The 576716-nt window shown below is 40.7% G+C and overlaps 4 protein-coding genes, 1 long non-coding RNA gene, 1 other non-coding gene and 2 pseudogenes across 22 annotated transcripts; 4 read left to right on the forward strand and 4 right to left on the reverse strand.

Moving 5' to 3' along the window:
- Window positions 1-6273: 6273 nt before the first annotated feature.
- On the reverse strand, window positions 6274-43354 carry LOC113255222 (uncharacterized). 3 transcript variants are annotated; one of them, XR_008957556.1, is made up of 5 exons: window positions 43197-43354; window positions 38310-38399; window positions 27651-27893; window positions 12740-12891; window positions 6274-7854 (listed from the first exon to the last, which is right to left on the reverse strand). It is a non-coding gene; the product is annotated as an uncharacterized LOC113255222 (long non-coding RNA). The 3 variants fall into 3 exon arrangements; XR_006409525.3 differs by lacking the exon at window positions 27651-27893; XR_008957557.1 differs by lacking the exons at window positions 12740-12891; window positions 27651-27893.
- LOC113255394 (U6 spliceosomal RNA) lies at window positions 28589-28695 on the reverse strand. Its single transcript, XR_003316273.2, has one exon. It is a non-coding gene; the product is annotated as a U6 spliceosomal RNA (small nuclear RNA).
- LOC113255221 (60S ribosomal protein L34-like) lies at window positions 36617-36993 on the forward strand (annotated as a pseudogene).
- A 71-nt stretch (window positions 43355-43425) lies between the features above and the next one.
- Window positions 43426-50789, forward strand: BTF3 (basic transcription factor 3). 4 transcript variants are annotated; one of them, XM_026498799.4, is made up of 6 exons: window positions 43426-43798; window positions 44136-44204; window positions 47723-47836; window positions 48161-48362; window positions 49552-49608; window positions 50487-50789. In XM_026498799.4, the coding sequence occupies exons 1-6, from the start codon at window positions 43667-43669 to the stop codon at window positions 50531-50533; spliced, it is 621 nt and encodes a 206-aa protein (XP_026354584.1). In that variant the 5' UTR covers window positions 43426-43666; the 3' UTR covers window positions 50534-50789. The 4 variants fall into 4 exon arrangements, with proteins under 4 accessions (XP_026354584.1, XP_026354585.1, XP_057163245.1 ...); XM_026498800.4 differs by having other exon boundaries at window positions 43427-43560; XM_057307262.1 differs by having other exon boundaries at window positions 43427-43560; window positions 49552-50789.
- Window positions 50790-80807: 30018 nt separating this feature from the next.
- ANKRA2 (ankyrin repeat family A member 2) lies at window positions 80808-93154 on the reverse strand. Of its 2 annotated transcripts, XM_026498798.4 has the most exons (10): window positions 92828-93126; window positions 92456-92568; window positions 88901-89293; window positions 88106-88264; window positions 85748-85813; window positions 83468-83565; window positions 82853-82978; window positions 82496-82562; window positions 81892-81972; window positions 80808-81320 (listed from the first exon to the last, which is right to left on the reverse strand). In XM_026498798.4, the coding sequence occupies exons 3-10, from the start codon at window positions 89187-89189 to the stop codon at window positions 81265-81267; spliced, it is 942 nt and encodes a 313-aa protein (XP_026354583.1). In that variant the 5' UTR covers window positions 89190-89293; window positions 92456-92568; window positions 92828-93126; the 3' UTR covers window positions 80808-81264. The 2 variants fall into 2 exon arrangements, with proteins under 2 accessions (XP_026354583.1, XP_026354582.1); XM_026498797.4 differs by lacking the exon at window positions 92456-92568 and having other exon boundaries at window positions 92828-93154.
- On the forward strand, window positions 92917-111045 carry UTP15 (UTP15 small subunit processome component). Of its 2 annotated transcripts, XM_044384127.3 has the most exons (14): window positions 93198-93339; window positions 93555-93664; window positions 96375-96547; window positions 98009-98101; window positions 98201-98385; window positions 99395-99573; window positions 100175-100300; window positions 102134-102269; window positions 103908-103992; window positions 104720-104869; window positions 105576-105677; window positions 106088-106221; window positions 106400-106458; window positions 107739-111045. In XM_044384127.3, exons 3-14 carry the CDS (start codon window positions 96458-96460, stop codon window positions 107954-107956), a joined length of 1557 nt encoding a protein of 518 aa, XP_044240062.1. In that variant the 5' UTR covers window positions 93198-93339; window positions 93555-93664; window positions 96375-96457; the 3' UTR covers window positions 107957-111045. The 2 variants fall into 2 exon arrangements, with proteins under 2 accessions (XP_026354581.1, XP_044240062.1); XM_026498796.4 differs by lacking the exon at window positions 93555-93664 and having other exon boundaries at window positions 92917-93339.
- A 24963-nt stretch (window positions 111046-136008) lies between these two features.
- Window positions 136009-434175, forward strand: ARHGEF28 (Rho guanine nucleotide exchange factor 28). Of its 10 annotated transcripts, XM_057307005.1 has the most exons (37): window positions 136079-136168; window positions 148423-148621; window positions 196334-196377; window positions 264642-264789; window positions 267907-268200; window positions 283865-284048; window positions 286398-286578; window positions 288144-288216; window positions 299671-299723; window positions 300311-300371; window positions 334591-334712; window positions 338301-338581; window positions 341712-341919; window positions 344532-344643; window positions 348203-348245; window positions 353477-353600; window positions 353942-354074; window positions 360111-360166; window positions 361230-361278; window positions 363137-363281; window positions 363360-363487; window positions 364671-364811; window positions 366950-367197; window positions 373961-374083; window positions 375361-375478; window positions 378352-378606; window positions 380348-380424; window positions 384897-385075; window positions 386126-386217; window positions 387597-387779; window positions 392550-392681; window positions 395847-395947; window positions 398909-398947; window positions 399046-399093; window positions 403593-404078; window positions 405115-405415; window positions 433000-434175. In XM_057307005.1, exons 3-37 carry the CDS (start codon window positions 196345-196347, stop codon window positions 433161-433163), a joined length of 5115 nt encoding a protein of 1704 aa, XP_057162988.1. In that variant the 5' UTR covers window positions 136079-136168; window positions 148423-148621; window positions 196334-196344; the 3' UTR covers window positions 433164-434175. The 10 variants fall into 10 exon arrangements, with proteins under 10 accessions (XP_026354578.3, XP_057162989.1, XP_057162991.1 ...); XM_026498793.4 differs by lacking the exon at window positions 148423-148621 and having other exon boundaries at window positions 136009-136168; XM_057307006.1 differs by lacking the exon at window positions 148423-148621 and having other exon boundaries at window positions 136009-136168; window positions 288144-288207.
- LOC113255217 (cytochrome c oxidase subunit NDUFA4-like) lies at window positions 230061-230313 on the reverse strand (annotated as a pseudogene).
- Window positions 434176-576716: the final 142541 nt, after the last annotated feature.

The following is a 576716-nucleotide window of genomic DNA, read 5'->3' on the forward strand; positions in this document are numbered from 1 at the left end:
GAGTATCTGACAAATTTCATGGTAATAAAGAAAGTAATCATTGAATGCAGAAAAGAAATAGAAAATGTTAGTGAAAACCCAAATGCACGTGTGTGCACGCGCACACACACACAAAATGCACCTAGAACAACTGAAAAAGTTCTTTCAATTATGGGGTAAGGGACTCTATAGTTCTTAGAGGAACATTCTAATCAACACTTCACAATAATCTCAAAATTCTTAAATAACTACAACATATACACATACCTCTACTCAGGCTTAATAATAGGAATTATATTAATTAAAACTTTCAAACCAACTTTTAAAAATGTTTTTGGAAAATCTAAATATTTCCAATAGCTGTTGGTGGAAAGAAACGAAATAATATTGTAAAATAAGATCTGAGTTCGGTTCAACCCTATTTTCCTTTTCAGGTGACAAGGTAGTAAAAATAACTCAAATATGTATTTTAAGTATTCCTTTCTTTGTCATCAACTCAAATTATTGTGGCTAGTGTAAAAATCCTAATATCTTGTGGAATTCACACTCACATAGCCAGTCCTTTTGGATTTTTGCCTTTCCCAAAACGCTTCTCTTTCAAAGTGGGGACCGGCCTCAAAATTTTAGCTTTCTGATTAAAATGACCACTTGACAAAAACTATAAAAAATCCATGGCTTTCTGTAGGTACAATCATCAGCTGTCTCTGTATACATCACTTTATCCACCGAGTTTTTCACGTTTTCAAACGTCTTATTACTCCTATCAATTGGAATCTCAAAAATAAACTGCCCCCTCACACCTAAGAATTCTTCTATTTTTTTTAAGATTTTATTTATTTGACAGAGAGAGGCAGTCAGCGAGAGAGGGAACACAGGCAGGAGGAGTGGGAGAGGAAGAAGCAGGCTCCCAGCGGAGCAGCCTGATGTGGGGCTCGATTCCAGGACTCTGGGATCACGCCCTGAGCCGAAGGCAGACGCTCAACGACTGAGCCACCCAGGAGCCCCAAGAATTCTTTTAAAATCGAGTTTTTGTTGTGGAGGACAGCTACCCACCAGTTACACTTACAAATGACCCATAAAGTCCATCATAGATCTCTGAAAGATCTATGAGAATGCCTCTAAGTTCTAAATAAATTATTTTTCATTGACTCTCGTTTGAAAAATGGCTGAACCACTTAATTATTGTAATGGGTTCAGCATTAACCTGAGCCAACATTAATCAGCACTATTAATCAGGCATTACATTGCTTTGTTGATGTAGCCGGGAGTCCTTACCAAGGAGTTCACTTTTACATTTGGAAGTTGAAGTTTTGTAAGTGCTCAGCCGATAGCTAAATAAACACCGTGATTTTCACTAGACTGAGGACTGGTGTGTGGCGAAGTATGTGAAGATGAAACGGAGAGGAAGAATTTGTTCGCACACCATTCGTTCCTTTAGATGGTCAGTTACGGCCGTCATTCCACCACCCTGAACTTGCCTGGCCAAGGAGGGCAGAGATTGACTTTGCGTTCCGTTTTTGTAACTTTGTCCAAAAGCTCCCTCCCCAAAAGGTTCAAGGGGTCTTCCCTGGGAACGTTTGAAAAACGTGGCAAATTATCTTCTGGCCGCTCAGGGGTAAGTATTAGGATTTAGTGAAGGTCAGAGCGGAAGATCAACCCAGGAGGAGCGCGGCAGGGACAGTGTTCACAGAGATTTTGGTGAGCTTTTCTAAAGCCCCACATTGGGGCACGTCACTGGCTTTAGTTAAGCTACACATTCGTACTCGACCTTTAGCTCCGCGCTCGTGAAATTTCCGGAGCGCGGAAACCCAAGTGTTTCATTTCCCGCGTGTCCCCTTTCTGCCCCCCTCGTGCCCCACCTCCGAGCCTCCCTCCCAAACGCGCTCCCAGCTCTCAGCCGCGGCTGGAAAATATCCACCGCCACCCACTCGAGCTAGCAGGAGGGGTGAAAAACTACTCTGTGAGGCGGCTGGGGACCACACGGCGATCGCCCTCCCGTGTGCTACGCTCGCGTGGACGCGAAAAGCGCCCGGAGCCTGCCTGGCCGTGTGGTGCCCACGTAGGGGACGGCTGCCCCCTGGCGGTGGCGCTGCGCCCTGCTGGCCCCGGCTCAGGTCGGGATCCGGAGCCGGCGTTTTGCAATTGTGGCCAGTGACTTCCCTCCCAGTGGGCTTCGACAGCCCAGCTTTACGTTTCTTGAGGCCCCACTTCTCTTGGGCGACTGAGCAGGAGCAGAGGTCTTTCCGTAGACCACAGGTTTCTCGTGTTTTCCCTCGGACGGTTTGGGCGCTCCGGCAGCCCGCTGGGGCTTATTGGGAAATCGAGGAAGCGGCAGGATTCTTCGAAGGCGCAGCCTTGGCCCCTTGCACTCGGCCCGGTGACTGGGAGTTCCATAAGGTCCAGGGGCCTCCTTCGGTGTGGTGAAGGCTGGCAGAGACCTGGGGGAGTAAACTCCCAGATTGGGAACTCAGAGCCTCTCTCTTGGCCCCAGAGCATCCCAAGAGTTTACCCACGAATGTGAATACGAACAAGTTTCCAAACTCAGCGGACACCTGGGGCTGTGTCCCCCCTCGAAGTCATTCCACAAGCCTGTACTGAGATACTACTTTGTGCCTAATGAGGGTGCTTGGAGTCTCTTGGGGGAGTTAGGTAGACAGATAATTGTTATGCCCAACGGTTAAGTGCTTTCAGAATCCCCCAGCCAAAACTGAGTAGGTGCCTCAGGGTCCTTGCCTAGCCTCAGAACCATTCCTTCACCTGTGCTGCCCTTCCTTGTGGCTATATGCATCTTCCCTTTCTGTAAACTCAGCCGTCTGGAGGCCAAAGGGGGCTCTATTTCTTGTTTTTTGTTTGCTTGTTTTTCAGTGTGTGTTAAAATATACATAGCACAAAATTTACCACTTTATTTTTACCTTTTAATTTTTTTCTCTTGTGAATAGGCTCAATTAGAGCCTTATATGTAATGAAGTAACGTATAAAATGAATATACATACACACAAACACCACATCAGTGGAATAAAACAGTAATAAACATTTACCACTTTAAGTGTACAGTTCAGAGACGTTAAGTATTCACATCTATGCAACGATCATATTATCCATTTCCAGAACTTTCCCATCATGCCAAACTGAAACTCTGTATCCATTAAACAGTAAGTCCATTCCCACCCCCACCCATCCCCTAGCCCCTGGCAACCACTATTCCACTTCCTGTCTATGAATTTGACTATTCTGGAATGGTAGAATAATACAACTTTTGTCCTTTGTGACTGGCTTATTTCACTTATAGTGTCTTCAAGGTTCAACTGTATTGTAGCATGTGTCAGAACTTCATTCCTTTTTAAGGCTGAATAATATTCTTTTCTATGTATATGCCACATTTTGTTTATCCATTCATCCACCAATGGACATTGAGGGTGTTTTCTCCTTTTCTGTTCCTTTTTGAACCTCCATGCACCTAGCTCTTTCTTACACTCTGCAAGTAGTAGGCACTCAATAAAGGTTTGTCATTTTCCTACACTTGTTTCACCCCAGAAATCCACAAAGGAACCCCATTGTCCTAAGAGAGCACACATATTAGTGAAGCCACAGCCATAGTTTTCCCGTACCCTTCTGGATTTGTAACCTCAATTTGCTCTCAATTTTGAGACTTTCAGACTCACACTCTGCACATTATCTTCAATTTTAAAAAGTAGGAGTTAAGACTCCACCAGAATTAGTTCCAAAATTGTGACCATTTTCACACACACACACACACACACACACACACACACACACAGAGTTTTATATCCCTTTTCTGTCTTGCCTGTCCTAAATCCTTGGAGGCCCAAGATGACCTTAAAATATTTCTGGCTGTCCAGCACCCTCCACTTCAGCATTCTCTAGTGGTTTAATATTCCTGCCATGAGGGTTGGTTCACACATGCCACTGAGCTAATGTTAAGGTCACAACAAAGGATGAAGTGGGTACCTCCATATTGGCTGAGGAAACTTGCTTGCATAGTTGCTACTAAGTGTTATAAAGGCCGTGATGGCAGAGTAGAGCTTTGTCATCATGGCCCAATTCCAGCGGCCTCTGCCAACATAGGACTCCATGGGCCAGGCCCTTACCACCCCCTAAATCTGCTTTTCCAGGCCCAGTTTGGTAGTCTGAAAATAAGTTCAAGGCAAGGTATTATTGGCTGAGAGTAGGTACATTTTAATCTGGGGATTCTGTTGCTAAAATGTCATAATCCAGTTTGAAATGGTGGGTCTTTAGACAGTGTACTTGGGAGTTGAGATTCTTTTGTGAAGAAGATATTTTAGTGGCCTTCTGGGTCTTACTAAGCAGTCTATGCTTATGCAACAGCTCCTTAAACAAGCATTTCATGGCTTCTGAGCAGGATTCAGAAATCCTCAAGAATTCAGAATGTCAGCAAAGGTCTAAATTTGTGTTTTATAATAGCAAAATTATTTACACTGACTCAAGAATTTTCATTACCACAGTTAACCTGGACTCACCCTCCTGCCCCAACCCACACCAACCCAGAGACTTATTTAGCTCTGATCTCAGCGGTCTGCAGTGGCGCATGTTTAAAATTGTACCCCCAAATCAAAAGTTGCTGTCCAGGCTTAAACAAAGACTGAACTATCGCCCCTCTGTTCTACATATGCAAACACACCAAAACATCATGATGTCCACCGTCAAGGGCTACCCTTCACCTGACACCACGATCTGGCACCAATCTGGTGGGGTCATCTGGGAGGTTAGTTGAAGTGGAATACAAGGTGGGGCCCTGTGCTGAAGGCGGTCTCAATATTTTCCACTAGAGGAATGTGTGAACAAATTGCCTACACTAGAAAGCTTTGGTGTGCTAGCCTTCTAGAGCAGAAAAAACTGAGAATGGGCCTGAACCAAAAATTTACAGAAGAATAGATAAACATAATGAATGATTACTGGTAATAAAAAGACATGCAAATTAGAAAAAGGTGAAATGCCACTTTCCTCTATCAACATTAGTTCGTGTACTCAATGGGTGTAACGGAAGGAACTCAATCATACACTTCCTGCGTAAAGTGTAAAGTGATACAAACCTTCTGGCACATAATTTGGCAATTGGATCTTAAGTGTTCATTCTCTTTGAATCATTCATTTAAGGATTGCATCCTAAGAAAATAACCAGAAATGTCAACAAAGATTTACGTACAAAAAATGTTGCAGTGATATTTTAAAGGAAAAAAATTGGAAACATTCTAAATGCCCAAGAGTTAAACGTATTACTATATATCCCTAAAATGAAATCATTTGCAATCATTAAAAATTAGGTCTCTGACTGGAAGTCCTAGCCATGGCAATCAGGCAAGAGAAAGAAATAAAAGGCATCCAAATTGATAAGAATTAAAATTTTCACTCTTTGCAGATGATATGATAGGATACATAGAAAACCCTAAAGACTACCCAAAAACTACGAGAACTAATAAATGAATTCAGTAAAGTCACGGGATACAAAATCAATGTACAGAAATTGGTTGCATTTGTATACACTAACAATGAAGCAGCAGAAAGAGAAAGAAAGGAAACAATCGCATTTACAATTGTACCAAAAATAATAAAATACCTGGGAATAAACTTAACCAAGGAAATAAAAGAGCTGTACTCCAAAACCTAGTAAACGCTGTTTAAATAAATTGGAGATGGCACAAACAAATAAGATATCCCATGCTCACGAATTAGAAGAACCGATATTGTTAAAATATCCATACTACCCAAAGCCATCTACAGATTAAATGCAATCCCTATCAAAATACCAACAACATTTTTCTTTTTTTTTATTATGTTATGTTAGTCACCATACAGTACTTCATAAGCCAACAACATTTTTCACAGAAACAGAACAAATAATACTAAAATTTGTATGGAACCACAAAGACCCCCATTAGCCAAAGCAATCTTCAAAAAGAAGAACAAAACCAGAAGTATCACAATCCCAGATTTCAAGAAACCTGTGGTAATCGAAACAGTATGATTCTGGCATAAAAATAGACACGTAGATCAACAGAACAGTTAAGCGAACCCAGAAATAAACCCATGCTTACATGGTTAATCAATCTAAGACAAAAGAGCCAAGAATATGTAATAGGGAAGACATTCTCTTCAACAAACACACGGTGCTGGGAAAACTGAACAGCTACATGCAAAAGAATGAAACTAGACCACTTTCTTACACCATACACAGAATAAACTCAAAATGGATTACAGACCATCAAATGTGTGACCTGAAACCATGAGACTTCTAGAAGGAAACATGGGCAGTAATTTCTTTTTTTTTTTTTAATGGGCAGTAATTTCTTTGACATCAGCCATAGAAATGTTTTTCTAGATATGTCTCCACAGGGAAAGGAAACAAAAGCAAAATTAAACTATTGAGACGACACAGAAATAAAAAGCTTTTGCACAGTGGAGGAAACCATCAATAAGACAAAAAAAGCAACCTACTGAATGGGAGTAAACATTTGCAAATGATATACCCAGTAAGAGGTTAATGTTCAAAATGTATAAAGAACTCATACAACTCAACATCAAAACCAAAAACAAACCCAATCCAATTAAAAAATGGGCAGAGGACCTGAATAGACATTTTCCCAGAGAAGACATCCAGATGGCCAACAGACACAGGAAAAGATACTGAACATCACTCATCATCAGGGAAATACAAATCAAAACCAGAATGAAATATCACCTTACAACCAGCCAGAATGGCTAGAATCAAAAAGACAAGAAACAACAAGGACTGGTGAGAATGTGGAGAAAAAGGAACTCTTGTGCATTATTGGTGGGAATGCAAATTGTTGCAGCCGCTGTGGAAGACAGTGTGTAAGTTCCTCAAAAAGTTAAAAATAGAAACACTATATTGTCCATTAATTCCACTACCAGGTATTTACTCAAAGAAAACGAAAACATTAATTCAAAAAGATAGCTGCACCCCTATGTCTACTGCAGCATTATTTACAACAGCCAAGATATGGAAGCAGCCCAACTGTCTATCCATATATGAATGGATGAAGAAGGTGTGGTATATATGTACAATGGAATATTATTCAACCATAAAAAATGAAATCTTGCCATTTCTAACAACATGGATGGACTTAGAGTGCATAATGTTCAGTGAAATAAGTCAGTCAGAGAAAGATAAATACTGCATGATTTCTCTTATATATAGAATTTAAGAAACAAAAAATGAACAAAGAAGAAAACAAAAAACAAAAAACAGATTCAAAAATACAGAGAATAAACTGGTGGTTGCCAGAGGGGTAGTGGGTGGGAAAATGGGTAAAATAGATAAAGAGAATGAGAGTACACTTTTCTTCTTCTTCTTTTTTTAATCCAAAATGTGTTTATTGGGGGGCATCGGGCTGGCTCAGTTAGTAGAACATATGACTTTTGATTTTGGGATTGTGAGTTTGAGCCCCACCTTTGGGGTAGACTTAAAAATAAAATCTTTTAAAAAATGTGTTTATTGGGATAACTTCCCACTCCTCTTGATTCCAGGTGCTTTTAGCGTGGCATCCGTCTGAAGGAGCATTCTTTTCCTTCCGTAGGCTGGCAAAAGATAGTGGGGCGGCCAACACACAAAACTACTGTTTGTGCATGGCTAAAGACGGCAGTGATTTTATAGCGTTCGGGTCATTTCACATCATGAAGTAGGAATTGGGGCTATGCACCAAGTGCTTCTTCTTTGTGCTGCTTCTCCTCTTCTGGGGACTGTTGGAGGAGGTCTTTGGAGAGGGGCGTGTTTTCATGGGGAGGGTGCCACTGCATGAAAGGCCAAGTACACTTATCTTGATGAGCAGTGAAGAATGTATAGAGTTGTTGAATCATTATATTGTACACCTGAAACTAATATAACACTGCATATTAATTATACTTCAATAAAAACATTAGGTCTGTGAACAATTTTAAGAATTTGACAAAAAATCTTAAGACTAATGTAAATGAAAAATCCAGATAGAAAATTATACATAGTATTTTAAAATTTTTTTAATGTACTGTACATGTAAATAGTATGACTGGAAGGAAACACAATAAAAAAGGTCAATTGGTTATTTCTGGGCAGTGGTATTGTGGGTGGTTTTTATTCTATTGCACTTTTTAAATTTTATTCTTTTTTATATTTTATTATACTTTTTTATTTTATTCTATTGTACTTTTCTGTTTTCCTAATTATTCACATTGTGCAATTTTCACATTGCTAAGTTGTGACACCTGAGGAGCACAGTTAGTATAAAAGACTACAAACTGAAGTTTATATCATCTGAAGCATAATTATTGGAACAGACACTGAGAATTTTATTTTTTTAAAAGTTTTATTTATTTATTTATTTGAGAGAGAGAATGAGCTGGGGGTAGGGACAGAGGGAGAAGCAGACTCCCCGCTGAACAGGGAGCCCGATGTGGGGCTCGATCCCAGGACCCTCGGACAATGACCTGAGCTGAAGGCAGACGCTTAACCAACTGAGCCACCCAGGCACCCTGACACTAAGAATTTTAAATAAGCATGATAAATATATTAAGGAGAAATGGGAACTTATTAGTAAGATCAAGCAAGAAAAATAAATAATTTTCAAAAAACCCCAAGGGAAGCATTAAGCATGGAGAATGCAATAGATGCAGTAAAGGACAAACAGTTGGAATAAACAGCAGAATGGATACAGCTGAAGAATGGATTGAGTTTGAATATCAGTTTGGGGGAGTTTCCTAAAAGCAGCTGGAAACGGCAAAATTCTAGTTCGAGGAGTTTTATATATTGAGCAGGAGAGAGACAGACTGTAAGAAATAAGCCTGAGCACTTCGACGTTAATCATCTTGCCATTTTGCCAGTGAGAACCGGGTAAGATGTCAGGCTACCATGGACTCCTTCCTCACTTTGTAATGTCCAGTCTGCTGCCCAGTCCTTCCAGTCCTACCTGCTACGAGGCCTGACTCAGATGGCACGTTCTCAGTGGAATCTTAACCAATCTCAGTTTTTTAAAGTAGTTTCTCCTTGGAGCTTTATAGTTTTAGGCTTTACATTTATCTAGGTCAGTGATCCATTTTGAGTAAATGGTTTTATATGGTGTGTGGTCAGAATCTTACTTTTTATTTTATTTTTTACTTTTTACATATGTATATCCAATTGTCCCAGGAGGGACAATTTTGTTTGTTGACAGGATATCCACTGAATTTCCATAGTACCTTTTGGTGAGAAGGTAAAATGGTACAACTACTTTGAAAAACAATTTGGCAATATCTTTAATGTCTTCTAGCTATGTACCCAAGAGAAACAAAAGTATATAGCTATTCAAGGACTTGTATATGAATGTTCACAGCAGCTTTACCAGCAATAGCCAAAAACTGGAATGTCCATCAACAGGTAAATGAGAAAGCAAACTGTGGCATAGCTATACAGTGGAATACTACTCAGCGATAAAAAGGAATGGACTCATGATACATGCAACAATGTGGATGTCCCTCAAAATCATGCCAAGTGAAAGCAGCCCAAAATGAGTATATTCTGTATGACTCCATGTACATAAAATTGTAAAAAATGCCAACAAATCTGGAGTGACGTAAAGTGTATCTCAGTGGTTGCCTAGAGATGGGGGGGATGGAAGTGGGGATTATACAGGGACACAAGGAAAATTTGGGACTGATAATATACTCGCTAGCTTGACTGTGGTAACAATTTCATAGATGAAGACGTGCCAAAATGTGCCAAATTGTACTTTTTTTTTTCCAAATTGTACCTTTTAAATTAATCTCTGCTGCATCTTCTGTTGCATCCATAATGTCCTGACTTGTGTGAGTTACAGGTGACCTCTTTTAGAGTATATCTAGTAGCCATCTTTGTAACCACATACAGTGTTTAACTTTCCTGGCATGCCGTGTTTAGCAAGGCTTTGCTGGTATGAAACAATACAGATAAATCAATGGTTCTGCTTTAAAAAAAAACAAACTGTAATTAGTTAGATGGTCATGTGACTATTTTAAAGATGTTAACTTTTCTTAGATACGTCTATGAGTTTAATGCAATTTTAATAAAAAATTATAATGGCTTTTTAAAAATTCATTCAGACTATATCAAAGAATAAATGAGTGAGAGTAACCAAGGAAGTTTTGGAAAAGAAGAGTGGGCATTGGAGCTTGTCTTACCAGATATTACTAAATAGCTGCAATAATCCAAATAACAGGGATCTCACATAAGAGTAAAGGGATGGTGTAAACCGTAATGTCCACAAACAAGCCACAAACTGCGAATACGGGCTCAGTATATGACTCAAATGTGGTACCACAGGTTACAGGGGAAAATGAAGGAATCATTCAGTCAATGGTATAGGACAGCTTGATTAACTTTTCTGGAGTGGAAAAAAACAAGTTAGACATTTAGCCCATATACCAAAGGAAATTCTAGGTAAATAAAACTAATGGTTCTTTAGAAGTAGAGAGAGGAGGGCAAGGATTATTTCACTTAGGGAGGGTTTTTCAAAATCCAAGGACTTTCTCCTCCTCTTATCCCCCAACTGCAATATTTTAGTTGGATGTCAATGCAAATGTTGAAACCATTTTTAATGAAGGAAAACAGAGGAGTTATTTATTGGATCTTGGAATGAGCAAGGACTTTTAAGTATCAGAATGGAAAGAATCATAAGGAAAAAAGTGGATATATATATTAAAAAGTGGATAGATTTTGCTACACAAAAGTTGTACACAGATATATATATATAAGCAGAGGCAAAGGGAAAAGACCAGATGGGGAAAATAACTGCAACAAACTTGACCAGCAGAGAGTTAATAAAATTAAAAATTGTCCTTACGAATTGGTTTTTTTTAGAAGACAGAAAAACATTTGAAAACCATTTCATCTTGTTTATAATTACTTTAACTACTAGTAATTAAAGAAACGCAAATTAGGCAGATACTATTTTTCCCCCAAATGGGCAAAAAAGTTAAGTAAGGCTGGCAAGGAATGAGGAAATGGGCACTCCCAAGGCTCCCTGATGGGACTAGAGGGCATTTGGCAGGCTGCAGGAGAATCCTCCAAATGTCTGTAGTGTTGTTTGCCTTGTGATCCCACTTCTAGGGATTCATCCCAAAGAAATACTCATTTATATAAAAAGTGCTTCATCCAAACAATCCCTCTCCAGGAATATGAGCTCTGCAAAGGCAGGGATTGTATCAGTTTTGTTTACAGCTATATTCCAATGATAAAACAGAGCCAGGCACAGAGAAAGCACCCCCAAAATGTTTGTTGAATACACATTTTCAATTTCTAAATATTTTATTATGAAGTATTTTAGATAAATGAAAAGATATATTTTTTAAAAAATACAAAACGCCTAAGTATCCACTGCTTGATTTAAGAAAGAAAACATTACCAATACTAAAAGCGCCTGGCTGGCTCAGTCAGTAAAGCATGTGACTCTGGATCCTGGGGTTGTGCGTGTCACCCCTACGTTGGATGTAGAGTTTACTTAAAAATAAAAAATTTAAAAAATCTTTAAAAAAAAATATTACCAATATGGCTGAAGTCCCCTGGTGTGTGTATTAGTTTTAAAATAAGAGGAAAATGACAAAAATACAAAGCAAGTTCACCATAACCTTTTGATCAGGCCAAAAATTCCACAGGGAATTTTCTCTTTTCTCTCATTTTTAAATAAAAAATTACAGTAAAATACACATAAAACTTACCATCCTAACCAATCTCAAGAGTACAGTTCAGTGCCATTAAGTGCATTCACATAGTTGTGTCACCATCACCACCAGCCACCCACACAACTCTTTTTGTCATGCAAAACTGAGACTCTGTACCCATTAAACAATACTTTCCATTCCTCCCTCTCCCAGCTGCTGGTAACCACTGTTCTACTCTCTCCATGTATTTGACTACTCTAAATAGCTCATATTAGGGATCCCTGGTTGGCTCAGTCGGTTAAGCATCTGCCTTTGGCTCTCGTCATGATCCCAGGGTCCTGGGATCGAGCCCCACATCAGGCTCCTTGCTCAGCAGGGAGTCTGCTTCTCCCTCTCCCTCTGCCTGCCACTCCCCCTGCTTGTGCTCTCTCTCTGTGTCAAATTAAAAAAAAAAAAATGCTCAGGTAACAGAACCACAACCTCATGAGGTCTTTCCAGCGTAGTCAAAAAAGGGCTTATAACGTGCACACACACACACACACACACAACACCATTGTACAGAACTTGTGACTTTCTACTTTTGTTTTTATCCAGGAGACTTCTTCAGCAATCTGGTGCCCATTACCACTAGGGATAATATGCTTCCCAAGCAAGGCTGAAGTGTAAGATTAAAACTTCCCCAGCCCTTAGCAGGGCATGAAAGCACACAGGCAGGAACTTCAAAGGTCCGTGAAATTTTTGGGAGTGATGGATATGTTCACCATCTTGATCATGGTGATGGTTATATACATATGTCCAGATTTATCAAACTGTACACTTTAAATATGTGCATTGTTTTAAATATCCACTATCCTCAACAAAGCTGTTTGTTTGCTTTTTAATTCTCCCAATCCTTGACAAAATTTAGAATTGCTCAAAATGAATTTTATTAAAACACAATGAAAGGCAAAGCAAAAAATCTGAAAAGAAGAGCAAGCTAGGAAATAATTGGGGAGATTTACAACCTGCATTTTCGTTAGGTTTGATACCTTGAGCTTGATGAACACAGCTCCTTAGTGCAGACTGGCCCATGTCTCCATTCCTGACCGTGATTATGAAGCATTCAGACACTTACCTTGTAGGTAGCCAGCTTGGCCGCGCTGCCTAGTTTCACTGAGATTTCAGATGCCGCCACAATCTTCTTCCCAATTCATTCTGGAACAGCCAATACTTTCTGCCCCTTGACAGGTTGGCACTTTTGCTTTATTTTTTCCTGAATTCTGTGCCCTAGATGAGGAAAGTATTGCCTTTTGGGGTTCAAAGATTCCCTCCCTAATCCAGGAAAACTGCGCTAATCTTGCTAGTAAACTCTTAATCATCTCAGAAGTTGTTCTGAAATTCCTACCATCACCCCTGAGCCACTGTTGTCTGTCTTGTTCGGTTTGTCGAAAATCCATTCATTGGTGGTCAGTTAAATTGACTTAAGGCCGAGTCACCTATTGTTCCTAACATCTGAGCCTAATGTCATGAAGAGCAAAGAGAAGTAAGTGGTGACCAACATCTATCTAAAGTACCTCATGGGGCGCCTGGGTGGCTCAGTTGGTTAAGCGACTGCCTTTGGCTCAGGTCATGATCCTGGAGTCCTGGGATCAAGTCCTGCATCGGGCTCCCTACTCAGCAGGGAGTCTGCTTCTCCCTCTGACTCTCCCCCATCTTGTGCTCTCTCTCTCTCATTCTCTCTCAAATAAATAAATAAAATCTTTAATAAAAAGAATAAAGTACCTGATGGTTTCAATAAAAATACCAGCCATAGGAGGTAAAAATTAGTGCACAAAGACATTTCAAAGACTTGTTACCAGCTACTATGTAACAAATGATCTCAAAACTCATTGGTTTGAAACAACATTTTATCATGCTTGTGACCTCTATGAGTCAGAAATTCACAAGGGGCGTAGAGGGGTTGGCTAGGTCTCTGCACCACAATATCCAGGGACTCAGCTAGAAAAATTTGAAGGCTGGGGTGACCCAGGGCTGGGAATAGGTGTCATTTGGAAATGCATGTATTTACATCTCTAGCAGTTGATGCTGTCAGCTGGGATTGTCAGTTAGAACACCAACATGTGACTTTCCAAATGGCCTGAGCTCATCCCTTCATGGCTGGCCTGTCTCCCAAGAGAATCTATGGAAGCTTTATTGCCATCTCTAACCTAGCCTACGAAGTTACATAATACCACTTCCATAGCAGTCACAAGTGCCAGATTCAAGGAGAGGTACTGTATTCCTTTGTTAGGGCTGCCATAACAAAGTACCACAGACAGAAATTTAGTGTCTCACAGTTCCGGAAGCTAGATGTCCACGAGGTATCAGCAGGATTGGCTCTTTCTCAGAGTTGTGAGGGAAGGATCTGTTCTAGGCTCTGTCCTTGGCTTGTAGATGGCCGTCTTCTCCCTGTGTCTCTTCACATGGCTATCCCTCCTTTGAGCTTCTGTGCCCAAATTTCCCCCTTTTTTTGACACTAGTCATACTGGATTAGGGCCGACCCTCATGACTAACTTGGTGACCTCAGTAAGGACTCTATGTCCAAACAAGGTCACGTTCTGAGGTGCTAGGGATTAGGACTTCAATATATGAATCTTGAGGGAGACACAATTTAATTCATAAGAACATAGACCCCCAAATCTCAATGGGCAGAGCGTCAAAGTCACCACATAAAAAGTGTGTGGGGGAGATATTATTACTACTGTCTTTGGAAAATATAATCTACTATATCATGATATAAAACATTTAATAATTAGACTCTATGATAGCTTATGTTATTCATTTCAGGTAAGTCAGCTCACCACATAATAAAACATATAATTTTGGTGGAAAACTATTTTCACATGTATCATATTTTTATGGTGGTCAGAGAGCTCAAACACTAAGTGTTGGTTCCAAACAAGACACCTGAAAACTCTAAGGCTGACTTTCCCAAGGCGATGAAAGGATATGCTTCAAAAGCTAGTGTTTCCCAACAAAATTTCCAGCATATTATTATTTCTGGCCCAAGGGTTTGCTCTACTTTAAGCTCCTTTGCTGATTTGCTTATTTGTAGTAGACACTCAACTATTACTGCCTGTAGTTGGCCCTTGACCAATCTTGTCTTCAGAGGAATTCGTGTCTATTAATTTTATTTTGTAGGCAAAATAAATTTAAACATTTATTTTTATCAAGTTTTAGGAAAAACATATTATTAAGTAACCACTATAACAATATATCTTATCATGACTCATTTGTCGCCATTATTATTACTACTCGAGATTTGAGATGACTTACAGCACCGGAAAATAGGTGGGGCTCCTGCCAAACCCAGATTGGCATTGGTAACATTCTTTTTTTTTTAAGATTTTTTCATTTTTAAGTAATCTCTACAGCAACGTGGGGCTCGAACTCACAACTCCGAGATCAAGAGTTACATGCTCTACTGACAGCCAGCCATGCGCCCCAGCAAGGGTAACACTCTTATTGGCCCAATACACATCAGCAAATGTTCTCCAACAACAACCATTGAATAAGGATTGCACAAAAGCCAGTCTCAAAAATTTAAACATTCCTTTTAAAAGTGGGTAGACACCAGGGTGCCTGGTTGGCTCAGTCAGTTAAGCATCTGCCTTCGGCTCCGGACATTATCCCAGGGTCCTGGGATAGAGCCCCACATAGGGCTCCCTGCTTAGCGGGGAGCCTGCTTCTCCTTCTCCCTCTGCCCTTCCCCCTTCTTGTGCTCTGTCTCTCTCTCAAATAAATAAATAAAAATTTTAAAAAAGGTGGGTAGACACCTAGTTATTCCACAAGCCACTGGGCTGATCTCCAAATTGCTGTTCCAGTATGTCTACTCTTGCCACTTTGCTTTACCCGGTCAGCCTCTCTCTTCCTGCCCACTTGGGCAGCACACATCACAGGGCCCAGCCAGACCTACTGAATTAGAATCTCTTGAAGTTCCCCAGGTAATTCTGGTCATCAGTTAGGTCTGCCAACTACAGATCAGTGTGGTCAAATTCAATTTCCTTAAGCTTAGCCTAAAAAGTTGTCATCCCTGCTCGACTCTACAGACGCATACATTGCCACTCCCCACCTCATGATTTACCCATCAACAATACTCAAGGGGCCCCTGGGTGGCTCCAACAGTTAAAGCTCTGACTCTTGGTTTCAGCTCAGGTCATGATCTCAGGGCCATGAGATTGAGCCCCACCACCCTCTCCCCTCAGGCTCCAAGCTCAGTGCAGAGTTTGCTTGGGTTTCTCTCCCTCTCCCTTCCCCTCTACTCCTCCCCCCTCTCAAATAAACAAAAATCTTAAAAAAAAAAAAAAAACCCACTCAACATATTGCTCCCCCCACCTCAGGCCCTGCCCAGGCTGAAAACCCTGCACCCACTTTGACTGCCAAACAATCCATTTTTCCCCCCAAATCCAGCTCTGCTGTCTGCTTCCATGAAGCCTGCCCTGACTACCTCACCTCCACCCCCATCCAGGGTTAATCCTTCTCTCCTCTGTATTCTGACTGCACTGTATTCACACAGCAATCAGCACACAGTGTAGAAATACACTTGCTCACCTCTCTCCCCTGCTAGACTACTTGAAGGCAGGTTCTGTGCCATTTCCACCTCAGTATTCTTAGCATCTAGGCCTGGGCTGGATTGAATCAGAAAGAAGGGGTTTATGGGAGTCAGCAAGGAGTCCTTTGTCAAGCAGGTTAAGTCTCCTTTGTACAAACTGCTTGGTCTCACCGTGTGCAGTCAGGCTGCTGTGTGCTTGTTACTCGCCTGGCTCTGACATGATCAAGGACATTTTCTTTCAGTGTTAACACAGTACACACAGGCTCTTTCCCTCGGCAAGAAAACAGGGCCCTATAAAGAGGAAAACGGACCTCACCTGCTGTGCCAACAAACTTGAAGGACATTAGCATTCAAGGAAAAAACTCCCAAACCAGGGTCCTCCTGGTTTCTCCTGGCAAAGATGCTTTTGCTCCCTCCTTTCCCCTCCTAGTTCATGCCCTGTTTTCACATGCCAGGCAACAGGGATTGACGTTGGCTTTATGTTGCCTGCCTTCCATCTGCTACCTCTTCTTTGCTTGTCATTTCAACCGAGATTGCAGCAATGGCCCATTACTGACCCACCCATTTAAATGCCATTGGTTTCCAGACAAGCTTCACAGATTATATAAAAACTTGGTCACACCAAGAAGTTTCGCATTGCTCATCCAGAAACTGGGGATTTGGTATCGCCCGACAGTTAGACGACAGAAGTCTCTGCCTCTGACGCTGGCTCGTCTCTGGGAGGATGGCAAGCAGAACTCTCAGATAACAGGCAGGATGATACGGCAGGGGTTCTCGGACTTGACGGGGCATCCGAGTCACCTTGAGGTCTCGTTACAACACACATTGCTGCTTGTTATAATTCAATTACTGATTCAGTGGGTCTGAGGCATGGCCTGAAAACTGCATTTCTAAAAAGTTCCCGGGAGACACTGATGGCGGTCCAGGGACCACATTTTGAGAACCACTGTGCTAGAGAGTGTCCGGAGAGGGGGACCAAGCTGTCAACTTGACTTGTTAAGTCTAGAATAGATTGATCTGCATATGAGACATCGCTGAATCACCTGAGGAGATTTAAAAGCTCCGGCTGCCCAAGCTACATCCCATTATAAATCAGAATCTTTGAAAATGGGACAGAAATACCAGTATTTTTTAAAACTTTCCAAGTGCTCTCAATGTATAGGCAAATTTGAAAAACAGTCATGTAGACCTGCAGTTCTCAGACCTGGGTGCAAATTGAAGTCATATGGGGAGCTTTTAAACCAGGTTCCTGCCAGGAACTTACCCTGAACCAATTAAATCAGAATATCTGGGTGTGAGGCCTGGGCGGGCTGCCTTCATTCCTTTATCCCTTCCTTCCCTCCTGTCCAGTTTTCCAGATTTTCCTAAAGTTCAACCAGTCTTGGGGATTACTAATCTGGACTTCAATGTACCCCTATTATAAACTGTCATTTTTGTTGCAGTTGATAAATCCCCCCCCTTTTTTTTTTGTTTTTGTTTTTTAAGAATCACTTATTTGAGAGAGAGAGAGCACATGCATGTGAGTTGGGGGAGGGAGAAAATCTCAAGCAGATTCCGCGCTGAGCACAGAGCCCTACTCAGGGCTCGATCCCATGATCCACAAGATCACGACCCAAGCCAAAACCAAGAGTCAGGTGCTTAACCAACTGAACCACTCATGCACCCCTAAATCCCCTGTTTTAAACAAAGGAAATTGAGATAATGATTTTTATTTTTTTGAAACTAGAGAAGACGGATCCGAGTGGGGGTGGGTGCCGGGGAACAAATTCATCTTCAGGGTGGATCCCCTAGCAACAGGGTCATACCTTCTCTAAAAAACGACCTCGGGTGGCACTTCTCGGGGCCCACCTGGACCCACAGCAGCACCAGGGAGTTTGTTAGAAATGCACATTCTCAGGGCCTACACCAGAAATTCTGAGGGTGTGGCTCTTGAATCTAGGTCTCGGCAAGCCTACCAGGTGATTTTGAGGCATGTGAAGGTTTGAGCACCACTAACCAGAAAGGTAGAAGAAGATCCCGGTCTTCCATTTCTGATATCGATCATCTTTTTTTTTTTTTGACATACACTACCTGTCAAAAGACAACAGTAACAATGGCAGCAACAGTGCCAGAAGCCCCCTGATTTAATGCCACGTGTCTCAGTGTGAGATGGAACCATTACACCTCCACCATGCCCCTGCTGTTACGGGCTTCTGTCCCTGACCTCTCTGGTTAGCCTTACCATGTGGTCAGATGGCCATGGGTAACCCCCAACTCTGAGACCCATCTGCCTTGAGTAGATGGCCACTCCAATTTGATTAAAGCAACTTAGAAGGCTCTTTGGGGCTCCTGTTTGCCTGCCTTCTGCTCTCCATTTCCTCACCAGATGGGGTCACATAATCTCTAAGTTACATGCAAGCCACAACGCATGAGTCTGTGCAGCCAGGAGATGAGGGAGGCCATGCTGGATGGAACCCACCAGTATTTTACCAGAAGTCACAGCCTTCGCTCAGCCTGGAGAACAACAAAATAGGAGGCAGCTTTTTTTTTTTTTTTTGGCATCAACACCTTATCAAGGGGTAGCAAGATTCTCAGGCAGTGTGAGGCCTCACAGCCTATCTGGGATGGAACCAGACCACGTAAGAAATGTGTGGTGACACCTGTAAACTAAGCAATCCCTTCACTGCTGTTCTCAACAAGGAAGGGGACCTACTTTCATTGAGCACATACTAATTCTCAGGATTTCACATACATAATTTTATTTAATCCCAACAACACTGCAAAGTTAAGTAGTATTATTCCTACTTACAGAAATACAAACATATAGGAAACAAATTCAGAGGGATTGAATGGTGTTTCTGAAACCCCACAGCTAGTAAACTGAGATTGGAGCCCTCACTGTTACCCCACCTTGCCCAAAGGGGGTGCCTTTGCCACCTGCACCACACTTCAATGTCAGTCCTAGCTTCTTTCTACCACTGTATTACACTTCCTGATATAAATGTTGAAAATAAAAAGTATATTTTTCGAAGTATAAATGTGTGCTGGTTAATGAGTTGATTCTTGGGATGCTCTGTAAAAATCAAAAGCATGAGCAAAGAAGGATTTATGAAAGGAAATGTGGTTGTAATGGTATCAGACATCACTCTTCCCTAATACCTTCTTGGATCTGTTTCTCCCTTGCTCTCCTGCTGTCCGCCTTCCTATCCCAACAAGGACTTTCATCAGCTAGGCCAGGTGCGACTCATCGCACATCCAGCCTCTTCTGGCACTATGCTCTCCACCGTTGACTAGACCGTCCCCTTCTTTCACACTCCATCCTCATTCCCACCTGTGTGTGGACAATCCATTCAACACAGGAGAGTGCCTGCTTCCCCACAGCCCGGCCAGTATTGAGCACTGTATTCTTTAAAAGTTTTCATCATGGGGGCGCCTGGGTGGCACAGCCGTTAAGCGTCTGCCTTCGGCCCAGGTCATGATCCCACAGTCCTGGGATAGAGCCCCGCATCGGGCTCCCTGCTCAGTGGGAAGCCTGCTTCTTCCTCTCCCACTCCCCTTGCTTGTGTTCCCTCTCTCGCTGTCTCTCTCTGTCAAATAAATATATAAAATCTTAAAAAAGTTTTCATCACGATATAGAAAAAATACAAATCTCATTTTAAATGGCATGTACTTAATTACTGTTGAGGTTGAACACACATATTCAAAAAATATTCCTTTGTGAATTGCCTTTTCATTTTCTTTACCCAACTTCTTTTTGGAAGTGGTTCTTACTAATATGTAAGAATCTTTATTTACTAAGGACATTTATCTTTTTTTTTTTTAAGATTTATTTATTTATTTATTTATTTGAGAGAGAGAGTGTGAGAGACAATGTGTGTGACTGGGGGGCAGGGCAGAGGGAGACAGAATCTCAGGCAGAGATTCTGTCTCTTAGTGCCCCTCTTGTGCTATTTCATGTAGATACTACAAAGAATGAAAGACATTTCCTCCACCCCCAGTTTTTCTTTAAAGTGGCTGGCTCAGGGGCACCTGGGTGGCTCAGTCGTTAAGCATCTGCTTTCAGCTCAGGGCGTGATCTCGGGGTCCTGGGATCGAGCCCCATATCAGGCTGCTCCACTGGGAGCCTGCTTCTTCCTCTTCCACTCCCCCTGCCTGTGTTCCCTCTCTCGCTGGCTGTCTGTCAAATAAGTAAATAAATAAAATCTTAGAAAAAAAAAAAGAGTGGCTGGCTCAGTCAGTAGAGCATGTGACTCTTGATCCTGAGGTCCTGAGTTCAAGCCCCACAAAAAGCTTACTTTTAAAAAAGGGGGGAGGTGCCTGGGTGGCTCAGTTGGTTAAGCATCCAACTCTTGATTTCAGCTCAGGTCATGATCTCATGATGTGAGATCGAGCCCCGTGTCAGGCTCTGAGCTGCATGTGGATACTGCTTGAGATCTCTCTCTTCCTCTCCCTCTGCCCCTCCCCCCACTCTCTTTCTATCTCTCCCTCTCTAAAAAAAAAAAAAAAAAAAAAAAAAGAAAGAAGAAGAAGAAGAACTGGGACAGAAGATTAATCTGCAGCTCTTGCAACTGGGCATTTCATTACTGCAGCTGAGACTTAAAGAGAGGAGGACTTTGGGTTAATGTGGGGGAAACTGGCTGGATGCTGCCAAGACTAACATTAGCGATGGGTGAGGGCCGAGAACAGCTGTGGGGGAGTGTTCTTCCCTACCTCATCCTCCAGACCTCACCCTTGACCAGCTGGAGAGAGTGAAAAGACAGAGGAGGTGGGGATCTGGGCCAAGGAAGGGGAAGGAAAGAAAGGAACTTTTAAGTCAAGCAATTGGAAGAGAATTCCTATAGCAAATTCCAGGGTCAGAGGAGGGAGGGTTTGGCCTCTCATGCATGTGTTGGGTGGGTGAGGGGTAGGGGGGCAGTTAAGGGGCCTAGGTAACTGGAACAAAGTCAGGCTTGTAAGGCCACTGCAAAGCCTACTTCTGCAAGTAATGTGTGTACCACCTGTCTCTCCATGCCCCTGGAAGCACTAATAAATGTTACATGTTGAAACTTTTGCATAGCTTGTACATAAAAATTCCATATGCCAATTGACTGGATTACATGAACACATCTGTCAAAAACAGGTCTCTTAGGTACAATTTAGGACATTCCAAAGCAGCTTTATAACTGTTTCCACCTCCAAATGGTATGAATTAACTCTCATAAGCCAGGTCTATTCTGACTAAAGGATTGGACTAAACATCCAACTAATTCAAGTCCGAAACACTCTTTTGCCTTCATTATAGAGTATCACTAGCAAGGTCTTTCTTCCCCCCAAAATTATACTGTTGAATAACTCAGTGTTTGATGTCACATTGTTGACATATGTTAACATGGCCAAAATGATAAAATACTTCATTATGGGCTTGAAAAGAACCATATTTTACATTTCTACAAGATTGTTACTCTAATAACATCTATAATTTCCAATGTGCACCGACACCAGTAGGTGATCAGATCTCAGGTGCCAAGTATATTTTATTTTGTAGAAGTTATTATATAAGAACTCCTGAGATGACCCTTTTACAACCATTCTCTCCATCAATGGGAGAAGTATGAAGGAGGAATGCAATCTCCCTTTAGGACAAAGCTTAGATGGAAACTTCATGTGCTCAGTCTCAGCACTCATATTAACTTTAGGGACTTGAACATTTTCTTCTTCTTTTTACCTTATATGGACTTTTTGTTTTGGTTCTCACTTTTACAAAAATATCTTAAGAAAAGCAAGTATAAGTAATGAATGAATGGATGGAATGAATGAATGAATGAATGAATGAACAAACGAACGAAATGGAAAAATGAATCAACACCTTCAAATGTCTCAACATTATGGAATAACTGGAAGAGCCTAAGAGAATGAAATGTAGCAGGCGTGCATGAAAATCGTACCTAGGTCTCAGAAAACCAGAAATGGATGGAGGAAGAATTCAACCTATTAGCAGGACATATGAAGAAAGGCTTATCGATTTCAGTTTATTACTCGATAGGCATCAGCAAGCTATTCAGGCTGGTCTGGTGACTAGGCGAATAGATGAATACTGTCCTAAACAGAGGAAGAAATAGCCTTCAACTCTGGCTCGGATACTATGTTCAGATACACACCTAATTTTAACAACAAATTGGAGTGAATTCAAATAGGGCAAGGAGACAAGACATAGGGCCTGCCGTTAAAGAACATCTAATGCAATAGCGGAACTGAGTCAAATGAATGCCACTTCAAGGATCCTGTGGTTAAGTTTAGCCTCAGAAAGGAAAAGCTTACAGAAGCCATTCAGTATAGAGGGAGTAAAATTTCAGTTATCAAATATCTGAGGATCTGTTATATGAAAGATTAAGTCTGTTTGGTATGGAAACATTAGAACCAATAAGTAAATGTCCCTGGAAGACAGAGTTCACCTCAATGTGAGGGGGAAAAGCTGCTCTTCAGGCCACCTGTTAGCATAGTCACTCCCAATGGGAGTGATAGTGCTGTCTAGGGGGCAAAAGTTTGTTCTTAGAGGGGGTGATGCGCAAAGAATGGGATTACAATGGTTTCAGGCCCTTCAAAGTTCCACCCTACTCAACAAAATCTTACTCCCTAGTATTTAATTTCTCTTGTTGAGCTTTCTTGGGCATCGCATGAGCAACATTGGCACTAACACGGAAGATACCCAAATGGGTGTTGGATCAGTACTACAACACTATGGTGAAGAGGTGGCTGTGATTTGAAGACTTTCTTTCAAGTGATTGCTCAATCTCCAGCTCATGTGGTCAGTGGTGGCCTGCTGTGCTGTTACCTGACCTTGGCTGCCTTGAGGATGTTGTCTCTGTTTGATCCTCAGTGCTACTGGGTGACTGGAGCTTTGAGAAGTACATAAAAATGGCTTGTACGTTACTATTTAATTCTATAAAAGTTAGTCAACCTAGAGGCACAAGGGTGGCTGTCAGTGAAGTGTCCGACTCTTGATTTTGGTTCAGGTCATGATCTCAGGGTTGGGAGATGGAACCCTGCTTCGGGCTCCATACTCAGCAGGGAGTCTGCTTGAGATTTTCTCTCTCCATCTCCCCTCTGCCCCTATCCCTGCCCCGCCCCGACTCTCTCTCTCTCTCTCTCTCAAGTTAAAAAAAAAAAAAGTTAACCTATCAGTATGTCAAGTGCTGAAAAGAAGTGTCCACAATATCTGATTAAGTATCTAGCATTTAAAAGCCATTGTCTCATATCATGCAAAAGTTAAAAGTTAATATTTAGGAGATGTAATTTCCTTCAATTGTTTCTCTTTTGCTGAAAAAGTAACCATTTCAATGATTTTTATATTGACTACATTGCTATTATTATGTACTTCTAAAATTGCTAATATGTATACATTATTTGATACATTACGGTATATAAGTAAATACACCGTAATAAAAGTTACTTGCCAAATACAGTTATAAAGTTAAATGTTAATAGCTTCGATTTTTTTAAAGATTTTATTTTTAGGTAATCTCTATACCCAACATGGGGCTCGAACTCGCAACCCCGAGATCAAGAGTCACACGCTCTACTGACTGAACCAGCCAGATGCCCCTAATGTTCAAGTTAACTAAAATTTTAACTTAAAATTTTATTTTGTTGTTCTTAACCCTGCATTAGATAAAAAGAATAAGCTTTATACTTACTCTTCTTATGTATAAAGCACAAATATACATATAGTAAATAAACATATACAGAACATCTGTGGTATTAAAATCTCACAAGCAGGGGCGCCTGGGTGGCACAGCGGTTAAGCATCTGCCTTCGGCTCAGGGCGTGATCCTGGCGATCTGGGATCGAGCCCCACATCAGGCTCTTCTGCTATGAGCCTGCTTCTTCCTCTCCCACTCCCCCTGCTTGTGTTCCCTCTCTCGCTGTCTGTCTCTATCTCTGTCGAATAAATAAATAAAATCTTTAAAAAAAAATAAAATCTCACAAGCAGGTAGATTAGACAAAAACATGTCTAAAAAGGCTCTCAGGGGAATGACACTTTTTTTTTAATGATAATTTTTTGAAAGTGAGAACTCTGAACTAAAGCCATCTAAGCTTTTTGGCATGAAAACATTTTGCTATTGGTTTGCCAGAATGAATCTCAGCCAAAATTTGAAATAAGAATGGGTTTATTCATATTCTTTTCTCGTCCTCATGTCCCCTTCCTTGCCTTTTTTTCTACCCCAGGTGGTTACTTCTAGCGACAGAATTATTCTTTTCCTTTTGGGGCCAGAATCCCATTCCCCAGCTCCAGTGGTGGTACATGATCCAGGTTTGTCCAGCAGTGGGCGTGTCACTTGAGTCAGACAAATCATAGTTAATCCTGGGACTTTTGTTGGAACTGAGAAGAGGCCCTTTTCTGTAGGAGTTTGCAAGGCTGTGAGCCTGGAGCTGCTGAAGACTCTCTTTGCCATAACGTGGGGCAAGTCTACCAGACAGTAAAACCAACCTAGCAGAAAGCCGAGCCAGAGAACCAAAGGAAAGGGGCAGCATTCAGTGACAGCACCAAGAACTTAGATGCAGTCATTCCTGAAGCTATCAGAACCCCTTGAATTCTTGGTGTCTTTCGTGGCCTAAGCCAAATGGAGTTCTGTCTCTGTCACCAGCAACCAGAAGGGTTTTTACTTCATAAATCAACATTACCCAGTTCATTAATTCCATGATTCTCTTCCCAGAGTCCAGGAACGTCTCTTTGATTCCTCATCCAAGTCTGCTTTTCCCATTTGAGACACCTACCCCTACTCAAAACTCCACTCTCAGGGAGACTGCCACAATTCTTGCTGGGTATGGTTTTGAGTCTGAGACACTAATCTTATAGTATTTTTGGTGCCACTTTTAATTTCTTGGTTAAAGAAGCTAAACTGTTTGGATCAGAGAGAAAAGGAGAGGGTCCTGTAGAAAGTCTAAAGACAAGGAAAGGAGGAGAGCCTAAAAAGATACTTTAAAAAATAAGGCAGGCCAACATCAAGAAAAAACAAACACAAAACCAAGCAAGAGCAAAAGGCCATATTGCAAATATCTGTATCATCACAGCTATTGAGAAGGTGGCAAAGAAAGTCTTGTATTGAGATTTTGCTATAGAGGCAGCAGGGCAATCTTTGCTTAGGTCGTGTGTTGTATGTTAAGTCATCCGGTGGGTAGGGCTTCATTTTGATCATAGTTAGCAGACAGATGTTGGGCATCTGGCTCTAAAACCAAGTATGGTTCTAGAGCAGCTGGCAGTCACACTTGGCCCAATCTCTGTGGGGGAGCAATGACTTGACAACACTTGCACTTCCAGATTTCAAGGGAGCAGGCTACTAGTAGTATGAAATATCTCACCCAAATTACACAGAAGAAGCGTTTTTGTTGTTGTTGTTTTGAATTTTTTTAAGATTTATTTATTTTAGAGAGAGAGAGAGAGAATGGGGTGGGGAAGGGCAGAGGGAGAGGGAGGTAAGTAGACTCCCCACTGAGCACAGAGCCCCACAGAGGGTTCAATCTCACGGCCCTGAGATCATGACCTGAGCCGAAACGAAGAGTCACACACTTAATCGACTGCACCTCCCAGCACTCATTTTGACTTTTTAAAACATTTTATTTTAAAGATTTATTTGAGAGAGAGAGAGAGAGAGCAGGAGTCGGGGTGGGGGGTAGGGGCAGAGGGAGAGGGAAAGCAGACTCCAAGATCAGCAGAGTCCAACACAGTGCTCAATCTCAGAACCCCAAGATTAGGACCTGAGCTGAAACCAAGAATCAGACACTCAACTGACTATGCCACCCAGGTGCCCCTAAAGATTTTATTTTTAAGTAATCTCTACATCCAACATGGGGCTTGAACTTACAACCCCGACATCAAGAGTCTTACCCTCTCTCTACCAACTGATCCAGCCAAGCCTCTTTTTGTTTTGATTTTTATTGGTACATATTTTTGGTACCTATAATCAGAGAGCAGTAATTTTATTGTATTCCAGATTTCTTATAAAACTTTAGCATGGAATATTACCTCTATAACTAATAGTTGTAGAATTGTCCTTCTCTATATTCCTGAACTAGACATTTAGTTCAAACCTAAGCTACAGCTGTCAGCTAAATGGGGCTGAAGGCCCTTAAAGGGATCAACGTCACTCATTTCAGAAGTCTCCACTGACTTAATGAATAGACAAGTCCATCAAGAACAGCTTTGGGGGGGGGGGTGTCTGGGTGGCTCAGTCAGTTGGACATCTGCCTTGGGCTCGGGTCATGATACCAGGGGCCTGGGATGGAGTCCCACATCTGGATCCTTGCTTGGCAGACAGCCTGCTCCTCCCTCTGCCCACGGCTCCCCCTGCTTGTGCTGACAAATAAATGAATAAAATCTTGGGGGAAAAAATAGCTTTGGATTATCTTTAGCCAAACCTATTTGTGAATTCCCTCTACTTATCCCCCCAATCCCCCTTTACCAGCCTCTTCACTTTATTCTGGCATTCTTTTGTGGCTTTTTCCAAGTTTAACTTTCTGTTGTTTAACAGCTTCATAATACCCCCAGTCACTGTACAGTAAAATTCAAGGTCCTTAGCATTACTTCTAGGGTCCCTCATAATTGCTGCATCTCCCTGCCTTCCTTCCTTCCTTCCCTCCTTCCTTCCTTCCTTCCTTCCTTTTTTCTTTTTCCTTCCTTTTCTTTTTTCTTCTTTCTTTCTTTTCCTTCCTTCCTTTCTCCTTTCCTTTCCTTTTTTTTTTTTAATGCTCCAGGCAATGGAAGAGAAACTTTATTTTCTGGCAGAAGACCACCTTGAGGGCAAAAGAAGGGCCGAGGGAGGGGCCTTATTCAACCTTCTTCTCGGGGTGCAGGTTGTTGGTGTGGCCACACTTCCTCTTACGGCAGGTGGCAGAGCAGGGGTGCAGGCAAGCAGAACACTTCAGGCAGATCTTGCCACTTATCTCCATGTCAAGCTTCAAAACTTCAGTCGTTCATATACCTTCTTCACAATTTTTGGCATACTCATGTACTAAATGAATTAGCTACTTAATATTTTTTATAGATCAATTTTAACTACTTAAATAGATTACTTTATTTTATTATTTTTTTAATTTAACAGAGAGAGAGACAGCCAGCAAGAGAGGGAACACAGGCATGGGGAGTGAGAGAGGAAGAAGCAGGCTCCCAGCGGAGGAGCCTGATGTGGGGCTCGATCCCAGGACTCCGGGATCACGCCCTGAGCCGAAGGCAGATGCCCAATGACTGAGCCACCCAGGCGCCCCTAAATAGATTATTTTAAAAGGAAACTGTATTTCTACCAAAAATGGCAAGTTAGTTTCAATTACCATACAGGAAAGATAAATGTTGTTTAATTCTACCTAGATAATACTGCCCACTCTGAGATTAAAGCTACTCTCTTTAAAAGGAAATTAGCAATGTTAGAAAAGATGTTCTCCTTACAAAAGATGTAGAAAGGAATTGGAAAGCACATAATTCTATCAGTCAGTAATGACTTACCCACCATGAACCACCTAAAATCTGATGATTAAGTGTGATAAGTGTCCCGTGGTTTGAGGAATAACAGCTTCTCAAACTGCTTGTGGTTCACGCCTCCTTATTCTTCTGTGCCTAAAATGCTTTCCTCTCAGTCGCACCTAGTTGATTCCTCTAGCTCTTCAAGACCGAGGACACATTCCTTGATGTGCAAGTCCAGGCCAAGTGTGATGCCCTTCCTTCTTGCTTCCTCAGCATCCCACCTGCCTGTTTCAGAGCATATAACAGCACACTGCACTTAACAGTTTGTTGGTTCACTAAACGGAGAACTTTTTTTTTTTTAAGATTTTATTTATTTATTTGACAGAGACAGAGAAAGCACAAGCAAAGGGAGCAGCAGGCAGAGGGAGAGGGAGAAGTAGGCTCCCCACTGAGCAGGGAGCCTGATATGGGGGCTCAATCCCAGGACTCTGGGATCGTGACCTGAGCCAAAGGTGGACACTTAACCAACTAAGCCACCCAGGTGACCCTAAACAGAGAACTTTTTTAGGGCAGGGCTGAGTCTGTCATCTCCGTGATCTCAGCACTGTATGACAATTCCTAGTTAGTACATGTTCATTTCTATATACATGCATAAATGAATAAAATGTATGAATGATCAATCAGTCCATAGAAGCATACTAAAAAAACAGTTGTCAAATTTCTGGGAAAACTTGATAAAAATAGAGGCCTAGGCCCTAGCCCCAGCCTACTTCAGTGAGTCTGGGATTCTAGCTGCATTTTTTTTTTTTTAACTCTCTAGGGGACTGTGACTCACAATAAAGTTTGAGGACTTTTACAGGTGAGCAAACAGGTTCAGAGAGGGTAATCTCTTTGCCCAAGAACTAAAGTAGAAATGAAACTGGAATAATTCACCATAGTTTGTGAAGGTTTCCAATTCAGTCTTTAAAAAGATTTTTTTTTTAAATATGGAACACTTTACGAATTTGCATGTCATCCTTACGTAGGGGCCATGCTAATCTTCTCTGTATTGTTCTAATTTTAATGTAAGTACTGACAAAGTGAGCACTCAATTCTGTCTTTATAGTGTGTATGAAAAGGCTTTTTTTTTTTTTTTAAGATTTATTTATTTTAGAGCAAGAGAGACAAAGAGAGAGCAAGCGGGGGAAGAGGCAGAGGGAGAGAGAATCCAGAAGCAAACTCACTACTGAGCACGGAGGCTGACACGGGGCTCCATCCCAGGACCCCAAGATCATGACCGGAGCCAAAATCAAGAATCGGCTGTTCAACCAGTTGAGCCACCCAAGTGCCCCTTAAAAGTCTACTTCTAATGGAAATATGAAGCCATGTTTCTGTTTTAGTCAGTACAATCAACATAGAAAACCACCTACTCCTCATTTGTTTGAGGAGTGAAAGACATCTAAAAATTACCTGCAATACTTAAAAGAACAAATAATGGTTATAATTTAACATTTAATGCAAATGTCATTCTCTTCATGTGTTCAGCAGATCTGAGCTCAAAATAGACTGTATGCTAAAAGAAAATAATGAGGGAGGGTAACATTTAAATTTTCAACTCTGTAAAACTACAGGAGACCGAAAAATATTACTCTTTACCACCTGCTTTGTATTTTATAGAAAAAAATTTGTATTATTTGAATAGAATAGAGACCCCAGAAACAAACCTACAATTATACAGTCCAATCTACAACAAAGGAGGCATGAATATACAATGGAGAAAAGACAGTCTTTTTAATAATTGGTGCTGGAAAAACTGGACAGCTATACGTAAAAGAATGAAACTGGTCTACTTTCTAATATCATACCCAAAATCAAGCTCAAAATGGATTTAAGACCTAATCATGAGACTTGAAACAATAAAAAATCCTAGAAGAAAACACAGGCAGTAATTTCTCTGACATCAGCCATATCAACATTTTTCTAGATACGTCTCCTGAGGCAAAGGAAACAAAAGCAAAAATAAACTATTGGCTACAAAAAAATAAAAAACTTTTGCACTGCAAGGGAAATCATCAATAAAACATAAAGGCAACCTATACTGAATGGGAGAAGATATTTGCAAATGACATATCCTATAAGGAATTAATATCCAAAATAAAGAACTTATACAAGTGAACATCAAAAAAACAAACAATCCAGTTAAAAAATGGGCAGAGGACCTGAGTAGACACTTTCCCAAAGAAGATATAGATGGCCAACAGACACATGAAAAGACAGTCAAGATCACTCATCATCAGGGAAATGCAAATCAAAATCAGAATATTACTTCATACCGGTCAGAATGGCAAAAATCAGAAAGACCAGAAAGAATAATCGTTGGCGAGGATGTGGAGAAAAAGGACCCTTGTGCACTGTTGGTCAGAGTGCAAACTGGTTCAGCCACTGGAAAACGGTATGGAGGTTCCTCAAAAAATTAAAAATAGAAATACCATATGATCCAGTAATTCCACTATTGGGGATTTACCCGGGAAAACAAAGCCACTAACTTGAAAAGATACATGCACCCCTATGTTTATTGCAGTATAATTTATAATAGCCAAGACATGGAAGTACCCTAAGTGTCCAAGTGTCCATTAATAGACAAATGGATAAGGACATTGTGGGATATATATATGCATATATATACACACATACACACACATATACATAATGGAATATTACACAGCCATAAAAAAGATGAAATCGTGCCACTTGAGACAACATGGATGGACCTAGAGGATACGATACAAAGTGAAGTAAGACCGAGGAAGACAAATACCGTATGATTTCCTTCACAAATGGAACCTTTAAGAAAATGAATAAACAGGGGCGCCTAGGTGGTTCAGTCAGATGGGCACCTGACTCTTGGTTTTGGCTCAGGTCATGATCTCAGGGTTGTGAAATTGAGCCCCGTGTGAGGCTCCCACTCAGCATAGAGTCTGCTTGTCCCTCTCCCACTGCTCCTCCCCCAGCTTTCTCTCATAAATAAAAATAAAATCTTTTAAAAAATGAATAAACAACAAAAAGCAGAATCAGAACTATAAATACAGTTTTTTGTATGTAAATGATGACGGTCAGAGGGGAAGGTGGGTGAGGGGTTGGGCAAAATGAGTGAAGAGGAGAGAGAGATACAGGCCTTCAGGTCTGGAATGAGTAAGTCAGGGAAATGAAAGGCAGAGCATAAGGAATATAGTCAATGATACTGTAATAGTGATGTAAGGGGACAAATAGTAGCTACACTTGTGGGTAAACATAGCATAATGTACAAACTTGTCAAATCACTAAGCTGTATACCTGAAACTAATGTAACATTGCGTGTCAACTACACTCAAGTAAAAAAAACAATAACAAAATAACTAAAAAGAAAAACCTGAGATACAAAGAGGTTGAGGAAAAAAAAAAGGATTATTCCACAGGTACCACTCAATGACTAAAGATAATTAGGAAAGCAGATGCTAGAGCCTAGACCTTGGTGCTAGTTTAGATTTTGACTTAAAGATGTTATTTTGGGGGGCACCTGGGTGGCTGAGCCAGTTAGGCATCTGCCTTCAGCTCAGGTCATGATCCCAAGGGTCCTGTGATCGAGCCCTGAGTCTCCCTGCTCATCAGGGTGTCTGCTTTTCCCTCTCCCTCTGCCCCCACCCCCCTCGCGCTCTCTCCCTCAAATAAATAAATAAAATCTTAAAAAAAAAATGTTATTTTGGTGTGCTTCACTTGCTCAGTTAGTAGAGCATGAAACTCTTAATCTCAGGGTTAGAGATTACTTAAAAATAAAATCTTAAAAAAATAATAAAATTTAAAAAGATGTTATTTTTGCAAATGAATGAAAATAAAACCTTTCAACAGTAGAGGATCTGGGAAAGCTGAAACAATTATGGATGCCTCACCTACCACTTACATACTTTATCAGGTTTAGTAGAACCCTCTAGATGTAATGATCTACTTTATATTTCTAACTTAAATTAAAGAATCTTTTTGCAGAATGACCTCAACCACATGTTCTTGCTGAGCTAAGGTCAGAGTCCATTTCAAAACTTTTCTTTCTGTTCTTTTCTCAAGGGTCTTTCTAGAATCCATGCGAGAAAGAACAAAAATACCAAACAAAAACAAAATCACTTTGACCTCTACCTTACATCACGGCCAAAAATTAGAGCTGGATCATAGAGTTATATGTGAAAGTTAAAACTGTAATAAACAGGGGGCGCCTGGGTGGCACAGCGGTTAAGCGTCTGCCTTCGGCTCAGGGTGTGATCCCGGCATTATGGGATCGATCCCCACGTCAGGCTCTTCCGCTATGAGCCTGCTTCTTCCTCTCCCACTCCCCTGCTGTGTTCCCTCTCTCGCTGGCTGTCTCTATCTCTGTCGAATAAATAAATTAAAAAATCTTTAAAAAAAAAACTGTAAAAAACAACAGAGACTATCTTCATAGGCTGACTACAAATTTCTTAAACAGAAAGAAATAAGTACTAACTATAACATTAAATAATAATATTGTATCTTTTCTCTTAACCAAAATTCTCAGCATCTATAGGCATAAAAGTATTTACTCACTGCTTTATCCTATAATACATAGGAAATATTTTCTAATTTATAATACCAATGTTGCAATTAACAATAAGACTACTGAGTGAGGTTTACATTTTTTCCAGTTCTTTTTTCCTTTAAATATATTACATTAAGATTGGGCAGTCTGCATAAGGTGTTCAAAAGTCATTTGAAATAGGTCTTTTCTCTATATGGCTATTTTCACAATTTGATATAGGTAGGTTCTTTTGTTTCAGTTTGTTTTCAATTTTAGGGCTTGCTTTTTCTTTTTACTCTGATAACATTTTTCAATATATAGAAGATTCAAAAGTCAAAACTAACTGAAAAGGTATATTCTGAGCAGTCTTACTTCTATTCCTATTGCCTCTATCTCTCCCTTTTATTTCTGCTCATACCATATAGATGTTTCTGTTTTAAGTCTCTAGTTTCTTATTCTAGTGTTTACTTTTTTGCAAAAATAACAAACACATTTGTATTTTTCTTTTCTTTTAAAGGTACCATCTTCTATATGCTTTGCTCCATTGCAGAGTACTCTAATGCTTTGCAGAATATTTACAATTTAATTTTTTAAGCTATTTTAATTTATACTCAGAGAGAACAGTTATATAAACATTAGCCATCATTAGCACACTGTTATCTTCAGTCCATGCAAGGACCTCTCCTTTTTCCTTCTTACTTGATTTTCACTCCCATTTTCCTCCCCACAAAGGTACACAATTCAGTGGTTTTTTTCCATACCAACAACCAATTCTCCAGATACCAACTAGGTGTCTAATAATTCAATTCAATGAAGACACTATCCACCTGGAGCTGGCATTAGATACTGCCAGTTAAAGGAGCACAGTTCCATAAGACTGTCCCGATTTCAGATTCCAATCCCAAATCCTAGGCCACCCTTACCAACTGGCTATACATTGGGGGTTCCCATGACCCTTCCTCAGGTTTACTAACTTGTTAGAGTGGCCAACAGAACTCAGGAAGATACATATGTTCGCCAGTTTATTATAAAGATACTCAGAAACACCCAAAGGGATGCATGGGGCCTAACATGGAAAAAGGGGTATTTTTGGAATGTGTAAGCCCTCTTTTGGCTGTGTTACCCTCCCAGCACCTTGATATAATCACCAACCTGGAAGTTCTCCAGCTCTGTTATGTAGGTTTCATTACTTAGGCATTACTGATTAAATTATTGGCCACTGGTGATTGAACTCAACTTTTAGGCCCTCTCCACTCCCTGGAAGTTTAGGGGTGGAACTGAAAGTTCCAATTCACAACCTTCTAATCATGCCTTGGTCTTTTGGCACTCTGCCCCATCCTGAAGCTTTTCTAGGAGTCCCCAGCACATTAGTCATCTCATTAGCATACAAAAGACACTCCTACCACTTCAAGGGTTTTAGGAGCTATGGTCCAGAAACCTGGGACAAAGACCAAATAGTTATTTCCCATTATAGTACACCTCTCTAATGTTAAATACGACCTTAAATATGCATATATCTTTGTATTATATGTTATGTTGTTCTGTGTTGCTTTTTAAAAAACTTTTAAGTATGGCAAATACAGAAAACTGCAAAAATCACAAGATAGACCCTTACTCACCATCCTAGCAACCTCCCCTGTGCTCCTTCCAATTACAACCTTTCTTCTCCCAAGAATAACTATTATCCTGGTGTTTATAATTACTTCCTTTTCAGTGTTATCACCTAAGCAGGCATCCCTATGCACTGTAGTTTTGCCTGTTTTCCTTTGTTTTTTTTAACATGTCTCTTAGGTATTTTTTTTTTTTAAGATTTTATTTATTTATTTGACACAGAGACAGCCAGCCAGATAGGGAACACAGGCAGGGGGAGTGGGAGAGGAAGAAACAGGCTTCCAGCGGAGGAGCCTGACGTGGGGCTCAATCCCATAACGCCGGGATCACGCTCTGAGCCGAAGGCAGACGCTTAACGACTGGGCTACCCAGGCGCCCCTCTCTTAGGTATCTTTTTACCTAGAGTCCCCTTTCTTATTTTTCCCTTTTTCCAGAAATTTATTGAAGTAGCACATTAACTGTCCTATCGTTTCCCATAATCTGAATTTTGTTGAATGTATTATGTGGAATAATTTTTTAAACTTTTTTTTTTTAAAGGTTTATTTATTTAATTGGGGGGGAAGGGCAGAGGGAGATAATCCACAAGCAGACTTCCCACTGAGTGGCTTGATCTCATGACCCATAAGATCATGAACTGAGCTGAAACCAAGAGTGGGATGCCCAACCAACAGAGCCAGCCAGGCACCCCTGTATTCTGTGGAATAATTTAACATGTTTTTCTGTCTTTGGATTTTCTGTAAATTGATGTCTGGATCACATATGGTCAAAAATTAATGTTTTTCTATTCAACAAAGGTAGTACAGACAAATCTGATGGACCAGGAAAAGATACTTGCAATATCTAAAATAAAAGGGATTAAAAATAAACAAACATTGTATACCAACTACATGTAATAAAAATTAAAAATTAGAAAAAAACCTATAATACATCTGGGAATCCAGCTAACAAAGCATGTGCAAGATCTTCAGAAAGTTTTCTCTATTAAAATACATAAAATACAGGCACCTGGCTAGTTCAGTCAATAGAGCATGTGACCCTTGATCTTGGGGTTTTAAGTTCAAGCCCCATGTTGGGTGTAGAGATTGCTTAAAACTAAAACCTTAAAAAAAAAAATAAAAATATAAATAAATAAATAAATAAATAAATAAACTATATATATATGTAAAAAATACATAAAATATTTGAAACAACAGTTGCACTATGTTTGTGGATAAGGTAGATTGGTACTCAGCATCCATTCAAACTGTTTTTAAGCTTACTTCTCTGTACTATAAATCTTAAAAAGTTAAAAACTACATTTCCCAGGGGTGCCTGGGTGGCTAGTCAGTTGAGCAGCCAACTTTTGATTTTGGCTCAGGTCAGATCTTAGGTCAGAACTGGGGTTGTGAAATCCAGCTGGTCACTTGGTGCTCAGCACAGAGTCCACTTGCTCCTCTCCCTTCCATTCCATCCTCTACCCCCAAAATAAATAAATAAAATCTTTTTTTAAAAAATTACATTTCCCAGATACCCTTACAGTTAGTGTTCTAGAGGTAAATGATTTCTGCCAATTAGGTACACTAAAGTAAGATTTGGTGTGGAAAGCCAAAGCCTTTTCCTGCAGCTTTGTTTTTTGGCTGGCAAGCGTGGTGGTGATGTAGGAGTATTTTCTACAGCAGCTTTCGAGAGCAGTCATTGGCTTTGTGGGTGTTGAGTAATACAGTATCTTCTTGGTTCCTACACTGCAGCTACCTACAGTAGTCTACTATTTTTTTTTTTGAAAGATTTATTTATTTATTTGAGATACAGAGACAGAACACCAGTGGGACGAGGGGAAGAGGGAGAGAAAGAGAGAATCATCAAGCAGTTCTCCACTGAGCGTGCAGCCCAACATGAGGCTCTATCCCAGAACCCCAAGATCATGACCTGAGCCAAAATCAAGAGTGGGATGCTTAACCAACTAAGCCACCTGGGCACCCCTACAGTAGCCTATTCTTAACATCAATAATTCTAGTCATGGGGTCTTGTTTCTCCATTCTGACGGGTAGTGGCAGCTCTTATAAGAGTCTAGTTTTACAGTATTATCCTGGGACTCATTTCTGATGGCCTAGGCTAAAGCCCACTCTTCCAGCCCATTAAATAATTTTCTAAGCACCAATTCCCTATATTAAGTCCCTATACCCTTAAAATAGCCAGATCTATTTACTGCAACTGAAGGCAGACTTATACAACAGTTAGTAAAGATATAAAATCTTCCCAAATTAATCTACACTATCTCAATAAAATTTTAAAATAATTTAACAAAACCTAACATGTATATGAAATAGAAGTCTCAAATATGTCAACTTTAAAAATGAAAAAAAGGTAATCATCCTACCATATATTAAGAACACTGAGTTTAGGGGCGCCTGGGTGGCACAGCGGTTAAGCGTCTGCCTTCGGCTCAGGGCGTGATCCCAGAGTTCTGGGATCGAGCCCCACGTCAGGCTCTTCCGCTATGAGCCTGCTTCTTCCTCTCCCACTCCCCCTGCTTGTGTTCCCTCTCTCGCTGGCTGTCTCTCTCTCTGTCGAATAAATAAATAAAATCTTTAAAAAAAAAAAAAAAAAAAAGAACACTGAGTTTAGGGGCGCCTGGGTGGCACAGCGGTTGAGCGTCTGCCTTCGGCTCAGGGTGTGATCCCGGCATTATGGGTCGAGCCCCACATCAGGCTCCTCCGCTATGAGCCTGCTTCTTCCTCTCCCACTCCCCCTGCTTGTGTTCCCTCTCTCACTGGCTGTCTCTATCTCTGTCAAATAAATAAATAAAATCTTTAAAAAAAAAAAAAAAAAAGAACATTGAGTTTAGCTCTTCCGGGGACGGCAATCATAGGCATTCAGGATGGTCCAGCATTTGACCTACAGTCGTAGGCAGTCCTACAATATAGCCTCGAACAAAACTAGGCTGTCCCGAACCCCTGGTAACAGAATCATTTACCTTTATACCAAGAAGGTTGGGAAAGCACCAAAATCTGCATATGGTGTGTACCCAGTCTGACTTCGAGGAGTTCGTGCTGTGAGAGCTAAAGTCCTTATGAGGTTGTCTAAAATGATAAAACACATCAGCAGGGCCTATGGTGGTTCCTTGTGTGCTAAGTGTGTTTGTGACAGGATCAAGCGTGCTTTCTCTATCGAGGAGCAGAAAATCATTGTGAAAGTGTTGAAGGCACAAGCACAAAGTCAGAAAGCTAAATAAAAAAATGAAGCTTTTTTGAGTAATAAAAAGGCTTGGGGGAAAAAAAAGAATATTGAGTCTAAGGGCACCTAGGTGGCTCAGTCGGTTAAGTGTCTGCCTTCAGCTCGGGTAGTGATCCTGGGGTCCTGAGATCAAGCCTCATGTCAGGCTCTCTGCTCAGTGGGGAGCCTGCTTCTCACTCTCCCTCTGCCTGCCACTCCACCTGCTTGTTCTCTCTCTGTCAAGTAAATAAATAAATACATCTTAAAAAAAGAAAAAAAAAAAAAGAATATTGAGTCTATCACCCAAATGCAGACAATAAAATAATTATTTCTGGATTTTTTTTTCACTCTTTTTTATATCAGTGACAAATGTTACAGGAATATACAAAATGGAATGCCCTCTAGATTTGAAATCTGGACAAATGAAGTTACTAATTATATGTTGGTCTTTTAAATTATTTTCTATCCTGACAACTTGTTTTGTTTAAAAAAACAAAAAATAAGAAGTAATACGCGAGCAGTATAATGTATCTGACAAATGAACACCAGGTGTCCTGACAGTAAATCTAAAGGATGTAGACTTCAAGAAAGCCCATCAGCCAATGGAATGAAATACCCCTGGGGTAATGGTCCTGGCTAGCACTAGATTTGAGCTTGGGGAAAAGATAAAGTATAGAAACAAGAATTGAGTCAGTTACAATTTGGTAGTCACCAAATTATCCCATAGTTTAAAATTTAAAATGTCTATAGGCTTGGTTTCTGTAGTCCCATTGTTTTCTTTGAGCAAATAAAAGCTTTAAAAAATTTTCCCCCAATAAACTGCACAATACATCTTTAAAGGTATTTAAATGTAACCTAAAATACAAAGGGCAAAACCACTTTTTTTTTTTTTTAATGAGAAAAAACCAGGTTGAATTAAGAATCCTGTGAGATAGTCTTGCTGGAGGTTGTGTAGCTTATAAGCACAGAGAGGAAGCTGGGCTGGACTCTTTGTCTCTATAAACTTGATACAGTGCTTTATTATAGCAGCTAACTTTTAAGAATTTTTAAAAATCTACTAGAAAAAGTTAAGCTCTGCTGGCATTCTCTGCCTGACAAGAAAGGCTGCTTCAAACTGTTTAATGATTTACTTTTACTTGCTAAATTTGCATTAGCCCCACCCACTTCCAGGACATACCTTCAAACTTTTCTTTCTTTCTTTTTTTTTTTTTTAAGATTTATTTATTTGAGAGAGAGAGAGAGAGAGCGAGCTGACCCATGCAGGGCTTGATCCCAGGACCCTGGAATCACGACCTGAGCCAAAACCCTGAGTCTGACGCTTAACCCACCAAGCCACTCAGGTGCCCCCAAGGACATACCTTTAGAGCTTTAATTTTCCTCTGGCTCTCAATTTCCTCTTCTTAAACCAAAGTCTGAACCGCTTGGACCTGTAATTCATCTCTGCAGCTCTAAAATGATATGAAATGTACAGAATGTCAATCTCCCACATCACCTTCCTTGTTCCTAAACTCCTTATTCTCTAAACCAAGAATACAAGTTCAGACTCCCAAGAAAAGCAAACAAGGATGCTGGATGTTGGCAAAGTTAGCAAATATTAAAAAGGACATCAAATTTATATTACTATCTTGTTTAGAGAGTATTTTCCAGTCACTTACAAGACATACAAATAAACCAGTATATACATTTTTCTGCAGGATCTGATTTAGTTTCCTTGAAGTTCTTTATATTCCTCTGTTCTTTATATGCCGAGTCCTCTCCTCTCCTTATAAATCACAATTCCACAAACTCACTAAAGCAACTAAAGTTTACCAGTTTGTCAGTCCTCTTCCTCTTGTTGCCATAGCAAAACACTGAACCTAGCAACAAATTCCATCAGCCATATTGACCCACTGTCATTGCAGCACTTGCTTCTACTCCAGTGTAACATACAATTCTCTTTGATTTATCCTGTTTACAAGAAGGCACATACTGAACTCTCAGCATATAAACATAGAAAAATGGAACTGCAATGAATAAAGAATAGCAGTCACGGCAAGATAATGTGAAAGAAAATTGGCCTCTATTAAGTGTTAAGTTTATTATCTGAAGCAATTTGAAAGACTTTTTTGAAAAAGATTTTATTTATTTGAGAGAAAGAAAGAGAGCACAAGTGGGGTGAGGATCAGAGGAAAAAACAGACTCCCTTCTGAGCAGGAAGCCTGATGTAGGGCTTGATCTGGGGACTCTAGGATCATGACCTGAGCCAAAGGCAGACACTTGACTGAGACACCCAGGCGCCCCAATTTGAAAGACTGTATGAAGATAATAGGATTAAGGAGGATTACATAGTTATGAAGGCCCTTAAAAATATTTCAGTGTGGTTAAGGTAATAAACTGCATGCTAAATAGATGATCAGCAAAATTTGGATAATGTAGACTTCCATGCTTTGCTTTCATGACACTCCAGGATTTTTCTACCCATTCCTCATCCTTGTCTGACTGCAGACAACGTATATTCTAAGAGCAACTTCTTTTCAGCGGGTTTTTCCCCACCAATTAAATATTTAAAGCTTTTTTTTTTTTTTAATTATAAAAAAGTTGTTGACCTCCTTGATTCCACTCTGGTCTCAGAAATACGGAGTATATTAGGTGACTCAGATTTTAAAAGATGCTTTGGGGGCACCTAGCTGACTCAGTCAGAGGGGCATGCAACTCTTGATCTCCAGGTCTCAGGGTCTGGAGTTTGAGCCTTACGTTGGGTATAGAGATTACTAAAAAAATAAATAAACTTAAACAAACAAACAAAAAAAGATGCTTTGGATAATCCCTGTGACTTCAGTTCATCTTTCCCTTTTAAGCATACTTTAGTATGTTTTTCTTTCCCCATCTTCATACAACTGCTTCTCTACCAGGGTTCTCTGCAAAACAAACAAAAAAACCCTTGTCGGCTCCTCTTCCTTCCTTCCCCAGCACTTGACTTTCTGTATCTTTCTTCCAGAGTGACCTTATATAAGTTTTCTGAAATCAAGATTGAATGAAAAAACCTGAGTATGTATGTATTAATTTAATAACTCTTGATGCTATGTAGTGGGTCTATCATTTTAGGGGGTCATATATGGGGGGGTCACCCATATATAGTGGGTTCATCATATTATTTGTGCTCCTGTGCATTTTAAGTTTTCCACAATAATGTAAGAAGGATATTCAGTCTGGTATTCAAAAAGTTAGGATTGGCATTATAAATTTGGGAATCATCAAAATAAAGATGACATTTAAAGCCGTGGGATTGGATGAAAACACTTCTGAGTATAGGTAGAAAAGAATATTAGGACTAAAATGTAAGCAACTCTAATATTTAGAAGTCAGAGAAATAAGATAAAGCAAAGTAGACTGAACTGCCAGGAAGAGGAAACCAGGAAGTGAGATGTTCTTGGAGCCTGGAGAAGAAAATATTTCAAAAATGTGGAAGTAGCCAAGTGTGTCAAATGCCACCTAAAGGCTAAAATGAGAATTAAGAATTTACCTTTCAGATTTGTCAAGATGGAGGTTTAGACAATTCTTTGGAGAGATTTTGCTATAAAAGGAAACAAAAAATGCAGTAGTGGCTGGAGGGGAGCAGAGGTCAAAAAAAGTTTTTCATTTTCCTCTCTTTGGAGATACTTGATACTAAGGCTTATTGGAGTACTGGCAGAATGACCTAGTTGAAAGGGGGAAAACAGATACAGGAGGGCTGTAACAGAAGAATCAAGGTCTTGAATGAAATACACAAAAGTACAAGTAGAGGGAATATTTCTACTGTGTGTAACAGGAAGGAAGGCAAAATTTATAGATTCAGATATATAGAGATTGTAGAGTTGATGAAGGGTAGATGAAGTGGTATCAATCTTCACACCTTAACTCTCTAAGCTTTAGTTAGATGGCCAGTAATATGAGAAGTAATATGGAAAGAACATACCTCATAAGATTTCTGTGAGGATCCAACCGTCAAAGAGCCAACACTCAACATTAACCTAGTAGAAATTGTTATTAAGACTCCTAGGTCAATTCTCCATTAACTCAACAAAATTATCAATCTATCATTTTGCATTTAATAAAGTATCAGAACTAAAAATAACAATGATGGATGTAACTTAATGGGGTTGAGGGTGTCAGAAAAGGCTTTCCTGAGACATTTAAACCAAAAGCTACGTGAGTTGCAGGCACTAACTTAACAAAGGTGGGGGTATTAGAAGTTCAAGGAAGTTTAAAAACAACAACCAAAAAAAGGTCCATTGTGGCTATCAGTCAAGGGCCAGATCACAAAGCAACTAAAACCATGAGAACATTTATCCTCAGTGATTTCCAATACCTTCTTTGGGTCAAAATGGGCTCTTAATAAACATTATATCAAGTACGTATTTTAGTTCATGCTGAAACAAACTCAAGTCCAACTGAGAGGTGAAAACAATTCATGGACTTTGATTAGACCATAAACTATAAACCAAGGAGAGCAAACAGGTTTCCCCTTTCTTGCCTACTCTATTGACAGAGGTCATGTTGAATCCTTGGGCTTGTTCAAGCTAAGCAGTTAAGTGTGGGAGCTAGTAATTCTTATTTGCCATAGATACTATAAATTACTTTTGTCATCACTGAGCTAACAACTTAGTAACTTTTATCAGACTTCAAAAAATCCCTCTAGTTTTTTTTTTTTTAAAGACTGGTATATAAATATTAGCAGAATCTGAGTTTCCTTTTTTTTTTTTTAAGATTTTATTTATTAATTCGACAGAGAGAGAGAGAGAGGGAGAGAGAGTGGGCACAAGCAGGGGGTGAGGCAGGGAGAAAGAGAAGCAGACTCCCCGCTAAGCAGGGAGCCAAGTCCCAGGATCCTGAGATCATGACCTGAGAAGAAGGCAGCTACTTAACTGACTGAGCCACCCAGGCACCCCCAGAATCTTAATTTCCTAACCACTCACAAAACATAGCAGAAGTCAAAAATCAAAATTTTCTTAGTATTAGGGCACCTCTCATGATTTTCAACATAATCAAAGTCTTAAAAATTAGAAAAGAACAAGACAGAAAAGTGGGAACCAAAGGAAAATAAAAAATAACCTGGGATATTTCCTGAAAACAGGCATATAAAAGGTCAATCAGGTGGCAGGTAGGTGAAAGAATGCTGTGTTTATGTAAAATGCTCAAAAAACTTTATATGACTAGAAAGTTTCAAATGCCCTCAGTATAACACAGAAGGAGGGGAAATGTATTCCTGAACAAAGACATACTGTCAAAAAGGGGAGTATTTCTATGTATTTTGTAATATTCTATAGCACTGAATGTTGGCACAGTCGTTGACCTTTACAGTAACTCACGTAGCGTAATAATTCATCTTTTCCTGTACTAAACTTGACTCATATTTAAGAGGAGCAACATTGTTTTTTAAGAAAATATCAACTGTTACAATTAGCCTAAAAAGCAATACAGCTATCCTCACTATTTTCTTAGAGACATCACATTTTAACTAATTTACACGTGAAAAGTATACCAAAACAAAAAGATAAATCTTAACTGGAGAGAAATCTGCACCTACACAAGTTTTCTTGCTATATAAATTGTATTTTCTCAGAGATTTTGGACTCATTTTTGAATCTGCAAAGGCTTTTCATAGCTATAACCACAAAAACGCTGACCAGAGTGCTTTAAAGCTTGTCTTAAAGCTTGCCCTACCGTTTAGAAAATTTAGCCACTGTAAACACACCAGGAACAAATTCTCTTTTGATTGTATTCCTGAGTTAAGGAACAAAGTTTGTTCAACTGTGAATACCAACTAATATCAAGGAGTCAATTTTTAGTCTGTTAAAGAGACAAGAGAAGTAAGGTAATTAAGTACAGGGGTCTCAGGTGGTACCTGCTACGCTTGCTGAAAATTCAAATTACCCGGTTCCATCCCCAGTCCGACTGAACCCCTTTTAAGGACTGGGCCTCGGGGATACATTCTGAATACGCTCGCCAGAAATTGTGAACCATTAAAGTTGCAATGCAACCCACCAAACAACCTCATCCTGGAAAGTAAAATCAGTTTACTTCGACCAAGTTTTGACAAAATGTCTTGGTAAAGGCTGATTCGGGCCGGAGAGGAAATTCTAAAACACCCAGATGATTGCTGCGATCTACACCAAACAGTGAGAGAGTAAAGAGATGAGCACACGCTGGGCGCCCCAAACATTTCCGCAAATGTGAACTGCCCTTTATTCTGAGGGTAAAGAATTTGGGGATCAGGGCCGACTTACTCAACCCTAACTGCAAAGAACCGTTCTTTCTGACTCTTCTAGTGTCTTTCCCAGGACTACACGCGGTGCCGCCAGCACAGAGTCTCTCCTAAGGGCCCAAGGTGGCCCGCGCTCGAGGAGAAGCGTGCCCGCCCGACGGTCACAAACGCTGCGGCCTCAGGCCGCGCGTGCGCAACGAAGCACTGAGCTCGCGGCAAACTCCGTTTCCTGACTTTTGGAGGAAGCAGCGTTGCATCACTTCCGGCCTCCCTCTAGCTGCCATCTTGCGTCCCCGCGTGTGTGCACCTAATCTCAGCTGGTCCGCCCGAGACCCCCTGAGCGCCAACCCTATTCCCCCGCGCGGTCCCATTTCCGCTCCAACAAGGTACAAAAAGGCTCTGGACGCCGGCGTGGGAGGAGGACGGGAACGGGGGCGGGAAGTGCCCGGAAGGAGCGAGACAGGGAGGGACAGGGCTGAGGAGAGGAAGGCGATGCGACGGACAGGCGCACCCACTCAGGCTGACTCTCGGGGGCGAGGTCGAGCCAGGGGCGGCTGCCCTGGGGGCGAGGCGACGCCGTCTCTTCCTCCACCTCGCGGCGGAACCCGAGGACAGGAGCCTCAGGTACCGCGAGGCTTGCGGAGAGTGGCCGGGCCGGGCCGGGCAGGCCCTGGCTAGGCCGAGGCCGGGCCAGGGCCGGGGGTGGGGGGTGCTGATCAGGCGTGGGTTAGAGCCCTTTTCTCGGGCCTGTAAGGGGGAGGGGTTGTGGAGGAGGGGTAGGAAAGTGGGTGCTCTTTATGCTCCCCCAGAACTGAAATTGGGAGCTTTGCGGGGTGGATTGGGGATTCAGGCCTCGGCCTGTTAAGGATATTTTTTTCTTTGCTGGTGTCTTGGGAAATAACGAGCGTGGAATGCTAGAGTGAACCAGACCTTTCCCGCTGAGGTTTTCCTGTTTTTCTAGATGAAAGAAACTATCATGAACCAGGAGAAACTCGCCAAACTGCAAGCACAAGTGCGCATTGGTGGGAAAGTAAGTTTTAATAGTTTTTTGGGCTTTTTGAAGTTTAAAGGTTTAGGGTGGGTGGTTTTTTTTTTTTTTTTTTTTTTGATTTTGGATTTGCTTTTCTTGTATTGTTGGCTTGTCACTGTCTCTAGAGGGCATTTCATAGAGCTAGCAAAGCGGGGGTGGGGGAGGCGGGGGTGGGGGGAGGAGGAGGCGGGGTTAAATGATGTACAGTAGGGTGTATCCGTGGGACGTGCATGTTGTAGAATAAAAGAAAAAAGTGAGTCTACATGAAAAGAACTTCAACAAGCATTACTTCTGTGTAAATATGTTTGCAGTGTTACAGTATTTTAGTAGAACAAAAGTGTTTCCTACTTTAGTAAGAAAATGTGTCATTTCGGTTCGGTAATCATTGTGGCCATTATACTCCTAGCTTGTTTGGCCAAGTTGTATACATTCAGTGCTTTGCTGCCCCCTCCCCTTTTTTCCCCCTTAATAACTATACTAACTCTGAACTTAAGTACCACCTGTCTTTTGAACTGTAGTTTATGTACCTAATAGTTAGACGTTTGTGTCTCTTGTAAATTCAGAACTTTCTGAAATGCTTTCTTAAACGCAATTCAGAGTAGTTGTATATTTTCTAGGATATTTGGAAGATACCTGTGTTAGAGGTACATCACAGAATTTAAGAGCAGTGACTGTGGATTTGAAAATATTACCTAACAGATATCTTTCAATTTTGACTTTGTTAATATGCTAAAACTGAGAGAATGAGAATGAGTGTAGGTTTTTAGGTAAGTTTTTGGCTAATTGGTTTTTCCTGCTGGATACTGATCTTCAAGAGTATTCATTTTTGAACTTGGAAGTTTTAGATTGTTTTTTGAGTAATTTACTTAAATCAGAAGTCCGCTGTAGACAGAGCTCTACTTAGTTGTATTTTGCATTGTGTTAGCACATTCCTAGTATTTAACAAGGTGTGGTAGCCTGTTGGAACAGAGCATGTCTTTACTTGGTAAAACTTGTAAAGCTTCCCTAGGACAAGTTTATTACCTATTAGTTTTTCCCAATTTTAAGCATTTGCCTTCAAGTAGAATCTTCTGTGAAATAGCCAAAAAGTTGCATGTAGGCTTAAATAATGAGATGTGCATCTATTAAATTACTGGAGTTTGCCAACAGTGAATATCCTGATCCTTTTTTCTTCCCTGAAGCCAGTAGTCTTCAGGATTTGCACCTGCCCATTAACAAATAGTATGTGTTTCTTGTTGTTCTTAGCAATTATTAAAAGCTAGGTGTGGCCTTCAGGTCCTAGAAAAACTCATTACATCCTTTGTGGTTAGTGTTTCGATGTTCTTATGTTGGTGTTTTAACTATAGTTTAGTACAGGTTTCACAAGAAATATCTTGAATAATGTGCTTGTGTGCTGTCTTTTGTTACTCTGATCATTAGTCTTTAGCTATGAGAAACATTCTAGGGCAAGGAAAGCCTAGGTTTTTTTAGATTCTTAGGGCCGATGTAGGATTGAACTTCGTTTGGTTAATATAGGTAATACTTCTGTCATTATAATATGGAAATAGTTTATCTTTTAAAAAACTTTTTTATTATGGAATGTGAAATTTGGTGAGTTAGTTTTGCCTTAGAGAAATCTGTGTTGGGTACTTTCAGGTAAACAGTATAAAAGTGCTTTATTCAGTATCTGATCAGAGCATTGATAATAAATTGTATCAGTAAAAATTGAACTCTATGGATGTGAATTGTATGGAATCTATAGAAGGTGTGTCAGTTTTGTTTTTAGAATCTTAGAGTAATCGTTTAGAATATCTTTTACAGAAAATTCTTTGAAAATCAGATATCTACATGACCACATCAAAGTGATTTTTATTCTTAAAGGATTTTGGGGGGGCTGGTAGCCAGTATTTTTTGTAGCTGTTGATATGTTATTCAGTTCAGCTATCGTTTACTTAAGCCTTTAACTGTGCTCAGTCCTGAGAATATGAAATTTAAGAAATTATGGTGCCTTAGGGGACTTTAACGCTAGTAGGGGAGTTTTTTGTTGTTGTCGTTTTTTAACTCTGTTTTCATAGTGTAATATACATAGTGCAGTAGAAGCATTTTCAAAATAAGAGATGGGGATGATTTTGCTTGGGGGCGGTTTATTGCAGAGTTTAGGGAATGCACAAAAGAGGTAATGGTTTGAACAGGGTTTTAAAGGACTAATAGGAATTGGTATGTAGGTTGGGGTATACTGAAGTAGGTGGGTGGTAACCTTTCCATAAAGAGTCTTATGTATCATGTAAAGGGCTTAATCTATACATAAAAGAGTTCTTGGGAGTGTTTTTTATTAAAGAGTGTTAAGCAGAAAACGAGAGTCACGTTTGCCTAGTTTTGAAAGTTTATGGGATATATTTGAGAAGGGGGAGATTAGAAACTTGGTATATATGTACAAGAGGCCACAAGTTTTCTTGAAGCCTGTATTCGTTCATTCATTCATTCAAGTTATTGAGTGCCTTCGGTGAGCCAGATACTATTCTCAATACTATTCATAGCAGTAAACAGAATGGAAGCTCTTAATGTTACGTTCTAGTGAGGGGAGACGGATAATAAAATACATTTATCTCTTATAGTAATAATTGTAATGAAGAAAAATAAACCAAATAGATGAGGAGTTGCTTTTTTACATATGGTGACATAAGAACAGAGATCTGTAGTAAGGGAGGGAACCAGTGCAGATGGTAGAGGAAGAAGGGAATAGTATGTGCAAAGGCTCTTTTTGGCCTACTGAAGGAACTGTGAGGAGGTTTATTTGGCTGAAGATGAGAATGTGTGTGTTATAGATGTGGTCAAGAACAGCATAGTAGGGGCATGGCAGATCATGTAGAGGCCTTGTGGATTAAGATAACTTAAGATTTTATTCTTAGGTATTATAAAAGTCTATATAGACTCATTTGAGTGTGTCCATTGTCTTGCATGTGAATATTAGTGGATGTTGATTTTTCATTAATTAAAAACAAAAGGTTAGGGGTGCCTGGGTGGCATAGCGGTTAAGCGTCTGCCTTCGGCTCAGGGCGTGATCCCAGCATTCTGGGATCGAGCCCCATATCAGGCTCCTCCGCTAGGAGCCTGCTTCTTCCTCTCCCACTCCCCCTGCTTGTGTTCCCTCTCTCGCTGGCTGTCTCCATCTCTGTCGAATAAATAAATAAAATCTTTAAAAAGAAAAAAAAGGTTAATAGTTCTGGACTCGGAACTTCTAAATGAGGGTTAATTTAGGTTGATACATGCCACCTCTTTGATCAGATAATGTAAAAAATAGGACTTTGAAAAGATCATTCTTTTATGTATGACAAAATTAGAATGTTAGACATTATTAACGATTTATAGATGATTCCTTTGTTACTCTCTTTCTGCTTCCATTATTCCCTACTTGCTGCCTAAAAGTTTGTGCTTATGGTAGTTTTCTTAAACAGATCCAAAGGTCAAAAAGGAATTAGAAAGTTTCCTTTTGAAAATGTCTGTTATGATACATATGTTTTCTTTTCTCCTCACTCTAGGGAACTGCTCGCCGAAAGAAGAAGGTGGTTCATAGAACGGCTACAGCAGATGATAAAAAACTTCAGTTCTCCTTAAAGAAGTTAGGGGTAAACAATATCTCTGGTATTGAAGAAGTAAGTGTCGAATTTTATTTCTTTATAAAACAAGTTTTGGTTGGAAAAAGCTTCAGTGGTCATGCATTTCTTATTTATTTATTTTTTAATTCCCAACAGAATTTTATATTCCTCTAAGATAGGTTTCTATTCCACTAGTGAATATTAGGGAGTGCTAAGTCTGAAAGCGATTAGATTGCACTTGCCATTCCAGGCAGAATATCACCTGTGCTTCACAGTGAAATAGTGGATTAGTTAGCCAGACTTGAGTTTCTCCTTAATAGAATGTTTGGTTTTTAAAGAATCTTGGTGGGTGTTGCTTATTAATTTTGTTTTTCTTTATAGGTGAACATGTTCACAAACCAAGGAACAGTGATCCATTTTAATAACCCCAAAGTTCAGGCATCGCTCGCAGCGAACACTTTCACCATTACAGGCCATGCTGAGACAAAGCAGCTGACAGAAATGCTACCCAGTATCTTAAACCAACTTGGTGCAGACAGTCTGACTAGTTTAAGAAGACTGGCTGAAGCTCTGCCCAAACAATGTGAGTTTCCTGTAGAGGTTTTTGCCCAGGTTTACTGATTTATCATGAAATTTCTAAGATCTCAAGTAGATAGGAATATCTTTACATTTGGAAATGACAGTTTTCCTCTAGAAAGTTACAATTTTTACAGTGACTTTTAAGCAGGTGTTCTTAGTGTGTTCAGTAAGTTAACTAGTATGCTGTGATCATTACACTTGATTCAGTGGAATGTTTGTTTTCTGCTATCTTGCTTTGGATCAGTGATTTAAAATTTTTATCTTTATCAGGAAATGATGAAAATGGTTATTTGGGGCTTTTTTGATAACTGAAAGTTTAGAATTGATTAAAATATATTATAAATTGTCAAATTTTTTTCAGTCGTATTTACAACTGGTATTACCAATAATGTTTTAAGAATTGGCCTGGCATTATTTGGGTGTTTTTAATTATAATACAAGGATTTTATTCAGGGCAGAAAATCTTATAGTTGAGTAAGTGCATTAGGAGACGTAGCTGCTTTATGCTGTGGTCCTCTTATTAAAATTTTGAAGAAAGGCAATGTAGAAGCAAGACAGGCTTATTATATGGTCTGTTACTTAGTCATCCATGTTTTTTCTAGGTATTCACTCTTTCTGCTTTGACATTTTATACAGATACAGATTTTGGGGTTTTTTTTGATAGGGCTGGTACTGTGAGGTCTCAACTCCAAGTGTAGTTCACTTTCTTGTGTATTAAAGAGAAAGTGGATGCTTACCACCAATCAAAGGCACTTAATTTTTTCATCATTTTATTTTCACTTCTGTAAAGGTTTGTTAAGCATCTTCTGTATGCCGTGCACAAAACAACAATATTTGAGAAAACAGTCTTTTAATTTTTGCCTTCCAAAAGAAATCTTCCCATAATTTGGTATATGGGTTTACATGTACCCTGGGGGCACTGTGTTGTTTTCATACCACCTCAGGGCCTGTGGTGGGCCAGAGGGATTGAAAAGATGGGTATGGAATTTGTTTTGTTGGCTGTTAACAGCATTCTAGTTCATTTGTAGACATTAGGCTACCATGTTATTATTAGTACTTACGGATAGAATCCCAAATGTCACTGCTATCATATGAATGTAAGTTATAATAACATTTGACCTTTCATCTGTTCTTTTGGTTAATGTTTATTAAAGATTTAACAAATGTGTAACACATACATTTCCCTTTCACAGCTGTGGATGGGAAAGCACCACTTGCTACCGGAGAGGATGACGATGATGAAGTTCCAGGTAGGAACCTTCACTTATGGTCAAACTGGAGAATCTTAGAAGGAAGAATAACAAATCTTTATACTGTAGGAGAGCCTACCTCGGGGGAAAGGGTATTAAGGTAAAGGATAGGAAAGGAAGACATGAACCTTGCTTAGGATGAAAAAAATAATGCAGTGTTATTTAACTAGGATTTATGTTTGTAGACTTGGCTTTTTCTGATTGGAAGCTTCAAATATTGAATAAGTGTGTATGTTGTCACATAAATAGAATAAATAGTAGATCACGAACGACCCGTTTTCTACTTAGAGATTAATAAATTCATGAGAAGGCATGGAGAAGTTGAGGTATCTTGGGGTATGGTATAACCATTCTAAAATCAGAAAAACTCTTGGCAATCAGGAGGGATTTTTCTTAGCTGTTACTTGATAATTTGTTTTGTTGTGAAACATGTTTATTAAGAGCAGTAGAATCACTAGACTGAAATATTTCCACTTTGCATAGACAGATGTCCTTTAGGAATCCAGGAAAACTTCATATTGTTTGTGATGGTGTTCTTTGGTTCTGACCCCCATGTTGACTAATATATTAATATTGCTTAATTTTGATTCTTGGGGTGAAATGGAACTGGGGAGGGCACGTACAGATTTTTTTAAGCACAATATTTATGTCATCAGCAGATTAATAAATTTCCTTTTCCCTTGTTTTAATTACATGCTAAAACCTACACTTGAAAATGTGCCAAATGGGTAGTGGTCTCATTAGAAATAAAGTATTTAAACGTATATCCTGATTTTAACTGTAGGATATATTTTGGGAGCATTGTTTAATCTCTTCTTAACATCTGATGATCTGTAGATTTGGGTTTTTTCAGAGCTTCTGTCTTTTTCTTTTTCTAGATCTTGTGGAGAATTTTGATGAAGCTTCCAAGAATGAAGCAAACTGAATTGAGTCAACTTCTGAAGAAGATAAAACTTGAAGAAGTTACTGGGAGCTGCTATTTTATATTATGACTGCTTTTTAAAATTTTGTTCATGGATCTGATAAAATCTAGATCTCTAATATTTTTAAGCCCAAGCCCTTTGGACACTGCAGCTCTTTTCAGTTTTTGCTTATACACAATTCATTCTTTGCAGCTAATTAAGCTGAAGAAGCCTGGGAATAAAGTTTGAAATAAGGTTAATAAAGTTCTTTGCCTAGGATATGGTTTTATTTTTTATTTCATTGACACTGATTTGTACACAGAAAGCAAAGTTGTTTATAGAAAGCTAATCATGGCATGTAATATGGCTGGTAATCTTTAATGAAATTTGATTAACAAGATTTTAAATGGCCATATAATATAACAGAGGTGGTATAAAGTTCTCATGTTTTAAAACTTTTCTCCAGCAGTCCTCAGGGCTACAGTGGTTTATGTAATGGATATAATTAGAGAGAATGGAATATTGCTTAGTAGATGAGCAAGAGGTTTTCCTCTTAATATTGTCTATATTGTAAGTATATACTAAGTGCCTTTAACATATTACTGCACTTAATTTTCTCATTTAATCCTCAATCTATGAAGTAGGGATTATAGTAGCTCCATTTTCTAGTTGTAACCCAAGGTTAGCTAAGAAAAGTTTAATCTCTTAACTCTGTTCCTTGTAGGATATTCTGTAAGACACCTGAAAAAACTAGTGTTTGTATTAGGAATGTCACCTCATCTTAAGTTTAAGTGGTAGCACTTTAATAGAGTTACTTTTTTCTCTTTAAAAAACAAAAATCTTTTTGAAATAACACAGTAAAGTTGACATGTATACAGTTGTAAGAAATTTAACACAATATTTGTGCCTGCACCCCAATCAGGATACTGAACAGTTCCATCATCCCATATATAAGGCTACTTAAAAAAAATTGTATTAGCAATCATAATGTTGAAGTAACTTCAAAGTTTACAAATGGCAGTTAAAATAAATGTGTCATCTTCATTGAGGCAAATGAGAAAATTTTCTTAGTTTCTACTTGGAGCCATAGGATTTTGTTTTAAGTTTACATAATTCACAAGTACCTTCTGAGGGTACTATGCAGCTATATCTAAAAGTCACTGTAAGTACACTACCAAAAATGAAATACTTGTATAAATAGTATTTGCACGTTTTAACATTGTATTATTTTCAAAGGATGCGTATCAGTCTTAAGTACAGTGCTACAGTAACAATGACTTCACAGTCTCAATGGTTTACAAAATTGCAAAGAAGAAGTAACATGTTTCCAAATTCTGCTACATAATCACTCTAAGCCCCAGACTGGCAACCTCTACCTGGAACAGTTTCCTGGCAGAGTGAGAAGATGGTGGGTTGTTTGCTGGCTTTTAAAGCTGTAACACATGTCACATATGTAGCTGACCAAGTGGAATGACTAAAGGAGGGCAGAAGATCGGGAAGGCCTGGAGTGGGCATGTGGATTTACATTTCTGATAAACCCCCAGGTGATTCTGATATTGCAGGTCCACTGACCATGCTTTGAGGAGATGAGATTTTAAAATAAGAGATTTTCTCAACTCATCCCAAGATACTGGGGTGAAAGTGACAGGCTGACTTGGGCATGTAACAAATGCCACTCTGAATATCCTCCCAGGTGTTTGCCCAAGATCTGTACAGGAATGGGACTAGAGAAGTGCAATAGATTCCAAGCCAGGCCTACACAGGGCAACTTGGCTTCTTTCAGCAGATGCTGGCTAGGGTTAATCCTATTTTGCCCATACCCAGAGATTTTCTCCAACAACCCCGAGAAAAGTTTTTCCATTTTTTCATTTTTTAAATGGTCTGGTGTGTGTTAGTGGCCATAGATCGATGGTAAAGGTTTTTCCTGTAATACCTTCAATATCGTGATAAGCAGAGTTATGCTACAGTTCAAAAGACTTAAAATTCTATTTGCTGCAAAGATTTGTTTGACACACTTGTGTGTAGTTTTCCTGTGGCTGGGCTCCACTTTAGTCCAGGAGTAGCATCTAATCAGAACATTGTTAGTCTCAGGACAGGGAAAAGAGGGCGAACAACCAGCTGGCTCTGCAAACTTATGTTGGGAAGTGATGCACATCATTAATCAAATTTCGTCAGCCAGGGAAAGTCACATCATAGTCAAGTCTGATGGCCATGAGGACTGAGGAAATCTAATACTCCCTCAGAGCAGGACAGCAAATACTTTTGAACAATACTACAACCTATCATATCCTTCCATTTTTTCCTTAATTGCCCACAATCCCTGTGGCTATTATATGTTAAACTCTGTACCACTTGTTTTATATAATCTCATTGGTTGTCATAATAATCCCCCTGCCCCCCCAAGAGCCATGTTGTACAAATAAGGAAACCATCTTCAAGAGGTGAGTCTCAGGTCAACACAGCTTGTTGTGTGGCAGCATGAGATTCAAACCCAGGTCTGATCTTTTGACCTCAGGCACTACGAGAAAGAATGGCAAGCCCCGGCAGACTAGAGGGCAGATGATTCTCATCTGATTGATCTTTTGGATGTTGTCACTACATGCTGGCTGTTGTCCACTATTTTTAAGACTAGCCCTGGGCCAAAATAGCTTTCCCCTGAATCTGAACCAGGGCTATGCTAATGAAGAGACAGACATCAAATTCTGATCTGAGAACTCTTAGGATTAATACCTTTTATTTGTTGAAATAATTGAACTAGAGTACACTTGCATCATCCCCATAATAACCCTGTGGTGCACAGGACACAAAACTACATTCTAAGGTTTGGAAACAAGTTTAGAAACGGGCTGAAGTTCACTGAAGATTGGGTCTGATTTCCACTAATCATACTTTTCTCCATTACATAACACTGGGTTCATGCTTCAGGAGGCTCCTCTCTCCCCAATAAGATACATATGTCAATTTTTTTTTTTTTGGAGCGCAGTCTTAAGGTAACTAATAACAGTTTTTAGCTTTTCCAAAACAATGATTAGAATAGTCTTCTAGTCACATAAATTTTCATCACTCTAATCAGCACAGTCTTGAATGCCATTTCTGCAGCGAGTTCTGGGAATGCAGGCACAGTCAGCAAAGAAAATAGTATCACATCTCCAGCCTGAACACTTTGAGTACTGTAAAACTAGACAATTCTATTTATTTTTAAAACCTAACTGTTAAAATGTCAAGGTGGACTGGAAAAGATGATATTGGAAAAGAAACAGCCCTTTGGATCTTAAAAATATTAGCAAGAACTGTCCAAGTGGAAAATTGCAGATGTCTATTAAAAATTCTACGTGTTTGGGTAAAATAATTTGTACTTTGAAAAGCCAAGAAGAGTACTACCTCTCTCCATCAGTCTGAAAATAAACATACTGACACACTACATAAATAAGGAAGGGTCCATATGAGTTTGTATGTTCAATAAGCAGGGAAGAGAACCAGTATTTGCTAATTGTCAGTTAGCAAGAAGACAAGGATCTGTTTACACTTTTAGCCTTTCGTGGTCAACGCATTGTTAGGTAACATGCAACTCCTAGGAAGCTTTTCTCTTTCTACCTTTGACCAGACAAAAGGTAGGAAATGGTCTATTAAGTGTACAATATTTCTGATAAGTCTTTCACATAGTGACTGGGGCTATAAGGTATTAGAATTGTATCTACCACCATGATTTTAGAAAAATCCATCCTTGCCAGATTATAGTGATCGGGGTCGTTGCAGTGCCAAACTACCATAGAGAGCACTGTGGGAGGCAGAGAGGAGAGTGGTGGTGAAGGAGTAAGGAAACACTAAAGGTTAAGTAAAAAAATCTTTGAGAGACAAAGTGTTCAACAGACTTTTCTTTGTTACCAAAATTTCCAAAGAAATCTGATATCAAACAAGGGTTGTCCACCAAGATTATTTCATTTGTTAAACTTTGCAAATCTGACTGTATTTGCTTCTTAGCTAAAGAACTCCCTACTTTAAATATGCAAACTACTGGAAATGATAGAATTGCTTAATCATGAATGTAAATATCCTTAGGAAGGTTTCCAAGTATAAATTAATTTATGTAGTTGAAATGTAAGGGTATCTACTCCAAGAACTCATTAAAACACCTGGGTGGCTCAGTCAGTTGGACGTCTTTTTTTTTTTTTGTTTTTTTTTTAAGATTTTATTTATTCATTTAACAGAGAGAGAGACAGCCAGTGAGAGAGAGAACACAAGCAGGGGGAGTGGGAGAGAAAGAAGCAGGCTCCCAGCAGAAGAGCCCGACGCAAGGCTTGATCCCAGAACTCCAGGATCACACCCTGAGCCAAAGGCAGACGCTTAACAACTGAGCCACCCAGGCGCCCCAGGCATCTGACTCTTGGTTCAGGCTCAGGTTGTGATCTCGGGGTCTTAGGATCGAGACCTGCATGGTATCCCCACTCAGTGGGGAGTCTCCTTCTTCCTTTCCCTCTGCCCCTCCCCCTGCTCATGCATGCTTTCTCTCTCTTAAATGAATAAATAAATCTTTAAAAAAAATCAATTAAGCAGGGTGCGTGGGTAGTTCGGTCAGTTAAGTGCCTGACTCTTGATTTTGGCTCAGGTCATGATCTCAGGGTGGTGAGATCAAGACCCAGGTCAAGCCCTGCTTCAGGCTCTGTGCTCAGTGGGGAGTATAACTGAGATTCTTTCTCTCCCTCTGCCCCTACTGCTCCAGCAGCTCTCTCTCCCTATCTCTCTGTCTCTCTGTCTCTCTCTCTCTCTCAAAATAAATAAATAAATATCTTTGTTAAAAAACCATGAAACTTCAATTCGGCCAAAGCAATTTTGAGAAAGAACAAAGCTGGACGCATCAAATTCCCAGATTTCAAGATATACTACAAAGCTATAGTAATCAAAAGAGTATGGTACTGACACAAAAATAGACACATAGCTCAATGGAACAGAATAGAGAGCCCAGAAATAAACCCATGCTCATATGGTCAATCTACAACAAAGGAGGTAAGAATATACAATGGGGAGAAGACAGTCTCTTCATCACATGGTTCTGGGAAAACTGGACAGCTACATGGAAAAGAATGAAACTAGAGCACTTTGTTTTTACATCATACACAAAAATAAACTCAAAATGGATTAAAGACCTAAATATGAGACCTGAAACCATAAAACTCCTAGAAGGAAACATGGGCAGTAATTCCTTTGACATGGGGCATGGAAACATTTTTCTAGATATGTCTTCAGAGGCAAGGGAAACAAAAGCAAAAATAAACTATTGGGACTACACTAAAATGAAAAGCTTTTACACAATGAAGGAAACCATCAATAAAACAAAAAGGCAACATAATGAATGGAAGAAGATATTTGCAAATGACATATCCAATAAAAAGGTAATATCCAGTTAAAAAATAGGCAGAGGACATGAAGAGACCTTTTCCCAAAGAAGACATACAGATGGCCAATAGACACATGAAAAGATGTTCAATATCACTAATCATCAAGGACATGCAAATCAAACCCACAATATCACCTTACACCTGTCAGAATGACTAGTATCGAAAAGACAAGAAATAACAAGTGTTGGGAGGGATGTGGAGAAAAACAGAACTCTTGTGCACTGTTGGTAGAAATGTAAATTAGCGCACACACTATGGAAAATGGTATGGCGGTTCCTCAAAAAAATTAAAAATAGAAATAACATGCAATCCAGTAATCCCACTACTGGATATTTACCCAAAGAAAACAAAAACACTAATTCAAGAAAGATATACACATCCCTATGTTTGTTGCAGCATCATTTACAATAGCCAATGTATGGCTATTGTCCATAGACAGATGAATGGATAAAGAAGATGCAGTATGTATACACAGCGGACTATCAGCCACAAAAAAGAAGGAAATCTTGCCATTGTAACAACATGGATGGACCTAGAGGGTATTATGGTGAGTGAGTGAGTGAAATAAGACAGAGAGAAACAAATACCATATGGTTTCACTTATGTGTGGAATCTAAAAAACAAAACAAATGAATAAACAAAAAAAGCAGAAACAGATTCATAAATACAGAGAACAAACTGATGGTTGCCAGAGGAAAGGGGGATTAGGGGGGGATGGGTGAAGGAGAGCATTAGGTGCAGGCTTCTAGTTATGGAATGAATAAGTCACGGGGATGAAAGGCTCAGCATAGTGAGTACAGTCAGTGGTATTGTAATAGTGTTGTATGGTGACAGATGGTAGTAACACTGTGGTGAGCATAGTGTAACATACAGAGTTGTTGAATCATTATGTTATACACCAGAAACTAATGTAACACTGTGTATCAAGTATACTTCAATAAAAAAAATATTATGGCAAAACAAAAACGCCATTAGTTACCATATATGTAAAGAGTGGGAACATCTACAATCATGGAATTATGCAAAGTGAGGCATTTTCCCCCTAAAATATTGTTTTTGATACATATAAAACATTATCAGTTATTTTCACCTCATAAATAATATCTGGCAAATTGGATTTATAAATCACCATAAAAAAACAGCAATGACATATATTTTCAGTTTTACCTGATTCATCTGAGCGATCTTTGTCACACATCTTGTCCATGTATGTCCAGGTCTTCCGGCTGGGACCCTTGAATATTAAGTTTCATGGGGGATTGGTGGGCATTTGGCCTGTATTAGATAGAGGCGTTATTTCAAATAGAAAACATTCTTGCATGATAACGTTTTAAGTATAATTCTGGATTTTAGTTATTAGTTGCTGGTGACTATTCTTGAATTCTGATTATCTGACCATCTCACCCCAGCAGATGGCAGATTCATCTTTGCCATGACCGCAGTCCAGCTTGCTGTTACAAAGCAGGGAGGGTGGCAAGCGTGTCGTGAGATCTTCACACAAGAAGGCAAGATGCTGTGAAGCCGTTTTACATTGTCCATATGGCAAATCTGGAAGATTTATAAGACAAATACGGGATGTCAGCATATGCGTTCATGACCACGAACATCAAGCTTTAATAATAACCTGCTTTTTCCTTCCTCTTCTGCTTCTTTCCATTGTTCATTCCTCCATTATTTCTTTTCCTCCTTTTCTTTCTTTTTCCTTCCCCATCCTCCAAAACTCTCTAGGCTTACTTAGTTTGCATTTCTTGCAATACTACTGGCATTGGGGCAAACAGGTGTGCACTCACTCCTGTCTGAGAAGGAATCAAAGGTGACTGTGGGGGAGTCAACAAGGCTGCGCTCTGGCTAGAGCTTTGCCTTGGATTGGTTCTATGTAGCCCCCTCCACTATTTTATTAGCTAGAAATGGGAACAAAGAAAGCTTGCTGCAACAACTTCAAGGGGACATTGAGTTAAATTGGTATCATTGTTTAAATGCAATGGATTTACTCCCTCAAAAATGAGCGGGACTTTTGTCAGAATAATGTGATGGTATTTCAAATTTTTTTTAGAATTATAAAATTTCAAAGTTAAGATGTAAATAGCAGATTTATAATACTTAAATCTCAAATAGATCTACATCTAAAATAATGTATCTCCAGAAAATTCTGGTTTGGTGTATTGGAGTAGTAAACAGGCTGGAAATTTCACTTTAGATTTAGGTGTAGAATTGATGAGGGCTTTGTGAATGTGCATTTTGCATCTTGAATCTTTTGTAATTGGATCTAGGTTGATAAGTAAGAGGCAGATAATACTACAGTTTGTATTCCCTTAATCCACGAGGTACTTGGCATTGTGATGGTAGCTTACTTCTCTCAAATCACTGATGATATTTAACACCCACCAACCTAATTTAATACTAAATTATACACTCTTCCATATTGTTCACCATTTCCCTAGCCTCCCTAATTACAATAGAAACTCCTTGGAGGTAGAATCGATGTTCTGTGTAAACTTCAGACTTGGGCAGACCTGTATTGGAACCTTGTCTTATGGTTTTACCAGCTATATGATCTTGGGCAAGACTCCCTGAGTCTCTGTTCAGAATGGTGATCACAGCCACCTCTAAAGACTGCTGAAAAGAATGAAATAAAGATGAGATATATTTTATGTTCAGAGCAATGGTTGGCACATATCACATGCCAATTTCCTGTTATCAGCAGACTCACCCCAAATCACCCATATCAGGAAACTCAGCCATTTTGGAAATATGTGGGGAATAAATATATTCTTGTTTGTTGAATGAATTATTGGCAGATCTGCCACGTAGGGGACACACATCCTTGCAGGTTTTACAGGTATCCCAAAACTGATCCCATGACCAGTTACAGTGGCCATAACTCTGAGCACAAGGAATGCATAACTCTGGAGACGCTGCCTGGTGGGAGGCCAGCATTGCCTGGTCCCAGCCGAACACAAGCACAAAGAACAAGTCTGCATCTCGGGCAAAGACTTATGTTGAGGGCATTGTTAACTAGCTAGGTGTTGTCCATTGTTACCTTAGCATGAAAGGGAGTAGCCAAAATGACAGGACCTTAAATCTATGTTTTGAGTTATAGCAGTGCTTTCAGTGTCTACAGTTCCTAATTTGATCTTCTGGGTGACCAGCTTTCTAATTGAGTTTTGCTCTCCCAGCTGTGCAAATGAAGATTTAAGATGAAGAAATAGATGAGCACCCAGTGATGTATGGAATTGTTGAATCACTATGTCGTACACCTGATATAACCAAATAAATATAACAAAAAACTACACTATAAACTAAACTAATATAACAAAAAAAAAAAAAAAGAAAGAAAAAGAAAAGAAAAGAAAGAAAAAAAAAATAAATAAATAAAATGAAGAAACAGGGCCAGTGAGGTGAAATGCTTCTGAGGTTTATGGTGACATAAGTAGAATGATGTCACCTCAAACCCAGGTCTTCTCTTTTCCTACCAAGGGCTATTGGTACTATGCCAGTGTTTTCCAAAACCTGGTTTTCAAACTATCTATGTCAGAATCACTGAAGGAAATGCAGATTCCTGCCCCCACACCCAAACCTGCAGAATCCGAATGTCTAGTGAGTGGGGTAGGGAGTCTACATATGTTTGAGCTTCTCAGGTCATTCTTATCCACACCAAAGCTTGAGAACTAGAGCCCTATACCCAAGATGACATATAGACTTTGGTCTTGGGTTCCAACCAGACATTCCAAAGGCTGTTGCTTGGTGGTTTCTGGAGTTGGCAGTCCTTGAGGAGCAGGAGAGGCAAGCTGCTTCCCTTCAGTAGCTTGGCACCACAGGAACTGGCCTGACTGGTTTTATTAGCATGCCATGAAGAGAAAAACAGAGTGCTTGGACTGCTCCTGATCATTTTTGTCCAAGTTCAGCAACCCTACCTTCCCAGACATGGAGACCCTTGGAGTTTCTGAGGCAGCCCACTGGCTTGAGTTCCTGAATATCTCTGAACTTTCTTGAGGGGCCCAAGTCTGCAGTTGTGGCATTTCTGGACCCCCACCTGGGGAAATTAGCCCCTTGTGGACAAACTATATTTTAATAGAAGAGAGATGGAATGGCGTCTTTTCTTGGGAACCACTCCTAGAATCTAAGGCTTTTGTCCCTTTGGAACTATGTCAAGTACAAATATTAATTCTTTTCTAATACCTAATAGTGTTAACAGAATCAACAGCCTTGTCATGTAGCTGTGAACAGTCACATTATTGGTGAAGAAACTTAAGCTTAAAGACTCTCCGTGTCACAGTCACTAAATGGTAGAAACAGAGACTAGAACTCAATCAGACCTCCTAGTCTTTTGGCCACACCACAGAGCTCCAGACGATTCTCTGTGCTGGATCACAAAACCCTGTCAGCCCTTGCTCCTTAAACCAGAGTCTCCAGCTCCTGAGATCAATGTTAATTTGTCCTTCCCAAGTACCTACAACCTTTAAAATGTCCTTAATCTTTGATTGAGAAATCTCACTTCTAGGACTCTCCCCTATGCATATAATAGGATATATAGAATAATGCTATATGTAGGAAGATTTTTTTACATACTGTAATTTATAACAGAAAACACTAAATGCTAAACAATGCTAAAACACTTTAATCACTTTAAATATTAAATACCTGTTTACTAAAATTGATTTAAAAACCTACTCAGTTTTATATATGATGGGTTCTTAAAAGCATAAAACTGTTATGTAAAAATACTGAGGATGAAAACAAAGGCTGGAGAAGTTACCTGGCTGTCTCTGGATTGTGGTTCATTTGTTATCAGTCATTCCTTCAGCAAGTATTTATGGAACACCTATGTCAGGCAGAGTGCTGGACCCTGTAGAGACCACAGCGAACAAGATAGATAGATACAGTTTGCCCTTGGTGAGCTTACAGTCTGGATAACAATGTGATTTTTAGCAGGAGGGTTTGTGTCAAAATCATTAGGGGGTACTTTTAAAAAATTCACATATTTCATGCTTTGTTCCTGAAGATTAGCTCACTGAGTCCAGGATGGGTCTGTGGCAAAATAAACATTTTTGAAAAACTCCCTTGGTGATTGTGAAACACAGCTAGGATGAATAGGATGATAAATACTCTTCTAGAATACAGATCTCCAAACTTTTATGACTGTATGTCCCTTCAATAACAAAATAAATAAATGAAATAAAATTAGCATTCCCCTACAATATGCAAATATTTATTTATAAATCTACACCTGTACTCACCCACTAATATATGTATTGTAAAACACTGTCCAAAATTGAAATTTAAGGATGAAATGAAATATACTACATATAAAAATTCTAATATTTTTTTTTCTCTGACTCCACTGGATTATCTTGTGTACCCTATGTGGTTCATTTGGAAATTAGTTGTCTACTCTAAAGGATAATGAGGCTGTGAGTGGCAAACAAGAAAGGAAGCTACTTTTAAGAAGTCATTGCTTATTTAGTGTGACAGTCCTGAAAGGTATTCCAAAGCTAATGCAAAAACTAATTATTAAAATAGAATTAGAATTAACATAGACCTGTATCATTAAAATGGAATTAGAGCAACAGAGCATATCTTCATTACCTCAGTGGCTAATGTGCACCTGGAAATCATTCCACCGCAGGTCAGCAGACACGAGGAAACTTTAGGAGGTCTCTGGGCCCTAAAACGCATCTTAACTAAGCCAGAACACCCAAGTGGGAGGGAGAAGGAATTGTGCAGACTGAGAGATGAACAGAGGTGTTTACACAAGGCCTGGAAGCCTGAGGCCCTGCAGCGGCTCAGGACAAGCCTCAGGCAGTGGGATTTGGAGGAGGCCGGGGGCTAGAATGTTGACCTGGGTTGCCCACAACCCTTCAGCCTGCCCGGTTCTTTACTTGAGGCTGACACTCCATCTGATGCAAAACCAACTTCCAAACTGAAGAGGGCAGCAGAGAGCACTGAATAGGCCCTAATTCTCTTTAGGCTCTTTTCAGCCCACTAAGGTGATGGCCACCACCCTAACTTGCTCTGACAGGGAGAACCAGAAGGACCAGGAGCCACCCATGTCTGCTACTCAGGAATGACTGGCTAGGACATTTTAAAGAATTTGGAGCTAAATCTGCAGCCACATGCCCCTGCCACTGTTTCCCATTTATAAGCAGCATGAGGCTTGGTTAAGCACCTATGTATACACTGTCTCATCAACTTCAGAGTGAGCTGCTGAAGTAAATGGCATTTGCAGGACCATTCTGGGGTTGAGGAAACAGATGCCCAGAGATGTGAACACCTGTCCAACCATGGAAAGCTACTTAGTGACGGAGCTGGACTTAAGCATAAGTCTCCTAAAAGCAAATAGAGTTTAACTTCTTCTTATCTCACCTTTCTCAGAGTTCATGGACAGTTTCCCAAGAATCTGCAAATATAACCTGTAAAAAAATCTAAATTTATGTTCTCATTGTGATGATAATCTGCAACGGTCATAATAAGCATATTCTGAATCATCTGGAGGACCACAGCTGAGGAATGGAAGGTAGCACCAGAATCCTTGTTTTTATCCTTCAGTCTGTGTCTTTGAGTTTATACCAAGAAAAATTCAGTGGGCTTTGCTGTATGCTCTATCACTGAGATTTTTTGCAGCCGACCAAACACAGAAATGTGGTAGAAGAATTGAGTCATCGCAGGACACCCAAAATACAGGCATGACAGACTAAAAAGTAACTTGCCCCATAACATCCATGTCCGTATTTCCAGTAGATGTGCACTGAGGTCTCAGTCTTTGAAAATATCATCTTTTAATTACTAAATTAAAAAAATTTTTAGTAGGAAGTATGCCCTGTTCTGTTCTGGGGTACAACAATGATTGGATTAGTTGTCCACTGAATGCAGACTAGTATCTTCAAATGAGGAGAGAACTTCAGAGTTTTCAAGCAACATCTGTATTGCTCACTTACAGAGTGTTCATTAAGTGAAAGTTTTGTTTCTCCTGAACTACAAACAAAGGGACGCATTAACACTCCTGTTTTGTATGCAAACAGGCATTCCCAGGAGTTGTATTTTCAAACTCACAATATGGAAACAGACTAAATATATGACCAAAGCTGAGCTAACATTTTTCTAACATTAACCCCAAATTCACAGTTTTGTAACTCAAGACACTACCATCCACTTACCTTTCACATTAAATTAATTTGCAAATCTGCATTTTATTACCTTTATGGTAGTTGATTTCTGTTTTTTCTTCAGTTATATAGTAATCCATAAACATGGAGTTTATACATTGTTTCATGGTTCTACATATTGTAATTTTTTTTAAAAGATTTTATTTACTTATTCGACAGAGATAGAGACAGCCAGCGAGAGAGGGAACACAAGCAGGGGGAGTGGGAGAGGAAGCAGGCTCATAGCGGGGGAGCCTGATGTGGGGCTCGATCCCACAACGCTGGGATCACGCCCTGAGCCGAAGGCAGACGCTTAACCGCTGTGCCACCCAGGCGCCCCTACATATTGAAATATTTTAATAAAAATTAAAATGATAGAAACCTGGTGAGAGTTGGGGCCTGCAATCATTTTCCAAGAGTGTGAAGGGGTTCCTTCAGTCCCTGGAGGGTCAGAACCTACAGCAGAGGGAGCTGTCCTATCTACCCACTGCATCCCCTTCCCATTCCAGAATGGCTCACCTCTGAGAGCTGCTTACAGATTCCATTCCTCCTTTTCTTCTTCTGCATCATCAGCCCCAACTCTTCCATTACTGTAACTCCCTTCTTAGCTCCTGGGCCCATCAGGGGACTCTCTTTCTTGGGAAAAGTTTTGAGACCCTAATCTAGTCCAATTACCTTATTTTACACATGAAGAAGCTAGAGCCTAGATGGGTAAAGTGACTCTAGTTCAAGGTCATTGGAGAGGACCACAGGCATTCCTGGTCCGAATCGCAGGGAACAGACCCACAGAAAGAGCACAGGGAAGCAGCAGTCATTACTTCCCACGGGCCTGCTCATCTCCTGTTTCTAACATGGCAAGGAGACTTCACTGCTGGCATGACGTAAGGCACTATGAGAGAGGTGATTACTAGTTCCCACTGGCCAACATGGCGCCTGCAACTCCCAGTGTCCTAGCCTCCTGCTTCCTGGAGCAGAGGCCTGTGACAAACAATTGGCACCGTCACCGCACTGGGTAGGAAACCTGAAACTAGACTTGGTCTGTTAAGGTGGTAGTCAGAGCCCTGTGTGAGCCTTTGCTCTTCTATGGGCCTCCGTGTCCTCTTCTATAAAACCGGCAGGACTGCAGGAGAATTTCAGTGTCTCCCAATCTTCCTCAAATATAAGAATCCCCTGGAGTGTTTTTTAAAAACCCAAATTCCTGGGCTGCAGCCCAGATTTGGAATATCTAGGGGAGATGCCTGGCAATCTGTGTTTAACAAGGGCCCCAGCTCATTGCTATCAGCAGGAAAACACAGCAGCAATGAGCCCTCCAAAACTGTGAGTCACCAAAAGCCCCCACTACACTTCAAGTGCGATTACAAGAGGAGGACTGGGCAGTCAGGGTCAGCTTTCACCAGTAAAAGGATTGCTATCAGAGCTGTGAGTCAGCAAGTCTGAGGGACTAAGAAAACAAAATGGGTGTGTTTAGTCAGAGGAATTAATTGACAGAGGGCAAGGGCAGGCTTTGTTTTTTCTTTTTCTTTTAATTTAAAGATTTTATTTATTTGAGAGAAAGAGTGTGCACAAAGAGGGGGAGGACCTGAGGGGAGGAGGACAAGCAGACACCACGCTGAGCTTGGAGTCTGACAGTGGGGGTTGATCCTACGACCCTGGGATCATAACCTGAGCCAAACTCAAGAGCTGGATGCTCAACCAACTGGGCCACCAGGCACCCCAAGGGCAGGCCTTCAAGGAGGAATAGAGACCATTGTGAGGAGCAGCAGTGAGCTTTTCCGGGTGACAGGGGCTCAATATGTGGAGCAGGCCTGGCCTGCAGGGAGCCAGCTGCACATCCTTCCAGGCTTTGAGTGGAGCCAGCCCTGTGGTTCCATTTCAGAGGATGGGTGTTTGTCCAATGTGGCATGTAGATTAGTGGTGGCTGGGCTTCAAGGGGAGCAACAGGGTTCCCCTGGTGACATGTCCTAATTCTATGGGAGACCAAGTTCCATTTTCTGTCCTTATGGGCAGTGACACCACCATTCGGTCAGAAATAGATATGCAGAGATAAGGGGTGTAAAAAAAATGTATTTTGACACTTGTTAAAATGTTAAGGAAGATGTCATTTGAGACTATTGTGGTTGGGGAGAGAGAGTAAACTCAATTCCAACTATAGCAAAAACAGTTGAGGATTTATAGCCAATGAGTAGAGTGAGGGGGTCTACAGATGGAAAGTTATTAAGAGGAAATTGATTAGCCATCAAGGGTAGGGGGATCCTTGCTAAAGCAGGCCAACATGCCCAGCTATCAAGCACAAGGGATTCTTGATAGACTGGATCAGTAGATTTGTGCTAAGACTGGACTCAGCAGGCCAAGATCAAGGGCAATAGGCCAAAGCCAAAGTCAAAGCCTCTGCTGACAGAAGAGGGCTCAGAGGAGCCTGATTAAAGTTTGGTCAAGAAGATGTCTTTGTCGGGGGTGGGGGGGAGATCTCCCATGGTTGAAATGAGGTAATAAAAAGCTAGTAGGAATGTGAATTTTTCTCTGTCAGGCTTAAGAAGCTGGCTCAGAGGAAGAACCATCCTTAGGTAAATATGTAGGATTGAATTGGAGGCTTATATTACTAGAGATAGAGATAGAGATAATATAATAGTAATAATTGCAGTTCTCATTTATTAAGAAATTATCATGCACCAGTTATTGTATATACATTATTTCAAATCCTTAGAAAAGCCCTCAAATACGGTATTATTATTTTAATTTTTACAGGTGAGGAAACTGAGGTTCAGGAAAAGCATTGTCAAAATCAGGCATTGAATCCAGGTTCATCTGATTCTGAAACTCTGATTACTTTCGCTGTGGCATTACTCTTACAGCAGTTCGTAGTGTGAATGAATTTACAAAATGAATGAATAAATGAACACAAGAGCTTTGTTTCAAGACTAAAATAATTTTCCAGATAAAAAGACTCTTTTTATCTTTGACAAACTGTAAAAACTTCATGAGCCTCTTATCCACACTAACTGCCTCTCCCCCTGGCATTGCTGCATGGCCCCAGATTCAATACAGCAGTTCTGTTTTGTTTTTTTTTTTTAATGTGACTGAGATGCTTAACAGGAAACATTAGTTGGCTCCGAGCCTGGAAAACTTAGTGGACAGCTGAGCACATTGGAAAGCCTGGAAACTAAGGAGGACTGAAGGGTATTACATAGATCTTGGTGCGTTGGTGTTGTGGGCTTACTACTTCCCTTTGCCTATTTCTGACTAAAGTCCACTGGTCAAAGTGGTAAAAGGAGAGAGAAGTCTTGTGACTTATTTGTAGAGAAGCTTCGTTCCCTCGTTGCTGTTGTCCGTGGAGAGACAGTTGTTGCCAAAAATGCACCAGTGATTTGAATAACCCTATGGCTACAAATATTAAGAGCTAATCCAAACCATCAGAATTGTTGGCTCCAACTCTAGCAAAGAAGGATAAACAAAATCTTTCTAAACTGGGAAATGGTTCAGGATTATTTTTCTTTGCTTTTCCAACTCGTCAAAGATAAGCTTTCAACACCAGAATGTTTTATTAAAATTTTTCTCATTGGCTTCATTGTTTTGTTAATCAAGCTTATCACAAGTGTAGCATCTTTATATCTGTATTGCTAATTGGGTTCTTTCACACCATGTTGACATTTTGGTTGTTTTTGAACCATCTTCCCCCCCCCCCCCTTCATGCAATAGGTCATGTCTTATTAACCTCTTTGAAGATTGGCTGTCTTTTTAGGGATATTTGAATCATACTGATTTGTATGCTTATACAATATGCAGTGAGGACAGATGGACAGAAGGCTGGAGTGGAAAGAAGGAAATAATTATCTTCTAATGCAAAGTGCATGCTGTAAGTTTCTATGCCACAAACTATAAGAGGTCACACACATAAAATAATGGTATAAGCTATTATAACAGTTGTTTTCTGTTAGTCTCAGCCAATCGATAGTGATACTATCAGCTAGGAATGCCTGCACCCTTTCTACTTGTGGCAAACCCTCGCAGACATTTCCCCAACCAATGCCGCAGCTGAACCTGTCCTGGGGCTCTTGTTATGACTGCAAAATGACCTCAACAACCACCACCAGGGAACTTCAAAAAAACCCACAAGGTTTATTACCCACAAGTCCTGGAAGGTACCAAGCACACCTGGGGTCATAGATCCAGGTCATGGGTAAAGAGAGAGAAGGAGAGGGTGGGAGGGTGAGAGCCTTCTGCCTTTATGCGTTTGAGGGTGGTGCCTCCTGTCTCAAGGCTTCACTGTCGGTGAATTCTAAAGCTAGAATGAAAATATAACCTAGTTCCTGGTATTATTATCTGACCCCCCGTTTAAAATCAACTCTTGCTGTAGTTATATTTTGTTTAAAACAAGGCATTGTGTATTTCATCAAATCTAACGTGCTTTTGAGGTTGACAATTTCTAGATCCTCCGTGAAGGGGTAAATGGAAAAGTTCACACTATACTACATCATGACTGCCACCTGGTGGCCAGTTATTGTATGACGCATCGACTGCATCCCGCTTTCAGAAAGCATGCTGATTTGAGAGGTTAAAATGAGAAAAAAAGAGTATACTTTGGAATTGTTGAAACACGGTATACTCACATAAAAGAAATATTAGACACTAATTTTACATTTTGCATAAATTTTCCATAGTTGGCCCTCAAATAATGACTTTGGTCCTTTAAAATATAATTTGCTTCATGAAATCCTAGTTGATACCCCAGTGGTAACAGTATCACTATCGCACAAAGTAGGTGACCAAAAAAAAAAAAAAAAAAAAAAAAAAAAAAACCACCAAAAAACCAACAAAACAAAAAACAAAACCAGAATAGGTGACAGCTATGCAGGGCACAGTGTGCTTGAGTAAAAAACGCTCTTATGTCAGTACATGATTTAGTCCTGATAATCAATCTCTTTTTCCCTCTCTCTTTTCTTTTGGAAAATGTAGATAGAAAATTATTTATGGTCAGCACCTTCTTATTTTTATTTTATTTCTTTATTTTTCTTGAGAGAGAGAGAGCGAGCACCCGTTCTCTGTGGGAAGGGGCAGAGAGAGGGAGGGAGAGAGAGAGAATCTTAAACAGGTTCTACCCTGAGATCATGACCTGAGCCGAAATCAAGAGTCAGGATCTTAACTGACAGCCACCCAGGTGCCCCAGCATCTTCTCTTTCAAATAAAAACACTAACAACAGATCTTACAAGAGAGGCTTAATGGTTTTTTGTGCCTCTGTATTTCAGCCTGGAAAATGCCAAAATATATTACTCTGTTTCTACTTTGGGCTGTACAAAAGCACAAGCTTGGGAGGCCTGACTCCTTCCCTTTTTTACTAGTTGTAAAATTTTATGCCTCCCTGTGTGTCAGTTTCCTTGACTGTCTAATGGATATACTCACCAATCCTTTCAACTCTGAGGGGCTTCATGATGAACCAAATGGGGCAATGGGGGGAAGCATTTTGGTAACTATGAAAAGCCTTATACAAATATATGAGGATCACTGAAAAAATACATAGAGAGTTTTGCAAGTGACTGTACTGGTAGAAACAAATCTTTTCAGTTTAAATTATTTTGACTATTATAATAATTTGGAACAAAATCAAAGAGTTGGATCTAAATCTGTGTAGTGTGAAGGATTTAGCCTCTTTCTAGGGTTTAAAAATGATGACAAATTGTTATCCCATGGGACTCCCATTAAGCCACTAATGATGGCGTTAAAGTCCCACTCCATGAGTGGACACAAGTTTAGCGTACAAGTTGCTGGGAAGTTAACCCCAAGGGACCCAAGAGCAACCTCAACTTTCTCCCATATTGCATGTTTACCTGGCACGTGTGTGGGGACCTCTACAACTGGGGTTGAATCCCTTCCAGAACTTAGGCAGCCGAACTTTAGGGCCCCCGGTAGTCTCCAGAATAAGCTCTCTCCCTAAGGCTGAGGGGCCATGCTTTGGGGACTCCATGGGGAACAGACCTAGGTCTACGCCCAAGCAGGTGGAGACAGAGGCTTCTCTGACCTCTCCTGGGGGGCCGACACTTGTGGATTCTGCTGTCCTTTTCCTCTTGAAGTTCCCAATTTAGAATAATCCTTTCCAGCTCCTAACTAAATCTCTGACAGAGGATTATAAGTGTATAACCCTGGCACTTGAAGATGCAAAAAATCTGACCCTTGAGATCGTGTGGCCTGTGAAAATCTGCTCAGGTTATGATTGTGAAAAATCATCTTTAGCAGGAACGAAGATGACTACTGGCTATAATTATCTTGTAAATGGCTTAGCCTATTTATAACTTATAGGGCAAAAATTTTAAGCAGTTTATGTATTCGAATTGGAGACTGTGTATTTAAGTATGTCAATAAATTTATTTAAATGTGCCTTTACAATGAAACTGTATGTGTATATATGTCATACATATATGTCAATAGATGGATGTGTCAATATATGCTTGTTGACATTTATGGAAAATTGATCATCAGAAATGGTTGTCAATGGTTGTAGCTAAAACATTCTTGTGCATAACTTTTGGTTCCCAGGGGTCCTGAAGGAGTAGACAAGAGACTTTGCCCCCATCACCTGGTCACGGGGAGCTTACCTGCATTTGCCCTCCAGGTAAAGCCTCCCAGGAGCCAGTGTCCCAGAAACCCTCTGAGCCATGAGCTGACACCAAGGGAAGATATTATTGAATGGCTCCTGGGACATAGCCAAATGATTCTTGTTTGACAGAGCCCTTTCATTGATTTTAGAAAAAAGTAAAAGTATCACCTTTTTAATGATTCAGATCTGAAGGTATTTCCTTTGCAGTGGAAATAGAAGAGACTTCTGTCACCTCTAAGAGGAGCAGCCTTGATTATACTGATGCACAGAGACTTACTTTGGGTTATAGAACATAATAGAGTGAAGTGAAACTTCTCTGAGGGAGAACTGAGCTGAGGCTCCCCCATCTTACCTCATTCTTAGAAGGTACTCAGTGAATACTTGTGGAAGACAGGGAGGAAGAGGGGATGGGAAGAAGGGAATTGGCCAGGGCCAAGTCCTTAGGAAGCAGGTGTCAGGCTCAGCAGGGATAATTAAGTCCTGCTAAAGATAATCTAGAAGGGTATTTTCATAAAAAGTTCTGCTTATTTTCCAAAGTAATGAATTACTCAGGGTTAGGGGGTTCTAAGCTAGGTGCAAGTTGTGTCCTAGCCTGGCAGTTGGACTTGTCTGAACAGGATGGAAGAATTATTAGAATGGTGGCCCCAGGGGTCTATTTATAGGAGCATGTATATTGTATTGGGTGGAGGCTCTTCTCAGGGAAGGTTTGTGGAGGAGACTGAGGCAGTGAGGGATGGTGAGAAAGTATGGTGAATGTCTGTGATATCTGCCCCAAGACTGGTCTCTTGGAATCTGGAATCATAGCTGAGACTTGGAGAGAAAGAGGAGGGGAGTGGACAAAGAAGGGAGGAGGGAGGGGGAAAAGAGGAGAAGGTGGGGGGAGAGGAGGCAAGGAGGGGATGGTGAAGGGGAAAAGGGGAAGAGCGGGTGGAAGGGGAGGAGAGAAGAGAGGGGAGAAAAGGGGAAGGGAGGAGGGGAGAGAGGGGTGGGGAGGCATGACCTGAACTAAGGGGCCTGTTTTCATAAAGGACTCCTGGTGCTCAGGGGGTCAGGTGGGACACAGTGCATGGGAGAGGGCTATTCTCCTTATTTATTGTAACTATCAACATTCTTAGCGTCAGAAACCCACTTTGGTTTAACAGAGAAGGAGTCAATTGAAAAGCTGATGGTTCACAGAAATACCAGGAAATTGTGAGAAGCTAGCTGGAGGAAAGCCAGGGACAAAGGAGACCAGGCAACTGCAGGGCCATGGCCAAAATCTTGCCAGTGATGACTCGGCTACCATATTTCATGCAGCATCTGCTGCTCCCACAACCTGGATATTTTTGTGGTCAGTGCTGTCACTCTTGTGGACACCACAGCTCTTAGTGCTTTGGGTCAGTAGCTATCAAGTTAAAAATCTGGGGTGAGGGCATCTGCTTGGTTAAACCTCTATCACATACTTGCACTCTAGCTGCCAAGGAGCCTGGGAGGAAGAAGGCTGGGAAGTGGAGGCCAGGAAAGAAAGCACCTGAGCTTTTCTGCTTCTCTAAAGAGAGGTGATTTGAGGGACGCCTGAGTGGCTCAGTCGGTTGAGCGTCTGCCTTCAGCTCAGGTCATGATCCCAGGGTCCTGTGATGGATCCCTGCTTTGAGTCGGGCTCCCTGCTCATCGGGGAGTCTGCTTCTCCCTCTCTCTCTGCTCTCCCCGCCCCCACTTGTGTGCACACTCTCTCTCTCTCTCAAATAAGTAAATAAAATATTAAAAAAAAAACAAAACAAAGGCAGGCGATTTGAGACATTGTTTGGGGAGCACAAAGGTATTGGTGAACTTAACTACACAAAAATAAAACATAACATGCTCTGAAAAAATTACCATTAAGCCAAAAGCCAAAAGCCAAATGACAAATCAACTTTTAAAATAAACTGGAACACTTTATTTTAAGATGAGTCAACTAGTCATCTATTTACTTAACTTTATGCACAAAAGAGAAAAATAGGGAGTTCTAAAACTGTTATTTTTAAGAAAGAACGATGGCAGATTATATTTTCTAGTTACAAAGCTCCATGTGCATAGAGTTATCCATGAGTACTTGGCAGCATAAAAGTTTTTAGAGATTACAAAGCTGTGTTGAGAAAAACATTGTTTCCTCCACTGAATCGCAGTAGTAACTTTTATAAATTAGTCAGCATACAGGCACAGATCTGTCTGTTATGAAGTTTTCATAATAGACATGTATCATGGAGGGGGTGTTACCTGGTTTTGTGGGTAAACCCAGTGAGCTGTATTCTGTTGCAATGGTTTATTTGTTTTGTCAACACCTGTATTAACTGTTGTAGCTTTATATGGTAAGTTTTTTCTAACTCTGTTCTTCAAGTTTTGGCTATTTTAGGCACCTGCACTTCCGCACACCAATATTAATGTGGCCACACCAACATCCTTTGGTTGATGTTTATGGTATCTTTTCCCATCTTTTTACTTTCAATCTATCTGTATCCTCATATTTCAAGTTTGTTTCTTGGGGCGCCTGGGTGGCTTAGTCAGGTAAGCGTCTGACTCTTAATTTCGGTTCAGGCCAAGATCTCAGGGTTGTGAGATTGAGCCCCACATTGGGCTCTGCTCTGGTTGCTTAAGCTGTGGAGGTTGCTTAAGCTTCTCTGTCTCTGTCTCTGTCTCTGTCTCTGTCTCTCTCCCCCTCTGCCGTTTCCACATCCCCTCTCTTCCTCTCTAAAAATAAATTAATTAAATTAAATAAAGTTTTTTCTTTAAAATAGCAATAGGTGGGTGCCTGGGTGGCTCAGTGGGCTAAGCCCACATTGGGCTCCCTGCTCAGTAGGGATTCTGCTTCTCCCTCTGCCCCTCCCTCCCCACCCCCCACTCGTGCTCGTGCTCTCTCTCGCAAAAATAATTAAAATCTTTTTTAAAAATAAAAATAAAATAGCAATAGGTGATTCTTTCTTGGTTTCCTTAATCCTGTCTCTCAACCTTTGTCTTTTAATTGGAATGTTTAGTCCTTGTTCATTTAATGTAGAATTTAAGTTTACCATCTTGCTCTTTGTTTTCTATTTGTCCTATCTATTCTTTGTTCCCATTTTCTTGTTTCCTTGTTTCTCTAAAATCAATCAAGCATTTTTTTTTATTAGCCCATTTTATCTTCTTTTGCTTATTTACTTAAAGTTCCTGGTCAGGGCTCTCCAAAGTGAATTTCATATGTATTGTGCTTGTTCCTTTTTTCCCCCTTAACAGAATGCCGGTGTTTCTCCCTACTCAGCCCAAGTGCCACAGAAGATGCTGGCCCTCAGTTGAATGGGTATCACTGATGGATGCTAGATTAATCTTAATCTCTGTAACTGGTTCAGGAATGAGCATGTACCCCAATTGTAGTAAATGAGACCAGAGAAGCAGCTCTAGACAGGAATGGAGAAACATGTGGCCCCCGTTTTATTAGTAACGGCACCGTGGCCCCTAGAGGAAGTGGACTTAAGATGGTACTGAACTGTTCACAGCAGAGTGCGAACTGAAGTAACCTAAGTCTTACTTGATATTGTTGATCTGCTGTATCAATCAACCTTGAAGTCCCCTGAACTCTGCACTTCCTCCTATGTGAGCACATACATTTACTTCTTTGTTTAAGCCACTTCAAGTGGGTTTTATTTTACACCTGAAAGCATCCTAACAGATACAAGAAGTACACATTATTTTATATTCAGAAAAGATAAACATAACAATTTTTTAAATGCCCAGGTACTGGGGATTCTGATCTTGGTTTCCTGAAGCCACAGAAATAATTTTCTTTCCCAAATTAACTCTTATTTCCCATCAACTTTTGTTATCTATTCTCTCACACTGCTTTGAGTTGAGTTCATTTGTACTGCATTCTCCCCCTGAGGAGATCGCCGAGGTGCAGTGGCCAAGACTCAGCACCTGACACAAACCTTGACATTTTCTTTCTCATGAGACAACAGTGGTGGGTATACCTAATTTTCTCCCCAAGTAGGAGACCATGTGAAAGCTGACCACATAGTACACAGTGCTTTCTTGGGGAAGGCCCTGTAACATCTCATCATTACAGGGAAGTCAACATTATCTTTTAAAGAAAAATCTAGGGGTGCCTGGGGGGCTCAGTTGGTTAAGCATCTACCTTTGGCTCAGGTCATGATCCCAGGGTCCTGGGATCGAGTCCCACACCATGTTCCCTGCTCAGTGGGGAGTATGCTTCTCCCTCTCCCTCTATGACCTCTCTTGCTCTCATTCTCTCTCAAATAAATAAATAAATAAATAAATAAATAAATAAATAAATCTTTAAAGAAGAATCTAGAATGGTACAAAGAGAGTGGTTTATCTGTGAAGAAGGCAGTAAGGCCAAGCTCTGGCTCAAATGGGCTCTTCGCCACATCCTGCCAACCTGTTCCTAAAGCGGCTGAGCGACCTCTGAGGCAGGAGCTCCCTGAGATAGGGGTATATGTAATTGACTCCGTTTTGTTGGACGGTCTCCTTGGCAGGAGGACAAACATCAGGGCAGCCAATTCAGAGGAAAGAGAAGTTTTCATAACAGACATGTATCATGGAGGGGGTGTTACCTGGCTTTGTGGGTAAACCCAGTGAGCTGGCATCAGTTCTGGGGGACCCATGCTTCAGTCAATGCCTGTGTGCCAAAGGAAATCCTAGAACAAAGGAATAACAAGACAAGCTCCTTGGCATTTGTTTGTATAAAGTACTGTCCTGGATGTTTAGGGCCCCTTTTTATCGAAAGATAAGAAATATACGTAAACAATTGTATAACTCAGAAGTGGGCTCTGTCTTTCAGAAACACAGATTAATAAAGGATGTTCAGTCACAACTAACAGTTCATTGAATGATGAAAAGTCAATTACTCACGAAAGGTAAGATTAGTGCTTCGAAGTTCTTTGTCACAAAAAAGGGGAACGTGTTTACCTTTAAAAAAGAATCATAGCAGGTACCAACAGGCCAGAGAGAAAGGATAAACTAGGTTCTTTCATAACATTATTTTGTAGACAGGACGGCGATGTGAAAGGCAAATGTTAGAATGTGCTTTGGAATACAATGTTTCTACCAGCTACAGCAATGGTCGTCAGCCTTGGCTATACATTAGAATCACCTGGGAAGCTATTGCATGTCCCCATTTGGCATCCCAGACTAATAAATCAGATTCTCTGGGGGTGAGACACTAGCTTCAGCATTTTCTAACCCCCTCCCGATGATCCCGTCGTGCATCCCACCTTGAGAACCAGTTGCCTTGGAGTGGAACCTCCACGACTCTCAGTTCCTCTGCCTTCTCTTTCACCTCAGGACATAGAGGTTTCTGTTGTGTTGGTTCATCAAGGAGGACTAATGCTGCGACACAGCAGAACAATCAGCATATGATAACCCCATTAATTGGCATTTTAGAGCCTTGAACATGCCTCAGTTAATACGTGACATTTTTAACTTGTCGTCAGGATGTATGGGACAACTGGAGATAATTTTGAACAAAACCAAACTTGCTGGGAGGCAGATTCTATGTAAGGTCTGCAGGGCAGGGCAGGGAACCAGGACCCTGTGGGTACCCTCCACTGCATCCCCTGGGTCCAGCCCAAATCTATCATGGAGTATGAGCTCAATAAATGTGTGTTGAAGGATTGAATGGCTGTTAAGGGAAATTTCTTATTTCAAATATTTAACCTTTTGGAGAAGACACATTGAACAGAAGACTAACTGAGTGCCAGCAAGGAATTTGTGACACTTTCCATGAATTGATTCTGAGATATGTAGTATGTCTGACTATGCTCAGTGGATGTGAAGAGGGAACATAATGGAAACATCTAAAATTTTAAGATGCTTTCCAGGGCCATAAAGTAACATGAGTAAATATTTCTGAAGGGGGGGCCTGGGTGTCTCAATTGGTTGAGCGTCTGCCTTTGGCTCAGGTCATGATCCCAGAGTCCTGGGATGGAGCCCCGTGTCGGGCTCCCTGCTCAGTGGGGAGTCCACTTCTCTCTCTCTCTCTCTCTCTCTCTTTCCCTCTGCCCCTTCCCCTACTAGTGCTCTCTCACTCACTCGCTCTCTCTCTTAAAATAAAATAAATGGAATATTAAAAAAAGAAATATTTATAATATGTGTATATTGGTTTTAAAATAAAAGATAACAAAAATAATAAAAGATAACAGCAAAGATATAAAAAAGGACCATTACGTGATTGAAGACTTTTAGACATGCATTTAGACAGAAAATACAATCACTTAATAAAAGGAAATACAATCATTCTCTTTGTACAACACAAAGAGAACTGTGTAAATATTCTTTGGTTCAAATAAACTTCGAAGAATTATTTTGGTTTTTGTATAGATTTTCCTCTTAAGACAGTAAAGCCTTTCTGTTGGAGTGAGAGCTTTGTGGTGCTGGCTGTGTGCACAGGAACAAAATTCACCTGCACGACCATGTCAGTGAGTCAGGGCAGGAAACTTGATTATTGGTGATTTTATGATCTGTGGAACTGAAATTACAACTGGATACACAATTATTACATTCACAATAGGTACACAATAGCCTCACAAGAGCCTCTAAGTTTCATAGCCTCATAGAAAGCCCCGTAGTAAGGTACCAAGAGTACCAGGTACAGGGAACGTTCCCTGTTGTCTGGCAGAGAGATGCACTGCAAGACTCCCAGTGGAAGCCTGAAGCCACAGGGAGCACCTAATCCACCGCGGTCAGTTTTTTCCTATACATACATACCTACGATAAAGTTCAGTTGGTAAATTAGGCACGGTAAGAAATTTACAGCAACAATAATAAATTGGACAATTATAATTGTATATTGCCATAAAAGTTATCTTACTATATTGTACTCACCCTTCTTGTGATGATGAGAAAAGATAAAATGCCTACCTGAGGAGAAGGCGTAGGCTAATGACGTAGGCGCCGTGACGTATAATTAGTCTACTATTGACCTTCTGATGATTCGTCAGGAGCGTCATCTGCTTCACAGCTGTGGTTGACGCTGGCAACTGAAACTCTGAAAGGTGAAACTGGTCTCTTAACTACCGATTCCATAAAGAATAGACTCTTGAGTATAAGCTTCTTAGCTGACATCGTTTAAACACATTTCAGACTACCAGTGTCTGAATCAGAATTTCTGGATTTTTTTTTTCAAGATTTTATTTATTCATTTGACAGAGAGAGAGAGAGAGAGAGTACAAGCAGGGGGAGCAGCAGAGGGAAATGGAGAAGCAGACTCCCCGCGGAGCAGGGAGCTCAATGTGATGCTTGATCCCAGGACCCTGGGATCATAACCTGAGCCGAAGGCAGACATTTACCTGACTGAGCCACACAAGCGCTCCGAGAATTTCTGGATTCTAACACTCTGAAGATTCCTTTCAAACCAGACATACTTCATGAAAGCCCATTGCTTGACCCAAGATGCTGGGAAGTAAGAATTAATAGGATTGAATGAACTGACGAGGGAAAATTTAATTGTGATTATTTGTGTGAAATATTGTATGAATTTCTGATGTTTTATTTTCTATGGGTATAAGTAGAACACTTTCCTTTTCTTTCTTCTTAATTTATCTCTGTCAGTGTAGTAGACTGTGCATCAGTAAACTGAAATGAAACATTTTCTTTATTTATATATTTTTAGAGAGGGTGTGCGGGCAGAGGCAAAGGGAGAGGGGAAGAGAGAATCTTAAGCAGGCTCATGCCCAGTACAGAGCTGTTGCAGGGCTGGGTCTCACGACCCTGAGACCATGCCCTGAGCTGAAATAAGAGTCCGAGGCTTAACCAACTAAGCCACCCAGGCGCCTCTGAAATGAAACATTTTAAAATGGTGTATGATTCTCTCTGTTGTCCTTTGTATTCGGAAACAAATATTTTTAGTGAGTCTCCTTACCATTCATACTTCTATTGGCATAGATTCAGTAAGAATCTGTCCTTTTTACCAATATATAATCAGATAGATAGATTGTTCAACCAAAGCCATACCCAGAAGTTTATATTTGAGAATGATGCTCTTAATCAGATATAGGAAGTTCATGCTAGGGAACAAAGTGTTGACTTTATACCTAGAGCTAATGCTTACAAAGCCCTCCCCCAATATAGGGGTAAGAAAGGTCACTTCCTGGAAAGGCAAGGACCTTAAATTTTGCAGACTTCAAAAAGGGAGGAATTTACCCCGATTTAGTGATATAGTAGGTGAAATCCAGTGGAAGGACTTCCTTGGGCTTAGGGCCCCAGCCTTGGAGTAGAGGAACAAATAATCGAGGCTTTTAAAGGCTTGAGATACCTTATGCAAGTTTCTGAAAGAAGGTAATTTTTTTGGTCCATGTATTTGCTCAGTAAACTAAGGCTCTAGATTTGTGGAGAAAACTTGAGGCCCATATGGTTAAATTGTTGTATGTATATAAATAATCAGGCCAAACCCAGTAAGACCAACTTTTTTGTGATCAAGAATAATCTTTCAATTTTATTTATTTATTCATTCATTCATTTAATTTTTAAGTTTTACTTAAATTCGAGTAGAGTTAACAGGCAGTATAATATTAGTTTAAGATGTGCACCACTTATATACACACCCAGTGCTCATTGTGGTAAGTGCTCTCCTTAATCCCCATCACCTATTTCATCCATCCCCCTACCCACGTCCCCTCTGGTAACCTCAGTTTGTTCTCTATAGTTCAGAATCGGCTTCTTGGTTTGCCTCTCTCTCTCTTTTTCCCTGTGCCTGTTTGTCTTGTTTCTTAGACTCCACATGTGAGTGAAATTGTATAGTGTTTCTCTTTCTCCGACTTATTTCGCTTAGCATAATACTCTCTAGCTCCATCCATGTGCTTTCACTCTTTTTTATGGCTGAGTAATATTCATAATTATCTGAAAGCTTGGAAATAAGGAAAGAAGGGTAGCACATCCTCCCTCATGCTGGATAAAAGTCTGCCCAAGGATAATCTAGGAGAGTGATTCTCAAAATGAGGTCCCTGGACCAGCCACATCACCTGGAAACTTGCTAGAAATTACAGTTCTTGGGCCCCACCCCAGATTAACTGACTCAGAAATTCTGGGGATGGGACCTAGAAGTCTGTATTTCAACTAGCCCCCCACATGATTCTGTTGTACACGAAAAGTTTGAGAAACCTTAACTGAGGGGCAAAGTACTTAGTTCAATTCACTGTTCCTATTGATTAAAGATATCAGACTTAATGAAGTCCCATGTTATCTGATAGATTTCTATCTGGTAGGGATGCACATCATTTTTGTCCAGCAGAAAAGGTAGTCTCAAAGGTTATGGTCTCTAGGCTTATTGGATGTTAACCAGATTTGCATCTAACTCAGCAATCTTATGCTATCATTGCCTAAAATACCTAGTTCTTGGGATTAGTTTTAATGTCTTACTGGTTCCCTTATGAGGAATTGAGTTGAATAAAATCTTTAGACAGGTGTTCATTTCATATTTACATGATAATACTGTTTTTTAGCTTTTCAAAAATTATTATCAATGTATTTCACACTGTGGTGGTAATGAGCCCTACTGCCAGGCAGTGATTTCTTTTGATGGCAAGACTGCGTTTTGTTTTTACTCAGTAGTTTATTCTCACATCAAGCAGAGCGTTTGGTACCCAAGTTCTGAATAAATATTTGTGGCAATCAATAAACACTCTCTAAAAGGTATTTGATTTTTTAAAAAAAGATTTTATTTATTTATTTGAGAAAGAGAGAGTGCCACATGGGTGTGAGCAAGCAGGGGGAGGGGCAGAGGAAGAGGAAGAGAGAATCTCAAGCAGACTCTGTGCTCAGCATGGAGTCCTATGCAGGGCTGGATCTCAGGACCCTGAGATCATGACCTGAACTGAAACCAACAGTCAGACACTTAACCAACTGAGCCACCCAGGCACCCCAAAGGTATTTGATTTTTAAGAAAGGAATTTTATAACTGGTCCTTAAGTTTCATTCCTGTTCTACTTAACTTGTATTAGTATCGACTTCTTAAGGGACTTTTCTGGGTATTGTTACCAGGGTCCCTGAGACGAAAAGGTGACAGAATTGGAAAGGGGAATTTTCTTTAACATATTCTCTGAGATCTGTTGATCTAAGAATCAGAGGAGGAGTTAGATTCCATTCCAGCGTAAGTTATTTTAGATTCCATTCCAGCGTAAGTCATTTTGGTTGCTCTTCAATTGTGGCGGGCACAGGTAAGCACTGATATGCCCAAATGGATCATTGGATTTTGTTGCCTTATAATATGAACAGGAACGAACACTTCATGGGTATGTACCATTAATAAGAAAAGGAACCAAATGGAAGGGTTAATGGTTTTAGGTAAGTCCATCAGAAGTGCTGGAAAATCGATGTAAAGTATGTGCCTGACAATGGGTCAAACACTAGTGCTGTTTTCACAAAGTATTTAGATGGCCTTCGGAATGAACATCCAGTATTATTTTCTCCTTCCTCTCTGGTTTTACTTCTAGCAGTCTTTGCCTCTTGTATTCCAAGTAGTCTGGGGGCAATGGTGGATTGTTAACCAGTCACTCCATTGTCCCCAACTCCAAAGTAGCAGTATATTTATATCCCACGCTAGATTTCTGACTCTAAGAAACTTAAATCTTGAGCATAACGATAAGCAAGGGGTTTTAAGCTAGACATTATCACAACAGCAACCAAAATAATTGGCCATGATTTCCTGATTGAGATCCCGGGCCTAGTTTCCTTCCTTGGTATTGCCTGCTTCTTCAGCTTTCCTCTCCATTCGGTGTCTTTCCATAATTCCCTTTTGCTTCATTTAGATGAAATTTATATCGTTTACAACCCAAGTATCATAACTGATGTAACATCTATTTTCCAGATGAAGTGACTCAACACAAGTCTCACACTTATTGGGCAAGCAAAATTCCAGCAGATGGCTCTTTCTAGATTTTGGTGTAACACAAGTTTATAGTGCTCCCTTTGTGGAATTAAAGAACATCTGATTTTCATTGAGGGACTAATTTTTCCTACTGAAAAACTTATTTACAAGAGAAAAATATCCTAAATATACTTCTAAAAATGATAATCAAGTCTTTGTTGATTGACTTACATTCGATTTATTTTAATTATATCACTTAATCTAATGGAGTGTCCTGGCAGGACAGAAAGGTTAAACTAAAAATCCTAAAGTAATCCATTATTAATCATATAAAATTAAAAAAAAAAACTACCACACAAACCAACAGAAAAAGAAAGTACTTTATTTATTTATAACATCATTTTGTAAACAATCACACTGTGCATTTTTAAATTCAACAATAACAAATTTTTTTCCTTTAGATTTATAGCAAACCTGTGTGAAGTCAATGAGTTAATACAAGAGTGAAGATGAACAGGGTAGAATAATTTTTGAAAATGTTAAATTACAGCACTTGATACAAAGACAGATAACTATCTGTACCATAAAAATTTACATGCCACAAAACATTAATTTATAATTTTAAATATGCAGTAAAACACATTTATAAAAAAGCATCAACATTAATTTTATTATAAGCCAGTGAATTAGAGGAATATTAAAACTTACTAAAACCAGTAAATTTTGCAACTGAGGTAAAAATTTTAAGTAAACAAAACTATCATTTATAAGAGCCAAAAAGTAAATGGAAGGGCAGACAACACTTCTTGACAACTATGTCTACTCCTTGATATTCTGAAGCAGCTTCAGTAAATGTGACTCAATGACCTGTTGAACTAGAACAGACAGGTTATCAAGACCACAGCATGTTGATCACAAAATTTTACACAGAACTATCAAATTCAACTTAACGTCAATTTTTCCTTAAAATAAAGTTATTCCTCCTATTCCGAGGATATACGTCCAGTAACATATACTCACTGAGGATGGTAAGATCGCAATGCAATACTTAGTGCACTTAAAACTTAGTCTGTCACTGACTTAGTGATTGTTTAATTACTGGATTCTGTTCTTGTACAAGGTGTGTTCTAAAGAACAGAGAAAGGGCAACTATAAAGCATTTTATAAGTAATTCGCTACAAAAATGTTAAACAAGTCTTGTATGTAAATAGGTGTGCACTCTAGCAACGAATTATTTGGGTTGGTGAAAAGTAATAGTAACAGACTCATTTCCAGACTTTGTAAGAATTTGTTGATTTTGCCCACAATTAAAAGTTAATGTCAGGAGTTAGGAAAACATGCCATATTTTATGACCAGAAGTGATGAGAATGGTTTAGTCCACTAGTTTGTACTGTTTATAGAGTTTTACCAACTAAAATAAAACCTGACAGTTCTAAAATACTTACCACTTCTATAGCCCAAGGCTACAGCTAAATCCATAGAATTATACCCAGAGTCAGTTTCAATGGTTGGGTCAGCTCCATTTTCTATATCAAAATAGAAAAATCTGCATAAATAAAATGAAAATGTAGATATGTTTGTCTATTAGTGGCTCATGTGCAAATAGCAGGACAGATTTTCAGCAAATTGGATATTTTTAGGATGGCCTAACAAAGCACAGAGCACATGAAGTGCACAGAATTCACTTTGGTGGGTCAGAGGGAGGACACTTCAAGCAAACAGGCATCCTCGATAACAGATGAAACTCATAAACAACTACAGACAAAACTTATGTGCAAAGACACTGTAGACAGAGAACACAATGATGGATTCAGACATGATCTTCAAAAGGAAAACAACAGGGACAAATGCCCCAAGCACAGGTGTGCTGCATGATGGAGCTGCTTCCCACATGGGCAACTCTGTGATAACAGGTGCTGCAGCAGGATTAATGTATTTAATAACAGTTAATAATTCTCCCTAGTAATACCAGGGGAGGCCAGCTTGTAAGAAATTAAAATAAAGTCCTCACATGGTATTTTCTAAATATTTTCACTTTTTTTGGCTTACCTAAGAGCATTTTTACACATTTAACATGATTTCCATGTACAGCATAAAGCAAAGGTGTCCCTCCATTCTGCAAAAGGAAAAGGTGATTTAGTTTTTCAAGGTGAGTAACATTTGAATAATTTAATATTGCTGTGAGATGTTTTACTAAAAACTGGGCATGTAAAGGTAGTTTAAGGCAATTTTCATATTTTGTGAAGAATATTTAAATCAGAAGTAATAACTGAGTTTGTACCATACTTTTTCTTCCATGTGTTTAATTATTTTTTCAAATGTTTAGTAAAATTTATTATGTCTCTCCAAACTAAATAATTCCTAGAATTTATTACAGTATTTTAAAAATCAGGATCATAGACTCACCCAATCATATTCATTTACATCAACTCCACAATCAAGCAGCATTTTGACAATATCTGTGTAGCCTTTACTACAGGCCAATGAGAGTGCACTTTCTCGACCTTTTCCTAAAAGCTGGGGATCAGCACCCTGGAGTGGCAAGTGGAGATAAAAGAATTTTCAATTCATGTAAACAAGAATATTGCTATTTCTGTCAATAAGAATTACAGTTTAGTACTTAAGTAATGTTGCGGAGTTAATAACACAAACTTCTACTCATGGATGCCCTTATTATCAGGGTTGTCTGGAGGCCTTCCTTCCTCGCTCTATCTCAGTGCTAACTAACTCTCCTTTCACTCTGGAGTTAAGTTACATCTCCCCCATGAAGCTTCTCCTGCAGGGCTGATAGTACTTTTGTTCCCAATGTACTCTGAGGGAGCTGGGCATGAAATTCTCTCTCGCTGTTTCATGTACGATTAGTTTTATCTGCCCAACTAGATCCAAGTTCCACAAGAATATGAAAAGCATGCAAAAATTTTTTGGATCCTCTACCATTACATCTAGTTGGCTGGAGATACAAAATCTTTACTCAAGACTTAAGTAACTATATGTATACATTTTCCGAGGCATTTTCCTTACATTTTGAAGTAGAAACTCTACCACAGCTATTTGCCCGTGTGCTGCAGCCCACATCAGAGGAGTAAATCCTTCTTCATCTGTGTGATTGATAACATTTTCTATTTAAAAGAAAAACAATTTTTGTCATCTAATTTAACAACCATCTATTAATACCATTATGAAAATACTGGCGTTCTAAAAGGTGGATTATACTACTCAATGAGGTTCACTTCTTGCAGACTTATTTGAAGTCCTATTATGTGCTATACGGTGCAGTCTGAATGTATTAAAATGTGCTTCCATGCACACAGCTCAGTTCATTATCTTGACGTATAAACTACCAGACATGACATAATGCTAGGTACAAGGCAGTCTGCAGAATATCAGACTCAGAATAAGGGAACTACAGTCTGAATCTTGGCTCTGTTACTTTACAGGAGTGTGATTCTGGGCATAGCACTTAATTTCTCCAATACACAGAATGATACTTTGCTTATCTCAAAGCATAGTTGGCAGAAACACAATAAAAATGAGATTATATGACAGCCCTTAGAATTACAGAAATATTTATTATAAAAACTCCAAAATCTTATTAAAGCCATCTTCTACTCTACAGCTAGCATTGCTGCCTTGGAATTTTTTTCATTCTTGCTGGTTTGCTAACAATATAATTTGCATGAAGAATGAATAATCTGAAACACAGTACCATGCAATTTTACCTTGAACTCCATTTTGTTTCCTAGAGTCAGCCTACTAGTTATAAAGTCCACAGTTTTTCCCTAAATTTATTTAGTAGACTGAAAATGAAACTTTCAAATACTTATAAACAAACAAAAATATAATAATGAAGTATGTCTCATAAAAGAATAACAGGATTTTTTATCACGTATCCTACATTCAATCAATAATACCGGGACAACCGGCTAACTTTGTGAAAAATGAAAGTAAGAGTAAAGCTTGATCTTCACCTCATTACATCAAAACATTCTGTATGTGTCAAAGATTGAAATATAAAAAAAGAAACCACAGAAATTCTAGAATAAGGGATGAATTTATTTATAATCTTTTAAGTAGAAAATTCGAAGTAGGATATAAAACTCAGAAGTTACAATGATAAAAATAAATTTAGCACTACAAAATGCTAAACTTTGTTGAAAACATGAGAATCAAAGGAAAATGACAAACTGGTAAAAAAAAATGCAACATAAACAATAAAAAGTAAATTTCTTTAATTTAGATGAGGTCATATAAATCAATATATATCAGGCAGGTCACATACAAAAGAGCTTAAATAGACCATAATTGTAAGAATCTAAACACAGCCAGTATGAGATACCATTTTTTACCCATGAGATTAGCAAAGATTAAAATTTGATAATATCTTGTGTCACTGAGGGTATGGGGAAATACAAACTCTAACTCTGGTGTGAGGACAGGACAAATATCTGGCAATATACATAAAAGTGAAAAATCCATATACCTTTTGACCCAGCAAATAAAATTGTAGGAACTTAACCTATGGATATTCTTAAAAAGAATGCCAACAAGGATGTTATTTAATAGTGAGAAACTGGAATCAACCATCGCCAAGGGGATTAGTTAAAAAATAAAAATACAGTATATATGTATGCAGCAATACAGTACAAAATTATGGACCTATTAAAAAGAATGAAATAGGGGGCACTTGGGTGGCTCAGTTGGTTAAGTGTCTGCCTTCGGCTCAGGTCATAATCCCAGGGTCCTGGGATCGAGTGTTGCCTTGGGCTCCCTGCTCAGCGGGAGTCTGCTTCTCCCTCTCCCTCTGACCCTCCCACTCTGCTTGTGCTCTCTCTCTCTCTTAAAATATATAAAGAAAATCTTTAAAAAAAATAAAAAATAAATAAAAAGAATGAAATAAATCTTTATGTGCTCATATGGAAAGATCTCCAAAATATTAAGTGAAAAAAAGTGTCATGCAGTGTGTATTTTCCCTCTTGTGTACATAACAAAAAGCAAATACATATGTTCACACATAACCCCAAAAATAAACAGGAATGTTTTCTGAAAGAGTTTCCTGAACACATAAGAAATTTAAAATGTTTGCTTTTGGGGAAAAGGTTAGGGTGGTAAGGGAGGCTGTTAACTTTTATACTTTGTAGTACTTCATTTATTTTTTTTACTACCTACAGGGTTATCTGCCTGGTGAGAGTATGCAACTATTTTTTTTTGTCTTTATACCTTCCTTTATTAAAATAAAACAACAAAAATCTAATAAATCCAATTAAATATGTTTTAAGTACAGTTAAAAAAACAGACTCTCACCTTGTTCAATTCGAGTAGCTAGGTAGAGCATCTCTCCCTGAGCAGCCAACTGGTGAACAGATAAAGCTGAAACGATACCACAAAAAGCTTCATGTTTTCCTACCTACAGGGTACACTCTCATCATGTCATTCATATTTGTGCAGCAGTTCTCCTTTCTAAAACAAAAACTTATCATTTTATTTTTTTAAAAAATTTAACTTAAAATATATCCTAACATTACAAGTAGCCATTCTATATCTGAGAATTGATATATATTTAAGGCAATTCTGACATCTGCAAAATTGTTATCAATGAATATGTAAACTTTTATGATCAACTATTGATAATGAAAATTGCTAATGATCTCGTCAATCAAAGAAATGGTTTAGGTATTTAATTTTTAAAATGCTAACTCAATATCCAAACTTATTAGGATGTTGGGTCTAAAACACACAAAGACACACCTTCTCTCTTTTTATTGATTAAATCTTCTGAAATCCCAAATATCATTATTACAAAACTCCATGAGTTTTTATTAACTTTTGGAGTGAGGTAGTAAATGGAAAAATGACTTCGAGAGTAAATTCTTGAATGCAGACCTAGTTGTGGCTAATTAGCTGTGTAACCTTGAATAAATGATTAACTGTTTTTGTCTACGACGTGAGGGACATGAACTGCATGATCTCTAGTGTTTCTTTTTAGCTCAAAAATAATGCGGTTGGACTATTTTAAGAGAATATATTTATTCATCCATCCATCCACTCTTCATTTATTTTTTTTTAAGGCAACATCTTTATTTTAAAACAAAACTAAACAGACAACGTTCTGTGAGGGTTCATCTTAAAAATTAGTATCACTTGATCCTTGACTTCAGCAATATGACTGAATGGCTTAATAGAAAGGAAAGCAATTATGAAGCACATGCAAATTTAATATGTAGACCAAAATGGCTAACAGATGAAGTAAGAGTCATGGACTCCTCCTGGCTTAACTGTTAAGCATGTGATTCAAAATCGGGAGGAATATGTGTTTCCAAAGTAAGAACATTTATTTCACCCTGCTTTAGAATATAGATGCATTTACATTATATACTCAAATATAGTTCCTAATATCAAACTGCTAACTGGTTTTCTCTCTTAACATATCTATACTACATAGAATGTTTTCTGATTTATAAAGAAAACTTCATTTTATTTCTTCTAGAATGATTCTACATTTTTTAAAAATTGTGGATTCAGGGGTGCCTGGGTGGCACAGTGGTTGGGCATCTGCCTTCGGCTCAGGGCGTGATCCTAGCGTTATGGGATCGAGCCCCGCATCAGGCTCTTCCGCTATGAGCCTGCTTCTTCCTCTCCCACTCCCCCTGCTTATGTTCCCTCTCTCGCTGGCTGTCTCTCTGTCGAATGAATAAATAAATAAAATCTTTAAAAAAAAATTGTGGATTCAAGGTTTTAAAAGGGTTAATTTCATATTCATATTATTATAGTCAAATTCAAAATTATAGTACAAATCACTCAGTATATACCATAAATCACTTGCTGATCACTGATATAATTTATAAGTAAAATGTAAAGCCTTGCACTCCAAGAACAGAAAAACAATCACAATGTCTTAGAGTGCACAAAGTTCAGAATGACAAATTGTTTGTTATAATAAGACTATAAAGATTTTAAGAATAAAAATCTGTAGGGGTGCCTGGGTGGCTCAGTCTGTTAAGTGTCCAAATCTTGATTTCGGCTCAGGTCATGATTTCAGGGTCATGCTCTCAGGGTCCTGAGACAGAGCCCTGCAACAGCCCCGTGCTAAGCATGGAGCCTGTTTAAGATTCTCTCTCTCCCTCTCCCCCTGCCTCTCCTCTCCCCACCTCTCCCTCAAAAAAAAAAAAAAAAAATATGAAAACTTGTATAAAATCTGTATGTGTATAAACAAATATAAACCTGTATTTGTATAAACCTATAAAAAGTCTGTATTAAAATCTGTATTTGTTCTTGGGGCGCCTGGGTGGCTCAGTTGGTTAAATGTCTGCCTTCAGCTCAGGTCATGATCCTGGGGTCCTGGGATCCAGTCCTGCATCGGGCTCCCTGTTCAGTGTAGAGTCTGCTTCTCCCTCTCCTGCTCCCCCTATTTGTGCTCTCTAATAAATAAATAAAATCTTTTTAAAAAAATCTGTATTTGTCCTTAACAAATACAAAACATGAAATATTTGATTATGTAGTAATGTTGTGAAAAAAATTTTAAATTACTAAAACTATCAAGATATCACTTAAGCTTTCCAAAATAGAATATGCATTTAAAGAAAATAATGTTTCAAAGCCAAACTCTTGAAAGCATTGTATTAGTAATAAGAATATTTTAATACACCAGTGAGATATACTTACAATTTGCTAATAGAGGTGTGGTTGAGACCTCATTTCCTCTGTGTTTGTTGGTCAAAGTAGTTGACTGTTTTATGGGTGAGAAGTGCTTTGTTGTAGAGGGAGTATAGACATGTCTTACTTGAATTCCCGGAGAAGGAGATGTATGGATATTGCATTCAGCTAAGTAAAATAAATTCAAACACATTAAAATAATATTTTAATGACAGAATTTAAAAGTTCCAAATTAATGTTTACATTAAAAAAGAAATACATGACATATATCTTCAACCGTTTCTCAAGTGATATTATTCTTTGCTATAAAATTTCTGTATTATCACAGTAAAGTTTCCAGAAAAAATCTGTATTGATCTTGAGTGCTTTTATTCTGAGATTAGTTTTTTTAATCAACAGATTGTTATAAAAGTAAGTCTACAATATAATGACACACTTCACTGCATTAAAGCATGGGAAGCTGATGCCAATCAAGTATTCACGGAATAGGGACTATTAAGGTAATTCATTTCTTCAAAGGCACAAATAATTTTTTTCTCCTATCATTTTAAAGCATACAATAAGAAACTTCAATTTGTACATAAACAAAGGTCACGCAAGAAAATTTTTAAAAAGTCAACATATACTTATAGACATCAAATAACATGAAATTACTTAATTTTGGTTTTGATGAGATTCTCTAGAAAATCATATTAAAATATGACTTCCAAACTCAAAATCTCATGATCAGAAAGGAAAAAAAACCAAAAACGAAAAATGAAATAAACAAAAACAAATGCAGATATTTATACCATAACTTTCAACCTTTAAATAGAACAGATGCCACTTCCAGGTCAGAGTTAACCTGATCTTGAATATTTTTACTATCCTCTTCATTTAAGGACTTCACAAATCGAGAACACACGTTCATATCAAATCGGTTAGGTAATATGAATTTCATTCCCATGGCAACACCCTGAGCTGATCCTTCTTCTGCATTCGAGTCCAGCTGATGTTCTATTTTAATGTCTGGCATGCCAGTTAGACTGTAACTGTTGGGACACTCTTCCACTATCAGCTGGGCTCCAATATCCAGATTTGCTGATGTAGCCATGATTTCAACTGCAGTTTCAATAATTAAAACACTCCTTCATGATTTCCTCTTCATTTTATAGGAGTGGTATCCACTGTGTTCTTGGAATTCAGATATTGAAAAATCTGAAAGAAAAAAATTAAAAATATCATATCAACTTAGCTAAAGTACACAAAATAAGCAGAGTCCTCTTGTAAGCATCAACACATAATAGTAAGCATACAATGTTCAGAGGCAGCAGCTGGGTACGAATCCAAGCTTCACCACTTATCAGCTGTGTGAACCTGTACATTATGCAACCTCCCTAAGCCTCAATCTCACCTGTAAAATGGAGGTGTCACCATTAACCTCAGAGGAACTTGGTAAAGATGAAATGAAATACAGTAACATTCTCACCTTCATCACTAGGTTCCAACAAATTTTACTCTTTTCTCCCCTTTCCTATTCCTGAACATTGCCAAATGAACAGAAGATCAAGGTAACAATGAAAAAAACTTCATGCTCTTTCACCAAGTTAGACTAGACCAAGCAGATGGCAGATATGAACCAGGAAGAGGGCCCTCACCAGAACACAACCATGCTGGCACCTTGATCTTAGACTTCCCGGCCTCCAGAACTACCCAAAATTCCTGCTACAGCAGAAGCCCACAGAGGACTTGGAGGCACTTCATCAAGATGGAAAGAAGCCAGTTCCTACTGGGACAAAACACTGTAACAAATTCCTGATAGCATCTTTTTCTCAAAAATTTGACATTTGTTGTTTTCATAGTTCAAGTGAGTGATCCTTTCATTGATTGCTAGATTCTTTAAACCACCTTCCAATGTTAAAGTGCCAAGACTTCATTTCATAAATTAAAATGGCTAAAACATTAAAAAAAAAACCCTTCCATGTGAAAACTTTAAACTCTTACCTGTAGTTCACCTTTTAACACGCTATGTTTATAAATGGCTCTCGGTTTGAATTTAAGATAGAACTCATATTGTACCCATGTCTATCAGCGTCTACAACACCTGTGACTCTTGGATAGGTAAAGGCTTTACAAAGTTTTGGTTATGATGAAAGATATACTTATTTATCAGTTTTTGTTCAGTTCAAATGTTATTAACTTAATATAGGTTTTTATGAAAACTGTTACTATAGAAACTATAGATTATAGATTGGCTTCCTTTGCTTTATCATCTCTAGGGCAATAGGATCAAACAATAATTTTTAGATCTCAATTTTTGTAATAAGTATAAAGAAATAAGAAGTATAAATAAGAACTGATTTTTTTCAAGTATAGATAATCAAGACATGAATTCAATAAATGCAAACTCTCAAAGCACAGGTTATAAGCATACCTGTTATGGGATCATTTACTATTATTTTATAATGAGTTTTTAGTAATCACTGGCACTTACCTATGAACCTTAATATAATTTCAAGAAAATTTCATTATTGTACCTAAAATTGTTTCTAAAAAATGAAGAACTCCAAGATTATAAATGCCCAATGCATATAATCCCTAAGAAAGGAGGAAGAAAATTAAAACATCTAGTTAATCTTTTAATGTTAGGATTTACTGCCTCTTAGAAATTTTGAGAGGGTGCAGGATGTTTTAAAATTGGAACTTAAAAGGAAAAATGTGTTAGGATCACAGTGGAGCAGAGGTTGGCAAACCACACATGTACAGATAACTACTATTTTCAGTTTTAAAACATTTTCCAAGATTGATCCTTATAACAATCCTTCGAGTAGTGAGGGTAGGTAACTGTCATTTCCTATGTAGAGAAAAGAAAAAGGGAGCTTATACATTATGAAGGACCTATCCAGCTCTTTGGATAGATCATCTTGACCACTAATATAAGAAGCGGCACTAAACTAATCCAAACTTCCAAGGGACAAGAGGTGAAGAAATAACTACTACTACTACTACTACTACTACTACTAAGAAATAACAAGTAGTAGTAGTAGTAGTAGTAATAATAATAATAAAGTAATAGTAGTAGTAGTAGTAGTAAGAAATAACAAGTAGTAGTAGTAGTAATAATAATAAAGTAATAGTAGTAGTAGTAAGAAATAACAAGTAGTAGTAGTAGTAGTAATAATAATAATAATAATAAAGTAACAGGTAATAAGGTCAATAATAATAATAAAGTAATAGTAGTAGTAGTAAGAAATAACAAGTAGTAGTAGTAGTAGTAATAATAATAATAAAGTAACAGGTAATAAGGTCAAACAGGTCAATAAGGTCAATAATAAGGTCAATAAGGTCCTTTAGAAAAAGGAAAGAGGGAAACCAGAACAGAAAATGAGCTGTGATTCAAATGGAGATGGAAGCGCAATGCAGAGGGCTTTAAAAATGTATTGCAAGATATGGACTGTGTTTCCTGAGGAAAGAACCATCTCCCACAGACTCCTGCCCAGAGCTGGCCTAAATGCAATCCCCTGAGCTCTCTTAGCACAGTGCATTTATTTCTATTTTTGGTATTTATCACTCTCTTGAAAGTTTCCACTTAAACTCCAAAGAAATTGAAAACTTCTCTAGGATGGAGCCCACTCTTACTAACCTTTGCACACAAAGCAGAGCCTGATTCTGTCAGATGGTCCAGAAATGTTTTTATTTTTTTTTTAAAGATTTTTATTTATTTATTCGACAGAGATAGAGACAGCCAGCGAGAGAGGGAACACAGGCAGTGGGAGTGGGAGAGGAAGAAGCAGGCTCCTAGCGGAGGAGCCTGATGTGGAGCTCCATCCCATAACATCGGGATCACGCCCTGAGCCGAAGGCAGACGCTTAACCGCTGTGCCACCCAGGCGCCCCCAGAAATGTTTTCTGATCTCAACTTCAACATCGTTTTACATTCTTTTCTATCCTGAAATGACCCTGCAAGATGCCCACAACAAAGGCTTGCTAATTAGATTTGGCTTTACATTCTCAACATCACTACTAACTAGCTCTGCAACCCTGGACAGAAAAACTACATACGTTTCCTGAGACGCATTTTATTAATCTATACAATGTAGATGGTTGAAATAGACATCTCTAATACTCTCTCTAGCTCTAAACATTTTCCATGTCATAAATCAGGGTTTATAGATGGAATGGAACTACTGGTCTTTGAGGGGAGAACTAGGCAGAGGAAGGAGTGAAAAAAGAACGCTGTCTTGCCACTATTCCAGAGGAGACGAGCCAAATTGACTGGTTAAGCTAAGATTTTGAAGACTAGGAGAAGGAGATGGGGAAACATGATCGAGAGTAGGAGGCGGTGAGAAAAAGAGGTATGGCCAAGGATAGCTAGGATTACCTCCATCGGTCAGAGCCCAAGGATGAAGGGAGAGACACACTGGGCAACTGTGCTAGTCCGCGGTGGATCCTAGTAACAGGAGACCCCTGGTTCTTCCTAATCTTGAAATTGTCCTACAAGGACAGGAAGGTGCTATGAAAATGAATGATGCCTCACGGGCGACAGGTGTCCCAGCGTCCCAGGACAGAAGCCCGCTGGAGGGGACAGGAGTAGTAAGGGAAGTCCGCTCGGTCGCCACCCGCCAGCTCCGCCTGAAAAGTCCCAACACAGCTCAAGTACCGCTGCGGAAACTAGTTCACCCACAGCGGGAGGGTCAGGGGGACAGGGGCCGGAGGCCGACTGACTGGGTAGGAGCGCAGGCCTCGCGACTACCTTCGACAGCCGACAGCGAGTCGGGCCTTTCCATCTGCGGCCACAGAGTCACTGCAGGCCCCCAAACCCCGGCTTGTTTTGACCGCGACGTCACTTCCGATTTCTTCTTTCGGTTTCTGGCCAAAAGACGTTCCGCGTCACTGCAGCCGGGAGGCCTTCCAGGTTTTTTTTCACCGCCGCTGGTCGGTCTTTATTGCCGGAGTACTACAGAGACTGGGTCACTTCAGAAGACCCTCCTGGGTCACTAGGGCGACACCCGTCTGGCCCTCGGATCAAGTCTCCTCCCCTCCCATCGCCCCGCCCTCCTGGCCCGCCCCTGCGACTCTCGGGGTGCGTAAATCGCGTGGGCTTACGCCATTACGTCACTTTTGTGCGACTGGCCTGACTGTTCAGGTCTTGGCGGCTCTCTGGCAGGTCCGCGTGATCTTCCGCAAGTGAGCGTCAAGAGTCCGGGAAGGGGGCTGGCGGAATCCAAGAAGTTCTCCTTGGACGCAGAGTGTCCCGCGTGGCAGGTGAGGTGGTAGGTAGGTGAAGGCGGCTCCTAGTGAGGGTAGTTCAGGCTCACATCGGGCCTTCCTTGGTATCTGGCATGCTCCTCTGGGGCTTCCCAGTCTTCACGGAACGGCTAAAATTCCTTAACCAGCTTCTTAGGATCCCCGCGATTTCGCTTTGACGTAGATTTGCCTCTTCCACGATAACATCCTCTCCTCTTGTGACCCGTTATTAGCCCGCATCCCTCCAAGGCATTGGACAAATTTCCATCTCTGTCTTTGCTTGTGATGTTCTCCCGATTTCGAAGGCTGCCCTTGTCCACCGCGCTTGTGCCCATCTTAAGAGGTCAGTCCGTTTTAATATCAGAGGTCAAGGCCCAGTTGAAATGCACACTTGGAATCTTTCTGGGACTGCCCGGTTAGAATTAAGAATCTGTTTTGAGCTCGTAGTTCTCTGTATGTTATAGTGTATATTTGATATTCCGCATTGTATTGTAGTATCTATTATTAATCTAGTCCCAGTTTCTCCGGCTCTGACCTCTCCCTGATCATTTTCTTCCTTTTCATTTTCACATCATTTCTTGCTTCCATGCCTTTGTTTTGTGTCATGTTCCCCCTCCCTCACCTCCAGTGTTGTATCTCACTTTAATCTGGCAAACCACTGTAACTACTCCTCACTAGTATTTTTTTTTTTTAAGATTTGGTTTATTTGTCTATGCGAGAGAGAGCGAGCGCGCCCGCACCCGCACGAGCAAGGGGAGTGGCAGGCCGAGGGAAAAGCAGGCTCCCTGCTGAGCAAGGAGCTCTCTGCGCTGCGGTCTCCATCCCAGGACCCCGGCATCAAGACCTGAGCCACCCAAGCGTCCCTACTCCTTACTTATAAACTTTTAAAGCTTTAAACCTTTTCTCTCAAGGCAGAGTTATGTACTCCTTTGCCGATATTCTAGTAAGGGGTGGTTTTGCCTGTATTACAGTAAGGGGCGGAGGCCCGCACGCTAGATTTGGCCTGGCGACTGTTTTCTTCTCGCAGCCAGTGAGCCTAGAATGGTTTTTACAGGTTAATATTTGCAATCTGGTGATGGGAAACACCATCACCAAGTAAGTGAAATCTTTTTCCCTTGGTTCAAAAATCTCATTCTTTCATTCATAAACATAAAATTGTACTCATAATTATTTGGGGGGGGGTGTTAGTAAAAAATTGGGATTTTTTTTTCTTGCTTGCTTTCTTGTAACTACATAAGACTCTCCATTTTGCCTGTCAGTCTGCAAAGCCTAAGATATTTATCATGTGGCCCCTTACAGAAAAAGTTTGTTGACTCTTGATGTGTAGCATTGTTCATATTATAGACACCACGTGTGCCTTTAATTTTGTTTTTCCATAGAACCCAGCACAGTGCTTCCTTTCTTTCCTTCCCCAAGTATTCTTTAAGCACATAAAAAAAAAAAAATCTTCCAGATACGAAATGTTCAGTTTAATGGGAAAAAGAGATTATTATAAATTCAGTGTTACTATGCACACAGACAGAAATATGCAGAATGAAGTAGGATTAGGAGTTTGGAGAATGATGGAGGATGTGATCCTTGAGTTGAGCTTTAAAAAAGATAAAAAGGAAGTGGGTAGATAGAGATCATTCCTGGCAAAGAGGACAAATGAGCAAAGACAGGGAGAGAAGAAAGAGCATGGTGTGTTAAAGGGAATAACAAAGAGGTGAAGATGGAAAGGTAAGTAAGGGCCAGATCACAAGCTGTGTTAAGGAGCTCGGACCTTTGTTTTCAGGCAGTGTTGTGCTTTTAGCAAAAGCTGGATATGCTGGGTAGTTAGGTCTTGCTGATGGCTATTTAAAAGATGAAATGAGGGAATCAAAGGGCCCTTATACTGCACTATTTCTGTAGATGAGAAGGTCTGAGTTAGAGCAGTGGAACTTGGTGGAGTGGACATGATAGAGTTTAGGGAGGTAAAATCAGGAGATCTTGTTAATTATTTGGATGTTAAAAGTGAAGAGGAAGCACAAGTCAAGGCTGATTCCATATTCCTAGCGTCTGCCGATCACCTGCTAAAATGGAGAATATTGGAGGGTGCGAGGGCACTGTTTTACTCAACATTGTATGTCTTGAGCCCAGAACAGTGTCCTACATATTGTAGGTACTTCAATGAATAGAAAAGTTTCCTTGTTTTTAATTGTCGATTGTTACGTTTCATCAAAAGAACCTTTAGAATATGTCATACCTGTTTATTTTGGTGTTCCTGCTGTACTGTTTTCAAGCTTTTTGGAACAGATGATGAGTTGCACCACTGATAAAATGAATCTCTTTTGCAGTTGAATAGTCCTGGAGAGACATTTTGGCTTAATTCCATGTCAGTTAAAAGTTTTAATTCATTTTTATCCTATTCTGTCATTTAAATTGAGAATTTAATATGAGAATTGCATTATTCTTGTTTCTTTTCTTACTGGTTTTAAACTTTTTAAAATTAATTTAATTTTTACTTTATTTTAAGCTTTTAAATTTAAACTTCTGCATCAGAATATTAGCTTTTAATTTTAAGTTTTTAAATTTAATTTTAAACTTCTATGTTAAAAAATTAGCTTTGTTTTCCTTCTTGGTATCTCTAACGCTTTCAGGAAGTCAGGACCCCAGACTATGTTCATATAGAATAAATGTCATCCTAAATTTAATTTCAGGACACTTTTGTATTTGCGGTTTCACCTTCATGTTTTCTGTTGTTAACAAATAAACAGTTTAAGCCAGTGAACTTCTTCTGCTTTGGCCACTGGATGGCTGAGCCAGATTTATTTCCATGTGTTGTAAATTGGTTAGTTAGATCTGAGAACATTTGTGTACAGCCTCTGTGTATAGCTGAGTAGATGGTGCACTTTGGTAGCCCTGTCTGTATTCTACTTGCTTCCTTTAGATTGTCTCTTCTGTGTTAGAATTAAATGGTTTATTGGTCACTAATCTATAAGCTGCCACACAGTCTTTGGAAAAGGCACAGAGTGAAAATGGTAACTATACAGGTTAAAGAATAATATGTGTATATAAAATATTTTCTTTTCCAGATATAAAGCAGAGTCACTATAATTATTTCTAAAGTCAGTTTCAAACTATTTACCCTTGGATAACAGTCAAATTATATGAAATTATGGCTGGTTATAAGCCTGCAGCTATTCAGACATATCCTGTACTTGGTGAAAAAATCACTCAAGACACACTGTACTGGAACAACTATAAGGTAAATATAGATGGTAATGAGGGGTTTGCATTTATGCTTCTTTCTCCAGCATATATTACACTTTGGATACTCTAATAGAGAGCTAATAACTAAAAAGAATATCAGCAGTTTACAGTTTGGGTGGAAAATTTGATATCTGATATTTTTTCTTGGAAGTTTTAAATTAAAAGTCCATGCTGCTTAATGATTTTAATCATATTAGTGCCTAGCAAAAAATAGATTAATGAATCCCAAATGAAATAGATTTTTGAATTTGAATCTTGTAGGCAAGAGTTTTTTTTTGTGTTTTTTTTTTGCCTTTCTAAAACTAAGAAAGAAGTGATGCAGAATTAGTTCTTGTAGACTACAAAGGCTTAAAAATGATTTTTTTAAAAAAATGAACAATTAAATAGAGAAATGGAAAAAGATTGAGATTGGAAGATTTCTGGAACAAGAAATTTAAATGACCAGTAAATAAATCAAAGAGCTGTAGCTTCACTCAGTAATTAAAGAAATGTAAATTAAAACTAATTTGTGTACTATTTTTCATCTGTTATAGTGGTGCAAATGAGAAATTTCGGTCATCATTGCTCCTTGAGGGAGAACTGGTGCAAACTTTCTGGAGGGCAATTTGACATTATCATGATAAAAATACCTTTTGTCCATGTAAATTCTGCACTTTGGAACTTACTCAATGATTGTACTCCCCCAAATTTGCTATGATATGCGTCTACAAGTGTTTATTAAAGTATTATTTTTAATACTAGAAATTTTGGAAAAATCTTGTTTGTTAGTAGTGGACTGGTAATGTAAATTATGATGTATCCTATAATGGATGGCAAATCTATTGATCATATGAAAAATTAGCTAAGATGTGTTATTAAGTGAAAAAAAGCAAGGTGCAGAACAGCCTGCATAGTATGATCTTTGTGTTGGTTACAGAGTAGATAGTTAAATGTATGCTGGTATAGGCATAACTTTTTTCCCCCCAGCAATAATTGCAGAAAACTCTACAGCTGTAGATAAAGAGTGAGGTATAGTTTTCCAGCCATATATTTATTTACATTAATGGCAACCAGGATAATCTGGGTGATGGTGTTTGAACCTTTTTGCTTTCTTTATACTTCTATATTAAATACATCCTAGTAAATGTTATTAAGAACAGAGAAATGAGGGGCGCCTGGGTGGCACAGCGGTTAAGCGTCTGCCTTCGGCTCAGGGCGTGATCCCGGCATTCTGGGATCGAGCCCCACATCAGGCTCTTCTGCTATGAGCTTGCTTCTTCCTCTCCCACTCTCCCTGCTTGTGTTCCGTCTCTCGCTGGCTGTCTCTATCTCTGTCAAGTAAATAAATAAAATCTTAAAAAAAAAAAAAGATGTTAAAGAACAGAGAAATGATCAGTAAGAAATTATGTAATGCTTAAAAGGTCTTAACCACTTGTAACTCTGTTAATCCTTTGTATTATTTTTCATTTTTATTAAGACCCCTGTTCAAATCAAGGAGTTTGGTGCAGTGTCAAAAGTAGATTTTTCTCCGCAGCCTCCATATAATTATGCTGTCACAGCTTCCTCAAGGGTAAATATAATATTAAATTTATTTTTCCTTTGTGTAGTTATATTTACTGCTGATCTTGGGCTATCTGATTAAATACCATGTTTTTTTTTCTTTTTGTAGATTCATATTTATGGCCGGTACTCTCAAGAACCTATAAAAACCTTTTCCCGATTTAAAGACACGGCATACTGTGCTACTTTTCGTCAGGATGGTAGACTGCTTGTGGCTGGCAGTGAAGATGGTGGAGTTCAGCTGTTTGATATAAGTGGGAGAGCTCCCCTCAGGCAGTTTGAAGGTCATACTAAGTAAGAGCCAGGGTTTAAAATTTTTTATTTTATTTTTTTTACTGTGGTATAATTAACAAAACACTATGTTAGTTTCAGGTACACGTTCGGTATTTGTGTCTGTTGCAAAACAATCGTAATAAGTCTCATTAACATCTGTCACCATACAGTTTTAGACAGTTGGTTTTTTTGTTGTTTCTTTTGTCGTTGTAAACTTTTTTTTTGTTTTTTGGGCTTTAAATAAAAACATACAGCAGTTCTGTGACGATTATGTACCAGTGTATACTTTATTTCCTGATTTTTCTAAGACAGAGTACCTAATCTGGTCTAGTCCTATAGTCCAGTTTGATGGGGCTCATGAATTCCCTAGAATTATATGTAACATTTTAAGAAATGTATGTTTGTCTAGGGAGATTTCCTGTAGCTTTCATCTAATCAGTGAGTTCTGTGACCATTTGAGGTTAATAACCACTGATCTAAAGGCATTCTCACAACTATAAGTGAGAACTCTATAGGCTAGACTACTTTAGAGATTCTCATTTTAAGTCAAGTTGGAAGGTTGATTTTTTTTTTTCTTCTTGAAGTTAGTACTTTGCCACTAGACAAATTAAATGACCAGGGCAGTTTTATGTTATAACTTTGTATCAAGATTACCTAGTTCATTGCTGAAATTTGCTACTGATTTAAAATCTCAAGAGTTTTTTATAGTGTATTATCAGGATGGTCTTCCCCGCCAGTGCAACATTTAAAATAGAACAGAACTTCACTTAACATGATCCTACTTAATGGAAAGTCTTCTTAGAATTTTGTAAGGAACTATCCATTTGAAGTTTTTTTAATTAAAAGTACCTTTGCTCCAACATTTAGAACATTTACATTTATTGAGCACTTCTGTAGAATTGTTAACATATTAGAAAATATAATTTTAAGGCTATTAATAGTCTTAACTTCATAGAGTAGAGGTATGTTAAGAGATGGCAGACATAAAATTTTTTCTTGCTTCTTAATATATTGATTCTTGATCTTCTAGAGCAGTTCATACGGTCGATTTTACAGCTGACAAATACCATGTGGTCTCTGGGGCTGATGATTATACAGTTAAACTGTGGGATATTCCAAACTCCAAAGAAATTCTGACATTCAAAGAACATTCTGATTATGTGAGGTGTGGATGTGCTAGCAAACTGAATCCAGATCTGTTCGTAACAGGTTTGTGAACTGTTTTTCCCTCTTGAAGTTGATAATTTAATTGTGATATAATTTGATATTGCTTTGGGACTCTTTTGGGATAGAGCAGTATAAAAATTTTTTGTAAAGAAATATGTTTCTGTTTATCCAGTTGTTTTATTTCATTTTTCTTCTTTTAGTGATTGTTCTTACTGTCCTCCAGATGTGTTTGGAAGGAAGCATCAGGCTTCCGTGAAAACATGAGTGTCAGAACTGTAATGTTTTTAGTACTCTGGTTTTTACAGAGCCTCTAGTAGCCAAGAAACAAAGATAATGCAGTGCAGTGTTTGTGGGTGCTGGTGCAAAGGTTCTCAGGTGATTCAGTAGTGATAATAGCTTGAAGATCCGTATAGTTTAAGATCCTGTATAATATAGTATAGTATAGTATAGTATAATGCTTTTTCAGAAAACAGTCAGTGGTACCAGAGAGTTTGGAGTTAACTCTGTCTTCATGAATGTACACGTGTCTTTAAAATTTCATCCTTTTCTCCTTTTAAAATTAATATTTGGATACAAACACACACATTGAGTTTTTGTTGTTTTGAGTAATGAAACTCACATAATACAAAAATTGACCTTTTAGGGTCATACGATCATACTGTGAAGATGTTTGATTCACGAACAAACGAGAGTGTGATCTCTGTTGAGCATGGGCAGCCAGTGGAAAGTGTCCTGCTTTTTCCCTCTGGAGGTCTTCTGGTGTCAGCAGGTATTTTAAAAATTGCCTTACCAATATTTTGGTCTTGAATAAGTTATTACTTTATCAGTTAATAATTTGTAATCTAACACTGTGCCCTTGAATTGCATACCTAGGTTTTGCTTAAGTGATAAGTAGGGCAGGCCAGCAGTTATTATTTATTGAGTACCTAATGTGAGCCAGATGCTGTGCTATTATATACATATTATTGACTCTGGAAGGTAGTTTTCTCCCTGTTTTGCAACTAAGAAAATAAATAAAAGTTATTAAACTAATTTTTCCAAGATAGAGTGACAGATCTGAAATCCTAAAACTTGACAGCCTGCAGTGTGTATTTAATCCAAAAATCCAGGTTGTATTCCTGTCATTCCTATCTAAGAGATCTGTGACAGCTTTTGAAAACACAATTCTTTCTGTTCTAGAATCAGGCTTGTCTTTTTTTATGTCTCTTGATTGAAATGACTTTACCCAGCAAATAGCCAGTAGTTCTGGAGGAGGATATAATGTGGAGTCAAAAGGGTCCTTGATACATTTTTTCATCAAGTTGGAACTGAGGTATTGTTAGGTTGATCATAGAGCATTTTCAAAATTAGAATGCAAGAAGTAAATTGGATTTTTTCATGTATCAAATCAAAATTAATGTGTTGACAGTAGAATACATAGGTAGTACGTGTAATTTATAGTATATATATGGCTGTGTGTGGTCTTTTTTTTCTTAATTTTAAAATCCAAATAAAAATTAAGCTGTTTTATGCTTCTTCCCCAGTACCTATTTAATTTCAAAATAAATTAATAACATTGTCAGATGTATCCATTTTGCTTGCTGTTACTTTGAGAAATGGAAATAAGTTCAAGTTGAACAGGGAGAATGGACACCTGTATGCTAATTTCCACTGCGTCACTAGCTAATTGTATGACCTTGGGCAGTCCCTTCACTCAACTCCTGTAGACTTTGAAAATAACAGTTTGGACAGGATCAGTTATTTTAAATTGTGCTCTCTCATGAGCTGCCACATGTGGTGAGACAGGGACTATGAATTGGCTTACAGGCCCACTTTCCCAGTCAGGATAGATAAGACCTTTGCTACTCCTTCTCGTTTTTCTGTTTTACCTTCTCAACTTTTGCCGAATATATCACTGACATAAAAGATGCCATACTAAAAGAATTCTTTTTAAACTATTTGATTAAATTGCCTTTAAGGATGCTTCGAACTCTTGGAGTAAAAGTTATAGGGAAGTTTTTCAGTTTTGTTGGGATTCACAAAATGTTTAGAAAAAAAAATAAATGTTTAGAAAATAGTGACATAAAATTTCTTTTACAGGGTGATTTTATTACGATTTTCTTTTTTTTTTTTTTAAAGATTTTATTTATTTATTCGACAGAGATAGAGACAGCCAGCGAGAGAGGGAACACAAGCAGGGGGAGTGGGAGAGGAAGAAGCAGGCTCATAGCGGAGGAGCCTGATGTGGGGCTCGATCCCATAACGCCAGGATCACGCCCTGAGCCGAAGGCAGACGCTTAACCGTTGTGCCACCCAGGCGCCCCTATTACAATTTTCTTAATCTTTTTTGGTTATAATTTTTATTTTGCTAGGCAGTTCTGTGAACTTTACAAATAGGCAATTATCTAATCACCAAAACAGTTCTTTGAAGTAGGAACTATTATTATTATTGTGTTACAAACTCAGTAAGTGATAGAGCCAGCATTGAAACCAGGCAGTTTTGGTCTGGGACCCCTCACTTCACCTCCATGCTGTGCAGTGTCCAGTGAAGAATGCTTTTCAAATCTTTAAAATATTGAATGTTTAGGCAGAATTTCAAACTAATGATTATTTCTTTTTGTAGGAGGCCGTTATGTTAAAATCTGGGACATGCTGAAAGGAGGACAGTTGCTGGTGTCTTTGAAAAATCATCATAAAACTGTGACGTGTTTATATCTGAGCAGCTCTGGACAGAGGTTACTTTCTGGGTCACTGGATAGGTTAGCATTTTAATTTTCTTTCTTTATTATTACTAGTGTATAGGTATTTACTGCTCAAGGAAATGAGTTATTTCTGAAGTATTTGTGTTAAAGTAAATGGTCTATCAAATGATTTCTGTGAAGAAAAGTTTTTTCAGTTGAAAATAGTTTTGGCCTTTTATTCACATACAGCAAACTTTTTTTCTCATGACGTAAGTTAGTGCTTTAACTTATATACTTAAGGAATTTTATTGAACCATTTGAACATTAATCTTTTAAAATAGTCTATGTTATTCCGTGGTTTCTTTAAAAATCCTTATTGTATATTTGTATATTTAAAAATATTTATAATGAGTGTATGTATATGTTATAGCTTATATTCTTCAAAATTTAAAACTTCATGTGAAAACTTCTATACATTTATGTGATTCAAATATTAGTATTTTAAATAGGTATTAGTATTCTATTAGTTAATTTTCTAGAATAGTGCTGTCCAGTAGAAATATGATGTGGGCTACATGTGTAATTTTAAATGTTAGTAGCCACATTAAAAAGGCAAAAAGAACTAGGTAAAATTAGTAATATGTTTATTTAGTTCAGTGTATCTGAAATATTATTTCAATATGTAATCAATGTAAAAAGTATTGAGAGACTAGAGACAAGTTAAGCATCCAATACATGCCCTTTCACAGTAATAATATTTTATAGTGATTAAAGTGGAATATAGTTGTGTATAACAGAAAAATATTTTTATACTACCGCAGTTTTTAAAATTTAGGTTTATTAAAATCAAGTAAAATTAAAAATGTGGTTCTTCATTTTCACTGGCCACATTTCAAGTGCTCAGTAGCATGTGGCTAGAACTGTGGCACAGTTCTAGTATATGTATTCATTTGGTTTTGGTCATTTTAGTTTCATATTTCCTATTTTCATTGTTATGGAAAGCCCTGGTTTTTCAGTATGTTTATTAAAAAGTATACATATTTTAAAGCTAGAATGCATTTTTAACACAGAGGAATTTATTATATAAACATGTAGCAGATTCTCCGAAGTGCTGTTACTAGACAGTTTGGGGCTCCAGTTTTAGATGCTTCTCTCAAAAATTAAATGCGAGTTGGCTTGCCAGTAGTTGTCAACCCAGAGTAGGTTTTCTCTCCAAGAGGACATGGGGCAATATCTGGAGACATTTTGGTTGTTGTCACAAGTTGGGGGTGGAGTGCTGCTGGCATACAGTGAGTAGTGGTCACGGATGCTGCCCAAAAGCCTCCCATGCACGGAACAGCCTCCACAGCAGAGAAATATCTGGCCCGTAGTGTTAATCACATTGATGTTGAGAAACCCTGCGCTTCTGAGTCCCAGTGTGCTCTGAAGCCTTTCTTTTACTCTCAGGTTTCATCCTCAGGTGACAGTGGTTCATGGTCTGTCCTTCTGGTGGCTTGTCAAGTCTTTATAGAAACCTGGCTACTGCTAATAAACCGTTCATTTTTAAAAGAGATTCAGTGATGAATTAGTTTGTAATTAATATTATTAATCATTATTTTTCTTCATTGCTGTGTAAATTTTAACATTTATACGTTGAATTTCTAACAAAAAAATAGGAAACTTGCATTTTATACTCATTTCCTAGGTGATTTATAACAAAGCTTTCTTTTTTATTAGGAAGGTGAAAGTATATAGTACAACTTCCTATAAAGTAGTCCACAGTTTTGATTATGCAGCATCAATTTTGAGTCTCGCACTTGCAGTAAGTACTTTTAGTTCTTCTTAAAACTTTCACTAACCTTGTCTGTTAAAATGGAATTTTAGGGTTTATCTTTGTATTTGAGTAAATCTTATTTTCTTCTTGTCATATTAGATAGTTAAGACAATTTTTATTATATGACTTGTCCCAGTAATTTAGTATGAATTGAGATTTAGGTCTTGCTCACTGTATAGGCTCAAACCAAGTACAGCTATAGGCATTGTTAACACTAAGGGCAGGATCTGGGAATGTCCGCTGTCAAGTTGCTTTAGCTGTTGAAAAAGAGGACATTTGAATACCTCATATAAAAATCTGAATTAGAAGAGGAAAAGCTTATTACAGAATATTTTCTTGGCAAGATTGTGGAAAGTCATGCTGTCACACAATCCTTTTTCTTTTTTCTTTTTTTTTTTTATAATTACACAATCCTTTTTCTAATAAGAGGTTGCAGGAAAATAAATTATTTTAGAAGTTTTCCAAGATGTGTTATACAACTGCCAGTGATAATTTACACCAGGTATAACATGTTCTGTCAATATAATAGTATCCTGGAGGAAAAAATGATTTGTCTAACTTTTTGCATGGATCATTGTTAGGCAGACTAGCTATATCTGATTGGAACTCTTGGTGAAAGTATGGATAAGCAGAAAACACGTTATAAATGGTGCTTTAAAGGAAAACTAAGATATGGGTTAGGAATAGACTAACTTATTTTTTTAATTGCTCTTAGCATGAAGATGAGACAATAGTTGTAGGAATGACCAATGGAATACTGAGTGTTAAACATCGGAAATCTGAAGCAAAGAAGGATTCTCTTCCCAGGAGAAGAAGGCCTGCATATCGAACTTTTATTAAGGGAAAAAATTACATGAAACAACGGGTATTGGCATATTTCTTACATTTTTTTTTAGAAAGTGTAGTTCATTAGAATAGCCAACTCCAGCCACTGGAAAGTGTAGTTCACATGGGATTTAACTTTATTTTGCTTTTCTCTACATTAATTCTCTCTGCAGATTGCTAGATTGGGGATGTTATTAATAAGTAATGGGGAATAAGGACTACTTTAGCACCCTGAATCATAACAATGTTATAGTATTTTACCATATTCAAAACAATGTCTTTGACACACTATCTGATTTGATCTCCTAAATAACCGTGAACAGTGGTAGAGCCAGTTATGTCCGCTTTGGGCATCTGAGAAGAGGGAGATGCAAATAAGTTCTGGTCTATCTAGGATCTCATTACTGGTGACCAGAGTCGTTAGGACTAGATCTGTTTCTCCTGTCTTTGTTTTCTCTTCCTACTAAGTCATACTGCCTGCCATGTGAGGAGAATTGAAATGAGTAATGTTTGCCCGGAGTGAGATGTTATGTATCTGTTCTAAATTAAATCATAGGAGAATAAGAACACATTGATGTAGCAAATTATTTAATTTTCAATTAGTCTGCATTCTGGGCATATGCCCATTATTTATTATATAGTTCAGGGTCACCCTGGTATAAAAAAATACCACAATGAAAAAATTCATTTTGAATGAAACTCTGTATGGTGCTGATTTTTCTTTATAAATTTACTTTGTCATACAGGATGACATTTTGATCAACAGGCCATCAAAGAAACACCTAGAATTGTATGACAGGGATCTGAAAAATTTCCGGGTCTCTAAGGCACTTGACAGAGTCCTTGAGGTGAGCGAGGAGCATATATACATATGTACAGTATGCGCTCTCTGTGACTGTGTGTGTGTGTGTGTGTGTGTGTGTGTGGTTTAATTAAGACTAATTGTTTAGAGCAGCGTTAGCTTTACAGCAGGGAAAGGTACAGAGATTTCCCATAGACTCCCTGCCCCCAGACATGCATAGCCTCTCCTATTATCAACACCCCCTCCACGGTGGTACATTTGTTATAGTTGATGAACCTACAAGGGGCATATTTTTTAAAAGAATCATTTTATTATTTACCTTGTGCACATTACTGTGACTCAAAACTGTAAAGATATAAACCTATTTAAATTTGGTAATCGTTAGTGAGTTCCAAGACTACGATTTTTTTCCTGTGCTGTCTTATCTGCTCATGTTGACTCTGAAAATTTTTCTAGCCCAGTTGTACAATAAAGACACCCGAGATTACAGTTTCCATCATAAAGGAGCTGAATCGAAGAGGAGTCCTTGCAAATGCCCTTGCAGGTCGGGATGAGAAGGAAATCAGTCGTGTTCTTAATTTTTTGATACGGTATGTTTTATGTCTATGAAACATATATTTTGCATCTGAGCTCTTCTTTATCTCAAATGAGAGATATTTACTTTTAGATTGACCTTTGTAGAAAACTGATGGAACAATTCAGTAAATCTATTTTAAGGATTTTTTTTTTAAAGTTGTCAAGTTTCAGTAAACAATTTCTGCTTTGTAGGAATCTCTCTCAGCCAAGATTTGCCCCTGTTTTGATCAATGCTGCTGAAATAATTATTGGTAAGTAGTTGTTAAAACTTGAGGCATCTGGGGGCGCCTGGGTGGTGCAGTCGTTAAGCGTCTGCCTTCGGCTCAGGGCGTGATCCCGGCATTCTGGGATCGAGCCCCACATCAGGCTCCTCCACTAGGAGCCTGCTTCTTCCTCTCCCACTCTCCCTGCTTGTGTTCCCTCTCTCGCTGGCTGTCTCTCTGTCAAATAAATAAATAAAATCTTAAAAAAAAAACAAAAAACTTGAGGCATCTGGGGCGCCTGGGTGGTTCAGTCGATTAAGAGTCTGCCTTCAGGGGTGCCTGGGTGGCGCAGTCGTTAGGCGTCTGCCTTCGGCTCAGGGCATGATCCCGGCATTCCAGGATCGAGTCCCACATTGGGCTCCTGTGCTGGGAGCCTGCTTCTTCCTCTCCCACTCCCCTGCTGTGTTCCCTCTCTCGCTGGCTATCTCTCTGTCAAATAAATAAATAAAATCTTGAAAAAAAAAATGAGTCTGCCTTCAGCTCAGGTCATGATCCTGGGGTCCTGTGATCGAGCCCCGTGTCAGGCTCCCTGCTCAGTGGGGAGTCTGCTACTCCCTCTCTCTGCCTCTCCTCCCACCCCACTGGTACTCTCTTGCTTGCTTGCTCTCTCTGAAATAAATAAATGAAATCGTAAACAAAACTGGGGCACCTGGGTGGCTCAGTCAAATGTCTGCCTTCGGCTTGGGTCATGATTGGGATCGAGCTCCTCATCGGTCTCCCTGCTCAGCAGGGAACCTGCTTCTCCCTCTCCCTGCCGCTCCCCCTGCTTGTACTCTCTCTCTCTCAATAAATAAAATCTAAAATAAAAAAAACTTGAAAAATCCAAGCGTGCTCACCCAATAGAGATGTCAAATAATGAAATCAAATAGATCACAATACTTTGTTTTTAATCAGTTCTCCAGTAGCGATTGTCATGAAGAAAACAAACAACCACATAAATCAGTGCATTTTAAGGGAAGTAAAACGTTTACAGTAGTTTGCCTCTGAATTGTTGAGATTAGAGTTGTAATTAAACAGCTTTTGCCTAGACATCTGCAATGACCGTGGCTATTTTTTAAGGGGAAAATGAAAGTAGGTCAGAAACCCCACACTATTTCTTTTTGAAATACATTTATTCAGATGGATTGTTTGTTTTTTGTAAATTCTAAATTGTAAAATAAGTACAGATTTTTCATTGTGTTTATAGTCAGTATTTTTATACTTAACTACTGCTGTTCATTTATTGTTTAGAAAGATACTTCTAGTTAATGTGTTTTCTCTCTTTCTAGACATCTATCTTCCTGTGATTGGTCAGTCACCTGTAGTTGATAAAAAGTTTTTGTTACTTCAAGGACTTGTAGAAAAAGAGATTGATTACCAAAGAGAACTACTAGAAACTTTGGGGATGATGGATATGCTTTTTGCTACTATGACAAGGAAAGAAAGCACTTCTGTGCTGCAGCATACATCTGATGGATTTCTAGAGAACAAGAAGATGGAATCTTAGTGTCTGCTTAATGAGACCTGTAAGAACAACTAACTTGAAATAGATTTGATTCTATTAACTATTGGAAAGAGAATCTCTCTGATACATTAAAAAACAACTATTTACAGAAACAGTTTTATGGAAGAGACTGGAATATCTAGAATTGGAAAATAAGTACCTGTTTTAAGACATGGTTTTCCATGTAATACTTTGAATTATTTCATGGTATCTTCTGCTAGAAGATCTCAGTTGTCTTGGTCATAGTATATTGTCCACCTTGGACAAAGTGATATTAATTTTAATACAGCAAAGTTCTGTATCAGCATTTGGGTAGGCATTCAGAACTCTGGAATGGGTTTCAACTGGGAATCCTGCCAAAGGGACAGGGCTTTATTTTTTACTTTTCTTCTGGAAGAAGAAGAACAACAACAAAAGAAGTGGCAACAGCAAATAAATTCTCTCTTCACTCAAATCACTGTGGGATTTCCAGGCCCTTGCTGATCTTGCCTCCCTCTCCTTAATATTACCATTTATCCAGGTCACGTGTTCTGCCTCCTCTGGTAATGGGACTGCATCTGCTCCAAATATGACAAGCCTATGGCCAGCTTTGAACAGTTTAACTCTGAACTAGTTAGACATGTATTCAAAGAGTGTGATGAGGCAGATTTGATACCTAAAAATTGTGCTTTCCATTCCAGATTTTTTTTCATTCCTTTAATCTTGACCGGTCCTCATCAGAACAAGGCCTACAGATAGATCTTATTGGATGTTCTTTTTCCTTCTCGAGATGCAGCTTTTCTACCTAGTTTTCAAGGTCAGAGGAGTTTGCTTCAGGTCAGAGGAGTGATAAAATTTGCCATTTTTCTCATAATAAATAGCCTTTCCACCTTGTATACATATGTTTGGAGCTTATTTTATAGCTCCTGACCCTTCTGAAAACCATTTTCTGTAATCTGTATGTATATTTTGTTTCTCTAATCTCCACAATCATCTTGTGTTTAGAACTTGAAGCTAGAGTAGCTTGGTTTGGAAAATAGTTTTTTGTTGTTGTTATTGTTTTTTAAGGACAATGTAAGTCACATTTTTTATAAAGATATTTTTATTTTCTTCTTGGCTTTCTGAGATAAATGAATTCCTGGTGGCTACTGAGTATTAGGTCACTGATTTCACGCTTGCTACCTCTCCCACCTTCTCCCAATTCCTGTTCCACCTCAAGTAGTTAATTATCTGTAAGGAAACATTCCTTGTGTTAGAAGATCCCTTAAAGGAAGATCCTATAATGAGAGTCTCCTCTTAAAATTTAGTTCTGTGAATTCAGATTTTTTTTAAGGCAGAAAAAAATATTTCTCTGGTCTGGAAAGGGCATGTACTAAAAAATAGGGTCTAGTTTCCCTTTCATGAATTGATGTGCAGTCCTACAGCACAGTGGCTTATAAGGAACCAGGAGTTTGCTTCTCTGAGTAGTTATGAGATTAGACAAGGTCATAAGCTGCGTCATGTTGAAAGTGTTAATTTATTTAAATAAATTTTGTATTTAAAAGCTTTAAAAATATTTAACTTCATAAGAATGCTGGTAATTTGTATACTAGTAAAAACTAGAAGTTGAAATTCTAAAACTAGCTGCCATTAAGTGTGTAACATGTGACAAGGGTTTTCCCTTAATTTTATTTGATTCTCATCACAGCCATCCAGTGTTGGTGTTCTCATTTAATGCTGAATTAACTACAGTGGTTAGCCCACTCTTGAATTGCCCAAGCTTGGGAGTTCCTCATCATCCTGGCACTGGGACCGGCCTGCCCTCTGGGGCCAAACCTAGTACTTCCCTTTAATAGGACTTAATTAAGTGCTGCAGTTCTTGGATGAAATCTAGAATGAAGACGAATTTTCAGAAAGGTTCTGCAACTCCCATAGCCATCGATACTTTATGGTAATTTCAGAAATAGTTTTTATATTCATTGGGACAAACTAGTATTTGTTATTTAAAGTATTTAAACACAATTAGCATATTAGGCATATTAACGGTATGTAGCATTGGTCTTTGGATTCTAATTTAAAATGGCTAACAGATTTTACAACTTCTGAATTTTAGTTGAAAAGTATTTTAAAATGTTACTAGTCAAGACTGCAGAAATATTTACATGTTCCAGAGAATTTAGAAACTCCATGTACATTTAGTATATTTATAAGAGTTAAGTACTTGGGAAGGTTTTGATTGTTGGATCAAGCATTTGAAGTGCTATTTAGAAGAAAAATATTTTAAGTGTATAAATGCTGTTGTTTAAAGGAATTTGGGTTGTAAATGGGTTTGTTTAAAGAAATTTTAGTGTTTTTAACTTAAATCTCTATCAACATGAATTAAAGGCCCCCTTGAAAGTGATTATTAAAATGTATTAGTTTTATGGTTGGAATATTTGTAAGTTAAACCTAAAGCCTTAAAGAAAGTTTTCAAATGCTTAATAAGTAACTTGTCTTTCCTACAAACAAAATGTTCTCCTCAGGCATGAAAAGACACTTATTGGTGACTAGACAACACGCCTCTTTCCCCTGACCATAGTGAACTAGCCCAGGGATGGTATATCTGGCTCAAGCCCTGTCTAAGCCGGGAGATGTAATTGGGAATTATAATCAAATGCTTGATCTAGGAAAATGTGGGATTCTGCTTTTTGGATTATCAGCAGAGAAAGCTGTAGAGAGAAAGGAGAAGGAAACGTAAGTCCAGGGGTGCCTGGGTGGCTCAGTTGTTTGGGTGTCTCTCGGGTCATGATCTCAGGGTCCCAGGATTGAGGGCCGCATCAGGCTCCCTGCTCGGTGGGGAGTCTGCCTCTCCCTCTCCCTCTGTCCAGCCCGGCTCCCTTGTTTCCCCACTCATGCTCTCTCTCTCTCTCACTCTCTCAAATAAATGAACAAAATCTTCAAAACAAATCAAAACAAAACCTAAGTTCAGAGAAAATAAGCAAGACAAGGCCATCTTGCCTCAACAAGTGAGGCTAGAGAAGAGAGAAACCATCATAGTTTGCAGCAGCTCTGGTTCCCTTCTGGTTGTACCTTAGGGGTTCCCTCTGGGGTCCATGAGATTCTTTGGAATCCTAATAAAATTCTTTTTGCTTTGATGAGTGTGAGTGGTTTCCTTTATTCACAACCAAATAGCTCCAAAGACACTAATTCACTAATCCTGATATTTATTGAGATGCACACATTAGAGGTCAGGGAATTGGGGATATTGCAATGAACAACATAGACAAAATTCCTGTTCTCTTGGAACTAATGCTCTTCTTGGGAGAGGTAGATGTTCAGTAAACAAGTAAAATTTATTGCGGGTCAGATGGTGATAAATGATATAGAGAAAAATCAGGCAGAGGGAGATAGGAAACAATGTGTTTGTTGGGGGTGAGTAGGTGGGTTGCAGTTTTAAATAAAGAAGTGAGGGAGGGCCTCACGGGGCCTACAATTGGGCAAAGACCTTAAGGAAAGGAAGAGAGATGCTTATTGATATTTAGGGGATGGAGTGGAAAGACCCTGAGGCAGAAGCATGCCTTTTTTTTTTTTTTTTAAGATTTTATTTATTTATTTGACAGAGAGAGACAGCCAGAGAGAGAGGGAATACAAGCAGGGGGAGGGGGAGAGGAAGAAGCAAGCTCATAGCAGAAGAGCCTGATGTGGGGCTCGATCCCATAACGCCAGGATCACGCCCTGAGCCGAAGGCAGACACTTAACGACTGAGCCATCCAGGTGCCCCAGAAGCATGCCTTTTGAGTTCAGAATAGCAAGGTGGCTGGTTTAACTGACATGGAGCAAGGAAAAGAAGAGTAAGAAAGTCAGGAGGAATGGGATGGAAATGAGGTGGGTGTGTTTGGCAGCCCTTTGAGGGAGCTTTACCATAAAGGGAAACAAAAAAGCTGGGGCAATGGCTGATGGGATATGGGGTCAAGACAGTGTTCTAAAAAAATAACTTTAATAAGGTATAATTGGTTTGCTATAAATTGCTCATTTTAGAAGTTCAGTTTTATGTTTTGACATGTACCCATGAGACCATCACTGCAAGCAAGATATTGAGTGTATCCCACGAAAAAATTTCCTGCCCTTCTGTAAACCCTCCCTAGCTAGGCCCCACCCACTTAGGCAACCACTGATTTACTCTCTGTGCCACTATAGATTTGCGGATTGGTTTGCATTTGCTACAATTTTATACAAATGGAATCATACAAAATTTAGGATTGGGGGGCTGGCTTTCATTTAACATAAATGTTTTGAGGTTTGTAATTCTTTTGAGATTTAAACTGGAAAAAATTACAGAACATATGCTGATGGGGATAATCCTGCAGATGGGGAAAATAGTGACATAGGAGAGAGGGAGGCTAGTTGCTGGGGCAATGTTTTTGGGAGGGGATTTGGGGTCGAGTGCCCAAATGGAAGTGTTGGCTTAGATAGGAGAATGAATAGTTCCGGCATGGTTCAAGAGGGAAGGCAAAATATATGGGCACAGATGCAATGAGGTGCGTAGATGTGATGGTTAGGGCTTGTGGAAGTTCTTTACCGGGTACCTTTATTGGAAACAAAATAACCAACTAAAACTGAGGCTGGAGGAGGAGGTTAGAGGTATTGGAAGTGAGAGAACAGAAGGCATGATACACTCCTAGAAAGGTCAAGAGCTCAGACTTTGGAGCCATCTGCCTGGGTTTGAATCTTAGCCACTATCTGTGTGTCTTTGAACAAGTTATTTTATCATTTTGTGTTTACTTTTCTTCATCTGTTCATCAGACAAAATCACATTGTGTGGCTGTGAGAATTAAAGTATCTAGAATATTTCTGTCGTTAGCTATTATTTTGGGGAGAAGATGAGCTAGAGAATGAAGTAGGATTACCAGCAGCACTAAGGGCCCACCTGAAATTAATGTCATGGATTTGAAGCGAGGCCTATCAGTATGATTGTGTGTTTCTGTTTATTTACATTTGGCTAAGAGGGTGTAGATGTGGGATACCTTGAGACACAGACGTAACCAGCATTGGAGTTTTTGTTGGTGAATGCAAAATAATCGAGAAAGAGACAAGGTAGTTGTTGAGATTTATGCGGTATGGTTATGATGGACTATGAATCCAAGCTGGGATTAAGGAACTGCATTAGTTGGAGTAAGGAAATAAGATAATGTGGGAGTGAGGACAGTGAACACATAGCTGGATCAATGGACTGTTGGTTTGTGTGAAGCGTTACAGTTTGTGTGCTAGAGTTAATGAGACACATGGAAGGAGCTGGTGAGAGTCAAGAATTATGACAGGAGGAGTGTTGGAGAGGGTGACAGCAAGCCAGGAGCTAGAATGTTCAAGAAATCATGGGGAGTGGCCAGTGATCAGTGGTGACCAACCAGGTGGAGTATTACATATGCAGTCAGATGGCATGAAAGTCAAAGCTGAGGCTTTCCTGGGGAGTGGTGAGGGAGAGTGACCCATAATCAACATCAAGGATCACCTGCCGCACTGATAGGGTGTGGGAACGTCAGTAGCACCCGGGCAAACTGGAGAGGAAGTTGCTAACAGTAACACAAGAAGCTGGCCTTCCCCTCACTCCTACCTTCCAAACCATGTGTGAGTATATCTGATTGGTGGAACTCAATTTTGCATCCAGAGCACTATCTGCAAAGGAATCTGGGAAATAAGGTTTTTAACTTTGCAGCTCTGTAGTTCTGAAGGCAACCTAGAAGGAGCATGGAGCAGAGAGTAAGGAAAGCAATCCATACAATATTCTTCCCCAACTATTCTACACATGCATGCATGCCCTCACTTCTACACAAATAGGAGCGCACTCTACTAGCTCTTCTGCCTGTTAGAGCTTCCTCTATCTTAGTGCATATAGCTCTGTTGCTTTCCTTTTTATACTGGCCTCCTCTATCACTGTGTAGATGTATGTGCCATTCAGTGTCATCAATGGGTACAAGATACAATGGTTATATTATTTTTCTGATGTCTACACCTCAGAATATTTCTGGAAGCTGTCTTTATTGCCCATTGGGAATTTTAATCAGGTGAAATTGAAACTGTGTATTAGGACAACTTAATAGGCCAGGTTGTCCTAATGCGGTTTCTTAATAAGTTTCAGTTTCATCTCTAGCTCACCGTTAGTCCACGAGGTGGCAGTGTTATTTCGAATACCAACAGAAACCCACTTTTCCACAGTCTTTCTCTGAGTCAAACTGGTGTTCTTAGGTAGAAAGGTGAGTTCTCTCACAAAACAACCAAGATATTTGGCTAGTGCTATGTTGGCAATGTGAGTTCAAATACCATCTATAATTATTATTAGATGCTAACCAGAAATACGGAAATAAAATCTAACCAAGTCCTTTGAATTAAAGATTAAGTTTCACAACAATGTAGAATAATGAAAAGAACATAAGCTGTATGATCCTGGGCAAGTCCCAGCTACTCTGGGACTCAGCTTCCATTTCTGTCAAATGGGACTAAAATCCCCTCCCTTGCAGGACTGTTGCAAGAATAAATGCGATGATATATAAAAAGTGTCTAATCTGCTTTATTGTGTTTTTCACATGTTTGTGATTATGAAAAGTCTACATGTCCTGTACTAGTTGGGAGCTTTTTCTTAGTTCCCCTGATTATTAACATCATTTGGACCACTTAGATAAGGGTTGAGTTGAAGTTTTCTTTTATACCGTTACAAAGGATGTTTTCTAAATAAAGTAATCACATGAACTATAAAATGAGGGTATAGGGGCACCTGGGTGGCTCAGTTGGTTCAGCATCTGCCTTCAGCTCAGGTCATGATCCCAGGGTCCTGGGATCGAGTCCCGTGTCAGGCTCCCTGCTCAGCGAGGAGCCTGCTTCTTCCTCTGCCTCTGCTGCTCCCCCTACTTGTGCTCTCTCCCTCTGTGTCAAATAAATAAATAAAATCTTCAAAAAAATAAATAAAACAGGGGTATAGTTACTTGAGGACTTGAGACAGACTGCTTACAAGCATTTTGAAAGTAGATGGTGTGATTTGCACTATATGCAAATAAGACATTAACCACTTTATTCACAAAAGTAAGATGTTAGTTCCCATTGGATCACTAGTGTTATAGCAGAAATTTTAAATGGAGTTACAAATGCAGACTTTCCTTTATTCAAATTAACTATATAAGCTGGGACTCTGTGATGACTTTATTGACCAAAAGACTAGAAATACAAACTGTTAATTTAATGAGGGTTGGCAATTTTCTGTAATCATAACTATAAAGCAATGGACTCATATATGAGATGCATTTTTTCAAGTTCTTTTAAAATTGAGGTATAATTGACATATAACCTTGTGTTAGTTTCAGGTGTACTAAGAGATATATTCTTTTTTTTTTTTTAAAAGATTTTATTTATTTATTCAACAGAGATAGAGACAGCCAGCGAGAGAGGGAACACAAGCAGGGGGAGTGGGAGAGGAAGAAGCAGGCTCATAGCAGAGGAGCCTGATCTGGGGCTCGATCCCACAACGCCGGGATCACGCCCTGAGCCGAAGGCAGACGCTTAAACCGCTGTGCCACCCAGGCGCCCCTAAGAGATATATTCTTGACAAAGTGCTTCCAATTAAAAAAAAAAAAAAACCTGAGTCAAAAACAGTTTCCTCATAAGAAACAAGTGGACAGCAGTGGACAGATATCTTTCTTTCACTGTTGTCCACTTAGGATGAAAAGATTTTGAGGCTCACTTGCCTAACCCATTCTTATTTTCTAGTGGGAAAAGATCTAGGTGATAACAAAGAATTGAGAGAAAATAAAACAGACAACTGCAGTGAAATTTAGTGACCATAGCATATATGGATTTCCATGTTCTGTAATTTTTTTTTTTAAAGATTTTATTTATTTATTTATTTGACAGAGCACAAGCAGGCGGAGTGACAGGCAGAGGGAGAGGGAGAAGCAGGCTCCCCACTGAGCAGAGAGCCTGACATGGGGCTCAATTCTGGGACCCTGGGATCCTGTGACTCTGCCTGAGCCAGAGGCAGACCATTCAACCAACTGAGCCACCCAGGCACCCCATTATTCTGTAATTTCTAAGAGACTACTATGAGCTTGTGCACATGCTTTTCTCCCATAAGATCCTTATTTATAAACTTAAACATAACCTAGCAGTTTTATTTACGTGTGAGTACAGTACAAGTTACTGAAGACAGTATAAGTCAGTATGTTATTAATGATAGGAAATTCTCGTGGTGCCTGGGTGGCTCAGATGGTTAAGTGTCTGCCTTCAGCTCAGGTCATGATCCTGAAGTCCTGGGATCAAGTCCTACATCAGGCTCCCTGCTCAGTGGGGAGTCTGCTTCTCCCTCTGCCTCTCCCCTTGGCTTGTTCTCTCTCTTTCACTCTCTCTCTCTCTTTCTCTCTCAAATAAATAAATAAATAAAAATCGTTTTAAAAAAAGTAGGAAACTCTCTGGTCAACTTGTAAAGAGGGTCATGTATAATTCTGTTTAACAATAAGTATGAGGGTGATCAAAACTGGAAAATTATAGACATAATAATAATGGCAAACACTAATAATATACTTACCAAAGTACTGTCCTCACCAATGTACCTATATAAACTTATTAGCTTGGGCACCTGGGTGGCTCAGTCTGTTAAGCGTCTCCTTTGCCTCAGGTCATGATCCCAGCATCCTGGGATCAAGTCTGACCACGGCCTCCCTGCTTATATATATATATATATATATATACATATACATATATATGTAACTCCCTGCTTATATATATATATATATATACATATATATGTAACTATATATACTATATATACATCTTTATCATATATATCTCCCTGCTCAGATATATATATATATATCATATACCACATTCAGTTGATGGATGTTTTAAGCTCACTCCATAGTTTGGCTATTGTAAATAATACTGCAATAAACATCTGGGTACATGTGTCCCTTTGAAGTAATATTTTTGTATCCTTTGGGTAAATACCTAGTAGTGGGATTGCTGTATCATAGGGTAGCTCTATTTTTAACTTTTTGAGGACCCTCCATACTGTTTTCCAGAGTGGCTGCACCAGTATGCATTCCCAACAACAGTGCAGGAGGGTTCCCCTTTCTCCACAGACATGGATACTTTTCTTGAAAATATAAATGAACAAAATAGGTTCCGAAGAGACAGAAAAATGAAACAGAACTCAGACCAGGGAAGTAATTGAGAACTTAATCTAAGAAGCTCTGGACTCAAATGTTTCATTAACGAATTCTTTAAAACTTCCAAGGAACAGAAAATTGTAATGTATTTAAACTGATCTAGAACTTAGAGAAGAAAACTTTCGACATAACTTTCTGAAGTCAGCAAGACACAAATATTGATGAGCCTCTTTTTTTGGTAGGTTGTACTATTGTTTAAAGTGTTTGCTGTTCTTCCTTGGAGACAGACTATCGGTCTTCACACGGTGGACATCCGGCTTACCTCTAGGACTTGAGACGCTCCTCCTCGTGGTAGGATGGTTTCCTCACCGTGGAAATCAGGAAGTGGTCATGTCATGTGCCTTGGCCTATGAAATAAGAACAAAAGTGACATCGTGTCACTTGTAGCAGAAGCTTTTTTTTTTTTTAACGATTTTATTTATTTATGTGACAGAGAGACAACCAGCGAGAGAGGGAACACAGCAGGGGAGAGGGAGAGGAAGAAGCAGGCTCCCAGCCCAGGAGCCGGATGTGGGACTCGATCCCGCAATGCCGGGATCACGCCCTGAGCCGAAGGCAGACGCCTAACGACTGCGCTACCCAGGCGCCCCTGTAGCAGAAGTTTTTATTATTTTATTTTATTTTTTTTAAAGATTTTATTTATTTATTTGACAGAAACAGCCAGCGAGAGAGGGAACACAAGCAGGGGGAGTGGGAGAGGAAGAAGCAGGCTCCCAGCAGAGGAGCCTGATGTGGGGCTCGATCCCATAACGCCAGGATCACGCCCTGAGCCGAAGGCAGACGCTTAATGACTGCGCCACCCAGGCGCCCCTGTAGCAGAAGTTTTTAAATCCAGTTCCTGGCTCATCAGGGCTCACTCTCTTGCCATGACAACCAGCCACGTGCCAGATAAGTTCATCCCAGAGGGAATGTGACATGGAGAAGGGACACAGTAGACATATAATGAGTAAGAATTAAACCTTTGATACTCTAAGCTACTGAGATTTGGGGATTGCTTTTATCACAGCACAGCCTAGACTGCCCTGATTCATAAACTCCTCTTCCCCAACAAAAGAAAATTATGAGCAAAATTCACTTACAAACTTTAATGTTAAATCTTCAATTAATAAGAATAGTATTTCAGGGATACATTGTAGGAATAATATACTCCCAAGTAAGCCTCTAAACAGGTATGTTCCCCACCGATGACTTGGAGACATCCCACTTTATGCATGTAGGTTGCCATCTAAAGAAAAGGTAACATCGATCAGTTTGTAAAATATGTAAGTAACATTGTTCCCTCTCTCCCCCTCTACTGTGTCAATATCAAAAAAGAGTTAAGGGGACCCCTGGGTGGCTCAGTCTGTAGGTGTCCAACTCTTGATTTTGGCTCAGGTCATGATCTCATGGGTCATGGGTTTGAGTCCCACCTCAGGTTCTGTGCTCAGAGGGGAGTCTGTTGCTCTCCTTCTCCTTCTCTCCCTATCCCTCTGTGCTCTCTCTCTAAAATAAATAAATAAATCTTAAAAGAAAAAAAGAAAAGAAAAGAGTCAAGGGACACTTGGGTGGCTCAGTCAGTTAAGCGGCTGCCTTCAGCTCAGGTTATGATCCCAGAGTGCTGGGATCGAGTCCAGCATCCCCACTCAGTGGGGAGTCTGCTTCTCCCTCTGCCTCTGCTCCTATTCGCCCCTCTCTCACAGTCATTCTCTCTCTTTCTCTCTCAAATACATTAAAAAAAGAGTTAAGGATTCAAAGGCTTCATGGTATCAAAACCCCCTCAAGTGGGAAAAAGTGCTTTTTAGAGCTGAGATTTGAAGAATATATTTTATTTATTTACTTATTTTTTAGATTTTATTTATTATTTGTCAGAGAGAGAGAGCACAAGCAGGGGGAGTGGCAGGCAGAGGGAGAAGCAGGCTTCCTGTTGAGCAAGGAGACTGATGTGGGACTTGATTCCAGGACCCTGAGATCATGACCTGAGCCGAAGGCAGACGCTGAACTGACTAAGCCTCCCAGGCATCTCTGGATGAAGAATATATTTAATGAAAGTTCCCAGGGCTCATTGCCTTATAAAATCCCATAGTATGATGCTTCCCATGGAGGCATAGGAAGTGGATATTACTCTTATTTTGCAAGTAGAGAATTTGAAATCGTTAACAGGGAAACTCTGATATGGATTCAGATCACTGAGCTCCTGATACTGTTTGACTTGCTGATGTTTTGTTTTGTTACAAATAAATCCACTATTGCCTAAGTCAGTGAGTTTCTACTAAAGTACTCTAATGTTTGTTGCAGTTTTTTTCTGTTTCCTTTAAGTAATAATGAATGTGATGATTTCTAAGTCACCAAAAGATGAAGGCACCAGGCTTTTGTAAAGCATTCCTGATAAGCAGTTGTTCCTGTGACTATCACATTGTCTCTGCTATTGCTGTAAGCAGCCCATGTGATCAGTGATCGATATTCTTAGAAAGCAGGACATGGAGGTCATCTGATAGTCAGAGGAACATTAATTTAATGTTCAGATCAACCAATATAAACTGTTACGTCAATAGTCCAAATAGTAACATAGACTAGTGTATCTCTGGATTTCTTTTTTTTTTTTTTTTAAAGATTTTAGTTATTTATTTGACAGAGAGAGACAGCCAGAGAGAGAGGGAACACAAACAGGGGGAGTAGGAGAGGAAAAAGCAGGCTCCCAACAGAAAAGCCTGATGCGGGGCTTGATCCCATAATGCTGGGATCACGCCCTGAGCCAAAGGCAGACACTTAACGACTGAGCCACCCAGGCGCCCCTCTGGATTTCTTTCTTAACCGTGTAGGAGGTAAGGGTAGGGATCTCCTGCACCCATCCTGGAAAAACAGGAGTGAGAACAATATTTAAAATTTGAGGGGTGACTCAGTTAAATAGTGGCTGACATAAGGTTGAATTCGTAACAGAAACTGTGAGGGGACCCGGGGTGGGGGGGGTGTGCCTTCCATACAGGGTCTGGCATACAGGAAATGCCAAGTGTTTGCCCTTTGAAGGCTGAACTCTGAGGAGGCAAATGTAGGACTTAATGAGATGGGCGTGAGCAAGGCTGCCAGAGAGGGAGGAATCTTGCTCTCTTGGGACTAAACAAGGAAGTGAGTCTTTGGTCTCTGGGGAGCTCAACAAAAATGGAAACTTCATGGACAGAAAGCTTTAAAACCCTAAAGCTTATATTATTTTTACTTTGAAATCATTTTAGACTTATCGAAAAGTTCCAAGAATAGTGCGGCTTTCCTCAGCTTCCCCTCATGTTAACAAGTCGGGCTGCTAACCACAGTACAAGTATCAAAACAAGGAAATTAACATTGGTGCGGTGCTAGTAACTAAAATATACCGGTTTCTCCAGTTTTCTTCCTGATGTCCTTTCTCTGTTCTCGGATCCAGTCCAGGATCCTACATCACATACAGCTGTTGTGTCTCTGTAATATCCTCTAGTCTGTGATGGTTCCTTTGTCTTTCCTTGTCTTTCATGACCTTGAAACTTTTGATGAATGCTGGTCAGTTATTTTGTGACATCTGTCTGAATTTGGGACTGTCTGGTGTTTTCTCATGATGAGATTAGGCTACATGTTTTGGGCTAGAATACCACAGTAGTGATATCTTGTTTCTCTCAGAGCATCACATCAAGTCTACATGATGTCCATATGCCCTATTACTGCTGCTGTTACTTTGATCCCTTAGTTAAGGCACTGTGGGCCAGGTTTCTCCACCTTTGTTATTTTTCCCTTTGTATTTGAGAAATATTTGAGATTTTACAAATATCTTGTTTCAGCTTAAACATTCACTAATTTCGCCCACTCCTTGTGGTTTTGGTTTGCATTTCCCTGATGATTAGTGATGCTAAGCACCTTTTCTTGTAGCCATTGGCCCTGTATATGCCTTCTTTGGAAAAATGTCTCTTTAGGTTGTCTGCCCCTTTTTAAATACGAGTACTTGTTTTTTGGCTGTTGAGACGTATGAGTTTCTTTCTTATATATTTTAGATAGTAACTGCTTACCAAATAGATGGTTTGCACAACTTTATAGACAAGCTCTTTGTTAAAGAAGGGTCTGCAAAACTTCTTTAGAAAAAGTCTTTTATTTCTAACTTCTACTTCAAAATTAGGTAATCTTAGGTAATATGATGCTAATTTAATAAATAATGTGCTAATTTAATAAATAATAAATAATAAATAATGCTAATTTAATAAATAATTTAATAAATAATTATTTAATAAATAAATAATTTAATAAATAATGACAATTAAGTGGCTGTTTAACTTGTGTACACTATTGCTATCAAGAAAGAGAAGTGATTTAATTTCTGTACTTTATGAAGTTTTTGTTCTAATGTGTGAGTTCTTAACCTGTGGACCATTAATGGACTTTGGGGTGAACAAGAACTCCCTGGAAAGTAAGTGTAAAAATTGGTGAATGTGAGTGAATGTGTCTTATTTTGGGGTGAAGATCTGAGCTTTTTTAGATTTTCAAATGTGTTTGTGACCACACGTGCTTTCCCCCTGAAGCCTTATGCTTTCACTAATCTAGTGAACAAACATAGATCTTTCTTTCTTCCTTACTCAAACTTGAACCACTGGGTTTGGCAATGTTGATAGAGGAAGACAGAATAAACTTTAATTCAAGTTGATCATTTTGGTTGGAGAAAAACATGTCCCTACAATGGACAAAAGATGATAAGTTTCCCTTTTATGTTGCCAACTGCATAGATTTGGATCAGCATTGTACCATGAGGTATGTTTAACTCACAGAGAAACAATTACGTTTTGATGCCAACAGAAAAGCAAATAAGTGTTTGGTATGATTAATGATACTTCGCACTTGGGGCTTTAATCTTTCTCTGTGATGTTTACTTATTATAGTTTATACAATTTGTCACCCAGTCACTGTATCAAAGGTGAAAGTCAAATGCAGTAAGTTGAAGTTTTAAGGAATACCATTTCCATTCTCCTCTGGAACACTCTTATCTTAACCTGGTTCTTAGTACAGTTTATATTGTGTGGAAGAAGAATGCAATGTTTTATACTAAGGAATATTTTAAGGACTTTATTTTGTATTTGCCACCAAAGTCATTTTAGTGGGGCACATTTTTAACGGTGCCAAAATGACCGGCAAAACAAACAGACACTGAGCTCTGCAAGTGTAACTGGGGCGGGGGAGCCATTGTGAGAATGATGGCAAATGAGGTTTGTGGATCATATATTTTGTAATCTTGGAAAAGATCATAACTGTTCTAGGGGATGAATAGAATTATAGGAGAATATCTTTTTTTTTTTTTAAGATTTTATTTATTTATTTTGAGAGAAAGAGTGCAAGCGTGTGTGTAAGCGAGTGGGGGGAGGGGCTGAGAGAGAGAGAGAGATTATCGAGCAGACTCTGAGGTCATTGCAGAGCCCAATGTGGGGGTTGAACTCATGACCCTGAGATTATGACCTAAGCCAAAATCCAGAGTCAAACAGTTAACTGACTGAGCCATCCAGGTGCCCTTATAGAAGAATATCTTTATCTATAAAACCAAATGAAGTCTTACAGAGAAACTGAACGGCAAGTACCATTCTGTGTTTCTTCTCATTTGGCTTATTTATGTCCTTGAGCACTGAGTGATTCCCGTGGCAGTTTCTCCTCAACTCCTTTTTGTGGCCCCTTGCACTTCACAAGGCACAACTAATTCTGAAGGCCTCGACATTTAAAAGATAAAGGCAAGAGAGCATCTATCTGCAGCCTTTATGTTGTAGACGACTACGAAAGGTTTCAGTATGTCATACGTCTAGTTTTTTGGAGCCTTTATTTCGAACCTCCACGACCCCATTTTGCATGCTCTAGTAGGTCCCCTGCGATTAAGTCCAGGTAGGGTGGAAAAGAGAGCATTTAGGATAAAGAGAATTCTCTTGTTAGAAAAGCTGGAATCTGAATGGGAGCATATCTATTGGAGATGAAGTAAGAGGGTTGGGGCCCTGGCTTCTTAGCTGTAAAACAAATGAAAATAAATATATAAAGCTATCGATTCTAAATAGGGGCCCACGAGATGTTCCTTCTTGCCTCGGACTCCAGAGCTGAATTAGTAAGCCCTTGCTGGAAGGTTGAGGGAGGTATCATTGAAGCTGATGTTGTTTATTCAACAAACAGTTATGTGTTTCTTCTTCCAGATCTTATATGAGGCATGACAGAATCTAAGATGATTAAAACAGGGGTGCCTGGGTGGCTCAGTTGGTTAAGTGTCTGCCTTCAGCTCAGGTCATGATCTCCGGGTCCTGGGATTGAACCCCAAGTTGGGCTCCCTGCTCAGTGGGGAGTCTGCTTCTCCCTCTGCCTCTGCCCCTCCCCCCTGCTCACTCTCTCTTTCTCCCTCTCTCTCTCTGTCTCAAATGAATAAATAAAATCTTTTTTTTTTAAAGGTGATTAAAACATACTCCTGACCTCAGTGAACTCTCCGCTGATGGAAGCATATAGACCATTCAAATGCCATCCAGTAAGTTCAGTGACCACGAACGGCACAGAGTCGGGAAGGGCAGATAAAGGCATCTGACCCAATGTGGCATGGAGGGTGCTGCTGAGTTTTCTAGAGGGAGAGACTGAATGAAGGCGTAGGCGATCAGAAGAAAAACAGAGATCTGCAATCTGGCTTCCAGAACGTATGTGGTGAGCAGACCAAGATGAGAGGGCTGAGGTTGGTGGTGGGGCCAGATGGACCAGGTCAGGAGCGGTCAGCATGGGGACTGGGGTTGGTTTGACCATAAAGAAATATGTGACTCCCAAGGTCTCCTCAGGGGACCTTCACTGTGTGAGGCCGTATAGGGCAGGGGTTGTAAGTATGGGCTGGGTTTAAATCTAGGCTTTACCACTTACTCGTTTCTTTCTTGGTAAAGACCAGATAGCACTGGTAGCCGATAGCATCTCTAGTGTTGTGGGGATTAAATGTGCTACTAGCAGTCAAGGTCTCAGATCAGTGCCTGGTTTACGTCAGGCACAGCGTTAGCTGCCATCACCCTGTCTGAGGCAGTGACCCATAGTGCAGCTCCTCAGGGTGCCGGTGGCTGAGACCAGTGACCAAGGAGAAAGTGGCTTTTTAGAAACCATTGCCAAGAGTAGCTCCGAAGACGGGAGTGCAGGTTGTATTGATGTTTGCTAAAGGCAGAGGGGGAGGAACCTCAGAGAAATACCTAGGTAGCATTTTGAAAATACACATGTTCAGGATGTACCCTGGAGCTGCTGGATCATCACGTCCTGGGTGAGGCCCAGGCATGAGTAATGGGAAAGGGCTTCCAGGTGATAGGTCCACTCAGGCCTCTGGCCTGCAGAGCACCGCTGGCTCTGCTCACCTCGGGATAACAACGTGACAAAGGAATGTCTTCAGTGTAGCCGCGTGTCAGGTGGGATGCGGTGCCAGGTATTTCCTTGAATAGCCAGAAGAAATCAAATGGCTTTCTTTCCCACACTGCAATTGGATGTGTGAATGTCAGGAGACAGGGAGAGGGAAATGATCAAAGGACAGAGCAAGAGAAGAGCTTTGCACCCAAAGGGGTCAGGGCAAAACGCCCTGTGCTTTAGGAACTGGACTTAGGGGAAACCAAGAGGTGGTCTGAAGAACTTTTGCAAAGTCTTTGTGCTTCTGACGTCAAAAGCACCCAGAGCAGGTATTTACGTAGGTGAACTCCCTGGAGGAGGGGACGCAGATGGGACTGGCCAGGCCTGAATGCCTCTCTACACCCGGTCCTGAAAGGGGCTGAAAGGGGATGTTTGCCAGGAAACACTCTAAATCGAGCACACGGGCCACAGTGCAGCTAAACGAAGTTCTGTAAAAGTGCAACATATTTACTAAACAATGAAACATAAAAAACGAAAAGAAGGAACACTTGTTAGGTGTCTAGAATCAGAATTTCAAATGTCCCACAAGGAGAATTGTACCATGTCACTTACCATCTTCGAGGAGATTTAGTTCCTATAGCTTCCCTCCCGGCTCTGGGGTATTGGTGGCATGCACTCTACCACCACAGCTGGCCTACCCACTGCCTGGTGACCTTCTATCTGCTGGAATGTCTCTGGTCAGGGCATCCAGTATCATGTCAGATACTGGGGGTTCACAGAAAGATAAGTAAGATATTAAGAGCCCATAAAGACCTTAGAGCCCAGCAGGAAAGACACAAATAATATTGAAGGCTACCATTTACCAAGTTCTTGCTATTAGGCTCCAGTCCTCACCAAAGTGCCTGTAAGATTCATGTAATGATCTTCACTTTAAGGGTGACGAAAGCGTGTCTTCATGAGGTAAAGTAACTTATGGGAGGGACACAGTTAGCAAGTAGCAAGTCAGGTGTGTGTGATGACAAAGTCCATGCTGCTCTTTCTGCTCGACCACACTTCATCTTAATCAGCAAAATGATAACCAACTAAATAGCACAACGTGGTCACTATTATTATAGTGGTATCTTCAAAGCACCGAGGGCAAATAGATGAGAAGGGGAAAGGCTGACTGTTAGTGCATAAGCAGACTGGAAGGCTAGCCTGTTTTGGAAGTATTGGGCGCCCACAGTTGAATGCTATTCAACCTCTCTAGGAAACTATAGAAGGCAGAAAGTTTCTGGATGGAGCAGAGCCCCATGTTTTTGTAAGTTTAAGTATTTAATTACAAAAATTATCTATTAAATAGATTTTTTTAAAAATTGTGGTAAAAAATACGTAATAAAATTTACTACCTGAACCATTTTTAAATGTACAGTACAGGAGTATTAAGTATATTCATTCTGTTGAGCAACAAACCAATGAACTACTTTTAGAAGGAACTAGATATTAGTGTTTTTCTCATTTATATTTCACTTTTATTCCTTTCTATGCTTTTCAAACTCTATTTAAGTTTATTTATTTCTCTACCTATGTCTCTATTACTGGTAGGTAATTCGCTAATTTCTTTCTCCCCCCTTTCAGATTTTTTTGTGTGCTTTGTTTTCAGAAACCTTCATAGGTTAACCGAATTATTTGACAGAAATGGTTACGTCCTTCTTCTTTATTCCCAAAAGCTTGTATTAATAGGAACAGTAATGTGCCCAGCTTAGAAAACGTACAAGCTTCCAACTTCCTATGACTGACAGGGGTCCTCAATGAGATGTAGGTAGAAGGTGTGGGGTGGGGATTCCAAGGAAAATCTTTAAAAGAGGCTGACTGGACTAGGAGGTATGTCTCTTTTCCCTTGCTCCTTCCTCCTTCCTGCTGTGTGGAGGATGGATACGATGGCTGGTGCTATAGCAATCATCTTGCAATTATGAGGCCACCCTGAGGATGGAAACCAGTGCTAAAGATGGTGAAGCAAGAAGGGAGGAGTCTGAGGCCCCTAGGAGGATGAAGCTATTGAAATAGTCTAGGACTGTATAATTCTAGACTCCTTCGACATGGAAGAAAGTTAAATCTCTATCTTGTTTAAGCCACTGTGATCTGGGTTTTCTGTTATATGCAGCCAAACATAACCCTAACTAGCATGATCTCTGTAATCTGGATGGCCTACTCTCCTCACCTTTGCATGAATGCTGCATGCTTATAAGAATCCATGTCTTCACTCTTACTGGTTGTTTGGCTCAGGTTCTCCCTTCTGCCTTTGCCTTCAAGACTCCCTTCCTCCATGAAGCAACTTGGGCTACTCTGGCCTTCACTGGTCTCCATCCCCTGAGTTGCCAGGCTTTGACATACTGCATAATTCGGCAGGAGGCTGTATCAGAGCCTTGGTCACTACTAGCCATCCATGTGGGCCTGTCTTCCCAACTCTAATGTGGCTCCAGAAGGGCCAGGCACCACCTTTTCCTTGTGTTCCTTATCTGGGTGCTCAGTCTCTGTCTAATCAGGGATTTCATTTTCTTTTCATCCTGACCCCTGATAATCTTCTGCTCTTTCTTCCCAGAGATACTATAAGGAGCAAAACTTTTTTTCCCTCTCTATAATATAAATAATTTACTCATTTCTTTCTATTTTTAAAAATTACAGAAAAACACATGCACACTGTAAAAAAAATGCAATAATAAGACATACGTAAACATAAAGTGAAAGGGCTGTTCACAAACCCCCCAGTCCCACTCTTCTCCCAAGAGAAAATCACTGTGAACAGCTTTTTGGGTAGTTTTCTTGACTGGTTACAATGCATTTGCAAACATAAATTGATCTATAGACATTTTATTTATTTTTAAAAATAAAAATGGGCTCCTAGTAAACATACTGTTCTGCAGTTTGCTTTTCTTAGTAGTATATCCCTGGACATCTTTCCATGTTAGTATATCCAGAGCCACATTATTTTTTAAACAATTATCCATAATTCTCTAACCAAATAACCGTATGAACAATTATGCTGTTTCTATTTTTGCTATAACAGAAATGTTGCCAGTGCATAGTTGTGTATGTTCATGCTCTTGCAAATTTCTTTAGAATAGGTTCTGAGAAGTAGACTTATGTGTCCCTGAATTCTTGGGTTTAAAAATATTGTACCTTTCTGAGTGGGAGGATGGGTTAAATGGGTTATGGGTTAAGGAGGGCACTTGATGTGATGAGCACTGGGTGTTATATGTAAGTGAGGAATCACTAAATTCTACACCTGAAACTAATATTGCATTGTACTTTAACCACCTGGAATTTAAATAAAAACTTGAAAAAAACTGTACCTTTTTTTATTTTTAAAAATGAGATATGATTGGGGCACCTGGGTGGCTCAGTTAGTTAAGCATCCAACTTGATTTCGGGTCACGGTATGATCTCAGAGTGTGAGGTCGGCCCTGCATTGGGCTCTGTGCCGGGCATGCAGCCTGCTTGGGATCCTCTCTCTCCCTTTCTTTCTGCTCCTCCCCCACTAAAAAATATATTGACACAGAACATTGCAAATGTTTAAGGTATACACCACGTCAATTTGATACATTTATATATTGCAATATGATTACCACCCTAGGGTGAGCTAACACTATCACAACACATAATTATAATTTCTTTTTTGTTTTTGTTGTTTTTTTAAAAAAATTATTTATTTATTTGAGAGACACAGAGAGAGAGATTGAGAGAATGAGTGGGAGAGGGAGAAGCAGAATCCCTGCGGAGCAGGAAGCCTGATGTGGGACTCGATCCCAGGACCCTGGGATCATGACCTGAGCTGAAGGCAGACTCCTGGGATCATGACCTGAGCTGAAGGCAGATGCTTAACTGACTGAGCCACCCAGGCGCTCCTCTTTTTTGTTTTGAGAACATGTAAGATCTAGTCTTTCAGCAATTTGAAGTGTTTAATACAATATTATTGACCAATCACTACACTATGCATCATCAGAGCTTATTCATTTTCTAATTGCAACTTTGTACCCTTTGGCCAACTTCTCCCAATTTCTTCACCTCCCAGGCCCTAGTAACCACCATTCTACTCTTTGTTTCTTTGTTTCTTTCTTTTTTTTTTTTTTTAAAGATTTTATTTATTTATTTGACAGAGATACAGACAGCCAGCGAGAGAGGGAACACAAGCAGGGGGAGTGGGAGAGGAAGAAACAGGCTTATAGCGGAGGAGCCCGATGTGGGGCTTGATCCTGTAACGCCGGGATCACGCCCTGAGCCGAAGGCAGACGCTTTAACCGATGTGCCACCCAGGCGCCCCTACTCTTTGTTTCTATACAAGTTCTGTTCTTTTTAGATTCAACATATAAATGATACCAGTATTTGTCTTCCTCTGATTTATCTCACTTAGCATAATCCCCTCAAGTTCTATTCACACCCTTGTTAAGTGGTAGGATTTCCTTCTTTCTCACGGCTCTATAATCTTCCCTTACGTACATGTGTACACACGGACACATATGTGTGTATGTATGTGTATTTCACACCTTCTTTATCCATTCATCCATTGATGGACACTTAGATCATTTCCATATCTTGGCTATTGTGAATAATACTGCAATGAACATGGGAGTGCAGGTATGTTCTCAAAAATCTTGTTTTCCTTTGGATAAATACCCAAGAATGGGATTGCTAGATCATATTAAAGTTCTATTTTTAATTTTTCTGAGGAACATCCTTGGTGGCTGAGGCAATTTATACTCCCACCAACTGTACAAGGGTTCCCCAGTGTCCACATCCTCACCAACACTTATCTTTTGTCTCTTCATCTTGTCTTTAATCTCTTTGATGACTGATGATGTTGAATGTGTTTTCAGGTACCTTTGGCTCTCTGGAGGACTTCCTTGGGAAAATGTCTATTCAGTTCTTCTGCCCATTTTAAAATGGAAGAATTGTATCTTTGATAATTTGTTTCTCTTTCCTTTCTCTTTTTTCCTGGAACTCTTTTTAGTGGGATGTTGGATATGAGACACTTATACTAAAACACTTTTATTTTTGATTTTATATTTTCTGTGCACTTTTTTTTTTAACTTCCTGGGATATTTCATCCATTTTATCTTCAACATGCTCTCTTGAATTTTTAAACTCTATGTTTGTATTTTTAGATTTTATTATATCTTCAACTTTCGTGTATAGTTTCTTGTCCTCTGTTCCATTTTCATTGCATCTTGTTCTTGTTTGATACTTTTAAAAATATATATATCTCTGGAATATACTAATGAGAATTTATGAAAACTTCTTCTTCTCCTGCACTGTTTTTTTTTTTTTCCTATAGCTTGATTCTTAGTTTCTACTGTCTAATGCTAAAGCTTAATTGGGACAGTTTTTGTCATGTTGTGGCTTTCCACATGACTAGCTGTCCATATTTGAGGTTGTTTCTGGGCATTAGTGGTTTTAAAAGCTCCCCACATTATTCCAGTACTCTAGAGCAGTGGGTAGGCAAACTATAGCTTGTAGGGAAAATCTAGCCCACCATCTATTTTTGTAAATGAAATTTCTGGAACACAGACAACATTCATTTGTTTACATATGTTCAATCACTGCTTTTGCACTACAGCAGCAGAGTTGAGTGTTGTGACCAAGATCACACAACCCACCGAGACTAAAAAATTTATAATCTGGCCCTTCACAGGAAGTCTGCTGCCTCCTGCTCTAGAGGGAGAAGGCAGGGGCTTTAAGCTCTCCGAGCTTGTCCTCTGCTTCAGTCATGGCTGCTTGCCATGCTCAACTACTACGGATGACTGAAATTATTTTTTTTTCCAAAATGAAAAACAACTAATTATTTGCATTATGAAATCATATCAGAGTGTGATAATTTAAAGACGTTTTCTTTAATAGAAGAGAATTAACTGCCTTTTATGGCAGGTTCTGGGTAGGCCACTTTACTTTTTAAAAAGAAGAATTAAAGACGTTATTTCTAGACACTTTATTTTTCCCAAGTCTTTTAGTTTTACTCTGTATCATGGCTGATTTTTTTTTTTTTAAGATTTTATTTATCTGAGAGAGTGAGAAAGAGAATGCATGAGTGGTGGTGGGGGCAGAGGGAGTGGGAGAAGCAGGCCCCTGGCTGAGCAAGGGGCCTCATGTGGGGCTCCATCCAAGGTCCCTGGGATCATGACCTGAGCCAAAGGCAGCCACCCAACTGACTGAGCCACCCAGGTGCTGCATGGATGATTAAGTCTCTTCGTCTGAGTTGGAGTATCAGTGCCTCTGTAAGCTTACCCGCCCTCTGCACCTCCTCAGAGTGCTGAAGAAAGAGCTCTGCCGAAGTGTCCAACTTCAGGGGAGTGGGATTGAGATATTTTCAGAACTGAAAACAGACAACAACAACATAGTTCCCGCACACTGCACTTAGCATTGACTATCTCGCTCTTCTGAGTTGGATTCAGAAATTGCAGGATGGTTTACTCAGCCATTGAAAAGAAATTCTTGGATCCTTTAGTGGCAAGGATTCCAAACTTTGCATTTGAGTTACATGTTATGAGGATTCAAATGGGTCTAAATGAACTTTAAAAAGCTGAGGTAAAATATTTTTATATAGGTTTTGTGGTTCTTGTTGGGGGAGGTTAACTGATTCATACCAATTTTATTTATAGATTTTCCTGCCTTCCCCTTCCTCTGCCTGCTCTTTGTAAATGGAAAAACAGGATCTTGATTCTCTTTAATGAGTAATAGCTGCCCAAAGCTATACGTGCGTGTCGAGGCTTCCAAGTGATGTCATGTGTAGAACACTGTGACGCTTCATTCTCTCCACCTGGCATGTCACCAGAAGTCTTCAACATAATTATAGCCCCTGTGACAGCTGCACACACATTAGTTCCCACAATGTATTATCAGTGCTGAGTTGTACCTCCCTAATTAAAAAGGTGTTATTATCTCAATGATCAACTCTGTTTTTTAAGAGCTTTTATCTTATAACTGTGAAAACTTGCTCCAGGCTGGGATTTAATATGCTCATGTGAGTTCAGCAGGTGCTAGGGGATTGGAGAAAAGGTAGCTGTTGAGTTCCTTGACTCCACATCCCATACCTGAGCATTCCAGTAAGGCTCTTGGAAACAAACCTAGTGACCGATGGAAGATTTATAGACACATGCGTTTGGGGTGTTATCTAGATGGCCTACTTTGTACAATTATGCCCTGGAGATCAAAAAGGGGCCTTTGAGTTGGTTTACAATTTAAGAAGTCAGGTACAAATTGGGGAGAGCTGGAGCCATTTTGGCAAGGAAAACACCTAAGCAAACCAGTGATGCAAATAATCGCTTTCTGACATGAAGACTGTTCTAGATCCTGGGGAGAGCCTCTGCAGTTTCTTGGGTGGATCAGGGGTAGGATTTACTGGTCCTTCCGAAGTCAAAAAGGCCTGGCTTTTCTGAAGGGCAGAGGAGTAGCAACAAATAGTTGGTTTCCTACAAAGTTTGGTTTGGGAGGTTTAGAAAAGATCAGAGTCACTGATTATCTGTGAAGCTGTAGAAAACAAAAAACAAAAAAATGTGTCTGTGCTGGAGTCTACATACTTCCTAAACCGGGCTTGCATTTCACAGGGTCCTGGAAGAACAGACTCTTCTTTACCCAAAACCGTTTGAAATAGCACTGTCCAAAAGCACTTTCTGTGATGATGGAAATGTTCTAATATCTCTGTTGTCCAGTAGCAACTTCATGTGCTTTCCTTAAAATACCTGAGACTAACACACACAGCCACATTATGACTTTTGTGGGCCCTTACACACTTTTTGCCTCCATGAGTCCATTCCTCCATAAAAAATAAAATATGATTCTGTTGTTATAAAGATAAACATACCTTTATATATTAAAAAATTTTATTTGACCTAAAAGTTCATCTTTTTTCTTCTGATTTTAAAAGAAATTACAATATTTTCTTTGGGCCCTGAGTGTACTGTGGGCTCTGGGAGGTCAGGATGCTGTACTTACTGGAGCTGTTAGGTCTATTTGAGGGGCTGTGCTTTCTCCTTACGAAAGACCTCACATTTAAAACTGCCTGGCAATGGCCTATTCTTTCTTAAAAGACTGCAACTTATATTTTGTGCATAGTTGGTGCACAATACATATTAATTGGTTGAAAATATTCAGAGACGTCAGGACTTCTCTCCTTTTGTTTCTAAGTCCATTTTGGATCTATTATTTCACTACTCAGACCAGCACCACTGGCGTCCTATGGAGCTTGTCACACATGCTCGGTAACAGCCTCCATCTGATCTTGAGTTGGGATTTGCATTTTGAAAACATCTGCAGGGGATTCACAGGCACCATACACTGAAGCACCACCGGCCAGTGATTTAAACAGGATTGTTCACCACTAGCAGATTGGGAAGAGCTGATTCCCTTAAGCTCATATAACTGGGGGTTGGCTCTCACCCTTCTCCAGCCACAAAAATTCAGTTATGTTAGTCCAGCTATTCCCAATCATTGGACCCTGAGTTTGTTTGGTTTGTTTGTAGTGCTTCCCAGGTGATGCTAATGTGTAGTCAAAATGAAAACTGTGAGCACTTTCCCACAAGATTTGTCCCCTGGTTTTGATCAAGTTGGCTTCTTCTCTGTGTTCCCTGACCTTCTCAACCTCAGCAACCAAGTATATAATCTACGACTAGTTTCTTACCTCAGAGTCTGACATGCTCTAGTGTTTCAAAGCTCTGAAGTGTTCCAATATATCCATATTCTGTAATATTAGTTGCCACCATTTCCTGCATCTTTATGATGTGTCCTGTAGTCACCTTCAGTCATTTAATCTTCACAATGTTAGTAAATGGTATTTTTATGCCCATTTATTAAGATGAGGAAATGGAGGCTAGAAGGGTTGGATCTTCCAAGGCCTTTGTATTTCTCATGCTAAAATCTGTACTCCCCTCCTTCACCCTTGCGCCTATGGTCTTCTAGTATCATGCTTTTATTTAGAAAACACTGGTTAAGTTCCTAACACATGTGGCCAAACATCAGATTTACAATTATTCACTCTTTGAGAATTATTGACCAATAGAATGAAAAGCAGGAAAGAATTAAGTAGATAATAGAATTTGGAGTGGTTTTAAACCATTAAAGAGCAATTTGAAAGTTGTGATATAAATTTTCCTTCCTACATAACTGATGAGATAGTTCGCTTAAAAAAACAAATATTAAGGGGTGCCTGGGTGGCTCAGTTGGTTAAATGGCTGCCTTTGGTTCAGGTCATGATCCTAAGGTCCTGGGATCGAGCCCCCAAATCGGGCTCCCTGCTCCGTGGGGAGCCTGCTTCTCCCTCTCCCTCTGCCGCTCCCCCTGCTTGTGCTCTATCTCTGTCAAACCAATAAATAAAATCTTAAAAAAAAATACTCCAGAGCTAGAGTGTCCATACAAATATTAAATACTCCACTGGGGCCCTGTGTTAGGACTGTGGAGATGACTAGGATAAGAAACAGTCTTTGTCCTTGAGATGACAAGAAAGGATAAGAACCTGTAACAGTCTGACATATGACAGTGATATAATCACGTGGTCAACTGTGGTAAGGTCATTAAACTTCATCCAAGTTCAGAGGCTGGCAGAAACCAGGACAATGAAGAAAGGGTTTATGGAGGACGTCTGTCTGAGGTCTGTAAGGATGAATGGAGACTGAATGTAGAAAAGACAGAATTGAGCTGGGAGGGACACTGGCATCATACTCACCAGGAAGTGAGAATTTTCCCAGCTGAATTATTAGCCTGGTTTCTTGTTGGGTGAATGTCCCTTCTGGAGACTGACAATATGTTGTCCTCACCAAGTTTAGCACCGAGTGTCCAGAGTAAACTGTATCAGGAGCAGCAAAATCAATCAGATGCGAAGGGTTATTTACACACCTGATACCTTCCTGCCTCATATGTTCATGGGCTTTTTTTTTAAGGTTGCTAGAGTACACTTTGCTTAATATTTGAACCTAGAGAAGTTGAAAGCGAAGTACTTATTTAAATATTGATCAAGCTCAGTGCTTGAGAGAAGGCAAGAAAACTGCAGATAGCATGATTATACTTCCTTAGCTGGTAAAGGTTCCACAATTACTAGTTTCGCTTGTTTCTTTTTAGTGGAGAAAGAGTTTAAGGTAACTTCTTAAGAATACCTCCTCCCACATTTTCTTACCTTTTTCTTGCTACATAGCTGACCTAATTAATGAAAAAAAGAGAGGAAGGAGAAAGAAAATAATACACAGTAATTCCACACTAGTGATGTAAAAAGACTATGAAAAACAAAGGCCACTAACACGTAGATGTTGCTTCTTACCAGAATTTGGGAACCATTTTTGTCTGGTGTGTTGATTCAGTTAGTCTCCAGTAGACATTGTACAGTTGGAAATATTTGTTTTTGAAAAGAATATTATTGTTTTTATCTTGAGTACCTTGAAGTCTTGGCACGGGCAGGAACTTTTTTTTTTTTTTTTTTTTTTTAAGGCAGTGCCTGAGGCCAGGCCTCGGATTCATCCCCATGTGGAATAGAAGCAACAAGGGCCGCAGCTTGGGGTTGGGACTGCAGTCCAATTTGGGGCGCCCCATTATGAAGGCAGAATGCCAGACCTTTGCCTTGGAACAGGGCTAAGCACTTCAGAGGCGGGAAGGTGTTGTTTGCTATCTTTTTCAGGAGCTCTATCAGCGAAGTGGGTGAGACAAGGGGAGGCTGAGAAGAGAGGCACAAATGGCCCAGAAGCAGGAGGGATGGTACAGACAGCTCGGGAGGGGAGCTCCTTTCTGGCTGGTGGCCTTGGTGGCCAACTTCCTGGGGCTACACCCCTGTCCTGGTTCTGTGGGTGGCAGGTCTTTTCAGGAAAAACAAAGAGATTTAGGGTACTCTCCAGCGAAGTCAATTTGGTAATTTCTCCTTTTAAGGTGGTCTGAAGTCTGTTTTTTGAAGGCCTGGCTGATGGAGAAGCTTCTCTGGGGTTATGATCAGTCTAAACGGAGGAGCGCACTGGATGGTAAAGGAGGCCCTCCCGCGCTGTTTTTCATTGTAGAAACAGGTTAGGGTTTTCATGAAAAAATTTCAGTGATGAAGACTCGCAGTGGAGCTACTTGCGTGGATGAGCCTGAAGAGAATGGAAGCTCGCACAGCTCTGGGAAGGGGGGACGGGAACCTCAAGCACGAAGAGGGCGTCATATTTTTAAGTCACCGGTGTGGTGGCTTTTTGCTGCCAACCGCCTGAGCCTCCCTCGGGCAGGGCCAGCTCCTTCCTCAGACGGCGCCAAGGCGAGGCCCGTGGGGGCCCGGGGAGCTCGGGCGCCGCAACCGGGACGCGACCTCGCCCTCCTCCGACCCCGCAGGGCCGCGCCAGCCTCCGCCCGTCTCTGCGCTCCGGGACGGGGGAGGGCCGCCGAGGCGCGCTGGGAGGGGGCTGGCGGAGACAGCGCGGTCGGGCAGCTTCAGGTTTCGTCCTGGAGCCGGTGGCGGGCGCGGCGGCGGGCGGGCCTGGCCATGTGATGCCGGGGCCGGGAGGTGGGCAGGCTGGGATCCAGTGGCAGCCGGCAGGCGCGGAGGGAGCTGGGGCGGCCCAAGCTGCGGGCGCAGCCAGCCGGCTCCGAGAGCGCGCCCGCGGCTCCGCCCCCTCCGCGTTGGCCCCAGCGTTGCGGCCGCCGGGCGTTGGCAGCTTCGCGGAGAGCCTTGCCGGCTCCGGGCGGCGGCGGTGGGCCGGGGCGCGTTCCACACGCCCTCGGGCAGGGCGCGGGGTGCAGCGCCTCGCTGGGGTTCCGGAGGCTGTAGGGGCCCTAGCTCCAGGTAAGTGCTCTTTGGGGTTCCATTCCCCGCGTCTCCCTGCAGCTCAGGGCAGAAAAGTTTGTTCCCTTCGCCTGAGTTCTCTACCTCAGAAATACTCTCTCCAGGGTACTGGGGGACGCGAGGGACAGCAGAGGTGGAAAGGTGGGTGCTGCTGTGGGTTCAGTGGCGCGAGGGATGGCCGCCGCCTCCCGGTCCCTCGGGGACAGCAACAAGTGCAAAGGGTTGCACAGTGCAGCGCGGTGGCGGCAGCTGCGGAGCGTGGGGTCGCTTGCGCCGCGCAGCCGGGAGCGCACAGAGAAGGCGGCGGCCCCTCTCGTTCCCGCCCCCGCCGGTCCTGCTCCAGCGTCCCGGGATGGGCGGGTGGAGGGAAATGTCCGCCAGGAAAAGGCACCCTTGCCGTGGAGAAGGGGGTGTCTGGAAAGCTAGTTCCCCAGCGGTGCTTCGCCTCCGGCGTGAGGACTCTTAGTGGGGCTGGGCCCCCAGAGAGGAGACCAAGCTCGTGGTACAGGCGCTAGCACTTCTTTCATGTGGAGATATGTGCTGTATTTTCAAAGGAAGCTGTAGTTACTTGATTAGGAGGGGCGGTCGGCATTCCGTCGGCTTTTATTCTTACGGATTCATTTGCCCCTTGAATACCTGGGATGTGGGTGAACGTTACCCTGACCTTCTCGTGCTAAAAGTTTCCTTCGGGGTCGTAATGAGGGGCTTGTGCTCGGCCAAGGAGGCATCCTTTTCCGTCGAGGCTGTGTGGAAGCCGGGTGCTGAGGCCGCCTTGGAAACCTAGCTCTCGTTTCCCAGACGCCAATTAGATTTCTAGGAGAGAATCCATCTGCCTCCCTAGGAACCCACAGCGTCGCCCTATTGGTTACAGCTGGGTGGGTCGAGGAAAGGCAGCAACATCTGTGTTTGCGCAGCTTCCTCTCTTTGACCCCTGCCTGGGGCTGGACAAATCTCTGCAGACCCGGAATTACGGAGGTTTACCACCAGACCCGCTCCAATTGGGTAAGAAAACAAAACAAAACAAAAAACCTTAAAACAGCAACTACCACCACCAAAACCCCTTATCATTTACGGTCCCATGAGGTCTCTAGTTTTCTGAAGCTTTCTTAGGCCTAAAGCTTTCAGGGAAAGCGAAATCCTGTTTTCGCAGCAAAAACAGAGACGTGTCCTTATTGGGCTTTATGGGTTGTCCTTTGCACGTGACAGTCCAAGCACAGTGATAACAGCGAAGGTTTCTATATATATTCTGGGTTTTACATATATATTCTTCAAACATCTCTTTATTTGTCTCCTCTTGATTAATGACTGAGCTCACTCCTTGGAATATTTGGAGGACAAGAAATGAGTCCTGCAAAAACCTTTGGAATTTCTTTCTACAACATAGTATTTCAATATTATGAACTTTGTAGCGAACTTTCTGTGGGATCATTGTGCTCATTTAACTTTGATTAAATAGGAATTTGGATCACATCAGACCTCAAGTTTAGTGCTTAGGGAAACCGAGGCACACAGGTAGCTACTGGGTATGTGATTTGAATGTCCTGGCTAATAGTAGAATGGAGAACAGAGAATTAGTGTTTGTTCTGCTTTGGACTGTTTTCTTCTTTATCACAACCATATTACCTCGCCAACCAAGAACAGGTTATGTAACAGGTGTCATTAGACTTTCCTTTGAAGCACCTGTCTTGCCCTTTAAGAAGTTTGGAAACACTTAAAGAGGAAAATGGTAACCAAGGCTCGATGAAATTTCATCAGGGGCCTCATTTGGGGTTCACACCTTTTTAAAAAAAATCATGTGAGTACTGCAGAAGAGTTAAGAATATTTTCTTTTTTTCTTTTTTTTTTTTTTAAAGATTTTATTTATTTATTTGACAGAGATAGAGACAGCCAGCGAGAGAGTGAACACAAGCAGGGGGAGCGGGAGAGGAAGAAGCAGGCTCCCAGCAGAGGAGCCTGATGTGGGGCTCGATCCCATAACGCCGGGATCATGCCCTGAGCCGAAGGCAGGCGCTTAACCGCTGTGCCACCCAGGCGCCCCAAGAATATTTTCTCATTGTACTTTTCTAAGACAGTTATGTGGTGGCTAAGACAAATTAGGCAGAAATTGCAGGTGAGTTCTGTTCCGTGGTCTTTAGTATATGCTATATGGGAAAGGGAAAAGTACTCTAAATAGCTATTAAAACTGGGATACAAGGTGCCTGGGTGGTTCAGTCAGTTGAACATCTGTCTTCAGCTCAGGTCATGACTCTGGGGTCCTGGGATCAAGCCCCCTGCTCTCTGGGAGCCTGCCTCTTCCTCTCATTCCAGCTTGGTGCTCTCTCTTGCTCCCTGTCAAATGAATAAATAAAATCTTTTTTTAAAAAAGATTTTATTTAATTGAGCGAGCACAAGTAGGCAGAGCGGCAGGCAGATTGAGAGGGAGAAGCAGCTCTCCACTGAGCAAGGAACCTGATGTGGGGCTCAGTCCCTGGACCCCAGGATCATGACCTGAGCCGAAGGCAGATGCTTAACTGACTGAACCACCCAGGCGTGCCAATAAATAAAATCTTTTTTTAAAAAAACTGGAATATGATACTTCTATTAGGCATCATGTTCAAAAGTAAGTACTCTCTTGGTACTTAAGCTCTAACTTAAAGTCTGCCAGAGTTTATGACCAAGTAGACTCCACGGAAAAATGGATGCTATTCATATTGGAAAACCCTTTATAATTGGGGCTGGGCTAGGATGGTACTGCCAAATAACTCTTGTAGAGGGTCGTAGAGCCCAAATTACTCTCAAACTTCTAGGCTGACTGTAATTTTATTATGCTTTAATTTACTGATAAGCTAGGATAGCTCTAGTTGTTGTAGGTTTGTCTAATTACATTTGTACTTAGATTGCTTTAGTCTAATGCTATAGGATAATTCTTTCATGTGACTTTGGTACAAAGAGATGGGTCAGTTTGGGAATTGCTATTTTGGGTTCTAAATTTCTGTTGATTTCAGGTCTAAGGCATTACTTTTCTGCTTGTAGAGTTTTTAGGATCTGTTGCTTTTTTTTTTTTAGATTTATTTGAGAGAGAGCGAGCATGCATGTGAGCATGCTGGGGGGGGGCAGGCAGGAGGTGAGGGGGAGAGAGAATCCCAACCATATTCCCCACTGAGTGCAGAGCCCTTGAAGAGCTTGATCCCATGACCCTGAGATCATGACCCAAGCAGAAATCAAGAGTCGGAGACTTAACTGACTGAGCCACCCAGGCGCCCCAGGATCTGTTGGATTTTGACTAGGCTTTTGCACGCTTGACACTAAGACATTTGGCTGGTAAAATGCCAGGTACCTTTATGTGATGGTGCATCTTAATCAACTGTAATTTTTTCCTTAATTTGATCTTGGCACAGTAGTAATTTGCTTATTTCTACCATTACTGCTCCTGGACTCCTTCTCCTGGATAACCAAGATAATGAGATTTGACATGATTTTTTAAATGAGGGAAAACAAAAACGTCATGTAATTGAATATTGGGCATTTGTTCCAGTGATCTTCATTTTGAACCCTTTTATCAAATGGATTTTTATTCTTCAGAGGTGATTTGTCCTTCATTTTTTCCTCATTTGAGGTTTCACTTGGGTAGGAAGTTACTGTGAAAGTAGTTTCTTGAAAAGAAAACCTTGAATGTATGAGTGAAGGCCAGCATAGGTGGAGACGGGCAGTGACATGTTTGCTTTCCTTGATATCATGTCCAGAAGAGTCCTGCTAAACCAGCCTGTTTCAAGTGGCAGACTTTGAGAGGTGTGCACGTGACCATTTTACCCTTAAAACATACTTAAAATGTTAAACCATTGAAATATACAGACCTTCCCTTAATATGTTAGTTAAGAGATAAATTGCCTGTTAATGAATTCACTGTTTAGCTCCCAGTTTCATTGGCAAACACAAGTTACCATGCCATTTGTGACTTAAGGCTTGCTCTTTTTTTCCATTGCTTTATAACTTAAAGAAAAGTGAATCATAGTGGGGTCTCTGGAGCCAGACTGTCCACTTAGACAGCCCTGGCTCTGTCCTGGCTGTTAGAGCTCTCTCTACCTGAGGTTTTCCTTTGGTAAATGGGTGTAATCATTAGAAGCTGCCCCATTGGGTTGCTTTGAAGATTCAGTGAGTTAATTCACAGAGAGCCCTTCTAGAAGTGCCTGGCAGAGAGTTAAGTGCTAGAAAATGTTGGTTATATTTATAACAAATGGAAAATAGGCAGTTAGAGTTTTAGCAGGTTTTCCTGGTTTCAGAAGGCAATGAGAGGTCAGTAGGAAAGTGCCCTAGACCAGGAGTCAGGGATGGAGTTATCCTGTGATCTCCCACCTGTGTGACCCTGGGCAAGTATGACCCCTCTAGGGGTCTCCGTTTCTTCGTCTAGTAAAGAAGAGTAGACTGGATGGTCTCTGGATCCTCATATTGTAAACTAATGAAATTTGGAAGGTGGGCATTTGTCAAGTCAGCCTTACTATCTTGGGCAACACTGCCAGGAAGGTACCGTCCACAGGGTCGGTACAGTACTTGCAGTGGTCAATGAGCATTTTGATGAGATTATGGACTATTAAGACCATTAACTTACCTCACCTTGCTCACCAGATAGTCGTCAGCTTGAAATGACTGAGTTATCTTTATGGACTTAGTCCAGAGAGATTTCATACATGAAAGTCTAGATCATGGTCATAGGCCATCCTGCTCCCTTTATTCTGAGGAGCTCCCCATGTTTAAAAAGGGTGGTGTAGTTCTTGGAAGCCAAGAGACAAGCTGCCTGATGTTTTCTGTATTTCATGATAAAAATTCCATACCTCACCATTAGCCTTAACAGAGATACTGCAAACTAGAAGGACTTGGAGCAAAGGAGGTCATAAGAACTTAAAAGTATTGGCGAAGATCAAGAGGTTTCCACTGGGGCAAATATCTGTCCTGTGTGGCCCCCTCCCACTGTTTGCATTGTCTCCTGGTTCATTGTCTGTTTCCCTCCACTTCCTCCAGCCTCCTGGTTGCTGTATGACCAGGTGTTGGTTTGAAATGGTACAGGTGCTCAGTGATTGAAATTATGGGCTCCGTGCTTTGAGACCCAACCCAGGATTCCAAGCTTGATGGTTTGGTGATATCAGGTGGATTTAGAATCTCAGGTGGGCCTGGCCTTTGAAAAAGGTGGGCTGGCTAACTACTTCTGGAAACTTGAGATGTTTCTGGCATTCTACCTTTGAAAGTATTCTGGAAAGACTAACACTTGGTTTTTCTCGTGGACTACCTTTTCCCTACGGGCATGTCATTTGTCCCTTGCTGCCTCTTGTGGACCCTCTGCTTAACTACAAATAATAACTGCCTATGGACTAGGCTATCTACTTGCTAACCTCTGTGACCTCATGTTTGGTCTCTTTTCCTTTCTTTCTAAAATCTATTGCAGTCTTCAAAGCAAGCTCAAGCGTACTTCAGAAACCTTTGACCAACTTTCCCTTCTGAACTCAATAATATATTTGCTGGTCCCTCTGATTTATCATTGATCACCTGCTCCTGCTTTCATTATGGGCTCCTGTGTGTTAGTCTTGACTTTCCAGCCTGACTGTAAGCTCATTGAAAGCTGGAACCCTGATTTGGCCTGCTGTGTAGGGTGCTCAGATCAGAATATGCACACGTTGGTTGGTAATTTTGTGGTCATGTCAACAAGTCCTTTTAGTCAGAGTTCCGCAAAGGCAAATGGCAATGTTTACCTGTGTAGCAGGTATGGGTTACTTAGGAAGATACTGGTTTGCAGGGGAAGAAAGGTAAAGGTTGCCTAGGAGGTTGGATGACTAGTCCTTCTCAGATATAAATGGGCAGTTCCACAGGCTCCATTAGAAATTGTATGTTCAGTCTGGGAAAATGAATGCAATCCTTGACTTGAGTCAGAGCCTTAGGATTGAGAGAAAGCTGAAAGTTTTCCTTTCGCTTCTAGGAGATGCACAGTCCCCCTGTGTAGCAAGCTTATGAATATTTGACCACTTGAATACTACTCTTGAATACTTGGGAGTGATGGGGAGCTAATACCATAAAGACACCCAACCTATCTTTTTTCCCTCTCAACTTGATTGATAAATATAAGCGTATGTATTTAGAGCGTTCTATGTGATGATTTGAAACATATGTTGGGGAATGATTACCAAGATCAAGTTAATAAATCATTATCTCATACAGTTAAGTTCTTTGTGTATGTGGTGAGAATGTTTAAGATCTATTCTCAGTAACTTTATTCAATACTGTATTAACTATAATACCTTATTAACTATAGTTACCATGTGGGATATTAGATCTTCAGAACTTATTCTTATAGGTAAAAATGTATAAATTTTGAGTTCCATCTTAATAGTTCCTCATTTCCCCCAGCCCCTGGCAACCACTATTGCACTCTGTTACTAAGAATTTAGGTTTGTGTTTTTTTAAAAGATTTTGTTATAGGGGTGCCTGGGTGGCTCAGTCGTTAAGCGTCTGCCTTCGGCTCAGGGCATGATCCCAGAGTCCTGGGATCGAGCCCCACATCAGGCTCCTCTGCTGGGAGCCTGCTTCTTCCTCTCCCACTCCCACTGCCTGTGTTCCCTCTCTCGCTGGCTGTCTCTCTCTCTCTCTCTGTTAAATAAATAAAATAAAATCTTAAAAAAATTTTGTTACAGAGAGAGCGAGCAGGGGGAGGGGCAAAGGGAGAGGGAGAAGCAGAATCCCTGCTGAGCACGAAGTCTGATGTGGGACTCTATCCCAGGACCCCAGGATTAGGACCTGAGCTGAAGGCAGATGCTTACCCGACTGAGCCACCCTGGTCCCCCACATGTTCTGTTATTCTGTAGGTTATCTTTTTTGGTGTGCAAACCTTTTGGGTTTGATAGATTTCTATTTGTTTGCTTTTGCTGCTCTTCCTTTCGGTGTCTTATCCAAAAATCCTCACCAGGACTGATGTTGATGTGGGAAACAAAGGCAGAAGGAAGTGTAGATAAAATTAAATGTCTGTATAACTTGCAGCCCATTGACAAATACTTGAGGCAGGCCAAGTATGATGTTCCTCCAGGAAGCTCCTGACTGTCTTAATGTTAATGCCTTGCTAGAGGGAAAAGCAACCTTAGTTTGACAATAGCTAGGCCTCCCACATCCTGTGAGTCCTCTTTAGCATATGAAAATCCTTTTGGAACTTCCCTTATCTTTACTTCCCCCAGCCCCAAGTATATAATTGGTTGCTTCTCTCAATCCTGGGGCAGCAGGCAGCAGCCCTTTCTAACCATGGGTTCCATCCCTGTGCTTTAATAAAACTACCATTTTGCACCAAAGACGTCTCAAGAATTCTTTCTTGGTCATCAGCTCTGGACCCCACCAGACCTCATCAAAAAACATTCAAAAACTATATCAATGTTAAGGAGCTTTCCCCCTATATTGTAGGAGTTTTATGGCTTCAGTTATGATGTTCAAATCTCTAAATTAATTTTGAGTTAATTTTTGTGTGTGGTTTAAGATAGTGGTCCAGTTTTTCTTTTGTATGTAGTTGTCCAGTTTTCCCAACACCATTTATTGAAGAGACTGTCCTTTCCTCATTGTATGTTCTTGAGTCCTTTATTGTAAACGAATTGACCATATAAGCATGGGTTTGTTTCTGGGATCCCTGTGCGATTGATCTGTGTGTCTTTTTGTGCCAGTACTATACTATTTGAATGACTCTAGCTTTTTTTTTATTTTAAGATTTTATTGTAAAATAATCTCTGGCTTGAACTTACAAACCGAAGAACAGAAGTTGCATGCTCTACAGACTGAGTCAGCCAGGAGCCCCTGAATGATATAGTTTTCTAGTGTAGTATGCAGTCAAGAGCATGATCCCTCCAGCGTTCTGGTTCTTAAGATTGCTTTGGCTATCAGGGTCTTTGTGGGTTCATACAAATGTCAGGATAGTTTTTTCCTTTTTTTTTTTTTTTTTGAGAAATGCTATTTTAAATGAAATTTTGAGGGGGATTACATTGAATCCAGAGATGGCTTTGGGTAGTGTGGACATTACCAATATATTGACAATATTAATTCTTCAGGTCTGTGAACACGGATATCTCATATTTGTGTTTTCATTTTTTTGGTCGATGTCTTAACATTTTTGGCATATAGATATTTCACTTTCTCATTTAAATTATTCCTATATATCTTTTTTGGTGCTATTGTATATGGGATTTTTTTTCCTTCAGGTAGTTAATTGTTAGTGTATAGGAATGCAACAGACTGTATTTTGTACTCTGCAACTTTACTGAATTTATAGGTTTTTTGTTTATTGTTTTTTGTGGGTTTTTTGGGTATAGTCCTTTAGGATTTTCTATAACAAGATCGTGACGCTTACTATTTTACTTCACCCTTTTCTATTTGAATGCCTTTTTTTCTCTTGCCTAATTGCCTTAGATAGGATTTTTCAGTACTATGTCAGACAGGAGCAAAAAGCATGGGCATCCTTGTCTTGGTCCTGATCTTGAAGTCGGGAACATTTTCAACCTTTGACTATTGAGTATGGTGTTAGCTGTGGGTTTGTTATATATGGCTTTTATTATGTTGAGGTTATGTTCCTTCTGCATCCAAATTGTTGAGAGTTTTTATGAAAGCTTGCTGAATTTTGTCAGATGATTTCTTTGAATCTTTTGAGACAGGTTTTCTTCTATTATGTATTGTATCACATTTATTGATGTTTTTAATGTGTTTATCACTATTTATAGAAATAGTACTTTTCTTAGAGATTCTTAGAAATGGTTTTGCTGGGGCCCCTGGGTGGCTCAGTCCATTAAGCATCTGCCTTCAGCTCAGGTTGTGGTCCTGGGGTCCTGGGATGGAGCCCCACACCGGGCTCTCTGCTCAGACGGAAGTCTGCTTCTCCCTCTCCCTCTGCTCCACCCCCCCCCATGCTCTCTCAAATAAATAAATAAAAAATCTAAAAAAAAAAAAGAAGAAATGGTTTTGCTGCATCCCATAAGTTTTGCTATGTCTTATTAACAATGTTTCTCAAAATATATTTTTATTTCCCTTTTTATTTCTTTGACCTGGTGGTTTGGAAGTGTGTTATAATTTACATATATTGTGATCTTCTCTCCCCACCTCCAACTTTCTTCCTGTTATTGATATCTAGTTTTGTACCTCTGTTTGGAAATGATAGTTGATATTTCAATTGTCTTATATTTGTTAGGACAAGTTTTCTTTTTAAAATGTTCTCTTCTGCTGTTTAATGGACTGTTTGTATATGCAGGTCCATTGGTCTACAGTGTAGTTCAAGTTGGCTATTTCCTTATTGATTTTGCTGTCTAGATGATCTATCCATTGTTAAAAATGGGTTAGTCCCTGGTATTAATGCTTTGCTGTCTATTTCTGCCTTCAGATCTGTTAATTTAATACTTAGGTTTTCTAATAGGTACATGTACAATTGTTAAATCTCCTTGATGAATTGACCTCTCTCATTGTATGATAACCTTATTTGCCTCTCATTATAACTTGTGACTTAAACTTTGTATCATAAGTGTAGTGATCTGTGCTGTCTTCTGATTTCCGTGGAGTTTGCATGGAGTAGTTTTTTATCCTTGTACTCTTAGCTTATGAATGTTCTTCAAGGTTAAGTGAATCTTACAGGCAGCTACAGTTGGGTCTTGTTCTTTTTTTTTTTTCCATTCAGCTGCTCTTTGACTGTTAATTAAAACCATTTTTATTTATCTTAATGTATTATATATATATAGTATTATAAATAATGTCCTTATTTCTACATAAATACTTACTGACTTAATTGCTTTGTGATTATTTCATAGATCCTTTTTTTCCCTTCCTCTCATGTTGTCCCTCTTGGTGAATTAATAAAACTTTCTGGGGTTCTCCTATCCTTTTCTGTGTGTGGTGAAATCCCTTTGGGGGATTGTTTTTGGCACCAAGCTACTCTGGACTGGCAGAGTGGAATGATGCGGGTAAGATACTTCCTATGCTCTTGCTATGCGACCATCCTCCAATTTTTTTTTTTTTTTTTAGCTCTGTAGTATGTATGTATGTATATATTTTTAAAAGATTTTATTTGAGAGAAACAGAGAGAGCACAAGCTGGGGGGAGGAGCAGAGGGAGAGGGAGAAGTAGACTCCCCCTGGGCAGGAAGCCCAATGTGGGGCAATGCGGTGCTCAATCCTATGACCCTGAGATCATGACCTGAGCCGAGGGCAGACGCTTGACTGACTACGCTCCATAGTATTTCTGCTGCTTTTCATTGTAGTGCAGAACTTTGCTAGAGCTATTTTTATTGGTTTGTAGTTGTTTGTTGTTTTGTTGTTGTGGGGAATGAATGTTGGGACCTGCCTCTTAGTTCTCTATTGTGCTGACATCACTGCCCCCCCCCCCCCCCAGGTGTATCTTTGGAAAGATGAAGCTGTTAAAGGGGGAGAATTGTTTTTTAATCATAGTTTGCTGATGAGGGGCCATTCCGAACAATTTACTTTACAGCCCCTTAGATTTCAAAAGCATTACATATCCTGCCTTCCAGTCTTTTAATTTGGAAAAGAAAAAGAAAAACCTTTTCATCTTTTGTTAAGTGACAGGATTTTTGAATCCTCTCACCACCCCTGGATACTGAACATATTCTAATTTGCTGTATTCTTAAAGTGTAGTACTTTCAGATGCTGTTGGACAGCACAGAGGCTGTAGAACCATTTGCACTCTTGCTTAATACCCTTCCACCCCAGCCTTTTAGGGAAGCAGTAAAGCCTCAGGGTTAGCGTGACCAGCTAGAAATCGGACTTGAGGAGACTCATGCTACTTCCTACCTTGTCTTGGATAAATCACCTAACCTTTAGCTGACTTTTTTAGCTCTTTTTCTGGTAGCATTGTTAGAAGGATTCCATTAGAAGATATTTGCAAATGACACTACAGATAAAGGACTGGTATCCAAGATCTACAAAGAACTTCTCAAACTCAATACACGAGAAACAAATAAACAAATCAAAAAATGGGCAGAAGATATGAACAGACACTTTTCCAATGAAGACATACAAATGGCTAACAGACACATGAAAAAATGTTCAAAATCATTAGCCATCAAGGAAATTCAAATCAAAACCACACTGAGATACCACCTTACGCCAGTTAGAATGGCAAAAATAGACAAGGCAAGAAACAACAATTGTTGGAGAGGATGTGGAGAAGGGATCCCTCCTACATTGTTGGTGGGAATGCAAGTTGGTACAGCCACTCTGGAAAACCGTGTGGAGGTCCCTTAAAAAGTTAAAAATTGAGCTACCCTATGACCCAGCCATTGCACTACTGGGTGTTTACCCCAAAGATACAGACGTAGTGAAGAGAAGGGCCATATGCACCCCAATGTTCATAGCAGCAATGTCCACAATAGCTAAATCGTGGAAGGAGCCGAGATGCCCTTCAACAGATGACTGGATTAAGAAGTTGTGGTCCATATATACAATGGAATATTACTCAGCTATCAGAAAGAACGAGTTCTCAACATTTGCTACAACATGGACGGCACTGGAGGAGATAATGCTAAGTGAAATAAGTCAAGCAGAGAAAGACAACTATCATATGATTTCTCTCATCTATGGAACATAAGAACTAGAATGATCAGTAGGGGAAGAAAGGGATGAAGAAAGGGGGGGTAATCAGAAGGGGGAATGAAACATGAGAGACTGTGGACTATGAGAAACAAACTGAGGACTGCAGAGGGGAGGGGGGTGGGGGAATGGGATGGGCCGGTGATGGGTGGTGGGGAGGGCACGTGTTGCATGGTGCACTGGGTGTTGTGCACAACTGGTGAGTCATCGAGCCTTGCATCGGAGGCGGGGGATGTACTGTATGGTGACTAACAGAATATAATAAAAAATCATTATAAAAAAAAAAAAGGAAAAAAAAAAAGAAGGATTCCATTAGATAGTCTGTGGAAAGTGCTTAGCACAGAACCAGTGATAGAATCATTGCTCAAATGCAGGCATTTGAACTATGGTACTTCTAAATAGTGTTAGTGACTCTTGATGGTCAGTCATCTCAAAAATTACCAAGTTTGATTTTTTTTTTTTTTAAACACATGTTGCTGCTGAGCCCTGTCTGCTCTTTTACAGACTTTTACAATTGGTTTCTTAGTCCTAGGAATAGAATTGAATTTCTCAAATTTATTTTCCTGCATTTAGCCTTTTGCTCTAACTTTTCCAAGTATTTTAGATTGTTAAACTTATTACTCCTTTTATTTTTTTATTATTATTTTTTAAAGATTTTATTTATTTATTTGACAGAGATTGAGACAGCCAGTGAGAGAGGAAACACAAGCAGGGGGAGTGGGAGAAGAAGAAGCAGGTTTCCAACGGAGGAGCCTGATGTGGGGCTCGATCCCAGAACTCCGGGATCATGCCCTGAGCCGAAGGCAGACGCTTAACGACTGAGCCACCCAGGCGCCCCAGCTTATTACTCCTTTTAGTTCCAAGTTTTGCACAGGTATGATGGGCGTTTCTTTAATGCTTTAATGAAAGAATAACACCTTTATGAAGGTTAAAGTCCTAGTCCTGAAGACAGGGTAATTTGGTGTATCTATACAAATTTCTGATTGATGTTTGCCAATTTCAAGTAGAGTTCAATTAATTACTCTTGTACTAGTATCAGATTTTTAATCTTCTGCCTTTTCATAAGGATCCGTACAATGTCCAACGAACCTATATCTCTAGTATATGAAGTTAGCAGTTTAGTAATTACATGGTGGAATGAGGTTATTCTCAAGCAGCTTCCTCTTGGAAAATCTGTACTGGCTCCAAGCAGCCACTGTGCCTTCTTTGGGGCACTCAGACGTTAGCCTTCTAGTAGTCTGCTCTAGGACCTTGTTTAGGATCAAAATGAAACTCCTTGAATCCATAGCTTGTAGAATCTGCCTTTTTGAAAAATGGGATGACTTGTGCCTGTCTCCTGTGTGAAACCTGTCCTTTTCCACAGTTCCTGATGGATTCTGGTTAGGAAATTGCATAATATTCTTCTTTGGACATGTAGAGGCTGGAACTTAGAGCAGCTTGATGCTTTCTTATGTTGGACTTTCCGCCTTGGAGATACTGTTTCTCTCCTTTTCAACTGCACATCATTTCCCTCAAAGAGGAGATGAATTTTGAATAGAAAAGAGTTCTTTTTATCATTCATTTCACACCTGTCCTAAGCAGACCTATTTTTCCCTTCCTGGATGTTCTGGTTTAAACATAAATTGACGCTGCTATACCAACCTTAAACCAACTTGAAGATAGCAGTGTCCATATAGTTATGTGTAGAAGCCTGTGGAAAGAGCTGCACGCTTAGCTTTTTGAAGCTACACTGTGTATAAACCTTCTTTCAGATAACATCTTTCATTAAGTTAGAAGTGTTTCCAAAAAAATATTTGAAATAAAAATCTTAGTTTTTAAAAAATCTCCTCCCCCCACTAACTTCAGGTTATTTGGGGCTTTGGTTTGTCTGACATAACTCTTGAGAGCATGACACTCTAATTATTTGAGGAAAAGTGGCAGGGAAGAGGGTAAAAAAAGTCATTCTTAGCTTTCCATGTGTGAAAACCACAGAAACCTATGAATCAGGAGGCCTGCCTTAGTCTTGAACTCATAGAATGTGAAGATCTGTACATATATTCACAGACTGCATATCTTTTCCAAATGGGATGGAACCAGTCTTTTCCAGTTGACTATGTGTATGAACTGTGATTCCTTTAGGCAGTGATTTTATTGACTGTTAATAAAAGTGGGTGGAGGTAGAGTTTGGAATGGGATGAAATAGTGAGGGAAGTTAGGCCCAGATCAATCATTGTATAGAAAGTGTAATCTAGCTCCCTTTAATTCAGAAAAAGCCACTTTTATAAGAATCAGCTCATCTAACTTTTTAGTGTAGGCTTTCATGTACTTGCCAGGTTTGCAGCTTGTCAGAAGTTCTCAGGGATGGATTTCTGAAAATGCTTTTTTTTTTTTTTTTTTTTTTAAAGACTTTATTTATTTATCTGACAGGGAGACAGTGCAAGAAGGAACACAAGCAGGGGCAGTGGGAGAGGGAGAAGCAGGTTTCCCATCGAGCAGGGAGCCCGATGTGGGGCTCGATCCCAGAACTCCGGTATCATGACTTGAGCCCAAGGCAGACGCCCAACGACTGAGCCACCCAGGCGCCCCTGAAAGTGCTTTTTATACTGGTTATCACAACCCCTGGCAATTTAGCGTTTCCTGCTGACCACTCCCCGTTTTTGGAGGCAAGAAACAACACACACAATCTGTTTCCAGTGTTTCCATAGGTTTTTAACTGATGGATTATTAAGGGAGAACAGAAGTAATTGTATGTTTTTTGTCACACTAATTTGTTCAGTAAAACTTGTATTGTTTCTTTCATTTGATTGCCAGAACTATTGATAGTGTCCTCATTGAATATCCAAGTATTAAGAATCTTTAAAATTTTAGCCATGGAAATTCTAATTATTCCTTCAGGGTTACCTACCTTCCAACTTGGACTGAAATAGTTTATTATGAGATGAAGGTCTCATGTCTTTTTTTTTTTTAAGCTTTATTAAATTTTAAAATTTTACATAAGAAGATGCAGATAATCTATTTCACATATAAATTAGGTTGTTTTGCAATAAAAATGAATAATCTATGCTTTCTTATCTACAGAAAGTCTCAAAATAGCTTTTTAGTTGGCTTGTCTTACAAAAACAGGAATTTTTAGTAGGAAAAACCCAACTTTACCATGAACAGTTGAAGAAAAATCACACCTTGAAGAATGCCAAGCATAATTTGGATATTGCAGAATATAACATTTTGAAAAAGGATGTGACCTGTGCCTGTCTTGTGTATTTGAATCTTCATCATCCTCTAGTTCCTGGTGGATTATGATTGGGAAATCAGGGTGTGTCTTTTTGTATTAAAATAACTAATAAGTATTTTGCCCTTTCACATTGGTAGTAGGAAAATTTATCTTCACAGGCTGTTGTTATCTTTGATGATAGCAGCAGAAATTAGAAGTAGACAAAATGTTGAGATTTAAATGAATTGAACATCTTTTTTTTTTTTTTTTTTAGTGGGAGTTGAACATAACTGCTGGTGGTTTGTGCCATTCATTTTAACCCTGATAGTAGACTCTGGGGAAGAAGAAAGTTTTTGCAAGGACTTAATCTGAGTGTAACAAAGGCCAGACTAGATAGAAGTGGAATTTGGGTTGAGATCTTAGCACTCCACTGACATGCCTGGTGGGTCATGTGGCCTTTTTGGGTCCTGGTGACCTCATTTGAAACCCAAGGGTTTGAGTCAAGTCCTTCTCCCTAGTGTGTCCCATTTCTAGACTTCATTTCTGTGGAGTTAAAGATGGTGTCTTAAGCATCCCTTCCATTTCATCACGCTTGGTTCCCAGAGCACTTCATAGCATTAGTTGGCAACATCTAAATTGTCCAGGAAGTTGGGTTTGATGCTGCTCCTTGCATGTTCTGTCTATTACAGGGAGAAATGCTTGCTCATACCCTGAGATTTCCCATGTTGTTGTTTGTCCTTACTGCTCAGGAAGTGTTTAATCAGCCAGTAATAATCTAGCAATTATTTTTAGTTGAATTCTAAGATGACTGAAAATGGATATTAATTTGACATTAGGTGGAACTTAACATCCCTATGTATCACTTCATCTAGACTGGGTGTAGAATATGTCCTGAAATGCACAGCTTTTTTGATAATGCCAATTTTTGGCAAAAATAAAGTTGAAATCATGGTCCTTTCTCTTTCCTTCCCTCTCCGTTTTCTCCCCTCTTCTCCCCTCTTCTTCCACCCACCTTCCCTACTTGTTCTCCTAAAACTTCTTTTGATTTCACTATTTTCCTCAAAAGGTATAGCAAATTTCTAAAATCTCTATACTATTGTATGTACTTCCTGATTAGTAATACTAAAAAAAACAAACTTGTCCTCATAAAAATGGTGATTTTTAAAAAAGATTTTGTTTATTTATTTGATAGAAAGAGAGAGGAGAGTGAGAGAGAGAGCACAAGCAGGGGGAGTGGCAGGCAGTGGGAGAAGCAGGCTCCCCACAGAGCAGGGGGAGCCCGATGAGGGACTCGATCCCAAGACCCGGGATCATGACCTGAGCTGAAGGCAGTCATTTAACCACCTGAGCTACCCAGGCACCCCAAAATGGTGATGTTTTTAAGGTATGACATTCCTTCTAATTTTCAGTGAACCTCATGATAAAAAGAACTTGGTGTTTTGGAAATTGGACATTATTCTGTTGGGGATTTTACTTGGTGAATATAGGGGCTCTAAATCCTCTTCAGGAATTCTTTTCAAAGTGTTGGCACTCTGGAGTGTTAGAGAGTTGTGCTTGAGTGTTGAGCCTTCACTGAGCTGAGTTTGCTATTGAGTAACTATTAATTACTACGAGGCAGGCATATACTGGGTGCTGGAAGCTTAGGGTAAGAGGCTTGGAAGTAGTGTTTGGGGAACTCGTGGTGCAGCCCAATAAGCAGCCATTAATGCAAGTAATGTGATGTGAGACGGTGTGGGCAGGGCATTCTCAGCAGCCTAAGTGAAGGCATTTTTCTGGGACCCATACTTAGTATGATGGGAACCAAAGTATTGTCCAGTTTTTCCTGCTGTTCCATTGTTCTAAATCTATATTGCGAATATGTATTTGCTTCAGTGATAATGAAAATAAGCAAATTGAAGAAATAAACATTTAATTAATTTTTAGTTATTTTAAAAAGATTTTATTTATTTATTTATTTATTTGACCGAGAGCGAGCGCACACAAGCAGGCAGAGTAGCAGGCAGAAGGAGAGGGAGAAGCAGACTCCCCACTGAGCCAAGAGCCCGATGTGGGGCTCGATCACAGGACCCTGAGATCATGACCTGAGCTGAAAGCAGGCACTTAGCCAACTGAGCCACCCAGGTATCCAGAAATAAACATTTTAATGAAATCTGTACTTCGGTGCTCTGATTTTATTTGTGAACTATCAGATCCAGAATTCAGTCACAAACTCTTGAACTGTAAAATTTATGTATTCAACAAATATTATTGTGCTACTTTAAAAAAACACCCTTTCCAATTTGGGCTTATGTTGTAAATATCCCCCCATGGTTAAATAAGTTAGAAACTTGGATAGTTAGTCAGAAAACACTTTCATGTTCCATTGTATTTTGGCAATATGCTTGTAATAAGTTTACATGTTGAATTTATATACTGAAACCTAGCTTTGTATATATTTCAATTACAGACACTTGAAAATTGAAGCAATTTTAAAGAATTCTGGAAATTTTGGTGAAGGTCTTAGTGTTGTGTTTCATGTATCAAGATCAACTGATGCTAAAGTTTCTATTAGGGAACAGCTTTCCAGTCTCGGGCTAAGCACTGCACAACTCTGAATTACATCAGTGGCCACAGCTTTAGCTAAAATTAAACTGGAGGAGGTAAAGGATAGTGCCTTACCTTGCCTTAGTGACACTGAACAGTACTGTTGTGAAGATGGTGAGCACATGCTGGTTTTTACCTGGGCACAGGATCATTTGAACAGCTTAGTAATCAAAACTGGAAGTCCTCCTGTGCCACAACTAAGTGTCGCTAAAGTTATGGAGCATTTAAAGTTGCATAGCATTTAGAAGATACTGATGGAATGAATCACCACCTCATGTGTTGTTTTGGCAGGAAGTGTATCATGTCTCAATAATTTCCTTAAAAATTTTTCCTGCCAGGTGCCTGTTTTCTTCTTGTAAACCGATCTCCATAGAATTCCAAATATGTGGTTGATTTTTCCCACTGATGCATTTTGACCATTCCTCTTCCTTGTTGGGAATACCAAGTGCAATTTGTTGGTAATGAATTTAAGGCTTACTACAGGGAAGTGAGAAGGAGTGGCTGTTTTGGAGATGTCCAGCCAGGATGGTTTTATCTGGTGAGGAGATCTTTTTAAAAGTGTTAAAAAGGTAAGTATTAACAGATCCTGTCTAATGCCAGATATACATGAAGTATTACCCAGAGATTAGGGTGAATTTTCATTTTCTGTTTTTTACGTTTTTTTTTTTTTTTTAATTTCAGTATCATTAATATACAGTGTCATATTAGTTTCGGGTGTATAATAGAGGTTCAACTAGTCTGTACATTGCTCGGTGCTCATCATGATAAGTGTACTCTTAATCCCCATCACCCACTCCCTTCTAGTAACTATCAGTTTATTCTCAATAGTTAAGGGTCTGTTTCTTGGTTTGTCTCTCTTGTTTTTTTCCCTTTGTTCATTTGTTTTGTTTCTTCACTTCCACATGAGTGAAATCATATAATGTTTATCTTTCTCTGACTGGCTTATTTTCTTAGCATTATTCTCTTTACATCATGTTGTTGCAAATAGCAAGATTTCATTCTTTTTATGGCTGAATAATATTCCTCTGTGTGTGTGTGTGTGTGTGTGTGTACACACACACATCTTCTATCTCCATTCATTTATCCATGGACACATCGGCTGCTACTATAATTTGTCTATTGTGAAGAATGCTGCAGTTAACATAGGGGTTCATATATCTTTTTTTAAATTAGTGTTTTGGTATTACTTGAGTAAATTCCCCAGTAATGCAATTACTGGATTGTAGGGTAGTTCGATTTTTACATTTTTGAGGAACCTCTATACTGTTTTCCACAGTGGCTACACCAGTTTGCATTCCTGCCAGTGGTGCCAGAGGGTTCCCCTTACCCTGCATCCTCACCAACTCCTGTTGTTTCTTGTTTGGTTGATTTTAGCCATCCTAACAGGTGCGAGGTGATATCTCATTGTACTTCTGCAATTCCCTGATGATGAGTGATGTTGAGCATCTTTTCATGTGTCTGTTGGCCATCTGAATGTTTTCTTTGGAAAAACGTCTGATCATGTCTTCTGCCCATTTTTGAATTATTTCTTTTTTTGGGTGTTGAGTTTGATAAGTTCTTTATAGATTTTGAATACTAACCCTTTATCCGATATGTCATTTGCAAATACCTTCTCACATTCCACAGATTGTCTTTCAGTTTTGTTTTTTCTTTTGCTGTGCAGTAGCTTCTTATTTTGTTGTAGTCCTAATAGTAGATTTCTTATTTTATTTCCCTTGCCTCAGAGGACACAACTAGAAAAATGTTGCTATGGCCATTGTTGGAGAAGTTACTTCCCTGTGCTCTCTTCTAGGATGTTTATGGTTTCAGTTCTCACATTTAGGTCTATCATCCATTTTGGGTTTATTTTTTTGTATGGTGTAAGATAGTGGTCTAGTTTCATTCTTTTGCATGTAACTGTCCTGTTTTTCCAGCACTATTTGTTGAAGAGACTGTCTTGTTTGCATTGGGTATTCTTCCCTGCTTTGTTGAAGATTAGTTGATCATAGAAACCCATTTCTGGGTTTTCTATTCTGTTCCATTGAATGATGTGTCTGTTTTTGTGCTAGTGCCATACTGCTTTGGTTACTGCAGCTTTGTAATATATTTTGAAGTCCAGAATTGTGATACCTCCAGCTTTGTTTTTCTTTTCTTTTCTTTTTCTTTTTTTTAAAAAAGATTTTATTTATTTATTGGACAAAGAGAGACACAGTGAGAGAGGGAACACCAGCAGGAGGAGTGAGAGAGGGAGAAGCAGGCTTCCCGCTGAGCAGGGAGCCCGATGCGGGGCTCGGTCCCAGGACCCTGGGATCACGACCTGAGCAAAAGGCAGATGCTTAACAACTGAGCTACCCAGGCACCCCCAGCTTTGTTTTTCTTTTTCAAGGTTGCTTTGGCTATTTGGGATCTTGTGGCTCTATATGTTTTAGGATTGTTGGTTCTAGTTCTGTGAAAAATGCTGTTGGTATTTTGGTAGGGATTGCATTAAATCTGTAGATTGCTTTGGGTAGTATGGACATTTGGGGGGGTAATAATGGACATTTTAACAATAATCTTCCAATCCACGAGCATGGAATATTTCCATTTGTGTCATCTTCAGTTTCTTTCCTCAGTATTTTGTAGTTTCCAAAGTACAGGTCTTTGGCCTCCTTGGTTGTGTATTCTAGTTTGTAAATGGGATTGCATTCTTAATTTCATTCTGTTGTTTCATTATTAGTGTGTAGAAATGCAATGGATTTCTGTACGGTGATTTAGTTTTCTATGACTTTACTGAATTCATTTATCAGTTCTAGTAGTTTTTGTGTGGTATCTTGAGGGTTTTCTATACATATTTTCATGTCCTCTGCAAATGGTGATAGTTTTACTTTTTTCTTACCTATTTGGATGCATTTTATTTTCTGTTTTGTATACATATGTAATCAAGCATGATGTTCTTTTATAATGAACATGAGCTCCCTTGAAGTAAAATAAATGAAAAAAATATTAAAGGTATTTATGTATCTATTTTTTTAAAAGATTTATTTATTTTAGAGAAGGAAAGAGAGCAGGGTGGGAGAGAAAGTCTTAAGCAGACTCACTGAGCACGGAGCTCAATGTGGGGCTCGATCTCATGACCCTGAGATTTCGACCTGAGCTGAAACCAAGAGGCGGACACTTAACTGACCGCACCATCCTAGCACTCTTAAGGAGGCATCTGTTTTAAGCCAGATATGGTTCAAGGCAGTATGAGAGATGTGGAAAGTTAGAGCCCCTGGACATTCAGGTCACCCCTCACAGCTTGTGTAGTGGATGCTGAGGGAGGTGTGGTGTGGGTGCTCTCCTATGCTTAGACCTGGGGGCTGTGGCAGGGAGGAAGAACCACTGAATGAAGCAGGCTTTCTTGGCCTTCTGGTAGAAATAGATGCAGAAATCTGCGTTCCCTAAATTAAGAAATTACATGAATGTGTGCAAAGAAGTTTTAATATAGAAACTTGTACATTGTGTATTGAGAGCGTTGGTGTGTTTGCCTTTGGATAGGGAATGAGAATGTATCTGTAAGTATATCATAACTAGGTTTATGTACATTTTATTACTATAATAAAAACATGTAAAATTTTTATCATTGAATTACAACCCACAGCCTTTTATTTTGTAGTCTGCCTGTATTTTTTGTATGATTTCAATTCAGCGATGTCCTAACTCTTCCCTTCTTTAGTAGGATAAATATATCTCTTATCTTTATTGAATATAGAATTATTGCATTGCAAGTACAGTTTACAGTCCATTCATTCTTTTAAAAAAAGACAGTGGTTTCAGAGTGCCTGGGTGGGTCAGTCTGTTAGGCCATTGACTTTTGGTTTTGACTCAGGTCATGGTCTCAGGATCATGGGATTGAGCCCCACGTCAGGCTCCACAAGTGTGGAGCCTGCTTGGGATTCTTTCTCTCTCTTAAACAAACAAACAAACAAACTGGTTTCTTCTACAAGTTTTGACATTTCTCGTAAGATTACATAGAATAGGTTGTGAGCCTTATATTACTAGACATTTAAAGGGATATAACTTTATAGTTTATCACTTGTAATTTTGAAGACTATAGATTTTTAAGAAGGCATGCTTTGGGGGGTTGACCTGTAATTAGAGGCAGTCCTGCTATAGATAGTAGTATAAGCTTTTAACTGCGCTTAGAAAACTAGTTTTCCATTTTTGGTTTTCTACATTTATTAAAAAAAAATTGTGTAGGAAAAAAATAAAATTGATTGCAAACCAACGTCCCATTCTTGTATCCTTAATGGGGTTGAATGTGAAAACCTTAGTATGGTTAAAGTGAGATGCCTATATAGGAAGAATTTAATGCTCTTGAAAATGGCAAGTCTAGGGCACTAGCACTATAGTGTATAGAGTGACAGAGGGGGTGTGAGCTGGGGCTGAGTGGGCACTCTACCCAGGCTCCTACCCCTCATCCCAGCTCTCTCCCTGCACTCATCTGCAGGGATCAGGCAGGTCCTTAGTCAGAAGCCCACAGCAGTACTCAGACTTGCCTCAGCCATCCCCTTCTGTGATTCTGTGAACAGTCTATAATAGATGCACGTAGGATGTGAAAAGCCCGAATGAAAGTTAAGCAAACTTACTCTTTTATACCTTGTGCTAGAATGCCATTTAACTATCAGTGAGGCAGAGCTTTGATCTCTGTAGTGCCAAAGAGAATTTCTGACAACAGAGATCTGATGGTGCTGCACTCAGTTTAACCGAACCTCTTTCAGTATTACGGTTGACAAAAATACAGAAGAGTTACAGGAAAGAAGAATAAATCCTTAGCTGACTAACTTAGAGAAACTCATGTCTCAATAGGTGACTTTAGTTTAAAATGCAGTTCTCACTTAAAATCTTAAAATTAAATGAGAATTGGGGTGTAAAGCTAGCTTAACTTGATGGGTGTTTTTGTACTTCTACTTTCCGCATCTATGAAATGGGGGTAATGCCAGCGCTCTGGATAAAACTGGATAGTTTGCCAGTCAAATGAAGTTATAAATGGAAATACTTTGGTTTTATATTTTTGAGTTATTTAAAATTTCTAAACCCTGAATGATGATAATTTTGCAAATAGAGCTATTTATGGTCTAGATAGACTATTGCTGTACATGCGATAAATATACATGTGGAAAAGCAGTCGACTGATCATTTGGTACCATGCCAGCGCCTCTGTCTTTATGTTGATTTAATACTTGTGCATTCAATAACATGAAAGAAAAATGTGGAGTTATATCAAATTAGGGAGCAAAGTATCAAAGAGGCCGATTCTATAAGAAAGGGGCTACCCTGAGTGGCCATGTTCTGGTAGGAATCCCTCCTTCTGTACTTGAGGTTGAAAAAAAAAATCAAAAAGAAGCAAACCACTTCAAAATCCACTTTTTTTTTCTTCCATTGTTCAGCTAGAATATAAAACCATTTGAAAAGAACATTAGTGAAGCATTTTGTTACAGCACATTTCCCTTCCCTTCAGGAAAAACAAATTACCACCAAAAGAAGTTTCGTTAGTAATTCTCTCATTTGTTGGTGGGAATATATACATTTAAGTGGTTTGTAAATGGCTGCCACTTTTATTAAATAAAGTTTCTTTTTAAAAAAATTTGTTAGAGCATGAGCAGGGGGAGAGGGAGAGGGAGAAGCAGGCTCCACAATGAGCAGGGAGCCCCATGCAGGGCTCCATCCCAGGACCCTGGTATCGTGACCTGAGCCAGGGCAGACGCTTAACCGACTGAGCCACCCAGGCGTCCCTAAATAAAGTTTCATGAGCCCCAAACGTTAGTATCTGGTAGTCCCTTCAAAGCCAGTTGACAGAAGAGTCTTTTCTTTTGCATTGGTGGTCAAATGAAAAGGTGAAGACAGGGTAAAGAACTTCTCTGTCATCTCATCTGGATTTGGAGTCATACTCAATTTTAACAATTATTTTATCAGTTGACACTCTATCGTGGAAACATTTTGGGATAAGTACACATTGACTATCCTGGGATTTTGAGTTGTGGTGCCTCGCTGGGAAGGATTTGGATCTTGAACATATTTTTTATTTTATTTATTTATTTATTTTTAAAAAGATTTTATTTATTTGAGAGAGAGCGAGAGAAAGATCATGGGGGGGGGGCGGGCAGGGTAGAGGGAGAAGCAGACTCCCTGCTGAGTGGGGGACTTCGATGTGGGGCTTCGATGTGGGGCTTAGTCCCAGGACCCTGAGATCATGACCTGAGCTGAAGGCAGATACTTAACTGACTGAGCCACCCAGGTGCCCTTGAAAAGATTTTTAAAAAAATCTTGGGTGTGGTGCACATAGTTTTTCTATTGCAGAAGACAGGGACTTCTCCTAATTAGCCCATGATTGCCATAGGCCATAGGAAGTCAAGCCCCTGTGTAAATGTGTTTGTGTGGTTGGGAAAAATGGGGCTTATGAGGTTTATCCAACCATCTTAGCAGTTCCTGTAACACTTGAGGGCCCGATTACAGGGAGTGTCAGGTGTGTAATTCAGTTTGGAATTCTGGAGTTGCTCTTAACAATGAAGATGATAACTATTAGTTGCTTTCCCTTTGTTTGGCACCGTGCTTACAGCTTTGTGAATGTTTTAATTCCTAAACAACCTCACCATTAGTTTTACAGATGAGGAAACTAAGGAAAACTTAAGCAATGCTTTCTAGGTCCAGCAGCTTGTTGATCTCTGCTCTGTGGGACTCCTCTCTCTCTCAACTTTGCCATGGTGTGTCTAAGAAGGTGAGGAGGGGAAATCCAGCTTTTTCACATGGAATAGATTATGCTCTAATCTACTGATTGAAAGTTCTCACTGCCTCTGTATCTTCATATTTGTCTTGATAGTGATATGAAATGCCTCCTCTTTTACACTTACTACAATCTACGTAAGACACTTGGCTGTGTTTGATTTGATTTATATAGCTGGGCATCTTAAATATTTCCAGGATGAAGAGTCTAATAAGTCACTGGTTGGTCAGTTATGACCTCTTGAAGTTCATGGCTGTTTTTTAGAGGAAATGCTCCAGACTAGGCACAGAATTCTGACATCAGTACCTGTACTGTTCCCAGCATTTTTTGTGCATTCCAGGAGGCTGTTTACATTTTAAAGAATTTTGAACTTGGTGACTGCTCATTTAGGCACTCCCCAGGATTTCTCTACTTTCTGTTCTTGATCACTCTGCACTTGGTCTTCATTGACCTGGATTCTCTCCCCTTGGGCCGCTTCAGTTTCCATTGGCTTCCCAAGGGTGGGCTGTGGTAACCCCTGCCCCCAACCTGCCAGGGTGCAGATAATAAGGGGGCATGTTTTCTGCAGGGAAACACTGTCGGAAATGGCTTAAGTCAGTCTGGTTTTTGCTATCGCCATGTACCAGCAGTTCTGGATAATAGCTGTTAGTGTTATTTGCCACCAAAATTCTTCTGTTGGTCTAAGTTCTAAATAATTGCTAGAGTTACTGTTGCATTTTGATATCTCTGTAAACTTCAAATTAGCACATTGTAATGACTTACTCTTTAGTTTTCATATTGAATACAATGTCAGTTAATTAGGACAATTCCCATTTATTCAACTGGTCCCTAACACAAGCTGTTCAAGTTTTGAGAGTAGGTTAGAAAAGATAGGGCACCATTCGAACTCGCGTCAGATTCAGTTTGTGTGTCTGATATCTATAGTACTACTTAGTAGTGTATATAAACAGTGGGTTTGAAATAAGCGATGATAGCACAGTGATGGTAAAAACCAAGAAGCAAATCTTGAGATGCTTGAATTCTGTCCTACTATGTGACCACATGGAGTCTGCTTAAAATGTAAAGCAGTGACTACAGAAAAGGGAACCCTCGTGCACTGTTGGTGGGAAGGCAAACTGGTAGAGCCATCATGGCAAATAGTAAGGAGATTTCTCAAAAAAGAAAATGAGAAATAGAATTGCCATATTATCCAGTAATTCCACTATGAGGTGTTTACCCAAAGAGTATGAAAACACTAATTTGAAAAGATACACAAATCTCAGTGTTTATTGCAGCATTACTTAAAATAATCATATTATGGAAGCAGCCTAAAAGTCAATCAGTAGACGGGTAGATAAAAAAGATGCGGCACAAGCGCGTGTGCCCATAGACACCCACACCGGAATATTACTCAGCCTTAAAAAAGAATGAAATCTTGCCATTTGCAACAACATGGATGGACCCAGAGGGTATAATGCTAAGTAAAACAAGTCAGTTGGAGAACAGCAAATACCATATGATAGCATGCATATGTGGAATTTAAGAAATAAAACAAATGAACAAAGAAAAAGGCAAACAAAAAGGAGACTCTTAAGTATAGGAACAAACTGATGGTTACCAGAGGGGAGTGGTGGGTGGGGGATGGGTGAAATAGGTGAAGGGGATTAAAGAGTACACTTACTGTGATGAGCACTGAGTAATGTACAGAATTGTCGAATCACTATATTGTATGTCTGCAACTAATATAACACTGAATTAATTACACTGGAATTAAAAAAATCTGAATAAATAAAATGCAAAGCAGTGAAGGAATTTAATCTTGTTTCGTAAGTGAACATGTTATACTTGAAATATTGAACTTAAATAATTTTCAAATTGAAATTCCATCTTTTAGATTGTTTTGAAACTGAAAGATGAATGTAACAAAAATGTTGGTATTAGCATAGTTTAGTAGTTGACTTCATTGGATCCTTGGAAAGCATTTAAAAGTTTTGTTTACATTTGCTTTACTTTTACTGGCATGGTTATATATTTGTAGTTGAATAAAGAAGATTTTCCTGGTGTTTTTCGGCATTATGCATTTTCAAAAAGATGATTACTGAAAACAACTGTCCTATGGAAGAGGGGCTCTCAAATGACATGCTGTAGGTCATGAGGTGTGACCCAGCTAGAGTCATTCTAAATGTTGCTCTTGCATCTTCCCGTCAGGCATTACTGCAAAGTCAGTGAGAATCGAGATTGTAGATGAGCATGTAACCTAGCGGACCCTGAATTGCTAGACAGGGAATTCTTCCTATGGGCCTATTGCGTGTTCCCTGTGATGGTTCAGGCTTCACCATTTCCCTGAATCCCTGTAACAGCTTCCTCTCTCTGCATCCTCTCACTTCCTGCCACTGCTACCATCCATGCACTTAGCTCTCAGAGCACCTTTTCTGAAATACGCACCTGAGCATGTCTGTTCTCTGCTTAGAATCCATCACTTGCTCCTCCTGATTGTGAGTCTACGTGGCCCTTCACGGTCTGGCTCTTGTTTTCCTCTTTGGTCTTCATCTGTCAGACAGCTCTCCTGAGAGCTCCTGAACACACCCTGATGCTTGCTTCTTTGCCTTTGTATCTCCTTGCCCTTTGCGAACCATTCCCTTTCCACTTCACTCCCTACTCCCTGCAAAAACCTGGCTATCTTCTGTTTTTTTTTTTTTAAGTAATCTCTACACCCAACATGCAGCTTAGCCTTACAACCCCAAGATCAAGAGTTGCATGCTCTACCAACCTACTCACCCAGCCAGGTGTGTGTCCCATAACTTCTGTTTTTAATGAGTCGTGGTGTCTGGGTCTCCTGCCCCCCCTCCCTTGTGCTCAAGAGGTAGCTACATCTTGTCTACCAGAGTGCTTGATGTTGTCATCACTGGCTTGTGTTGTCTTTTGTGTCTCCCACTACACCGTGGGCTCCCAGCCCCCCGCTCAGTGTCGGGTGCAAACTGGGTGCTCTTAAAATACTGCACGAAGGGACGAACTGACAGTCACAGATTCTAGCCATCTGAATTACAGTGTCTGTGTCTGTGAAAGGCTTTGTGATCTGGGGCAGTGCTTTCTCCTTTATGTAGAATCACGGATCTATCTGGTCATTAGAACCATCTGGGGAGTTTTTGAACTAGTTTCCTGTGTACTTAGAGCACTTGAGTTAGAATCTCTGGCAGGTGGGACTTGGGAATCTGTATCCAACTCAAGAGGCATAGATCTTTTTTCCTGGAAAGCTTTTGATGAAAATCATGGTTAATTACTGATAGTTTCTCTCTGTCCATTAGCTTGCTGCTCTATCCAAGAAGGAGATTTTAGTAATCTTGCAGTTTATTCTGTATAAGAAAATAGAATATGTATATACTTTCACAGTTTATAGAGGGCTCCTATTAACATCTCAGTTAATCCTCAGTTCTGGGAGGAGGAAGGGGGTCACAGTTTTGTATTTTGATGCTGAGACTTGATCAGGGTCATGTTTCCTAATGGCGTTTAGTTAACTAGGTTGCTAGGACTTCCAGTAACCAGAATTTGTCAAAACTAGGAAGGGACAGAATTTCTTCTCTGGTTGTAGAGGAAAAGAATAGGCAAGTTTTGTTTTTTTTTTTTTAAGATGTTATTTATTCGTTTGACAGAGAGCACAAGTAGAGGGAACAGCATAGGGAGAGGGAGAAGCAGGCTCTCCGCTGAGCAAGGAGCCCAATGTAGGGCTCCATCCCAGGACTCTGGAATTATGACCTGAGCTGAAGGCAGCCGCTTAACTGACTGAGCCACCCAGGCGCCCAATAATATGCAGGTTCTGCAGAAAACATCCTCCTTTGGTTTACAGTAGAGAAGGGAATTATTAAGAATTCCAGTCTCATTTTAACTTAATTTTGAACAAAACCTAGAATTGTAATATATTCATGCAGTCCTCAGAAAACATAATAATGGATTAGAAAAAATATATTCCCAGTCTTTTGGGATGTGTTATGACTAACAAATAAGATACAGGTTAAGAGTCATTTTGAGTAAAAGTTGTGCTTTAAATTCTTATAAAAGCTTCAGTTCTTCTTTATTTTCCATTTCCCCATAAACGTTCTATGTATTTGGTTTCTTTGCTTATTTTTCTGGGAAGAGCTTGGAGAGTTTGAGCGGTGTCTTCCGTTCCTGTGATTTATGATTGCCTCCCCCTCCCTGCCATGAGCACTTACCATCCCCTGTGGACACTGGGTATCTACATCTTTAATTCTGGTACCATCTTTGAGAACTAGGCAAGGGGCATCTGTTAAAGATGTGAATTGGCATAAACGCCGACCTCTCAGATTTGGTGTGTCTGAAACCGAGCCTGTCCCTTTGCTACTGCATCCCAAATGGCCCCTTCCGCTAACCCAGAAGCTGGGGAGTCTATTTTTAGTGTTCACTCTTCTTTATTCCTTAGGGTGACTTGACTTTCTAAATAGCCTTAATGCTGTCACATCCTCCCCTCACTGCTATTGCTGCAGTTTAGATCTTATTTTTATCTCAATTCCCACTTCATTACCTGCCTTCGATGTGGTCTCCCCAAAATGTGCTTTCTGCACTGGCACCAGAATGATCCACCCGGAAGCAGAATTGAATGTTCCCTCCTTAAGTAGGATCTTCAGTAGCTCCCCATTCCTACGTGAAACCAGTTCCAGGTTCTCACTCCACCATTCAAGGCTTTCCAGTATTTGACCAGTCTTTCCTGCCTCACCCTTCAGTGCTACCTCTCCATCATTCAGTGCTCCCTTTCTCCAAGTTGGTGCTTCTTTTTGAGAGCTCACCAGGCACAGCCTGCTGACCCTTGCACCTCTGCCTTGACTCTGTTGTCCTTTCAGCCCTAAACATCTCTCTTGCTCCTGGTCCTCGTGACCAGTACATTATTGTCCTTTACCTGGTTAACTCCTACTCTGGATGGTGTCTTTACGGATATCGGTCCCTTTAGGAAGCCTCTTCCTGTTTTAGCTAGAATATAGTTAAAGTAACTTTAAAGAGACTTAAACAGAGGCTTAAATAAGAGAAGAATTTCTCTTCTGTAAGAGTCTAAGCTGGAGAGATGGGCCGCTCATCCCGAGGTTATTCAGGAACTGTGCTCCTTCTATCCTGTTGCTCCACCCTGCACAGGGCATTATTTTCATTGGCCTGACTGTTGCTGGCTCGCTACCACTCCTCTGTTTCCAACCCCCAAGAACAGAGAAAGAAGTTATGGAAGCCACACTTCCTCCTCTGAGGAGCCCGACTGACACTGTATACAGAACTCATACTCACATCTCATTAGCCGAAACTTCACTGAATGCCCACATCTAACTGCCGGGAAGGCTGGGTAATAGTTCTTAGCTTAGCAGTTTCTTCTAGAATGTGAGCCACATATGTAATAGGAAGTTTCCTAATAACCTTATTAAAAAGTGAAAAGAAACAGATGAAATTAACTCAACATATGTAACCCAGCGTATCTAAAATAGCATTTCAGCGTATAGGATTAGCTGCATTTCAAATGCTCAGTAGCTCCACACGATAGTGGCTATAGAATTGCGAAGTACAGCTTTTGCTGGCCATGTGTGCAGCTAAAGTTGAAGGCTCCTGCCATGAAAATTAAGGGGAGAATGGTATCAGGGGTCACCTTGGTCCTATTTCTTGTTCACCAGCGTCTGCGCACCATCCCGATTTGATATTAGTAGAAGGCATTGCATGTGACACATTGTGTATATACTTATATGCTTTAGTCTGTCATTCCCATTGAGTATTTTTAAGAGGTGATGGTGTCTTTTCTCTACATACTAGTATAGTATTTGGCACATTTTCTTTTTTTAAGATTTTATTCATTTGAGAAAGAGAGACAGAGATAGGAGGATGATCAGGGGGAGGGGTAGAGGGAGAGGAGAAGCAGACTACCTGCCCAGTGGGGAGCCTGATGCCGGGCTTGATCCTAGGACCCCAGGATCATGACCTGAAGTCAGATGCTTAAGCCACCCAGGAGCCCAAGTACATTTTGATTATCCAATAAATGTGAAGTGAATAAACTGATTGAGTGGGGATTTCATTTAATTGCTCAACTGTTTTCATTATTCTTCCAGATGCTTATAAATGTCTTCATCGACAGGGTAACACTTTCTTGTGCATCAAAAGTTAGGTTGTCCTCAGGGGGATGAATATACTTTGATTTTATTTCTACATTTCCTGTGAACTCAAAGTCAGAGGTGCTTTGGGTTGACATCCACATTCTGATATAATGGTAGGTTCTTGGGTCCACAAATAACATCTTAGAAAATAGCTGCAGTGTGCAGAAAACTCATATTTAATATGACACAGTGAATCTCCTGTGGAGGGTACCTTTGTACTGGTGAAAGAACAGGGTAGATAGAGATGCTCGCATGGAACCTCTTGCATTGAGAATTTCTGTTCAGTCCTTGGGGAGATAGGCCATTTCCAGGCAATATTACAAATCTGTTGCTGGTACATGAGAAGCACAGTATTCCCAGAAGTCCACAATTCAGCACAACTTATCCATGATTGTTAGAATTAAGTGGAACAGGAGCGTAGCTTCTCATGAAATAAAGTGCAGAACTGAATGTTCCCTAAACAAGTTAAATTGTAGATGTTACAGCCTGTTCCTATCTTGCACAAGCCAGTCTTGCACCCCTCCTAGTCAGGTGACTGCAGAAACGCCTTTTTTTTGGCCTGGCGCTTGAGATTTGTGGCCCTTCTCTCTGGAGAATGGAGGGCAGTGGTAGGAAGGGTAAATGCACAGGGCTGCGTCTCCTCTCACTTTTCATCAGTACCCCTCTCACTTTGCCCCTTGCTCTGTCTTCCATCTCCAAGACAGAAGCTTTTCTTCTCCACCCTGGGAGTGGCTCTTGGGATCAATTTCCTAGATTAGTCATCTTTTTTAGGAGTATCTCATTTCCGTCAGGCTGTGGTTTGCTTCAGGGTAATATTTATAGCAGTAATAATAGCTACCACTACTATGATCATGGTGGTATAGTGCATGTGCTTGCCAAGCACCTGCTAAGGGCTTCGTGTGTGTGACTCATTTTTTCTTAGAATGGTCTTATGACATAGGCATTATTTTGATGCCCATTTTTTAGGTGCAGAAACACAGGCTTAGGTGAAGTGAGTTGGCTGGAGTCATAAGCTAATGAGTTGCTAAACTAGATTTACACCCATATCTGAATCTAAATCTTAGGTTTTTACCATTATATGGTCCTGGCTTCTAACTTCTATGACTTTTCCACCCTATTTGATACATATATTTTTGGTTGTGATGAGGTTGGGCAGAGGGATGGGGTGGGTCAGGGACCCAGGAGTGTCTGATCTAGAAGAAAGATGATTGAAGAGGGTTTGGATGAGGCTTTACACAACAAAGATGACTTACTGGTGGTAGAGCAAGGAGCCAGAAATACCAGACTCAGATTCTGAGTACTGGGAGGACTTTCACTGGGACCCTCTTTAAGATGGAATTGTACAGTACATTAAAAAAAAGATCATTCACCATGGTCAAGTGGGATCTGGTTGCCAGGGTGGTTCAGAATCCACAACTCAATCAACATGATACATCACATTAACAAGAGGATAAAAATCATGTGATTATTTCAGTAGATGCAGAAAAAGCATTTGGCAAAATACAACATCCATTCATGATAAAAACCTTCAACAAAGTAGGTTTAGAGGGAACATACCTCAAGCGATAAAGGCCATATATGAAAATCCCACTGCTAATCTTATCCTAAATGGGGAAGAACAGAGCTTTTCCTCTATGGTCAGGAACAAGACTGGGATGTGCATTTTCACTACTTTTATTCACATGTACTGGAAATCCTAACCATAGCAGTCAGAGAAGAAAAAGAAAGAAATGGCATCCTGATCAGCAAGGAAGAAATAAAACTTTGACTATTTAGAGATGATAAGATACTCTATGTAGGAAACCCTGAAAAATTCCACCAAAAAACTACTAGAACCGATAAATGAATCCAGTAAAGTTGCAGGATACAGAATCAATGTACAGAAATCTGTTGCATTTCTATACGTCAATAATGAAGCAGCAGAAAGAGAAATCAAGGAATCAATCCCGTGTACAGTTGCACCAAAAACTGTAAGATACCTAGGAATAAACCTGACTGAAGATGTGAAAGATCTGTACTCTGAAACTATAAAACATTGATGAAAGAAATTGAAGAGGACACACAAAAAAATGGAAAGACTTTCCATTCTCATGGATTTGAAGAACAAATATTAAAATGTTTATACTGCCCAAAACAATGTGCAGATATAATGCAACCCCTATCAAAATGCCGACAGCATTTTTTACAGAGCTAGAACAAACAATTCTAAAACTTGTATGGAACCACAAAAGACCCCAAATAGCCAAAGCAACCCTGAAAAAGAGAAAGCTGGAGGCATCACAATTCCAGACTTCAAGTTACATTACAAAGCTATAGTAATCAAAACAGTATGGTACTGGTACAAAAATAGACACATAGGTCAATAGAATGGAAGAGAAAACCCAGAAATAAACCTGCAACTGTATGGTCAATTAATCTTTGACAAAGCAGGAAAGAATATCTGATGGGAAAAAGACCGTATCTTCAAAAAACGGTGTTTGGAAAACTGGACAGCTACATGCAAAAAATGAAACTGGACCACTTCCTTACCCTGTACATAAAATAAAATCAAAACAGATTAAATACCTAAACGTGTGACCTGAAACCATAAAAATCTTGGAAGAGAGCACAGGCAGTAACCTCTTTGACATCAGTCGTCCTGACTTCTTTCTGAATATGTCTCCTCAGGCAAGGGAAACAATAGAAAAAATAAACTGTGGAGAACTACTTCAAAATAAAAAGTTTCTGCACAGCAACGGAAACAACAAAACCAAAAGGCAACCTATGGAATCGGAGAAGATATTTGCAAATGACATAACTGGTAAAGAGTTTGTATACAAAGTATGTAAAGAACTTCTAAAACTCAACACCCCAAAACTAAATAATCCAATTAAAAAATGGGCAGGAGATGGGAACAGACATTTCTCCAAAGAAGACATCCAGATGGCCAACATAATTTATCAGGGAAATGAAATCAAAACTACAATGAGATATCACCTCATGCCCATCAGAATGACTAAAGTCAACAACACAAGAAACAAGAGTTGGCAGGGATGTGGAGAAAGTGGGAACCCTCTTGCACTGTTGGTGGGAAGGCAAACTGTTACAGCGCCTCAGGAAATCTGTATGGAGTTTCCTCAGAAAGTTAAGAATAGATCTGCACTGTAATTCAGCAATCACACCACTGGAATTTACCCAAGGAATACCAAAATAGTAATTCAAAGGGATACACGCACCTCATTTTGTAGCAGCATTATCTACAATAGCCAAATTATGGAAACAGCCCACATGTCCATCAATTGATGACTGGATAAAGAAGATGTTTCTGAAAAACAGTATGTAGTTTCCTCAAAAAGTTAAAAATAGAACTACCTTACAACTCAGTGATTGCACTACTGGATATTTATCCAAGGACACAAACATAATGATCTGAAGGGGCACATGCAACCCAATGTTGATAGCAGCAGTGTCCACAATAGCCAAACTATGGAAAGAGCCCAGATGTCCATCGACAGAGAATGGATAAAGAAGATGTGGCATGTGTGTGTGTGTGTGTGTGTGTGTGTGTGTGTGTGTGTGTGTATAATGGAATATATATATACATATATATGTATATATATACATATACCACATCTTTATACACACACACACACACACACACAATGGAATATTACTCAGCCATCAGAAAGAACAAAATCTCGCCATTTGCAATGATGTAGATGGAACTGGAGGATATTATGCTAAGTGAAATAAATTAGAGAAAGAGAAATATCATATGAGCTCACTCGTGGAATTTAAGAACCAAAAGAGATGAACACAGGGGAAAGGGAAAATAAGATGAAAACGGAGAGGGAGGTAAACCATAAGAGAATCTGAACTCTAGGAAACAAAATGAGAATTGCTGGAGGGGTGGTGGGTGGGTGGATGGAATAACTGGGTGATGGGCATTAAGGAGGGCACATGACATAGTGAGCACTGGGTGTTATATGCAGCTGATGAATCACTGGATTCTAACCCTGAAACTAATAATACGGTATATGTTAACTACATTGGATTTAAATTAAAAAAAGATGTGTATATATAAATATAATGAAATATTACTCAGCCACAAAAAGAATGAAATATTACCATTTGCAAGGACATGGATGGAGCTAGAGAGTGTTACGCCAAGTGAAATAAGTCGGTCAGAGAAAGACAAATGCCATATGATTTTATTCATATGTGAAATTTAAGAAACAAATGAGCAGAGGGGAGAAAAGGGAGAAGCAAACGAAGACACAGACTTTTAACCATGAGAACAAACTGATGGTTACCAGAGGGGAGGTGGGCTGGGGGGGATGGGTAAAACAGGTGTTGGAGATTAAGGAGGGTACTTGTTGGGATGAGCACTGGGTGATCTATGGAAGTGCTGAATCACTAAATTGTATACCAGAAACTAATAGGAACCCGTGTGTTAATTGGAATTAAAATAAAAGCTTAAAACAGTGGAGCCATAAGGTAGTTCAGTCCTCTTGTTCTATTGATCAGGAAATTGGAGCTCAGAGACATGAAATTGTTTTCCGGCGCATGTGCTCTTAGTAAAATAAATGGAGGCTTGCATACTTGAATTTGTTCTAATGATTCCAAGTTGATTTTATTGGGCTACACTGTTTTAGTGCTGCTTTTTATTAGTTTGTAACCAACCCCTGTTTGTTTCCATTTTAGGTTTTTCTATTTGTTACCAATAGTAAAGTGTCCCTGGAAAGTAATGGAAGGGAAAGTGTACTTGCTTGAGGAATAGTAGCAGGATAGTGGAGAAACTGCTAGAGAAATTGGTTCTTCAGCTGCCCACGGAGTAAAAGTGAAGCATGAGCTAACACAGTAGGTGGTGGTAGGGAAGGAGACCACTGGTGTGCCCTCTGGGGCCCTGTGCAATTGGGAGATGGGGAGATGGACAACTGAGGCTGGACTCTCCAAACTCCTCTACCCACATCACACGGGCCCTGTTGCTCACTTGGGGTGGGGTGTGTCAGCTCCATGCCTCCCTGAATGGGAGTGGAAGAAGGAGAAGTATATAATCCTGCAATTAGGATTGTGGCTGGAGGAAGTATGTTCTTGGAATGCTAAGTAGGAACTCTTGATTTTCATTTGGAAACATGAGTAAATAGGCTTAGGACAAGACCCACAGATCAGTATGTGAGGTAAAAAGGCTGTTTTAGGCTATTATTTTTTTTAGCTGGTGCCTTAAGGACCTCAGACTGTTTATCTCCCATGAAATGAACATGATACTGTCTGCATTATTGTGCAGAATAAGTAAGTAACACACGTGAACAGGTAACTCAAACTCTTCTCTATAGCAGGAATGGAGGGAAAGCAGTTGTACTAGAAGGGCAGGGTCTTGTCTTAAAACAGGACACATCGGGGCGCCTGGGTGGCACAGCAGTTGGGCGTCTGCCTTCGGCTCAGGGCGTGATCCCGGCGTTGTGGGATCGAGCCCCACATCAGGCTCCTCCACTATGAGCCTGCTTCTTCCTCTCCCACTCCCCCTGCTTGTGTTCCCTCTCTCGCTGGCTGTCTATCTCTGTCAAATAAATAAATAAAATCTTTAAAAAAAAATAAAAATAAAACAGGACACATAGTTGTACTAAAGTTGTAGCATTTGGAGGAAGTGGGTAGAGATGATGGGTATTATAGGTCTCAACCAGGCTACTCTTGTCATCATCACTATGTAAAAGTATTAGCAGATAGGGTGTGGTGTATAGTAAACTTCTAGTCAGTAACAGCTTGTTTCATGATAACTTAATTGAAATCACATAGTATATACTTGGAACGTTCTTTGTTTTTCACTTATTACATTTGATATGTTTTTGTTATTGATTATCCTTCCAAAATTATTTTCAGTGGCTGCGTAAAATTCTCTATTACTATTCTTTTCTTGGTGTGGGACCTTTAGGTTATTTCCCATATATTACTCACCTTATAATGCGTGAAGTACATCTTTGGTTCAGTTATGGCTATGTTATGGTTCAGTTCTTAGAAGGGAAGAGGCGATTCTGTGCTACAGCTATGGTGTGAATTCTGGATTAGAATCAGGTGCTACAGTGATGGCTTGCCCTGGCTTCCCAGGCTCCATTGTACTCAAGTCTGGCATCAACCTATTTGTCTTTGGAGCTGTTAGATGGAGGGGCTTGCTCTACTCACCTGGGTTCTTTTGACCAAAGAGTAGGTTTCTGGAAATAAGCTGAGGATAGAAGTTTTGATGTGCAAAGAGGTTTGAGAACCTCCAGTCCATATTTTCCTCTGTATTCAATCTATTCCAAATTTTTAGGGAATGGGGGGTGAGTATAAAACACATCTTTTCCCTCACGAAGAAGAGATAACACAAGCAGAAAGAGAAATTACAGAATTTAGTAAAAATAATATGTCGAAGATTCTGGTTAGGAGTTCAGAGCTAGGAGCGAATTCTTGTGGAGTAATCAGGTGTAATGGAGCAGTCAAGGCAAGATGGGCTTCAGGAATCACCCACTTAGGTAGATGGAGGGCATAAAGTGTGGGTGCTTGAGGCAGGAGAACCCGTATGAACAAAACAGGAATGGGTATCACTGTGGATCATGAGAGAGATACTGTGATAATCTGGGGGAGCAGAAGGAAATAGCATTAGATAGCTAGGTAGGGTGGGGCTACGTTAAGGAGGGTTGGAAGCCAAACAGAATTAGAGGTATAATAAGCAATAAAGAGTCTTTGTAGGTTCATGAGTGACATGAGGAAAGTGGTTGAACTGGAAATTCAAAGGTGGTGTCCGAAATAACTTTGAGAAGGTCACTTATAAGTATGCAAATATTTTGTGGTCTTTTACATACCTGGTATCCTGAAGTTTCCATGAATCTCATTTAATCCTTACATGTCCCAGAATGGGCAGCAGTTATATTCTTTTTTTTTTTTTTTTTAAGCTCCACACCCAGTGTTGGGCTTGAACTCACAACCCTGGGATCAAGAGGCACATACTCTACCGACTAAGCCAGCCAGGCACCCCTGTATTCCCCATGTTATGCATAAGGAAATGGAGTTCCCAAGTGGTTGAACTCTCACTCTTACAGTTAAGAAAAATGGCAGATGAGGGAACCCAAATATCCTTACTTTTTTTTTTTTTTTAAGATTTTATTTATTTATTTGACAGAGAGACAGTGAGAGAGGGAACACAAGCAGGGGGAGAGGAAGAGGGAGAAGCAGGCTCCCCACTGAGCAGGGAGCCCGATGCGGGGCTTGATCCCAGGTCCCTGGGATCATGACCTGAGCCGAAAGCAGACTCTTAACGACTGAGCCACCCAGGCATCCCCCCAAATATCCTTACTCTTGACTCTTCATTTTCCAGTGATGGATCAGGGTGTAGTGGACAGGTTGTAACCTAGGGCATTGTTGGGGGAACAGTTTCTTGGAAAGAAAAGGATAGCATCAGAGTGTAACTCACGGGTACCAAGTGCTTTATGTAAGGTTGATTTCCTCACCCTAACAGTTTAAGAGCTGTTGGCATCCTAACGACATTTTACAGATAAACAAATGAGGCTCAACAAGGTTAAACAACTTGCCCAAAGTCACACGTGTACTCAGAGGAAGAACGGGAGCTCTAATCCAGGGGTGCGTGCCTCTTTTCTGCCTTGATTCTTTCCACTGCCTTGCACAAATCACACCTACTTCTCTTTACTGCTTTGCTCAGAAATTTGATCGGTCGATCCCCACCCCCCCCAGTGCTATATATACAAAAATGAAATCATTTTGGAATCAATCTAACTAAAACAGCTCTCTTGGCTTAATATTACATTGTATTTTACGGAGGAAAGTATGTAAATTAAGACTAAACTTTAGGAAATTCAAAGAGCTAATTAGGAAAAAAAAAATAGAGCTATGATCTCTTTTGGGCTTTATACTTGTGCTTCTTTGAATTCACCCCTTAACCTTCAGGATGGAGACTAAGATTGTTGGCACAGTGTACAGTGTGTGGCTTATGTCTCTCGTTTCAGCTCTGGTCCTAGTAGCTTGTGCACAGCTCTATAGAAGGAATTTCAATTCTCACACGTAGTTTGCAGTGTGCTATGTCCTCGGTGCCTCTGCTAGGATGCACCCCTTCTCCCCAGTCTGCTCCCTTCAGTCTGCTTAGCTTGTATTCATCCTTCAAGATGCAGCATGCCCAGCTCCTGGACCGAGTGTGGTGTTCCTGCCTTGTGCTTAGCCCCATCAGGGAACTTCTGTCCTGTATTTCCCAGAAAGAGGGCACAGGGCTGCAAGTATACACATAGTATTGAGAGCGGGACACTGAATTAGGCCTTCCTGGGGAGAATGGCCTGTTTGTAAAGGGACCTATAGGAAATAAGCTGGGGAGTACCTCAGCCTTAGTTCTTGGGTGCCAACAACAAGCAATTTGGTGCATAAATATGATCCTAATTGCCCTCATGTCATGCCTTGTTGAGGAGCAGAGCCCTGCTTAAGCATCCCACCCATGTACCCACCCCCGGCCGCACTGGGCAGACAGAAAGAGAGAATGAATTCCCACTGGCTTCTATAAGGACCATGAGATCCTGCTTCCTATAGAAGCTGTGCACAATGAGGTTTCTCAGATGGGAGAGCCAGGTGCTAACAAGGGAAGGGTGCTAGACAGCCAGAACCCTATAAATGTCTGCTCCTGAGAAGAAAGGAAGGAAGCGTTGTATGAAGCCCTGGGAAGGATTCTAGCACACGGTGGCCTTGAATGGCAGGTACAGAAGTGGTGCCTCTCCTCTCTAGGCAGTGGGGAGCCACTGAGTGGTTTGAGGTAGGCTTAGGGGCTGGACACCCAGAGCAGTACTTGAAGTTGAATGTTTTGGTCCTAGGCCATGTGGACTAGAGGGAGGTAGAGCAATGGGAGAGAGACCAGTTGGGAGATTAGTGCCAGTGTGCAGTAAACACAGAACTGGAAATCTGGAATTTACCATGAGTCATCAGTAGACGAGGGATTAGAACTCACTGACCTTGAGTGAGTTGTCAGACTTCCTTTGCCTCAGGTGTCCACAGCTTGGTGAGCGTGCCAGCCCACTCAGGAAACACTGTCAGAATGAGCTCAGCACAGTCTTTGATTTAGATTCATTTTAACCATGCTCTCATTTTTAGCAGGTAGCCTGTTTGCCCCATTTCTGTGTCTGCTCCTTTCCTAGCCGCCCCTCGCTTCTCTGTTTCTGAAGTGAAGAGGTGGGGTGTGCTAAACCATGACGCTGACAGTAATCCGAGCACATCCTTGCTTTGTTGAGAAAGAGTTCACCTCCACATTGTGCGTTCCTCTGGTTTTTGGCACGTTTTTGAGCCAGGAACAAGACGTGAAGGGTTGCTTGAATACTGATGTAAAATCACAGTGGGCAGGGAAGGCCATCCCTTTGGATTATGAGCAGAATCCCTACAGTGGCCTCTTCATGTCAGTGTTAATTGTGATCGTTTGAGTGGAGTTGGACAGCTTTTAGACAACGGGGGAAAACGCCTTCAACAAAGCTCTTTTCATGGGTGGCTCTTACCAGGCACTTGATTCCGTGGCCCTTGGGCGGCAGTTCGTATTTTCTCCTGGGATGGAATTAAGATTCTAGCTTGTACAGCAGCTAGGAGTTTGGCTTCATTCTGGCCCCCAGGTCAACACCTTTAAGCCCTGTGTGGAGCATTACTGGAGCTACATCTTTGTGTTGGTTTTTAAGTGATTTTTAAGCTGTGTTTTTATTTTGAGAGTTTGTTTCTAGAAATCCTTCTATTGGAAATGTACTTCACAAAGAGGTTTCACATATGACCTCATTTTGTGTCTTCAGTCAGGTACAGGGTAACTTCAGACGGTTGTCTGATTTTCCACGGAGTTTGGGGTGGGGGGGAAAGATCACTCTGTCTGGACCTCAAAAACTTACCAGGGGAGTTTCATTGTCCCTTTATTTGAATAGCTCATAGTGTTTTATACACGCTAATCCATGAATCCTCCCCCAAAGTCCTGTGTGTAGGCAGTGGAAAATATTTTTTTGCTGTGGCAGTATTTACACATGGAGAAACCCAGTCCTGAGGCAGAGGCGGGTGGGGCCTGGGGCAGCAGCCAGGGCAAACCCGGGCTGCCCTGTTCTTGGTCTGATCCTCTTCCTTGACTGTTAGAAAACCCAAACTCCTGTTCCTTTGGAAAATCAACATCTCCAAGGTAAATAGCTTTGCAAACCAAATTCTACCTGGGGAACAGAACTGTAAGAGGGAAGCATTAGAGGCGGTTTGCTGTTGCCCTGCACGGAGCCTGATCCTGGTTGGTCCACAAGATGGCATGGCTTTGCAGCTAAAACCATTTTTTGGATGTACCTACCTTCCAAGTGTGGAGGTAGGATGGCCTTTGCCGTTCCAGCTTCAGCCGTGCCCTAGGCTCAGGAACAGCTGCCGAGTTTCCTTCTCCGGGGCCAGGACGGGCCATGGCCTCTGCTCCTAATGCTTCTAACCTCTTGGATCTTCCCGCTAGTGCTTCCGTCGGAGTGAGTCAGGAAAAGGACTTGGTGGGCAGAAGAAACTGTAGGCTTGGCTATCTCAGTGCCTATGTGACAGGTCTGCCCATGTGGGCATTTTAAACTTAATGTGCCCCGGACGGGCTTCCTGGTTTCCTTCTGACACCTGCGCCACCTCCACCGCCCTCTCTGTTAATGGCAGTACCACCCTGAGCTCAGGCTGCCAGTTTGGGAGACCTCCTCTTTCTCTCACATGCCACTTCTGATTTGTCAGGAAATCCTGTGGGTTCTGCCTTGAGAACATGTCCAGAACTCAGTTAGTGCTCACAGTCCCCCTGGCCACCCCTGGTCTCAGCCACCATCTCTTGCCTGCATTATTGCAAGGGCCTGCAAACCAGCCCCTGGCTCTGCTCTGCCCGCCTTGTGTCATGGGAATGAAATGATACTGTTTAGTGTCTATGTCCCGTCATGTCACTCCTCACTCAGCTCAGAACCTTCAGGCGGGTCTTCTTCATACTTATAGAAGCCAAGATCCATGTGATGACCTACAAGGCCATAGGTGACCAGGACTTTTGTTTTTCCCCTGTCCTCATCCTTCACTCTCCTTTTCCTTCACGCTGACTCTGTGATGTCACTCACACTGCCTGTATTCATGCTTTGCTTCCAGATTTCCCCCTCTGTGCTGCTCCTGTGTGAGACTCAGCCCAGCTGTCTGCCCTGCTCTCTCAAATATCACCTTCACAGCTACATCTGCCCAAACCACTACATTGAAAGTGATGCCCCACTATCCACCACTCCACTCTATTCTCTTCCTTCGCTCCGTTTTAAAAATAATACATATCATTTTGAAGTGTACCATAAAATATACTTTGCTTTGTTGTCTATAAACTGTAGTGTAAGCTTCAGAAGGCCCAGGGTTTTTGTTTCTTGTTCAATTATATATCCTTAGCACATAATATCCTCGTGCCCAGCAGATGGTCAGATACTGTTTAATGAATAAGCAGTATTTACAAAACACTTTTGCCCTCCAGTCCTAGTCAAATCTAAGGACTGGGTTTAGTGTCCTGGTTAAATTTAGATATGCATAGAGCACACCAAAGGATGCAAGAGAAAAGGTTTATCTGAGAGATAAGCTAAACCCATGAAACACTGAGCAAAAAGTACCAAGATATAATTGTTAGATCATAGAATAAATAAAAGATCTAGGGGAGGTTGTTGGGAACATGGCAGGAGGCAGGGCCCTGGAATTTGATACTGGGCGTCAGTTCTATTGTAGGTATTTTGCTTACTGGACTCCATTTGATCCTCACAACAGGTATTGTGAGACAGGTAGGTAGCCCAAGGTCACAGAACGAGTAGGTGTTTGAGCCCAGATTCAAATCCTAGTGTCCCATGTTACAGTGTTAGAGTATTTAGGGAGGGTTTCATGGAGGTGAAAGGTTTGGGTTGGGCAATCTTTGTAGAATCTGGGTGTCTGTGGCTCCATGGGGCAACTAGTCTGGGTCCAAGTGAGATTTGTGTGTTGAAGTGGTGAATAATGGGTTTATATGTAGTATGAACAATATTGTGGAAGGTTCTGGATGCCCACTGTGGAGCTTTGTATTTGATCTTATTGGCACCAGAGGGTAAGGTTTGTTCTTGACCGGAGAGGGGGGGTTAAGGGGGAAGGAGTGAAATGATGGAAATAATTTTGACTATCTAACCTGGCATCAATATTTGAGATAGGTTAGAAGTGGGAAGGACGTTATGCTGCTGACCACATAGCAGACTATTTTGGAATATTCTGGCAGGGGGAGGTGAAAGGAAAACCATTCTAGATTAGTAGTGAGAACAAAGAAGAGATAGGAGAGAGAGTCCCAGTAGTGACTATTTGGTGAATGAATGAATGTGGGGAATGAGTAAGGAAGAGAAATCAGAAATGGCCTAGGATTTTAAGCCCGAGTGGTGGTACTAGCTTTAACACAATTGATAATACAGTAAAGGCAGACTAGTTAGGACCTCATATATTGAGAAGTGCTTGAAACAGTGATGTGAGGGAAGTCATGGAGGGAGCAGTTCTCCTCCTCCTACAGGAGTGGAGAAGTGTTGATACGTAGTCTTCAGAGGTTGTGAGGTAAAGGGGATGACCCTAGTTCTGTTTAGTTTCAGAGATCAGTGTAGGACAAATGGGTGCAAATTGGGGGAGGCACATTTTGTTTTAAAATAAGGAATTCAAATTATCAACATGGGGGGATTCACCTCTAGTGAATCTTCCACACAGCTCAGCAAAGTAGAGATTACTGTCCCATTTTTTACTGATAAGTAAACTGAGGCCTTGAAGCAAACAGCTTTAAAAGCATAGAGCCAAGGTATGTTAGTGATTTTCCTTTTGTGGCTGGAATTTGTTTTTCAGATTAAAAAAATTTAAAACATGAAACTTAAACTGTTAAATATAAGTTCAAATGAAATATACTTTTAAATTAAATACAACTTAAAATTTAAAAACTTAAACATTTAAAAGAATGACCATGTGTCTTACTTACACATTTTATTATAGGTCAGAGGAATATTTTTAAAAACTTGAAGACCTTTTTTTATCACTCCTTGCAATTCCATGTAGTAGCCAATCTGAACAGTTCTCTGTAGTCTGCATTTTTCTCAGTCATCATATAAAATATATAATTTTCATTATTAAAATGAAACCACACAATAGATGTGATTTGGTAAAATACCTTTTTAAGATCTTCTATACTTTGATGTATCTAGATGTGGAATTGTTGGGCCTTCATGTATTTTCAGAATCAGAGAATTTTATCAACTGATGGAAATTCTCCAAAAGCCTCTTTAAACATTGTTGTTTTTTTTTTTTTTTTAAGATTTTATTCATTTATTTAAGAGAGAGACAGAGAGATAGAGAGAACGAGCAGGGGGGAGAGGGAGAAACAGGCTCCCCACTGAGCAGAGAGCCCCGACGTGGGGCTCAGTCATGACCTGAGCTGAAGGCAGACGCTTAACCAACTGAGCCACCCAGGTGTCCCCAAAAGCCTCTTTAAATACTGTTTATCCTCTGTTGTTTTTTTTTTTTTTTTCTCCGTATGGAGCTCCTATAAAAAGTATATTGGACTTCATCATTCCAGATTTCATGTTTCTTAACATCTTTCATATTTTTCACCTTTTCTGACTCTGTGCTGTATTCTGGGTAATTTCTTAAGATAAAAATTCCAGTTCACTGATTATCTCCTGACTTTCCTTTCTTTGCTACTTAACCTGTCCAGTGAATTTTCAAACACTCAATCTATTGCTTTCTGAAGTTCTATTTGATTCTTAGTCAAGGCAGCCTGGTCCTTGTCAAGACACCCAGGAACAAATCATATTCTGACCATAAGTTATTTTTTGGCATCTTTATTTAAATGTACATTGCAGAATGTTTGGTTAGTCTATTACTTGAACTTCTGAGGATCTAATTTTGCTGTTTATTGTCTTTCTCATGATCAGAAGCTTTGTCAAGTGTCCCAAGATTTTGCATTGTGAGCCTATGACCAATGACACTTCAACTGTGGGAGTCCTGTAATTCAAAGTCAACCCTAAATATGCACATAACCATAAATGGGACTATCTTGTATGTAAACTTTGTAGTTGAAGATTTCCCAAAGAATATCTTTGCCCCTCCTTCGCAAAGGCTTAGACTGAAACAGAGAAGTTCCTTCTCTTTTCCTTTGGCTACAGATCATAATTTTCTATTTGACTAAAGGTGTAGACCTTTGGTGTATTGTGTGATGCGGGAGTTTCAGTTTCAAAATTCAACCACACGTGGATCCGTAACTTCATCTCTTGCTCTCAGTGGCCATTAAGATCTAGTCGTCTCGGCTGAGACCAGCAAACCTTTTCAGGGCAAAGGTTCCCAGTCGGTCATCACAATGGTTTTTTGATTAGGTCTTAATTAAAGGACTTGTGGAGGGCTCCCTTATTGAGAGGTTCGACTACACATTTGAAGTAATTGTTAAAATTAGTCTAGCTAATATTTTAAGCAATAGGGTTCTCAGGTTATTTAATCCATCATATAGACAGGAGGTCTAGATTTAAAAACATGTAACAAGTCTTCATCATCCTGTAAGAACAAGCTTTCCCTGCTCATTCCTGTCAGGATTAATGCCTTTCCCATGTTCTCTGCTAGCACTCGATACTTCTATTTACTCTAATGTTACATGGTAACATTACATGGTATGACATGTTATTAACTGTTTCATTGTGTGCTTTCTCCAGTAAACTAGGAGTTCCGTAGGGCAAGGACCCTGGCTTATTCGCATTAGAATACTAGTACTGACCACAGGGCAGAAAGGAGGGGGACATAGAAAAAGGAGGATTGGAACACATCAGTAAAGAGGGAACTACTGTGGGTACCAAGTCCCTTAGCTATCTGAAATTAAGAGGACTCAGATCACAGGAAGAGAGATGGATGAGGGAATATGCACAGGGCCAGAAAGAAAGCATTTAAAGGCTTCATCTGTGGCTAGTTGGTTTCAAAATAGGGAATATCTTCTATTCAGAGTGGCATCCTGTAGATGGAGAAAAGTGGAAAGAACTACAGTGGTTCTTCAACAACTGATAAGAGTTAGAGGAGTGGAATCAGGAGAGTGTACCAGGGTGTGGGCTCATGACTGATGTGAACAACGAGTGTAGTCTGGAATTGGTACTATAAACTGTCAGTCATACTGCCAGTCATAACTACTTGACTGGGGGCGCCTGGATGGCTCAGTTGGTTAAGTATCTGCCTTCGGCTCAGGTTATGATCCCAGGGTCCTGGGATCAAGTCTCGCATCAGGCTTCCTGCTCTGCGGGGAGCCTGCTTCTTCCTCTGCCTATCTCTCGGTCTCTCATGAATAAATAAATAAAATCTTTAAAAAAAAATAACTACTTGACTGGGCGTACTTCATACCTGGGTTTTTTTGTATAGTATCTATGTTCTACTAAATGCTCTGTGAACTCAGCTAAAATGAAGTTTCCCCATAAATATAACGTAAATTTACAGGCCACACACCTAGACAGGTCTGTGAGGCCTATAGGTATGTGTGTAATACACAGACTGGGAACTGCGTATTTCCTCTAATCGGGCTAATAGACCTACTTGCCCCAAGCTGTGTGTCCTGCTTTCCTTCCATATTCCCATCAGTTAGTATTCTGGCTCAAGGTGTGGCCTACTGGAAGATCGAGACTTCATACGCCTCACTGTCTATTCTCCTATGCACCTGGATTACGTTACTCAGTTAGTGACCTTGCCCCTAGAGGAGAATACGAACATAAAGAACTAGGTGAGAGGTAAGTCTGTTACACGTTTGTGTGTGCATATGTGTGTAAGTTGGAGTAGAGTCGAGATGAACTAAATGGAGTCTTGGCAATGAGAAGTCCTAATGTGAGAAGTACCAATTAAGCACTGACCATCTATTTGGCATTGTCTTCGTCTGCTTGGGCTGCTGTAACAATGCCACAGGTGGGGTGGCTTATAAATAAAAATTTAGTTTTTATAGTCTGGAGGCTGGAAGTCCAAGTTCAGGGTGCCTGCAGGGGCTGCGTGAGGGCCATCTTCTGGGTCAGAGGCTTCTCATTGCATGTTCAGGTGACAGAGGGGCTAGGGAGCTCTGTGGGTCTTTTTTTTTTTTTTTTTTTATAAGGTATCAATGCCATTTATGGGGGCTCCACCCTCCTAAGCACCTCCCAAAGCTCCCACCTGCTCATGCTGTTTCCTGGGGGGTTAGGATTTCAACATGAATTTTTGGGGGGGGGGACGCAAACACTCAGACCACAGCAGGCATGTACACAGAGCCTTATTCTTTGGTTTTTCCTGGTGAGAAAGGTTTTATTTTTTAAAATTTCTTTGGTTTCTCTTGGTGAGAAAAAAATAAAACCTTTTACCCTAACAGAATCGATGTGGAATTGGATACTAAGACCTTTTTCCACAGTAATTTTGAAATACTGAGGCCTAGCATTTCTATTGAAAAAAAATATTAATATATATTAAAGAGTATGAGTTGGGTAATTTCTAATTTAAACAAAAATATCTAGGAATTTTAATGGTTGACATAGAAAAAAATCTGTTAATTCTCGGGCAATTACAACAGGGATAGGTATGAGGTAGTTTATGGTTTTCTAGGATGTAGGAACTGTGCTGTGAGGAATGCCCTTCCTGGAGGAGACTTTCTGAAGATGGCTAGCTTCTTAGGGGAAAAGGCACACCCAAGCCATTAGAAGCAAAATTAAAATTCTGTCCAAATGGCGAAGAAGGACATGGGACAGTTCTTTAGTTGCGCAGGACTGTCCTTGCTCTAGGACATTGAACATCCCTGGCCACTTGGGACCCAGTGCCAGGATCTGTTCTCCCCGGCACTTCTGATACCCTCGTTATTTTCCCCCATCCTTTCAAGCACCCACAGGTCCCAACTAAAAAGAAAGAAAGAAAGAAAAAAAACAAACAAACAACAAACCCCAGACCCAAAAAGTAAGCCCTCTTTATGAGTCTTTCTGTTTCACTTGAAGTGCCAACCAGTAACCTTGTAATTTCCAAAGACAATGGCCCCTTCTGAATCCTCATTCTTCTTGACTTCATTACAGTCCTTTGTAAGCTGTAAGCATTATGTATTATATCTTTGAGCTGTTAAGCTTTTGAACGTTGCTGAACTGTTTGTATGTTTGAACTTGACTCTGTATGTTTTTTGAGGGAAGGACCTTACGCTTCTCTATGCCCATACTAATATTCAGGATAATGTTTTAAATGAACACTTAAATCGTTGAAGGTTTTTTCTTTTTCTTTTTCTTTTTCTTTTTCTTTCTTTCTTTCTTTCTTTCTTTCTTTCTTTCCTTTTCTTTTCTTTTCTTTCTTTTTTTTTTGGTAAGTTGTTGCAGTGTTTTAATATTTATCCTATAAGAACTTTGTTTTAATCTTGAATTCCAAATGGTGAATTGCACATTCCTTTTTTTCATATATGATAGAAATTTGTGACTATTACTAGCTTATGTAGGTAACGTTTGTTCAGAGCACAGGAGTATACCTGGATTTGGATCAGAATAACAAAACCGTTTTTGGGCGGCCTGGGTGGCTCAGTTGGTTAAGTGTCTGACTCTTGATTTCAGCTCAGGTCATGATCTCAGGGTTCTGGAATCAAGGCCCCTGTTGGGCTACACTCAGCAGGGAGCCTCCTTCAGGATTTTCTCTCTCCTTCTCCCTTTGTCACTCCCCCTACTCATGCTCGCTCGCTCTCTCTCTAAAATAAATAAATCTTAAAATAGCAAAACAACTTTTGACTCTATTTTCACCAGTGAAACTATTTGAACACCAATTCTCCCTCTGTTCCTACTTTAAGAAACGGCTCATAATCCCTTTTCCCAGTGAAGTTTTTTCTCATGACTTTACCCACAAAGCTCTTTCCTTTTGTTAAACTTCTAGAGCGTTTACTGTTTCGCATGGTTGTCTTCACGTCTTACCTCCTGATTGTAGCTCCCTGGCTCTTTCCAGGCTGATTCTTCCACCAGCAAGGCTATGGTCAACTTCTTAAGTTACAGGTCCGGTCCTTCTCAGTTTTTAGCGTGCTTTGCTTCATTCACCCACAGCATTTGCTGCCTTTGTCTACCCTCTTGGGTTTTGTCACATTAGTCCCCTACCAAATTTCTAACATAGCAATGGAGCCATTAAGTTAGGTGTATGGTATCTGGAACAGGACTGCCTGGATTTAAATCTTGGTTCTGCCACCTAATAGTTGTGTGACTTTGGACAAGGTACTCGACCTCTCTGTGCCTCACTTTTCTTATCTGTAAAATGGGAATGATGGGAGGTATTCCATGTGGCTGTGAGAATTAGATGAATTAAAATGCACTCAGAACTTTGTCTGGCACAATACATAGTGCTCAATCAATGCGGGCCCTGAGTGTTAATTCTCTCAGGGTCTTTTGTCAGCTCCTCCTCTTCTACCTTTCTCTTGTTCTTCAAGTCTCTAAGCAAAGCCTTTTTTAATTTGTATCTACTACTGCCTTAACCTTCTTACTTACTCCCAGTGACTTTAACTCCTGTATTCTCAGTATTTCTCTCCAGCTGAGACCTCTCTTTCTTGAGCTCCACATCAGTATTTTTGACCCGTCTTGGGCTCCAGTTAGAACATTTCAAACTCACTATAGCTGGTATTCTTGTTTTTTTTTTTTTTTTTTTTTCTCTAAGTCTCCCATTGCTTCTCCTTTCTTTTTCCTTATCCTGGTCAGTAGTGCTAAATACCTGGCTCCCCAAACTAAGAACCAAGGAGTCACCCTAGAATTCTCCTCATCCTTATCCCCTACATCTAGTTAAGTGCTGAGGTCTGTCCATTTTGTCCCTTAATCTCTTAAATTTATCTTTGCCGCCCCCCCCCCCCCCCCCCACATTGCTTTTCATTCAGGCTCTCAGCTGAACCAGAGCAGTGGTGTCCTGACTGCAGAATCCCCTTCCACCTACTGGCACATGGCCTCTTGAAAACACAATTCAGATCACATCCTTCTCGTGCCTAAGGCTACTCACTGACCTGAAGTTCACATTATTTAGTAAGGTGTATCCTTGGGACAGTGAACAAGTTTCTATCTTCTGTCCCACCACCACCCCACAGACTTTCAGTAGCCCTGCAGGTATTTGTTCCTTCAGGAACAACCCTTTTATACTTAATGTGGTCGTGCCTATTATTTCTTGTGCTTGAAATGTCCTCCCATTTCATCGTGTGCCTGGTCAATGCCTGTTGTCTACCTCTGTGATTTTCAGCAGAGATCTGTGATGCCGTTTGGGGTGGGATGATTCTTTATGCAGGGTTGACCTGGCATTATAGGACATGGAGCGTCCGTGGCTCTCAGGTGCTGAATGCCAGTAGCAGGTCCCTTTCCTCTTCTGTTCTCTCCCCATCCCACTAATCCCCTCATTTGCGAACCTAAAAAGATGCCCTGCCCCATTTCTAAATGCCTTCTGGGGATAGGAGTGCCCCTAATGGGAAAACTATTAAGGCCTCAGTTTAGGCTACATCTCCTTGGGGAGCTGTGCTGATACCTCAGCTACTGACAGACTGGAGTATTTCTGCCTCCCTGTACTCCTAGAACCCCACCTGTATTTTATGGTCTTATTTTCCTCTCTCCCTGGGCAGCAGTTCCTCTGAGAGGAGTCATTTCTGCATTCTGATCCCTAGGATCTTTATATGACCCTTGGTATTGTCTTTTCCTTAGGTTATTTACTGACTTCACATCTGTAAGCCCTTTCTTGTCAAATAGATTGATATATACTTGAAGGGGACACACTTTTTTCTCCCCCTAGTAATAAGCATATAGAAGTTCTGAGTAAATGTGCTGAACTAAATTAAACATTTAGACATTCCTTTTTTTCTTTGTCCCTCCCTCTTTCTCTTTCTCTCTCCCTCTTTCTTTCTCCCTTCCTTCCCTCCTTCCTTCTTTCCTCCCTTCCTTCCCTCCTTCCTTCTTTCCTCTCTTCCTTCCCTCCTTCCTTCTTCCTTCCTTCCCTTCCCTTCCCTTCCCTTGGGAGAGAAAGCTTTGCATGTGTGGAGCAGTTGGGGCAGGGGCAGAGGGAGAGAGAGAGAATCTCAAATAGACTTCATGCTGAGCAGGGAGCCCAATGCTTGGCTTGATGTCATGACCTTGAGACCAGGACCTGAGCTGAAATCAAGATGGAGGCTCACCTGACTGAGCCACCCAGGCGCCCCAAGACTAGGCCTATTTCTAAGGCTAAGCCTCCTTTCCTTTAATCTTTGCTATAAGGTCATAATTCTGAATGTTATCATTCTAGAGTTTCTCCAGGTTTTACACGTATATCCACTAGTTTTATTGTCTAAATTGGGTCTACTAATTTAGCTATACCAGTTTAAAAATGTCTTAATTTTTATTGTTGATTTGGCACATAATGTTAGACTAGTTACAGGTATACAACATAGTGATTGAACAGTCTGTACATTATACAGTGCTTACCGTAAGTGTATTCACCATACATTAATATAATAATATCAACTGTATTCTCCGAGCTGTACTTTTCCTCTCCGTGACTTGTTCTGTAGCTGGAAACTTGTACCTCTTAATCCCCTTCACGTATTTTGCTTCTCCCTCCACCCCTCTGGCAACCACCAGTTTATTGTTCTCTGTTTTTGTGTCTTTTTAAATTTTTTTAGATTCCACGTAAGTGAAATCATGTGGTTATATATTGTATTCCTACACTACATTAAGCTAGAGAAAAGAAAATGTAAAAAAAAAATAAGGCAGAGAAAATAAATTTAGAGCACTGACTATATGTATCGAAGAAAAATCCATCTGTAAATAGACCCAAGCAGTTCAAACTCATATTGTCCAAGCATCAGTGTATTTCCTTGCTTTATAAAAATGAGTGGAAAATTAAAGAATAGAAATGAGAAGCTGGCAAAGAAACAAGGGTCTGATAAATCTGATAAGGTCATTTGTCCAAGTAGAGAATTATTAGTACCAATGAGGTCTCCGCTGAACTTGTTTGCGTACGCTGTTAGGCAGAAAAAGCAAAAGTAAAGCACATTGTAGGAAAAGCTGGCATAAATTTCGTTAAATTCTGACCAAAAGGGAACATGCAGTTAGTGTTATGAAGTCTCTGGCAAGGGACCTTTGGCCCCTGAACTTCCCTTTTGTCCTGGATTCCGTGTGTTTTAGGGATGGATTATGTATAAAAGTCCGGGGCCAATGACCTTTCCTCCTTCCATACTCTTATTCCAGCCTCTCTCCTTAGTGTTTCCTGTATAGTATGCGTCCGTGTCTTATTTTTCAAGCTAGTCCTCCACCCCCCATTCCATTTATAACTCATTTATTGCTTCATACTTGCCCACACTATCGTGTTCTGTCAGGTCAGTGCTATCACTCCTTAAAACTTGTAGCCTTTCATGGTGGTAGATCTTACTCGAACCAGATTGTCAGTTCATCAGTGATAGGGGTGGGTAGTGTTTTATACATTTTAATCTTCCGCATGACAGCCTCCCTGGTGCTTGGCATGGAGTAGGTGACAGTGAATTGACTTTTGGACGTGATAGAGGAACCTCAGAGACCTATTGCCACCGAGGAAGTTGACACCGTGATATGTTGTATCTTGCTCAAGATGCCGAGTGATAGAGCTTTGCCTCGATTATGGAGGATACACTAAACAGATTGATAGCTTAAGTGAGATAGTTAGGGGATTGTTTTTAATTGATTTATACAAGGCTTTGCATCCAAATGCAGCCTACAAAATACAAGTGAGTGTGACCGCTTTGGTGAGACATTTTGTTAGCAGCTAGCTCAACTCTTTGTCCTTCAGAAGTGTTCTCGCATTTAGGCTGCACCATTTCAGACTGGCTCCCCTTCTTCCTCGCCTGCACTCTGTTCCTCCACCTGAAGCTGCTTAGCCCTGCCTCACTCAGGTAGTAACACTAGTCTGAAGCCATTCTGTAGACACCACTGTGTATTTAACAGGCTTAGTTCTCAAATGCTATCTTCTTACCCATTTCCATCGTGCCAGGACCGAAGCTTTTCCTTAGACTTGGCCTCATCTCCCTGTTGTTGATGCGTTCTTTCCTCCTCCAGTTAGCAGAACAGTTGTGAAATAGTTAGAATTCTCCGCTCCTAGGTTTGCTTACAGAGCTGTGAATCAACATTTCCAGGAGAAGGTTTCAAACCATGATGGCAGAAGAGTTGTCCCAGTAGTAACGGCTCCACCCTTGGAGTTTTCAGACTCTAGGGGGAATATTCAGCTCTGTAAAATCACATCTTTCTCTGGTATAATACCATTCAGAATTCTTGGTGCTTGGAGGTTCCTCTGGGCTGGGGTGAGGCTGAGTTGGGTGGACCCATTTCAGACGTGCCTGGCCCCAGCCAGTGCTGAGTCATTTTGATCATTTTGATATTTAGAGGTCATTTGAAATACTCAATGCTTAAAAAACGCTTTAAGCTTAATAATTGCAGCTAGCCTTTGAGTGGTTGTGATAGGCACTAAGTGTTTTCTGTTGTTGGTGTCAAATCTCTCAATCCTCCCAGTCATCCAATGAGATAGGCACTCTTACTATTACTGCCGACAGATGAGAGACTGCCCCAGGGAGGTGAGATAGTGGGCCCGGCTCACACAGTTGGAAGAGGGCAGAGCTGGGGTTCAAAAGCAGCCTGTTCGTGAGACATTACTCGTATGAGGTGTTTGCTGCTTTTTAGCCAAGCAAATTGCTATCTTTTACACCATGTTTATGTGACAAAAAGCCCTTGTGCTGAGGTGAGCTTGGGCTGCACAGACCACACAGGCTGGATTCACACGCCATTTTGGCCCCTTCCAGCTGCTTGATCTTGGCGAAGTAGGCGCCATTTTGCTGAGCGTTCTTTTACTCCTGTAAAGTGGAGATGGTACCATTGGACGTCCTCTTATGGGGAAGAGCAGGTATCAGGGAGGTGCCTAAAGTGAATCTCTGTAAAATGGGGACCAAGATCTTATAGGAAACAGTGGTGGAAAAAAGATTTGCCTGGGGTTCTACTTTCTTGAAAATGAAACCAGAATTATGAAAATGAGTTTTGTTTATAGAACTTTATATTTGATTTGTGTGGCTAGCTAGCAGCAGGGCATCATGGGTAGGAGCACAGGCTCTTGAAGCCCGAAGCTTGATATCTGCGCTGCCGTGTTCAGTGTGACCTCGTGCAGATGCAGTTTTCAACCGCTAGTCTTTATCCTTAGGAGGAACATGAGGTGTGTGTGTGTGGGGGGGGGGCGGGGGAAGAGAGGGAGAGGGAGTGATGGTGGGGGGGTTATAATTTTTTCTGACAAAATTGATGCTATCACATTTGATTTTCAAAGCACTAGTATGAGGATTTTTTTTTCTTTTTAAGATTTGTTTTAGAGGGAGAGAGAGCACGGGGGGAGGAGGGGCAGAGGGTGAGGGAGGGAGAATCTCAAACAGAATCCGAGCTGAGTGCGGAGCTCCATGTGGGGCTCAATCTCACATCCCTGAGATCATGACCTGACCTGAACTTAAATCAGGAGTCTGAAGCTTAACGGACTGAGCCACCCAGGTGCCCCAAAGAGTTATTTGTATTAGAAATACTTAAGAACAACTTCTGTTTTCTCATAGGATAGGGAGGAGAATGTACTCTTCTTCCTCTAATACTGAGCTTATCTTTAGGCATTTATCTCTTTAGGATCACTTTTTCACTTGTTAATGGATCTCTGCTACCTTCTTATTGATCAGCAGTGTCATGATTTGAGGACTTTCCCGATACTCAAAAATACTATTCTCAGTTGTATTTAACCTTATTTCATCTTAAAAAAAAAAAAAAAGATTTCCAATTTTATCTTAGGTTGGTATGTATTTTACTTATGACATCCTGTAACCACATCAAGACTAAAACAGCTATAAAACATCTGAGGTCCAAGGGGGATTTCCTGGAGAATAGGCAGTAGCATTAAGTAGGAGGAGTGGGTGAGGTGAAGAAAGAATGTGGGAGGGAGTTGCTCCTAATCTTTCAGGGGGTCAGTTGATTTAACAATTACTTTGAGGGAGGCGCCTGGGTGGCTTAGTCAGTTAAGCGTTTACCTTCAGCTTCAGGGCATGGTGCTGGAGTCCCGGGATTGAGCCCCGGATCAGGTTACGTGCTCGGGAGAGAGTCTGCTTCTCCCTCTCTCTCTGCCCCTCACCCGGCTCGAGTCTGCTTCTCCCTCTGCTCCTTACCCTGCTTGTGCTCTCTCTCAAATAAAGACATAAAATCTTAAAAAACAAACAAAAAAACCCCGATTACTTTAGGTTTAGGTAACCTTTGCTTCAGTGTAACCTTATAACTGTAGGGATTTGTAAATAAAGATTCAGGTAAGTAAGACCTCCTCCTACACGTTCTTCTCATGGCTGCTGTGAGGGTTCTCTGAGATGTTTGTAAAATATTTAGCATGGTGCCTAACCATATCATTAGCCTTCCAAATGTAGTTCCTAATAGTATTAATATATACTTGACCATTATTTGCTAATAGGTCCTGTAAGAGGTATACAAGCCAAGAATTTTTGGCATGTTCAAAGACAAAATTAAAGTCATGGGTTTTATATGGAGAAACCCAGAATTCCATAAAGTCAAGACTGATTATTTTCTGTGTAAATTGAATATTATATTTTCTCTTATTTTTAATTTGGAATATTCTCTTCATCTGTTAAGTGGTCTAATTTTTATTAGAAGTAACTAGCAAATGATGATACTGGAATATTAGGTATTCTTTCTAATATGTGTGAAATACTGAAGATTTTGTATCTTGATGTTCTTTCCGTAAGAGTTTTTTCTCTCTGTTTTGGAAGTGAACTTAAAGATTGTCGTTGTGTACCTCAAATCATTCTCTGGTGTCTGCCAGAAAGACTGGAAATACTTTGGCCTTAAATTTTTCGAGAAACATTTTTGAAACAAAAAACTTAAAAAAAAAACTACTTGAGTCTGAGAATTTTTGAAATTGCTGATGGAGAAGTCAAGCATTGGTAAATGAAGTGTAGAGCATAACATTTGTGTAGTGAAAAGCTAGTGTGTGTAGAATGTGGGCAGCTATCTACTTGCCTAGCAAATACAAACTGGTTTTGTTATTAAACTTGACATAAAAGGAGGCACGGTGTGGTTTAGTCAGGCATCCGTGCAAGTGAGTGCAGATCTTGCGAGGCATCAGTTTTAGAAAAATTCAAATGAGAATACGGTTTTTGAAGTTTGAAGTTAAATTATTTCATTGAGTTTATAATACATGTGCCACAGATTATTCTCTCTCCAACTCAACTAAGAAATTCTAAGAGCGATTTTTTAAAAGACTTTATTTATTTATTTATTTGACAGAAAGAGAGAGAGCACAAACAGGGGGAGCAACAGAGGCAGAGGGAGAAGCAGACTCCCCACAGAGCAGGGAGCTCGATGCAGCACTCGATCCCAGGACACTGAAATCATGACCTGAGCTGAAGGCAGACGCTTAACTGACTGTGCCACCCAGGCGTCCCCTGAGAGCGATTTTTAGAAGGTTTGGGACCAAGGCTGATAATTGTGGGGACTTTAGTTTTACTTTATTTTTAAAAAGAGTGAAAAGTAGTTTCTTTGAAAAACAAAACAGTTGCTGTTCAAATGGTTGTTAAATGTCTTTTCTGAAAAATGGCAAAAGATAGAGTAGGCGGGATAATGAAATCTGAGTTCTTCAATATGTCAGGTGAAATGGAAAGGACATGTTGTCTAGCCCTTGATGTTTACTTTTCGGCTGAGATCATAGTATAATGCAGATTGGAAGCCCTCACTTAATGTAGTTGGTGTCATAATGACTGAAAAGTGTAGAGAAACTGGATCCTTTGTAGCTTTAAAGCGGTAGGAGACTGCCTTCTGCCCTGTGGTCCAACTCCCATGCAACTCCATGCTGGGTAAACCTGGAACTCCAGCTCTGGTGTGGTGGACACACTCCGCAGCTCATTCCTTAGTCTACTAAGCCTGCATGGAAACCACTGGGTAGAGTACCCACAGCCTGACAAGTGGGGGAGAAAGCCTTATTAATAGGAGCAGATCTGCCAAATGTTGTACCCTTCCTAAGTTAAAAAAAAAAAGCACGTGTCCTTATTGTGTTTATTTATAAACTGTACTACTGCAACAGTATACTTTCTAAAATCTTGGGGCGCCTGGGTGGCACAGCGGTTAAGCGTCTGCCTTCGGCTCAGGGCGTGATCCCAGCGTTGTGGGATCGAGCCCCACATCAGGCTCCTCTGCTATGAGCCTGCTTCTTCCTCTCCCACTCCCCCTGCTTGTGTTCCCTCTCTCGCTGGCTGTTTCTATCTCTGTCAAATAAATAAATAAAATCTTTAAAAAAAAATAAATAAATAAATAAAATCTACCCCAAATTTAAAAAGCTATGAAGATTAAGGACATCCGGGTGGCTCGTTCGGTTGTATCTGCCTTCCGCTCACGTCATATCGAGTCCCCCATCGGGCTCCTTGGTCCGCGGGGAGCCTGCTTCTCCCTCTGCCTGCCACTCCCCCTGCTTGCGATCTCTCTTGCTGACAAATAAATAAATAAAATCTTTTTTTGAAAAGGCTACGAAGGGGGCACCTGGGTGGCACAGCGGTTAAGCGTCTGCCTTCAGCTCAGGGCGTGATCCCGGCGTTATGGGATCAAGTCCCACATCAGGCTCCTCTGCTATGAGCCTGCTTCTTCCTCTCCCACTCCCCCTGCTTGTGTTCCCTCTCTCGCTGGCTGTCTCTATCTCTGTCAAATAAATAAATAAAATCTTTAAAAAAAAATAAAATAAAAAAAATAAAAAGGCTACGAAGATTAAATGTTATTAATAACCCTTTTTGTTCTCACTGAAACATTGATATATAATACATGCCAGTGAAAGTAGTAAGACACATGGATCGTTATTTCGTTGGTTTAGTAACCCTTCTGTAACCCTTCATTTTGAATGTCTGGTTCGAAGCACTTTTACCTTGAAATTGGATTTAATGTGTGTCATAGCTGAATACGATAACCTCTTTATGACACATTCTAATGGAAGTACAGTGCTGGCTACACTTAAAATTTAGGGGATTTATGGTTTAATCCCATCCACTAATTACACAAGTTTCCTCGTGTTTAAAAGTGACTGCAAACTCCTGTCTTCCCTGATGTCAGTCAGTCCTTCTAGAACTTAGAACTTGTCACATTTTTAAAATAGAAAACCCATGAAACATTTGATTTTGAAAGATTTATGTAGATTTGAACGCTTTTATATTTTCCAAGAATTTAAAGCCTGCAGATGTGAGGACTTCATTAGGTTGCAAGCTTTAATTACTGCAGCAAAGTCACCAACCAATGGTAACATGTACTAATGTTCTTTTTCAAAATGTTATGATGACTTATACTATCTATAACCTGAATTTCCTTTGAGATATTTTTCACTTATGAAAATATCACCCCTTTCTTGATGGAACAGAGTATTTATTTGGAAAAATGAATGTTTTTAAAGACATGTCATAAATAGCCACTTTTCTTAGAAAAACCAGAACTTTCTATTTTGGAAAGAGAAAATTATGTGGTACATGTTTAAGTTTGACAGCTTTTTAAAGTACTTTTCCACAGTATAAGCCGTACACCTCAGTGTGGCATATAGATTTTTATGATCCTTTCCCATCTCATGGCAGAAATTGTAAAGATTGGATCATGTTTGAAATTCTTTTTTTTTCTTAATTTGAAGGTGTAATTGGCTTTATTCAACTGAAATTCTTACTGCTATAAAATTAACCACGACTGACGTACTGTGGAACTGTGTGGGCTTTCAGTTTCAAGTTCATTACAATGTCTTTGCTATGGATGACACAGTGAATGAATTTCACTCATGGTGCTTTTTGAGCTTCTTATCCAAGCAGCTGCCCTACCAGTGGTTGTAGTTGAATGCTTTTTCTATAGAATATTACTTTTTTTCCAAGATTTTTTTTTTTTTAATTCATGAGAGACTGCGCGCACACCAGCGACAGATAGCACAAGCAGGGGCAAAGGGTTAAAGGGAGAGGGAGAAGCAGACTCCTCACTGAGCAGGGAGCCCGACACGGGGTTCAATCCCAGGACCCTGGGATCATGACCTGAACCAAAGGCGGATGCTTAACCTACTGAGCCACCCAGCTGCCCCTACAACATTACTTTTTATTAAAGAAGTAATTCAGTCTTCAGATTAAGTCCATATTCTCATCAAAAGTGGTTTCTTTTAGATGTCTCATCAGACAAGGTGTAAAAAAGCTGAGTAAGGGAAAACATCTGTACTTTTGAGTGTATGGCAAACCTGTCACACAGCATGGTGTGTTCTAAGATTTATTAGAATCTTCAAAAGTGTTCAAAGTTTTGCTCATAAAGGGATACATTTTGGTTTTATTGTTTACTGTGTATTTCATTACTTTTTAAACCACATTTACTGTAGAATGTACTTCTTTTGCTATTAAGTAGAAATTTAAAAAGATCCAATTTTATGAAGTATAGTGAAATTTTTTTGATGGATTGAAATTGTGCATGGCATGATTGTAAACATAGGTAAAAAAATTGTTGATACCTTGAAGTGCAGTATAAATTTAGGGAAAGAGGTCATGGTATATGCTATTATATATATGTATACATATATGTATGTATGTACATATATACATACATGTCCATTATATACATGTATAGATATATATGTATATATATCTATTTGTATATAGTATATAATGTAAATACTTTCATATTTTAAATTTTAAGTATGTACTTGATGGCTGATTTTTTGGGAGGGCTATTTATTTTTTCTTAGATTAGACTATTTTTATTCTGTAGTGGGGTTGATGAATAATTCATATTTAGGAATGAGAGTCTCATTTGTCATATTCTTATTAGTATTATCTTTAATTTGAAGTTTGCTTCCTAGAGCCCTTTAGCCATTTATCCAGTTTATGAGGTCAGTTTCATTAAGAATTGATTATAATCCATAAGCCCATTTAAGTAGGTCTACATAAACTGTCACAGCACACAATGTGTTGAAAATGAGCTTGTTAGACCTTTGGTCTTCCCTGAGGATGACTTAGGGAATATAGCTTGTGACCTAGGAGGGTGCCAGTGGCAGCATGTGTATGAAGTATTAATAAAACTGAAGTTAAAGGTTTTTATAAAAAATAGAACTTCGAGTCTTTTCCTTCTTCCCTAGTGTCTACTTTGGGTAATACTGTGTGAAATGTCACAATTCAGGTTGCTATATGCCTGCTGCCCTACCAGACGTCCCCGGGGTACTACAGCTGGAGTTTGGCCTGGGACCCAGAGGCAGAACTCGGGTGATGGTTGGGTCTCTCTGTCTGACCCTTTCAGACTTCTCATGCAGTCTACTCTTCACTTTGTCTTTAGGTCTTTCTTGTTGAGCTGAGGTTTTTGATGGCTGGACTACTTCCTGATCGTCTTTGTGTAATGGTTGACCCCCTGTAGGTGTTTAGTGAATCCCTTTTGGAATGATGCTAGCTATTATTTATTTATTTGTTTATTATTATTTTTTACACTAAGCCTCAAGCTGGTTTCTGGGTGTGGGTTTTAAAGGGGCAGACATACCCAGACACAAATGGGGTGCATGCAGCTGGTGGAGAGGTTGGTAACAGTGGGGCACATACCCACTGTGTGATCATGAGACTGAAATCTTTGGCGTTGTGGATGAGAGGCAAAGAACTGTCTTGTCACTAAGGTCTCCTGCCTCATTTGGACCAAGGTGGATTCTAACCTCAGAGTAGCCTGTTATTCAAGGAGTTAAGAAAACTTTGGACATGTTTATGTTGACTTTCTTGGCTTCTTGAAATATTTCTTTTTTGAGAGTTGCCAGTAGGATAATGTCTGGGGTTGATAGGTTTTCCTTATGTGTAAAAATTAATGTGAAAGAAAAAAGGGGGAGGGTATTTTATACAGATAGACTCTCTTTCCTGTCGTTCATGATTTTGTGTCTGCAGTCTTCCTCTCCTTGGTTCTTCCTCTCTTGTTGTTGATAACTGGAGGGCAGGATGCAGTGGTGCTGGTTGGTTATGGTGCCTCCTGTAATAACAGTTCTCATTCATTATCTTCTTTGTAGATGCAGAAGCCATGGAGTTGAGCTGCAGCGAAGTACCTCTTTACGTAAGTCCCTACGCACTGGGCTTCAACTCTCAGTGCCCCTTTCTGACACTCAAAACCTACATTAACTGAAGTGGGGAGAGAGGTTTGGCTCACTGTTGACTTGAAGCTTTTTACAAAAAAAACCCCTAGAGTGTTAGCATCTCTTTCAGGTGCTCACGTGGACCCTTTTAAAACTGATTGGCTCTTGGTTCTAAAGTCTGGGTTTTAGGGGCGCCTCGGTGGCACAGCGGTTAAGCGTCTGCCTTCAGCTCAGGGCGTGATCCTGGCGTTATGGGATCGAGCCCCACATCAGGCTCCTCCGCTACGAGCCTGCTTCTTCCTCTCCCACTCCCCCTGCTTGTGTTCCCTCTCTCGCTGGCTGTCTCTATCTCTGTCAAATAAATAAAATCTTTATGGAAAAAAAAATAAAGTCTGGGTTTTAATGATATTTCCCTGAGGAACTTTATTGAAAGTGTGTAACCTCTGGACTCAGAAATACCCATTTCATTCATGTGAATGATTTTTGAACATTGTATTTTATGATATCCTGATAATATTCAAGAATATCTTCTCTGTGTGTCTTTTTTTGGGGTAAGGTTTAGTGACAGTTGTGTTCGCTAAATGAAATAGGAATTCAAAGGGTAAAGTGCTGGGGCATCCATAGAATAGGTGGGGGTTGGGGTGACGGAGATGCCCAATGAAATGCTAGGTTAGGTGTGCCTTCTGCATTGAAGGAGGAAGGATTTTGTTCTTGAGGACGATTACTGGGTGTAACAGGGGAGTAGTGAATGGATGGTCTCTTCACATATAAAATGGTATATGGCTTCATCTTCCTTCCTTAGTTCAGGAAAAACCTCTTTTTGGAATCTGACTGAGTTGGTGGGGGGTGAGCATGGATGGGTGTGTGGGAACTGTGGTTTCAGGTGACCTTTGAATCATCAGTGCATAGAGTTCAGCCAGAGTACTACATCTAGACTAAGAATATGAATTCAGTTTAGGTTAATCCTTAATAGAACGAAGTATGAAGGAACTAGAACAGACTTTATCAGAATCTTCAGTTAAAATCTATTTATTCATTTCCCCTTATCACACTTCACTATACAGGTAGCCCACCTTCCCTCCTTCTTCCCCTACCCATCCCCCCACCTTATACATACCCTTCTCTATTCTCTGGAGAAAAAGTAAATGATAAAATGAATGGATGTCAGAATAATGAAAGAGGTGCCTTCTGGGCTGCCCAATGGTCTCTAGTACTCTTTCTAGGTTGCGATGTTCAGGTCGTAAAGTGTCTGTAGACAGTTGGGCTCTGCTCAGCCATAATTAAAGATGAAGACTGGTCCAAGGCTAAACTGTGAATAGCTCCTAAGTCTCCCTGGCTTTTTTTTTTTTTTTCTCCGTACTTTTCTCCTCCTCAGCTCTACTCATTCTGTCCTTGCTCTCCTACCTCAAATCCCACAAACCTAATCAAGATATAAAATCTTGTAGTTGATCAAAATCTTATAGTATAGCTGTTTTGATTCCTACCTATTCGATTATGATCAGACTAGAGAGTTATACACATAGCCTAAGGAAAGAAGGGGCTTAAAAAACAGAGGCAAAATATTTTGTTCTAATTATCAAACAGTATATACTAACTAGAATAAAATGAAATATATGAAAGGTGTTAAGAAGACATTGCTCAGAATCTCATCCCCCTGTAGATGTTATATTAAAATAATTCTTTGTTGATTCTAAGGTGCAGTTTGTCCCTCTCTCATTTCAACGTCTCTGAAATTGAGATGTTCTCATATCCGATGTGCATTCTGGCAGCTGTCATGTTGTAGTTACTACCTATGCATGTGTGTCCTTGGTTACAATGGTCCTATGGTTGTCACTTAAGATTACTTGTGACAAAATTACTTGTGATTTTGGTGATACATGAATTAAATGCTTTCAAGATGTTTCTACCAGAATTTGGCATTAAGAAGCTAAGCTACTGTGCACACACAGAAACACAGAAGACATGGAAACAGCAGCATGATACGTGATAAAATCTGTCTAAATTTAGAAGTTCTTGCAGTGAGAATAAAATAAAATTCAGTCGTATCATAATTGGTAATTTTTTTAGTGGAATATAAAATGGAAATTATTAACTGATGATCTTGGATTAGATGAAATACATTATGTATGTTTGTGTTTAATATGACTCTTACTCAAGATACACACACACACACACACACACACACACACACATGTTGTAACCTGATCTCCGCCCCCGACTTAAATTTTTATGTCAGTATTACAAACTGATCTCAGCCAATTTGAGTACTTGGGCACATGCAGTAAGAGGTCAGAGGGGATGCAGTATAATGAAAATAAGACTTAAACCAATTTCTACTAAATTAGTAACGTAAATAAAGCACACATAAGAACTAGACTAAAACTTGTTTCTGTATTTTGGGGCAGGCCTCCTCTCTGCTTTTCTGTGTTCAGAAGTTTGATAAATATTCACTTCTAGATTCTAGTTTATAAAATCTGGTTTGTAAATATTTAATTTTTAACATTCATAGATATATTTCATATATTATGAAAATTGCAAATATCAAGAAAAATTAAAACCTTATGTTTAATCCTGTCATCAGTATAAGCACTGTTGATATTTTCGTATGTTTTTTCAGAGGTGTATTTCTATTTTTGTTGAATTTTATTGACATTAATGCATTATTAAGGCATCTATTTGGATGATGTTTTCTTATTTGACTGTAATATATATATAAGATATATGTATTAATATATTTATATATATAGATATCTAAAGATTTTATCTTTTTAAAGTAATCTCTGCACCCAGTGTGGGGCTGGAACTCATGGTCCTGAGATCAAGAGTCACCAGGCTGTACTGACTGAGCCAGCCAGGTGCCCTTTGACTGCAGTATATTAGATCTCTTTATTTTGTTCCTTTTATCTACTAACTAACTAATGTACTAACAATCTTAATTGTTATGATTTGTTCTTTTAGAAAAAGAAATTGTCTCTGGTACGTGTATAATGAAGGTAAAACCCAAATAGAACTAGAAATTTTAAAGGGCCTATAACATATTGAGATACCTTTAAATTATAAAATAATAATTGTATGCTAATGAAAAATCTTATTAAGATGGTCTTTAAAAAATATAAATTGCAAGATTTATCTCATGAAGGACTGGATCACATATATGGAGTGATAATTATGGAGGAAAAATTTGATAGAAATCATTCCCAACTTTGCCCCACCCTCCACAAAAAGGCACCTTGTTCAGGTGATTTTGTTGTTGTTCCTTTGATTATAAATGTTGTGACATAAGAATTAATTTTTAAAGTTCAAAGGTCTTTGCTTCTTGGTCACCAGAGAGAATCCTTACTAAAAATGGTAGAGTGTTTATCAGTTCTAGTAGGTTTTTGGTGGTCTTTATGGTATTCTTTATGTAGTATCTTAGCATCTGCAAATAGTGAAAGTTTTACTTCTTTACCAATGTACATGCCTTTTATTTCTTTTTCTTGTCTGATTGCTGTGGCTAGGACTTCCAGTGCTATGTTGAATAAAAGTGGTGAGACTGGACATCCTTGTCTTGTTCCTGACCCTAGGGGAAACGCTTTCAGTTCTTTGCCATTGAGTATGATGTTAGCTGTGGCTTTTTCATATAAGGCCTTTATTATGTTGAGGGGTGTTTCTCTAAACCCACTTTATTGAGGGTTTCTGTCATGAAAGTTGTACTTTCAAATACCGTATGATTTCACTCTTGTGGAATTTAAGGAATGAAACAAATGAACAAAGAAAAGAGGCAAAACAAAAAAATTCTTAAATACAGAGAACAAACTGGTGTTTACAAGTGGGGGGGGTGCAGGCGTGGCATGGGTGAGATAGGAGAAGATTATGATTACACTTACCACGATGAGTGCTGAGTAATGCATCGAATTGTTGAATCACTATATTGAACACCTAAAACTAATACAGCACTGTTATGTTAACTATAGTAGAATTAGAATTTTTTAAAAAGTTGGTGGAGAGATCTCTCTATACCTACAGAAAATCTATGGATGTAAATACTCTTTTTTTTCCTCATGCATTTTGTTTGGATCCATGAAGAAAGCTTTCATGTTTCTTTTTAAAGTTTCATTCTTTTAGGTCTTTCACAATTGTTTTCTATTTCCACAACAGCTGTCATTTTAAGGACTGTTTTTTGTCCTTTCTGTGGTCTGAATTCTAGGAGCATTTTTTCTGTTTTTTTTTTTTTTTTTAATTAGATTTATTTAGAAAGAGCACATGCGTATGTGAGCTTGTGCAAGCAGAGGGGAAGGGCAGAGGGCGAGGGAGAGAGAGAATCCCCAAGCAGACTCCCTGTGAGCGTGGAACCGGGTGCTGGGCTTGATCTCAGAGTCCTGGGATTGTGGCCAGACCCAAAATCAAGAGCCAGCTGCCTAACCAAGTGAGCCACCCAGGCACCCCCAATATTTTTTATTTTCTACTTATGTTTTCTGTATTGTTGAGTCTATGTATCTTTTTGCCAGGACAGTTTTAGTTTCCATTACTTCATTTTTAGTTTCTATGTAGTATTTTCAAATCTTCGCCTGTTTCTTATGCCCGTATAGTTTTATAATCTTGGGTATTTTATTGTGTGCACAAAGAAAGAACTTACAATATGTTTTTGTATCTCAGGAATTTGTTTTAGAGGGTGTTATGATTTCTGATTCCGTCTGGTGTGCCATAGAACTTTATAGTTTTTTTGGCGAACATTTCCGCTTGCTTATCTTTAGGAAGGATGCGATCTCAGTGTTGGAGATGCAGGGATATTCCTCAGCTCAGCCACAGGCTCATTCTCATTTTTAAAATGAAAAATGGAAGTCCGTTGAGTTGCTATTGCAGGAAAAGAGAAACACTGCACTGTTAGAAGGTTAGAGAAGGAGCAGGGGTTGGTGACTGGTAGCCAAGGGTTTTATATCTATTTGTAGACCATGGGGATGTGAGCCTTGCAAATCCAATTTTCAGCCTCTGAGCAGCTTCCTGCATCTGTGCTCTAAGGGCACTAAAGGAACCCCTTTGGAAGGCCAGGCTATTTGCTCGTGATAGAACAAATAGTAGACATACTGCTTGGAGGTGTAAGCTTATTATGTTTTTTATTTTTATTTATTTTTAAGGATTTTATTTATTTTAGAGAGTGAGAGGGGGAAGGGATGGAGGGAGAAGGAGAGCATCTGAAGCAGCCTCCCTGCTGAGTGGGGAGCCCAACACGTGGCTGGAGCTCAGGACCCTGAGATCATGACCTGAGCCAAAAACCAGAGTGGGACACTAAATCGACCTCTAGGTGCCCTGAGGCTTAGTTTTTAGATTGAGTGGCAACATGGTTTTGGGAGGAGGAGTGTTAAGCTAGCAAAGTGCAGTGGTGATGAAGCTAATGACAAGTGTGAAAGCCTGGAAAAGTGTCAATTGTAATTGATAGAACTGATCTAAGGTGTTTATTTTTGATCTTAAACATCCTTAATTGAGGTTTCCCACTTGGGAGGTTGAAAGTTCTATATTGGAAGTCTAAGTTATTTTTATTCTTTTAGATTGTTGTTTTTAGCCCTTTGTTTCCTAGTTTGTACATAAAAAGATCGGAAATGATGCAAGTAGAGTTTAAAAGGAGAGATTTTGCTTACTCAGTATTTGCTTGAATTTTGAAAGAGATTTTGCCTTCACAAGCCAGATAGTATTTTTGCTGTTTGTTGTTTTTTGATTACTTTTTAAATTGTGTTTTCTCAAAGTTTTTGTAGATTAATAAATGTCATAAAACGAATATATGTTATACTTGTTAATCTAGTAACTTCCTCTTTTCACATTATATTTTGATTTTTATGTAAGTTGTAATTAGCACTAATCTTCCCAAAATCTGGTCAGTGCTGTGAGTAAAGCAGATGAGCTCTTCCTTGAGAAATTGCTGATTGCAAAAGTTTTTTTCTCAATAAAAATAGCTTTATTTTAAATAAAGTTATTTAACACTTGCTCATCATAAAAAATGTAAGCAGAAATATTAGAAATTACTTTTTGCAAATGTACACACAGTGTTCCATAAAAGGAATCCTATGGAAAATCTGTAAGGATCTTGGGCAGATTCCATTAATTATTCCTCCCCATTTTATACCTCCTTTTCTGTCTTCCCTGATAACTACTGTTGAACATTGATGCATTTGTCTCAGCAGCAAGCATTAGAATCTCCTTGGAACTTACTGGCAAAAAGAATTGTGAGACTTTTACCCCAGACCTACTGAATCAGACATCTTGGGGGTGGGGCCAGCAGTCTGCATTTTAAAGCGACTTTCAGGTAATTCCGTTGCACACTGAAATTTGAGAACTCGACTTTATGTATTTACACGTTTTTGTGTGCTCCTACACCCCTATATGTAAACTTAGACACAAGCTTTAATAAAATTATTTTTAAAAATCTGGATCAGGGGTGCCTAGGTGGCACAGCAGTTAAGCATCTGCCTTCGGCTCAGGGCGTGATCCCGGCGTTATGGGATCGAGCCCCACATCAGGCTCCTCCGCTATAAGACTGTTTCTTCCTCTCCCACTCCCCCTGCTTGTGTTCCCTCTCTTGCTGGCTGTCTCTATCTCTGTTGAATAAATAAATAAATAAATACAATCTTTAAAAAAAATCTGGATCATATTTGGACCTCTGTATCTTTTCCAACTAAGCAATACCTGGCAGAAACTCCTCTAAATCATCAGATGTAGCTCAAACTCATTCTTTGTAATGAGTGCTTGTGGACCAAGTGTCTGGTCTGTGGATGTGGGTATTCACTTTGTTTTGGTTCTCGGCAACCATGAACAATTACTTACTCGATATCTCTGTCTATATGTCTTTGTATATTGATAATTTTGTCTCTGTAGTATAGATTCCCAGGAGTGGAATAGCTGGATGAAGGATGTACATATTTCAAATTTTAGTGGATTGCTTTGCAAATGAGATGTAACAGCATTTCATTATGTAACTTTCAGATATATTTAATATCTAGTTTTTTAGCTTGAATAACTACTAATTATGAAATTGGGTGTTTTCATTTTCATTGTGCAAAGGCAGTGTGTTAAATGTGTGTTTTATAAATGTTCAAAAATTTCTTGATTTTTAATTTTTTTGCTATGGTTCTTCATTTCTTATGTTTCCCCAGTTCTGTTTAATGCGAGCATCTAATCCCTGGAGATGTTTATAACATCTGCAGAGGGTGTGTCTGTGAACCTTTGCGTGTGGGCTCTTGCTCTCTTCCACCCTTCAGGCACATTCATCGTAGCAACTGCCTGAGAAGAGCATCATCATTTCTTTCTCTGGAGGCTGCAAATGGTTTAACGGTTTGGCAGTGCAGTTTTCACTTCAGTAGCTTCTTGCCAGCTGGATCTCAGCTGCTTCCCTATTCCCTTAGCGTTTTATGTTTGTTAGTTTTCCAAGTTCACAGTATCCTGCTGTGTTTGTCCCAAGAATATTGGTTGCTGCTGGGCTCATTGTATATACTAATTGAAAGTGTTATGTGTTTTGTTAATTTTTGCCATTCTAATTGGTGTAAGGTGGTATCTCATTGTGGTTTTGATTTGTATTTCCCTGATGGCTAGTGATGCTGAGTATTTTTTCATGTGTCTGTTGGCCATTTGTATGTCTTTTGGAGGAGATTATGGTAAGTGAAGTTAAGTCAAGCAGAGAAAGACAATTATCATTCGGTTTCACTCATATGTGGCACATAAGCAATAGCATGGAGGAACACAGGGGAAGGGAGGGAAATCTGAAGGGGGAGAAACCAGAGAGGGAGATGAAGCATGAGAGACTCTGGCCCCTGGGAAACAGACTGGGGGTTTCAGAGGGGAGGGGGTTGGGGGAGGGTATAATAGGGTGATGGGTATTAAGGAGGGCCTGTGTTGTGATGAGCACTGTGTGTTATATGTAACTAATGAATCATTGAACACTACATCAGAAACTAATGATATACTATACAGTGGCTAACTGAACATAATAATAATAATAATAATAATAATAATAATAGTAATAATAAAAAAGAAAGTGTAATCTGATGTTTAGGTGTCCGATTAGCTCGTTAGGTAGCTAGCTGAGCTAAACCTCCCCCAGTCAAGTGCTTGTATTTCTGGGGCTTGGAGGAACTTCCTTGAGTCCTTGGCTGAGTGCACTCTTGTTGGTCCCAGCCTTATGGGGGGAGGACCTGAGGACAGGTCCCAGGGTCTGTTTTTTAGCCAAGGGAGGCAGCTTCCTATTGAGGCCGAGCCTTAGTGGCTTTGTTCTCTGCTCACCTGGCAGACACCTCCTTCCTGACTCATGCAGACTCCCTCTGGCTTCTGGTTCCTGTTGAAGGAAATCCTGTCCTCCAGATGCTGCTCCTTCTCTGCTTGGGGGTCTGCATCCCTGAGGGCTGCCTGTGACTGGCCTCTCCGTGATGATCTCAGTGTTAGTAAGGGAGGCTATCTTTGAGACTTTCGCCTGGTCACCCTCACTTTGAGATGAGGAAATTAAGATTCTTAGGGAGACTAACTTACTTGACTAATTTAACCGAACTGGTTTGATATTCAGAATTTTTAATGCTACCTATATTAGAAGCTACATAATTTTGTTGCTCAGAAAGTGGTAGAGACCACAATAAGCCTGGGGTTTTCCAACCTTCACCAGTTAATTAAGATGACCTTCGCTTTGTACTGTCACCACAAGTTGATTGCCCCATTGGCTGTTACCCAAGGGCACCATTTTGTTCTTTATGGCCCTGCAGTCTCTCTTGAGCTTTAATTGAGAAGAATGGTGCCACTTCCTGGGCCTTCCATTAAAACATCTCCTTTTCTCATTTTTTTTTTTTTTTGTTTTGCTGGAGAATCCTGCCAATAACTAAATCTAGGCAAGCCCTGACCCTCTAAAACTAATTTACTCAAAAAAAATCTGGGCTCAGTAATTGTTTTTCATTTGCCCCATCAAGCTTTCCAGCTCAAGTTGATAGATATTTTATTAGCTCAGGTGTCAGAGGGCGTGGGTGAAGGTGTCTTTTAGCACATACCAGTACAGTTAATTCTGCCTTTGAGAATGGAATCAGGAAGGGCTTTTGCCTGAAAATGACTTCTAGGTCACGTGTTGCCTTTGTGAGAATTTATTTTTAGCAAATCGAGTCTCCTGACTTAATCACAGCAGCATGTGTATCTCAACTAATTGCCACCTCTTGCCTGGTTTCTTCCCACATTGTTTTGGCTGGGCTAATTGAAGTCGCCTCTCCTTGATGGCTTTTGTTTTCTGCTAACTTGACTTTTTCCTGTTTGGTCCTGCTTTTACCTTTTTGCCATTTCTCCTCTTTTGCTTGTGTGGGGGCAAACAAACTCGAAAGCAGCATGTTCTGCCCATAGTGCAGGAGAACCATGGTAACTGCTTCATCCTGCTTGGCCGGCAGCCACAAGATGTTAGTTCCTGGAAGTCCTGAGTTCCTTCGCTGCTGCAGGAGATTGCTTGATGGAATGGCAGGAGCAGAGGGGGAAAACCACTTCTCAGACATTAGCAGAACCTATGACTTAGAATGTTACATAAACCCTCCATTAGCTTTGCCCCTGTCCAGATGCTTAAATAGTACCCTTTCCTCTTAGCACAGTGACAGTTTCTGGTAACCCCTTCTGTCACTACTGATATGACATAACTTTTGACAAAGGGCCAAAGGTAAAATGTAGAACTACAGGAAACTTCTGGAAGAATCAGCCCTAGCACCCAACTTTGAAGGAATGTCTTTGTGGGTGTAGATTGGGGGCTCTGGATAAATAAGTACCACATGTTCATAAAGTCTGATGGTCTCACTTCCCATGCTTCAGCCCCCACCATTTGGGCAATATGCAGCCTTGTGTTCTTTAACACAGAATGTGCAGTTATTGACATTTTTGTTCTAGTTGATTTTAAAAACATATTGCCATCTGAACAATTTTAGGCATGACTCGTACGGGTCAGATTTTTCTCTCAGAACCCTCAGAAGAAGTAAGGTGTGATCCATTTAAAATGTTTTATTAACACATTCTAGAAAGGGAGCTATTACAGAAGATACAATTCTGCGTTATCAACAACTCTTCCCTCTCACCCCTCAGGATGTGCATGTGTGTGGTTTGAGAAGGTGTTTTAACTCCTGACTCTTTTTCCTTTTCATAATTTGATACACTCTGGCTTTAGCTTTATTTCTATCAAAACTGATGTCATGAAGGTTACCAATTTTTCTCTTGCTTAATCAGAGGTGTTTAAGTTCCCACTTAGTAGAGTGCACTATTCTAGGCATTAACGGTATGGCACAGAGGGAAACAGACGGGATTCTAGGACCCTGCTCTCCCAGAACCTACATGAAGTGGAGAGATGGGCAATAAGTAGGTAAACAAATAAAAACATAAGACATTCAGTTAGTGGTTATTAGGGCATCTACAACATGATGATGTTGGAGAGAGTGGTGTGTGTCATGAGGTAGGGTGAGAGCCAGGATCTGCCATAATGTTATATAAGGATCAGAAAGCACAAAGGGCCCTGAAGTAATAATGAACCTCACATTTTGGACAGCAAAAGGCCCAAGTGTCTGGATCATTGAGAAGGAGAGGAGACTGGTCAGAGAGGTAAGTAAAGCCAGGCCATGGAAAGTTTTGGACGCCAAGGTGTTGAAATGACAAGTTGGTGGGGAGTAAACGTGGGGAAATTGCCCTACGTCATTCTTCAAGTTCATGAACTCTGCTGATTCTTACTGAGTCCTTTCTTGGCTATTGTGTTTTCTTCCTTTCTGCTTATATGGGTGTTCCCAGGGCCCACCCCTTTATTTTCTCTTTCTAGGCAAGCTCATCTCTCCTGTTGTTGGAACCACAGCACCTCCTTGAAGACTCCCACATGAGGGTCCTCCTCCTGACCTCTACGCAGGCCACATCTTTTGTTTCCAGCTGGCCTGTTTGGTATTTCCATTCAGTTACCTAGAACTGACTTAAAATCTGGACTGTTAAATTTTAAACAGTCTTTCGGTTCTTCTCCAGATTAAGCCCAACTTCCTGATTGCTGTTCCCGTATCACCGTTCTCCCAGGCATGGTGACTTTACATCGGAGTTTCCCTAATTCCTCCATTCCTTTATTCTCTGTAGTTGATCCGTCATCAAGACATGCTGATGGTCAAGGTTGTCTGTTTTCTCTCCCTTCCCTCCCATTATGCAAATTCATTTCTGGGTTGTTGCCTATAACCTCTTCAGAGTTGCCATTTTCTTAGACTTTGTGAATGTTTTATTCTCCCCCTCCAATGTAGCCATATTCCCTGTCTGTTCTGATCAGACAAGTTGTTGCTCTATCTTGGTGGACTTTATTTTCTTACAGCAGAACCTTGCCCAAGCTGCTCTGGCTCCGTAATCAGAAATATCCCTCGGGTAGGAATGAGGTATATTATTGTATCTAGGTTATGACACTGGAAAGCTATACATTTGGTATCTTTTTAGAAGTTTTCTAAGACTTATTTGCACTTTATGAGTTAGGTTACCATTTTGGAAGAATGCTCCTACTTCCTGGTTTTTTCGGTAATCACCCCTTGGTGAATCATACCCACCCCTTTGTGCTGTGGGTATAGCCTGTGGCCTGAAAGGCCTGGCTTTCCAAAGGTGAGGATAATCAAAAGAGAATAATAGCTTTCTGCTTTAAATAATGATTTCAAAAAATTTCAAAAAATGAAAATTCCACTAAAGAAAACTAACATTCACATTTAAGTAAGGCAAATTATTTGGAGCAAAATGGACACATGGGTCCAGTGAAATATATTAGAAGTGTTTGGTTTTTAATCTGTTATATGCCAAATATGGTACTGTATACTTTTTAAAGAGTTCTCAATTTATACAAAACCCTAGGAATTAGTCTTCCTTTACAGAAAAGAAAGCTGAGGTTCAATGAAGTGGGGCTGGTTTTTCTTCATCAGCACTTATTTATCTGGACCAGGAGCTGTGAAAGGCTCAGAAGTGAGCAAGGAATAGCCACCTCGCTGAATTACGATAAAACTTGGATTTGAACCCCAGATCCCCTTTCAGCCCAGGGCATTCTCTGTTATACCCCAACTGTGTGTTCTGTGGACATAGATTATTACCCGTCATTATATCAAAATACCTAGTGTGGTGTCCAGTGTACTACAGCCTTCCAGTAAATGTTCGCTGACGGCGTTTCTAGAAAACCACTGAGGGAAGGTCAACTTGTTCTCTGACCCTAATAGCAACATTCTAGGCCATGGCTGTGGTCACTGGGGAGGTGACCCAGCTGAAAAAATGATAATTAAAGATGGTGCTTGGTCACATCTGTGATGGTATAAACCCCTTGTACCATGAACTCCAGCCATACTGTTCTCAGTGCCTCATGAGGGTCCTGCTTATTCATTTTCCCAGACCTTGTATAAGCTGTTTCCTCTAGTTGGCACACTCATGTTTCCTCTCCCTTTGTATAATTAAATTCTTACTCTTTGTGCAGGTTTCAGCTCAAATGGGACACCCAACTTAACCATTTTAGGCTTTTGAGGAGGTTTTAATATTGTTTGGTTTCATCTCTTTTATTAAGCTGGGAATCACCAGGGCAGCAGAGATATAAAATAATATTTTTTTGTCCCCTAATCTTCCAGTACCGGTACAGTGCCATGCTCGATAAATATTTGTTAAATGAATGTATGGTTCTAATTTAGTTAGACTCAAACAGTGGTCAAGTTTCATTCAGTACACTTTTCAATTTTATTGCTTGCTTATTTCTCTATTGTTGTACAATTTTCCCAGCAGATACATGACCACCCCTATTTTGGGATGGGAACAGTCAGGTTGTTTTGTACTCCGGGCACACAATAGTCAGAGCAAAGGTCACATGAGGAGGGGGCTGTCACAATGTTCAGAAAGTTATGAGGTTTGGGGGGACCTGTGAGGTAGACAATTCCTAGCTAAGAATTAGTATTTAACAGGGAGGAAGTTCTGATTAAATAGTAGGGAATTAAAAGCTTATCTTGTCCAACTGCAGATTCCTGAAGAGTTTCCTAACTCAGTAAAGATGATCTGTGAACGATGTCACACGAGCTCAATCCCTTTCTTTGGCATTCTTTACTAGTATCTGCCATCTCTCAGTTAGTATGCTCCGTGTCTTTGGAAAAAAGTCATTGCATTACTCCCTTACCTGTTTGGGGCACCTTGTAGTGCGGTGCAAAATGTTTTTACATATGAGCTATTTCATTAGACCTATACACTGCTGTTTCATGGAGACAGTGAACTGAGAGGTGTTAAATGACCTGCCTGGGTCTGTTTGTACATATGTGCATACACTTGACCAGTTCAGTGTGTCAAGGTAGGTGAGACACAGGCAGGGTCAGATCCAGGTTTTGTGAGGCCTGAGCTTATGCAGTTTGAAGGGTTCTTTTTCAGAAAAGGAATATAAAATTATAAAAACAAAAGTATGTCAAAGTGAATATTTATAATGAGAGATGACAAAAATTTTAAAAGGTGAGAAATTCCGTATACATTCACAATCCAGCCACCTCTTCACCAAATCCTGAAAATTCCGTAAGACATTTTAGTGCCACCCAACAGGCAAGGGAAGTGTGTCCTGGGGAAGTCACATGGAAAGACAGCATACTCAACTAATGGCAGTTAAAACATCTCCCACTGAACTCCAGCATAGAATATAAAGTAATTATTATTATTTTTTCTGTAACATTTCACCAAAAACACTTTGGGCAAACACTCAGTCACAAGCTAATTTCCCAATAATCCATGTTGTTTTCCTCTGATGGTCAAGGTGACCACCCCTGACTTTCACAGATCAAACTGTCACATTTAAAGTATATTACAATTGGAAATTGAGAAAAAACCAAACATAACACTTAGGGCTCTTCTATGGCCTCAGAAGAGGCCTTGTAAAGCAAGAGCCTTGAAGCTTAAGCTTTGTTAGCTTTATGGTAAACCTGCTGGGCAGAGTGTGTACAAACCTGGGAGAAGCAGACTGTCCTGCCCTCAAGACTTCATTAGTAGGGAGGCAACATAATCCTAGAAAGTGAATAGTGAGAAATGGTTGGGTAAAGATGAGCTGAGGATGCTTCTGAAACCACCAGAAGGTCTCAGGGGACACTTACCAGTGGGATCTGGGGTTAGAAGGGTGAGTGGATTTAGCCAGTGGACAGGCAGGACAGGAGTGGTCCAAGCAGAGGGCATGGTGCAAGAGAGCGTGGGTAGCCTTGGGCGGCAGGTGCTGGTGTAGATCACTCCTGGAGTGAGGGCACTGTGGGCACAGAAACCCAGCTCTTGTGACTCTGCCCTGCTGTATCACGTTACATGGTGGTTACACATTCTCGTACATGATTTTGCAGACATTTTCTTCTAAGTGCAGAGGAGAAGAATGTCTATATCTTGGGACAGATGGTAGAATTACTGAGGGCAGAATCAGCAGCTGGAGTTTCTTCCCTGGTACTCTGTTTCAGAGTAACAGCGATGGTCCTTTTTCTGGAGCAGGTGGCACAGACATGGAAACTTATAGAGGGTCATGGTTGCCAAGGCTCCATGTTTTCCCAGGGTGCCTGCCTTTTACCTTTACTTTGTGAAGATTAGTAACAGTGAAAGGAGCTGCTAGAGAGAGAGATGTAGGGGGAAGCTCATGAAGCAATATCGAAACAGTTGTCAATGGTAGACCATGTCAAAGACTAAGTTAATCTTCTTTAAAAATTTCTGAAAACTTCAGTGCCAGCTTAGAATTTGAAATTTAGGATGTGGGAAATGGGGAGCATGGGAGAGAATTTGAAAATACAGGTCGCTAAAACCAAATACATTTAAGCATCTGATATAAATGTTTATTGGTTAGAATATAATTGTAGTTATTAAGTGTGACTTTCTAGAAAGAGGAAACAGGGCCTCTTATATTCCCTTGAGAACAGATAACAAAGACTGCACAAAAAAATGAAATTAATGATCCAGTAGAAAAAAGTCTCTTGCACAGATGGTGTTGGGAAAATTGGACAGCTACATGCGGAAGAATGAAACTGGACAGTTTCCTTCCCATACACAAAAATAGACTCAAAATGGATGAAGGACCTAATGTGAGACAGGTGTCTATCAGAATCGTAGAGGAGAACCCAGGCAGCAACCTCTTTGACCTTGGCTGCAGCAACTTCTTGCTAGACACACCTCCAAAGGTAAGGGAAACAAAAGCAAAAACGAGCTATAGGGACTTCATCAAGATAGAAAGCTTTTGCACAGCAAAGGCAACAATTGACGAAACTAAAAGGCAACCTAAGGAATGGGAGAAGGTATTTGCAAATGTTTTATCAGATAAAGGGCTAGTATCCAAAATCTATAAAGAACTTATCAAATTCAACACCCAAAAAACAATCTAGTCAAGACATGAGCAGAAGACATGAACACACAGTTCTCCAGAGAAGACATGAACAGACAACAGACACATTAAATGGCCAACAGACACATGAAAAAATGCTCAAATCACTTAGTATCAGGGAAATATAAATCAGGACCACATGAGACACCACCTCACATGGGTCAGAATGGCTAAAATTAACTCCGTAAACAAGAGATATTGGCAAGGATGCGGAGAAAAGGGAGCCCTCTCTCACACTGGTTGGTGGGAATGCAAACTGGTGTAGTCATTCTGGAAAACAGTATGGAGGTTCCTCAAAAAGTTAAAAATAGAGCTACCTTACAACCCAGCACTTGCACTACTTGGTATTCATCCAAAGGATACAAACATAGTGATCTAAAGGGGCACATGTGCCCTGATGTTCACAGGAGCTATGTCCACAATAGCCAAATAATGGAAAAAGCCCAGATGTCCTTCGACAGATGAATGGATAAAGTGTGTGTGTGTGTGTGTGTGTGTGTGTGTAATGGAATATTACTTAGCCATCAAAAAGAAGGAAATCTTGCCACTTGTAAGGATGTGGATGGAACTAGAGGGAATTATGCTAAGTGAAATAAATCAGTCAGAGAAAGACAAATACCCTATGATTCCACTCATGGGGAATTTAAGAAACAAAACAGATGAACATAGGGAAAAGGAAGGAAAAATAAGATGAAAATAGAGAGGGAGGCAAACCATAAGAGACCCTGAGCTCTAGGAAACAAACTGAGGGTTGCTGGAGGGGAGGTTTAGGGGAAAAGGGGTTAGTGGGTGATGGTCATTAATGAGCGCACTTGATGTAATGAGCACTGGATGTTATATGCAACTGATGAATCACTACTAGTAACTAATCACCCAGAAACTAATAATACAGTAATTGAATACAACTAAATTGAATTTAAAGAATTTTTAAAAGGATTAATTTGTATATCTGTGCATATTTTTTACATATATATACATGTATAGGATTAAGAAATTTAAATATTTAAAAAATAAAAGTAACTGCTAAGTACTTAAAAATGAAAGTAATGAAGTACTCATTTTCAGTAGAGATGTTCAGATTAATGCTTTAATATATAATTTTATAAATATGTTTACATGTACTTGGCCACTCATAAGTTAGATTAAGAATATTTGTGGGTCAAACAGGAATCACAAATGTTGTCATTCAATCTTATAAAGTCTTGTGGGAAAGGGATAGTGCATATTTTCCTAAGAAACTGAAAACAATTGACATTAATTGGAATAAAAAAAAACTATCGCAAGGATTAGTGGTACAAACATGACTTGTATGACTTTTTTTGTATGAAATGCAACATCGGCTTTCATACTACTGCAGTTGTTTGCTTTTATTATTGTGATTCTTATGAATCTTTACACCTTCATTACTTAAGAATATAGTAGTAAAGAGATTTTGGGAAAGTTACATGCAAACAATCATATTAGCAGGAGAGTGCACTCTTTAACAAAACCCAGTGGTGAACACTTGATAATCACACCAAATTCTGTGTTTGCACTCAGATTTTTACATACTAGGTTTGTTTGAAGTGACAGCACCCTATACATCTTTGTGTGTTCTTGAATTTTAAGAAGGTATTTATACATAAGTGGTAGAGGATTGAATATGAAAATAGAGGGTATTGTGTTGATACCACTGATTGAACTTAATAGTAATCTTTCCCCCAGCCAAAACTGGGAGGAAAACAGGCCAAATTGTGGTGGGTATAAGTTGGTGTATGACAAGTTGTCAGTGGAATTTCTGTGGGTAGCTGCCATTGTGCTTTCAGTGGAAATTGAAATAACTGGGAGGGACATTAACTGAATTGCATGTGGTCCTGATGAGAATACAGAATAATTTTTGAAGCATTTTTGATTTCAGATAATTGAAAGTCCCTTCAACCTCCGTGAATGAACCACTCCTCCCTCGACCATCCCTAACTCCTGGAAGTGACTGATCTGTTCTCCATCTCTATAATTTCATTTTGAAATGTTACCTAAGTGGAGTGATACAGCTTGTGATCCTTCGATTTTGGCTCTTTCTCGCTCAGTGTAATGTCCTTAAAAATCCATTCAAACTGTTGTGTGTATAAGCAGTTCCTTCTTTTTTTTTGATGAGTAGTAGTCTGTGGGATGGATGTATCACACTTTGTTCAACCATTCACATATTGTAGGACACGTTGGTTGCTTCCAAGTGTTGGCTACTATAAATCTGATGTGGACAATTATATATAGGTTTTTGTGTGGGCATAATTTTCATCTCTTTGGGATGAATGCGCAGGAGTGTGATTGCTGGATTAGATGTTAAATATATGTTTAGTTTTTAAAGGAACTGTCGAGCTGTCTTGCAGAGTGGCTGTATCATATTACATTCACACCAGCAGTATATGGGAGATCTAGTTTCCTTGCATCATTTTCAATATGTAGCATTGTTGTTGTTCTTTCCTTTTGGGTTTTATTGAGAAATAATTGACCTACATCACTGGGTAAGTTTAAGGTGTACAGCATGATGGTTTGATACACATATAGTGAAATAGGTTTAGCTGATATCCACCTTCTCATATAGAGAAAATAAAAACAAAAGAAGAAAAGAAATATAATCACTATTTTAGGTTTTCTAGTAGATGTATAGTGATATGATCTCTAGAATAGATTTTTCCCCTTTATTTTGGTTAAATAAACATAAATTTTAACACATAACCATTTATAAGGACATTTTGGTGGCTTTGGGTACATTTACATTGGTGAACAACCATTACCATGGTCCATCTCCAGAATTTTTCATGTTCCTCAACTGAAACTCTGTCCCCATTAAACAGTAAGTCCCTTTTTTCCTCTCCCCTCCGCCTGTGGCAACTGCCATTTTGTTTTTTTCTGTGCATCTGAATACTCTTGGTGGCTCATAAGTGAAATCATACAGTATTTTTTGTCCTTTTCTGTCCGGCTTATTTCACTTAGAATGTTTTCATCTACATCCTATCATATGTCAGAATTTTATTTTAATTTTTTAAAGGCTGAATAATATCTGCTTATATACTATATATCTTTGATCCATTCATTCATTGATGGGCATTTGGGTGGTTTCCACCTTTTGCTATTGTGAACAATACTGCTATGAACATTGGTATACAAATATCTGAATTTCTGCTTTAAATATTTTTGGTTGTGTATCTAGAAGGGGGGAATTTCTGGATCATACTTTGATTCTCTGTATAACTTCTTGAGGAATCGTCAAACTGATTCCAATTTCTCCACATCCTCACCAACATCTGCTGTTTTCTGTTTTTGATAGTTGCTATTCTCATGGGTGTGAAACAGTCTTGTATAAACTTTGATAAAGATACTTAAAATGCTTATGTAGCCATCTCTGTAGTATGGCTTACTGATTAAGATCCTGCAAGCTTTTCAAATTGCATTCAGTCTTCACTTTGTCTCAGGATGAGATGAAAGTTAATTTATACATCTCTCTGAAATTACAGACATCTCTCATCTGAACAAAATTGGATTTTGAGTTGAGATAGCAAGCATTTATATGGTGAGTTGAGGTAGCAAAGAATGCTCTATCTAAATCCATTTGGGTAGAAAGAGAGTTCAGGGGTGCCTGGGTGGCTCAGTCGTTAAGCGTCTGCCTTCAGCTCAGGGTGTGATCCCGCCGTTCTGGGATCGAGCCCCTCATCAGACTCCTCTGCTGGTAGCCTGCTTCTTCCTCTCCCACTCCCCCTGCTTGTGTTCCCTCTCTTGCTGGCTGTCTCTCTCTCTCTGTCAAATAAATAAATAAATAAAATCTTTAAAAAAAAAAGAGAGAGTTCAGATAGCAATAGATGAATCTAAAAAGTTACGTGAATCCAACTGAAAAGCAGAAATCGGGGCATTCTCGGTGGGAGGGGGGAAGGTACTCTATTTTAAAGTCAAATATCACATGGACAACATAGCGGGGAAATGTCAACCAGTCAGTTTATGCAACTACATGTTTTATGGCTAAATTGGTGACTTTCAGTCAAATTGCCTGAATGATACTTAAGAGAATAGTTTTCACAATGTCTTGGAATTCCAAATGCAGAGTTTTTTGGTTTGGGATTCTCTGATCCTTACCTTATTGATTCTTTGATTTCTAGAAGGCAAACCCTTAGGAGATATGAATAACTGGTTCCTGTGTGGAACATGATTTCTTGAGGGACACTTCTAAGGTTGTTCTCAGGCTCTGGTCTGGTCAGCCCCAGGGAGGGAGAGCAGGGCAGGTGGTCCTCGGTCATCATTAATTAAACAAATGTTTAATGAGTTTACCTACTTGAACTTGGAGGCATTGGTAAAGTTAAGACCCTTGCATCTTTACCTTTCTGCATTAATTCAGTGATTGGAAAGTCTTTTAAAATTGTTATCTATCTATTCCTGAAAGAGTGTGTACGTATACTGTGAATATTACCGAAATTGTAGTTGGGGGTGCAGGGATGCAAGAGCCACTGGTGCCCAGGGGCCCAAAGAGACCAGGTTCTGCAGTTCACCGTTGACAAAATCCAAAGGCAGAGAGATGAGCAGTGGTGAAACAAGAAAGGAATTAATTGAGTGAGGTCAACACTTCGAAGACAGAGGACTCATGTCTCAAAGATGTTCTCTCAAGTGCTGAAAGTACTCCCCGGTTTATATAAGGCAAATATGGGACAGAGGTTGGTGGGTATGTGCAGGTGGGCAGCAAAAGTTGGGTCAGTCACGGTCTTGGGGTCAGTGATGGGCAGGGACTTGCTGGATCAGAGTCATCCTTATGCTTGAAGGTGTAGGTTCAGTTCCCAGCCCGGGAGGCTTTGCCAGCAGGGTCTTTGGCCTGAGTTAAGAGATAAGCTGGAAAGAAGAATTAATCCACTAGAAAGCTGGAGTCAAAAGTGAAGGTAGTTGAAGTCCTCTTTCGGTATAGGTTGATAAATAGGTTAACTGCATGTACACTTTACACAGTCAACTTGGTTTAAAAGAGAATTTAAATATCAGAAAAGTGACTTAGTGTGGGAGTTTCTGTGGGAAGGAGTATGGGGAGGTGCTATGGTCTGAAGGCTTTGTCCCCTCCAGATCGATATGTTGCCATCCTCATGACCAGTATGATGGCATTAAGGGGTGGGGCTTATAGGAGGTGCTTAGGTCGTGAGGGTGGAGCTTCCATGAATGAGATTAGTGCCCTTTTAAAAGGGACGGCAGGGAGTTCTTCCTCTTTCCACTGTGTGAAGTTATGGTGAAAAGATAGCTTTCACAAGACAATGATGTATTGGTGCCACCATCTTGGCTCCAGAACGATGAGAAAGAAACATCTGTTGCTTGTACGCCACCCAGTTATTGGTATGTGGTTATGGCCATTGGAGCGGACTGAGCCAGGAGGGAATAGGAGCTGGCATTTAGGTCACTCTGGCCTTGACTGAGGTGAGTTGTTAGGCCATCTGTGCTTCTCCCCAGTAGACAAATGGGTGTGACTATGTTGGCCTCAAGGTGTTAAAGGGGTGGGGTCGACCTGTTGGCCTAGGGTAGGTCGGTGAATCTCCTGGAAGTACCTAAGGGAACTGCTTTAGTCCTTGTCTTCAGAGGTTGCCTCCTGGAAAAATGCAAACAGCCTTTCCAAATGTAAACTTAGCCAACCAGAGTTACTAAGCCAGGCTGTGAACCAATTGAGGATTTTTTTTAGAATGAAGAGCTTTTAAAATAAACTGAATATAAAAATGAGTCACAATGGGGAGAAACTTGAAACATAATCGTAGTATAAGAACAAATTTCAAATCCTTCGAGCCAGCACCCACAGAGAATTACTGAAGCACCTTTAAGAGCTTCTGAATGGTCAGAAAACACTTTCTAGGTTATTTTTCAAGCAACAATTTATGGCAGAACAAGGCTCAGATGTCTGAAGGGAAGGAGGATTTTGTTGAAGGATGTTTTCTGCACATCAGCCTTAACTTCTTCTAGAAGTGGATTTGCCTGAAAAAAAAAAAGAAAGAAAGTGGATTTGCCTAGTCAACTTTACTTAATTATAGTGATGGTAGTGATTTTTACTTTTTCATTTTTACCTCCACCATTCTATTTCCCTGTATGCAGGGTGTAGCCTTTTTTTTTAAAGATGTTATTTATTTATTTGACAGAGAGAGACAGCCAGTGAGAGAGGGAACACAAGCAGGGGGAGTGGGAGAGGAAGAAGCAGGCTCCTAGCGGAGAAGCCTGATGTGGGACTCGATTCCAGAATGCTGGGATCACGCCCTGAGCCGAAGGCAGACGCTTAAGGACTGCGCCTCTCTGGCGCCCCCGCAGGGTGTAGCCTTTTATCTTGACATTATTATTATTATTATTATTATTATTATTATTATTATTTTTTCTTCTTCTTCTTCTTCTTCTTCTTGCATGTTTTTGGTTTGAATTAGACAGGAGATTGATTACATGAAGCATTCTGATTTGTTTTTCTTTGCATTTTTTTCTTTCTCCCTTGCTCAAGTTAAGTATGCTGTTACAGTTGTCCCAAGTGAAGACTCTTCACTGTGTTCCCAGAAGGCCACATTTCACCTCATCACAGAGCTGTTAAATATCTTGGCTTGGGATTTAAGATTAGCCAGCATGTTCAGTGACCACCAGTGTCATGGCATCTGGCAGAAGAGTTTCTAGAATAATCTGGTCCCTCCAGCAGTGTGTCAGAACACTGGTTCACTGGGATGTCGTCATGGTGTATTGTGGTGTTATGAGGTTTTTTACACTGCTGATGGTTAATATTCAATAGAGGCAGGATGAAAGGGACTGGAGTTTCCCGTACACAATTTGGGAAGGGTGGCTGGAACACTTTCATGTGTGTGTTGAAGGATTTAACGTTATGGGGACTGAAGTACTTGGAATTTCACAACTGTGATGCTTGTGCTTAGGACTTGGATACTCTTAGGTGGCATGTAATTCTGTGAATTGTTTTGTCTTTATAAAACATTTAAAACAGAGGTAGAAGATGTCTTATCTGCTGAAAACCATTGACACATGGAAACAGAAGCAACCAAGGCAAGCAACCATTGAGTCAGGCTTAAAAGAAACAAAGCCTTTAAAGATAAACTGTGTCCTTTCCTACTTTGAGTTACACCCCTTCCCTCCTCTATTCTGGCTCTACCAACAATCTTCTTTACTCAACTAATGCTCTTACCTTCTCTTTTGATGAGTACGAACTTAACACTTGCTACCTAATACCTGTCTATGTGAAGCTTTTGGTTAACTCTGTGACATTTGAGGTGAGCATCAGGCAGCATGTGGCACTTGGAGAGTAAGCATTCAGTGATTATTTATTGACTAATCATAAATACTGTGATCAGCTTCCTTCCCAGTTTTTATATAAAATAAGACACTCAATGGCTAGTGTCCTAGTGAGGTTAACCCATCTCTCCAAATTCTGAGTATGCACACCTCTGAAAGATGAGTTGGCCACTTGATTTTGTGTTGGTTTCAGGGGATGGTGAAGGGAGGGGGGCAGGAGGCCCCCTGAAGGAGACTTAGTTTTAGCATGCCTGCTGTGGGCCAGAGGGATATACAATTTCTCATTAGAGTTTCCAGGACTTGTGATTTCCTGGACCATCCTGGGTATCTGAAGGATACATTTTTCTGGACTGTGCTGTCATCTCAGATGTTGACCTCCAATGATGGGAATGATGCTGGTGGTGAATGGAGGGGCTTATTAGTAGACCTGTGAGCACCCACCAATAACCACCTTTCCATAGCCTGCTTAGACCCAGGTTTCAGGAGCGTTGGAGTGGGGTGGTGTTTCTGTGGCTGCTGCTTTTTTTTGGTGGTCCACTTGGGTAGACTAATTTGTATCCCAGGATACTTAGGCAGTAGGTCCAGCCATCATCAAAGTTCTGAGTGGAGCGGGGGTCAGAATGTTGACATAGTCTTAGGCTGCAGAAGGGCTCCTTGGACAGAGGGACAGAAATAGCCCATAAAAGAAGCAAATGAAATTCCGTTTGCTGTCCTTCACCTCTGACGTAGACTATTCAAATGATGACTGTTAAACATCAAGCAACAAAACAATAGCGAAAGTGATTTTGAATCCTTTGCCAAGGTTAAATGTACCATGGGGAAGCAAAATATTTTAGAGATTCTATTAAAACTGATATGTCACAATTAGTGATTACTTACTGGAACATGAACTGTGAGAGCCAGCTATGAGAGCTGAGACTTTGCATCTGCTTTTCATCACTGAGGGCTGAGGTACTGATCATGGCATGGATGAGGTACTTAGTAAACACTGATGATAGGAATCAAACTTATGCAGAGAAGAATGACTGTCTTCAATTTACAAATCTTGACCTGCCTAAGGCAAGTCTGGGTCAACTACCCAGGTTGGAGGGAAAAAACATGCATGTGTGTGACTTCTTTCCCTAGGTGAAGGAGACCTTTGAAGGTCCTGTATAAGACATGGCTACTTGTAGGAAGTCAAGGTGGTACAGGGGGCTGTGGGGGACGAACTACTTGGTGGGTAAGTAGCCTGTTCCCACCTCTCCCTTTCTTTTCTGCTCCTGTCCTGCTTCTGCCTCTTCAGGTCAACAAATACGATTGAGGATATGTATGAGTAGTATGTGACATTGACCCTTAACTCAAAGGACTGTTATGTAAATAGAGGTATTTTCAGATTGGTAGCCCTGACCTTATCATGCTTGGTCTCTGCAGAGCTAGGAATACTGGAATTTGGATCCTGACCTGGTCACCTGAAACCTGCTGCCTTGTGTTCTTCCTGGGTCTGACTTCTCTGTAGACCCAGGTCCTTTCCCTAGAATGTGTGGTTGCGTACCTCGTTGCCCAGTGGTATACCGTCACATGCCCTACTCTCCATGGAACCTCTGCCAGAGTTGGACCTTAGAGTAAGCGTTTCTCTCAGGCTTGGCCTGTTTTGGTCTCATCCTGTAGCTGCTTAGGATCAGAACAGAGAGGCGAACTGAGAAATTGGAATGCCTAAGGGTGATTTATTCTTGAGGTAAAGTGATAGTGTATGTATATAAAGTGTGTAAGGAAGTAATAGTTGGTAATAGAGTGGCTATGCTTTGGCCACCCAGTGTTGGTGAGGACATTACTTCTGCCTCCATGTAGGAAATGGCATTTCTATTTCAGTCCAGGGATTATTGCTTTTTTAGATCTCCGTTGAGATCCTGCCTAGTTCTGAAGTTCTGACAAACGTCTGGCCCCACCACCTTGTTGAGGGTGTGCTTACTCAAATTCCTAGCAGGGAGTGGGTCTCGTCCAGCTCACGGAATGAGTGGTCACGTTAGAGCGCTCCAATTCTATGTCCTGTGCTTTCCCTCAGCTCTGGGATCTCTTTGGTTTTGTTCTTCATTTGTCAGAGTATTCTAAAACTTAATTCTAAGCATCATGAACTTGTAGTATTATTTATTTTCCATCTTTATTGAGCTATAATCTTAATAAATCAAGATCTTAATAAATATTTTGTAATATATATTAAATAATTATATACATAAAATCTGAGTAAATTGCTTTAATTGACATGTAACCCTGTAAGTTTAAGGTGTGCGATCTGCTGATTTGATACACTTACATAGCGCGAAATGGTTTACTGCCGCGGCACCTCCATCACTTCCCAAAAGTACCAGTTCTTTACGGTGCTAAGAACATTGAAAATAAGATCTAAATACTGTATTATGTGCAAAAGTTGCTAACTATAATCACTGTTCTGTTCATTAGGTCCCTCTAACTTACGTATCTTATAATGACAGTTAGTACCCTTAACCCCAGGTCTCCCCATTTTCCCCATGCCCCAGCCCAGGGTAACTACCATTCTACCCTTTGTTCCTACGAGTTTGGCACTTTTAGATTCCATGTATAATTGAGATCAGACAGTATTTGTCTCTGTCTGACTTATTTCACTGAGCATAATGCCCTGAAGGTCCATCCATGTTGTTGCAAATGGCAGGATTTCCTTTCTTACTGCTGAATAATGGTCCATTGTATATTAACTGTATCTTCTTTATCCATTCAACTGACAGACACTTACATAGTTTCTATATCTTGGATTATTGTAAATTTTTGTAAATAATGCTGCAATGACCAGGTTCATGTACTATTAAACTCTCACATCATTAATGAAAGCTGACTTACCTATGAAAATCACTCATTTTTGCTATATTGAGTCATTGATAGCCATTGAAGTCTGAGCTTACTGGAAATCCTTTCCTCTTCTTAATCTGTCTTAGGGAGCATAGACTGCTATTTTCCTTGCCTTAGGAACTAACATTCTAAAAAATAAAATTTAACATAAAGACCTGGTTATTTTATCTTAGAAGTTCTCTTTTTATATGATAGCCCACTTTTTAAAAAGATTTTATTTATTTGAGAGAGAGACAGACAGAGATAGTGAGAGAGAGCATGAGCAGGGAACAGAGGGAAAAGCAGGCTTCTTGCTGAGCAGGGAGCCCAACGTGGGGCTCGACCCTAGGACCCTGGGATCATGACCTGTGCAGAAGGCAGATGCTTAACCAACTGAGCCAGCCAGAGCTCTCAAGAATCTGCATTTTAACAAGCCATTTTTACTTTATAAAAACTTTTTATTTGGAAATATTTTTAGACTGAAGAATTGAGTTCTTGTATATACTTCACCATACTTTCTGTCATGTTAACATCATATATAACTGTGGTACAAATATCAAACATTTGAAATGGATTGGGACAATAGCAATAGTTAAACTGCAGAACTTACTTGGATTTTCAGTTTTCCCAGTGTTGTCCTTTTTCTCTTCCAGGACCTCATCCAGGACACCACATTACATTACATAATTGTGAAGAATTAGTGTCTACCAAACTGTGATAGTTTCTCAGTGTTGTTTTTTATGCCCTTGATAGTTGTGAGGAATAATGGTCAGATACTTTGAGAGTGTCCTTCAATTTAGGTTTTTTTTTTATGTTTTCTCATGATTAGGCTAAAGTTTTAGATTTTTGAGAAGGATATCACAGAGGCAAAGTATCTTCTCACCGCATGATATCAGGAGGTACCTCACAACAGTATGTCTAATTACAGGTGATATTAATTTAGATCACTTGGTTAGGGCAGTGTCTTCTAGGTTTCTCCACAGTAAAGTTATCATTTTTTTTTCCTAATTGTACACTCTTCATTAGAAGTGAGTCACTAGGATCAGCCACAGTCAAAGGGAAGGTGAATTAAGTTCAGAATTTATGGGTACATGTTAAAATCAGTATGGTAATCAAAACATATTTTATGAGCGAGATTTTAGATAATTACAAAACCAACTACATAATTTGTAAGGCCCAAAACAATGAAAATGTGGGGCCCATGTTCAAAATTATTTAAAAAATTTCAAGATGGAAGCAGCAGAGAAAAAACCAACTGTGAGCCCTTCTGAGCATGGAAGACTGTACAACTGCCCAGATCATACGCCCAAAAGAATGGTCCTGAGATTATTCAATATGCTGTTGGTCCTTAACTTGCCCACTAATTATAACAGTCACTCATGGATCTTCCTGTAGAAATTATTACTGTGGTCTTTGAATGGTGACTTTCTTTTTCTATTGTTCTTTATATATTGATTGGAATCCTTATGTAAGGAAGTCCATATCACATGGACTACTGGATATTTATTCTTTGCGTTATAACCACATACTCTTACTTATTTGCTTAAGTTATTTCAGCTTTGGTCATTGAGAGCTCTTTCACATTGGCTCCTGTGTCTCTTTGAAATGCTTCCATCTGTTTTTGTTGTTGAAAACAACTTCTTTGGTATCACAAGATGCTCCAGGTTGCTCTTGTATTTTCCCTGACTCAGCAATTTCCCCAAGGATCCTTGTTTCCTTTTTACTAGGGGATGGGATATAGAAACCAAGATCTGGGTGCCGGGTGTGCTCCTTGCCACTGGAGTGTCACTACTTCTAGGCTTTCTCAGTGGACGGAGCCTGGAAATGTATGTATATACACTAATCTATTATACAAACTTATCTGTGTTTTTATGTTTCCCTGTCTGTATTTATGAAAAGAAACATGAGCTTCTTTGATTCCAGTCTAGCATCACAAAGTTTGCTCTAGTATTCACCCTTGGATTTTAACTCTTGTCTTTCATAGTGAGAAACTTGGGTCTTTTTAACTACACACATTTACTCATTTGTTCTTAGTGCTCTTGTAATTGCTAACCTGTACTCCTGTGAGACTGAATTTACTAGCTATAGTGTTTCTGTCCAACATAGTTTGTTCTTTATCATTGACTAGTTTTTATTGTCAGTGGATGTTGAACTTGGTTAAACCTTATCTCAATAGAGGCACAAAAAGTATTTTTCTTCTGTAGTCTGTCAACATGGTGAATTACATTGATAATTGAATGTTGAGCCAGTCTTGAATTCCTGAGATAAAACCCCCTTGATCGTGGTGTGTTATCCTTTTTATGTGTTGCTGCACTTAATTTCCTAATATTTGTTGGTTTTTTTCCCTATGTTCCTGAGGAACACTGGCCTGTAGTTTTTTCTTGTTAATGCCTTTGTCAGGATTCAGCAGTAATGGAATTCCTTTTTCATCTGAAGAAAGATTCCATATACGTAGACTAGGAATTCTTTCTGTTGATATAAAATGAGGTAATAAAATGATTTTAAAAATACAGTGAAACTATAAGTAATCTACCTTTTTGACTGAAGTGGAAGTGAAGGTCCCTTGATCTGTGTTCACCTTTCTCTGTTTCCTGGTGAGGTGGATGCTTTCTTCTCCTCCCATATGTGACTTGATACCTACAGTATACTCCAGGGCCAGTGCCAGTTTCTGTCTTGTTACTGAGGCTGTGCCAAAGGTTTCAGCAAGCCTGGGCTCAATTTGCATAGAATTTTGCATGCATGTTAACCAGTGGAGGGAAATGGGGAAAAAAGTATTTGGAACAGGCACAAAGTTCAGTGAACTTTTCCCTTGAAATTATCAGCATGCTTCTGTTATACACAGAACAATAGAAAAGTCCTCATTAGACTAGCTGAACTGAGGCATATTCCCACTACTTGCATTCCAGTCTCTTAACCTAGTTCATGAATTGCCCTTCTTTCATTCTCTCTTGGAGGAGAAATGGAAGGAAATTGGTTGTAGGATAATATCAACTTTGTTCTCAAATTGGAGTTTACTACTTCATTGATCTATGAAGTATAATTACTGAAATAGAAATATAGTGAGCATTTGTTGAGAGGGGTCTCTGTAGTCACTATTTATTGTGCTTTCCCCAAGTACCTCATTCCGCTTGTACTTGCAAATGGGGGAGATGCCACAGTCCTAAGAAAATAAAATTACTATATGAAATACAAATTTTTATGCAAATGCCATATATGATGAGGCACAGTTACTGTGAAAAACTTTTTAACCTCCCCACAAAGGCTTTTTTTTAGGTCTGTATGGAAAACTTATTTCCCAGGATCAAGATTGGTGGAACGTATTAGGGGATCGGGCATATTCTCAAATGCATCCAGCCATTCTCCCAGAATGTCTCTTGGTCTTTTTATCTTTGCGTCTTCATAATTGCTTTGTAAAATTCTTTGTTTTCATTCACCCCAGCCCTCCAAGCTGTTGACATAGTGTTGACACAGGGCTAAGTGTCAAATCGTAGATGCTATAGTTTCTTGCTGATATGACTTACCTTTGCCTCTTGAGAAAGGTGAGGGTTGATTTGGGGGCAGGAAGTGGTAGGGCAAGGGCACAGGAAGAGGGAATTGTCACTAGTGTCTTTTTAGGCCTGTTGATTGGATTCTGGAACGGATAGAAGCGTCTAGTAGGACTATTTCAGATGTGATATTGACATGTTTGTGAACACCACCACCTCTCAGAAGTCTGGAGAGGGAACGATGATGGTATTTTGAAGGAGGGGGACAGTCATCCAAGGGTTTGGTCATTTTAAATACTTCTTAGATTTGTAAGATGGACTTTTGTAACTTGGGAATGGCCATAGACATTTTCATGGTACATAAAATATTTTTGGTTCTTAACTTGAATACAGAGTAGTAACATATGCATATTCCAGGTTGATGTATTCTTTTCTCTGTTTGGCATTATTTGTCTTGCCTTGAGTAAGTGCGTGTGCACATGTGCAATGTTTGAAATGACAAATGGATGTCCTTAAGGGGAAATTTATGTCATCATTTCCTCACCAGGGAAAATGAAAGAAAGAACAAAGCTGAGAATAACCTGAATTTTAGATCTAGTAAGTGGCATGAACTGGGAGATACAGGTTGACCCAGTCGTAGCACATTAGCATTTTAATGTCAAGGAAGTAATTTAACTTCCCTGTGTCTTGGTCCTCATTAATAGAGTGAGGGAATGAGGTACTTGGCCTTATAAAGTGCCCGCATCATTGACTAGCACATAGTTCATCATCATCATCATCTCTTGAACCAGATAGAAAATGGAGGCAGGGCTTGAAGAAGGACAAAGTCAGCCTCTGAGTTTGGGAATTGTGATGCAGTGAGGTAGGAATGCAGGACATCAGCTTTCTCACTTGGAACCCAGCGGAGATTTTTGGTTCACATGTTGAAAGTGTGAAGAGAAATGACACCAGAGCTAGACTGTCCATTTCTGGGAGGCACTGAGGAAAATCACTGGGCATTGAAATGTGTCCAGTGGTAATTCTTCCATTGTCATAATAAAATGCCCAGTGAAGTCCAAGGTCAAAGGAGATAGTAAGTACAAAATCATATTTTGAGGACATTCTTTGCTTCATCAGTGTGATGTTAACCTTCATCAGCACAACTTCTGGGCCATATGTTTATCTTTGTGTTTAGGTACTTGTATCATTTAGATAAACTCACATGGAATCACATGCACTAAACTGTTTTTTAAAAAGATTTTAGTTGAGAGAGAGAGTGCAAGCTTAAGCAGGGGGAGGGGCAGAGGGAGAAGCAGACTCCCCACTAAGCAGGGAGCCTGCTGCGGGGCTCCATCCCAGGACCCTGGGATCATGACTCAAGCCAAAGGCAGACACTTAACTGACTGGGCCACCCAGGTGCCCCAATACATGCATAATTCTTAAGAATACACAGGGTAAATTTTTTTTTTTTTAAAGATTTTATTTATTTATTTGACATGAGATAGAGATAGCCAGCGAGAGAGGGAACACAAGCAGGGGTAGCGGGAGAGGAAGAAGCAGGCTCATAGCAGAGGAGCCTGATGTGGGGCTCGATCCCATTAACACCGGGATCACGCCCTGAGCTGAAGGCAGACGCTTAACCGCTGTGCCACCCAGGCGCCCCACACAGGGTAAATTTTTATAAACACTTGTTTCTGTCATCATCACTGAAATCAAGGTAGAGAACACTAGCACTCTTTTGTGCCCCCTCCCAGTTGTTACCTACCCAAAGGTAAATGCTGTTTGGACTATCATCATAGATTGGTTTCATGAAGTAAGAGATTTTAACTGAAGATTTTCTTCCTAACATGTTAGTATTGAGAAACTAAAAACAAGATGCAAAAATGTTTAGCTGAGACAGAGAAGAGTGAGTTCCCCGATTATATTTACTAGCAACTCCCTCCTTATACAAAGTAAATGCTTATTCATAAGGTTAACTCATTTCTTACCACTCCTGTGGAAACACTTCTTCCATTGTGTGGGTCAGTCTACAGTACCCTGATTTAGGCAAAATAGAAAGTAATTGGAAGATGGCTGGAAACCCAAACTCAAAAGAGCAAGGAAGCACAAAGTCTTGTCATGTCGCCAGTGGAATCTGGGTTTGGCGGTGGTGCTGCTGCTGCTGGACTGTGTGGCTCGTTCCCTTTGCAGTCATCCCTGCTCATGCCACGAACAATCTCTCTGACCTCTGGGTCTTTACGTCACACCCCAAATTTAGAATCTGAAATGAGGCATGATGAGCTGACCCTAGGACATATGACTGCCAAAGACCAGCATAGGAAATGTCCATTTTTGTATTGTAAGGTAGGGTCTCGCCTGACATGAAGACCCAAGTAATGGATGGTTCACCTAAAAAAAGGGAGAGGTTTGGATGTTATTCAGACAAAAAAGAAACTGAGCAGGGGTGCCTGGGTAGCGCAGTCGTTAGGCGGCTGCCTTCGCCTCAGGGCGTGATCCTGGCGTTCGGGGATCGAGCCCCACATCGCGCTCCTCCCCTGGGAACCTGCTTCTTCCTCTCCCACTCCCCCCTGCTTGTGTTTCCTCTCTCGCTGGCTGTCTCTCTGTCACATAAATAAATAAAATCTTTAAAAAAAAAGTCTTTAAAAAAAAAAAGAAAGAAACTGAGCAAAACCGAAAGGCAAACTATCTACAATACCTCAAAATTGACTTCTGTTATTTTAAAGCCTTTATTTGCTGCAAAAATAAATTTTATCTAGAGGTCACAGCACATGCAAAGTTTTAGGTGTTAAGTAGCAGATTTCTGAAGTGGATGGAGCCCTACTATCTCAGTATGCTATTCACTTCCGTGGGGGAGCTATTAACAGAGCTCCTAATGCTCATCTCCTAGGGGTAATGCCTTGAGTTTTCAGGTAAAATTACCTAGGTGTCACTTGTCTTGCATAGAAATATGCTGGCATTGTAAAGAAATCTTCCCCTGTCCTGTAACTGAGTGGTGGTGACATGTGCTAATCATAGTTGCCTCTCGATGTGTTTGGATGTTATCAGCTAGCAGAGCCCAATAGAGGGGCAAACAAATCTGACATGTTACCAGCTTCATTTATCACAAAGAGGGGGAAGGATAATCTCTTCTGATATAAACTACAGGCTTATTTTGGAATGAAGACTAATAATTTAATTCACTGCCTTTAAGAAGTTAAACACCATCAAGAGGAGGGCTGGTTTTTGTTTTTGCTTTTGTTTTTAATGACAAGCTGTGATGAACCAGGCACCTTTGATCCCTTAACATCCTCACCTAAACAGTTATAGCTCTCAACTGAGAATTGTTGGTTTCCTTGCTTTGGTGGCCAGTCTTGAGAATTCTCTGACAATTCTGAGTGTAGTGGCTATGTCTCTGTACAGTATTTTGAGTGCTGAGGGCCTGTTTTGAGATCCAGTGTTGTTCTTGCTGTTATTTGTGGTAGGAGACTACATGGTTATCTAACCTTTTGTGGTCTGGATTTTGCTTGTGTTTATTTTGGTTGAACCAAGTTGGGGGACAGTAATACCTACTGCTGGTGTAATCAGTTGGGCTACTCAGCAATGGTGTCCCATTCACCCAGTGTTGCTGGACGTCTCTCTGGCCCCAAAGACCACCCTTCCCAGTGATGGTGATCATGGGCCTGCATTTGTTTTAGTTCACTTTGTTATGGAGACACCATTGCTCTTCTAACTGGCCAACCCCAGCAGTTGCAGGTTCTTGGTTCTATTCTTGAGACTTTTCCAGAGTGCGTGTTTTTCAGCCCTGTCCATAGTCCCATCATGGCTTCATTATGAACATAATTTGAAGGACTATTTGATGGCTTTAGAGAAGATGTCTGCTTCAGCTAAGTTAATTCGGCTTAAAATATTAAATGTTTCTTAATACTAGGGGAAAAATCTGAATTCTAATTGTGAATAATTTTAAAGCTGATGTTGAGGATGTAAAGCTTATTACTGAAAGATACTCTATACTTCCTATGCTCAGAATTTCTAAATGTTTCTCACTATAAAGAGCACACTGCTGCTGTTATGAGTGACCTGTTTACATACTTTAAGTTTATTCTTTATTTGAACAGTTGGTGAATCTAGAGCATTTATTGAGACAGAGGATGCAGAATGAAGTGTAAGAAAAAAACCCAAAGCAAACAAGAAAATCCCTGAAAAATTGACCCAAGCAGATAATAAATGAACATAATGGGACTACATATTTTCAAAGTTCGTAGTTCTACTCAACTTTGGAAGTGCAAGCTGATTTTCACATTAACACGAAAACTTATTTGGTGTGCTTGATTTGTCCCCATTCTAGAACCCAGCTGAAGGTGTTTTTTTATTTTTTTGTTTTCTTATAGGATGAGAAGCCCTACTTTATTTATTTAATCCTGGTATAATTAATATATAGTGTTATATTAGTCTCAGGTGTACAATATAGTGATTTGATGGTTCTATACATTACTCAGTGCTCATCACAAATGCCGTCCTTAATCCCCATCACCTATTTCACCCATTCCCCCACCCACCTCCCCAATGGTAACCACCAGTTCTCTATACTCAAGAGTCTGATTTTTGTCTTTTTTCTTTGTTCATTGGTTTTGCTTCTTAAATTTCACATATGAGTGAGATCATATGGTATTTGTCTTTCTCTGACTCACTTAATTCACTTAGCATTATACCCTCTAGAACCATTCATATTGTTGCAAATGGTAAGTTTTCATTCATTCTGGAAGACCTTCATTCTAAACAGCTTTGTAGTGAAACATTTCATTTAGAAGTTTGGACATTTTTTCTTTAGTTTGCTGTAATCCCCATTCACTGAGTAGAACTTGTATTGATCATTGGGACCTAGTTTGTTCCAGGGTTCTAGGTTATTCTTTCTACCCCAGCTGACATCGGGATTGGACAATGCCAGGTGCAGGACATACAGTGCAGCTCCAGTACCTCCTCCTCCAATAAATATGAATGGGGGGGGCAGTCAAGCTTGGATGCTTCTTGGCCTGACCAAAGGTGTGGCTTAACATGGTTGTGGTAGAGACCTCAGATCCAGAAGGAGAAAAGATCAAATCTGCAAGGCCCACCACTAAGTAGTCCCTGTACTGTGGCTCCATTTCCTTCCTTTTTATGGTTGAGTAAGATTCTGTTGTGTATATATACACCATATCTTTGTTATCCATTCATCTATGGATGGACACTTGGGTTACTTCCATATTTTGGCTATTGTAAATAATGCTGCAATAAACACAGGGGTGTATATATCTTCCTGAGTTAGTGTTTCGTATTCTTTGTGTTAATATCCTGTAGTGCGGTTACTGGATCATATGATAATTCTCTTTTTAATTTTTTTGAAGAAGCTCCATGCTGTCTTCCACAGTGGCTGTATCAGTTTGCCTTCCCACCAGCAGTGCATGAGGGTTCTTTTTTTGTTTGTTTGTTTCCCCACGTCCTCGTCCACACTTGTTCTTTCTTGTGTTTTTGATTTTAGTCATTTTGACAGGTGAGAGGGGATATCTCATTGTAGTTGTGATTTGCATTTCCCTGATTATTAGTGGTGTTGAGCATCTTTTCAGCCTTAGGTGTTTTGCCCCTTCTTCTCCCCTCCTTTCTTGGTCACCTGACAGATTTTCTGGGAATCTGCCCTGTTAAGCTGTTCATGTCATTTGGATTGTCAGATTTCCTTATTTCCCTGTTGTCTTTAATCTTGTCGTCTTCACATTGTGGCTAATCTCCCTGCTCTCTTTCCTGTAGCTGCCTTTCTGGGTTTCTGCCTTTCCCTTTCTGGGAACTCTCTTTATTAGAATATCAGCCTGGTATCTGAGAAAGATGACAATAACTTAGGTGGTGTACAATATAACCACAACACTGAAAAGTAGAAAGTGGTCATGGTCATGTTTTTATTCATCATTGAATGTTTATTCATTACTTCTTTTTGTAATGAAAATAGAAGTTTGAGTGGCAACTGAATGTCAGGTATTGCCCTGAGTGCTAGAAATTCAAAAAGAAGAGAGCTTTTAGCTTTCTGGGTGTGAGATGTGGTAGAAGAAAGACAAACGCTAATTATCATATATCAGCATGTGAAAGAATCCTATTTGTAAGTTTACTGCTGTATTCGTTAGTGCAGCAAAGAACTATTATGGGTTTTGGAAATAATGCTGTTATATATTGGAAATAATGTTAATTAAAATGGAATTTTTCTATATACTAGTTAGGAAGAGTTTAGATCTCCTCAAGCTATATCCCAATATGCAGAAGAAATAGAGTTTCTTCACTTAATTCTAAGAAAGCTTTGTTCTCCCGCCTCCCTGTCCACTGGTCAGGATGAGAGCACAAAATGAGTCCATTCCAGTATATGTAGTCTGATGCAATGGTATATACATATACATACATACACACACACGCGCACACACACACACACACATACACACGCGCGCGCACACACACATACACATATATGTAAATAGTTCCTTTAGGTTTTGTACACTTGCTTAAAATTCTCAATTACTCAGATATGTGGCTTTCTCTGTTCCTTTCCGGGATGCTATCTGCATGTATGGGGAAGGGAGTGGGGATTGGGCATCCCCTGCCTTCATGACGGTTCGGGATGAACTTGTCCATCTTTGGGCATCTGTCTGGAATTTGCAGCTATGTAGGTTGTGGTGTGGTCACTCTGAGCTATGTTCAGCCCGACCTGTGCTCCTCAGCTGACCTAGACCCCATCTTGCTGCTCTTGCTGACACTCTTTTGGACCTCTCCAGATCTATCACATCCTCCGTCTAGTACATGCCCTACGACATCACTCTTGTAATCGCGGCCTTGGGTTATCTTTTTTCTAGCCAGTCCCCCGTTGCCTCTCAACTCACTTCTGTCTACATCCTCTTTAGGAGTGCACCGGAACTTCTGGCCCCTTCCACATCATACCAGAACTCAAACTGGCTATACTATAGGTCAAATGTTACTTTCACTCTTGGAGTATCCTGTAACTTATCTGACACCCCTTCCCTGTGCTAGGACCAAAAATCAGAAGGGAGATGAGGGCTCAAATATGTCACCACCCACCTCACCTTATAATCCTCTGGTCCCAGAGGGGGTGAATTTAGGCTTTCTGGTCTCATAGGTTCTTTCTCTTTAGGGTACCAAGCACCATCCCTAGCCTTAATAAGAAGCAGCTTTGTCTTCCAAAGACACCACAGTCTGAATTTTTCAAGTTCTATTCTTGATAAAGGCGACTTTTCCAGCCCATTGTCCTGATGTAAAATCATAATTTCAATGTCAGAAGCAGGTAGTTCTGTTTTGTTTCCTGCTGTAACAGTGCTAAAATATCCTCTCTCCTCAGTATAACCTTCCAGAGCCCCAAGGCTTCAGGCTGACAAGAGAAAGATGACAGGCTTAAATTCAGTGCGTGTGTGTTTGTGTGTGTGTGTTGAGTGTGGTGGAGGCGTCACTATTTTCCAAAGGATTACGCTTGTCATACTAGGTATCAGTCACTAAGTGACTCTTCCTTTGCCGGTTGGGAAACACCAGTATCACATCCATAGCGGCTGCATGGTCTGAGAAACAAAGCCCTGTGTTGTACATTTATAATGAAAACCTCAATAACAAGGCAAGTTATATTCTTACATAGGAACAAAATATTAACTGGGGATTATATTCCTAAGTACTAGATGTGACAGTAGGGAAGAAGTACCGGCACAAGAGTGGACAGCTGTAGGCGCTCCTGTTAATCCTGTCTGTTGGACCCTATGCCTCAGGGGCAAATGGGTTAAACGAAGAACGTGTTCTTGTAAAAGACAAATGAGTTAATGTATTTTGAGTCTAGAAGTTGCCTTAAATATTAAGTATGAATATTGAAAATAATGCAAATATGCTTTTTCTGTTGTCCCTTTTGATTATAGAGATCATTAATAATCATGATATTTTACAGGTAAGAGTAAATGACCCCATAAGTAGACATGACAGGTGGTTCCTGGAGGCAGCACAGCCTTCTTTTTGTTGGACTTAATCAATGATGAGGGCTTGGAAAACTAAAGTAGTTCAAACAGGATAGAGCAAGTGATGCATTTGGAAAGCAGGGGAGGGGAGAATTTCAAGAAATAAGGGGTCATAAGAGTTAGCAGAGAGGTCACATAAGATGACATTTGGCTGTTAAGATGTCAGTGGGGGCTTTTATCTAGGAGTTGGAGGTGTGGTAGGATGTTGGCTAGATTGTAGTGACTTAGAAAGGGTGATGGGATTGCAGACCTTGATGATCACAAGAAGGAGTGAGGGGATACAAGATGGAGGAAGAAGTTGAACCTAAAATGGCCTTGGACTTGAACATGTTGATCATCTCATTAAGGGGCCAGTTGAAATGCAAGAGGAAGAGGGTGAATGATGTGTGGGATGGTAAAACCTGACGAGTTGGGAGTGAGTGCATAGGTGGAGTTCGAAGAGAGTTGTCTTCCTCCGAGACTTGAAAGTGCCTTAGGGCCACAGGCTGGACCAAGGTGCCAGATCCAAATCTTCCAACCCCATTCCTTGTTCTTCCTTCTGACCAGCCTCTTACAAATGGCACATACATATCTCAAAGTGGACATCCAAGAAAACGAAAGTGCCACCTATGCCAGAATGAAGCAAACATGTACTTTGTCACTTTTCTGACCATCTTAGGATCTGAAGAACCTTTGGGGGAACTTGAAAGGCCCATGCCTTTGAAAATAGCAGCTTTATACAAAATGTGGTAGTTCTCCAATTTCCCCAAAACACAAGGCTTGAACTCATATTAACCATTAGCTTTAAAATAGAGATTAGAACATTTCTTTACTTAAATTCTCACTGAGGTGTTCTGAGAACCTGGAGAGCAGGAAACTGCTGAATCTGGACTTCTTTGCTTTTCCTTTTTCCCTTGGGCTGTGAAGGGCAAGGAAAGCCACAGGGGCTGTTCTCCACAGTGTGCAAGGAAAGATGGGGGCCCTGGAGTATGAAATGAGATGGAGTCCCTTGCCTCAGTGTCTATGACGAGTCTATATAATGTGAACTTCAGGGCTTTGTGGATACCTGTTGGCCAAAGACTTCCTTGTCCAACCCTCCAGTGGTATTGACTTACAGAGTCACTGCTTATGCCAACCTATCCTGTCCAATCCAGAAAACTAGTTGATGAAATCCTAGAGAAGTAAAATAAAATCATTACTTAGATCCTGTTGAAGGTACAGAGAGGGACACATCTAAACTGTTCAAAGTGTCTGTGGGTTTGGTCTGTTGGTCAATGACTAGGTTTATTTCCTGCCAGAAGCTACCCCTGCTTGAGTGCTGTGGGGGCCTTTGTTTAAAAAGAGTTTGAATTTGGCTTACTGGCTAGTTCTCATTTGGCTTTTAATTTTGGAATGCCTGTTTTAAAGACTTTATTTATATTTATTAGTGGTGTCTTTTTTTTTTTTTTTTTTTTTAAACCAGGGAGCTAGCAGTTAGTCCTATGCTTTTTGCATGGAAACTATTGAGGAAACTTGGTCCCATCTGTTTGTACACGCCTTGTCTGAGATGTCCGTGCTGTAAAAGGCTTAGGAACAATTCTGTCATGTGTCCCGTGCTGGCCCCATCCTAACCTGGAAAATTTTCAGCAGACCTAGACACATAGTCAGTGTTTAATGGTCCTATCGGAAAGCCTGTCAGTTATGGACTTTACAGCTATTCACTGCTAGTGGAGAAATAATTAGGCAGTAGCCTCCAGATCTGTCCGCATATGTGGACTCAGAGATAGAAAAGCTTGCTTCTCTGCTGCAGTGTTGTGTAGACTAAGCAAAAAGATTCATTGTGAACGTATAACAAAAGCTTTTCAGAAAGGAGAGAGGGCGAGAGATAATTAATATTCTTGAACATCCACTACATACCAGACACTGTGCTCGCTGTTTTGTAAACCTTTTATCTAATTCCCATGACTTACCCAGTGTGCTAAGTATGGTTTTTTCCTCTCAAAGGCTCAGAGAGATTATAAATGATGTGTCCAAAGTTGCACAGCTATTAAATGGATTCCCTGAGACCATCAGACTGGAATGACTCCATAAGTGTGTGAGGGGGTGAATAAAGCACAGGGGCCCAGCTCTCTTGACCTGCAGCCCAAGCACGTTTCCGTGTTACCATTTTGTCTCTTACCTCACCTTATATTTTTCAAAATGTACAATGCTTTGTTTTTTAGGAAGACCCACTTTGAGTAGGACGTGAAAGTAATGGATATGAATTTTCTTCCTCTCATTTATTATAGGACATTTGGTTACTAATTTAAACCTGACAGTGCTACTCCTGACAAGTTCAATCCCCAGAAAAGCCCTGATAAGAAACAGACAGGTATTTTATGGTAAATCCTTGTTCAGAGACCATGAACATGATGGTTAATGTGTGTGTGTGTGTACATATATATGTTTATATATAAACAGGGCTGAGTTCTAAAGTAGCAGTTCTTTGGTGGTCTGCTTTAATGAACAGATTAGGATAATCTCACTTGTTTAATGTAGATAACCCATTTAAGGCCTTAAGAATAATTTAATCTCCTAATTAGCCTAAACATTCTCTTTCAAGAACATTAGTTTGCTAGTCTCTGTTTTTTATATATTAGGAGATAGATTTCTTTCTTTTTTTTTTTTTAAAGATTTATTTATTTATTTATTTGAGAGCGAGGGACAGAGCATGAGCAGGGCGGAGGGGCAGAGGGAGAGGGAGAGGGAGAGGGACAAGGACAAGTAGACCCACTCCGCTGAGCAGGGACCCTGATGCTGGACCCGATCCCAGGACCCAGCATCATGACCCAAGCCCAAGGCAGACGCTCAACTGACTGAGCACCCAGGTGCCTGATATATTTCACTCCATAGTGTAATTTAAGAAGGTTTTGCATTATTTTCAAAGTGTTCGGGAGAGAGATTAATGTAATTGTTGTCCAGTAATAATTTCCGTACCTGTCCTAGGCCACTTTACTCCCTTATCTTCTCCACGGATAAAAGAATGGGTATTACTCTCTTATATTCTGAGAAAAAGAATATTTCTTAGGAAAAAAAAGAATTCTCTACTTTATAAAAACTGGTTTTCCTATCTCTGTTCTAATTAAACTCTTTTAAGCTCATGATAAGCATCAGTTAAGGCTTTTTTGTATGCTCTTCTAAAGGGGGAATGGGGGGGAGGACAGACCAAACAAAACAGAAAACCAGTTCCCTCACTAAGCTCAAGAGAAAGTTCCTTGTTCCCAAATCCGTTTATGAGGATAAGCCATTCTAAATCTCTTCAGACCCCTCTCAGAAGCACTTTTGTAATATCCAGAGGTGTGGAGGGCATTTTAAGCCCTAAATTGAGCAAACCAAACTGGCCTGGCGACTGCCTTAATCTGTCTAGAAATGGTTCTGGCACGGGCGTGAGGGTTAGAAGTGCTCAGTCACAGCCGCATCCCAGCTCTCTGGAGTGCATTTCAGAGTTTGCGTTTGCTCGCCTCCTGAAAGTATTAGACTAGAAAAGTGTACCTGCTGTCCTCACCCTCTCTCCAGCTCTGGAATCCTTGTATAGTATCCAGTGAGTGGCCACAGAGGTGCCCTTGCCAGAGTCTATAGGGATATTGCAGATAGGCCTGAGTGTCCTGAACATTATTTAATCTACTCACCCCTATTAAAAATTCTCATTTCTGTGTCCCAGTCCTTCAGAATTCCATGCCTATTAGGTGATGATTATTAAAATACTTAATAAATAATTAAAATTAATAATTAAAAATTTTGAAGAAACATAGGCGCATTTTGGAGAAAGAATCACCCAGAACAGAATACAATCTGGACATGAGTAGGCTTTCAGTTCCAAGTGGTTTTTGTTTTTTGGGGGGCAAGTTTGTTAAGATATAATGTGTTTATGGTAAAATCCATCCTTCTTAGTATATAGTTCTTAGTTTTGAGAGATGCATTTAGTCCTGTATCTGGTGCCGCAATCCAGATACAGAACATTTTTATCACCGCCCAAAATTCCCTGTGCTGCCCCTTGGTTGTAGCCAGTGTCTCTCCTAACCTCAATCTCTGGCAACTGTTGATCTGCCTTTCTCCCTATAATTTTACCTGTCGCAGCATGTCCTGTAAACAGAATCCTAAATCATATAGCCCTTTGAGTCTGGCTTTTGGCATTCAGCATAATGCATTTGAGATTCATCCATTTGTTGCATGTCTCAATAGTTCATTCCTTTGTATTGCGGAATAGTGTTCCACTGGGTGGAGATGCAACAGGCCATTTATTCTGCAACCAAAGGATATTTGAGGTATTGCCACTTTTCGGTGATTAAGAATAGAGCCGCTGTAACCATTCGTACAGTTGTTGTGTGAACGTAAGTTCACAACAATATCTACATAAATACCTACGAGTGGGATAGCTGCATGACAATTTTATCAAAGGGTAATTGTTATATTTACTTGAAATTTTATGATTTTTCTCTTAATTGCAAATACGATGATGCAGGGTCACTGTAGAAATCTTGAAAAACGTAGAAGAGTATCAAGAAGGTTAAAACACAACAACAACAACAAAACCCTAATCTCCTCTATCACTCATTTTATTCTGGGTATATGCATAGTTACTTAAACAAAAATGTTTATTTACATATTTTGTGACCTATTTTTCACTTCACAGGTATTTTTCTGTATCATTAAATATTATCATAATTTTGAAAGACTTCACAAATACCCAAGAAGTAAACTTGATGATAGGTGTATCATAAATCATGGCACACTGATACAGGAGAGGTTTTGGTGCAGAGAACTTAGAATTCCTCAGGTGTAGCCCTTTGCACATACCTAATCCTATTCACACAGCCCTGTATTACATGAATTCATTTAGGAACACTTAGAACTGGTATGACCAATCGCCTCTCTGTGGATATGACTTTTAAGTTTGAGGCTTATGGGTATGAATAGAATTTTGGTCCACCCCATTTAATTTTTTCTCTTGGGTGAACTCAGTAACTATTAGCAATGATTTAAATGGTGACTGTAAGAATATTGTTGTTGTTCATTTTCATAAAGGAATTTTTCTTAAGTGAAATTAAAGTTAGAGACTATCATAGGTTAAATAACCAGCTAATAACTAAAGATCTTTATTGTATTTTTTAAAAATGCTACCTCCAGGGCATCTGGGTGGCTCAGTCAGTTAAGGCTCTGGTTGTGATCTTGGGGTCATGCGATTGAGCCCCATGTTGGGCTCCACACTCAGGGTGGAGTCTGGTTGGGATTCTCTCTCTTCCTTTGCCCCTCCTTCTTGCTTACTTTCTCTCTCAAAATCAATAAAATCTTTAAAAAAAAAAAAGCCACTTCCATTACTGATTGAAGTAAGGTCTCTGTACTGAGATAGTCCATGAGTTTGCTTTTTCTGTTGATATTTTGGAAAACTTGGGAATGTTCTTGGTGGGGAGAAGTGCATCCATGCACATGACTGGCTCGCAGAGCCCTAGGCATGTCCTGTTCTCTAAAGAGTAGCTAACAGCATTTGGTTAGATAACGAAGAACTTGAGTATGGAAAGGATTTGAGGAGTTTAAAGACTTGGCTTCCATTTTGGGTGTCTGGCAACCGTTTTTTTTTCTGCCAGGCCTCAACTTCAAGATGTATATTTCTCAAGAAATCATTAAAAATAGGGGTGCCTGGGTGGCACAGTGGTTAAGTGTCTGCCTTTGGCTCAGGGCGTGATCCTGGCATTATGGGATCGAGCCCCACATCAGGCTCCTCCCCTCTGAGCCTGCTTCTTCCTCTCCCACTCCCCCTGCTTGTGTTCCCTCTCTCGCTGGCTGTCTCTATCTCTGTCGAATAAATAAAATCTTAAAAAAAAAAAAAAGAAATCATTAAAAATAAACAGCCTTCTGGAATCAGTTGTTAATCTAGTAATCAAAGTGACAGACTTGGGCAATGTGAGTTATTCCCCGCACTGGAGCGTGCTTGGTTGCAAAGACCAAATGCTTCCTGGTTGAAACCCTGGGAGAAAGCGTGTGTGTGTGTGTGTGTGTGTGTGTGTGTGTGTGTGTGTGCGCGCGCGCGCACGCACACCTCTTCATAGAGTGGAAGACTCACTGTCAGAGGAAAGGAGTGTATGGCTTAGTCTTGAGAATGAAAAGGAAGTCCTTCGAAGCTTCTGGGCTCTGAGCTCCTGGTCTCTTCGTATGGCTAGCAAGCTTGTAAACAAAATCCCAGTTAAATAGATACCAGTTCATTGTCTTGTTTATGGGCATACTCTTTCAGAACCCAGCTACGGCAGTAAAAAAAACAATTTCTCTTAAAAGAGTTGCTTGACAGCTTAGCTTTAGTTTTGTTTTTGTTAGGGAAGCATTTTTTGAAAAAAGCTAGAATGTGCTTTCCAGTTAATTGGGAAGTAAGGAGTTTCAGTGGAAAATTGATGGGTTGACTAGTAGGCAAATTAGTTTGTTCCTGAAGTACATCAACCCAGTATGTGATAAATTTACTAAGCACAGAGCAAGCTGCTAGGAATAAGGCCAGTGAGAATTCTGTGCTGAGCGTGGTTTCAAGGCAGCTTTTGTACTTGGTGGCTCTGTCTAGTTCCTAAAGAAATGAGAGAACGACAGGTTTTACTGAATTTGTATTTTGGTGTCTTTTAAACAAACTAGGCATTTTTGAGTACTCAGTGTTGTCACTAACCTTTTAAAGCTGTCCTGTGTTCCTGCCGCTGAAGAGTTGTTTGTCCTCCATTTTGAGTGATTTTAATCTAAACACATTAAGCTTCAGTCCATTCTTCCTTCAGAGATAGAAAGCTGGGTCTGAAAAGAACAGCAGAGCTCTTACACAAGGAGGTCTGTGTTTGCACTCAAAAATGAAGGCATGTAAGCCAGTCTTTTAATGGGTTTTAGAATGGTTCTGAATGACATTTGACATTCAGAGATTGGAAACATTTTAAAATTCATTGCTTCATATTTAGTCTTTGCAAATGTTTCTTTATACGTCCTGTGTCAAATATTATTCTGTTATTACAGAGCTCATTTTGTTACCCATGTTAATTCGTATAATTAGAGCAAGAAGAATTCAGATGAGGCAGGAGAAAAAACTTCCTGAAAAGCTAAGACTGGGGATACTAAGAAGATAGGGAAATCTCTTCTTGGAAACATAAAAGAAAATTTAAAGTGCTCTTTGTGGATCAGGGTGACTGTCTCTCTGCTGAGGACTGGGGGGGGAGGTGCATGAAATGATCTTTTGTGACCGCGTCCACATTGTGCTTTTGTGATGCTCTGAATATCAGCAAAAGCAAAAAGCCCTATGTGTTCAGTGCAAGTTTGAACCACTTTTCTCATAGACTCTTACGTGTCAAAATTCTGACAAGAACAGATGGTCATCTGCTCTTATTACCACATTGGAGAGAAAACTCTACGCCATCATGAAGAGAGTCCATATTTGGACAGTTGTAATTATTACACATTTTTAATTGTCTAAAAATCTGTCTCCAGTAGTACTCTCCATTGGTTTTAGTTTTGCCCCTGAGACATTGTGAAGAAACTCTGCTCTTTATTGTACACGATTCTTCAAAAGTTTGAGAACAGCTTTTATGTCTCCCCGGTAAGTGTCCTCTTTGCCAGAGTAAACTCCCAGTTTCAACAGCCTTTCTTTGCTTGATGGAGCTTTGAGAGCGTTATCACCCCGGTGGCTCTAATTAAACAGGAAACCCCGGTGAGGCTTGGCTTCAAGCAGAGGACAATGGAACTATTTTCTTCCTCTTCTGGGTACTGTCCCACAGTCTCAGGTAGTCTTAGCTTGTTACAGGCAGCTGTGTCACACTGTTGACTGTCCTAGGGTCACTGCCTTCTGACATCTCTAGATCCTTTCCACATCAGTGGTGTTCATCTGGTGTCCTTCCATCCTATCTTGTGCTGCTAAGTTTTCTTAAAGTACAATACTTTCATTCATAGTTGGGAAATCCATCTTGTTAGTGTTGGCCCTGTTCATTTCGGGTCTTGATTTGTAATAACTGATCCAGCTTTTGCTCCTGCCGTTTGTGCATTTCACAATGACATCTGTGTCTCTGTTGATAAGCAGGTAGAACAGGATAGAGCCCTCCTTGTCTTTTGGAAAGACGCCTTGTTCTTAATTATTTGTTTTATCAAAATGTAGTACAGGAACAGTTGGGCTAGTGGCTCATTGAATCATGGGTCACAATTTGTGGCTTCCCTTTCGGTGCCTCCACAGCTCTTGAATCAACTCCTTAGCTCTACAAGTTGAAAATTCAATTTTTCTTTAAACTCAGGTGTGATAGATATATCTATTATTGAAGACTTTAGAAAATGGTTTTACGTGATACGATGTTGGAAATAGAACAGTGTGGAAAATAATAAAACAAAGCCCTCTTTGATGTTATCACGTAGAGTTAGGACAAGTTGAAAGGTTACTGTTTTTCCCTTTTGTTCTGAATGTTAAAGAATATTCTTTGCCACAGAGAATTAGTGCACACCTAGCAGGGATCATGTGGTACTGAATGTTCTAGCTGAGAAGTATCCTGTTGGGAATCCTGGTGAGATCCATGAGTGAGCTGCCAAGCGGCTCTGGGTTAAGTGTGTTCTGTAAATCATGTTTTCTGTCACAGGCTCTTTCCATCATTTAACTTGTGTTAGGAAGAGTTGTGATGCAGGATGGTTGGCTAAAGGTGTGTGACCTTGCTCCCAGAAACAAAGAGAGTATGGTGCTGGCATTAACATGTTTTGATAGCACCTGAAGGTGCGGTTGAGGAAACAGAGAACAAAGATCAGAAAATTAGGAATTAACGGAAAGCCCCGGATATTATGCAGGGCCTTGTAGAAGTCACTGTGGTCTGGCAGGATTGACCCACAAGTACATACAGGATGAGGCATATCTTGGTTTCAAGGAAAGATAATGTAGGGATTGCCAGTGTGCAGTTTCTTTCTTTTTTTCCCCCCCTCAAGATTTTCATTTATTTATGAGAGAGAGAGAGTGTGAGCATGCACAAGCAATGGGGAGGAGCAGACTCCCCACTGAGCAGGGAGCCCAATACGGGGCTTGATCCCAGGACCCTGAGATCATGACCTGAGCCAAAGGCAGACACACTCAACCGACTGAGCCACCCAGACTTCCCGCCAGTATGCAGTTCTGTAAAGGCTTGGCTATGTGAGGTTGAGGACTGGCTGGCTCAGTCTCCTAACTGGTTCTGTGACCTTGGGTAAATTAGTTAGCTCAGCACTGCCTGCCTCCATCCCTCATTGGTCAGATGGGGATTATAATAGAATACCTACCTTGAAGGATCACTGTGATATTAAATGAGATGATCTATTGAAAGCAGTTAATACTGGGTGTGGCAGATGAAAATGGTAATATATATTGCTCTAATAATGAGGATGACCATGTATAGTGCTGATTCTGTTTTCAATAACATTCTCCTGGGGTCAAGAGGGCCTGATTGCAAACGCTGCCTTAGGGAGCTCTGCAGTATTCCCTCTAGGTATCTGCTGTCAAAGCAGGCGAAATCCTCAGATGAGCTGGCTAGGTCATCTTGCCTGGAGGTCAACACTGAATAAGTGTTGAAAACTTCTCTCTCCAGGTTTTCTATTTATGAAAGTCATTAAGATTGCCATCTTTTCCTTTGCAGTCTTCATTATAGCATCACCCTTTAGTTCAGGACCCAGTCAGAATGTTAATTTCTCATTTATTTAGTCACTGATCACGTTTTAGGTGGGCTGTTGCTTTCTGATATTCCATTTTTCAGTAAGATGTCCCCATTACAGTAAAGAGCCAGTTACACCCGAATTGTGTAGACCATGTCTTTTAGTTTCAGAGACAGGAACTTTGAGTTGGGGCTTGCCTTTTTGGGGCCTGTAAATACCTACAAATCATTTATACACTTGTATTCCTCATGCTCTGCCTCCTGCTGCTGTGATTTACTCATTCCAGAACTAGAAGCCTGTATCTCCCACTCCCCTTCATCCATTTTGTCCAGCCCCCCACTTTCTCCCCTCTGGCAACCAGGTTTTTTTTTTTCTGTATTTATCAATCTCATTCTGCTTTTTGTTTATTCATTTGTTTTTTTCTACTAGACTCCACTCATGAGTGAAATCATATTGTAGTTGTCCTCAATGTGACGTAATTCACTTAGTGCCATTTGAGACAACATTGTTGGACGTAGAGGGTATTATACAGGCTCATCCTTTTTTATGACTGCATAATAATCCATTGAATATGTGTACCACAACTTCCTTATCAATTTGTCTAGCCATGGATACTTAGGTTGCCTCCATGTCTTGGCTATTGTATATAATACTGCAATAAACATAGGGTGCTATGTCCTTTTGAATTAGTGTTTTCATTTTCTTTTGGTAAATACCCATATGGTATGTCTCTTACTAATATTTTGAGGAACCTCCGTACTCTTTTTTCACAGTGCCTGGACTAGGTTGCATGCCTATCACCAGTGCACGAGGGTTCCTTTTTCTGTCTGTCCTCACCAACACTTGTTATTTCTTATCTTTTTTGTTTAGCCATTCAGATGGATGTAAGGTGATACCTCATTGTGGTTTTAATTGGCATTTCCATGACGAATTAGTGATGTTGAGCATCTTTTTATGTGTCTGGCCATCATTTTGTCTTCTTCGGAGAAATGTCCTTTCACATCCTCTGCCCATTTTTTAATTGGGTTTATTTGGTATTGAGTTGTTGGTTACTTATACATTTTGGAACTAACCCCTTATCAGATATATCATTTGCAAATGTCTTCTCCCATTCAGTAGGTTGCCTTTTCTTTTTGTTGGTTTCCTTTGTTGTGCAAACACATTTTGTTTTGATGTAGTCCTAGTAGTTTAATTTTGCTTTTGTTTCCCTTGCCTGAGGAGACACTTCTAGAAAAATATTGATATGGCCAATGTCAGAGAAATTACTGCCTGAAAAAATCTGGATAGATTGATTACAAATAATGAAACTGAATTGGTAATCAAAAAACTAAGAAAAAATGAAAGTCCAGGACCAGGTATGTTGAGTTTTTAATCAAACTGTTGAAGACCAATATCTTGGATAATTTTGAAACAGTTCGTATCATTGAACTGGGTTTTTACTGTAATGATCAGTTGAAATTCTATAAATTTTATCCCTTCTCTGCCTTTGACCTTCAAAGCAAAATACCTTCAATCTCTGATCCAGAAATGTAGGAAGCTCTTAATGTTCTCTGTGACAAGAATAATCCATTTTTTTTTTCAGCATGTGTTGCCTTTAAGGAATAATCAATTTTTAGCAACCTGTGCTCCATATGCTCAAAACTTAGTATATTGGGTTTCAGTGGGAATACATCAATTTCTGTAATTATGGAAAACATGTTGACATTGACTCAAGGGAAGTTAGATGTGCTTTACTTATGAACAAACATTTTTGGAGGTGTGTAGTTTGGGAGAAGGGTATAACCAGTTAAAAAAAAAACAAATTAATCTGGCTGTCCTATTAGGAATGAAATAACTCAGGGCTTAAAATAGTTGAGTGATTTCTTCAGCTAGAGATCTTTAAAAATGAAAATCATTGTAAGTCTTTTGGTTGGATATTAAATAATTTCTTCAGGGAGGAGGGGTCTTGGGTTATGTTGAGTATTCATTTGGGCTTAAGGAAATACTGGGGACACTGTGGTGTGGTCACTAGCTGACAGGCTTTTGTGTTGCCACATACTGCAGGAGGAGACCCGTAGTTAGCACGTGGCCAGCAAACTCTTTTATTTATTTATTTATTTTTTGAATTTTTGGTTCCTGAAGGGACAGGGTAGTAATGGAATGATACTTGTTAGATTTCTGGTAAGTAAATTATAAAATTGTGTACCTTTGGAAAACCTGTACCTTTCATTAGTTGTGCATTACTTTTGGGCTATCTCAAGAGGTTCAGGGTAGACAGGGTACTTTACAGTGTCACAAATATCCTTTATCATTAAGAACAACATTGAAAGTAATGCAGTTTTCCTTGATGATGTGAATAATTCTTTACTAATAATGAAGCTGTTTTCTCCTAACTCCTCTCCTTCTTGAATTAAGGGATATTTGGAAAAATACTACGCTGAGGCCTGGACAGCTGTGCTTGTCTGTAGTCTTTTCTCCTCTTGGCTGGAACAGAGAGGCTAACTTGGGATCTAAGTATGCAGGTGGTGGAGCCACACAGTGGCAGGGAGCTGGGTTCCTGGAAGGCTATTGGGAAGCATTATGTGCATGGGGCTATCATGTGATCAAGAAATGAGCGTTTGCATACTCGGTTACTCCAGCCAGCTTTTAGGTCTCTGTTAAGGTAGTCAGGTTACCTTCCTACCTAGCCTATCCCTAACCTGAGGGCAGTGGGAGCAGCTCCCTTCATTTCATTCCTGTGTTTGGGGACAAACCCCTCAATGGTTTTTGCCAACAGATTTGCTTTCTTGGCTGACCTAGCCTTTTTTGTGTCCTTCGCATTTACTCCATTCTTGTTCCTTTCTCTTCCTTTATAAAACAAAACAAAACAAAAAACTTGCAAATCTTGAAATCTAGCTCTTAGAGCTTCCATGTCCTGCCTTTCCAAGGTCTCTTTGCCCAGTCTGAAGTAACTCCCTGGGCACGTGGCATTATTCTATTTTAAATTCTCTGTATAGCACCCATCACTGTTTGATAATTTTTTATTGTGTCTTCCCAGAGGACTCTAAATGATGAGAGCAGGGATTTGCTCAGTTCACTGCTACATCCCTTATTCCTCAAACAGTGTGTGGAATGTACTGTAATCAGGGCTTGATAAATACTTGATGAATGAAATAGGATACTGTATCTTATTTCGGATAAGAAAAAAGTGGTATTTTAAAGATCATACTGGGAACACAATGAAAAGTGCTTCTTCTGGTTTGCAAAAGTATTCTTTCCTTTTAATTTAACTATTTATTTATTTATTTATTTATTTATTTATTTATTTATTTATATAGTATTTTTCCATTATATTATGTTAGTCACCATATAGTACATCCCTAGTTTTTGATGTAAAGTTCCATGATTCATTACTTGCATATACACCCAGTGCACCATGCAATACATGCCCTCCTTAATACCCATCACCGGTCTATCCCATTCCCCCACCCCCCTCCCCTCTGAAGCCCTCAGTTTGTTTCCCAGAGTCCACAGTCTCATGGTTCATTCAGAAAGGACTCAAAAAGTTAACTCAAACTTAAAAAGTTTTCTGCATGTGAAATAATGTCTAGGTTCCACAGAACCTGGGTTCTGCCAGATACTTAAAGGACATTTGGGAACAAATCATTCATGAACTCTGTGCCTTATTACCTACAAACTGGATGTCGCTTACAAATAAGAAAGAAGACTTACTAACATTTACTGAGCTCTGACTGTGTGGCAGGCCCAGTATCCATCACCTTCAATCCTCACTGACATCTAAAGAAAGAGTATGTGCTGTTAATCCCATTTTCCAGATGAGGAAAGGAATTGAAGTACAGAGAAGTTGAGCCACTTGTTTAAAGGTAAAGTAGTGTTAAGTGGAAGAAATGGGAATGGGATCCAAGGCTCCCTGCCTCCAGACCAGGACCTATATACGTCACCACCATGCTCTCCTGCCCTCAAAATGTGACAGTGTAAAACATAGGGGTGAAAGGAAAATAAATTAGAAAAATGGAGGCTTATATTTTTGGCAGAGGAAAAAGACTCTAAGACAGGAAGAGCTGAGTACTGTAAGGGAGGTTGAGATGAGATGCCCTGAGTTCCGAGGGGTATCCCGGAGACCTGCCGGGAGATCTGCCTTACAGAGTACACGGGGTTGGGATGGGCAGAAGGAGTAGGGGCAGATCTGGCTGGTGACAAGAGGGTGTGAAATGCTGGGAGTTTCACTTCACAGCGAAACATGCTTCTAGGCAATTGCTACTAGAATTTGTACATAAAAGAGAAAGGGAGACTCCAGTGTCTGTGAAAAGGTTCCCTAGAGGTACAGGTGGGTAGTGATGTAGCACAGAGCATAGGTAACAGTGCTCTCATGGCCTGTTGCTCGCGCCACTTCTAATTCCAGAAAAGTCACATGAACAACTGAGATAGATTAATATCCTAGGAAATGAACGCTCTCTTAACCGTCTAACAGGCCATAGTAGCATCCAGGTCCCGAAAAACGCAGTCACTGGTACCATGCCAAACTCTGATAGAGTGAACTGTCTTGGAGTTTGTCGTGCGGGTCTTTAGTACATCCGGGGGCTGGCACAGGAAGGCGGCACACCCACCTGCAATGAAGCTGGCAGCAAAATGAGTGAAGATGTCGTCAGACAGGTGCCCGGTGCTGAGGACCACCTGCTGTTCCAGTGGCTTTCCTCGCACACAGAGGACTCACTCAGAGGGGAAGTGTCCAGGCCTCAGGATTTAGTTTTCTCTCCTCCCTGAGTAGACAGTTAACACTTGAGGTGGTAGAGGTGGGCTGTTCAGGCTTTCTAGGGTCTGGGGTCCCCTGCCTCTCCTCCCCTGGCCCCTGAGGCATCTTCCTTTGAGCAGCTCCCCCGGCACCATCTTCTAGCAGTTTCCATCCGAGGACCTGGGTGGCGGGGGGGGGGGGGGCACACACCCCCAGGATTGCTCACCAAATTACGTGTGTGCACTTGCACTTTTATCTATGGAGAGGGACTAAGTTTTTATGGCATTTTCAAAGGTAGCCGTGTCCCCCAGAGCTCCCAGGCCAGTGGGCTGATGGCACCATGCAGAATCGGCGTGCCCAAGCAGGAGGGTTAGCACGTGGCCCACAGGCACCAGGTCCAGCCAGCCCCCAGGTGCTTTAGCAAGTAGTTTCACCAAAACTTTGCAGAGCCAGGAGACTGCTGCTACCTGCAGAGAGTGTTCAGTGTCCTGCATGCTGTCTGTACCTCCCGGGGCTCCCCAGGCAGAGGTGGGCCGCAAGGTGTCCTCGGGGGCCCTCTCTGTGTGGACTGTGGCTGTTCACAGACCCCCCACAGCTGTGGCTGTTCACAGACCCCCACAGCTGAGACCCAAAACACCAGCATCTGGGTTCTGCTGGTAGAGCAGCCTCTCCCTCCATACATGGGCTGGAGGCTGCATCCGTCTGCCTCCTTGGGCCCCTGGGTACAGCATCCCCATCCCAGCAAGGGCTGCTCTGCAGGGATGCTAAGAAGGGACAGTGAGATGCAAAAAAAAAAAAAAAAAAAAAAAGAAAAAGAAGTATTTTGAGGATTAAAAATACTTTCGGTTTTTCTGGGTTGCCTGGGTGGCTCAGTTGGTTGAGTATCCCATTTGATTTTGACTCAGGTCATGATCTTAGGGTTGTGAGATGGAGCCAGTGTCGGGCTCTGCGCTGGGCATGCTGCCTCTTTGGGATTCTCTCTCTCCCTTTCCCTCTGCCTCTCCCTGCCGAGTGCTCTCTCGAAAATAAGTAGATATCTTAAAAAAAAACTTGTGTTTTTTTTTAAAGTTATTGTTTCTGTGCAGTTAAAGGAAATTTTGAAGTAGAGAAGGTTTTTATTGATAAAATGTAATATCTTTTTTCATGGGTGTTTGCTTATCTTACGTTTCTACTTACATTTCTATGAATCCTCTTGCTGCCTTAAAGGGAAATTGTGGGTCAGCGTAACTGGGGCCAAAGAATGTGGCCTTTTGGGCACAAACAATAATATCCTCATCGGCAAAATGAGGTGCTGATACCGTACCACCAATCTCCCTTGAGGTGTTTTCAGTGAAACGAAAGAATGTGCCTGGCACACAGTAACTATTCAAACAATGTTTTTTCAGGGAAGAAAGAATACTAATAGCGATGTTTTTAGTAGGGTGATATTAGCAACTAGCTAAAAAGCACTTAAGTGTCAGGTGCTGATTTGGATGACTCCTACCTGTCTTACCTGCTAGGTGGGTTTGGTTTTTATCACCATTTTATAGTTGAGGTAACTGAGGCTGCTGACATTGGAACTCAGATCTAATTTGATTGTAGATGCCGCAGGCTCAACCTTTATGTTCCTTCCACTAATGCATCAGGGTGTGGGTGGAGAGCCAGACTAGCATTTCTTGTCACATTGACCAGGACACATGTGTTCCTACCTTCTGGGGTTATTTTTGGTGTTCTTCAGAAATGACTGAGCAGTAGAGAACTGTGAGAGAGACTGTATCCCAAGAAAGGCCCATAGCATCCTCTCTGGTGTGATCTTTCTGCCCTTTAGATAAATGCAGAGGTGATTGTGCCACTGCCTGGCTCAAAATCCCCCCCACCCCCAGTGACTCTCTGTCCCTCAGGCCCTTCCTGAGTTGGCCTCTGCCTTCACGCCCAGCTTCCCCTCGGGTCTTGCTTACCACCTCAAGTGTTGACAGCCTGGCTACAATCAGCTGTCCTTTCCCAAGGAACCATTCTATAGCCAGTCTTCATGCTTTACTTGGAATTCCCTTTCCTAGATAAAGCCCCTTTTGTCCTCTGGGGGAGGGCTTCCCCAGTGTTCCGAGGTGGACCTGGACCCTCCTTCCAGCTGTGCAGAGTGCCCTGGATTAATGTATGTGTGTCTAAGCTTTTTCCTGCCCGCGAGGCTGTGAACTTGCTGAGAGTAGGATCAGATCTTGTCCTCTTACTATCATCTGTGCCTGGCACAGATTAGGGATTTGTCTGATGAAGGGAGAAAAAAGAATAAAATAAATGTGGTCACAATATTCATGCTCCTTGGACACAGATCTTTTCTTCTAAGTGTTCACAGTATATTGATGAGTAATTGAAGACCCCCTTAAGTTAGATCTAGATCTGGTGAGATCTGAATCTGGTTGGTGTCCCTCAGTGCAGTGAGCCAGACCCTGCAGAGGCCTTGTCTCCAGGCGATAGAGTACTGAGCACAATGGCAGGATGTAGTAGCAGGCGTTAGGAGGGAAGCAGAGCCCACCTCGAAGAGATGGCCTTGACTCCTACGTCTGCCCCTGAACTCCCAGATCACTGTGGTCAGAGTACTTGACCTCTGAAAGCCTCAGTTCACTCATCTGTAAACTCTGGATGATGGCTTCTACCTTGAAGGGTGATTTTAAGGCCGTGCACAGTACTATTAATGAAAACACAAAGTGTTCCTTTCATGGCCATTTTTATCGTTATGGGTTACTAAGCAACTTCATTTAATAAATTGGTAAATACTCTTGCTTTCACATTGAACTTCCATGTTGGGAAGTGAGAAATTTTGTCTTCAGTATGAGTTAAAACAAAGTCTGACTTTTTTTTCTTTGAGGTTCCTTTAGTAGTGTCTCTGTGGGGGCTTTGTCAGTAGTGAAGCGTCTGCACATAATAAGGTTTGTAAAGCCAGTTTCTATTTTTAGATTGAAGGTTCATGTTGGGCCTTATACACAGAAGTTTATATATTATAGAAGTGGGGGTTTGAGGGTGATCCAAGCTGCTCCATGTTCAAACTGAAAAGCTAGATGACCACCACTGCAGTTTGATCATTTGGTGTAAATTGCTGATAAAGGCCAGTGGAGAGATGAATGAAAGCTCTCTCTACTTCCCCAGCCATCGTCTATCTATCCATCAATCATTTGTCCATGCATCTGTAAGAAATGGAGGGAAGGGCCCTGAATCACAGGTCCGCTCTTGCACAAGAGTCTGAACGGCTGCCCATTTTCCCCTCACTGAGGAGCATCCATTTTTGCTCTTGTGGCTTCCAGGTCAGCTCCGTGACACGGGGCTGCTGGAGATGCTGCACTAGAGGAGAAGCAGAGCTGAATGAAGATGTGGTCTCCCGGCAGCCTGCTGTGTCCACTTTCTCTTGGCTGAGAAAATCCTCCCAAGAGCCTCTGTGATGTGGCAGAAAATGCCTGGTAGTTTCTTGCCTGGCTTTTGCGGTGGGCCTCTCTGCTCACCTTCGCCCCATTGTGATCTCTTCTTAACCGAGCAGCCAGAGGGATCCTTTTAGAGTGAAGTTTAGCTCTCGTCACCTTTTTTACACAGGACTCTGCGATGGCTTCCCACTGTAGAGTTGACACCTGTGCCCTTAGGATGAGCTTCACTTGTCCCTGACCTTGCCTCCCATTTCTCTACTCTTCTGCTTCATCCACCAGGTTGCCTGTCTCACATGCTCACCTGAGGGCCTTTGCACTTGCCAGTCTTTCAACATGAGATTCTCTTCCCTATCCACATGGTTCACGTTGTTACGTTATTCAGGTCTCCAACAGAACATCAGCTCATTAGGGACGTTTTCCTACTTTCCTGGCTAAAATATCTCTCTTTACCCCACCTTATTTTTATGAGGTTTTACAAATCCCTCACGTATCAGGCTCTTTATTATTTCCTGTCTTTGCCTCCACTAGAATGATAGAGAAGACGTGTAGTTTGTTGTAACCTTAGCACGTAGTAGACACACAGTGTATCTCTGGAATGAATCAGTGGGTTAGTTCTGCCCCCCTGTGGATTGTGGGCCAGTCCCTCACTTGTCTGTGTATCTTTGGGGGTTGTGAGGTCCAAATGGGACAGCATACACGGAAGTGCCTTGTGAACAGTGAAACGCTAAGGAAATGGAAGGTATTATTCTTTAACAAGATTATTTATGCACTTAGGCTTTTGGGATTGGTTCCTTGTGTGGGTTGCTACATATGTTCTTATATTGCTGGGCTTTGTGCTGAATTCAGAAGAAGTAATAGACTCCAGCTAACTTTTGGCCAGATGGTATCTCTGGTGAAGCCAACATTGGGCAGCTCTGCATGTAGGTCCTATCTTTCATTGGTGGAGAGCCCTGAACAGTTGACCTGAAGATGCAGGAAGGTCTAAGTACAGGGCTAAAAAGGACAAGGCCAGAAAAATGGGCTCCTGCATTCTAAAGTCATTGCCAGTTCTAAAGGTGGACTGAGAATGGGAAAGGAATCTCTAAGGGTGCCCTCTTCTCCCAGCACTGTTGGGTAGGACATGGGAGACAGGGACTTCCTAGCTGGGGTGTGGCCATTAGTTGGATGTGAGGAGTTTGGAAAAGCATCCCCTGTGATGTGTCACAAGAAGACACATTCCATGGTGCTTTTTTTTTGCCCTCAGTTCTATTTTTTTCCATTTTTTAAATCTTAATTTTATTTAACATAAAAGGTTATATTAGTTTCAGGTATAGAGTATAATGATTCAACAATACTATACATTACTCAGTGCTCATCAGGATAAGTGTGCTCTTAATCCCCTTCACCTATTTTCCGAATCTCCCCACCCACCTCCGCTCTGGTAACCAGCAGTTCTCTGTATTTAAAAGTCTGCTTCTTTGTTTGTCTCTTTTCTTATTTGCTCATTTGTTTCTTAAATTCCACATGTAAATGAAATATTTAGTATTTGTTTTTCTCTGACTTCACTTAGCCTTATATTTTCTAGATCTGTCCGTATTGTTGCAAGAATTCATTTTTAAAAACGTTAATTCCAGCGTAGTTAACATACAGTGTTACATTAGTTTCGGGTGTGCGGTATAGTGATCAGTTTTGGTCAGATGAGATACTCTTTGTAAGCATCAAAATTCAGCTCCTCCCTTCCCCACCCCCTTCCTTTTTTACAAAGGTGTTGCCAGATTGCAGTTCCTGGTAGGGTGGATATTTCTCTTCTCATTGTCATTTATTTTCCATCTTTCTTGCCATTTTCCTGCTTCAACTCAATTCTCATTTGCTTTGTTTTTCTAGTCCTTTCTCCTCTTGCCGCTGCCGTCACTCCCTAGCCCATCGCTGCTGCTGTTTTATCCTTGCCCTCCCCACTGAGCTCTCATCCTTGTCTTTTCTTTCCTTGCCTCCCTCAGACTCTTTCGGAGCTAGGGCTGTGTGTAGTTTCTGGGTGCTCTTTCCTCATTGCCCTGTGCCCCTGGTTTCTGTGGTTGCGTGTTTGCCATGCTGTGGCTTGGCTGGATTTTTCCTGTGCTTGTTCCCATTTGAGAGGGAGAAGAGCAGCAGGCCCTGAGAGTGTCCTGAAGTTTGACAGAGGGGATGAGAATCGAGGAAGAGAAGAGACAAGAACATGGGGAGAGATGGGTGTTGTGCAGTGAGTATTGGGGAACTTTGACAGCGTTGATTGCCTCTGTTCCAGACTTGTTTCCATACAGGCCTTTCTTTCCCAGGCCCTGGGGTAGGAGTACAGGAGCGAGGTGGTAAATCTTCCAACTGGCAGCTTGGAGCATGGGAAGAGCATTGGACGCCGGGTGAACACCTGGGCCCTAGCCCTGGGTCTGCTGTATGGTCAGACCCAGAGCAAGTCACCTGTTGGTATGGACCTTCACTTTCCTCAACTGTGAAGTTAGGGATTGATCACATGGGCTCTGAGGCTTCTTACAGCTCTATGTTTTGTAAGTCTCAGTCCCTACTTCTCTGAGCAAGCATTCCTGGTTCTTTTTTCCTGCATGGGTCATTAATTGGTAGGCCCTTAGTGCTCTTGTTTAAGAATGGCGTGTGTGTGTGTGTGTGTGTGTGTGTGTGTGTGTGTGTTGGTGGTAGAGAGTTGAATTTGTGTTCTGGCACAGATGCTGGTCAGATGAGAAGGACAAAGGGCACTGTTCCCTTCTTTTGTGCCCTTATAAGAGGGACTTCTATGGAATGCAGGAGCTCTGTGTTCTACTCCGAAATAAGAATACAGATGATCCTGTCACTGTGATCGTGTCAGTCTTTGCCCAGGACTTATCAATTCGTGAAGACTTAGGGTTCTTTGTATTCCTGATAGTCTTGGTTTTGGTTTGGCACATGCAGTGCTGTCAGGGGACCCAGACTGACCTTCACATGACACGTGGTTTGACATATATTTGTAGACCTCAAGCAGTAAATAATAACCAAATGAGATTATTGTCTGTTTGGATTCAACCTGAGTCTGAAGCTGATGAATTGTAGTTTTTACTGTCTTGGAAATGGAAAATTTGTTTGAGATGTGAAGTAGAGGTGAACTTGAGCCTCCAGTACAGACAAGCGAGGGTATCCCAGGGTCAGAGGGGCCTTACAGACACTAAGTAGGTGGTGTTGAAACTTCTTTCCTGAAGGAAACATTCCCCCCACAAAGGAAAACCTTTTTTCTCCCCAAAGGAAAATGCTTTTTTCCCAAAACAAAGTAATATGGGGAACTTTAATATATAAAATGGATAAAACTTCTTTATTGTTAAATATGTTCTTCAAATTTAAATATATTACATTTATTAATTCACTGAAGACAGTGACTTAGCCTGGCAGTTCAGGTCCTCACCAGTGTATTAAAACTTGGTGAATGATACATTTAAGTGAATGCAGTCCTTTTAGATTTAAAGAAAATTGGAAACCTGTTTTCCAAAGTGAAATTTAAATGGAATGCTTGTGAACTCTCAACATTGTCTCTGTTAGTCTCCATTAGAATCCAGAGTTCCCCTGATCTCAATTTGAAAACTACTAATGCAGAGGATGAAAATGAACTAACCATCCACCCAAGGAGCTAGGAAATTGAAGCAAAAGAATAAGGGAGAGATTAATTTAAATACACACAAAAATACCACTTATCTAGACCCACATAATTTTTTTTCATACTGAAGCTGTTAATCTAGAATTGTATGTCAGGTACCATAGATTCTAGATTTGTAAGACTAGTTAGGTCTATATTTAGCCCCATTCTCTATTATGATACATAAATAAGCAAAACGAACCAAAAAACCAGTGTCTTCTGGTTGTGCTTATTCCTTGTAAGCTAAAGCAATCTTTGTCATCTTTGGACATCTCTGATTCTTAGAAGGCTCTCACTGTAGTGTTGAACTCTGTGCCCTGTCCTTCCCGCCATTGTTCTGGGCTTTCCCCCTTGGGGCCTGCAGAACATGTCAGGGCCCCCGTCTGCCTGAGAGACCCTCAGATATTTGTAACAGTGACTATTTAACCATGATTCTTCCCTTCTTTGGCAAAACAGTCCCAGTTCCTTCAATTGTTCCTCATAGGACAACATGGTTTTTGTGTCCCTTTGGCATCCTTGTCCTTTTCCTCTGAATGTGGTGTCCGTTTTGTTTGTATTGAAGTATTCCGTGGCCCAGGTATGTCTCATGGAGAGTAGAGTCAGACCATAGCCATTCTTAATGGACTTACTAGATTTCCACCCGTGCAAGCTAGGGCAGAGTTAGCATTTTTGGGTGACTGTGTCAGGGACAACTCATGCTTACTTGGTTATTGACCCAAATCCTAACTGGCATCCAGTTGTTAAACTTCATTTTGCTTCATTCCTTATTGATGTTCTTGATTATTTGGGAACCATGCCCAGGACCTTTCTTCCTCAAGAACTATTGGGATAATTCAAGAGTACTGATTATAATTGGAATTTTCTTACACTCAAGCCAGTACATTTCCTGCAGTGATGTGATTAAAGCGTCAGATACATTTTCAATTTCTAGGAGATCTATGTTTTCATACATCTGTAAGTTAGTGATTTTATTTATTATTTTTTAGTGATTTTAAAATGAAGCCATCTAAGAAGAAATTTATTTATTTATTTATAATTTTATTTATTTATTTATATTATGTTAGTCATCATACACTACATCATTAGTTTTTGATAAGGAGACTTTTAAAGCCTACTTCTGTTTTTCTTGAGGAATTGGAGTAATTTACTGACCTCTGTCATGAAGTGTTTTTTGCTCACTTCAGGTTTGATACAGAAACGAAGTCTATCTCAGTTATGTAGTGGGGAATCATCCCCTCCAGTGTGAAAGTCGTGGAGGATTTTTGATTTCTGCGTTTATGTTATAACTGAATTTATCGCAGAGATATGAAAAGTGGGTGGCTTTTTAATATTAACATTTACATTTAATTTATGGTAATTGCCCCTTTGGGAATATAATTGTGTTAATTATATAATTCAGATTTTTTATATCCTTGTTACTTTTTTTGTCTCCTTCTGTGAGCTACTGAGACAGGCATGTTAAAGTCTAACTTATGAATCTGGATTGGTCTAGCTCTTTGGCTTGTTAATTTTTTTAAAAAAATCTTTTGAAGCTATGTTATTAGGTGAATACAGATTTAATACGATGATAATCACTTTTTCAACTACGATGCAAAGTTCCTCTTTCTTTACTAACATGTCTTGCTTTAAAATCTACTTTTTCGGATACTGTTTTGGGCATACTTAGTTTCTTTTGGTTGGTATACTTTTTTCCTTTTAAGCTTTCTGTGTTTTTTTCTTTCATTTTTGAATTGAAAAATTCCATACTGACTATGTTGGTATTGTATTTGGGTCAGTTCATTTACACTTAAGATAATTTGCTGGTATATTTGGATTTATATCCTATCACTGTCTATTTGACATACGTTTTATGTTTTTGTTTCTCTTGTCTTTGTGATTAGTAAAATATTTTCTAATTGGGTTTTTCTTCTGTAACTTGTTAGTTATGTATTTTTCTACTGTTACCCTCAACTTAAAACATATATATTTCACATAAGCATAAGTTATTACTTTTAACATTTTCTGCAAATTGCTAGGCACCTGAATCCCATTTGCCTTTTACATTATTGTTGTCATTTTAGACATTTTGATTTGTTGTTATAGACATTTTAGTTCTATAAATATTTTCAATGCCATGACATAGTTCCTATTTTGTACATTAGCTATTAATTATATTTATTCCACTATTCAGTTCTCGTCATGAATGTCTGTTTATGTTGGAGATCATTTGATTTCTGCTTGAATAATTCCCTTTAATGTTTCTTTTAGTGTTGGCCTGCTGGCAATGAATTCCTCAGTATTTGTCTGAAGCATTTTAATTTCAGCATCCTTTTAAAGGATTATCATTATTATTATTATTATTATTATTATTTTATTTTTTTTTTTTTTGAGAGGGAGAGAGAAGGGCGGGGAAGGGGCAAAGGGATAGGGAGAGGGAAATCTCAATCCAACTTCCCGCTGAGTGTGAGCCTGATGCAGGGCTAGATCTCACAGCCCTGAGATCATGACCTGAGCTGAAACCAAGCATTGGACACTTAACTGACTGAGCCACCTGGGTGCCCCAAGGATATTTTTGATAGGCATGGAATTTTAGGACCTCTGTTATTTTATTTCATAACTTTAAAGATAACATTCTGACTTCCATAACTTCTCTGAGTTGTTCTCCCCTTTCTGAAACTTTAATGCATTTTGTTCTTTTTCCCATAGTTCTCTGATGCCTTTGAGAATATGACTTTTACATTTTTTTTAAAAGATTTTATTTATTTATTTGACAGAGATAGAGACAGCCAGAGAGAGAGGGAACACAACCAGGGGGAGTGGGAGAGGAAAAAACAGGCTTCCAGCGGAGGAGCCTGATGTGGGGCTCGAACCCAGAATGCCGGGATCACGCCCTGAGCCAAAGGCAGACGCTTAACGACTGAGCCACTCAGGCGCCCCTACATTTTTTTGTCTTGAATTTCTAGTCATTACCAGCTGGAATGTTGGACTTCTGTGGTCCATTTTATCCTGTCTGGAAATGGAAACCATTCCATTGAAAGGGTCTTTCTGAAGAAATGTCTTAGAAGCCTTTTAAGTGATTTTAGTGTATCTTCCCTAAAAAGAAAGAAAGAAAGAAAAAAAGATTCTGATATTCGCCTTGGATTTAACCAATTTGTATTCACCTGTATTTTTATTTAGTTTTGGTTTGGGACAAGAAATTTGAATGATCTTGATATTTCATACCATGCAAAAAAAGATGGTTAAAACACTCTTTCAATCAGTGGCTCCTAAACTTTTCAAATCATAAGCTCCTTGTACACTTAGAAGAATCTTTAATTAAAAGACACTTTCTCCCCAGACAAATGCCTGAAATTGTGCATTTATCTTGAAGGGACTAAGGAATATTTCTCTTCCCTCCCCTTTCCACTCTACCCCTACCTGTGGATTTCAGGTTAAGAATCTTTGTATTAAGTATGTAAAATAAAGGTTGAGGTGAATGTAAAGGTGTAGTAAGTCCATAAACACTTGAGCATTGCTGTCTGTACAGTAACATGCTGGTGAGAAAAGTATGCTGGGCCTGGGGCGGGACGATGTGGATTTTATTTGTGGCTCTGCTACTCACTGGACCTGGTAGTACCCGGGTTCCCATTTATGTGATGAGAGTCATGATAATACTTCCTAGGTCTTACTGTGGGAATAAGAGGAGAAAAGACACAATAAAGCACTTTATAATTGTGGAATACCGTACTCATAAAAGATAATATCTGTGTAGAGATATGCATATATCTATAATATATGCACATATAGGAAATAAGTTTTGCATTTTCTCATGTTAGTTTAAGGAAGTACTTAAACATAGTAATTTGGAGTAAAAGACTTAATGCCTGTAGCACTTTGAATTGTGCTTGAAGACTGTAAAGAGGATTATTTGTAGGTTGGGATAGAAATCAAGACACTCAATATTGTCCATCTGGTTCTGGGATCTTGAGCTAGTTAGTATTAACTAGTCCCTGTACTTTTATTTACTTACCTATAAAATGGGATAATGTACTTTAAAAAATCCTCAAGAATCTCACAACACTTAACATGCTGCTCTGCAGTGAAGGTTTTGTGTAGAATTATTATTTTTTGTTGTAAAGACAAGTTTCAGATGTTAAAAACAATCAAATTTGATAATTCACTTAGAGCATCATGTTTATATTAGCATAATGGCTTTCATGGCATGTGTTAGTAAACTTGCAATACAATATTTAGCACCTCAGTTAACATGTACTTTTAACGTGCTTCTATCCTAAAAATCACCCCTTATAATGTGCAGAATACTTTGAAAAACAGTAGTACGTGTCTTAGTATCATACAAAAAGGTCACTGTTGTCATTAAATGGCATTTACTATGTTCCCATTATTATTTGTTTCTATAGAAGCTAGAGTTGAATTGTATGGATACCTTTGAGAATACGATGAAACCCATAAACCTTTCCTCAGAAAAATGGACACATACATAGATGAAGAGAGTTTTGCTGACAATTTTAAAAGGTACCCAGACCTCCTGAAACCCATTTATGGATTCTTCCTATGGCCCCAAATTAAGAAACAGCGCTATAAAAAGATAGGCACTTTGTTCTCATTGTCATTATTTGAAATGACAGTATTTATTGCCTATTCATGCTGGATATTTTAGAAACTAGATGGTTAAGGTTGTTTAGCAAATGACATTGTTAGTAACCAAGTCTAATTGTACATATATACATTGTCTACAGAGGGTGAGAGTGAAGACAGTAGGGAGAATATTAGCACAAGGATATTCAGTGATTAGGACAATACAGGCACCAAGTTATTCAAGGTATTTAGAGACCTAGTTTATGGAAAAAAAATATTTAGAATATGCACATCAGTGCTGACCATTTCTATCTTAAATGTCATCAGAAGAAGGGTAAATAGTTGGATGAAAGAAATAGTTTAATGGGGCAAAAAGATTGAATACCTTTTGGGTTCTTTGAGAAGAAATCCACAGATGTCACAGCATTTCATCAGAAGGCTTGGTCTTTGAAATTATTGATGAATTTTACAAGTAGAATTTCTCAGAGAGGATGCTTTCTTGGTAAAAAATGTTAGTTTAATTAACTTGGTGTGTGTGTGTGTGTGTGTGTGTGTGTGTGTGTATTTATATTGAGGTGTATTCAGTGTGGCTATAGTCCAGCTTTCCTACTCAATATTTGTTCCCATTTTCCATGTTGCTGGCCTACAGAGATTTTATAGGAGTATTTGAGTACTTCTTATTTGGCTCAGAGAAAGTAACAGGTGGTACACCTTCAGTATTCAGAGAGGAAAGGGACTGATTGTGATGTTCATCTCAACCGGTTCACTTGAGAAAGTGAAAATTCTGACCTGCTTAAGGCAAACGTGAACACAGATGTGAATAGAAAAGGGAAGACCAGAATTCTTGAAGTGGAAATTTGAACAGGCCACTAACAATGTTGACACTATTTAGCAGTAGTCTTTAGTAAAAGTGGGAAATAATTTGAGGCGTAGGGGAAAAAGATGGATGAAATCAATGAGGAACTGTTCGCTATCCATAAATTAGGAAATAAAAGTTTTGGCAAGGTTGCAATGAAAATGATACTCATGACCAGCACAGGTGGCCATGAAATTTGATAGAACATTACTGGAAAGAGCTTGGCAATTTGTGACAAGCTTTCACATTTTTGGACCCATTTCTGGAATTTTATTCTACAAAAATAAAACATAAAATAATGCACATGAAAAAGTTTCTTGTATCATTTATAATGTTAAGCTAGAAAACACTCTTCAAGTATAACAATACAGGGATGACAGAGGAAAATATAGAACATCACATTCGATGGAATGCAATTAAAAATGGTGCCAAAAATCAGAAGATGGAAAAGTACTTTAGATAGAAGAGAGAGGAGCGCCATATGTGTACTTATGCCGTGAGGATAGCTCTGTGAGGATTAGCTGTTCATTGCACAAAGACTGGAAGGCAGGAAAAGAATGAAAACAAGTTGGTACATTGGGGTGGTATCAGGATAGATGGGATTTAGGTTTCTTTAATCGCTATCATTTTGTTTAATACTGAGAAATGTTAGACAGTCTTCTAAACTTAATGTGCTTATGAATTTTTGTGTTAAATATTGAATTAATTGGAAATTGAGATATGTGATATGAGGCTCGTTTTTGCCCCTAGTAGGTAGCTATTGTTGCAAAAAACAATTTGCTGAGTTGACTATTCTCTCCCCACTGTCTTAAAATGTTACCTTTATTACATAACTTCCATGCATCTGCTTCTGGGCTCCATACTCAGTGGTCTGTCTCTGTGCCCATGTCACACTGTTTAAATTGTTATGGTTTTATTGCAAGCTTTGCTTTGTGGTAGGGCAAATTCTGACCCCAGTCTGCACAGCCCAAGCATTATCTTCCTCGAAACTGTTTCTAGTCTTGTGAATCTGTTCTTGCAGATGCCCTTTAAAACAAGTTTCTTTCATTTGAAGATTAAGTTTGGGTTTTGACTAGAGCACATTAAAGTTTTAGATTAATTTGGGGAAATAATTTTGCCCATTATGCTTCTTACTACATCCAGAATTTTCAGTGAAATGAGTGTGTTTTTTTATTTTATTTTTTAAATTTAAATTCAGTTGATTAATGTATAGTGTATTATTAGTTTCAGAGGTCAAGTTCATTGATTCATCGGTTTAATATAACACCCAGTACTCATTACATCATATGTCCTCCTTAATGCCCATCACCCAGTTACCTGACCCCCCCATCTCCCCTCCAGTATCCCTCAGTTTGTTTCCTATGAGTAAGAGTCTTTTATGGTTTGTCTCCCTCTCTGATTTCATCTTATTTTCCCCTCCCTTCCCCTATAATCCTCTGTTTTGTTTCTTAAATTCCACGTATGAGTGACATCATTTGATAATTGTCTTTCTCTGATTGACTTATTTCGCTTAGCATAATACCCTCTAGTTCCATCCACGTCGTTGCAAATGTAAAATTTCATTTTTTTTTGATGGCTGAGTAATATATGGTTGTATATATATATATATCACCTCTTCTTTTTCCATTCATCTGTTGGTGGACATCTGGGCTCTTTCCATAGTTCGGCTATTGTGGACATTGCGGCTATAAACTTTGGGGTGCAGGTGCCCCTTTGGATCACTATGTTTGTATCCTTTGGGTGAATACCTAGTACTGCAATTGCGGGTCATAGGGTAGCTTTATTTTTAACTATGCCGTTTTCCAGAGTGGCTGTATCAGTTTGCAAACAGACACATGAAAAAATGCCCACCATCACTTGGCATCAGGGAAATACAAATCAAAACCACAATGAGATACCACCTCACACGTGTCAGAATGGCTAAAATTAACAAGTCAGGAAACAAATGTTGGTGAGGATGAGGAGAAAGGGGAACGCTCTTACACTGCTGGTTGAATGTGTGTTTTTTTGAACTTGGGTTATAGTGAATTGATGGAAAGGTGATGAGACATGTTAAGTATTTCTGCATAGAGGCAGAGTGATTCTGATATTGATGCCAGTAAATTCACTTAGGAAAGTTTATAGTTTTAATTGCCTAAAAGTGTGAAATTGATTCCAGGTTGGGAATGGATGGAGGCACACTGGAATTCTGTAGGTTGGAACTTATCTTTGCCATTAATAAAATTAGTGGCCTTTTAAGAAAAAGAGCAGACCTTCAGTGGCCACAGTGGTTAGAAAGACCCCAGTCTGCCCCCTAAAATTGTCACTTGTGGCTGATTATTTATACTGAACTGGATTTTCCGGAACATTTTCAGAAACCCATTTCTCCTGATGTGTGTAGCTTAGACTGAATCTCCTTGGAGCTTTCAGTTCATGTTCTTTCATATTCATATTTTCTTTTTCTGTCATCCTCTCCAGCCCACCCCCCCATCCCGTTCTTTCTCTTTGCATTTCTCTCTTAATTTCTGCATCACCCCCATCCCTCCTTCCATAACGCCTTCCGTGTCTGTCTTATGTCTGCGATTAGCAAATAAGAGGACCCCTTTTATTGCTGACTAGTGTTCGTAGTGCTAAGACTGTGGGCATCTCTCTTTAATGGGTAGGTCTTATTTCTGACCTGTTTTTGTTTATCTTCTTTTATCAATGTAGAGCATGGTGTGGGCTCAAAGGGAAGGAACACCTGAATTGTAACACTGTTCTATGTGGGGTTCTGTTGCTTTTGAAAGTCTTGCAATGAAACTCCTTCATAAGTTGTGGTCCTTGTTCACCCAAACAAAGAAAATAGGGATGTGATTGTTGTTTCGAATAGATACAGATTAGAGATTCTTCTGATCTGTGAAAAGCTTTGATCTGTTGATACAATTTATTTTCTTTAAAAAAAAAAAAAAAAGACATGTCAGGTCAGATTCTGTTCGTAGACAATTAACAGTCCCTTTACCCACCAGGAACATGACTAACGTAGGCTGTTCTTCCTTTTTTAGGAAATGGAATTTCATCTAAGTTTCCTCTCTGTCATGTCAGACATTTGTTACTGTTTTTTTTTTTTTTTTTTTTTTTTTTTTTGCTTTTCAGAGCCTCTTCCTGAACTTTTTTGGAAGCTATCGTATGGTAGATTATTCTTGGCATGCTGCTTTCTATTGATTACATTCGTGCATGTTTGCATGTGCTCACATGCAGAGAAAGGACAATCCAGAATGGTGTAAACTAGTGATTTTTTTCCAGGAAACCATAATTTGTATTTATACCAATTCATAATTTAAGATAGTGTTCTGTGTGTGATAGATTTCAAACAGCCAGGAAAACATAGCCTTTTTATTTTTAAAGTTTAGATGAAATAGCCATGTGATTATTGGAGAAAGGAGTTCTGCAGTGATTTTGTTTCTGGTAAGTGATTGGCCTACTTTGGATATCTTACAGAATATAGTGCTGATGATAGCCATCAGAGGCAAACAGATGTTAAGGAGACTGTGTAGAATTTCCTCTGTTTCCTTTTCTCCCCTATCACAGGGGGAGGAACTTGCCAAGAGAGGGTTTGTTTTTGTTGGGCAAGCACACAAAAGCCCAGATGCTTCTCCATAGTGGGCCAAGCTCTGGAGGCCTTCCAAAGTGGGCGACCCTTTCCACCTCCGAGTTTCCATTTCCCTACCACTCCCACAGGCTGGGTGGAATGTACCATCTCCCTGGAGGACTCTATTTGTATTGCTTTTTTGTTTTTGAGTGGAGGGAGTATCCTGAGTCCTCTGAGTCTTCCAGCATCCCAAGATGGTCTGGCAAGCCTGTCTATCAGTGCTTCTCCCTTGGTTGTAGCAGTGTCAATCCAGCCCTTCCACACAGCCTCTGGGTGAGAATGTTCTGGAGAGCCCTCACCTGCTACCTGCCTTCTTGACATACTTTCCTTCCTTGACATACCTCACCTTCCTCTGTGACCTGGGGGCAGCTCCTCTCCTTGGAACCAGGGCACTTAGCAGGGTTTGTGCCAACTAGAAGCTCTCGAGAGAAAGTGTGAGGCCAGGTCGGATGAAAAAGAGGACTTGGAATTCCCTCAGGGAAGACAAATAGCAATTGGAAACGGCATAGCAAGTGTGGGAGCATGTGGTGCTGTTTATTTGGCACAGTTTGTGAATATTTAAAGTTCTTACAACCTACTGGGATCCAGTACAGGGCAAGGCAATAACTAAAAATAATTGTTTTGAACCTTTGTACTATGGTGGTATGTCAGGTATACAAAAAAAATGAATCAGTGATGTTCATCAGGTAGGAATTCAAATGAAATAAAAGACAACAAAGTTCAATCACATTTATATAGCCAGTAAAGTAAAAAAAAATTCTTCCCTATGCTCTGGACTTCTTCAGCCTTAAAAACAGAACAAACCAGCTCTGACACCCATACTTTCAAATGTCAGAAACCATCTCTCTGTCATCCTAAGTGTTTGCTGTTGGAAAGGAGGATCTGTGGCATTTGAGTGTCAGCCACATGAAATCAACATAACAAACAACAGTGTTTTGGACCCCAACCCTTATTATTGTGGTTTTTAGAGCCAGGACAAAAAGTGTGATGATGCCTCAACTTACTCATTTTTTTAGGGGCAGATGACCGTCTATGCAAAGTTTGGCAAAAATGTTTATCTTCCTAAAGATGCCGAGTTTTACTTTATTTACAATGGATCTCATCAGAGACACATCGTGATTGCAGAACGCACTGAGGATAATGTTCTCCAGTCCAGCATTCCAGGTGAGGTATAGTCTTTACTCTGCAACTGGGGACTCTGTCTGGAAGCATCTTTCCTCCAGGGACATAGGCTGGAAAGAGGACCAGGAGGAGAAAGTAAATAATCCTCCAAAGTGGGATGGGTATGAGAAAGAGGTGGAGAGGAGATGGGAAGTGGGGAAGGGACAGAGCCTGTGAGAACACTCATACTGGGTTATCTTGCTTCTGACGTTCTTCCAGCTGTGCCAGCCTTGCCCTAGACTAGGCAGGCCTATCCTGTTGATTGCACCCAACTTTCAGAGTTGGCTATGCTTTCGGTGTAGTCCAATGGAGGAGTCACTCTGTCTTAGTATTACGTCTTGTTGTCCCAGGGCCTATGGCCAGGGATGGCTCAGGCAGAACTGAGACACTGGCGACAGGTTTTCATTCTCTGACCTCCCCTCCTTCCCCTGCAGTCAGTCTGGCAGCCCCAGTGTTCACCGCTCTCCTGCTTGCTCCTTTTGGTGGCTGGGGCTCCTTCCTTGGCGCTCTGTGTATCCAGACTCTTCCTTACTAGATCTCAGGCTCCAGAACTTTCTCTTCCCACCACCAAAATGTTCACGTTCAGGAACTTGTCATTCCCCTGCACATTCTTCAATTACCATGGTGACAGATGACACATTAATATTTCATGGTAATGTTTGTTAAGAGCTAATAGTTCTCAGATACAGTTGCATATTTTCACTGGGGTGTGGGCGAAGCTGTACCCCAAACGGGTAATGAAGATGTTATTACTTGCAGGAGGGGAGGGTTTTGTTGTTCCGGTTTGTTGATGGGTTAGTTTTCCTTAATCGTGGGTCTTTGAGGCCCTCTATATGGCATCATGTAGGGGACCTTCAGTATTTTTAAGGGTAGGATTGGCCTCATTTTTAGAGGAAAGATATTTCTCAATGCTTCTGCAGTATAGGTAGATAGTAAACATGCAAACAACACAGACATAATGAGAATTGCAGTGATGTACAAAGGCTTTTCAGCCCTACCTGGGCTTGCTCATCAGATCAGTCTGTTGTCCCATTTCTGAGACCATGAGCATTATTTTTTTAACATGCTGCTATAATTGATGTAATGCTTTCTGTATAAGTTAACGCATTTTACGGATGCAGTTGGGCATGAGTATCGTTAAGCTTTCCTACTTCCTCTTCTTCTTTTTTTTTTTTTTTAAAAGATTTTATTTATTTGACACAGAGAGAGCACAAGCAGGGAGAGCCAGGGACAGAGGGAGAGGGAGAAGGAGAAGCAGGCTTCCTGCTGAGCAGACAGCCTGAGGCGGGACTCCATCTCATGACCCTGGCATTGTGACCTGAGCGGAAGGCAGACACTTAACCTACTGAGCCGCACAGGAACCCCAGCCGTTCTTTCTTAATACACAAGTAGCCAAGTAATAAATATTAACCAACCATTCTCAGTAAGACTCACTCCTCTCAGTAACCCTCTTTCGTTATGCCTATAGATGTATGTGTATTTTTATTAGTAATCCAGGCATACATCCAGTGCATGGTCAAACATGAATTTACAGACTAGAATGCAATCCATAAAGAGTAATGAGTATAATGTGCAATGAAAACCAAGGCATTCCATGTAATCGGGGGAAAAAAGTGCATTTTTCTGAATTACATCTGTGTTCAAATTCTAAATTAATGTTGAACAACCTTAAACAACTATTTGAGAGTGACAGTGGAAAACCAGACCCAGGTGGTAACATTTAGAGACTGTGAGCAATTTTAAGCACTTCTCTTTCTGGCCTGATAACTGCCATTCTTCTAAGAAAAAAAAAATAGTCAAACCTTATTAATGGCACAGAGTCACTTCCGCTCTCTTTTGCCTCTGCCTTTCGGCCTCGGCATTTATGTTTATGTCTTTACTGGCTTTTCCTTCCCCCTCCTAGCTTGGTTTTCTTTTACAAAGCCTCTTATGGAGGAAGAATGAAAGTAATAACTGACGTGCCAATCCTAATTTCAAAAATTTTGTCATTTTCTTTGCTTGGATGTAGGGGTGAGCCTCCTCCCCACTCCTCATATATTAAAGAAGATCTGTTTGATGATATTGTGGCCGACTTCAAAGTGAGGGTTCTCACCTTTGTTTTTAACAGATTTATACAGACAGGTGACATTCCCTGTTTCTGAACCTTAGGTTCTCCTGTTAGAGCTTTCCCAGGGTAAACCTTGCCGATTTCTGTACTCTGTCCTGGAAGCGTATAGTCTGGGGATGGAAGGCTGTATTCTGCCTGTACCACTGGCTCATTTTTGAAGAGGTGATGTGAGCATGACAGTAGTTATCACCTAGTGAACTGGGATGCTCTTGTTCCTATAAAGTCTCCTGTTAGCCATTTGCTTGGGGGCCAGTGGCGGCTGAATGTTAACCCTTCTGTCTGGCTATGATTATAATACTCAAAGCAGTTTGGTGGTACTAATTCCTGGGTGTTCTGCCAAGTGCAGCATAAAAATGTACCTGGGTAGTAGTTCACCAAACCTGGCCAAGTGAAAGAAGAGTGTAAGAGGGAAGGATAGAGAGCCGGATTAGATGACCACCCACAACAGAAATGTTAACACCTCCAAGACACAGAAGCCATTCTCAGAAGTGGCAGGAGTGGGAGCAATGAACAACGTATGTAAGTATTTCTGTTGAGTTCTCTTCACCCACCCTAACTCACATTCAAAGGAACTCTTTGGAGCTGCTTTATGAAATTATCATCTAAAAAAATACATAAAATTATAGGACTCAGGAGGAAGTGGCAGAGGAGGAAAGGGCAAAGGCCTTTAAGAGGATGAACTTGAATTCAGGGGTTGGGGTAGAAGGACAAGGTGAAGCTATGCCATGTAATGGTGTTTGATGATGATAGGAGAATAGACATTGAAATGCTCAGAGCTCATAAAAGTTACTTTTAAAATCGGGAGTCATGGAAAGAAGATGGAATCAGCTTTAATTTGGCCCCACAAGCATGGCAGCATTTAAAGATAACTGGCTGCATTTCTCTTTTGGCTTGTTCTCCTGGAGAGTGTGGTCTCCTTACACAGTGCAGTGAGACTGGTGACCCCTGACTTGCACACTGGGCGAGCATCTCCTGTTGACTGTAGGTGAACTGTTTACTGTCTTGTTGTCCAGGCCATGGGCTTCAGGAGACAGTGACGGTGTCTGTGTGCCTCTGCTCAGAAGGTTACTCCCCAGTGACCATGGGCTCCGGCTCAGTGACCTACATGGACAACATGGCTTGCCGGCTGGCCCGTTTGCTGGTCACCCAAGCTGATCGCCTCACAGCCGACAGTCATCAGACCTTGTTGACTCCATTTGCCCTGACGGTGGGAGCACTGCCTACGTTGGACGATGAGCTCGTGCTGGCTCTGACCCATCTGGAGTTGCCTCTTGAGTGGACTCTCTTGGGAAATTCTTCACTTGAAGGTGGGTCTTCACCCGGAAATTCAGATGTCTTTTCTCGTTGTGAAGTTGAGAATGTTCCTTAAGCTTTGTTGTCTCTCTCCGTGGGTTGATTTTCCTGCCCACTTTTTTCCTGAGCCTTATTCTGATATGACTGGGTTCCCTGAGATCCTGAGTCACTCATCCTTGGGCTCTGTTCCAGGTGGTGAAGAGCTTTGCCTCAAGGAGGGAAGGACCATTTCTTGGTGGCAAGCTCTTGAGTCAGCTGCTTTGGACTCTGTCTCTACTTCCATTGGCACATGTTCTAGCTGTGCCATTTCTCCAAGTAGGTGGAGTCAGCAGGCAAGGAATAACAGGCAGCCAGCTCTGTGGGAACACTTAGAACAAACACGGCATGCAGGAAAGCAAACCAGCGTGCTGACATCTTTAAAATGCCAGTGTCACTGAGAGCATTCAAACATTTGTACTAACTTTTGGAGCAACCTGCTTATTAGAAGACTGAATAGAGTCTTTTTTTGTTGTTGTTTTTAAAGATTTTATTTATTTATTTGAAAGAGAGAGAGAATGAGTGAGAGAGAAAGCATAAGCCGGGGGTTGGAGGGAGAGGCAGATGGAGAAACAGACTCCCCTCTGAGCAGGGGGCCCAGTGTGGGCCTTGATCCCAGGACCCTGGGATCATGACCTGAGCTGAAGGCAGACACTTAACTGACTGAGCCACCCAGGCGCCCCAGAAGACTGAAGAGACTGTTAACACCAAACACGTGGAATGTGTGTGTGAACAAAGGTGGATGTTTTATATAAGTCCATGCAAGGCATGAGGCTAAATTGTTCAATAGATCCTTATTATGGTGATTACAAATCACAAAATTTTATTAAAAATAGATGTTGTTTTGTATTTTATTGAACACATATACTTCTGTCTTTCTCTATTATTGTATGACTTAGTGATTGGATGATGCTGTTTCTAAGAGTTTCTACTTTCTGATAAATTCTAATTACAGACTGGTTTAAATTTGATGGTGGATTAGATTAAATGGACTAATCGAGGTAAAGGGATATGCTTTTTGTAAACAGAATCTTAAGGCCATATGCCACAGAGAGGTTCTCCATTTGTTTCTTTCAGTCAGGGTTGAAGTAAAACTCTGTTGGGAAATTAAAGATATTTCTTATTCCTGAAGAACTTGGATGAGACAGGTCGCAATCCTACTTCATTGTTGAGTCATGTCTGACTCTTGTGTGCTATATTGATGTGTGTGAAGGGTGGGTACCATGGGGACTAAGTGGTATCTGTTCTCACCGTTATCTCCAAGGACCTACCAAATGGCTTGGAACATAAGCTTTCAAGAAGTATTTGTGGTATGAATGAAAGTTGTTATTTGGGACCTTCAGAATGAAGTCACACATCCTAGATATCACTATTGTAATTCATATGTATATGAAAAATGTACATGTTTTCTGGCTAAGGAACTTTATTCATGTATATATGAATATATGTACATGTATACACACAAATACACATGCACATATATGCACGAGTATGCTCCTGTATGTTCACACATGCATGAATATACATATATGTTGATATGCATGTACACGCATGTACTGACATTTATATTGATTTGTGTATATATGTGTTTTCTGACTAAGAAACTTCATTTTCTTAAGCCTTCTGGCTTTAAAAAAAACCCTCTAATATCAGAGGGTGTTTTACTTTTTGGAAGGCAGATTCATTTTGACAAAGGCATAAAGTTTTCATACTTTTTCACCAATCAGTGCACTCAAGGCTGCAAGTAAAGTGCCCCCAAGCCTCCAGGAGCAGGAGTTGCAGGTCAGAAGCAAGACTCCTTCCCTCGCCCAGCATCTCCCTCAGCCTAGTAGCTTGGAGTCTGCAGTGGACTAATTTATGCTTCTGCAGCTGACAAATTGTTGAAGGTTTTGGGACTTAATTATTGCACACGAATAACTTAAACTAAGAGCTTTCAAAATGGGATTCACGTTACCCATATGCTGTATTTTCATCCTAAAATTTAGGAATGAATTAAGATTTCTTAACCTTTAATCTGTGGACTGACAATAATACATGCATACGATTTTCTGTGTTGGGGGTATATGTCTGCTCAGTCATTGCTGATAGATATACATAATCAAGTAAGTTGGGTGAACACTAGGCTAACCACCAAGTTGGCAAGGATCACCTAACTGCCATTTTTATTGCTGTTTGGAAATGTATTCGTGTTTTCTAAGCTTCCATTGGTCATGACCTTTGTTTATCCATATACTTAAAGTAGGCAAATTTATGTCACCAAGAGGTTCTTTACTTTGCATGAGATGTATTTTATGGGAGAACAATTCTAGTCATTGAAAATCTATGTTTTGGAGCTGGGTTCAAATCCTGACCCAGTTGCGATGAGGTATCCTGGGCAAGTTACTTCACCTCTTATGTCATAGAGTTTTAATTTCTGAAATGGATTATTGTAGTACCCATCTCATCAGCTTGTTGTAATGATTAAATTAGATAATATATAGTGAATCTTCTATAACAGTCTCTGAATATACTAAGTTCTCAATAAAAGTTGACTTTCATGTGCGCATGTATATATAGAGTATTCTGTATGTACATACATATGTAGAATGCAAATTATACTTGGTCTGGACAAATGAGGCTACAGACAAAGGATAAAATCTTGGTATTGTAAACAATTAATTGAAAATTTCTAGAAACTTTTCTAGACTTTCTCTTAGAACAGCTTACAGTGATGGAGGTAACATTGCCTGCAGCCTACACTTATAATGGAACTTCTCTACAGCATCACTGTTTAGGGTTGGAGTTAACACTCTTTTTTCTTTTGGCTCCTCAGAGTGGATGAATTCCACTGCCTTATCTTCAAGTTTGCTGATCCTTTCTTCTGTTTGATCTAGTCTGCTGTTGAGTCTTTTTTTTTGAATTTTCATTCCATTGATTATATTCTTGAGCTCTGTGATTTCTGGTTGGTGGTTGTTTATATTTTCTACCTTTTTTTGTTGTTGTTGTTGAAATTATCACTTTGTTCACACATTGCGTTCCCAACCTTGGAGAGGATCTTTATGACTGTTATTTTGAACTCTGTATTGGATAAGTCACTTACCTCCTTTAAGACTGATTTTTGGAAATGTATCTTGTTCTTTTGTTGGAACCTGTTCTCCTGTTTTTTCATTTCCTTTGACTCTCTGTGTTGGTTTCTGTACATTAGGTGAAACAGACACCTCTCCCCATCTTGACAGACTGGTCTTTTATAGATGAAACTTGTTGGTCAGCCTAGCCCAAGTTCCTGGTTGCTTCTCAAACTTTAGTGATTGCCCAAGTTGCTGTCTTTGTTCTTAGTGGTACCCAGTAGTTGAGGGTGTGCCAAGGCCCATCAGTGTCCTCTAGGGGAAGATCTCAGTCACCACCTAGATGCAGGCTGATTAGAAGCCCTATGCTCAGGCATAACCTGGGACAGTATGCAGTCAGATCCCTTCCAGGAAAAGAATGAGAGATGAGCATTTTTTGTTTGCTCCCTCTGTGCTGAATCCTGGGCGGGGGGATAGTTGAAGCCAGGGCTTCCATGTGCACCCATTAACAATTACTTCTTTATCCAATACAGTCTTGCGGGACTCACGAATGCAAGCCACATTGGCTATCTATCAGAGCTAAGCAGTCTGGGGTACTGTCCCTTAGGTGGCAGCTGTAAAACCTGGGGTGCCAGATGTATGTACAAGCTGCTTCCAGAGAGATGCTGGTGACCTGGATCTGTTGTTGGAATGAACCAAACCAAGAAGGGGGGGGGGGGAATTGCCCACGGGCTCCTTTGAGGTCCAGGGAGGATCACAGTCAGCTCCTAGATGCATGCCAATGAGAAAGTGGACCCTTAAGCAGCAGTTTATAAAGTATGCAGTCAAATCTCTTCCAGGGAAGGACTTCCAGAAGGACAGTGTTTTTCCTCTACGTTGAACCCTGAGGGGATACTTCTGGTGAACGCTTGTCTGCCTGGTAAGAACTACTTCTTTGCTGTAGTCCTGTGGGACTCTCGGATGCAGGCTCCTCTGGCTTTCTCAGCTTGGTGGAGGCTTTCAAAGTTGTGGTGCTAGATGTGATCCAAACGTTTGATTCCTCAGGGAGAAGCTGGGAGTTGGGGTTCCCTCCTGATTGTATGATGCTGTGCCAGGGGCAGTGTTTGTGGTGAGTGTGTCTCAGCCTTTTGTACCCATTCTCATGTGGGTGCTCCCACATTGACCCTGTGTATGAGAGAAGTCATTCACTTAGTTCCCGGATTTCTCTCTGAGAGATTGGCTGTGTGTGTTGCTGTACATTTGGCACTTCCATGGGAGGACGAGAGTTCAGGAGTCTCCTTTGTCAATAACTTGGTCTCTCTTTTTCAATTTAGTAGAGTTTTCATCTGAGCAGTTGAGAATCTTGTTCGTGCTCAATGCATTCTCTCCTAATGAACCTATTTTATTAGTGCTGCTTGTCTTCAAGGTAGCGAAATAACAGCAGACTAAGCAACGCTGGCATATGGCCCCCTGGAGTTTACTGTGTGCTAAGTGATAGTGGCATCCTGAGTGGAAAACAGTGTCTTTCCTAATAATTATTTCTCCTAATACTTAGCCAGAAACAATTTAAAACTTTGCCATTTGTGCTTAAAAATTCTTTGGGTTTATTTATTTATGCTTTTTTGGTGGGATAAATGGAGGTGCTGAATGAGTATTAATTGATGTCTGTAATCACTTTGTCTTGGAAGAGCCTGGTGGGAGCCTTACTGGGAAGCCTGAGTGCGTCTCCTTGCCTTTTGCATTTTATAATTCTTCACTTTTTGCCTTTTCAATCACTGAGCCTTATCAGGAAGGCCCAAGATCCTGGAGAAGGGCCAGGCTGAGCCGAGTGTTGTGTCTCATAAAGAAAAGCAGAGATTTTTCTTGGCCCTGCTTCTTACCCATCATTACTCACGATGCAACTTTATTATATGTTCTAGGGAAGGAAATATCGCTGGCTTTATTTAATTTTGTGCCATAAATAAAATTGGATTTCTGTTTCATAAAATTAAACCCAGTTCTTTGAAATAGCTTTCATGATAAAAAGCTTTTGCAGGATGTCAGGACCCCATATTTGCAGTAAAACTTGGGAATAGAATAATCTATCCAATAAAATGTCACAATTTATCTTTTTTTGTTTTGGGTACTTGTTTTTTTGAACAGAGCGATATTTCTCAGAGATTGTCATAATTTTGACAATCAGATTAAGTGGGATAAGGTATTTTGTTTCATTTCCTTGGTGCTCACATAACTTGTGAGTTAGTCTTCCCTTACTGCTCAACCAAATTACTTCGCTTGTGTTCCCAGAACCCTGACATGGCTGGCAAGCACCATGCTTGCCATCTCCACGACAAGGCTACCATCTGAGTAAATAAATAAATTATTTTACATGTTGTAAGGGCAAGTCCAAGTTGTATCGGTGTGTGCAAAAACAAGTTCCATTGTAATTAATATTGACTTAGAGGAAAAGTAGAAACCTTGTCAGGGACCACGAGTTTAATGGATATATCATGGATATATCATGCTGTTACTAAGAAAGGTGGTTAGCGCGATGCTCTATTTTATTAGTAGGGTTTTCATAAATTAGTTCCCATTGAAGGAGAATCTTTGCTTTTCTACACTTTACAGCTAGTGGGGGGGGGGGAAGGGAAGAAATGCAGAAGGCCAAAAGAACTTTCGAAGAAATTTTATAAAGTGGGGGTCATTCAGCAACTGTTAAAATGTGTCTTAATTAGATCCCCGGGTTCTTGGATTGAGTCCCTTGTCTGGCTCCCTGCTCAGCAGGGAGTCTGCTCCTCCCTCTCCCTCTGCTGCTTCTCCTGCTTGTGCTCTTTCTCTCTTGCAAATAAATAAGTAAAGTCTTGTTTAGTGTTACCTTAAGGTGTTTAAAGAGCAGTTACATTGGTTTTTATCTTAGGAGAAACTATTAAGTGAGAAATAACAGTTCATAACTAAAGACTAAGTGGGAACCGCCAATTTTCTGTGACATCTACATTGTGCTTCAGGCCACACACCCAAAGTCCTCATCTTCTTTCTAGGCAACAGCAGAAGGAAATGTGTGGGCCAGCAGTGTTTGACAAAGGAAAATATCTGTTGACCTCTCTTTGAATAGAGGAAAGAGAACTGTAACCAGTAAGAAGCAAGATTTGTTTAACACTTGAAATAGAGCTTGGCCGCTGTTTTTATCCTTGAGTGCAGTTTGCTGGCTGTATAAATAGAAAAAAACAGAGCAAGGCTCAGGAGTATGCCTTGTTGGTTGGCCTCAACTTATGTTCTAGGTCTTAATAGCCAGGGGATGGCATACTGAACTGTTAGAATGACTTGCTGTCCCACAGACTGAAATGTCAGCTTTGTTTTTCTGACCCAAAGCTTTGTATTGGACAGCAAGTTTGAAATAACATCAGCTGGTGTCCTACCAGTGGGTAGGAAACCCACAAAAGACAGAGATCATTACAAAATACAGGTTTTCTGTTTAAAAAAGATTGAGGAGTTTTGAAATTAGTGCATGGCAGGTATCAACTAGCTGAGGTTTTAAATGTTTTTCTTGGAAATCTTGACATTTTTCAGTCAGTTACATATACACTCAATATTACTTTCTAGCCTTTTGTTACTTCTGATGGTATCTCATGGAACAAACCTCTCCACACTTCCTTTTTCTGACATTTTAAGCTGGAATTCTCTTCCTTCAGTTGCTAAGGTAACCCAGTGCATGAATGCTAGTGGTGGAGAGAATGTTTTTCAGAATAGGTTCCATGTTAAATTGGTAACATTGTTACACATTACTTAAGCATGTACTCACATATGCATCATTTGTGAAGTTTTAAATCTTTAATTTAAAAATGTTTTCTCTGTCTTCCATTCCATTTTTAGCCATTCATTTTGAAGGAGTGGGTTTTCTGGCAGTAAAGAATTTAACATGGAATTGAGCTCTCAAGGAAAAGGAGCCCCTCATTAAATAATTTGAATTTATTTTTCAGTTTAACTCCTTAACCACATTCTCTGTGTAAGGTATTACATTTTAAAGATGAGAAGGGAGCTTAAAGTTTTCCCTAAAAAATAAGCTTCCTACTTTTATCTGGCACCAATGGGCCTTCGACTAGAATTGAGAATTAAATATTTATTCTCACATCAGAGATAGAGCCTCTGCTCTCTTGTATTCAGGTTACTTTCTCCCTTTCTCATAATTTTCAAGGAAAAATAACGTTAAGTGGAAGCTCTTATTTTTTTCAAACACCCTACTCTAACATGCTTCCCAAAGGATTCAGGACAGTGGGAGGTCGTGGAATTTACCTCTGGGTAGTATGTCCCACCCCTGCTTCTTTACTCTGGAAACCCTTTAAACGCTGCAGGATGCAAATGACAGTTTCTGATTGCACTCATTACTAAAATTGAATTTGAAAATGACAGTATGCAAGCATTCTGTTAATACTTCAGGTAAAAAAATTTAAATTTTTGCTTTTTTTCTTAGATGTAAGAGTATTTGAATGCTGGCAGCTGTCCTTGTATTAGTTTATCTACAAAATAAATAGTTGGCTTTAAAACTACCCGTGCTTGCAGGTTAAAAGGCTGATGGTTGAAGAGATAGGTGGGAGAGCCTTGGGAAGGAGGTGGGCAGTGAGGCAGATGGAAGGGATGGGATGTTCTTGGGGAAATGACCAACCCGGATCCTTTGGCAGTGCTCTGCTCTGTGGGAGCCAACGAACTGTAAAAGGCTTTGTCTTGACTCTTTAAAACGTGGGCCTTTATGTGAACTTTTGTAGCCGTTGCAGCTTTTATTTTGCAGGTTTGTCATAAGACAGTGGTGTGTGTGTGTGTGTGTGTGTGTGTGTGTGTGTAGGGTGACTTATCAGGCTGACATGTGCAGAGTCTGGTGAGCCTAGCCCTTAGAATTGGTGTGGCTGGCTTCCTTCTGTTCGGTTTCCTCCTCATTTTGTTGACTTACTCAAGTTCTGTCTTTAGTGCCCTTCTTTGTTTTTGCCATCTTTGCCTGTAAGAATTTGAGTTTTGAAGGTGGAACAATCTGGGTTCAGATCCCTGATGCTCCCTGTGGTACCTGAGTGACCTTGGGCAATTGCATGATGGTGTCAAGGCTCAGTTTCTGCACCTATGAAATGGGGATAATCATGAAATGGGAATAATTATAGGCCTTACCTTGTGCAATGGCTGTCAGGATCAAATAAGATAATACGTGTAAGTTGCTTGATAAATGTTAGATGGACACAAGGAATATAAAGTCCTTATGGTCATTGGCACCTAATAAGAATGAAATAAAAAGGTGGTTGTGGTGGTTCATTTCTTTGCTTTCATTCATATGTGACAGCTGCCCATCTGGACTTCTAGTGAACTTTTTTCAACCTTCCCACCCTCAAATCTCATCCCAGGTGGGGAGCACCTTCAACACCTACTTCCTGTTTGCTTTATCCCATCTCTTCTGTGCTCACCAGAATATCCCTTGCTGGGTGTGCCCCTTGTGCTAGAGGATGGGATGAGACTTACTGGAGTTGTAACTCATCCCCATGGGGTTGAATATTTCTCAGTCTAGCTGTTTGGACTTGGGGCTCTGGCTTCCACTGTAAGGGCAGTGAGTGGATCCTGCCCAGCTATAGATGAGAAGTCGGTTTCCTGATCGAGGTTCAGTTCAGACTCTCAGTGTAGATTTCAAAAGGCCATTGCCAAGATATGAGGAGTCTACACTTGTTCTGTTTGTCAATAATAAAATTAGACTGTGGGGTGCCTGGGTGGCTCAGTCTGTGAAGCATCTGCTTTCGGCTCAGGTCATGATCCCAGGGTCCTGGAATCAAGCCCTGCATCGAGCTCCTTGCTCAGCAGGGAGCCTGCTTCTCCCTCTGCCTGCCGCTCTGCCTACTGTGCTCTGTTAAATAAATAAATAAAATTAAAAAAAAAATTAGACTGCAGTGTATTTTCATTTGTCTCCCAACAAAACAGGGTTCCTGAAGGGTCAGTTGGGAGGATGTGTGGTAATTCCACAGGCTCCCCTGTGGTGTGAGGGGAAAGAATGCTCAGTGCATAGTAGGCTGTCAGCAAACATCTAATGAATGAATAAATGCAAGCATGAACCAGAGCTTGAAGGAATATTAACAAATGATTTTAAAAAATCTAGCGCACAGACTGGAAAGTAAGTATGACATAATTGTTGCTTATGGCGCCTAATGACTGCCTGCTGCCCAGGGCATGAGGCTGTGGCACGTTTGTCTCAATGGCACATCTGGTATCTTACACAGATGCAGTTATAGCTCCTCCTAAGCAGACAGCTGGTTGCCTTCAATTATGCCTTTAAATTACAACCAGAGGAAAACCGTTTGGGAGTATATCATGTCTCTATTTAGTGACAGTTGTACTTTTTGTACGGAGAACATCAGACAAATGTTTATTACTGAGAAGTCCCCCCAATACTGGCTTTCATCGTTCTTGGCAACCTTGTCTCATATGGTGTTTTCATTACGTCCCCCTGACACTCCTGGGTATTAAGCTGGGAAGATAACACTCTTCTTCTCCAGATCAAGCACCTTAAAATTTGAGAATTAAGTGGTCTTTCCACAGCTGCGTTTCTGTAAGTGTGAGAATCCACATCTTTCAACTCGTTTGTCTGTTTGCCTTTGCACTGTATGGTATTGTGTCTGGATTCTTAATATATTCTATTAATGCTCACATTGTATCGTTCAGCCTGGACATGTCCCCAGATAGTGAAGGCCAGAAACTGGATTGCCATCTTTGAGTTCTCATAAGGACTTTTTAATATTTCAGTTCAACTAGTTCCACAAGGTAAAGTATAACCACCCTATAAGAGATGCAAACTCCATAAAGTGCATTCCAGCACTGTGTATTGCAATGTGAATTTTATGGAATGAAGCTGTGTGATTGATGTTTTCCCAGATTGGCAGTGAGGGGTTGTAAGCTGAGTGTCTCAAATATGCCTGATGCAGAAAAGACATTTCAAGAAGCTAAAACCCACCCTTAGGCTTGTTACACTTCTCTTCTTCTCCCTTTGGCTTTACCACCCAGCCATGCCTGCCATGTTGGTATCGTGCTCCTTCGGGTGTTCTGTTTCCCTATCTTTCCTATGAACTTGTTGATATTTGCAGTTCCTTTTCTGGACTCAACAACCTCTGATCTTCTGGGTGGAGGGGTGATTTTTTTTTTATACACCAAAGCCCTGATTAGACCACTTAAATGAAAGATGCCATAATACATGGTCTCTCCTCCCATTCCATTGAGAGTCCTGAAAAAATAGGAGATTGTATGTGATGTTCATGCCACATACTCCCTTCTGCGCTCTGTAAAATTTTTGGCAGTATTTTTTTCATTCTCTTCACTTCTTGCTTATCACTTTGGCATTGTTTAAATGTGTAAATTTTCAAGTTGTGATACATGAGGGAGGTTGTAAGTCCAATACTTATTTCTATTCATAGTCCTTGTGTCTATGACTAGAGCTGTAACTCATGTCACAGTGGTTTCACAGGCCAGATGTTCATTCCAAATGAAAGTGGGCTGGCAGGATGGTGTTCAAAGACAAGAGAAAGACAAGGCAGTATGGTGTTCAAAGACTTGGCATCCACAGGGGCATATAGTACTAGTTTCATCTAGTGTTTGTCTACTGAATGACTTAGATGCAAAGACTGAGACCGCCATAAATATATATATGGTTTGGAAATGAAAGTACAACTTACTTCAATGATTTGGATGTATGTGAGTTAAATATATTTTGTTCATAAACTTACCGTGTTGAATACGTTTCAATGGCTCCACTCAGGTGTTGTGAAACATTAGTAAATCCTACAAAGTAGATGTACTCCTGAATTAAACTGCATTTAAAAGCATTTGCTTCTAGATTATGTCCCTATCACATTTATCTTTAATATTTTGCTTTCAGTGTTTAAGGATATATCTTGGTTTGGGAGCAAGTATTGTAGATGAAAAATAACTTGTGAAAGTCACAGACTTTTTTTGTTATCCATTGGTGGAGTTTTTAGCTAATAGATCTTACGAGATGATAGGGAAGACAGTGGTATAAAAAGGAAGCATAGATAGATATTTTGTTAACCACTTACTTAGAGAAAGTAGCAGATCTTAACCCTGGCATTGTATTAAAATCACTTGGGAATCTTTAGAAAAAATTAAGGCTTGGGTCCCACCTCTGGAAATTCTGTTTTAATTGTCCTGGGGCTAGAGCCTTAAATGCAGCTTCCTGTGTGTGTTTTGTGGGGGGGGGGGTGAAGACCTATGGGCACCATTGGACCCCAGAAGTAGCTACAGTCTCCTCCATTTATGGTCTCCTCTTTATCCCAGAGAAATGACCCGAACTTGTAGAATAACCTTTTCCTTGCTTTTCCTTAAAGTTCTACTACCTATGTGTTCTTAAATAGTATGCCGTAGTTGTTCACTTTGTAAAATTTCATTTTAATCAAAACATATTCTGTGTACTCTTTTGTGACTTTTCCGCAACAACATTGTATTTCTTAGTTTTTTTTTTTTTTTTTTCTGTGTTAGTCTGTGGTTTTTATTGTTGTTAGGATACTAGCGTGATTATACTGCAGGTTATTCTGTCATTGGTGGATGTTGAGATCACTTCTGTTTTTGGACAATGTTACATTTTTATGTATGTTTGCTGCTGCATACAAAGCATGTGCTCACTAGGGTTTATATGTGGGAATGGAAATGCTCAGTCAGTGAAGACTCCAGTTCCTTCAAATTTATTCGATGACGGCAATGTGTTTTCCAAAGCGTTTATGCCAATTTACATTTCCTGTAGCAGTGACTGTGGGTTCCTGAGGGCTTGATAATTTATTTTTCAATCTTCTGCTATCTCTAGACCTCGTGAAGCGATGATGGTCCCAAATTTGGACTGAACACTATATAAAATCACTTTCCTTTAGCAACAGCTGTACCAGCTGTTTCAGCTCCTGTGTTCAAACGCTCTGGGAGGCCCCTTCGTGGGCGCTGTATTTCATGGATCCTTGATCCTCAGTAGGTCAGGGCTGGGATGAATACTCTCAGGACCTTGGGTCTTTGCTGCAACTGCCTTACTTTCTGGGCACAGAAACTGAGATGCGGCGGAATGAGAGGCATGGGCTTTGAGCCTCCTTCCCTGTCTGGGTCAGACGAGCCTCCCTCTGTGCCGTGATGGGAAATGCTGATTGAATGGCCCAGCCTACTCACTTCTTTGTGTCTGGGTGATTTTGCTCCTAGGATGTGACAAGTCATACCTGCTAATGTTTGCCATTAGAACAATTACAAGTAATTCTGTTTTAGTAACATTAGTTCGCATAACTCCTGGCTACACAGGCTGGTTACACAGGAAGAGACATATTTATTTGGTTAAAAATATATTTTAAACATCCCCCCCACTTCTGCCAGATTGTATAACCCCTTTTCACAGCTTGTTTTCCTGACCGCTGTTAAGAATCTGAAACTCTATAACAAGCAGAATTATTTATATATGTCATGGTGTTTCCTATTTCAGGCTGTTTGCCTGATTCTGGGCTCTGAACTTTCATACTGAATGAGAAAGCTCTCTCTTGAAACCTCTTGGTCAGCTTCTTACTTGTTTTCTTTACACATCAGAAGATCCTTTCTCCCCTGCCTTCCCACCTTCCCAGAGAGTGGGTAGATTGGGAGGGAGGGAGGGAGAGAGGGAGAGAGGAACCGTTTCAGCAGTGACCTGTTCTTTCCCGCAAGTTTGCTGTTCTGCCCTGTGAACTAGATGTGAGATTGGAGCCCAAGGAGGAATTGGGGAGCTGGACTAGCAGAACAGGCCTAGAAAGTATTCCAGAGGCGGAAGCAACTTCTCCTGCCATCCACACTGTCAATCAGGTTGAATAGAGTGAACTCCTCCCCAGGGTCAAGGATATGTGGGGTACTGCCCCAGGCAGTGTAAGGAGTTCCATTTAAATGGTTGATGGCATACCTGCCTTTACCAATAGTTTCATTTTAAAAGGAAGTGCAAAAGGTTTTGATCTTTTTCTTGGAAGAAAATTGTATCCCATAGAACCATGCAGTATTTCTTAGAAGATCGAGATTGGGATTTGTGACTTAGAAATTCCGTTCGAGGGTGGCTGGTTATGATCTCATGCTGACATACATGTTGGGGAGTGTACTTGTGCATTTGTGTTTGTTTTGTTACCTGATCCTAACCAGTCTCCTCCTCGTTATTATTTAAGAAGGAAAAAAAAAAAAAAAGGAAATGTTCTCAAGCATGCCTTGTTGGGAATCTGTTAAGCATGAAAACCCTACCTTCTAATAAAATGAGTTTAAAGGTCAAAAACTTAAAGGGTAAAATAAAGATAAGTTCTTCAATAGCCGTTTGAAGATATCAGGCCTATTAAGCAGCTATCTGGCAGGTGTGCCCTGCTGCGTGTTTAGATGTTTTGGCATTTCAGATGTCATCTGACAGGGGGTGGGGGCTGTGCTGTGTCACACAGACAGGTGATGGAGCAAATGCATGGTGAAGTTGGTGGTAATTCACTGTGAGGGCTTATTTACATGTTGGAAATATAAGACTTCACTTTCTTGATCTGGATAAAGAAATAATATAAACCACTAAAAATGTGAACTAAGCAGTTTTCTTCTGCATTTGTGCAGTGGGTATTTTCTTCTGATTGTTTCAAATTAGAGTGGTGTGGGATGCTGGCTCCCCAAATAGCATCCCCACAGTCTGCGGGTGAGACAAAGCTGAGCTAACTGCCTAGCGTGGTAAGGGAGACCACCTCCGTGGGGCCTCAGTGGCCTCTTGCAGGGGAAGGGCAGGAGTTTACTGCGTACCTGAAGGTTGGTTTAATGCAGGTCTTCTAATGCAGAAGAGGGGTCATGGGCAAGGCAGGGAGTTGGATTAGGATTGGACAGGGATCATGGTATAATAAATATTGGTGCTGCTGATTCTTTTTACAGGAGATTTGATGGGTCTTGAAGGAATGATGAACATAGAATCATTTGCCCGGGGAAGAGTCTCCTGGAGTAGTAAAGTTACACTAATGAAAACAATGGAAAAGTAAAGTCGTGTTAATGCAGACTGCCAACTGTGTGAAGAAGCAGTTAGTTTTTGTCCTCAGTGTCCAGACTCTGAGAATATGTAGTAGTTTTTGTTCACAGGTTTTAGTCGAGGTATCAGAGGTGGAACTAAGAATGATAAATGCTCCAAATAGCAGCTGCAGTCATATCCCAAAAGTTCACTTTCATAGGTACTCATCAGGGGAAGAGCCCCTTGGTCCTGTATTCATTCATGCATTCATTCATTCATTCATTCAATATGCAGATATTTTTAGACACATACATGTGCCGGGCACTATATTGGGGTAGAAGACGGATGGGATCCCTCCCCTTTTCCTGCAGTGAAGTGCAGTGTGCTCTAGACATGTTTGCCATTAAAGCTGCAGCCAGTAACATTATTTAACCTGAGCGTATATGCAATTCACATTCTCATCGCATGCTTATTCCAACAGATCTAGATTGTTAGGATTTGCAGGTTTAGTTTGTGAAGATAAGAGTTGTTTTAAGGTATGTCTTGATGTCTGGGGAGTTCATGGGCCTACCTTTTTTTTTTAACGTAAGCAAATTTATTCTTTTCCCTATTTCCAGTGTAATATTTATCATGAGCCAGCTGTGTTCCGGGCACTGAGTATTGCAGTAGAAATACAGGTGTACAAACTGTATGCAAATAAGGCAATCTGAACATACACAAAGAATGGAGATTTTAATAGTTGCCCTTCAACGCCACAAATACTGGATGACTTCAGTTGGTCAGTATTATGTTAGGTGTTGAGAATAATAAAACCCCTCGGCCTGTACAGTGATATACTCCATAAGGTAAAAGCTGCAGACAGCACCGTGAAAACTCAGACACACGGATTAACCAAGAGCCCTTTGTCAAGGACCATGTGAAGAGGCACGGGCTGAGTTGTCGAAGCAAAGCACTAGGGGGGTCGCCAGCCCTGAAGTAATCCCAGAAATGTAGTAGATGCACCTGAGCACCTCCGTGAAGTTGGAGAATGACCGTGGTCTCAGGTTTTCTGGACGTGGGAAACCATTTCTGTCCTGGCTTCTCGTTGGGTGGGGGGGAGCACCTCTGAGGGTGAAGAGTGGAAGCAGGGACTCCCTCACGGTTGTGGCCTCCGAGAGACTGCCTTCCTGAAGTAACAGCATGCCTGTCCTTCAAGGGCAACTGGGTGTGTTTCTGCAGGATGGTGTGCTCCTCGCGCTTGTTTTCCGGGGCTGACTTTACAGCACATGCGAAAGGCGATGTGCATGTGTGCTGTAGTGAGTGGAAACAGCACTGTACCAGCAATGGGCAGGCCAGGCCCCAGCACCTCCTGGCTACCTACACTGGGACAAATCACTCGGCCTGTCCACAGCAGTAAAATGGGGGCGCCTGGGTGGCTCAGTCGCTTGAGTGTCCAACTCTTGATCTCACTCACTTCAGATCTCAGGGTTGTGAGTTCAAGCCCCATATTGGGCTCCACACTGGGTGTGGAGCCTACTTAAAATATGGTGTTTGGATTAGATGCTTTTAATGGTTCCTTCCAGTTCTGACATTCTTACTATGTCTAAATCTATGGTATAAGAGATAAAACATATGAGACAAAGTTTTTTAAGTGAAAGAACTAATACCGTTTGTTTTTATTCTCAGTTTCTTTATGCAGAGAGTCTCTTCTACACCTGGCTATGAGATGGGGCCTACCTAAGCTCTCTCATTTCCTCTTGGGCCTCCCTGGGGGAGTTCAGGCTTTGTCTTTACCCAACGAAGAAGGTGCCACACCATTAGACTTAGCCTTACGAGCCGGACACTCCAGGCTGGTGGAAGACATCACAAAGTGAGTTTGGCTACTTGATAGATTTATTCTCTCTTGATTTGTTTCTATAAAGTGTTCCAAGTACCATGGGAGAGTGGAAACAACGAGACCACAAGCTAATGTTGGTTTATAATTTACCATTGGTACTCTATACTTTATATGAGCAGATATACAGATAATATTTGGTATCAACATTTCATGGAGGGGTCGTTAGGGAGAAAAATGTCTTGAAGAGCTTCGTAGGGGACTGCAGTCAAGAAAAAAGTTGGGAAATAATAGCCTAACCCCTACTTATCTTTCAGGTATCACCTTAAATAACACTGCTTCAGAAAGCCATCCGTGTCAGGGTCTTTAATGATTATGATTAATTTACAATATGGTGATTAAAATTATTAATTCACAGTATTAATCATAATTTATCATTTTAAATATAGTTATCGTTTGTTACCTAGGTCTCCATCCTGTATCACCTGAGGGCTGAAAGTATTTGTTTACCCACTGCAGTATTTCTAATACAGGTTCAGCCTGTAACACTCATTGAAAGAATATAAATTTTTGTTGAATCGTTAACAGACAAACCCTAAGATACGATGTGGTTATTAGGATCTAGTGAAATAATGTAAAGGAAATAATAAAGCAAAAGAACTCTAAGGTTTGCTGTGTTCGTGATGATTATCAGCATTTTCAGTGAATGAGGAATGTGTGGTTTATTACTTAGAATGGTTTAGATTGGTCATTCTTATGAAAAGGGGATTCGTGTATAGTGATTTCCTTTAAAGGTGTTAAAAAATAAATGGGAAAGTACCTTGAAAATTACAAAGTACTACATAAATATCATCCGAGTATTATTATATGGTATGTCTTGATGGACTGGTTTTTCTTGTTTGGCTCCTGAAACTCAATGTAATTAATTTATGGTTTTATGGTACATAATGGATATTGGAGTACAAGTTAGAACTTTGTTTATTTTTGTTCTACTGTGGTCACATGACCACCAACCAAGGGAAGAGTGCATCAGAAGGAATTGTTCTTTTGTTGGCTCTAACATGACCCCACTTGCTTGGCCCAAAAGGCCAAGGCAGGACTACTTTCTTTGACTTAGTCATTGTGGATGGCTCATTGTTAGATCAAAGTCCTGGCTGACTTCATCTTGGGTAGCTTAGTACCTTTCTACTGTCTCCAGGACTGGAAGATAATATGTTCTTTAAAAGTTTGCACGACTAACAGATCTATTCATGAACGGTATTAGCAGTAGACTGTCAGCTAAATTCTGAGTATATGGTGAAGCTTCCATTTTCTAAATCAATAATGATCTTTTTGCTCAGGCTCAGAGTCTGTTTACTTCGGTGGCATGTTAGCATGGGGAGTTGTTTTCTACAAGATTCTAGTAATTAATATCAGGAGTGTGGGAAGATGCCCCAAATCTTAAGAGTAAAGGATCTCTCTTGATTGTTCCATATGAAGGAGATAACATTTGTTTGATTGGAAGTAGATTAAATATTCGTGAAGTGTACATTCATTAATAAAATGGGGTCATGTAAGAAGAGGAAAGAGGCATAGAGCTAGCTCTGTGAAGTGAGGAACCTGGGAGCAGTCGTGGGGATGTGACAGCATGGTGAGGTGGGCTGCTGTCTGGAAGCACTAACATTTTCCTGCTAATGCTCCTTTACTGTTCCAATTGCATCACCTTGTGAGCCATTCAGAATATTATACTAACCAGGAAGCCTACGTATAGCTAATAAATGTGCAATTGTTGTTGGCCAAAACAGAACAGAAAGTAAGTTTATTTTCAAGAATTTAGTTTGGGAATATTGTTCCTTTGTTTATGGATATTTTCAAGCATACAACAAGATCAAATGTGTGCATGTTTTAATTTGCATGATAAAATGATTTACAACAGTGGACCATGGTGCTATGAATATCCCATTGTTTGTAACATCCAAACCTCACCGTGCTCCCCGGAGATCCTATCTGTTTTCCACTGTAATCACCTAATAAGCTGTCGGCTGCCAGCTAATTTGTTCTACCACATGTGACCCCGTTAAAGCAAGAGGCATCTTTCTGAATTAAAAAGAGAATGAAATATTGAGGTAAAATACTATGTTTAAAAGTCAGTAGTTTCATTAGTTCTGTAAATACCTGTAAAGTATGTAGCGTTTGTGAATAGCTTCTCAACTGGCATCTTTCTAGGTGGAAGGCAGTGGCTTTATTAGCATCTGTTTACATGATCTTAAGTACGTATTGTCAGTAGATGGCGTTCATGGATTGTTTTGCCAGTTGGGTTGGTAATACTGGGGGCCATGAGGGTAGTGGGATCTGGGGGTTGATGTCTCCGAAGCTGCCAGTGGGTTTTGATTTGTGACATTTCAGTTTCCAGGGCAGACGATCCCCAGGCTTCTCCCGAGTACAGCTCAGCCAACAAGGCTTCCTGCAGTATATTCACTCATCAGAGACGCTGACCCTGACGTTGAACCACATAGCCGAGCACTTGTTGGAGGCAGATATTAAACTCTTCAGGAAATACTTTTGGGACAGAGCCTTTCTCCTCAAGGTGTGTGTCTCTTCATTCTAGTATTTAATAACTTGTACTCCTTGAGAGTACACACTGCAAACTCATTATTTTGGAAACCATGTTTTGGAGGGTAGCAGTTTTTTTTTTTTTTTTTTTAAGATTTTATATATTTTTTGTCAGAGGGGGAGAGAGAGAGAGAGAGCACAAGCAGGGGAAACGGCAAGCAGGCTCCCTGCTGAACAAGATGCCCGATGCAGGACTCGACACCAGGACCCCGGGATCATGACCTGAGCCGAAGGCAGACGCTTAACTGACTGAGCCACCCAGGCGCCCCCTTAGCTACAGTTTTCAATCATGTTTTAGTTCTCTCCTCATAACACTTTTTTCCTGTTAACCAGAATGTTAAGAATTTAGTTCTAGAACTTGGCTAAAATTAATAAGGCAACTTGGAAATTTAAATGTCCTACAATTGCATCCAGATATACTCAAAAGAATAAAAATTGTTTTCATACACCCCATTTACAAAAAAAAAAAAAAAAAATATTTTCCTGTTTCAGTTTTGTTTTGTAATCAGGAAGGCAGCATTCCCTGATGCCCTTTTCAGGCAAGCTTGGCAGTTACCCTCACCAAAAGACTAGGGTTTCAGGGTTACGGCTGACCCCAGGACATCACGTGAGCTGCTTGTGTTTGGCCCTGTGCCTATGTGGTGAGACCTCTAAGGACCCTAGGCACTCAGGCTCCCATCTCTTAGTGCCTCCCAGTATGTATGTGGTCTGGTCCACCCTGTAATTCCATGGTGGGTCCTAGAAGAGACAATACTGCATCTTGGGAGTAAGGCTGGTGGGAGTTAACAGCTACAAAGGGTAGGTGAGTGGGCACTTGTTTCCTGCCCCTTTGTGGTTTGGTGAAATGTGTATATTTTCATGGTTTTTTGTTGCTGTTGTTACTCTGGCCTCAGGATGTTGTTCTGAAATGGTCAAGAGCAAGGCATTTGATACACTGAGTTTAATTAATAACATGCCCATGAAGGTTCAGGGGTCTGGGCTGTTTGTAGGGCTGCCTGCCCAAGTTTGCCCATATGTTCATTTGGGAACAAGTGCGGATGCAGTCTTGGGCTGTTTCACCGTTTGGCACATCAGTATATAATTCTGTGGCTCTTCATAGTTCACTGTCCGTGCAGTAACCATTTGAAAAGAAAATGCAGAGAGCTCCAGGAGGGCACTCTGTCTCTGAGGCCCCCAGCTTGGTCTCAGCCAGGGCGGCTTGCTGGCTTGCAGAGCAAGGCCCGTGCTCGTCCTGGGTCCTCCCTGTGATGGGGGTCCTGCCCTCCCTGGACCCCTGTGTCTTACGGCATGGGTAGGGGTTGCTCAGGATAGGCACCTGCATAAACAGTGACTCTTCTTTACAGTTTCAAGATTTTCTGTTCTTCTGTTCCCTCTTTGGTTCTGAATGTGCTCCAGGCAGCTTTACCCGCCCTGTCTTTCCAGACCTCCCCAGACTGTCTGGCTTGTCCCAGTTCCCAGACCCACGTTTGTGATTTCCATCTCCTTTGTCACATATCTGAAGCCTCCAACTATTTTCATTGATTTTTGTTTCCTTCTTAGGCTCTAGAAGATCAAGAAGCCAGGCCGGAGGAAAGACGAGACATGCCGTCCAGTGCTGCGGAAGGTGAAGAAGGTACACAGGCTCCTTCCCCACACTGAGGAACTGGGAAGGTGCTCAGGACTGACACGTTTGCTGGTGGTTGAAGTGGGTAGTGAAGCACAGCAGGGACCTGGGGACTCAGACAGGATCAGGGACGTAGGACACAGGGACCCTGGCTCCTCTGACAGTGTGGAACAGTGTAAACTGTCTCCACTTTTTATTCAGTTAGCATTTACTGAATGCTCTTGGCCAGGCCCTGCGCCAGCTTCCCCCACCATCTGGCTCTTAAGGGTGCTCTCCCGACTCAGAGTATGCTCCTCACGTTCACATTTGCTGTGTTCCTTCCAGGCTGTCCTTCATCAGTCTGTGGTCCCTCCGCGTGTTCCACCTTTGTGGAGCCCTGCTCTGCCTTGGGCTAGTCAGTCTTGAAGGGAATGGAGATTGTGTAGGTGTTGTTGTCAAGAGATACGGAGATGACCACTGGCATGCAGGGCTGAAGGCAGGGGGTGCTGGACGTCCCTCAGGGTGCAGACAGTCATACCCAGGCCGGGTTGTCCTGCACAGTTGTTGACGGTCCTCATGGGGCTTCGGAGACTGAGTGTACATATCTACTTGTGGGAGTCCACAGCAAGAGGCATATTCTTAATAATGCATTATTGAGGGATGCCTGGGGGGCTCAGTCGGTTAAGGGTCTGCCTTTGGCTCAGGTCAGGATCCCGGGGTTCTGGGAGCAAGTCCCGCGTCAGGCTCCCTGCTCAGCAGGGAATCTGCTTCTCCCTCTGCCTGCTGTTCTCCCTGTGCACTCTCTCTGACAAGTAAGTAAATTTTAAAAAAATCTTTAAGAAAATAATGCGTTATTGATCCCTCAGTTGTATATAACACCCAGCTCATCTGCAGGAATCCTGTACTCTTCTTTATTTTCTCCAATGTGGCAGTTTATCTGGGCATGCAGTCTACTTCATTTCACGCTTTTTCCCCTTTTCCATATACACATAGGTCTGATCTGTTCACGAGTCTTCGTGATAGACACAAGTTTTGATTCTGGGGAGCATTCTTACCTTTATTCTTAAATAGCTCTGACTCTTGAACAGATTCTGATTTCATGTCTTGTTTTTCATTTTTATCCCAAGTCTTAGTAATTGTAGGAGTCTGACTTCGTCATTATGTCTTATAAGGTAGTTAGGGCAAACGTTTTATATATTGAAATCCATATTATCTGATTATCAGTTATTTCCTTTTCCTTTATATTTTAGAATATTTTTTTATTTTTTGAAATTACGTGTGAGGATAAGGTTATACATATTAAGGTATGGTTACATTATTCAATTTCAGGAGAGTGGAGGGGCATTGCAAACTGTCTGTAAAGGGACAGTAGTCTGAGAGGGCTGAGAAACCCCCATGCTGGATGCTGGGGTTAGGGAGAAAAGATAGGACAAGACCCTTGTGATTCTGCTTGTATTTGGCAACATAGACGAGTTGTATTTCACTTATTTGTCAGGTAGTAAAATCTTAAACTCTTGGCCCCCGTGTTTGTTAAAAAGTAGTCTTGGATAAGGAAGATTTGTAGCAAGTTGTTGGAAGTCTGTGCGGCCCATCCCTCCTGTGCACACTCCTGGGTTAAGCTCAGCAGCTGGGCTTGCTGTTCGAGCTGGACCTGCTTGGGCCCCCGTGGGGTTGCCTTCACGCCTGTGTTCTATAGATGATGTGCTGGCGGCTCTGAGGGAGTGGTGGCGGGTCCTGCCTGCCAAAGGAGGTGGTGGGTCGCTTTATGCTTTCTCCTAAAGACCTGTAGGAGAAACCTCTTTCTGGTTTCACGTCAGAAGTGCTGCCTTCTCCTGAACATTTGGCGTGCTTTTAGGGCTCTAACTGTAACTTACAAGGTGTTTTACTTGGAGCTGGTTGACAAAAACACACAAAAACTTGGTGCTAAGTTTCTGGCCTGCAAATGTGTAGGGTACTGTTAACTGTGTTTTTGTGTGACCCTTATTTATGAAGCTCTCATCCTTGCTTTTTTTCTTGTGATTTTTGCTTGTGTCTTTTCTTCGCTTCTCATCCACCTTTAAACTAATTTAGAGCAAAGTAGGATCTGAATAAGTGTTTAAATTCTTGCCCTTAAGGGGCTAACAGTTGGGATTGGGGCAGAAAAACAAGCTGCCCCAGTGCATTATGATAAGTACAACAGGAGTCATATGCAAACCATGCTGTGAGAAATCTGTGGCGTGTGATGGTGGAGTGGTCAGGGAAAGCTTCCTGGAGGAGGCGACCCTGGAGCTGTGATCCAGCGGCGGGAAAGAAATTCCAGACAATGGAAATGTACACAATGCAGAGTTCTGAATCACATGATGAATTGAGGGAGATGCAGGTCATTTTGTAGTCCTGTTGATTAGGGGCGTGTGTGTGTGATGCCAGTAACACAGGCTTGGGAGCGAGGCATATTGACCCGGTTTGTACACAAGGGAAGGAACTGGGACTCCAGCCTGACAGCCGTGGGAGCTGTTTCAAGCAACTTAGGTTAGATTATTACTTTCAAAAGTCACTGTGAGAATGTGGAGAGTGGTTTGGAGGGGTCAGCAGCGTTTGTGGGGGTGGGGGGAGCACTGATGTAAATAATGTAGAAAAAGGTCTGCACCACAGAAGTGTAATGATTGTGGAGAGGTGGGGACAGATGGGTACTGCCCTGAAGGTGGAGGATGTCACGTGGGTGTGTCAGTGTTGAGGGAGGAGAGCGATTCCTCCAGTCCTTGTGTTCTCTAACTGGGCTAGACCTCACGGGAAGCAGGATCATGACAAAAAACGGACCCCATTTTAGATGGGTTGAGTTCGATGGGTCTAGGAGCAGCTAAGGTAATACACCTGAAGTCAAGCAGTAAGCAAAACATAGGAACTCAAGTGCTCTGCCTTCAAATCATTAGTGTGTGTATTGTATAGACCTTCTAGGCAATGCTTTGATTTGTATATTCTTGGAGGACACATTAGAAGCTGTTTGCAGGTTCCAGCAGAGGGCAGTATTCAACTAAAGTGAAACGACTCAGTTTTTGTCTATTCGTAAACCTGTAGGCAACTCAAAGAACAAAGCATTTTGAATGTCAAAGTCTGCTTTATACCCCTTCTTCTTGAAACCCCAAAAGCGAACTTTCCCTTTGTGACCTACTAGAAGATTCTTAAGAGATCATGTTTTTCTGTTCCTCCAGGGGCAGTGAGTGGAGGGGGAAGCCCTAAGCTTGTATCTGTAACTGCTTGTATCTCATCGATTAAAAGATGAGAGCGTTGTCCTGGAAATGGGCTTTACTGTCCCCGTTAGTGTGATAAATGGTGTCATTATTGTCTGTGAGCCAATTATGTTTCCATAGTTTCGTAATTGTAATCATACTCCCAGAAGATGGGAAGTTAGGCCAAAAAGTCTCATTTTTAAGCTGCTCAGATGAATAAGCTAATTATTAGTATCAATCCACCAACTGACTCTTTTATGCCTTGCTTTCTTTGCTCCTGTTTGATCTCTTATTTTAGGATTTCCTGAAGAACATTGTTCAAAATCCCAATCTTGGGAGATGCTTTGAAAAATAAGGATTCTTTGACCAAATAAGTTAAAAATGCAGTCTATGAGACCTCCATTCCTTGGGGAAATTGAGAGTACATTTAATGTTTTTCAGCTTCTAGTTAAGTCTTACAGTCATGACTCCTGTGCCACATTATGGAATAGTTCTCTAAATGGTTCACGCAAGAATCCCCCTTTAATGGTTCTTACACCATCTCAGGGAGGTTGTCTGGGGAAGGGACATGGGGGATGCTGCTCTTCCTCGTCTCTACTGCTCCGAACCTTTCCTTCCTTTTCACCACCACCTGGGTCCTTGCCATCCATTAGTAGGGTAGTGGGTGATGCTAGCACCGGGAGCTGGGCGTGGGAGGTGTTGGTAGAAGTCCTCATGGTCGTCATGAATACTGAGAACACCCACGTCTTGCCACACGCCCCGCTGCACTTTAGGATGTTGTTTGGGAGGCTCATGACTGCCTAGAGTCCCTGGGGCCATAAAACAAACAGAACCATCGCAATACCATTGACCATTACAGGACTCCATTTTGTTGTATATTCTTCTGTAGTTAAAAAAACAAAACTAAAACTGTGTGTGATTTGCTGTCTCAACTTCTGTGTTAATAGTCCCCCCCTTTTTTTTTTTTGGTTTCTCTCCATTTATTATGTTCCGCATTTTCATTAGCAAGGAAATGGGGAGTTGGGACTGGAGCGTGACTTGTAGTCACAAAGGACAGGGGGCAGAATCCTCTTTTGCAATACTGAAGCAGGAGTTCCCCGCAGGGCAGAGAGGCTTCCTCTTCATGACCCCTTGAGAAAGGCGGGAGAGTCGATCCAAACACAGGGCACAACCTAGGCAGGCAGGTGGGAGTCCTGCAGGCTCACTGACTTACCCATTCAGTGAGTGTTTGAGTGCTCATTTGCTGACAGGCAGTGTTCTAAGCACTGGTGACATAGCAGCAACCGAAAAGGCAAAGGGAGAAACCCTGATCTCGAGGAGCTGACTTTTATATAATTGCCCTTCAGTATTTGTGAAGTGCTGGGTACTGTTCTAGGTGCTGGGAATGCAGCTGTGAGCTGAGCAGAATTTGGGCATGCATGCGTGCCCATCATGGCGTGCACTTGCCGGTGGTCCCTGAGAGGGACATTTCTGGGTGTCGGGAGTGTATTTTTCCAATTTTATACACGAGGAAGTGGCAGCACAGAGAGATCCCAGAACTTGTCTGAGGTAAGGCAGCTTGCCCAGGCAGTCAGAAGGTCAGGCAGGTGCATTCTCTTACATGTCACCCTGTAGACTATCCACCACCCTTGGGTAACAGAACACTTAGCCATGTGGTCTTGGTGCTGCTGGTGGAGAGTTCTCTCCAGTGTTTGTGTGACGGAGACATGCAAAATTGGAATCATTGCTTTGAAATGAGCTTTCTTCCACATGGCTGACCTGTCTCATGAAGTTTTTACAAGCAAGATTTATGGCCCACAGGCACAGGCATGTCTCGATGACACACACGGGCTACAGGCAAACTCTGCTAAAACCTGAGCTCTGCCATGATCTGGCTTTGGAACATTGTGCAGGTTATTCAGCTGTGTTTCCTTTTGTGCAAAATGGTGGCGTTAGGTGTATCATTTAATACTTCATAGTGAGGCTTAAACGAGAAAATACGGTTAGAGCCCCTGGACTAGTATCTGACCATCGATGCTTGGCCACTGCGAAGCACCATAGCAGTGCTAGCTCGTTTTAAGTGCAAGTTGTAGCATGTGCTAGGGTGGATTTTGTGGTAATCATGCGTGTGTTGGGATACCACGACGTAGTTCTTCCTGTCACAGCAACGAGGTGAGCAGATTTTTTTGTTTGAACGTTCTTTAGATGAGGATGCAGCCCTTCTCTGCGTACTCTGGGTGAGTGAAATGTGAAGAGGGAGTTGGGTGGGGGACGCTCCTTCTTGAGTATCTCCTGTGAGTTATTGGGAAAACAAGAGGGCTTTTATCTATGCAAGATTTCCTTTCCAAAATTCTTCCTTTTAAATACTGTAACTGAATGCTTTTTTAAGAAGTGTTGAATATGGTTCCAATGCCTGTCAAGATACAGGTCCTTTACACCAGGATGGCTGGGACCTGAGGTGTTGGGGATTTCAGGCCAGCAATTAGGCTGTTCTGTGGGGTTGGTTACTCAGTTGGATGCAAAGTTCTTATCTTATCCCAGTATGGAGTGTCCATCCAAGGACTTGATCAGCATTGCTTACCTGAAAGTCAAGTATTTTGGCATTTTCAAGACAATGCAAATCATACCCAGGGAATGTACTTGCCCGCCCTGGGAAGTGATTTGTAACTGTTCATTTCATCTCACAGAGCAGCTCACCTTTCTCTGGGCTTCCTTTAGAGGCTGACTTTGCCAATCTGCTTTCTCCTCCTGCCCAAGAAGGAGCAAGTTTCATCATCAAAGGGCCAAGGATAAAAATAGGATATCAAGTTAACATGATGTTCATTTTGTTTATTATTATAATTCTAGTATTTTCTCACACATGAAGAAAAATTCTTCTCCTTGCCTCCCCAATTTATCAGAAGAATCCTAGTTTGAGCTGGAAAGAATCTCGGATTCTTCAGACTCACCTAGATGTAACAAACTCTGTTCAGATGTGATACGGATACTGGGTCCAGCTGGGTCAGATCCGGAGGCTGGAGGCAAGGACTAGCAGTAACGGAGCCTAATCGTATCAGGAGTCTAATACAATTGAAATCAGCTTAAGTTGAAAATATAGCTAAAGGGTTTCTTTCCTGAGTTGAAATAGAATCTTTTTTTTTTTTTTTTAAGATTTTTATTTATTTATTTGAGAGAGACAGCCAGCGAGAGAGGGAACACAAGCAGGGGGAGTGGGAGAGGAAGAAGCAGGCTCGCAGCGGAGGAGCCTGATGTGGGACTCGATCCCAGAATGCTGGGATCACGCCCTGAGCCAAAGGCAGACGCTTAACGACTGCACCACCCAGGCGCCCCTGAGTTGAAATAGAATCTAAGTGGGAAGTCAGAGGGACAGAATAGTATTCACAAAACAAAATTGAATGTTGTTTATATCTTTCAAGTATGACTTGCCTCATTTTATTCAAGCAATTGAGTAAATCAGGGAAATTACATCATATCCTCTGTGAGATGTCATGATTTAGAGCTTCTGCTTATGTGATAGTTGTACCCCAATTTTTGGGCTGAGCATATCTTTTTTCTCCCCCAGTAGTAAGTTCTTCACTGTTTGAGATTTTATGGGGAGAGGGCGAATACACACTGGAGATGTAAACAAAATAAAAGAAACCCAAAATGATATTATAAAAACATATTAAGCAGAGTTACCATGTGACCCAGTAATGATACTCCTAGACACATAAGCAGAATGAAAACCTCCATCTCCATAATAACATGTGTGCAGATGTTCATAGCAGCATTATTCATAACTGCCAAAAAGTGGGAACAACCTAAATGTCTGTCAGGAGTGGATATACATAACATGGTTCAGCCATACAGTGGAACGGCATTTGGCCATCAAAAGGAATGAACTACTGATAGATTACAACATGAATGAAGCTTAAAGATTATTACATTCTGTGAGAGAATCCTGATGCAAAAGACCATATATTGTGTGAAGCCATTTATATGAAATATCCAGAACAGATAAATCTGTTAAGACAGAATGAAGATTGATGGTTGCATTTGGGGTGGGGGGACAGTTGGGGAGAAAAGGGTAGTGAGTGTTAATGGGTACAGGGTTTCTTATTGGGGGTAATGAAAATGTTCTCAAATTGTGCTAATGATTGCAAAACTCTGGATATGTCAAAAATAATTGAGTTGTACACTTTAAATGGGTAAATAGTATGATATACCTTAAAGCTGTTAAAAAATAGGCATGTAGAGTATATTCTAAAATATTAACAGTGGTTTTATTTATTTTTCTATTTTCTTAATTATTTTTTTGTGGCTCAAAAAAGTGCCACAAGTAATTTAAAGTATTTAAAAAAAGATGTCAAATTCTTTTAGAAAGGATGTGGAGTGCAAATAAAATTATATTGTAAACAACACATTTGGAGTTCCTTTAGGGCAGGAATTTCTTCTCTCCCCTTATGTCCTCTCCCCGGCTGATCCTGTGCTCAGCAGGGACACAACAATGCTTGTTCACTTGAATGGACTGTTGGGGCTCACAGACTAATGGGGCTGATGCTGATAATTCTGCAGGTAATTGTCTTATCTTTTCTCCCAGCCCATATTTGTTCTGGGAAGTCCAAAAGATAAGTTTTTACTAGTATCCCCACTTTTAGGAAAAAATGGAGTAATTGAGGCACAGTATTAAAATATTCTATGAGTTAAGAGTAGGAGAGTTTGTCAAATTTGTTCCCTTTGCCAATTTCATTCTCTGGGATTTGTGAATTGGACATACACACTAGAATAAAACATTGATGTGATAAATTGAAGCGAAGTTGTTAGAAGGGAAACACCAATGCATAATTGGAAAGGAAAGGGTGGTTTTGGGGCTTAGCTGGAGGGGTGGGAGGAAGCAAAGGGAAAAGCATTCATCTGTCTGATCAATCTGGCAGTTCAGAAGTTGTGATAAACAGTGCTGGTATTCAAAATGTTTGAATTAGTATTTCAAAAAAGCGAACAACTTTCCCTTCCCTGTCCTGACCTAGAGCTTGCCTAATGATCCACTACATCTCATCAGCTATTTTGGGTCACTAGATTAAAGTGGAGGAGAGAAGCTTTTATTCAGTGCCTTTAATATGCTAGGCACTCGCTTGGCACTGGCGATTCAAGTGTTGGGCCAAAATCAATTTGGACTCAGCCTTCCCAGAACTCAGTCTGTTGAGAGAAAAGGATCCATTCAAAGGCTCGGCACCACTCTCAGTTCCTTTGGGCCTTTGTGGAGGAGGCAGCACGAGCTGAGAGCATGACCCTCGTTTTTCGGTTGTACTTTTGATGATGCCCTGCCAATCTAACCGCGTTGTGAACTTGACTGTGGACAGCTGAACCTGAACCAGGAATGAAGCAGCAGTAGTTGTCTGGCTGGCTCTGATCATGGTGGTTGTTTTGTTTTGTTTTTTTTTTTTTTTTGCCTCCTTTCTGGAAGGAGTCAGATGACACAACAAAGGGTAGTTAAAGGAGAATAGGACCATCCTGTATTTTCAGTGTAAGCTTTTGCTTTGTGTAAGTGTGGCCTCTGTGGTCCCATTTTTCAAAAGGGGATGGTAAGACTTAACACTAAGTTGAGATCTATTAGGCTAATCTGTTTCTTAACAAACACTGGTAGTAATCTTAGAGCTACTTAACCGTGTTTTTTGAAAACCCGGTTCGCTGCTGCAGTGTCACTGGTGAACACGAATATTAGAGATTATTTATTGTTCCATTATAGTTTGGCAATAAGAAAACATGTTTATTAAGTTTGGTAAATCGGATTTAGAGGGGATAATCCTTCTGGGTGGGCCGTGCAGGCAAGATTAATAGGCCTTTAAGGCAGAATAGTTTGAAGTTACTGATATCATTATCTGTCGGAGGTTGCTATGGCAATGAGTGGTTTGATTGCACTATGCCATTGGTGTTACAGTAGAGTGAGTGTAAAAGGATCCTAGTCATTTAGCAGAAACTTTCCTCGAGCAATTTGATTAAACTGTGGTCGAATGTGCCAAATTCTTTAAAAGCTCTAGGATGTAGTTGTGTATTGTCCCTTCATTAAAGATGCATTATTATTCTGAATCTATGCACTGTCACAAATATTTTTAATAATGTTTGCATAAAGGTTTTATAACTTTGAAAGCTATCTTTAAACGTATGAAGTACAAATTTTATAAACACTTGTCTCTTTTAGTATAGTTTGTGGTAGTTGCATTAATTAGATTATACCTGAAACAAAAGAAAGATGCAGTAGATGATAGGGAAAACTGTAGGCGGACAGTGTGCAAACAGTGAAATTTTCCAAATGGCAGGAAGCTGGGATCTGAACACACTGCCATGGTGATCCGCTTCTGTTACTGCAAGCTGGGTGTTCTCAGATGCTTTGGCCTTCTGTGTAAGCACGATCTTGAACAAAATGTGTGCTATTCCTTTTCATCAACGCCCTAGGTACATAATTCTTTAGAAACGGAGAATCCTGAATTCAAGAGCACATGGTCTGGAACAGCTTTAAAGGAATATTTTATAATAGCAAAATAAAAATGTGTGTGACTCTCTTGCTGTCTAGGCAGAAGTGTCTGTTGAAACTTGGGTTCTTGTTACCCTCCCTTTCTTCACCATCTTGGTTTTCTTTTCCCCACCTAGCCAACTTTTAGGGTTTGGGTATGTGTGTTTCAAAACAAAATCCCTCATATTTTATATAGGTGTTTCCCATCAGTTTCTGCATCTGTGCAATGGGGCAGAAAGCTTTATGCTAGGTTTTGAATTTTGGCCCTTCAGCAGCTGGCTTTTGAAGGGCGAAGCTGGTTCATTTTGGCATTCCGAGTGCTGACTGCGTTGTTCTGCAGACGTTACTCTGCTGCCACCTGGAGGCCCTGTTTGGGGTGTGCATTTAAAGGTAGGTTGGGGGTGGAGGGGGGGTGCCAGAGAGCAAAAGCTGCCCAGGCTGAGTGTTTGCGTGTCCTTAATCCCTGGTGACGTCAGTTGACATGACCACGTGAAACTGAAGCTATTATCGTTTCATTTTAAACTATGGGGCTAATAAGGATTATGCCTTCAAGAGCAGGAAACTACTGTGGAGTATAAATATCTATTAGCTTGTTAGTAAATGCAAAGTCTCTGTTATGCACATTTTAAAAAACCCATCAGGACAGTGAGAAAGTTGACTTCTCTGCTCTGTCCTTGCCTTACTGTGACTTGTCAGGGAAGTACCTTACACTTTTTCTAAGCAAAAAATGAATGAACTTTGGTGCCTGGCAATGAGAGGAGCTTGAATAAATCCACCTGGAGGTCTGAAGCCTCCGGTGATTTCAGTTAATGGGCTGGCAAAGTGGAGTGGGGACTATGCTGGTCAACTAGTGGGGCTTCCCCAGAATTGGCATCAGGCGGGGCAGCTGAGGGGGCCAGAGGATGCCTTGGGCCCACAATAGTGTATATCCATACAGTCGTTGGCGAAGATTCTTAATTATCTGCCCTTGCCATTAGTGTCCAATGCTTATTTTCCCCAAACCTGCTTTTGGTGGCTATATATCAACAACAGTGGCTCTTGTTTACGGGCAACAGAGTGGGAAGAGAACCAGTCAAGACCCAGAGAAAAATACCCCTTAAATGAACCTTCCTGTTTAGCCGAGAACATCCTGACCACTAATATTTCCAGGAAAGGCTTTATTCAGAGAAAGGGTACCCGGTGTGCCTGGGGCCTGCCCCCTGGGGCCTGCCCGTGCTCAGCCTGGCACCATCTGCGGTGGGAGCCTGAGGGTTGTGCTGGTGTTGCGGACTTTCAAGGATGCCCAAGGAAAGGCAGAACCCCATCTGGAATGAATTGTGCCCTTTTGAAACACGAAATCTGTGGTATTTGAGGAACTAGACATGTGGGATATCCTCAGGTAGGTACTCGTCATGTCCTTAGAATCTGTGCTATTTTGAAGAGCCTTCGTTCTGTGAGCAGCCTTCCCTCTGAATCAGGGGCATTTGTTGATTTCATGATGGGTTTTTTTTCCTCAGGATTTCCTGCAAGAGGTCCTGGGCTTGTTTACCTCTTGGTCCCCACAAATATTGCCAGAGTGTGGCAGTTGGGCTCTCACACATTCTGTGGAGAGTTGATGTTTAAGAAGCCTCATCTAGGAGAGCTCCGCACAGACAGCTCCTGGGGCAATTCATTTGTATTTGTTGTCTAGTTTTGGGATTTTTTTCTTTTTCTTCCTTCCTTCCTTCCTTCCTTCCTTCCTTCCTTCCTTCCTTCCTTCCTTCCTTCCTTTTTTTTTTTTAAATGAACACTCCTGTCAGCAGATCCTAATGAGGATCATTCCTTTTGCAGAGATTAAGAATTCAGCGACGAGCAGCTCATCACCTGCAAAGGAGCATGTAAAGGTAATGATTCTCTGCCCCTCTTTCTTTTTTGCACTTCTCTACAGAGCTGAAGCAGAAGTGAAGATCTAGTGGTAATAACAAATTTACCCGCTCCCCCCCACCCTGAAAACAAAAACAAACCTTCGGCGGGGGGGGGGGGGGGCATGTCACATCCAGAATAACTTGAAATTCAGTTGGCTTTATTGGATTTTCAGTCTCTGCTCTTCATGACCAAAGCTGGCTGTCTTTCTGGGTTGCAGTTGTATATGCAAGACGATTATATACATTTTCCAAAACAAGGTTTTCCTTAAAGATGGGTAGCTACAGATGTTTGCCAGCAACGTGACTGCAAGAGTACGCCGGGGAGACGGCCTCTGGGAAGAAAGGAACCTATGGAGGGCCTCCACGTGGGGCGGGTCCTTCTGCAGCTCTTGAATAACACTAATGAAGTACAAGGCCAGTTTTGTTGATGTGCGATGAGACATGTAACATGTCTTCCTTGATGGTTTCTGAGGTGGCTTTTTCTGAGTTCATAAAGATAAAGATCAACAGAATTGGGGCACATGAAGTAATTTTTGTCAAAACCCTGCCGACTTTATTTGTTCCAGCGTGTGGAAAACCTGGTGGTTCAACTGAATGAACACGAAGACCGGGACACTCTAGATTTGGGTATGTTCCAAAATACCTCTTTCCCCTGTACTCCTGGGAGTATGCCAGTCCTGGGTATAGAGAGAACCAGAAGAAAATAAATTTTAAGATATAACCTTCTTTTCTGGGAGGCTTGTCGAGTTTTTGAAGTTGTTGCAGATACTTTTTTGTTGAAGCAACAGTTATAATACTTTGAGTGCCCAAGTCGAGGCACCACTTAGAATCCTTTGAAAAACAAATTAAGACAAAGCAATGAAGGCTTTGCCTGAGCAGTTGAACTGTGAGCCAGACTCTGGCTGGGGACTGGTCCTCTGTTAGTTACCTCATACCTTCTCAAGGTAGGCACCAGCTTCCGTTTCAGGTGCAGTGACTGAGGCCCCTGGCAGACAGCACGTGGCGGAACTGGGACTCTCAGTTCATTCCGCCTGGCCCTGGAACCCCAGGCTTACCACCATCCCATTTTGATGCCGAGTTGTGGGGCCCTTGGAGCTGAGCCGATAAGCCCGAGGAGGGACCAGACGTTGTCCCTGGGTGCGGGTCTTGGCACGGTGAAGGTAGTTTTTCTCGGGGACTGGACATTCTCATCTGCCCACACATTCTAGTTCACATCTCCCTAGGGCATCTTCCCGGAGCTCCCTGGCCACTTGCTAGTTCTTGAGGGCTAATCTGGCCCCCAGAGTTCCCCTTTGAGTTCAAGCCTGATGAAGCCATTGAGGATGGCTGGGCCATCAGCTGATGTCTCCTCTGGGCCGCTGGGTGGTCCGTGCCGACCTCTGGGGCTGAGTGGAAAGGCCTGGGCAGAGCGGTGCGAGGTGTTGCCGACAGTGGGGTGGTGTGGGTGGTGGTAGAGGAGTGCTCAGGCTGACGTGAAAGGGGGGACGACCAAGACGATGCCCAGGGTGAGATTAATAGCGAGGCGGGGCTGGCGCAGGGGTCTCGCTGGAGGCCAGTGGAGTGTCGTTGGCACCTTTGGCAGGCCCAGGCAGAGCAGTGACAATGGTGTGTGTGTGGGGGGGGGGATTGTGGAGAATAAAGCACGGTGAGGAGGAAGCGCCGCCGTCAGCGTCCGTTGGCTGGCCTGCCGGTAGCTTGGCTCCAAACCAGCGGTGTTTGCCGGAGCTCCTTGAATGGGGGACTACTACTGAAATTGAACAGAAACTTAGACTCCGCCAAGCAATTCGCACACCTTTAATATTTCTGCTATATAAGGTAAGGGTAGTAATGTACTTCCAGAAGAGGGGAAGAGGAAGGAGAAATGAAAGCAAACATCTCCATTTCAATGACTCTTGTAGGCCATTAAATCCAGGAGCATAGCTGCTGCTCACGCATACAGGATGTGTCATCTACAAATTGCATTATGCTCCTAGGAATGTTAGCTTTGAAGAATGTCTAGCAGGACAAACTGCTGGTGGGGGAGGAGTGTCGGCTGTTATAAGTATTACATAGGATGATTTTAATTTTCTTTTTTAAAAACTCCATTCTCAAACTGGTACATTGGCTGGGTAAGAAGCCCCATGGTAAGGAGAATGTAGCAGCCTGACCTAACCAGTGTGTCTTGTCAGTAACATCATTGTGTCTGAGGAGGATTTTAATAAATGATTTGAGACAAACTTGTATGACTTTAATCTCCAGTGAGTTATGAAAAGGGCCTCGAAAGTTTGTTGCTCGTGCTAACATTTGCTTTTTTTCTTCATCTAAACTTTTTGGATTGAAAAAAGTTACCTGCTTTATGCAAAGAAAATGATAATAGATTTTAAAAGAACCTTCTGGGACAGAAGGGGGCAGGAAAAACAATGAGCAATGGTTGGATAATAAACTGAATTCTGGAAATTGAAACAGCTTTTCCACAAGGCCACTTCCAAACTGTTGTGTTATTTCATATGTGCTTACATTCCGCTCTGCAAGTCTGCAAGGACATGCTGATAAATGTGAGGTTGAGGTTTATTTCTTTGCTGACTTGTATTATTCAGAATGGTATGATATCTGTTTAGCATGCTCTCGTAAACTACATCAGTGCTGTTCCAGTCGAACTTGCTGTGACGATGGACACTTTATATCTTTACTATTCAACGTGGTAGCCAGTAGCCACGTATGTCTACTGTGTGTGTGATGTGTGACATGCATGACTGAGGAATTAACTTATAACTTTAATTTAATGTGTTGCCCCGGAAGTTCCCTTTGTATTGTTGACCATCAGAGCATCAAGAATCATACTGGCCATTAGTTCTTACACTGAAAAGGACTGTTGATTGCAGAGATGATATCTTGAGCAGGTAATAGCTGGTAAGTTCATCCAATCCAGTGCCTCTGAACCACCTCAGTGAGTAGTAAGGGGATGTTCAGGAGTGATGGCCCTGTTCTCTGTGGATGCTGTAAGAAACTCAAAGGGGAGAACAGCCCTGGAAGGCCTTGGCTCCAGTACTGGTGCTATCAGAGTGCAGACTGAAGCTTCTGTGTGTGTTTCCTTTACCTTGTGGGCAGATAGAATGGACAGAGAGGGCAGAGCATTTGGAGAAAATGGATTTAGAGAACATAGATGAGATGGGTGAGTAGAGAAATGAAGCTGGGAGGAAGGGTCTGCTTGGCTCAAGTCTGCAGGACTAAGTATGATTCAGAAATAGTAGCTCAGTAGTGGGCCCCAGCAAATGCTGTGCCAGGGAGAAGGAAAGTGAACATCAAGCACGAGCAAGGGGACAGCTGTGGGACTGTGGAGGGATGGTGGCTTCAGCTGCCCTCCCGGAATACCACATGCAGATAAAGATGCTTAAACCATCATTGCATCAGCCACGCTGCAAATGGCTCAATACGTTGCTGTCTTGTAAACTCTGCTTTTAAAATGTTGAATTTGAAAAAATAGAACTGTGTGCCTGTTAGAAATGAAGATTTCCAGGTAAAAGTGAAGTTTGTCCTTGAGGACTGCGCAGCAAGAGTGCCAGTGTGGCAGGTGAATTACAGAAGCTCCTGGAAGGTGACACTCCTGCTGTCTTAGCAAGTGATACTCCAGAGTGTGAGTGAAGTTGCGTGTGTCAGACCAGATTTCGTGACACCCAGGCTGTTGTTGATTTTCCAGGAGTGATTTTATCAGCCATGTCCTGCATTGGACCAAAGATAGCTTGAAACTTACCCAGCTACAGCTGTACATTGTATGACCATTTGGCTGGAAAAAATGAAGGATTGGTGAGATAGACTGGTTAAAACAAGAATCATGTGAGCATGTTTTAACTTTCCTCAAGGGACAAGATAGGAGGGAGGTAGAGACATTAGGGGAGGTGGTGATGGAATTGGCTGGCATCGTGGTCTGTGCTTGAGAAGTCCCAGGACCTTGAAGCTCTGGGCAGGAAGCGAGGTTGCATTTACTACCCCAGGTCTGGCTGGCAGAGAGTGGGCCAGAGAAGATTTTATATAGAATATCGTGCCAAAATAAGACTTTGGGAAAAAATAATCTTTTTAAATTGTGGAAGCAATAAATGCTCACAGTAGAAAAGTTGGGAATTTTAGAAATGATTGGAAGATCCCAAGGATCAGCCCCTCCAGAACAGAACGTTTGGGGTAGTACGAACTTGTTTTTTGGGATCCCTGTTTGTGGGTCTATCTTGGAGAGGTCCAAGTCCATGGATTTCAGTGGTAAGGTGCCTGAGACTGTGCAGTCAATCCTGCTGGTTTGGCGTAAAGCACCAAATAAGTAGGGCTCATCAGGTTTGTCTTTATTCTCTTATATTAACTAAAAGTTTAGGAATGAAATTAATGCCACTAAGTTATACAAGCATATAAAACAGCACTATTAAGTTGTTTGTGGGAACAGTTTTGAGATGATTCCAAACAGTGGGGAATCTTAAGATCTAGGACCCATGGGATGCCTGAGTGGCTCAGTCGGTTAAGCGTCTGCTTTCAGCTCAGGTCCTGATCCCAGGGTCCTGGGATTGAGTCTTGCATTAGGCTCCTTGCTTGGCAAGAAGCCTGCTTCTCCCTCTGCCTGCTGCTCCCCCTGCTTGTGCGCGCTCTCTCTCTCTCTGACAAATAAATAAATAAAATATTTCAAAAAAAAAGATCTGGGACCCATGTCAGTAGAAGCTGGCCCTCTGTTGGCTGTTATTTAGTAACACATGTGTATCTATGTTGAGATCTCAAGAATGTGAAATAAAACATGAAGGAATATTTTAAAAAGTGGGGAGAAGGAAACTTAGAGCTCTCATCCTTCTGAAAAAGAAGTTTTGAAGTCTGGTTTTTGGCGGATCTTTCTCTATGCCCCAGGCTACAGAATCTTCTGTGGATTCCTTTGGTGGGTGGGGGCAGTGTTCATTTCTTTACCACAAGCCAAAGCTTATCAGTGATTTGATTTTGAAATAAAGGGGCTGGGGCTAGGAATGGAGAAATACCCCAAGACCATTGGGAATGCAAAGTTACTTGTAAAAACGGACTCCTATTCCTTCTGTTGACTTCACTGAAATTTTCTTACTACACTTGTTGAGGTTTTAAACATTGTTTTTGGTAGAAGAAATTACTTACTGGAATTCTGCTGAATGTTACAAGCTCTGTTTGGGTCTTTTACCATGAGTGTTCCACCTGTTCTATTTGTGGCTTCATTTTTGGACATACTCTGCTTGTGGAATGCGAATAAAGCCTTTTCTTTAAATTAGACAATTGGAATATTTATTGGCAGAATTCTATCCCATGAATTAAAGAATTGTGGGGTTTTTAGGTTCATATGTACTATAAACTAGAACCCATGAAGAAACTAAAACCGTGCTAGAGGTGGATAGTATCATGTTGCTTTTCTTCTGATTAAAAAGAAAACCACGCAAGTACTGTGTTAAACTGGAAGCCCCAAATCTCCTGGCTGATCGAACCAGGAGTCTTACGCTCTGCCTGTTATTAGCTCACCAATGTAAAGAAGGCAAAATAAATGTCAGTTAAGGTTAAGAGTTGAATAGGCATTCTGTTATCCTGTGATTCTAAACGCAGCCTGCATTTTGGGATTACCCTTGGAGTTCTAATAATACTGAAACCCATGTCCATTCCCAGAGAAATCTGATTTACTCGGTCTGGAGTGTAGCCTACACTTAAAGTTCTGGAAGTTCCCCAGGTGATTCTCAGTTGTGGTCCAAGGTTGAGAACCATGAACATACTTCCTACTTCCTTGAGGGAGCTCTGCTTTGCTGATCACCCCTGACTTCCTGAGTTTTCCATCTTTTTGGAGTTGGGGAAATGGGGTTCTACTTTTATTGCAATAGATGGCAAAAGCAATTAGTGGAAGCCAATTTGTATTGGGTTTGCAGGTTTCAATGAGAAGCATCATCAATACCCTCATAGATGCATGGGAAATGTAAAAACTTTGGGGAAAAAAACTGAGATAAATTCTTAAGTACCTGAGCCTAAATGAGATGATTAACGTGTAAAGATTAATCACTGAAAAGTAGTAAGAAGGAATCCTGTGATTGTCCCTTGCCGTCAGAGGCATTTATCTGACTTCCAGGAGCACAGATGGGGATGAAGGGAATTGGGTTTATACTGATGTCATAAGGGCTTTACACGGATGCCTGATGTTTGTACTCATGGTACAAGCCAAACTGCCTTTTGCTTTCATTCAACGAACCAACTTAATTTCTGAAATGTAACTTGGGGTGGGGGGAATGGCAGTTTTTTTCTCTGAATTTTAAATTTTCTTTTCCTTTCTTTTTTTCATTTTATTTTTTCATCATGATAAGTATACTTTTTAATCTCCATCCCCTGTTTCGCCCATCCCTGCACCCACCTCCCCTCTGGTGACCAATAGTTCTCTATAGTTTAGAGTCTGTTTCTTGATTTGTCTCTTTTTTCTTCACTTGTTTGTTTTGTTTCTTAGATTCCACATATGAGTGAGATCATATGGTATTTGTCTTTCTTTGACTTACTTTGTTTAGCATTACACTCTTTAGCTCCATCCATGCCGTTGCCAATGGCAAAATTTCAGTCTCTTTTATGGCTGAATAATATTCCATTGTATATACATACCACATCTTCTTTTCCATTCATTGGTCGATGGACATTTGGGTTGTTTCCATACTTTGGCTGTTGTAGATAATGCTACCATAAACATCCAGGTACCTGTATCCCTTTGAATTAGTGTTTTTGTATTTTGGCGGTAAATACCCAGTATTGTGATTGCTCAGTCATAGTGTAGTTTGATTCTTAATTTTTTGAGGAACTGCTTTTCCAGAGTGGCTGCACCAGGTTGCATTCCCATCAGCAGGGAACAAGGGTTCCTTTTTCTCCACAACCTCGCCAACATTTTTTGTTTCTTGTGTTTTTGATTTTAGGGATTCTTTTTTTTTTTTTTAAGATTTTATTTACTTATTTGACAGAGAGAGACAGCCAGTGAGAGAGGGAACACAAGCAGGGGGAGTGGGAGAGGGAGAAGCAGGCTTCCCACCCAGCAGGAAGCCTGATGCGGGGCTCGATCCCAGGACTCTGGGATCATGACCTGAGCCGAAGGCAGACGCTTAACGGCTGAGCCATCCAGGCGCCCCTGATTTTAGGCATTCTGATTGATGGGTGTGAAGTGATAACTCACTGAGATTTTGATTTGCATTTCCCTGATGATGAGTGATGTTGAGCATCTTTTCACGTGTCTGTTGGCCATCTGTATGTCTTCTTTGGAAAAATGTATGTTCATGTCTTCTCATTTTTTAATTGGGTTTTTTTTTGGGTATTAAGTTGTATCAGTTCTTTATATTTTTTGGATACTAACCCTATATTAGATATGTCATTTGCAAATATCTTCTCTAATTCCTCAAGTTGCTTTTTAGTTTTGTTGATGGTTTCCTTCACTGTGCAGAAACTTTTTGTTTTGATATAGTCCCAGTAGTTTATTTTTGTTTTTATTTCCCTTGCCTCAAGAGACATATCTAGAAAAATATTGCCATGGCTGGTCAGAGAGATTACTGCCTGTGTTCTTTTCAAGGATTTTCATGGCTTCAGGTCTCATATTTAGGTCTTTAACCCACTTTGAGTTTATTTTTGTGTGTGGTGAAAGAAAGTGGTCTAGTTTCATTCTTTGCCTGTGGCTGTCCAGTTTTCCCAAAACTATTTGTTAAAGAGACCATCTTTTCCTTATTATATATGAATTCTACCTTTTCATTCTCCAAAATAAGATCCCCAACTCCAAATAAACTAGCTTAGTGAGTGAGTAAATCACATAGGCTCCATCCCTAAAGATTCTATTTTGATGTTTAAGTCAAATGATTAGATTATAAAGTTCAAACAAAAATAAAATATTAAGGAAACTACTAATTATAAAACAAACAAATGAAAAATAGGAAATATGTTCTGGAAATAGTATTTAGAGGTTTTACATGGGAAGTTAAAATTCCAGCCACAGATTTCTTTCCCCTTTCTTGTGCTAAAATCCTTGAGTATACCACTGTGTCCAGACATTTAATGAAGGAATGCTCTCACAGAGGGATCATTGGGCTCTGGGCTTGATTGCAGTGTAAGTGTGCTTACGTGAGTTTAGGCTTGCTCTTTTTTGAGTACCAGTGGTTAATCCCTTAGAAGAGACTTCAGGGCAGTTAAGTTAGAGCTAGTATTGCCTGGCATGAAAGCTAACAATTTATTAGGACAAGTTGGTTTAACTTTTAGAGTGCCTAATTGAGAAGACTTGTTATGAAACATGGCCCTTTACTTCAGACATGAGAAAGAAAGCCAACAGAATTTATTCTTCATAGTATGAGATTCTGTGGAAGGATGTGTATGAGCTAAAGTATAGAGAAGTGGTACCATCACAAATTGAACAGGAGATCCAGTAGTAAATGGTTCTTTATAATAATTAAAATAATAAAAAAAAATCACAGAGTAAAGTTAAAGTCATCTAGAGTTTGAGTAGAAGACTTTGAGTAAGCTCGCTGGATTTCATCCACGCTCATGAGATTTATCTGCCAATAAGATTTCTGTGATCTGAGGTAGATGCACCAACCCTCAGGTGCACGTGGGAGCCTCTCCCTGGGGTTGCCTCTTGGGAACCTATTAACTCTAAAGAGACAGTATTTGTTTATGAAAAATTAAAATTAGTTTCAGCATATCATCTTTTAATGTCTAATTAGCTTTGTGAGAACTATGCAGTTACTTCACGTAATACCTTAGGCCAAAGAAAGTGGACTTTTATGCATGACTTGAATTCTGAATTCAATATATGAATAAGTGATGCAGTCTTTTAGCATGAATTCCACAAACATTGAGTGAATATAGATTCTGTACTTTTTGTTGCATCCTTTAATTTTTTTTTAAATTTTATTTTTAGAACAGATTTCAGATTAACAGAAAAAATGTAAAGATCGTATGGAGAGTTCCCACATGTCCCTCCTCCCCTATTAACATATTTTGTGGCACATTTATTCAAATGAGTTAACCAATATTGATACATTATTACTGATTAAAGTCCATACTTTATTTAGATTTCCTTAGATTTATCTAATTTCCAGTTTGTATCCCAGGATCCTATCCAGGATACCATATTATATTTAGTTACCATGTTTCCTTAGGCTACTTTTGGCAGTGAGAATTTCTCAGACTTCGCGTGTTTTTAATTACCTTGACAATTTTAGGACTACTGGTAAGATATTTTGTAGAATGTCCCTCAATAGGTATTTTTCTGATGTTTTTCCCATAATTACGTAGGATTTTAGGAGAAAGACCACAGAGGTAAAATGCCGTTTTCATCACATCAATGGTATATGCTATCAACATTACTTGAAACTATTAATGATGACCTTGGTTATGTGGCAGAGGTAGGATTTGTCAGGTTTCTTCACTGTAACGTTACTCTTCCCCACTACTCTTTGCATATTTTTTGGAAGGATGTGCAGCCCATACTTCAGGGGTAGGGTGTCCTGTGTATACTTTCTTGCAGGCAAATAAATAACTGGGAACTCTTCTACATGGGAGACTTATACTTCCCCATCTGTTTATTCCATCATGTATGTCAGTATGCATTCATGGGTATTTGACACTTGGAATAATAATTTAGTACTGCTTTATTTGTTGTTGAGAAATGGTCTAGCTTTCTCAATGGGGAGTTCTTCTGATTGGCTTCCTTGTCATTTCTACACATTCCTGTCATTGTGGGGTTTTTTTACTGTTAGTTTTTTTTAGAGTGGTGAAAGTATTCTTTATGATACTATAATGGTGGTTCCATGGAACTGCATTTGTCAAAACTCAGGGAACTTTATGGCACACAAGTAAACTTTAATGTGTTCAAATAATAAATGAAGTTGGAGGATTCTTTCCTTTGATGGAGGCAGAATATGACAAAGCCATCTATTAAAAATGTATGAGTTACCTTACTGTAAGAGATGAGAAGGTTTCAGACCTCAGCAACTTTGGAAATGAATAAAGTCGGTAAGAATAAAAGCAAAATAAACTGTACATAAACACTGTCCTCTAGGTGATAAAGTTGTTTCTCACAGGAATACAGGTTAACAATTTTTCTACCACTGTAAAAGTGCACTGGAAATGAACAATTAAGCAAATGGATTATAGACATTATTGTTACATTGGAGTGGGTAGGAGTGGGTGGATAACCAAGGGGAGGAGGCTAGAACGATCTGTGTGCTGATGAGTTAGAGTTGGCCACATTAGTATGCACTCATGATTAGTTAATGTAGATACACATGGTTGCATAGAGAAATATTTGTAGATAATGTATATAGATAGGTCAGGGCACACATGGAGGTATTTCCTTACTCTGTTCGGTGAGAGGGCCTAGAAGTAACAATACTCAAGTAGCATATACAAGATGAGTCACCCTTTATTTCAAACTAAGATTATCCCCTACATTTTGTGGGAATTTTAGCTTCAGAACTGTGGAATTCGTAGATTTGAGTTTACGTTAGGACTAAGTTTTTTGCTCATTTTCTATCTCATAGCTCACTTATGTGCATGTGAATGACCCTATACAAGCCCACAGGACAGTAAGTTGAACTTTGTGGCGTGTAAGAAACTTTTTTGGGAAGGGTTTCGGAAAATGGGAATTGGAACATGAGCTGAAAAAACTTAAAACATAGATGTTGCTCTTCCTAAGTGCCCTGGCTCTTCCCACCATGAGGAATCTTTCTCCCGAGGCTATGACAAGACATGTGACTATCCCTCCATCCTTGCTCTTTCCAGCCTCATGGCCCATCTCCTTTCTTTTCACACTTCTAGGACCCCTCACATTCAGGATTCAAAGCTGCCTCTCCATGGTAGAGTCAGACTTTCTCCTAATTCATTTTTCAGAAAAATTTAGCCAGTTTGTTCTACTTCTTTTATTTTAGGTTATGCCAAGGATTTCAAGGTTTAAAACAGAATTCCACGAAGAGTCTTTTTTCTTAAGAGTATCATCTGAATAGAAACTGATACTTGGAGCTATTCTAACCGCTGGTGGAAAACTTGACAATGTAATTCTTGAATATGTTACTTTGTTCAGAAACCTACTTTCCTGTCCTCAGTGTTTTGGATATTTTCTGCTTACACTACACATGGATATGTCATAATACAGTGATGTCATCTTGATGGACGCCTAGGGTCTATCCAGTTTTTACCCTTAGACAGTACGGTCATATAAAAACCTCTGAAAGGTTTTTTATTCAAATAAATCAAGGTAATAAAGATAGATATGAAATAAAAAGTATTCTTACGTTTAAAATAAGGTGGCATTAGGAAATGGTGGCATCCTAGAATTCCAGTGTATGACAACAGTGGTTGCCCCATATTCCCAATTCATGTCCATTTTATGTGAAATCAATTTCATGGGCTCTGTTTAAAAACAGAGAGAGAATGGGGAAGTAGGGAGAAAAATAATCATCCAAACCTTGGGATGACTATACTTACAATGCCATGTCCCTGAGTGAGGGTGACAGTGGAGATGTGAATGTGCTGTTCCCACTGTGCTTCTCAGAGTGAGTGTATCCTTAGCACGTGGATAGATGAGCTAGGCTTTTAAAAATCCTTATTTTCTGTATAGCATGGTCTCTCAATAAGAGGCAGGCATTTCTCTTGGTGCATAACCAAAGTCACAATGTTCTCCAGCAAAGAAGAACTGCTTGTGTTGAACTCCAGGAGATGACGTGGTGCCTCCTGAGGGATTTTGAGGAAGATTCTGACTATCTCTGATTTTCACCTAAGGCTACATTACATTGCCACTGTGCTGGCTGAAGTGAGTCAGGATAGGCTTGTCCTGGCATTTAGGGGTCTTACCTCCTCTTGCCTGTGGTTTTTAATGACTTTTTGCAAGAATGGTGGCTAGCAGTGTTAAAACCTGTGGTCTCTAGTTGTTAAACAATGGAGCAGAGAAGCAAAGCAAATCTTCCTCCTCTTTCAGTCTTGGTATGATTGTCTTGGAACTTCTTTGCACATTTGCATGTCTCAGCTCAGAAAGTCAAGGCATTACTTCTGAAGTAAACTTAGGGATACGTCAGTGTCTATAATGTACAAGAGAATACAGTGAAAGGGAAACTTAATATTTAAACTAAAACTTAATGAAAACTTACATTAAGTTCTTTACCCTTATGACCTCATTTGATCCTTATAACTCTTGGTAGTATGGATGTTATGACTGCATTTTAACTGAGACAACTGAGGATCAGAAAGTACGAGTGACACTAAGTAATTAAGTGACAGAGCCATTCTCCAAGCCCAGATATATATGGCTCCAAAACCCCACAATTTCCCTTTTTAGCTTGTGGCTCCATAAAAATATGAGTATGACATAGCTCTTGCACTCAGAGCATTTTGGGTCTCACTGGAGGATAAGAAAACTGTACAAATCCTGTAATTCAAATCAAAATATAAATATCCTTCTAAGGAAGATTAATTTCATCAAGGTCGAAAGGTAGGTGACGTATTGTTACGCCATGGGGAGAATCAAGGGAAGCTTCCCTTACACGTGGGTCTTCCCGACAGCTGAAACTTCAAGGCAGCAGCATCTGCCCTGGGTGGTTGTAGCCTTATGGAGGTAATTTTCTAAGGATTTTCTAATCAAAGGAGGCACAGTAAAGCTGATGAAATCATTCACACTCTTGCATTGTAATAGTTGTAGGATATCCTGATGAGAAAGTGGCCTTGGGGATATATCCTTGAATTTTGCCAACTGCAGTTGGAATCAGCCATGGAAAACAAAGAAATTAATCCATTGAATATGAATGAGATGTAAATAACATCTTGAATTAATTTAAATGCGATCATATTGTATAATGGGGGGAAAAGTTAATTACTCTAAAAAACAAGGAGGATAAATGACCCACATTTGGGAGAAAGTCTTTGGTGAGTAAGAAAATGAGCTGTCCTAAAGATAGAGGTGTGCAGACAATATTTTCTACTTCACTTTATGTGTTAACCGAATGCTATATAGCTGTCAGTGGCAATCATTTCATTCTTTAAAAATGTTGGTAACTAAAGCAAATAAGAATAGAAAATCTTCTTGAGCTTCTCACTTTTTTTTTTTTTGGGTAGTTCTTTTTTATTATCTGAATAATTTTTATATCAATAATCAATTGATAGATTATAGGTCAACAAGGCCTGTGCTTTGGGAAGAACTAGATAAAGATGACTCTACTTAGCACCCCAACTACTAGAAATTTATTTTACAAAGATTTTTTCAGATTTCTCTTGAGTTGTCTTGACTTTCTTCTGATCTATCCCTCATGGTCAAAGAGGAGCAGCTCTAGTAATTTGTTGACCTGGGGATTTATCCTGGTTAAGTGGCTTTAAAACTTAACCATGCCTGAGAAACAAGAAAGGTAATATTATCTCCTGATCCAACACTTTCATTTCAGTTTGATGATTGTCTCAACAGGTGGAGGATCCCTTTCTTTGGTCTACAGACCTCTCTGAGGCAGCCAAGGGTCCATGGATCTATCTGCATCCCAAGTACTGCCTGGAGCCTTGCAGGACACTGGGCTTTGTTGACTCCTAAGTCCTGCTCTTTTATTTTTTCAAGTAAAGTTACTATTATGATGATTAAAATACAAATATATTTTTAAACACTTGACACAAAGCTGCAGGAACTCTTGCAAAGCTATGTATTTTCTGTAGCGTAAGAAATATAGTCAAATATACAACTGTAGCAGTGTTGTATGGTGACAGGTGGTAGCTCTACTGAGCATAACACGCAGAGTTGTTAAGTCACCCTCTGCACCTGAACCCAATATAACACTGGGTGTCACCTATGCTTGAGTTAAAAAAATTTTTTTAAATACGTATTTTCAATCAGGATATTAAATAACATTTACAGATGACATGTAAAGTTTTTCCATCCATAGGTTAAGACTCATAAGTGTAAATCATTCACTCATTCATCACATGCCTATAGTGTCCCTGGCACTTCCTTAAGCTGTAAAACTGAGAATGAATGGAAACACTCATTTTCAAAGAGTTTATTTTCTTATAAAGATTCATGTGCACTAAAACTCTGTTACCTGAAGTAAGGATTGAGAATAATATATTCTTAAAATTGCATCTAGCTAATTAAGAAAAATACATAATTATTTTTCAAATAAAAGGCCACAAAGTAGAACGTATATTAATTTTGACTTACAGTGCTTCCAACAGTCTCCTAGTTGCATTTTGTTATTTGTATGTTATATTTATGTAGCAAACTATAAAAAACATAGGAGCGATTCATGTGATTCTAATTTTGATTTGAATATGGAATTAAGTGGTTTCTCCCCTTGCTGTATATCTGGACCTCTCAGCCCCTCCCCACCCAACCAGCCAGGGTGAGCTTTAGGGAATGGGTTGTGCATCGCGTTTCTGACACAGCATGGCATGGTAAAGCCAACAGTTTGGGAAATACTTGGAGCAAAGAGGATTTTTTTTTTTTTTAAAGATTTTATTTATTTGAGGGGCATCTGGGTGGCTCAGTTGGTTAAGCATCTGCCTTCGGCTCAGCTCATGATCCCAGGGTCCTGGGATTGAGCCCCACGTCCGGTTCTCTGCTCAGCAGGGAGCCTGCTTCTCCCTCTCCCTACTGCTCTCCCTGCTTGTACTCGCGCTCTCTGTCAAATAAATAAATAAAATCTTTAAAAAATATTTATTTGACAGAGAGAGTGCACACGAGTGGGAGGAGGGGCAGAGGGAGAGGGAGTAGCCCTCCCTCAGCAGGGAGCCGGAAGATCCCAGGACCTGGAGATCACAGCCTGAGCCGAAGGCAGTCACTTAACCGACTGAGCCACCCAGGCACCCCTGGAGTAAAGAGGAATGTTAACTAAGGCATATTGCCATGCTTCAGATCTGCAGAGTCATATAGACCTTCATATTGTTTCCACAGTCTTAGTTTATTTGGGTGTCAGATGACCTCACAAAAGAAAACACACCGTTTCCTGCTATCGATAGTACTAAGTAAATGCTTAGAAGAGGCTCCCCTCTGAGACTTGGGGTGTGCTTTTTTCTGTGACAAATCTTGGCTGCTGTGCTTAAGCTTATGCGGGGCGCGTGTAACTTTGTGTCTGGAGAGCAGGGAAGGAACAGTGTCCCGGTTCAGGGGGCGGTGGTCGTGGGCTTCTACGACTGCTGATTGCCAGAGGGTTGTTCACAGGGACCGGGGACCAAGTAGGAACTCTGGGTTTGCAGTAACTTAGTCAGTAGCTCTGTTGAGAGGGACTGCAGGTTTAGAGCCAAGCTCTCAAGGTGCCCAAATCCTTATGGTTGACAGCCAAACTTGGTGACGATTGAAGCAGAATGCCCCAATTGTGCTAAACAGGAATAGATGACTTTTCATGTATTTAATGAGCATAATTCTCTATAACACTTAAAGCTTTCAACTACTTTAGCTTTACAAGGATGGAGAGACTAGATTAATAAAGGAATTATCAGAGCTGCTTTGACCCTAGAATCCAAAAAGCTGCTGATACTGTCAGTGGTATAAAAGCTGATTGCTCTGGAAAACTCCCTGCCCTGGGGATGCTGGCTTTTACTTGCCAGTGTCCTGAGCTTTCTGGCCGTCCGTACTTGGGAACCTCAGCCCTGATGTCACTGTGCAAGGGTGGCTTTCCCGAGAGTGGTCCTTTAGCTCCAAAACAAAACATGTGCCTGCATTTGGAGGCTTTTCCTAAACCCCAGGCAGCTCTCTTTGAATTCACAGTTACCTTTCTTCTTCATTTCCCTTTCCAGCCACGAGAAGAGGGAGTTAATGATTCATTTGCTCCCAGTGACCTTTTGAATAACTGGACTGTGATGTACGAGTGCAACTCTTAGCTGCCTCTCTCTCTCCTCGTTTTACTTCCCTAGTTTGGCTTTAATATTTACAGCCTCCTTCTACGTCTACATGCCTGGACGCCTGAAGGAAGCAAAACATTTATTGCCTCTCCCTCCCCGTGTGCGGGAGCTTTTCACCCAGCCCCATTCCTTCCTTTGACATCACACGGGAGACTCGGGAGACTCGCCTCCTGGCTGGGGACGCCCGAGTTCTTCCTGAGTCTCTCCTGTTGAATCCGTTGATTGAAGCAGAACGAAAAGATGGATTCTGACTCTGACTCCCCTTTTAACTACTCGTGGCCTTCCTTCCCCAAAATGAAGATTCGCCGGAGGGCGTCCAAGCAAGGTAGATCCCCGATTCTTTTATTGTATTTCCCTCCGAGCCAAGCCAGGGAGCTTTGTCTTCTTACCTTTCTTTGTTGCTTTGCCAGACTGTTTTCTGTTGAAGTGCAAGTTTACACATGTTTGTATAACACTCTCACTCTAAAAATTCTTTCCCGAGAGGCTCCGGAGGTAAACCTACTTGTTCTTCGGTTCCTTTCACTTTGACTCTGCCTTTGTGCTGTATCGTACATGTGCAGTTCTCTTTAGAAAAAGGAGGGGGGAGTTCAGTACAAGGGAAATGTTGCAGATTGACTTGATCAGAGTTACCTTGGAGTTACCTTGACAATAGAGAGTCCTGTTGACTTAAAGAACTATGCACATATTTGATACCCTGCCTCTGCTGCTTTTGTGCTTTCAAGTGGGTGTTCATTTTTTTTTTTTAATTCTTTACCGAAGAAGATTGTTCCATTTTAGACTATTGGTTTTATAGTTGCTCCAAGGAAGGGATTTTAAGAAAGTAATTTAAACAAGAAAGCCTGTGTATCTCCAGGGGATCTAGTCCTGTATTAAAAAGTTTATTAGTAATTACCAAGTATGCAAAATGCTTTACTGCCAAAGGAAAAAGTCATCTATCTGTAGCATGATTAATAATGTAGGGTGTTGATGCCACTCGTTCCCCCTTGGAAGTCATTCTTGCCGTCCAGGCCTTAGAAACCAAGGGACGAGTTGGTGTGAGGGTACAGTGGAGGTGTCCTCAGTCTCCACTGTCGTCTCCTCAGCTGGCCTCAGCAGGTGGCCACCCTGGCCTTCTGAAATTTACCAGAACAAGAAAGTTAGTGACCCATCTGTCCCTTATCACGTATGGGGAGTTAGGTAGTTGTGTTTTTAATTCAAGGAGAAAGGAACATTTTCATGAGCTTCAAGGCAGAAGGGATGTTTCTGAAAGTGAGCTGTCTCTAGCTTTATCTTTGGGGAGCAGAATTCTCTATTCGCTGGAACAGAATGACCTATTGAATTACCCCCTGCTTTTTGATGAGAAAAATGGAGGCTGGCAGTTGTCAACATATGTAGTTTGCCTCAAGGACCTTTTTTCCTTCTAAAATAAAATAGAGGAGTGTGTGTGTGTGTCTTTGCATGTGTGTGTTTGCTCTTTGAATAGAATCAAGGCCACCCCCAGGAATAAGATTGGTTAAACATCCAGGGCTGGTAGAAAGCCTCAAGCTGAATAAATTCCCAATGCTGCTCAGCTGCCATCCTTGAAATTCTATTACTGGGGCCTTAAAAATGCCATACAACGTTCCACTTTTCTGTTGTAGGTTTTTCCCCTTAAGATTTTATTTATTTATTTATTTATTTATTTATTTATTTATTTATTTATTTAAGAGCAAAGAGAGAGCATGAGCGGGGAGGAAAATGAGAAGCAGACTCCCCATAGCAGGGAGCCTGACACGGGACTTGATCCCAGGACCCTGGGATCACAGCCTGAGCCGAAGGCAGATGCTTAACTGACTGAGCCGTGCAGGCGTCCTTCTGTTGTTATGTTTTATTTATTTATTTATTTATTTAAAGATTTTATTTATTTATTTGACAGAGACAGCCAGCAATAGAGGGAACACAAGCAGGGGGAGTGGGAGAGGAAGAAGCAGGCTCCCAGCGGAGGAGCCTGATGTGGGGCTCGATCCCAGAACGCTGGGATCACACCCTGAGCCAAAGGCAGACGCTTAACGACTGCGCCACCCAGGCGCCCCTGTTGTTGTGTTTTAAAACTTAATTTCTTCTTTGGGGGAAGGGGCCATGATAAATATAGCTTACCATTAAATGGTTCAGGAGGAGAAACTTGATTTAAGAGAGAGAGCACAAGCGTATGCATGTAAGGGCATGCTCAGACACACACAGAAAATGGAGTCAAATGTTAACAATAGGTAAATCTGGGTAAAGAGGCTATCTTGGTGTTCTTTGTGCCATTCTTCTGTCTTTTCTGGAAGTTTGAAATTATTTCCAAATAAGAGTTTTAAAAAACTTCTAAATTCTGAAAGTGGGGAGATACACTATGTCATTAATTCTTTGGGGTGAATATTCTGGTACGGTGAGACTGGCTTGAGGGCAGGTTGCTGTTCTGTAAGACTATGAAATCTTTGTGCATTCTAACTCATTTCAGCTTGGGGAACGATCTTCGTATGTTTTTGTGCCTGGCAGACTGACCGGATGCCTATGTAGCTGGGGGCCTGCATAGCCTAACAACTTGGGGAGATGTGGGATTAATGATTAGGAGACCAGCGGAGGAGCTCAAGAGTCCAGTGGGGTTATAGGGAGTGCATTAATCACGCTCGCCTTTGAAATCTAAAATTGGAGCACAGCCAGTCTGAGCTACAGCAAGAAGTCATAACATAGCTATGCTTAAATTAAACTCAATTCAAGTGAAAGCAGGTACTTGGGATTTGAGAATAATTAACTATTGCAGCTAATAAAGAAATGACAAGTGGAAATAACGTTGGTAGCAGAGTTGGGAATTGTCTGAGTCCCCTATTTGCGTTTGTCACGAGATGATGATGGCCTAGTTGTGAAGAGTGGGTTTGGTCACACTACACTGTTGGCGAGACAGAGTCCCAGAACCGTATGCCTTAGAGATGACCTGGTTCACCTACCTCACACTACAGATGAGTGTGATGGGTCTGAAGAGGTGAAGTGGTGGAGAAGTGGTCATGTGTTCAACAGGCATTTCCAGATGGCAGGCATTGTCTGAGAGGGTGGGGCGAAGTGGTGAACCAGACAGATACTGTCCCTGTTTGTAGGGATGTTAGCACTAAGAATGGATCCCACGTCTCACAGGATCCAGACATGCCATCTCTGTATAGTGGGAGAAACACCAAGAAACTGGATTTTTTCAGCCCAGTGGCCTATTGGTGCCGGAACTGTGGTCTCCAGTCTCTTATAGGATGATCTAATGATTTTTGTCTGTCTTTAAAGCTAAGGTCGCTTGTATTGCTTGCTCATTCTTCTAGTTAGCACTGACATCATTCTTACAAAGTAAGTTCTGGTCACTTGGGAAGTCAGGAAGGAGGTTTTGAAGGCTTGGATTTTCTCCCTGATCAGCTAAACCTCAAATATTTTGTTGGAAATACTCTCTTTTGTTCACAGTATACCTTCTCTGTCCTGATCCCCCTTGTTAGTATTCTGTCTTTCAGTACCCCATCCTGTCCTTATTATCGCTGCTCTTTGATAGACACACATACACGTACACACTACTGGCTTGTATAAAGAGATGTGAAAATAGAGAGGATTTGGTAAAAAGGGGAAATCTAGTTGAGCAGAAACCCACCAATACTTACATCAACTAAGAAGTGAATCTAGTGCTTTCTTACCCTCATGCTGTCAGAATGGAAGAGAAACGTATTAACTTAGAAGTAGCGCCTTTGGAAGTGACCACGTCTAGAAGGGAATGTGATGTAAGCAGAAGGTGAAAGCATGTAACACCAGGCTACCTCAGAAATATCCTGGGATTCTCCAGAGTTGCCCCTTGTCATTCCACGAGTAGCCTCAGGACAGGCCGTACTGGGAACCTTGTGGTTAGTGATTGGGGTGGGTTAGCGTCCGTGACCGTTCTGCTCCAGAGATTCCCGGAATGCCTGGACTTTTGTTTTGTTGGTTTCAGTAGGAGATTGAACCAAGAAAATTAATGTTTATAAATCAAAGGTTAAAAAGTGCAGGGATTGGACCTTACCTCAGTTAACCCATAATCAGTCTTCAGTCTTTAATATGCATTGTTTAATATAAATCATCAGGACCCAGTGCCTTTCATCCCTTAGGCAACTCCTGTCCCCTCGCCGACTCCAGCTCACATCCTGTGTCTCTCTCATGACACAGAGCGTGCAAGAGGGCCTTTCCCCCCCGTGTGCTGGTGCAGAACCAGTCTGCAGTAGACGAAGGAGCCTGGACCTCACAGAAAGCTTCATAGCCTTGAAGAGCTTAGGTGGTACCGCATCTTGTGTAGCTGTAGTCAAAATAAGATTTTTGTGGCGCTTTATTCATCATCGTAGCCACTATTTACCAAGCAGTGGTAGGCACTTTGCGTATAGGATATCCGATTCTCAAAATAACTCTGTAAGATAGCTAATACCTCTGCCTTACAGCTGAGGCTCCTGAAGTTCAGCGAGTTTTAAAGTGATTGCTATGACCGTGTCAGGAAATGCAAGGAACAGTTAAGGTGGTGGAATAAGGAAGGAGGATGAATAAATGAGTGACATTCAAATAAGGTGTTTTCATATGTGTTAGCTTGTGAAAGATGTGCATGTTAGATAGATGTGGTTGTTGCCTTCATTTGTCAGCTGGGGGCTCTGAGGCCCAAGAGTAGGGAGAGGAGTGGTCCAGCATAAAGGCCAATCAATGAAGAGCCAGTCCGATAACCAGGATGTTGCCTTGAGAGGTTTCGTTCTTCCCAGTATGTTGTACCATCTCTTAGTAGAGGGAAGGGATAATGAACTTCACTGGGTAGCTACCTGTGTTCGAAAGTGCCATTTTGTCTCACCATCCTCGCTTCTCCCTGTCTTGTGACTCTTTGGGAAAAGAGGTGGGCGGTGAAAATTCTGGAGGAATAAAGTGCTGGAGCCATTTCTCTGTCCTGACAGAGCCACACACTTAAGTATAGAGTCCTGCTGCACACCATTGCTTGGGTAGGTTGAGAGGGACAGATGTGTGCAGCGCTGAGTAGTTGGCTGAGGAGAGGAAGAGGCAGGATGAATTGAGAAAAGGATGGGATGGGAGAGCGTTCAGTATGTTTTGGAAGGTTCACAGGTTTGTCTCAGAAAGATCAAGTTAGGTTGCCTGGGTGGCTCCGTTGGTTAAGCGACTGCCTTTGGCTCAGGTCATGATCCTAGAGTCCCAGGTTCGAGTGCTGCATCAGGCTCCCTGCTCAGCCGGGAGTCTGCTTCTCCCTCTGACCCTCCCCGCTCTCATGCTCTCTCTCTCTCTCTCTCTCAAATAAATAAATACAATATTTTTTAAAAAGGAAAAAAGAAAGTCAAGTTAGAGGGATTGAGTTTGCTGGGAATGGAGATGAGAATCATCAGACCACTGTTTTGGCCTTTTCCATAAACTCATTTAGGAGGGCAGGTACACAGTCTGAAAAATAATCCCCTGACACAGCAAGTATTTAAAGTATGATGACATTTCAGAAGGTCGGATAATAATTTTCAAAGGTGAATGACTTTTATTTCATGGCCTTTACTTGTTCTCTTCCATGTTTTCCCTTCTTCTTTCATAAAGTTTCACTGGACACACAAGTAGACTTCCATGTGCATGTATGTATTCAGTTCCAGAATTCCCCCAAAGGATGCCTGAACACCGTAGGGGGAATAAGTCACTACAAAAATCCTTATTGAGGAAGAGAAACATTTTCTTAAAGGTGACATAACCTGCTAAGATTTTGTTGGCTCACAATGAAGATAGTGTTTACCTTGAGAACAGGGCAGTTTTAATTTCTGACTCGGCCTGGAAGCCTACCTTGGTCAGCAGAGGAAAGGAGGCGGATTACAAGCCCCTTGCCAAACAACATAGCTACATACCCCCCGGGGCTTCCTTTAGTTCAACAAATACTTGGCCAAATATGTGAAACTGATTTTTTTTTTTTTTTGGCTAGCTTAAATTCCTGGGGAAGATGTATTTCTGCATTAATCTCTATAATGGAAGGAAGGCTCTATTCCAGTTATCCCATGTTCAGGGGCACCTCCCTACCACTCCAGTTTGGGGCAATATCCAATAGGGGTTTATTCAGATATATTAAGCCAGAAAGTGATAAATCCCATAGGAGAAGTTAGGAAAAATTACTGTTGAAGTTCAAGGTGAAGCGAGGAATGTCAGTTTGAAAGGGATGTCATTTTAATAGCCTGTGGTGAACTGGTAGGGTTTTCATAGGCAGGTGGTCCCTCCAAGCAAATGGGCGGAGTTAGACATACATTGAATGTATCAACGTGTTGGAAAAATAGCCCAGGCTCATACACTGTTGACTCATGGGGTTATGGAAACGTAGAGAGATGCCAAGTGCTGCATCGGCCTAGATGATTATTGTTGTCTGCCTACTGTCCTCCTGCCCTTTGCTGAACAACATTCGTATTGTTTAGAGGGGGGGCCCCTCTGCCGCTCTGGCCATGGGTCCAAATGATGCTGCCACCTTCTCACATGACCTTGCCTTCTTGGGTGCCGTGGGCTGGGCATCGTGCCCAGGCCGGGGCCAATCACTGCATCCCTCCTTGGCCATTCAGAGTCCTACCTTGGGGTTCTTGAGACTGGAGTTTGGAGGGACATGTCTCCCTTCATGAGTGGCCATGCCGGAAGGTGGGAATGGAAGCCATTCGCTGGGAGAAAGCAGGAGGAAATGCTGCCAACATGTATAGAGAGAACCACTTGCGTTGTGGGGTCCTGCTAGGTTCCGGGCCCTCGTTCTGTTCCCTGAAGTCCTCTCAAGGCTTGGGTGTTAAATTCTTGTTGTTCTATGACATGTCCTCACATGCTTTCAGTCAGTCTTTTCTCTCCCCCTTTTATTTTTATTTCAGCGAATTCAGGCGCATATTGCTCCCACTTCTGACTAGAAATCTCCGGCTTGTCCGTAAGATGCAGCTTGAAGGTGTTTTTGTTTTTTTTTTTATTGTTATTGTTGTTTCCTATAAGACTTCCCTGAACACCTTGAGTTCATCATTCTTTCTTTTAAAGTTTTTAAATTTTTTTCCATCATAAGTGTACTCTTTAATCCCCATCCTGTTTCTCTCATCCCTCATCCACCCCCCCTCTGCTAACCATCAGTTTGTTCTCTGTAGTTAGGAGTCTGTTTCTTGATTTGTCTCTCTCACTTTTGTGTTCCTTTGCGGCTCATATGTTTTGTTTCTTAAATTCCATATATGAGTGAGATCATATGGTATTTGTTTTGCTCTGACGTAACTTTGCTGAGGATTATACCCTCTAGCTCCAACCATGTTGTATCAAACGACAAGATTTCATTCATATTACAGCTTACTAATACTCCATTGTATAAATATCCCACATTTTCTTTATCCATTCATCAGTCTATGGACACTTGGGCTGCTTCCATAGTTCAGCTATTGTCAATTATGCTGCAGTAAACAGAGGTGTACACCTGAGTTCATCATTCTATCATTTATGCCTCTCTGGGTTTTGCATGTTTTTGTAATAAATGCCTCATTAGTGCATCACAGCTAATACTAAGTGTCTCACCCTAAGCCACTGAATTTTTTGAAGACAGAACCTGGATGACCTACTTCTTTCTTGCTTGCTTGCTTGCTTGGATTTTATGTATTCATTTGCAAGAGACAGAGAGAGGACAAGCAGGGGGAGAGGCAGAGAGAGAGGGAGAAGCAGACTCCCCACTGAGCTGAGAGCCCTACATGGGGCTTGGTCCCAGGATCTGGAGATAATGACCTGAGCTGAAGGCAGAGTCTTAACCATCCGAGCCACCCAGGTGCCCTGGATGACTTATTTCCATGCCTCTACTGCCTGGATCACAGAAAGCAGGCAGTAAATATTAAGTGTATTGTGGTACAAATTTACTCACACAGTTTTTATTTTGTCTTTTTTTTTTTTATTTTGTCTGTAATAGATTTGATCTTTCTTACAAAGTCCTATACCCCAGGCAGTGGGGAGGGGAAAGGGTGTATTTTAGTCTAATGCATTAAACCTTGTCTGATGCAATAATAAAAACCATTATTTTCACCAACCGTTCAGTCTCTTTAAGTAAAATATCCAGTTTCTCCCATGTCTTCATGTTCCTCCTCTTTCTGGCCCAGCTGGTACTGAATGTGATTTTTGGTGAGGGTAGGGGCAGTTGGTGGTGCATAGGAGGAGGCCTCATCTTTGAGTGTCCTGTATGTCCTCCCAGTGTCTGCTACAGATCTGTTGGCCTGGACTCTTCCCTGAGGCATGAGTATTGTGTTTTGGGGTGTTATGACATCTCTGTCCCACATCCGGGCAACTGGATCCTCTCCCTGATGTCAGTCTGAATTTCTCCTGGTGCTTTCTCCTTCAGTGACTTGGCCTCACCCTTGTTATACTATAGACAACTTGGAACCTCTGTCCCAGATTGCTGGCTCAGGCTCTTCTCTAAAAATATCTGCTACAGGGTCCTTCCCTTGGTGCCACGGTGGGCTCCATGGCAGGCCACAAGTACTCCGCCGTTATTATACCTCTCACAGGCCTGTGGGATCTTAGGGATCCATCTCACCACTTAGGCAACGGGGGGCAGCCCTGGGAAGCTGGCCCTTGCTCGCCTTGCTGCCTGAACTTACTCTCCCACTAAGTGTTCCTGACAGTGGTTTTCTTTGTGGTGCCGTCGGGGAGCCTGCAAGGTGGTCTCCTGCAGAGCCCCACACAGAATCATAAAAAGCCCCTCTACCTTCAGAGTAGCTCTGGCCTTTCACTCTGTTCCCCCCAGGCAGGGAAACCACATGTCTCATTTCTTTGATCTCTTCTGTCCCTGCCAATGAAAACCTGGTTATGAGTTGTAACCAGCGTCGTATCCAGCTCTCATTCATACTAACCTATCCAGAGGTGCCTAGAGTTGCTCAGGATAATGGAACAGAATTCCGGAGAGTTTCCCAACCAGGAGAAACCAAGAACAATTTGGAGGAATGCCAGGCATTGCGTGGCTTTCATCATTCATTCACTCATTCATTCCACATGCTCTTTTGAGGACACAAAAAATAAGTTATTTGGAAGTTGGCAAGAGAGTAGATATTAAAAGTTCTCATCACAAGAAAAAACTTACGTAGGGTGAGGGATGTTAACTAGACTTACTGTGATAATTCTGCAATATATGCAAACCTCGAATCATTGTTGCTGACCTGTAACGAATGTCAATTATCCCGCAAAAAAAAAAGTGAAACCTTTCACATAGTTCCTTGTCGGTAGTAGAACTCAGTTACTTTTTAGGATATTAAGTGGCGGGGGTAAAAACGCATAGCTCTAGAAAGCTCCTTGTGACTTTAGAACTGGATACAATCATTTTTATGTGCCTGTGTTTTCCTAGAAGATTCTGCAGGATATGAATTACTCATAGGGCTCCTTGTGATGACAACTTCCAGGAGCATATTCCTCACCAGTTATTTTTTTTTGTCGATAGTCCCCAGAAATGATCTTGTCAAAGTCCTGCCAGTTTCTTTGAGGTCTTTCACTTCTATCTTGGTGTTTGTAGAATGTGCCAATTTTTTCCCCTTCAGTTTGCTCATTGTTGCCCTCTGTAGACTAATTTGATAGAGGCCTTAAAGAGCTGCATCAAGGAGAGGAATTGCTGGGGCACCTGGCTGGCTCAGTCAGGGCAGCATGCAACTCTTGATCTCAGGGTCGTGAGTTTGAGCCCTACATTGAGCATAGAGATTACTTAAAAAATTTTAATAAAAAACAAAAAGAAAAGGAGGGCGCTCAGGGGGTTAAGCATCCGCCTTCTGCTCAGGTCCTGATCCCAGGGTCCTGGGATCAAGTTCTGCATCGGGCTCCTTGCTCAGCGGGGAGACTGCTTCTCCCTCTGCCCCTCCTCCCACTCGTTCTCTCATTCTCTCTCTCTTTCCATCTCTCTCTCTCAAATAAATAAAGTCTTAAAAAAAAATAAAACAAGAAGGAAAGGAATTGCTGATTAAGTCTAATCACTACAAGTCTACATACAACACATGACTGAACATCTCCTTGATAGCTTAGGGGAAGCAAAGGAGGGAAAAAGTTGCATACGTATTTGAGAGTCCTTTTGCACACATAAACCTGTGTTGTCTCGAAGGCTACTTTGTGCTACTACAATTAGGAACGAGAACTTGGGAAGATGTGGGAGAAAATTGTTGTTCTCCAAGGACGATGTTTTCTTGCTCTCTCCTCCCTTCTCCCCACCTCCCCCTGTGCCTCCGGTGTATTCTGAGGGAAAAGGCTTGTTTTCTTCTTGGATAATTTTGATAATTAGGTCTTTCAAAACAGCAGAATAGGGCTTCTTTTAGGATCTGATTTTAGAGTACCAAGTTGTAACTTGTTATTTAGAAGGGTTTTTCAGCTGCTGTTCCGCGGGAGAGGGCTGGAAACACAGGTTTGACCTCAGCCCTCCTGGAATGCCTTCGCTTCTGTCCTCGGCTGTTACTGTTCACGGAACCGGTCGAGAGGACTGATCTCACCCCGGGGCTCACTTTTCTTGCACAGGTTCCCAGGAGGGTGAGGCAAGTTCTGGGGGTGAATTAGGCATTTGGATCTGTGTTAGAACCACTCTATTTTGGGAGACTCAGGTTCCCTGGATTCTCTCAGACATGGCTCGGTGTACACTTAAATCTTCAGAGTAACTTTAGTTTACACATGACCCACAGGAAATTCCTGGGCTGGGGATAATTTTGGAAGTTGGATGGATCCTCTCTGTAACCCTCAGTCCAAGTCAGAAGAGTGAGGCCAAGAGACGTTCCAGGCCAAGACTAATATCAGGAAAATCCTAAGAGAAACTTAGAGGAAGAATAAGCAAGGAGATAAATGACAGTTTATCGCTGAAAATGTTCCTTTTCACTTGTGAGGGTGAGTTTTTTTTTCATTCTCCTGGAGCACACTAAGACCATTGGCAGAAAGAACTATCCGTAAATTTCAGAATTTGGCAAAAGTTCCCTTTGAATTTGGGGATTTGGGGGTAGCGTGCTGCGGTGAGAAAGACTGTCTCTGTCAGCACGGTTTGTGTTCGGGTTCTAACACTTAATAGCGCCGGTGGGTTAATCACTCTCGTTGGGCCTCAGCTCTCTGGTCTACAAGATGAACATGATAATGCCTCACGTGGTTCGGGAGAGGAGGGCTGGCAGATGGGCAAAAACAATACTGTGTACTCTTGCATAAAACATTTCCAGCTAATACGTTTACACAGGTATTATCTGATACCGTTGATTTACTGATTACCTGGTATTTTGCCTGAGATTCCACAGCTGTTCTTTCACATGGGAGGCACCTTTTGAAGACACGACCTGTTTCTCTTTTGTTTTACATGTAAAAATAGTGGTGGTTAGAAATCTAGAAAACACAGAAGGAGTTGAAATTAAATACCACCTGTATTCCATCACCTGGAAGGTAGCAGCGAACATCTCAGTTTATCTTTCCAGTTTCTCTGTTATCTTTCGTGTTGCGTGGCTAAACAAAACGAAATCATGTATTTACTGTTGTATGAATGTTTTCTCAGCCAGACTCACACTGTCCTGTTCTGGCCGCAAATCTCCAGAGGCAGAGAGCATGGGCCCAGGAAGTGAGCAAACACACGTAGGCACAAGTCACACTGTAGCATAATAATGAAACTTCTTAATGGGAAAATACCAGACATTGCTCAAATGCCATTTTCTTTAGTTCAGACGGGATACTCGGTAAGCCCAATTATTTAAATAAAGTATTTTGAACCGGCTAGCAGAGTGCGTAGAGCGCCATTGAGTAAGTTAAGGGACCTTGGGGAAGTTATTTAAATAGCACCGCAGTTTCCTACTCCGCAAAATGGAAATGCTAAGTAGTACTGCCTCAGAAGATTGTTCTGAGGCCCAAATGAGCTAATAAATGGAAATCATGTAGTGTCTGGTTCAGAGTAAGCACTGTATCGCCGTTGGCTCTAACAGTGGTGTTACCTCGTATCACGACCTGATAGGGAACAGGTTTAGATACTGACTCTTGGAGTACCTGTAATTTTTTTCTCTCCATTTTAATGGTATTTTTTTGTTTTTTGGGTTTTTTTTTCCTGATCTTCTCAGTACCATTACCTTGCAAATCTGCCTGGTTGTCCCATTATTCCTTTAGTAAAAGAGTGATCCCTTGGTTTTTTAAATAAGCGGATGAAAGAGGTGTTCTTGGGCTCCTTCTGCCAGCAGGCATGTCAGGTGGTATCGCACGGGAAGTGCCGGGCACCTGCGTTGTTCCGCACAACAGGAGAAGCTGTTTTTAGCTCAGCCCCCAACCAGGAAGTTACTTGTCCTACCAGGAGGAACAAAGTAAAACTTCTGTCTCCGGAGATCACACAGGACTACACACAGAGGTAACAGGTAGGAAGAGCTCAGAGAAGGAGGACAGCCTGCCAGCTGTTTAGAGACCTGTCAGGGGACCCCCGGGGAAGTGCTCTACAATGACTGTGCCTAAGGATATTTTTAAGAGTCCTAGATGGAGGCTGAGGAACCTGGGCAGGGCCCAGCAAGTAGCATGGTGGCTGGTATTCAATAGTCACGCAGTAAATGTTGGAAAAGATGGCTGGCTGGCTGGATGGATGGATGGACGGATGAATGAGTGTGTGAATGAATGAATGAGTAAATGAATAAATGGGATAAATAAGAAAGAAATATTTCCTTTACAACCAGGAATAGAGCAAGAATAACTGGGCAACTCACAAGAAAACTTCCAGAATCTGAGGAAATTTGTCAGACCAGAAGGAAATAGTCTCAGTTGTACCCTGTACAAGGTTTCTCTTCTTGATGAGAAAGTATTCACTCCTTCAGATAGTATTTACTGAGAATCTTTTATGTACCTGACATGGTTCTAGGCCCTGGGGGGATATAGTGGACAAAGTATTCAAAGTCATTGTTCTGATGGAGTTTACATTTTAGTAGAAGGTAACACAACATGCAATAAATACATAAGATACTAGGTGATGATCTGTGGCATAAGGGAAAATAAAGCAGGTCTTGGATGTGAGGTCCTGTTTTACATATCTAATGGCCTGGGAGAGGCTCTTCGATAAGGTAACATTTGAGTAGAGAGCTGAAGAAAATGAGGAAGCAAAGCATCAAGATATGGGGGAAGAACAGTCCTGGTAGGGAGAAGAGCAGGTGCAAATGGCCTGAGGCATAGAACAGCAAGGCCAGTATAGCTGAAGTAGAGTAGTTGGCAGGCTTCAGAGAGGTTGAGTGAGGGTGGATGTGGGGCAGGTTATGTAAGTATGACATTGTGATTTATAATAAATACATATTTGGTCTTTCTCCTGTTTCTGGTATAGAGTTCCCTAAAACCCTTGGAAGGTCCTATGTGATGAGTGTGATAAAGGTGTCTCTTGTGACATTAATGAGGTGACATTTGGACCTCAGATTTGGGGGCTGGTTGCCAGGAGAGCTGGCCATGTGATTAGAGGGTTGAAACTTTCAGTACTACTCACCCTCACTTCTGGGGACGGGAGATCGGCTGAAGATTGAGTTCAGTCACCAATGGCTGAAGATTTAATTGGTCATGTATATATAAAGAAACCAGGAGGACAGAATTCAGAGAGCTTCTGGATGGCGAACAGGAGAAGGTATCAGGAAAACACTGTACTCTGAGAGAGCATGGAAATTCCTCATATCTTGCTGTATGCATCGCTTCTATCTAGCTGTTCCTGAGTTATCTCCTCTTAATAGTTTAATTGGTAAAATGTTACTCTGAGTCTCTGAACCTCTCAGGCAAATGAATCAAACCCAAGGAGGAGGGGGGGTCATGGCAACCTCAGATTTATAGCCAGTTGGTCAGAAATACAGGTAACAACCTGGACTTGTGACTGGCATCCGAACGTGGAGGTGGACAGTCTTGTAGGATTGAATCTCTAATTTGTGAAATCTGATGTCATTTCTGGGTAGAAAGTGTCAGAATTGAGTCGAATTGTAGGACGCCCAGTTGGTGTCAGAATTGCTTCGATGTGTGGAAACACCTTCCTCAAACACACCCTACCCACGTTAAATAAAAGTGTGTCCCAGAACCATTTTAGTAAAGTGCTGTAGGCTGTGGTAAAGTTTGGCTTTTCCTCAAAATGAGAGGGGCAGCCATTGGAGAATTTTGCCGAGGCAAGACGTGATTTGATTTTCTTCGTAACATGATTACCTTGTGTATGTTGTGGAGGACGGGTTATCCAGGGCAGAGAAGTGGCGGCAAGGAGAACAGGGAGGGGACAGTGGTCTCGCAGTAGTCGGAGTAGGAGATGGTGGTGGCTTGCCCTGGCGTGGCCGCGGGTGGCAGTATAAGAAAAGGTCAGATCGTGGATTCCTTTGGTTGTAAAAGAGAACCGTCAAGGTCAGTCCAGGGAGAGACAGAGTTGCTGTTGACTGGGAGGAGAGCAGCTGCAGAAGGGGGAGAGTCAGGAGTTCTGTTTTGTGCTCTCGGCTGCTGGACAGCACTGGGGAGTTGTTAAGGAGGTGGTGTGATTCCGGGGAGAGGTCTGGGTTGGATATAAAACTCTGGGGCTACAGGAGTCATCATCATACAGTGGTTTGGGATGCCATGCTGTTAGATGAGCCAGGGAATGGGGGAGGGGGAGGGAGGGAGAAAGAGGGAAGTTTGAGGATTGATCCTGGAGCACTGCAGCCTACGTTAAAATTGAGAAGACGACAGAGACTGAGAAGAGAGCGACAGACAGAGAGAGAGAGGTGGAGAGGTGTCCTGGAGGCGAAGGGCAAAAGGGAGCCATCAGCAGTATCGAATGCTGCCCTAGGTCACATAAGGTTAAAACTGACCACTAGATTGCGATGGGCACAGTATGCATGCAGCACCGGGAACTGAGCTCTAAAATACATTCTACTCATCTTGTGCTGGTTAGTCATTCTCCATAAATCCTTCTTCTGTGTTCACAGCCTGCAGGGTTTAAAGCACAATGGAATGAATGAATGAAAGAAACAAACCAACCTGCCCCACCATTGTAAAGAGATATGTGGCCTGAGAGGCCCTCCCCTGACTTTGGCAGTCAAGAGCTTGGCACCCAGAGTGGGCCAAACCAGGTCAGCAGCAGGTTTGCAAAAGGCTGCCCTAGCCGGGTTGGTTTATGTCTGGGTGTGAGTCCCTTACATAACCAGGCAAATAGGCTACATTTTCCTTAAGCTGCAAGGCCCTTAGCTTTGGGAGGGAGGGTTGGATTTCAGCAGAACTCAGGTTGCAGAGGCCGTAGGCTCGTCTGTGCTGTTAACTGTTTCCTGCCATTTGGGCACAGTTGTGAATGCTGGGAAAAAGGGAGGTATTTGCAGCTGCTTTTCCTTCGCCCCTTACTAGTTCTCCTTCGTTCTGTGGCTGAAATACATTTACTCTCAGTTGTCTATCCTGTCACCTGACCGAAGCATCTAGCATGCAGATTTCTGCTCTGGGGAGTCCTTGTAGAGCTCCGTAGATCACATTACAGAGCAATGAACATAATGGGAGACAGGAGAGCTGGGGATCCCCTGGAGTTGCTGTTTATCCTCAGGGCACTCGCTCTGCGGTGAGAACAGGGTTGGGACATCCTAGTTTCTTAAATTCCTTTGTTCTTGGGAAACAAGGTCTCTGATCGTCTGACTTTATTCTTTGTTGGTTCTGTTGTAATCTCTCCCATTTCGTGAGATCTCATCCTTGAGTTGCTGGAGGTAAATCTTACGGGCAGTTCGACTTTGTTTTTCAGTTACCATATCCAGGATGGACTTTACAAAATATCTTAACGTGAGCTAGGTCTGAAATAAGAGTGTTACATTTTAAAAGCTCTTCTTGTAGCACGTGGAATGTTTTATGCATTCTATTTTCCTAGGGTTGGTTTGAAACATGTAAAGTTCTAATCAGGGTAGAAATCATTTGATAAAAGAAGCAAAACTACAGTAAAGTATCGAAACTAGACAACCTCATTTACTGATATGATAATAGCAAGCACGTATATAGGGATTACTTTTTGTCACAGGATGTCCAATCACTTAAAATATTAAATCGCTTAATCCTTGCGATAATCCTATGTGATACGTCATCATCCCTATTTTACGGATCAGGAAACAGAGGTGTAGAGAGGTTAAGTAATTTGCCCAATGTCACACAGTGAATAAATGGTGAAGTAGGGCTTGGAATTCAAGCAGCCCAGGGCCCTTGCTCTTAAGGACTGCAATGCCTTGTTCTTCACCAATTTAAAATTTTCAGCCATTTGGATGGCAGTTGAGTTTTAGTTCCTTTTATACTGCCTTTGAAATATGGGTCTACCACATACTAAAAATAAATATTAGTAATAGAACTGTAAAGGTAACTTTTTGCTAAGAAAAATTGTTTTAAAAACAACATAATTTTGGGGCTCCTGGGTGGCTCAGCCGTTAAGTGTCTGCCTTCAGCTCAGGCCATGATCCCAGGGTCCTGGGATTGAGCCTCCCATCGGGCTCCCTGCTCCGCAGGAAGTCTGCTTCTCCCTCTCACACTCCCCTTGCTTGTGTTCCCTCTCTCACTGTCTCTCTCTGTCAAATAAATAAATAAAATCTAAAAAAAAAAACAACACAACAACATCATTTAAGACAGAACTGATTTTCTTATTGCATGTTATTTGTATATGCTTATTGAGAAAGGACCTGAAGGGTTTTCTTTTTTTTTTTGGCAATCATTTTTCACTTAATTTGCTACCAAAGTGGAAGTAATGAAATATATCTTAAATCTTGAAAAGATTAGTTTTTTTTTTTAAAAGAAGCCATTGTAGCTTTTTCTTTGAATTTCTTTTTTCTTTTTCTTTTAATGGTGGAGACAAAGAGAAATTAGCCACTTTAATATATGTAGCTGGTGATTACTTGAACATATTTTTGAAGTCTTATTTTCTTTCTGTAATATATGTCATTCTGCTGGTTGGAAGCCCATTAGCTGCAGTGACTAGTGTAAATTAGTGAAGGAGTGAAGGTCTTAGAAGTCTGTCATCTTCTGGTTTGTTAATCTGTGTTCACTTGGAGATCCGATTACTCTTTGGTATCCTTTGGCAGTTGGAGGCTGTGGATGCTCTGAGTTCCACTGAAAAAGACTTTTGGACCAGTCTTATAAATTGTTACACTGAGTGACCCAGACAATCTTAAATGGTAGATTATGGATGAGAGATTTAGAGAGGAGAGATTTCCATTGCCACTACTGTCGTGTGATTTTGCATGGTAATGTCCCCCCTGCCAAAAAGATCAGCTGTCTCAGTGGAGTCATTACCTAAGTGACGGGATGATGACGTGGTCTAGGCAATTTTTCCCAAGTGTAAGGTAAATTCTTTTGGGCACCGTTGATCTTGAAGCTGGCATCCTGACCTTACGCTAGATGACATAGAATTGCACAGTAAGGCAGGTATTGTCTTTTTCTTTTGATCTTTCTCCTGATTCAAGGAGAAAGTTCATTTCACACTCCTGCATCTTTAACACCTCTCCAGTCTGTCCGAATCTCCCTTTATGACAGGGAGCAAGCAGCCCTTGTAGACTCTCAGCTTTGATTGGCAACTATATTCAGTCAGAAGGTAGTTTTATTGGTTTGGTCTGTATAATTCTTTTCCAGGTTTGACAGGGAATACTGGCTTTCTGGTTATAATGAGGATAAAGTATTTCTTTTAAAATTCATTTTATGTAAAGAAAAAAGGGTGAGTCAATCTAAAAACAAGTACTAGAGAATATAATGCAGGTAGTAAGTAGATATGGCAAAATTGTGAATTTGGCAGAGGAGAGAGAAAATCTTGGGAAGTACTGGTCTGATATCTGCTGTAATAACATAGAAATCCAGTCTCTTGTTTGAGACTATTGGGACTAGATTTGTTTTGGAATTTAGAACTTTCAGATCTTTTTGGCATAGTGCTTATAATATAGATGATATGACTGGCAGTGCCATCATCCAGTGTGGTAATATTTCTACAGCAAAATGAATGACTATTCACACCAGGTGAGGTAAATAAAAACTAGACATGGCCTCGTCTGGGTTCAGGTCAAATTTTGTACCAAATATGGGGACCAAATTTATGAAGAAAAGGTTTGATTTTCAGAGCTTTCTAGATTTCAGAATTGGAGATAAGGGTTTATGGACCCGTCTTTGTTAAAAAAAATTATATCATTTTCTAAAACACTGATCAAATTATGCGGAAAACAAATTAAACCCCAACTTGGCCAAAGTTATCAGTTGCGATGGCAGAAATGCCAGGTGTGTTATAGTTTGTAAACTTAAAACATTGTAGATCAGTTCGGGCGCCTGGGTGGCTCAGTCGGTTAAGCGTCTGCCTTTGGCTCAGGTCATGATCCTAGAGTTCTGGAATTGAGCCCCGCATTGGGTTCCCTGCTCAGTGGGGAGCCTGCTTCTCCCTCTTCCTCTCCCCTTCCCTCCTGCTCGTACTCTCTCTTTCACATGCTGTCTCTCAAATTGAAAAAAAAAAAGAGAAGAAATCTATAAAAATCTCTTATGATTGGAAAAATAGTGCTTGAAATGAGCACATTCTATCTACAACTATTCTTTATGTAGGTTTTAGATAACTGAGAAGGTTTGGATGTAGAACAGAAACAAACTGAGGGCTTCAGAGGGGAAGGGGGTCGGGGATTGGGATAGGCCGGTGATGGGTATTAAGGAGGGCACATATTGCATGGTGCACTGGGTGTTATATGCAAATAATGAATCATGGAACAGTGCATCAAAAACTGGGGATGTACTGTATGGTGACTAACATAACAAAATAAAAATTATAAAATAAAAAAAATGCAGTCTGCATTTTTTTTTTTTAGCGCTTTGATTAAGAAGGTAAAGTTTGGGGTGCCTGGGTTGGTTAAGCATCTACCTTCAGCTCAGGTCATGATCTCAGGGTACTGGGATGGAGCCCTGCATCAGGCTCCCTGCTCAGCAGAGAGTCTGCTTCTCCCTCTACCTCTGCCCCTCCCCCTTCTCTCTCTCTCTCTCTCTCTCTCTCTCTCAAATAAATAAATAAAATCCTAAAAAAAAGAACATAAAGTTTGACTGTAAAATAAATTCTGTCTACTTTTTTTCTGTCCTGTTGTCATTTTTCCTCTAGATCACTCTTTTGATGTCTTCAAGAAATCCAAGCATCCTCCAACATTCTTTGCTGCAGGCCAGCTCCCTGACGTGCTGAATGGCGGCGATGAAGTTTATGCTAACTCTATGGTGATAGATCAGGTAAGGCATGATGGGTGTTACAAGAGGGATCTTACTCTCTTTCCAAAACCTGAGTATATGAGAAATATATTCAGCATTGTTGTGTTGCTCTGAAAATTTCCGCCTAAGGGTGGCCCTGCTGATTCTCCACTGCAGCCTCATCATATGAGCGTTTAACTTAGATTTTCCTTTCATGCACAGCACACGTTACCCACCAGGAAGAACTGTAGGGAGGCGTCTTGAGACAATGTCAAATGAGAAGAGTGTGAGAACTCTTGCATGAAGCCAAAATAGGAGGTGACAATTGGGAAGCTAATATCTTCTCTACAGCTTTAAACAAACAAATAAAAAAACCAATGTGTGTATGACCTGATTAAGTAATATTTGTATTCAGATTCAGCAAACAGTTATGAGCAAGAGCTTGATGCCAGCCCCATAGAATGCTGTCATATAAATGATTTCTTTAATCCGTGTAACACACCTATTAACATATACTAAGGTTATAGAGCTTTAATATTAAAAGAGAATGTTGTCACACTGCAGGGAAGTTGGAGCCCTTTAGAATGTCCCACCCAGTCTCTGCCAGAGATTTGTGAGTTAGATCTCACAGAGGCTTGTGGTTCACGTGTACGTCGATAGATGAATTTATCCTGTATTTTTTCTAGCTCAGTGATCCTCAAATTTTAATATTGATAAAAATTAAATCATAGTTTTAGATCTGAAGATTTCCGTACTCTGCACATGATTTTATAGATGACTTTAGGGATTTTCAAGGGTAATTTTGACAAAACATAATTTTTGCCTTATCCACAGGCTTCCAAACCTAATCCCCATGTAAGATGCACTATATATATGCTTATTGAGCAATAAAGAAATTTACCCTTTTTGTTGTTGTTAGTATGCATATATTGTACCCTGTTATTTAGAGATGTTTTCTGTGATAGAAACTTTTCTGTCTCGTAGATGTCAATTTCACCCCTTGAATCAAATATCTTGGTTTTTCCCTTTCTGTTCCAAACATTGTTACATCAAATGCATAGTATAAAAGGTGAAGATTGGGATGATGTTCAGAATGACAAAGGGACCAGTCAGAATGGACATCAGCTGTAAATAACTGATACAGTTTTTTTTTTTTTTTTTTTTTTTTGCATAAAGCAGCTGAATGTCAGCCCTACTTATAGAAATCTAGGATGAAGCAGAGGTTAGGACAAATGGGGAGTTTTGGGGACTTTCTTTGGAGATACAGGGCAATTGGATTTGCTGTGTTCTAGCCACGTTCTGATTCTAATTGTTGCCGTATGTTCTCAGCGTTTAAGTGAACTGCTTCTTGAGTCCTCATCTCTTTGCTCTGAGCCTCAGTGAGTACTGCAAATACTCGCTTACCTTAAGTAGCTAAAATTGTACATGCTTCAGTATTACATGGGAGAAAACTGTGCTCTAAGATACATTAAACATGCAAAACTTCCCAAACCAAAGATGAGGTTAGAATATAATTTCTATTTTGGAATATCTTGAAGTAAGTATTGCTTAATAACGTGAAGCATGCATTTCAAGCGAACTCAAACAACGTAACTGATAAACTGAAATGTAGCTGAGGACTGCTGAATTTGTGCCGTGAAAACAGAAATAAAACTAAAAGTATGGACACAAATCACAAAGTTCACTCTGTCCATGTAGTATAGTTATACGATTTCTTTTACTATTTCTATGTCCATTCGAATAGCAAGGGTGATATAAGGAGTCCAAATTCTGCATATTTAAAATAATTGCTTAGTCCCCGAGAAGAATCTTGTCTAATTTCCTTCTTCTGCCGCAACCTGGCACAGAGCTCTGAAAAGATTGCTAGCTTGTTTGTGATGCTGTTTCCCATGAAATCTCAGTGATCAACCTACCTAACAAGGAGATATACGTGGTAGAAACTACTTTGAAAATTACTCTGCCATATAAACTACTTTGGAAAAAAAAATCCATTTTATTTGGACATCGTTTCAAGTCTATATAATTCAGTACAAAGAATACGTGTATGTTCTTTATAAAAATACCCCAAATGTTAATATTTTATCACATTTTAGCTTAAATGTACTCTGAGTAGTGTGTTTTTGTACATGCAAATGATGAAAGTAAGTATATAATGTTAACCATTTTAGACAAATTGAAAATTTGGTGCCCTTTTCTCTCTCAGTCTTTCATGGTATATATTTCCTAAAAAACTTGGTCATCCTCTTACTAAGCACCTATATAGTTACCCAAATCAGGAAGTCACCATTAATATAGTGGTAACTAGACAGTTACCTGCAGACCTCACTCAAGTTTAGCCAATCATCCCAATGTTCTTTGTAGCAAAAGAAAATTTAGTTGTCCTATCTCTTGAGTCTCTTAAAATTTGCAACCATTCCTTAGTATTTGTCTTTTATGGAGTCAATAGTTTTGAAGAATACAGTCCAGGATCTTGTTTGTTTTTGTTAGAATGTCCTTCAGTTTTGGTTGGTTTGTTAATTCCTCATGATTGGATTCAGGCTATGTCTGGTTAGTCGAATTATTACAGAAGTGTTGTGTTCTTCTCGGTGCATTGTATCAGGAGGCACAGGAAGATAATTTGTCCCATTACTGGTGATGTTATTTTTGATTTACCCAGTTCGTTTTCAGTAAGATTACTATCTTCTTTTTAAAGCATTAAGTGTCTTTCAGGGAGAGAGTTAGAGTGTCTGTAGATCTCCTGTTACACAGCTGACTCTCACCCACTGGTTTGGGCATTCCTTGATTGTTTTTGCCATAGTAAATTATGATGATGATGAAGATTTAGGACTCTACATTTTCCCCTTTTGCTTCTTTCCCCCCTTGCTACCCTGTCACCAGACAGTGTCATCCTTTTTCTTGTTACTGTCTTCTCCCTCAGAAGTGATGCCTTTGATGACTGCCACCTCAGATCACCCATAGTTTCAAGCCCCTTCCTTAAATCAAGGACTGTTTTTCACAGGTATAGGCTGCACTTTCTCTTTCTAGTGCTGATTTTAGGTTGGTCTTAAGCCCTCCATTAGCTCCCTGTTTTCTCTGCCATGCAGAATTTTCTAGACCACTTTTATTCTGTACATAGGCTTATGGCAAGAGTATAACAGGTTGCTTGCTGAGATTTGGTGTTAATTTTATTATTTACAGATAATTTGAAGTTTGGGGCATTTTGTGTTTTCTAGTTAAGTCCATGAATCTTAGTTTGTTTTATTCTTATTTTAGTTTGTAGTTTGTTTTGTTTTTTTGAGAGTCAGATTTATGTGACCACCACTACTCTTTAGTTTTTGCTCAAGTATTTAAAACATACCCCTTTTTGAATCAGTGGCTCACAAAATCTTAAACGCATGGTCCGTTTTTGGTTTCGTAGTAAAGAACAATTTTATAAAACACTCAGTTTGTCTTCTTCCTTTTGTGAATAATGCGATAGCAGCCTAGTGAACAAAAACATCATGAAAAAATTCTCTGTTTACATAAAACAAAACGAGAACAAACAAAACAAGGTGAGTAAGGTGGGAGGTTGTTCAATTGGGAAAATTTTATTCTCAGCTCAGCCAATCTTTCCTGCTTTTGCTCAGCAACTATTTCTCTTACAATGACCAGGTTGGTGATTTGGATATTAACTACATTAATATAGAAGGAATCACTACAAACGCCTGCCCTGAATCCATGGGTTCTACTCTGGGGCCTCAGAACCGCAAGCATATCCTGACTGCTGAAACCAGCCATGGACAATACCCACTAAGTGAGAACAAGGAAGTGACGTCAAATACTGAAGCTCAGCAGTCCTTCCCATCACCATCTAGTTCATATGCTTCCAATTTTAATCTTTCCTTTGGTCATCATGGATTTGAAAAGGAACAAAGTCATCTGAAGAAAAGAAGGTAAGGTACTATATTCTAGAGGAGAAGTGTAGAAGATCAAAGAACCTTGTAGCTGGACCTGTGAAATTATACTTTATTATATTTTATTGTCCCCCCCCCACTTTTATCTCTACATCAAAATATTGCCCCTTTTAGATTCCTACATTCCTTAACTTGAAACTAAGACACTTAGGAAACTGACAAACATATAATAGAGGAAAACCACAATGAAATAACATTCTACACTTACTAGGTAGGCAAATAGTTTAAAGTTACCATATTTTGGAGCAAATGTATACAATGGAAACACCTGTATACAGTTGAAAGGAGTGAAAATCGTATAATAACTGGAAAATAATTTGGCATTATCTAATAAAGATGTTCTGTCTCCTCCAAAAAATGTAGGAATGAGGACAAAGGACTTGTGATGCCCAAGAAAAGCCCATTTTGGCCCTGGGATGGCAGTGGGACTCTTCGTTCAGTGAGTGTCAGGCTGGGAGCATGTAACACGATTGATAATGAACTCAATGTGAAATTTACCTAGCTCATTAAAAAGTGAATGATAGGCAGAGAGGCTGGGAACTTCTCATGAAGGAGAAATTTGGAGACACACAATAAAAACTGAGTTTCACACAGGGACCTAAAACCCAGATTTTCTCCTGAGGTTTAAAACATTTTGGTGAAAGTAAAATATGCACAATATATAACCATATGTTACTGAAATTTTGCTGTTTTGAGAAGCTCCAAGGGGAATATAAGCAATGCAACATTTATTTTAAACTACACAACACCAAAAAAAATGAGGTGACAGAAGAGTTTGTTTCATTCTAAAACTTATATTTTGAAAACCTTTTTTGTTTTACCAACATCCACAGTAAGAAATGCTTATCATATCATGACACCCGCCACATAAATGCACAAAAAATTTAAATAAATGTTTTATGAGGTTACATGTGGAATGTATTCTGATATTTTCTGTTCTATACTATTTTAAAAGAAAATTTTGCTCACAACCTACAATTGATTTCATGTTTCACTAATGGGATTTTGAAAGAAAGGTATTGTAAAATGAGAACCAAGAGGTAATCCTGAGGAATATGGTTTATGATACCAAATATCTTAGCTTAATAGCTTAATGAGGAAAAATAGTAGCCCAATTTAAATTAGTAGAAAAAGAAATGTTTTAGGGATACCTGGCTGGCTTAGTTAGTAGAGCATGTGACTCTTGATCTCAGGTTTGTGAGTTTGAACCCAACGTTGGGTGTAGAGGTTACTTAAAAATAAAATCTTGGGGAAAAAAAGAGAAATCTTTTAACGTATAGTGTGCAAAATAAAATAATCACCTCTACTTCTAGCATGTACTCAGTGATGGAGAAATGCTACATATAATTGGAAAGACTTCTGTTAAGTTAGATAGTGATGGCGGGCAGTCAGCCATTTGAACTAATGTTTATTTGTATTAGTAAAGTTGAAAGACACATCACAAGATCACAAATTGAAAGACAAATACAGAGGCACAAGGCATCTGCAGACCTTTAACACCTCCTCCCCCCCCAAGACCTAAGGGCTCTGTCTACTCTCAGACTATCATTGAATTAAGGAAAGTACATGGCACCTTAGTGTATCTCTTATTACATTGCTGTAACATTCAGAGCACCAGCATTTACCCGAAGGTGTTTCTTCACACTAAGCTTTGGTTTTTTATGAGAAATAATTTTATGGACTTCAACATTCATGTGTTGAATGAAAGTGTGAAGTCCACCTGCAGTTTGTTCTCTGCTTAGTGCCAAGGTGAAGTCCCTCAATGGGCTCTGAAAGGAGAAGGACCCTACTTTGGAAATCCTCAGTGATGCCACATGTGGCCTTCACTTCTGGGTTTGCTGGTGCCCCAGAGGGCCCATGCAATAGTTCAGGATTCGAGAGTAACCAAAGTGTTGGGATTAAAGACGTGTAGTATTGTCTTTTTGGCAAGTGTCATGATTTATTACATGGCTACTCAGTGGGCACTAATTAGCTTATGGATTTTTAAGAGAAGTAACCACAGTGGATTAATTCAGAGTTTCACTTTCTGCTTCATATTTCATAATCAAGGTGGTTTCGTTGTGTTATTAAAATTTTAGCTCCAAAACTGCAACAGTGAAAGAAAAATATATTTAAAAATGCATCCAGCCTTCCCATGTCTGTGGACGCTCTTGGCCTCAGAGTTCGAGTGGTTTAAAGTGTAACTGTTACGGAATGAGCCAGGAATGTGGAAGGTCACATTCTTTCCTTTTACTTTCCTGGTTATTAAAGTTAAATTAGGAAAGAAAAGCGGTAGTTGACCAGAAGTACTACCTGTTTCTGAGGTGGATTGCTCACCTACAATCTCTGAAAATGATAATCTAACATGACACATCCGGGAGCCCACTTGACTCATGCTAACTCAGGTCTTGCCATCATCTCAGAGGTGAGACCTTTGCAGTCTGTCCTTGAACATGTCTCACTGCCTGAGCTTTCCAGTCCCACATGACATGGTTTCACGTGCTATCCCCCACGTGCCACCCAAACAACCGTGGGCTTCTGTTTCTTGTGCAGTTTTAATATTTGAAGGATAACTATTTAGGTCCTGTAATAATTACATTTACAAAACAAATAGGATAGTACGAACCTGCACCAGGTTTGTTTCTTAGAGTACTCGCAATGGCTTTTGCTAGGTGGAAATGTTCGTTTGGGGAAACATAACGTTTTATTGAAAAAGAAGAGATTGGGGGAGGGGAGGAAAAAATTTGAAAATCTCTTAGATAGAAATTTTGTTAGAAATATTTTAAATGAGGGGCGCCTGGGTGGCACAGCGGTTAAGCGTCTGCCTTCGGCTCAGGGCGTGATCCCGGCGTTATGGGATCGAGCCGCACGTCAGGCTCTTCTGCTGTGAGCCTGCTTCTTCCTCTCCCACTTCCCCTGCTTGTGTTCCCTCTCTCACTGGCTGTCTCTCTCTCTGTCAAATAAATAAATAAAATCTTTAAAAAAAAAAAAAAAGAAAGAAATATTTTAAATGAGTATTTGTTGCACCTTCTGCCAAGGAGAGAATTTTAATTGAGAGAAATAGAAACCAGCGGTCTGTCAGTCAGCTATTGGCTTACGTGATTATTTATTTATTTCCTCTGTGCTTTAGTTCTAGCCTTGATGCCCTGGATGCTGACAGTGAAGGGGAAGGGCATTCTGAACAGTCACACATTTGCTACACGCCAGTGTCTCAGAGTTCCTCAAGAACTGGGATTCCTAGTGGGGATGAATTGGACTCTTTTGAGACCACCACTGAACCAGATTTCAATATCTCCAGGACAGAGTCACTTTCTTTATCAAGTAACCTGCAGTTGAAGGTATTCTTATTAGTATTAATTTGGTTTATTGTAAGCTTGGAAGCTATGTTATCTAAAGCAGTCCACCTCAATCCATTCACATGTGCAAACTTTTTTTTTTTTTTTTGAGACTCATGGGCTGTCTGATTGAGTCTGTCTTTTTAATCTCTCCCCCTCTGTTTAATTTGTATCGTCCTTAACATGGCTGGTTTATGTTTCATTAATTCACTATCAGTACATATAATCTTTCACATACTTGGAAAATTTTACTGTTTTATATAACGATTTCTGCCAGCATCCCTTCAGCAAAGGGACAGTACTTGTTTGCTCACATACCTTTTTGCTTGGCTCAGGTGATGAGGTAAATAGTATCACAGGCAAAGGTGATATTTGTTGAGCATTTCTGGCTGCACAAACTAATGTGGGACATGATAAACTTTGTCAGTTTTTCCATAGGAGAGGACTTTTCTCTCATATGCATTTTCAGATGGAGTTTTGTTGTGGTTGTTTTTTTGGTTTTTTGTTCTTCTTCTTTTTTTTTTTTTAATGAACTCTTCCAACCTTGCAGACAAAGCCTTTTTGTGTTTGCACATGTGTTTTCTTCCTTTTCGATTTCTATAGTCCACTTGTTTTCTTTTTAAGTTGAGTTTCCTACTGTAAAACAATGTGTGCTGTGCCAAACTTCTCTTCCTGTGAACATCTGATGGTTATTTTTGTAGTGTTCTCTGCAGTATACAAAACATGAGTTACGTATGTATGAAACATATAATTTTCTTTTAGCTAGCTGGGACATAAGTAGTACTCTTAATTTTTGAATAAATGAGGTCTTGGAGAGATGAGATGTCTTGTCCAGGTTGTCTCTGCTTGGTGGTAGATTCAGTACTTGATCCAGGCCTTCTGACTGCAGATCCTGAATCCTTCCCCTCAGCTCTGAGGCCTGGAGAGCTGTCATGGTCTTTTGAACCTGAATGTCGTGTGATATTTCTAGATGATAAGAAATGGGTACAGTTGTTAATGTGGCTACTTCTTTGCATTTTGAATGGAATTGTGAAAAAGTTCTCATTACTTGGAAGGAAAAGTAATTCAGTCTTTGTGAATCATTTCATGCTGTTCACTTTCAGGAAGATTCCATCCTGTAAAATGTATCTTGCCTTGCCTCTGTAATTGCCCTGTGTAACTTTTTTGCCAAAGAGTTCTGGCTAATTTTCAAAGTTCCATGGTTATGAAAAATAATTACTATACATTGACTTAAATGCAGAGGGTGACATTTCGCTCTGGCCCTCTGTGACTTGTCACCGTTAAGGGTATAGGACAGCTCCAGCTCTCTGATGTCTAGAACCAGGGGACCCTCCCTAATAAGACATTCGGGAGCCAAGGCCCTAGGCCCTTTGCAACAAGGGCAAGCTTCTATTTCAGCTTTCCTCCAGGTCTCTTAACTAAACCAGTGGACTTAGGGAAACGAAATGTTTTCACTTAGGGAGACTAGAAGCTACCAATGCTTATGAAGGACGGTTGCTGATGGCTTAATTTTAGTAACAAATTTTGCATTACTTTATTTTATCTCCAAGTGATATCTTAAAAACAGATGAGTGGGATCCATCTTAAGGACACTAGGTCCCTATTGGATGCGAGTCAGGTACCATAAATGGCTTTATTGGTGCTCTATTGCATAGTCATTTAAATTTTTCAGAATATGTAAGATAACCATGTTTTAATTATCTTGCCATCTTGCTTTGTCACATATGTTGCAAATATAATAATAGAAATAATATATATTTGTGAAAACAGTAGCAAAAATTGGTCACTTAAAATCAAAGATACATAAATCAGTGAAATTCAGGGGCGCCTGGGTGGCACAGCGGTTGAGCATCTGCCTTCGGCTCAGGGCGTGATCCCGGCCTTATGGGACCGAGCCCCACATCAGGCTCCTCCGCTATGAGCCTGCTTCTTCCTCTCCCACTCCCCCTGCTTGTGTTCCCTCTCTCGCTGGCTGTCTCTCTCTGTCGAATAAATAAATAAAATCTTTAAAATAAAAATAATAAATCGGTGAAATTCAGATACCATCTCAGGAAGTGCTAGATGGAAAGCTTTTTGAAAGATGAGCACAGACTGGGAGCAATTGTAGATTGACCTGATGCATTCTTCCTGAGAGGCTACAGCTGACATTATAAATGTAAATAGCTATCCAGAAGTTAAAGAACTCTTGTAAGTGCCTATTCCTCTACCTTTTAATAATTATGAAATAAAAAGATATAAATTAATACAGAATTGAATACTACAGTGTAAAATAACAAAAAAACTGACAACTCAGGTGAAAAAAAGTGACTTATCGAATATGCAGAGAAAAAAATCATTTGACTTAATTTTTCACTTTCAACCAACTTGATTAGAATGTCATAATTGCATTTTAAAGTATATTTGGGGCGGGAAGCTCAAGTTTACTAATGCATTGAAAAGGCAGTAAAATTTTAAAAGTTGTGATAGGAGAAGAAAAACAAAAAATGAGTTTACATCAGAAATATTCACATCGACTCTCTTTACAGAGATGCTGATTCAGTAACATTCGTGGTGAACATATACCTTCAAGTCCTCTGTAGAATTTTTTTAAAAAGCTTTGGTATGATTTCTTTTAGGAATCCTTGCTTTCTGGAGTCCGCTCACGTTCTTACTCCTGCTCATCACCCAAAATTTCTGTAGGAAAAACTCGGTTGGTGCGTGATTTTACAGTGTGCAATACTAGTGAAGGTAAGCATTCTTTACCATTCGGCCTTGAGAGCGTTCTATTCCGGAGCAGATTTTCAGTTAGCAAAGTATATAAAATATACAAAAGCAGCAGGCAAGAATTTTCAATTCCATTTTCATAAATGATTTTTCTATGCTTAGCAAAATGCTTTTCTCATTGGATATTAGTCAAGTTATAGATTTCATTTTGATGAAAATACAAATATATACACACCTCTCTGTTGCTTTATTCTTTGAGCGAAATGTTTTCCTTAAGGACAATGTGAACGAGAATTTATTCTAGGTTATTATGAGAGCTTTAGAGGATTTTAAGGAAATCAAAAAATTACTTTGCCCTTTGTATAAGTTGCTAAAAGGCAAAGTATAGCAAAATAGATTTGTTCCCTTTCTGTGTTTAGCAAGGGACTTGAGAGAGTTGGCAGTAAAAGGAAAGAGTTGAAACATCAGTAAATGTACCTCAGCATTCTTTGGGGCAATGTGAACAACCAGAACTAAAACTTTGATACAATAGAAGTTTAACTGATACACCTTTAGAAAGGGGTGCACATCATAAGCATGCAGCTTGACAAATTTTGAGAACTGAATTCACATTAATAAACAGAATAATTATGGACAACTCGGAGCTGCCCTTGTAGCTCCTTTCAGCTACAACTCCCATTTTTTACTTTATTTCGAAACAAAGGTATTTCTATACATAATATGTTTTGTAGTAATTATATTTAGAGGCACATTTGGTAGTATTCATGTCCATATGTAATACGAAGCATCATAATAGAATGTTAGTATATTAATGCTTTATTTGTCTATTATCCTTAAGAGTCTTAAAAGACTCAGAAAGCAAGATGTGCCTAAGTATTCGTAGTTTCCCATTGTAGAATATTTAAAATAGAATTTATTTCACAAGTTTCTTTCTCTTCTTTTTTACTATTCTTTATTACATTGTTGTTGACATTTTTATGCCATGTGAAACAATATTGAAAACATAATCTTTATGGTTGAAACTACTATCCTAAAACAATGACTAACATATGTAAGATGTTCAATAATTATTTGTTGAATGAATGTACTAGACAAGGTACATAGAGCACAAAACAAGTGCTAGGTGTTTTTCTTTCTTTCTTTCTTTCTTTCTTTCTTTCTTTCTTTCTTTCTTTCTTTCTTTCTTTCTTTTTTTCCTTTTTCTTTCTGGGAATCCTTACTGGAAGAGGAGAAAGCAAGACTGATAATAAACATCAGTTTTAATTTTTGGAATGTGGAGATGGAGAAAAGGACTAAGAGAAAGAAAAGATAGAGCCACCTTGAGAGCACAGGAAAAAGATGGATTGATCTTGCCCTCTCCTTTTATATATATGAGAGAGATCTATCTATCTAGATATAGATCTCGATCTCGATCTCCAGGTCTCCTTAACTTTGGTTTAGGTTGGGATTCCTTTTAATGGCACTTTGACATCTTTTCACTGATGGTCCTAGATGGGAAGCTAACTGTATACCTTAACTATTTAGAAAATGCTTCTAAGTCTTTGTAGTGTGCAAAATGGCAGCCTTGCCATTATATCTGTAGTGTGACTGGTTTTTAAAGTCAGTTCAGAAGTTTGAAGTTGTTGACCAGATGACTGAGAGGAAAATGATTGTTTATAAGGGAAATGAGCCCTGAATTATGAATTCTTTAATGAACAAGGAAGGGTATCTGCCTTACGTACAATCCTTAAATCTTTGCATTTGAGTTAGAATAAAAAACTGACATCAATTCTTTTGGCTTTTCTGTTAATAAAATCTTACCTTTAGATAATATATTTAAATATAGGGCTTTCATGAAGTTTGGTCTCTAGAAGGTAAGAATCACAAATAGGCAATGTAGGTTGAAGCTACATAGTAAATGTACAACGATTCCAATGGGTGAACCATAGGTATATGAAGAATAAATTAGCTCTTAAAGAAGAGGGAATAGTTTTAACTGTGTGTGTGCATGTGTGTGTGTGTGTATGTGTGAGTGTGATCAAAGCACAAGAGTGAAAGCTTGACTAGTTCAAAGATGTGATGTTTCATTGTTTAGTTCGTTTAGATTAATCAAAGGTAAATTGACATTTATATTACCTTAAGTTCTTTCTTGATGAGTTTGGAATAGTCCTAAAATTTTCTCTCTTTGAACAGAATCCAAGTCTCCTTTCACCCCATTTGGAAGCTCCTGTATATGAGCTGTCATATAGTTGTACAAAATAGGGTAGTGTTTAGCCCTTTTTATTCTGATTTGTGATGTTTTCTCATCCTTGTCACTTCCAAGAGGTTACTTATTATCATTTCTCATGGTTTTTTTTTGGGGGGGGGGCAAGAGTACAATGATGTGGCAACATTATTTAATGCTTGTATATACAAAACAAAATCGTATCCTGTAATTCCCTCTGGTACATTGTGTGTTTAGATAGACAGGAATATTCTCAAAATTATAACCTCACGAAGAAGGACAAAAGTGTTCTACTTTTAAGAATTTGAGGAGTGGAGTGAGTATACTTCTGAAAATCACTGTGCACTGTTAGATGGAATCCTATTAGACTTTGTCCAGTTGCCTGAGGCCGGTTCCATTCGTTTATTAGCTTGATTACTTTGGACATGTGGCTTAATCTCTAGGCACCTCAGCGTGTTTACAACAAGCATATGATTTTTGCTCAAGAATTAATTTGAGGAATATTTAATAGTGGAAATAAAATCCTTCAAATTCTTCAAAGCAGATTTTTTGTTACATACCAGGTAGTGTTAGATTGAACATTGATCTTTACACATTCAGGGGATATGTGTTAATTCGTTTTCTTCCTTATTTATCTGCGGCACTTTCCTTTACAAACTGGTTTTGCCTCTTCACTCTTCTGGACTGTAGTGGTAAAGGAGTTGTCTCTGCTCTGTAGATGATGAGCCCCACAGTGTCCTCTCCCTCCTTCAGTCTCTCTCACTGTCTAAATCAGTGTCTTTGCTCCATCCCTTAGTGAACGCTCCAGTTCTGAGAACGAGATGGTGCTTAGCTTCTTGCCTGAGACTGTTCCTTTTATCTCCCATTTCCCTTGCCCCCAGGTCCAGGGGGAAAAGTGATTCTCCCTTTCCTACCACAAAGCACATCTCTGAACTGGCTGCTGCTAGGATTTTATGAAGGCATTGGAGCTATATTAAAATGTTCTCCTCCCTATGCTGACCTTCAAGACTTTTCTTTTGAGCTTCCCTAAAAGGCAGCTAACATATGTATTGATTCTGTATGTTAGGGAATTAGTATTGCAAGTAAGGGGTGAAGCTCTGATGAGAAATACCCAGAAAGAACGAATTTTCTGCAATGCTGAAAATCTTTGCTGCCTCCTGATGTTGCCATGTGGGGGCCTCCGCCCTGTTCTCTCCAAACTAGGGGTGGTGATACCCAAAGCAATGCCCTACTTACCTGTAAAATGTCTGGTGTTCTCATTATTTTCTAACTGGTGGTGTGAATAATGATAAAATATGGTTGAGCGTGTGCGTTTTAGACTAACACGTGACTGCTAGTTTGTCTGCCTCAGTTTTCATTTTATTGTTCTGTGTCTTGTAGAGCAAAGAGCTTACAGCTTACCGGAGCCACCAAGAGAAAAAAGGTATTTTCACTGTTCCAAATTTCCTGAGGGTCTGCTTGCCATCTTTGGAAATGTTTGCACATGAATTTTGAGATCTGTTCAACAGTTTGTGAGAGGTTTCTGTGTAATGCGCCTGCCTAAATGCTTTGCTCCCTCTGTGATCTGTTTCACAGTCCCCAGGTGTGCAGGCCTCAGGACTGGGGACAGGGTGTTCTCTTTTGGGTTATTTTCAAAGACAAACACTGCCAATGTACTGGACCAGTGGGAGCAACAGTGTGAGGATCACCTGCTTTGAGAGGTGTTAGGTTCTTGCTAGTCTGTCTGCCATGACGAGAAGACTTGCTTGGGAACAGGCCCCTGGTTGGTCAGATGTAGAAAGTACCTAACCACCTCTGCTATATCTCTTTATGGAATATTGGTTAGAGGGGTTGATTTCCTTTGAAAGAAAGAATAAGAGTATTTTAAGCATCAACAGTTTTCTGGTTGATAGGCAGATCTGAAAGCTTTAAACCTAAGTTTCTCTTTTTCCCAGAAGGCAAAACTGTTGCTGGAGTCAGGCTTAGGAAGCTGACCAGCAAGCAGGCAGGGTTGTTGAGTTCTACTAGTCTTGAGTAAGTGCTCATAAGTCACACTGAAATAGTCCTGGGGTTATATGCAAAACCAGTGCTGGAAATGGCATAAAGGTTTGGCTTGAAGAGATAATGTGAAAAAGAGGAAAATGGTTTTAAGTTGGGTGAAAATGATGCTAAAACTTGGAACCTTTTAATATATATATACACACACACACACACACACACACACACACACACATATATATATATCAAGATGGAGCTATTTTGTTTTAAATCTTAGGAAAAAAGGTGTGCCTAGGTGGCTCAGTTGGTTAAGCCTCTGACTTTTGATTTTGGGTCGGATCATGATCTCAGGGTCATGAGATTGAGCCCTGGGTTGGTTTCCACACTCTGAGGGGAGACTGCTTAAGATTCTCTCCGTCTCCGTCTCCCCCCCTCCGCCCACTGTCTGTCTGTCTCTCTCTCTCTAAAAATAAATAAATAAATCTTTAAATCTTTAAAAAAATATATCACTAAGAAAAAATCCTCCATTTGTTCATTCCTGGCTTTTTTTTTTTTTTTTTGAAACCAGAACAGAAATTTTCAAATGATACAAATAGGAAGACTAAGAATTACCTTTATTGATAGGATGATGATGAAGAGGACATGGGCATGATGGGGACGGTGATGAAAGCAAAAGCAGCAATAACTGACCCATTGGGTATTTTTACATGTGCATTGGGTACAGCTTGCATTTTACGTGTGTACTGTGTACATTGGGTACTCACTTAGGCAGTTCACTTGATTGTGGGATTTTATCATCTTGGTTATCATTTTGGTTAATAGTGTTCTCCCTGTCATCTTTTTAACTATTGGAGAAGTAATGGACTGATGTAAAGATTTTTTTTTTAATAAAAATATTTATTCTCCAGTAGGAGAGGGACTTGGGACTGAAAAAGCCAGTGTCATAATTAGTTGAATACTAGTCTATAAAATATTTTAACTTGTATGGTATGTGTAGGGAGTATCCTTTTCTCATTTTGTCACTCCTGTTTTTTGTCTTCTTTAGTCTGTGTTGGTCTACATTCTGAAAGCACCTGGTGTATCTAGTAGAGGAGATCTGTTATCTCAGTCTGTGCCCAGTACCTTATTGGATGTTGCAGTAGTATCCCTGGCCATTGCTAATGCTTTGCTTTGGTCATGTTGTACTTACTTGAGGGATCTGCCTTCTTTGGAATTCTCTTACTTATATTAATCACTTAGTTTCTGGGAAAGAATGCAGACAGGTGAAAGGGGGCCCACTCCAGACTTTGTAGGATCTTTTCTGCAAGATCAGACACTTCATCTGTATCAACTTTTTTTTTTAAAAAGTACAAAATATAGTAGTATTTAATTCTCCAAAAATGTTAGTTTATACAGTAGCTGACAAATACAGTTTAATACTTTCAATATAAGTGTATAATTCTTTTTTTAAAGTTTTTACTTAAATTCTAGTTAGTTAACATACATTGTAATATTAGTTTCCAGTTGTACCAACTTCTTAATGGTTGTGTGGAATGAGCATTATTTTATTGACACCATCTTTCTTAAATGTATTACATTTATTACTTGATATATGTTTTTTAAAAATCTGAGCATCTGAATGTCTAAAAATGTCTCATTGTGCCTATTTTCAGTTTGGATATTGGAAATTCCTTTTAATACTTAGATGTTCAGTTCTTCAAAAAATAAGTTAGAGATATTATAGTTTTAAGATTAAGATGAGAGAGATCCATATTCTTAAGATACTTCAAATATCTTTATTGAAAAGGTAATACCACGAGAACCTCTGAGGAATGGGGTTTGTGAAACTTTATTGCGGGTGATTTGATTGGTCATAAAATCGATATAGAGATTAGGCATCTTGTTCTGGGATTTGAAGAGTTTAAATTAATTTTTGTCCAGATTCTTATAAATTGAAAAGCTTTTCAAATTCTGTTGTGAAATCGTTGGGGATTTTTCCCTTCTTAGTTCTTGCCTAATGTAACTAATTGTTACATAGGTGAATATAACATTGTTAGATTTGAAACATGGAATCAACCAGCCTTCTACATTTGCCTAGAGGTTGTGCTATGTTATTCATTCTCATAATGTGACAGGGGATCATGTCCATGATATTCACATTTCTACTCTGTGGATGGCTATTCTTAGTTTTTAAATATTGAACGTGTCAATATATTTTTGTTTACTTGGTCATGTCTTGAGTCTTCTCAACCTTTGAGTTTAAGGAGTAAGTGGTATGATTTTATGTTGTTTTTTAGTAATATATAGGGTTTATGAAAACTGTGGTCTAGTTAAAGGTTTTAAATCAAAACTGACTCATTATTTTTGATACGGCCTTCTGTAGCATGGGGAATGGGGAAAAGAATTGGATAAGCAGAATTTTCTTTTATTTAAGAGAGTAGAGGGGCACCTGGGTGGCTAAGTCGGTTAAGCCTCCAATTCTTGATTTCGGCTCAGATCATGATCCTCAGGGTCATGAGATCAAGACCCGGGTTGGGTTTCCACACTCAGTGGGGAGTCTGCTTGAGATCCTCTCCCTCTGCCCTTCCCCCTACTGGCACTCTCTTGCTCACTGATGCTGTCTCTCAAAAAAATCTTTTTTTTTTTTTTTTTAAGAGAATGGGGAGTAGAGCTTTGTTTCTGCTGGAAAGTAGGTGGGGAAGGAATTCTTGACCTCACAGTCCACATAGACCTTAGTATTCTTTAATTCTGTGACTGAGGTCTCCTCACCAGATTGTTCTTATCGTAGACATTGGAAGGCACTTGGTGGGGTCACAGAAGGTGTTCTGGAGATCATTCTTTGCAAGGTCTCAAACGTGTTTTTCCCCTCCATTCCAAAAGTGAGTCTGTTGAATAATATGTCATGAGTTTTGCAAATTAGGATGCTTAAGAAACAAGAGGTTTGAAAAATTAAAAATATGTTAACCAGTCAATTATCTAAGGAGGTGGTTGTGGAAGTAGAAAGGAAATAAGAAGGTACAAGTTCCTTTTGTCACTCTGAGTTGTCATAGAGTACCTTCAGTTGTGTCCACCCTCTTTCCTTTCTGGCTTTTTGAGCTGTTTTCTCCAAGAAGCAAACCCGCTTTCACTTACTGTGCAGAATTCGAGTTAGCAGGACATACACTGTCCTGCCTGTGCCGTTAGATCTGCATGACCAAGAGGCACTTCTGAAGCCATTTATTATCTTTTCTAAGTGCATTCATAGGTCTGAACTCTTGATTATCTAACGTAAATAATTACATTATTAATAATCTATAAAGTTTCATGTTATATGTATCAGATAAGTACATATTGTATTTCAGTGTGGGATAGGGCCTTAGAAATAATTGTAAATCTTTTTTTTTTCAGTTTGTCCCAGTTTGAACTTTTATTTTTATTATTAATAATAATTTTTTATTATGTTATGTTAGTCACCATACAGTACATCCTTAGTTTTTGATGTAATGTTTCATGATTCATTATTTGCGTATAACACCCAGTGTTCCATGCAATACGTGCCCTCCTTAATACCCATCATCAGCCTATCCCAATCCCCCACCCCCCTCCCCTCTGAAGCCCTCAGTTTGTTTCCCAGAGTCCATAGTCTCTCATGGTTCATTCCCCCAATAATTTTAAATCTAAGTTTGTCATTAATCAGATGAAAAAAACTGAAGTCCTGGGATTTGTCATGGGACTCATTGTCACAGAATGTGGTCATATTTTTTTGGTGCATATCAGTAATATGATAGCTTTTGAAAAGTATATCCCAGAGATGAATGTGTTACCCACTAATGCGGATGAATGAGAAGTTTGGGAGGTGGGAGAGACTTTGGTTATAGAATGTTCCATAGAAGTGTTACTGGTTTTATAGGATACTTGGTTGATCTTTAATATATTCTCTCTCTCTCTCTTTCTTTTTGTCTCTGCTGTCTGTCTGTAATAATATTAGAAATATAAGGCTATCGGAAAGTTTCAGAGGAAATAGAACTTTTCACAGATGGGACTTGTTTTTTTCTAAAGAATGATTATATGGCTTAGGGGAAAATAAATGTTCAGTGTGTTCACAGATTGGAAACCATTATCTTTCGCTTGCCTTTTATTGTGGGGAAGTATCAACAGCCTTCTGTCTTTTACAACGTAGGGAGTCTCAAATTGCAAATAGCCTGGTTGGGTGGGAGAGACTGAACCAAGAGGCAGGCAGTCTGTTTCTTAAGCTGTATTATCAAAGGAAATGTGTATCTTCTGAGTATTATCTCTATGTTCCATAAATAAATAAGCAGTTTCATATTACTGGTTATTTGCTTTCTCTATGCCCTAGGAAATTTCTGTTGGCATAGTAAATAAGGAGATGAGTGTTTGCAGAGTAAAATTTTAAGTCTAAGGTTTCCTTTATTTCTCTGGTTTGTATTATGAAAAATTTGAAGTGTACAGAAAAGTTGAAGGAATTATGTGCTGAATACCCATTTCTACCACTTAGATTTTGTAATTGATAACATTGTGAGATAGTTGCTTAATCATACATCTATCCATTATCCATCTATAAGATGTATTTTTAGTAGATTGCATTTTTATCTTTAGAATAACCGTTAAAACCTGAGAAGAAAGTGTGTGTGTGTGTGTGTTGGTTTTTATTCCCTCTTTAAGTCCTGATAAGCCATGGTAACAGATTCTTTTTTGTAGAATTCAGGAAGAAGAATGGGATAAATACATTATACCTGCCAAGTCTGAGTCTGAAAAATACAAAGTGAGCCGCACTTTCAGCTTCCTCATGAATAGGATGACAAGCCCTCGGAATAAATCTAAGGTAATTAAAGTTGTGTGCCCATTGTGTTTAAAATGTAGCTGGTTCCATTTTCAGCAAATGGTATAGTTTTCACTTGCTCCTTAAAGTCAGTGATCTTAGGTTTTGTACACACATACCTGAAGACCTCTACATTTCTTACGGAACATTGTCCAAGTTGTTAGAAGTACAAGACAATGGTAGGCTGGCCATGCTTCATGTTGGTGTTACTGTACCCCTCCCCTGCAGTCTTAACATTCAGACAGAAAATGTAGAGACTTTTTATGGCTTCTGTAAGTACATGGGCTCTCAGCATTTGTCTTTTCTCATTTCTCCCCACTTGGCTGTTGCTGTTGTATCTGAAGACAAAAAGCAAGGATGTCAAAGACAAAGAGAAGCTGAGCCGACATCAGTTTGTCCCTGGAACATTCTCTGGGGTTCTACAGTGTTCGGTCTGTGATAAAACGCTCCTGGGGAAGGAGTCATTCCAGTGTTCCAGTAAGTTCTTGGGCCCGGTGTGTGCTGTCTTTGCATTTTGCATCCCCAGGCAGTAAGCGACGTGAGAATAGGGCTATTGTTTTTTCTTTTTTAAAGATTTATTTGTTTATTTTAGTGGGAGTAGGGACAGAGGGAAAGGGAGAGAGTGTCTTAAGCAGACTCTGTGCTGAGCGTGGAGCTCGATGCGGGGCTCTGTCTTATGACTCTGAAATCACAACCTGAGCTGAAACTAAGAGTCAGATGCTCGGGGCGCCTGGGTGGCACAGCGGTTAAGCATCTGCCTTCGGCTCAGGGCGTGATCCCGGCATTATGGGATTGAGCCCCACATCAGTCTCTTCCCCTATGAGCCTGCTTCTTCCTCTCCAACTCCCCCTGCTTGTGTTCTCTCTCTCACTGGCTGTCTCTATCTCTGTCGAATAAATAAATAAAATCTTTAAAAAAAAAAAAAAGAGTCAGATGCTCATCTGACGGTGCCACCCAGGCTCCCGGAGAACAGGGCCATTGTTAAGCAAATTTATATAAACCTTCATTGCAGTGCTGCACGTGTGATTGGACAACTTACAGAGCAGTGACCCATGATGGTTAGAGTCAGTGCTTGTTGTCCACAAGTAACAGAACCCCAGACCTGTATATCTCACTGCCTACTTGAAGTCTCCACAAAGTTGCATGTCTAGAGTGGAGCTCTGCCTTCCCACTCCTGTGCCCATGTGCAGGCTGATTGCTTCGTCAACGGCAGCTCTAGTGCGCCAGTCCCATGCTCATGGCCAAAACCTTGGGGTCTTTCTTTATGCCTCTTTCTCTCTCACATCCCACATCTAGCCCTTCAGCAGTCCTCTTGGCTCAGTCTTTCCAATATGTACGAAAGCCAGCCACCTTTCACCCTGTCGCTGACATCACCCTGGTCCAACGCTACCATTTCAAGAGCTTTCTAACTGGTTTCCTTGTACTTTTAGCACAAATAGCAAGAGTTCTGAAAACATCTGTTCTCAAAATATCAGCTGAGTGAGCTGGTAAGGCACAGATCCCCCGTGTTCCAGATCCTCCAGTGGCTTCCTGTCAACCCCCAAGGAAGGCAAAAGCTCTGACGATGGGTACAAGGCCTCGTCATCTCTCCCGTTGTCCTCTCCCCCTTCGTCCCCCTGCTCCAGCAGTTCTGGCATCTTGGCTGTTCTCTCAACGTGCTGGCATGCTACTGCCAGAAGGCCTTTCCTGGCTGTCCCTTCTGCCTGCAGTGCTCCTCCCTCCGATCAGCCATGGGGATTGATCGCTCCCTCACCGCCTTCAGGTCTGTTCAGATGACACGTTCTCAGTCAGCCCTCTCCTGACCACCCTGTGCTTGGCTCACACCAGAGACTCAGAGCTACCCTATCTGTGGCCATCATCACCCAGAGACTTCTGGTGTCCCAGACCAACGAGGAAAAACCAACCTCACAGTCCACATGCCAAAGGGCTGTCCTTCCTTCTGTGTTAATGGTGGAAGTTCACACCTTGGGCATGCTGATTCCTCTTCCATGTTGTCCCCCCCACTCAGTACCATTCACTCCTTTACTTCCTTTATCCTGAAGAAGTACTTGTACCACATTAGTCTTCGTAAAACACCACGTTTGTCTACCCACATCCGCTTAAGGACTTCTCTCTCTCTTTTTATTTCCTGGACTAAGCCCCCACTTTGCAGATAGATGGCGTTTGGCTCCCTGTGCATTGAATAGTCCTCCTTGGTTCCCTCTTCAGGCTTGGTGGCTCCCTGTGCATTGAATAGTCCTCCTTGGTTCCCTCTTCAGGCTTGGTTTACAGCCAGAGGCCTTGCCAGGCATGTTGTCCTTATCTCCCACCGCGTGTGTTCTCCTGTCTCTGACTCTTTGCCTCTGATCTCCTCTTCGTTTCTCCCAACTCTTCTGCATCTGTCTTGATTTCTTACCATCTTGGGAGGAAACCCCTGACCACTGTGTCCAAAATTTTTGTGCACCACATGTATGATTTATTTATCCTATTCCATTTCATACTGGATTATGGACAACCCCTTGATTTTTAACTACTGAAATAGACTTCAAGGACTATAGTGACACAGTGATGCTTCTGAATGCCCTGCAGCAGCTACCACAAAGCCCAGCCCTTGGGCACTCCTGTGTAGTTAATGACAGACAGAAAACTGGGGCAGGGGGTGGTGGGGAGGGAGGTGGGCTCACTGAAAGGTAAACTGTAGTGTAGCACAGAACATGGTGGTTCACAGAAAAGTGGTCAGGTGGATGGCCATAACGTTTGAGTGGAATATGGAAATGGCTGAAAATATGGAGAATGTATTTAACTTTTAAAGAAATCATTATTATTATTTTTAAATGCGGTAGGACTCATAAAAGATACAAGGTTTAAGGAGAAATTTAAAATTATCCCAATTCTTACTAACTGGAGAAGATTATTCATATTTTAATGTGGTCTGTTCTAATTATTTAAAAGTTAGCTATTCATGATGTTTTATTTGATATGAAATGTATTTAATTACTCCTTCCTTAGTGTACATTTAAGTTTTTTCCAGTTTTTTTTTTATAATAACTAATGTGGTATCATTCTTTTACATATAACACTGTCCACATCTTCTTTTTAAAAGGTTTTTATTTATTTATTTATTTTTTGAGAGAGAGCTTGCAAGCTGGGGAGGGGCAGAGGGAGAGGAAGAGAGTCCCAAGCAGAGTCCCCACTGAGCAAGGAGCCTTTAACACACAGTTTTTAAAAAGTTTTAAGATTTATAGTTTTTAAGAAGAAGAGTGTTGGGGGTTTAAACTTTGGTTATTAAGTTTTTTTATATAGGACAGGAGATTTTGACATGTATAAACTCAGCTGTTACTGGCAAATCCTATTTTATGCTTGTATTTTTGTTTTTAATTGTGAAGGTTACTATTTCTAGTCTTAAAAACATGATATATAAAACAGAATGTAATATAGGTATTCAAAATTCTGGTGGTTGTACTCTTTTATTAAAGTCCGAGTTGCTAGTTTTTGACAAATACTATATTTCTGTAAAATTATTTTGTTTATAAATAGATTTCACTGCTTATATTTAGGTGTTACATTACTGGGTGCACAGAAGTTCACTAATCACAGCTTGGTTGCAGATTTAGCTTTCATAAACACAAAATTACCATCCATTGCCATTGGTATTGATTTTTACCTTCTCTAAAATTATTCCTCTTGCTTTCCTTTTCTTTGTATTTTCCCTATTTCTGTGTTTTTAATTTTTTTATTTCAGTGTTTTTATTTTGGGGCATGTATCTTTAATTTAGCTGTAGTTAATCTGTAACTGAGACATACTATTTTATAACAAGGTTTTTTTTTTCTTATTTTTATTTAATTTTACAGCTGTCAACTATGTTTTATAGTTCTTTGCTCTTTTCCTTGATGTTTAATTTAACTATTTATATACCATGTGTTGTTGGGTTTTATGTTCTCAGGGGTTTGGCAAGATAAGCTCTTGTAGTATCTACTCGTGGTAACTTTTAAGGCTTATACTTCAATATTCTTAGATTTCTCTTGTATTTACTCTGTTTTGTCCTGGACTCTCTTGGTATGCTAAATTATTAAATTATTATTTTTATGTTGTATGTTTAATCTTTGAAGAATGGTGTTCCATTTCAAGAAGGATTTGATATTTGTATTCATTTCTCTGTCTGCTCACAGAATTTTTTTAGATATGATTTTTTTTGTTTAGCTGGTTTTATTGCTTCTGCTTTTTTTTTTTTTTTTTCAAAAAGATTTTATTTATTTATTCGACAGAGATAGAGACAGCCAGCGAGAGAGGGAACACAAGCAGGGGGAGTGGGAGAGGAAGAAGCAGGCTCATAGCGGAGGAGCCTGATGTGGGGCTCGATCCCACAACGCCGGGATCACGCCCTGAGCCGAAGGCAGACGCCCAACCGCTGTGCCACCCAGGCGCCCCTGCTTCTGCTTTTTTTTTTTCTTTTTTAAAAATAAAGCTAACTGATTCTTGAACTCTTAATTTTGATTCTGCTCTTAATAGACTTGAGTAGGATTTCAGGTAAATCTTTTTTTCAAAAGGGTTATTGGAGTGATCTGTTTTCTGAAACCTTGTGTATCTAAGGAGGTATTCATCTGACTAAATGAATTCCTAAGCCAAAACCTTTTCCCCAAAGATCCTGTCAACATTGGTCTATGAATTTTGGGCATTGAGTATTACAGTAGAAAAGCTTTGAGGCCTGTTTGACGTTATTTCTTTGTTGGTAACCTGTTCTGCCCAGATGCTTGAGAACTTTACATTTTTCAGTCATATAGGTATTGTTAGAATGTGTCTACACAGGGGCGCCTGGGTGGCTCAGTCGTTAAGTGTCTGCCTCCGGCTCAGGGCATGATCCCAGGGTCCTGGGATCGAGCCCCACATCAGGCTTCTCCACTGGGACCTGCTTCTTCCTCTCCCACTCCCCCTGCCTGTGTTCCCTCTCTCGCTGGCTGTCTCTGTCTCTGTCAAATGAATAAATAAAATCTTTAAAAAAAAAAAAAAAAAGAATGTGTCTACAGAATAGGTGTCATTTAATTCCTAGAAAATAGGGAGACTTTTTGATTTGTCTTTTGTAGTTTTTTTTTTTTAGTTCGATAAAAGTTTTTGTCAGTTGTAGCTTTGACTGTTGCTTCTGATGTAATTTTTCTGATTTCTTCCTTGGAGAAGTGTGATCTGTTAGCTTTTTTTGTATGACAGCTACTTTAAAATTATACCCTCCTTTTTCTCTACATTCAGGAGGGAATCTTTCAAGTTTAACTTACCAGTGCTGCTTTGATATTTTGGTTAAATTGATTCTTCTCTGTTCCGTCCAAGTTCTGTTTTCTTGTCCCCCAAAGCTCCATCTCCCTCTCATTGGGCTGGCCTAATGTCAGGTCCTCTACTTCCTTCATGGTCTTTTGGTCCTATTTTATGTTATTTTGTGTCTCTGAGGGAAAACTCATTTCAACTATCTAAGTTTTTCCTCTCTGTTTCTTGAGTTAATAATCTTCAGGGGCTTACTTTTCCTGTGAGTTTTCTGTCTAACTTTTCCTGTGAGTTTTCTAACTTTGTGGAATCTCATAGCTTCTACTTTTTCCCCTTTTCCTTTCATTCACTTGTTCTGGAATGAGGAGAGAGCAGTCTGATTTCCACGTTTGCCATCAGGACCAGCACGTGGATAATCCTGACCTCTGCTCATTGGCCCTTGAGGTATTGGCTAACATGCCTTTGTAGACCTACAGCGGGAGGAAGTTGGGTTCCCTTCTCAGTGGATTATAGGCACTTTTCCAGTGTGGTTGGGATGGACCTAAATGGGACCTTCTCCCTACAAGGAAGGATTCTTTCTAATGAAGATTGTGATAAGCTGCGGCCTCCTCCCTCTACACAGTGTGTGGGGGTGTGTGGGACGAGAGAGTCATGGTGGGTGGTGTGGAGACTGATGGGGACGGAGGGCTAGACGATAGCAGCCTGGCAGAAAGCGGTCCCCACGCACAGGGGCAGCTTTCTGTGAAGACAGGGTCTCTGAGCCAGGGGGCAGAAAGGAGCGGACAAACTCTTCCCTTCTTTTAGTGAAATCTAGGCCACATGTTGTATGGAGGAATACAAGCCAGTGGCTAACTTGTCTCTTTTAATGTGACTACCTGTAGTTGGCAGGAATTCCTCCTGGAGCCTGACAGGATTTTTTTTCAGCATTGTTGTGAGTTTGTTTTCTTTTTTTCCATCTTGCAAGGTGTTCTGCCTGGTACAGGAGTGGGCAGTTGCCACCAGCCAGATGTCAGAAGTCCCTTGCAACGTAGGGCATATAGTGGTAAATGAGTTCTCAGGCATGTCTGTCGTGCATGATTGCGGGTTTCATAATTGGTAAGACTCTGTGCAGAGCGGGAAAAATATCTCCAAGGAAATGAAAATATTAACCATGTGCTTGTGCTCCAGGGTGGGGTTACATGTGATTTAGATATTTTTCCTTACGTTTTCTAAATATTTTTGTGTGCAACTTTTGTGATGACCGGTAAAAGCGCAATGCTGTCTTACTTATTTTTGTCTTTCAGACTGTAATGCAAACGTACACAAGGGTTGTAAAGACGCTGCATCTCCGTGTACCAAGGTAATCTGTCATTTGTTTTACTTGTGCACAGGTAGCTTTGTTGCTTCCTGTTATCTGTTTCGGTTTTTGTTTTTTTATTACTGTCTGTATTTGTTTCTGAAGTGATCATTTATAATGATAAAGAAAAACACATATGTTCAGAGTGCATAGCTGTTTCCTGAACTGTCCACCTTTGGAAATAGGAAAAGCTCAGATGTGGCCGCCTGTGTTATAAGGTATAAGTGGGTTAGTCTTCCTGTTGAGTACTGCTTGGTTTGCCAGTGTGGACCTCAAGTGTATGTATATGACACCTAGAGCGGTAATTCTCAAGCATCAGCAAGTAGTAGCTTCACCTGGAGGACCTGTGAAATGTAGGTTTCTGGGCCCCATTCTTGGATTTTCTGATCCAGTAGGATCTGGGTGGGGTCCAAGAATTTGTATTTCTAACAAGTTCCCAGGGGGTACTGCTGTCCTGGGACCACACTGTGAGGTCCCCTGGAATAAAGGAATAGTCTCTGAGTTTGGGAGTGGGCTTGAGGAAATGGACGCATCTGGTCACGTCTATTCCTTTCTTTCCCACTCTAAAGTCACATTAGAAATGTATCTGAGTGAGCGTGATGGCACTTCAGAGGGAACCTTGAATCTCCAACCTCTGTGCCAATTGAAACAGACCTTGTGTCAGGTCACATAGTTCCAGGTGATGTTTCAGTACCCCAAGGTGTTGTGGCTGGTAAGCAGGAGGGATAGCCAAGAGTAGGAAGAACAAGTAGGAGAAAGGCAGCGCTGATAGGAACTCCTCTGTCTGGACCCATGAGTTGGAGATTTCTGGTTCCCATAGACTTTTAACAGAGCTGGGATATTCATGATCTGCGTTCATGAGGCATACCTTCATCACAACTTACATGTCTCATTATCATAACTTTTTCTTCTTCGGTGCATTTAATGTCTTTTGCTTTAAATTCTTCTTTGTTTGAAATAAGATAACAAAAATGATATAGATAAGAGTACTGTGTAACTGGATGGACATTTTTGTAGTCAGAAGGAATTTAATCTCATTTTACATGTTCCTAATGTTCTTTACCAGAAATTCCAAGAGAAATACAACAAGAACAAATCGCAGACCATCCTTGGAAGTAAGTGACGTGGAAATGCCAATTTCACACATACCATACTTTTTTCCAATGTAAAATACTCCTTTTGTATTCTCCTTTGTCCAAATATTTGTTCTTTCCTAACACATGATTAGTGTAATATTTAGTTATACAAGGAGGTCAAGAATGGTATAAACTTCTGTGCCAGCCTAACAGCCTTTGTACTAGATGTCCCATATGATATTTTATTTTAGAGAGGCATATAAGGGGGGATGTGTTAGGATATTGCCTCAATTCTAAGACATGGTCTAGTATAATACGCAGTATTGATTTAATAACAACCTTGGGGAAAAGAGAACATGACATTAAGTGTACATAACTTTGTTTTCCTCGCACTAACACATACTTAACTACACAAATACCTATCACATGCTTCTTCAGAATCAGAGTTAGGGACAAAATCCTTAAGTTTGGAGTCTACAGTCCCTGATGTCCATTATCATAGTGACCTGGTCCTGCTTATTTGCTGGGGTTGAGGCTGTGATCTCATCAGCTCCTTTAGGATGATGGTGAAATTTCAAGGCACACTGGCGTTTTTCTCACATACAGTTAAACTTGGTGCTTCTGTTTTTCTTTGAATTATGTATTGCTTCATGTGAAGCAATGTCTCTTTGCACTAAATGGCAGCCTTTGACAGTAGGTCACATTGCATGTGAGAACCAGGGACCATCATCTCCTATGTTTGAAAATCCTTCCCTTCGTTGTGAGAAACTTTGCAGTTTGTTCTGCCTCAAATATGGCGTTGCTTGCCATGTGGCAGGCATTTTTAAGTTTATGGTCACTTTTCATTTGAATGCTCTAACAGTGTGACCAGTGTTTCCAAAATCACTTGAATCAGGGGACAATACACTATGCAGATTCATGGTGATAAGCGATTGGGTGTGATGTTATACAGGGTAAGCTAGTGCAGAGAGTCATGACTGTGATATTGTTTACACCCCTGCTTGGACAGAAGTCCCTTTGATTGTAGTTGTGAGGGCCTTGTCAATTTCATAAGGTTCAGCATGAAAATAAAAATATCTTATAATTGATAAAATTCCTTCTCTGGGACCCATGAAAACCAAACCAAATCATACATGTATAAAATCCTGGGGTTCCAAGTAAGTGTTTATTCTCTTCTGCTTGAGAAGGTGTGTGCTGTATCTCTGGTACTGTAGCATTGAAACGTTTTCTGAGGGTCACGTATAGCACACATTAGATGTAAAGGCATATATGCCTGTAACAATTCAGAAGAAATGGTTGAGAAGAAATTTGGAAGAAACCAGAAAGGTATTGAAGCACCGTTTAGCTTTCAGTATGTGAGGGAGAGAAGAACTCAGCTTAACTTGCAGGTTTCATTTGCCTGAAGTTCTCACCCCATGAAGAACAGACTCTGCGGCATCATTCCAATCCACTGACATGCTGTGTGTGTGTGTGTGTGTGTGTGTGTGTGTGTGTGTGTGTGTGTGTGTGATTGTTGGTACATACAATATGCATTCTACTAATAGTGCTAATAACACCTTGCATCTATTTAAAGCTGGCTGGAAGGAGTACAAGCAGTGGTTTATGGGAAAGCTCTCTCAGTGTTTCCCCATTCCATCTTCTTGTTTGTGTAATCCCAGCCGCCCACAGTCTCCAAGTGGCTATGCTGGAGCAGGCCTGCTGCATGGGTATCAGGAGGGTGTGAAATGGAAGGGACATTTGAAGCAGGTGTTAGGATGTGGCAAGGAGACTGGTGTCAAGGCTGGGCATGCGACGTTATTAGCAGCCATTCGAGTGTTTCGCTTCTTGGCTTTTGAGTGACTCCTTGTAGTTACCGCCCTCTTTGAAAACCGCATGAAGCACCCATTTTGATTTCTAGACTCTTCATTTCGAGACATCCCACAGCCTGGTCTCTCCTTGCACCCTTCTTCCTCCATGCCTATTGGATTGCCCACTGGGAGAAAAGAAGCTTCAGCACAGGCCCATCCTTTGTCCAGAAGTGTTCCAGGCACTGCCTTGGAAAGGTAAGATGAGAAACCGCACTGAGTCCTCATGTCTCAGAGCTGGTGCTGGAGCTGACTCTTCTCCCTCCTTCCCTCCAGCTTCAGAAGGTCGGGGTCATCCCTGGAGTCTGAGAGTGACGGGAACACCTGGAGAAGCAGGTCTCATTCTGATGAGCTGCTACAGTCCATGGGCTCTTCTCCCTCCACGGAATCCTTCTTAATGGAAGGTGAGGAGAAGACACATTTGTTTCTGTGAGGAATTGCCAAAAGGAGTATTTTCTGAAGGATCACACATATTCTGTGTGTGTGTGTATGTGTGTGTGTGTGTGTGTGTGTGTGTTTAAGGAATTGTTTCATGGTGTCTTTTTGGCATAGGTTCTTCTGATAAATGAAAATTTAGCCCCAGTGACTGGGTAGTGGCCAAGGATATATGATATATTCAATAGACATGTGGCATGAAGATAAGAGAATGAAATACATTGTGTGCTTGTTACTGTTTAAAAGGTTTTAGAACTACTGATGATTTGGAATATGTTAAAAATAAATACTTCACTTAGTTAAGACTGGGCTTGCCTGGATTTCTGAGATACTTATCCCCATCTGTTACCCTCTACTTCTAGGGGAATAAAAGCACCTTTTTAAAGCGTATTTTGTTAAGATAGGATTTAATCTGGTGAACAGCATGTTGCATCCAAGATGTATCAATAAGTAAAGGAGAACCAGAGGAAAGGAGAGCAGTGAGAAGAGAAAGGGGTGGACTCTGCCCCGGGAATCTATTGCTTTTATTTTAAACTTGAGTCTTCCAATCCGTTGTCCTCTCATGCTAACTCCTCTGAGCTGGACTCCGTCTCTCAGGAGTGCTGTTCGGGCAAGTAGAATTTAGTTTTCCTGGAAGGTCTATGTGTGTGTGATGTCAAATTCTGTCAAAAAATCTGTACTCGCCTGTGACCTGAGCCCTTGTACCCTGCTTTCTTGTTTATATTAAGGACAGTGGGCCCAGTCAAGAGCAAATCAAGGAGACAAGTACCAAATTCAGATCTGGGTAAACAGTGCAGAGTAACCTGGGGCAAAAGATAATGTGTGTTCAAGATTCTGTAAGCACATTATGGACTCCGAAGATCACCAAAAATAACTAAAATAGAGCATGCCAAAACAAACAAAATGATCTTTAAATGTCTTTTTTTTTTTTTTTTTGCCATCCACACCATCATTGTTTTAAGGATTCTTTGCTTTCAGGCAAGCTGCCTTGATTTTTAGTTGTTTCTGCCCCACATCAATAGTATTTGGGCTTAGTTGTTTCTGTGTTCAGAGCAGGTTTATTTCGAGTGATGAATCCGTAGACATGGGTACTTGGAAAGGTCTTTTTTGCGTCACTCCACTTCTGGCTTTTGTGTTCTGCACACACGCTAGATGTCGTGGATTCTTCTCTGTGGAGTGACCTCAGCAGTGATGCCCAGGAGTTGGAAGCAGAATCTTGGAGTCTGGTGGTGGACCCCTTGTTTTGCAGTAAGCAGGAGAAAGATGTCATCAAAAGACAAGATGTCATTTTCGGTAAGCGTTTAAAATGTGCTCTTGGGCTGAGGCAGGGTGGTATAGGGGAATTAGCATGGAATTTGCCATCCTACAGATCTGGGTCCAGATCTCAGTTCTATTCCTTTCTAGTTCCTTGATCTCAGACACATTTGTCTGATTTAATTCACCTGGATCTTACTTTCTCTGTCTTTAAAATGGGGATAATGATACGTTGAAAACGTGAGGCTTCGTTGAGGTGTTGTATGTACGTGATACAAAGAGAATTTTATTTCTCAGATCCTTTTCGAGTTTACTTGCACATGGCCTATACTTCTTGACTTCTGTTATAAGAATCACAGTAAGTTTTCACATATTTTAATGTAGGGCAGACAGGGCTCTGAGTACATAGCTCTGCCGCTTGCCCACACGCACCAGCGGGTACCTTTCTCATGGACTGCGGTGGGTTGGGCAGCACCTGGATCAGAGCAATGTGGGCCTGCGTCCTGCAGTCCTAAGTGTGAATTTCAACTCACATTTTACTCTTTCCTGTGTTTTAATTATCAGTTAATGGTCATTTTTTCAGTGGATGGTCACTTTGGACTATTGCCACTTTTGGGGGTCACATAGTAACTTTGTGTTTAACCGTAGGAAGAACTGTCAGACTGTTTCCCAAAGCAGCTGCACCAATTTACCTGCCCGCCTGTGGTGTACGGAGGATTTTGCTTTCTGCACATCCTCACCAACACTTCTTTATTGTCCACCCTTTTTATTCCAGTTGGCCTCGTGTGTGTGAAGTGGTGTCTTATTTTGAGTTTATTTGCATTTTCTTGCAAATAAAGATGATAAGCATCTTTCCATGTGCTCACTGGTCATCCGTAAATCTCTTTGGAGAAACATCTATTCAGGTCATTTGCCCATATTGAAGTGTGTTTTTTGGCTCATTTTGTCTTTTTACTGTTGAGTTGTAATATTTGTTTTTATACTGTGGATGCAAGTCCCTTATGAGAGACTTCTCTTGCATTAAATAGTTTTTTTTTTCGGTCCTTTTACTGGAAATGCCAGCATTACTTTTTCTGTAGAAGCGTCTTAATTAGTGTCATTGGCAGCCACACTCTACTAAAAATTTATATTTGAAAACCAAGCAAGGTCATTGAAAAACACCTGATTCTATGTTCCTTGTAGTATTTAAATCTTCATTGCCATAGCCCACCAACCTGATCATACACATTTTTCTTGAACACCTCCATTTTCTAGAAACTCTCTTTCCATAGACATTGCATTTTAGTTCTAGTAATCTGTGCTAAGATCTGAAAGTCCTATCCCCTAGTTTCTGCCTGTTGACTCTACCCACATAAGAAGTCTGATCTCTCTCTCTAGACTGGCCCTTGGTTGCTACCATGCTGCCGGCCCATTGCCTTCCTTCACCTTTTCTTCTTTCAAAGAAGCCTTGTTACTTGCGTTAAGGTTTAGAACAAGTTGTGTATAACATTTGGGCACTCCGTTTATTCAGCTGGAAGTACAGATAAGATCTACTTACCTTGGTTCTGAGAAATAAATAACATATACTATCCAACAAATGTTAACACCTTTTGTGCCAGGCATTAAGTGTGGAAACCAGGGAAATCGCAGTGAACAAAACGTACAGAGGTTCTGCTCTCATGAACTCACTTTGCTGTGGGGAGACAGAGGACACAACCTACCGTGCGGTACAGAATGTGTGTAAAATACATAATGGGTTGTAGGTAGTGATAAGTGCTGAGAAGAAAAATAGAGTAGTAGGCCGTCTCCAACAGGGGGCAAGGGCTATGAAATGTTAGGCCATACAGAGGAGCCTTAAGAGACAAGTAATCTTCGAAGAGCCCTGTACGACGTTGAGAAGGAGCTAGATGGAGTTAGGAAGAAAATATCTCAGGCAGTTGGAACAGCGAGCATGGAGGCCTTGAAGAAGGGTCTTACTTTCTCCCCTTCTGTGGGCTGTCTTTTCACTTGATCGATGATGTCCCTTGATCATCACGCTCTGTTTATTCCTGGAGAAAGTGGAATCAGTGCTGGCTTTTATAGCGGAAGAATGTCCTTGTTCATAAACATTAAATTTGTCTGACCTTCAGTGTTCAGCCGCTACCGTAGGTCACTGGGGTCCTTCATTGTTCAAGCTTCTTTGCGCACGTGTGTTGCAGAGCTGATGCAGACGGAGATGCACCACATCCGGACGCTGCTCATCATGTCTGAGATCTTCAGGAGAGGAATGAAGGAGGAGCTGCAGCTGGATCACGGCACCGTGGATAAAATCTTCCCCTGCTTAGATGAGTTACTTGAAATCCACAGGCATTTCTTTTATAGCATGAAGGAGCGAAGGCAGGAGTCCTGTGCTGGTGATGACAGGAATTTCATCATCAGCCGAATTGGAGATATTCTAGTTCAGCAGGTAAGAGAGGAAGGTTTGCAGACTCTCTACAATGTAAAAAGCCTGTGAAGAATGGGAATTGCTTTACCATGACTGCAGATGGGACTGGTTGGTTTTCTTCTGTTGGATACCCCTTTGTGTGCCTAGTGGCTGAGAGCTTTAACAGCCAGTGACGGACTTCTGTGAGTCTCATACCTGGTGGGATGATCCCTGTCCCTCTCTCCTGTGACCAGGAGTCACAGCCATATCTAAATCTCTTAGGAAAATTCTGCTTAGACTTTTTGATGTGGTGGCTCTATGATAACAGGGCTTCCTCCATGGACCAGTGGTAGTCATGCCAGTATCTCCAAGACAGATGTTGGCTCATCTTAGGAAGAGTGAGGAAGATCTGTTATCATTAAAGACTTAGTGTTCCTGCCTGGGAAACGACACAGCAAATGTCAGTAAAAAGAGGCACTTCTTAGGTAGTTGGGATGTTCGATGCGTCATGAGAATGGATTGTGCTACTCTCCTAATAGGAGAGGGAAAACACAATTTTGACAGTTTGTATTGGCCTTCTGATCCCTTTTAAAGGGGTTTTCTGTGATAAAGATGCTGATAGAGAAGTTAAATAACATGTGTTCAGTGACCGTCATAGGGTAAGCACTTTCCCGGGTACTTGCATGTGTATTACCTCCTTTTCCCTTCACAACTGTCTGTATAAGGTAGATATTATTTTCCCCATTGCATGACTACAGAAACCAGGGTATGGAGAGGGAATGATTTTTTCAAGTTCACTTACCTCCTAAGTAGCATAACAGAGGTTTGAATCAAAATCTGCTCTCTGAACAATGAATTAGGTGTAGGATTTCTTGAGACCTCTGATGACATCTGGGGAAGCTTTTTATCATCACTAGTTTGTAAGCCCCAGTAAAACAGGGATTCTTGTTGATTTGATGACTAATGTATTTCACCTAAAACAGTGCTTGGTACCATAAATATTTATTGAGTGAATGGGTCACTTAGAATAAAACGCCAGGAATCACTCGAATGCCATGTTTTGTAGTCCCTTCTAGTACTTGGGGAAAGGCATGGAGATGCATCCCTAGTTAGCTTAGTTGGACTTCTTCTAGATAAATAACAAAATGTCATCTTCTCCACACTGTTTTCCAAAGTGGCTGTACCAACTTGCATTCCCACCAACAGTGTAAGAGGGATCTCCTTTCTCCACATCCTCTCCAACATTTGTTGTTTCTTGCCTTGTCAATTTTTGCCATTCTAACTGGCGTAAGGTGGTATCTCAATGTGGTTTTGATTTGAATTTCCCTGATGGCTAATCATTTTGAACATTTTTTCATGTGTCTGTTAACCATTTGTATGTCTTCATTGGAAAAGTGTTCATATATTCTGCCCATTTTTTGATTTGATTATTTGTTTCTCATGTATTGAGTTTGAGAAGTTCTTTGTAGATCTTGGATACCAGTCTTTTATCTGTAGTGTCATTTGCAAATATCTTCTCCCATGCTGTGGGCTGCCTCTTAGTTTTTTTGACTGTTTCCTTGGCTGTGCAGAAGTTTTTTATCTTGATGAAGTCCCACAAGCTCATTTTTTCTTTTGTTTCTCTTGCCTTTGGAGATGTGTCATGAAAAAAGTTGCTGTGGCCGATGTCAAAAGAAGTTGCAGCCTATGTTCTCCTCTATGATTTTGATGGATTCCTGTCTCACATCAAGGTCTTTCATCCATTTAGAGTTTATCTTTGTGTATGGTGTGAGAGAGTGGTCAAGTTTCATTTTTTTGCATATAGCTGTCCAATTTTCCCAGCACCATTTATTGAAGAGACTGTCTTTTTTCCACTGGATGTTTTTTCCTGCTTTATCAAAGATTAGTTGCCCAAAGAGCCGAGGGTCCATTTCTAGGTTCTCTGTTCTGTTCCATTGATCTATGTGTCTGTTTTTGTGCCAGTGCCATGCTGTCTTTGTGATCACAGCTTTGTAGTATACCTTGAAGTCCGGCAACGAGATGCCCCCAGCTTTGTTTTTCTTTTCAACAATTCCTTGGCGATTCGGGGCCTTTTCTGGTTCCACACAAATTTAAGGGCTGTTTGTTCCAGTTCTTTGAAAAATGTCATTGGTATTTTGATCGGGATGGCATTGAAAGTGTAGATTGCTCTGGGTAGCATGGACATTTTAACTATGTTAATTCTTCCGATCTATGAGCATGGAATATTTTTCCATTTTTTTGTGTCTTCTTCAATGTCTTTCAAGAGTGATTTGTAGTTTCTAGAATATAGATCACTTAAAAAGTTAAAAATAGAGCTACCCTATGATCCAGCAATTGCACTACTGGGTATTTATCCCAAAGATACAGATGTAGTGAAGAGAAGGGCCATATGCACCCCAATGTTCATAGCAGCATTGTCCACAATAGCTAAATTGTGGAAGGAGCAGAGATGCCCTTCAAGAGACAAATGGATTAAGAAGATGTGGTCCATTTATACAATGAAATATTACTCAACCATCAGAAAGGATGATTACCCAGCGTTTGCAGCAACATGGATGGGACTGGAGGAGATTATGCTAAGTGAAATAAGTCAAGCAGAGAAAGACAATTATATGGTTTCACTCACTTATGGAACATAAGGAATAGCAGGGAGATCGGTAGGAGAAGGAAGGGAAGAATGAAAGGGGGGTAAACAGAAGGGGGAATGAACCATGAGAGACTGTGGACTCTGGGAAACAAACTGAGGGCTTCAGAGGGGAGGGAGGTGGAGGACTGGGATAGGCCAGTGATGGGTATTAAGGAGGGCACGTATTGCATGGAGCACTGGGTGTTATACACAAATAATGAATCATGGAACATTGCATCAAAAACTAAGGATATACTGTATGGTGACTAACATAACATAATAAAAAATTACTATTAAAAAAACAAAACAAAAAACCCCAAAATGTCATCTTCTCCAAAAGACTGATTTTGAATCCATTTCACTGTGTCACACACAATAATAGAGTTCAGCTGTTGGTTCATTTACTAAAAATGGAGGACTTAAGTTCATTGATATAAATATGCTTAAATATTTTTAATACACAAAACAACCCCCCCTTAGTTGTTCAATAACTATTTCTACATGTCTAATGTAAAAATCCACATTAGTAACAAGTTTTTAATCAAAGAGTAATCTGCTTTTCAGATGGTCTACACAGTCATTGACCTGTTCTGTCCTCCTGATTATTGGAAACATACAGTGCCAAATTAAGAGACCGTAAAGTCGTTTGCAAGACAGTTTGAGTAAAAGTGTCCGAATATGTCTGAACTTCAACCTGAGTACATTCAAAAACGAAGTGCAAGATGTTTTCATCATTTGAAATTATTTACATCTCTTTCCTTGAAGGAAGTACTGTGTTTTAATTCTAATTTAGAACACTTTTGTTCATAAGTGACTTTTGTAGTTAACATATTTTCTATCTCTGCCAGCTCTGTTTTTATTTCATTGCTGTTCATAGAGGAGGACTTCAGTGGAGAACAGGGTTGGGAAGTTGGCTGTTACACGGGATGAGCTTGGTGTGCTGCTTTTGGATGAAGCACAAATTTCTCCTTTGGGGAAAGATTCTTGGTCATTCAGAGACAAGGATTTAAGCCAGCTTTTGTGTTTCTTTTGTTGGTCATGCATAGGGAGCATGACTGGGGGTCTCCTCCCAATACGATAAAAAGTTGTTTCCTGAGGAACAATTTAGCAGAATCCTGAGACAGGGGATGTGGGGGTGGTGCTCTGCGGGGACAAAGGAAGAGCTAGCTGTGGAAAGGATGCAGGAGAGAAGACTTTGGGGGAAATCTTTAACTCTTTAACAATGGAGAACATTGCTCAGGAGGCTAGCCTGGAATAGGGTGCTAATTTAGTGGAAATAATTGGTATTGGAAAGAAATTGTGAATATGAGGAACATGGCTGGTGTAAAGCGGTAGTCTGCCAACTTCAGGTGCCTAAGAACCTCTTGAAGCTTGTTAAAAATGAAGACCACTGTGTTCCAACGCCCCGGTGGTTTTGTTTTCATAGGATTGGGGCAGGATCTGGGGTTTGGCATTTTAAAGTTTTAATTTTTAGAATTATTTTTCCCCACTGCTGACATCTTGCAAAACTCTAATGCAATATCATAACCAAATACTGACGGTGATGCAGATAAGATATAGAACATTTCCATCATCACCACCATCCTCACAAAGATTACTCATCTGGCTACTCTGTAGCCACACCTACTTCCCTCCTGCCCCCACCTCCTTAACAGCTGGCAACAACTAATCTAGTCTCTGTTTCTCTAATTTTGTCATTTCAATAATGTTAGATAAATTACATGAGTGTTATATATAGAATACACATAATATGTAATCTCCCTTGGATTGGCTTCTTTCACTCAGCATAATTCTCTCAAGTATCATCTAGGTGGTGGTGTGTATCAATAGTTCCTTCCTTTTTATTGTTGGGTAGTAGTCAGGCTATGGAAGTACCGTGGTTTATTTCATCATTCACTTGTAGAAGGACATCTGGTTGTTTCTCGTTCTTGGCTATTAGAAGTAAAGCTGTTTTGGGGTGCCTGGCTAGCTCGGTTGGTAGAGTGTGAGGCTCTTGATCTTGAGGTTGTGAGTTTGAGCCCCACAGTGGGTGTAGAGTTTACTTAATAAAAGAACTTTAAAAAAAGAAGTAAAGCTAATTTTAAACATTCATGTACAGATTTTTGTGCACACTTAAGTTTTTATTTCTCTGGGATAAATGTCTGGGTGTCTCAAATTCTGGGTAGTATGGTAGTTGCATGCTTAATTTTGTGAGAATCTGCCATCTGTTTTCCAAAGTGGTTGTACTATTTTATATCCCCATCAACATTGTACAAGTAATTTGGTTTCTCTGCATCCTCACCAGCATTTGGTGTTGTCACTATTTTTTATTTTAGCTATTCTGAAAGATGTATATGGATAACTCACTGTGGTTTAAATTATAATTCCCCCACAGTGGATGATGTTCAACATCTTTCATGTGCTTATTTGTCATCTGTAGATCCTCTCTGGTAAAAGGTTGGCTCATGTCTTTGCCCATTTTCTAATTGGATTGTTTGTTTTCTTACTGTTGAGTATTGAAATATCTTTATATATTCTAGATCCTAGTCCTTTGTCAGATATGTGATTTGCAAACATTTTCTTAAGTCTTTAACTTGTTTTCTCATTCTTTAAGTTAAAGTCCATTATTTCAGTTTTTCCTTTTAAACGTCATGGTTTTGGTTTCATGTCTAAGAACTTTTTGTCTAGCCTAAGATGTCAAAAGATTTTCTCCTATATATATTTGTAAACGTTTTACAGTTTTATGTTTTACATTTAAGTCTGTGATCCATTTTGAGTTAATTTTTAAGATATGAGCCACACGTCAAGACTTACTTTTTGTTTTTAGTCTGTGGATGTCTAATTGCCCCAATGCCATTTGTTGGAAGTACCATCCTTCCTCCATTGAATTGCTTTTGCTCCTCTGTCAAAAATCCATTGGGCATTTTGGGTTCCTACTCTGTTCCACTAATCTATGTGTCTATCCTTTCACACAGTCTTAATTATTGTAGCTATATAATAAATCTTGAAATTGGATAGACTGAGTCCTTCTACTTTATTTTTTTCCAAATTGTTTTTAGCTGTTCTATTATTTTATCTTTCCATCTAAATTCTACAATAATCTTGTCTATATGTATTTTTTTAAAAACTTGCTGGGATTATGATGAGGATTGCATTAAACCTATAGATCAATTTGGGAAAATTGATGTCTTTACCATGTTGAGTCTTCTAATCTATGAACATGATATATCTCTCCATTGATTTACATCTTTGATTTTTTTCACCAGCATTGTATGGTTGTCAGCATGGAAGGCCTATGTGTACTATGTTAGATTTGGGTTTTTTTTGTTTTTTTTTTTTTTTTTTTTGAGCAATCATCGGTACTTTAAGAATCAGCTCTTGAGACATACTGGGCTCAAACATAGATAAAGCTGTAAGCAGATGAAAAGATCAGAGATGGTGATGTAAAGCTGAAGTACTTGTCAGGGACTAGGTGAGTGTGTTCTGGTTTCTGTTGTAATAATATTGATTGTGGCAGAGGCTGAAACATTGGCATTCAGGTAATTCAGTTTGTTCCCTCCATACCACCTTATGAATCTGATTTGGTTCCCATCTAGATTTTTCTACAGAGATGTTTCCATAGGGCAAACTTATTGAAATATCCAGCCCATATCTCTACTTTGGTCCATCAGTTAGTAAGTCCATCAGTAATCCATTCTGATTATTCACCTTTCCCTTTTACCTGCTTTTTGACCCATTTGTGATGTGTTGACAAAATCAAATTCTGAATTGAGGACTGAGTCCACGGACATGATCAATTCACCAATATAAATGTCAACCTATGAGAGGTAAACCTTCTTCAGCACCCCCCAAGTGTTGCGACGTAGTTTTTCTTCAGTCTATAAAAGTAATAAGACAATAAGTTGAAATGATAAGTTGCACAAACACCTAAAAAAGAATAAAAGGTAACAAATGTTTTTCATTTGGCTGGTAATTGAATTAGTTCAATACCGCCTAACCCCAGTAGGTTGATGTCTTCCCCTTACCTCTTGGCAACTTCTTAGTTTAATTTAAAAGGTGTCTGGAGAAAGAAGGGATTGTGTTTAGAAATTTCATGTTTATTCTTTATTTGCTGAGAATATATTGAAATAAATGAAAATTGCATGTTCTTTTCAGTGTTTAGAATTAATTTGTGAATGATTATTGAAATGTCATTCTCAGTTTTCAGAAGAAAATGCAAATCAAATGAAGAAAATATATGGAGAATTCTGTAGCCATCACAAAGAAGCTGTTAGCCTCTTTAAAGAACTCCAACAAAATAAAAAGTTTCAGAATTTTATTAAGGCAAGTATTTTTAAACTATTGCAAAGTGGTAAGCCACTTTGGGGAAATAGTTCATGCTTTCTTGTTACATGACCTTAACAAGTTTTACATCTAGGTGCTGATTTTCAGGGGAAGGAGAAGAAAGGGATAGGCTTGTGGTAAAGAAGGAAAGTCTCTTTTTCTGTCTTAGTAAAATATTTCTCCCAAATCATTTCCTTTTGTATCTTATATTTGTAAAGTGTCCTCCAAGCTTCTGAGCACCTTTGTAATATCCTGGGTTGTCATTTTATGTCCTGAGAAGTAATAAATCAGAAGAACCTTAGTAAAAATACAGAACTGACCCCACCCCCACTGGATTACTTTGAAGCAAATCTAGAACATCATATAATTTCTCATGTATTTAATATGTATCTCTACACAATGCATCTTTTAAAAATTGCAAAGATAAGAAACCAGGGATGTACTGTATGGTGACTAACATAATATAATAAAAAAAATTAAAAAAAATATAAAAAAATTGCAAAGATATTGTCATAGTAAGTTAAGAATTATTCTTTAATATCTTCAGACAGCTGGTCGATATTCAGATTTCCTTAAAAAATGAAATGAAATTGTATTGCTTAAGTCAGAATCCGACTAAAGTTGACATATTGTGTATCAGAGTTATATCTTTTAAATCTCCTTTATTTTTTGGTGTCCAGTTTATGTGTTGAAGAAATTTGTCCTTCAGAGTTCCATGGACTGTACATTTTTTTCCTTTTATTTTGAGAATGTTAGCAGACTTCCCCCTCCCCCAGACTGCACACATGAGTATTGAGAACTTGAAAACTTAAAGAACACTATGAAATTTTTAGGCAAAAAGTTGACCTGATTAGAGGTAACTGTAAGTGCTGTAATGAATGATAACAGGTGTAGAGGAAGAATGGTTAGAAAAACCGACAGTAAATTGCAAACTCACACTCAAAATGTAACTTTGATTCATGAATATTTTCCAGAACTTTTGCTCTTCATAAATCTTAACACTTAGTGAAACTTGCTTACTTTTGGAGTTAACTGCAAATATATCAGTGTAACTTGAAACTTCTTAATCTTGGAGAGTCAGGCTATTGAGAGATTAATGACAAAGTGTATGATTTAATGATACTGAATCGAGTTTTAATCAACTATAATGCATATTACGTTGTATCTGAATAGAATGATACAGTGGCAGATTCTTTGTATTACTAAACTCAGACCTAAAAAGAAAATACAGTTTGTGTATATAAAAATGCGTGTGTGTGTGTGTGTGTGTTTTAAAGCTTCGAAATAGTAATCTCTTGGCTCGACGCCGAGGAATTCCAGAGTGCATCCTGCTGGTCACCCAGCGCATCACAAAATACCCTGTCCTGGTGGAAAGGATTCTGCAATACACAAAGGGTGAGTCGTAACTTCTGGGATAAACATTTGCCTCTTGCATTAATTTTAAGCATAGCCAAGGTGTCATCAACAGATACAGATGCTAGTGGCCTGTGATTCATGAAGATTGTTGATTAGGGGAAAACTTTTAGAGCCTTAGGATTTGGATCCGTTTTGAGACGTTATGCTTTATAGTGTAGCTCGGGCAGTAGTCTGAATTGCTCCAGGCAGCCTAAGCCAAGCAGCGTTCTTCATACTTTGGTTCTGCCTCTCCCCTCTTCAATTTCCCTGTGTCTGGATCTTAATACCTCTGTTTCCTCATCTTCCTGTTACCTTATCAGTAGTCTGATGAAACATACCCCATGGATCCTATCACCAGATGTCACATCTTCCAAGCAGTGAATCACTAGATTTGAGAATGATTTCTGAGGGAGCTATTGTTTACCCTGTGAGTTCATCAAGTTCCAGGGGTAACATCTAGGCATCTTTTAAGAAGCTAGTAACGCACATGGCTGGACCGTAAGCTCCTGAAGGATCGAGAAGGCGTGTGTCTGTCTGGTTCATGGCTGGATCTTGAATGCCTAGTGCAGTGACTGGTACAGTAGAGGCTATCAATAAATAGAAACATACCAGAGCAGTGAACAATTAAATAAAAATGCCTGTTCCTCCAGCTAGCTTATTGATCTTGAGTAAATTATTGGTCGGAGGGTAGCATGTTAGGTTAACAAGGGCTTGGGTTTAGAATCGTGTGAACTTGTATTGCCATTGCATATACTTGGTTTTGCAACTCATTGGTTGGGCACATTCGTTAAAGGAGCCTCAGTTAATCCTCGGGGAATTGTGAGGATTAAATGAGATTGTTGCATAAAATGCCCAGTGCAGAGCCTGCTGTAAACAAAGGACTCACTAAGCGGGAACTGTTTTTATTACCTTTGTTATGACCAGTTGCCTTGGAAGTAATGAAAGGGGTAATGAGCTCTTAAGCACCCCCTCTAAAAAAGTCAACCTCTAACATCCTCTTTTTGGGAAGCGGTCTAGGCACGCAGAAATATATGAATTAGTGTTTCCTTTTTTCAGTCACATTAACAACTAAGTTCAGGCAGGAATGGTAGCCTCTATTCCTTGTATTCCATTTTTACTTCTCCCTGTAATTCAATATAAAAGAAAATATAGGCACCGTACGCAGAGAAAAGCCTCATAAATGTTGCTCTCAGCAAAATAATGAAAACAGAATTAAGGCTTTCAGTTGTATGATGTTCATATTGTCTTAAGGCTAGAATTTAATACAATACCTCAAAGACAAAAGTGTGCCAGATTGTGTTAGGTCGGCTACTGCTACTCTAAGAATCAGCCCATGCCGAATTCCTGGTAGAATGAATAACAGTCATTACCTACTGTGTGTCAGAAGTGGTAAGTGTGACGCAGGGCTTTTCGGATATAGCTGGCATGATGGTTGAATGGACCCTGCTTCCTTAGGTCAGACCTTACCAATGGTCCATTCTCGCTCTCTCTGGCTCCTGGGAGCATTGGTTTATGGGACATGGTTATGGCAGTGCTTCTCAAACTTCGTTAGGCATATTCCTCTCCTGCAGATCTTGCTTTACATGCACATTCTGCTTCAATGAAGTCTGGGGTGGAACCCAGCGTCCCTAGTAAGACTCCCAGGTGGGGCTGATGCTGCATCACTTAGGGTAGCCTGCCATCACAAGACAGTAATTTGTCCCTGAAGGTCAAAAGAAAACTGAGCCTTTTCTTGGTTTCACCCCAACTTACCTTGTAACTCAACGTTGATGTCCTTTACTCCCCTTTCCTATTTATGAAATATGCTCTTTGGAAAGGAGAACCTTTTGCAGGTTGATAAGTGTAGTAAAGAGGATGCTTTTGCAGACAGTGAGAAAGAAAATATCTTCCTTGTGAAAGATCCCTGTCAGGATCTGTTCCTTGATTTTCTGGAACAACCTTCATGCTTGTAGGACATTGAGAACCTGGAAATGTTCAGACTATTTGAGGACTTGCCCTCTCTCACTTGACTGCTGTTTCTGTGTGTTGATTTCTGCTGCTGTAGGCTTTTGTTTTCTCTGCCAGTTTTTCTTTTCTCCTCTCCTTCTGACACCTTCTGACCTCTTGAAACTTTCACTTCGGTTTGCCTCAATAAACATGAACTAGGTGTTTCTTATTATCCAATAAGACAATAGTTAAATTCAGTTTCATCTGGAGTTCTAGGAGGATGTTCCAGAAACTCCTCCAGAGCTTTTTCTTCAGATAATTGAGAGATACAAACAGATGGCCAGTGTTTTAAAGAGGAACACCTGGAATCAATGATTATCTACTGTTGCCATGAGTATGGCTGACCCACTAGGCACAGTGCCTTTGTCCCATTTTTTTCGGTTGAGAAAATGTTGAAGTATCATTTTGAGTATTTTTTTATGGAGGGAGGGAGCCAGGAAGGCAAATGAGTCTGGCACCTGTTCAAGTCCCCCTGCAGCTCCCTTTCATGAGAGGACCCTCATCTGGGCCTGCAGCTTGGCTAAGTTCTAAGAAATTCAGTGAAGGGATTACTTGATTACCTGTGTCTGAGAAGGTAGACAGGAAGCGTAGGTTAGTACATGACATATTCAGTGCTCTTGGGGCAGGTCAGACCAATCTTCAGAGCCCAGACATCGTACTGATAGTATTTCAGCTGAAGAATATCTGATAATTAAATCTTTTATAATTAAATCTTGTAACAGTTCTTTTTGGGAGGAAGGGTGCAGAGTGATAATGTGACTCTAATCCAGCATTTTTGTTGTATGATTTTTGCTCTTCGTATCATTTTAATTGCATTTAAAACTAAAAAAATATTCTTCCTCAGCACTCTGGCTTATTCTATAGTGTTCTTTCTTTTTCCCATGCAGAAGGAAGTGAAGAACATAAAGACTTGTGCAAAGCCCTGTGCTTAATTAAAGACATGATTGCAGCAGTGGATTTAAAAGTCAGCGAGTATGAGAAAAACCAAAAATGGCTTGAGATCCTAACTAAGATCGAAAACAAAACCTACACAAAGCTCAAAAACGGCCATGTGTTCAGGAAGCAAGCACTGATAAGTAAAGAAAGGACTCTCTTACATGATGGCCTTGTTTACTGGAAAACTGCTACGGGTCGTTTCAAAGGTATTGTTTCTCCTCCTTTGACATATGTTACTCTTTTAACAGGACAGATTTTCAAAAGAAGAGTGGTTCAGAGATGGCAGGCACACACACAAACCCTGGGGAAGTGGGAAAGCATCAAGTCGTGGACTTCAATAGGCAAATGCTGCATATCTTTGGTGGGAGTTTGCTGCCCCAAGCAAAAGCCTTCATCTACGTTTTATGAATTTGCAGTTTGGGATATTGGAATGAAAGGAGCTGAGATTTCTGCTAACTGTTGGCACGGAAATATTACTCTGGCAAATGTAGTGTGTTGAAAATGAGGCAGTACGCCTACACACCTAGAGGCTGTGTGCCAAGCCAGCTGGGGGCTGTCACACCAGCGAGGGGAGAAATGAGTTCTGAATGTCGTGTTTCTTACTGAGTAATAAGATGCAGAAATATACATGCTCGCAGTGGCACAAACTCTTCCTCAGTGCTACTGTTTGGCATTAACTGGCCTTAACCTGACCCTGCTAAACTAGGTAGAGTCTAAAACCGTTTATTCAGTTCTAAAGGACTGATTCTGTGGGTGGCGTCTTACCTGATCCAGGCTTTCTCGACGGATCACACACTATAGAACCGCCTTGGGAGCTTAAACAAAATTCCCGATGTTCAGGTCTTCTCACAGAGATTCTAATTTTATTGGTCTGGGGATGAAGCCCACGCATAGGGATGCTAAAGGCTCCCACGTGAGTCTGCTGTAAAGCCAGGGTTAAGAACCCCCAGTCTGCTCTCCCTGTGTTTAATGTATCTTAATAACTTCCTCCGATAAGTGAGAGGAAGAGGTTTTAATTTCTAGGTACTCCAAGGGAACTCGTTACTCAAAGGTAACTCAGAGGTAACCCTTTGGAGGATTATCCAGTTTTCACGGTGTTTGCAGCTAATGACTGAAATGGGATTTGTTGATCAGCAGTGTGGGGACTAAACATGAACCACAATTAGAACAGTGACCAAACTACATTACTAACCAGTCTGTAGACCCCTGTGCTCCAAGTCCTTTGCTCTTGGTCCCTTGCATCACATCAGCAGGTTGCTAACTCTATGGTCGGCTAGTGAAGGTGGGTTCCTGTGAACAACTTGTGGGGGACGTGTAAGATCGCAAACTCTGCTCAGGTCTAGATGGAATGATTCAACAGATTGTATACATAGTTCAAGGCCGAAGCTGCCCTCTAACAGTTACGATTAAGGTTCTTTTTCTAAAGGTAAGCATTTGCTCCATTCTATTAGAACCTTTGTTTATTGGATTTTTTTTTTTAAGATTTTATTTATTTATTTGACAGAGAGAGAGACAGCCAGCGAGAGAGGGGACACAAGCAGGGGGGGTGGGAGAGGAAGAAGCAGGCTCCTAGTGGAGGAGCCCGATGTGGGACTTGATCCCAGAACGCCAGGATCACGCCCTGAGCCGAAGGCAGACGCTTAACGACTGCGCCACCCAGGCGCCCCGGATATTTCTTTTCCATTTTGAAAGCTCCAGATTAAATATTGCTGGAGATATACCTGTAGTTACACACACATGCATGCTTAAACACAGCTAAGTTGTCTGTAGAGTTTCTCTTTGGCTATCATAAATACAGGCATTTTCATAAAAGTTCCATAATTAGACTGAATCTTAGTCTTCTTACTTTTAATAAATTGAAGTTTCCATCATGAAATCAGAATATTTGATAAAGGTATTTTAACTGTGGTTGGTTTCATTAATACTAGTGATATCTTTTCTTTGAAGATATCCTGGCTCTACTTCTAACTGATGTGCTGCTCTTTTTACAAGAAAAAGACCAGAAATACATCTTTGCAGCTGTTGTAAGTATATGGCCATGTGATGCATATTTTAAAGGGTAGAGTCCCACATATCTTTGAAAAATGCCTGAAAGTCCTTGTGAAATTAAGTAGCCATCGGCAAGAGTGTACCCCCTATGTTTCCATTAGTATTGGTGATTGCAATGTTCAGTAAGAAGCATCTCATTTGGTTTAACAAGCATGAAAAGTGTTGATTTATAGCCAGGAGTCGTAGTCAGGTAATTCAATTGCTAATTGGTAATTCAGTTGTCAATCGTTAATGTAAAAATACTGAAGTACCTTGAGACTGGTTGGTGGACAGGCTCTCGCCTAAGCCCCTCAAGTGACTCTCTGTCATCTGGCTATCTTGGTATATATTCCAGATCTCTCCCACCCCCTTCCTGACCATGCCTTCCCAGCCACTCAGATGTTAATGCTGGGAACAGTGGGTCTCTTCCAGAATCTTGTTCTGTTTCCATCGGTCTGTCCCTGGTGTACCCGTTGCTTGCCTCATTCATAACTGTCATGATGGTCCTTCTGCCAAACAAGAGAACATTATTGTAGTATCTAAAGTTTAAAGAAGATTCTTGTTTCTACTATAATGACTCTAATTACTAAGATTATTCATATAAAATTTATCTTTATAGTGTGTTACATTAATCTCGTGGCTGGCACAGAGTTAGACTAGAAGTAAAACCAGTATTTATGACATTTTTTACACAGTGTCTTGCAATCCAAAATGACTCAATTAAAGAAGGAAGAGGTCACCAATTAACTTTGTCAGCCTCATGGAACATTAGGCCCTGTTAAAGGAAAGAATCTGAGATGCAGTACCACTGTGGGCATTATACTGGTGGCTCTCTGAAATGGTTCTTATTTGTCACCCATTGACAGGACATTCGGGAATCACTAATAGATGTCATCAGTTTCAACAGGTTTTAGCACATTCAGAGCTTAATGAAGTTTCTGTTAGCCATTCAGAGAAAACACAGAAGCATGGCTGCCCAGGGGTGGATTTGGGGGAAGGAAAAGGTCAGTGGAGTGCCTCACCTGCCCGTCTGTGCTTGTCAGGTTGGCCCCGTAGGCTTCTTCACCCTGTTGATAGGCACGTTGGTTTCATCAGCACACAGATGCCGGGTTGTATAAAGGTCAGAGATAGCCTCACAAAGCTACTCCAGAGGATAGCAAGAGCCTGGAACAAGTCCCTGTGGCTCTGAGGCATTCGAACTGTGTATGCTGCAGATTTCGTGACACCCTACTGATTTGTCAAGCAGCCTCTCTGTGCTGTTATCTGGGATGCTGTGAATGGAGAGAGAGTAAGTGGGAAGGTGGAACCATTTTGTTTGTCCTGTGGGAGGTAAGGACCATGCTAGAAGAGAAAACAAATTCACACCACACCTTTATAGAAACAAAAGTTTGTTCAAAACCAGAGAGCTGAAAGAGAAGCAAATTGTCCTTTCTTGGGTGTTATTACAGGCCAAGGTGACCTGCTGATGAGTCAAAGATGAGACACAGCGTAAAGACAACGGTCTTATTTTCTAGGACAACATAGCATACAGATTGAGGTGAAGGCGTGATGTTCACTTTATAGTACTACTTGAAATATGGATCTGCCCGTCCTATGTGACCTCTTCCAGAGTTATCTGTGTCAGCCTTAGACCACGTTTGCCATTAAGTGGGATGTTAGGAATGCAGTCCACCGAATGCCAGAATGAAGGTGGCCGCAGTTTCGCTCCTCTCCGTAGAAGGGGTTTGGCTCTGGACAACAGTAAGATGGTGCCGATACTGTTTCATGGCGTTGTTAGGTTGATACATAGCAGCTTTCATAAGAGCCAGCTAAGCCCTTGTCCATGTCAGGGAGCAAAATAGAAGCATTATCCTTAAGGACTCAAGGGCACTGTACTGTTCAAGATATGGTTTTGAGCTGCATCACAGAAGTTTAGTTAGCACAGCCCTCGAGTCATAAATACCTAATTTACGCTATATTGAGGGAATTGCTATATTAGCTTGAGGGAATTGCTGTATTAGCTAGGGTTATAGAATGTTTGGATTTCCTGGCTCTCTCCTTGGCATTGGAGAAAGCTTCCTGCTAACACCCACAGGTAAGTTTCTCTGCTCTTTGTGCTATTAGAAAAACTGCTTTAGGAAAGGCTTGACTTACTACATGTTACGAAAGACAGGATGAATTTGGAAATGGCCAGAAGATGAGCAGCTGAAAACAGCAGAAAAATGGAGTCCCTACAAGAGAATTTTGCTTTTAAAGAGGACTCGGCTAGAAATGGGAGTAGGACCCAAACCTTATGAAATGACTAGGAAAAAATAGATAAGTTCATTAAATCCTGCACTACTGTGTGTAGGAGGATCTCTTAAATATTAAAGAAGGTAACTTCAAAATGAATAATAAAAAAGACAAGGGAACTTGGAGATGTGCAAGTTCAAGTTTGAAACAGGAAGCAGTCTGAAGATCTTGTTGTCACAGTGGGATTTTGAATGGCATTCCTAGCGGAGTCAGCCACTCCGTGGAATCCCAAATGGAGACAGAGATGGGGTGACAACAGTGCTAAATGTAGCAGCTCCTTTTCCTCTTCCCCTGGGGCAGAGGCTGGCAGCCCGCCTCAAGGGTTTGGCAGGAAACACACAGGAGGGAACTGGGAGTGGGCTTGGGATCAAGGATCCCATAGCAAGTGCTAGAGACTGTAGTGACCTTGTGAGAACATGGCCTATCTCCCAGAAGGCAGGGATTACTCAGTGACAGCCCGTGTGTTCACATGAGTACATGGGCCCAGGATTGCCAGTCTGCTTTTTCCAAGAACCCATAAATCTACTTTTTAAAAAATAAATAAAGGAAAACCCCCAGTTTTTAAATATTGGCGACTGTTAAAGAAAAAGTTTTTAAAATACTGTGGCAGGAGCCAAACATCTCTGCAGGCTGGCTGAGGCCTGGGCATGATCAATTTTTAACGTCTGTTTCTAAGGTAGACCAGTTACTTCCATTTCTAGAGATTTAATTTGAATTCTTGATCATCTCTAGTGTTCTTGTGTGATTAATATGAATAATGATGAACGTGCCCCCAATGTCTCCTCATCTGATGGTGATTTAATTAATGCTACTTTCTACCTGCTTATGTATTTTTCATTTAAAAAAATATCTGACCTTACCTACCACCTCTTCTCCTTCTATAGCACTAGCCAGCTGGTGCAGATAGTTTCATCCTTGCTAATGTCTGAAGCAATTTAAACCTACTCTGCCTTTTCTATACAGAGGCCATTTACCTTGTAAGCTGAGAAGCCTAAGTCTGTGCAAGGAAGGAAGGAAAGCAAATGAGGTCTTAGATAGTATGTCCATGACTGAGTGGAGGATATTAATAGTGCTCAGGGGCCCACCCTAATTAGGACAGTATTCAAAAAGTTGTTATTTTTTGGTTTTGTTTTTTGCTGCTCAGAGAAGAATGGGCTGAAAAGGTATTCTAGGTACAGCCTTGCACACAACTTTAGATGTGGCAGAGCTGTGTGATGCTGGGCAGGCAGACAGAAGCACTGCAGAGGCAGCTGTGAGGATTGTAGTGGTGTGTTCTGGGTGAAGGTATCACTCAGTCCGTGACGGAGACGCCAATCCTCGTACTGCTACTGACTCTAAACAGTGATGAAAGCCACAAACCAAAGAAAATTCTTCATACTTAGCTCCCAAAACTGTTTATCTCCTGCAGGCATTCTTTTATTTATTTCAACTACGGCTCCCTACCCAGATTAGTAGTATTCCCTTACTCATCATCCCCAGCGCTGAGAATGGGACCTTGAAAGATCGCAGTAAACGTGCGTAGAAGAGGAGATTTAGTCATGGCATGTATGACGAATGTTAGCCTTTCTTCCTCTTCGCTCTGATGGAATTATGCTAAATCCATTTCTACAGACATTTACTGAAAGCCTGCTCTCGGTGTACAAAGATGAATCAGAGCCATTCCTGCCTAGAAAGGCTCACGTGGTGGTGGGCGTTCGCAGGCAGAACCACAGAAGTTCAGTCGCTGTGCTCTCTCCTACGGTAGAAGACGACACTGGTTATGCTCAGGGAATCTGAGGTCACGGCCCCTCTTCACTGTCATTTTCACGGTCCGCTCTAAACCCTGCTAAATTTGATGGGCTCTTAGGTCTGTGATATTCGAGATGCTATTTTCTACCCCATGCCCTCCTAGGAAAGCCCCCAAGCCCCTGACTATGGCATTTTGATATTCTTACTGCTCCGATTGTTCTGTCTTTTTAAAAGTTGTCCTTTTAAGCCACTCATTCTTAAGGACAAACATATTCCTGTATCCTTTTTCTCCATCCTCTCCTCACCATACCCCTTCTGTTGGAGAGCTTACCCGCTTCCACAGCGCTTTTGAAAGCTCAAAGTGAAATGATTTGCCTAGTACTCTCGCTTTCCTTAGCTGATGTGCTTGGTGAGACCTTTGGTCTTGGTCGGATGCCGTTTTATCTGCACACCTTCCTCTGTTCTGTAGGATCAGAAGCCTTCGGTTATTTCCCTTCAGAAGCTCATTGCTAGAGAAGTTGCCAATGAGGAAAGAGGAATGTTTCTAATCAGTGCTTCGTCTGCGGGTCCTGAGATGTATGAAATTCATACCAACTCCAAGGAGGAACGAAATAACTGGATGAGACGAATCCAACAGGCAGTAGAAAGGTAACATTTCCTTCTGTCCACACTCTAGGGAACGGACTTGTCCAATTGGGAAAGTATTCTAACCATGTTTCCTCTGCATGGACACTTGGCCTCAGCCAGAAGGGTCTGCTCCCTGCCCCCTGCCCCTGCCGCCGATAGCCCCTCATCTGCAGCTTTGTTCCCTGCACCTCCCTGCATGTAAAGCCCGACCTCCCCTCTGCCTGCATGAATCCTGCTCATCTTTGGCGCAGCTCATGGCTTCCCTCCTTCGTGAAGACCTCTTCAGCGCCAGTGGTCTCTTCCTTATCTGAAATTCTTGATCATCTGCTCTATAAAGCGTTTCCTCGGTGCTTGTCATAAACCACCTTGTAGCTCTTACCCTTATTGTATATATACGTTTACTAGATTGGAAGCTCCTCGAGGGCAGGGGCTTTGCCTTTTGTTTCTCTTTGTGGCTAATTCTGAAGAATCCTTCAATAAACACTTTTCGATTGGTGGATCTAAGTGTTCTAAGTCAATTTACTTCTCATCACTTGCGGTTTTATAAGTTTTTATGAACGAGATGCGGTGAGGGTGATCATTCTTCATGGTAATTTGATTAGATCGATCTTGAATGGTGTTTTATAAAATTCTTCCACCTCCACTGCACCACACCCAACCTGGCACCCTACCCTCTGTGCCCTCCAACTCCCTCTCCTCTGTCCCATGAAGAAGTACCCAAGTGTAGTAGAAAGCAAAACAGTATTTTAGTTACCCCGAATGCTAGTGTTGGTAGAGTAGGGTGTGGGGGTGTGGGTACATGTGTACCTGAGTGTATGTTTGTGTATGTGTGTTTGTTGGAATTTTTGAATCATCCTGTACTTCTGACTTTGAGAGCTATGTCATATTGTGCAAGGTCCTTTATATACTCGGGAGAACCAGATATCTTGGCTAGAGGACATGAACAATTCTCTTTATGCTGAATTTTTCTTTTCTGAATAATGCTGCTGCCAACTCCCCATGTCTTACTAATGAACTTAAAGATATTTGGATTTGGTTTCAGTTGTCTGTCTTGACTATTGTCTCTTAAAGTTGCCCAGAAGAAGACGGGGGAAGGACAAGCGAATCTGATGAAGAGAGGCGGAAAGCTGAAGCAAGAGTGGCCAGAATTCAGCAATGTCAAGGTACCGTGCAGACATCTCTGATCCCCTGGCTATGGTGTTCTCCTTGGATGTTGGGAAGGCCCACATGTTGTGAGTGGGAGGTTGTAAAGAAATGGTTAATCTAACTCTGTGTATCTGAGGCCCACCCACCACTCTTCAGAAAAAAAAAAAGTATTGGCACTAGGAGTGTTCAGATAAGGTGACTGTCTCCCCCTCCTTCCTCCTTAGTGATTTAAAATACATAACAATTAAAAAAAAATGGGCACATAATATGTAGAAAGCAAGAACTGTGGGCAGCGTGGTCCCCGTGTGCGTTGGGGTCACCATCCAGCAGTGTTATCATCCAGTCCCGGCACTGTCAGGTCACAGTTGTGTGACTTTGGACAAGGAGCCCATTAGCTCTGGTCATTAGTTTCCAAGTCTGTGAATTAAGGAAATTAGATTAGCTCAGTGAGTCTCATCTCTGGATGAACATCAGAATTACTTTGGGAGTTTTGTAAAAATTCTGATGCCTGGGCCCTACGCTCAACCAATTCACTCAGAATCTGTGGAAGGGGGCTCCTGGGTAGCGCAGTCGTTAAGTGTCTGCCTTCGGCTCAGGGAGTGATCCTGGCGTTCCGGGATCGAGTCCCACATCGGGCTCCTCCTCTGGGAGCCTGCTTCTTCCTCTCCCACTCCGCCTGCTTGTGTTCCCTCTCTTGCTGGCTGTCTCTCTGTCACATAAATAAATAAATTAAAAAAAAAAAAAATTTGTGGAAGGTGGCTGTGGATGTCAGTATTTAAAACTCTTCTCAGGTGACACTGAGGCAGACTGAGAACGCCTGGATTAGATGCTGGTTAAGCTCCCTTTAAACAGTAAGAATCATGTGATATGTTGGAATCAGAGGAAAATGATGCGTGCAAAGATGGTCAAGGAAATTGGATGTTTAGAAATAAGAACATAAACCAGTAGGTTTGGTTTTAACCAAGATGGGCTGAAGCCTGAGTGGCTTTGGGCCTTTGCCTTGTTTTCCCTTGTGGGTATCAGTCATCATGAACGGCGCCACCTCAATTTTCATTCCTGAGCTTACTGTTCAGTCTTAATAGAAAACAGCCTGAACAAAGAATAGTTGTGCAAGTGTTTCTGGAGTTAGGGGCATGGGAAAGGACGAACATCTGAGTACAGTAAGTGTACGGAAAAGACAATGGACGCTCAGAGTTGTTAGGTCATTTGCTAAAGGTTACAATCACTAAGTGGAATAATGAGGATTTGAACCTGGTTGTGGCCCACTCAACAGCTTGTACTAGACCTGTGAGACCATACTGCTTGCTAACGAGGAACGTCTTTATCTTCGAGCTTGGATTTTCATACAGTTGCTGTATTCATCTGATAACCTTCCATGGTAAATACTATTTCATAGAAATACTCAGTAACCAAGACCAACAAATTTGCACATATTTGGAGGAGAAGCTGCATATCTATGCTGAACTTGGAGAACTGAGTGGATTTGAGGATGTCCATCTAGAGCCCCACCTCCTCATTAAACCGGACCCAGGAGAGCCTCCCCAGGCAGCCTCATTACTAGCAGCAGCTCTGAGAGAAGGTAAGTCGCTTCCAAAACTATTTGGTTTAACAAGTTCAGAAAATGTTTGAGTACTTTCTGTGTGCCATGCCCTGTGGTTTTAGTGCTCAACGTATAGCAAAATAAGACGGTGTTCCAACTGTGCTACAATTCGTACTCCAGAAATTGCAAAGTAAAAGGAAATAGATGTGTCAGGTTGTGTCAAGTACTATGAAGACAAAAACGTATCCCTCAGTAGATGAACGGATAAAGAAGTGGTGTACGTAGATAATAGAATCTCACTCAGCCATAAAAAGGAATGAGATCTGGCCATTTGCAACAACATGGATGGACCTAGAGGGTGTAATTCTAATTGAAATAAGTCAGGGAAAGACAAAGACCATATGATTTCACTCATATATGGAATTTAGGAAACAAACAAATCAAAAAAAGAGCAAAACCAAAAAAGACTCTTAAATACAGAGCACAAATTGGTGGTTGCCAGAGTCGAGGTGGGTGTGGGGGGAAGGGTGAAATAGGTGATTGGGATTAAGAGAACACTTACCATGATGAGCACTGAGTAATATATAGAATTGTTGAATTACTATATTGTACAACTGCAACTAATATAACTATGTTAATTATAACTCAATAGAAAAACAATAAAGACGGTTTTATTTAGAAAACTATAGAGGACAATTGCTTCAATGAAGATTTTTTTTTAAAAGATTTTATTTATTTATTTGACAGGGATAGAGACAGCCAGCGAGAGAGGGAACACAAGCAGGGGGAATGGGAGAGGAAGAAGCAGGCACATAGCAGAGGAGCCTGATGTGGGGCTCGATCCCAGAACACCGGGATCACGCCCTGAGCCGAAGGCAGACGCTTAACCGCTGTGCCACCCAGGAGCCCCTTCAATGAAGATTTTAATGAAGTCTGAACCTTACTTAAAAAAAAGAAACAGGCGCGCCTGGGTGACTCAGTCAGTTAAGCATCTGACTCTTGATTTTGGCTCAGGTCATGATCTCAGGGTCCTGAGATGGAGCCCCACTTTGGGCTCCATGGTCAGCAGGGAGTCTGCTTGACATTCTCTCTCTCCCCCCGCCTCCCTCTGCTCTTCCCCACCACTTACTCACTCTCTCTCTTTCTCTCTGTAAAATAAATCAATCTTTAAAAAACAAAAACAAAAGATATTTTTTTAACCAGAGCCTGCCAAGATCTCTCTCTGCCCACCCGCACCACCTCACCTCATACGCTTCCCTGAGTATAGAGAGCGATGGAGTGTAGGGAGGTTGTATTCGAGTTAGGGTGACCAGGAAAGGCCTCTTCGATAAGGTGATATGTAAGCAGACGCAGGGAAATGAAAAAGCCAAGTGGACATCTGAGGAAAGAATGTTCCAGACACAGAGAACAGAAGATGCAAAGGTTCTGAGGCAGGTTCATGCCAGACCTGAGGAATAGCAAGGAGGACCGTGAGGTAGAATGAAGGGAGGGGTGCGGAGTGGTAGATGAGTCACAGCCAACCACCACCCACATGACCCGGCGCTGACTGAGGTAAGTAAGGAGTTTGGGTTTCATTCTGAGAGACACTGTGGGAAGCGTTACAGGGTTTGAGTAGCAGAGTGATGACATGTGTGTTCCAAAAGGAGCCCTCTGACTGCTGTGTGGAGAATAGACTATAAGAGGGCTAATAAGATAGTTTAGGGTACAACCTTGGGACTGGGTGGCTGAGGTGGGGTGTAGGATAGGATCATTGGGGAAATGAGGAAGTCAAGGAGACATGAGGACAAAGTGTGGACTTTGGACTACGTTCATAAAAATGGCAATTCCTGAGAACTTTGATGGGAGAAGCATTTGAGGAAGGGAGAGGACTTGCACCAGATGCTAAATTGTTCAAGGAATCTGTAGATGAATGGCAACAAGGAGGGGTCGTGAGTGGTGTAATCTGATGGCACGAAATTAAAGGCAAAAAGGGGTTGGGGAGTGGGGATAATATTTTGGAAGTGACAGTAGGGACAATGGGTTTGAGAGAGAAAGCCGCCGCCACCTGAGAGGGTGGGAAGGAACGCACACATGGTTTGGTAGATTCCAGACCATGGACTAAATGTGTCCTACCACCTGTTTCTGTGAATACAGGTTTATTGCAACACAGCCAGCCCCGCTTGTTTACCTATTATCTGTGGCTGCTTTCTTGCCGCACTGGTGACGGTGAGTACCTGCAGCAGAAACTGTGACCCGCAGAGCCTAAACTGTTTACGATCCGGGCCTTTGCGGACCGAGTTTGCCAAGCTCTGGCTCAGAATCGCGGAACATCAGCTCTGGAGGAGAGTTTAGAAATCCATGGCATTCTATCACCTTTATTTGATAAGGAAACCGAGGTCTTAAGAAGGGCATAGAGGTTGTCTGAAGCGGGGTCCACTGGTGGAATCATTCATTCATCCATTCATTTTCATTCATTCATTCAGTATTCATTGAGCATCTACCCTGTGCTCTGTTGTCGGTCCTAAAGAAAGAGTTAATACTTTTTATAACTTGTAGTGGGATATGGGCTGCCAGTTATGGACTAAATCACCGGGATAAAAGGTACAGCATAGGGAATATAGTCAATGACACTGTGTAACATTGCACGGTGACAGATGGTAGCTACAGGGTGGTGAGCACAGCGTAATGCATAGACTTGTGGAATCACTACCTTGTACACCTGAAACTAATGTAACATTGTGTGTTAGCTGCACTTAAATGAAAAAAAAGAGGGGGGAATAAAAACTTATAGTGGAGGAAGACTGACAATACACAAGGAAACAAAATTATTTCACAAAGTCACAAGAAAATAAGATTGGGCTGAGGTGAAGGCTTTACTTTAGAGAAGTCAGGGGAAACCTCTCTGGGGAGATGATTTTTTGAGATGAGAATCGAAAGATGAGAAGAAGCCAGGTGTCTGGGGACCCAGGGGAGGACCATTCCTGGGCAGGGAGAAAGTGAGGACATTGCCCTTGTCTGTGGAAGGAGCTTGGCATGTTCAAGGGAAGAAGGAAGGCAGGTGGCAGCAGGCAGGGAAGCGTATGAGGTGAGGTGGTGCGGGTGGGCAGAGAGAGATCTTGGCAGGCTCTGGTTAAAAAAATAGGTATTTTATTCCAAAATCGATGGAAAGTTACTGGGTGCTTTTAATCATGGCTGTGGCACCGTCGTATGTCTTGAGAAGAGGCCCGGCTGCTGGCAGGAGAGGGAGGGAGACCAGTTTGCATGGAGGTGGGTGGTTGGCACTACACAAGCTGATGGGGGGTGTTGGGGCTTTGGTGTAGACCCAGGAATGTTGGCTGTGGAAGTAGAGGGAAGTGGACGGGTGCAAGATGTATTTTAGAAATAAAGCTAGAAGTACTTTTGAATGGGTTGATGAGAACCAGCGACCCTCTCATTGGCCTTGATGATGTCTCTGTCGAGTAAGTCACCCCCTCTCCATTTTAGCCAGTGGCTCTCCCCCCCCATCAAAACTGTCATCACTCCCTGGTTTATGTCCCTTGCTTTCATTCCTCTGGCCCACCGTGTGACGTAGGTGCTGGGGAACAGCAGGGAACCCAGCTGCTCAAGAGAGCGCGGAGCAATTGAGGTACTTCCCGATCTACCCCGAGCCATTGGTGATCAGGGCTCAGAGATCTAGTGGGAATTCTTAATCAGGGTGAGGTCATTTTCTTTGGGGAAAAAAACAAATAGTTCGGTAGCGCACCTTGAATGGTCTCCCTGGGTCGTTGCTCTACTGGACTGCTTTTCTGCTCTCCTCTCTCCTCTCTCTCTACGTCTGGAATCCCAGTCATCCTTCATGATTCTGCTCACCTTTCATCTCCTTTAAGAACTTTTTCCTAATCCCCCTGGCAAATGTAACTGCCCTGCTCCTTGGCACTGCTGGAGGTATTATGATACTCGAATAACTGGATGGTAGAACTTACCACTGACCCCGCGCTACCTTGTTACAGTTACGTATATGTTGTGTTCTCTCCTCCAGTCTGCAGACTCCCCTCCTTAGTTACAGATGCCCAATGGCTCCTGGAACAGAGTAGGTGCTCAATGAATATTTGCTATTCAAACATTGGACACAATGTTTTAGAAATATTTGTAGGGTCCTTAAAATTCTGCCATTCCACATGCTTGTTGAAAGCATTTATTGTAAATAAAAACATGACTTTCTTGGTGTGGTGTTTACCAGTCTTACCAGATCCTAAGAGTAGCCTTTGGTGCTTGTTGAAAATGCAAATTCCTTGTCTTTTCCCTTGGAGAATGTGATCTAGTAGGTGTAGGGAATGATTGGGAATCTATATTTTTTAAGGCACGGTTGGGGAAATTCTCTTTCGAAGAATAGCTAATATTTCTGATAGTATGTTTTAAAATCTTTATACCTAAAATCGTGGTTGAATTAACTGAATTACAGGAAGTTTTTCAGCAGGCTAATGTACTGAAAGTTAAATTTGAGATTTTTTAAATACAGTGCATCTTTTTATTAATTTTCTGTCATAACATGATGCTCAAAGTATTGGTCTAGATTGCAGGTTGGCAACCTTTTTTTCCGTAAAGAGCGAGATAGTAAATATTTCAGGCTTTGCAGGCCACATACAGTTTCTGGGACACATTCTTCTTTGCGCATGTGTGGGTGCCTGTGTGTATATTTTAACAACTCTTTAAAATGTAAAAGCCATTTTTAGCTCCTGGGCCGTATAAAACCGGACGCAGGCAGGCCAAAGAGAGTTTGCCAACCCTTGATCTAGATTAAACCATGTATATTTGGTTTTTAAATTTTATATTCTTTTTCCTTTTTCTTAGCTGAGAGCCTCCAAGTTGCAGTGAAGGCCTCACAAACGGGCGATGCCTGTCAGTCATCCGAGGAAGGTTCTGGAGAACCTGCCTTGACAGATACGCGGAGTCCCCCCGCAGAGCCAGGATCGTCTCCAGCTTGTAAGTGAACGTTCAGGACTCTGCAGTGAGCCTGAGCACAACCTCTGGAACATACAGTGGTCATATGAAATGAAGGCAATGACTCTGTCCCTATTTGGAGGAGACTTAATGTATTGTTTAAATTAGAGAAAACCTGAGAATCCGTAAGCTAGCCTAAGTTACATATGATAATGACACCGGTGTTCCAAGGGCAAGGATTTCAAGAATAGTTGGTGGGTGATAGCACTTTCTTACCCAGGCATGCTTTGTTACCTTCTCCAAAGCTGACCCTGCCTCCTCTTTGATAAGACTTAGGGAATACAATTTGGAATATGGTTGTGGAATAACTTTTAAACTTTGGGGTTTTTTTGAAAATGAGTCCCTGCAGTTCATAAAAGAACAAGTCCTTTGACTTAAACTCAGAGGCATCAACTGAGCAAACATAACCCAGAAAGCTAGAATCTAACATATTCCCACAGACACACGGTTTGGTGGTATGGTTAAAGGCAGAAGTGACAAAAAAATTCTTTTTTTTTTTTTTTAAGATTTTATTTATTTATTTGACAGAGACAGCGAAAGAGGGAACACCAGCAGGGGGAGTGGGAGAGGGAGAAGCAGGCTTCCCACTCGTAGGAAGCCTGATGCGGGGCTCGATCCCAGGACTCTGGGATCATGACCTGAGCCAAAGGCAGACGCTTAATGGCTGAGCCACCCAGGCGCCCCCAGAAGTGCCAAAAAAAAATAAAATAAAATTCTTGATCTTTGTCATCATACACTTTAGTTCAGGTCAGAATTCATTTGTTAAAGGCACTGTTTCAGTATATTTTAAATACAGAAAAATGTCATGTAGAGAATTAGGTGATTTCTCAGAACCTAATGATGTTGTTATATGTAGGAGCTGAATATTTCATTCCTTACAGGTTTCTGAGATAAGAACATAAAGAGCATATTTCTGATTGTATTTGGGTGATAAAAACCTTATTTCCACCGGGCCTTATGCACAAGACAAAGTGTCTTTAGTAGCGGGAGATTGGAGGATTAAATTGTCTCCTAATTTCTTTAACAACATCCGTGGGTTAATTAAGATACATGGAGACAGTACAGTTTTAAAACTCTGGACTTTTTTGAGATCAGCTCTAATAATTATTTTGTCCTCTCAAATTTTGCTTGATCCTCTCCTGCGTTTCTATTTTCAGAAACTGCACATATGTTTTTCATTTTGACACAGCCCAGATTCATCAGGGGAGTTGTACTGCCCTGGGTGATTTCCTTTCAAAAGAAGAAACTCATTATGCCATTGAGGGAGTTCCATCTAAAAATACAAGGAGGGATCTGCTGCTCTCAGCCTCACTCCACGGACAGCTGGGGAGGCTCCACATGGCTCCCGCAGCTGCTCAGAGCACACGGCTGCACCTTCCCTCCCTCGAGACCAGGCAGTGAAGGTTCTCCCTGTCTGTACCCATATCTCCCATGACTGGGGACAGTACCCAGAGACACCCACAACATCTGTGAAAACTGTCTAGAGGTCGTTTACGCTGCCCTGGTACCAGGATTCATGTAGGGAAGGGACGGGGCAGGTTGGTAGGGTCCTGAACCCCCGAAGACCTGTTCGTTCCTGGGCTGGATTGGAGCCTGATGCAATAGGAATTGGATTCCCTTTATAAGGTTGGTGGGGGCAAAATACTCTTCCTAAACGAGGGCCTATCGCTGACCGGGTGAGTTCTTTGTTGAACTTTCAGGACTGGCTCCTTGTGAGTCAAGCCCACGCCAATCTGAGGACATAGACCAAGCAAGTCCTTCTATTTTTAGTCCTCGGTATACCTACTCAGATGGATGAATATAATCTACTCCTTACAAAATTCTGGATCTCTGGAACTGAATAAGGAACGGAGGGACCTGATCACTTGGGTCGGCATCAGCTGCTTTGCCCATTTGGTAGTCCTCATTGCCATGGGGTGGGGAGGAGGAAGAGTGAGAGAATGGCTAACTCTTTGGTAATGCCTTGGGTCTCTCTCTAAGAAGTAGGTATAATACCCAGTAGTGGAACCATTTTCTGGGTGACAGATACATTTCTATAAAACGTCCCTTCACTATAAGTGAAAAGCATTGACCGGCTTGGGCAAAAAGAACTTAATTTTTAGCTGATATAATTTGAAGCAGTTTCCGCTTAAAAAAAAAATTCTTTGTAATAGAAGTGGCCTTTGGAGTCCTAGAGGACTTTCATTTAGAGAAGGAGAAAAAGTATTTCCTCCATCACTAATAATGTTTGAAGATGGCACCGTGTGTCACAAAGTGAATATTTGCCAGGGCGCCGTTCAGACATGGTGCAAGTGTAAGTCTTTGTGTGAAAGTGTTTTGGAAAGTCTAGTTTAAATTAGTGTAAGGTGAGCATAGTAAGTTTTAACTGAGTTCACATGGGCAAAGAAATAAAATCACACCAGCAGAGATTTAACGGATGGAGTGAAATCTGTGTTTCTTAAAAATACTTCCGAACTAGAAATATTTCTGTGTTTCGTAGGTTAAATATACAGTATTTACAGTTGTTGTGAATCTAGAGTATAAGCAAGTATTGTGAGAAAAAAACACTTGGAAATTGTTTTTCAAAAGTTATTTGGAGACAGGGACAGGTTCCTATTTGTACAACTGTGAGCTTGTAAAGTATTAGCCATCTTGACTCTGCTGAGAAAGATGTTTCCCTCCCGTTGTTGGATTCCCCCTTCTAAGCCTTGTTTATGGTCTGCTGCTCTTACACTGGCCACCAAGGAGGCTGTCAGCCGAGCTGTCCGCTCAGACCTGGCTCGGCCAGCCCTTGCTTTAGTTGCACAGTGCCTGTTTTCAATTCCCTTCTCCCCAGTGGCTTTTTCCCAGTAAGCCAAAGTGAGACGTACGGTCCTCCCTCTCGGTATCACCAACATCACACGAGCACCTCTCTGCAAGAAAGAAAACTTAAAAGATGGGTGATAATTGATGCCATTTGTCAGTGTGGAATCTCTTAGCATGTAAGCTCCCTGAGGGCAGGGACACTGCGCTCTGCACTGTTTTGGTCCCTTGTATGAGAGTATGTAATATGTGTGGTTTTGTGTTTCTTATTTTGAAATCCATGTCCGCTGTGCACACGGGAACCCTGTGCGCTGGCCGATGTTTGATGATGTCCTTTCTGTTTCTGTCTCACTGGTGTGCTTCCAGCACTAGTCACAGAAGGGACAGAAGGAAGAGGCTGTTGGGATGTGGATCCTGGCACCCAGGGTGTGGGAACCGACTTGGCGGTCTCTGATGCAGGGGAGAAGGTATTGTGAACTGCTTTGTTAGTAAATGACACCGGTTACTTTTTGTAGTAACATAACCTTGGGTCCTGGTCTGTCCATGGCAGTGAGTGGTATGAAAGTGTTTTCCTCAATTGTTCTCAATTTCAGTACTCTTATTTAACCTTTCTAACTTAAATTTTCTCAAAATGTTCTTGCTCTTTCTATATCATGTAGGTGTAAACAAAAAACGATTTCAAAGTTATTAAAAGGATTTAAAACTTGAATGCTTGTGTGTCTGCGCACTCTTACTTCTGGTCTCCCTTCTGCTTTCCTCCCTGCAAAGCTCTAGCTTTTCACCCGCTGTACTTCACAGCGCTTGGCCTGGAGGCGGTCCTGGCATCTGGCGGCATCCTTAGGCAACCAGGTGGCGCTGAGTGGCAGAAATAATGTTGACTTGGAGTCCTGTTGCTGCTTTTACGTTCTTTTCCCTTCCTCTCATTTCAGATTGTTTTCCTCTCTCCACCCACGTGCTCACCTTCTTTTTTGTGAGACTTTTAATCAACCTGACCAATTTTTGCTTGGGGCAAACTGGTTCCAAATGCCTTTTTTTTTTTTTTTTTGGACATGGTTTACATGTAGGCTGTGAAACTCATTAAAACACTAAATGCAGGAAACTTCCTTTTCACTTCAGATGGACCTGGGATGTCAGAAATTGGGAATAAGAGTATGATTCTGGGAGGTGGCTTAGTTGGCCTCCCTGGGGTTGGCTGGGGCTCAAGAGTTTCAGTTTTATCTAACATCAAATTAGGTGCATTACCAGATACCAATATGTGCTAATGTGGAAAAATGACATACGTCATATATTTATGTCATAATTTATATATTATCTGTTTTTGCATATATTACATGACTGGGGACACCAAGTCCAAAAATTTAAAAATCCATAGTAGATATGGCTGTGATTTAGTATTTTTTAAAAAAACTTGCGATATGTTATTCTGCTTGACTGTAAGCTTTCTGACTTATTTCTTCTTAAAACATTCCTACTTTTTTCCTCCTTTTTAGTGTGGACTTCACTTTTCAGTCTGTTGCTTCCAACTGCCCTTTGTCCTAGAGGAAGGGAGGGAGAGAAGGAGGGCTGTTAGTTAGAAATAGTTTTTTCTTGACTGGAAATCGTGGTGGCTCCCACCACTAGGGTCTTTTTTCCTTCCATGGTTCAGTCACAGGTAAGTGAAATGAGGTGTGTAGATCCCTCATTGGGTGAATCTATCTGGAGGAATTTTAATAAGGCATTTGAGAAAATGAACTGACAAATAGGTCAGGATCACCTGAAATCAAACTTTAGAAAAAGTGTGTGATGGATATTTCGTAATTAGCTGCTTTAATCAGGTAAGGTTTAAAAAATTGTTTTACCGGAAAGAATGTTCAAAAGTTGGGCGGCAGACAGAAAAATACCCCGTGTCGTCAATCACCAGCTGCAGTTATGAGCACACACCACAAGGTGGCGCACCAGCTCCATGAAAAATAGGACCTTAAAAATTTCTGTCTGGTATCAAACTTAGCCATTCTTGGGAATAACTAGCCGCATGTAGCATAATTCAACTCATTTCTATGTTTCTAATTTGTATAGAGTACAAAAATTCTGTAGCATACGATTTTCTTATTACAAAGGTAACGACTGTGAACCAGGGACAGAACTACAAAAATAGAACTCTAGAACTCACTAGAGAATGGGGGTACTTAGCCCAGTATGGTGGTGATGGCATGGTTCTGGGCACAGGTCTAATGACTCTAAACTTCATATCCTTTTCCATCCTTTGTCCTTCCTGAGGTTCTGCTCAGTAAAGAAATCTTTGATGGGCAGTATGGGGAAGAGTGTGAGGGAGGGACTGGAAGAAGGAATCTGGCTATCTGGAGATCTCAAAGTTTCACCAGCCTGAACTAATTGAATTTAACAAGTCCAGAGTTAACCTGAGAACATTACCACAGCTGACTGTTTCTTGTGGCTTCAATTTAAAGCTGCTCAGATAAGAGCAAGCAAGGTACCAGGGACTATAGGCTCTAGGAAGGCAGGGAATCTGGTGATCTCCCATAGCACAAGGAGTGGAGTACATAGCAGGTACGCAATATTTATTTATACAATGGAGTGTGGTTGTCCATTAGATGCTGGGCATCACTGTTAAATTTGTAGACAGAGCATTGAATACACATAAGACGTCCTGCTACTCGTTGGCTTACATCCTAGTGAAAGAAGACAGGCAGTAAATGAATAGACAAATGTTCAGTTCAATTCTGGAAACTGGAAATCCTCACTGTCCACATGTGTCTCTAATGTGTGCATTAGGGAGACAAAGAATGAAACGTAGACCCCCATCCCCCAGGAGCAGATGGTCTCCAGCCTCACTCAAGGGCCTCTGCTGATAGTGCTTTTCCTAAGGCCATCACATGATGCTTCCAGTGCAGGATCTGGAGCAGGCCAGCTAGGTGCTGACCCTTGGGCCACCCCTGGGTATGGGTTTCCTCTCCCAACCGCTGGCTGTTTTGGCTTTGTGAATCTTAAACATGGAGACAGGGAGCTAGAACTCAGGCGTGATGTCCTCGAGCTTCCAAATCTGGCCTCCAGGTTGCAGGGAGCCAGCCTGGCCTGAGGGCCAACTTCAGTCTGGGCACAGAGAGCTCAGCTGACAGTGTGGTTTCCACAAGGTAAATACTGTCACTTACTGAGAGAGCGCAGAGCCTCCTTACTGGCATCCCTTGTTGTTTTCTTCAAGGGGTGTTTGGGTGGAAAGTTGCCATGCATCTCAAATGCAGAGTTTGCACAGATGGGGCTCTCATCGAGTGGTTTAACTCTGTAGGCTTTGATTTCTGGCAAGACAGACGGTCACTACAGAAGAGCTTAGAGGGAGTGGAGTGATTTACCTGAGGTCGTACATTTGGGAACACTAAGTGCAGCTTTGCAGAAGAAGAGCGATTATTCATTTTCTTATTTTTTACATATTTTAGGTGGAATATAGAAGTTTCCCAGTTTCTTCACAGTCAGAGGTGAGCTCTACGCACCTGAAATATATCTTCATTCTCTCTTTATTTTCGGATAACGAGCGCTTTTTCAAGAATTTGACGCTTATGATCTTACCTTCCAGATTATACAAGCGATACAGAATTTAACCCGGCTGCTATATAGCCTTCAGGTAACTGTGCTCCTCTAATCTTTGACCTTGGGAACCTTTCTCTTAATGCAATTCATTTTATTAGATGATTCCCAGACAGTAAAAATTAGAACATTTGAGAGGTGGCGAATGATCTGAGACGTTGTGCGGAACTTCACCTGGTTTTGTAATCACGAGGCAACACTCCTACTTTTTATACCGTTCTTCTCTGAAACCATAAAACAGTTCATATCTCTAAAAAATATTGAGGACTATGATCTGGCTTGAAGTTTACAGTGAAACGCAGGTGAGTGTAGCATGAGTTCACATTTTCTGATGAAAACTTAAATTCGCACCTTAACTTTTTTCACTTTCTCCTATAGACTTGCGCCTTTATGGTAGTTACATAACTCATGAGTTCCTTCATTCTTTTGTTTGTTTACCCACCCAGCAGTTACTGAGCGCTCTCTCTGTGCTGGGCACTGTGCTAAGGGCTGAGCACTCAAAGGCAGACGGACCGCAAAGCCTATCGTCGAACGGCTCACTGTCTTTCACAGAGAGACAGGCATAAAAATTGTGCTTCCATTTTGGATTACGGGGTCGGATGATCCCTTAGTTCATGCACAAGAGAGGCCAGATACAGGGGCGCCTGGGTGGCACAGCGGTTAAGTGTCTGCCTTCGGCTCAGGGCGTGATCCCGGCGTTGTGGGATCGAGCCCCACATCAGGCTCTTCTGCTAGGAGCCTGCTTCTTCCTCTCCCACTCCCCCTGCCTGTGTTCCCTCTCTCGCTGGCTGTCTCTCTCTCTCTGTCAAATAAATAAATAAAATCTTTAAAAAAAAAAAAAAAAAAAAGAGAGAGGCCAGATACAGCCAGTTGTTCAATATATGGATCAAAAGCATTTTAATGATACGAAAGCAATGTTAGCGTTAAATATAAATTGGTAGAAAAATCTGAGGATGTAAGTAAATAAAATGGCTTGTGATTCTACAGAGAGAATTGCTATTGTTATGTTGGTATATATCCCTCCAGTATATATTTTTAAGTTTTTATTTATTTATTTTAGAGAGAGCTTGAGTGGGGGGAGGGGCAAATGGAGAGCGGGAGAGAGATTCTCAAGCCGGCTCCGCACCAAGCTCAGAGTCGGACATGGGGCTCGATCCCATGACCCTGAGATCAGGACCTGAGCTGAAATCAAGAGTTGGAGGCTTAACCTCCTGAGCCACCCAGGGGCTCCTCCCTCCAGTTTTTTAGAATCATTTTATATGTACTCTGCTTGAACATGTACCTTTCTATGTGTTCAGCTCTTATTCTGTAGCACAATTTTTGGTGGCTGTGTAATATTCCAGTCTGGGGAATTTACCCAGTTCTTCATAGCTACAGTTCTGTATTAAGTCTGTTCGATATTCTTGTATACTAATCTCTTTGAACATAGCTGAGTGTTTCCTTAGGATAAGTGGCTAGAGTTATTTTTTTAAGGTTTTTAACAGATACTACCCAAATAATCAAACTCCTCAATATCCCTCTCTCCTCCTCAATTTGAAAATAGATCAAGATATCTGATTACCTTAATTTTCATTTCTTTGGTTACTGTCGAAACTAAACTGCTCCCCCCTGTCCCTGGTTTATTAGCCATTCATAGTTTGTATCTTAGACCTGTTGACTATTAAAAGAAGATTAAAATTAAGTCTGACTTGAAGTTTTCACCAGAAAACAATGTGAAGTCATGCTGCATTTGATGTTTTCTTATTTATACTTTGCATCGAGACTTCTTTCTTTAATGTCTTATTGATCATCTGCCCATTGCTCTAGTGCCCCTATCTTAATAATTAAAGTTTGGGATTATATTTGAATATATGACAGTGATAGTCTCCTCTTACTATTTTTCTATGCTTATCTGTGTATTTTTTCATAAGAGATTTGAATCACTGACAAGTTTTTTACCCTCGTTCTAGGACAGATAAATTAAAATTTCCTGTTTATGAACAAAATTGGAGAGAATTGTCCCTTTTGCAGTCATCATTCCTCTTGTTGGAGAACATGCTGTTTCTCATCTCTTACTTTAGATTAAGGGACGATGTTTTTGTTTAACAATTCTATTCTTTGGACCATTCCAGATAGACAGTTAAAATTTGGCACTAATGATATTATGGCTCTTCATCAGTACTTACATCAATTTGATTTTCTTGGCTCTTACTTTGTCTTACTTCTAGAAATGCAGTGAGTAATTGTGGCAGTGGCAAGCATCCTTGTCTTGTGTGAGATCTAACAGGAATACCGTTGGTGTCTGACATTAAACATGCTGGCCTGGGATAGATGTTCTTAGAGTTGCTTTATCATATAAAACAAACATTCCTTCTTTTACATTTTAACTGAAATGGATATAGTTTGAGCATAGTTCATTAACTTTTGGGAGACGAAAACATTGAGTATCCCAGCTTGTGTTGCCTGATGAAAGCATTCATGGGTCATCTCTCTTCTTTTCAATGTTGAATGCTGCACTTCGTGGATTCAGGGTTCCGAAATGCTCACCTACATGACCTGAGTTTTGCACCACATTAGATTGAAGGGAGGTATCAAATTCTACAGTGGAATCTCTTAACTACGGCTTTTGAGCAGGTCTGAGGATGTGGGCTCTGGAAGATGTCTGCTCATGGGGTACTCATCTGTTTTGAAGCTGAATCTCTTATGCGTGATTGAAATTTTTACATAAGCATTTTCGAATCAGATGCAAATGAAATTTGATCCCTATATTAGGAGAGCAAAGTTAGAGATGGGGTATATGAGGCAGGTAGAAAGGAGAAGACAAAAGGTGAGAGAGCAAATTGGGATTTCCTAAATTTCAAAAGCAAGTGTTGTTGTCTTTCCTAAATTTAAGTATCAAGTGTGTGAAAATGAATATCTAGTTTTCAGAGTTCACCTCTATGAGAGAGAAGAGACGGGTCTCCTCTCAAATGTTAGGTAAACGTGAAGAATGCTCCATGGTGGCATGCACTTAGCCTGTTGTGAACTTTTCAGGGGTGTTGTCTTTTCCCATGGTAGTTGCCATATGCAATCTGCTGGATTTTTGTTTTGCTATACTGATGCCCTTGAAATTTATTAGAATTAATAAATGTGCAGTCTACAGTTTGCTCTAGCCAAGTCAGCAGAGTCCTGAAAGCTTATTTATGTGCTAATTATTTCATATTTAAAGGTAATGAGTACCTACTTTCAATGATAATCATTGTTCTCTTTTTAATAACTTCTAAAAGACCTTAATCAAATATGGATGTGAATTTTGGAGTTTTTTAAAGTAGGTTTTCAAATTTAAAAACATGAATTTTATTTCCAAAGGCTCCAGCAAATACTTTTTAAATCTTATTCCAAGACAAGTACCAATTTAAAATTTCCTTGAGTTCTTTAACCTTCAAAAGTATAAGGAACTATTGATCTAACAAAGAACTACTAGTCAAAATCCCCATGTTCCCGGCATCTGTTACGTGGATAGGTTTAAAAATTCTTAGGAAAGAAAAATGTGAATTTATCCCTAGGAGAGTAATAATTTCTCATAACGAGTCAAAACACAAATACATAACCAGTATGTGGCCATTTTCAATTTGTCCCTTTTGTGCTTCTTTGTGCTTTAAATGGGAACTTAGAAAATTAAAAGCTTCCAAGGGCATTCACAGAGATTTTTTTTTTCTTTTTTTTTCTTTTTTTTTTGGTTTTGTGGAATCCTTCCAAATCTTGGCAATTATTTCCTGTGATGCTGCCAAACTTTTCATAGGCAGATACCGTAACTCCAAATGTTTTTTTAATCTGGTTGGTAATGTCCTCTGGGCTTTAGAGTATCTGTGTTCCCTTAATCATTCCAGCCTCCTGTTAGCAATCTATTAAACAAATGAATTTCAGCTTAGGACTTTATGTATGACCTTCCTGCTATAATACAAAGAAATAACAGTAACAGGATAGCTTTACCACTTACCTATCTCCTAAATATGAAATTCACGGCTATCCTTGGGCATTATATTATAAAAAGATTATTTACCAAAAGTCTCCAAGTGGTTGACTTTTATTTTTATGTTTTCATGTATGTGATACAGCTTAAGTAATTTCTGGTTTGGGACTCAAATAAAGGATACCACCAGGTTTATATAGAATCTTAAATTCTCATGAATAATTGAGTGGAGAGGCCTCAGAGAATGAGACATAGAACAGGAATGCAGTCTTGTGAATTTATGTACTGAATTCTTATTCAAAAGACTTGCTTAAATATTACCCAACAACCAGCAACAAACCACATTTCCAAAAGAGGGGAAGAGAATTGCTTTTGGGCTTTTTTGTTGTTGTTCTTTTGTATATTAATTCCCAAGCCATCCTGCTAGGAAATGTGGGATAAGCCTATTTGAAATGCCAAGGTCAGTCTGGGGAGATAACTTAGAGGAAGGACAGAAATATTAAGAGGAAAGAATCGGGTCGTGCTTTTCGTGTTCAGAGGCCGTTGGAACCCAGAGCACAGACACATGGAGGCCGTGACTGTCTGCCCCTCTCCTGCTCTCACAGGCTGCCTTGACCATCCAGGATAGCCACATCCAGGTCCACAGGCTGGTTCTCCAGCAGCAGGAGACCCTTTCCCCCGGCCCGTGCTTCCGAGGGACCCCCTTCCAGGACCAGGAGAAGTACCGCAACCTGGAGAAGCAGCGGGAAGAGATGGCCGACATCCACAAGCTGCAGCACCGGTTCCAGCAGGAGCAGCGGCGCTGGCACCGCAGCTGTGACCAGCAGCAGCGGGAGCAGGAGGCCAAGGCCAGCCGGCTGCAGGAGCGGGAGAGGGAGTGCCGGTCGCAGGAGGAGCTGCTGCTCAGGAACCGCGGGGAGCTGGACCAGCAGCTCCAGGAGTACCAGCAGAGCCTGGAGCGGCTGAGGGAGGGCCAGCGCCTGGTGGAGAGGGAGAGGGAGCGGATGCGGGTCCAGCAGAGCCTGCTGTGTGGTTGGAGACACAGTCGGCAGAGTAGCCTTCCCGCCGTGTTTTCTCCAGGAAGCGCAGAGGTACGGATCTTCCATGCTTGGGGAAGCGGTGTGCAAGGCCGCTCCTCCAACACAGGCTTAGTGGTGGTCACTCCTGGGATACTGACCAGATGTCTGTCTTTTTACCGCTGTGTAAGAGCCCCCAAGAGTTAATATGGAGGTAGCAGAAACGGAACCTGCTGAGACCATGCGTGTGCTGTTGACTTGCAGTAGGGAAATAGGGAAGCCCAAGTCCCGTTGGATCGAGGGCTCGTTGTACTCTGTGAGGCCCTTACTCAAGGGAAGAAATGCAGAAAGAAGTCCCCCAGTGAGGCAAAGTTCGTCCTGGAGCCTTGCTCCCTGGGAGCGTGCTGCCTTTCCTGGGCTTGAAGGACCTCTGTGCTGGATCTAGTCTTCAGAGTTTCGTATAGATATACCTTTGAGCAGATCAATTAGCTATTAATGTGCATCTGTCAGTACTGAATTTAGCAAGTACAGTACTATTCTGTTAACTAATAATAGTTAACATGAGTATACTAATGAGTGGCTAGGCGGGATATGAAAACCTTTCTGAAGATTGTGTTCCATTTGTACCCCCTTTCCCGTGTTTGAGAGTTCCATTTGCCCCAGGAATTTATTTTGTCGTGCTCTGAGCACACAGATGCTTGTGACTGATAGTGCGTAAAGTTGTAAAACCTGATGATAAGAACGGTCTGTGTTGCATCTGATTTTCTTTTTGAATTGGCTAAATTACGTTGTGTATATATTGCAAATACTTCATGTGTATATTTTCAACATTTTATTTAGCAAAATGAAAATGCTGCTCTCTTTTAAAGTAGAAACACTTCGGTGGTAGAGGGCACGACTGCTAGGTTTTTTTGGTTTTTGCTTTTGCTTTGTTGTTTAAAGATAGGCTAGGCACAACGGATTTAAGTTTTGGTGCTAGCTCATTAAAAGGGGATGGGTATAAGACTCTTATTAGAAATCTTGATTGCTAAAACTATTAGAAATAAACACTATAAAACTTGCACAAATTGCTGGAGAAATTATTGTGTTTTTTCTGTATTTTCTTACACAGGTAATGGAACTTAATCGATCCGAGAGTTTGTGTCATGAAAATTCGTTCTTCATTAATGAAGCTTTAGTACAAATGTCCCTTAACACATACAACAAATCGACTCTATCAGGTGTCCATCAGGATGCCACTTATCCCCAGAATATAGCTAATTCTGATTTGGTAAGGACTAGTGAAAATCAAGTAGACCTCCAGTTGGACGTTTCTCCGCCCTTGGATGTCAACCATGAACTGTGGACAGCCGCTGGGTCCTGTCATCAGATACCCCCTCTCCACCCAAGCAGCAAGGATTCTTGTAAAAATGGTAATTAACACTTTAAACATCATCTGTATACTTTCAACAAGAAGCTGTTTCTCTGAATGGTTGGCTCTTCTTCAGAGCAAATCAAAGTGATTCCTAGAAGGGGAATAAATTGGTTCTGGTGAGCTGGAGTTTGTGGCATAAACTTCTCTTTGGTGACGTCTGGGGCCATCTTCTAGAAAAGTTGGAACGTGGTTAGAGGGCTGTGCAGATGCCACCAAGGTGTAAGAATCAGACAGGGTTTTCAGATCTGTGGCTTAAATGATAAATACCAAGTTGCTTCACTTGTAAGGGAAAGTTATTCCTCATTGTAGACTCTACCACATTCCGATACGCAGACTCATTGGCTCTCGGAAATAAAAGATAGAGACAGGGTTTGTGCTAGGACTTTATTGTCTATCAGGGCAATTTCCTTTAATGTTAGTGAAATCTCTCCTGCTATTAAACACCCCAAAATGAAACTGTTAACATCATTTGTCATTGTTTAAAAAAAAAAAAAAAGGCGTTGTATCTCCGTAAGTACCTCATAATAACACAATTTGCTAATCCCATTAGAGCATTTGCCAAATATAAATGAGAGGCAGCTTGAGTTACCATCGCCACATGAATCCAAGTGATTTAAATCTATGTCTCTTATACATTGTTTTCTGTGGGATATGAAGTAGGGAATGAGAAGAACTTGAAACCTCTCTGCTGAAAAACAGATGGCATGCAACAGAATAAACAAGTGGCTGGCCACATGGATGAGAAATAAATCACTGACAGCACCATCTTTCAGAAACATAAAACAAGCAATAGTACAGAGATCTTCAGAGCTTGACACAGATTTGTTGTCCTGCTTCACATATATTCTTAGTGTGTCGCTGGGATGATTTTTCAGCAACAGAAAGTTTTGAAGGTACTCCGCTTCTCTGAATCAGAGAGTGATAATTCTGACACTGCCTGAGCACTGGTATTTATTACTAATCTAAAAGACGGGAATTCTTCGTAGTGAATAATTCTTTGCATTACATAGTCACTGCTATAACGTTCTTATTTCTTGTCAGCATCTGGGAGAGAACGAAATCACTCCTCCAAGCATCATTTCAAGTATTCCTTAAATAAAAAATAAAACGGAATGGTTCATCAGGATTTTTTAAATCGACAGAACTTAGAGAACATAACCCCTTTGTTATCTTGCACCTTTAGCACTGTGGGGACCACATCGCAGAAGGCGTTTTCTAGGTAAATGTTGCTTTGCTGTGTTGCTTCCTTCAGTTGCTATTTACAGTGTTTTTTACGTGTTCGTCAGGATGGTTTTGCATCCTGGCTTGGGCAGAATTCAAAAACTCAGTTTGAGTTAAACCACATTCAGCTTTTGTTTAAAAGAAGCGTCTCTCTCTTTGTATGTCTCCCGTCTTCTTCTGTTGACTTGTGCTTCGGAGTACAAAGCTTTCAAACATTGGCAGCACACTTGCAGGAGACAGAAAATGTACTAAGGAAATAAACAGTGACTCTGTCCAAAACCAGTCTGGCCACATGTAAGGAATTAGAGATAGACAAGGGAAATGCTGAGAAAATGTACTTATCCTTCAGCTCTTGTGCGTCCAGTGGAGGCCAAGGACACCGAGGACATTGGCAGAAGAGAGGAAAATCAACTTTGGCCTGAATCTCTCAGGAACATCCTGGAGTGTGTGAGTAGGGATTAGATCAGAACGCAGGGTGTGCTGTTAAGCACTGGCGTTTTGCAACTGGTCAGAAAATGCTTTCTGTTTGTTTACTTGAAACAGGATAAGCCGTTTCCGGAGGAGAGAATTGAAGGAGATTAGGAGGTGAAAGAGAAGTGGCATGAAAATTGGGTCTGCGTTCTTGGGAGGGTTGTCAGAGCCAGGTAAAAGTGTTCCGACTGCTCCGGTGCTTTCACAGTTTTTAAAATTGAAAGTGGCACAAAATCAGCTGCTGAGGTAGTCTCCGCCAGACTTCGCCTGGTCCCCCAAGTGTGCTGGTGGGGGAGGGGAGGCAGCCCTGGCGGTGCAGGTGAGAGACAGCGGTCCAGGTGCTGGGATTCAGGACAGTGCGGCGTCCTTGCTCCCTGTCACATTTCCCCGCTGCATCTTGGGGTTAGCGGTCGCTCAGCAGCCACTCCTGGGATCTGCGGCTCACGGTATTCTTCTCACTCAACAAAATTTGCCTCTGACGTTCTTGGCTGGTGTTTTTGGGAGATGTGCACTTAGCCATGTTGGGTGATGGCTGCGCTGAAGATTTTATCTGCAAGCCCTAAGGTCAGCTGTGTGAAGACAGCTCCTTAAAGAATGGTTCGTCCTTTTGTCCGGCCGGGTGCTGTGGGCATAGCATCAGTGGACATGTGAATCTCTAGAACAGTACGCCTAATGGAAAAAAATCGCGTGTCAGTTCGATTCTTGAATGTGTTTACATGTCACAGAGGGTAGAGGTTTCATTGGTGTGGTCGGTCCCACATCACCAGCCGTTTGATTGTGCTCCGGCTGTAACTGGACTTTGCTGTGTCACCACCGTCACTGCCGACAGTTATGCGCCAAGGAATTTCAAGCTCCATGGGGCAGTTCGCCAGGGGGGAACGCGTTAAGTGCGACATTCCACTGGGGCAGCTGTGTTCTTCTCTCCATCAGAGCAGGGAAACTAAGGTTTGGAGAGGTTCAATGACTTGTCCAAGGTCCCACAACAAGTCACTGGTAGAGCCACAGATGGACCCTGGGGGGACTGGCTCTGGAGCCCTTGCTCTTCACCAGGACACTGCACGTGGTTGATTTCTAGAAAGCTGTTTTGAACTGTACTTTTTGTAGAAGTTGGAGTAGAAGGGGAATAAATGTTGTTGGGATGCCCAGCAGGATGTTCACAGTTAAGGGCCAGTTGTTGTGGTGGTGGTTATGGTTTTCCATAACCTTCCTCCCTTTTTTTAGTATTACATTTGGAAGATATTTCTAAATATTTGGGACTGTGGTGGCCATTGCTTGCATGGATTCTGAGTATCTTCAGATATCCTCAATACCCTTTAGCTTTACTTTTTTCCCATAAGTCACATTTTCTTAAATAGGGTTTGTTTCTCTAATGTCCCCTAAGAATCACCCCATGTTACTTGTAACTATTATTAAGGTAGCACTTTAAAGAACTCTGCTCTCCACTTTTGGAAGTTGTTTCATGAGCACACATCTTGGGTGTTGGAGCATTAAATCCAAATTGGTGTTTGATTTTATTTTTAGTGGAAGAGGGGGTTGTTTTAAGGACTTAATCTGTACTCCTCTGAGGGACCAGCTACAAGAAAGCTACAAGACTACAGAAAATTTGACTTTATTTAAACAATATAGTCCCTGTAGGACAGTTGCTATGTAACTGGACCCATGAAATGCTCAGATTTATTACTATTCTTAAAGGCAAAACGAATACTTTATTTTCATGAATTTCCCCCCCTCTTAGCTTTATGGTATGGAAATTAGTCTGAAATCTTCTTAGTCTCCCTTTTCAGTTATATTTTTATCTGTACCTCAGTATTTGAGGGTTGCCTAAAAAGTTCCTCTTCAGTGTAGTTAAAGCGTTATGGTTTTGCCATGCATATGATAAAATTTAAATCAAGTGCCAAATTTTATGTGTTAGTCATGTAGCTATTGGCAGAAGAATAATTTTATTAAATTTGGATTCCAAAAGAGTGTTGAGTGTGTTTCCCTTTAGTACGTATTAGGATTTGGTGCCCATCAAAATATTGTCAAAATTCAGAGCATTGTATTCAGAATATTTTATCTTGGCAATGTTTTTTTGAAAAAATACAGACAGCTGTGTTAAACTTTCATTGACATGTTTTTTACGTATGGAAAGAAAATAGAAAATTTCCAAATAAAAACCCATGCTATAGTCAGTATTTAAGTAACAGTTTTAAGGAAGGGACTGTATGATAATTTCTAATGTTTTTTAAATATTCCATAATTCAGAAATGGGCACCTTAATTGTGTAATCTGTGTGGAAAGAAGCTTTTCTAAGGACCTTCAGGAAATTTCTCACAAAAGTCAAACTGGCATTGGATACCATAAACTTCAAGGACAGAAGTGTATTTGAAAAGAGGGATCTATTAGTTTCCTGGGGCTGCCATAAGAAAGGACCACAGACTGGGAGGCTCGAACAACAGAAATGTATTTCCTCACAGTTCTAGAAGCTGCAAGTCTGAGATCAAGGTGTCGGCAGGGTTGGTTGTGCTGAGGGCCTCTCTCCTTGGTTTGTGGATGATTGTCTTCTCCCTGAGTCTTCGCACTGGCTCCCTCCCCAGCCCCTCCCAATGTCCCCTCTTACAAGGACAGTATTTGTATTGGTTTAGGGTCCACCCTAATGACCGCATGTAATTACCTCTTTGAAGGCTCTATCTCCAAATACATTTTGAGGTAATGGGGGTTAGGAGTTGATTATATGAATTTGGCAGGGGAAAAAGTTTAGCCCTTAACACAGGATAAAATTATTATTTTTCTCTTTGCAATATTTTTAGGTATCATGAAAGCTTTAAATTGTTGTTAATGTACCAAAGTTGAACTGTAATATAACTATATTGCGAGTCTTTTTTACTTGGTTAGGGAAGTGAGTTAAACTTGTAAAATTGTGATAAATAATCTATATCTGCTTATTGATATGTTATCAATCCTATGTGTTAACACACAGAGAGTGGGCCAGAAAATATTGAGTCTGTAGATTCATTAGGCCATATTTCCAAACCTAGGCTCTAAGGAAGGAGCTTTGGGAACTTTGAGCTCTCTCTGAATGGGAGGGATATTAGATGCCTTTATTTTGAGTTAAGTGAACTAAAAACTGAAGGGTTGAGAACATTGGTTATGACATCACCTTTTTGTCCAGATACATCTATTGGGAAGTTACTGGGCAACTCTTTTTCTTACGGAATTTTGACTATCACTTTGGGAACACTTTTAAGGAAATCATAGTATTACTTGCTCTCGGTAATCCACGTCATGGCAAGACTATAAAGAATTGGACTCAGAGGCTTAATTTTAATCTTTCTCACTGACAAGTGTAGATGATTGACTTTCGCCTTTTGCAGATTTTGTACCAGGAAAGGGAAACATGCCATTTGCTTGTAGGGCCTGGTGAGCCCCCAGTGCTGACTGCCAACTTCCTGATTGCATAGTTCTCAGGGGGCAGGTTGGCTGTGCGAGCCAACTGGGCCAGGGCCATCCCGCCTTAGCACGTAGAGCCCAGTACACAGCAGGAGAGTAAAACCAGCAGGTGGGTGGACTCAGAGGCAGCCAGCCAGCCATGTGGCTGCCTGTTCTTTCCCAGCCTGGGTTCCAATTTGGTTTCAACAAGCTGCTGAAGTGAGAGTCCATTTGGTATGAATGATTCCAGAGGTTAGGCCTGGCCTTGGGTCATCCTTCGCTTAAAACAAGAAAAAAAAATATATATTCATGTAAATATATATGTAAATATACATATACACACATATGTGGTCTATGGAGTACACATTTGACCTTTCTAGTATAGTGTGGCTTTATTTGTAAAGTGATTAAAGGTTAGGTTTGGAAGGGAAGTTCGTAACCGTTTATGTACCAAACATACCTGAAGGATAAGGCATGCACCTGTCAGTCGCATTGACTCAGGAGACAATGATCCAACACTGGGAAAGGAAGCATCTTCCGTTCCACAGATCAGAATCTGGGACTCCTTTCTCACCCCTATGTCCATCCTGCAGTGGAAGTTCCATTTTGAAGGACTTGCTTGAAATGTGAAGTATTCAGCTGAGGACTGTTAATTTATGTCTGCCTAAGAAGAATATGGCCATCTGGCTCAGTGGGTGGCAAACTTTCTCTTATAGGACCACATGGTGAATGTTTTCATCTTTCTGGGCTATCAGGTCTTGGTCGCATAGGGTCAGCTCTGCCATTGTACCTCAAAAGCAGCCATAGATAATGCGTAAAGATACACGTAGATAATGTGTAAAGAATGAGATTGGCTGTGTTACAGTAAAAGTTTATTTATAAAAACAAGTGGGTTTTTTTGTTTATTTATTTTAATCCACTTAAATTGAAAAAGTTATATTCCTGCTGGTATGGAAGTTTTATCCCAATTCACTTTTGGTTGAATTAATAATGAAATAGTATATGGTACTTCATGCCGTTTAAAAACACATTTGAATTCATGGTCTCATTTGTTCTTTACAGCAGTCCTGTTCTTTACTGTCACCGAGTTTTTCAAATAAGGCAACTTTTCTCTTTTACTTTTTGTTTAGTCTCTGCAAAAAGATGAGTTTAGAAAAACAACTTTGAATGGGTGGCGTTTTTAAGGCCAGTGGTTTAACACTTGGAGGGACCCTCCCCCACCCCAGACTCCAGATTCAAACTCCTGTGATTGTGTCATGGAGGGCTACCATCTAACTATGAGGCTGAAGAGAAGTAAGGTGTTTCTGGAAAAATGCAATGAAAGTATGAACTCCTCTTTCCAGAGGTTCTCATTTAGTAGGACATGGTGGGGGCCTACAAATTTGTGTGTCTAACATTCTCCTGAGGTGATTCCAAAGCAGCCAGCCTGTCCTCTGTCCCTGCACTGCCAACCTGGAGTGCTGGGCTTGATGTTTGAGAACCTCAGTTCAAATACTAACTCTGGCTCCTAAGGCGGCATGATTTCTCAGCCTTAATTCCCCAACTGTACAAATTGGAAGGAAGTGTTAACAGAACTAAAGGGGGAAAAAAAAAATGCCTGGCATGTCCTGGGATCCAGGGAATATCTGCTGCTTTCCTACCTTCTGGAAGTAATTAATTCTGATTGTGATTCAGGGGGTGGTGTACTGTTAAAGATGTGTCTCCTAAATGTCACTAAAGCCAGTAAGATTTAGATCTAGAAAAAAAACAAAAACAAAACTAAATTGGGGAATTTTTTTTAACTCAGAATGGAAATCTGTTCTAATATAAAGCAGAACTACCTTTCTGTATTGGTCTGAGAGGGGTGTTGGCTGTGTCGCCACAGCTGTCCTGGGAGGCAGCCTCAACAGCACAGCATTTAGCTTCCCTTTGTTCCTCTCCGTAGAGGAATACTTTGTATCAGTCAACTATGTTTCTAGAACCAAATGTAAGAAATATTCTGGTAACAAGACTGAACATCTCAGTTTGGCATATAGAGCTTCCATTCCTATAGAACTTCCAACCCTTAGTGGTTACATTATGTAAATGGTTGCATTATGTCAATATATCCCCAGGAAATCTTGTAATTGTACTTGAGTTCCCTGAGTAGGTTTTTCAACTAGAAAGAAAATGTTGAGAATGGCCAACAGTATTTTGGTTTGAACCATTTCTTACTCTAAAATTTAAAAAAAATTGTGCTCTGGTTTATGACCTCAATCTCCTTTTGAGTTTGGTTACTCTGAATTAATTTGTTTTTATTAGTCCCGGATAGACTGATAAAAATCAAGGGTCAGAATTGCCAGGAAGTACCTCTTATTAGCACTTACCATAATTTGAATTAATTACCTGTGTAATAACTTATGTAATGTCTGCCTGCCCTAGTATAGACGAGGCTTCACAGGGATGGGGAGCTACAGGTGTCTCCTTTGTTAATTGCTCTCTCAGAAGCACCAAGCACACTGTTTGGTGTAAAATGAACATTTGATAAATATTTATGACGTGAATGAAGGAGTCAAGATCCATACTTGTTAGCAGAAATGACAACACCTGTGAACTTGGGCCACACAGCTTGACTCAACTGAGGCATGGGAAGAGGTCGAGAAAAGACAGAGTCACGTGGGGTGTGATGGTGGTTAACGCAGGCAGGCTAGCGGAGGCTGGCTCACTGGATCCACTGAGTTTAAAACCTGTAAGATGGGCGTATGTTAAATGGCATTCTAAAAATGTCAGAGGGACTATAAGATTGTTTGCCTTTAATACCTAACTGGATTCTAGGCAGCAAACTTTAACAGTCACCAACTTTTCTTCCTTATTAATGTTGAAATAAATTTGTTTACTGATATATAGTCCTGTTTGGCAGATTGGTATAGGTGCTCTTTGTACAACTCTAGAGAGCATCTCTGTGTGATTTATTTTTCCATTTAGAACAATATGTATAGCCCCATATAGCCTTGTATGGCAAATGAACACTTGAAAAAGTTAAAATGTGTTCTTCATAAAATGCTTTAATTTATTCTAAACAAGTAGAAGTGAACCCATTGCTATTATTTTAGGAGGATGGCACATGGCCAACTTAGCATTTAACTATTTTATCAATAACTTAGTCAACCTATCTGTTCACTGGGGTCTTTCTTTTTTAACCATATAGTAGCTCAAATACCAGTAAATTAAACATGGGCAGTTAGCTCAACATCAATGAAATAATTTCTTAAACCCTTTTTCTTTTGCTAAATCCTATTTAACAGTCTAGTGTATTTCCCCAGGCAAAACAAATACTATTTGTGTAGTTAAATATACTCCTAGAATGTGAACCAGTTTCCCTGGCATGACTTTCTAACTTGTCAGACTTAAAATACTGCCTGTAAGATCACATATCGATGATAGCAATCTTAAAATTAAGTGTGGTGGCACCTTAAGAAATATATCCCTTTGCTTTACTGGACACTAACTGGAAGGCACCTATATATTCTCAGCTGGTCAGTTCCCAGACACAGCTGGCTGAGGGGGAGAAGTCTTGTCCTGTTGCTTTGCACAGATTAGAGCCAGATAATAAAAAGACCTGGGCCCAAGTTTTGATCTGGGAGATGTTAATTTGCCATGATAAATCATGGTTGAGTTTCCTTGGTTAAGGGGCCAGGGTCTCCATTCTCTTTCTGGATGACATGTTAATTCAATTTAATTGGAAACATTAATGCTTAGTTTGAAGATTTACCTAAGGAAAAATGTAATCTTACAAAGTTTCCAGTTACTCAGGATAGGACTCTGGCCCTTCACAGAACAATTTCACAGTAAGGCTGTGCAAAATTTAATTATTTTCATGATGACTCTTTTCCATAGCTCTCTTTGTGCAAATTTCGTTACACTACAGCTTTTTCTTCCTAAAACATAACATGATGGATATTTGGATTAAATATAGAATATTTGGATCATCGGCCAAAAATATAGGACACTCTGCTTCTCTGGTGAATCGAGGCCATTTTGTAAGGAATGGTGCTGTAAGGCTTTGGAAGTAACGTTTACAAGCAAAACATTGGCCGAGTTTTAATTTTATTTAATGACCTGCTTCCTACCAGTGATCTTGGCACCCTCTGCAGTGATTTGCAATCAATTAATCATACAGAATGTTGTAACACTGCAATAAGGGCATTGCACTCTGAAAGTGTCATAAATCCACCAGCAACAGAAAATCAGAAATTGGATGCTCAACGGCCTCTTTGTGAAAAACCCCAAATGGGGAGGTGATTTTAACGTTCTGTTTTCTAACATGTCCTTGGAAGCCTCAGTACTTTCTTGTAGCTTGTGAGTTCTCTCGTTCCCATTTCTCAAAGATGCTTTGGCCCTTCAGTGGGCTGTCAGTATAGGAGTCTGTGTTTGTCTTATTCAATTTAGACACTAGTCATTTAAATGAGGGAATTCTTGATCTTCTGAATTACTAAAGGAGGCTGTGGTTTCGTTTTTTTATCCTGAATTCAAGGCAATAATGCTCAACTGCAGTAGGCCGTATTTTTGAAGTCTTTGTAGGAATGATTCAGAAAGGAAGCATGTTTCCATCCTGGGACTATACTGACATTTGCTAGAGGCAGATGGCAGAAGATGGGATGGTGTGATATAACAAGTCAGAGAATTCACATACTTGATTCTGCCAGAAGCTTCTGGAATCTGTATGTTAGGATCTTAAGCTTATATTCTTGTCATTTCAGATGTGCCCTTACGGTTAACTGTTCAGCTCCGCGGGTTTTTTTTTTTTTTTTTTCTTATTTTAGCGTAGTAAATATGGAACTATTTTAAACATTCTTAAAATTATGTAAGCCTTAACCCTTGGATGTTGTGTATATTATGTTGTCTTTACTTGATTCCATATGGTTATGTTTTGAGGATGTTCTTATAACAAGAATATGGAAGCTTAATGTATATACCAGCTGATTAAAAGTGAACCCTCTTTTAAGAAACTGAAGTTTTCAGAGCTGTATTTCTTCCCATGAGTAGGTTAAACTTCTGACTCCTGACAAATTTATTCCTCCCAGCGCTGTACTATTTTTGATTATTTGTTAAATTATCCAGATGGGCATGATAGATTATACACAAGTAGAGCTCATCCTGTATTTTTAGATGCTCGGCGCTTCTGTTCGGCATGAGTTGTAAAATAGGCTCGCAGAGTTTTGCATATGCAAACTTCTCTTCATTGGCACATAGATCAGATGGAGAAAATGTAAGAAACATTTTGGCCAAAATGTGATGGTCTGTTAGTCGGCATGTAGTCATGAGGCCATAGCTTGCATTCGGGCTCCAGTGTGAAAAAGTACAGTTGCGCACTGATGTCGAATCACGTCCCCCTGGAAGGGAGAAGGCAGCAGTACTGAACGGGGTTGGGGGAGTGGCTGTTAGCTTTCTCATAGGGTGTTCAACCGAGCTGTCTTTCCACAATAAAAAAATTTTTTTTTTTTAGTTATTTAGTGCTGATCAAGTAGCCTGAGGGTAAAGCATTGTGAAAGATCAGATACTAAATTCATCTTTTGTGAGCCTCTTCTGCTCTGAGATGCCTTAATGAATTTGGGGGAGAAAGCCCGAAATTGAACTGGGTCAGCCTGAGAGCAAAGGAAGTATTGGGAAAAATCTCATTAAAATTACCCCACTCCAAGAAGTCGTCATTCCTCCTGGTAAGAGTATGGAAGGATTTTTGCAAATGGTGCCGCTAGTAAGTTAAAATACTAATCAGATAAGAGATACAGATATATTGATAAGTAGATGTTGCAGATATGTCGGTCAGATTCAATCTCTTGCCTACTAGTTAAGATAGATTCACACCCCCCCACCCACATAGGCACACAATTAAATTCTTATTCTTATAAAATCAAGGGGGGCTTAAAGGTAAAATACTTGTTTTCTTAAACTTAAAGTACTTCTACAAGTTTATAATACTTCCAGTGATGGTTATTGATGATTTTTAGTTTTTTTTAGAGATGATTATTTTCAGGGTTTGTTTTTGTTTCTTTTTTTTTTTTTTTTTAAAGATTTTATTTATTTATGTGACAGAGAGACAGCCAGCGAGAGAGGGAACACAGCAGGGGGAGTGGGAGAGGAAGAAGCAGGCTCCCAGCGGAGGAGCCCGATGTGGGACTCGATCCCGGAACGCCAGGATCACGCCCTGAGCCAAAGGCAGCCGCCTAACGACTGCGCCACCCAGGCATCCCTGTTTTTGTTTCTTAAATACAGAGTCCATTGGCCAGCTTTGAGAATCTGTGGTTCAGGAAAATTCCCGAAAATGTGTTTCCTGAAGGGCTTGACTCAATGACTGAATCAGTCCTGACCTAAAAAAGCCGCTAGGGTTGAAACCTGCTTGGCAATACATTTTTGGCCAGAGTGACCAAAACCAGATATGTTCCTGAGATAAAAGTAGGTGATAGGGTATTCTCCTGATTCAAAAGTGAGAAGATAAAGGATCCACCTTTGGGACGTGTGGGTGGATCAGTTGGTTAAGGGTCTGCCTTTGGCTCAGGTCATGATCCCAGGGTCCTGGGATCAAGTCCCACATCGGGCTCTTTGTTCTGCAGGGAGCCTGCTTCTCCCTCTACCTGTCGCTCCCCCTGCTTGTGCGCGGTCTCTCTCTCTCTCTCTCTCTGACAAATAAATAAATAAAATCTTAAAATAAATAAAGGATCCACCTTCTCTCACCTCCTAAACCAAGTTTCAGCAAACATAGACTAAAACTATATTTTCCAATGTAAGGAACTTGACCTGAATTTATCAGCCTTTCATTTTTAAGTGAGGGATTTGAATGCATGAATACACAAATGAGTGAATGCACAGAGGAATGCACTGGGTTAATGTTGTACAGTGGAGATGGCTGACTGGCATGATGGTTAAGATAGAAGGGTTGGAAGTTATGCCTCGGTTCATATTCCAGCTCTGTCATTTATCACCTATGAAATTTTAAGCATGCATTTAAGATTACTTGGTGTGTTTACTTCCTTGTATATAAAATTGGACTTCTGATAGTATCTGCTTTGGAGGTGGTAGGAGGATTACATTAGACAGAGCATAAAATAGTTGGAACTTCAGAGGTATTTCGTAGACGGTTACCACTTGTTACTATACCTTGTGTTAAGAAAGCTATAAATCATGAGGAAGTGCATTTGAGGACTTGAGCTGCTGGACCGCTTCCAGGCGGTGGCTCTGGTGGCCTGAAAGACTGACATCTCATTTGGGTTTTGCCTAAGAAGGCCCACCTCAAAACATGTTCCACAACTCGACTGGCTGTCACTAGGTGTTACATGATGGACAGGTCTCATAATAACAATATTGGGAAATGCTGGTTTTGCAATTACCCAGCTTTTTCAAAAACTCCTGTTGTGCTCATATGGATCCAAAAGTGGTGTTTCCCCAATCTTTGTATTTAACCACAGCATCCTCCTGTCCAGCCCAGCATCTGGCAGGACTACTGTTCCTTTAAACATAGTGGAGCAAACACTGATGAAAGTGGATGTTGAAATAAATTCGTTGCCTGTGGCACACCCTTCCAATACATTTTTTCTCCCTTGGGCATGGTTGAAATCCAAGTGACATATCCCGACATGATTCACCATATGGGTTGTCTTTTGAAAACTAAATCCAACATGAATTTAAGATAGAGCTTTGTTTAGCCCCCAGGTCAGCACTTGGGCCTGTAGATAAGGGTTTGTGTCCAGTCTTCTTAGAGATTTTCTGGGTTCACTTCTTTGGGCCTTTTTAAAGGTGCCACATGCTGGGGGAAGGGGGGGGGTCCTCCCTGAAGAACAGGAGGTTATGTGTTTGGGCCTGGAGGCCAGGTCTGACCTTTAACCTCTTAGTTGCCTCTCCTCCTCCTCCATCCTTTCTCACCTAGTGGTCCAGCTGTCGGAAGTTCTCCCTGTGACATGAGAGGCCAGACTCTGCCTCCCCCTTTTGTACATCTACTTCTTCTATCAGGAATATCTTCTCTCCTACCCTTTTCTTCCCTCCTGGTTAACTCTTACTCAACTTTCAAGACTGAGCTCCAGGGTCACTTACTTCTAGACCCTCTTTGTCTGGGTTAGGAATCTCTCTTGTGTAATCCTGTGTCCAGTACACCCTTTTGTTCCTTTCTACAATATTTTGCATTTCTTTTCCCTTTAGACTCTTGGGTGCTTGATGTAGTTTGTTTTGAGTTATAATTCACAATACAGTGAAATGCTCACATATTAACGCTCTTCAATCTGGTGAAAAGAATATCAAGGCACAGAATATTTCCATCACTCCAGAAAGCTCTCTTCTACTCCTCTCCACCCAATCCCTACCCTCAGAAGCAACTACTCCTCTGCTTTCCACCATCATAGGTTAATTTGCTTATTCTAAAATGGAATGGAATGGACTTAGACACTATGTACGTTCTTCTGTTCAGCTTTTTTCACTGAGCATGCTTTTGAGACGCATCCATGGCATTGCATGAATCTGTAGTTGGTCCCCTTTTACTACCGAATAATCTTGCATTGATGAATTTACCACAGTTACCCATTCTTCTGTTGATGGACACCTGACTCATTTCTCATTTTTGGCTACTGTGAATAAAGTTGCTGTGAACATTCCTTTATAAGGTTTCTTTTTTGTGTGAATTATGTTTTCATTCCACTTGTATAAATATCTAGGAGAATTGTTTCTAGAATAGGTACCTGTTTAACTTTTAAGAAACTGAAAGTTTTCACAGTGGCTGTATGTAATACAGACTTCCTGGGTGCTGAGTCAAGGTCTTGTTCAACTTGGTTTCCCTCATGGCCAGCCCAGTACAGAGCCCACACGAAGCACTGAGTGCTTGCTTAGTGAAGAACAAATGGATAAGAAGCTCAAGCAAGTTTTCATTCTTTTTTTTTTTTTAACATTTTATTTATGTGTGTGTGTGAGAGAGAGAGAGCACAAGCAGGGAGGTTCAGAGGCAGAGGGAGAGGGAGAAGCACACTCCCCACTGAGCAGGGAGCCCAATGAGAGGCTCGATCCCAGAACCCTGAGATCATAACCTGAGCCGATGGCAGACGCTGAATTGACTGAGCCACCCAGGTGCCCCTCAAACCAGTTTTCATTCTGACACCATTTCTACTAAATGACAAAAAATGAATGTCCATCCAAGAAATGGAAACTTGATTGACTTAAATGTGGTTTCAGTCTGGGTAGGCCCACATAGGGGAACACAGTGTCATTGCAGGGGGCAGAATGTATAGGTAAAGCCAAGTACGTAGATTGATGGGCGACCATACGAGGGTCCAGATCACCGTAGCTGCCACGCTCCTCAAGTAAGAACTGCTAACACTTCTGTGCAAGACCCTCCATGGGCTACTCTTCAGCACATCCCCCCGCCTGGATTCACCTGCACAAACTCAGAGTTCGGGCAAACTCGACAACTGTCCTTTATTATAGCATCTAGCGTTTTCTCCCTTTTGCAAGAGTTGCAAATTCCACCTGGAATACCTCCACTCGAGGCCATCTCTCTGTTGACATCCTGGTCAGTCTTCAAGGCTCAGTGAAGATACATCCTCTCTGAAGTTGTCCTGGTGGCCCAACCTGGAATCTCCCTCTCTGGAGGGTCCGCGAAGTGGTGTTCAGCTGTGGACCGTATTCGTCAGCCGCTGAGCAGGATGTCTTGCCTTCATTATAGTTATCTGTGCCTGGATCTTCCAACTATGTGGTAATAGGCTTTCTCAGGATGGTGTGCTTAGTGGCCCTCAGATGTCTGTGAGGAATGAGGGCTGCTGGTCACCAAGGGAGTAGCTGAGACTACTCTTCATGATCCTTGCTCTTGGTGGCTGATTCCACTAAAGAGAACTTACATGGTAAAGCTCTGTCTCCTTCTTGAGAAGAGTTGTTTAGAGAAGAAAGAGTTCTATCCAGAAGGAGGAGGATACAGTGCACACTTGGGGATTCATGTCACCTGGTAGATCATGAAAGGAAAATTAGCTTTCTTTAGGCTCCAGTGTTAGTCACAGGTCATATGTCAACAAGCACAAATGTTAACAGCTAGAGTAGCTTCATATGACATTAGTATCCATAAGACAATTAAAAAGTAATTTCCTTTAGAGGGAGAGGGCTCCAATGAATAGAGCAGTTAATCCTGTGACACATATGTTTTCTTTTTCTTTTTTTTAAAGATTTATTAATTTATTTATTTGACAGAGAGACAGCCAGCGAGAGAGGGAACACAAGCAGGGGGAGTGGGAGAGGAAGAAGCAGGCTCCCAGCAGAGGAGCCTGATGCGGGGCTCGATCCCAGAACACCAGGATCACGCCCTGAGCGCAAGGCAGACGCCTAACAACTGCACAAACCAGGCACCCCCATATGTTTTCTTTTGATGGCTGTTTTGGTAAAATCCTTATTTTGTCTCTGTTCTGCAAACTGCCTTCTTCTCTAACTGTACAATTTCTAAAAATATTTAAGTTTAATTTCCAGAAATGTGATATAGTTATCTTTACTCTGATAACAAACAAATACGAAAAGGATGCCAAGGGTGCGAAAATCTGCATTGGACGAAACATTTTTTTCTGTATATTATGTTGTACTTTTAAAATTATGATCATTTTTGAGTGGCATCAACTCAAAGCTGCAGTTGGAAAATATATTTTGGAGTTTGGTTTCTTGGCAAATGTTATTTTCAACAAATAGAATTACAAAAATAATGTTTCTCATTTCTAAAAAGAAAAAAAATTTATGTTGCTATGAAAATTGTAAATACCAATTTCTCAGAACAGAAAAGGCATGTGAGTTGTTTGACATGCTGTAATTTTGTAGCTGATCAAGAAAAAAAAAAAACACACTCATTTGTAGACCTTTAAAGAATTGGATACCAATTTTTTTGAAGTCCAATAATGTGATTATTAGAATTACTTAGCTTGGATGCGTTCGATTTAGTTGCTTGCTTGCTTCTGTTTTAATAAAAAAAACACTGGATCTTGTATGCTAAAGAATTTTAACAGATGCTATTCCCTCTACTGAGTCAGTAAGAAGTAAATGCAGCCTTAAAATTCCTAAGTCGAGTTCCTGCATTATTCACCTGGCAGAAAAATGAATTCACTTCTCTCAGCAAAATGAGAGGCATAACTCTTTCAGTGTGGGTAGGATCACGAAGCAGGCAGTTTCCAGAGAGTCAGCTTAATTGGTCTGGTACTTAGGAATCCGTGGTCTTTATATCTTTTAGAGGACTTGAGCCATGAAAATAGTGCTGTGTCCCTGAGCTGGAGATCTCCATGTCATTTAATTCAGGGCACTTTTAAAAAGTTGTTCCTACTTTTTTTTTTTTTAAGATTTTATTTATTTATTTGAGAGAGAGAAAGAGAGAGCAGGAACAGGGTGAGGGGCAGAGGGAGAGGGAGAAGTAGACTCCCCACTGAGCAAGGAGCCGGTTGCCAGGCTCAATCCCAGAACTCCAGATCATGACCTGAGCCGAAGGCAGACGTTTAACCGACTGAGCCACCCAGATGCCCCTTGTTCCTATTTCTTAACAGGGACTCCAAGATTTGCATATCTTAATTTTGATTTAAACATTGAGCTTAACATTTTTTGTCTGTTTGAATGTATTGTGGACAATTTTAAACACGTACATAATTAAACGGGAGTATGACATCCACTCTGTGACTGTTATGCAACTTGACAAACTTAGGAACATATGGCCAGTTGTGTTTCATCCAGAAGCTTAACCCCCAACACACCCAGTATTATTTTGAAGCAGTATCAAAAAATCATTTGTCGACATTTATTGATCCATAGCATTTCAGTATATATCTCTAAAAGATAAAGCTCCCCTTTTAAAACTATTACCACACCAAGGGGAAAATTAACAAAAATTCCCTAATTCAGCATATAGTCAGTATTTAAATTCCCAATTGTTTCATGTGTGAGTGTATGTGTGTGTGTATACTTTTTCTAGTTTGTTTTTTTGACTCAGAATCCAAATAAAAACTACATATTATAAATGGTTGCTGTGTATTTTAATGCATTTTTATTATGAAAATTTTAATTATGAAAAATTTCAGACTTAAAAGCATAGAAAAAATGTGCATTTAACAAATGTTAACCGTTGCCATATTTGCTCCAGATATCTCTTCACCTTTTTTTTTTTAGAATGTTAGATACAATGTCCATTCTTATTTTTCCTTTTTTTTCCTATTTAGAGTTAACTAATATCCTATAATTGGTGAATATCTTTTCTATAGTATGTTTTTATGCTATCACTACATACATGTATGCATAAATATTTTTTGTTTTTACATATATTCTATATAAATACCTATGAGTATGCCGTTTTGCAACTGGTTTTTTCGCTAAATGTGCATATTCATACATGTAGCTCAAATAGTTCATTTTAAACTGCTGTATGCTATTCCTGTATAGGAATAAACATCACCATGTTCGTGACCCTACTAATGAGCAGTTAGGATGTTTCCAATTTTTTTTCCTCTTGCAAATGATTCTCAGTAAACAACCTTTTATGCATTCTCCTTGCGCAGATGAATGAGAGTTTATTTACATGATAACACCTAAAAGTGGTAGGGATGTCTTTGGTTTTGCTGGGTGTTACTTTTTTCTCTCTAAAGTTATGTAATTCTCAGCAGCAATATATGAGAGTTCCCATTTTTTCCAGAATTTCCTCAACACTCAGTATTGTTAGGCTCTTAAATTTTGCCAAAATCATGGGTATGAAATGGTAACTCACATTCTTTCAATTTGTACTTCCCTAATTACTAGTGAGATTTACTATTCTTTTGTATTTATTTGCTTTTTAGGTTTCCTCTTTGGTGAATTGACTATAAAGGTGTTTTTCCTAACAGCAGACTTTGGAATTTCAAGTGTTTAGTCTTACTTGTGCACAGTAGACACATTAATTCTTTTCAGATAGGTTCAGTCTGTTTTGTATTTGGAGAAGTAGTTTTCAGAGAAATCATATTCACAGTTATAGGTTGACACATTAAGATTGGAAAAGGACATTTGTGAGAGCTGAGCTCCTTCAAGATGGAGAAAAATCAACCTCATTTGCAGAAGCTACTTAAAATAATGTTGGTTTTGACTATTCTGTTCTATCTTATTGAGCTTAACCATCTGCCTTTTTTATCTGATTACGTTTTACCTTCCACTATGTCTCCCTCCAAACTTCCGATACCTCTCAGTAACTGACCAATATTAGTTTACACATACTCAACACATTCAATATCTATCAGCTTCATTTTCCTTCCTTGAAATTTCTCTTCTAGGATCCTCTGTCTTCCTGTTCCAGCATGTCCTTGTTGGTCCAGGCCTGCTATGCTTGTGTCACATGGGGCACCCTTCATATCCCTCCAGTGATGGATCCTATGTCCTCAGTCCCATTCTTTATCTTTTATCACCCATTCCTTTATTTGGTAGAGCCGATCGCCAAACTTTCTGATAAAAGTTGCTGTGAAAGCATGTATTTCCCAATTAACTAATTTGAAAGGTTTTTTTCATTCCATTTATCTTTGCTACTTTTATATTATACTTGGTTTTTGTAAGGTATCTAGGCTTAGAATTCTAGATGGAAAGTTACTCTCTTTCAGAATTTTGAAGGATTTGATTCTTCTACTTCTCAGGGTTGCTATTGATGCCATTCTTATTTCTAATCTTTTGTGACCTGTTCTCAATTTTCAAAACCTTTAGAATTCTCTATCTCTTCCTGAATGAATTGTATTATATGCCTTAGTGTGGTCTTTTGTTAAAGCCATTTTTACTGGTTATTCATTAGGATCTTTCAATCTAGAAACAATTCTTTCAATGCTGGGGATCTTTCCTTAAAAAAAAAAATCTGCTTCTATTTGTCATTATCTTACTGGAACTGTTTCTGGTTATAAGTTGGACCTCTTGGGTCCTCTGATTTTTCTATTTCTATTTTTTCATGTTTTTGTTCCACTTTCTGGGAGATTTTCTTGTCCTTAACCTCCTACTACTCCTTTGATTTTTTTTTTAAGGATTTATTTAACTAGAGCGAGAGTAAGAGTGACTAGGGAGATGGGCAGAGGGAGAGAACCTTCAAGCAGACCCCCTCTGAGCACGGAGCCCAATGTGGGGCTTGATGCCATTACCCAGCAGTCATGATCCCAGTTGAAAACAAGAGTCAGAGGCTCACCCGACAGAGCCACCCAGGTGCTCTTGATTTTTTTTTTTAATTAGCTAGAGTATTCTTAATTTCTAGAAATCTGTTCTCTTATAGTTGATAGTTTATGGAATTGTGTTTTTGTTTTGTAGTTGAATATCTTTTCAATACCTTTTTCAAGATAATTATGGTTTTTGGAAGTTTTCTTCAGCTTCCTGTGTTCTTGAGGTTGGGTTTTTTTTTTTTTTTTTTTAAGATTTATTTATTTTAGAGAGGGCATGAGTGGGAGGGGAAAAGGGAGCAAGAATGTGAAGCAGACTCCGTGCTGAGCATGGAGCCCAACACAGGGCTTGATCTCACAACCTTGAGATCATGACCTGAGTCAAAAACAAGAGTTGGGCACTTAACTGACTGTGCTACCCAGATGCCAGCCTGTGTTCCTGAGTTTTGTTTTCAAGTTAGGTTTGTGTCTATATTTGTATTAGGCTCTCCCATTCATGTTCCATAATATACCTACCATTATGGATTGGTGTAACAATTGAATTGAATGTTTGGCTCAAGGTCAAATAATATTGCTGGCTTAAAAAATGAGCCCTATAATGCAGTTCTACCTTGACTACACACTTAGTTTGATTCTGCCGAGAAGACAAGGATTAGACTAAATGAAAATTTAAGCTACTTCCTACACACAAGAATTCCAAACTGATGATTCTCAGGACTCTTAATTTGAGTAGATAAAATTTTTGAATCACATATTCACTAATCCCCTTGACAATATATATTTATACCTACTATTAAAAACTGAAATTTACTTTGATATTAATATACTAAATGCAATTATTTTCTATTTCTTAAATGTACTTTTTAGTTTTAGGTAAACTCAAAAGGCTAAAGGATAAGAATCTAAATTCCAAGAGAAACTTATCCATTCATTGCCATCCACAAATACACCCAGGGTATAAAAGATCTATTCTGAATTATAGTTCACTTAGGAAATGTAAGATGTTCTAGGCAAAAGCAAAGGACCATACTTGAATCTGTATCATTTTTTATGGGTAGCTATAAGCTCAAATGAACCTCATCTATTTTATGGAATAGATTCATATAGATTGTGTATCTTTCTAAAATAGATATAAACCTGTATACACACACTTGTCAATGACTTGTCATACAGTTGCATTAAAATTGATCAAGACACTCCGTTTCCGGAGGAGGATTCTAATTTATCGCCGCAGTGTTCCATTTATATCAGATGTACAGAAGCTTCACTGTTGGAGTAACAGAGAACCCTTTATAGTTTTATATCCAAATGTATGTAAAGCTATGGACTTTTAAAAATGTATCATACAACATTTCAAATGTACACAAAAGTAGAATTGTTTAATGAACTCTCAGCTTTAATGATGACCAACACACAGACAAGACAATCTTGGTTCGTCAATGCTTTTTTCTCTCTCTTACATTGGGTTATCATAAAGCAAATACAAGACATCATATGATTTCATCTCAAAATACTTTAGTATCTTTCTTTGAAAGACAAGGAGTGTTTTTTTTGAACATCACCACAATATCATTATTACACCTAAAAAAATGTAACAATTTTTACTCAAAATCATACTGTCAGTACTTGAATTTCTCTCAATTTTTTTCCCTTGGTTTGTTGGAATTGGGATCCAGATAATTTCATATATTGCATTTGGTTTTATATCCCTTAAGTCTCTTTTAATCTAAAGTTTTTCTGTCCCTTTTTTTAAAAGTCATAATTTTTTGAAAAGACTAAGTTGAAAAGACATTTTTTTCGGAAAAAAATTTTTTTTGAAAAAATGTCCTACATTCTGAATTTTGCTGATTGCTTTTCTATAGTGTTATTTAACATATTATTCTACCCCTATATTTTCTGTAAACTGGATAGTGGGGAATAGGTGTTTGATATTTGACTAGATAAAGGCTTTTCTGACATGTAAAAGATAGTGGTGTAGATTTCCTATATTGTACATAGTGTGTATTTCCTCTTGCATCCTATCACGAGGCTTACCATATCTGTTTCTCTTTTTGTGATATTAAAATGATCTGTGAGTTCAGATATTGTCACCGTGATCCATCCATTATAAGGTTCCCCATCTGCCTTTCTCCTAATCACTTTAGCAGCCATTGATGATTATTGCCTGGGTCCACCATTGGACATTATAAACAGGGTTAAGAGTTTCTGAATTTGGAAAACCTTGCATATATTCAACTTTCTGCCCCTGATTTATTCTGGCATCTTGGTCATTTATTGTCTCTTTCTTAGTCTATAATGTATTTATCTTTCTCTAGTCTACCATTTCCCAAAGTATATCACATGGAACACAGCACTGCCAAGCACCCTACTAGAGAAGTCTCCCTGAGTTTGGGGGATGCCACTTCCTATTTTCCCCTCTCAGAGCCTGTTAATGTTCTATGGAATCTCTTAAGAAAGAAACTTGGTTTACCCAGAGTTGCATCAACTTGACCACTGTATTCTTTTATCATTAATACCTATTAGTATCTTGTTTAGAGAAACACCTTGAAATGCCTCATAAAGAGGAGTGGAGGGTAGAAGCACTTGCCCCATCTTCCCGTTGCTAATGTCAGAGTCATGAGTCCTTAACATTGCCACCTTATGGGGAGAAAGGAGAGTGAGAGCAAAACGAAGTTCCACATTCGGATAACAGGCTGGATGTATCATAACATGTCTTGTGTTAATATAATCTCTTCATTGTATCGATGGCTCCAATTGCTTTGTTTCTTGTCAGGGTCACCTTTATACCTCACAGATGATTCCAAGTATGTTAATTACTGATAAGAAAATACTTGTAACAGTTTGCTTTTATATGTTACAGATTTCTTCACGCACACCGCACATGCACGCACACTCCCCCCAGAGCACTGTTATTTTAGTTCAGGTGTAGTATTGGTACATGAGGAGTATTAAAGGAATTGTAACAGTAATTGAGATCATTGGCTTCAGATACCAACTCTGGGTTTGTTTTCATGCCAGAAGCTCACATCCTGTTTGTGCCTCACTATGGAACGTCGAGTCGGGCAAAATTAGTGACATAGACCAGTTTTCCTTTGCTCTGAAGATACCTGAAGCTCTGTACAATAAGTGTTTTCCATTAGAAGAAAAATGCTGTGCATTAATGCTCCTGAGAAAAAATAGAGATTGCCAGTAATGCCATCAGGAAACGATTTTTTAAATGTTTCACAGTACAAGCATGAATCAATCATTAAATAGGGAATACAACTTATTTTGCAGACTTGGAACATTAATCAAAAAATTTTTGAGGTGGAGTTATTCTAGGAAAGTGTGAACTTTGATTTTAGGAACATGCACAAGGGATACAATAATAAGAAGCACAAGTCAGAACACTTCATTAAAATAAACAAGAACAGAGCCAAGACCCAGAAGACATGAAGCTCTGTTTTGTGAGTTTTGTTTGGGAGAATGGGATGGGACGAGGTGAGCAAGGCATCGTCAACCATCTCAACAGTAGACTCAGTGTGCTTTCTGTAGCACTGGGCTGCTGGTGCCTGGCCACTGGCCATACTGCTGAGTTAAATTCGAGACCTCCACAGTTGATATTTACGATGAAAGTTACACTGGTGCTTTTAAATTTAAATAAAGCTTCAAATTTATCATGATTAAAAATGCCTTTGCATTCAGAAAATCCAGAAAAGGCAGATGTTACATTAATTATTTTAAAACAATAGACAACCCTTTTTGATTTGCTGCAAACTTTTTCTTCATGACAAGTAACTCTTAAGTTTGCTGTTTGTTGAAGGGAAGATCACGTGCAGGTTTTGACGGTGGAGTTATCTTCTCGGGTAGCTTTCCAAATACTGTCCTTTGAGGACTTGATGTGGGCTTAATCAGATAGGTGTTGTTAGGAAGAATGAAGGTAGAGGGGTGGGACATAGGTCTGGAAATTACCTTAAAAACATCTTAAATGCAACGTAAGGTAATAAATTTGCATTTCTTGAGCATAAAGCTGTTAAAAAATACATTCATTTATTGCTCCCTCAGATTATTACTTGGTGAATCACTAAGCCAAAACACAGAGGCCAGAATGGTGATTTCAGTTAAATCCTTCATGAACTGAAGCCCAAAGAGGAGGAATGACTTGCCCAAGGTTACGTTTTACCTTGTGGTTTATAGATTGCATTCAACTCTTGGCTTAGGGGGACCTTCATTCATTTTTAATATGGCACATGGTTGCATTGTACACCTTGGGTTTATAGTCTGGTCTTAAACCAATTATCCAGCTGGCTCAAAATAAGGATAATGGTGGTGAGCCAAAGGACAGAAGGTTGATTTTGCTTCTTCCTAGTGTCAGGTTTTTAGGAGCTGATTTCTATGATTGTAAGCCATCCTACACGCCAGATTCTCTTCCTTGATAGTCTAAAATTCCAACAGCAGGTGAGCAAATTGTGAAAATGATAAATGCAAATGTCAACCAACAGTTTGCAACTAAGGGCTAAAAATAGGGAAATTTAGGCGACCATCTGGTCTCTGGATGTTGTGCAGGGTGCAGTGCCTGTCCCTTGGTAGCATGAGTGCTTCCTACCCGCCACACACAGGAGAAAGGGAATAGTACTGGTCAAAATGTGGCTACTTAGAATTTTTAAAAACTTTATTAGCAGATTGATTTAGATCCCACGGTGGGTCTAAGGAAGTTTCTTCTTAAGGATGAAGTTGTAGGGGGCGGAAAAAAAGGTTCAGTTAAATAGGAAAAAACCCTGCACCAAGACTTTATTTCTCCACTTGGTTTAGCCAGACCTTGGAGTTTCTATGTGTTTCAGCTTATTTGTCTTTATTTTAAGGTTAACAGTGTTCCTTCTGTTTAGTATCCAGAAGTATGGTAAATATCAAATTATATCTTTTAGGTAAGTAAGAGGGAAAGTTGTGTTGGGACACTAGACTGAAAGTTTCTTTGTAGTTTGAAGTTTTGTTTCATTATAATAACATTTGTTTTATGGCTGACCAAATAATGTTTCTGTTAAATTAATATTTCTTTGCTTATTAAAAAACATATTCTATATTTATGTCCAGCAATTTATAGGGATTTTGATCACAAAATTCGATGATTTTTATTTCTCAAGAATTCTGCCTTCTGAGTCAGTGAGGTTTTATTTTAACAAATGTTTTTTCAGTTTAGGGTTCCATATAATGATCATATTCTCTAGGGTAAAAAGTGTGGAAAAAGGTGGCTGACCTTGAGAAGCAAAAGTTGCCGTGCTGGAGTTCTTTCAGGGTTGAGATGGAATAATAAAATCAGAAATCATGGAAAGGTTTCTAATTCCAAAGAAGGTTGTCTGACCTTGCCTAAATAGTTAAGGTGGAAACCAAGGAAGACCACGGAGAAGGAAATTGAGTTCCCCTTCAGGTGATACACAGCCACCACAACCTCCATTCATCCGTCTGGGGTAATAACAGGAGTCTGTCACTTCAGGGTCCAGCAAGCTGTTTCTCACCTGGAGATGTTCTTCTATATTTTTATTCTTATCTGAAAAAGTTCTCATTAAACCTCTGTGCTCCTTTACACACAGGAGAAGATTAAAAGCTACACCGCCCCCCCCGCCCCACGTTTATTCTTGGTTCTCTATCTGCCTGAACTAGAGCCTGCAGTTTAACTTAAAAGAATTCTGGGAGCACCTGGGTGGCTTAGTCGGTTAAGTGTCTGCCTTCAGCTCAGGTCGTGATCTCAGGGTCCTGGGATGAGGCCCCACATCGGGCTCTCTGCTCAGCAGGGAGCCTGCTTCTCTCTCTCCCTCTGCTGCTCCCCCTGCTTGTACTCTCTGTCAAGTAAATAAATAAAATCTTTAAAAAGAAAAAAGAATTCTGATATACATTCGGTTCTTTGGCTCTTGTTGAGCATGCCTTCTCTTGAAACCGTTAAGAGGATTTGCCACATTGAGACTCACCAGTATTTTGGGTTTTCTGCTATATGTTTCACACCCCCAGAGGAAGGAAACTTACATGAATTAAGGGCTTCCACCATGCCTGGCACGGCCACATTTGTCACCAATCACCTCTCAACCACCTCATTCAATGGATGGTTGTTCATTCTCCATGTGGTATCTCTTGTAGCCTGGTTGGACCTTCGGTTGGCTAGGAGGCAGCTCTGCAGTGGCTTACATGAACTGTGCTCCAGTCTCCAGCCTCTGCTAGATGGACGTTTTGAGCTGCATGTGTGTGTGTGTGTTTTAGGTTGTGTAATACTAAACATGAGTAGTGAAACTCAGAATATTTGTTGTTAGGAGTTAAATGGTTTTATTCATTCAATAGCTGGGGAAAGCAGTTGAAAGCATGAACGTCTGTTGTGACCACAGACAGGTGTGCTTTGTCTCTGAATGTGATACAATAGCACAGAGGGCATTTTAGGTTGATCGGTCTTGCCCTCATGGGGGAATCATTGCCGGGGGTAGTGGTGCGTGTTTACCTGATTAAATGAGGGAGGCTCGAAATTGTATAATAATTGTTGTGTCCGTTTTTAGGAGCTTGAAATGTCTTTTTCTTAATTTCGTTTTTGCTAAGTGACTCTTCAAAATGTGGTACTTAGGGAGGATAAGTATTAAACATTCAAGGTCGCTTCGTTTAGCAAAGATGATCAAGCCCTTTCCATCACTGTGAGAAATGGGAATCATGAGACTCTTGATCGGATGAACAGGTGACAATGATCTTCTGAGCTCAAATCTAGATTAGTTCTTAGTTGCATGACATTGGGCAAGGAATTTAAATAGCCTGAGCCTCAGTTTCCCAAACTGTAAAATGCGGGTTACAACATTTTGAGGCTTAAAGAATGATGGCAGTAAAAGACCCAGAACAGTTCTTGTGCCCAGAAACGCAGAGAGTACCTTTTCTGGGCACAAGGGTAGTTAGAAGCATCTTCAGTAGTTATATTTTAAGTAGTTAGTGAGTTCCCAGTACTTGAAGTATAGGATTTGCAATCAGGGTTAGTAAAATCATGTCACCCAAATGTAAATGAATTTTCTTCTTTGTGCCCCACTGGCATCTAGAGCTTTGGGCAGAGCTGCAGAGTAAGCCTTACCTCCTCCTGCCCTCTCCTCCCCTGGGGGCCCTCCTCCGCTTCAGCAGCATAAGTCGGCTCCTCCAGGTGCCTCGTGTTTGCTCTCTGTGGCTCCGGCTGCCCCCCAGTGGCCCTGCCTCTTCCTGGCAGAAGTGATGAAAGAAGATGTAGCCAAGTGCACCACGTGCCTGAAGACGGAGCAACGTGAGGACATTTTACTCCTCATTCCTGCCAGGCCTTGCTTCCTGCCTTCTCTAACAGCTAAACATCCTTGTCAGGAAGGCAGAAGTTACAAGCACTTTTTTTTGTCATTAGAATGCTACCAGTTATGTGTATCCACCTAAATAATAAAGTCCTTGAATAAAATGTGGCAATGATTATAATGACCTCTTGTTGATGACTGAACAAGGAGCAGGTGGGCTCTAGCCGTATACATCTTTCCCACCTGGGCTTCCACTCATAGTCTGCTTTTTGCTCTTGACTGAAGAAGTGATTTGTAATTTTGCCATATATCTGAGCCTCAGGAAGGGGCGGTCAATAGAACAAGGGAAAAGAAAATTGTTTGCAGCAAGAGCCTTTCTTTTCTTCAAATATGAAACTCTTTTCATCTTCCCTTAAACCGTATATTAGAGAGTTTTTACCAGAAAAAGGGAGAATAGACTATGCCCTGCTGTTGCTAGGTAACCAAAAAAAAAAAAATCCAGCTATAGTTGATATTGGCACAGTTTTCCTGTGCCAGTAGGAACCTGGCTACTCCCACTAAGTGATTTGTATAGTCTTAACAGATTTGTATAATGGTGAAGCTGGAGGGTCTCCATCCTTCAACTCCATTCTCCCCGCCCCTTGCCCACATCAATACAAGCCCAGCTATATTATTTGAGTCTTGAGGTCAGTCCTTGACTTTGAGCTATTCTGAGGGAAGGTGCTATGCAGATGCATATGGTTCACTGCACATAGCTAGATTATCTACTCTAAGACTTGAACCTGTTTTTAAAAATTAGTGGGCACTCTTTTTAGCAGTAGCAATGTTTTACCTGCCCGCAAATGGTGACAAGTCTATTCATTTGGCACTTCACTGGGATTATTTTGTAAAGGTTTTTTTTAGCCATAGGAGACATTTGTACACACAGCCAACCACATCTTAATGATATATTGATTCAATCCTTCTATTTAATTCCATTTTGTTCCTTTCTCATTGGACTCTGTGGTTCTCTCTGTGTCTGACCATATGGGCCTTGCGTTTCCCAGGTTTTTAGAGAGCTCTGACTGAGTCACAGTATCCCCTGCTTTGCAGGCCTCAAGCTGATTCTCCTGACCTGTGCTGTCTGTCTGTTGCAGATTTGGACATGTCTCAGACTGAGTTCCCAACCCCCCATGACTCCAATCCACATGGCTCTCAGCTGCAGACATTTATGGCAGAAGCAAAGCTAAATCTACAGACACTGACCAGAGAAGACGGGGAAACTGGAGATGGAGCTGAAGAAAATATTGTTTACCTTTAATTGTGTTGTCATAATTTTTCCAGACAAAACAAAACACTGGCATTTTGTGGAGAATTTTTTTTTCTTTTCCTGATGTTCGTGTGACTGTGTCCAAATTGCTGTAAGAGTAATATTTAATATTTCATGCAAGTTCATTTTTGGGGCATGAGTCCAATTAAATTATTGAAAGCAGTTCTGTTTGTATAATCGTTAACTTATCACACCTAATTTCAGATTTCTGGAGGAGAAATTCACTTGAATAAGCAGAAATATTTTCAAAGTTGTTATGACTCTAGAGTAAAATTCCATATTGCATTTTCTACTGGATCATCTGGTTTTAGAAATGCATTTTTTTTTTTAAGATCTAGAAGAAGCAAACTGGATGGAAAGAGTGTTATTCTTGATGGGTAAACTTTCCCAACCACAGCAGCTGATTAGGGGGAGCGGCCTCAGGGCCCCAAAAGGCAGAGGAGGATGTGGGAAAGGCCTTTTCTTTGGTCATTTTTACATGCTAGTTTCTCTTTGGGAAGTCACAGGGGTTGGTCCCGGTGGTGATCTGTTATAGTCACCATGCAACCAACATGTCCTGTCTGGGCACCTGTTCCAACTGGGCAACCACTCTGCTATGGATACAATTTGGACTCTTAGGACCTGGGCCACATGCTTTTCAGACTCAATTTCTTGATCCTAATAATGCTGGTTGGTTTTCAAGTCACAGCTGAGGATCATCCTTCACCGCTGCCCAGAGGCAGAGCCCCAGCCAGTCCAATTTGATGTAAATAGTGAAGCTCCATTAGTGCCCTGGTCTCTCAAGGGCCCTGTCTCCACAGGCCCGGGGAGCAAGAACGTCTAGCGCTCACTAGAAGCACCTCTGCCCTGCAGTTCTTTAAGGACGAAAACCGCTTTCTGGGTGAAGCTTGCTGACTGTATGTGCTTTCTCACAGGGAAAACTGCCACACCCTGCCTTCAAAGTAATATGGGTCTCTCTGTAAGAAAATAAACCAGAAAATGTTTTCAGTTTGTTCTTCAGAAATAATTGTGTATGTTTTGCTCCGAGTCAAAAAATAGCTTTCACCTCACTATTTTACTTTGACATTTGAGTATTGTGTAAGACCATGGTAAAATAAACATTTCGCACATGAACACTATCTCCGTTACTAAAAGTGAAAATCAAGGAGTACTAAATTCACCCACATCTGCAACACTTACCAGGAGGGGGCTGTGATAGGAACGGAAGAAATTTCACCCAGATTCCATTGTTTGGCCAGTTGAATACCTACTTTCTATTTTCCCATAGGCAAGTCAAGTCAAGTCATAGTTTTAAAAACAGCCTTTGTTGGGGGTACTCTTTCTGACTCTTGCTGCTTCTGGCCATTTTGGTCACAAGCATAATGACAAATTAGAGACTAATCTTCGAGAATGAATATAGCTTATGAAAATTTTAGTCTATCACTTCATCTTCAAGCCGACCTCCTAAGTTATGAGATGCATCTTCCATTCCTAAAGGCATCTAAAGAGAAAAACCTGTCTTCCCTGCCTCTCCCTCTCTCCAACAAAGCCTAGTCCAGAATCCTGTATCACTTGAATAAGGAACATACTGATATTTCAGTCTAAATCCTTGCTCTGATAACTATAAATACACTCCCTTTTCCCCTGACATTGGATATGGAAATATCCGTATGTGAAAATATGAATAGATGTTCAGAATCCTCACACAGTTCTCTAAAAATACATGTGCTCAGTTGATTTTCAAGCCCTGCAAACTTTGGGTCTTCATGTAGCACCCTGGGGAAGCCTTAGCATCTTGTGAGATATCTACAGGCATAGGTTCCTCTTGGTAATTGTCTTATTTAAGATTAGGGCTCTTCACCTGAAGATAAGTTGAAAAGCTTTTTTGATAACTTCTTTCTTTTCACCTGGTCCTGACTATGCCCTGGGCTCACGTCTGAGTAGGAGTCATTCTGTGGCTCCAACAGAAATTCACCAATCCTAGGAGAAGACTACCCTATTTTTCCCGCATCATAAATAAGTTTCCGCTAAAGGATCTACTTTTCCCACCAACTGAGAAGCTTCAAGGAAACACCCCTCCCTTTAGAAATGGGTCGTGGAAAAAACAGCAATGCTTTTGCTCTGTCCTTTGCAGGCTGCAGGAATTTAGGTGCTACCTCCCTTCCAGCCCAGGCTATCCTGCACTCCATCAGGACTCACTCATTGCTGGGGTCCTGCACCACTCTCCAGCCCGCTCACAACTGGAACCCTGTTCTGAGAAGGGAGAAGACATTTGCTGCAGAGTTGGTTGTAGTTGTGGTTTATGTTTGCTGTGATGGCGTGTAGAGTTACATAAGGCGGAAAAGGTGAGTATCATTAAATCCTGGGATGACAGATAAAGGAGTAAAAAGGGGTGTGTATTCCTTCCTGTGACCTCGGACCACCTTTCAAACTCAGAACCAACCTGAGTTGTTCAGCCATCTCTGCCTTTCTCAGTGAGAGGCACAGCAGCAGAGAGCGTGGGATTTGGAGCCCGATCTTCCACTTGCTGGGTGTCCTTGCTGTGTCACTTCACCTCTCGGTCTCCGTGTCCTCACCTACGGAAGAGGGATGATTACCTTACAGAACTGTGAGACGTGAATGATTAATGTATATAAGGCGCTTAGAACAGAGCCTGGGGCATAGTTGTCAATATATGCTGGCTATTATTAAATCGTTAAATAATCTTTTAATAATTGCTAAGCCTGGTGCCAGTCCTCCGGCGAGTCGTGCCTGCACAGCCAGAAACCGTGAAGAGAGAAGTCAAATGCCTGGAGGTGGCTAATTACAAGGCTGGACTAAGGTTTCCTAAGGTCAGCTTTCCACTGACTTGCATCTCGAAACCTCCATTCAGCACATTTATTCAGTAGCCGGTGGACTGTCTGCTAAAGGCCAAACAATTTGCTAGGAGCAAGATAAAGATGAATTAGCCTGGAAGTTGTTGGAGAAGCAAACCCAAGAACAGATAAGAAGTACAGGTTGCTATGGGAGCTCATAGGAAAAGCATGCTGGGGGCCAGGAATATGTGGAATGGAGGGAGTTGTCCGAAAGCAGAAGATGCCTGAGGCTTGAAGGATAGGTAGCAAGTCAGAGAGAGGAAGACGATAGTGTGAGCAAGGAGGGCAACCCAAGCAAAAGTCCAGAGACACGAGATAAAAGCCGGAAGAGCCCCCGAAGCACGCGTTTGGAGGTAGCGCAGAGCAAGTTCCTCCTCTCTGGGTTAAGGTGTCCGGGGAGAACATCCATCTACCTCCCCCTCTTTCAAACACTCTCGTACAAGTTGTGAGGAAACACGAAGTTTCTCTCTCTCACCTTGCTAACTGATGGGGTTCCATGGAAAGCCAGGTTATGGAGGAATATGCGTCCTCGGCATCCCCTCACCCTTCCACTCCCACCTCTACCATAGAAACAACTGGGTTCTGCCCAAGTGGATGTCTGCCTACTAGAGCCCAGGCCACAAGAAACCAGGAGTAAAGGGGACCCTGGGACCACTTGAAGATGTGTATTGGGACAGAGGGGTCCAGAAGGATGTGTCAGGGTGCTTCTGTGGGATAAACTGATGAGGTGCATGAGTCAAAGCAGAGTTAACTGGAGGGAAAGGGGGAAAAAGACTCACCTGGCTCTTTCTTCTGCTTTATTTTCTTAACTCTGGTTCATTAGGTTTTTTTGCCCTGAGGTTTTATCTTGTTCTTTTATTTCGAACATATTCCTCTGTTTCCTCATTTTGCTGGACTCTCTGGGTTGATTTCTATGAATGAGATGAAACAGCCACCTCTCCCAGTCTGGTAGTTGAGGGTGTGCACAGACCTTTCGGCATCCCAACGGGGGATCTCAGCACCTAGATTCAGGCGGACTGGAGGCCGCACCTCAGATGTGCACAATCCCGTGGACAAGCGGAGCCCCGTGATAGGACTCCAGGCGATAGTTGGGAAAATCAGGGTTCGAGCCCAGCGTCTAAGTTCCTTTCTGGGACGTACCTGCAAGCTGCAGGGAGGCAGAAGGAAATTGCCAAGATGGCATCCCCTGGCCTAAATTCCCTGAGAGCACCTCTGTAGGCCCCTAACTGTGCGCCCCACCTGAAGCCTGGCCCTTAGGCCCCAGGGACAAGCGAAAAGGCGCCTTTCTCAGACTGCTAGGTTTCAGCCTGCGGTGCATGCAGTGCCCTGAGGGGGTGCCAGCCTGCCGAGACGGGTGGTCAAGGGGTGTGCCCTGCGTGGCAGCTGTGAAACCCCAGGGGCACCAGACTCGTGCAAAAGCTCCCCTGACGGAGATGCCGGTGCTGTGGAGCAGAAGCGGGAGAACCCAGGCACCGCTGCCGGCGAGGGGGGGTGAAGACTGCAGGCTCCGACGAAAGACGAACCGGCACCCGGGAGGGCGAACAAATGCGCCGCCAGCACCTGCATCCTTGGAGAGGCCCTCGCCAGGCCCGGCCTGCCCCCCAGGTCCACGCTGGATGGTGAGCCAATGAGTCTCGGAGGGCAAGGCCACGTGCCCGCCAGGCGGCTCCCTCCGCGCCGGACCTTTTTAAGAGGCGGCGCCCGCGCGAGGCAGACCTTTTCTGGGGGACTGAGCCTTAGGCGGTTATTCAAAGCCTGGCTTTCCAAGGTTCTTCTCTCACATGCGGGTCTCAAAAGCTGGGGCGCCTGCTGTGGGGCACAGACCCCTCCCTCCTCCTCAGGAAGACCCTGCAGGCTTTGTCGTTCCCCCACACCCCCTCCCCCGCTTGCGAGCTGCCGCGTGGGCCGTGGGGGTTTGGCGAGACCGCGCCTCAGCCTCTCCTGCCGGGCTTAGTGTGGCGCTTCCCTTGTGTGCCACGTGAAGCAGCTGCTCAGCTAGTTTTCAATTGTTCTGCAGAGGGAATTGTTGCCTGTGTGGCTGTAGACTTGTGTCCGTGGGCCGAGGTAAGTTCGGGCTTTTTCTAGTCGCCATCTTGGAAGCCCCTCCTGTTGGTTTTCTTGAGCAGCTCACATGCCGCCGCCCCTCACCCCACCTCAGTCTACCATTTAGGGCTTTGTGGAGAATGGAAAAGGAAAAAAATATATAAGTAGAGGGAGTACATGGAAGGAATATTCCAGAATGACACCAAGAGTTCACCATGTTCTTTACTGTGTCTCTCATGCACAGATGTCCCTCTGCCCAGTGTAAGAGAGGCAGTAAAAAGATCCGACAAAGTCAAACAGGTTTGGGTTCTGCTTACTGAACCTCCCCCCGCCGCAGGTCCACAGGGTTGCACAGTGCCAGGGAGCATCATAGAGCATCCAAGCTCGTGGAATCCAGTAAGAGTGAACTCAGAGTTGTACAATCCTGCAGCCTGAGCTCAGTTTACTTAGCTATGAAATGGGGGTAATAACAAAGGCCTGTAGTGTGAACTGAGTGAATCAGTAAGGCCAGTACAGCGAATGCCATACAGTAACCACTCTAAATATGATAGCAGTTATTAAATGCTGGTGGTAGGGGTACGCAGGCCGTGATTGTGGGCATGCTCAGGAGCTAAATAGCTGAGGAAGTATGATTTCACTTCCCCACAGCCCATTTTCCTTTGCCCTGAGAGGTATCCAAGATCAAAGTCAGCTGTGACGCTGGGTTCAGAGTAAGAGCTTCAGGATACTTAACGAAGGGATGAGAGAATGAACAAGAGTCTTTGGAAATCTAAGATTAAAGAGGCGACAGAGCTTGAGCTAGAACCCTGATCCCATTTCCATTCCTTTACCTCTTGCTTGTGAGTTCAAAGCAATCACTTCGAGGTGGTGATAATATATTGCTTTGTGTGAGATAACTGAAGGGGGACTATGGCTCAGTAGTTTTGTAGAAGCTTTATGGCTGAGAAACTTCAACATTGCCATTAACTGAATCTTAGTTGTCTGCCTAAAAGTCAGAAGTTTTGGATGCTAACAGCAGCCAAGAGTCTTATACAGACAATCGCATGAGCACAAAGAATGAATGGGGTAAGAAAATAAGATTATACTTTCTCTGCTCATTTCAGTAGATACTATAGTTACATTAGAGAACTGCCCTTTGTTCCTTGGAATAGCTCCCATCCCCACATCCTCCAATGACCCCTTCTTTTTATTCATGGGACTGGGGTCCCTCTGCCTCCACCCCTAAGCTCCTGGCTCTCGTTGGCTCTGTCCGTAGGCGTAGTGGAGATACGTTGTCCCCAGGGCCCATGAACCCAGGCTCCACAGAGTTCCAGTCACTGGGGAAGGTTTGGGAAGATCCTGTTCTCGTTCAGGGGCTTAGTGGGTTGATCCACTTAATATCATAGAAGGGATCTGATTTGTTTACTAAAATACGTTTTTGCTTACATAAGAGTTTGTCTGAGGTCTTTTCTTCTGCTGGTTTGGGGTTGTTTGCCTATTTAAAGAAGAAAGCCATGAAGGGGAAAGGAGCTAGAGCTCTGAGAAATGGTTTACTTTTTGTTAGCGCCCAAGTTAAGCATTTAATGACAGAAGCAGGTATGGACTTAAATGCCATTTGGGAGTAAATACCTGGCTTCATTCTTCCCTACTCTGCTACTACTCCCCTCTTCCTCCAACACCATATATAATATCTGAGCAGGTTTTCTGGGTACTTGTCAGTGCTTATGTTTACAGTCTTGCCCATAATAGCTTCAAATAGAAATACAAATAAAGTCAATATCAAGGAGAGCATCCGTATAGGACACAGAGCTAAAACAGACTCTCAGAAATGCCCTTGACATTTCACTTGGCAGCATTCGTGGCCTCCTTGGAAAGCCTCAGTCCACCTCTCTGCTGCTGGCAAGCTGTACTTTGGGTAAGAAGTTGGCAGGTGCAAGCAAAGGACAATAGGATTTTAATTAAGCTCTGTAAAGCCGGTAGCTCAGGAAGCACACCTCGTGATGAGTTTCTTTTTAACGCTTGTGTTTCTTCTGCCCCACAAGCAATAACTGTATGCTCCATCACAATAACTGTAGTCATTAATCTTCCGTAGCACAGGAACTTCTTATACCATAAAGGGAGTAATGGGATTTTTTTTCAACAGTACCTTGGAAAAATTACTGGTAACATGTATTCCTGGTTTGAGGAAGTCAATTTTACTATGGCGATGCTGAATGTGGTATCATAACTTGGTCTCTCCGTGTAAACATTCTCTACGCAAAATTCTTATTATATCTGACACCAGCATTAATGTAAAATTATTTTGGTGAGGATCATACTTTGAGTCATTCACTTAGAGGAAGATTTTTGAATGCAGAGACTGAGCCTGTTAAGCATCGTTGCTATGGAGACCGTGTGAGAGTTGGATTAATTAAGGCCTGAACAGATGTTGTGAAGTGTGCAGAATGCACTGTTTTCTGCTAGTAATTAAGGAGAGTACATGTGTACATGAGAGAGGAGAAAAAAAATAGAGACAATCAGAGACAAAGCAGTCAGATAGATAGATGTGCTTGGCACTGGACGTGTACCATTTCCTCCAGTAAAAGTAACTACTGATAACTCTGCTGACACTACTCTATCTTTCCCCCCACCCATGCCAGACGTAATAATTGCTCAAAATGGCCAAGCAGTCCATCCATTATTCCTTCTTGGATCTGATTTATAAGAGGCAGAGGAATATATAAAAACAGGTCCTTGAATCAGTGGGTTCAAATAACCCATCTGTCTGCACACTCAGAAATCAAACTGGACTGTATAAATGGTTTTTAAGCTACCTGGCAGGGAAGCCAAGTTTGCAGACTGGAATTGTATTAGTTGTCCAACCCATCAGGGGTATTGTCATCTGTGAACTGGCAACCAATAAAGAGACTGGCTGCCCAGTGCCATGGAGAAATATGAAACATCAATCTAGTTCAGGTTCAATTTGGAGGATATTTGTTTTAGTTTGAAATCTGTTGATTTTTAGAACACTGTATTTCTCTTTTCTCTTGAATGATATTACTATTAGGTTTAGGTTCAAGTTCAGCAAATTAGATTCCATTTGAATCCTGCTTAGTGAATTCCCAGTGAGTCATGTCTCCATGTTGCCTCCTGCTAGTCTGCAGGAAGGAGATAATGCATTGAAACTGTGCTAAGATTTTCCTGCTGGACTGGCAACAGTTTGACCAGAACTGGTAGCTTTTAAAACATTATTATTATTTATTTTTGTCTCCTAGCTGTGGAAGTGGTGTTGTCTGAAATGGGGAATCAGCATCACAGAAGTACTTTGTTTCCCAGGGGACAATGTCCTAGTGGTTCAAACTCAACCTCTTCCTACCCCCAGACCATGGAGGTAAGTCAGAATGGAATGAGGTAGGGGTAAACTTCATGGCCTGGGTGCCTGGGAGGGACACAGAGAGAAAGACAAAGCTTCCCCCTGACGTAACTTTTGCTGTCTTGCCATGCCATTGATTTTATCTTGGTTCAGTCTGTGAATGGGATGGTTTCTTTCTTTCCTTTAAAGAGTCAAAAGCTGCAGGCAGCACTGCTGCATCTTGGAGAAGGTCAGACATCTTATGCTTGTGGGTCACTGCAAGCTGTGGAGATAGGGGAACAGGGACAAATTGGATCAGGGTGAATTTATCATTATCCTAGAGAAAATCTCAAGTTTGCAACTTCATTTCTGCATTGTCCTCTCCAGATGTGACTTGTAGTTCGCTCACCCTTAAAAACTTGATTGTTAGATTTGTTGTATTTTTCACCTTTCCTCTTATCTGGTGATTATCTCCATTTATCTCATAGAAGAAAACACTTGCTGAGGCCACAGAAATAGGAAGGATTCATTTTTGCTTTTTGAATCAACTGTAGTTTCTTTGTCTGTGGTTATTAATAAGAAAAATCACCTTTTAGGAAACAAAACAGATGAACATATGGGAAGGGTAAAAAAGGGGGGGGAAGGTAAACCATAAGAGACTCTTAACAATGGAGAACAAACTGGGTGTTGATGGAGGGAGGTGGGTGGGGGATGGGCTGAATGGTGATGGGTGTTAAGGAGGGCACTTGTTATGATGAGCTCTGGGTGTTGTATGTAAGTGAGGAACCACTGAATTCTACACATGAAAGCAGTTTTGCCACAGATATTAAGTAACTAGAATTTAAAAAAAAATGGGGGGAAAAAAAGAAAAATCACCATTAAAAATATAATTCTTTTATGTTTTTTCTTCTCTCCAACATATACAGATAAGGGGGAGATATATTCTGGGTAGTTTGTTTACTGAAAAATTGGGGAGTAAGAAAATAACAAGAGAAATAGTGATTTGACACCTTTGGAAGGACATCTGTTAAGTGTGTTAGTATAAAAGCAGCAATGGAAACCTTGAAACAAATAATAAAATTAGAGGCAGTAGAGAAAGTTAATTCAAGAGGAAAATCAACTTTTCCCTTAAATTGTCAAATTTTGGCGAAGTATTTTATAGTTTTTAAGTGTTAGCATGTATTCTTTGTGTGTGTAGACATACACACTATTTGTGGTCACTTCGATATACTTGCTGTCCCAGCAACAGACTTTACAATATTCTTTCTATTGTGTCCTTCCATGTGTTAGCATGAGGGCAAAAGAGTCCAATTGCCACTGTGCTATAGACACGATCCAGAACCCTAGCAAGCCATGAAGACAAATAAGAAGCATTGAGACAGAATGTTCTGTGTTTCTTACTAAGCCATTGGCCACTGGTCCAGGATTTAGGTCCTGTTACCCATCCATCCAGTATAAACATCAGCCATGCTCAGGACTCTGTTTGATGTAGAACCCAAGATCTCTATACTAAAGTACCTGCCCTCTAGCAGATCACCATTTAAGCCAGTAAAGACCTCGATCAGCAGCAAGAGAATAGTATAGTTCAGCCAGTATCACAAAGCAGTAAATCCCCCAAACGAAGGGAGCAGCCCCAGCATACAGTTTTAGGAGTTGAAATAAGTGGGGAGACTCCTGAGAAGGGAGGTGTGAGGGGAGACTTTGTGGCTGGCAAGTATTTTGGTTTGTTTTTTGTCCAGTGTGAGGGTTTTGAAATTTGTGGCTTAATCTCGTCTCAGCAGGGCAGAGACAACAGCTTGCCTCAGGAGCTGTTTGAAAATGTGTGGAGGGTTTTTGTTGTTGTCGTTGTCACAATAACTGGGAAGAATGACTGGCATTTAGTGGAGAGGGGAAGGGAAGTTGAAAATCTTGCATTGGGTAGGACAGTCATATTCCAAAAATCCACTGAGAAACACTGATCAAATTCTAGCATTTAGAGTATTTTATTTATTCCCAAGGTGAATACCAAGGTGGGAAAGCATTTAAGACCTTTCATACATTAGTCAAAAGTGACTCTGGATAGATACTGGTAATTTGGAGCATCCGAATTTTTCACCAGAGTTCAGATGTTTAAGGAGCGTATCATGACAATTCAGAGAAGCCTTAGTGCAAGTGTTCTTAGAAAAATAATTTCCTTAACATTGTCAACTAGAAGTGAGAGACAAGACCAACACAGAACTGAAGTTAACGAGGCTCTGACATTTTTATAAAACACATTCTAACTTTAGCTGACATTTAAATTAAAAAGCCCAGCAGTGTAGCAGAGAGCTGATTGATTTGGAAAGCATGGATATGAGATAATGAGGGCTCTGCCATAGTCTTCCTAGTGAGGGGCAATAAATGATCTCTTCCTGGCCCAAAAGCAAAAGAATTGAGGCACTTTTTGTGTTTGAACTGCAGGAATTTGCATTGCATTGAGACTGAAAGTCATTCAAATACTGCTTCTCTTTGCTCACTGTAGCATATTTTCATATTAATCTTCATAACAAACAGGAAAAAGACCCTGGTAGGCATTTCAATGTGTCAGAGACACTAACGGCTACTTTTTAAAATTTCCCAATGTGCTTTAGACACAGCGGCCTTGCAGACAGACAAGCAAAAAATTGGTTCTTAAGTGGGTTGATCCTGCCTTGACCTGCCAAATGTGGGAGTTTCAAAAAGCTTAGGTCAGAAAGTTCAACCAACCCACCCTCATTTGGAAATGTATTGTCTGTTTTGGGAAGCGCGCTTAATTGTCTTGCTAGGAGGCGCCATATAATCAGAAGGCTGTGAGTGGGAAGGGGCTGGGGCTGAAAGCAGAGCTCCGGCCCTTCTGGGTTGCCATGAAACTCTAGTGCTTCAGTTTCCCCATGCGTAATATGGTCCATCCTCTCACGGAAGATTAGGAGACTTGTAGAGGACTAAACTTGAGGATCAACCCCAAGATACATTTAAATCCTTCAGAATGAAACCACTCTAGGTGACGTTATTCTGGAAGTCAGGTTCACAGAGCCCTTGTGGAAACCCAGTAAAAAATTAACAGGACAAGGGAACCCTGAGTTCCCTTTCAGAAAAGGTGGATGCTCATTTCATTTGTTACATGGAGATAAAAGCACACGAGGGCTATCCTAAGAGTCACATCAGTAGGCACAGAATTTGGTCAACAGTGTGGTTTGTTCTTTTAATCAGGTGCTATTCATTGGTCTAAATTAACTTCTGTTATGACTCTTGTAATCAGGGTGGGAACAAGATACTGTGCCACCAAATAATGGCTCCTGGTGCCTCCCTTGAGAGAATATGCTGCTTCTGAACATGTAAAAAAAAAAAAAAAAAAAAAAAATTGCATTTCCTTGGAAACCTGGTGTATCAACAATGGCAAAAAGGGGGTGAAACGGAGCAGTCCCTTCGGTCCCTGAAATGTGGTGTTGTATTATGCTAATTGGACATTTTTTAAATAGATCTTTGTGAATAACTCTTGGGGCATTTATCTTAATTTGTTCCTTGGAGAAATATTTAATTATTTTTTTAGGTGCTTCTTTAGTTGCTTGCTGTTCAACTGTGTCTGAAAATAAATTCTTTCCTCCTTGATTTTCCCTCTGGGATCCATCAAGAGAGACTGGCTTTCAGGCAGCTTAATGAAAGACAAGGGTCTGTCAACATTGTTTAAGGAACTGTAGGAACCGTGCTAATTGCCAGAGGCTCTGCGTGCTGGCTGGCAGCTTTGTGCAGCCCACTGGGCACGACTCTCCCACCCTTTGCTCCAGCCCTGACTGTAAGGGAAGAAAGGGCTTTGGGGGACTGTGGAGTTCTTACTGCCAGTGACAAGCCTACTAATGGACTCATCTGGGCAACATCAGGTTACAAATTGGCATCTAGGAATGGCTGGCATAACTCCAGTGAGCGGAACTCCATTGTTGGCCCTGCTCATGTGCAGTGTTAGCGTTTATGCTGCCAGTGTAGGTATTTTACCTCCAGTACATTCAACTGAATTCATATTGAAGTTCCAAGTACTCCTCCAGGGGGAGCAATCTGAAGGTGCCAACTAAGTATGGGGTGCAGAGAAGTAATTTAAGGTTAATTCATCCCAGACTCATTAGATGGGAGATCATTGACTGCAGTGTGCCAGAGAGAATCTCAGCCCTGCAGATAGAAATTTTCTCTACTTCACAGAAATAGCTTAAATAGGGTACAGTAGAACCAGGGGTCTTAGTTCAAGGTGAATGCAAAACACAGAATAGAGTAGTGATGTTGAGCCTGGGTTCTGGAATCAGACTACCTGCATATGAGGCCCAGAGCTCCTGCTTACTGCTTGTATGACCTTAAGTGACTTCTTGCTTAACCTTTCTGTGTCTCAGTTTTGCATTTGTCAGTTGGAGATAATAACATTGTCTCTCCCCCATAAGGTTATTTTGAGGTACATGTGAAGTTCTTAGAGGGTACATAGAAAACTCTTAGTAAAGCTCCATGATTATATTATTAGCCGTTATTTTTTTTTTAAGATCTTATTTATTTATTCGACAGAGACAGAGACAGCCAGCGAGAGAGGGAACACAAGCAGGGGGAGTGGGAGAGGAAGAATCAGGCTCATAGCGGAGGAGCCTGATGTGGGGCTCGATCCCGTAACGCCGGGATCACGCCCTGAGCCGAAGGCAGACGCTTAACCGCTGTGCCACCCAGGCGCCCCATATTATTAGCCATTATTAGAGCTTACTTTCAGATACTTCATTTCTATGATGGTATTCACCATCCCCACCACCACCTTGAATGACTTTTATATAGAGGTCCTTTTATCTGAGAAGTTGGAAGTAGATTTTAGACCCCCTCATTAATTCTTACAACCTCATCAAGCAGTACATAAGAGAACAGGTATAAGCCACTTTTCCACAGTGGAAAAGAAAAGAGGTTCTTGTAATGGCATGATTATCAAAGATGGGGAAATGCTGCTGCATGTGCCTAGGTCATGGTTAGCTGGCTGGTTCTCTGTCTTTTATGGTCTGTCTCTTTTTACCAAGGTGTTGAGTTCATGAACTTAGTGACCTCACCTGGGATGTGCTGATAGCTAATATACCACCCCCAAGTAGGGAGCATAAAGGGAAGAAGGAATGAAGAAAGTCTCACGTTGTCATCACTTGAGAGATAATTATGACCTTTTTAGTTTTCCACTCAGGAACATCTGCTGCAATCACCACAAAAAATCACAGAACAAAAGGGGATAGCATTTGCCGTTTCTTTGGTAAAAGCTACCTCCAGCAAGATGCCTAATACTAGTACAAATCTGACCTCATTGTCTTAGTCTATTACACAGGGAGGGGTAGGACACTGGTTGTTAGATTAACACACAACATGCCCAAGACTAATTCAGTTTTAATTCATTTCCCCGAGCCAAGATTAACATATCTCACAATAGACTTGGAGAGAAAGGAGCCATTTTCCAAGGGTTGAGGCTTCTGGATCTCTCGTAATTAGGTACCGTAGGAATTTCTATTGGTTTTGCCTTCTGGCCCAGTGGATTCTCAGGCCCAGTGTGATGTGTTGCTGAATGACACATAGAATCCCCTGAATCTCATCACCTGGATTAGAGGTATATGAGGTGCAGCTCTAATATTCCTCTTGGACCGTTGCATGTTCCCACAGACTCCAGAAGGAAGACCACCTTGAATCCATAGGTTGTATCTATCAAAAGAAAAAAAAAAGACACCAACAGCTTGATTGACTCATTAGTGGAACCCAGGACCTTTTCTTTCTATCTTCTTCCCCCAGTATCTTTTCTTAAACCAGTAATTCGAACACAATCATTCCCTTATGTTATAGGGTCCAGAGATCTCATTCTCTTGAACCAAGATGAAGTTGTCCCATGATCCTTGTTACTTCTGCACACCGTGCCCACATTAGGATGGTGTGTTCTTAGCTGCTTTGGCTGCTTCCCTGTTATCCCTGCAGTTTGTTTATGCAGTGTGGGCTGTTCACCCTGCTGGAACTGATAAACTCTGCTGATCCCCATGTGGAGAGTGAGCCAAGAGCAGCATCTTGGGAGCCTGGGGGGTGTAGAGCCAGGAAGATGAAAGAGAGGAGTGGGCCTTTGATTTTACCGAAGAAAGTTGGCGTGTTTGTGCAGATTTTTCTACGAGATGACATAACGTGATTCCCAGTAGCAACATGTAATCTGGCTGCAATGCTGTTGGTGTCGCTCAGGTTCCCACTGGGAAAAGCAGCAGGCGGGCCAGGCTCAGCCAAATGCCTGCAGACATTCTGGCCGCAGCTGCACCCAATGTGTCCCTGCTGGCTCTCTGCACCAAGTTCTGAAATTCATCTGTGTGAAGAAGAAAATGTTCTCTTTCTGCTTCTGTATGACCATTCTGCTGCAACCAATTAATATTCTCCTTCATAAGAGCCATTTGATGTCCCAGAAAGCTAATGAATCTTTAAAAAAAAAAAAAAGCTGTTTTATTGTGAGAAAGTCTCCACCTACCAAGAATTCTTTTCCAACCTGAAACTCAGAAATCACAAGCAAAGTAAGAGTTGTTCCAAGACCCAGCCAAAGCTCCAGGATTTGCCTGCCATGAAACAGCTAGGCATCTCACCAGACTGACCAGTTGCAGACAGCATAGTAAATCCAGGACCTCCAGGCAAGACAAGTCTGGAATCTGGGTGGGAGATGGGTACGTAGACAAAGGATCTGAGGACGCGCTTCACGTTAATTCTCCTTACTGTACAAGACTTGGTGTGGCTTCCTGCTCCTGGAAGCCAGAATTAATGACCAGGCCTGCATCAGAATTGAGATCCGGGCAGCATGTAAGGACTCCCATCCATCGAGCATTCATGATGTGCCATGTGTTGTGCTACCGTGTCACAGGCGGTATTTGTGCAGGTACTATTATTATCCTCAGAATACTGATAAGTAGGCTGAGTGGTTGAGTGATTTGCTCAAGGTCATTCAGTGGTGGAGCCAGGATTAATTCAGCCACTGTCTGACTGACTCCAGAGTCCGGGATGGTTTTCAGCAAATGCTCCACTGCCATGTTAGTTAGATGTAGATAAAACAGCTCACTGTGGGCCTTGTACTATAGGGTGTGAGGAGCGTTTCATGTCTGTCTATGGCTACCTGCTCAGGGGGTGTTCTGAGTGTTTTACTATCAAATTCAATTCCAAAATGTTTATTATTTCTGAAAACTAGAGATAATAATAGTTACTTATTGAGCATTTACTTGGTGTGAAACATTGTACCAAGGGCCTTAAAATACATGACTTCATCTAATCATTACAGCATAGTGGATGTTACTGTCTCCATTTTACAGAAAAGAAAACAGGCTTGGAGGAGTAATGTAACCTGTCCAACCTCATGTGATACTAGGTCGAACCATATGAAAATGCCATTTTGTGGGTCAAAATCAGTCAAATACAGGTCAGTTTCATTTTAACCAGCAAAATTGGGATTTGAGTCTAGGTCTGCCACCTAACTAATTGGCAAGGATTGGTCTGTGGAGCAGAAGTTGGGCTCAGTTGTCCTTGGCATCTGTTGGAAAACAATGCTTCAGATCAAAGAATAATAAACCATCAGAAACCACTTATGGTGGCTTTACGGTGCATGGATCTATATATGCTTCTGGAATGAACAGACATCAACATGGTTGGGATATTGCCTAACTGGTGGAATTTAAACTCAGCCCTTGGATGTCATACCAAACCCCTTTCCCCATCCTCTTGTTGTTTTATGCTTGATTCCTTCTGCTTGCCTTCAGCTGTGCCCTGTTCTTGCCTCCAGTTGCTGTCCTTGGGTTCACCTCAAACTCATGTTTCTCTTGTCATGACTTGTTTTGACCCTCCTTTGGATTGGACCTGGGCATCAGGTTGCTCCGTGTGACTCATCCCCTGTCCTGGTTCCCACCTCTCACCTCACTCTGGGCCTATGTACTTTTGCTCTCAGCTCAGCCCTCCGGGGCTTCTGGCACTTGCTCGCAGGCCCAGCCCTGCCTGGACAGCTATTTACCCTGGAGCTGACCCTGATGTTCCCTTAGTTCCCAGTTCTCCATGCCAGCCACTTTTCTGTTCCAGACTCCAGCTGATCCAACTTCCCAGTGTGTGGGTGGGGAAGGACTGACTTTGAAGGTGTTAGTGATAAGTTTGGAGGAGGCAGGAAAGTTAGCTAACTCTGGTTCCCACAAGTAGGAATGAGTTCTTTGGAGAGTAGGCATCTCTAACAAAGGCCATCAGAAGCTGGTAGCTATGGTTTCAGGGAAAGGACAACTGTGGTGAGAAAGTATGGTGGTGGGTGGGGAGAAAGGGGGAGAAGAGATGGGAATTAGGCTCAGTTGGCTACCCAAGTATGCAAATCACTTAAAAGCAAATGATGCCTCTAAGGAGAGAAGTGGGAGGAAGCGGATTCCCACAGTTTTTATCAAAAAGGAAAATGTATTAGGCCTTCCTTTTTCTCTGAGCAAAAGTGGAACATTTCTTCCTCCTGGCTAGCCCAAGCCTTTGGCTTCATCACTATGAGTCAGTTAATTAAAAGGGTGGAAGTTTTTAAAGATCTCGGAACAAGGACCCTGAGGAGAGTGATGTTGAAAGATTTCAGCAGAGGGAAACCAATCAACTTAATTGGAAAATAAAAAGGACCATAGTAGATATATTTGGGATGATTGAGAGGAGGCTACTAAGAAATCGCAAAGTGATGTGTAAACTTAACTCAGGGCTTTTTTAATACCTGGCAGCTCTAGGATTAGGCAATTGATCTTATCCATGTTTAAAGACAAAATACATCAAGGCAAGCTCTTTGCGTACAATTGAATCATTCTTCCCTTCTCTGAAGTACAACTGCATGGACCCGTTGTAGTCACACAACTGGGGCATGGCAGTGAAAGGACACTTTGGGGATAACAGGAGCTAGAAATTTTAATTGGGTGCAACAGGGTCCAGAGAGCGATAAGGACAAGAATCTGAGCTCCAGAGGGTTAGAATCCCTCCATTGCTAAACTGATACACCTCTTTGGCTGGGCCACTTCCTCCAAGCAGGGCTGAGGGAATTTCCCTGAGCCTGACTCTATGGGAGAGGTTGTAGGGTGACGTGGTTACTTTGGTGAGCCTAAGAACATTGACCAGTAGTTTAAGAAATGAGCTTTGGAGTCAGATGCCTGGGTTCAAATCCCATTTCTACCACTTTCAATCACTTAAACAAGTCTCTCTATCTGCTCTTCTATTTCATTAGCAGTAGAAATGGGAAAGTAATAACTACCTCATAGGATTAAATAAGAGCATGAACTTATGTAAAATGTTTAGCCTACGGCTTCATTCATACAAAATCCTGAAAAAAATTGCATGTGGTGTGATAAGAAAGGTGCTGCTGATTCCTAGTTTGAGAATCAGGTTTGGTAGCAAAAATTGATGCCTTAGTTTCCAACCTCAGAAACCTTCTTTACTTCTCTGTATTTAACCTTTCAATCTCCAGATGCTCTTCAAAAACCTTGGTTTTCCTGCAGATGCTGGGGCTCAGACTGATTCATAGAGGCAGACAAGATGTTCATTTCCTCTTTCTCACATGGCCTCCAGAGCAATGTTCTTTCCTTTGCTGTCCGTCTCACTCCTGGGGCAGATGGTGCTGCCTGTGCCGACCAGAAACACCTGAGAGAAGGCACTTGATGAAGGCCAGTCTATCCCGCCCTTGGAGTTGCATCAGCAAGCACACTTTTCTCACTATCAAAATGATATGAGAAGAACCAACTGCAAAGTCATTCTGTATTATTTCCTGCTGGGGTATCAAACACTATATAATGCAGACCCTTTAAAGCAGCCGGGTTATTGAACCAAAGAGTAATTTAGAAGGGTCTGATTTTGAGACTGTTACTCAATCCTTCTTTAATGGAAAATATTTAGTTTCCATTTACTGGAAGTGATACATTTCAGTACTGTGGTTCAGTTGGACCACAGTCGTTAAAACATGCTGGAGCATTCCATATGCTTGTGGTTAATGAGTGTTATACTTTGGTGGTTCTGTTTTCTGTCTTGTAATGTCCAGTTCTGCCTGTGTTGTATGTGAAAGGGAGGGGGTTGGGAGTGCTTTGGAGGCAATTTGTATCAGAATCAAATTGACTTAAGGAGTTAATGTGGGTCAATAAATATCCTTGAGCGTGTTTATTTCATTCTGCGTTCAAGTATGGCAATATTTACAGCTTGACTCAAAATGGATTACAATTTTAAAAGGATGGTTAACTCCTGAACATTGATTATTTTCTTATGTTTTTACAAATTGAACATATACACATAACTTTGTATGTAGCAATATAACATAGTCACTGTCTCCGGATTATTAGTCTTCCACAGTAAGAATTTTCCAGATAACTGAAACTTATTCCCTTTAAGGGTAAAAGCTTCTTTATTTTAATCATTTAAATGAAAATCTTTTTTAAACATAAGACATATTTCTCTGACTTTCTAAACAGTGATTCTCAACACAAGTTAACCTTTCTTGATAAGTCAGAGTGAGTGTTAAACATCACCATCATTGTAGTGATTTAAAAACTGGCCTAAGTGTTACTGAGGTCCCTTCATTACATGGCTCTGGCTGGCAATGCCTTTGGAATTCTGATTTTCAGAATATTTCTTGTATCCTTCCTTGCTGTCATTCTATTGGTGTAACTTTTTGCTTCTATCGGTGGGCCTATTTCTTTGGTTTCTCCTTAAATCAGCTGCTCCTACTCAGTATGGGTTTAAGAGGCCAGATAACTAATCTTTGTGAACTTTTAAGTAAAGCAAGAGTAAATAGTCTCTGAAGTCTCTGAGTAAGGCTTTCTTAAGAATAAAACATTTACATTTTAGTACATGGACTTTGTGAAATCTCTTTTGGCTATTCATGTAGACTTTTGTGCTTGTTTTGGTGTTTTCCTGAAAGGTTCTAGAAGGAGAAGTGGCAAGATGTCTGAATTCCTCGTAATTGAGATGTTGCTGTAATCTTGGGCAAACAGTCTATCACTTAGTCTGCTTGCGTGTCTGTCAGCCCCAGCAGCAAGTGGTGCAAGTCTTCCTGAACAGTCCTGCCCATTTTAATCCCCCTTGATTCCCTTAAGGGTATAACTTTGATGCCTACCACACAGTAGTTTATTATACATAGTAGACTCCTGGAATTCACCAGAGATATATTCTAAAGCATTAGCAAATCCTCAAAACTGCAAACATTATAATAATAATATCCCCCACACAATGCAATAAAATGTGGTAGAAAAATTTAAGTATTCCTTTCGACTTTTAATGACTCTCCATTAAGGACTTAAGTTACTTATAAAGCTGGTTTACTTTCTTTCGGGAGCCATTTCTTAAAAATAAACAAACTTTTATTAATTCACCAACACTGCTGCATGGGCCCTGACAGAAGGAAACGAAGCCCAGTTTTGAGGTAGATGCTTTGGATTACCCTGGTATTCAACATTCAACTAAAGGATTCCTTGCACATGCCAGGCTCCCACATGGAATGATTCAGGTTTGCATTTGCAAAAACACAATAGGTCACAGACCAAGGATAGCAACCTCACATGCTTACAGGACCAGGTAACCAAATGATTAGATTCACATTCATGGATACACTCTATTGATGTTTCCATTCTTGTGTATTCTAAACATAGCTTTCCTTTACCAGTTATGGCAACAACATCGAAGGGCTCATTCACATGTTCAGACCCCCTTCTCCCTTGTCTTTCTAACCTCTAGAGGCTGAGACTTGATTTCCCAGTGTCCTTGCAACTAGGAGTAGACACGTGACAGAGCTCTGGCCAATGGGACACAGGCCAACATCTGTGGGAGGTTTGCCTTTTGTCCTTTTTCCTTCTTTCAAATTTAGAAAATGCTTTTCAACCTTGAACATGAAAACTACACAAGAGATGGTAAAACAGAAGGATGAAAGGCATCTGTGGCTCTCATAGCTTCGTGGAGCTGCTAACCTTCTTACTTATTTATGCCAATGTTTTTTGCATTTCTATTACTTGCAGCTGGATGTATTCCCGACGGGCTTGCTGATCATAGTTCTTATCATGTTTTATTTCATAATGGAACATTAAGCTGTATTCTTTCACTCAGACACACTTTTTTGTGTTAAACACATGGTCATAGTCTTCCTTTCCACAAGAAATGTTCCCCCATCTTTAAAAAACAAAACAAAACAAAATAGACCTTTCAGTCTATTTTCTTTCCTGTTTTCTGAAAAAGAATTTTTTTTTTTTTTTAAGTGGAAAGATGATAAGTATTAGTTGACCTCTGGGTAAGTGCTGGAGAAAATGTAGGAAATGATGAGTACTGTGGAAAAATGGACCATTCACCCTCTATCCATTGGAATCTTTGAAATGGGAATGTGGATCCAGCATTGTCTTTGTTTTCCAAAAAGAGAAACATATTTCATTTTTAAAGAGAAGCTAGAAATATATTTGTGATAGGTTCTATTTTTACAAATTTCTTGGCAGCTAATTCATGAATTTTTAAACACTCCGTAAGACAGCATTGTATAGGATAAGCTCTACACGTATGCCTGCACGATTGACTGGTTGCCAGTTTGTATCTTGTATCGTGGGGGAGGCTCGTTAAAAATGCACATTGGAGAACACCAAGAGTCTCTCACACTAACTTTTATTGTTTGTTATTATTTCACCAATAAAATCTTACCTTTTCAACTCATTTGTAGGAAACCTGAAAGAAAGCAGCAGCCTGTATGTTTTTACATTCCTTAAGATACCTTCCCTGTGGCTGTCTGGTGGGTCTTTGCAGGATATTTTCAAAGAAACATGAGACCCTGGTGCCCAACATTGACATGCATTTATAGAGTGTTAACAGAGGGCACAACACCGTGAAAAGCATGAAAGAGTGTGGGAAAAACAAAAAGAAACAGAGGAGAAACTGTGGTAAATCCCTGCAGTCTAATGGAAGGGACCACACTCATGTGACCCAGTAATTCATGAGGAAGAGCAACCACAGACTATCAACTCGGGACAGGGAGTGTTGCACAAATTGCATACATATATCCTGAGACAGTGAAAAGTAGATGTGTTATTACTCAGGGAAAATTTCATGCAGGGTGTGAATCTTCAGCAGGGTCTTGAATGGAAGGAGGCCCTACCATGCTGGAGGAATAGCTATTCAAATTCAGAAAACAGCCTATTGAGGAATGAGAAACCTCTTTCCTAAGAGAATCTAAAAACTGAATGTCTTGTCTTAGACACAGTGAAAAATCATCTCTGCACGAATTGTTTATTTGTATACACATAGCTTGTTTCTTGACAGGTTAGGTGAAAATGGAAAACATGAATGCTGAGAATATGCCAGATATGTTTGTTAAACATTAAAGTGATTTCTATGATAATGAATGCATGCTTACTAAGCTGTGAACATTTCAAGTAAGATAAATTACCAAGTACCTTGGTGCATTTAACAACTCTGGGATGTTATCGGGGATAGGAAATTAAATTTAATGTTGTACATGGAACATCCAGTCAAGCACCCAAAGAATGTGGAACGAAAGCTAAGGGAGCCACACGTCTTCAGAAAAATCCCCAAACTTGACCAACAACATGTGCTTGCTTGATTCCTCAAGTTACAGCAGGCAAAGAGCCAAATTTTCTGAATTCATTTCATACCTGTGATGGTTTCCAAAACTAATAGTTCTTGCTTTTGTTTGGTGCACAGTAGTCATGGATGGTATTATGACAAGAACTATAAGATGGGGCAAAGGCCAGAAGTGGACAGGGCAGCTGTTGGAAGTCTGAAATGGGGTTCATCTGAACCTCATAGGTAGGAAAGGCAAATAAAAGAGATTAGTGAGGTTCTTGTAGGTGTACAGATCTGTGCTGGGTGTTGTGAGGGGGGCCCAAAGAAATGTAAGTGATCTGTTTTTGTGCCCACTGAAGAGCCTGCAACTAAGGCACTTTGAGAAGGTTTACTGTGGAAGCAGGCAGCAGACGCCTAGCTCAAGTCTTGTCTCTGATACATCACGTATTAGGCTTTATGACCTTGGACATATTCCTTAAACCTTTTGAATCTAACCTCAGTGTCCTCATATGCAGTGAGGGGCTAGAATGTCTTCCTAAGAAGATTGTTATGAGGGTGCAGTGAGATAATGCAGGCAAAGAGCTTAGTTGCCTGGTACAGAATCCCCACACATTGAAGGCTGGCTGGTATCTTGGTGCCTATGACAACTCAGCATTATGCAAAGACCATGTGAATTAAAGGTGGTTCCTCCACACTAGCCTTATTAACCAGGTGGATCAGTATAAACCACATTTGGCCCAAATGGTATCTTGGCTGTTTTATGAAGGCACTTCTGTTGTAGGCTCTGGTGGTACAAAGCAGGCTATGGCCTGATGCGGTTTTGTATTTTTGGAGCCTAGCACTGCATCTGCCCCTGGATAAAATGTGTTAACAGATGGTGCCCCTGGAAATGTAGATACGAACTGATTGGGAAGGATGTCACCGGAGCCTCCAAACCCCTGAGTCCTAGAAGTGTGTAGTTGAGCATGATTAAACACCATGCAGTCTAAACACCTTTTTTTTTTATGGAAGAAGACATCTGCTCCCCTCTGCTCATGCTCCAGCACTCACAGCAGAGATTGCTGGCAGGAGCCGCAGCCTGGGGAGTGGTTTGGCTTGTGTTGCACATCTTTTAGAACAGTTCTTCCCCTGCCCAAACCCTCCATTTCCACCTCTGCCACCTGGCATTCCCCTTGCCACTACTCCGTCACGCAGCGCCAGTTCCCACAGGGGCAGAGCAGAGGAAATGGGAGACAATGGGCCTCTGCAGGGGTTGAGCCATTCCCCCAGGGTAGTGTGACTGCCCTTCTAGCCTGGGATGGTTTTGATAAAATTCACGCTAGAGGTAGAAAGGTAAACCAAGATAATTTTCCGGGTATGTTACTGATAATACTGAGGCCCAGGATTTAAAAAGAATCAGACAACCAAACAACAAAGTCAACCTCCTTATAGAGGGTGGGGGAGAATGTGCAAGCTGGCATTTCCTTTGGGATTGAGAAGCACATGAAACCAGTCATCTTATTTGAGTCTGTGCCTCTCTAGCCACTCTGTGCTTTCTAGAAAACAATTATGTCAGAAAATTTCATTAATTTTATGTCTTTGGGTAATTCACTGACTGTAATTGGTTTTGAGAGTGTGGTGATTGCAGAGCCGCTGTGGGTAAGCGCACAAATGAAAACAACCTTTTCTCAGTGTGTTGAAATGTAATTGAATGATGGTTCCAATTTTTAATAACCCCAGAACATTAACGCTCTCGGAATGCAACTATTGCTATTGGTTACGAGATAGCACATTACCCAAGTATGCATGAAACCCCATGGCAATGGAAAATGGAGACCGTTGCATTTGCCCAGAAAGGACAACAACAGTAATAATAACAGTTTATAATCTTCTGAGAGCTAGGTACTATTCTAAAATTTTTGTGTTTAGCTCATTGAATCCTCACAATAACCCTTCAAGGTAGATGCTATCATAATCTCCATTTCGTAAATGTGGAAAGCAAGGCACAGAGAAATTGAAAAATTTACCTAACTTCACATAGCTACTATACAGTAAAGCCAATCAAGAAATATTGTCAGCTTTCCGGGCAATGGTCACACATTAGACATGTAGATTTCCTACCTGTTTTCTTAACTAGTTGGATTTTCCTTTGGCTTTCATCCTTTTCCGCACACATCCCATGTGTTAGGTTGAACCATATGAAATTACTATTTTTACAAGTAAGACATCATTGACTGTTGCAGTTTGAGATAGTTGAACCTAATATTCCATGCTCCAGTGGTCATTCCTAGTTAATGAGGACAATAAGCACATTCGATTTTTCTGATCATGGTTGTCTATTCAGGAGGAAGGTACATGATCAATGTAATCCAATCAAGATGTATCTCAGGACCTTTGCCTGGAACAATAGGATGGATGTTGTCATGTGTAGACATAAGGTCCAGAACTCTTGTAGCTGTCTTGATAATAGCTTAACAATAAAAACTATCCATGGGGCTCTCATACCTATCCATAGCCAAGAGAACCACGTGTAGCCCCAGAACCTTGTTTGAACTATACCTGATTGCTGATCTGCCTACTTCTTCATTTCGATGAGCCAATGGGTCCTCTTTTTATAAGGCAACTGAATTGGCAACTGATTTGAGTTCTTGTCCCAGCTGCAGTTTAGTCACTTTTGAGTGGAAATAGACAAAAGAGGATAACCTTTTGCATTTGACCTACGTGGCAGAGAAGCCCGCTGAGAGGGAGTCTCCTAAACTTTACATGCATGGCAGAGGAGGCCTCACACTGAATCCCAGCAAAGCCCCTGCGGGCCCATTTAGTTTACAGATGCTCACTTCTTGCCACAGAGTGTTTTGGAGGGGTGACCTCCTTTCAAGTCAGGCACGCATGCTTATCAGTCTGCAAAATGAGGTGTCACTCTCTACAAGACAGGGTAGAGTGTCTTGAAGCCATCTCCAGCTGAGGCTTGGAAGCTCCCTACAGGAATTGTGTTTTCCCAGCCAGTGGTCAGTCACCTGTGCCAAACAAAGTGGTTCATGTAGACTCAGAGAGTTGCCAATAAGATAAGAAATTGCTATCAAATTTCACCCTTGAAAGTTCTTCCTCCCTTTTCTTTAGTTTGGGATTGATTCATCTTGAGTTTCAAGATAGGAGAAGGTGGGGGTCAGGAGGAAATTTATAGGGCTACTTCCCAGGGCAATTTCCAATGTTTAGTCATAAATATTTTCAAGGGGAATAAAAGAAGTGACTCTTTCACTACCTGCCTGCACACAGATGGGCCCTCAGAAGGAGCAAAACTGCCAGCAAGGGAGTGTGGGAAGGCAACCTAACACTTTGCTTTCCTGTTTGCCCCCAGGGAGGGAGGGAGGTGGGCGGATGGCTGTTGTTGAAAGTGCAGAGCACAACCCCCGCCCTTCCAATTTGTACTTAATCTCTCTAGACGTGTATGTTCTTTCATTGCCAGGCCCGGATCCATGACAATAGTTTCCATTTTCTCCCCATCTCTCTAGCAGTGAGCAACAAAGGAAAGACATTCTCAGAGCCCATGAAATGTTTTTATTGAAACCCTGTTCTCTAGAGAGAGATTGAGGAAGCGATTTAAGCAACCTTATTACAAAATAAAAATGTATCCTCCTACTCCATGACAGGAAATGCGGGGAAAAAGAGACAAGCCCATAAAAGAGCACTAAGAAAAAAAAAGTTTGCAAAAAGACTGGGAACAAAAGAGAGCTGTTAAGTAATTATGTACCAGAGAAGCAAAAACAGCATGAGACTCAAAAGGATCTTTAAAAAAAAGTCTCCACGTAATATTGCATCAGGCGGGACCTTGTTTAGGACATTATGCATTACATTTCATATTTTCTAATTAAAAAGATTCCTCAAGCTGTGTATGATAGCTGAGAGGGGACCCCCTTATCTTTCACATTATACCTTATGGGAGTGTTCCTGGTGTTGTATGTTGACAGTGTTTATAGAGCATTTGGCAAAGCCACCAGAAAGATTTCAGGTGCCGCATATTTTGTTTGCATAACACTTATTATGCTATACCATAATTTAGTGGCATCTGAATAAATCTCATTAATAAAGCTGATTAAAAAACAGACGCAACCTAACAGGGCTCCATTTCCAGCCTGACTCTTCACCACTTCCTCCCCTGCCAGCCCCTGGTTTGGCTGATTATTCTGCTGATGCTGAAGTGAGCAGGAAGTATGCCTGCTAGGCTCTTTCTTAGGGAGCTTTCTTTTTCCATTTTTTAGGTCTGCTTGGCTTTGACATTGGTTATTGATGGCTAATCTCTCACTAGATCCTCCAGGCATTTCAGAACACATGGATTTAGTGAATTTTTCACAGGATGACTGCCTCCTGTGTTTTCACATACAGCTGCTTGGAGATTCTGCCCTACAGTGGGCTGGGATAGGAGTGAGTACTTGGAACACGCAGGTGCAGCACAGCAAGCCATGCCTCAGAGGGGTGTGTTTACTTTCCAGGAAAGGCCTCTACTGGGCTTGATTTCCTTCTTCTGCTCTAGGAATACTGCTGAGTGCCTTTTTCTCCTGTGAGGAGTGAGGGTTGAAGGTGAACTGGGGAGACATGCCTCTCTTTCTGCCCCCCCATGTGTCCACCTTCTGGGAATGGAACTTGGGACTCTGCTGTCTGTGCTGTCCAGGAGCTGTGGTCGTGGGGCAGGAGAAGTATAAAGGCCCCCGCCCGGCATGTTGGTTGGGGGTTGGTAGGGGCCAGGGGAAGGAGGAGGGGTAAATAGATAGGAGTGGGGGAAGGGGCTGGTGAGTTGGGTAGGGAGGGGTGGTGGAGAGGAAAGAGGCTAGCAAGGTGAATGTCATATAGAGGATGGTAGGTATTAGCTACATAAGATCTTGTTTCATCAACTACTCCTAACCTCTGAGGGGTCCCATTCAACCTCCACCCACCAAACATGCCTGTACATGTGGCAGCTAACCAGTGACATCCACACTATTAAAATACAGAACCCAAGGGGCATGTGAATTCCCCAAATCTCAAACACACTATAGAATAGATGCAGAATATGAGTAATATTTGATGATCTAAGTGGCCCAATTTCTCTCAGGAAGCTTTTAAGCTTTTAGGAGGACTAAGGCTGTGTACGATATTATTCCTTTAGGCATGTTTGAGTCAGAAAGAGCCTGAATTTAAAAATAAAAACTGCTGCCTTGCTTAATATATTCACTCTTCTAACAAGCCACCAAGCAGCTATCGTGCTGTCCCAAGCCGATGGACATATATCTTGCTGAGACATACATCCCGAGTCAGGATATTGTCTGGGAAACTTGAGACTGCAGCTTGTGCAGAAGCCGCCATCACTGCGTAATTCCTTCCAGAAGAATAGAAACCCAGGCACAAGGCAGCAGGGCCGAGTCCCCAAAGGACACGTTGCCATTTATTTTCAGTGTGATTATTTTCCATTACATACTGCGCAAGGGACTTTTTTGAATGCTATCTTACTTTCTTTTCATGTCCCTTCATTTACTGCACCCCGAGAGACAGTCAAAGTCTCCAGGCCACACTCTGTAATAAAAACTCAGCAAGTTTGAAGGATACAGCATGAAGCTTCCCAGACGGCCAGGAAGTTCTGCTGACGGTACTAAAATTCAGGAGCTTCATCTAGCATCCCAGGCAGGTGTGTTTATTCAGCAAAGGGGAAGCTAGAAATGTTTCCTTTGGGGATGGCTTCTCTCCTTCCTGTGCTCTAAGAGCTGCTGCATTTTCCTCCTGGACTGCCTTCATCCCTGATTTGCCACTTCTGGATCTCAGACCAGTTTCTGGGACTTTGTTTGGATTGTGGAGTTTACTTCCCTCAGGATCCTTTGTACTGTTATGGGCAAGGATGAGTCCTTTCAGCAGGGATGGAGGGCCCTTTATTAACTATCATTGAATATCAGAATCTTTTTCCACTCCGGTCTTTTCTTGGACTGTCCCTGAGTGCATGATGACAGAAAACAGTCACACATTGGTTCCCGATCGGTAAGTGCAAGACGCACTCTAAACATATTCATAACAAAATAATATGTTTCCCCACCAAAATAAGCTCACAGACCCAATCTCAGAGAAAGCAGTCCAGATGTGTTTACTCCTGGTAACTTTGCATGTTGCTGAGGATACTCTCCTGTTTCTATGAATTTCTAAAATCTGAGTCAAGGTCACTTTGGTGTGTTTTGGAAAGTGTCTCAGTTGTATCAAAATCAGTGGTTTTCAAAACTTCCAAGTGTTAGAATCACCTGGGCAGCTTGTTAAAATGTCTTGCTGGAGCCCTCCCCCAGAGTTTCTGATTAAGTAGGTCTTGGGTGGGGCCCAAGAATTTGCATTTATAACAAATACCTGGGTTGGATAGTAGCCTCTTAAAATTCATATCCTACTCCGGACCTGAGAAAACATTTTGGAAATAGGGACATTGCTGATGTAATCAGTTAAGATGAGGTTGTACTGGACTACTCCAGTAACTGGCTAGTAACTCAATTTCACTGGTGTTCTTGTCAGAAAAGAAGAGACCCAGAGATAGAGACATGTGACACCAGGCAGGGATTGGAGTGAGGAGTCTGTAAGACAAGGACTATCAGTAAGTGGCGGTATCACCACAAATTAAGAGAAGGGCATGGAACAGATCTTTCCCTAGGCCTCCAGAGAGAGCAAGGGCCTGCCTATGCCTTGATTTTAGACTTCTTCCCTCTATGAGAGAGTAAATTTGTGTTGTTTTAAGGGCCACCGGTTTGTGATTATTCATTTTGGCAGCCCTAGGAAATGAATATTGCCAGAGATGCTGATGTTTGCTGGCCCTGGAATCACACTTTGAGAACTACTGATTCAAACTACTCAGTTCTTCTCTCTCTTCAACTCCTAGTTCTCTTTACAATGCCCACAATAAAGTCTCTTTCTGAAATAATTCCTACTTTCATCTGCCAGCACCTGTTTAATTCCCTAAGAAGAATTTTCACGAGCTCCTGGTTCCTTAATACTTCCCTGTTTTCTTGTTCCCAATCCTTCTACCCCCATATAATCTGTGGGGCTCTCTTCAGCTATATTGTGGTAAAATAGGGTCTGTGATCTCCTATCCTGGTAGAGAATTGTGACTCCTGTGGTTGGGTTTTCATACACTTTGTTAAGAGAAGGACATAGGTAGCAAGAAGCCGTTGCAAGAGACATCAGGCAACTGGAGAGTTGGGGTGGGAGTGCGGGGATTTGGGTCTCAGGAAGACAAGCATTAAGAGGGATTTATCTGTCTTCAAATATATGAAGTGTTGCTGTGCATACGAGGCAGACAGCCTGTTTTCCCCCGCTCCTGGAGGGACCAGAGGAAAGCAGGCTTACAAAGGAGAACTTCCAGTGGATAGAAAGAATTTTTTGAGGTTGAAGGTTTTAAGTCATTGGAATGTCAAGGGAGAAGTTTAAGAGTAGACATCTCTTCATTACATTTGATTTAGGTGCGGCCTTTCCTGGAGCCAGGGGAATGAAAGAGAGAGACTTTTGAGGTGCTCTCTGCTCCTCTAGCCCACAGCCTCTCAAAAGAAGGCAAGTGCCCAGTTGGGAGAAAAATTAATTCAAAGGGATAAAACATCTCTGTTGGTATTTTTTTTATCCTTGCTAGAGAATGTGCCTGTATTATTTCTGCTCCTTCTTCCTCTTCATTTTAGCTTTAGTGAGGTACAGTTGACATATAAAATGGCAAGATATTTAAAGTAGACATTGTGGTGACTTGATATATGTATACATTGTGAAAAGGTTCCCCCCATCTAGTTAATGAACATGTCCATCACCTCACATAGTTATCTTTTTTTTTTTCCTGATGAGAACATTTAAGTTCTACTCTCTTTGTATTTCTTCTTTTATATTTTTAATTTAATGCCTAGACAACACTCTGTGTTCAGGAGTTAGATGACTTGGAAGGTTTGTGTTTAATCCCTCCAGTATTATCTAGTCTTGTCAAGTGCAATTTATCCACCTACATGATGACAAAGACAGTGCATATTTATCTTCTCCTGCATAACAAATGATCATAAACTTAACAGCTTAAGCAACACATATTTGTTATCACAGAGTTTCCCTGGGTCAGAAGTCTGGGCCTGGCTTCCCCGCATCCTGTGCTCTGGGTCTCACAAGGCTGGGATCAGGGTGTTAGTGGGCTACATTTCTTTCTGGATCTCAGGGCCCTCTTCAAAGCTCACAGGGTTGTGGGCTGCTTTCAGCTATGAGTAGCTGTGGGACGGAGGCCCGGCTTTCTGGCTGGCTGTCCGCCAGGGGCTGCTCCGCAGGTCCTTGCACGTGGCCCCTCTCGGGCTTTCCCGCAACATGGCAACTTCCTTTTCAAGGCCAGCAAGAGACCCTCCCTCTGTAATATCATCACAGGGGTGACATCCATCACCTTAACCTACTCTGTTGGCTAGAGCTGGTCACAGGTACGGGCTGCACTCAGAGGGACAGGATTGTTCAAAGGCATGACCTTTTGGGGTCACCGTAGAATCCTGCCTACACTTGGAAGTTGGGAAGGGGCTCTTCTGCTCTTGCTCTTCCCCAGGACTTAGCTTCCAGGGAGGACTGGAGCCCAAGGACTTACTTCATTTGGGATTTATCTGATTAGATAAATATACAAATGGAATTCCAAATGGAAAGTGTGAAGGATCCCCATTTCACACACCAGTTGTGCTCTGAGGCTCAATTATGCAGTTAGTTGTTGGAATTTTAAGTTCTGTTATCAAGATTTCAATATTAAAATTAGTGGCTTTTTACAATTTTTTTAAGGCAATATAGCATAGAGGGTAAACTTTGTAGCCAGAATGCCTGGGTTCAAATCCTGACTTTTAACACTAACTGCGTAGTCTTAGGCAAAGTCTTTTAGCCTCTCTATGCCCAATTTTCCTTATTTATGAAATGGCAATGCTCATAATACTTTATGGAATGCTGGTAAGGATGAAATGAATCAATATGTGTAAAACATTTAAAATAGTGCATGGCATATCATAAACACTATGTATATGTTAGCTGTTATTTGAGTTAGGACACCAGACGTCACAGGCCACTCGTATACCTGACACTCCCTGTGCATTCTTAGGACTCTGAGCATTTCTTGGCTCTGCTCCTTTCTCTTCCTCTCAGAATGCTGGAAGAAGTGAAATTATTATTGGGCTGAGTTTGAAGCAGGACTGATATCTTAAATTATTTATAAATATTAGTCTTCATAAACAATAACTATAGCTGAAATGTATTGAGTATTTGCCCTATACCAGGAAGCCTACTAAGTGCTGTGAGGATCATCCCTGTGAAGCAGGTACTGTGAGCTCCTTTTACTCAGCCAGCTGGACCCCAGAACCCTCACTCTTAATAACTGTTCTGTACCACTTTTCCGTTATATTGCTGGCAGCTCAGCTCTCAACTTATATGTGTAGCATTATAGTCAAGTGTAAACATAAATGACATAAAAGGGGAAAGAAACTGTGAGTTGTTTGTTTAAGTAGATGGGCATTGTAAATACAGAAGGAGAGAAAGCACTTAGAAGAGACACATATCTGATGAGCGCCTGCTATGATTCAGCCCTGTGCAATGTTCCTTTCTCACACTATCTCATTGAATCCTCCAAAACACTGCAGGGAGCTATTGTTACCCTCTCTTTGATGAAATTGAAGCTCAGAAGTCGCCAATGAGAAGTTGAACTAAGTCAAACCCAGTGTTTAAGGCCCCAAAGCCTGCTGTTTCCACTGTACAACGTTGTCTGAATGGTGAGCAAAGGAAGAGGGGAAAGGGACTGATATGGGGCATAGAATCCTTCGCAGAGCGAGAGGAGACCCCGTGCAGGCAGCAGGGGGCCCCATCAGTCTGGACTAACTTGGTTGCATTCCTGAGGGACTTGCTGTCAGAGGGCTTTTCCAGTCCTACTTCTGCCAGGTACCACCGCTGTCATACAGGGCAAAGCACTCAAGTGTCCTCAGCATCATTTCTTCGTTTTTTTCAGATAAAATTTATCTTGTTTGAAAGACAAAGTGAGATATTTTTGATAGCGCTGGATAGATGCTATAACACTTTTCTTTTATAAACACATACTCAGTGCGGAGGCAGAGAGTAGGAGAGATTAAAAAAGAGATGAGCCGCCAGCAATGAGGGAGAGACCGTGATGACTAGCAAGCACCATCTGCGAGATATTATCATGACCCTTTGGGTAAGAAAACACTTCAATCCCAGAGCCTCAGAGGTCATTCCAGAATGCTATTTCAACTTTTTCTCATTTGCTTTTAGAAATTAAGTAAGCAAACAGTAAGTTTGCTTTTAGAAATAAGACAGTAAATTAAAAAAAAAAACATCCTGATAAACAGAACATATTGAACACATAATGGAGAAAACAGAAGCATAGCCCAGTGATTGGCAGTGGGTGGGAAAAGCCTTCTTAACGTGATTAGTTTCAAAGGGCAGAAGCTGGCAGAATGGATTTGGAATCACATATACCTGGTTCAATTCCCAGCTCAGTAAATTAGCTTTTGCATTGGGTAGACTCTCCCTGAGTCTGTTTTCTCATTTCTAAGGTGGAGATAGTAACATCAACCTTGCAAGGTGTTTGAAATGATTAAACTAGGCAATGATTCAATAAGCACAGTGTGCCTCATATAAAATGCTCATTAATGGTACCTGCTGCTGCTGTTTCTACTATTCCTTCTATATCATAACTATTAAAATAAGGATAAAACCTGGAAAAAAGGTCACTTTGTGTAATTATTGTTTAGAGAAGTTTTGGCTTGAGTTCCACCCTTGGATTCCAACATGTAGGAGATCCACGTATGGTGGGCCTGGGCAGAAAGGGGCATATCCCAGATGTTTTGCCCACAGGTTATATCTGGCACTGGAAACAGAATGGTGTGAAAAGATAATTCTGAGCTTCACGGATAACTGGGTGATGACCTCAGAAGAGGAATCATGTGCTATCTCTTGGGGGCAATGGAGTTGACAATGACACTTGCATGAGAACGGGGTGAAGATGGAAGGGGATCCTTTCCTACACATCTGTCACAGGCTAAGTTACTGACAGTGTGGCCTGGGAGTTAGGGGCACAGACTCTGGAGGCAGGTTTGCTACCTGTGGCTTCAGATAATTCACTTAGCATCTTTTGCCTCAACTTTCTTATCTGTAAAATGGGGAGGAAGGGTTATAACAGAATTTACCATCGCAGATTTCAATAGTGATTGAGACAGCACACAAATGAAAGTCTTAGCAATGCTAGGTACAGCATGCTCTCAAAAAATATTAACTCTCATTACTACTAATAGCTACTGCTATTATTCAGAGGAAACAGATTCAGCAAAACCAAAAGAATCAGATGAACAAATAAATAATTAGAAGACAGTAAAGGTAGATTTTTCGTCCAGATTTGTGATTTCATCTCACGGGTGTCCCTGCCCCTCCTATCCTTCTCAGAGTTGAGAATTCCCTTCATGTTCTGTCTCCTGTGTGTCTGTCCAAATTGTCATTGAAATGCATATTGTTGTAGAAGTGTATCCATAAAAGGTATTTTTAAGGTGCCCATACCTTCTACATTCTGGCAGTGGAAGGGACTTTGAATGACTTTTGGGATTATTTAGGACTAGTGGGAAGGTCAGTTGTTCTTTCAAGACCATGATATCATAATGAAAAGGCCTCATCAGACTAACCAAGAATCACAGTATGTTCATTACTTCTCCCAGAGCTGAAAAAAATTAGTTTCTGATTACTGTAGACTCCCAAAATGTTCTAAGTATGATGTATAGTTGAAAGCTAAGTTCAAAAGCTGATTTCAAAAGAAACATTTAGGCATATCCTAAAAGAAATCAGTTGATTTCATCGGCTTGGAAAAAGCATTTCAGCAAAAAGAAGCCTAAAACTGAATGGTTGGTCTTTTGCAAAGAGCCAGTATTTGCAGGGGTCAGAAAGAAAAGCAGAAAAGTGAGTCTGCTGATGGCTAGAGAGAAGTCTGAGGGAGAGTGTACTGGCAGCCTGAGCGTGTAGCCTTGTGCCTTACTCTAGAGACTTATCCAGGGAGAAAAATGAAAATGATTATCCCTGGTTTTCAACTGAGTACAACTGTAAAGGATAAACTCACTTGTTCTATGTGTCTCTCTTTTACTACTCACAGAGAGCACTTTAGTTCTGATACTTCTGATCATCAAATGTATGGATACCCAGCACCCCCCCCCACCCCAGCAATTCTTTGAGACACCAGCTGGGCATCCTAGAATTCAATTCAATTCTGACAGTCTCCATCTGGAGATTCCTCCCTCATATACCCCTGAGATTCAGAGTTAGTAGCTCTGGGTGCAGCCCAGAAATTTGGATTTTTATCAAGCTCTCTGGTTGATTTTGATAATCATCCAGATTAAGGAGCCACTGCCTCAGAATCACTGTTTCTCCAAGGAACAAAATGGAGATTAAGCCTGTAAACAGTGAATAGCTAAACATTACCTTCATCTAGAACATCTGACCCTCTCAACCTTCCCTGGAATGAAGACGAGAATGAAATGTGCTAGCAGGGTGCATGTACTGTTCCACAAGGTTACAACATCTGGAGACTGGAGAAAAATCATTATTCTTTAATAAAAGGATGCCAGGCAATAGAAACCCAATTTGTTTACTCGTGAATGGGTAAGAAGCCTTGGGGGTAAAGGTCTCACATTCTGTAAAATCAGAGTAGTGAGCAGAAAGGATTATTCCTTCAGTACCCATCTAACATGCGGAATTGGAAAATGAGGAGTGAGGGTGAGCATAGCTGGATCAGAGGCTCCATCTTCGAGGGGATGGTGTAAGTCCTTCCCTCTCTCAGGCTGCTCCTGTGTGCCAGGCTCAGGCAGTTCACCAAGTTAGAAGCTTCAGTCTGTATCCGGACGCTCCCCACCCTCCCCTTCTCAATCTCTCCTGACCAGACTGGGTTAAACTCTGAGCTGGTTCCTTGCCCAGAGCACATGTTCCTTTCCTTCTTGTCTCTGCTGGTGAAAGGGGCTTTATTCCCAGTGACCTGAGATTTTAAGCCCACATCAAAAGCGACAGCTCAGGGAGGCACTGACCAAAGCCTCTGGCTGAAATCTTCATACAGTATCTTCCAGAGATCTGGGAGTAGCTATGTGTAAATGGGTGGGGAGGATTTCAATTGCCTGATGTTCTGGATGAATGATTCTGTTGGCTCAGAAGGGGAGCCCCTAGTTCAAAGCCATTTTTTCCCCACAGATATTGATTTTCCCACACAAATCAGCAATCATTTATCGGGTAGGTACACACTTTATTTTCCCTCTAGGTGGGTGAGGACATTTCCACTCGTTGAGTGTCCACTAAGTACCAGGCACTGGTTAAAACTCAATATATTCATTCTCTTATTTTACCTTCTCGTGACTCTGAAGAAGACATTAGCACCCCCATTTTATAGATCAGTACATTGGGGTTCACTGAGTGCAGTGACCTTCCCATAGGGAGTAAATGGCCAAGGAAAGATGAAACCCTGGTCTGTCTGCCTTTTGTACCCATGCTTCTTTTGTCTTCCATGCCCCACAGCACAAATCAGGAATCAGGTTAAGAAAAACATTTTCAAAGCTATGAAGTTTGCTAGGATTCTCAGTGATAAGAGCCTTTTAGTAATATCCAAGTGCAATTCATTTTGTCGTCATTCAACCTCATTTGATTATAAAACCATAAATGTCAATTATTTTCTGAAATGCTTAGAGATGATAAGTGTGTGCACATGAGCATTTCCTGGTGTGCCTTATTTTTAGAAGAGAGAAAGACACAAATTTATCAAACCAGTTAGCTGGAGATTATTGTTGTCATGAGGAGTTTAGGTTTACAGAGGGTTTCCTTTAAATAGGAGTGGGCATTAGCCCCCACATCCCCACACCCAGCTAATCTGGTGCCTGCTTCAAGCAGTGATTCTCAACTCAAATGCCCAAAGCCTGGGTCTGATAGCCAGAGCTTGCGATACAGTACATCTGAGGTGTGGCCTAGGTATTTCGAGTTTCCAAAGCTCCCCAGATGAGTCTAATGTGCCGGTGAAGAAGTACTGATTAAATTGGTGGGGGGAAGAAGAGGAGGGGAGAAAGGGCCATCATCTAAAGGATTAGGAAGCACTGAGAGGTGACCAACTCAGGCCAGTTTGCCACGGACGGTCCTGGTTTTACAACTAAAAGTCCTATGACTTGAAAAACCCTCAGTCCCAGGCCGTGGAGCTGTATGTAGGTCACCCTAACATAGCACAAGGGTTAAGTAAAGATAAAGGTTCTCAAACGATGATCTCTGTCCATGGGAAGCGGATCTGTTTGCAAAACCTCTTCGTACACTTTACGACCACATGGTTCTTAACATGGAAACACACAATCCCATTCCACTTGAATTCTAGCAAAGCAAATGCCCGTCTCTGCTTTCAAGACTTGTGTTCCCTTTGCTTTGCACTTTGGTGCAGGGCGTAACTATTGTCTATAATGATGCAAGCAGCCGTCGGCTTTGTGGATACGTTCTGTGGACCTTTTATTTGAGAAAAGACTTGCTGATAGCCTTGTTTTTTCCTTGTTGCCTTTTACTAAAAAAAATTCCCAACACCTGAAGATTACCGGGGCTCTTTGAAGTGTCCTAGGATTCCGATTCCCATCAATTTACAAGCGATGTGAGATAAATCTGAATTTACCCCAATTAATGTATAACTTCTAGAAGCACCCCACCCCCTTCAAGCATCCTGACTGGATTTCATGGAATCTTGTTTGCTGCTGACTTCCCACGGGCTCCGGAATCTGGCCACAGAGAGAGGGAGACTGTCATTCCTGCTCACTGAGCATGTTTGGCAGCTTTTGCAGTAAACACCAAGAAGACTGGTCTCTGCTCTGACATGTCTCAGTTGTTGAATCAATCAAACTACAGGTTTCTGGTAGACCCTGCCTACCCAGCCCTGGGCTGGTGTCTTAAAGGACCAGATATTGGCAAATGACCTATGGTCACAGGCCAGAATGGCCACTTTCATCGTCAGCATGATGCCCTGTGAAAAATTCCACATTTGGAAACAGATGACACAGGAGTTCCAGGGTGTTCCTCTGTAATATAGTTCATGTATGGAAGGCAACCTCTGTGTTAGCCGTCATGGTAGGGGAAGCACAGACACAGCTATTCTTCATTCTCAAAGTAGATATAAGGGTAGACATTATTACTCCTGGTCTATAGATAGAGAGCAGGCTTGATTAGAATGAGGAGGTTACATACCTTGTGAGTAACACAGATGAGAGATGACAGGGCCTGATCCGCCTGGTACCAGGACTATTGCTATGGATTCCAAGAGCACACAGTCTAAAAAAGGCAGAAAGAAGGTGCTGGAAACACAGCACATAAAACAGATGATGTAGAAACATATTTACAAGGAAAAAGAAATTTAAAATGTTTGGAGTGTAGCATAATGATTACATGCCTGGACAGGGATCCAAACTGGCTCCTTCCAAAGCTTGGCTCCACTTATCTGTAAAATGGGTTTAAATGAGTTTATCTAGTTAGAATAGCATTAGAATCAGTAGACATACCCTCAGTGGTAGTTGTTGTGTTCTCGTTATTGTCTTTATTGTCATTGTTGCTATGATATTATAGTTACTACTACAACCTTCAGTGTTTTTGCTGAGAGCATACCTTCGACTCCTTCGGCCATCTTAACACCAGGATTAACAGGATCCTGGAAAAAGGTGCAGTCCAGAGCAGGGCACACTACATTTCCTGTCAGATCATAGCGTAGTTGTCTTAAAGTTTTTTTGGAAAGAGAAAAACAATCCCCAAATCTCAAACTCTGCTAATTCTCATATAGGAAATGGTGAAGCCAGGGTTGTTTCAGTATTTACAGTTGATGCTGAATAATTTGCAGCTAGAGAACAGTTTGCAAAGGGGACTTTTAATAGGCCCCCACCCATTCCTGGATCCAGGTTCCTTTGATATTGACTAGAGCTGCCTTCGATTATGAAGAAACACACTAATCATAGGCGTAAATTGGCAACTATAAATCATCTAGTTTAATTTCCCTGTTTTAGGAACCCCTTCCCTTGTTTCTCTCTTGGCATTTGAATACCTCCAGTGTTGGGACATCAGCACCTCAAGATGAAGCCTGTATCACTCTGCACTAGCTCTAAGTATTATAAATTCCTTTCTGGGTTAATCTAAAATCTCCATCCCTCTAACCACATCTACAAATTGCCCATAGTCCTGCCATCTTGGCAACATGGAGTACTGTCACATCCTCTTCCACAAGAAGGAGATATCCCCTAAACTTTAGTTTAGGTAGTTGGCAGTTTTGTCCTTTTCAAAATTTGTTTTCCAGGGGGAAATGCTCCAATCTTGAAAGACCTTAGTATTATGCTGGGAATAATGCACTTACTGTGTGAACTGTTTTTGGCTACAGCCAACCAGCATTGCTTAACAGTTTTGTGCAAACATGTTCTAATGGGCTTAAGTATGAGATTTGGTCATTTTAGCCTAAGGCCAGACTGGCCACGTTTCAGGCTTCCAACTGAATTGCTAGTTCATAATCATCTTTTATCACCTGGCTTATTTAAGTTGCTTCCTACATACAGAATCTTTTACCCATTCAGATACCAGTGGGACCTCATCATTTTTGACCATTTCCATTTTCCAGCTGGAACTGTTATTCTCATTCTAACATCTTTGTTTGAAACCTAGAAATAGACAAGGTTTTCTATGCAGGAATCTGCAAGGCCACTGCTTTCTAGGACTGAAATTAATTATGAAAGGAGAATTGCTCTGGTTTAAAAAAAAGGGGGGGGAGCTAGTCCACATTCACACTAATAATAACTTTCCTTTTTATAGTCACTTCCTTTCTCTAGTGGAGTTCAAAGTGCTTTACAGGCATGGCCTAATTAGATCATTTTTACTATTTTTGTTAAGTACAAGCGATGTACTATATTATTATCCCCACTTTTTATAGAGGGAAATGGAGAAGCAGGGAAGCCCAGAGCATGGGAAAGAAGGAGGACGTGGAAATCTGAATCCATGACCTCATTCTGGCTGTTCCTCACCTCGGTAATGTCCTCCCTCCCACTTGCCCCCTTCCACTCATTCTTCAAAAGCCATGTCATATGACCTCAGCTTCGTGGAGATTTTCTCTTCCAAACCACTTGCTGTATGCTATATGACTCTTGATTTGGTTCGGGTTTTCTCCAGGTAGATGTTTTGGGGCATTCTGATTCATAACAATTGTTCCAGTTGTCTACATTTTATTCTTCAAATAGGAATTGAAGTTCCTTAAGCCAAGGGGCTGTATGATCTATTTCTTGGGTGGCCCAAATAGCTCTTGCCGAAGGGGTGGGTACACAGTGTTTACTCAATAAAGTCTTCACTCTCTCCCAAGGACTTAGATGATGACATATGCTGTGGTGGGAATGATTGATGATTCATGCCTGGAATGTGGACCTCGAAAGGTAGAGACTCAACCAGTCAACACAATCATTGAGTGTCCTCCTGTGCAGGCCATTGTGTTATGTTGCCAAATCAGTGCAAAGGTTCTGCCTCGGCCTTCAAGGACTTCCAGTTTCCTGAAGGGGTCAGCAGAGTGGTTGCAACCATTGCAGAGTGGTTGATGACAGGCTTTTTAGCATAGAGACGTAGCTTTGAATCTCTGCTGTGCCACATATGTGTGGCTTTGAGCAGGGTATTTCAACTCGTGGAACCTCTGGAGTTTTCTTTGTAAGATGAGAATAATAATGTAGTGATAATGAATGAGATAACATCTACAGAAACATGGGGCACAGTGGCTCATACAGAGTTGAGAATCAATAAGTAGCATCCATTTTAACATAATTAAATGGCTGGTGATTCTAAGTTAAAAAAAAAAAAAAGGCAAAACAAGGGTATGTATGAGAGTCGAAAAGAATGGCCCTGAACCACATGATGATGGAGGGACCTGCAATTAACCTTGAAAGACAATGAGAATTTGGGTTTTGAGAATTAGGAAGGATGGGGAAGGGCTAGGGAGATGTGTGAAATGTATGAGTGTGAGAAGCATAGCGGGCTGGGATGGCAGAGAGCGAGCAGGCAATGAGGAGGAAAATGAGAGCCATGCTACTACAGCCAACAGTGTAAGTTTTTAATTAATTTCCTTTCATAATATGATGAGGTAAGAATTGCCATGGCCATTTTAAAGATTAGGAAGCTGAAATTCTGAGACAAGCTGCAAAATTAGTTGGAAATAAAGGCAGAGGACTTGGTTGGTGTTAGGGTGCCTGGGTCCTCTCATGTGCTGTTGGTGCAGGTAAATTGTACACAGACTTTTGGAGTGCACTTTGACAATATCTGTAACAATCATTAGTTGCCCTCGTTGTCCTGATCTTGAAGAAACACTTGCATATGTACTCGAAGAGGCATGAAAAAGGATGTTCACCAAACAGCCCAAAAACTTAGACACAACTCACATGTCTGTTAATGATGGAGTACTTCAGTAAATTGGGGCATGTCCACATTATGGTATATTATTCAGCAATCTAATATCATGAGGTAAATCCACATGATGACATGTAAAATCTCTAAAAGAATCTGTATATTGAAAAAGTGGCCAATTATCAAATGATTATAATACCAATCACTTTTAAAATCTTCCATGTGTGTAGGTGTATTTGTACCTGCAATGAATGCATAGTAAAAAGGTCCAAATGGAGATAAATCAAAATTTTAATAGTGCTTATCTCTGGGGAGGGAAGGAATATGTATCAGGGAGGGTGAGTGTTAAAGTAGAGCTTGCATTTTAGTCTACATATTTTTGTATTGTTTGTAAAAGAAATATATTCAGCTACCATTTGAATTCAGCAGCTAAAATTTTAAAATATATATGCTATATCAATATTGCAGAACACTATTCATTAAATTGTGTTAAAATGTTTTAAAATATATTTATTGATTTGGAAAAAATTTCCAGATTAAGTGAGAAAAAGTTTCCAAGTACAATGTACTGTGTATATTGCTTTATAAGTTAATATACATATAGCACAAACACACATATAGATATATAAACAAATACTAGGAAAAAAGCACACACCAAATAGCAAATAGTGGTTATTTCTGGATGATAGGATTATGGTTGTTTATTTTCTCTTTATATTTCTAGAGCATAGCTATTTTCCATCACATTGCTGTGTAACAGCACTCCAAAACTCAGTAACTTGAGACAACAGTCACTTTTTCTCACACACAGCCATCTGTCTATCTAGGCCATTCTGGGGTGGGCTCAACTTGGCTAGCTGCGGCTGCAAGCTGCAGATTGGGTTTAGGTCTACTCTATCTATTTCATCTTCCCTGGGCCAGTGAGCTAACCAGGGCATTCTTTTTTTTTTTTTTTTTTAAGATTTATTTGTTTATTTTAGAGGGAGAGAGAGAGTGGGGGGAGGAGCAAAGGGAGAGAAGCAGACTCCCTGCTGAGTGCAGAGCCCAACTCAGAGCTCCATCTCACCACCCTGAGATCTGGACCTGAGCAGAAACCAAGGGTCAGAGGCTCAACCAGCTGCACCACCCAAGCGCCCCAGGGCATGTTCTGCTTGGGGTGGGGGGGGGGGGTGTGCAGCAGCAGACATGCAAAGAAGAAAGGGGAAACACGTGCTAGCTCTGCAGGCTTTGGTTTGTATTTGCACCGAGTCCACTCTGCCCACATGCCCAAGCCTCAATCAATGCGTGAGGAAAATAGTGTTTCTAGTGCAAGGGTCTGCAAAGTCATTGCAAAGTACCCAAAGACAGGCAGTGGGAAAGTTTGGTGACTACAAAGCAGTCTGCCACAATTTAGACGTGTTTTCTAATCTCCCCCACTGTGAATGAATATTACTTATGAAATAAACATCTTACTGTTTAGTGTGTGGTTCCTCAGAAAGAAGGGTGATAAAATGATTTGGGAGCAGTGGTGCTTTGCAGCTCCAATCTATTGGCTTTGTGGATGATCTCTCATTTTATCCTGCCAGTCAGTGTTTCTACCAGTGCTTTAGGACACACCCAAGAAAAACTTGTTTTCTGTCTTAACCTTGCAGGCCTCATCTTTTCTTATTAAAACTCCCCCTCTCTTAGGGGAGTTCATGTACCTTGGGAGAATGGGAATGCTACATGATTTTCTGAGGAACATAAAACTCTGAGCAAGAATGGCAGCCAGTAACTGTATTCTAAGGTGGGCATACAATAAAGTTATCAGAGGCCCTTTTGGTACTGTTTTGCAGATCTCAAATGAAGCAATGGAGTTTATATTAAGTCTTTTGGCTTCGTAATGGCAAGTAACAATAGCAGCCAATAGGTCATTATCTTAAGGCACACAGCAATGACAGTAGCTTATTATTTCAAATTATTGCTTCCTCCATGTCTTATGCACCAAAAGCACCAAATTAAAGTAATGAGAGATGATTATAAACCCCAGAGTTGACCAACACTGCCTTCTTTGCCATCACATCTGCCCACAGAAGAGAACACCACTTTTGGAGAATGTACTTGGGACAGAAATCACTGCCATTTTTGCCCCTAATTTCCCCCTGCCTTCCCTAAGCTAACCTTTGGGTTCAGTTCCCTTGAGAGGAACCAGTAGACCCTTTCAGGTATGCAATAATTCTCCTACCAGTCTATTTTAAACTCCTTAAAGGAAACGCATTTGACCCCATCTATGGGGTTTTGGGGTGTGTGTGTGTGCACATGTGTGTGACAGAAAATGTTTCATGATGCAAATATTTATGGACTTTTAAACCTCAACCCCACCCAAATCTTTGTCATGCCTTGGTCAAAATATCTTTTAATTGCTTTAATCTTTCTTCATAAATCTCTTGATTCCTCTTCAACTCTGTCAAGCTTTCTCTTGCTTCTCAGGTGGGCCCAGAGTAGAGGGCAGAATTGTCTAGATTTGCTCGCAGATTACGTCTGGATCCACATACTCTCCATCAGAAATGGATCTGAAAGCTTTAGGAGCAGAGAACTTCCTGCTATTTTAGATACACTCAATTACGCATTTAAGTCAGAAGAGACAACATTTCCATTCTGAGTGGTCAAGCAACAAAGAAAAGACCCTTCAGGCTTTTTTACCCAGAGGCTTTATAGAATATCTGAGACACCTGTCTGACGCTGCTGGAGTGTGAGGGGCTTTGTGCCTATGGCTGGTGGGGAAGACATTTTTCAGTTTCCATAGCCCAAGGTCTGTCCAGTGGTCATTTAATGACATATTTCATGAAGGTTCACATCTTATTAACTGTTCATCTGTACCTTAACTTAAAATATTTAGGAGAGGGTACCACTTTTGAAGAATATGCTTGGGATGGAAGTCACTTCTCCCTTCTGCCCCTGCCTCCTCTCTACTTAACTACCTCCCTAGGCTAAGCTTCTGGTTCAGCTTCTGTTGTTCAGTTCCCCTTAGAGGAGCCACTGAGCCCTTTCACACATGCAAGCTGTGGTCACCCCCAACTGCCCATCCCATGTCTCTTTGCAAGTGTATAAGCCGTGGTGTATTTCTCTGAAGAAGGGAAGAGATCCTCAAAAGAGACTCAATTGCTCCATTTATGGTCATGCTCAGTTCTGAGAATCTCTTTCACAGCTGTTCAAGAGAGTTGAACACAGCAGAGGCAGGAACGGGCTGCGAGAATCTCAAGGCTAGTTTGGTGGGGACCCACCAGGGGACTTTCCAGAGTGGGAAGTGATTATGCTGAAAAGAATGAATGAGCCATACCTGATCCAATGCTTCTTAGTAAAATAAAGGGAGCTAAAATGCTTTTTAGAATCTTAAAGAATTGAGGGAGAATGTCTAGGAGAGGTCTTGTATTTCATCCAGTACATTTTGAACTCTGAAACAGGTTACCTCGACAAAGTCCTTTGATTCTCTGCTATTGGAAGATATCCTTTTTGGGATTTCAGCTTCTTTCCCATGATAGTTAATTCCAATAAAGCGACTTTGAAAAGTTACTTAATTTAAATTTATATTTTAAAGCTAAGGGAAAGTTCCATAATACAGAAAATACAAAAACTTGTTCAGACTATTTAAAAAGGAAGCTTTTGTAAAAATAATCAAGTAGCAATTTACTAAGAAGGGTCATCTTTTCTGGGCAGTGACTGTAGAATACCATTCTACCCAGGCCCAGGAGCAAAGCTCATCAGGTGCTTTGGAAATGGCGTAACTACAATGCTGATAAAACTCAGATTTCAGATGGACAAATAATGGTCCAGTTCACAGTATTTCTGAAGGAGTCAGGATTTAGGAATAAGAATAGAGAGAATACTGTTAGTCCCTCCCAGTATTTCAGATTAGGAGGTTTCCTGGGGGAGGTTATTGATTTATTTCCGAGGTTCTGTCTTTGGCCCTGTAGTAATTTTTATCACTTTTTTTGAGATTGGTTTTGGGTGAAGAAAGTCTATACCACTCCAAAAACTTCTCTTAACCTTCTCCCTTCTGGCTTCTCCTGGAAAATCTTTTAGAACTGGTGCTCCATGAAATATTCTGTGACCCACACAGTTCAAGTGGAAGAAGACCATGACTGGGCGTGTTTCTCAGGGTTCCGGTACTAACTGTTTAACGTCGGGTACTTACCTAACCTCTCTGAGCCTCACTTTTCTCATTTGTAGTAAGAGCAAGTCACTCCTAATGGTTCTGGAATCCTGTGCTTTCTGTGTGAATACTTCCTCACATTTATCTCTTTCAGACCCAAAATATGTTCTGAGGACTCCTTTTAGGGAGAGTCAACTCCCTAGACTCCCCTTCCCCAAGATGAACAAAATGGTGGTAGCCCACTACCACTACTGTGGCTCACCTATGTATTTATAGAACCAAATGGGTTTGCATTAAACCAAAACACCACTAGCCACGCCTTCCTGGAGAGAATAGTTTATACTGTTGAATGCTCTCTTGACAGATTACTCTCAAAGAACATGAATCACACTTTGAACTTCAAGTCCATTGCAAAACTCATCACATTTTCAACCAGAGCCAAGGAGAATTTTCAGTGTGAAGGGAGACATAGCCATTTACCCTGAGGTTGTTTGTCAAAATGATAAAGAAACTATTCTAGAGCAGATAGGACCTCATAAAATAGCTGTCTGTTGGAGGCTTTGCAGTGATTTTGATGTTCTGCAGGGAAAAGCCATTGCAAGTGTGGGTGGGCCCGGCTAAGTACAGGGTGAACTGGAAGGCAGCATTTCTTGAACTTCTCATTCATTCATTCATTCATTCATCCATTCTTTATTAAGCACTGACTAGGTATAAGAGCTCTCATAGCTACCATCATCGTGATCATCATCAAGAGAGGGTTCCTTTTATAACATTCTCACCAGACCTGGGTATTATAACTTAAAATTCTTTGCTAATTTGAGAAGTGAAAATGCTTTTTTCACTGTGGTTTTCCATTGAGTTTTGGATAGTTGGCATTTTATCATTTTCTAAATTATATTTTCTCTTTTATGAATTTTCCATTTATATATTAGGGTCTTGGTACATTTAAATGAATAAATAAGTGCCAGGAGAAAACCTAATAATCCATGAGTGTAAGAACAATGTTAAAACTGTGGGCAGACAGGATATGCGATGTGTGTGAACAACAGCAAATGCAAGGCATAGCCCTGGGTCTTCCCTTTGCCTGGCCATTGTGCTAGCTGTGACATCTTCTGCCTTATGCCAGCTACCCATCTGCTTCTGTGAGCCCCTCATAACCTCTCAGAGTAGTTGATCTTCTGGACTGTGTGTTGGTGTGGGACTCTCGCAGGGCAAAATATAGTATGTTTCCGCAGAGGTGGAATGTATCTAACACCCAACAACTTTATTTAGATATTAGAATACTTTCTCTATTTATCTTCACTTGCCATGTCTTTACATGAATTGAGAATCCTAATGGGAGAGGAGCAATGTAAACAGCGCATCTGTTTGACAGAGCAGAAGCTCATGCTTGAATAAATTCCCCAAGGAAACCCAAATCCTCAGCAAACTTTGAAGGCAGCCTCTTTGTCTCATTTTATTCTTTCCACATCTTTTATATCCCACATGATGCATACTCCAAGGATGTGTCATCGTGCTTATATGGCAGCAGGCTCATGTGGAGAATCTCTGTGATTCTGTGGTACAGAGGATCTGAATGGACAGCCAGCTTCCTAATGGTGGTATTCTCCTCACCTACTTGGACCTCTCCCACCAACCTACATTTTCTCCTGCCTAAAAAAAGATTTGAGTTTGTGCTCCGTCCCATGGCTGGCCTAAAAATGAAGGAGTCCTCCCCCACCCCGCCCCCAGTTTCTTTCTCCTCCTCTTCCACCATCAATCAGTGAGTTCATTGTTTGGTTGAGGATTTGTACCTAGGAAGGTACAGTTTTATTTTTGCAAGTCAGACCATAATATTTTCTACCTTTAGAGGTTTCAGGGAGCCCTTCTTGGAAGGGCTTCATTTCACAAATGTATGTCAGGCTTTGGAGTTGTATAACGACTCATATTTTTAATCACTTTCAATCTGTGACAATCAATGAAATAGAGCCATTTCCTCTTCCTGCTTTCACTTGGCACTAGTTTGTTGTAAGTTGACCTCTTCTGAGTGATGGGATGGTCATAAAGTTAGGATGAATTCTGTGTAGCTCTAAGACATTCAAGATGTCCATTTGATGACGAGGTCCAAGGACATTCTAAAGCTGGATATGTTGAGACTCTGGCTTGTTAGTGATGGTATTTAAGGTGCAGTTGTATTGGATTGAATAAATAGTCTCCCAAATATTTCATTGTTCAGGTTGACCGTAGAATTATCCGTCTCCCTCTTTCTTCTTCTTATCACCCATGACTAGGGATAAGAAATGATAGAAGTTTGCAGAAGGAAACTGGCTTAGGCCAATGCCCCAAACTTTCTTTTTCATCTCTCTCATTTAAAGAAGTATTATTCAACCTGTGGACGTTGACTTGGCTGCCTTCGGAAGAGTGCCATGCTTACAGCTCACACTGACAGAGGAGCAGGGATGGAAAAGCAGATGTATAAGAGAAGCAACAGGTCTAGAGAGCTGCTCATCAAGGTTAGCTCTGCCAATCCCCGGCTCTTGACCATGATACTATACAGTTATGTGTCCTCCAGCAAGTACCACATTTTCCTCATTGTTAGTAATGGGAATAATTATCATACTAATCTTGTAGGGTTGTTGAAAAATTAAATGATTTAACACATGTAAAAAACTCTGAACAGCATCTGGTATATAATAAGAGCTCTGTAATGTTAGCTGTTATTGTTATTATTGTTATTATTATTATTATTATTATTATTATTATTGTGATGATGATGATAGAGTGGCTCAAGTAAACTTCACATTGAAGCCTCTGCTCTCCCCAAAGGAGATGTAGACATTAAATGAGAAAGTGTTTCATGGCACCGAGAATTACTGGTCTTTTTTACTGACCAGCTGCAGTAAAAAAAATCATGTTGCTTAACCTCCTTTTTGCCTTAACATTGTTGTTGACAAAACCAGTTTAAAGTATCATACCTCTGCCCATCTTCTTGTTTTCTACAAAAATAAAATGAAATATTTTTTGCAAATGGTTTGACAAGGAAAACACAAGGTATAATCATTGTGGTTTTCTTTTCAGTCATAAAGGTGCTCAGATTTTTTCCCCCGTCACTAACACAAGTTAAATAGACTATTTTTTTCTTTCTTTTACTGTCCTTTTTAAAAAATGATTTTAAAATGTTTGAAAGTGAAGGAGTTGCCTTTAGGGCTCATCGGATCAAACTGCCTCATCCAGTCATCCCCTTACCCCCACAACCTGTATCCAGAAAGGTTATCAACATAGAGAAACACTAAGCAAGCAGTAAGAAAAGAACACAAAGGAACATGTGCGATCTTTGTCTAAACAATAGCAGAAAACACAGTAGCAAAAATGGTCTGCCTGGGAAAAAAGAAACTCAGTGGACACAAAATACTAGACTAGCTGCCTGGGGAAGTCAGGTGGCCTCTCTGGAACAAGTTAAAATTGCATTCACTGAGAATCTATGTAGCAGGCCATGGTCTTAATTTTTAAATCATATTTGCTAAAATTTATAGGATATTATCTATGCTTTAAGAACCCTCTTAGGGGGGGCCTACAATTCTTATCTCTTTTAATCCTCATTAATAACCCATTGGGGTAAATACTGTTATTACTTCCATTTTACAGTTGAGCAACGAGAAGCCCCAAGAGCTTAAGTAACTTTCTGAAGATAATGGCTAATAAGTGTCAGAGCCAGGGTTTAACCCAGATCTGTGTGACTCTAAGACTCACACTTAAAACCATGATGCTGTCTGCTTCCCACATTAATGAGTAGTACGTCCCAATAGCCTCTAGAGTACCCATATTGGAAAGGTAATAGAAATGTCTCCCCCCACCCTCCAAAGGTCATCAGCTACAAAAGGGGTAGGGAAACATCATATACTACAGTTGTTCCAGATCTTCATTTCAGTTTTGAGTTTGTGTACTGTTGCCTCTAAGGACGAGACACTAGAAGAGAAAAAAATACATCCTGGGCCCAGTATTTCCATGGTAAGTGAGCTAAAGCGTGAGCCCACAAAGAGCTATGCATCACTGCTCCTCAGCAAACCATAAATAATAATGGCAACTAATAAAATCAAATTCATGTGCACCAGTGTGATTACTTGAGCGCTAGCCTTTCCAGGGAGAGTCCAGCACATCTGCTGCCATAACTCAATGGAAATCAGACTCCTGGTATTTCTAGTGGGCAGTTTTGGATAGCTACTTTTTAAGAAGTCTGGAATAATCTTACATACTTTGGTGAATATGCAATTGACAGATAATTTACTTTCCATTCATCAACATCCTCAATGAAGGAAAATGTTGGAGTGATTAATATGATGATTTAATGGGGGAGGGAAGGAAAAAAATCAATCTGGAAACTTAGTCTTTGGATAATTTATGGGCAGTATGGCATGGAAAAGGCTGCATCAGTTTTTGAGCAAGTACAAGTTGTATGCCTCAGTAAGGAGCTTATAAATAAACATGAAGGCTTAGCAATCTTGAACTTCAGAATTAATCTCATTTGAAGCAATAAAGGACTCAGTTTCAAAGAAGGAAATCTAGGGCAGAATGCCCAGCTCAGTAGACAATCTGAGGAAGGGGAAAACTTTCGGAAAAATTAAAAACCTCTCTTACTAGTTCTTTTAATTTTTAAGTTTAAACATAAGAGAACCGAGGTTGTTCACATGTAATCTCTGAAAATTTAAAATAGATTAATTCTCATAGTGAAAAGGGCTTTAAAATTAATCTAGTCCAACCTTATTTTATAAGATGAAAGAGATCCCTGAAAGTGGAATGGATGGGTATACATTTACATGTCTGGCCAGCCTTCTTTTCTATTCATGAGAGTTTTTAAATAATCATAATAATTTTATAATCTTTCTAATTATAAAAGTGACAAATATTTATTGGAGCAAAATGAGAAAAAAAATATAGAAAAGCAAATTGGAAAAAAAAAAAAAACACCCAACAACAATAATTCTACCACTCAAATCACCATTAATGTTTTGGTGTATTGCCTCCCATTCTTCTTTTCTATAGATTTATATTCAGTTTGTATTTCACTAAAATGGAATTATACTATCCTTCTTTAAATTCTGATCTTGCTTTGGAGATTTTTAATAAATTAAAAATAGCTTTATTGCTTTTTTGGCTCTAAAGAGTAATACATGTAAAACATTCAGACAATACAGAAATTAGGAAGAAAATAAAAATCACCTAGAACTTCACCGTCCAAAGATAATAAGGATTTGTTTTCTTCTAAAGTTTTTCTGGGGTATCCTCGTCACCCAAATGAGGCCCTGCCTCTCCAATTTATGTGTTCATATGAATTAAAAATTAATACATTTGCTGACTCTTCCTTGCCAGCTGAAATGAAGACTTAGGGATCTCCAGTGCTGTCTCAGTCTCTCACCTAGTGATTTCTGGGGATACCTGGGGTAGCTCAGGGTCCCACATACCTCTTGTTTTGCTCTGCAGATGTCCCATGATCACAGAGCCCTGAAGGACGCACGTGGTTGTCCCAGCAGGGAGCAGGAATCTCTGAGAGAGGAGTCCTATTTCCTTCTCCAGCGTACTGTCTCCTGGGACCTTGAGAGTGCAGGAGTCATGGTGTCAGACTCTGGAGCCTCCTCGGGCCTGCTTGGCTTCCATATGGCCTGCCTCCCTCCCCACCCTATGTTTTTGTAGGTTCTACATTTTTATTTCTTTTTTGGGAGGTCAGTGTGCTTAAAAAGAGCTTCTCCAGCCTTCTAGTCCCAGTGCAAAGTAATGACTAAAGATCTCCAGGCCTCAGCAAACTTTAGCACCCCCGTGATCTATTTTGGGTTACTTTTTGGATATTTTGAAAAAATTTTTCAATGTGGTATGAGGTATGGATCCAAGTTTAGTTTTGCATATGGATATCCAATTGTTTCATCATATATATTGAAAATACTATCCTTTCTCTACTGAATTGTTTTTGTGCCTCTGTCAAAAATTGGTTGTCTTTTATGTGGGTATATATTTCTGGATTGTATTCTGCTCCCTGATTAGTTGACTATCTTATTTCAATTCCACATTGTAATTATTAGAGTAGTTTTATAATCAGTCTTGAAATCAGGTGGTGTGAGTTGTCCAGCTTTATTCCTTCTCTTTTTTATATCTTTTTTTTTGATTAATTGAATATTTTAAATTGTTCACTATCTTATTTCTTTTGGCTAAGTAGTTATAACCTTTTGTTATTTAAGTGATTGCTTTGGGGCATATGGTATACAAGTCCAATTTACCACACTCTACCTTCAGGTGATATTGTATGACTTCACATGTAGTATAAGAATCTTACTATAGTATACTTGTAGTTCTTCTCTCTCAACCTCTGTGGTATTATTGTCATACAATTTGTATATCGAATATAACGCCACACTTCATTATTATTTTTGTTTAAACAGTGAATTATCATTTGAAGATATTTTATTAATAAGAAAATAATCTTCTATATTTGCCAGTGCAGTTACCATTTCTGGTTCTCTTGTTTCTTTTGTGTAGATCCCGATCTGATATCGTTTTCCCTTTCCCTGACTGACATCCTTTAATATTTCCTTCAGTGGGGATTTGATGGTAATGAATTCTTTCAGCTTTTGTATGTCTGAAAAAGCACTTATCTTAACTTGGCTTTTCAAAGATGTTTTCCCTGGATGTAGAATTCTAGGTTGACAGCTTTTTTCTTTCAGTACTTAAAAGATGTTGCACCACTATTTTGTTTTCCTATGAGAGAACTGCTGTCATCCTTATTTTTGTTGCTCTGTCTGTAATGCGTCCTTTTCTTTTGCTGCTTTGAAGATTTCTTTCTATCACTGGTTTTATTTATTTATTTTTAAGATTTTATTTCTTTATTTGAGAGAGAGAGAGTGAGAGAGAACACAAGCCATGGGAGGGGGAGGAGTGGACTCCCTGCTGAGCAAGGAGCCCGCTATGGGGCTCCATCCCAGGATCCTGGAATCACTAAGCCGAAGGGAGATGCTTGACCGACTAAGACACCGGGCACCCTCTATCACTGATTTTAATTACTTGTGTTTATTTCATTCTTGTGCTTGAGGTTTGTCAAGCTTCTTGGAATTTGGGTGTTAAGGGTATTCATTGGTAAAATTTTGACCATTATTTCTTCAGACATTTCTTTCTGCCCCCCCTTCCTTTTTGGGGGACTCTGATTACACATATCTCAGCTTATTTGAATTCCCAGAACTCACTGATGCTTTGTACATCTTTTTAAAAAATACTTTTTTCTTGATTGTTTCTATTGCTACATCTTTGCATTCACTGATTTTTTTCTTCTGAAATGTCTAATCTGTCATTAATACCATTAAGTATATTTTTCATTTCACATATTGTAGATTTTGTCCTTAGATGTTTGGTTTAGGTCTTTAAAAAATCGTCTAGTACTTCAATGAAGCTGAAGAAATCAAAAAAAGAAAAAAATGTTCATTTCTCTACTTAACTTTTGAACGTATGGAATACAGTTATAATATTTCTTTTCATGTCCTTGCCTGATAATTCTAACATGGGTGTCAGTTCTCATTCAGTTTTGATTAATTGATAATCTTTCTCATTATAGGTCATATTTTTTTGCCTTTTTGCATGGCAGCTAATTTTTTATTGTATTCTAGACATTGTGAACTTTATCCTGTTGGGTACTAGATATTTTTTTTATTCCTGTCAGTATTTATGAGTTTTGTCCCGGAATGCAGTTCAACTGGTCAGAAACAGTTTGATCCTTTTTAGTCTTGCTTTTAGGATTTGCTAAGCAAGACTAGATTAGTGTTTCATCTAGGGCTTGTTCCCCACCATGGAGGCAAGATCCTTCTGTGTTTCTGTCTAGTGAATTGTGACGTTTTCTCAGTGTGTCTATGGGAATATGCCCTACATCCAACCCTGTGTGAGTGCCTAATCCTGTTAATTGGTCTTTCCCCAGCCCTGGGTAGTTTCCTCATACATGTGTGTGCTGATCACTAATGAACAAGGGAGACCCGTGGCACATTTCTCAGTGAAACTCTTATCTCCCCAGTACTTTGTTCTGAGAACTCCAGGTGCCTTGGTCTCTGCAGACTCTCAGCTGTCTCTCCTCAACTCAGGGTACCCTCTCCCCACACCATGGTCTGGGAAATCTCCCAACAGTTTTGTAAGGCTCACCCCATTTGTTTTCCTGTCTTTCGGGGAGTATGTTGGAAATCACTGTTTGATATATTTAATCTGATTTTTTTTTTAACCTAAGACTTTTTGGTAATTTCAGGCAGGAGAGTAAATCTGGTCCCTTTTATTCCGCCGTGGCTGGAAGCAGAAGGCACATTAACGTGTTAAAGATTTTCAACCATATTGCCAAATTGCTCTCCGGTAACATCAGAAAATAAAGGGCAGAGCACTTGAACCAAGTTCATGCGTCTTCGATGCCCATCCTTTCATTAAAACAGTGTCAATTTGATAAGTGGCAAATATTATATGGAACGTGCCATTCTTTTAATCACCATTGAAACACAATCTCTTTGTCTCTTCGTTAGGGATTTGTATTTCCTCTTTGGTGGGCTCTACTGTTCATGGTCTTCGTCTTGTTTTCATTAGTTTCATGGAGCTCTCCCAGGACCTGAGTCAGCACCGAGGGCAGAGAGATCGGTCCAACACTTCAGATTCCTGCTCCAGAGAGCTGCTCTGTATGCACAGAGGCTGTTGGAACAAGAGGGGTGGAGTAGGATGGAGAAGCTAAGCCAGGGTGCTCTGAAAGCCAGAGAGAACCTATTACCTAACCCAGAACATAAACTAACTCGATCTTTGTTACCAGCAAACAGAGGTGTAATTACATTTACAAATACTCAACTCTGTGCACATTTCCAACAGTGAGCTGCCTTTTGTGTGTTTGTAGGTGGTAGCCAGCAGTCAGGATTTATTGGCAACCTTGTGGAAATGACTGGGGTTTTTTGGCAAATAGAGCTGTTTTGGTCAGGTCTGAGGTTAGTCAGACCCCGTTCTGTAATGTCTGCTTGGGCAAACTAATACTCCCTACTCACAGTAAAGTTTTGTTCATCTTTGGCCTGTTTCATTAAAAAAAACAACCTTTATAATTTAGTTGATTTCTCCCATCATCCTGCTTCAAAAGCAGGTGAACCAAAGGTAAATAGAGACAGGGTTATCTGAATCTACAGGTTTACTTCAACAAACATTGAAAGTTCTTTTTAACAACCTGTATGTCTTTGATTAGACTGAGTCTAATACAAGTATGTGCAAGAACATTTTATATTAATTATGGCAATTCCCAAAATGAATAAATATTTTCGAATGAAGCTGACAGTTATATTTCATCTGGCAGATCAAGTTGTAATAATCTGCAGATGGTCCAATATCAGCCTTCTTAACAATCTTTAAGTAACCTGTGTACTAAATTAAACATCAGAGTAATACATGAATTTATGCATACAAACATATTCACACATATCCCTCAGCATTATTAGTTTGTGCGTTTACCACAAAGACCTAGGAGATGTTCAAGGCTATCCTAGCAATTCATTTAGGTATTAGACTGTTAGGGCTGCCATAATAAAACACCACAGACTTAAACAAGACATGTATTTTCTTATAGTTCTGAAGGATGGAAGTTCAAGGTCAAGGGGCTAGGAGGATTGGTTCCTGGTGAGACCTCTCTTGCTGGCTTGCAAACAGCTTCCTTTTTTCTGCGTCCTCACGTGGCCTTTTCTCTGCGTGTGTGCCTCTCCAGTGTCTCTTCCGTTTCTTATAAGGAAATCAGTCATATTGGATTAAGGCCTCGTACTTGCACCCTCATCTAGCCTTAATTACCTCTTTAATGACCCTATCTCTAAATACAGTTGCATTGGGGATTAGGCCTTCAATATATGAATTTTGAAGATGGGGCAAGATTCAGTCCATAACAGTTTGAAAGCGTGGTCCTGATTTTGGGAAGGTAGAGAAAATACAGAAGAATTTAGGCTTAGTTTCTGTTCTCATGATGTTTCCAGGAAGAGTACTGCTAAAACAGTGTGAGGATTTTGGTATTTCAACCCCAGGATGTAGAAGTGGTGATGGGTTTGGAAAGAGGATTAGACACAAAGAATGGACAGTGAATTCACGGTCTGTTCCAGAGACAATATGAAATATTATTAAGGTTTTATTTACTTGGGGACACTCTAGGGAGCTTTAAATGATGTACATGGGATTCTTAATTATTGAATGCTGTAGGTTATAAGGTTTCCTAGTGAAAGAAGAGTTGTCATAGCACAGAAATATCCACTAAAAACTAACCAATTTAAAAATTAGTGACCACTCAAACATCACATCCAGCTTAACACTGGTATCTATCCGGTGACATGATAGAGCTGGCTCCATACAGCTCTCAGATGCCATGTACACATCTCTTCCCAAGTCTGTGTCAGGGACATTATTGGTCACTTGGGATTAGCCATGGTGGAGTATTTATACTAGGCAATTGGAAAACACTATAAATTAGGGCTCTTGGTTTTTTTGGGGGACTAGTTGTTAAAGATTTACCAACAAATCATTAGATTGATTCATGCCCATTGAATCAGTGTCATTACTAGATCAGTTACTGCCTATCGTTGAATACGCCCAAAAGAAAATAAAAATTCAGTGTAAATAAAAGAGTAAAACTCTGTATTTTGCAGAGGATGTAAGATTTTATGATGTTAATACGAGTAATGTTGTACTATTATCTACAACACAGACATAGCCATTGGCAAATAAAGATGTGAGAGAGTTTGGTCAGTTATCAGCTAAAGAAGGAAAATAAACAAAATGGGGGCGCCTGGGTGGCTCAGTCATGAAGCATCTGTCTTAGGCTCAGGTCATGATCCCAGGATCCTGGGATTGAACCCCGCGTCGGGCTCCCTGCTCAGTGGGAAGCCTGCTTCTCCTTCTCCCACTCCCCCTCTACTTGTGTTCCCTCTTTCGCTGTCTCTCTCTCTCTGTCAAATAAATAAATAAAATCTTAAAAAAAAAAAAATGAACAGAATGCATACTTAAATGTGATGATTACATATCAAAATATAAGAGAGGCTCTCATGAAAAATGCCAAGATCTTGAATTTTTAAAATTTATTTATTCATTTGAGAGTGAGAGAGAGAGCCAGCTAGAACACAAGCGGGGGTGGGGAGGGGAAGAGGGAGAGGGAGGAGCAGACTCCCTACTGAGCAGGGAGCCTGATGCAGGACTCGATCCTTGGACCCTGAGATCATGACCTGAGCTAAAGGTAGACGCTTAACTCACTGAGCCACCCAGGTGCCAAAGATCTTGAATTTTTTTAAATAAAAATATTTCTTATTGCACAGCAGTAACCTGAAATTACGGTGTTCTCAGGGATGCTGTCAGAGAAGAAGATTTTTGACAATTTTTACCCCCCCAGTATTAATTCTAAAAAAATTGTGTCTACTTAAGCATATAATTTAAATCTTTGCTATAAAAGAACATATTTTGATAATTTTAATTTCATTTGTAACATAAAGTTCAAGTTAATTTTTCTTTGTCACTTCCATTTTAAGTGAATTTAGAGTTCTTTCTCCAATTTCAGTTATGCTTATATAATAAAATCATTGAGTACTTGAAAATGTTTATTGAGCATCTACCCATGTATCCATCCATCCATCCATCCATCCATTTGTTCTTCAAACAATAATTGAGTATCTACTATGTATTAGACATTCTAAAAGTATCTGGGAATACTGAGATGACTAAGACAATATTCCTGTCTTTAACTGTTCATTCTTTTTTTTTTTTAAGATTTTATTTATTTGATAGAGAGAGACACCCAGCGAGAGAGGGAACACAAGCAGGGGGAGTGGGAGAGGAAGAAGCAGGCTCCCAGCAGAGCAGGGAGCCGGATGCGGGGCTCGATCCCAGGACCCTGGGATCACACCCTGAGCCGAAGGCAGACGCTTAATGACTGAGCCACCCAGGCGCCCCTAACTATTCATTCTAAGGGGAATCATTAAATTACAGTACCACTAGAGAGGAAGTAACAATAAGATCACACACAAGGTTATAGAAGTTTTACATTTTACAGTGATTATCCCTGTGGTGTGAGGCTAGGAACAACCTGAAGTAAGGAAGGCTGAATTCAAGCATCACCCCTATGGAGAAGCTTCTCTAAGCCTTTGTTCGGTTTAGATGTCCCTTATCTGCTCTGAAAGCACCTCGTACACTCTACTGAAATTGTCAACTTATTTGCCTGTCTCTCCATGTAAACTAAATACATCTTGAGGGCAGAGATGGTTTTTACATCCCTAGGATGTAGCACAAGCTCTGCTAGTTGCTCAGTGTTCCATCCATTTTGGGATAAAGAATGAATAAGTGAAGGATAAAGGGCATTGAGAAGATGTTGCTAAGTCAGTTCAGGCTGCTATAAGAAAATACCATAGACTGGGGGGATTAAGTAACATTTATTTCTCTCAGTTCTGAAGCTTCTGGAAGCTCAGTCCAAGATCAGACTGCCAGCAGATTTGGTGTCTGGAGAGGGCCCTCTTCCTGCTTTGTGGTTGGCTGCCTTCTTGCTCTGTCCTCACAGGGCCCAGAGAGGCCAAGATCTCTTTCCTATCTTTTCTTATGAGGGCACTAATCCCATCATGGGGCCTTAACCCTTATGACCTCATCTAATTCTAATTACTTCCCAAAGGTCCCACCTTCAAATACCATCACTTTGGGGATTAGGACATCAACAGAGGAATTTTGGAGGGACACAAACATTCAGTCCATAGCAGAGATGGAAGAATAAATAGGATTTTCACAGAAGATCTGGGAACGCACTGTGAAAAGTGAAGTGTCAGGGATTAGTATTCAAAGACAAGGAACCATAAAACAGCATACAGCACAGCACATTTTGGAAACTACAAGTTATTTTTGTTGATGATGAGATTTAGGACAATAGCGTAGTCAGAGAGAAGGTGGGGCCATATTCAATGGCTTACATAGTTTCCGTAATTTTTTTCTGTGCAGAAAATGAAAGTTATTCAAGGATTTCAAGCAGGGAACTTACCTGCATTTTAGAAACATAACTATGGGCAAAGCGAAGAATGGATTAGAGATGGAGAATTGAGCCTAGGAGGTAAGAGGCCAGTTTGGAACCTAGTGCAACAATTCAAAAGAATGATTATGAAAGTTTGAACTAAGGGTTTTTTTGTTGTCATTGATGTTTGGTTTTTCAGTTTTTTGTTTTGTGAGAGGAAAAGTTGACTTCTCCCTTGTAGAATAGTAGAGACTGAGAAGGAGAAGCTAGAAGCTGGAAGTAGAGCTGTCCCACTCTAAGAGGAAAGAGCAGTTCCTTAGTACGTGTTTGGCTTGGATTCAAGTCTTGGAAACTTTGGATGGCAAAAATAATAGCTGCCATTTACTGGAGGTTTGCTGTGGGCCAGGCACTGTGTAAGATCTTTATGTACATTATCACATTTGGCCCTCATAAATGACGGAAGGGCTGTGATTTCAAGCCAAGTTTAATCCCCAAGTTAATGGTCTTGACCATTAAGCTCTGCTACCTCTCTTAAGCAGCCAGAGAAATTGAATTGAAAGCTTGTTCTAACATTTTGTGAGTGGGCTAGAGCCTGAGAAAAAGGACGTCATGTATATATGTATAGGCTTTTGAGTACATACATGTTCATATATACAAAGTGTTGGGGAGGGAGAACGGCATTGCCACAGGTTAGGTTCTCCAGAGTCAGACACTGAGATGGTGTTTGCAAGATGTTTATTAGGGATCAGCCCCTGTGAAAGGAAATGGAAGGAAGCAGAAATTTAAAAGCATCATTACTAGATATCTGTGTCTCATTAGCATTGTAGTAACAATACCATTTAAATCTTTTTTTGGGTGGGGGCAGAGGGAGAGGGAGAAAGAGAATCTTTAACAAGCTCTATGCCCAGTGCAGAGCTCAAAGCAGGGCTTGATCTCACGACCCTGAGATCATGACCTGAGCCAAAATCAAGAGTGGTATGCTTAACTGACTGAGCCACCCAGGCGCCACCCAATTAAATCTTTTAAAGGGTATATTAGCATCTAAGAGCCATTATCCCAACATCCTACAGTTTTCCTGCTGTCTGTATGTTGAAGAATGATGGGAAATGCTTGTCAGTGTGTGTGTGTTGGATGTGTGTTTGTTCCTCATTCCTCCTGGTGTGACTGCCTCCTTTGTAGCCACGCAGAAATTCTCTATGTCCTAAGAAGCAGACAGGCTTTGTAAACACAGCCTCCTTGTGAAACTCTGAGTGTCAGTTGCCAGCCCCTGTACCACACAGACCTGGAGTTACATCTCTTCTCTTGTCCCTGGTTTGAAAATGTCCAGGGACTACCATACTTCCAGCAAAATGGAGTTATTGTAGTTTCCCAAAATGGTCTCATGGTTTCCATTCCCCTGGTGATTTTTAAAAAATACAACAGTACTTTTAAAGAGGCATTTTGAGGTCTACCTTAAAGACTAATTATGAATATATTAGGAAGTACACTGTTATGAAATGAATGGTCTTATAGACCTAGGGAAAAAGTTTGGCATGACTCATGGGGGCCTCTGGGCATATTTCAATGGGTTTCATGAACTTCTCACAATACAGGGTTGTCTAAAAAGGGGAGGCTCTGCCCAGGTGATAATTGCATAGACTGTGAGTGTGGTAAAAACTGGCTCCAGAAAAACCTCTCATAGGATGTTCTGGCTAGAGCAGTTATAATTTTGTGCCTCTTCTCTCTGACCCAGGGGACTATGAATGCATTAGACAAAGGCATTCCCTGTGGATGCCAGTTTCAGAGAGAGCTCATCTTCACTGCCTCATCTCCTTCACTCCCAGTCCTGCTTCTCCTGCCCCCTCTATTTCCACCACTGCAGACATGCTGGGCCTCCTTGAATCGGCAAGCTTACATGAGATGCTAATCAGCCCAGGGCTCTGAGGCCCAGATTTTGAAGAAAGGGAGGGCAAGCACATGTGTTTTGGTATCTGGTACTTGTTACCAGAAATTGCCAGTTATCTAAGCGGGAGAGCATGAATTTGGAGCTAGGGGAATTAGGTTTGAACCCTGCTCTTCAGTGATGAGTTGTGGGACCTTAAGCTCTTCTCTGGATTATGATTACTCCAGCTGTAAAGTGAGGGGATTTTACCAGGAACTTTGAAATCTCTTCCAGCTATTAAAATGCACGATGTGTTCAACTCTGGTCAAACATTAAACTCGCTTGGGCAGCTTTTAAAGCATGCTGATGGCCAGGTCTCATCTCCAGAGATTCTAATTGAATTGGGTTGAGTGGGGTCTGGGTAAAGGGATGGATTCAGGTTTGTGTCTTGAACAGCATGCAGTTTGGGGGTCCTCATTAATAAGAACAAAACAATATCTTTTGCAAATTTTACAAACGTGACCATGTAACACACTGGTGGGTCCCTTGTATCGCAGGATCTCCAGAAGCCTCTGTGCAAGGGAGTGACTTTGAAGGTTTAACTTTATTGTTTCAGAGTAAATATAGGGGTACCCAGGCATCAGTAAATTTAAAAACTCCCCAACATGATTCCAGCTGCATAACTGCAATCCTGGGGTAGATTCTGACCCTAAGGCGGGGATAAGTGTGAAAGCGCACAATCATCTGTAGAGCTCAGCCTCATATAGCCTTGTTTCAAAATCTCCTTCCATGTACCTCTCTTCTAGCAAATTCCTGCCCACCAGGAAGGCTCAGATTTGGGATCATCTCCTCCGGGACCTTCCTTCATTCTCTGGTTAGGCAGTTTCTTCTGTATTTGTCTCAGACCAGCATGGCTTGGACACAGCCGTCAGTACACTCTATTATTATTATTATCTCTTCAAGCTGCTTTCTTCTCCTCTAAACTATGTGCCTCTTGAGGGCAGAACTTATGTTTTAGGCATCTTTGCATCCAGGACCTAGCACAGGAAGCCTTCATGGAAAAAAAAATTAATTGTAAGTTGTCATTATTTTTACATAGAAGACCTTTCGTCTCCCCCTACATCATATTTTCTAGCTTCTTTTTTCAATAGCCAATGAAAATACCACACTATGGTCTAGTAAGATTCTCCTTGACCACAATTGTAAGCTCCTCTAGCAAATATCTAATAAAAAACTAGATTAACCATTGGATGGCACTCTTGTTAGAGCAGAAGGACATCTACACAGAACATTGGTGTATCAGATAGGATCCTGGCAAGAACCAGGAGGCACACTCTGCTGAGATTTTGAAGAAAATTTAAGGTAAGGACTATTTATAGAAGCGGGTACAGAATAAGGGGAACCATAAGGGAAGTTGAGGCACCCAGAGACCCATTCTCCTCTAAGTCCTAGAGAATAAAAGCAGGAAACCATGGTCCTCACCTGTATTGAGGACTGGAGCCCAGAAGAGAGGCTGCCCAGTAGGAGCTCTAATTCCAGAAAGATGTAGGCACTGCCAGAATGATGGTGTGAAAGAAGACAGGATCCCAGGAAGAAATGCTTTGATCTCTCTCCTTCTGCCCTCCAGTCTCCTGCTTGTGCCTCCCACTGACCCACCACCTGGAAGCCAGTGGCAGTGCCCCCCCCCCCCCGACCAGTGATGTGAGGCATTGAGATTGCCCCTGTGACCCAAGCTTGAGTTGGGAGGGATAAAGGTGGAGGTGGAACTAGGAAGGGAAGATTAAACAGAAAAACCAGAACAGGGAGCTGGATTTTACAGTGAGGGGAGGACATAATTGGATGTCATCCACATCTGTCATAGGCTTCTGTCATTTAAAGTAACTCTGCTGTACTTATTTGAAGTGAAAAATTTAGCGAATGCTGGGCTGGTTATAACCAGCTTGAAAGTAAGGACAGATAGCAAAAGTGACTCTCTGTATCCAGCTGGTATTTTCTAGGAAAGAGAAGAAGAAGCATGCAGGAATTCTGATTCCCCACCTTCCTATCCCTGCCCCTCACTCTTGAGAGGTTTAATTAATTATTTATTCTTTTTTATTTAATTAATTATTCTTCTATTGAAATCTTAATTGCTTCTTGGGCCCCACAGCTTTCAGCACCCACTTCTTTTACTACCACCTGTCATGTCACCTCAGATATTTCTAGGGGATTCTCTGTCTTAACATGAGGATCTGAGCTTGCCTACCTGGACTTAGCTTACAGCTTAGCTCTCTGACCCCATGTATGGCTAATTACTCCATGGACCATAACATTTGGGGTCCACTGGTCTCCTTAACTTGAAACCTCACTGCCGCCTTGAGGGGGAACAGAAACAGCACTGCAGTTGTGTGTCCACAGGGAGCTGGGCTAGAGGCAGCTCACACTAGGTCTCTGTATTAAGAACAGCAAGGCACCTGTGATGCCAGAGGAGGCCAGCAGGGGCATCCTCACCACACACTCTCCTTCCTATTTCCTGCCCTCCAGGCTCACAGGTCCTCCTCCCTCTAGCACTCACCTTGCTGCCCTTTCCTTGCAGAAAGAGTCACCATAGGTGGAGCAAAGAGCACACTGTCAGAGGCGTTACCGGGAGCTTTCTTTCACCTGAAGCCACCATTTTCCCTTGGTCTGGCACCCATCACCAGTCCTTCTCGCTCCTCTCACTCTAGTTTTTCCACAGTTGGGAGATGACGATGTAAGGGGGAGGTGGGTGGTTTGTTTCTCTGGTTCTTAAAGTACCTGTAGGGGATTGTTTCAGAATAAGGATGTGGCTAAACCCAATGAACTTTGAACTTTCTGGTCTCTTAAGCTTATGGTTAAGACTGGAATCGGGGTAGGCAACTACATAAGGAGATCTTTTTCTCCTCAGTGTTCTAGAAAGCATGAGGAGGTTCTAATGAAGTTAGAGCAGAGCCAAAGAATTCTTGTGGCTGAGGCTGAGGGAGGCTTCAAGGGGAGCTGAGCAGGTGACTGAGGCTGTGGCTGCCTGGAGAGGACACAGAGGGGCTCATGAGGGAGGAGCCAGAGGGGTGCAGATGCCCATGGTCTGTGCCAGAGCCTCCCTGTGTGGAGGTGGAGCAAAGCCACTTAGGGCTGAGACTGCAAAGGTTTTTCCTTCCTACTTCTTCTGGGGATTGTGAGTCATGGGGTTGTCTGCAGGGATGACCCCAAGAGATTAGGGAGTCACTAGATACATAATACAGGTACCCTGGTAGGTTGGGAATTCTTTTAGGAAAGTGACTATAGTGTCTTCTTTGTGACCTAGCCCAGCTGATTTACAACACCTGCTGCTCAGTAGGTGCTGAATAGATGGCTGTTGAGTGAATGAATGAATGAATGAATGAAGAGTGAAGATAGTTTTTTTTTTTTACTTTCCCTTTAAACACTCTAAAAAGTGTTTAAAGGGAAGTGCTCACAAGCTGACTTGCCAAAAAAGTGGGGTTTTTCTTTCTAGATACTGAATGGGAGTATGCACTAAAGGAACGTAATTCCCCCTGTCTATTTCTCCCACAGTGAAAGGTAATCTGGGAGTCAGTGCAGGGTCCAAGCCAGCTTGCTGGGTCCCGGGTTCCAAACACATGTGGATTCCCTGTTCCTCTGGTAATGTTGTGTTCAAGAAAAGCCCATGGGAAGACTGTTGAGTCTGACCTTTCTTTTTATTTAGCTTTCAAGTCCAAGGCTATAAAACCAAACCCAGAGCTCTAGACAGGGGTGTGCCATTGGTGTTTTAGGCATACACTCCAGCAGTTAGAGCTTTCCAGACCACAGGCTTTGTCCAAAATCAATCTCCCTCTATCTGGAGGACAATTGTGAATAACCACCCCCATGCCAAAACTGGAGATTTCTAGATCTTAAAAGGCTAATTAACAACCCCCTGAGAGTACTGAGTACGTTGCCTTAAAAACCAACAGCCCTCTTGCCTACTCCTACTTAGAGGGCTCCATGACTCACAGGTCTTGTGATTCAGGGTGCTCCCAGGCAGGTTTTAATGGGTTTCAGAAGCATCTCCTCTCACTACTGTCTGAAGATGGGAAGGAGTCTCTGCTCAGGTGATAATTGCCTTGACCTTGAGTCTACTAAAACTGGGCAAGAAAAATGCTTTTGGAGCCTTGGGGCTTTCAGTGTTGAGAAGAGCAGAAGCAAAGCCAGGGTACATGGAGACACCGTAAAACCTGGTTTCACAACTGGGTTGGGACATTAAATGTTCTCATGAGACCCAGCAGAGAATCTTTTGGCTTCCATGGAAAGCCCAGACATAATTAGCAGGTGTGAAGCATAGAGGATATTTATTGTGATGGCTCAGAGTGGGACCTATAGCTTCAAACCTCCTGGTTGAGCCACTTCTAGCTACATGATCATGGTCCCCCTGAGCCTCCTTTTACTCATCATTCAACTGGAGATAATTGTAGTATGTACCACCTAGGTTACCGTGAGAATGAAACAAAATAGCATAGTGGTTGGTAGGTGATATATGTCTAGTAGTATTCACTAGCTTTTTCAACACTCAAGGAAGCCATGGTGAAGCCATTGGTTGGGCAAGAAATTCTTTCTGAACATTTATATTAAACACAACATCTCTCTCTTTTCCCACCACTGATACCAAATCCAGCAAACAGAGAAATAACATAAATAAACTGCAGCTGGAGGGCTGATTCTTTTCCTGATGTGCAGCAAATTTTTCAGAGTCACTATACTTAAGCAGTACTCCGGGCCACACCAAGATATAACCAGGGGCTACTCAACAAGCTTTCATTAAGCTCCTGTGATAACAAGATGGCCAAGCAATATGACGAGCTCTGCCTTAGGGAGTTCATAGTCTAGGTGGGGAGACACGTTCAAACACGTAATATTGGTACTAGGGTGAGGGCTCTAAAGCAGTTGTGCTTGAACTAGCCAATCTCACAATCATCTGGCAAGCTATTAAAACACTTATTCTAGATTCTACCCCCATTGATTCTGATTCAGTAGGTCAGGAGCCAGGCTTATGAATTTACATTTCCAACATGGAGATGCTGCTGCTGCTGTTTTATGGCTCATCCGTTGTTTTAATAGAAGTCAAAAGTTATGGTGTTAGGTATAGAGGAGGGAGAGTATAATGAATTAATTTGAGGGTGTGTAGTAGGAGAGAATGCAATCTGGAATGACTATGAAATAGTATTTAAGAAAAGCCTAGAACTATGGGCAGGACTTCAGAAATCTGCAACTAGAGGATGTGTTTTCATATAAAGAAAATTGTAAAAAGTCGGGAAAAAAATGCAGAGACAATTCAGCAAGCTTAAGAATGAGGGTATATGTGTTGGGGAAGGGAGGGTGATAGGAGGAAATGTTGGACTTCAGGTTCTAAAAGACCTGGCTGTTCAGGCTGAGAAAGTTGGAATTACTCTAAAAAACAGGGGGCCACCAATGTTTTTGAGGATGGGAGAATGTCATCAATTCAGTGACATGATGCTTTCTATTTGTGTGTAAGGCAGATTAGAGGAAATGATAAGAAATGGGAAGACCAGTTGGCTGGTGGATATTTTTAATTCTTTAGTTAATGAGGAGGCCTAAACTAGGAAGTGGGAGTAGAAAGAAGGATTTGGATATGGAAGATAAAGTGGAGGGAATATCATCAGGATTTTAAAAGTAGGGGCGCCTGGGTGGCTCAGTTGTTAAGCGTCTGCCTTCGGCTCAGGGCGTGATCCTGGAGTTCTGGGATCGAGCCCCACGTCAGGCTCCTCCGCTGGGAGCCTGCTTCTTCCTCTCCCACTCCCCCTGCTTATGTTCCCTCTCTCACTGGCTGTCTCTCTCTGTTAAATAAATAAATTAAATCTTAAAAAAAATAAAAATAAAAGTAAATTGCATGCAGTAACATGCATCCTAATGTTTATAACAGCACTATCAATGATAGCCAAGTTATGGAAAGAGCCCAAATGTCCATCAACTGATGAATGGATAAAGAAGATATGGTATATATGTACAATGGAATATTACTCGGCAATGAAAAATAATGAAACCTTGCCATTTGCAACGACGTGGATGGAACTAGAGGGTATTATGCTAAGTGAAATAAGTCAGTAAGAGAAAGACTAATATATGATTTCACTCATATGTGGAATTTAAGAAACAAAATGGATGAACACAGGGGAAGGGAAGGAAAAATAAGATAAAAACAGAGAGGGAGGCAAACCATAAGAGACTCTTAACTATAGAGAACAAACTGAGGGTTGTTGGAGGGGAGGCTGGTGGGGGTGGGTTAAGTGGATGATGGGCTTAAGGAGGGCACTTGTGATGAGCACTGGGTGTCATATGTAAGTGATGAATCACTCAGTTCTCCTGAAACCAATACTACACTATATGTTAACTAATTTGAATTATAAATAAATAGATAGATAGATAGATAGATAGATAGATTGATTGCATGTGGTAGGTAAGAGAGAGGAACAAGTCAAAGATAGTCCTAAGGAATAGAAGCTCAGTACCAATCACTGTAGAAGAGTTATGGGCTTTAGGAAGAAGGAAGATTTAACAAGGGAGATAAGACAAGGACTTTGGTTTTGTACCTGTTGAATTCGAGGTATCCACAAGTTATCTAATATCTTTCACTGCAGGCTAGTTCAGAAGAGAGTCTGGGTCTGGGCATATATATCTGTGTGGAACATATAGAAGATTGTGGACACTAAGAGAGTAGATGATTTCATCAACGTAGAACACAGTGAGGAGAGAAGGATGTAAGCAATAAAACTTTGGGGAATGTCTACATCAGGTGGTTGGTGGAAAAAGAGACAGCAAGGAAGACTCAGAAATTGTGGTCTGGGAGGCACTGGAGAGGCAGTTGAGTGCTGCCAATGATAGCACTGAACACTAATGAAGAAGGCTTTAGGAAAGGAGTGATTCATAATGTTACCTGTTAGAGAAGTGGAGAAACGGAGGCCATTGACTGTGTTGAATGAGACCTTCAAGAGTGTGTTTCCCAAACTGGAACATGATCCAAGTTGCAGAGTCAAGGAATAAATAGGAGGTGAGGAAGTAGAGGAAGCAGGTATTGAGAGGTGACAGAAAGAAAATGGGACAGTAACTTGAGAGGGAAACGTGTCCATGGGAGGGTTTTGTCATTGTTTTAGAATCTGGGGGACCAGAGTGAGTGTATAGGCCAAGGAGAAGCAGCCAGTGGAGAGGGAAAGATTAAAGAGGTTAAGAAGAGAGGAGATGAATGATGCCACTGGGTCTGGGAGGAGATGAGAGGATGGCATGGAAAGCCCTGGGACAAAGGACCATTTTATAACAAAGTGTTCTGGGTGACAACCAGACTGCCTTGGATATGATCCAAGCAAGACTCTCCTTTTACTAAAGCAAGCAGCATGGCGGCATCAGTGCAACCCACAGAATCTCAAAAACAGAGGTGTCTGCTTTATTCCAAGATCAATCTCTCCACTTTCAAGCATTCAAAAAGGACCAAAGGTTAGATTAGAGTTTCAGTATTCTAATTTTCCAACAAATTTATTTCCTTCCTGGGTTAGCCAAATCATGGAGTCTTTTCCCTCACCTGGGTTCCAAATTTAATTAGCCAGCTTCCTCCTTCCCCTCTGAGGGTCAGAAAATAGACCTCATTTCTCTGCTTTTGCTTATCTAAGCTAAGGGCCCCTTGGGAGCTTTTAGCTGATTTATTTCAGCTGGTCCCTCATAGCCACACTGACTCTGGGTTAGCCTTCTTGGGTCCTCTGGGGCCATTTTTAGGAAGGTTTGCTAGGTATTCTGATCTACTAATAGATCCCCTGAGGGGAACTCCACACTGTCACAGTAGATCTTACTACCTAACACCTAGTGAAATCCTAGGCTTTGCTGAGCTCAGCCAAGACACTCCAGGAAACACATGCGCTGGGGTTCCCAGAGAGATTGTCTAGATCTCAAAGAATAATGGTAAACAGAGTACAAAGCTGTCTGTAGTAGGAAGCTATAGGGTCTTATTTTTAAAACTCTCTTTTTTTCTAAAAAAAATGTTGGGAGCTTTCTAACTAAGCATGAGAAATAGATGAAATGTGTCTGTTACTTAGAGTTTGTACTATTTTCAGGTGGTATTATGGCATTATTAACGATGAGAAAAGCAAGGAGCTGTTTGGTGAAATGGTATTACCAAAGGCATTTTCCCTTTTGTTTGCTTGGAGGGAGTAGCTAACTCACCTTGGCCTTGCTCCACATGCTAAGCTTTTTAGGGGCACATCATTAGTATGAGGGACAGAAACATGTTCGGCACCTTTCATAGATGTACATTAATCTGTGTTCTTAAAGCATTTTCTTGAACATCAAGTTATGTTCCATACCGTTTACACAACCATAGCACTAGATACCTTGTCTTTTATGTTGAAACTGTCAGGAGAAGGAAAATGGCCAAACATGATTGGAAATGTAGCAAGTGGGACCTGAACTTCTGCTCTAAGACATTTAAAAACCATTGTTATAAAACATGTATGGAAAGTTTATTTCCTACTGTCTTTAATTTTTGTTTCAGGCTTTACAACCTATCTATTGATTAAAATTATGAGAAATACAGATTTAGTGAAATAGAATGAGTGTGCTTTAAAATTAAAAATGGAGTAAGAAGGGCAGCCTGGGTGGCTCATTTGGTTAAGTGGTCGACTCTTGGTTTTGGCTCAGGTCATGATCTCAGGATCCTGGGATGGAGCCCTGCATCCAGCTCTGTGCTCTGCAGGGAGTCTGCTTGAGATTCTTTCCCTCTCTCTCTCTGCCTCTACCCCTGCTTACTCTCTTGTCTCTGTCTCTCACTCTCAAAAATAAATAAATAAATCTTTAAAAAATGGAGTAAGAAATATATTCTTGTATGGGAGATGCAAGCTTTTGGTGCAGTCACATTGCTAATAACTCTTGATCCTATTTTCGGAAGTATTGGTCAATCTTTATGTTGCAGTAATGAAAAATATTTACTCATTCTTCATGAAATGTTGCAGTCATTTTGCATGAGTGGATATGACTGCTAATATAAGTGACTTGGTGAGTACGTGAGGACAAGAATATGCCCACTTAGGCTGCTTCACATCTTCCCATGTGAAGAGCAGCTTCATATGGAGGCTGGCTGGGCAGTTAGAATGGGACTGTCTTGGTTTAAGTAAGTCATGGTTCTCTGTGATCTTCTGTGTGTCTCTGTGAATCTCTGTGTCTTAGATTCCTCTTCTGTAAAATAGGGATAGTAAAAATAGTGTCCTAGCTCAAACAGTGTGGAGAATAAATAATTTAATCTTTGTGAAGTGCTGTAATAGATCCCGTTCCTACTCCAAGCAGATCCTTTCATAGGCACCCACACCTGTCCCTTCTGCTGCGGGTTTGGGCTGCTAATAACTCAACACCTGTCTTGTTGGTCACCTTGTTTTGTGTTTTCCCCACCTTACTCCACCAGAGGTGGCCCACAGCCAATTACTGACTGATTCAGGAATATAAGAGCTGGTACCATTGCTTCTGGAAGGGATCAATGCTGGGATACAATTCACTGTCCAGAGCTCCAGTAGAATCATGCCGGGCCAGACTTCTCTAGAAAGCACGCTTTGTCTAGCTTCTTTCCTTGCCCTGCTCCTCTCGTTCCTTTACTGGTTTCTCCTCAATATAATTACTCTCTGGCTTGCACAGGATTCCCTGTCTCAGACTTTGTTAGGGAACGTGACCTGCGACCAGTACGTTAAAGAGTGCTTGGCGCTTAATACTCATTCAGTAAATGTGAGCAACTATTAGGGATTGAAAATAATCACATTTTTTTGGTTTAAATCAGGTCTGTGAACTGGAAACTTTATTGTTTAGAATTGAGTTACTTGCAGATTTGTCATCAAAACAAAAATAAACGCTTCCACAATCAGTTGTCTTTAAAAATTTTTTTTCTTAATGGCTGTGCTTGAGTAGCTAAAAAAGGGAAATACGAGCGGTGTCAGGAGGTGGTCAGAGCAGGGACTGAAGGTGCACAGGCACAGTGGGGGAACGCCAGACCCAACCCACACCTGATGAGCAGGTGGAGTCTCAGTTGTCCGAGGTTTCGGTGTCTGAGGGCTGTAATGGGCGAAGAAGGGCAAAGCAGGAGGAAAGGCAAAACAGCAATGACATGGAAACAGAAATGGCTCATTTCTTGAGATACAGGAGGCAGGTTGGACCCTGCGGTTCAGTTGTTGGGGGTAACCAGAGCTGAAGTATTACTGTGTTCAAATCATCAAGGCAGAGAAAATACCTCTCAGCATTAGGAAGGAAGAGGGAAAGTTCAAGGAAGAAAGAGGAGAGGAAGGGAGCTTTAGCTGTCAGAAAGTCATGACCCTTCTTGCACAGCAGGGAAGAGAAAAGAATTATCTAGATTTAGGTTGGTGGACAGAGAGAGAATTCTGAGTGAAGCTTAACTGCTAAGTTGAATCATCTGTGCTGAAAGGCAGGCACTATTCCCTTCTGTTGTGTGTTGCTCTAGGAGAAAAGCAGTTGCCAAGAGCTAAGGGGGCCGTGTTTTAGGAGCACAGTCCTCCAAAGGAGCGGTGCCACGAGCCCTAGGTGGTGGTGAGTGCCAGAAGTGACGGGGCAGGCAGCTAAGCTTTGTAAATCCACATGCAATGTTGAGGACGCTTTCTTCCACGTAACGTCTCACGGTCAGATCAAAGACCTGCCATTGCGTTATGTCCATTTCATCAACAGCCACCACTGGCTTTTTCTCCCAGAAGATGTGCTGCTGTCATTAACATCATTTATAGCAGAGAAGTTTGAGGCACCAGTGTGTAGGCAAAAATCTGGCTTCCTGGGGCTTAGAACCTGACACCGGTTTGCTTTACTACCAGGATTGCTCACATGGCAAAGTAAAAGCAACGGCCAGGAGTAGAGATGGCTTCCTCTGGGAGTGAGACAGTAAGGCTGGCTGCATCACTGGGATGGGAAGTCCAGGAGAAGCACTTCTAAGTATCTCAAGTCCATTCTCGCAAGACTTCTTACCTAAGGTGAAATTCCGAGTCAAAAGAGGGGGAAAGAAGGTGCTCTGGAGTTCAGGTCCGTGATATTTAGCAAGGCCCATGCCCTCAGCCCTGAATTCACTTGCCTAGAATCGCAACAAGTAACAATGTATTGGGACCATTTTGGAGTTAATTTTGCACATTATCCTGGTCAACCCTCAACACAGTGATATTGTTATTTCCTTCCTTTTATATTTTAAAAGAGAAAACTGAGGTTCAGAAAACTTAATCCAGTTAGGAGTTGGGAAAATCGACATTTGGACCCCAGCCATTTGCCTGACAGTCTGATGTTCTTCTTTATTAGAGAAAAGAGCACAGCCCCAGGGGCACCTGCCTGGCTCAGTCGAAAGAGCACGTGACTCTTGGTCTTCATGTTCTCTGAGGAAATATGAGATTCTTTTTTCTTCCTGCTTTCCTACAAAAGTTAGTGTATATAAATATCATTGAACACCTTTCTTTTTTCAGTTATCTCTACACGCTAGAGATCTTTCCCTATCAAGTTATAGGGAGCTTCCTCCTCCTTTTTTACAGTTGTTTAGAATTCCATTAGATGGATGTCCTGTAATTTATTGAATCGGTGCCCTACTGATGAGAATTTGGTTTGTTCCCTATTTTTCATTATTACAAAGTACTGCAAGTAATAATCTTGTACATTCATTCTTTAGCACATATATAAGTCTATCTGTGTAGGTTAAACTGCTGAAAGTAGAATTACTAAGGAAAAATGTAGATGTGCTTATATTTTTTTGTGGCTCATCACCTGAAATTTTGATGAGGCCGAAATGAGACACAAAGCACTTTCTTGTACTGTGGTTTAATAGTTGGTTTGCCAAGGTCACACTCAGCTCATGAGGACCCCAGCTGAATGCCGTTTGTGGTTCGAGTAACTACCAGATGGTCCCATGGCCACTCACTGCAGCCCATGACTTCAGGGCTCCTAGCTTTGGCCTTTACTTTTTTTTCCTTTCTATGTGGACTTTAAGGCAAGGAAGCTGGACATATCCTTGAAGTTCTTCCTCTTGCCCTTGGACCCAAACATCTGAAGTATGTAGCTCTCTGTGACCTGTCTTAGAGAAACAGAAAAAGCTCTCTCGCTTGGGCCAGCATCATCTGAGTTCCAATTTTGGCTTGGTCACTTTCTATCTTTGTCATTTTGGGTGAGGTTTTTTTCCTTTCTGGGCTTTAATTCCTTCACCTGGGGAAGAGAAAAAATAATGGAACCCATCAAAAGTGGTTGTGGGACAGATTAGAGATAATGTGTGGAAAGCACACCAAGTGCTCAATAAATGGTTGCTGTTATTTTGTAGAATTATCCTAAAATCCATGTTGATAAATATTCTCTTTATATCTGTGTCATTGAGGGCCCAGCACTGGCTTATCCCTGGCATCCAGATTAATGACTCATAACCTCAGCTACAAATTCATCTTGTTATTGACAGTTCGACTCTTTGTAAGCAGTTTATGAGCGGTTTGCCACATCGCATGATGATGGAGTGTTCCTCATGATAAAGCCACAATAAACTCCAGCCACACTCTTAGAACATCAAAGGACTCTGACTTATTCATTATTTAGAAAACAGTTTTTCTTACCATTCATTTCAGCACCTAAACTGACCCTTAAAAAGTACCAAGGTTTATCTAGGGTCAGATAAGCATGGAAATCCTATGAATAGGGCCACCCACAGCCTTGTGGTTCAGTGACAGGTGTCTGCACTCACAAGAAGCAGAGAGCCATGGAACACAGAACAGGCATTTTCCAGTGTTGATCTGAGAGTTGTTGCTTCCAATTCACTTCTTTCCTCTTTTTTGTATTTCTTGACACCCAAATCAGCACACAGAGGTTTGTGTCCTCCCAGTGAAGGAAATGAACACTTTCTGAAACACAGACAACTCTGGTGCAGGCAGTAATGCAATGATGGATTACCCTTATGCTCCTCATACTCTGAATCAATTAGAAGGGGAGAATTGAATTCTACCTAGTCAGGACCCTCATTCCTTTCCTTAATTGCTTTTTAAACTACTGAAATGAAAAGTTGCAAGCAAGGCACATATTAGCTATTCCTCCCACCTTTAACCCATTCTTGCCGCAGACCCATCTTATGCCCTTCAGAGTAGTTCACCAGCAAAATGTTCAAAACTCTGAGTCACTCACGTATGCTGAGGTGACCAAAGGAGAATCTGTTAATGGGATTCGCAGTTCTTACAGCAGGAAAGAGTGAGATATGGAATAGCTTCTGTGCAAAGGATTCTTCCGTGTCATTCAGAGTAATAAGATTCTGCTGCAGCTTCTTCCTGAATTGAAATCACCAACAATGTATTTTGCATATTCAGGTTTGGACACTTTGATCTAAAAACCAGTTTGTGGAGAAAGTCAGTCTAATATCAGAAAATTGTAGGTACTTGAAAATAAAGGAAGAATTCTCTTCCAAGCTTATCTCTTTCCTCAACATGTTTATGGCCTTGAAGGAGAGGCTGAAGACTGAGTATCTTAGGTGATATGCTCACTGCCTATTTAAAAAAGATAAAGATATCTGATAAAGATTTGTGGCAGGAATGCTGAACTATAGTATTTGTAACTATTGACTTTTATATCCCAGGATTAGCTGCAGTCTTTTGTTATGGAGCTTTGAGTGGAAATGTTCTTATATCTACATTGTATAGTATGGTAGCTATGGCTACCATAGCTCACATGAGCTATGTTAATTTAAACTAATTAAAATTAAATCAGATTGAGATTTCAGGTCCTTAGTAGCATTAGCTACATTTCTTTTTTAAAAATTTTATTTATTTATTTAAAGATTTTGCTTATTTATTTGAGAGAGAGTGAGAGAGCACAGACAGTGGGGGAGCAGCAGAGGGCTGAGCAAGGAGCCCAATGCGGGACTCGATCCCAGGACCTTGGGACCATGACCTGAGCCGAAGGTAGACACTTAACCAACTGAGCCACCCAGGTGTCTCTTCATTTCTCGTGCTCTATATTCCCATGTGTCTTTTGGACAATGCAGGTCTAGGGTATAGAGAGCAGCAGGTAGCTTTATTAATAGACATTAATCTGCCTAGACTGAATGTGAGGAAGAGCTTCTATAATGGTTAATTTACTAATTAGCAACCTCTTGTAAAAGCCTTTCTTCCTTATTAGTTTGGGGCTTTACTCAGCTTCCCTAACATCCCTAAACATGGTTAGCTATGGAGAGAGAGGCTTGCAAATTAAAGTTCATGCATTCATGGTTCAAGACCTAGTTAAGCCATCACCCTTCCCTAATCACCAATTTTATCCAAAATTCTCGACTTAAAAAAAGAAAAAAATCAAACAGGAACAGCAGCAGATCTGCATTGGGAGATAGTGTTCCTGCTAGAAAAAAAATGCATCAGTTTTGCATATTATTATTCAGTTTACAAGCATATGCAAATTTCCTATCATTTGAAATAACACATGAGTTGGGTCAGATACGTGTGAAAATAGGCAAACACACAAAAGCCCCAAAACTTAATAGTCTGCTTTTTAAAAAATAATAATTTCACTCTTAAGCCTGATGACTAAGCTTACCTTGTCTTGATGCAAAAAGGGTATGAAGCAATATTGTGTGTTTTATAAGTAAAAGCTAATCATTGTTCAATATTCATATGTTCTTTCAAAGATATCTCTAAGGGACTTAATAAGGCTCTTATCTCTCCTGCCCTCACTACCTGCCCTCCTAACCCCATCTATAGCCAGCATTATTATTCTAGTAGATACCAACAAAATGAACACCACCAAAGCAAGTCTTGAAAGGAGAACAAAAATTGAAAGCATTGAACATGAACATCAATATGAATTATTCTATGAGTTTCATCTAGGGGGACGAAGGTAGTGATATGGGCTCATTTGATGTATGTAAAGTAAGTCACTTTAGAGGGAATATTCTGTGCTAGGGCAGTATTCTCTACATTTACTCATTATTATACCAGCCGCATTTCTTTAATGAGGAAACTAAAACAGGAAGAGGTTAAGCAGCTTACCAAGCTCATATAACCAGGCTGCAAAGCCAAGCAGTCTAGAGCCACAGCCTGTACTCTTAACCATGAGGCGAACTACTTGTCTATTTGTACCTTACATCTGCTTAAGCACTTGCTGATCTGTGTCCTCTGCCCCAAGTACAGTCTGGTAGGGTAAGCTTGATCCTGGAGCTGGATGAAAACCTCAGAGTGTAGGATGTGAGCCATGTGTAGCGCGTGTCACAACTTAACTGGAAGGTGGAAGGAGAGCTACATAACCACTGGGATGCTCACTTCCATTCTTTCCTTGCTCAGGTTTTTCATGTTGCCTTGTGTGGAGGGGAGAGAAGCCTGTCCTACACCCCTTCTCTCCACTCCAACAACCACTCCTTGGGCCAAGCTTAGGATTCCTCAGGGAAAGCCAGGAGAGGTATGGTTCCAGTCCTGTTAGCAAATTCTTTTTTGGCTCTTCGGTGGATTTAAGGTAACCAGGTACTTGTGAAGCTTGGAGGGCATGCAGTGTCCTTAGGAATAGAAAATTGTCTTTGGTGGGGTCCAGTCTTGGTAGTTCCCCTTGGGTAAGGCCAGGGTAAACTGACTCCCAGCTCCAAAACACTTCTCCTTTAAAGCCTCATATTTCACAATTGAAACTCAAGATATAGTTTGAAAAGAAAAGGTTTTCCTTTGTAGGACCACCGAATTAACCCATTGCTAGTAGCCTCTTGGGTATATAATGAAAGTACAATGTCACTAACAGGCAGTCCATCATACTGTCTATCCAGTTAGCTGACCCTTAGCTGGCTCATAGTCCGGCTCCTTTGTCAGGGGAAGCTGGTGTGGAAGGCACAACACAGGTGCCCTTAGCAGTCCTGGTGTATTTGTGTGCCTGGGCTGGGAATTTACTCCCCTACTCCTTATCTGTAGAGGGGTGACTGACAGAAGGTAGGGTTACAGAGCCAGATTGGAGAGGAGAGAGCGCTCTTCTCTGCCTGGGTGGTCTCTTTGTTCCTATCTTCTTAGAAAAGATGATTAGATATAGTTCTGGGGTAGGAAGGGACCTTAGAGATCGTATAGACCCACTTGCATTATTGCTTTGCAGATAAGAAAAACTGAAACTTAGAGTGGTAAAACACCATGCCCAAGGTCAGTTTAATGTCAGAGATTATGATCATGGATGCCATCCAAAGAAAATTCTAATTCTGTCTAAGCTACTAAGTAAGTGGAACCAGTTAGTAATATAGCTTTCTTAAAGGTCTTCAATGCTATTTCCTGGTAAGAGCTTCAATATATATAGTTCACTCGTGGATCCCTCTGGGCAGAAGGAATTGAGGTGGAAGAAAGAGTATAAAAAAATTTTTTTAAGTTATTTATAATGGGTACTCCACTAACTGTCTAAAGGGATTCGCAGTGGCTTGTAATAAAAAGGAGGCATGTAATAAAGCTGTAAAATACAAAAAAAGAAAGAAGATATGTAGAAGGATAGGGAATAGCATATCAAACTGCTGAATTAATGGTGGCCAAGGGGAGCAATATGAGTAACTCATTTTCATTATCTGTTAAATATATTTGATTCTTCAGATACAGCATTTTTAGAGAATAGATGGTGAGCTTATAATTATTTTTCACCCATTCCAGCGTTTTTTAATTTGTTTTATTTTATTCTTTAATTTACCCAGGGAAGGACTTTGGAGCCATCAGTGATGTTCTCTGATCCTTAGTCACATACGGATAGATAGTGCCCAGTATGCATGCCAGAAGGCATTAGTACCATGGCTTCACTGTTTAAGACACTTTTCATGGTGTACTGTTTTGGTCCTATATCCATAATCATAGCTTGTACCTGGGAGCAGACATTGTCATCTAATCATTTAGTTTTCTTTTTTTAAAGATTGTTGGGGTCTCTACTTCTAAATACAAGGACACATTTGGGCACATGCAAGCTAAAACTGGAAGGCAGAGACATCTTGTCAGAAGTCATTTGTCTGAACCAACAGCATATATTGAGTACCTCCTGCATGGCCCACCCTTGTTGAGGAGCAAGGGATAAGATACGAGTTGGACCTGATTGATAGATGTGGGTCCAGAGACTTATAACACATTGTAATGACACAGTATGATAAAACACGACAGTGATCAGAATGAACACAATAGAAGAGCAGATTCTGCCCAGAGGCATGGAAGGAGCCTTCCCAGGGAATGTAATATTTGTTTTTTTACTTCTTTCAACAAATAATTAATGAAGGTCTGTTTTCTTCCAGACATTGTCTTGGGTGCTGGCATGATCAAAACAGTCTTGGTCACTATTCTCATGGAATTTGAAGCAATAGGCTATCTGTAGAAGAAGAAGGAGACTCCTACAGTGTATTTTAGGGGAGAATAAAAAAAAAAAAAGCCTGTGAACAAAGATGAAAGCAGCATAGAGCTAAAGGGTGACCAGATAATGTGAGGGGCATGAAGGAACTTGAACTTAATCCTAGAGGCAGTGGAGGGACAGGGAAGGATTTAAGGAGGGGAGTGGCATGATCTGATTTGTGCTTTCAAAGTTAATTAGCCACAAATATGTAATTATATAAAAGACAAAACCATAAAAGCACTAGGAAAAAAAATAGGTTAATATTTATATAATGTTAACTTGGGAAAAAGCTTTTAATGTGTGACATGATAAAGTTAAAACTATACAAAAAAAAGATTTGACTAAGTAAGGATTTAAAAGTTGTATACCACCCAACCAGTATTAGAGGTTGAAAGGATGAGAGTTAAAAATAAGAAAACTTTAAAAAAGTTAAAAAGGACAAACTGGGGAAAATTTAATAGCCTTGCTATATAAATGGCTCTTACACATAAATAAGAAAAAAGAACACCTCATAGAAAATGGGCAAAAGAGGAAAGTCAGGCATTCAAGAAAAGATGAAAATGTTCAAATGTACTAGTAATTAAAACATATTAAAACTGGTATATACCATTTTTTATTTACCAGATTGAACAAAGTTCTTTTTTGCTTTTTAAACGGTAATGCCGTGTTAGTGTGGGACTAGCATAACACTTGCAAGCACTAGCGGTTTAAGTGTGGTTTGAAAGAGCAGTTTGTAGTATGTATCAGAATGAGTAGATACACTGACTCAGCAAAGTTATTTTTAGAAATATATCCTGAGGAAATAATCCATTCATAAAAATCTTTGTTCCAAATGGTTTATTCCAATGTTGTTTATAATAGCAAAAGAAAAATAAAACAAACAAAAAACAAAGATAACAATAACAAAGCACCCTACAAAGAACCTGTGTAAATGCTCTCCCCCAAAATAAAGGATTGATTAAAAACACAATGACCCAGCCATACACTCAGACTCTGTATGACTAAGAGAAAAGATGTAACTGTTTATGGACGTGGAAATTTGCCCATGATTGAGATAGATAGATAGATGATAGATAGATAGATAGATAGATAGATAGATAGATAGATAGAGATATTTAATTTTATTTTAAGTAGGCGTCATGCCCAACGTGGGCCTTGAACTCACCACCCAGAGATCAAGGGTCACCCGCTGTACGGACAGAGCCAGATAGCCGCCTTGCCCATGATATATTTTTAAGAGAGAATAGAAGATGATGGAAAACTATCATAGCAGGATCTCATTTTTATAAATATGTATTTTATGTACATATATACAAGATAAAATCTGGGAGAAAGCAAAATATTGAATGTTATTTCTGATTGTAGCTGGTATTTTTTCATTCTGCCCATCTTTTATTCTCAGTGTTCTTCATCAAATAGGGATGACTAGGAGAAATAAATTGGTTATTGTAACCCATTAAGATAATTAGCTTAGGTACAAAAGACCAAGGCAAGGGCATTTGGGAAGCCTTTACCATAATCCAGGTAAGAAGTAGGGAAGGCTTATGCGGGACTCTAGTGGTCTCCAACCCTGACTGTACTTCAGAATCACCTAGGGAGATATTAAAAAATACTATGCCATGACACAAGACAGACTAATTCATTTAGAGTCTCTGGCATGGGTCCTTGACATTAGTATATTTTAACTTCTTCCACCACACCCCAGGTGACAAAAATGTGCAGCCAGAGATAAGACCAATACTCTCTAGGGCAGTGGCATTTGAAAGAAGAGGAAGATTTGATGTTTCATGGGTGGGATCCCAGAAAACGATAATAAAATTAAGACAACCGTGAAGCTGGCTTTAGTGGGTTCCCTTTCATCCTGTATAGCTTTCAGGGTCAGCTGTATTGCTGAGGAATGCAGGGGCACTGGAAAATGGCCTTTGTTGATCTCTTTCTGCTGCTGCTAGCATTTGTGGGATTGGAGACTGCATCATTTGCCATATTGGGAGTACAACAGGCTACAGAAACAAATCACCCATCTTCCTAATGCCCTGCATGTGAGCAGTCAGCGCTTGGTAATGCTGGCCAAGCAGGGAGCTGGGATGGTGCAGAGAAAGGATGACATTTTATATACATGTGTGAACGGGACTGTTACTCACATGATGATTTTTTTTAGAAGAGGTTTTGTTTTAAAGCTTGCTAGGGTTTGCTGTTTCATTACTAATTGCAGTGTATGTAGGTGTTAGCTAACATTCCAGTAACTAAATGTTTCCAGCAACATGGCAATAACTTCCCTTAAGGTTTAAAAATTATGATTTGCTTTTAATTACTACCCTTTTTAATAGGTGTTACTCAAACGGGAAGTAAAACTCCACATATTCTCACCAGGCTTTGATGCTAGAAGTTACTGAGGCAGTTTGGAGACAGATCTTAAAAGGTGCCAAGTAAATACAGGTTAATTTTAATACATGATGTGCACTGACATTTTTATTCTAGATAGCAACAGAGAGACTTTTGTATGGCTGAGGAGGAATTATATCAGATTTTGGCTATGGAGACAGGATTTCTCACTTCTTATTGGCTGAAAAAAATAAGTGAAGCCATTATAAACAGTATTGAAATATTAATCATGCCTTCCATAATTTAACACCACCTTTAAAAATAAAAGCTGCACAGTATGTCTTTCACTTCATCTTTGACTTTCATCCCAACACTTGTGGGGGGAAATGAGCTCTGGTTGGAATCAAACTTGAAAGTGACTTTGACTTTGCAGAGAGCAACAGTGTCGAGGAGAAGAACTCGATTGTATCTTGTCTCTGACTTGGAGTCAGTGTTTTGGTAGATGGGAGAGAAGCTGCAGAAGCAAGACAGGAAATGGCACTGCTTCCACCAAAGGTCAAGGGAAGATTAAGATAATGAACTGCATCCCGGACCCCATGCTGACAGCCCAAAGTTCAGTTGTGTACATATGGACTCAGAACCATTCCCAAAAGGCACGGTGAGGTCAGGAGCCTTTGGGAGAGAGACAACGTGGAGGGTGAGGTGAGGGGTTCAGTGAGCAGGTCTCACGTTACTCTTCCAGTCAGTCATTGACATCAAAGCATGTGTCTGCCTTAATTGGCAGGTAAAAGTGCTGTGCAGGTGGCAGCAAGCCTCTGGGAAGATAAGAGCCGAAATTGTTGAGCTTCAGATCATTGATCTTTATGCTTCACTGAAACTGGTCCTCTGTACTTGGGTGTCAGTCCCAGCTGCGACTGACCACAAAGCCCTAAAGGCAGAGGCTGTGGTTATGTTGTCCCAAGATTCTAATATGCCCATGCAGCAACTTAATAAAATTTATCACCATCCTCTCCATTTTACTTTTTAAGGATGTATATGTATGTAGTAAATAAAATTCAAACAATTTTATGCCTTTTGTAAAGGTATGCAATGAAGAATCAGTCTCTTTCTCTCCCTTCCCTTCCCTATACCCTAGATCACCTCTCCCATTTCCCCTCCCTGGAGACAGTCACCATTAGTCATTTTTAAACATCCTACCAGAGATAGATCTCCTCCTCCTATGTCATCTTCTCCTCTTCCTCCTCCATGTTCTCCCTCACCGCCCTACATACACTTCTTTTTACACAGGTGGAAGTCAACTTACACACTGTTTTCTATCTCGCTATGTTCTTATGTTTGCTTGTCAATAGTTTCCGGAGGTCATTCCGCACCACTCCACACAGGACTGACTTACTCTGTGAAAGACTGCACAGAACTGTGATGTATTCAACCAGGCCCCTAAATGATAGACTTTAGATTTTTTTCCAACTTTTGTCAATGCTTCAGTGAATGTATTTGCAATTGTCTTTATGTATGTGGAAATATTTCGGAGGGATTAATTCTCAGACATAAAATTTCTGAGAGTACATGCAATTTAAATTTTCCTTGATATGGACACATTATCCTCTAAAGATTGGGCCAATTTATATCTTATCAAGAACGTATGATACCTTGAAAATATTATGTTAAGTGAAAGAAGCAGGTTACCAAAAGGCCACATATCTATAATTCCACTTACAATGGATTATTCAGAATAGACAAATCTATAGGGATGGAAAGTAGATAGTGGTTGCCAGGGGCTGGGGGCAGGGGAGATTAGGGAATGACTGCTAACAGGTACAGGGTTTCTTTTGGGGTAATGAAAACATTCTAAACTTAGTAGTGATGGTTGCACAACTGTGTACTAAAGTTCACTGGATGGTACATGTAAAAGAGGATGAATTTTATATGTGAATTTTACCTCAATAAAGCTACCATTTAAAAGAATGTAAGAGGATGCCTGTTGCCACCTTCCGCTTGACAGTGTGTGTTCTTAATTGTAACAGTCTTCCTCCATTCTTCCTAAAAGAGGAGGACCAAGCAAGAAATAAAAAGAAAGATCTGCAAGGCTGGATCTAAAGATTTGGGTCGTCAAGTTTATGGTCTAACAACAATGGAAATGACTAAGATGGCAACAATCAAAATAATCAAGTTGGCAGCAATTGCTGGTGAATTCAGCAGCCACATAGGAATGAGACTTAAGAATTCCAAAAAGGGCGAGGGACCTATTTCACTCAGCCTAAATGATTTTGAAATCTCCTTTTGTTTACTTAACTAAGGCCATTAATACCACATCTCCTGAATGTAGAACTGAATCCAACAGCCTGTCAATAGAAAATACACTGAAGCCTTATGGAGATAAAGAAGGTACGAAAGCCAAATAAAAAGTATTATTTTTGAACACAGTTCCAGAGCTCCTGATACTCAGGTTGAGAACCGAACCATTGCCGGCCTCTCTTAGAGCTGACTGGTATTTTCATGGAGCTGGGTTTGCTTTGGATTCCATTTCACCCCTTTTCACCTCTCACCTCTAGATTAACCCTGCTAAATTCTTCTTTTTCTATGATGTCTTATATTTCAACCTGCTTGTGCCCTGTGGGATTAGAAGCTAAATACTCTTTTAACAAGCAGTAATCCCTTAAGTGGACATGTTTCCAATATTGTTAGCCATTTGATCATAAGAGAAAGGAGAGAAAGGTATAAAAGTAAAGAAAATAGGTTGGAGATTTCCACCTTAGTAATTTACTGTGAAGGGACTCTCCACCCCAATATTTGCATGAAAATAGCCCCATTCTTAATTCTCAAGAATAAGTTCATTTTCTCCCTTCCTTCCAGAGATAATGTGACCAAAGAAACTTCCTGCCAGAGATAATGTGACTTTCCGAGCTCCACAAGGAAAGTCTTGATATATTTGACACTTCCCTTTTTTTGACTCAGCCTCTGTGACTTTAATAATAACATCTACCACTTACAAATAGATCTTAATATGTACAGCCACTGGTCTAGGCACACTTTGCATATTGGCTCGTTTAATCGTTATGACAATTCTGTGGGGAAAGCAGTCTTTGTACCACTGCTGTGGACTAAATTGCGAACCCCCAAATTCATATGTTGAAGCCCTAACCCTCAATGTGATATTGTATGGAAATGGGACTTTGGAATTAGGTTTAGGTGATGTCATGTGGGTGGGGTCCTCATGATGGGATTAATGCCCTTATGGAGAGAGACACCAGTGAGCTTGCTTCCCCTTTCTCTTTGACATGTGAGGGCACAGCAGATAGGTGGCCATCTGCAAGCCGGGGAAAGAGTCCTCATCAGAGAACCAGTTCAGCCACCATGTTGATCTTGGATTTCCCAGCCTCCAGAACTGTGAGAAATAATCCCTGTTCTTTAAGCCCCCCAGTCTGATATTTTGTTATGGCAGCCCAGGCTAGCTAATCCAAACATTGCTATGTATAGGAGAAGCTTGAGACCCAAGAGAGGTTAAGTAACTTACCTAGTAAGAGCTAGAATGTGATGAGTGCAGGATTCAGACTCAGTCTGATTCACGTCTGTATTCCCCACTGTTACGGATGATTGTGAAAAGGCTACAGTTCCCATGTGTTTTTCTGGCCACTCCTTTCTGCCATTTTGGACTCCAATCACACCCTCATCTGGACTGGAAAAAGATTGTGTCTGTGCCTCCACTGTAGCTCTCTTCACATTGTTTCAGTGGCTGTGCCCTCTATTCACCTGTAAGAGCTGGGACTTTTTTTATTTTTGCAAATTAGTTCCTAGCATAGTGCCTGGGTAGGTGTTTCACAAGTCCTCATTTGAGTGAATATGTGCATGGTAAAGATAAAACTACCCAACCTTATGTAGTTTTATGAATAATAATAAATTATTGTGAGTTCTTTGAAAATAAGAATACTGTAACATGGGAGACTATTTTGGTAATAATTCTGTTAACCAACAGAGCTGCTTAAGCAGTTACCCATGCCTCAAGATGAGAAATTTTGTACTGTTTTATGATAGTCTCAATGGACTTGGGGTATGACAGCCAGTTTTCTGTGTTGCTCTTGGCGCATTGCTCATAAAAGTCCCATTGTGGGTTGGGTTGCTGCAAGATTGTATTTATGCAGGATGTATGCAGGACATTAATTACAGAGTGTCCTTAGGACCCACACCCATGGAAGAGAGAGGGCTGGATAGAAGAAGTAGAGATGTGATTGAGGGCCAGCAGGAACCTTGGCCAGCCCCATGGGGAGTACTTGAGCTGCCATTCAAGTTGTCCTGAGTTGAGCCAGATAGTCAGGTCTTTATACTCCAAAATGACTCAGCCTCTAGAAATGGGCTACCTGGGAAGGGGCATGGCTTTGGGTGAGAAGGCTCATTGTAGCTGAGGTGCATTTCCTGATGGGGCTGACGGCTGAAAGCTGTCCACTGACCCTCAGAAGCTGGGGCAATCGGTCCTTTATCTCAGGGCAATCTAGGTGGTGTATCACAGTTTCGCCACACAAACGTTACTTCAGAATGAGTGTTTTGGCAGCATGAGAGCCCAGCATGGAGAGTATTTTCATGATTACAGAATGTTACTTTCCTTTCTTGAGCCAGATTTTCTTTTATGACTCTTGGCAGATACCCAGAGATCTCATGTGAGAGAGGTTTTCACATACATTATCTCTCCTATGAGATTCCCTTCTAAGAACACTCCACCTCTAAGAGCCTAGCTTTAAATTTGTTTTCTCATCTTTCCTTCGTATCCCAGGAAGACGTTCTCCTCTCCTTTCTCAAGTTAATTTCCCTCCTGTGAAAATTAACCTTACGTTTGACCCTTCTTGACTTCCCACAGAGCCTTGTCCCCTCAGTGATTCTCCCTCAAGCCTCCTCAATCTCCTTCCTCTCCTAGTCAGGGGAAGTCTCTAGATCATTATCTTCTAGCTGATAGAGTCTTATTAGGGGGGTAGCACAATAACGATGGCATTTGGGGAGGAATACTCTGATAACTATGTACAAAGTGGGTTTGTGCATGTAGGCCTGGAAGCAGGGAGACCAGAAATAAGACGGAGCTCAGCTGTGGAATGCAGTTTGCCATATCACAAGCAATTTTTTCTAGGAAGCCCTAATGAATAATTCTCAGTTGCTTCTTACTCTGTGCCACCCAGGAGGGTTGTGTTGGTAGGAAGTCTCACGGTAAAGAGAGGGCATATTGTGTTTGGAGTTGTTCAGGACTGATTCTAACTTGTAGACAGGCTGCTTCCTAGCTGTGGGACCCCCAGGCAGCTTACTGAGCTTCTCTTAGCCTCGGCATCCTAATCTGAAGCAGCTGACTTAATAAGGCCTCCAGGGGACATTCAATGAGGTGATGCAGGTGAAGACCCCTGCCTGGCATCTGGCATACACATCAGCAACCTCCGCCCTTAAAGGCAGTTCCATGAAAGCTTTTGGTTCATATAGAGCCTACCTGGTCAGGAGCCATCTCTACCCTGGCTGCTCCCAACAGATAGTCCCAATTACTTTCTGATTTTACATTTAAACCCAGTGTGTGAATCCCCATCCTGCTTTTATTGGTGACATATCTCCTCAGTGGTAGTTGAACAGAAGTACTGTGAAGTGGGTGAATGAGAGATTGCACAAACAAAAACAACATCTAAGTAAAACTTAAATGCTTTCAGAGTACTCTGAGCTCAAATGGCCTGTGCCATTCCATTCAAGGATGACATGTTATTTTTGTTGTTCCTACTAGACTGAATATAACGACGATTTCTTAGTGCGGAAGAGGGCATTTGTCATTGGACCTACTCGTCATTGTCAACCTCTCACAGCATACTAGCGTTCACTAGCATACTTTATGAAGATTTGTCCTTGCCTTGGGGGTTTGCCTTTGAAGAGTTAAAATTCCTTTTATACTATGAGCCCCTGAAAATTCATTTTAAGTCAACAAGCAAAGAATTAGTTCCAAGGAAGAGCAGAGCAAAAATAAACCATTATGCAGTTGTATCTTAGGCAAAGAATTGGCCAGAGCTTTTCCTTGTTTCAGTAGGAATTTCAACAGCTGTAACAGAGGGTCAGGGGACAGCTAGATTAATGCTTGTACAGGCAAAAGGAAATAGGGAGTAATTATGTTTTGAATCAGATTAATCAAACACATATTTGTAAGTGAATTTAAAAAAATGACTTTGCTTTGAGGAAGTTGATTTTACTTTGGGTTGTTCCATGATTAACGGAATTATTCTGTACCCTGCACATCACCTTAATTGTTTTGACATTAACCTGGCAGAGGGATGTAGAGAAAAGGCCACAGGTTTCAGGCCTGGGTCAGGATGCTGACTTTGCTACCTAGTAGTGGTAGGACTTTGAGCAGGTTACTCACTCTTTGGAACTTGAGTTTTTCCCATGTAAAATGGGATTTTTAATACTTCTTTTTTTATTATGGTGAATATGAAATAACAATGTATACAAAGCACCTGGAATGAAGTAGGTTTTTTATTTTTATTTTTTAAAGGTTTTTTTAATTTATTTATTTGACAGAGAGAGAGAGAACAGGCAGGGGGAGCATCAGAGGGAGAGAGAGAAGCAGGCTCTCTGTTGAGCAGGGAGCCTGATATGGGGTTTGATCCCAGGACCCTGGGATCATGACCTGAGCTGAAGGCAGACACTTAACTGACTGAGCCACCCAGACATCACTGGAATGAAGTAGTTTTAAAAATGCTATAGTTGCTCTTTCCTTGCCTCCTAAGTCTGAAAATATCTGGTGGTTTTTGGTCATGTAATAATATCAGTTGCTACCATTTTTCTATTAGTTACTACTTTCTCACACAGACTATTCCATGCCTAGTGCTGCCGTAAGCAAGTCCAGATACAGAGACGAAAGTGCTGAGGCAGTTAACTCCAATGGGTTTGAATCCAAGCTCTGCCACTTAGCAAATGTGTAAACTTGGCAGTTTACTTAAGCTCTCCATGCCTCAGTTTCCTCATTTGTAAAATGTGGTTATCAGTGCTACCTCTAACATTGCACTGAGGATTAACTTAAATGAGGATTCATTAATGTATTTGAAGCAATTAGTATGGTGCCTGACAATTGTAAAAACTCGGTGTTAGCTCTGATTGTTGCAGATTCTTGATGATGCATTTGTGGCTGCCTGCCTGCTCATAGATCCCATTTTTGGGAATTGCCTTCACCCACTACCCGTTCTCCCCTAGTGATGTTTGTATTATACAAATGGATTATCCATCCAAGTCACAGTTGTTTGGATCAGGAATGGACATCTTATCTGAGCTGGATAAATCAGACCTCACTCCTAGGTTTGGGAACAGTGAACACTTGAGCTAATAAACTGCGTTGCTGAGCTGAAAAGTTGTATAGACACAGATCTGAGGCCATTATTCAAGCCCTGATGGGTGGATAGAGAAAGCTTTTCTGCTAAGAGACGTAGGAAAATGGGGCAGATATGAGAGGAAATCAGAAAGGAGAAACTCTATGACCCATAAGAAATGGTGAGAGGCTTGGGAAAATGACTTTTCCAGTTCCTGAGACTAGCCTGAGGAACTCTGTGCTTGAATCCCTGAGAGTTCCAGATTCTTGCACTAACAGTCTCCAATTCCCAACCCCTTCCTTGACTATCTTAAGCAATCCTCTTTGTTCTGTGCACATAAAGAACCTGTGATTGAAACTAAACTTTATCAGGGAAGACCATCAGTGGTCTACAAATGTTTTTTGATCACATAGTTGAAGAATTTTCAAAAACTATGTATCCCCATACATTTTCAAGTGGTCATCTAACATTTTTATCTTCATTTTAAATATGTATCATAGAATCTAAGAATAAATTGATTGCAAGGTGTTATGCTTCATACTTTATTAGATTATGCACAGGTAAGAAAGAAAAAATGCTGTCAAACTATGATCCACCATCATTGTAACATGCATCCCAATTTCAGGAATGTTAAAAATGTGAAAAAAAAGTGTATCTCTTTAGAATCATTGAAATGTGGTCATTATCAAGGATATAATACCTTTTGCAACATATTGTAAATATTAACATTTAAAAACAAAACGGCTGCATTCTTCTTTTAAATGTATCCAAGGAATCTAAGCACTACAAGGGTTTGATACCCACCATGGTCCTGTTAAAAAATGTAGATGAGCAAGATCTTTTTTGACATTTGGAAATTTTATATCTCCCCCATCCATTCTATTACCTATACAGAATTTTATCTAAATGTTAATATATTCTTATATTAAAATATATGAAAGTCTTTTACTAATTATCCCATCCATCATACTATTCTGCAAGAAAAATATACCTAAGAACTGAAAATTTGTTTTATTCCTTATATCTATAGATTTTTAAGTCTGCACTATCAAATATAGTAGTCACTAGTGGCTATTTAAGTTTAAATTAGTTAAAATTAAATGAAATTAAAAATTCAGTTCCCTCATGATCTTAGCCACAAGTGCCTAATGAGTGGCTCCCATATTAGTAGTGCACTTAGAGAACATCTCTCGTCGCCGAAGTTTCCATTGTACAGAGCTGGTATAAAAGTCAAAAGTTTTTTCCTAATTCATTTATCATTATACTTATTAAAAGTACTCATTTGATCAAAACAACCTAAACGTATAGCGTATTTTTATAAATACTTAAACAAGAGAAAACATTTCAGTATGTGTGTCTTAGTCAAAGGAAAGGAGTGGCTTTCTTTTTTAATAGTTTGCATGTTCTGTGACTTATTGCTAGAATGAACTGGGTTCAGCATCAATTCTGTTACTAATGGTTAATTTTATAGATGGAAGCATTGAGAAATTTTCTTTACCCAAATAAGTAGATGAAAATAGAAAGTTTTATGATAGCATTGTTGCTCATTTCTTTGAACTTAGGAGCTTATGAGCCAAAAATCAGATAATGATCTGCCATCCAAATTTATATTTAAGAGTCTTTCAGGCCACAACTTGATTAGGTACTTCTTCATTTCTGTTCAAGTCAAAGAATTAGAAACCACTTGACTTGCAAAATAATTTCGCATTATAGTTATCCACTTTCTCAATTTCTGGGAAGTATACAAAAAAACATATCAAGACTTATGAAGTTATTATCACTTATAACTTTTACTCTTTCACTTAGAGGGACTGAATCTAACCTGATATATTCAAAATAGGTTAAAAATATCCCTTATTTTACTGTACTTTTGCCAATAAAATGTGTTGTACTAAATGCTTTTTGTCTTATCATAAACTGTAAGCTATATTTTTTCAGAAGCTGAAGATTTTAATCTTATTTACCTGTGAGAGAAATATGACCATAAACCCTAAGTGGAGGAGCCTAGCTTAATTTTCAAACAAATTAGTCAAATTACAGTTACTCCATGATAGGGAAACTATGACTTTAATTTACAACTGAAATAAATGATATGTTTTGGGAAATACTGTAAGATCCAAAGAGAAATAAAATATGGAGTGCAGTTTGTAACAGTCCTATTTTGTAAGGTAGAGCAGGTTACGACTAACGTGATGATAAATATAATTAGGTTATTTTTATAATGTTGCAAATGCAGAATAGTAAATGAATAAGCTCTTCCCTCTAATTTGTAATAATGCAAGGTGATATGTTGTGAGATAAGTTATATATAAAGCAAGCAATTTGATAAATTTTTTGGTAATTGGTAATTGGCATGGTAATTTTTTAGTGACCTTATGTGCATGTGTGTGTGTCGAACTCTGGTGTTTGGTTTTGGATAATTAAGGTATGATCATATGTAAAAATAAAAAGTCCCTTGATTTCATTAGATTTTAATTTCATTAGACATTTCCCCTTGTAATTAATGAAAGTGAAAGGTATGTACTTATAAATACTAATTCTTTGGCAGCTAGAATACAATAAAATTTTTGAAAATTCATTTTATTAAATGAAATTAAGTGAGAATTGACCGGAGTTGGGATATATAGCTTATTATATAATTTGATAAAATAGATTTTTAGATATCTTATTAATAATACACACCAAATTTGAAAAAAGTTATTACAAAAATTTATCCAAAAGATTTCTTCTAGATCATTAGAGATCTTCTAAGATCTTTAAAAATATAGTAAGCCCAGAAAATATTCCATTTCTATTTGAAAGAATCAACATTAGAAGTCTATACTATTTGACTGTTTGTTTCTTCCAAGTAGTGATATGTTCCAGAGAAGACTTTGAGAATAGCTAAACATTGTAACTTTTATTTAAATATGTAAGGGAAAAACTGTTTTTAGGGATCCATGTTTCTCTGCTCTCCTTGGAACTCTTCCTCAAGAGGGAGGTATTCTGACAACCCCTAGTGGATGTAAGAAGAGAAATGACCAAAACATCCATTGTTCCACCACCCGGTTCTACCGTGGATTGGAGTTCAGAACACCCAGACCTGGGTCAGAATGCCCCTGGGGTTGGGAAAGACTACAGCCCTATCAGTTTCTGGCGCTCAGAGGATGTGCCCCCTTTGTTTGATGTCTTGGAGAGTCCTAGGATTGTGGTGAGATTATCAGAGTTAGGTTTGAGATGTGTGAGAGGTTGTCTTTCTTTCATATAGACCAGAGAACTTTTGGAAACATAGGCACGTTCTCATTCTCAGACTAGATTAATTTTAGGAAAAAATAGAGGCAGAAGTTGAGGATTTGGGGGGAAAAGTCCCTTAGAACTACATGTGATCACACAGCCCTTGAAAAGTGTGTGTATCTGTCTGAAAATCACTGGTATACATGCTTGTTTATAAAACTGGGATTCTTCTTTCTTTCTTTAAAAAAATATTACTGAGGGGGTACCTGGCTCGCTCAGTTGGTGGAACATGCACCTCTTGATCCCAGGGTCGTAAGTTTGAGCCCCACATTGGGCGTAGAGATTACTTTTAAAAATATTATTAAAGTTATTAGGATAGCATTAAAGTGAATTTTTTAAAAAATCATTGTTTTACTGGCCTTATATAAAACAATTGTCTACCTCCCCTTCTAGTTTTCAGTTGTGCATATACTATATACATGCTTTTATATAATGGTGGTTTTAGTCAACCCAGAGATTTGAGTTCTGCTTTTCTTCTGTTTGTATGTTTTTGAGGTATTGTTAGATAACATTCTAGGTAGTACTCAGAGCACATATGAACTACTCACTTATCACCAGTGGTTGCCCACGTGTCTGTGTTAAGACACTTTACTAGTTCTGATTCCCTCTGTAACAAATTATCACAAAATCTGTGGCTTACAAAAACACACAGTTATTATCACAGGGTTCTGGAGGTCAGATGTCCTAAAATCATGAGGTTGGCAGGATTGTGTTCTGTCTTGAGGCTCTGGGGGAAGACCAGCCTCCCGTGTCTTTTTCAGCTTCTAGAGACTGCCTGCATTCCTTGAATCATGCCCCCCCCACTTCATCTTCAAAGCCAGCAGTAGTGTATTTTTAAATTTCTCTTTGTGATTCTTCTGTTACTGCCCTCTACCCCCTGCATCTATAAGGAAACTTGTGATTTTATTGGGCTCACCTGGATATCCAGGATACTCTCTCCATATAAAGGCCAGCTGATTAGCAACCCTAATTTCCCTTTGCCACAGGTTCCAGGGACTAGGACACAGACATTTTAATATAGGCTATTCTGCCTATTGCAGACCCTAAAATCAGTTTGTCACTGAATTACCCTTTTTTTCTGGAAAAAAAAACAAGAGGGCCATTTGGTGTTATTATCATTCTATGTTGTTTGCCTGCCAACAATGCACTGAGCTCTCCACTAAAACATATTTAGGAACAGTCTTGCTCAGTGTGCTTACAAATATGATTATTGTTAACATTTTCAATTATTTCACATTTATCGAGCACCAACCATGCGCTAAGTACTCTTCAAAACATACAATTAGTCATGGTTGTTGCCTAAAGGGCTTACTATATAAAATTAGACAGACAAGTCTAAAATTAGACAGATGCAAACATCTATAAATAGCAATGCTTTGCGAAAGAACTGCATATCCCAGGCAAGTCAGATGTAGTGCTTCCTATTATGTGTTCCCCAAACTCATCTCACTCTTATAAGGCCTAGAAATGTACACTCTACAGAAAATACACATTGAAAGTTTTATGTAGACAGGAAGAAATATTGTGTAAATGCCACTTATAAGAAATTTTTATAAAGTTTGGGACAACTGCCTTGCATTTTTATTTCATATCTAATGACAGTGTCTTTTTGTGTTCTATGATTGCAATGAAAAGAAAACATACCATAAGCTTGTGTTGTGAATGACAAGCCTAGCTCTCAGAAGTCTAGACTACATTTTGGGGGGCTGTTTCGCACTATCACTCAAGAGCAACCAAGAAACCATTTCCCAGTCTAGAAGCTTGAAGCTGCCATTGTGTTAGTGTCGTAGGATAGTTGGTTGAAGTATAAACATGTATACATGACTTGTTCTAAACCTCTAATAAGTTTCCCTGGCACTAACTTCCTCCCTATACCATTTTTAGGGAGGGGGTTTGGCAGAGGTGAATTCAATTTATGTACTTGCCCTTTTTTTACAAAACGGAAGCATGTTTACAACACCATTTTAAAATACCAGTGTTTTGTTTGATGAACTCTAGGAGTCAAACCTTCTCATTTATTCAATGATAAATAAACTGAGGCCCTGAGGTAAGGTGAATTGCTTAAGGTCATAAAAGAGCTAATATTCTCTAGTTAATATCAGAGTCAGAATTTGAATCACAGTAACCTGTGACACCAGCAGGTGTTTCTCCATTTCACCTCGACGCTCCTTGTCTGCCTCTTACCAGACATTCCTTCAATATCCTCTAGCCTCCACTGTTACCCATCTTTTGCCTGTAACTCTTTTTTTTAAGATTTATTTATTTATTGTGGGGGGGCAGGGGTGAGCAGAGGGAGAGGGAGAGAGAGTCTTAAGGAGACTCTGTTGAACCGGGTGATGGGCTCGGTCTTACCACACTGAGACCACGACCTGAGCAGAAACCAAAAGTCAGAGGCTTAACCAGCTGTACCACCCAGGTGCCCCTATAATTCTTTAACTCTAAAAAAAGGGGCAGTGTTTCTGCAGTGCCCTGTATCTGTTCTCATTAGCTTTTCCCATATGTTCTTCCAAAGTGTCAAGTAGATTATAGAAGCATCAACCTCTAACTTCAAGGAAAGGCCCAAGTTGTGATGCTCCCTGAAGAACAGTGACATGATGCTCCCCTGTCAAGAGAACTGATGAGGGTTTGAACTCCCCTGACTGACCTGACCAACCAGCACTTTGGACACAAGAATGGGTGCAGGCCTCTGCCTGTTCTCACCACAGAGCATGGGGCCACCATGTTAAGGGGTTCCACCACCATATGCCAGCAACATATGGATATATGGGACAGATTGTTACCTAAATTAAAATAACTTAGTGTTCATCGGACCTTCTCCCCACAATCAGAGAAGCCGATGGAAAGGCTGTTTCTAGAGACCATTGCTCTTATTAGGAGACTCCACAAGCCAGTCTCATTCTCTTTTCACTTTCACTTCAGGCTGCATATCTCCAGCCTTACCAAGTCAGTTTTTAAACTGCTTGATGCCACCTCCTTCTGATTGTACAACAGCATTGCCTTCCTTTAAATCTAGCTCCATCACTTACCACCTGGGTTCCAGCTGGCATGTTTTATAGCCCCCCTGTATCTTGGTTTCCTTGTCTGTAAAATGTAGGCAATTTTGGCATTTACTTCAAAGGATTTATAAGAGGGTTTCATGAGAGATTATAAGAAAAGCACTTAGAAAAACAATCAGGGGGTGCCTGGGTGGCACAGCGGTTAAGCAGCTGCCTTCGGCTCAGGGCGTGATCCCGGCGTTCTGGGATCGAGCCCCACATCAGGCTCCTCCGCTATGAGCCTGCTTCTTCCTCTCCCACTCCCCCTGCTTGTGTTCCCTCTCTCGCTGGCTGTCTCTATCTCTGTCGAATAAATAAATAAAATCTTAAAAAAAAAAAAAAAAGAAAAACAATCAGGCGTATTATTAGTGTTCAATATGCTTTATTCTTGTTATTCATTTGCTATATATTGATGGAGCAGCTATTATATGGCTAGTGCTGAGGTAGGCACGATTGGGCAGTTATTTAATAAGATAAAAAACCTTGCCCTCAAGGAGCTCTCAGTCAAGCTGCAGAGAAGCTTTTGTAGAAAATAAGGATAATTTGGAAAGACCTAGGAAGAAGCTGTTAAAGTAGATGGTGACTAACTGTGGAGGTAAGACTTCTAAGCAGACATCACAGAAGAAAGCATCAAGCAGAGACAGGAATGGATTGCCTACAGGGTAAAAATGGTGTCTTATGTGTATATCCCCAGTGCCTGAGGCAAGTAGCTCTCTAGCTCTGGTCGTGGTGGGGGTTTAGTGGCATGAAGTATTTTTTTAAAAATTGTGAGCAAAGTGGAGCAGCTAGACCTAAATTGATTAGTTCATTATATCAAGGAGGGTAAAGGAAAATAACATTTTTCATCATGTCCCCACTGCCTGAAAGACCATCTAAACTATGCTTAAGGAAAAGATATGCTCAGGCAATCACTGAACATATTTTTCTGGAACCTTTAATGTAGCACTATCTGAAAAGAATGTAATTTGAGCCACATATATAATTTCAGATTTTCTACTGGACACATTAAGGAAAGGAAAAAGAAGCAGGTAAAATAAAATTTTACACTATATTTTAGTTATCTCAACACATTAAAAAATACCATTTCAACATATAATCAATATAAAAGTTATCAATGAGATATCTTACATTTGCTTTTGCAATATAGGTTTTTGCTATCCAGTGTTGTACATTTTATACTTGAGTACATCTCAATTCATACTGGCTAGGTTGTAAGTGCTCAGTAACCACATGTGAGTAGTGGTTACTGTACTGGACATTGCAAATCTGAAAGCTTTAGTGAGATTAGAGATTTAAAAAATACATACTTGGAAATATTTCATCTCAGAAAAAAAACCCAAATAATTTGGGTAATGCTGTATGTCACACACAGTTCTCTGATGATAGAACATACTAAGGTTGTTTCCGTAATCCCCGCTCCAAAAATTTTCAAAGAATAAAGGCAAACACAAATCCAGTCTGACGACGTGCTTGACGTGATGATTAATTAAGACATATGGGTGAGCATAAAGCAAGATTTCCTCCCATAATCAGTCTTCCACTGACCTTCATTAAGGACAAAGGGCATTTTAATGGATGAAGCCTTCACCTTTAATAAGCCTTTACTCTGTTATTTCCTATGGAACTGTTCATTAGATTAACAAAACAATCTTAGCTGGCTAATGACAGAGCTGTGGTCAGAACCCCAGGGACAGCCTATGTCACCATTAGAGCCTGAAGGCGAAATGTGACTTGGGCCACTTCATCCAATCCAGTCAAGAAGATGTTGACCTATAATTGTACTCAGAGTTCAAGAGCTCAAGAGGTTATAGATGGGGGTGAGTGGATCCATGCTTTGCACCGTCATGTCAGCTTGAGAAAAGTATGCATGAGAGCATAAATAGAGATTGATGTGGGCAAGGGCGAGGCATATTTTTTTCTGCTTCCAAATGATATTCCTGTTTGATATTGGCTACTTTAGAGGAGGCATATTTGTTTATTGTTCAAATATGTTTTGATTTTGGAATGATTTTAGATTTGCAGAAAAGTTGCAAAGATAGTACCAAGAATTCTTGTGTACCTTTACCAGATTTCCCCCTTATATATCCATGGCACATTCGTCAAAACTAGGAAATCCACATTGGTACATTATTATTAACAAAACCCCAGATTCTATATTGACTTAAAAAAATTTCAGCAGGAAGAATTGTGTAAAAACCAAAATATTAAAGCACTTTTTGAACCTAATTTAAAAACAAAAGATAACTCACATCTTGGAGAGAGGAAGGATACAAGAGGCAAAGTGATGACATCAATTCAGGATGGACACTCTGATGAATTTTTATCATTCAAGTCAGTTCAAAGTGTATTTCTTGATGAAGACTTCCCCAACCTTACGCCAGTAGTTAGTGTTCACTCTGGAGAACGAAGCTCTCTAACACTTTATGTGTTGCATTGCCTGGTACTAATAAACACTCACAAGCTAGCTAAAAGAAGAAAAGGGACTTGAGTGTTCGAAGTGCATGATTACAGCTTCCCCTACCTCATTTCTTGCCACCGATCACTCTCTGTTAGTTAATGGGCTTTCAGAAAGCATTTCTTAAAGTTTTATGCGTGAAGAATTTGCATTGGGTCCTTTACCTTTTTAAACATTAGAAGGGAGATATGTATCTCTAAAGATGTATAGTTAGGAATCATTACCAGATACCACATCTTAGCACATTTAGGTAAAGTTATTCTTACTCTAAAATGAATTTAGGAGGAACTGGGTCTACTCAACTTACTACTGACTTTATTTTATTTTATTTTATTTTAATTTTTTAATTTTTTTGTTATGTTCAGTTAGCCAACATATTAGTTTTTGATGTAGTGTTCAGCGAATGATTCATTAGTTGCATAAAACACCCAGTGCTTATCCCGCCCTCCTTAATACCCATCACCTGTCTACCCCATCCCCCCAACCACCCTCTCCTCTGAAACCCTCAGTTTGTTTCCTGGAGTTCAGAGTCTCATGATTTGTCTCCCTCTCTGATTTCTTCCCCTCAGTTTTCCTTCCCTACTGACTTTAAATTCAACAAATACAACTTGAGCAACTGCCACACATTTGGCACTGTTCTAGGTGTGCTTTGAGGGCCACTCCTATAGGAGCACTGATTCATGGAATACTTCTCTCTCTTTCTCTATTAGACTCTAAGTTCCCTGATGGTAGGGATTCAGAGAACAGTGTCTTATTTAATCTCTTTCACCCTTAGACACTCAACGCCTGAAACATTCTCCAGTATCTAGTAGATGCTTGATAGTGTTGTTGAATCAATAATGGACAGATAACTACTAAATGGATAGATGGTTGAATGAATGAATAAGTGAGTTACTAGAAGAGTAATTCTTAACCATTGCCCTTGAAGAGATCACACACTGGAAAGAGGCATAGAGAAGCACATAAATTTTTATAATGCATGGTGGAATGAGGTAAATACCATTAGAGGTGAGCCTGCTTAAAATAAAATTTTAAAAAGAGCACTGTTGAGGTTTAGGTGAGCATGGCACCCCCTGGGAAAATAAGCTAGGAGTAAGCAGTAATTGAAATTATCCAGGAGGATGGATAGGCTGTCATAGTCAGGGGTGGGACAGGAAATAAGTGAGGACATTCTAGCCTGAGGGAACAGAGTAAACAAACACAGCAAGGTGGGAAATCATGAATATTTGAAGAATTTGATTTAGATAGTTTACATGTCATGTATAGGTAGGTAAGGGAAAATAAATGAGATTGAGATTTACACACTGAGTCTACATTATATGGATCCTTGAATGCCTGGGTTTACTGTTTGAAAGTGATAACACAGATAAATCATGAGGAAAAGCTGGCTTGGCACAGGGGCCATAATATAGGTTTGTTTTAGTACATCTTCCAAAAACATAATGGTTCTAAGGAAAAGATCAGAATTACAGGGAAGAAAAAGGGATTTGTGATAATATGATGATATGACTTGGCTTCAGGTTCTTTGATGACAAATCAGGATTTTCTTATGTTTGTAATATAGGAATCTATGCTGTGATTAAATCATGATATCTGTCCAGTAAGTAAAATACAATGAGAGCCATTAAAGCAGTCTTGTTAAATAATTAAAATACTAGTAGTTTTAGAACGTAATGCTTTTTTTTTATGTTACATTAAAAGTTCTGTGATCAAGCTGACCTGAGGTTTCTGAACAGAAGCTGAATAGTCAACTTCACATTGTTAAGAAGTGAAAAAGACCTCTGCTGATTTGCATTATGTATGACTCAGGGAGTCCAAGGGATGAAAATGAGCCATCTCACATGGGCCAAGTATTCCTAGTTATAGCAAGAAAAGGCCCATGAGCATCCCATTAATACCCTTTATTTCAAGACTTATCATTGCAGGGAATGACTCTTTATGCTTATATGAAAATCTTTGGAAAAAGACACATTAGATCACTTTGCTGAGTGGTTCCTATTTATCTGCATTCACAAGGCCCTTCTGCTGCTCTTGCTTGGTGCCTCACTGGCAAACTCTGAGAGTGCCAAAGCCCCTCAGTTCCCAGCTCCAAGCTTGCTGGGTGCAAAGATAGAGGCTATCAGCAATAATGGCTGGATGTGCTGTGTTTGCACATCTGCGGTGGCCTTCTGAATTGAGTTTCGGGCCAGAGCCAGGCAGCCCCCACCCCCCTTTATTTTTGCTGTCATACCATTAAAGGAAATGAGATTATGGCACAAATCATCATTCACATGACTCCAGCATAGAAGGTTAGTGAGATATTGCAGAGATAATTCCATAGCCGTCATGGCCCTTGATAATAATTGCAATGTGACCACAGGGGATCACCTTCTAATAGGCTTTTGTTCAGTCAATTCAGAGTCCGTTGTGTGCTCTGAGTTTGGATAATTAAAGTTGTGTCTCAGAAGCCACATGTGGTAGCTCATAATTACGTAGTCGAGTCTGAGAGGGAACTGAGGCGACTGACACACAGGCTGGAGTGAAGAACAGGGGCCCTGGTGACCAGGCAGAAAGAAACCAGTCCCCTCATTTGGGAACAGGGGGATGGGTTCACTCCATAGCATCCACTGCTTTATTTATTTTAAAACGAAAATGAGTAATTACAGCCCTTCCCAGTCCAATCCCTTACCCTCCTGAGGGACTTTCCCTAACCCTTTCCTATTGCCTCCAACAAAAGAATGGTAGCTGACCTGGGCAGCGAAGAAAATAGACATGGCTTATTTAAGCACCATCATGGTTTAATTATTTAATCATTTACATGTTGAGTGATTTGCATAAAAGCAGGAAAAGTCCCATGTTGGAATTTGGCCTGTATCTCCTCCTATTCCTCACTGGAGAAAAGATCTTAAAACTTGGCCTGGTGTAAGTTCTTTAATTTTAGAGAAATCTGAACTTTGGAAAGCTTAGATTTGTTATTTTAAGGACACAATATTTGAAAGGAAAACAAATCCAAAGACCATATCCCATAAGGCCATATTTCCCAAGTCGGTTTATGGCTGTCAAGGCAGCAAAGTAGTTGATTTTCCCCATGTGGTATGCCCTTGAAAAAGCATTCTCCTGAACAGGATAGGCAGACTGCTTTGGTAAGTAGGTGCCTTTTCAACATTCTAAGACTGAGTCTCAGATTTTCTATATTAAACATGTAAGAGATGGCTATTTTAACATTCTGTTTAAAAGTTGAAATGTTAGTACAGGACATCTTTTATCCTAAATCTTCAGACTGTTTAGAGGATTCATGGAATATACTTCTAAAGGGCTTTCAATTTCTGAGTCTTAAAAGTAGAATGCTGCTTTATTCTAATGTAAGACATCTTTTCCTCCAAGTTATGCCAGCAAAAGGGAGCAGATTTGCTACCCCAAAATATGTCTCTTTGGCATAAAGATTATTTTGAGCTAAAGGCAATCAAAACTGGACAGATTCAGGAAAGGCTTGTTACCTCCCCCTCAGCTGCCTAAATTTACAATGGAAAGGGAGCCTGTACCAGAAACACAGCTATTACCAGAGACACCTTTTACCTAAGAAACTTAACTGCATAACAGGACAACATTAGTTTTCCAGACATTTCCTCTGCCTTCCTGTGAGTGGCTTTTCTCCCCTTGAAATTCTAGACCTCTGCCCGGTTGGTTTCTTAGCTGAATATGTTATGTAAGTCTCAAATACCTGGCTCCCTTTTGGGTTTTTGTATCTTTACGGTGCTTCCATAGGTATGTAATTAAATATGTTTTTCTCCTGTTAATCCCTCTTAGAGCAATGTAATTATTAGACTAGCCAAAGAACCTAGAAAGTAAGAAGGGAAAATTTTTTCTCCCCTACACTAGGTAGACAACAAAATTCTTCCTTCAAACACTGTCATCTCTTTGAAGCCCAGCAAATTTATTCTTCACCCAATGTGGAAACAACAATTGATATTCAAAATACTGCCCTTTACTAAGGCTTTGCCTTCATGAAAATGAAACATATTTTGTACTGAGCACCATATGGTGTTTGTGAAGAGTGGACACACAGATGCTTCCTAATTAAAGCATTAAAGTTTGTCATGAGAAATGGCAGCCACAGATGATTTTGGCTGGGCATGTGTATGGGAGGGGGTAGGTGGGAAGGGATCCCAGAGAGTGGGTGAAGTGGTAGGCTGACTCCCAGCTTTTTCAAACACAGCCCCTGATTGGTCCTCAGGGAACAGATAATGGCAAGAGGCAGTTAATTTGAAGATAATTGAGAGATCTCTTTCCTGTCTTCACACAATGAAACGAGGTATCGGGCCTCAGCTGGCACTTGCACTCTAGCAGGAAGAAAAGGGCCCAGAATTGTCTGCTAAAGCTGCCACCTCATTTTCACTTCTCACACAAAGCTGGGAAACCCCTTTCCCAGCCTTCACCCCCCACCCCACCCCCAGACTCCTAGGCATGGACCCATGTTTATTGTTTCAACACATCAGACCATAAATAAGAATTTGCAGAGAGAGAGAGAGGATTTTAGGGAACTGGGGATGGTCTCTTCTTGTGGAAAATGAGGGCTGTGCCTCTAAAAACACAAGCTCACAGACCAACCAGAAAAGGAGCACCCTCTCAGATGGCATGTTTTCTTCCAGAAAGGGGCTGGTTTTCATTTTTTTTTTTTTTCTTTTCCTTTCTCAGCGTCCTTGATACTATGTACAAAACCAGTGAAGTCCAGGAGTACTAAGGGACTTTCTTAGGCTCATTTATCCACACAGCTTGTGATAGAGGTAACATGTACAAGAAAGAGTCTTAAACCAGGCTCCACAATTCCCTGTGGAAGCTGCACTGAGAAGGGGAAGAGGTGACTCATAAAAAGTTAGGGGCTTTCTTTTCTTTTTCTTTCTTTCTTTCTTTCTTTCTTTCTTTCTTTCTTTCTTTCTTTCTTTTTTTTTTTTGAGGGATCCTTCCCTCTTTTCTGCTTACCTTCCCAGTTCCTTTTTATTCTCTTTTAGGGCAGCTTGCTCATAAATTCTAGGAAATCCTTAAGCCAAGTAGGTGGAAAAATAACCTGATTTCCTCTTTTAACACATGCATGTGAGGAATAACTGGAAATTAGAATTACATAAGTGTGAAAAAGAATGTTGCTCTTTTTTCTCAAAACAGGGAAACTTAATGGTGACAAGCTTATGAGTATAACAATGATAAAGAACTTTACAAAGTGAAAAGAGCCAGATTTACCACATTTATTACTCATCAGTAAAGGAAAACATTTGTGGTAGTGGGCACACAGGCTAAAAGTGGCGGGGGGCAATCTGAATGAGAAAGCCATGCAGGGGACACTGAATTAGGTAATTCATGCAGGATGGCTTGGAGGTCATTAAAGGTAGCCAGACAGCTGGGTTTGCCAGTCTGATTTAAAATTTTTTTGCAGTGAAACATATTTTTTCTGTTGTTTTGGTAAGTTGGAGCCAAATATGTTTTTCTTCCCAGTGACCAGTGAGACTCTGGTGGTCTTCTCACCGGAGAGCTATCTTGAGGTTTGTTCCTGGCACCATAGAGGTGCCAGGAGGTGGAACCGTAGAGGTGGAAATATTGGTGTATGTTGTCATTTCTGTGTTGTAATTACCCACAAAAGGCACAATGGAGATAAATTGCTGGGACCATAGAAATAAAGAATAATGAAACTAAAATTAAAAATCTCTGGTTACCAAATGAGACCAAAAAGAAAGCAAAGAGATAGGGTTCAAACTTGCAGAAGAGATAAGCCAACAAATGTTTAGTATTGAGAATAAAGAATTAATAAAGGTATGAAATCAACAAAAGTAAAACAACCAATAGAAAAACTAGATAAGTGACAGAAACGTATTTTATGGTAAAGAAAAGACAAATGATAGATATACACAGGACAAAATGCTCAATTTCACTAGTAGGCAGGAAATGGAAATTAAACCCAAATGGGGACCTAGTTTATAACCACCAGATTAGTAAGCAGTTGAGAAATCTGACAGTCCGAAGTGCTGATGTGAGTGTAGATGAAGGGATTGCTTATGCACTCTGGAATGTGTGTGCATTGGTACCACAACACTGGAAAGTGATCTGGTTTTATTGACTCATCCAGTAATTCTATTCCTGGACATAGCCCCTCAGTAATTTCTAGTGCATCTACAAGAATGGTCCTAGCACACTATTTGTAAGAGCAAAAAGTATCGAAACCAAGAGGTCATCAATAGGCAACTTTAAGAATAGATAGTGATAGTGGAGTAGTATACAGCAGTGAGAATAAATGAATTAGAACTAGTATATATGTAATGCATAATCTCACAAATAGTATTTCGTGAAAAAGGAAAAAAAAAACCCAGGTTTTACAAGATTGCATACAATATGATGCCATTTTTCTAAAGCCCAAATCAAGCAAATAAAACAATATATTATTTAAAGATATTGAATCTTTTTATTCTCAGTAGTTACATTTTCTGTAAAGTTGCAGTGAACTTAATTAGCAAATACTGAACCATTGCTCCTAAGGAAAATAAACACACCACACACCCACACACCCCAAGTAGATGATAATTTTAAATTCTGAAACAGCTCCCTCCTCTGGTAGATTCTATTTTCCTGATTATACAGAAGAGAAAATGAAGTTCAGAAGTGTTTAAGTGACTTGCATGAGCTACCCCACTAACAAGTAACCAGAGCTTTAAACCCTGCTCAACCAACCCCAGAGCCTATGCTTTTTGCACTATACTGCGCGGTCGCTTACTTCTCCATGCTCTGGTCATTACTGTATGAGCTGAAATAAGAAGGGGCAGTGCTGTCTCAGTTGATCTCAGGTGGGATCGTGTTCATTGGGTGACTCAAATTTTTCTCTGTTCTGTGTGTGTTCACAAAAGCACTCATTCGTTTTGGTTGCCTGCTGTTTATCAGGCTACTGGACATGTCTAGTCATGACTGAAATTTAGTCATGAACACTTTCTAGATATAAGCCAGTCTCCTTATATGGAGGGGTGTGTGTGTGTGTGTGTGTGTGTGTGTGTGTGTATATGTGTGTTCATATTTTTATATAAAGGTAAGATATCACTGAGTACTATGATGCCCTTTGATCTAATTAACCTTTTAAACTTTCCTCTATAGTTCCCACCATATATTACATTTATGATGGGAAAAATATTAAATATAAATGATTTCTATACTCTCAGAGAAACTACAAATCCCCAAATAAATACAAATATGAGCTTTCCTTTTCCTTACTATGAAAAGAAGTGTGATAATTTTTATTTTTGAGGGGATATTTTAAAACCAATTTCTCCCTAAGTATTAGAATTGATAGGAAAGGACAGTAGAGTCATCGAATTGCTAATATGTCTACAAATGTCAGTATACTTTTCTTAGGTAAGCAATAATTTGTTACAAAGTGAAATGGAAAAATAATCCCACTCACAATAATAGTAAAAGACATAAAATGGTTAGAAAAGTTTAACAAGAAATGTGTGTGACTTGTATGAATAAAATAAAATTTTTTGGGAGACATAAAATAATATCTGAATATCCCAAGTCACACACTAGATGGCTGAATGGCAGTGTTGCCTAATATAAACATGTTAGTTCTTCACAGACTAACTTATAGTTGTAAGATAATTATGATTAAAATTGCAGAGAGGTTTTTGGGAAGAAACTAAAAAAGTTATTTTTAAGGTAATCTGTAGGTATAAAGAGCAAAGAATAGCTAAGAAAATGTTGAAGATGAAGAGCGTTTCTGACTCCTGTCAAGATGGTGGGTTAACATGGCCTGCTGGTTTTATTCTGTAGCATTGACTATAAAGAAACTACTAAAGTAAGAAGAAAATAGGGATTCCTGGAACTAAAAGGAAAAAAGTGAGAAACCCTCAGGAGACTGAAACGTGTGTGTGTGTGTGTGTGTGTGTGTGTGTGTGTGTGTGTGTTGGGAGTGGGGGATTAAAGTGGGTTGTGGTGGCTACAGGGAGGATGCAGGGCATCCAGAGGCAGTTGGGAGAGGATAGGTTGGTGAAACTAAGTTCTGCTTTCCCACGTGGTCTCAGGATAATTCTTTACCCGCCACAGAGCCATAGAAGTAGGCCCCATCACTCAGGCCACCGCTATCCCATTAGTATCAGGGTAGCGTACTGTTTTCCAGAGTGGCTGCACCAGCTTGCATTCCCAGCAACAGTGTAAGAGGGTTCTGAAAGGGGAGAAATTACTACAGAAGATAACACTTACTGCTTAGAGAATAACATTAAGAAAGTACATAGGAAAGCCACAATCTGGAAAAGAAGATTTATAAAACGTGTATGTGACAAAGAACTTGAACTCAGAGCATATAAAGGCCTCTCATAACCCAAGAATGAAAAGCTGAACAGCTCAAATAAAAACATAGTTCTCAAAGGAATATGCGTGCATGGCCAAAAGTACATGAAAAAGTGTTCACTATCATTAATCCCAGGGAAATACAAATCAAAGCCACAAATTAGATACCACACACCCACTAGAATGTCTAAAATTTTTAAAGATTGATGATAACAAACGTTTATAAGGATATGAAACTAGAACTATCCTAATTTGCTGGTGGCAGTGGTGAACCAAAGATAGGGGGACAGAGTAGTCATTCTGAGTGCAGGCAATAAGAGGGTGGGGGCATTGCCTGCAGGTAATTTAGTAACAATAACAAAACTGACTGTAAGTCAGTTTGCTTTTTATTATCAACATATGCTAACAATTTTAAACATTAGTGATAAAATACTTGTCCCCCCAAAATATCTTTTTGTTGGTCTAACTGCTGAGCCATTATTGAGCAGTTACCCTTGATTTGAACAATATACGTGTAAGCTTTAGCACATGTAATTTTATTTTTTATCCTTTAGTAATCATTGCATTTTACATGGAACTGAAGTCCAGTTCTCCCAGTTATGTAATCATTCTCCCACACAATCACACTCAGCTACATGTGTTTTGAGAACAAACCTCTTATGGTTCAAAATCTTTCAACTGCCTTCAGAGCACAATTTTTATCTCCAACCCACCCCTGTGCACCACACATGCCTGTAGATTTGAAATAAACAACAAAAGCACAGTGGTTGTAAAGTCAAAGAAAGAGAATGTTAGTTATATGAATTCTGTCATTCTTTGTGACTCCGTGGAGTTTTTATTTGTGTTTAAAATTTTAAATGCAGAAATAGAATCTAAACTGTAAAGAATAATACTTTAATACATAATGCTATTTATAATATTAGCTAATAATATGTGTCTGCTATATGCCAAACATGCCATTCAGTATCTCATCTAATAGTTATAGTGATCACAGAGGTAGGTATTATTTTCTTCCCCACTTTATAGATGAGGAAACTAAGGCACAGAGGGAGCATACTCATGGTGCTGTGCCGGTACATGGCAGAGCCAGAGTTTGGACCCATTAAGTCTCACTGTGGAGAGGCACTCTTAACCATTTCATTACAGTCTCTCACCACATCTCTGTGTGTATATCCTCACCTAGCTCCTTACACATATTTGTGCTTCTATCCACACATATGTTCTTACAGTCAAGAGTATGCATTGGCTCTTGAACAAGTTATAAAGTGAGGACAAGAAAGGAGGTCAGCAGTGCATCTCTCTGGGAGCTGTGATAATAAACACCAGAGGTGGCTGCACAACTGCTTGGGTCTAAATTCTCATCTCCTTTCCTATCTCCCACCCTTTTCCATACCAATAAATAGTCTCCCACACATGGAATAAGGGAGCCTTGGGCTTCTGAGTGCGATCAGGAAACAAGCAACACTCACACCTGTTTAGGCTTATGTTCCCTGACAGTTTTAGAGGCACAGTATGGCCCCAGGTCTTTGTGTTGAGTATGGAGGCGGTGGGGGAACTCCTTACCAGCCAGCATGAATTAAAAGTTCATGGCAGCTGCCTAGAAACTACTGCAGTGTTTTCCTTAAAAACTGACTAGTTAGACTCCCAAGTATTTCCAGGAAAGTAGGAGTTTTTGATGCTGTTCTTTACATCCTATTTTTTTCAGAGGTCTAATTAAACAGTACCACATGTAATACCCCCCAGGGTCCTAAGAAAGGGTAATTTGAATGATTTGGGATGGTCGAACTTTCTTTAAAAAGTACTCAGAAATTTTTGAGACTTTCTTGTTTGCGGGCATGTTGATATTCCAAATGTATTTCTTCCTGACGGTCACCCTGGGGCCACATGCTTGATTGTAGTTGCAAAGGATTTATTATTTACAGCTTTTGTCTGTATAGTTCTTCTTTGCTTTGTAAAATAGAGTACTCCCCCAGACTAATTTTGTTTCTCTTTAATGAGAGCTTTACTGAGATTTGCATATCACACAATTCACCCATTTAAAGTGTATAGTTCAATGTTCTTTAGTATATTCACAAAGTTGCATAACCATCACCACAGTTAATTTTAGCACATCTTCACTACTCAGAGAAGAAACCTAGATTTCAGGTCATGGTTGCTAGCACCATTTTCCAGTAAAAGGGATGAGAATTCCTCAGGAAAATGGCTGAGTCAGGGACTGGGCAGGAAATATCTTAGGATTCTGGAGCATCCTTTAGGGCCAGAAAGTAAAGAAGTGCTAAAACAAACAAACAAACAAAACAAAACACCAGAACCCACCAAACACTGCATACATGGGGGCGCATCACAGGAGCCAACCCAAAGAGCTCCCAATGGAGAAAACTGGGATAATTGGAGCAACAAAGGGAAGGAGTATCGGATTATAACCCAAATTACAAAGTACAATAAATATCTGAGTTCTTACTGATGTGAATGATTAAATAAACAAATGTAGAGAAAAGACAAAGCTCAGTTGCAAATTAATTCAAAAACTTTTATTAACATTATCTATGGATGAGATTGTCCTCATACCTTCCTTTACTTTTTAAATCATAGTTTTCTTTTTTGTTTTGAAGTCTTTGTGAAATCCAGTATCCGTGTCCCCTCATAGCTCCTGGTTCTTACTTTGTTCCCTGTGTAATAGTCATACTTTCTTGTTTCCTTCATGTCTCATAGTTTTTTGTTGAAAACTGGGCATTTTTAGACAATATCCTGTACCAGGTCGGGATACTGATCTCCTTCCCCTCTCTGTGGATTGTTTTTGATGGTATTTACTTGTTTATTTGGCTGGCTCATTTTAGTGAAATCTGTTTCTCCCCAAGTATGGTCCTTACGGTACTGCTTCTCAGAAAGTAGAAACTTTGGTCGTGCACATGCTCCTACCCTGGGATGACAGTGGTTTAAGCAGGGCCCTCTTTGACTGTTTTTATCCTTGGTTTATCTGTTAAGGTGTCTGTTTCACCTGGTATCCCACCAAGCTGATAGTTTCCCCGAATTGCTCGCTGATCGCACTACTGTTTTTGACAATGCCTGGGGTAGGAATGGTTTCTCAGTCTGATCCTACTCAATCCAGCACCTTTTGCAGGCGCAGTCTTTGACGGGTGTTCTGACCCCAGAATGGGCTTTTCTTACCTGTTTTTTCCCTTTGTTCTCTCTCATAAACTAGTTGCCCTACAGTTTCATTTGTTGTTCTCAGAGAGCTACCAGCTTCCTTTTCATTGCTTGCCAACAACATCTCTGCTGTTTTTGAGAGCATCCTTAGGCTTGAACTTGCCTATGCTCTGTTTCAAATAAAGCCAGGTTCTTTGGGATGAGCTTCAGAGCTCTCTGTTCTTGTGGCCTGCCTTACTCCCTGGCAAAATCTCTGAGCCACTGCTCCAGAGGTGGGACGAGGGTGACACCCCTGCCTTATGAGTAGGGTGCTAGGCAGGGGCTTTTGGTCTTCTCAATGTGTTTCTCCAGCATGGGATCTCCACCTTAAGAGCAAGCTGAGACAAGGGCACTTGGGGCTCCAGTGTTCTTGCACTGCCATGCCTAATGGAGAACTTCTCCCTTATGAGTGGAGGTTTGGGGGAAGGAAGGGGCAACATCTTGTCCACACTTGCCAGAACTTATTCTCTCCAAGTCATTGCTGGAGGGAATGAGAGATGCCGGGGCCCATTCCCTCTCAATGAGATGCTTGTATCCCTTGACTGGGAGACAACGGAAGAAGGACCCCCTTCTTTTTGGCCACACCTGTGCAGAGTGGAACTTCCAGCTCTTTGAGCTGCTAGAAGGCAGGAGGAGGGAGAGTATGGCTTGTGGCCGTAGTTTAAGGGCCACAGATTATTTTTTTTTTTTTAAAGATTTTTTATTTATTTATTCAACAGAGATAGAGACAGCCAGCGAGAGAAGGAACACAAGCAGGGGGAGTGGGAGAGGAAGAAGCAGGCTCATAGCAGAGGAGCCTGATGTGGGGCTCGATCCCATAACGCTGGGATCACGCCCTGAGCCGAAGGCAGATGCTTAACTGCTGTGCCACCCAGGCGCCCCTAAGGGCCACAGATTATTATTGTTCCAAGATTTAGTAGAGTTTCTTGAATTAATGTTTTTTAATTGATGTTGGTCCTTAGGATGATTTGCAGAGACTACATGATTGCTTTTAAAAATAGTTTTCACTAGTTATGGTTGCTGGGGAAGGATTTTGTGGAGCTTCTCACACCGCTATTCTGAAAGCGGAACTCCTTCTGTTTTCCTGCTCTGAATCTCTAAACTATACTTTATTTTCATAAATGCGCTGGTGTTTAAGAGTCTGTCTACATCTGCTTTTCTATACGACTCTCTCTAAGGAGTGTGAACTGGGGCAGATTCCCTGCAGAAAAAAGTGGCAGGAGGTCTGAGAGCAGGTTCTGCAATGGATCCATCAGATGGTCTGATGGATCCATATAATAAACATGCCCAGTATGCCATGTTCAGGGACTGGCTCTCCAGGAAATGAGGAGGTATAAAGCTGGAGATTCAGTGATAGCAACCCACATGACAAAGAGCTCTCCCCTCCCCTCCCCGAATTAACCAACTAAATTCATGAGCCTTTTTTTTTTTTTTTTTTTTTAGCAAATTGTCGAACATGGGATGATTTTATATAGCATATAACTAACATTTTTTGGTTGGTTATTTATAGGTTTACTAGGAAAAAAACATAAAAAGTTGAATAAGGATGAATATAGATATAGATTTAGAGAGAGTATTTCTTAGTACACAGATTAAAGATTCAGGTCAGGTGGCAAATATTGCAGTGTTTCCCTTTAACAAACAAGTAAACACATCAGTTCAGACTCCCACACGTTTCTGGGAATGTAGAGGTTCTCTGATTCTGTTTTTCTTTCCATTTTGTTGTTTCAGTGCTTTAATTAAAGAGTACCACTCCATACTTTGTTATTCCCCAAGGCCCTAGAAAGCGTGGATGAGATGAGATTATACATTTTAAAAAGGATACATGCACAAATGCACGTACATACAGAACACAACAAAATTGAAATTTCACAATATTATTGCTTAGATAAGGCTGAAGAGCTATTTACTTTCTTCAAAGTAAGACAATTTAAAAATGATCCCGAGATACAGCAAAAATAGTTAAGGTGATATGAAAACGATGAATTTTGAAAAAAAAGATGTAAACATCAGGTAAAAATTTCACGATACCAAATTTTAGATAAAAAGTAATTACATGGGTTGTTTAACTACAAGTATGACAAGATGGTGCATTCAGAATTCTCTCTTCTAATTAGTTATATTGGACAGCTTCAAAAAATAGGGGGCTCAAACAGACAAAAGGGAAAAATAATGGTTCCTCTTCTTCCACCCACGCAGCCTTCCTATTTGTAGCTTCAGGTACTGCTAATCTTTTCCTTTTAATTCTTTGCAAAGTGCTGTAAGGATTAGCTTGAATGAGCAGATAGGTGGAGTTAAAAGAGGAGCATCTGTAGGCCTCTGCTGAATGATACAGTCAGCAGGACAGAGGTTAATTAGGAGGGAACCAGTAGAGTCACAGTTCAGATGGACATGAGGCTTCCACTCGATTGCTGATAATGTCATCGTTTCAAGTTTAAGAGCAACCTTCCAGAGAAGGCTGGTTTTCATGGGCTGGTTGCCACATGGACCATTTATGTGCATGAACTCAAAGCATTGTTTTTTGTTGTCCTATTCTTTGTTTTAAAGGGTTTGTCCCAAAGTAGTTTACAAGTTTATGAATATGTCAGATCAGGCCTCGAGGAAAAAAGTTGTTAATATTCCAGCTCTGCATGTCTCATGGCAGCCTTACCCATGCCTTCCCAGTGGTGTTGACTGCAAGCATTTGTAGTTCAGAGTGCCTGCGTGCCTCTCCTTCCTGGTCAGTCTCACCCCTGTCACTGCTTTTCTCCTGAGAAGAGAATCAAGTTTCAAGGAAATGGACACAGTCCTCCATTGCCCCCCATTTAAAAATAAGAAAAGATTTTGCTGAAAACTAAGCTTCAGAAAATATGATCTGGAACCTACTTCTCTCCCATCCTTTTATTAATGCCATCTGTCCATATTCATCTCTGTCTTGCTTAACCAGTTTTGTCTGTGAGCTTCTAAGTGACAGCATCAACTGTCATGGTTTTTGCTTTTCTTTGTTTCAAGCTGCCGTTGTAAAATATCTAAATAAATGGGCACATCAGAGATACAGAAAGGAGACATCAAAGAAGCAATGGGTCTGGAAATTTCTTGGCGTCAAGGAAGGACTGATCATAACAATTATGAGATATGTGTGTGGTAATAAGATGTCTCATATAGCACACATTCTACTGACCTCATCAGATTCTTCTGGCCTCACCTGTCCCCTGGACCTTGGCCCCAGGACTGGCAGCTGAGGCAAAGGACTTCATGTTGGATCTCATGCTTGCTTCCATGTGGTCTTCAGCTCTTCCCCCACTTCTAACCCCATAAAATGCCACACCATAGGTTACCAGATCTGCTTCCTTGAAAGAGGTCTGTTGCCAAAAGAGGCCAGATGATCCAACCCAGAAATACAGGAAGTGAACTCCCAATGGGGTTTGTTTGATAAACAGGAGAGAGGAGGCAGGACGGGGTCTTTCTCACTATTTCTCCCGCTGATGTATTATTCTGAGATATGGTTTTCCATACAGCTTGTCTGAAGACAACCTGCCCCCTCTTCCGGCCACTGGCTGTGTCACTTCGTGCCTTGGTGTGACACAGCAGTCATTGCAGAAATGCATGCCTTCGCCTTGGCTGCTGTTCTTGCCCCTCTTCCCGTGATCATTCTTCCCAATGAAGCATGAGCATTGAAGCCTTGCCCCACAGGTTGAAGTATTCTGCCTCTCTATTTCTAAGTGTCTTGGTGTTTGCTGAAGTATGGGATCCCTTCATCCTCCTTTATTTTTTTTTTAATTTTAAGTCCTAGAGACACGAGGTATAAGACCAGAGAAGATGGTGGTACCTCTTTCATTCAGTTTGAAAATTTCTATCTTTAATGCTTGCCTATCTTCCCAATTGATTTTGATGCTCTGCTTTTGTATTTTCTTTCTTCTCTTCCTGGCAAAATCTGGCTTTTCCTTCCAAGCCCAGCTAAACATCATCTTCCATGTGAAGGCTTTCTTGACACTTCTGCGCACACCTGCCATGCCAGTCTCTGCTGTCTCAAGCCAGGTATAACAGAGCCTGCGTCTGTGCTTCCTAGAGTACTGGCAGTGTGGTCTTGCTAGTCGGACTCAGTGTGACTATGAGCTTCCCTCTCCCACCCAGTCTTACTGATTTTTTACCTCCAGGATGGCCATAGAAAGTGTAAACATTTTTTGCTGAATGACGGGGGTTCATGTTCTCCTTTTTGCGTTCATCATTTTTGTATTCGTCTCAGCCCCAATAGGCTCACCTCTTCCCTGGTCAGGACAGTGACCTCTAAGCTTCCCTGCGGCCAGTCTCCTGACAATGTGGTCTTCATAAACCACCAGACTGCTTTTCCTAAAAGTTGCATCCTCTCTCCCCAAGATCTCCAGCACCTATAGAAAAGAGATATTATAATAGAAATAATATAAATGCTCAAAGCCTAGACAGACAGTAATAGCACCTAATGAATATGAGATACATCCTATCCTATATAAATGCCTTTGTCTGTTGTTCAGGGTCCAGGTCAGTTGAACTTCTGCACCTTCATTCTGCTATACAAAATCTCCATTCTAAATTTAAATAAATAAATAGGCACTTGGGTGGCTCAGTTAGTTAAGACTCTTGGTTTCAGCTCAGGTCATGATCTCAGGGTTGTGAGATAGAGCCTGTGTTGGGCTCTGCACTGACCATGGAGCCTGCTTAAGATTCTCTCTCTCTCCTTCTCCCTCCCCCTGCTTGCACACATGCTTTATCTCCCTCTCTTTCTCTCAAAAAAACAAAAAAACAAAACTCTCCATTTTGGTTAGGCTTGGCTTCCCTCCCTGCCTCAGCCTACCTAGCTGCCCCCTGCATTAGAATAACTTGGTACATCTCTGTACCTACCCAAATTCTGTCCCTCTTTCAATCTCCCACCTTCATAGATACTAGTGGAGTTGCTATAACTAGATAGATTCCCCTGTATCTCAACTTTTATAAGCATCAGAAATGTGCCATACAATTTCTCAGGCTTGAGATCTGATTGTCTTAGGGCTTTCCATCTCTTTCTCCAGTAAGAGTACAAGATTTCCAAGAGCAGGAACCATATTCAGTACTTCTTTAAGAATTCTCCTAGTACCTGGGCCAGTAAAGACTCAACAAATATTAGCTGACTGATTCATTGCTACAGAACTTAGCCCGACCAAACCAGGCAGAGGAAGTTAATGATAAGCTGTAGCCTGTTAGTTTGGGGGTGTCATTAGAGTTTAAATTTTTTAAAAAAGGAATGTTCTATTATTTTTACTTATGTCAGCATCAAGGAGGAAAACAAAACACACACTTTTCTATATGCCTAGAGAGAGAAATACTACTGTATGTTAGAATAGTTCATTAAAGCATTCTTCCGCTCCTTTCCTAACATATGCTATGAATCTTCAGAGCAGTCAGGGCACATTTTTTTCCAATTAATTTTTCTCTTTTGCTTTACTGGCAGTCAGCTTTCCTAATAGCCATTTTTCTAAGTCAAACACTTTAATTAAAGTTGGAATGAAAAATCTGATTAAAATCTAAATTGGCTCAAGTTGCTGTGATCTTCTGGTCTACTTTTTGCACTTAAATAATTTATGCCTTAAATTGCTACATTAGGGCTTTCAGTCCATTTTCCTAACCTAAGGCATTTAAAATGGTCTGGAGCTTTGAACCAAATAATCCTAATTTGGGAGCTATCGCATACTGCATGTTAAAAATTTCAAGACTAGCAATAGGTTATGGAATGAATTTCCAACTTAGTTTTAAAACATTTCCAAAAGACAAGCACATAATTTCTTTTCTGTTGGTTGCCTTTCCTTTCCGAAATCCATATTTAAATAAATTTAATACTCATCCTAAAACTCATTCTTGGTGATAGATGCTCTGTCTCAATGCAGAAGAAACCAGTGAATTTTGAATATATAAGTGAGTATTCCATAAGAAAAAAGGTGATGTGGCTTATCCAGGTTTACCTTTTTCTATTTTCCATAAATCTTTGATGATAAAATTTTAAAGGTAGAATCTGAAAACCCAGAAAAATTAATGTCATATTGCTAAAAAACTCCACAAAAACTGAAAAGCAAAAAAAAAAAAAAAAAAACCCCACAAACAAACAAAACCCCAGAACTCTGAACCACTGAGTAAGTTGATAACTCTGATTCTCACTTAGCGTCTTAGGTGGATGAGTTAATAATTTCATGAAAAATGTATAAGGCCATCAGGGAAATATGAATTAGAACAAAGGCTGAGAGAACAAAGGTAACAAAAATGGGGAGCATTTATGAGAGAGAAATTGAAGTTACTCGAATGTCTTGTTTTTTGAGCTCAGCTTGTGGGGGTCAAACGGGGTAGCTGGCCCTAATTGCTGTTCTCTACAGATTGAAATTGGCTGCTGTGGGCAAAGGTCACCCCACGGTATCAATTACTTGCTGCTACCTGGAAAATTTAATTTCATGCCCTGCAATAGATCTGCTTTCTTCTGTAGCATGAATGGCAACTGTCCCCAGTTGATAGCAAGAATAACTCATTTTCTCGGAGTCATTTGATTCTAGGAGCTCCTCCACTTAGAAAGGCTTCTGCAGACTGCTGGCATAGTCAAAAGGTCTGCTACACTGACATGCTGAGTGGATGGAATAACAGCTATGTATTTGCCATATTCTTAACCTTTTTAAAGATGTTGTTTGGTTTCTGACTTGTAATGGAGCTCGCCTAAACTCTGTGTACAATTGATATTTAGATTAACATAGATTTTTGCATGGAATTCCTCAAAAGGACGCCTAGGGATGTTAAAACAAAACAAAACAAAAAAATGTCTGTATTTTCAAAGGACAGAGAATCTAGTCATAGGGAACTTATGTCCCAGGGCTTATTTTTGCCTGAAAACAAAATTTATATGTCTATAAATAATTTTTCCTTCTTCTCCTCCCCAAATCATAGTTTTGGAAAGATGAGGTAAGAACTGTTTTCATAGTGATATTGACAGTACACTAGGAAACTGTTGGAATATTTAAAACAAAGAAACAAAGAACAAATCCTTTCTGTTCAGTCAGCTCCATTATTGACCTGGGTGTAAGCTAGGAGAATGAGAAAGCAAAACTGCCAGAAACCCTTGATAGTAAATGACCAAAGGAAACATTTTATCGTATATATGCTCCTCATTTTTTTTTTACCTTTGTTCCTTTGGCCTTAATTCTAATTAAAAATGGTCCTAATTAGTTTTATTAGCATTGCAAACAAAGAATAAAATTATAACTCAGTTAAATAGCAATGTACATCCCACAGTATCTGAATTTTTTTAAAAAGCAGAAATGAAAAAATAGGTATTAATTGGTGTTTCTTGCAGAGTATGTGTATGGGCATGTTTGTGCCACATACCACATACATGATACCCTAACCATGCAGTTATGAACAGAAGCCTTACTCCTGTTTGCCTGTAATAGAGTCATTGGAGAGCACGAGGGACCTCACATGTCACTTCCTCTCCAAATCACCCTGCCAGTTCTCATTAATAAAGCCAAACCCACCCTGGTCATAAAGCATGTAAGGGAAAGACAGAACCTTAGAGCATGGGGTGTTAGGCATCTCGGTGGGTGGGGAAATGGTGGGGAAGTGAGGGAAGATGAAGAGGTGGGTGAGAATTGCTTCTTCTCTGGCCATTAGTTCTAAGAACAATACCCCATCTGAGAAGAGCTGCCATTGTCAGGGGAAGCAGCAGTTATTTCCTGCTGAGGGTCAGAGGTCTTCAATTTATTCCATCTTTTTGATACAAAAGGCCATACTCTACTCCTCCTCTCCTCATGCTAAGAAATAAATGAACTGGCTAATCATGTGTTGCTTTTGGCTGATGATCCACTATTATGGCTATTTAGATGATTTTTTAAATGCAAGTAGACTAAACAATACTCTCAAAATAAAAACAACAATGAATAAAAAAGCTTCTAGAAAGGAAGAGAAGGAAAATTAGGTATCTTGGTTTTTGAGGCCTACATAAAGAAAAATAAATTAATGATTTTTCTAGCGTAGCTCTCTTGTCATGCAAAATGGAAACTGGAACTCAAAAGGCAAAGTGACTTACCTGGGTTCACATAGCTTCTTAGGGTCAGAAGGAGTAGTAAAATCCATGTTTCTTAAACCTGGGACAATTTGAACATCGAAGTGTAGAACATTATAACCCATTGACTGGAATAAAAATTCTAATTCTACACTGATGTAAATAAATGGGGAAGAAAGGGAAGTTCCTCTTCAACTAGAACGGTAATAAATACAGAAGAACTGATTGATTTATAAAATTATCAGTGGATGCTAAAGTTAGAGAATGAGAAGTCTTGATGAGAAACAAGTTATCTACATAGTCTAAGGAATTCATCAATTGTTGAGACAACTGACAAAACTTTAAATAGACTGTGGTTTAGATAACTGTATTTTATCAATATTTTTTAAAAAAATATTGGTGATCATACTGTGTGTAAGAAAATGTCTTTCTTTTTAGGAAAAAATACACCATAATATATTTAGGGGCAAACATTTAGAGTCTCCATCACTCTCAAATTGTTTAGGAGAAAAATGCATGGATATATAAATATATGTATATGCATACAATGTATATTTAAAAATGAATGTATTTATAAATATATATCTATATATACATATATATTATATATTTTAGATAGCTTGATAAAGCTAATGAGACAAAATGCAAACTTTTAGCAAATCCGTATAAAAGATATATAGTGTTCTATGTATTATTTTTGTAACTTCTCTATAAATTTAAAATGATATCAAAATAAAGAGTAACATAAGAAAAAATCAGGGATGCCTGGGTGGCTCAATCGGTCAAGTGTCTGCCTTTGGCTCAGGTCATGATCCCAGGGTCCTGGGATCACTCATGTTGGGTTCTTTGCTCAGCAAGCAGCCTGCTTCTTCCTCTGCCCCTCCCACCACTCGTGCACGCACACGTGCACACTCTCTCTCTCTCAAATAAAAAAAATAAATCTTAAACATAAATAAAACAAATAAAATATTTAGAGAAAAAAATTAAGCCTCCTGACTCCTAGGCCAGAGTCTACTTCAATAAATTTAAGAACCAAAATTTAAGATTCTCAAGGTTTGTGTTTATGTAATGTAACTGGCTTAGTCAGATTGCTATAACAAACTACCATAGATGGGGTGGCTTAAATGACAGAAATTATCTCTCAGAGTTCTGGAAGCTGGAAGTCCCAAGACCAAGGCATCAGCAGATCTAGTGTCCAGTTTGGCCACACTTGCTGTTTCTTAGATGACCGTCTTCTTGGATCCTCACATGGTGGAGGGCAGAGAGCGAGAGTAAGTTCCTGTGTCTCTTCTTATAAGGGCACTAATCCCAGTTGTGAGGGCTCTAGCCTCATGACCTAATCACTTCTCAAAGTCCCCCCTCCTAGTACCATCACATTGGGAGTTAGGATTTCAATTTATGAATTTGGGGACACAAATTCATAGTTTGTCCCTAACACTAATGCTTAGCAGGGTGGCCTAGTGTGCAGATTCTTCCCTTTGGCCAGCATGTGATTCCTTTCTTGGAGTTGGACCTCTAGGATGGTGCTGACATACTGAATTTGGGTGGTGCTTATTCATGTTTGACACAGATTGAATTCAGGGCTCCAGACTAACAGAGGTCCACCATCAACTCTTGGCCCATAGCTGCATGGTGGGCTCATGCTTCTGCTCTGACCCATCTGTGTTCTGACCATGATGCTGCCTCTGGGCTGCAACACCCAAAGCTGGCAAGGGTGGTGATCAGGCTTCCTATTGGTACACTGGGCAGTCACCCCACCCCCTCCAAAGGCTCCATGCCACATGTCAAGTAGTTCTCCAAGGTGGCCACACCTGAGTCTATAGGGCTTTTAAAGCTTTTGTTCCATGATGCCAGCAGAACTTTTCAGTTAATGACCTCATGCTCTCCTGGGTGGGTCTGAATCCCTGCCAGATAAATAGTGAACATACTCTGTGTGAATGAGACCAGTATTCTGGCTGCACAGGCCCCTCACCCACATACCCTATTAATGGGGGTATGTGGAAGGCAGGAGTGCAGTCAACATGGAAGGAGATCACAATCTATAAAGACACGTTGATGGCCTAATGCGTTAAAAGAAGATATACTTGGAAGATGTGCTCTTCTATGTTGATGCTATAAAATTCCAAATGATAAATTCACCATGACCAGAAAATGAATTATCACTCATACGTTCCTACATACTCTTAGTAAGGCTTGCATTTGTGGTCATCATCAATGAACCCCAGTAACTATTTGAGAGTGTCACGGGAAGCCAATATTCACAAATAGCTAGATAAATGATGCAGTGTCATGAGTGAAGGTTTCACCAGCATTAAATCAGCAGTATGAGGAATGGCAGAGGCAAACATCTAAGTTGCTTCAGCAGAAACAGGTTCTGAAGAGCCAAGGCATCATCAGTAATACTGACATTACTACATTTTTCTTGTGGTGACAGATATGAAATTTGGCAGAAACAGTGCATTTGACAATAAAGAACAGAAAGAGAAAGTAGCTGTTAGCTCTTCTTGGTGCTTAGACACGTGGAAGAATCTTCATGTGCACTTACTGAACAATAAGTAAATGCATAAAGACCTCTTTTCTACCTCCTGTTATTTTAGATCTCCATTGTTAAATCACTGTACCTCACAGGAGCCCATGAATTTTGTAATATATTTTTAATCAAATTGTTTATGTAGATAAGGGCTCCATGCAACCTGCAGAGTGCGCTGCCTGGTGGTGATGTCTTACTTTCATGATGATAATTTAAGAAGGGTTACAGAGAGAATTCTTGAAAATTTGTGGTACCTCTCTGTGTCTCAATTTTCTCACCTAGCTGATGTAGAAGGCTAATTTATTATTTTATACAGAAGCTAGGAGGCTTATTTATTATTTCACCCTGAGAAATGTTATTGTCAAGCGCAAGCAGATGTACAAAGTGGCTGACCAAAGCACTTTCTTCTTATAGACAAGATCTTGGGGAAGCAACCCTATGGGATCAGAAATAGGGGAGTTTGTTCTACCATGGGGGTGTTTATTGTGGTCATCAGGAATTGGCATCCAGATGTGGGTGGACCCATTGGGTTGCTAGCTTTGGCCTCAAAGGGCATACTCTCTCCTGAACAGTACCAAGAGGGGCAGTACCAATCTGTAGTTTTGAATCTCTCCTTATTGAAGACCACCAAACATGGCTGATCATTCTTTCTGCTGGGAGTGTTATTATTTTTTTTTTTTAAAGATTTCATTTATTTGAGAGGGAGGGAGTGAGAGAGAGCACGAGGGGGGTGGAGGGGCAGGAGGCAGAGAGAGAAGCAGACTCCCCACTGAGCATGGAGCCTGACATGGGGCTTGATCCCATGACCTGAGCTGAAGGCAGATGCTTAACCGACTGAGCCACCCAGGCGCCCCGGGAGAGGTTCTTATTTACCTATGTTAACACTTTCAGATAGGTTTGCCCTGGCAAGGGACCTAGAGCCTCATGGACATTGTATATTTTTATTTATTATAGACTAAATATTTGTGTGTCCCCCCCCAAATTCTTATTGACATCCTAACCCCTAAAGCAATGATATTAGGAAGTGGGGCCTTTGGCAACTGATTAGGTCATGAGGGTAGAGGCACCATGAATGGGATTAATGCCCTCAGAAAAGAGACCCTGAAGAACTCCGTCACTCCTTCTGACATATTAGGTTATAGCAAAAAGATGGTCATCTATTAACTCTCCACCAGGTGGGTTAAGATGCTCCTTCCTCCCATGCTATTTTAAGAGCACGTTCCTTTAGGATAACATTTAGTTTCACTGTGCTTATTTTATAATTCTGCCTCTTCTTCTAAACTATGAGCTCATGAGGGTATGGGCCATGCTTGACTCACCTTGCAATTTCCCGGAGGCAATATAGTGCCATGGTCAACATCTTGGTCTCTGGCGTCAGACTGTCTAATGTGCGATAGCTGCTCTAGTGTTTCTTCTAACTTCAGCCTCTATTTTCTCATCTATAAAAAGGTGATATTATTAAATTAAATTTAATTTTAATTAAATTAAAGTAAATGCCTTATAAGTTGGGAAGAGTATGAGGTGAAATATGCATGTTGCTTAACGTTGTAGCTGCCATTTAACTACACATATTAAATATTAGCATCTAGTTAGTAATAGTTGGTACATGGAACACAGTTTCATGAAAAAATATGTACTGAGGGAATGAATGAATACATGAATGAATGAATAAGAGATGTGGCCAAACCTGTGAACTGAAGTCACAAATAGAGCCCCCAAATCACAAAATGGGTCCACAGTAAATAGCCCATTGACCCAACAATACATTTACTACATGTGGCTGTAATAGAAGGAGGAATTCTGGTGACTATCACAGATGGGTGAATGAATCTCTGGGCTTCCTGAGATTTACACATCTCCTTTCTTGCCCAAAGGGACCTTTCCTTAGAAATCTGGTGAAGACCCAGCCCCATTAGAAATCATGGAATCCACTTCCTTTTGCTTCAGAAGTGGAAGATTAAGCCCATAGGTTTCAAGAGTCGTCTGAGGGTTAAAGGATACTATCCTTTGGAGCTTTCTGCCATCCCTATTAAAACGTCAGGGCTATGGCAGTTGGTGGTGTGGCTAGAGGCACACAGATTAGAGTGTCTTCATCTGTAAGGGCAGAGGTTAACTACAAAGTTTTCAGGCCTCTTTTTGTGGTGGAGTGTTCTTAAAAGGGCTGCTTCAGCACAAATACACTGGCATATGTCATTGTGACAGGTAGACACATCTTAAAACAAACCTCACAAATACAATTCAAAACAAACCAAGTTTCTAAGAACTGGTTCCTTACATTAGCTCATCGAGTTCCATCCCCTTGTCAAGAAGAATCAAATCCCCAAGTAGAAGACAAAATACCCGATCTTTTCCAGAAGGCCATGTGAATTTCACTTCTTCCCCTTCCAGGACTGATAAGATCTCAAACAACCACATCAGCCTGGCTCACAGGAGTAGGGAGGCCTTGCTTTGCTAAGAAGCTGGTAGTTAGTGAGAGCCTGAGATCTCTGTTCAGAGTTTCACCTACACACCTGTACTTGCTTGGTTTTATGTCAAGTTCCCTGACTCAGTGCTTCCCTCACTGGCTCATCATGTGGACCAAATGAAATGTGTGTGGCAGTGTGTTTAAAATCACTGCAAAGCTCTATGCAGTGGTGATCTGTCCCCATTCTTCAGGGCCTTGTTAATATATAATCTTTAACTTCAGAGAGCTTCTTGGTTTGTATATATTTATGAACTGCCTATTCGTAAGCTTTGTGTGTGTGTGTGTGTGTGTGATTCTGGTAAGTAAAAATCAACTGGTGTGATAGCTGTTGGACACGGGCTAGAGCAGAACGGGAGTATGCATTAGACACAGGAGTTTGGAATTCCAATTAGCAGTTACCTGTGTAACTCAAGTCTCCCCAGCCTGAGAGCAGATTAATAAAATTACGCCAGGCCTGCCAGTTCTCGATCCCTCTTGTCCATGAGGGGCCCAGTTCTATTGAATGCCCTTCCAATATTTTGATCTGTGTCAATGGGTGTCGCTGCTTCTCTGACATCTTCTACTGGGTACCACCTTCTTCCTGTGCCAGGCCACCCCCTGGGTGCCACATGCACAGCACAGCGGCATGTCATGTTTTCTCTTACTTTCCATTCTCTATCACACTCAGTTGGAGCATTCTCACAGCAGGACTGCCCCAGCCTCTATATATATTTTCCAGAGTTTTAGAGAAAGAATACCCTCTTATTTCCTACCCAGGCTGCTCTCCACTGAGTCCCACATTGAGTCCAAATATGCTACACCGGGAGCAGAAGTAGGTGATGGTCTCACTGTGCACAGAGTTACCCTTCCCTCCTCATGGCTGAGGCTTTCTCTTAGGTCTCACTGGCATAGCTGGCTTCTGTCTTCAAGGATTCTCTCTCAGGAGATTTAGCTTCCTAAGGTCTGTGCTGTGGACTGAATGTTTGTATTTTCTCCTGCAACCCCAATTCATATGTTGAAATCCTAATTCCCAATGTAGTATCATTGAAGGTGGGGACCTTGGGAGGTGATTAGTTTATGAGGTTGGAGCCCCCATGAATGGGATTAGTGCCCTTAAAAGATTGCTCTCTCTACTCTTTGCTGTGTGATGAAACAATGGAGAGATTGCCACCTGCAAACTAGGAGCAGGGCTCTCATGAGACAGTGGATCTGCCAGCACCTTGATCTTGGACTTCCCAGCCTCTAAAACCATAAGAAATAAATTTCTGTTGTTGAAGCCATCCTGTCTATGATATCCTGTTATAGTAGCCTGAAGGGACTAAGACTGTCTGTCCCACCAGGTCTGGTTTTGTTTTCACATGTCCCCAGAAATGTCTGCATCCCATTTAGACTTTACCTCCCTCTTCTCCTGCCCCACCGCTCCTGCCTTTTAAAACTCTCCTTGCTTTTCTAATATTCATTCATTCCATAGACTTATTTGAAGTATATTTACTATATGAAATGTTTCCCAAGCTGTAAAATGAAATCACACTCGAACTCCAAGCAGTGCTGAAAATGTCCTGTAACTTAAAACCTTATAACTAGAAACATTGGGCTTATGGAAAATTGAGGGGCTTGTGACTATAATTTATCATGTATATTCAATTTTAAGAGATGATTTAAACCCAAACACTGAAGTAGATTTAAAGGGTTTTATTAAAAATATTTATTCAAAAATTACACCTTAATGAAACTGCAGTCTGTGTCATTTTACAGCTCCAAATTGCAAAGAAAACCATTAAAAATTTGCGGATACTTACCTAGTTCCCCTGGCAGTAAGCTCTGGGAGGAACTGAAGGTCTGCTGAAGCTGGAATGGTTCTGGGGTTTGCTGGGGGCAGCTGTGTGGGTGGGATAGAAAAGGGAATGGGCACCTCCTCCTCTTTTAACTTCCCCTATGCCCTACCCCCTTTCTCTCTGTTTTCTATAATGGCCCTAATTTATTTCTATTTGCCCATAAAATATCTCCACTTGTGTGTGGTGGATGGGGTGGGAGGCTGAGAGATAGGATAGGATTTAGAGAGGGAAGAAAGAAGGCATTCAACACAAACTTAACGTCCCTTGAAAGTTTTTCAACATTTTCTTCTCCCATTGGAGACACGGTTTCTTGTGTCACCTGGAGAGTGTAACGTGGGAATGAGAGAAGGGGGGGTTGGGCATAGCTGTTCCTTTCCACCCCCACCCAATGCTTCCCTTCCATATTCTCTCCTCCCCTACTCTGGTCTATCGTCTATTTCAGCTTTTGGTAATTCAAGCAACAACTCGTCCCTTCTCAGGCAAACACCTAACAATGGGGGAGTCACTGGCCTTTGTGGTTTACCTGACTCAGAACAACAGAATTCTTGTGCCTGGGTTAAAATCAGTGGGGATGGGATCATGTAGGGGAAGCGAAAGGGTCAGTTTTGGGCTGTGGGTCTTTGGGAGAGAGATCTGGAGGAGCTACCATTGCTTGTGGTCACTGGAGGTTGGTTTGAGAGCCGTAGGTCTTAGTAAGTCTTTTCTGATTATCCTAATTCTGGGTGAGGTGCCCCTCCTACATGTTCCCCATGTAGGTGCAGACTACATCCAGAACAGCACAGCATCCCCAGCCTGTAGTCCTAGCTCCTAGAAGGAACTGTAAGGTTGCTTGTCTAGGAATGAAGTGGGCTGCCATATTGGAAAGGTCACTGGACTAAGACTTAGAAGACATGGGGAATTCTTGTTCTAGCAGTTAACAGGGCTGGGTGCTCAGTCTCTCTAAACCTGTTTGTTTTTAATCACAAAATGGATTCATCTATCCCATTCTACTAATAAAATAATGGAGCAAATGAGAAAATGGATGCAAAAGGGCTTTATAGACTATATAGTACTGATCACATATAAAATATTATCCATGAAGCTTCAGCAAATAAAAGTAGGATCCTGGCCATTCTATGTAAGGCAAGTGCTGTACTTGTAGTGTAGCCTTTCGTAAAACTAGCTCTCTAGTCTCAGAATGCAAGTATAAAATTGAATAAAATTACAATAATAATTATGAAATATTAATAACACTTCAACATTTTGTGGCTATTGTATTTAGTATGTGTCAGGGAATTATGCTAAACACTTGGCATGCATTACCTTTTTAAAAACTGTGCAATCGTATTAAATAGGTATTTTTTATGACCCTTATTTCTCTGAGGCTAAGAGTGTCATGTGACATATGGTGGGCTGAAGTCAAGTGAGATCTGTCTGACTTTGGAGCCCAGCTCTATAGTGGACTATAAACATGTTAAATAGCCACTAGAACTAACTGGAACTTCCTTAGAAAGGAAGTCTTAACTAAAGACAAGGGGTCCTGTGTCTGAATCTTGCTACTTGTAAAATGTCAATGGTTGGTTTTCTCAAAGAACTACAAGGAATGATTGTTTACCAAATATCAGTGGCACCCCAGGGAAGATGTGTGGTATATGGGAGGGTGGGGTGCCTCATAGGCCAAGCCAAACAATACTCTGTGTCTCTTGCTTTTATTAATTCTGGTTTTTACTTTTGTGAGAATCTTCTAAGGCCTAGGAGATTTCATTCTCCAAAGAGGATTTGCATGGGTTTCAACCAGATGTCCCAGATAGCTTATTGGGAAAACTTCTAAGTTAACTTCTCTACTTAGGGTGTTCTCAACCATGCAGGTGGTGTAAATTCAAACCCCCACACCCACAGAATGACAAACATGAGGCTGTGAATTTTCCAGGAAATCTTTTTTTTCACCGTTCAGAACCCAAATCAAGTCGTGCATATTTCCTTGTCATCTCCTTTTGCCGGTACACCATTTTTTCTCCTTAATCTATACTTTGACTTTACAAGTCCCAGATTTTGACAGGAGTCTTAGTTCTAGCTCCCCATCTGGCACAGACCTGGTCCCCTGTGTCATTGTTAAAACCCAAGGGCACCAAATTTGTCCAACACCCTCATCACCGCCTGCCTTGATATTTACTTCTCACTCTGGATTGTGGCCTCCACTCTTCATTTTTGGCACTTCAGTGTTTCCTCGACTTTCTTGTTTGTTATCATTTCCTAGCATTTCTAGGCATTTGGTAGTGGGTGTGGGGTTTTCAGAATATGTAGTCTGCTACATTGGCAGGAAGAAAACCCCACCAATATCCACCAATATTTTTCCATAAGTAACATCTGGTTAACAACTAACATGAGAGGGCGCCTGGGTGTCTTAGTTGTTGAGCATCTGCCTTCGGCTCAGGGCGTGATCCTGGCATTCTGGGATCGAGCCCCACATCAGGCTCCTCCGCTGAGAGCCTGCTTCTTCCTCACCCACTCCCCCTGCTTGTGTTCCCTCTCTCTCTGGCTGTCTCTCTCTCTCTCTCTCTCTGTCAAATAAATAAATAAATAAAATCTTTAAAAAAACAAAACAAAAAAAACCAACTAACATGAGAAGAGGAAAAGAAGAAAGAGCCTGCCTCCTGAACGGGTCAGTGGCCCTACTCTTCAAATCAGAAGTTAGGATGTATAACTACAAGTTTCTTGGGAGTTCAAGGGATGGAGCATGAAAAATGAGAACTGGTCCAAGAGATCCAGGAACAGAGGGGAGACCCGCATTACTGCCAGCAGGGCTCATCCTGACCTGAGGCTGAGAGAATGTGTCTCCAGAGACCAGCTCGAGTGCAAACTACCCCTATGTCCCAGGCCTGCCTGAGTCACCCCTCGTCTCCCCAGAGGACAGAGGAGGCCCAGACAAGAATCCCAGCCTCTTGCTCTGGGGAAGATCTCTGCGATGGCCTTGAGTGCCTCCAAGGACAGGTTCTGCAAAAGCACATTATATGTTCAAATGCTGAGTTTTCCTGCCTCTCCCTTTTCTTGTAATAGGCCAAGAAAGAACTCAAGAGAAATTGGCTTAGCCGTAGGACATGAGAATTGAACACTTGAGTCAAATATCCAGCTTATTTGGTCACGCTGCTAGACATAAGGTGGCAGTGAGTGTTCTTTGTCGAACCATTCCAGTTGTGCAGTGCTAGGTGTATTTCTGAATAAGCAGATGGACTAACTTGGGGAGGATTGCTGGTGGTGGTAGAGATGGCACTTGGGAAGGAGAGTGGACAGTTAGGAAGGAGAGCTGTCCTTGTTCATTCATTTCATCTCTGAAGCTGCCCTTCAGACAGACAGCTGAGCTGTGCTTACTTTGTCTTACACACAGTCACACGTGACGCTCACTTATCTCGCTGAACTCTTCTTATTCCTTCCCACAGTGGATTGTCATCTTTGTTATTGAACCCGGGCCATACTCGGCTTGCTCATTATTGAACAGTCACCTGTCTTCAGCTGGAGGAGAAGAAATGCCTCCACCAAGTTAATCAGCCCTGGGTGATTGGCACTGGGGACACTTGCCATGTCAGACATACTTCCCCAATGGAGAAGAAATTCAAATTTAGCCTAGAGATGGGAACCTTTAGACCTCAGAAGGGCAGTGCTTTTAGAGTTTACATTTTTTCTTCATTTCTTTACAGCTACCAGCTCTTTAGCCACTGAGAATCTACTTTGTATTTTAAATTGATAGCCCTTTGGTTAATTGGTTAATTTTAAGACCAGAAGTGTGTGTGTGTGTGTGTGTGTGTGTGTGTGTGTGTGTGTGTGTGTGTTTGTTTGTTTTCCTCCCCCTGGCTCTCAAACCAAGGTCCAGAAAGGTCTTGTGATGTGCCCAGGATCACACTGCTCACTTGAGGCAGAGTCTCCCATTCCTAGAGCAGTTTTTCCCCTTATCTGCAGTGCTTCCCATAAAAAGGTATCAGACAAAGCAGATGAACATCTGGAAAATATCCCCCATGCCCCCCTCCCCTGCCCCCCTGCCCCGGCCAAAGTAGTGGAAGGAGTGGTTAGGGGGCCTGTCTTGCCTGCTGCAGATTCAGTATAAATACTTGCTGAGTAGAGACTGCACCCTGGGCTCTGTCCTTACATCTCCAGCGTAGCGCTTGTTGTGTCTGGTGAGGAGCTTAAAGAAACAAACACTTGTTTTTTATTTCTTCGTAGGATCAGATCACTCAGGCAACTTATAAAGAGGGGACCATCGTTTTATCGGCAGGAAACTTCTCCAACTCTTCTTCCCTTCTCTGCTTCCAAGGATGTCGTAGTGACAGGGCCATACCTATAGGGGCCAAAAGACCTTCATGTTAACTTTCCTGGACATACAACTTCAAAACTGATTCTTCTTTGAACCCAGGTCAGAGAAATCTAAACTTCCTAGAAAGTACAAAATGTGAACCATCTCTTCCAGTCTTTGGGACCCTTATGATACTGGGGACTCATACTTTATCTATCTCTGGGAAGAGGGGATTCTCAATTTTAGAGAAAGCTCTTTTGTAAGTATCTGGAAATTTTCTTCCCAGCCTCTGAATCCTCCAAGATATGTTGGAGGCAGGGTTTCCCCTCACCTCAAAGCAGAAGCAGTTCCGGCAGTTCCTCTTTCAACCCCTGGCATGTGGGTTTGGATGCAACTGCCTTGGCCTTTGAATCTCTAGTGAGTGATACAGAGAAATATGGGGATACTTAAAGGTGAGTTCTGGCAGTACCAGCAACGTTAGGCATTGCTGGTGGGGACTTCCTGGGGAGCTGCTGTGTCATCTAGACCCTTCTGGCATGACCTTCACTGTGCTTCCAGCACCTGGCTTCCCTTGGCACCTGTATACCGTCTACATCTAAGCCTAGTTCTACATGTGGCCTGCTCCTCGATTTTGCAAGTTATCCAATCTCCTTCCAAAAAATTCCTTTTTTGCTTAAGCTAGCTAGAAATAGTTTCTGTTGTTTGCAACCACAGATCCTGACTAACCCAGTCTCCTTAAAGTTGTTTCAATGAGGGGGGAAGGTGAGTATTTGGCAGTGAGCTATGCTCATGGCATCTTACTAAAAGGGAGCATGAATGTGAAAGCTTCATGACTGAGGCTTGCAGGGCTTCAGCTTCTCCAGCTGCTGGCAGTGGGGACAGGAAAGAAGGTCATTCATAGTCAGCAGGGGGTGGTGGTCTCTCTTAAATCACCCATGTGACTTCTGCTACAGCTCCCACACCCCTAAGTTAAAAACAGGTACTGACAGGCATCCTGTAGATTTATTTTTCCAGCTCTGCCCTCCCTCTCTCTCTGGCTCTCCTTTCTAGCCAAAGTCAGGCCTCACAGCTGGATGAAATAAAATGGTTATATTGGGAGGCCTTAAAATTAGCATAGCTCAGTATGTTTTAAAGTTGAGGCCCTTTCCTGAGTAGAGAATGGAGGCTTTTCTCACTTTCTCTGCCACAGCTGCTGGGATAAAGTCAGAAGCTGTCTGCTCCAAGGGCTCCCCTGAACCAGACCTAACACTCTCCTTCCCCAACCCCTCCAAATCCAGCCACTACTACACCCACCATGGACCATAGTGAAAGACAAGCCCACTCCATCAATGGCACATTATCATGTGGCTTTCCATTTTTCTTAATCACCTTATTCCTTTGCTCTTCCAAAGTTGAGGATAAATTATTTAACAAGTCTCCTGGGGTTAACTTTATGAGAACTTAAAGCCGGTGCCCATCTGCTATAGGTTAGGATAAGCCAAATGCTGAAAGTTAATCCTTCTTGTTCCACTCTGGAAAACACCCAGCCATGCAAACACACGTGTGCACACGTGAGCAATCACAAACTCACACACCCTACAACAGCACCTCCCAAACCACATGGCCCAAGCAGTAAAACATCAAGGCTTGAATCACCCTACCCAGGCCAATAAAAACTTAACTTTGTGCCCTCATATAGTTGAGCTTGTGCTTGGAAAGTATCCCCCACGTGCCTGGCTCTATGATTGAAACACTGTCATGCCTTTCAGACAAGGGAATAGGTTCTATTTAAACGTTCATATGCACCTATCCCTTTCTGACACATGCATGGAAGTGTGGAATATCAGAGATGAAAGGACACATCTATGATATATATATAATACACACGCATTCATATTGTATAATTTTATAATGTATTCTACCACCTTTTATTTAATTTTAACTTAAGGGGCAAGGATCAGCTAATGCAATAGTGTTCAATCTTTTGGCTTTGAAACTTGACTTTGACATATTTTTACTGGAAGACCTTTTTAGGCCAGAGCTGTTTCTTTATGTGTCAAATGAGGACTAAAAATGTTACCTACCTAATAGTATTACTGTGACAACTAAACGAAATATCCAGTGAAGTCTTAGCACAGAGTCTGACAAACAGAAACCCAGGAAAATGGTAGCCATCGTTGTTATTCATTCCGAAGGGCTTCTATTTTGAAGGAGTTAGTCAACGAAAATGTCTGTGAATTAGTAATAAATTCACTCTCCGTACTTTTTAGTTTTCGGACATATTAATTTCACCCCATTGGGACTTCCTATTTGAGAAATCAGTTGCCATAACTTCAATAAAAGGTAAATACTGCTTTATCTCAGTTTAATCTAAGCAGCCTTATTGTCAATGGGTAATAAAAATTAGAATTTTAAAAATATTTTTGATAACTATATAGCACTGGCTAAGGCAATTTCTTTATTTTTTAAAAGAAGAAACTGATGTCCTGAGGGACGGACTTTGCCTTAGGCCACAAAGCAAAATGAAGAACCTGGGTTTTCTTTCTTTCTTTCTTTCTTTCTTTCTTTCTTTCTTTCTTTCTTTCTTTCTTTCTTTCTTTTTTTTTTTTTAAGATTTTATTTATTTATGTGACAGAGAGACAGCCAGCGAGAGAGGGAACACAGCAGGGGGAGTGGGAGAGGAAGAAGCAGGCTCCCAGCCGAGGAGCCCGATGTGGGACTGGATCCCAGAATGCCGGGATCACGCCCTGAGCCGAAGGCAGACGCCCAACGACTGAGCCACCCAGGCGCCCCAGAACCTGGGTTTTCAGCCACGAGGCCAACTTCAGTCTGCTTCATCCTGCATCCAACTAAAAACCTAGAGGCATATTTCAAACTACGTGTTGGCATATTTATATGTCCTAAATCAGGAAGTTTGGTGGAAACCCACGGGGTTGTATGTACAGCAAGTCACCCCTCTTCCTCCCTCAGCTCTTTTTGGGAACTGCTCCTCCCCACATGTCTGCCACCATGGCTCTTGGTGGCTATGTTTGTAGAATATGAACCAACCTCTGGCCATAGGTCCAGGAGTGGGCACTAGGCCCATCTTCGCCCAATAGGAATACTTCTTAAGAATGTGGAATGAAGTGGAGAAAGTTAGTCTTTTACAGGTAGGTAGACACCATTATTGGTTATGTTTTCAATGGTGCTGTCCATAGAAGCAGAGAAAGCCAGGGTAATAAAAGAGAAAACAAAATGTATTCATCATGAGGAGGAGTTTGAAGAGTCAGATTCCTTATCGCTTTTACTTCAGAATCTCCTTTGTTTTGAGGTCGGCTTTAGGCTTACCCTTGGGTTTTTGGAAACATTGTTGCATACATTCTTTCCTGGCTTAAGCCAGTCTGAGTCGTTTCTCAACTCCCTGCACACCCAAGAGGGTTACATTCCAGGAGGGGGAGCATGGGGAGATCCACACTGTTTTGCCCATTAGAATATCTTCTCTACGGAGAGATTATTTTCTCATCATTAGTAATAGCTCTTCCGTGCCTTGTATCTCGTGAAGGCATGGCATGCCTCTGGCCATGGTGTCTGAACCTATCAGGTCACACCTCCCAACTGCTATGGTATTTCCCTTGTGAATGTCTAAGAATTTGTACCAGGCTCTCACAGCCTTCTGCTCTCTCTCTCTCTCCACTTCTTACCACCATTGCCTTGAAGGCACCTTGGGCTTCCATAAAACTTGAATTTTACCATCTGGTGGAATACTCTTTGCTTTCACTTGGCAGCTATGGCCCCAGCACTTGTGCATCTTCCCTCAGCCATCTGGGATCAAAACTGTTCCCCCAGAACACAAGACGAATGGCTGGAAGAGAGATCGTAGTGGAGCAAATGACATGCATTACAGAACAGCCTCAACTCAGGAGCGCAGGGGAGAGCACGTGTCACTGCTGAGAGCTCGTAGGAGTCTGCGTCACAGGTTTTGCCTACTTGTGAGGCTTATGCTTGTTCTCAGAGCTCAGGGAAAATACACAGTAGCGATTACCAAACTGGAGTGTTAAGTGTGAATATGTAAATAAGTGTATGTGTGTATACACGTTTTAAGGAAAATACTTCAGACACAAATATCATTTTAACACATCAGCCCTGTGCAGCGTGTGGGGGAATACAGGCATTTGCAGTCCAAAACATGTTTACTTCTACAGGAACTAAGAAAGTTTGTTAAATGCTATGAGAAATATTTGGACTTGCTCATTTAGCAAATGTTTCCTGGTTGCCTACTATGTGCTATTTAGCAATGCCAGAACAAATAAAATTCCTAGCTAATTTGGAGCTTCTGTCTATAGGCAGGAAAGTCCTAATGGAAATACTAGCAGTGGAAACTAGTGATCAAAGTGTCTCTTCAGTGCCTTGGATTCCATTGGGTTAATGTGCTTTTAATACATTATTTCTCACGTTCTACCAAATGACGAACTCTGTAAGTGAAAGAACTGTGTTTCTTTTTATTCATCATTCTGTCTCTATTGTCTGAGTCATAGTTGGTCCCAGTAAATACTTATTGATGAAGTAAATAAATTATTCCCCCATAAATCCTGTGAGGTTGGTATTATTATGCCCATTTAAAATTGTAATGTAAATTGAGGATTCACCATGTGTAATTTGGCCCAAATCAAATAGCAAGAAGAGCTAGAGTTCAAACCCAGGTTTTCTAATTACACCAAAATATTGCTTTTCCATGCATCTGTTGACTAAAAATGTCTTGGAGCTCAGGTCACTCTTTACTATAAGCTGGGCCTGTAGGGATGAACACTACCTAACACTTTCAGTCCTGGGGATACTATTCTACACTAAGAAGAGGCAATGATCCATGATGAAAGTGTTAACTTTGCATTACTTGCGTGTTCCAGGCTTCACCAACCCAGCCAGGGACTACCAATGAGCTGTGGTTAATAGTAAAGACCCAAAGCCCCTATTTTTGCCCCAGTCTGCAACCTCTTCAGCATCTCTTTCCTTAAAACAAGCCAGCCACCACTCTACTTGCTCCACGTCCACCATGCATGCAAACACTTTCTTGAATTTTTCAAAGATTAGCTTATATAGACCTTGAACCCATCTGCAAGTCAGGCCACAGCCATCCTGGGACAACCACAACTTTTATCTTCTGCCAGAATTTGTTTTGTCAACTTCTGCTGTATGAGAAGTTGTTGGGGACTCTCCCACTGTTGCTGCTGTTAATGGTGCCTTTTAGGAAAATGAGGACGATGACTCCATTCTCCCACAGCTTCCAGCCTGGAGGGCCTCAGACTGAGCTGGTTTCTGTGAATAGATCAGAAGACTGGCCCCACAGCCACCATCGTTATGTAACCTGACCCTGAAGTAGCACTTAAGGTCCTGAGTCTCAAAACATCTCTCCTTCACATCCAGCCAGATATTGGAGTCCGCATCCAGGCAGAGGAAACCTGGAGGGCAGTGACCCTCACATGTGTTCAGATGGCAGAGTACTAGGAAGACAGTGTTTTTTGTGGAAACCTGTGAGTCATCGATTTATTAAACTTAGAATAACGGAGTGCTGTGATTTTGCTAAATGATACACATCTTGGATTCTCATGCCAACAAGTATTCACAGACACCAGAATTTAAGCACATACGCCCAAGTACACACAAACTCCTCACAGTGGAGGAAATTCAACTCATTAACTCTGTGTGTGTGTACACATGCACATGCAGGAGAGAGACGGGGGGAGGAGGGAAGGAGAGAGGGAGGGAGGTATGGGAGTGAGAAAGAGACAGAAAGACACTGAGTTGCTGTGGACTGTCCACGTGTGGAGGCACAGCCCTTGGAACATCGTTGTTTTGAAGGAGCCCTGTCGGAAAGCTCTAGAAAACAGCTGAGTCTGAGAGTCATTCAGGTGACCTGGTAAGTGTTTTCCGGCACTCAAACTCCAAGCAGGGTCCTTCTGAGTCAGTCCCTCGGTTCCTCGGTAACACAGCCTAATTATACGAGAGGCTCTATTGGTCCTCGTCCAGTTTGAGCCTCCTGATATTCCCCCTGAAGTTGGTAGGCCAGGGCAGAGAAGGCTTCAGGGTAAAAGCAAACGTTTTAGAGAGGGAAATGCCAAGAGGGGAGGTTTATTAGGTGGGAATAAGTTTATGATACAGCTCAGGACCTCACAGTGGTCTGTGTCTACAAGGGTGGCACTGTAATTAAAAGGAATTTTAAAAGGAACATTCCAGCCAGGAATAATATAATTTCAGTCTTTTCTCCAAGCTTCTCAGTGCCTATGTTTATGAACTTATTAAGCCCTACAGACTCCCAGCATGGGTTGTATCATTGTATCTTTCAGGCAATAAAAGGAGCTGTGGCTGCAGAGAGTGTTGCCTATGTGTTCCGAGTTACCCACAAGCTCACTGGTCCTCCAGGGGTGGTCTGGGTCTCCCTGGTGTTCTGCATGGACTTTCAGGGCTCTACAGCTTGGTGTGGAGTAGTCACGCTTAATCAAGAACATTGTCTCTGCTTATGCTCCAGAAGAGATTTATAATTTACTTACGCTCCCTCTTCTGGCAGTTTGCCATGGTTTAATGCCATTCTTCTTACTCCTCCTTGTGATAACTTCCATGCCCACCCTCTGACTCTTTTCTACAATGCTAAGTTACTGAAGGTGTTAGGTAGCCTCAATGTCCCCTTCTTCTAACAAAGTAGCCCTTTACTCTAAAGAGGTAGCTTCTCTGGTTCTTCGTGGCTTTGGCTTAACATAATACCCTGTGATGCCGAATTTTAGCCCTGCAACAGGGTGGGGCAGAGCTCAGAGGTTACCTCCTGTTTTAATAACAGTTGTTTTTCTCCTCTGAAGGCAGGTGTTAGTTGTCAATATATCATCCAGACTGTGCTACTTTCCTGCCTAGTAAAAGACCAAGAAAGGAAACCATGAAAAATAGAGACGTTGTTTGTAGGTCAAGGTTTGTTATTCAGCATCAAGCTTTCATTTTAGTAGAGAGACGGGGAAAAGAACTTACACATGCCCACCCAAACAGTTTATTAATCAGTGATTTGTTTTCTTTTGTTATTGGCTGCTATTTCAAAGGCTCTGGCAAGTAAACAGAGTGAAGTATTTTTTTAAAGCAGTAACTCTTTGCAAAATTTTACATTTTAAATGGAAGTTTCTATCTTTTGGCTCAGTTTTCCAGTAAAAGAACCTCTCAACCACAACAACCTGAGATCTCCGGAAACTTTTTTTTTTTTTTTTTTTACATTTTTGGGCTGTTTGTTTGACAATAAAATTTCACATCTGGGCTGACAAGCCTGGTGCCAAGTTTTAACTGAATGCAATTTTAAATGGAGGAGCAAGGAAGCAAGAAGACTCAGGCTTCTAATGGAATTGCTTGATAGCCCTTCACCTACAGCTGCTCGTATAATGACAGTGTAGCTCTGCTTAGTGACCAGTGAACTCAGATTCCTGCTATAGATAATCTTTCTAAAGAAGACATAGTGCTTTTTAATTCACTCTTCATCATTTAGTTATCAGGCAGGGCCCAACTATCTGGCCTCTTCCATTTATATCATCTGTGCTAGTAAGTGCTTCCCGTAAGCCTAGATATGAGACTCAACAGTGATCCACTTTGTTCAAACTAGTCCTCCTTCAGAGGGCTATTACTCCCATATTAATTCCTTATTGCTTTTCTTTCCTCTGTACACCAGTAGTACTTCATTCAAAACCTACTGCAAACATTCTTTAACAGGAAACCCCAAAGTATTTAGCATTCCAAACATGATCAAGGTTTATTATTACTTGCTTATATAAAGTCCAAAATATGCTCCCAATTGGTGGCCTGTTCTGCTTCAATATATGATGCTAGGGCCCAGGGTGACTCTGCCATCTGTCTCACCTGTCCCCTCTATACCTACCCAGCTTAAGGAGGAAGGGTACAGCAACTCACAGTTGGCAGGTATCTGAGGGCCAGGCCCAGAGCATCACATCTCACTTCTGCTCATATTCCTTTAATCCAAAGAAGCAAAGGAGTAAGAGGAAATGGACCAGTGAACCACGAGCTGGTCTCTGCCTCACCTAACACTTCATTCTAGAGCACCCCCTCCCCACTTCCTTCTAGCACGGGGCCTGTTACAGAGTCACATCTACTCTTTGTATCAACCGTGGCTCTGGGAGAATGAATGGATGAATTTCAGCCAGAAGAGGCATAATGTGAACATATTTGATGAATCTTGGACTTCCTTGTTGTGAGGACAGACTGTGAGGCTGAGCGGATGTAGCTGTTAAGGTCATCTTTTGCACAACTGAAAAACAGATTTTTCTCTTTGCTAATTATAATATGCGCTCATCGTAAAAATTCAGAAAAATCCTGAAAATATTTTAAGGAAGGAGATACAACCACCCCTAATGTCTTTTTCTGAGAGATGCTAAAATTTTTCTTGTTTATATACTCTGATAGATTGCTTATGTGCATGTAATTTAAATTAATTTGTGTTCACAAAACTGAGACTGTACAGCATATACTGTTTTGCACTTTGCTTTTTTACTTAACAAGATACATTATGAACATCAGTACATGTAAATAAGTATAGATCTGCATCATGATTTTTGGCTACATATTATTTGATTCTATAGATGTGTATGAGAATAATTGTATAATACACTTAGCTTAGCTGAACAGGTGTGAACTGGGTGGTCAATGAGACCTGGATTATGTAATTTTATTTATCGGTTTATTTGCAGGGCAAGATACGCTATCTTGCTCATGGCAGATGACCGACAGTATTCTGATTAAGCTGGCCTCAGCATGATGGAAGTGCCTCTCTGACCTTGGTGTGCATGCAGATCACCTGGGGATCTTCTTCAAACACAGAGGTTCAAACATCCATGAGATGTAGATGGGCCTTGAAATCCTACAATTTCAACAAGCTTCTGGGTGACGCCCATATCGCTATGTATTGAATAGGAAGGATCTAAACTGGTGGTTCTCAACCGGGGTGATTTTGCCACCTAAGAACGTTTAGCAATGTCTAGAGACCTTTTTGGTGGTTGAGCTTTAGTAGCTTGTGAATGGGGGGGGGGGGGGGCAGGAGTGCTACTGGCATCTAACAGATAGAGGCCGGGGATGCTGCACCATATCCTACAATGCACAGAGTGGCCCCCACAACAAAGAATCACCTGGCCCAAGTTGTTAATAGTGCCACTGTGGAGAGACTGATGAAGCCTTTCTCAACCAGTTTTCTCATCTGAACTGCAGAACTCAGATGATCTGGGTGACTTTTTCTCAGTTTTCCCAAGGATGGTATATAACTAGTACTGAACTAGATGCATAGGAGATAAGTTGATTGATTATATATAATGGATGTTTTAGGGAATTCAAGCTTAATTCTTTCCCAGAACTCTGATTTACTGCTGGTTGTGTTATTGTCTTGTTTCAAGGATTATGGAAAGTAAAGTCACCGTCGCACAGTTTGATTTCTCTCTCTCTCTCCCTCTTTCTTTCTTACTCCCTCCTTTTTCTCTCTCTCCTTCCTTCCTTCCATGGAAAGAGGGATCTGAAATTATTGCTTGCATTGCAGTTTAGCTCTCCTTGAGGGCTAAGTAAATACCTGATTGGAGAAACATAGAAATCTATGGAATGCATGGATTATTTAGTTGGAGGACATTCAGAGGAGCTTCTCATAAAGCTATGGCCCCCATGGACCAGTCTTAACACAGTGTTGGCAGCCAGTAAAGCACAGTCCAGCCACCAAAATGTACTCAAGTTCTGTACATGAATTTCTTTTTTTTTTTTTTATTATTATTTTTTTTTTATAAATTCTTTTTTTTTTTTTTTTAAAGATTTTATTTATTTATTCGACAGAGATAGAGACAGCCAGCGAGAGAGGGAACACAAGCAGGGGGAGTGGGAGAGGAAGAAGCAGGCTCATAGCGGAGGAGCCTGATGTGGGGCTCGATCCCATAACGCCGGGATCACGCCCTGAGCTGAAGGCAGACGCTTAACCGCTGTGCCACCCAGGCGCCCCTGTACATGAATTTCTTGAACACAATGGAAGAAGCAACAGAATCCGACAATATTTTAGAACAAAGAAAACAAGCAAAACTTTTGCTTTCTTCATTTTCTCATGTGTATATACACACACACACACACATATATATGTGTGTGTGTGTGTGTATACACACCCATTCTCTTCTTTTTGATACAAATGCCCCTTGATTCCTCCACTAGCCTTAACTTTCTAGCCTTTTTGTATTCCTCCCCAGTTACTCTTAATTCTGTGTCATAAAAGGCCAAATGAGACCCAGCCTTGCAGAGAAAAAAAAATTACCTCGAAGGACACAAGAGATAAGAATCTCTATGAACAAAATCAGAATTCTCTTTAGAAGAGAGAAGAGAGGGCATAGATACAGATGCAGATATACATGTGGTATTAGTCAGGATGCTCCAGAAAAAAACAGAATCAGTAAGATGTGTCGAATTGGCTCACAGGATTATGGAGGCTAAGAGGTCCCCAAATCTGTAGTCTGCAAGCTGGGAACCCAGGAGAGCCAACGGTACAAGTTCCAGTCCTGAATCCAAAAGCTTGCGAAGAGGAGCACTGATGGTATACATCCCAATCCTAAAGCCGTAGGCTCAAGACCCAAAAAAGAGCTAATTGGTCCTTGCCAGACCCTCAATTAACAGAATCTTATCAGGAAGCAGTGGAAAGATTGAGAATCCCAAGAAACAGGTATCAGGCAGAAGGGATTTTCTACAAACTCTTAGATCCCCTTCCCATTCAAGACACCATGAGGTAAAATTCTCAGTCTTCCCCTGGTAAGACACTGTTTGAATAATTTCAAAGGCTGCAGCAGATGTGGAGAATCCTCCCTCCCAAGGGGGTTCTCAGAGAACTAGGTCCTTCAAGGCCATGCTCTGTGGACACAGTCTCAGCACAGTTTTCGAGACTCTCTGCAAGGTGACCAGCCTCCATTATCAGTAATGAAGATGGCTGGCAGAGACGGCACCCAACTGCAGCTCCTCCCTTCCCATTTGACACTGAGAGGCAGGCTGCTGCTTTTTACGAACAGAAATATTACAAAATGGCCAGCATGCCAGAATTCTCATGAGGATGTGCAAGATGTAAAGAGTGGAGGATGCATGCTGGTTTCATCCCTTCCCCATCTTTTACCATGTTTAAATGATCTTGCAGTCATAGAATGGTCCCCGCTCACAGTACCATGTGCTCCTGATAGTGGGATTCCAAGGCTGCATGTCCACGGGGGAAGGAGACATTGTAACTTTGCAGCTGACCCAGCAGGCCTGTCACAGGGGTCCTGAAACAGGACTGGACATATTATGCTTCACAGTGGTTCTGATGTGTGGTCAGGCTTGACAACTTCAGACTACAGGCTCTTGGATGCTCAAGACAGTCCCATTCCTTCCCACCAGGGGCTGTGTCCTTATATAACCAAGTGCCTTGCCAGTTTCTGTCAGACGTCTCTTCCAAGAAAAGGCAAACTCCATGGGCCAGATGGCCTTACTCCCCTGGTCTCCAGGTGTCTGGTGTTTACCCAGGAAAAGAGCTGAGTTCCCCTTAGTTACATAAGTCAGGGGCACTTACAGACATGACATTAGCTAGAGAATATTTGCTAAGCAAATTAACAGTGTAAATAAGATTAGAGGGAAACAAGGAGTGGGTTTAAATGTTAAAATGCCTGAGGATTAACTGTATGCAAGCATCTTAAAAGCATCCATTAATCCTTCAGTAACTTAAAATTAATGAATTTAAAAATTTAATCATACTATCTACAAGGCTATGCTTTCCTGACCTCTATGTATTTATATATGAAGGTTATTAAGGAAGCAGCTGCTTTTTACCTGTTCTGTGAGCCACAGGTTTCATTTATATTTCCAGCACCCTCAGCATGCCAGCCTGTGGGTTTGAATGGAATGCTATGACTGCTGCTGCCCATGTCTTTGAAACTTCCCACTCCCAGTTGTTCATCTAGTACCTTCCATGGCCCCCCACCTACATACATGACTTCCCAAAGAGTGTCTTCTGTCCATCTGTGCATCCACTTAGGGCTGTTGCCTCTCACTGCCTCTGTTGTTCATGATCAGCCTGCAAGGACCCCTGACACCCACTGCTCTGACCTCAACCACCCTGCATTGGCCTGTGCTGTTTGTGGCTGCAGCTGCCTGCAGACCCTGCCTTCCAGAGCCACATTCCTCCTACCTTTAACCTGGACCCCTTCCACAAGACCTCTGCCTGGCCAAGGTTCAGCTAATTCACCCTGGCCGCCAACAGCGCTATCAGTCACTGCAGGCCAATGACAGCTTCATAGTCTCCTGTAAATTAAAAAGGAAAACACTCCTTCCCTCTATGTTACCTTCAGATGGGGGAGAGGGCCGTTCCTCAGCTGGGTTCCTTGGACCTCAGATTATCGCAAGGTTTATTGCAACACCTGTCCGTTTACATACCCAGCTCCAATTTTTCAAAAAAAAAAAACAAAAACAAATGCTACCAGGGCAGCAGGATGGGAAGATCCCATGTGTTCTACAAACTTCACTGTATTCCAGGAACGTTTCTTCCACTCTCAACTGCAGGCAGACCCTGTTGTTGGGTCTGGCTGACTGGGTCATATTTATCTTTTTATTCCGTATAATGACTTCTTCCTTGAGGAACCTGCTTTGTCTACCCCCTGTCCACACATCCCCCACTACCTCACTACTCCAAATATGTCTACACACATTTGAATCCCATGGAAGATATCATTTAGGCAGCAAGTCACTCCCCGCCCCACCATGTTATTTCAGTTGCTGCAAATAGATCTGGGTGGTAGAAGTGGTGGGATGTGAATGAAAAACGGAAGGTGGTATCCAATACATCCCACAATCAAATACATATTTAGTAATCTCAGATTTTACCTAGCCAAGACCCTTGTTCTGTAAGAATTCATTTTTGCATTTTCTTCAGTTCGTCTACATCGATGAGGTCATGCACTTCTGAAATTCATCTACTTAATAAACTTTGAACCTAGGAGGAGCACGAATAGAAAAAACAGAATTGTGTTGGGATAATATTTTGAAAACTTAAGGTGTATATCATCCATTGAGGTAATGCTAATTTTTAAAGCTGAAACTGATGAGAAATGACAAGCACTTGCATGTGAGATTACTGTTTAGTACAAATAATTTCAAAGCCCGTAGAGTGAATAATAGAATATGTCAAATAATACAATAATACAATAGGTCTCTGTGTTTTTCTAAAGGCTCTTAATTTCAAGTTTACTCAAATTTCCCAACTCTTTCTTTAGAGAGTATTCCAAGAGATCTGGAAAAATAATTAGCGGGAGACTAGAACATTTTGGTTCAAGTCCTTGAGCGCCATCTCTGCCCTACCACATCTCCCCAGAAAGCAAAGTTACTAGACCTTGCCCTTACTTCTTTGTTTTTGCCAGCTACATGTTGCCTTTCAGATTGTACCTTCTCTCATGGTTTCAACCATCACACCTACAAAAACAGTACTTTGATTCCCATCTCCTGCCCTGATCTCCATTCAGCCCTGGATATGTAACCCTCCAGAGCCACATCCGGCAGCCCTTTGCTCCATCGAAAATACAAGGTCTAAAAACCAGACTCACTCATTTTTTTTGTTCCCAAACTGGTCTGTTTCCAGATTCGTCCCCTTCAGTCATTCTATTTTGTAATTTTCGTTACTGTATGAAAACTTTTCAGAGGACTAGGAGGCTTTAAATATTTTTCAAAGGACTGGAGGCTTTTTAAAAAAGTTGGTTGTTTTCCCCTAGCACCGAGGTAGAAATGTTTCCATTTCTCTTATTGCTCTCCTGAGGGAAGGAGCAAAGCTGAGCGACAAGCAGATGAACATGGTGGCTGCAGGAGGAAGTGTGAGGGAAGGGAGCGACCATGTCTGTTGGCTTAGATGGTAAGTGGGCAAGGATTCCAGTGCCAGACGCCATTTCAGAATGCGGTCAGCAGTGTAAAGCCATTGGTCTGCATTCCCAGCATCCCAGGGGAGCAGGCTGTGGGTGTAGCTCTTCTCTTGGATGTGATGCAGTGTTTCTAGCTGGTGTGGACACTTGCAGATGGGTCCTGAGAATGCAGATGATGTCACCAAGTGCAGCTGCTGCAGTGTCCATCTTGGGGTTTTGCTTCTCATCTGGCTTAGGCCTGGTACTCTAACTGGCTGGCCCTGAACATTCTGTTGAAGTCTGAGCACATTCTGTGCTTTCTGGTCTTCCTCTGGCTATGCTTTGCTTTACCTACCCATTTACCCCCAAGTGGAAAGCCACAGCTGCTGCTGCTCGCAACCTGTTTCCATGGTCTCTTTCCACACCAGTGTCAAGAGGAGGAATGTGGACTGACAGCTGACATTGATGACTCTTTGTCTTCTTGCTGAATGGGGCATATTAGGGGGCAGCTGAACTTCTTTCCTCATATTTCTTTTTATATTTATGTTATTCTTCCAACTTCCAAATTTCTTAGTGGCACCATAGCTAGGCTATGTGGGTTCAAATCCTATCTCCACTATTTTACAAGCTGTGTAAAATTGGGCAAATTACTTAACCTCTCTGTGCCTCAATTTTCTTGTTTAGTAAAAGGGAATAATAATAGTACTTATAGGATTATTATGGGAATTAAATGAATTAATTTATGAAAAGAACTTAGAATAGTGCTTGACCTAAACTAAGTGCTACCTCTTAGAATTTTTATCACTAAAAAGGTATTACTAAGAGTTTTATTACTAAAAGGATTTCACAGCGGTGATCCATACCCACAATTAACGTTCTATCGTCTCTAAAAGAGGTGTTTATTAACAGTAATTCATATCTGTTAAACATACTTCACAATTTTAAGGGAGTGCATTCACTGTTTCACTAAATCCTGTGAAATAGACAAAGCAAAGGTTTTTGTTAGGCCTAATAGAGGAAGCTCAAAGAATCTTAATTTAAGACGTTTTGATTCTGCATTTCATACTTCCTGCTCTATCGAACTGTCTCAATTTTTATTTGTCTGTTCAGTCAGTATTTGTTGAATTGTGAGTTGGTATTGGAACAGGTGAGATGAAATTGGGTGAAATAAAGAAATGGCCACCAACAGAAAGAATCAAGCAGACAAACTGATTTTTGACCATTTACCCAAGAGTTGTACTCCTCATATGTATAACATTTAATTGTTGTAAAATTGAATAATGGATTGGATCAACTTCCTATTTCAAGAAAGTTTCTTAAGAAGGTGACCTCCTAAATTGGTCAGGGTTTAGTCAGAAAATCAGAAAGTCATTCTAAATATTTTAGCAAGAAGGTATTTAATGCAAGGAACTACATACCTATAGAACTATTAGAAGGGGTGAGGGGGTGAAAGTCACAGAGACTCTCTGCTGCTTTTAGGAAATCATGGAGTGTTTCTAGCAGTTCTACAATAGGCAAATCATAGGAATTCACCTGGAAGCCACTGCAGACCTCACTCCTGTCTTTCCACATGTTTATGTACAGCTTGCAGAGGGAGAGTAATGACTTATTCTCTTCTGCCATTGAGACCTCATATCAGTGTCTTTCATTGACTGTATCTGAACTAGAACTCTGATGGCAAAGGAGTCTGGGAAGTGTAGTTTCTCTTCCAGCTCTGTGATATGGAGAATAAGCTTAGAGGGCAAAGATATTGCTAAATCTCAATAAATATGATATGGTACTCCTCCCATTCAGCTGTAAAATGCCTAATGATAGGGATGATTCTCTTCCTCAGGTCCAGGAGACTAAATATCATTTAATGGAGATAGGTATCACCATTGTTTAGTTCCACCCAAGTAGAAGAGCTGAACATTCTCTCTCTGTCACCATCTTAATGACCTACAGATACTGTATGAGGGTATTGCTTTTAGACAGTGTAGCCCACATGAAGGAGGATGTCCATCTGAGTCTCAGAAGATCTTGGTGTTTGGGATGTTTTCGCTTATATTAGATGATACTTATGTGGGTGATTTGCAAGTAGCAGTCAGAAGGAAGCCCTCATATTGTACTGCTCACATGGTCATAGTCTCTGGAATGGCCATTGAGAAACAAGCACCTGATCCCCATGCAATTCGTGCTGGTCTCTCTTCATGTTGACTCTTTCCTCCTTAGAAGGTGCTTTGGTCCATTCCCCCCGTCTTCAGGTGCCTGTGTCCCATCTCACCCTCCACCTTCCTCCCATCCCAGTCCAGTGGAAGCCTCTAGGGATAAAGGCCATTAGCCAGGGTCCCTTCCTGTCTTTTTTCCAATTTAAAGCTAACACAATGCCCAATTTCCTTTAAGTTCTCAAGAGCTTCTCCTCTCTGGACCAAACATGACTCTAACAAAAAAAAAAAAAAAAAAAGTTGGCTTTCAAAAGTATTATTTCTGATATGGGCTGCAAGAGCTTACTTTGGAAGTCAAAAACTGCATATCAAATATTGTTCTCTAAGGTTATTTCCATAAACGGACGCACATATATAGTTACTTGATTTATGACAGAGTCGCAATTCAATGAGGAAAGGATGATCTTTATCATAAGTTGTATTGGAACAATTATATATCTGTATGAAAAAATTAACCTTGACCCCCCTGCTTCACACTAAAACATTAATTCAGGATGAACAATAGCCTTAAGTGTGAAATAAATTAATAAATATTCTAAAAGAAAACATAGGAGAGCATCTTCATGACCATGGCACAGGCAACAGTTTTTAAAAATCAGGACATAAAAAGGACTAACTACAAAAGAAAAAGCTAAAAAATTGGACTTCATTAAAATTAAGAACTTATATCCTTTAAAAGGCACCAGTAGGAGAGTGAAAGGGTAAGTCATGGACTGGAAGAAGATATGCGCAATGTATATGTTTGACAAAAGATTGGCATCCATAATATATAAAGAATTCCTATGAATCAACAATGAAAAGAAAAATAACCGGATTTAAAAATACATATAGTGACTTGAGCAGGCACTACATAAAAGAGAATATAAAAAGCACCGATAACCACATGGAAAGTGTTCAACATTATTAGTCATCAGGATAATACAAATTGAAATCACAATGAAATACCATTGTACAACTTCCAGAATACTAAAATTTTTTAAAGATGGCCAAAACCACGTGTTGGTAAGGTTGTGAGCACTCCCCACCATGCAGAGCTTATATTGCTGCTGGGAGTATAAAATGGTACAATCACTTTGGAAACTACTTGGCAATATCTACTTAAGCTAAGTATACGTTGTTTTTACATATATGCCCAAAAGAAATGTGTTTATGTCCCTCAAAAATTTTCACAAGTATGTCCACAGAAGCTTTGCTCATAATAGAAACTGGAAATAACTCAAATATCATCAACAATAGAATGAATAAATAAATTATATATATATATAAAATCACAAGACATCAAATGATTATGTAAAACAACATTTTAATGATTTAATGTAAATGAACAAGAAATTGATTTTGCATATGTAAATAGGAATCACATAGATAAATCTTAAAGACATTATGCTGAATGAAAGAAGCCAACAAAAAGACTATATACTCTAAGATTAAATTTATATGAAGTTCAGGAACAGGCAAACAAGTCATGGTAATAGAAATTAGTATATAAGTTACCTCCTGGGGGGGGGGGGTACTGTCTGGGAAGGGGCCAAAAGAGCCTGCTGGAGTTTGTGGGAATGTTTATGGCTTGGTCTGGGTGGTGGTCACATGTATATATACATTTGTAAAAATTCACTGAATCATGTACTTGAGTGCATTTATTGTAGGCATGTTATACCTCAACTTAATAAGAAGAGAAAAAGACCCTATTTGGGAAATTTAAAAGGTAAATACCAAATATTTCTCTCTTTTCTTTCCTTATAATGATTTTAATTCTTCTCCAAGAAATATGTATACCTCTGATTGCCTTGGGGAAGGGCCACCAACAAGGGAGTCTGGAAAAGAAAAGAACACACATTTGCTTTTTTGGTGGGTGAGGTATGGGGCTACGTGTGGAGAGACACCTAGGCACCAGGACAGGTAGTGGAGGGGGAAGAAAGAAAAAACCCTAGTCAGGCCTCCCTGGTGCTCAGTATAATGCTTTGCACACAAAATAGCACGTAAACATTTGCTAATTTTGTGACTGAGCCTTAACAAGGAGACTGGGCCCCATTAATGCTAAAGGAAGCCAATATGATTGCACGAAAGTGCACATGCTTGTTTCACAAGGTTCCTGAGAGAGTGGACTTCTCCCCACCATGCAGAGCTGGCTGCTGGGCTTAGAGCTAC

Source organism: Ursus arctos, unplaced genomic scaffold (genome assembly GCF_023065955.2).
Source record: "Ursus arctos isolate Adak ecotype North America unplaced genomic scaffold, UrsArc2.0 scaffold_5, whole genome shotgun sequence".
NCBI classification, from domain to species: domain Eukaryota; kingdom Metazoa; phylum Chordata; class Mammalia; order Carnivora; family Ursidae; genus Ursus; species Ursus arctos.

Coding starts and splice junctions, on each gene's coding strand:
- ANKRA2 (XM_026498797.4), bottom strand. CDS start 89,189: ATGGCTACATCAGCAAATCTGGATATTGGAGCCCAGCTGATAGTGGAA. Junction 82,563..82,852: donor ATGTAAATGAATATGATTGG/GTGAGTCTATGA, acceptor TTCCTTTTGCAG/AATGGAGGGACACCTTTGCT. Junction 81,321..81,891: donor AGCCTTGGGCTATAGAAGTG/GTAAGTATTTTA, acceptor TGTCTGTTCTAG/TTCAACAGGTCATTGAGTCA.
- BTF3 (XM_057307261.1), top strand. CDS start 43,667: ATGCGACGGACAGGCGCACCCACTCAGGCTGACTCTCGGGGGCGAGGT. Junction 44,205..47,722: donor AAGTGCGCATTGGTGGGAAA/GTAAGTTTTAAT, acceptor TCCTCACTCTAG/GGAACTGCTCGCCGAAAGAA. Junction 47,837..48,160: donor ATATCTCTGGTATTGAAGAA/GTAAGTGTCGAA, acceptor TTTTCTTTATAG/GTGAACATGTTCACAAACCA.
- UTP15 (XM_026498796.4), top strand. CDS start 96,458: ATGGCTGGTTATAAGCCTGCAGCTATTCAGACATATCCTGTACTTGGT. Junction 96,548..98,008: donor TGTACTGGAACAACTATAAG/GTAAATATAGAT, acceptor ATTTTTATTAAG/ACCCCTGTTCAAATCAAGGA. Junction 98,386..99,394: donor CAGTTTGAAGGTCATACTAA/GTAAGAGCCAGG, acceptor TTGATCTTCTAG/AGCAGTTCATACGGTCGATT.
- ARHGEF28 (XM_026498793.4), top strand. CDS start 196,345: ATGGAGTTGAGCTGCAGCGAAGTACCTCTTTAC. Junction 334,713..338,300: donor ACTCTATGGTGATAGATCAG/GTAAGGCATGAT, acceptor TACAATGACCAG/GTTGGTGATTTGGATATTAA. Junction 392,682..395,846: donor GCCAGGATCGTCTCCAGCTT/GTAAGTGAACGT, acceptor GTGTGCTTCCAG/CACTAGTCACAGAAGGGACA.